Here is a 440,071-nt window from a genome sequence, read left to right as displayed (position 1 = left end):
GGTGAAGTTTGGGAAATAGCCAGGAGTCATGGCCATGACGTGCACCCTGTATAATTACTTGTCATTACTGACATTCTATGCTGGTATAGTACAACATCCCAAAGTACCGTGCCATCTTCAGGGCTGACTGCATATGGCCAATTGCCAAGCATTAGTATTCCAGTGTAAAGACTAAACTTCTCTGTGAATACCATTAGAACTGGGTCACTAACAGAAGGTGCGTGACAGCTTAACGTGCAGAACAACTAAAGCCATTTCCTCCGTCTCATACAGAGCAGAAATACCGAGAGTGAAGATTATGTGTATAGTGTGAGCAGAATGACAAATGACAAGCCTTAGTAATATACTTGTTTGGTGGCATTAGTGATGCAGTTCTGCCTTGGAAACAGTGAAAATAGGTGATCAGCTGGGTTTTGTGCTGCACTGGTTTTGCTAAATGTTCAAATTTAATAGGAATTCACATGATTAAGTTAAGTATTTCATTTTGTAGAGGAAATTCTCTTGCTCAGCAGCATCCTAATAACATCTACTATGTAGCATTTTCTATTCTGTTTGGAATAAAGAGGTTTTAACCTCACTGCTTCAAGCTGTATATCTCTATTCCAGCTCCAGGAATTATTGCTGTAGCTATGCGCTCAGCAGTCATAAAAATGCTGCAGATGGACTTATGTCATTTCAGAAAACATTATGGAATAAGCTGGACTAGACTCTGTGTTCTGCCTTACCGAAGTCCCTTTAAACCAGCTAGAAAAGAATGGAAGGGAACTCTTCCTGGATAGCATCGTTCCAGCTACGTTCTGAATCAGAAGGGCTGAGACCTTCTTTATACGGAGAAAATGGAAGGTGGAAGCCAGGGAAAGGAAGTATCAGGAACTGCAAAGAGAAACAGAATTAACCGAGTATTAGCTGAGTATCAGTAAGTGAACTACACAGGCTCTCTGTGGTCCCCTGCTTTTGCTCTGTGTTAGTCAGTCTGGATAACATAAGAATCAGTCCCTTTATAAGCCTTTATTAATTACTCTTCTTTCTTTTTTGGATGTGACAGAATATTTCTGGAGACAAACACCGTGAGCATAGGTGTGGCATCACACCATGCTCTGCCTCATTCATCTGCACCTCTTTTCCCTGCCAAGCCTCTCATGATTCATTCACTTTTATTTAAAGTTGGAACAAAAAAGTTCAGAAAACTAGCTCATACGGAAAAGAAAAATCAGGTCACTCAGATTGGCCTGTAGATTCAGGTCATGTTTAGTGATGAGTTTAAATGGAAAAAATACGGGAGAATCAGTAAAATGAGGAGTATTTTTCCTATTCCTTCAACATGAAACCTCACTGTTCTTTTGTTTCAAAAATATTGGAAAGACATCTTGAGTCCAAAATACTAAACGGAGATTAAACAAAGAAGGAAATAATCCAGAAGCAAACCGAACACTATCTTTTCACAAGTAAAATGTCCTATTAACCCCCAAACAGCTTTTTGATTTGGAGTGATCAAAAAGATTTTAAAATTGTTTTGAGTAAAATACTGAACTGGAATGCAATTATTTCCAATTCTATCTAAAACTAACAACTGAAGATTTGTTTTTAGTATGTTTCAAAGGCAGGTAGTGTTATTCAAATTCTCATTGTGACTTTTCTTCCCATATTCGTGAATTCTTTTTTGGCACATGAAGCAAACAGGTGTGAGCCAGTGCAAGGTGGCCCACAGGCCATAACCAACAAATAACTAATTGGCATCTATGTTGCAACAGGACAAAGATCCAGCCAAATTATGACGAGGCACCATGCCATCCTAATAGACTCACATTATCACGGATGCCAAGATTCCATAAATTTGCATTATTTATGTTTAGTTAGGGCAGGATTCCCAGCTGGGAAATTCCACATGGTTGTCCATCTCTATCATATACAATTACAATGGAAAAAGATCTCTGTGACTAATCCAGCATCCTGAAATAGTTTTCAGCAATAATTTAAATATTCTTAATAATTATTTAAAAATGCTCCCACTCATCTACATCAATAAATCGTTTGAAAGTGTATTTTTGTTGTCTTTGTACAAAATGAATAAAAAATTTATAAAATCAGACTTCTGGTTGAAGATGTTTGAGCCTTTTCAGCTTGGTTAAAAGGGAGAAAGAATTGTTTTTTCTGCAGCAGTAGCAAGGTTCCTGACTATGGAATAGTGAAAAAAAAAGACAACTTCTATATTGCTTTTGTGAAAAATGAATGCAGAAACTGGTAACTTATACCCTCGGGAAATAATTTGCAAAGACAAAAATGTTGAGAGGGTGTGAATTATTGAGATGAAACACAAGATGATGATATATGCTGGGATTACTCCTTGAGGTAATGAATCTCTGTAGGTTTGTCTTTTCTACCGAGAAGACAGTGAACTACATCTTAATCTGCTCCATAAACAAGTGGGCTGTAGCACTTGATGGCACAGCTGGTAAAAGTTTTCCTGCAGCTTGCCAGCTTGGTGTTCCTGCAGAGGGCTGGGGGCTGCCCAGAGATGCTCCAGTCACCCAAGCACTGTGTGGGGCTGGGGCTTGGTTCCCACCATGTCACGTTGGAGGAGCTGGCAGGCCTCTTGGAACAAAGCGTGGCGTTTTCTCAAATGCTACCTACTACTGGTGGCACCACAGGAAAGGTCCTGTGCTCATTTTCAAGGGCAATTGAGAGTTTATTGACGCAGAAGCTGGTTGGTGCTGGACACCTGAGCTGATCCTGGATCACGATGATGGGGGCAGAAACACTGCCCTCGCCCCCGGGAGACACTACTGCATCGTGCATCCTCAGTTTACACCTCTGAGCCTCCTTTTGCAACTGCAACGAAGCAGCCCTGTTCCTCCTCTCCCAGCATGGAAGCAGAGCCTCTGCAGCCCAAAGGCATCACTTGCCTGGGCAGCCCTACCTGGAGCCAAGCTGCCAGGCTGGTGTGGTCCCCCCCAGCTTATTCCTCCTTTCCCTGAGCGTTCTCATCGGCAGCGGTGCAAGGAGCCGTGCAGGGCTGATGGGGGCAGCGTGCGGTGCAGCGCGGTGCCCTGCTGCCCGCCGGCCTGGGCCACATCCCCACAGGGGCGCCCGCCGCCTTCCCAGGGTGCCCCGCGCCTTTTCCCGCCTCGCACCTCCCGCCCGCCCCTCGTGACAAGTCTCGCGCGCTCCCCTCCTTCCCTCCCCCCAAGTCTCGCGCCTCTTCCCCGCCGCGAGGCCGCTGCTCTCGCGATAGGCAGCGGCGGGCGAGCGGGCGCGCGGTGGGGGGGCGGCGCCGCGGCAGCCGCTGCGCCCGCGCTCCCTGACAGGCGGGCGGCGGGAGCGGTGGCGGCGGGCGGGCATGTCCCTCCGCCCCGCGCGCAGGTGGTGGCGGCGACGGTGGCGGCGGCGCCGCCCCGGCTCTCCGTGACTCCCGCCGGCCATGGCCGGCTCCGCGCCGCGGGGGCCCGAGTCGTGCCGCAGCCGGCGCTGAGGAGAAGCCGCCGCGATGAGGAAGGGCCGCTCCCGGGGGGACAAAGCGGCGGCGCCGCCGCCGCGGAGGGAGCCCGGGCGGGCGGTGGCCGCCAGCGCGGCGGAGCGGAGAGCCACCCTGCTGGGGGGCGGCGGCAGGAAGGAGCCGGAGGACGCCAGGGCCGCGGGGGCGCCTTGCCGGGAGGTGCTGGAGAGGGTAAAGCCGGGGCGTGGGGCCGGGGGGGGCCCTGCCGGGCCGGTGGCGGCCGTTGGCATGGAGACGCGCGCCCCGCGTGGCAGGGGACCGTGGCGGGCGGGGGCGCCCGGCGGTGCCGCCCTCCGCGCCCGCCCGGGCTGCGGCTGCCGCAGTCGCGGGGCAGGGGTGCGCCTGGCCGGGGCGGCGGTTTCCACGGCTCCGGCGGGGGGAGGGTGGCCGGGGGGTGGCTGGAGGCCGAGGGTCGGGGAGAGGGGAGGGGTCGGCGCGGGAGGAGGCTGCGTGCCGCGCTGCGTGCAGCGGCGCTTGTTGAGACTGCATCCTCCGAGCATCCTCTCACGTTACGTACGCTTCTTCAGGTAGATGTCCCCAGAAGAGGGAAGAATAGATTTGGTGGTCAGAAATGGAGTGGTGGTTTGTCAGTGTTCTGACGGCATGGCGTTGAGTGAGTGGTGGGGGAGTCGTCGTGGTGCCACAAGTCCTGCCTGCATGCCGATGAAGAAGCGAGGGAGGATGCAGTGAAATCTAGCTTGTGTTATATGCTTGCTGGTATTAATAAGTACAGAACACTTCTTGCTAGTAACCTTCTGTAGGTCACTCCTAATTGTGACGTTAATTATGATGCATTTTCCAGCATTTTTTAAGTCTTAATTCTTAATGCAAGAAGTGTTTATTTGGGAAACATACCTTTGCAGATATTTGAAAATGCATAGGCTTATTAAAAGTGAGAGTGCGTAAGTTCAGTGTGTCCACTTTTATGTTTTTCACCCCCACGAAAAAAGGATCTACTGATTGCTACTTAGGGTTACAGGGATGAGAGACCCAAGAGATCTTAAACTTTGTTTTGGTGTATTTTGATATTCCTAGTTTTACAGGAGAGAAAAATGGGGGATGAGACTCGGCAGTTTAAAAATGTAGATGGCAGCTAATGCTTTTTTTTTTTTTTTTAAAGAGAAGGAGAAAGTATCACAAGTATGAAGACTCCCAGGATGCAGTAATTCATTGCTTTGCTTTGCCATTTTCAGGAGCAAAGTGAAAAACTAGGTTTTTTGACTTTTCTTGTCAAAAAGGTGTCTTAAGTTTACGTCATGGTTGCAGCTGCACAGATTTACTCTTTTTTTTATAATTTCTTAGGTTTTTCTAGAAAAGCTGCATTACATTGCCTTCAATTATAGGAGACTTGTATTGTGGCTTTGACTAGTGGATATCTCTTGAATATAGATTTCTCAGACTGGGCCCTGGAAGAAGAGAGCTCTATTTTTTTATTTTTTATTTTATTCTCTAGTGCCTCGTTAAGCCAGGTGGTTAAGAGGTGCTGCTGCTTTTGATGCTTATCGCTTCCTGAAACAAATAAAGAACATAATGTCCTTATTCAGGAAAAAAAAATTAAATCTAAAAGCCGAAGAGGTGACTTAGTTTCTTCCCGACTGTCCATTAAAATAGTGGTTGGTAGAGCTATCAAATGCAATAGCAAGGTGTTTGTTGTACTGTTTTGACATATTGTATATGATATTGACATGGAGATTAGAGGAAATTATTTCCATTCTTGGTAGTTGTGAACTAAACTTTTTACAAATCATACATACAGAACATTCTATGTACCATATAATGTATCGAACACTCAGGAAGCTTCACCAAAACAACATTAACATTGCAAAACAGGAAAGGCTGCAAATTCAGAAATGCCAGTTTCTGAGATGGACAAGGCTTTTTAATGGGAGATACTGCCAGTTTGTTTTTAGCTTGGGTGCTCTGACTAAGACCTGATGTGACTTGTAGGAACAGATCTTTACGTGCTAGCAAGTATTCAGTGTGATGGAGTCTTTGAGCAGTTTTGCAGTTAAAGTTACGAAAGCTTCTACTCAGCCTGTGTGAGATGCTTCCCAAACTTCAAAGGAGAACCTCTCATCCCCTCTCCCCTTTTGTCTTCCATGTGAAGTGGTGGAAGTTTTGTAAATGCGGTAAGCAACTGGAAATAAATAGATATGTTGGACAAATTTAATGAACAGGACAAATAAGTCTACTCACAGCATTTCTGTCTTTAGTATCAATAATTCAGTAGTTCTTTAAACATCAGGAGTTGGTAGTGTGGATGTGGTGGAAAGGGCCTTCTGAGATGCAAAAGATAATGTGATACTCCATTTCCACTGATGCAGCTTGTAGCTTGACAAATATTTCCTTTGGGGCCACTTCTGATTTAAGTAGCCTTGTTGTTTCCAAGCCTGTAGTATGCCCTCAGCTGTACCAATGCAACAGTGTGCACAGCTGCAGGGAACCATTCTGAATTAAATTCAGATTTCACAGTTTGTTTGCCACATTTGCACAAGTTTGTGGTTTGGGGAGACTAAGCTACTCTAATGTTGGAAAAAGTACTTATCAAACTGTGACTGTAGTAGTTAATCGCTGTACTGACCTTTAGGGCTTTGAAAATCTGGTCCTTTAATGTGCTGTGCTTATAGTTCTGACATGTACATACAATTAATGTTTTCGCTTTTTTGAGTTATGTAAGAACATAAAAATGACTGTACTTGGTCACATTAAAGATCCTTCTAGCCCAGTATCCTGCCTGTCTGAGCTGCCAAAAGCAGATGCTTGGAGAAGAGTATAGTGTATATTGAGGAAATACCTCTCCCAGCCTCCAGTAATTTGTGGCTCACAGGTTTCCGGAACTAGAGGTGATATTTGTTTTTAGTGCCCCCAGTGGGTTTTTTCTTCTATGAATTTGTCCAATCAGTATTTGAAGCCATGTATGCTTGTAGCATCCACAACATCCTGTGGCTGAGTGTTGTAAGGCTTAAACACATCTTGTGTGGAAAAAACACTTCTTTTTGTTTGTTTTTGAACTTTCTGCCTGCTTGTTTCATGCCTTGTTTGTTAATTCTTGTATTGGAAGAGGTGGTGAAAAAGAGAATCCATGTTCTTCTGTGTGACTTACGGCTTGATAACTTCTTATTTTATTTACCATGCCTTGCTTGTGACTTTTCCAGAGGAGTTTTAGAAGTGACTCTATCCTTTTCGTTGTCCTTGCTGTTTTCTTTGCACCTTTTGCAGGTCTGTTCCTGATTGGAGATAGTGATGCAGGGATCAGAGGAACAGGATTGGGGAACAATAACCAGGACTGTCTACAGTATTTCAGTGTATGACACCCTGTAAACTTACACAGTGTATTAGGTTTTATTCTTTAATCTTTTACCTGCTTCTTCTTGACAGTCTTTAAGCATTGACTTGGCACTTTCGTGGAACTGTCTATTATAACTCCACAATCACTCTTTTAAGTGGTAATAGCCAGTTCAGAATTTGTCATTGTGTATATAAATTTAGGATTTTTTTTACACTATGCATCACTTTACATTTATCTGCATTTAATCTTATCTGCTATTTTACAGCCCACTTAAACAGTATCATTAAGGTCTTCTTCAGATCTTTGGCCTTTGCTTTTGCAACCTTGAATAACTTTTAGCATTGTCAGCAAACTCTGTCATGTAAGTGTTAAGCTTCTTCGCTAGATATTGCTTTAAAATGTTGAAGGTATTGAACCCAGAACAATGGGAGTCCACTGGTGGGACTCCACTGATGATCCTTCTTATTTTGGGAAGAAGGCCAATTGTTCCGACTTTTTATTTCCTATCTGTTAATCAGTCATTAATTCATAGCTGAATTGTCCTTCTTACCCCATGATAGTTTAGTTTCATTGAGTCATCTTTGTCAAACACAGCCCACTTGGATTTCTGTAAAGTATCAGCTTAATCGTCGTACGTTTGCTGACTGCATTGAAGGAGAAAAATGGAAAGCTGAGATGAAAGTTATTGTTGCTTAGGAGTAACAGTCACCCTCATCCAGAAGCATATTATAAGCATTAGATTGTAAGCATGATATGGAAACATAATTAGTTTAAGACATTGTGATATTTATTGTGAAAGATCCCACATGGATCATAGCCAATATTTGTCAGAGGTGCTTCTATTAGCATTTTCTACTTCAGGTAGAAGTCAAAGGTCAAAGTTCTCATCTAAAGGACTCTTCAGTGTCTAGAAGATATGACTTAAGGGGGTTATGATGGAAGTATGCAAGACCGTGGTTGGTATGTAGAGCATAGATAGCAAACAGCAGCTGACTCTTTCCTCTAGTATTAAGCTAGGAGTCAGGCTTAAAAAGAGAATCTTCACGCAAAAGGTAATACATGTATGATTTTTTTTTTTGCCTAAGGATGCAAAAAGCATTCAGAGTTGAAGTAATGGAGAAGGGATCTAGTGAAGATTATTAAATAGGCAGACTGCATCCACGTGAGGAAAACAGCTGAAATTAACTACCATCTAGGAGAACATAAGAACAGGGCAAATGCATGATGCTTCCCTTTACTTGTCTGTAGGGAATGTCTTTGCTACTTGTATAGGTTTTTCTCCATGAGGAATGGGTGTTAGCCTGTCCCTAACAAATCTGAATCCTATCTTCCTCAGAAAGCGGGGGGGAATACACAGATATGAGGAAAGCTGAAGTATTGTGGAAGGTCTAGGGGGATGGAGATTGAAGGTCAAAAGAGTAAAAATAGAGGACACTGAGCACTGAGTATGGCTGAACAGCGTTCTCTGCTCTAAAGACGTCTGGGTAACTACTGGGTGCTGCCCAGTGGTGCTTTGCTTGGAGATGTGACAGGGTGAGGGAAGAGAAACAGACCCCATGCTTGTCAGCATTTTACCCTCACTTCTGTCAAGCTTCCCTCTCTTGCTATGGATGGCCAGGGCCAGGAGAGGATTTATGAGAAGATTCCATGACTGTGATTTTGTAGGATAATAAAGAGATGAAGGGGACAACAGCAGAATCTCAACAAGCAGTTCAAGGGGCTGGTAGAGGGACTGCAAGTTGTAGAGGCGGGATTTTGGATTAGATGGACCCTTTGTCTTGTATAAAGTTTAACTTGGCTGCTGCTGACAGAGTTGGACGGAAATGTTGCTAAAACTGGAGGCTCCCCTGCTGTGTGGATGTTTGTTGTATGGGAAATGCTCAGCTGATGCCAACAGGCAAGCTGTGTACATAATATAGAGAAAGGTGAAAAACCTTAGTCCAGGTTAGTTTTGTGTTGGGGGAGCCCTTTCTATAGGGCAGTCAGTGCAGTAGACTATCTCCAGCTGTCAATTTTGATGTGCCTGAAGAAGGGAGATCTTGGGTGTTGCCCAGAGAGTACATTTTGTCATTTCTACATTGGATAGAAAGTATTTCCTGAGCTTTGAACAAGGTAACTGACTTACAATCAAATCATTTAACTATTACAGCCATTTGGAACTGTAGTGCTACAAACTTTCTGAGAGTAGCAAAAGTATTCCTTTCTCTCCATGTGTCTTTGAAACTTTGTAGATTGGTATGTCCCAAAGCCAAAATGGATTACTGTGGTTATCCAGTGTGATTTCCTCACTTGTGCAGGCTGTGGAGCTTTCCTGAAAGATAAATTAAAACATCTCTCTTAAAAATTGATCTCATCTTAGCCTTAGATCATGGTGTGTCTGTCACCTCTTCTGGAAAGCTCTGCCAATGTTTCATTATTCCTGCAGTTAGGAAACTAAACCACATCTTATTTCAAGGCTTGTTTTGTCTAATGTCCAACTTTCAGCTGTGGAATATGCCTATGCTAGCACAGGCAGTAAAAATTCTCTACTATCTGATATCTTTTCCATGTATAAGTATTTGAAATGTAAAATCTAGCTTCAGTTGGAGCAGAAGACACTGAGTTCTTTTGCTTGTAGCACTTTGTGCTTCCCCCCCCCAGTTGTTCTTGGAGTGTGTGCACCAAAAAATAGGTAGTATTCTGGCAGCAGCCTGAAATAGTGTGATCACAGACAAGGTTACTTCTCCACTACTGTTTGATACTTGTCCTTTTACAATTTTGAGGATTGTATTACCACAGTTGGGTGTGTTGTGTGAGAGAGAGTTTTGTAACATTATGCCTGTGTGGATATTTCTACTCCCTGTATTCAGGACATCGTGCAAATTGGTCCAAGACTACTTATAAATGTTAGGTTAGAAAGCTTATCCCCCCTTTCATGTTGTCTTTATATTTTGATTTTTTATTTTTTTTTTTTTTTTTTAAGGATTGGCAAAGGACCTTTTCCACTGACTTCTCACCCTGTTTTTTTTTTTTGGAAATCAGTCAGTGACCAGCAGGGAGAAACTGGCCAAACCCCAGAGTGCTAGTCAGATTTGTTTTGCCTCCACAGCTGCAGAGAAGCTGTTACCATGCTTTCCTTGCTGTGTGGCAAGCCTGGAAATTGAAGAAATCTTCTTTTTTCCTAATCAGAACTTCTGCGCTTCATATGTAACAAGCGTTTTCTCTTTTTTTTCTTTTCCCTCTAGGTGCCATCAGTGCTATTAAAGGCAGTACCTCTATTGTGATGAGCCCTGTACGTAGACTGCATAACAGTTTGGTGTTCTTTGGTTATTTCTACCATGAGTCTTCCCTTTTGTTTATAGGTGAAAAAGCAAGCTTTTGGAGTTCAGTTGATACTTTGCTTCTGAGCTTTCTCTACACCTCTGCCTCTCAGGCTGCTGATCAGAGCTCTGTTGCAGCTCCTGTTCTGCTCCCCTGGCCATGGACCCTATGATTAACAGCTCACAACACTCAAAGCTGTTTCTTCTTACTTCATATCAAAACCTACAAACTGGGATGAAACTTAATCTGAAGAAGATGGAAGTTTATTTCCAAAATTCAAGCAAATAAATGGAATCAAAGGGACGTATCGCTAGCAATGCAAATTGCATTTGCAATAAAGTGTAGTTTTTAATATTCACATTACAGATTCCATAAAAGCAAATATAGATTAAACATAGCCAAATATGTTCTGTAGGCCCTTTTTATCAAAGGAGGGATGGAGTGCTGCTGACTTCTAGAACATCAGAAACCATCTGTTTACATAAATACTTCTAGCTACCTGTTTTGGGATATCGTTGCTGTTTAGGGCTGATTTTAGGGCAGTTCTGTCCTGTGCCTGTTTCATCAAGGGAGCTAAAGAAAGTCTTAAGGAAGACATTGGTAAAGACTCCTAAATTACGAGCTGTGGATGTGACTTAACATTAAAAACTCAGTTACTGTTTGTAGACCTCAGACTTCCTTTTCCCATCTCCCTTTCTTTGTTGCTGTCTAGCTCTTTTTCTCATTATAGGGAGGGAGCAAAAAATAAGTGGTTTTTTTTTATAAGAAGATGCCAAGTTCTAGCCTGTAAAGCTTCTAATATGGTGAACCGGAGTCCAGAGTGTATGGTTGGCTAGCAGGCATTCTTACTCAACCTCAAGAGTTTAATTTCTTAAGTTTATCCCCTTCTCTGTGGAGAAATAAAGGTAGTGAAGAAGCCAGAGCATAGCTGCAGAAGAAGGAGCTGTTCCCTATGACGTGTATCGTTCTGTCTCTGTTTTCTTCTCTGTCCTTTTCCTGAGGATGCAAGAAAAGAAGCCAGAAAGAACAAACGTCTCAATGTCCTGTAGGTATATCTTGCTGCTTTCCATAAGCTGATTCTTGTTGATGCCAGAGCTACTCCTGTTTGACTTCATTAGCCATACTTTTTTGCCTTTCTGTATTTTGATCAGGCAGCAATGGCAGCTGCTTGGCAACATGTCATTCTGAGTTCACTTGTATGTTCATAGTAATGTTTAGTAGTATGGGGGGGGAAGAAAAGTGACTGAAAAAAAGAGTCATCTAAAAGCAGGCAAAGGGGAATAGAGTCAAGTGACCAGTTCTGCAATGTGCTTGTTAGATAATAACAGAATTGAGCCAAAAGATTCATCTAGAAGCAGACAAAAGGGACATAGATTCAAGTGACCAATTCTGCCATGGGCTGCTTAGATAGTAGAAAAATTAGGCTATTGCCATAGCCAAAGGGCATATGGCACTTCTCTGGCCTGATATAATAAAAACATCACCTTCTTCAAAGTTGAATATTAATGGACAAACCTGATTTGTTTAAATCGATTTGTGTAAATCAATAAGTAGGTAGGCATTGCATCAGCAGCTTAGATGATTCAGCTTGCCTATGTGGGATTTCAATTTCCTGTCACAAGTGAAGAGTGAGAGCAAATATTGTGTATTAGCCACATTGATTTCATATATTGCATATTAGAATAGCTAAGCAGGCAGTGGAAAGATTATGACTATTTAGGTGTTCATGTTGCTGATGATTTGCATCTGAGTTCAGCAGTGCACTGTATTTCTTGTCCAAAAGGAGTATAGAAATGAAGGAGCCAAGAGAAGTCTTCTATCAGAAGTGGCTGGATTTGGTGTGGGAATACTTGTCTTTATAATCATAATCAATTATTAGCTTGAAGGGGAGAGCTGCTGCTACTTAGTATTTGTTACAGAGCACTTGAGGGTAACAGTGGGGTGCTGTCCAAGGCTAGCATTAGGCATCTACAAAACACTCAGAAAGATTGTGGATATATTCATGACTGCATGCTTCGGGAAACCAAGTGATATCCGTGTGTATTGGAGGAATGGGTATGCGTTACTGACTTTATGCCTTGAAGAAGTTGGCTTACTTCTTGAGCAAGTTCATATGCCTTCTTGCAGCGCAGAGAACGTGAATGTTGTCCTGCCTGTCAAGGTGGTTCTTAGAGTCTCTAGAAGAGGCAGTTGTTTATTTTTATCTGATATGTTATTTTTATTGCCTGAGCTGCCTGTTGTGCTCCATAAGCCAACATAGCTTTGGTGCTTATAAGAAATGCAGTGGACTATTATAGATACGATGATAGGCATTTGTTTAAAATAAAAGGGTTTTTTACTCTTATTTAATTCTTATTCATGGAACCTGAGTAGCTGAAGCTAAGGAAGCTGTGAAGACCACCAGGTTAGTGAACTGGTTGAGACTAAGACAAAAAGCTTTGTCACCCATCAAGACCTTGTTCCTCAAGAACCACGGTAGCTAAATAGACAGGTCATGTAAAGTCTTAACAATTTCATTTCCGCATCAAATAATGATGTGCTGTGGCTAGTGTCTTTTTGTAGTGATGTAGTACTATTTGAAGCCTGGTAAAAGTGCTGCTCTTTGGAGGAAGAAGCTGAGTCCATGGGCACTCAAAAAACTTATACCTTTTTGCAAGGAAGTAGAAAAATCTGTTTCAGGTGAGGAAAATGCACTCATTGTTTTGATGTCTTGATAGATGTCACTCTTGGCCATAGGAAGTTGATGCTCTGCAATATCTCACTGTAGTAGAAGGATCTGAAAGCCTTGTTTGGTTTGTAATGAAGTAGCTCTGTTGTTACCTTTAAAACCTGCTTTAAAATTTATTTTTTTTACTTGCTTTTCCTCTAAGCTGTGTTTTTTGTGATAGTGTATTATCTAACTTACAGCTTAGGTCCCATGAACCCTAAAACTAGTTATCTGTCAGAAATTATTTTCAAATGTTCTGTTATAAATATACATTACAGTGCAGTGAGGGAAGAGAGTTCAAGACTGAAAACCCAGCAATGATAAAAAAATCTAGCTGTCTAGCTTGTCAGTTTTTTGATATTTGGAATTCCTCTAATGTTAGTGGAGGTCCATTATTTACATGGAAAATAGAATGATGCTCTGTTTCTTTCCAGGAAAAAGTCATGCCTTTGCTATTAGAACTGCATCGTAAATATTTTCACTTTTTGTTATACATATAGTAAACAATTTAACAATAAAATACTTTCTAAAACTCTTTAGTTGGTCTGGGTTTTCATGAATGTAAAAGCAAGACGGTGCTTTAAAACATTCCATGTACCTGTTCAAATTTCCAGAAGCAGATGGCACTGTTAAGGTTGGACTGTGGGGAGTGTAAGAATTTTTGAAATGTAATTTCTGATTCAGTTTCAGTCCACACGTGTCTTCATGAACTGTCTATATAGGAAGATTTTCTCTAATGTTTTTTACTACATAGTGTGACAAGTAATCCACCATAAACATTTTCAACAGTATAAAGCCAAAATAAGTTATTTAACTACTTAATTGAATGCTACTTGGATAATTTTTTTTTTGGCCTTTACTGTGTCATGCTAGTATTTCAGAAACTTGTTGTAGGTGTTTGGCATCTCAGCTAATTCTGCTAATAGTAAAAATACTTAAGAATAGTTATAATAAGAAGTTGAATTTCAGTGCAGTTCTGGAGCGCTGCTTCCATTATCTGCACATTGTCTAAACATCCAGCAATCCATTCAAGACAGATTTCCAGTAACGCTTAAATTTGTTGCTTATATGAGGCTACATTCTGCTAGCCCTCACTCCTTGCAGTGACTGTGAGCTCTTATGGAAATTAGCTCAGTATACATTATGTGCATTTGTCACTTTGATATGTTAGCTGCAAGCACATCAAGATTTAAAAAGAAAAAAAAAGATTTTGTAGGTCCTGCTATCCCTGTTGATTTTTCCCTATTGGATTTGATGGAAGAGTTCACAGACCAGTTTGTCTTTCATGATGGAAGAGAAAGTACAGAATGGTTACAAGGGTAAACAAATGCTGCCCTGCGGCATACAGAAAGCAGTTTTACTAAAGACTGAATTATGTGAAGGGGTGGACTCAAACTTGAGACACTTTGTCATCTTTTCTTAATCCAGCCAAACAAAAACTAAGTGCAAAAGGTCGATCCACTAAGGAGTGAAGGGAATTCAGTACTGTCTGTGGGATGAAAACTTGTGAAAACATATTGTAGCTGCATTTCAGGAAGCTTGAAGATTTTTATGAAACGTAGTACTTATGAGATTGACTAATTGATGCTCAAGCATGTTCTTCTTTTATCCTTCAAATTCACAGCTGTCATGCTTTGAGCTCAATAAGAATGATTTAAAAAAAAAAAAAGTTTTCTAATATGCCTTCCTGGTACTATGTATATTAACCAGAACTTGATACTGCTGCTTATGCATGCTTTTTTTATGACACTGAGAGCCATACACATGCAGAAGGACTGCATAAACACCTGATTTATACTCTACAAATGGTTTAAGCGTGGTTGCATGTTTCCAGGAAGGCTGTCTCCCTGTTGCATGTTGATTTCCAGTTATCCCAGGTGTTAAACTTGGGGTTTGCTTCTCTCTGCATTGAAGAGCATACAGCATTAGAATCATCAAATTACATTTCTCTGCACTCTTTCTTAAAATACAATTTGTCATTACAAAGCAAGTGCACAAATCAGCAAAACTGCGTAGATATTTGTCCTTTATGTGGCTTTCAGAGCTTTCTGAGGAAGCATGTACAAGACCGAAAGAATCCAACTTCACTAATGCAAGTGAAGTATTAAACTCTTGGAAAGGCAAAACTGGAAAAGAGTATGTAATGGAGACTTGTGGAGCTACTTGGGGAAAAAAATGCACTGATAGGCAGTGAAATAACTGAATGTCTTGCATTGTGTTTTTTGATGTTTGTTCTATTAATCTGGTAGATGCATGTCCTCTGTTCACTGAGGACTAACTGAGAGGGCTAGCAACAGCTCTTATGATTGTATTTTTTGCCATTTGAAATGGAGTAAGATCCCAGTTTTATTTTACAGAAGCCATTGTAAGGCCCCAGAGCAAGGAAATGTCATCTCAAAAATGGAATGCTTGATAATTAAAACAGGTTTATTAGTCACTAAAATCACACCATTCAATCTTTACTGTATTTACAGGCACTTTATTATCATAAAAAACACATTTTAAAGTGGAGCCTTAGGAAAGACCTTTAAAAGGAAATCAAGTGACCAGGACTGGTGTTAAGTGTTCTGGATGACACCAGAAGATCAGAGAGTACAAATAAATAAATTATAGTCACTGTTTTAGAGGAAAGATTATAAATGAGTTGTATAGTTAATATAATGACTGTAGGCATTTAGATGTTTAAACATTTAGTTGTAGATGGATGCAGTGACATATTAGTAGCAAATACATCTTTCTCTGTTTTATTAAATGACTTAAATTGGACCTGCTCAGTGTGAAGATGGTGGCAAAAATACGTGACCCTGAAAGTTAAATTATGTGTTCAGTTAGTTATTTGTATGTTCTTTGACTTTTGCATTGATCTCTGTTTTTAGGACAGAGGAGAATCTGTTTACAGCATTGTTTTGCCAGTTTAGCAGACGCTTTAGCAGAAGCGTCTGCTGACTGTAGTCTTTCAGTTTGAGCTTGAGGCCCGGTGATGTTCATAAACCTAATAGTTGGGCATTGTTTTTGTTCTCAAGCAGAAGGGAAGAAATACATGGCTTGTCCTTGAAAAAATTTTGGCTGTTGTTTCTTTGGGATGGCACTGTATTATGCTGCTTGGTGAGGAGAAGCTTTTGTGCCAGACTGTAAAGACTCCATTCCTCTGTGTGGACATTGATAACAATTGTGAATTAGTTTATCTTTGTCTGCGATTTTATGTGATTTCTATTAAGAAAAGCTAAGGATTAAGCATTTGTTGTGTTTCCAAAGGTTAACTTCATTTCCTTTAGGTCTAATGCCATTGGTAGTTTTATTTACAGTCTTATAATCAAATGATAATTTTTTTTTCCCCATGCCATATGTGCAGATCTGCTGTTGAGTTTGAGGGAAAATTTGTTCTCAGGAAAACTTCACATAAGTGCTTCTTATTTTTGCTGTGCGTTGATGTGCTTATCTCATTTGTGGTAGGAAGTGAGAAGATTCCAGATGGTTAATGGAGACAAAAATATTGATGCCAAAGGACTGGAACTTTCACTGTCACAAAAAAAAAAAGTATTTAATCTTTTTTCCTGCTGCAAATAACGATCTTCCTCAGTGATGATAACACCAGATTAAAATGTATCTTGGTCTTTCTTCGTCATGTATATGAATTAATAGTGTTCTAACTCTTAGCAGACCATTGTGCCTTGTTAGATTTTCTTTTGCCACTAACCTCTGTCTAACTACAGATGGTTCCACTACTACTGCTATTCAGGTGATAATTGCGATATATAAAAGCATCCTGGGCAAAAAAGTAGCGTGGTTAAAGAGGATTCCTGTAGTGTTTTTTGGTTTCATACTTTTCTTTCTGTGCAGCATGCACTATTCAAGTGAGCTTTATAAATTAAGATCAAGTCTGAAAATTATAGTACACATCTGTAAGTAGTCATTGAATGTCTAATTAGAAAAGTCCCTTTAACTCACCCGGGTGGTTCCCCGCCAAAGTTCAGTTCGTGAGTTACCTTTTTCTTTTCTTTGTAGGCAGCTTCATTTGAAACAAGCCTTGGAACAGCAGTTGGGCATGGATTTCTCTCTTCTAGCCCCCTTAGCCTTGGGACAGTTTTTTTAAGGGCTGTCTCTCATACTGGACCAACAGAGACTTTTATTTGAGACTGTACTTCAAACTTAATGACTCAACATTTTTCTTTTGAAAGTGCTTTTTTCAAAAGAAGATTAGAACTCTGCACTATTAGTAAATAAATAATTTTGTACAGCATGCACATTTTAATATGCTGTATTATTGTTCACTTGCCAAACTTTGTATTTTCAGCTAGTATTTTAATTTTAAATATATTTTATTTGTGCTTTAGACATAGAAAATTCTATATTGTTTTGGGCTGAGAATCAAATAATAACACAGATAACTTCTCAGTTTTTGAAATGTGACCCAGAGCTTCCTGTCTGTAATGTATAAATTTAGGTGAAACTCTCTTCCAGGTCCTATTGCTATGAAGCAATTGTTTGTTTATGTAAATTGAATGAACTTTTAACCTATCACTAGGTCTTGTTCATCTCCATAGAAAAACAGGAGGAGTTTACATTCCCAATGAAAATGACTTGATTGTAACTTTGTTTATAGAAATTAAACAGAATTTACACAGGTATAAGTAGGTATTTTATGTTGTTTTGCTCTTTCCCTGTGAATGAGACAGTGAGACAATGTAATGTGAACAAAAATAAATATAGTTGGAGATCTGAAAGCTCACTTGTTGGAAAAAAAAATTAGCATCAATGTTGCAGCATATCAAGGCATCCTGCAGAATGTTCTGATAATTCTCCTTTCTAGAGCCAATATGAAATCATAGGTCTTTACATGCACAGCTTAAGATACAGCTGTGTTTCTGCTGCTTGCCTGGTTCCTTAAGCAGTTCCCATTGTAGTCTTTCTTACAGCATAATTGTAATAAAAGGTGTTAAATTCAGTGTTTTCTGTGTAATAAATATCTGAATAAATCTATAAGAAACTGGCAAATGAGAAAAGTTTTGGCTTGTTGATACCATGGATTATGGTCTTTAGCAAATCTAAACTTATGTCTCTATTTGACTATATAAAATCTAATAGACAAGAATATAGAAGATAAATGAGTGTTTGATAATGCGTAGGATGCTAAAGAGAACTTGCAATAGTACTAGTCAGTAATGCTGGGACACATCACATGCTTGGCACATCTGAGTTTAATGGAAGAAAATCTTCAGAGAGAAGGTGTTATTGATGTCTTATAACACCAAATTTTATTACAAATCACACTGTTTTTGGTCATAATTCTTTTAATCCTTACAGCAGACAGGATTCTAATGTACAAATGATGAATTACAGAGTTGTTCATGTTTTTTTATCTGGCCAGGAGTTAATTTCCCTGCTCTATACAACCTTTTTATGTTCAAAATACTCATGCTAGAATACCAATGATAAAGGAATGATGTGGCCTTTAACGTGCAGTGTCTTTGTTCAGACTGGTTTTGTTTTCAGTGTAACTAGTGAGCATGTAGTGGGGTTTTGAGTCTTGATATAGATAGTGGTTCCTTTGAGCTTCTTTAAAGTTTGATACAGACTTTAGTAGGGGCTGTGTTGCTCTTTCTCCCCTAGATGAAACTCTTTTGGCTTTAGGCACTTTACAAGCTGAATTCAAGAATTACACTACCCATTTGTCTCTTAGTAAGGAGATCCTGAAGTAGGAGCAAATACTTGTGTAAACCATTGTGGTGTTACTTGTATTTTCATATAAGGACCAAACATTCAAGCTGATATAATTTAATCACAAATTACCTTGTCTTCTAGGCTGTGGTTCCGTTAGGAATAAAATGATTCTGCATCTCTGATCCTCAGAAAGGGGGTAATAGTGTACATAGTTGTAAATATTTACTTCTGCTTTTTAACACGCTTTTTAATGCATTCCTGCAGCTGGGAACACTTGGCAACAAAGTTAACAACTTGAACTTCCCTGGTGAAACAACCTTAAAGCTTCTAATTCATTAGTTCTGATCAAACATGCCTTGGAGTTGTTTCCTGAAGAGTTAACAAGAAAAAAGATGTTCCCATTGGAGGAACAAGAGAAGGAGGGTGTATCTCATAGTACAGGTTTCTGATACTATGTCTTTCAGGAAATATTCCTTTTTTTCTTGTTTGTTGGTTTTTAACTGTGGGATTTTTTTTTTTTACAAAAGGATTTAGATTTGTTTTGTAACTTTTCTGTCATCTGCATTATAACTGCAGATGAGAGTAGAGAGGAAGCTATAGGTATTGAGAACGTTAAATATATGCATGTTACACTATATAACTATTGAAAACATCAATGTGGCAATGATGCTTAGCTTTCCAGTCATTTTGAAAACTTAATATTGACAGTAAGTTAAGTTTATATATTTACCTTTGTGAGAATGTTGGGATTTATTGCAAAGTTCTTCAAATAAATCTATTAAAGAGTTTTACAATATTTTTTCTCTGTCTTTAAAATACTGACACTTTTATATAATGTAATGTATTCTGTAAAGCTTTTCTTGTTGATGTAGTAAACCAATATATTATAGCCTCTAAGAGGCTATGTTGATTTAATGTAATTTTCCTTGATTCTGCTGTCTGACATTTTTCAGGATGCTGCTGGCAAGTACATGAGTTAAGCAGATACAGTTAAGAAGAGTCTTAGTTGCAAGTTCTTATTCAGCCTACAATTTTGGTCACATTTGGGCTTACCTCTGCTTCCTGGTAAACTGCTGGCCCGCTTCCCTCAATATGTCATGTCCAGGCTAGAAAGTTAAGGCAAATTTCAGTACTAAATACTAAAGCATAAATACTATGGTTCCATTGCGTTAATTGCTACTTATTTAGACAGATATTTAGTTAGCGATCTGTTCTCTAGGCCTTTAATTTTCTTTTTCAGTGTATTTTAAAGTATATTAGAGCAGACCTAATGACAGGATCAGATTTATCTTTTGTTAAGGGTATGTACACACATTATATAAAGTGATGAGGAAAGGCTGAGAAGAAAAAGAATGCTTCTCAGATACGTGCACGCAACCCTGACACAACAGGCTTTTATCTTTTAAAGGACAAACAGTAATGTATTAAAAAATAGAAAGAAAATTGCAGCTTTCAATGTTGACTATTTTTATTGCTTTAAAAAAAATTCAAAGTGTCAAGTTATCCTCAAATTGCATGACTCATTGGTTATCTTCCTTACAAAATATGGTAATATTAGTGTATTCTTTGCCAGTTTATTGTATTTAAATTTTCATTCTTTTCTTCCTTCCAACAGTTTGCTAGAATTCACTTCCAGATGACCTTAGGTGATTGTGCTCATCAGGCTTAAAAAAAAAAAGTTTTCTCATTTTTCTTGTTAATTGATTACCTGTTCATAGAAAACTTTTTTGTAGATTTTTTTTTTCCCCCCTTGCCCCCCCCAGCCAATAGTTTAACATGTTTTGACCTGCAGATTTGAATATTTGTTAAGTCACAGTTGCTTGTTGTAGAGATCTCTAGGAATAATGTATTTTTGAGTTAGTTATAACACAGTTACATGTAAGGAAGTGCTCCTTTGTATGATCTGTTACATCTTAAATGTAGGCCATAAAGACAGGTCCTAAGAAGTTTTTTTTCCTAACATTCATGTGTTGCTTGATATATCAGTCTCACTAACTGTGTGGTACTTCATCTGGCAGTTCAAGGAAGTACTTTGACACACATCCACACTTTGAGTATTCACGTGCCATTTGTAGATTAAGGGTCTGTGCTGTGTTACTCTCTTGCAGCACCATTAAATGAATATTAAAAAAAAAAAAAGCTGCTGAAAATCATTGCAGTGGTATATGTGCTTGTTCTTTTATTTCTTGCTTGAATTGCCTGGGAGACTTTCCCTGTGCAATGGAATGGAAAAGATGACTGAGAAGGTTCCTTGTAGCTGTATTCTGAAATTACCAGATCAGGATTTTAATGTGGGATATTAGTGTAATCGTACACATCAGGAAGCACGTTTGGTTTCTTGTCTTTTGTCTGCAGCTATTGTTGCAATCTGTCTGGTTCTCCATCTTGCTGAGTGTAATAACCCCTGTGTGAGATTTCAGGCAAGAGAAACAGACCTGTATGTATTTCCAGTGCCACAACTATTTTAACTGTTTTTCTGTGCAAGTGTGGTAAGTGATCGAGCTGAAAAATGCAGAGCCTCTCACTATTCAAGAAAAGCTTTTGCCATTCTTCTTCATATCCTACTGTTTCAAGTTATGTGAGCAAACTTTTGTATACCTTTGAAGGGGCTGGTAGGAATAAACTTTGCCTAGCAAATCAAGATTGTTTGTGTGACACTTATCTTCAGTCCTAAGCTTTGCAGGATTCAGCTGGCTGTTTGAGCCTGATTTTTAGCTTGTGGCAAAAGACACAAGGCCAAAGTAAATTAAGAAGTTTTCTTCTATCACCTTTGAAAAGAAATTAAAGGAGGGAGGCTCATAGTCCTTTTCACACTGTGTGAGCAAAGTGTTTCTGTTATGTGCTTACTGATGCTTTCATTTCTAAAGCTGCAAGAATTTTTTCTTTTCCAAAGTGGAAGTGCAGTCCTTAAAATTACAGCAGTCTGTGCTACATAATCTATTCTTCGGCCATTTGCTCTGGTAGTCTAATTTTAGTAATTTGAAAGCATGTAAGCAAAATTTTGCTCTATCACTGCAAAGAGTTTCTTTATCCATTGATTTGGAATATTGTGTAAGATTTTTCTGTCCTTTGTATGTATTGCATCTTGCTTTGGGGCAAGGACAAGGAAAGATCTCTTCCGGTGGGTTTTTTCCCTTCCTTGTTTTAAGAGTGGTAACATAAACCACTGCTATTTCCATGTAGTTTGTCTATGAACTGCAATATTGAAGCTGGGTTTTGATGGATGAGTGAAATAAATTACAGTCTTATGAAAGACAACTTGTTGTCAAGTTAAACCTTTCCCCCTTCATTGTTTTGCTGACACAATATAGGCATAGCTCTTAAAAAATGAAATTTTAAACTGGCCATGTTGTACTTAGCGTTTTTTAAAACATAATAGGCTGTCTCAGAACAGTGCACTGGATTTTTTTTTTAATATTTGAAAAGTGAGTTTAACAATATATAAACCTGCAGAGTGTGATTGGCGTCCCGTTCTTCAAAACATTGAACAGCTATGTAGTCTTCTGAATGTTGCCCAAGTGTTTAACGTGCTTAACAAAAAAAGGGCTTATGAAGAATTTTCCATAGATAATATGTACTAAGCCTATCTCCTGTAGAAGACAGCCTAGATTCTTTGGTGAGTCTGGGAAGCTGTTACCTTTCCACTGTTCCTTTCATATCTTTGTGGTACAAGTCCTGGTGGGGAGGATTTGCTTAAGCTGGGATGGCTGTTGAAGAAATGCGTCTGGAATGACGTTTTGAGAAGTGGCACATACCATTGGGTTGAACTGAAAGGTGTGTGTAGGCAGGATGTCGTAGCTGAGCGGATATTGTGGTAGAAGTAGGTGTGCCCTTCAGTGTTGGTGCCTCATGTGCTCCTTCAGTTGGGGTACTCTTGATTTAGATATTATCAGATCTAAAAAGCTTGTGTACTGTAACTCAAGAAGAAATACTAAGAATTTGTAATTGTTTTTACTGATAAGAAGAGACTGCATAGAGGGGAAAGGGAAAGGGTAGGGAAATGGGCACATTCTTTCTTTGGTAGGGGTATGCAAATGTCTATATATTGGGTGGAAAGAGAGAGATGTAAAATACAGAAATTGCTTGTAACACGACTTAGACATGTACAGTACTTTTGTTTCTAACTTTACTGCCTTTCCTTACTTTGATGCCCCAAATGAATGAATGTTTGGGGCTTTTTTAGTTGCAGTTCACTGAGAAAGATGGGCGAGGTGTGTGTGTGTTGGAGGAGAGGTGAATGTGCACCTGAGGGGGGGAACAAAACAAAACGACAAAACAAATAAAACCCCAAAACCCCCAAATCCCAACAAACAACCCCAAAACCTTGAACAAAGAAGTCCCAGTTAGAACACTTTTCTTCATGTTAATCTTGAAATTTTAATTTTAACTGCTGATGGGTATTCTTGTTAATATAATAATCTCAAAATTGTTTTTGTACAGTATTGTTCTGCTGAAATTTTTTGCAGGCAAAAGAATACCTTGTTTTTATCTCTCAAACGAAGAGAAAGTTCTATTTTCTTGCATGTGCTGATTTTTGTTCCTTTTGTTGATTTGGATGTTGAACTAATTTGACTTGGAGTAAAGCTACTAGATTTATTGGATGTTTGTTAGTGGGGTAAGGTGGACCTTTCAAGCTAAGGACGTCACACTAAGCCATCATCAAGACCTGTGGGATGTTTGTGAAAGTGAAGTAGCAGCAAAGAAGCAGCCGAGGAAATTCCATGTAGCCTTATTCCTCTTCCCTGATGCTCTTTCCTGCGTCCCCTTCCCCAAATTCTCTTTTCTGGCATTTGTGCTGGGTGGGAGAAACGGGACGTAAAGCGGGTGCCCCAAAGCCACAGTTTAAGTAAGGGGTGTATTCTGTTTCTATCTTGGGTGCAGATGTATTTGGGAGTATTTGGATGCGATGGGCAGCAGCCAGGTGGGCAGGGTACCGTTTCTACTGGCACTAGCTTCTGTGTATCTTCTGCTTGTCCTCTTTCTCCCCCTGCCCCAACTCAGCTGAACATGGTGGAAGAGCAACTACAGTTGCTGCATCAGCCTGACAAGCAGGACTGTGCTTCCCCTTCTTAAAGGAACCTAAATGCACTGGAGAAGGCAAGATGATCATGGCAATGGCCTGTGCAGGGTGAGAGTGGGGATAAAAGCTGGCTTTTCTAGGGATTTATGTAAGCAGGCAGTACATAGACTGCAGGGGTGATCAGTAGCATCTTGTGCATAGGGCCTTTCAGCAGAGTTATGACTGGTTTCAGGGAAATAGCTAGATACTGAAGAATGCTGGGAACATTTGTGGGATTGAAGCCTAAGGAGTGTGAGAGGGTAGGCTGGATGAGATTTTTAACTAATTTGCTTGTAACCTGGTGTGCCCATGTTATTTTTGAGGTATGGTAATTTCTGGCTGTCACAGTTGGGAAACACATGACAGATTTTAGATGTTACAGGCATTTAGGACAGCCATATTAAAAGTATGTGTGTATATTTCTGTATGTTTACTTAGACATATATACACATGTAACCACTTTCTGCCATCCCAAATAGAAACAGCAAAGACTTTCTGCCCTTGGCCTCTGCAGCTTTCAGAGGCATGCTGGGGGACTGCTAATGTCGCAATTTAAAATTACTTAGCTTACTCCTAAGTACAAACAGAAAGTGTGATAGATGTCTTTTCAGCTGTCCAAATGACAGAAAAACAGAAGTATAGGCTGCTGGAAATGAAGGTCTTCAGTAACTTTGTGGAAAAGGTCAGAGGCAAATGAAAATGTGAGGTTCTTTGCTCCAAGATGTGTATGAGGAACCTTAAGATTAAAGCAAGTTTTCAGCTCAAGCAGTTTTCTCTACCCCAGGTCACTTGTTTTTGTGCCTCTCCCCACTCTTGCACCAATACAACTGTTTGCAGCTGTGTGATGAACTGGGTAAGTGAACTGACCTACTTTAAGTTACCCAGGTCTCTCTCTTGATCTGGTTTAGACAGTGCGGCGACTGAATGTCTAACCGTAACCAGAAGAAGAAATAGTATCAGAGCAGTACCTCTCAAGCTGTGAAAGGTGCACCACCGAAGCAGATGCGGAGCAAAGCATTCCTGTCTCTCAAACAAATAACAAAGTTATTTACTATTATGAGGTGCCAAAAGATTTCATGATTAAAAGGAGATGGGGTCTAAGAAAGGTTGAGAATGAGTGACTCGGAGCTAAGTGAGGATTCTATTTCAAATCCAAATTCAGGTTTTTTTCATGTAAACCCACTTTATTCATTCTTCCTTCCTTCCCCATCCCCATCCCCCCAAAAAAAATTCTTGAAGTTTTTAGAATGTGTAGTCCTGGTCTGGAGTTGACAGTTTGAGGCATAACACTGTAGACTGAATAGATTTGAATTAATGACTTCAGAATTAGATTTTGACTGGAATCTGCAAATTTTAATTAAAACCCACTACTGGTATATTAATTTTTGATTTAAACATGATTTAAAACTATGTTAAACCATGTGGTGATGTATCATGCAGGGAAAGTGTTCCTTTCAGTTTATTTTCTGCCTCAGATGAGATTTTATGAGGATAAGCATGGCTTGAAGTGCTGTATAGCTAATGAGAGGCATTTGAAATAAAATGGAGCAATCCATTAAGACACGTGGAACGTGTTGCACTACTGTAGAGAAGGGAGAACTTGACCAAGTTCATCTATGTAGGCTATAATGGAAAGTGTCACATTGTCTTCAAATCCATGTATGATAGCTGTGCTTGTAATTCTTCTTTGGGTGTGAAATGAGAGTTTGACACCTCCAGAACAATTAAATGCATGAGGAAAGCACTGTGGTTGTGCTTGCCACTGTTCTACCTACTGCTATTTTGATTGAAAGTTTGATGTATGCTGTGAAAGGAATCTACATGTGTGGGAGTGTTTCTGACAAATACATGTCTAATTTTGTTTATAGTAATAACAAAGACATTGCACAAAGGATGATCTCTATCCTAATTATTATTTAGTGATACATATGGTCTTGTAGTAGAGCTGTAACTTATAATAGGAGTTTTGGGTTGCAATTAGACATTGCAACAGTTTCTTTATAGGTATATTACTCATAGACGGGATGGAATAAATATTCAAGAAACCTGGAGAAAATACTCTGCTTTAGCAGGAAATAGCTTGAATCAAAGCTGAGCCTCATTTTTCAGTAGCCTCTTCCTACATACTGTAAGAGCAAATAACTGCTGTAGCATAATTGCCTTTTCTGACTATTATTAATGATGTTCCTTACAGCAATAGTGTTCAAGGACCATATTTGACTGAGATCTTGTGATGTGCTTTCCGTGCAGATATGTGGCACAAAAGAGGGGGATTTACAATTTTAAGCAGCTTTTTTTTTTGGGGTGGTGTTTTTTTTTTTTTAAGAGAGTCTTGTTTATGCTTTGGAGATTGTATGTTGCAGAAAACAGATACTTAGCTGTCATTAACAAACTTCTGCTTGTTTTTCTTTCTACAGGAGATGGTAACAGAATCCACTCCGTTACATTGCAGGAAGCTCAGCAATCCTGACATCTTTTCATCTGCTGGGAAAACCAAGCTCCATCGTCAGCTAAGTCAAGATGACTGCAAGCTACGAAGAGGTAGTTTGGCAAGTTCTTTGTCAGGTATGCTGTTTTGTAAAGACTATATGACATTTCATTAGTATTAAAGATGTAGTGTTACTTGTTGGCATAACAGTTGTAATAAAAGATACTGATAAGTCGTTTATTTAAAACTACAGGTGACCTCTTGTTGGGAGGGCATACAAAATTTTATGTAAGAGGAAAGATGCGAAAAGAAATATTAGTAGAAAAGAGTGAAAAAGAGAGATTGGATTTGGAGTGAAATTCCGTATACTGCCCAGGGTGAAAAGTTAGAAACTAAGACTTTATGTGCGAAGTTAAAAGAAGGGAGCGGTGGAACTTTAGGCAACACAGTGATGCATTCTTACCTCTCTCACTTTTAAGGCCAGCTTGCCTATTTTGCCATGTTGTTTCTTGCTGGGAAGTTGACTTTTATATCAGGTTCAAATTATTATTTAGCTTCTTTTTGGCTTCAAAAGCACTGTAGGCATTTGTGATTCAAAGTAAAAATCTTGCTTACTAACTAGATGTTTTTTCAGTTTGTGTAAAGTTTGTTTTTTTTTTTCTTGTGAACACAGTCTTCAGCCCTGTCAGAGAATTTAGTTTGTCAACTGTAGAAGCATGGAGTGAGCATAGTCTAGTAATTAGCCAAAAAATGGAGGACCAAGGTCAGTAGTTTTCTTTTTCAAAGACTTCATATGTGGGCTAGGGGATGGTTTCACAATTGTTTAAAGCTGGTACCAAAGTCTGTGATGCTGGCATTAGAACATACAGAGCTGCCTGATCAGTCTAGAATGAAATAGCTGATCTGCCTGAATACCACTGCTGTTCTGTAGGGTTAACTTGCAACCCATTGGCTCCCTAATTAGGCTGACTGTTTGCCTATTTGCATGTTAGTGCAAGAACAGGAAGGCTTGGAAACTCTCAGGTGGGAGGGGAAGAGGAAGAGGGTGAAACCACCCATTTTGGCAGCAGCATGGGCTTGACTTATGTGATTGTGAAAATACATCCAGTCCTGGTTCCTCCGTCCTTTATCAGGGGAAGATAAATATTTTAATGTTTGAGGTGCTAGGTGTAATAGAATTAAATAAGCAGTAAAGTATGCATATTTTGTTTTGGCTTGGCCTTGTCTTAATGTTTTATTTGTAGTAAGTGGCTTGTTTCTGAAAAATGGAAACATTCATAATGTTTTGCACTCATGCAAGTTTGTTCTCTAAGGTAGGTTAATTGCTAGAGGAAAACAGAAGTTTATTAACTACACAGCTGTTGGCTGATTCCAATGGCCGAAGATAGTACTGCAGGTTTTTTTTTTTTTGTTTGTTTTTCCCTTGAGTAGAAGTAAGCAAAGGAAAGTAAATAGGAGTAAGCAGGAAAACTGGAGAAGTTCTATTTCTTTTTTAAAAATAATTTTTCTGTTTGGAGATAACATTCTTGTAAACTTTCTGTTCTGAAATGATAATGTTCTCCAGAACTTGTTGCTTCATGTTAATGACTTTTCCAGTTATATAGTCTGATTCAGGAAGGGGAAAAGAGCCCCAACAAGATCAGTTTCACCCAATTGGATAAAGAAAATGTAGATGTTTAGATATATATTTTAAATGTGGGTGTTTGGAATGTATGTAGAACTTGAGGCATGGCAGGTAAAGGCTTTAGCTTCAAGCTCTGTCCTGAAAATAATTCCACCTTATTTTTGCAACAGAAGCAAATAAGTTTAAAGAGTATAGATGATTGTGCCTGCGAACTGGTTGGCTTAGATTTGACTCTTGATGGAATTCTGTCTTCCTGGATTCAGATTTTGTGGACCTAAAGGAGATACTGAGAACTATCTCTTATGGAGATTTAAATAATGTTATTCTTGCTCTCAAGCACTGGCATTTTGAACTGTTAGATAATTATATGATTTGAATTGCTATTATAGGATATCTTTGTTAGTGCTTTACTGAGATAAATACAGCAATGTACGTTTCTGTAGTTTTAGATGTCTGCAGACAAGAAGAGTCATTGTATTTACACATAATCTTGAAAAAGAGCAAACCATAAAAATCACGTCCACAGCTGTAAGCAGCTTGAGTGGGACTGGGAAAAAGGTACTGATATGCTGTGTCTCTGTTTGCTAGCTAAAGTTGAGCCTTCTCATCTCTAATACGCTTTGACTCATTCTATTAATGTGTACTTGGCCCATTGCTCGTAATGTTCACAGAAAATTAACATAAATAAGTTTAAAAAACCCCAGGAAACCAAAAAGATACCACTCCCCGCCCCCCCCCCCCCCCGGCATCATGGCTAATCACATTATGTGACAGTCTTCCAAATATTGTAGCTACTTTTATGTAATGAATGTAATATTTCATATCTAATTCTAAGGTGAAGTTGAATTTGTAAAATGGCTTGCTGCCTCTGCGAAAAAAACTATTTTTCTACAGTATGTGATTAAAGATGTAGACTTCCTCCTGCTACTTACTGCAACAAATGTCGTAGTCCCCTGTGACTTCTGTTGTAGTGTCTGAGCATGTAATAGTCTGTTGAATGCAACTATCTTCACCATGCTTGGAAGGGGGTGTGTGTAATTTAGTCTCACAGTCCTAATTTTAAGGAAAAGAGGTATTATTCACTCCCATTTTGCAGATAGTGAAACTGAAGTACAGAGGTTGACTAACCAAAGTTACAGAGGGAAGTCATCTGGAAGCTAATAATGGAACCCAGATTTACAGACTTTTTCACTTATGTGTTTTTAACCACAATACTATCTTTCTTCTCTTTTTTTTGTGAATGACGTTGTACATAAAAGGAAACCGTCAAGCTTGATGGAGTCAAAATATGACCTACTTTGACATTGTTTCTTTCTTATTGTGGAAATTTACTGCTTGACATTTTTCAAAAAGGAGTGTTATATTGTCTAGAAAAAAAATGTATTGAGCAGATCCTTTTAAATGATTACTGTATTTCCTGCAGTAAAGTACAATGGTGTGAACTTGTTGAGATAGGAACTACTCTTCTCACTGTTTGTGTATGTAGCATGGGAGATCAGCACCTACAGTAATCAATCAGATAAAAGGGAGACTTGGGAAACAGAATGTTTTGCTTTTAAGATAATATGATATTGCTGAAGAGTGAAACTTCTTAGACAGAAAATATCCATGCATGGTTCAAAGCAAAACAATGTTTAAACATACACTATATTCTCATCACAGCTGCATGAAATCTACTGCTGAATGTTCCAATGGTAGGAGAAAGTGGGGATGTCTAGATGGCTAAGCCATGTAGGAGAGGTAATATTTTACAATTATGAATGTATTTTTGTAAGAATTTTTAAAATTATACTTAAGAGAGTTTGCAACATTAACATTGCCTCTCTATAGGGCAATAAATTGTTTAATTGGCAGCAAATGTTGTTTCCTTTGTAAGCTGTGTGAAGTATAGAAAGGTATAAAGCGATGAAGTCTACTTCTACAAGGTTTTGGATTTACCCATTACCTCAAAATGTAAACTAGAGTTTTTGGAAATACTTAGTTATTAAACATAATGAATTCACAGGTAGTGTGCCCTTACAAGTTCTAACCTACCAAAACCTTTAAATTGCTTTTTTTATTAAACGCTTTTTTCCCACGTGCAGTATTTGTTTTCAGCATTTTATTTTGAACTTTAAAAACAAGCTGATAGTATCTTGGTTTTGTTTTTAAAGGAAAACAGCTACTTCCCTTATCAAATAGTGTCCACAGTGGAGTGGGACAGACAATATGGCAGCCACCTGGAGATACCTCAAACCTGGTCCGCATGAGAAATCAGTCTCTAGGACAATCTGCTCCTTCACTTACTGCTGGTTTGGTGAGTGAGTCTGAGAACACTCGTGATGATTTTGTGCTGTAAATAAAAAGTGGTGCGATCCTGTGCTTTAGTTTTTACCTTGCTTTCCCTGCTCCTGCTCTGTGAATGCAGTATTTTGTTCCTGTGGGCCCTTTTTAGGGTAGAGGGTGAATTAGGAGGAGAATACGTTCATCCTGCTTTTGACAAAAAGCAGGAAAAAAAAGTGTGCGTGAAAAATAATTTCTTCTGGGGGATGCTCCTTCCCAATGCTACTTAAGCTGCCTGATACCTGAAAGAAAATATCACTGGAAGTCTAGGGTGATGTGAGCATGGGAACTTGACCATTTAAAACAAGTTTAATTGGGAAACAGCTTTCTGAGTAGATACCTCTGCCTGTTTCCCTAGAGAATAACTAGGGGGATGAAGCTGAAAGGGATAACTGTCCAAGGAATTGAAGAGCTGGAACTGACATCTGCTGTTCTGCATGGTTTCTGTCAAAAGGTTTTGGTAAAGTGAACGTGTTTTTGAAGAATGTTGCATCTGTTAAATTACACTTTCTAAGACGAGAGTATTCTGTATGGTGGGGAAACTCAAATGGCTATTGTCAAGACTGAATTGCAAACCAAAAGGAACATACGTTTTGTTTGTAGATGTTTCTTACTACCTCTAAATATCTAAAATCATTGAAGCGCCAGGAGAAGAAAGATGTAAGAGTAGGAAAAGACAGTTATTTGTGAGCAGTCGTATGTGCAACAGAAATTGTTGCTAAATACTGGACTAAAAGCAAAGCTAGAAGCTTTTTTTGCCGAACTTCCATAGGGTTTTCTGTATAACAAGTTTTACTCAAATGAGGAAATTTTGGTGTGCACTACTTTATAGAGCTGCAAGTAACTGGGTAAATTTATATTACGTTGTAAGACTATTTAGAAGCAATGACCCCTTAAGTAAAAGGGTTTACCTTGGATATAGCCCTTAGATTGTTAGCCCTTAGAATTTTTTGGGGGATCCTAGACAGTTTGGCACCACCAGGCTATGAAAAGAAACTTAAATCTTTAAAGTTCAAAAAGCCATGCGTTTGTGCTACCACTAATTTTGATTTCACAATGAAGTATTTGTAGTCTTAGCATATTCAGACATGCTACTATATTGAAATTCTTCTGATCTGATTTAACTGTGTTGTGTCTTAGTTTGGTGCCTGTTCAGTGTTTGTCTTAAATTTCTACTCTTAGCAGTGGTTATAATTTGACTGTATCAACAGAAAGGGAAAACGCTCACGTGAACTTGGCATCTAAGTGTTTATCTGATGAGGATTAAAAAAAGTAGTATGTTAAAATACAGGCCTGTTCTCTAGAGGCAGGCAAATGCCTTGAAGCTTCACAGCTTAAGTTAATGAAAATAACTGTGCTTTAAAACAAAGCATTAGTTCTCAGATATTTAATTTGGAATACTAGTTCGTTGCTTAACAGCTGTGTACAGTTCAGCAAGCTGCAGATCTGTTTGCATGTTACAATTCTGCATATTACTAATATGATGTATTTTCAGTTTGTCATGGCAGTGTTTGTGCTCTCTATCAAATGTTCTGATATGAAACATGATGCCAATAACTTATTTTAAAATAATTTGAAATTCTCTGCTTTCTAATTAAAGCAGAGAAATTCAGCTATAAATCCAGTATTTGTTCCTCTGTGATGGTGTTAGGTACTGAAGTATATGGTCACTTTCCTATCTCTGTATACTTTATGGTGGGCTGTATGTTAATTACAGTTGCAGTTAATTAAGCCTAGAAATTAAGAATTTTTACTTGAAGTGGGCTTCTAAAGCAATGACTAAAGAGCTGGTCACAAGATGAACACCTAATTAAATGCAGTGAGACCTGGGATCTTGGAGCTAGTTGCATGTTTGCAGCTGTTTTAATATGCTTGTGGTATTGAAATACGTTTCACAAATTAGAATAGCAAAAGGTCTCTTGCCAATATAATTAATCTCCTTTGAAGAATAGCTCTATTAAGAGAGGAGTAGGTTCAGTAATGCAGAGTGTCATTTTAATATGCCAGCCTTGATTGCTAGAGCATTTAATTCTTTTATCATTTGTTATAATACAATAGACGGATAGCTAGAGAGAAGTGGGAGTGTGGTATGGGAAAGCCAGACTACTCAAAGCTATGTGCATTGTTTCTGCTGCCTCTTTTTGGCACTGTAGGTATCGGTGGATTTTCCTTTGCTAAATTGCTTTGCTGGCATTCAGTAATGTGGTTTTTTTACTTTCTAACCACTACTAATCCTACAGATTGTTTGCTGCGCTTAAATTGCATTCTTGTCAACATTGAAAGTATTTGCAAAGCAAAAAGATAAATTAACAATAGCAAATCTATAGAAATTAGTTTGCAGCTTCTGAAACAAGATGGATAGCTAGGCTACTTATCAGCAACAACTCAAGAACTGGAAACACATCAAATTCTAACATGCTAAACTACATAAGCACAATTTATTGTTAGACAGAATCTTTCGGCTCGTACATATGTGATAGTCTGGATTAATGTGTCTGCATAGCAGTTGCCACTAGATCCTTGACTTGAGAAAGAAGCCAGGGCAGACTGAATCTGTCATCATGGAATGATAGACGTTGATCTGATCTGTGTGCCTTCTAAATATATGTGAAGATTTCAGAGGATGACCTTCAGCTGATCATCTACTCTTAAGATGGATGCCTCTGATCCTAGTAGATTGAATTCTGGTGGGGAGTGTCCTATTTAAGACTTTTGAATCCCTAAGATAGCCAAGGAAGTAATCAGAGAAAAAAGACATAAAGCATCATTGTGGGCATCTCAGTGGTGTTTTCTGCTCTCAAGACCCAAATATAATAAAAAGTGGGGGTGCGGGGGGCATGTATAAAGTGTGTGTATAAGGAACAGAAGGACAATAATGTGGAAAATCTCCTATGACTTAGTTTGGGGGTTTATTTATCTGAAATATAGACCTGCAGGCAGGCACCCTGTTGTAAAAAGAGTTAGAACTTGGACTGTGTTTTGGAGGCAGCTGATGTGAATGATCAGGAATAGGGGTGCATTCTCTCTTACAAAGAAAGGCATGAAGAGCATCAGGGTTTGTTAATTTTAGAAAGGAAAAAGAGCTTGTGAAGAGAAGGTTGTGATTGTTGTAGAGGAGGTAGGTTGAGAGTGTCTTTCTTGCAAATATTTATTTTGACAAAACTCAATGTGGATGAAATTGATTGCCAGAAGCAATGCTGTAAGGTGTTAATGTTCCAGGGCTGGAGCATTTATGGGTGGACAAGGGATAATTTTCCCCTCATGTTTATTGTTAAGGACAGGTTGCTCAACTGGAGCACTACACTAATGCTGAATACGTATTTACATTTGTGGAGAGAGATGTGGGTTTTTTTGTGTGTCTCCCACCCCTTTACCCCCCGTAAAAAGCATCTCAAGCACTGTCTCCAGTGTTTTGTGAAAGAAATATCTGACGGTGTGCTACCCATTAATTAGGACTACATCGTACATGCATTGCTCACTATCTAATGCCCGGAAAAGTTTGAGATGTTCCAAGAATAAGAAACCATGCATGTTCCTTCTGCCAGCTGTGGTGATGGGAAAACATTTGAAGCAGCCTGTCAGTGGAAAATTAGATACTTTTGTGAAAGAGATTTTGAACCTTTATTTTTGATTTTTTTTTTTTTAATACTTACAAACTTCAGTTTTCTAAAGTGCTCCCAGTACTGAACTGAAACTCACTGTACTGTCCTTGAACTGAAAAACTGAACGTAATTTTTGAAAACGAGGTTGAGGATTCTAGTCGGGTGGTTGCAGTTCTCTCTTTAGTGTAAACTTTCTTCCTTATATTCTGTACCACATGGTACGTGGTCAGAGCCATTTCTTCATCTTCAGAGATGAAGTCTGCTGACTAAGCAGTTGGTGCTCTGTTAATCCTCTGATGCCAGACTTGCAAGATTTCCTTGTAGGGTCAGTCTCCCCTTCAGAGAATAATTTCAAATGACTTACGGTTTTACATTTTCTTTGTAAGGTAATGGTTAAAAAATGAGACAATTGCGTATTCTTTGCTGTTGTAGAAAGTGCCAGATAATCCACTTTTCCCTGGTCTTGTTCTAGAAGAAGTGGTTAAAAGAAAAAAACGTCTCAGATTTTGAATAATGATCTGGAGGATAGAAAGGCTCAAATGCGAAGAGCTGAAATTACTAACAAGCTGAAGAACTTCCTGCGTTGAATAACACTGAGCCAGTGATGCTGCCTGTTCAGCCTGATTTATTCTGAATAGTTCCCCAAAGCTGTGTGGATTAGGCAGTACTGAGTGGAATGGGGAAAATGGTCGTCCTTGTGATGGTGGGTCCTTGGCTCCGCAAGGAAGCGCGTATTGGAAACCTGGTAACTGAGACAGACTTCACACTGTGGCATGTTATCTTTGATGTCCAAGTGGGGTGTGCTTTTCAGATGTAGGAGAGAATATTTACTGTTGAATTTCTAAATTTTTACTCCTTTGCTTTTTTTACTTAGTTTTAGGTATATTAGGTATAGAATAATTTGTACTTAATATATATAGTTTCTGTAATAGTGTATTTCCCCTGCGCAGGTTGCTCTTTCTGCTCTTCATTACAAAAGGATGTACTTCAAATCTGTATCATTCTTGGCTACCAGGAAGAGTGGCTAGTTGGCTACGGGTTTGGGATTGTGGGTGAGACAATTTAGGTAATTCCCTTTACATTCAGGTGAAAGCTAAATCCGCTTGCCTAGTCTTCGGAAGGCCGCCGCGGGGTTCGTGGTGGTGGTCTGCCATCTGCTGGTGGGCGCTGGCAGTTGACAGGAGTACACCAACTCCAGGACCCGGTGAGTTTCTGTAAAACGTTTTAGAGATCCTGGTAATTGTTAGTGATTTTACAGCACGGGCACGTTATTTCTGGCATCGTGTTCCACAATAACTACTTGCTAATAATCTGGCCTTTTTTTTTTTTTTAGCTGGAGTATGAATTAGCTTCATATTTTAATACTATACCGTGGTTTGCAAAAATTCTTTTTCTGGTAACAGAGAGATGATGGTTGGGATAGTTATGAAGAAAATAAGATTTTTTTTTAAAAAAAATTATTATTTGGAGCTAATTATAGAAATCATTGTTGTTTGTAATTTTTGGGTCAGAAGCTGTGTTGCCTAATTGTGTTTTGGTCTATGGCCTGCTAGGTGGTGCTGGAGTACTGGAGGTCTCAGTATAGTGAATTGCGTTTTCAACACAAAATGACACCATTGCTACAGGGCCAACCTAAAGAAGAGCTGGAGGTGTTTTTCTGTAGACTATAGCTAAAGGAAACCTTAATTCTATGTTGCTTGTCAATTCAGTACAGAAAGTAATAATTCAAAAGGCCAGATGAAGTGCAGTGGAACTAGAAGTTCAAGCTTCTTTATACTCTGCTTCAAAAACCCTCCTAGTTATAAAAGAAAATTCTATCTCTGGGTCTCCTACTTAGTTCCTAGTGCTTTAATGGATTTCCTGTTTATTATTTAGGATCTCTGCTTTATGCAGGCATCTGGGTAGTGGTTGTTAATCTCACAGTGATGAGGTCTTGGAAGGAGTAGAGTTTGTAGTGACTAGCGGGTATCTGACTAGCAAATTAAACATTACTTTACAAAGCACAATAGTTGATCTTCCACCGCACTCTCCACCTTTCTGCTCGATATGTACACTGGCAGTGAGGCGAGTGCATAGAGCTTAGACTTCTACCTCCTCACAAAAGAATTAGACGTAATCTCTGTCTTTTTATTGAGAAATACAATACTAGTTGGGGGACAAATCATTAATGTCAGTTATGCATAGTTCTACAGAAGCAGACATTTGAATCTGATGAGAAAACTTCATTTACATTTGTGTGTTCTGAAACACGCAGCTGCTTTTTTCCACCAAATGTTTTGTCATAGATAACCTTACTTTTAGTTTGTATTTTAGGTGGTAACATGATGACTATTTAAATATTGCTTAATACAGCTGAAAATATTTTTGTCTAAGAATAATCATTAAAGTTATAGTTGATGAAGACCACAAATTGTTTTAGGGAATAGAGAACTTTCAACACTTGACTGTACAAGTAGAATTTTATATTTTTATATTGTTAGAAAAGCAAAAGATAGCAGAAACTATGGTTGTATGAATGAATTGATTTTATTACTGCATGAAGGCATGGAAATGGCATTTTAAAATAGTAGTTGTAATTGTAATAACCTGATATGAGAAATAAGTGGCTATAAGGAGATAGATAGAAGATGAGTGTTGCTTGAAGAACTAAAGCAGTGTCCAAGCTTGCATTTGTTTGAAGGGGCTGGGTTTGAGGAAAGAGGTAGGGAGCAAGTTCTAGACAGAGGGTTGAACGTATCGGCGTGAGCTGAATGATAAAACTTGAAAGTAAGAACAAGGAATTTGGATCTGATAATGCGGAACAGTGGAGAATAAGGCCTTTGCAAAGAAGTAAATGATATTGTAAGCAAAGTGCAGAAAAGCTTCTTTGAACGTATTTAAGTATTCTGAGCAAAATTCTGAGCATTGGGCAGGGTTTAGAGTGCTTGCAGAGACTTACCTTTGTCACAGCTTTAAGGTATCTCTGGTAGGAAAACTAAAATGTGTATGCTATAATTCTGTGTGTTTTCATGATAGATTCAGGACACATGCTTCACAGTGGCATTCAAAACTGATAGTCCTGATAGGTTTTTCACTAGTAAACTTCATTCTGAATAATTCCCTTGTATCTGTGTAAAGAACAGCAAATAATTGTGATAAATTCTGTACTAAAGTTATATTTAATGTACAGTGCATATTACTTAAACACAGCGTCTTGCTCTGAAGAAACTTCAGCATATTGCTTAAACACAGTCAGCATCTTTTTACTAACTTCATTTAAGTGAATTCCATTTTGGAGTGGACTCACTGGCTCAAAGGAGACTTTCATACTTGAAAGAAAATTTGAACACCCTTCTCTGTAACCTGAGGCTTGTCATTGTAGGAAATATGAATTCATAAAACTTGCCTTGTGATAATTGTTAGGCACTAGACTGTCAGTTTGAATGATTGCAGTTCTCATTATCTTCAGATACTGCGTGTTATTTTTTTTGTCTATGAATATGTTGAATTGATTTTTGGCACATGCAGTCAGTTCTGTTCCTGACAGCAGCACTATTGTAGGTGTAAAGTGAGAAACTGCTGTAGTGTGCATGGAAAATTAGCTTTTTTTTGCTTGAGGAGCTGTGGGGAACTGAAGATAGAATATGGAGAATTATTCAGACTGTCTTGAAAACACATTGTCACTGAGTGAGGCTTTGTTCTATAAGAGTGGTGTTCTGTGGTTCTTATTGACCTCTATATAAAAACATACTGATGTAGACAATTAAAAATTCTGGTTTTCGATTTAAAATATTAGAAAGTTGGCTGTTCTATTTTGGTGATTTTTTGGCGGGTATTTCCATAGAAAGGCCGTGTGAGATGTCCACATTTAATATTTTAACGTCTGCCTTCTGTGTCTGGTAACACTTCTGGTAACTGTTTCCTAGGATGTGATAATAGGAGGATCAGTCTTTAAACATGAAATAGTTTGTTTGCCTAAGTTTCAAACTACTTTGTTCCAGTAATGTAAACTGTTTTGAGCTTTAGGACATCTATAAAAATCCCCTGTAACTCTGACTAAGCAAAAGCTTTGGAGATGCTCTAGAAATCAGTAGCATAATCCTCCATGTTTGGCTGCTGTTTTTGGTTTGGTATGTTTTCCTATACTGTATCATTTTGGTTTATCCAAGCCATGCAATGTGGCTTTCCAGCCATCTAAACAGTTTCAGCTCCAGAGACACAGTGATTGTTTATTTTACCACTTGGAGGAAAATGGGAATACAGGGGTTCATATGCTTCACCTCTGAACAGCTGCAGCTCAGAATCTTTCCTAAGAGTTAATCTAAAGTGCTTATTACCCTGAGATACTAGAGGGGGAGAGGTGAAATCTCTTGGCAGAGATAAGTGTAGCCTTGTAAGTGAAACACGGTACTAAAGCCTGAGACTTATGCAACAATCCTGATATCTGAACTTTGATAAACTAACATACAGAGAGGTTAAGTCATTTGGTCATCAGTAGAACTTGGGAGTAAAGCATACCTCACAGACTTTCAGTTTATTAATGCTTGGAAAATGTTGGAAACTCAAATGGATGGTGCTATGAAATAACTTATTCCTGCAGTCGCTGTATATAGCGTGCCTGTGTCATTCTCTTATTTCTGATTGTGTTAAAGATATTTAGATTTTCAAGTCAGTTGTTCAAAAGCCAGGGAATTCCTTGATCTCTTACCTGGCTTTGCTATGTTATTATTGCTAACCTGAGCACTTCGGCAGGAATTGCGAGTTTTAAACTCTTCCCTGGTGGGAACTGCAGAGTCCTTGTGCTGTGAGAACATGAGGTATGAAGTCAGAATAGCCGTTACACTAGCAGGCTTGATTTACAGTCAATATCTGTAGTTCTTCCCTTTGTGAACAGAGACTACGATAAATAATGGCCAGGCTGTTTTTTCAAAGCTTTGTTTATTATAGGAATAGATGAGGAGAATTCTTGTATTGTGGCACTTTGATCAGATTTTTTTTCACTGAAAGCAGTTGTGGCCAACTAAGTATGTATAGTGAAAAATTTGCTGAGAAGGGTGCCTTATGTGTTCAAAACAAACCAGCTTACCTAAGCTGTTTTGTTAGTAAATAGTGTGGAACAACTGACTGAGGTGCTTCTCGCTTTTGTTATTTATTGCAATGACCAAGTTTCCATTTAAAAAAAAAAAAGATTCTGTGTACATCACGAATCTAAAACGCTGTCATGTTGAGACTATAGTGTGAGTATGCAAAAATGTGTGTCAATGTGAACTTTAAGTTATTGGCAAGGGGGAAATGTTTGTAATAGAGGATTGAAAGATGTGCAGGTTTCAGATCTGTCATAAAAAGGATGTGAAATGTAATTAACCTAAAATAACCTTTAAAATATTTTTGAGCCTGATAAATTAAATGAGCTGTTGAGATAACTTAATGAGAGATTTTAATTTTATGCCTTAGATAATATCCTATTAAAATCCTCAAGATTTTGCTTTGTGATGGAATTCACTGAGACTTATATTTTCACAATGACCTCATGATTCAGTAAGTTTGTTAATATATTTGGTGCATATTTGAGGGGTAAGGTCTAGGTTAATGGCACCATTTGTTCTTTAAGTGCTTGAAGCCACAAAGCTCTAATTGAAGATATGAATGTTCAAACCTCATTATTTTAATGTGGTCATACGGTATAGTGACAGTAAAGGTAGTTATATGATGAACTCCTATGGCAGGGTTCATAATTTGTCCATGAAAACAAATTATTATGTGAAACTTGGAATTAAAATTCTCTGCCTTGGAGTTTAAATAAAACGTGAAACTTCAGGTCTTACATGGTTTCTGTATTTGTCTTCACTCAAAATTAGAAATAAGTATTTGCATACCTTTAATACAGGGAATACTGCTATGTGATTTGTTTACACAAATGAAGTTGCAGTGCATGCACTAAATTTTTCACATGAAGACTTCTAGTTAGATACTTTGTTATGTATTTGTTTGAAATAGTTAAATCTGCAGAGGTACTTTTGGCAAATTTGCATCTCGAATTTTCTAAATAGTGGTAATTGAACTAATTTAATGGATGAGCTGTTGCCAAGGAAAATACATAGAGTGTTTATCACGGTGTCAAGAATCCAAGGGTTGAAGACAAAGGTCAGAATGTTCATTACTGCTTGCATTTCATCAGTGTTGCTAACCTTGGTTGCCTGTTTGCAGCTTTGCATACTGTGCTGTCTCTAGCATGAGCTAGATCCCTTTTAGGATCCCTCCTTCCTGCCTGTTCTGATGTTCCTAAGCTCTCCTTTCCCTCCTGTGTTCTCCCAGAAGTGTTTATTTTTCTCTGTGGCTTTCCCTATCCCCAAAAACCAGGAAAAAACCCTCCCCACAGTAAAAATTAGTTATTATTTGATGATAGCTAGAAAAAGTTGTGAATTCAGACTGCTTTGTGCACAAGTATAGTTCTACTGTGACCTCCTCAATCTCTCTCCACTGTAAATTCTTTGGGCTGTGCACTACTGGTCTTGAAAATCTTAGTGTGAAAGCTATAGAATTGTGTCTTGTATTACAATTTTACTGTTGCTCAAAATTTGCACGTCTCTTTCTTACCGTACAGTTACTTGTTCTGGTACAACCTTTATTTCTGTAGTATCTCCTTGCTAAATGAATGGTGTTCTGAATCGTGGGCTTTTGATCCACAAGCTCTTTGACTCTGCTCAAATGACAGTATGCAATGTAAAATTAAGTTTGTGGGTACTATTAAATATATTGATAACTGTTTGTTTGGTTTTAGATAAGTTTTTGTTGTTTTGCCTTAAAATTCACTTATCAAATAATTTCTTTCAAAATAAAGTAAAATACGTGTGTTACGAATCTAAAACACGTGCATGCATTTCTTATCAAAGAAATCTTTAAGTCTTATTAGAACAAAATAGGCTAATGAAATAGAGAAGTTTGGCAAGGTAAACTGATGAGGTTTTTGAAAGAAAAGAGGAACAATTTGTAATATTGCATACATGCAGAACTATCTGAATTGAGAGGAAAAGTACCGTGTCAACATTGTCAAATTATATTGATCAGTCATCAGCATCAATCCTGAGTAAATGGCAGCTGTTTAAAGCAGTATATTTGACAAGGACATCTTTTTATTTTCGATATGATTACTTGCCTGCTGACATGTTTATTCTCTCGATGTAATTTACATACTGTGTTCAAAATGTTGCTGACTGAGAGATAGTTGAATTATACCAGGCATAGAGTAGAAAGAAAATCAGACCACCTTATAGCTGGTATGAACATGTATGAATATCAGGTAATATCTACAAACAAATCAGTTGATTTATGTACCAAATTAATTCCAAGAGAGGACTCTAATAACTTGAATTGAATGTTTATCTTTTTTTTTTTTTTTATGCTGAAGGTTATTCAGAAACCAGTTATATATAGATCAGATTTAAAAAGGAAATGGCAGCAAATCTTTGTATAAATGAGAGGTGTTGAAAACCTTGGGGGACCCTGTTCCATGTGGATTATTTTCAGACAAATTTGTGGTATCAGCTTTCCTGGGAAAGTGTCAAGAATAGATCAAAACCCATTTAACTGGAGGGGTGCTTGGCCATTAAACTTGGCTCTACAATGATGTGATAGATATCCCTTACCGTTCTAATTGCTGAATTCCTCTATTTTTCCATAAGCAAAAGGTAAGCTGCTGCTCTTCCCCCTGGCTTACTATAAATTGCAATAACTTCAAGGCAAACGTATTGTGGTGCCTAACTTCTCCTATGAAGTACATTAATGATGCATGCCTTTCCATCTGCTATCCAATTTCTTTTTTGTCCCATTATTAACAACGCTTTTATCATCAAGCTTTGCCTGTGTTGTATGAAATCTCCCATCTGAGAATAGTCGTGGACAACCATTAGTAATTGTTAGCTCCATTTTTCCTTGCACATCAGGAAACTTTTCCAGTAGTTGGGGGTTCGAAAGTGGGTAATCACAATTTCACATTCTGGAGCAAGCAGTGAAGGGTTGGTTAAACTCCATTTTGTGTTAAGTAAAATGGATAAAGTTGACTTAACTCCATTTCACCTGAGCTACATAATTGAGCTTATCCTTTTTGTTATAAGCTTCTGTTTTGTGTTGAATCCCACAGTTCAGAATAGCAGAAAATGTATAATAATGTTCACTACCCATAACTATAATTGTTACATTTTCTACTGTATGTTTTACAGATAATTACTTTAATCCCATAAAATGCTCAAATTCTGACATGGCTATGCTGAGGACTGGCTGTCTCATTTACATGCAGTTCTGTGTCCCAGTATTGTGTCCTCAGAGTATATGGAAAAGGTTAAAGAGGTTGGGGTTGTGGCTGGGTGGTGCTGCATGTTTAAAGACCCTCCTCCCCACCCCCATTTGAAACAGACAAAGCATCAGTGAGTAGCACAGACCACCTAAGCGTTGAAACTTGGATCTAATTAAGAAGTAGTAATCTGGGGCCTGTATTACACACTGTCTGACAAGGATAGGTGATGCTGACTGCAGTGTGCCGAGGAAGATCAGACACTGTAGAAAGAAATGTTAGTGGGAGCCTTCAGTTACTTACATGTAGACTGGACGCATGCCACACTGGGACATGATGAGAGTAGACTTTACATGTTCAGTGACTGTTTCATAAGAGAGATCAAGCTCTAGCAAAGAACCCATGGGACGAGAGGTAACGTTGCTTTTATTCTTAGCAGTGCTCAGTTCTGGTTCAAAATGTAAGTCAAAAATGCTGGATAATGTTATATGCATGACTGTTCTGTTGACACAGAATGGTCATATTCAGTAGCAATTCTTCTTCTGACAGCTACTTTTAAAAAATCAATTGATTGGCAGGTTCTTAACCCAGAAAGTTTTGCTGTTTCCTAGAGGTACATTTTTTAAAAATGTAGTTTGCAGGCAAGTTAAAAGCTCCGAACAATTCTAAGTCTGATGTCTACATGTTTACTTTATGAGCAGAGGTAGTAATTTAAACACCCCGACCTCCACCTCCCCCATCCAAAAGCACCTAAGAACTCTTCTCAGAAATTACAGTGATTTATTTGCAACCTTATTTTTCCATAAAAATCTCAACAACTGATGTTACTTCTACTTTTTCTTTAATTGGAAAAGCTGATACAGGATTAAAATAATTATTTTGTCCGGGATTGACATCATCCTAGAGCTGCTCTGAAACCTCCTGGATAATCTTCTTACTCCTTGACTCTTGTTTGGCTGGGTAGGAATGGGCTTTTTTGGACTTTTTATCTGCTTCCTGTTGTAAAAGAAGCTTTGAAGGCAGTACTGAGAAGGAAAGGGGGCTGCTAGTGTGGGAAATTTAGGACCATAGGACAGAGGGCAAACTGCTACAATAAAGTGATAATGCTGCTGTCTGATAACTTTGAGGTATATTTAGAGTCATGCTGCTGTTGTCTTGTTTGTGTTTTGTCCATTGCAGCTTGCACTTTCATTTAGTTGCTTTCTACTTCAGTGACTTCAGAAGGAAACCATAGGAGACAGGGATTTCTTCAGCTTCATTACCTATTCTGGAAAGAGCTTCTCCTTCCCTTGAATTCCACCTTGACTGTACAAATTTGTGTTCTGCTGTGAGATCATTCTGTCAATATAGGCTTGTTTAGTTCACAACTTCGGCAATTTCGGAAGCTTCCTTTCAATAGTTTGTCATCTTGCAAAACCATCCACCTTTTGCATTAGCAGATTATTTTTCAGCATGGAACTGTGGATTGCTACTGGTGATTGCCAGTGTTTCTTCCTTCTATGACGAGCTAATGTTTTGGTAGAACTGAATTCTGTTTTGTAATGTAGTTTCCTGCATTAATTAGTTTCTTTCTGGATCCTGTCAGACTCGGTATGATACCAGTCTTCTGAGAAGCTTCTTTTGTTGATGCATTTAGAAAAGACTCTACTTCTTTCATGGAAAGAATTTTCTCTAGGGATGTTGCCAAGACTCAGAAGACCAAGAAGTTTTATGGCTTTGTATTTGAGTGTAATCAAACTGGCACTCATCATCATTTTTCTTTAGAGCTGGAACAGATCTGTAGATGATTATGTATTTTTGGCATTGGCTTTAACCAAAATTGAAAGTAATGGTGTAAATGATCATGATTGCCAGAAACATTGAGCAGCGGTAGGGAATCAAAGTTTCTGCAATTGTTCCTTCTTTCCTGGTAACTTCCAAGCTACTGGCCAATTTCATCCAGGCTTGAAAAGAAGAAATGCCAAAAATACTTGTAATTGCAATTTCCTAAGAATTGGAACCGAGTAGGAGACACCCCCTCACATTCTCTGAGAGAGACAGTTCGTTGTTTATTGTGGCTTGGCAGCACTGGTTGACACTCAAATATGACAGCTCTCGATGAGCTGGGGGAGATGGTGTCTCCAGTTGGGTGGAGGTAAAATAGGAGAGCCAGAGTTACCTCTGTTAAGGACCATGGGAGGGAGCAAGATGACAAAGAGACAAACTCAAGTCTGTAGGAAACTGTGTGTCCTTAATTCTGTTGCTTGAGAAGCAGCTTGTTTATATTGCAGTACTGAAGGAATCTGACATCTTGCTGTTTCCGAAAACATTGATGTTAGTGACGTAACTCTGGGCAAGGTTGGAAGGACAGCTTTTGAAATGCTTCTTGTAATGCTTCCTTGTTGTCAGTTTGGCATACCACTTTTACTGTGGAAGGAATGGTGGGATGCTACTGCGGCGAATTGAAGATCTTTCCACATGCTGCCTCTGCAGCGTTCTGTGGTTGTCCCAAGCTGAGACTGCACTGAAAGGTTAGCACAAAGAAGTGATGGGTGTCTTTCCTGGACTGTAAATCTGACCTTTCAGAAAGGTGGGGAGGGAACCCTTGCATTTTGGTTGTGCGTATTGGAGCAGACCATACTTGTGGCATCATCTGCAGTTTATTTCTTTGCTTTTCACTACTAAAGACATTAAAAAAATTAGTATTCTACAAGCTTGAAAGAGAGACTATTATCTAATTGGCTTTTGGTTAGGAGGATACTGATTTCTAGGTCAATGTAAAACAAATGAGCATTTAAATTGAAGAGGAGCAGCTGTTCCAAAGCCCCTTTCCACAGTGCCTGGTTTTGTTAAGGATAATTATGTCTAATTTTAAATTATGATAGCTTTGAGTATTGAGCTTTGCCTTGTTACATCCACTAGCTCATTCTCCTTTATCAGTAAGAATGTTCTATCATGGAGCTAGGTTTCTGATTGGATTTATTTTTCTGGACCTTTTGAATTATGAAGAGAAATACAGCTTTAAAGATGGGGTTTTCAACACTTTCATGCCAATGTTACCATACTTGCATTTTATTTTTTTGAGGTCTCAAACCAGATATAATGTTCTCTGATTCCTGTGGAAAGATACTGCTGAGAAAATACATATTTATGTAAACATGTAAGATTTTTGTTCATATTTTTAGCTTGACAATGGAAATGTTATACTCTAGTGCTGAAAAATCCAAGAAAGCTCTTGTCAGCCCTTGGAAGGAAACATATGCTAAAGATGTCCTGTGGATTACATACTGCTTGTTTCAATTAACACATTGATATTCTCTGTCAGTTTTTGAGACAAAAGCTCAGGTGACAATTCAAATGATGCATGAAAATAATATTTCAATTTTTTGGGTAAGCTTAGATTTTTTTTTTTAAACAAAGAACAAAAGATTTCAACTGTTAAGCTCAATGTTATCCTAGTAATTCAATAGGATGTCTGAACACTTGAAAGAACATATATTGTAAATATATTGCTGTTGCAATGAAGCACATTTGTTTTTATGAAATGTTTGTTGCTGGACATGGCAGTATTGTAGTGTCATGCGTAAGAATTGTGTGTTTGAATTGAATTTGGAGTACATGTAGCTATAACTCTCAAGAAATGCAAAATATATATTTTTTTGCACTTTAATTTGAAATCCAAGCTTTTTTTTTTACCTGGTGGTTTTATGGAAAGATGTTGTCTTCACATGCCTTTTAAAATAATGAATGTCACACTTTTCCTCTGAGAAATATTCTTTGAGGCTTTAAGTCAACATCTCTTACTGTCTTTTTGTTTTTTCTCCCCTGACTAAATATAAAAGGTTCTGTTAAAGAAAACCAAAAAAGTCTGAGAGATTGCCAAATTATTATTATGCATCTACTTTTTTTGAGGAAAAGTAGCTTTCAAAGGAAAAAAAAATATCCATAAAAATGGGAGGTCTGACACAGATTCTGGAGGAGAGGAAGAATTAAAAAAAAAAGTCATTGCACTGTAAATCTTTGAAATCCTGAATGAATTTATTCTTTTATCTTTCAGGTTTTGTTCCAGTTTAGTGGATAAATGTTGGGAAAAGGGATATCTATAAAAAACAAACAGCTTTTAACTTGTCTAGCATTTTAAGGGGATGACAAAATTATGAGAAATGAATAGCAAAATTCTGTCTGAGACCAGAAAAGGAAGAATAAAAATTTGTCAGAATCAATCAGCGAAAAACTGCTGTGAGGTGTCTCGCTAGATATCAATGTAAGCTTAGTCTGGTATAGACAAGGGGAGTAGGGGAGAGTAAAATCCTCTAACTCCAAATGTTTTGGCTTATCATCTTCAAGTGTTTATTTCGAAGGCAGTGTTTGAATATATATCATGTTGGTCTTAAGCAGGCAAAATGGTACGATCTTTGGAGACTTGTCCAAGTACTTTAATGTCAGCTGGAAACCAAGGTAAAATTTCAAGGTATATTGAAATGAATTGCATGTGGATTAAGTTGGAAAACTACATTCAGTGCTGTAGACTCTGTTCTGAGCAGAATAATTAAAGAAAAATGAGTTGTTAACTTTCATGGCTTTTTTCCTAATGAGTATGTTTGACAGTCTAAGTCATTATTTGTAAATGTTATGCTAGTGTAATAGAAGAGGTTCCTTGTTTTGCGAAGCATCAAGTATTTGTTCTGAAAAACTGAGTGTCCAGAATGACAAATATCCTATAAATACAAGTGAGAGGAAAATACAGTGAAATACAGGTTGGTATAGTCTCATACATCTCCAATTTCTTGTCCTTAAAACTCTTTAACTCTGTAAAGGAAGTGCTATCTCTATGTAAAAATTGTCTAGCTTGTACTTCCAAGTCAAATGTGGCTTTATTGACAAAGTCAGAATTGGAAGCAGAAAAGTTTGGGAAGAGTTTACAGAAAAAGCAAGTATATGCGAACCACTGCTGCTGTGGTGAGGCTGCAGAAGAGTGCTGCTAGCTGGGAGTGTGGAAGAACTGAAGAGGAGAGTGGAGGAAATCTTATGTATAGTAAAATTTTGGGTGTATTTCTCAGTGTGTGCTTGCATGAGATATGAGATATGTCCGTAATTTGTAGCTTTTATAGCACCAGTTTCTATGACAAAATGGCTCCTGGGCTAACTGGGTTCATGATGTCTTTCCTGCAGGATTCTTGAAACTACAGGTTTTGTTGTTTCTATAAACTTTTCCATAAATATCAATACCTTTCATTAGGGAAACACACACAAGAGTTGGTACTGGGTCCTTGAGCTTTGGTTTTGTTGCCATTCTGATTAGAGGTTTTCACTGCTAATATTTAAGTCCGAATGTCTCTAAAGCATGAGGGTTGTCTTATAATCAAGAAAGAGAATCCTGGTTTTAGTAATGTCATCTAAATGTTTACTAAACAGAAATTATATTTCTTCAGGTTTAAATTTGCAGCATATATGAAAAAGGCTTCTCTGCCTATTGAAAAAAATGTTTCTTTTAAAAATGGTACTGTATTTGAAATGTAGCATCAGAGAAGCTAGTTTCCATTCTGTTCTAATGCCAGTTTAACTTCAGAACAAGAACGTTTGCATAGTGAATTCAACATCTTCTGTAAATATTAAAGTTTAATTGAAGATTCCTTTCCAAGATGTTAGCTTTCAAAGGGGCTTGAGCCAAGGAACTTATTTCTGCTTAGAAGCTGGTGTCTCTTCTGAATATACCTTCTATGGTACAGTATGAAAACAGTTGGTCTGTAGATGAGTGAACTCTTTCCTCCACCTTTGTCGACAGCAAATTTACGTTTGTATGGAAGATTAGTGGGTGTGCTGCCTTTCATAATATATTGAATGTAGGGGATGGGGCAGTGTTGCCCAGGAATCTAAACCTAACAAACTGGAAACAGAAAATGCACTGTTAAAGCCTGATTACTGTGTAAACCTTGAGGATTTCAGACGTTTTTTCAGCATTTCTTCTCCCTGGGACCAAGCCTCATACGCGGAGTTTGTTGTGGTTCAGAATGAGTTCCTATTGTTGTTCATTGTTAATGCACAGCTTTGCTCCAAAGGTCTTAGTTTATCAAACTGAATCTTGTAAATAGGCAGGAAATCCAGAAGAAATTCAGACAAGCTGTCAGGCGAGTTTCCTTAGGTTGACTGCCAAGTTTTTTGGTGGTGGGTTTTTTTGTTTTTTTTTTTTTTTTTTTTTTTAAACAAGTTACCTCATCAACCTTCCTTGTTTCAGTAGTCTGTCAGTTTATCTCAAAGGGACACATTTTTAAATCTCCAGATAAACATAGCTTCATCAAAATAAATAAATAAATAAACCCCAAACACTTCCGTTTTAGATTGACAGTGAAACATTTGGCTCATTTTGGTTGCACAGACAAATCTTACCAAAGACTTAAAAAAAAAAAAAATCCACTAAAATTGTCAGCTGATAATCTTTCGGAAAGTGATCTTTTTTCTCAGCAGACAATATGTTATGTAAGGAAATGTTATAGCTTTAAGGTTTGCCACAGCTTGATGTTCTGGTTTTTTTTTTAGTTTTGACTAAATAGAGTAAGACAAATAATGAATTTTGAATCATGAAAAATGTGAATTTTGAATCTCAGTATTTTAGATCAGGGAATTGTTCTTTTCAAAGTTAATTGGTAATAAAAGTATGCAATAAAAAGCATTACATCTTGTTGCAGACAACTGAAAATCTGTTGTTTTATTTTGGCCTGACTTTTGGATGGGAGTACTCTTTGTATCGCAAAGCATGAATAGGTCTTCATTGCTGGATCATCCTATTGTGTAATGTTGACATCCTTCACACCATGTCTCCCATGATAGGGTCCTGGTTGTGTTGAGAGCCTTTCTGGTGTTTTTGTAGTCAATACTAAATATTACAAATGCCTTAATACCTTTTCTAAGTTGTCAATGTAAGTGGACTTAGACCTCTAGTGTTAGGAGTTTATGGTGTGCAGCTATTGAATTCATTTAAGCTATACTAGAGAGTATACAAATTTTTGATCCACAATGTGGTGATTTGATTGCTAAGATAACCTTTACTGGTTTTGCTTTTATGGTAAGGGTAGGTTTCCATTCTGATGCAACAGTATAGACCACAAAAGATGGCAGGATGCAGTGCCAGAAACCTGAAAGGACTAGGAAGTCATACCAAAATGAATTGTGCTCTCCTTCATATTTTACTTAATTCTTAATAAACTGGATGAAACTTTTTCCATGAATGTTGAGTGATTCCTGAAATATGCCTCAAGTTTCAATTACAATTTAAGATACATAGAAGGTATTTTATATTCAGCATACATAGTACAACAAAGAAGTTGAACACAACTCAAAGATGAGCCATGTGATTCTACACAGATACTTCTTTGTGCATATGTATATGCACACTCTAATAAAGTAGATACAGACTCCTTTCTTATTTATCTCCTTTTGCATTGCTTTGGTGATTAGAAAATGTGAGTAATAGGATAATAGCTTATTCACAATTTCTCAATTATTTTTTTGTAAGATGTATTGTACATAGGAACAATCACAGTACTTCATAGCAACTTCCTGTGGTCATTGCTTTCCTAACTGTGAAATTGGTATGCCTTTGGTCATCTTCCACTGATGCTATTCAGAAACCTGTGGGCTACAGAATAACTGAAAGAATCATTGCTTTGATTATACTGATGTTAACGGATGGAAAACTCCACAGTCATCTTCAGACAGTTACTGGAACTGTTCTAACCTTTCAGATTTTTCTTCTACAAGGCAGAGGAGTGATAGGTTTTTGTAGCAGGCAGCTGGATGAGGTCTGAATCGACATCGATGAGATTTCTTCTTATCAACAGAAATGAAATGCTTTTGGAGTCTGCTCCCAAGTATGTAATGTGAAGAGAAGGTACTGACTGAAATCTAAACGCAGACCACTCCTCTAGAGTTGATATGCCTTTTGGCACATGAATAGGGAGTGATTGGACCAACAGGTCTTTCGCCTTTTTGCACTGAGAGGTAGGGTTGGTTGCTGTCTAGCGTGTAAGGAGTAAAATTCCAGGTCCTCTTAATATTCTTGAATGTCTTGTCATACTTGTGGTCTTTCCTGTGATAATTGAAGGAGATTGAGTTCCTGAAGTCTTTTACCTCTGATCTTTTTCTACCCTGAAAACGTTTCTTTTCGATCTTTCCATTTTATCCATACTCGTCTTGAAATATAGTTAACAGACATGATTTTCCATAATGATCTCATCAATATCATATACAGAGACAGTACCACTCATTTATGACATGTAAGTTCTTTTGGTCTGTTCAGAGCTTACACGAACTGTCATAGCTATCACACTATTTTTAGAATTATTTTTCAGTTTACAGTTTCACTGTTACCCCTAGTTCCTTTGTGGAGTTGATGCCTTTTAGGATGCAAGACACTGTTGTCTTCAGCAAGCACTACCTTTGTACTTCCTACCTGAACAAAAACATAGAATGATTATACTGGGTGAGCCCATCAGCTTATTTCTTATAGCAGCTGATGGCAGGTGTCTAAGGCAGAGTCTCTTCCCAGAACACTTGCAGCTGTTTGTGACTCTGGGTTGTTTTCAGTGTATTTTCCTCTTTTAAGAGTTCTTGGCAGATTCTTCAAAGAATTTGTCCAAAGTCTAAATTTTAGCCATGCTCGTGACTTCCCCCCCCCCTCCCCCCCCCAACCTTTTACAGCAAGAAGTAGCCCAATGTGACTACTGTGTAAGGCAGTACCTCCTTTTGTTTCTTCGGAAATTGCTCTTAGCCTCATTTAATTCATCCCAGTATTGGCAAGCTGATAAGCTGTCCTTCCCTACTTATCAGACTAACCACTGCAGGAGCACACTTACCGGAAGTTCACGGCTCTTTCCATTTCTTGATGTCTTCAAATCAAGATTGAATAGCTTTTTCAGAGAGAGCTGCAGCCAAACGGGAATTGGTTGGATTATGTCCAAATGACCCCAATACCACACTACCCTTTCTCTTTTCTTGTTGCTGCAGAGCAAAGCGAAATCTTCCCCAGATTTGTTAATTTGATGGAGAAAGGAACAATTGAATTAGGAGCTTACTAAAGTTATTGGTGAACAAACTTTGAATTCCCTCTTTTTATCCCCCTCCTAATTTTTTTTTTTTTAGTGAAATTGAGTGATGTAGTAGATACAGGAATTCTTAAAGGATTCAAATATTACATGACCTCCTTATTTTGATTTTTTTCTGATAAACAGATATTTTATTAGGCGCTTTCTAAACGCTGCCTGCATCTGAAAACTGTTTTGAGAGATTTGTTTTATGATTAACTTTTTATATAATTGATAAAATTATATTTTATGTACTTCAGTTTCTTTACTATCTTTCAGTAATATATCTTAGTGAAATGTCTTAAATACGTTCTCATTTTTCATTGGAGACTTACCTGAAGACCTTTTAAGATAATAAAATGAGTATCTAAGGATGGCATAATCTCTTGATGAAATGAGAGATAAATTTCTAAAGGTAATATTTTGTAAGAAAAATTTTCCATGCCAGAGAGTTGCTTTTAAATTCCATTTGTCCTTTGCTTGATGTGAGTTTGGTACTAAGTATTCTCTCCCACCGTCTTTCATCACTGCTTTTCTGTGGCAGATTTTGTTGAAGGAAGAAAAAGGGAGAGTGAGTGTTAACAGCTAAATAGGAGGGAAGGAAAGGTGGTCACCACATTTGGGATCTTTTTGGTGGTGGTTTTTGATTTGACATTTAAATAAGAATTGTTTGCTCTGAAGAAGGGAAGGGGAGAGGGAAGCTAGAGGAAAAACCATGCCTGCTTTTTTGCAGCAGCCCTGATTGGCTTCTCTACCCTAGAAACTGGGTAAGTGTGGCAGGCAGCCAATTTGAAAGCATTCTCCCCAAGAAAGCTTGAAATTTGGAAGAGAACAGATGATTCTCATGGTATTTTGAGACTTGTGCCAGCCTCAATCAATTATAAGTCACTTGTGAAGACATTTTGAGAACTGGCCATGTCTGAATATTAAGGTAAATAATCCAGGAAGGATTACATGTTTATGTGCTAATGAGAACGTTTTCAGTTATGTTATAGAAATAAGTGGGGTTATATACTATTGTTATTAGGCTTAAACCTTTTCATTTAGTGGCTGATTCAGGAGGAAAATACAATGTGAATGCTATTGCGTAACTGTTAAGATTCCTTGATTCCTCTCACAGTATATGTTGTTTAATGCTGGTGGCCTTAGTCAGAAGAGGTAAGATCAATGATCCAGTTAGTGCGTGGTCTAATATAAATATTCCTAAAATCTATTAGACTAAAATAAACTGCAAAATGCATGTAGTATATCTGAGCATGCATGCCAAAATGTTTTGTCTCTATGGGATCTTTTAAGTAAAAATAGAATTTGTTTGACACTAATATCTGAAAAGTGAAGTTACAGTTTTTGGAATGTTTTTCCGAGGAAGCTTATTTGATGGCAAAATGCAGGAAGTAGTACTGAAATCCATCATAAATGTTATCACAGTGAAGAAATATGATCACCTTATGTTTCAGTCTGCTTTTAAACAGAGCTTTATCTCTATTTTTATGTTGCTGTTCTCCCTGGTGACAGGTTCTTAAGTTCTCATGCAGTTTTTTGTGCATGGCTTGATGTTTTCCAGTTACATTTGCAAAAGGAGATACTGTTCCTTTAAAATCAAGTGGCTCATTGAGTTGTTTTTACTAGCGCGCTGCTTTTTATATGGTACAGTATACTCCATGCAAATGAGCTGCCTGCTCAGCCTCTGTGTGGCTGCTTGCCCTGTTGCGGAGCTCACAAAGACTCTGCAGACCTAATTCAGCATTCAGTTGTTTAAAACGGCAGATGGAAGGAGGTAGCGGCAAGATGAGGATTTATTAGCTACTGACAATAAAAGACCACACTCGCTCCGCAGAGGATCAGAAAAAGCCTGGTGAATGGGATTGAGTTGTATCTGCTTTCAGCTGACTTTACAATGATGTGTTTAGCTCATGTGACTTGGTCGCTTAGCATGAAGATCAGCTAAAGATTTCCATGTAAATATATATTCCTTTAAGCACCATCAACCTGTGTGCTTGTATTGAGACTTTTTTTGGTTTGCAGCTGTCATAACTGTGGGAACAGGAACACTTCATCAAGCTGTGGTAGGCAGCCTACGGTCTGGACTCTCATTGTTGTTGCATTTGCACACTTCAGGATGTCTGGCTGAAATCCCCTCGTAAACACAGCTCTTGATGAAGTTTGACTTCTTTTATATATCTTGTGAAATCATTCAGAGGATGAAGTTAGGTTCTTTTTAAATACAGTATTTATATTCAGAAGTTATAAATAGGCTCTTCCTAAGCTTTTATCAGGAGATGAAATCTGTTGCTTTAGCTTTCTGCTAAAAACCCTGAAGGTCGTTGCAGCAGTAGGTTGTTCATTATATTTGCAATATTTCCTTTTTTCCTTTCTAATATAGAAAGGGCATGTGTAGGACAAAGGCTCCTTGACGTGCTCAGAAATTTAAATAATACTGGGATGAACATATCTAGATTTTTATTTTTATTGAAATGGTGTTTGGTATAGCTAGAAGCATTATCGTTTATTTTTCAATACAGGCTAACAGCTCATTTTAAAATGTGATTGGGATACTGTACATAGAGGCAAAGCGGTTTTTGACATTGCTGGAGTTGTCTGTGTGACAGTAGCTGGAAAACAAACTGCAGGACAGACTGAAAAAGCCTCAGCCGAACTGTGCTTTTTTTTTTTTTTCCTTTTTGCCATGGATGATGAAGAGGGAAGGGCTTCTTAAGACAGCTCTGTCAGTGATGAATAGATGAATGAATTCTTAAATGTTCAGAACTTGCAACATGTGTTCTAGACCCTTCAGCACATGAGAGTCGCAAGATCTCAGCAATGAACTAAAGAATGTGCCGTGTCTGCTGCATATGAGGAGACCAGCATACCTCAGAGGTAGCAGAAACAAAAGAATGTGTGACAGTATCTGAAGAATCTGACATTCGCTTTGTCGTACAAAGAAGTAAAGGAATCTTTCAAAATTTGGAAAAACAAAATTTCTATTTTTTCATAGTGAGGTTTTTCTGTATTTTAAATAGTACTGTATCCTGTGTGTCCACAGAATTGATTTTTTCAGTTAAGTGTGACTGTGTGTTTTTTAAAGGAAATGTGACCTGGATTTTGTGAGCTTATTATAAACAGTAAATGAAGGCAGCTGTTGTAGTTTACTGATCCCTTATAACAGCTCAAGTAAACTGAAATAAAGCAAAAATATGTGTGTGTGGGATCTGAATTAAATTCCACTCTTTGGCCTTACATGCAGTTGTGGATTATTATACATTTCTAGACAGTTGTGTATATGAGGGGAATGAGACATCCAACCTTGAAAAGATTTAGGAAAGTCGAGCAGATTTTTTTCCAATGTGACCTGCTAAATCTGCCACAAAAGAGGCAGGCAAAATTACATACAGATAGTCAGAGACCGTGGCTGCAGTTCTTCATGACAGGCAAGTGAAAGACCATGTCCTATTTTTAGTGAGTTGGACGGAGGGGGGGTGGGAGGGGGAGAAAAGTTTGAAAATAATGGACTTCTTTAACAGTTAGAGAGCAAAGCTAGCCAGCAGCAAGTGAGCTTTAGCAGGAATTTGTGATCAGCAGAGTCGAAACATGGATGATTCAAGTATTCTTCGAAGAAGAGGGCTGCAGGTAAGTGTAACTTCAGTCTACTTCTTTTTTTTCTCCTGCTTGCAATGTTGACACTCGTAAAAATGATGAAAATCTTTTGAAGTAAATCAGGTTGACTGAGTACATAGCACTGATGCTAGAATTTGAGTTTTTCCTGTTTCACCTAGTGTATATTTTATTAATTAAAAGTAGGATTTTGTATAAAGTAATAAAATACAGTTTGTTAATTTCTTGGTTTATATCCAATAGTCTTGTGAATATTCTTATGGAAAGAAGTGAAGTCTAAACTATAAGGCCTACCTTATTTTTGAAACTTCACTTTTACAGATACTTATAAAAATCTGTTAAGTGACTTTTCAGACTTGCCTTAGAGTAGCCATTTTAGTTGAGCATTATTTAGAAATTAAATGTCAAAGCAGAGTGAATACTTTCATTTATTTTAGAGCTATGCTTCTTTATTACTTCAAATGCACAGTAATCCAAAACCAGAATGTAATTCTACAATGCAAATAATATTTATATTTTATTTTCAATAACTATCATTAAGTTGAAATAAATACTCATGCAATTTGTGTTGAACTTTAACATACTAGTGAAGTTTTATTTTGTAGTGGTGCTGTGGAATTGCACAGATGAGAAATATGGTAATCTGTGTTAGTGTCAATGGTGTATGACGACTGAACTGATTCTTATGGAGTAAAACAGCTAGAAGTGAGTGAGCTCCAAAATCTTCTGTGAGCTGGGCATGGAATAGATTTTTGCTTGAAAGCACCGTATTCCTTTTTTTGGCATTGTAATGTGATATGGCCTATTACATACTTGCTAGCATAAATAATTGTTTATAGACCATGAACCTTGCCTATTAAACAATAGGACAGGCATGGTTAATTTAACTTCCTTTTGAGGAAAATAAATTTAGCATTTTAACATGCTACCATTCATACCTTACTGCTGCTTTAAGGCAATTACAGAATTACTGCTGCATTATCTGAGTATGTTCTATGTCTCACTTTTTTTATATTTTGTGTATATTTTAATTTTTCTTTGTGCCAGCTTATTAAGATTACTGAAATAGTTTGACGCAGTGTGCTGCATATAACATGGTGACAGTGTGTTATGGTAGTGCATTTGCTCATCATAAAATTAGCTGTATTTAATTTTTGTGTAACTGAGTATATAGAAATAAGTAAGGTTGTTTTTGGATAAGTTGATATTTATTTTCAATGTATTTAACTAGTCGGAGCTTCATAACCAAGAAAACTGTTTCTGACCACAGATAATCAAAAATTTTCAAGCCCTATATGCTGATTGTTTAGAGCCTTCCTGAGCCTAGAATTTCTCTGGGATGCTGTATCTGTTTGACATGTGGGGGAGTGGTTTTCATGATGATGCTTCAGGGGAGTATTGGAAAAGGAGGGGAGGTTGGAGGAGCCCAATTGTCTACCAGTGTCAGCAGAAGACATGCTGGGAGTGAGAATGCATTTCCCTGGTTTAACTGTATAGTATGGTAGAATTTCATAATTTTAGTAGTCTTGAGTATTTACTTGCCTATATGTGGTGGTGTGTCTGTATGCACTTGGGTAGGTATGTATAAATACACATGCATATATATATATAGGTGTAATTAATATCTACATCAAAAATGCTTCGGGAACTACGAAAACATGCTAAAAGGACATCAGGAAATAAGGCAAATGTGTAAGTCCAAAAGGAAGCTAATGTTGGATTTTTTTTTTTTCTGCATCTTGGAGTAGACTTTTTAGAAGAAAGTGTGGCTCAGAAAAGTGACCATTTTATAGATAACTTCAAGTTTAACAGTCAGAAAAAATTAAAAAGTTGTTCGTTCATGTTGGCACTGCCAAGACAATATGTTTTAATTACTTTTTTTGGTGAGCTGGGTGATAATAGTTTGGAAAGCCACTGATGAAAAAAAAAATCACTTTCCTAGTTCAAACTGGATATTGATGGCTTTTAAAATGAACATCATAGCCTAAATTAGGTCCTAATCCAACCTCTCTGCTCAAAGCAGTGCTAATTCCAAAGTTAGATCAGGTTACTGAAGGTCTTGTCCAGGCTGGTTTTGAGTATTTCTAGGGATGGAGATTTTGCAGCCTTTCTTGGCACCTGTTCTGGTACTTAATCACTTGCACTGTGAAAATATTTTTTTCCTTTATATTTTGCTAGAGAAGAACACTTTCCACAACCTATTAGTACTATTTCATGTAATATTTACAAATTGACTACTGAAGATTGATTGAGATGAACAAATTTATTATCTTAGTGGGGTTTTTTTATGACCAGTGTTCCTGTTTTATCTCGATAACCTCTTCTTTTTTTCTTTTTTTTTTTTTTCTGTTTTTAACACAGTTGATTTAGACTTGCACTGATGTGGCTTTGCTGAGACTGCTGTGCTTTAGGGGTTTTGTCTTTTTTTGTTTTCATATTTTCCTGCTCATTTGGTATCTTATATAGTGGAATCCTTTTTATTTTTTGGTGATGTTTCAGTCTTCCTTCTCTTCTGCCTTCCCCCTGTTGCTTCCTGTAACTGAGTTCTCAGTATAAAGACAAGGAAGATACTGCTTTCCTTTTGTGTGTTATTCCTGCTGACTACCAAAAGCAAACTGATTTTTTTGTTTGTTTTCCTTTTTTCTGTCCCTATGGAGAGCACCATCTATAATGCAGTAATCTGAATTTCCAGGTGCTTTTCCAATCTCCCCACTCTTTGTTCATATCAACAGAAATTTTTCGTCTAACTGTTACTGGATCAAACTCTTTTTCCTCTAACCTTTCTGAAGGTTCTTTCAATTTGCTTTCTCTGACTATTTTGAAAGCACCGTTGGTCTATTCCTCTCTTATTTTCAATGGTCACCTGTTCAAGGACCTGCGTTGCATGACTTTCAGGTTTCTTTGTGCTCATTCTCACAGGTGGCTTACTCTTTTCAAAACCAGGTCTTTTTTTCCCGTTAAATAAACCATTCGCCATCACCAGCTCTTCCTGTTCTGTAACAAATGCATGCATGTTTTCCTTGTGCTTCTTGTAACCTCCCTTACCTGAAATATACTTGATATCACTACTGTGATACTTTCTATCTTCTCTGGGAACTCTCTTATTCTGTGATTCCTGCAGTAAATAGCCAGGTAGTGGTGTAAGCAGATAACCTGAAGGAACAGGAATTGGTCCTACAGGCAAAGTCAATATATTGGCGCGTGGCCCGTCTATATCACCTTCTTCATTTCTTCAGTCTGTTTTTGTTGCATCCTGTTTGGTGTCACAAGTTTGGTCTACAAATTTGTAATAGTGAAATATGTGGAAATGAAGATCCAGGAGGGGCAAATCAGATTTTCTGTGTATGTATAAATATATATACATATAAATATACACACACACACACGCATAGCATGCTCACAGTCTGATGTAGCTGTGCAATAGTGTTGACAGAAGGCTGAGAAAGTGCTTCTAACAATGGAATATTCTTTTAATTTCTAGGCTTTCATTTTAGGTAATGAACTTGGACTGTTGACGTAAGTTACTGCCTAGGGACAAGTGCTAATGCAGGTGGTGGAGCTGCTTCTGCTGCATTGGGCAGAGATCTGTTGTGGGTTTTTTTTTTGTTTTGTTTTTTTTTTAGTTTTATCGTGATGTAAAATACATTGTGATGTTAGCCGCAAATGTTGTGAGGCTACCTAGGTTTTTTATTATTCCCTATACATGTGTATCATTTATTGTTGCTGGTATTTTTGTACGGATGAAAAGTGGTAGTACATAGTGAGTCCCTGTGAAGATGAGCTTGTACTTTGAACATCATCTTGTACTAGAAATCTGTGACTTTTTTTTTTCATTGCAGTAGCTGCTGCGTGTATGCTTTCACTCTTCTCACACGTGCAAGAAATTAGAGTTTCTATCCCCCAAATCCTTATGAGTAAGTGGAAGAAAAGTAATGGAGAGTGTGATATTCCAAATTTCAGATACTTGTCATGGAGCTTATATTCTGCATTTGTGGTACTTGAGCAGTATTCATATGTGGTTGGACATTATCATCACCACAGTTCTCTGCATCCGTATCTTCCTACAGAGTGTTAGCCCCCTTCCATTTTCTGCTGAAATTCAGGCTAAATTCAACTAGTTAATTTACTTTGTTGGACCCTTTTTGTGCTAGTTTCAGTGCAGATGTGAAACACAAACTGCATCACTTGAATGTGTTTATCTTGGCTGGTGTTTTCTACTACACAGCACGTTTGGCTAAAATATATATAAAAAAAATATAAAAAACCCCAGTAGAATGATTTCTTGATTCTAAAGATAAATGTTACATTTTCCTCCCGGGTGGGGGGGAAATAGAGGGCATGGAGAATATAATCTCAGAATATTTGGTGGACTTGTTTTTGAGCTTATTTATTTTACTGAAAGGACTGAGCACTTTTGTGTTTTGTTTTATGGGAAAAGAGAATTGGGGAATCAGTGGTTACAGAAACTCTAAGCTTCAATACATTTAACAAGAGAAGGCTTATTGTGCTGTTCAGTTTTCCGTACAGTTTAAACCTTCTCTGGGACATCTTTGGACATAATTTAGAGACCCTGAAAATTGACGTGCTCTTCAATTTTGTTTCCTTAAGAGTGTCTTTCATAATTACTGAAGACATTTTTTGCTGGCTACAGAGCTGGTTACAAGAGCTAATAAAGCATGCAGTTAGTAAGAATGTTGCTTTTTACAGTATTTTTATAAAAAGTTAAAAGTAGAAATTGTGTTCTATAAAGGAAAAGAAGCTGTTTACGGAGAGGGGAGACTGTGAATGGGACTAAAAATTTGATTTTTTTGTTCTGCTTTTTTAAAATTTTTGAAATGTGTATTAACTGAAAGGTCAATACATAGATTTTAAATTAACTTTAATTCAAAGGTTAACTTTAAATTTAGCATGAAAATGCAAGCATACATACACATCTGAAAATCTTCAGATACTGGAGTTGAGTTTTTGGAACTGCCTGCTACAAGGTATCTTGCTGTGGGAAATACTGGCACCTACTCCCAGGAGAAATCTAGCTTTGCTTTTACAGCCTTTAGGAGAAATTTGACTTCGAGTGGCTTTTTAAAATTATATAGATTACTCTCATCTTTACACCTTTGATTCTTGTGGTGCATTCTTCTTGACTCGCATGTTTTCTAGTGCTGTGCTGAGCTGTGCATCTGATAACTTTCAGTAACTCTGCACCCCCCTTTTAAACTCCCTTCGCTCCCCCAGATCAGTGTTCCACAAACAAAACTTGGTCTGGCCAGGGATGTTGTTCGTCTTGGTTTGGGGTTTGGCCTGGTCTATGTAATTTTCCTTGTGCTTGAGGCTTGGTGGGAGACAACGGAAAGTATGCTGAAACAAAAGAAAATATTCAGATTTTGAAGGAGACTAGTTATTCTCCCATACTAGAGATTTATATCCTTTTGGGATACCTATGATGTGTTTAGAAGAAACAAAGGGAAAAAACCTTCACAAATTGAGATAAAAAAGTTTGAGCATCTTTCCTCATAATCTTTGAGGGGATTGCTTTAAATAGCATTCTTCTAAAATCTTTGAATAATAAACAGTATAAACTGGATAATATGTCTCTTAATCAAGCTCAACACTGGTGCATATGCTGGCACTACCAGTAGTGTTGTCATGTATACATGGAATAATGGCTTTGCTCTGTTCTTAAGACAACAGAAGAATGACAGTGTTATGTTTATATCAAAGCAAAACTGACAGGTCTGATTTGAAAGCTCAAGCTTAAGTGTTCTTTAGAAAGAAAAAAAGACAATTTTATTGAAATTATGTTTAGAGAAAATGTGGATATTTCTTTGAGTTATGAAAGTTACCTCTGGAAGATAACATTAGAAACTTGGGTGTAAAGTTTCACATTTGAAGTCTAGAATAACTTAGGGTGGTTTTCTGTAGTTACTTGTCATTATGGTTACTTGAAGAATTCAGAACTCCAAAAGAAAAAACAAATTTCCCATGGAACATAATCACATTTTCTTTCTAATTTAGATTCTTTGCATTAACAAGACTTACTTTATACTGCTTACAGATTTACCAGGAACATAACCGAATCCACAGATCAGATGTCTGCTGAAGGGCTTCCAACAATGATGATGTAGGCAGTCACCAGTTATATTGACATCTGAAGAAGAGGTGGTAATACGAGAAGATAAATAAAATGATTTATGCAGATACTGAAATTATAGACTTGACTTAGGATACAAGAAATAGCATACTGTTTCTCTTTTAAAAATATTAGTTTTAAAAAAGTAATTTTTAGGCTACTTTCCAAAAGAAACAAGATGATATGCTCAGACTTGGTTCCTATTCTCCCAGTAATTTATCAGCACCTGAAATTAATTAAAATTTGGTCTGGAGAAGATGTCTGAAAGATAGTCTAAGTTCTTCAGCTTCTATGAAAATTAGCAGCTGACAGAAGGAGAAGGATCCACATTAGTGTTAGCACAGTGGTGAAGGCCAAATGAACTTGCTGTTAAACATAGGTTGGCTGGTCACTGGCTGTGGGTGTCCAGGCTAGCTGGACAGCGTTCTGCTCAGCTGGAGTGTCTGAAGGGACTTGAGTGAGGAGAAGAAGGATTGGGGAACACTGACTACAGATTAATGGTTACTAGAATTCATTAACTAGATCAGTCATAAGCAACTTTTTTTGACTAAACTCAGCCTGTGGAAACAAATTGTGAGGTTTTATTATGTGAGTCTGTTATAATCTTGTGCTTGAATGCCATATGTTTTATAACATAGGAAAATGGATTGTTATGATGTGTGTGTGTGTGTATACTACATCTCATTGTAGGACTGAGGATTCATGCTCAGAGAGGTATGGAGCATCATTGATTTTTGGTGGATATCTACCTGGCATGTAAGCTTTCACACTGGTTTGATTTTTCAGGATTGGTGCTTATGGTCCACTTTGCAATGGAGTGGGAAATGGAACTGAGTTTGGGGAGCATATGCTTCTGGCATTCACTTTGAAGACATTAGAAAGTATACCAAAGGAAAAATGTGAAAGCTTGTCAGAATAAAAAAGTCCTTGAAATATGGGCAAGGATAAAAGGTTAAATGGTTTGCTCAGGCAGAAAAGATAGCATTTAGCTGCTGTCTTCGGGGTATTGTTAAATTGGTCTGATAATTTGCTATAGTTATGCTTAAATAAGTGCTTTCAGTTTGTCAGTAAGGACATTGTGAATGCTTGTATAGCCAAACTAAACTTTTTATTTTCACCCTGTGAGAAAAGATAAAAATGACAGCAATTAATTCTACTACTTCAGGAAAAAAGGTTTTGTTATCAGATGACTGCATGAAAGAATGGTTGTATGTGTGTGCATCTCAGTGTAAGTAGATGTTGGACAATGGGATTCTTCCCAAAGATAAACAGTAATATCTTTTTCATACATTTCATTGACTTGAAGGTGTCTGCTTGATAGACTTGCTCGTTGCCAGGAGGGCATGATGAACAGTTTTTGCTGCTGCTGGTAGTTGCAGGGTTTGCTGTGTAGAGAGTGGCTTTTGTTTCTTTTTCTCGCCATTAGCCACTTGGGGTGCTTCACTTGTGTTAATATCCACTTCATTTTGTACTTGCTTAATGCTGGAAGTCCTGAATCTTAAAAGAAAACCCAGTTCTCCAGCCTATCAACCGAACATGCTGCTACCGTGCTGCAAGCCTAGTGTTTAATCTGCTTATCTTTAATAGTCTTCACTGCTTACACAGACCCACTTACCTCTTTAATGAGAAGAAATGTCCTGCAGTGAGGCAGCATGTATTTTGCTTCTAGGCTTATGTCATCAGCCTAGAAGTTGAAATTGGTTAGAGCACTTTTTTATTTTCCTGTCAGTTCTGCTGATTATGGTTGCCTCTTCAGTTTCTCTAATACATTGCAAGATAGTGTTTTTTTTGTAAAAGGAAACCTAATTAAAACATGCCAAGTGAAAATCTAATTTTGAAAAGCTATCAGTATTGATTGGGGGCAGGTAGTCTTCTCATATTTTCCAGGGATAAATATGAAGTATCTTTGCATTCTACGTATTTGTAAATTCTGGCTACTAGCCAAATAAATTACAAAAGTATATTATGAGTTGCAGTATTTTAATAACACCTAGAAAAGGCTCTCTAAAATGTCAAGAGACATTTACAGTCAGTTATAAATATGTAGCAGTATTTCTTGTATGATTTAGCAGTTGATCCTCTTTTACTTTGTATTAAATAGCTTTACCCAAGCCATCAGTATTTATGGGACTTCTAGAAGGTACGGGATTTTACCATTCCTGGGATCAAGACAGGATAGGCTTTTCATGGTTGGTTGTTCTTGAATTTCTAGAAGCTATTATTAAAAAATATGGAGTAATTTGTAGACACCAAAGTGTGTCTGTGCAAAATGTCTGTGGTGTTTTTGTGTTATTCTCTGAAGTATATGATATTAAATCTTCAAATGGGGTTTCTTTTTGAGTTGCATACCCTAGACTTTTTTGATACGCACACTTAGCACAAGAGTGAGATGCAGGTATCTCGATTACTTTATTCAGCAGCTACGTGAGCAGCAGAGTCTTTTTGCGCACCAGAGCAGTGTGAAAATGCAACTATTTTTCTCTTAGCATCCAAGACAGTTCAGTTATTCCCTGTAGTTTGTGTTCAACTGTGTGGATATACTCTGAATTTTCAAATCTGTGAATACACTTTAGCAGCCTTTTTTCTTACAGGAACAAACTGTTTCAAGTTTACATACTCTTTCAGGAATTGAAGAAATGGGGTTGGCTTTGGTGGGCTTACTAAAATTTTGCTATCTGAATGTTTATGTTTCTACTTGTTAAAGGTTATTCTTAATTATCATGTGGGTTAAGTAGTGTAACTTCTGGCCTGGGTATCAGTGGCACATTTGAAAGAAATCGCTAAACAAAATAAAAGCCACCTAAAAATGCAAGTGGTATGGAAATGATTTATTAGACTAGGTTTAATGTAGCCAGGTACGCTTTAGAAATATGCTTTTTCACTTTACTCATATCTTGTGAAAACATTCTGTTGCTTCTGTAAATAATGCAGCGCAGAGTTCCTTAGACTTGGCTTATGAGCTTTGCAATCATTATCTCTATTTGGGAAATTTACTACAAATCACATTTTGTAGTTTTGTGATTCAGAGCCTAAAAGAAAGACTGGTAGGTTATGCACCTATTCATTTGAATTTGCTAGTCTTATTTATTCCATATTAGAAAGCTAATTTCAGTTTGAATTCAATTACTGTATACTATAGCATAAATATACATGGCATTTTACATAAATGCTTCTGTATGATTAAACTGAAGTTTGTCTCTTTGCTTTAAGGATCAAGAATGACATCCAGTAAAAAGTACTAAGTTGTTTCAGATTTTGATGGTCTTTATTCTAATGTTCAGCCTCACTGTCCTTAACTATTCTTCCATACCAATTTTATTGATATGTCTGAAGGTAATAAAGTCCATTTTTCCATGCATCCTGACATGTAGTTGTCTGCTGTGGGCATTTGAGTGAAGTGTTCTGCTGCAGGCTTTTCATAATATAGTGAATAAAGAGTTTAATTCTTCCACTTTCTATGCAGAAGATACCCTGACATAGTCATTGCTGTCCTTTTAATGAATTTCTTCTTTCTTAAATAAATAATTGCATTTATAGTTTTGTATTGTTTCTCTTTGGAGATGAGATATATATCATTAAAATCAGGGCTTTGAAGTTAGCAGGATTTGTCTATGAATACAAACAAGTAATTCTCTGGATGGAAAGTGGTTCAACTTTTGTTTTTACCTGTCTTTGGTCAAATCTATAAATGACTCATTTTGCTAATGGCAATGCTCCTTTTAAATCAAATTGTTTTAGCACAACAGATGCTTTTGTAGCCGAAGGTTTCTCTTTCCAGAATGCTCTTGGATATTAGTGTGATAAAATCATGTTTGGAATGAGGATGAATATAATTATTGCCTATTGTATGGCATAGCTTAAACAACTGTAACCTGATATAATTGCTTTTAAATTACTTTCATCAAAATATGAAAATATTAATTGACTGTGACATTTATCACTTGTTTTATATCACCATAGGCTAATAAATGTCACTTGTGTTGGCAGCCAAAAAATGAAATTATATCAGATGTCATTGGGGTAGGTTAGTGTAGTCCGTGAGTAAGGTCCTTTCTGCTCCATTTGTTCTATGAGCTGTGGCTTGTACATGCTGGTAATGACTCTAGGCTACATTGGTTTGAAATAGAACAAGCCAAACCAATGGTCGTCTCCTTCCCAGCAAATTTGTGGCCCTCAGACAATTATAAAGTGTTTCCAATATTATGCTGCTTTTTGTCTTTTAGGTATATGTAGTGATCTCCTTCTCTGTAAAAATGTGTGTAGTTTAGCTTTATTTTTCATAATTGTAGTGAATAATTTGGCCAAGGTGGAAGAAAAGAGATCCTCCTGTGGGGGCTAATTGTTGGATGCCTGTTGGGAGGGGATTAGGATCTTAAACTTAAACAATGAGGATAAATTTAAAGGCTGGAGGAATGGATTGTGGTGAGGTAAGGGCAAGAAAAAGATTGGAGGCGACTTAAACAGGGACATTAGTGGTTTTACATATCAGATTGATATGAAGATTACAAAGGCTGTGGGCTGACAGTTTATTCTCTCTAATGGTTTCCAGTCATTTACTATTTGTTTTTCTAGCTTTTATCTTCTCTTCCTTTCTTAAATGTGAATGTCATGCAGCTTCATGTTCTTAGCTTTGTTGACTGTTTCGGCAGGCCCTACCTTAAAAATCTGTGAGCCGTATTTAAACCTGGCAGTTCTGTTCAACTTTTGTCTCAAAACGTTTCTTTATGAAATAGCACCCAAAACTTGTTGTATTGAAATGGGCAAATATTAAAGATTTTTTTTTAACAACTGTATGATTGGGGACAGTTTTGCTGTGTGCTGGTGACTGCCTGCTTGTAAGTTTTGATAGTTTGACAATGCTGAGCTGATATTTTTCTTCCAAAGTGGCTACCATGAAGAAAGCCCCTCAGGGACATGAGACTACTGTAGACTTTCAGAAAGCAATGTTGTGCTTGATTAAGTTTAGACAGATGATGGAGTGATGTAGTAAAATCATTTTTGTTAAGGCATAATATAACAAGAGAATGCAATGTAGTACCATTGGGACTGATAAAAATGAAATACTAAAGAAAAACTATGCCCTTACATATAGCTTTCAGCAGCAGACGCAATAGATGTAATTTAGTTGTATGGTGCTGGAAACATAATATTGATTTACCATGAATCAAGAGAAATAGCTTGTACCTTGCCTGGTTGTATGGATCGCAGCAATCTTGGTGAAGCGAGTTACCTAGAAATGGTACTGTAAGAGAATGCCTTCTTTTTGATAGAGATGAGGAGGCGATTGTAGCCAGGTAAAAAAATCCAGTTACATGTCTAAATGAGGAGCTGAGAGGTACTTCATGTGCTGTTGCTGGGAACTGCCAATTTTCCATGTACTTAACTCATATTTTTAAAAAAAGAACAATTTCTTGAAAGCTAGCCTCCACATAACTTGCATAAAATTGAAGGCAGAGATTTAGTGGAATGAGAGGGGTTTGGGGTAGGACTTGCCTTGCATTACTTGCACATATAACTTCATCTTTTTTGTGGCGTTTGTATACCACAAGATAACCGTATTTTTTCTGTTTTAAAAAAAATCAAACGAAATTTCAGAGAAGGTTAGTTTGGTTACTGCATGGCATGTAACTTATTTCTATTTTTCTCTTGGTCTTTACTAGGTGAATTACTCGAAGTGATTTCCATTCCTTGCTTGTGTGTTTTGGCAGACGATATAATGCTAGCAAACAGTTTTACTAACTTTGCCTTTCAACCAGAAACAAATGTGTTTTCTCATTGTTTTAGAAGTTGGTGTATGGCTTTCATTCATTTATTCCTTAATCCTCAGGTGACCTAATTTCTTCCTGAAGTAAAATGAATTTTAAATACCCTTAATATATACACTGATATTTTAAACAAAGCATTCTAGTATTGGTGTCTTGAGTTCTCAAAACTCTGTTGCTTGGGTCTCCTGATGCACTGGTCACTAGTATCAGGTGAAAGTTAATATTAAAGAAACGACTACTTATTTTTATTTTATTTTTGAACTTACAAAAATTCCCTATTGTAGGCAAATTACAGCCTTTCTGACGAGGGCTTTACCTCCCTTCATTATTCCTCATTTATCCTTAAGCCACAGTGTGCAGATCCTAGTTTTGCAGGTGAAGTCAAACAGCATCACGGAACTGTGCATGTTGTATAATGGGACTCGAAAGGAGGCTTCATACTTATGTATGTTCCATTTTCTGAAAACTTTGGAGTTAACAACAATCACTTCACTATTCTCTACTTTTCTGTCAGGAAGTATGCTTGATTAGAGGGCTGCTAAATTAATGGCAGCAGGGTGTGTTGTGCAAATGAAACCTGACCACTTGAGAAGTGATGTTTTAAACGGAACAGTTGCATTTTTTTCCCCAGCTAGCCAACTCAATTTCTTCCCAACTATTCTTGGTGAAGAATTAGTGCTTCTAAACTCCTAGGAGGCAGATTTGAGAAAGCATTAAAATGATTCCTTTTGGTATTTCAAGAGCCCCCTGCTCTCCTGAAATAAAAAAATACAGCAAGATATTTAGCTGTAAAAATAAAAATAGGCTACCTTTGTACGTGGGCTGGGCTTTTGGGTCTTTACTGAGTGTTTTTATGGAGTTGGTTGATTTGGCCTCTTCCTTTTTATTTAAAAAAAAAAAAAAGTTTGTTTTCATGAACCAAAGAGTGGCATAAATTTGCAGTCACCTTGTGTGGAACAAGTTGTTGTTAGGATGAGGAAGGATGGGTGACCCAAATCGTATGTTAAAGCTGCAAGTGCTCAAACAGTTTGAGATGCTGAGTCAATTCTAATAGAACTCTCAAAATGAAATAAATGAAATTCCTGTTTAATACTTGTGTAACAGGCAGGTTTAGGTTCTGTATTATGCTATACAAATACAGGGGAAAAAACCCCTTCTATAACTCTTGAATGAATCGGGATTCTTTCCTAAATGTCAACCATGTCCCACATTCTCTGCCACTTGTAGTCGTGGATGTGTGTCAATTTCAAAAAAGCAAAAATAGAATAAAATCCTTTTAGTGTAACGGATAGTGATTTTTAGTTGGTGTTATGGCTAAAAATTGGCTTTAAGCATAATATTTTGGAACAGTTGAACAATACTGTAGGCTTTTACTTAACTTGCCTCTCTTACAAATCTTGTTTCTGCGCTCTCTCACAGTCTTTCAACCATGCAAACAGACATATTTGAAAAATGTATCTTTTTTGGTCAGTTTGAAATAACATTCACTTTGTTGTTAAATACCTATTATTCTTTTTTTCCCCTCTGAATCTTCTGTTTGGGATTTGTGTTGTTGCTATTTTGTGTACTCCTAAAATGTTACGTGCTTCATAGCAGCCGGAAAACCACATAGAAACAGAAAATGAAAAATTATGCAGACAAAGTATAAAAATATCTGTAAATATATTTTAAGTTGTAGCAAAGGACTGTGCTTAATTCCCTGCATGGAGCAAAGCTTTTCCAGATGGACAGCATCTTAAAGACTTTCACTTGGAAAATGTAGACAAGGGAGTCAAAGTAACTCTAGAGATCATAAAATACAGCTGAGTGCGCAATAAGGTAGAGATAAACAGTCATAGAATCTGAACATGATATTGGTTTTTAAAGGTTAAAATTTAAATCAAATTCAGAGGAAACCTGTTTTAGTTAAAAATGAGGTAATATGAGAATAATAAATGTTGACATTTTAAACCAAGGACTACTAGGAACAAAAAGACCATCCACCCATCTGGCTACCAAGTAGCTGTCGAGTTCTTAGGGAAAACTATAGAATTAAAAAGAATAGAAAAATCATAGATGGAACAAACAAAACGCTACTTCAAAATAATTTTATAAGTTTATATGAGAGAAATACTGAAGGGATTGCTTTGGAAATATCTTCCTTGTCTTTTAATTGCCCCATCAGAGAAGAATATCTAGTAAATGGTTTTGTTTCCCATATTAAAATGCATGTTTGGGTCTTGTAAATGCTTCCATAGACCATCTATTTGTATTATCTTTTACTAAACTTCTGAGATAAATTATAAACTGAAAAGTTGGTTTCAAATGCATATTATGGAAGAAAGGTTGCAGTGAATGTTGAATCTTATCATATGGATATACTGCCTTTTGAATATTTCTGGAAGCAAATCTTATTTTGCTGCTTTAATATGTTTGAAGTCCAAATTAATCTTACACCTAGATTAGCATTACTGGGATGTGATAATGGATTAAGTACTGATCTTTTTTGCCCCCTGTTTCATCAGCTGCTTTCTTCTGCAGGAGTGGTAATTGCTTTGGAATGGAAATCTTCAAATAGTATTTCAGTTGATAAAGATTTGTGCAATATCCATGCAGATATTCTTTTGCATTAAAAAGGATTTTTCTGCTATTTATTTTGACACATGTTAAATAGTGTAAGAGATATCAGAATGTGAATCATAATTCCTTAAAGAACTCGTGTAATAGCTATATGAGTAGTCTTGTGGAAATATAAAATCATAATACGGAGATCAGCTCATGAAAATTTTAAACTAAAAATATGAGTATCAAGTAAGAAATAGAACTTTTATCATTGTTAATACACCTAATGCCACAGTATTGACTATATACAAAGTAGAACTATCATAAGGGAACAATGTACAGTATTAGCTCAACAAGAAAAGTACAAACATTAGTACTAACATTAGAAGAAAAGTGCTAACATTACTAATGTGAATAAGGTCTCCTATTTTTGATCCAGGTAAAAATTCATCTATGCTATTTTGGTCTGGAAGATTAAAGACATAGCTGCAAATTTGATGGAAATCCAACCTCAGAACAAATAGAAACAGAAGTCAGCTTTCAACATCAGATGAATTCATCAGAGCAGGCGAGTGTTAAGAAAGTTAATGAAGGTAATGTAAGTAAGGCTTGTAATGGACTTGTAGCTGTGCACGTGGCTAGCTACTGCATCTGAACTGAGATGTGGCAGCTTTGTGTCCTGTCCTTACCTGACCACTCACAATAGTTTGACCACGGCCTGGTTTGCAGGCAGTTTGAGAATTAACTGAGAGATTAAGACTGTTTATGCTATTCCTCAAGGACAATCTCAAAACGATGGGAAAAACTTCATTGCAATTTGTAAGGGCAGCCAGTATGTCACTGGAATTATGATGGTAACTCCTGGTTGCAGGAAAGAGATTAGAACTCCACTGACAGCAAAATACTGAATAAGAACACTTGCTAAACACAATTTGAACTTTTAACAGAGAAAAACATAGCAGAGGACAGAAGTGGGAAAAACTGCCAACCAGTGACATAATTTTACAAGAAATTGATTTTTGGACATGGAAGGTTACCTTCTGATGCACAAGACGTAACAACAAGCCAATACTAAAAGAATAGCCAGATATTGTATAGACTCCCTTTGTCTCCTGGTGGTGGATGAAGTAGAACTTTCTCCAAAGTACATAGAATTTTAATTTTTACAAGTAATACAAGATGCTGATACATTAACAACACTGCCAGTGATCAGTGTTAGAAGATCTGAAATAATCCTTTCTCAGTTTATAAAGCTTGCATCTTCATTTCTAGAAGCTGATCGGGAGAGACCTGTCACTCTCCTTTTATTGCAGTATTAATGGTGGAGATTAATCCACCGGTGTATTTCCAAAGTCCATATCATAAGTATGTGTAATATGAAATTTAATAACCAAGTCAAAATTAAAGTAAATATTTTCACTGATTAACATAAAGGTGCTAATTCTTTTTTCAATGGTGAAAGCCTTATTTAGAGATGCAAAAACCTGAAATAACCGCTCATGATAGTTGCTGGTGGAATGGAGTCAAATGAGAAAACCTTTGGATTCTTGGTAGCTCTCTTCTCCTGGAAAAAATCCTGATCCATAGTGTATTCTTCACCAGTTTGATTCCTAGTACTGGAGTGCATCCTCTTGTGAAAAGACGTGGTGATTTAGCTCCATCCATCCCAAATGACACATTTGTGGCTTAAGAAGTATTTCAGCGGGGACCTCAGTGTATCATCAGCAGACAGATCCTTCTGTAGTCTTCACTTGCAGAAAATTGGGCTTTTGATAGTCTTGCAGCTACTCTCTCATAAGGGAACTTGTAGCGCGGTGTACTAACAGAGTGGAGTAAAAAGCCAAAAAGGTTGTATGTTAACTAGAGAGGATTCACTGAAGATGAGCCACAAAACAAACAAAAAGTGCCTCCACAGAAAATGGCAACGGAAGCCGTAAAATCAGATAATAAAGTGATCCTACCATGAAGGCAAAAAAGCAAAAAACAATTAATCCTCCCCAGAGGATCAAACTAAACAGAAAACAAAAAGCAAACAGGCTTAGTGCAGAGAAACACAGGCATATAGAAGTGGCCATGTTGCCACTAAAAAAATCCTGTCCTTGAGCAGATTAGGAAAATTCCTCTTGTGCTAAGCTTTCACAGTTTGCCTACTATATATATTGTAGGCTGTTTTTGAATGCTTCCGTAAATTGCACATCTAGAAAATGCATTTCAGAAACCTGTGGCTTTTAAGCCTTTTGTTATCCAAAGAAAGAAGTCGGTTGTAAAAGAAGCTGTTATAAACAATACTGCAGTCTGTGTTGCATCAGTGCATTGGAACAAAATTTGCTCTTCTGGTTTCTTTGAAGTTTGCATATGTACAAATGAAAATGTATGAGCTTTTCCATTTATCCCAAGAAAATAGAATTTCTTTGTATGTGTGTGTATTCATAGAAATTGTGTGTGTATATATACATATGTATGGAATAATGTATATACACTGGCCAACTGTATCTCTTTAGGACCACAGAGAATGTAGATACTTCATAATCTGTATTGCTACTGTTTCAGAAGCGTGGTCTTCTGAAAATTAGAAACTTTTAATTTCCATTTCCAGCACATTTACATGCACCCATTTGTATGCATCATTTCTTGTGCCAGCATTGTCCTTTGTTCTGAGTAGCTTTCCTCTCATGGGAATTCTCACTTGATTTTACTCAATGAATCCAAGAGACTGTGTCCTCACTGCAGCCAAAGACTACTTTTGCTGGACTGATGGCTGCCAGCATTTGAATATTCATTTCTTTTAGACGAACTGGAGATGCTCCTTGCTGAACTATGGAAGGCACTGCTCAATGCCTGTGCAGTCACACTGCAGACCTTTGAAATTACCTCTCTTCTTTTGGCTTAGAAGGAGAAGTTATTTCCTCTCTTCTGAAAACTTGTTCCTTAAAGTTGGTGCTTGGAGGTTTTTTTCTAGTTTCAGGCTCAAGTATATATTACATAGGAAAATGAATTTTAAGAATAGTAGCTAGCTGTCTCGGCTAGGAGTCTGGAATTTGTCTTTGTGAATGACATGACCAGAACCAGACATGGCATCATAGCTGCTGATGTGTTTCTGATTGAGCTAATGGCATTATAATAATTTCCATATTATGTTCCATCCTGTTCTTGACGCTGCCTAACAGCTTGTTTGCCTTTTTTTCCAGACTCCAGCTGTACATTGTCTTCAGTGAACTGTTCACAGTTTCTCCCCTATCCTTTTTGAAATTACTGCTGGTTTGGCCTTACGTGGGTGTATGAGTAGTTAGTTGTGTATATATCGATTCTGGCATTGTGTTGACCACTCACCTAATAATTTCCTCACACTGCCAGGGATTTACAGAAAATCTGCATGTTTGGTCTTGTGCAGTATCTACTAATGTACTGTATGCTGCAATTAATGGAAAACCTTGAGGTCTCCTACTAACATTTTGCTATAATAAAATAATCTACTTCTGATCTGCATTTATTTTTTTTACTTCTGTACGTGAGATGTTTCACACGCCTAAAACATTACCCAGCTTTCTGTCTGAGCATATGGGATACTGAGAATGCTTACTTCATTCAGAGATGCAGGAGTGCAAGTAACAGAATTTTCTAATTTGTACAGTGAACAGGGGACAACAAAAACGTTGGCTGTCATCAGTGAAGAGAGAGAATGCCTCAAGTCAGCATTTAAAAAAACCCCAAACAAATCCAACAAAACAACAAACCAAACATGCTTTTAGATATATCTCACCTATTTCTAATTTGCTTAATAAAAGTAGAACAGGGTGGGAAGAGAGTAATCTTAATCACTTACTTAAAGGAGAAGCTTAACTAATATTAGCTTCCAATACCTAATACATTTTAAACACGAGACACTAGATTTTTACTTGTATAAGGGAAGGGTGCTCCAGTTATTGCAGAGAACGTAAAATACATGATCATACAGTCAGGGAGCAGGCCTTTAATGTGTGCACGCAGTTCAAGGAGCTCCCAGCACTAAAAGAATAGATTTGCTCTTTTAAGCTGAAAGTAGCAGAATTGGACTAACTTAGAGAGGTTCATAGATGATACCTACAGAGACATGATAGGGTACTCCCATCTTAACTGTGGCAGCCTCTGTGCTGCTGCTGAGGATGTGCATTTCGGAAAAAGAGGACAACCTGCTGGGAAGCACGGACACAATCTTTTGGATGAGACCCACCTTCCAGGCGATGTCACTGTATCCTTATGTACTGAGGAGGCTCCTGCAGCAGAGGTGATCCCTAAGGTTAAGGGGAAGCTGATTGTGATAGTGGGAGATTCTGTTAGTAAATGAAGTTAAATGGATTTCTGATGTAGGATGTTTGAGGAGGGATACTCTCAAGGCTAACTTCAGGTTGCCAAGCGGGACACTGAAATACAAGATTTCTGTGATAACATTCTCTGTAATACCTGCCAGCTACATGTGTGGGAATTGGTAGACAAGAGATTAGCAGCCCCCATGTGTGGCTGACATAATGGTGTAAAAAGAAGGGATTAGGTGCGATGGGAGCTGATCAGCCTTTTAGAACTGAAGGCATCTGCCCAGGAGGACTGCTGTACCTCAGTCAAGACAGAATCATGCTGTGGGCACTACAAATTAAAAAGAATGTAGAAGACTGGAGACAAATCCAAAATAGCATCTATTCTTGGAGTTCAGACTGGTCTTCCAGGAAGCAATTATTTTATTACATCCAAAATATTCTCTCTATTGATTATCCTAATGAGGCACTGGCCCAGTCTGTGTGGACAACAGAAATCTTCCACTCCCATGACTTGTCCTAACTTTGCAGCTTCCCTAACCTTATTTAATGTTTTCTGTATGTTGTCACTGTCCTGGTATGAGAGTTGGTAGTACAGTCCTGGAACTGCATTTTTTGCTATTACAGGCTAGGATTCCTGCCCAAAGAGATTCCATGATGCTTTTCTTCTGTAATATTTTTATCCTGGTAAACTTCATGTACAGAGCCATTTCCCTGCCCATACATCTTAATCCATCATTCCTGAAAAGTAGATACTGACAACACTATCCCATAGGTTATCCTCCTGTGGGTAGGTGTGTGGGATGCCTGTTACAGAGGGTGGGTGGTTGATGCCAAATATACTTTTGTTTTATTTTTCAGGCTTCTCGAATTAATGTGGAAGCACTTGTAACTTCTGCTTTGCTCTGTTGCTCAATATTGCACATAGCAGCTAACTGGCATTGTAGGCAGGTTCATTTCCCTTTCCTATATCTTGTTATTACATTGTTCATTTGCCTGTTGGCTTTTTGAGCCCTTTTTTGCTTCCTGCATTTCTCAGGCTCCAGAGACTTATGTACCTTGATAGGAATACCTGAATCTATGAAGGAAACCACAGAGGGGGATTTTCAGACAGTGCAATGAACTTAATTTCCCACTTTTTCCATTGAAATTAATGGAAATTTGTGCAGTGAGGTCCCTATATTGTTTTGGCAATACTATCTTTTTGTCAGTCATTTGCTTTATCAGTTTTATATCCTGTTCATTATCTCTGTAGGACTGAACAGGCAGTGGAATGCTATTTACGTATAATGGAATTAGCAAAACTTGAAGTATTAAGACTGAAAGTAAGGTTTAGTGCTCTTCAGTAGCTATTTTACAAATAATTCTGTCTAGTTTGTTTTACAGTACAGATTCTGCTTCCTAGAACCAGTACACATTTAAATGCTCTGTGTACATCTGCATTTAATGTTAAACTTGGGTAGAGAGGCTTATAAATATTCAATTAGAATTATTGGGAAAATGAAAAGAATAATTTATTCATCTATAATGTCTATTGATTTTTAAATATGTAGGCATAATGTCTATTGATTTTTTTTTTGTTGTTGTACAAGTTGTACATTGCAATTTAAGCAGACTAGGCATAAATGCTGGCTAGCTTCTTACAGCTTCAGGCGAGGGAGGGAGTATGATTTGAGTTGCTTTACCTCCAGCTGAAATATATTCCAACACCATGTTAACAAAGCAATGCACTTTCCCAGGGGTTCATCTCCTAGTAAGACAGCGGACTTACTACATCTGAAAACCTGTTTTTTTTTTTCCTGAAGATAAGGGTGTTTTTTGTTGTTTGTTTTTTTTTTCCCCCCAAACCTCTGATAGTTCTTGTCTCTGTGTGAACCATCTCAGTATTTTTCTTAGATAAATGTCAAGCTGATGTTTTAATTTGTTTCAAAGATAAATACTTCTATAAAAATAAATGATGGGCAGAAAAAAGTCATAGTCTAATTCATTACTTAAAGAAGATAGTGGGGAATTAATAACAGTGAAAAAACCCCAAGAGTGTTACCTGTGACGTGCTTTTTTTTATCAAAGTGAGAAAAGACCATTTAACATGTTAAGTCTAAAATATCACTTAGCATATATATAAATCTGCAGTAACCCCAGAAGCTGCACTGGGATTACTTTGGGTTTATGTGTGTTACTTAAGTCCCCCTATAGCCAGTCATCTGTAATTTCTGGACTAGATGGTGGTTTTGCTTTCTGATGTTAAAATTCTGAATTCAACAAACACAAAGTCCGTATTAAAAGTAAACCCTTAGATCCTGAAAGTTTCTGTCTGAAGGTATATCCTTCCTCTTAAGTAAACTGAAATGCTTAAAATGTGGTGGTGAATTTGGTGTAATGTTTTAGCCCCAAGAATATGATTTAAATGGGAATTGCGGTCTTTCCTTTTCTTTGCGCTTTTACTTCGTGAGAAACAAAAAAGTGAAAATACTAAAAAAACCTCCAAAACCTCAGAATATGTTGGAAATATTTTATCAATTTCTAAACTTTTATTGAAATGAAAAATATTAGTTATCACAGTATTTAAATTTAGAGGAGAATGAATGAACTTAATTCAGGTTTTGTGTATGCAATGAATGATTTTACAGGATCACTTTAATTCTTTTACTAATCCTTAGTTCTGGCTGCTGAAGTTGCACTTCTCTTGTGAGAATTTGGTGAGTCATGCAGCTTGTGGCAGCACTGGCTGAGAGAAAACGTTAATGTCTAAATATGGATTAATGAGTTAAACATTTAAAGGAAATAAACTAAGGATTTTGATGGAGAATACAACTTAACATACCAAAGAGCATATAGGTAGAAGTTTGCTATTGGAAAGTTAAATCGTGAGTCTTTCTTTGCAAGCTATTTAGGTTATTTCTTCACAGATGTTCACTAAACTTTTCTCTCTTTAGCTTTTTCTTTGTAATTTGATCCCTCAAACAAAAATGCAAAAGGTTCTGTGAAACTTTTATAAGAATTTTTTTCTCATTAGTGAGTATCATGAAAATTAAGTCTTTTAACATCTACAACAAATAGTCTTTGTACAAAATGTCCTCTAACATATGTGGCAAGCATATAAAAATTGTAACTTCTACTCTGGGAAAAGCTATTGAATTGGGGCTGATTGTTAGCGGAGTGGGATAGGCAAAAGAAAATTGCAACAAAACTGTTGAAAAACAACAGTGAGAAAGCTTGTGCAGAGGTATACAGCTGTTTTTTAGGTGCTTGCACCACTTTTGTACTTAATTTTTTTGATGTACTAAAAGTTTGCCTGTAATATGGTTTAAAACGCTTCACATGCTACTTTTTCTTTCCAGTATGTATTTTGTAGGTTGTATGAAATGTGTATTAGAGAAGCACGGACTTAGATTCTGGTATTCCAGTTCTCCTATAGTACAGTAAAGACAATGAGTTAAAAACAGTGTACTAAAGACTTTTTTTTTTTTACTACCTAGAAGCTATTGTGAGCTGAATGCTTTAATCATGCACTGAATTGAACCTGAAAGTGTGAACAAGGACATTGATTAGACTAGCTGTTGTGAGATCTGTCAGGTTCAGGAAAAGCCCCTTCCCGAATCCTCTTTGGAGAAAAGGACTGTTCAATGACAATTTTTGATGAATTTGCAAGTCTTGCAAAGACTTAAGAAATTTCTTCTGTACCGATAGGTACAAACTGGAATATACCTTAAAATCTGCCTTTGAAACCAACACCTGAATGAAAAAAACTTGCAGTTTCTTCCAAAAGGCATGGAGGATGAGGAGAACTCTGTGCTTGATAGTATGGAAGAGTAATGACAGTACAGACAGTCCTGCGTACCCGAGAGGCTTTTCCTGGTGATGAAGTCAGTGTTTGGTCTAATTTGAAGTATGGTAAAGGAGAGAAGACAGAAGTTTTAGAGATTGATTAAGATCTTTTGTCTTCATATATTTTCTAGAGAGTTCATATTTATAATTTAAATGCAACAGAAAGAAAATCCCAGCCAGAAACATGTCCTTGTAATAGAATCAGCTGTTTCTGTCAGTCCATTACAGAGCACACTAATCGCCCATCAGAACTAAAAGTCATTAGGTACAGTCTGCAGTTTCTCAAATCTGTGCTTTGGGAGTGAGTGCCTGTATTTTACCAGTACTTTAATTGGGGATGAATTTTCCTTTACTCTGAAACAGATCTCTTGGCACCAAGTAAGTCTGAATTATCCAACTGTATTAAATGTAAGGTTGTTCAGAAATAAATCTGTGAAAGATGTTTGGATGTATCACATGCTTTTTCATATGAGAAATCTTAGAGATCCAAAAACCTTAGTTCACTTGACATTTGCACAATTTATGATATACCTGAAAGACAGGCCTGGATGTGGTTATTTAAAAATATGCCCAGGGATGAGGTCAGTCATCAGATGCCTATGGTTCCCAGCTCTGCTGCCTTTCCTTTTGAAAGCAATAGATGTTGCTTTCCCAAGATAGGTTCCACCTCCTCTAAGCCTGGAGATTGTCTTGCATACACCAGTATAAACCTTTCACCACACTCAGTTTGATCTGTAAATTAATCTTGGGTTTGGCCTAGCACCACTTTGCGGTTTCACATTTTATATTTCACCTTCAGAGCCTTGCCACGTGTGAACATGACAGGCAGTGTTGTTCCCTTGAAATTAGGATAGTCCAATATTATTATTTTAAAATTAGGGTAAGGTTGGTGGTTATTACAGTTCTACCTCATCAAGATTTGGAGGACCATTTAATTGCCTTTTTTTTTGTCTTTACAGTTAATTTAAATATTGCTAAGCAGATAAAATACCTGTTTAAAAGTATGTGTGAAAGACACGATAGGAGAGCATGTTTCAATTTAATGTTTGTTTTTCACTGAAAATACTGTTTTCCAGAACTAATTATAAAAAGGCAGTTGTAGAAATGCTTTGTGTTATAACTCTGAATGTCACACTAGGTGTGTAACCACCTTATATTTCCAGGGGATGACTCTCTTCCTTTACACATAATACAAATGTAAAACTTCTGTGGCTATTGGCTTTTGCTGTAAAAAATATTTATTATCTGGGAATGAAGCAACAGAGCCCTTTCTTTCATCGCTTCTGTCAAGGATTTATGTTTCAGTTTGGCTGCAGTTTGGAGCCCAGCAGACATAAGCAGTATCAGAGACCGTTTACTTCTGAGGGCAAAGAGAGAAATTAAAATTCTGTTGGCTGCTTCCAAAGATGTAAATACTGGCTGGCATCTGCTTATTCCAAATTTTCACATGGTGCTCAGCATGTGGATTTCTTCATTAAGTGGATGATGGCCTTTGACTATTCCTTTGCAAAAAATGATCAGAGCACCCTTTGGCTGTCCCTCCTTCCCTGCTTCTGTTGATAAAGAGTGATTTGAGAGGGGTAAGCTGAAGTGCCTCATGTAGACTAGCTAAGCAATGAAAAATTACATCATCTTGTTTTGTTAAATAATGTCCAGTCAGAGCAGATGTAATTAACTACTGAAGTTAATGGATGCCTTGTGAGGTTACAGATGCTATCAGTCATAAACTAGATGAAGGCAAGGGAGCTTTATATGCTTGGAATTCCTTTTAGGACTAATTACTAAATATCTTTAAAATTGATTGCTTATGCTTTCAATTTCTGAGAGTGTTTTCACATGATCTGTATGTGGACTTGCTGCAGCTTTAGGAGAGGATGGGAGACACCTCCATTGTTGAGGCTTTTTGAGGAACTAAAAAGTTGCTCTTCTCTATGACTTTCTTCCAGAGTTTTACTATTAGGAAACTTGGTCTTATTTCAGGGGTTACCAAGCCATCCAGCCGTCTTGGGAGACTGGTCTGACACAGATTTTCTTTTTGTCTAAATTAGTTTAGAAATATACAATTGTAAAGATAAAATTCTGTTGATGTGTCAAAAGTCTTAGTCTAACATTGACAAAGCAATTGGAGACATGCAGGGTGCCTCTCAAAAACCACCACCAAAGCTTAATTTCTGCCTCTGCTTCCAAATACTGTACAACTGGGCAGTCCATGAGAAACCAAGCTGACAGAATAAACAGAACCCTTTGGACTGTTGCGAGATGCCAGCTGATGATGTTAATATTGAGCTGACCACATATCTTTTCTTGGTTCGACTACAGTGTTGGAGATTGTCTCTCAACCAATGTATTTCAATATAATTTTCTTTGTAAACTTTGATCTTTGTTCACAGTATGTATTAACAGTGCACTGAATGGATATGAGCTGGTGAGCAGGTCCAGGAGTTTTCATGAGATGCACATTGTTTTATATAACTTTTACGTAGGATAAACTAGAAGGGTCCCCAAACTGACCAAAATTATGCTGGGCTTGATTATTCAGTTTTAAATTCAATAAAGGATGTTGAAAGAGTTTTATAAATAAAACTGGTGGTCAGGTAGCCTTGATGTCAGCTGTCAATTCTTTTAGAAACAACCTTTTAAGGAGTAGATGTATGTATAGTAGAAATGACAACTGACTTAATAATAGATTAATATTAGTATGAGCCAACAAGGGAGAGAATAAAACTGGATTTGTTTGTTTGTAATGCTCTTGGCATTTTTAGCAGCTGTGACTGTTTCCTTGTGATCATTGCATGCCCAGTCTTGAAGGAATTTTTGGTGCAAGTCAAGACAGAGTAATTTTAAGAGCAGTTTCTAACAATAGCATTACAGCTGTAGTCCTGTATGTCTCTGAGATGACACTCTTTTCTGCATTTTCCAAAATTTTGTAGAACGTGACCTTTTGACTTAAATTTCTGAAACTGGTGCAGTCTGGCAAAATGAAAGAGAATTTTGAACAGTTGCTCCCATTATTTTGGATGACTGTTCAGTGCTGGGCAGGCTGTTTCACACATAGGGTGGATCAGTAATCTGCTTCGTGGCCTTGTAAAATTAGAATTAAGAATTAAGTAATGAGAAAGATTAATGAGCTAAGCTGTGCACTTTATTCCTCTCAATATTCCTTCTCCCTTAGGCTAATTTGTGCAAAAATATAATACCTATAAGGAAGATTTGGAGCATTTATTAAGGGTGTTACTTCTCAGGTTTTAATGTATAACCTGCCTTTTATTTACAGAGGACTACCAAGCATCTTGCTTTTTATTTCGTTGATCCACAAGCACGTTTTGCGTAGCTGTTACTGTTTATTTCAGGGAATAAGTTATAATGATCTTGAAGCTACTGCTGTTGCAATTTATGGATTGTTATGAGAGCAAATTCACCTTTTTTCTTCTACTTTGCTATTTTTTCTATGCTTCTGTGCCACATCTAGGACTCAGGGTTCCAAAATTTAAGCTGCAATCTTTAAATTTACTTTTTCCTGCAAATGAAATTACGTCTTCAAAACATAATCTTTTATGTGCTACATATCATTTAAAAATAAGTTTGGCAAGTGTATTTGAAGAGGGCTGCTGCTACAGTTTTTTTTAGCCTTGAGGAAAACAATCAAGTTGATAGTAAATTCGTTTGCTGACATCTAAGGGTTGAACAGCTGAGTTACTGTACCTGCTATTCTTGATGTGACCAGTGTTCTCAGGCGTTGTCTTTAGTTTTCAGAAACCATTCGCTGTTTAACCTCAGCTGAAAAGCTTGGGATCAAATATGAAACTAGCTATTTTCTTTACTGTGAAAAGAAAGAGACTGCTGCTTGACTGATAGCACGAAATTAGAGTGACCCTGTGCTCTCAGTCCCAAACAACAGAGATAGGAATGAACCCTGTGGAGGAAATGAGACTTGGAGAATTGCAAGTCATTCATTGCTCTGGCTAGCGAGGGATCTGTGTCTACCACCCTGCCCTTGGCTGCAGACGCCTACTCCTTGCGTAATCTGTAGCTCAGCTGTGGCAGCTGGCTTATTCCTGGGGTTGGGCAACTCTCCATTCACCCACTTGGGAATGTCATTTGCATGCATCGTTTTTATTGTCATCTGCCTATCCAAGCCATGATGTGTGGTTTCAGTCGTGTTTGTTACCATGAGTGGGTTCAGTCTGGCCTGTGGTGTACTGCGTAATGTTGTATTTTGGGCTTGAAAACATGATGTAATGTTCAAAATATGGAGTAGACACTTCAGCTTACTAAAATACATACATATATATATATATATGTGGGAGTGGGCACTGAAAATATTCTGAGGAAAGTGGGAGTTCTGTTTTGAGATGTATTCTGGAATTATTTTAGGTCAAGTAACCAATACCCTTAATCTTACGGTAAGCCCTGAGGTTAAGTGATATGAAAGGTTAGTGGGAGACTTTTGGAGGCATATATTCTTGACAGGTTAATGCACAGATGTGACCCGGATCCTTAGCTTTGGCGACAGAGGAAGAACTTCGTGTTACCCAGGCAGGAGGGCTGGTGGGGGAGGGAAAATAATTTGCTGTGTTTGAGAATTTTGCTTAAAGTTTAAAGGGCTTTTAGCTTTATTTTCTTCTGCAGTAACTGCAATTTGAAATAAATCCAAAGGCTTCCCCCCCCCCCCCCCCCCCCGACTAGTAAGGGATTTCTAAGCTGAAGAGAAGAGAAAGGCTGGAAGATGCTAAAAACATTAAATGCATCATTGGCTGATTCATGACCTGTGGGTTTGAAGACTCATATAAACTGATTATTTAGAGAAACAGGGTCGCTTGTTAGATAAACAGCTGAGGTTTTTTTCCCCATTTGGTTTTATATGTTAACGTACTTTGCAAATGACATTTTTACTGACACATAACTTCTGTTGAGGTAGAGAACTAATCCAAATAATACATTTAATTTGCTTTGAACTTCTAGTATGTTTTAGGGTAACACTGGGTGAACAGGTATACTGCTAACTATTCTAGTGCCATGCACATTGTCCTGAAGGCTCTGGCACCATGAAGGTGACATGTCTTAGGAAAGGGCAGTTCCAGGCAGTTTGGCTGGTACTGGGAATATGCGAAGATACACTGGGATGAAGATATCCATGGCAATTCAGGATTTGTGTGATTGCAGGCATAAATTCTGTACAGTGTGGAGAAAGGTCTGGGAATTAAACTCTGTGTCCTCTCAGTATTTTGAATGATACTGGCAAGAGCTTGGGTATTCATTTTCTGTATTTTAAGCATTTCTGTAGCTAAGCAGATGATCTAACAGTATGAGCCTGAATTTAGTTTCTAAAAAGTCAGTAAATTATAGAAAATATCTGCAGCATATTCCATAGGTTAATCTGACATTCAATACAGATACGGTTTTAGTGTTGCTGTTTAAAATTCTTTGCTGATGAGTTTGGGAAACAAGTTCAGATGTAATCATTTCTAGAGAGAGAAATTGATAAGTACTGTTTTTAATAACCATTTACAATGATACAGTGAAAAGAAGGAAATTATTTTTCTTGACAGATTCTGATAGGAGAAAGAGAAGCTTAGTGTGGGGTGGTTTTTTTTTTTTTTAATCACCATGAAAAATTCCTTCCTGTTAATCTGATGGATGGATTATAGTTTGTCCTTGCATGGCCAAGTTGTATGTTCCATCAGAACTGGAGATTCCAACCCTCATTACATCATTTCTGTAATGCAAATGGTTATGTATAGAAAGAGATTTAATTAATCCCCTGCTGGTTGGTAGTATACCCTAAAGCAAACATAGTTAGCAAAGGCAAAATATTAAAACATGAGTGCATGGTACCAGGTCAATGAGTGTCAGTGGAATTTCATCATCTGTGAAATATTAACTTATTAACTGAAATGTATTTACTGTTACAGCTGTAAAAATATTTGTCTATTGTCCCAACTGGTATGATAGTGAGCTACCTTGCAAGAAAGCCAAGGTCAAAGGCAATCTCAGGAATCATGCTGTCTGCTCTGGCAAAAATGTGGAACATCCTGAGTGTAGCGATGGTTCTCACTTTAATTTGAAAAGACTACATTTAAGCTGCCATCAGTGCAGACTCTAGCATCCAACTTTGCCTGTGGGTCTGTGCCATATGTGCAGCTACATATTCAAGGACAAATTACAAGACTGAGAGAAAGTGACAATTTTGAGTGATGGGCTCCTGTTTTCTTCACACTTTTATAACGTAACACATCTGTTTAAAAGATATGGGTTGTATTGTAGGTCAATGAACAACTAGATTTCCAGACTTTATTTCCATTTCATATTGTGTGTATATACGTATGCAAAAAGCCAGCACTTGCTGCCTGAAACATTCCTGTTTTCAGATGCAGTTTCTGTATACAAAAGATCACAATAGAATAAATTTTCAGTATCTATGCACTAAACAATGTATTATGTAAACAGAAAAGTGATGCTTAAAATGGCCAATATATTTTCTCTCCTAGCTTCCTTGCTGCCTCAAAAATGATAGGTCCAGTAAGGATCCAGTCCTATTGTGAAACCTGAACGGTAGCATGTTACGGTCTCCAACTGATTTTATATCTGCATGATCTGAGATGATAAACCTAAGACAAAAGGAAACCAATATAAGGAACTCTTTTGAAGGAGGGTATTTGAACCAGCTTTTTATAAATTCCACGATGCTGAATTTCTTTCCCAAGGTTTATTTTTGACTAGTTGTCTGAAAATCTGCTCCTTCTTTTGTCATGTAGAGATCAAGTTGCATGTTTAATAATTATGCCTTGAAACATGGAACTGATACAAAAAATTAACTTTCACAACGGTCTGTTCCTGTCATTTGGGTACTGCAAGATTAAATACACTTCTTATTTTTTAGGATTTGTGAAAGTAGTTATTTGTTTCCACTTCTGAAAGTTCTGTGTGAATAATGTGCAACAATCTTTCAAAATAATCTTACGCTATTTATCACTTCATATAACTCAAACTTAAATGTAAGCCTCTATTTTGAGGGTTATGTTGTTGACCTGGAGAGCAGGTGGCATAGGGGCTGGCTGAAGTAATAATGGTAATATATATATATATATATATATATATATGGTGTTGGCAGCGCACGTGCTCAGGGAGGCAGATGTGCTGTTGGAAGAGGCAGTCTGAAATCTTGAATGTTCATGTGTCGTTCTCATCAGAAGGGTGGTCTTAAATGAAAAATGCCCTTTAGGATAAACTAGCATATTTACTTAACAGATTACAGCTGCACCCTATAAACAGTGTTCCAGACCAAGTAGTCACAGCTCAGCACTCTTTTATTACTTATCTTACCTCTTAAAACATGATTTATTTTTTCAGGATACATGGACATGTAATGCCAAACTCCTTTGTGGAGTGGGTGGAAACCAGTGAAATCATACCACCTCCCTCATAATTTACTATCTAAAACTGATTCTGAGTAGAGTTTCACCTTTATACGGTAGTTGTGAAATGCTGTTGGACTTTTGTCTTATGTTTTGCATAATTGTTTAATCAGTGTTTTTGTAGTGCTACTTCATATGTTTGAAACTACTCTTATCATTTTTAGATGTAAACTCAGTTGGTGCCATTGCACACATTAAAGTGTTAAGCCATCTTAAGACCCAGTGGAGTCTCCACCCTGTGAGTGTACCCCCATCTCTGGTAGGCATTTTCATTGTCCGCTCTATCCCCTGGAGATCTGCAATGTTAGCCTGACAGTGGACATCCCCAAATAGGTGCCCTGAAATAGGTCATCAGTTCTGTCTGCAGTCTGCTCCCTCCTTGCTTCCATCTCCAGGCATTTTCTTTCTTTCTTCTTCCCGGGGCTATAACTTTTTTACATGCTAACTCACTGGTGATTCAGGAAAAGCGAAGCTCATAATTACTCTGCTCGCAGTTGTGTAACTTCCAGCTCTGATGCTTTTGCATTGGCCCCGCCATTCCTGCTCTGGTTTGGAGGACTGTGAGAAGTGCTGTTATCAGCCCTGCTCTGGAGAAGCAGAAAAGGGTGAATAGCTGGGAGGGTGCAGGCTTGGCGTTTCTCCAGAGGACAGGAAAAGTGCTGCGGGAGTCAGGGCATGACTTGGTGTACGGCTGATAGGGTTTTTGAAGGGGATTTTAAAACTAACACGAAATGAGGCATAGTGGAACAACAGGTATAAAAATTGATTGCCTTGATTGTGCTCTTTGTTGTCAAGACCACAGAGGTATTAAATTTGAACTACTGCCTATTGATTCCACAGCTGCACTGTGTTTGTCAAGGTGGAGGTGCAGAATGAAAACAATTGCTACATGAATAGAATAATATTTCAATTGCATTGAGATGTCATCTGCTAGTACTTTTTTCCTTCCTTATTTGGAAACTCAGTTGATCGCAGATTTCAAAGGATGATTTCAGGAGCAAAGCCCAAGTCAGTCTTTCTTTTAACCTTGCATGCATTTAATCCTGCATTAGCTACATTATAGGAAGTATTAAAGGTAATACTGTGTGAGTAAAACAAGTGTACAGTAGAGGAAAGGAAAAAGTTTGTCCACTCCTGTTACTGGACCACGATTCCCGTGATGTATGTCTGTAAGTCACAATTACTGGAGCTGTACTGCTGCAAGGAAGTGTTCTCTCCTTAAGTGACTTTTCAGCCCTAATGACTAGAGCAAAGCTTGTAAACATGAACCCTAAAAGCTCAAAAATTAGAAGGTAGAAAAAGAGATTTAAAGGTCACTGTTTTCCTTTTTCAGCCAGTACCATGAAATTCCAGAGCTTTATTCATTCATTCTGAAAATTTCTGGGGCTGACTGTGTTGGAACAAATGGAAATGCGCCATTTGAATAGGAAAAGTACACTCTGCTAAGCACCTTTGTTACAGCAGATCTTCTTTAAAGAGGATAAATTAAATTAATCTGCTCATATGATGTAAGAGATACAAACAGAATAATATATAATATATAATAACTATATCTTACCTATTTATCCATTTGCAGTGGCAAAAAGCTGTCATTGCTACGTAGACTTCACGGTTGGAAACTTTAATTCTTTCTAACAAATGACAGTGGAAGAAGTACCTTTTTAGAACATAAAACACACAACCTGTTATAGATGCTAATGATTTATTATCTTATATACTTGAAATGTTTTGACTAGATCTTGACAAGTTTGTCTGATGACGGGAATTTATTTCTTGATGCTGTAAGCTGTCAGCCTTGTGATAATTCACACATGAAATTTGCTCAGTGCTGTTAAACTGTAATGAAATTTCAAATTGCAGAGAACTCACACTTGAAAATAATAACAGCATGTTTAAGATTTAATGTTTGAGGTGGTGGTGGGTTTTTTGTTTGGTGTTTTTTTTTTTTTTTTTTTTTTTTTTTTTTCCTAGTAGCTGTAACTTTTTGGTATCTTTGAAAAACTTTACTAAGTAATATCCAATGTATTACTTAACTGACCAGTCATTGACAGTTTGTCAATAACATTGTTAATCGTTTAAGTCAGCATGTACCCCATAACTAAATATGGAAAAGAGGCTACCAGATTTTATGGATTTGTTTTTTTCTGTTGACTTTTTTCAATATTCAGTGAAAACACAGATATTTTTTTTTTTTTTTTTTTCTTTCTTAGTGGGGATGAAAAATACTGCACGTAGATCAGTATTCTGGAAGTCAGAAATTGAAATTGGCTATGTTGCCACTTCCCATTTTGTTGTGAGAAGCTGAAGCGAAGCAGCCCAGGTCAGCGCGAACACGTTTCGAAGGTCTTGTCCTCTTGCCCCGTCCCGCACCGCCGCGTCGGGCAGGGCAGGCGTTGGCTTGGCCCGGCGCCGTCCTGCCAGTCTGGAACGACGTTTTTGGCGTTTTCTTCGCGTTAGGAAGGGAAAGGCGCGGGTGATTTTTGCCTTCGATCCCCCCTCTTCGTCCCCAGCTTCCGCGCTGCGCTGTCCGGCCGAGGAGCGCGGCGGGCTGGGCCGGGGGCTGCGGCGGGGCCGGGGCCCGGCAGCAGCGGCGGGTGGGGCCGGGGGCTGCGGGCGGGCAGCGGCGGGCGGGAGCCGGCTCCCACCTAGTGGCGCCCTGCGGAAGCGCAGGGCCCGGCCACCCCGGCAGGGGGAAGGACGGGTGTGCTGGGATGGACGTTAAAAAACAAAACACACGCGGCTGGTTGTTGTCTCATGATGCTGTCATCGCTGTCTGTGCCTTGTGGATGCTCGTGGTCTATTTACTTAAATAAAAACCTTAAAATTCCCCCTTTTCCTTTGCTTTTGCTGCTTAGGTGCAAAATGCTGCTTTTAAGAGGGAGTTGCATTTCATTGGCCTTGGATTTTTTCTGATAATATATAACACAAGTAATGTGTACGTCTGAAAAAACCCAAAAGCCACCCTGTTGCATTAATTTTTCCTTTTGGTGAGGATGTGAGAACATACATGCAGCAGATGCTAGGCATATTGTGTACCACACTTCTGGAAGTGGTTCGGGTATGATGCTGATGAGGTATGTAGGACAGAATTAATTCCTGCCTTATCTATGTTCAGGCTTGAATTTCAAAGTTATATTTGCTTTGTTGAGTGCTTATGATTTTGGGACTGCAAAGACAATGATTATTCAGGCAAAGTGAGTAACTTTTGTACCCCAGACTACTGTGCTATGAATGTGTGCAGATTCACCTCTTATGCGTAGCAGTGCTGTGCACGGTTATACACTGAGCATGTGTTCAGAAATGGTCAGCTTATTATTAATTTTGCCTCAGTCATTTATTGATGAATAAATCAGTAATATATAATAACAAGTAAAATTAACTCAAGGTTTTCATTCTTTTTTTTTTTTTTTTCCAGAAGGAGCTCAGTCTCCCCAGAAGAGGAAGCTTGTAAGTATAATTATTCTTTATTCATCACTTGGTTTGTCTTGAACATATATAGCAGTTCAATTGTGGAAATCATTTAAATGGGCAGATACTCTGGTTTCTCTGTTAGCATTTTCAAGAGTCTGTGATGCACTTGGAAACAGCTAGCTTGCATTTCTCAGAGACTGAGGCCTCTATTCATTTCCTTAAGTGTAGTAGGAAAAGTAGTAGTAGTGTAAGCTTACTTCTAATTATCAGCTGGAGCTGATCGTGATATGGAAGTAGCTGTGGTGTTGAGTGTTGCTTGCACGGACATGGCTGAAGTGACTCCACAGAAGTCACTGATTATTTATGTGATATGGACAACTTTGATCACTGCTCTTCAAACAGTCTGTTGACAGAAGTCTAAGTACACAGCTCCTGGGTCATGCAGGTCAGGTGTTTGCGGAGCAGTGTAATAGAGATATTTCGACAAAGTAGCAAATGTTGGGAAAAGTAGGCTTTTAAAAATGTGGTTTAAACAAATAGCAATTTTTTTTAATACATTATGATGTTTAAAGAATTTTAGTGAACTAACTTGTGTGTTAATGATATTATGAGAGCTTAGCTTTTGCTATGATTACAGATTTATGGTGGAAGAAATTGCATTATTGATTGCATTATATAAAAGAAAAAGCTTTTGTACTGCCTACTATTGCGTTATGATTTAAAATTGTTTCCCAAAGCTTGTAGACTACAGACACGAAGCTCACAAAAGCATATAACCTTTCTTCCTCAGGTTTCTGGTTCTAATGAGAAATGATTTTCAGTCTTTCAATGTAAGCTATCCCCTTTGTATAAGAAACAGTGTTTGGAAAATGCTGTGTAGCACCAGTGATTCAGGGCTGAACAATACATCGGATCAAAAGGCCTTCTTTTTTTAAATGGGGCATGACCAGACCTTTTTGTTTAGTTCATATGACAATGGTAAACCAGTCAGGGAGTTATTTAAAGAACATGAAACACTGGCCGATTTTTTTTTTTTTTTAACTGGTGTGCCTTAAAGGCTAGCTTAACTGTATTTGATAGATTTTTAAGAAAGGTGGTGTTCATGATTTGAAGATTGTGAAGGTTCTTTGAACAAATGGTGGAGCAGTGAGTTACTAGTAAGTTTTTTGTTTAATGTAACTTAGATATTTTTGTACAAAACTTTTGGAATTGAAATTGAGGATGCCAGAGATATTCCTTTCCCTTGTTCAAGCGTGGAGGTGGGTATGACGCAAAACTACTCATGTATTTACATTTGAAATATCTGAGATACAAATGAAGTGCTTCAAATGTGTAGTGTTTTATTTAGTAGTAACTAAACAGAATGACTGAATGTTTTATTTCTATATTGACTTAACACCTTCAGTTTTCATTACTTCACTTTAGTTTTCTTCCACAAGTTAAGTGCCTTTTAAGCCATCATTATGTGAAGAAATTTAGCAACCTGTGTCAAGAAGATCCAGGCCATAAATTTTAAGCACAAGGTTGCTTCAGTCTCTACTAGCGAGACTGAAAATCTATGAAGAATTGAAATGTCTTCAGTTAGTTGCCTGTGTTATCTACTTGATTATTTGATTGCAGTTTCTGGAATTACAGATTCTGTAGTCAATTCTACCAAATGATTTCTTGTTGTTTGAAAAGTTTAACTATTTAAGAAGTCAGTGGTGCATTGTGGCTTGTGTATATTTGATGCCGTACTGTTAAGCATATAGGTTTACTGAAAAGGCTCTTGTGGAGCTGATGTACATGATTTGCATATCCCAGTATCAGAGTGCTTACCTGATTTAAAACAATCCACTCTTAGTCTTCGAATCAGGAATTAGAGAAAGTCATATCAAGAAAGGGAATAATTATAATATGCATGTGTGTATATATATGTTAAAAATACACATATAATATGTATAAATTTGTTCAACCATTCTGTCAAAAAGGGTGGCCTAACGATGTGCACTTAAATACGGAGCATAGGCAGTTCCCAGTTCTTCTGGAGGCTTTTCCTCTGCTTGAATCAGCTTAACAGTGAACCTCATAAGCAAAAATAAATTCTGAAAATAAAATTTATTCTGAAAAGCTGTTGTGCTGTAGCTAATGAGTAGGGATAGTTATGGATGTAGCTAGGTCCTGATTCATTGACTGTCATTCATTGACTTTTGTTCACCGACAGGAGCAGAAGCAGGAATTGACAGAAGGATGAAGTATCTGGCTTGCAGCCAGAAACCCTCAAGAGGTGCATCCATTTTCTGCACAAACTCCAGCCTTTGTAGCAGTTCAGTAGCAATTGTATTATATAGAAATATACAGCCACTCAGCATTTTTCTGTGTGCTAGTCTGGAGGTTGGGGTGCATCTACTACTGTAAAAAGATCATATTTGGGGAGGAAGTCATTATTTTCCAGCCAGCCAGTAGTAGAATAAAGACTTGATTATTACTGCTTGCTACGTGATTGCTTTGGTTGATTGTTAAGTTAGAAAGGTTTTAGACTGTGGATTAGCTAGGGTATTTGTCATTACTGAATGGAGAAGGGCAAGCTCTTCCTGACAATGCTTCTAACTTTATCCGACTCTCATTGCTTCATATTTGCCTGGGTCAGTATTAGTAGTCTCTATTTTTCTGCAGGAACTGATTGTAGGCATGGACAACAACAGTTGCTATGCTTGTTTGTACTAAGGAAAAGGAGTGGAGTTAGATGTCTCAGTATTTTTGGCAGAAAAGCATGAGGAATTTTGTCACCTAAAGAAGGTCTTGGGTAGAAGCTGAAGAGAATGAATGGTGGGATGGAGCCTGTGAAGTCTGTTGATTAGCGACTCCGCTTCCATATTAGCGGAAGGGAACACAAGCACACCGTAAATGATGGCTTTGCCCTTGGAGATCTTGCAGTCTAATCTTGAAATAATCAGCAGAGAGTGAGCAGGCATGTAAAACAGATGGGGGAATTGTATGCAGGGTGACATTAAGAGGAATGCCTGATTATTTAGATGCCTATTACCCTAGATAGCTAAACGTAAAATTTTCTAAAAAGAAAATATTGCTTTCCCACAGTATATCTAAATTTGAAAAGAGTAATTTCCTCAGCAAACTAAATTTGCTAAACCAGTTTTTAGTTTCAGATGCAAGTTATTTTTATTAATTCTTTCCTGCTTTCAAACATCTGTATCAAATATACTTTTAAAGTCTGTATATGAACGGAAAAGGAACACGGAGGCATAAGAAACATGAAAAATAATTATAATCCAGAATATATCCAGTAAAAAGACACATTTAAATCAAATATTACAAACTGCTGTTTTGGTGGTGATAGATGCTGATAAGAAATAGTATTTACCTCAAGTTTTTATGTCTGTCTTTATGAAACGTGGTAAGCAACCTAACAGTGTTTGCTAAAGACGTGTGCAAGGCTTTTATGGTGGTCTTTATTCCTTCTAATCTCTTTTTAAGGCAATTTATGTCCACTGTGGGGCTCGTTTTCTCTCTTTCTCTCCCTCCTTCCCTGCCCTCCCCTTCTACTTATAAACTTCCAAAGGTTCTTAGTTTCTACAGCCCTAGACATTTATTAGGGTTGTTTCATTAAGCAAGTCTTCAACATAATTTGTTAAACTTACCCCCAGCTATAAAATAACACACAAACACACCAAGGAATTTCTTTGGGAGGATATGCTGAATACCAGTTTATATCAGTTTCTACTTGTATTCTTTTTAATGCTTAGACCTTGGAAACAACAACAAGTTTGATGGCAGAAAAAAAAATTCTGGCCTTTAGTGCTGGTTTATGTCTTTATCTTGCCATGCTCAGGTGCTGTGGGAATTTCCTCTGTATCTGCAGAGAAATGGAGTATATCATTCTGTTTCTGCTCATCTTGGCGGGTAAGCGTTTCTGCTGGGGATTGATCGATGCTGTTTCCCTGCCAGGAGCAAGTGCTGTGCCTCAAGCGTGGAGAAGCCAAAGTGCTGGAATTGGAGGAAAAAAAATGGTTCTGAAAAGGAGTAGGGACTTTTGCTACTTTTGCACTCTGTTCTGTCTTGGATCTGGAAATAGAGTAAGAAATAATGCCTCCATTCAATGCTTTTTATAGATGGGGAGAGAAAAAGGTGGTATTTTCTAACCACTCCATCCTTCTCTGAGCTGCATAGAAGCAGCTCACAAGCAGTAGATCAAAAATAACTCGGTGCTCTTAAGCTGATATGTGGGGCTGGCTCTGGAGGTGGAACGTGCCGAATTATTCCTGCTGGGCTCCATAGGAGTGTTGCTATTTGTATATTAGGCTTTAAAAGTAATTTGAAAACATTGTTTCTATTAAAAAAGTGATTTAGTGAATAAGGGGGATTTTAGTGTTCTGTATATACTGTAATCCCAGAGACAAAGAATTTATGGAGGTTTTCATCAAGGATTTAAAAGTGAGAAAAGTCTTTTGTGCAGTTTTTATTATCAAGTTTCCACTACTTAATCCAGGTTCTCATTTAATAAGTATAATAAAATTATACCTAACATACCAAATTTGTACCTTTTGTTGCTTGCTGTGCGTTCTAACTCTGAAGGCATGGTGTGGGGGGGCAGTGGCTCTGGTTGTTTAAGGAACAGCAGCCCTGGGCACCCTGGACCTTACTTTTGAGACTGGTAGTTTGTTCTCCTGATGGGACATAGCCATTGAGAGGTTGTGATCTTGTAGTGTGGGGCACTCCTGCTGTGATTTGGATCATGGGAGGATCTGAAGATATGAGCTGTAATCTGGAATTTGACTTGGTTGATGAGTACTTGTGAATAGCAGTCTTTACCTGCCTAAATAGTCTTTAACACTTTAAAGTCTATCAAAGATATATATTTGGAATTTTTGTGGGAAACCTACCTTCTTACAAATATACATTTAAAAATTGTTGGACATTATTTTGGGACAGTTTTGTTACTAGCATGAAATTGATTTTGAGCTGATTAAAATTGCCATTTGCAAACAAAAATGCAAGACTTGCATTGTACAAGGGAACATTGTCTCCTAATGAAGGTGTTTCCCCGCCACCCCCTCTTTCAGCATTTGTCTCCCCAGGCTGCTGCAATTGCGTTGCTGTGTTTTCGGTGCTAGAATCCATAAAGTTTGTAGCTGAAACACAGCTTGGGAGTTACAGGAAGGTGTTTTAAGATTAAAGTTGTGCGTGTTCTTAAGGGGATTGATTTCTGAAAAAGAGATGGTTCAGATGTTCCCCCGCCGGTCGAGAACAGCTGCTCTTTGCACCGCTGATGACTCTGCACGGGCTTTGGGTGGGAGCAGTGACTCTATTCCTATCGCAGTGTGAGTTTTCAAGCTGCTGTGTGAGATTTCTGCCAGAATCCTTTCAAGTGTGCCATTGCTCCCTTTGGCTTTACGCTTTCCTTTTGATTTGGTGAGAGTGACTGTTCCTGCTCTGTGAAGCCCAGGAGAAGTTTGTCGCTGATTTGCTGTGGGCACAGTCTGAGTGTGTCAAGACCATATTGCTGGCTGCGTGATGGGTCAGATGGCTAGTTTGTGTCCTGGACTTTTCTGTGCCTTCATTTCGTACTGGTGGGCTTCATTTCCTTTCTCTGGATGCTATGAATAGACTTGTAGAAAGTTGTGGGGTTTTTTTTTTTTTAAATAATTAGGTTTTTGACATGAGCTGTGTGATTAATCTGGACCATTACTGAACTCCTGAGGTCTCAGTGACACTGGGGGTACATGAAGAGCTTGGAATTGCACTGATTGTTCTGTGCTCTGCGTTGGAGTGATAACGGTGGGCTCTCGTTCCCGGCTCTAAGCCTCTTATGCTGGGAAGAAACATAGTGTATCAGCACAATGATGAAACGGAGGAAACAGAGGCTTGGAGCCCCGTCTCTGCGGATCCAGTAAGGGCTGTTGTGAAAAATAAATTGTACTTAAACATTTCAAATTGAAACTATGACAAAAAACAAGCCAGAATTTTCTGTGGCCAATAGACATTGCTTTTGTTTGTTAGAACTGTCTTTATCTGTCATGCTTATTTGGCTGTACATGAAATTTCATTTGGAAGCTTTAACATTTTACTTTTGTGGAGCATTTACTGTAAAGTATAGCCAAAAAAGAGCAATATTTAAATGTTTTTAAATGGAGTACATTGTGGTTAGATTTTGTACCAAGCATTAATTAATGTAGTAAAACTGAATGTTTGTAACTCTGTCTTTCTAGTTTGATCACTCTTCAGATTTAAAAAAGTACTTTTAATAATCTGCCAGAAAGCTGCCACAGGGCTCAAATCTACAGAAACCTTTGCTACCTTTATTATCTTTTTAAATTAAGAATGCTATTGAAAACTTTTAGATTCAATGCAAAAAATCTTTATTTACGTTGCCGCATGTATTTCTACAAATGAAATTTAAACAAGTAATTCCTTTTTAATGCTTGCGTCCTGTATGAATGCTTTGAAATCTACTAATGAAAACTGCTATTTATGATGTTTGTAATTATATTTATTATTTTATTAATTAAAATTAAGGAAATTGTATATTTAATACTATGTGTATAAGTAGAGGAGGTTAAAAGAATCTATCATATAGTCAGTGAAGGGAGGAGCAGGTTAAGAGGCAGGCTTAACCTTTTCTGTCAGCGAACTGTAAAGCTCATCAGCTGTTTAAGCAGAGATTGCTAGTGGGGAGGATTTCCAATGTGTAAAGGTTACTTACTGATAAGTATTTGGATTCATTAGGAAATCTAAAGCAAGGAACGTTGACAAACATGCTTGACTTCAGGACTTTCAGTGTAAAGTGTCTGAATACTAAACAAAACTGAAGCATGCCCCAGATTTCCCTTTTGCTCATTTTTATGCTTAAATATGGTAAATAGAAACTTTTCTCATCCCTAAATCAAAATCTAAGTTATAGTTGTAAAAATATGGTAGCACTAGTTTGTATTCTAATGCATAATCACACTTTATAATACCAATATTTGTAAGTTAACTTTTACTTTATTTCTAGTGAAGGACATCTCATTGTGTACAGTTCAATAAAGTAGGTGTTAGAACCGCTTTTTTATGTTTATGTAGAAGTCTGTTTGCAGCTTTTTGGAAAGCAGCTACTTTGAGAAATTTTCTGTGCTCTCTGTGTATACAAATACGTGTTGGCTGCTAACCCTGCGAAAGCAGAATAGTTTACAGAACTGAGCACAGAGCTGAGAATCAATGTCCTCAGCTGTAATCCTGATACTGCCATGGATGTGCTATGGACCAGTCACTTAACCTCCTTGTGCCTCAGTTTCCCCGTTGCTAAAACTAGAATAAAGCCATTTTGCAGTGCTGCTTTCAGGCTTAATTAGTTGTTGTTATAAAACACTGTCAGTGCTAAATGCTGTTTTCTAGTTAACAGTTCGTGTAATTCGTGTTTTCACAGTTGCGTATTTCTATTGTTGCCATAGCCTGGTGTGGAACCATGGCTCCCAAATTGTGAAGGCTATGACATAAATGGTCCATGTCTGTTACTGGTGCCATTGTCAACTTTGTTAATTTTTCTCATTTAAATGTTTTACATTAAGGATTGACAGGGGTGTGTGTTCCAGAAAGCCTGAGAATCACTACAAAAAAGAATTTGGATAATTCCAGACTGGAAGATTTTCATAGTGGAAAAACAATGTTGACTAGATATTATATTGACTGACAAATACATTTGGGTTTGGATGATAATCAAAGGGATGACTGACTTAGTTTATTGCATTTATTAGGAAGATATAACTTGTATTTTGGAAGTATCTTTTTTTTTTTTCTTTATTGAAACAGAAGATGTGATATTGACCCTGATTTATTTTTTTTTCTACCGTGGTACCTTGTCAGAATCTCCTCTCCTTTGTACTCCCACTGCCGAGGAAGTGATGTTCATCAGCACATGTTCTCTCCTACATCTGCTCCAGGTCTGCAACACCTTAAATTCCCGTTTAGTGCTGATTGTGCACTTGTTACTTCTCCTCTAGTATTTTACCTGAACTCACAACCCCAGAGCAGTCCGTCTAGTCCATGCTACAGTCATCCTTTTCAGTGGAGGTAAGGAGAAGTATCAACTAGAATTTCTAACAGTTTGGTGTTGGTGTAACCATTTATGAACTTACCAGCTTTATAGTTTAAGAGAATAATCTCTAGCAGAAGGGAACAGCCTTGTAGTTGTAGTTTACTTCCAGACACTTAGGGTTCAGGTTGATGTTGCTTGTTGGTACAATTTTTTCTAGTTCATGTGTAGTTTAAGGCCCTACATAGGGAAGAATATAAAATTAATTGAGGAATGGAAACCTCTCTACCTGTGTGCGCATGCAAATTCCTGTTTGTACCTTGTGCTAGCTTCTAAGTGCATGTGCAACTTGTACCATGGAGCAAAGGAACCCTCACAGGTGTTGTTGACGTCAGGAAAACCAACTTAAAAGTAAAACAGCCTAGAGTGGGGTCCTTAAAAATACGTGCCTAGAATAGGGGGTCTGTGCTAACGTATTGTGCTCTGTTCTATTTGCTGTAAATCCACATTAGTTTCTTACAGAAGCTAGCAGGCTGAAGCCTCCGTCTCCAGACACAGGGTCTACAAAGGATAACGAGTAAAATCAAGCCTGTTGTTAGGAGGCTTAAATATGGGGTACAAGAGTTTGTAAACCGTAAAAAGTCCAAACCAGCTCAGTTTGTATTAAAGCATTTGAGAGCTTGGCTGATGTATTTTTCCTTCAGGAATAGCCCTTCCTCCATGTTGTGCTATTATGGAACATGTATGGCCATCAGCAGCCCCAGTGGAAACCTTCAGCTTCTTCACTAAGAAGAAACTTCACCCAGTGAAATAGTCACTGACAAAGGCTAACACAAGCTAGAGATCTTTGTGTGTGCGGTTATGAAATCGGAGCTCGGTGGTACCTACTTAAAACTAGAGCCATCAGAGGACTCGTTTTGAAGTTCACATGCTGCAGTGTGGATGTAGCCGGTCAAATTTCAGTTACTCATCAGGTGGTAATGCAATAGCCTCTGAATCTAGACTGTTATTTCAGAGGGAGATTGCTCTTTCTGGCCAGCTCTGGTAGGAGTAACAAGAAAATGAGAAGTTGAGCTATTTTAGGCATCTGTCCCTCTAATGGAGAGTAACATATATTACATCTGTTGGGTGGAAATCAGGTTGTCAGCAAAGGAAAGGGATGTTGCATGCGTCTGTACTCGGTGTATTGTGCACTGCCATGAAGAGAGAGGTGGTTGCCCAGCGTACCTGCTGCTTTCCCTGCATGTTGGGCAGCATTTGGTGAAAATTCTTACTATGGTGCTCATTTTGGCAGCACTTGCAGTGAAGTGAAGGGCAGTGACTAAAAAGCAATCTCAACATTTTAGTGTCATTGTCATCAATATAATTTTGAATTATTTTTTGTTATTTAAAAGCTGGTATTGGGTAATGTTCCTTTACAAGGGTGATTAAAAGTGATTAAATGCTGTTTAGCATTAGGGGTAATTAACAGACTCGTAAGTAGTAATTAATTATCAAAATCAGATTACTGTTAAAGTCAATTGAGAACTCTTCTTTTTGGAGAGGAGATCTAATGATTATTGATTATTTTCAAAAGCCTTTTTGGTACTTACTGCTTTTTTTTCCTCTGAGTATCCTTCAATCTTCAGGCTTTTGACATGGGCTAGTGAATAATTTTCTCTTTAAGAATAGTTCACATAAAAGTCTTAGTGTCAAGTTATAGTCCACTGTTACTATGGACTCTTCTTGATAATAACATTTTTCACATATGGGGACCTTCCAGCCATCTGCTCTTTAAATACTGAATGGTTGATGATTCACAGATACATAGCACTGTGTAAGAGCTTAGGCCTACTATAATAACTTTTTATTTTTGTCCTTGTTGCTTTCACCTGTGCAGCTCTTGATCCTGTTTTATCCTGTCTGTCTTTGTTGTAGTTTTGTTTACTTGGTTACGGTACCAGTGATAGCCATTCCTGCTTGCTTAGAGCAAACGTTCATCTTGGCAAGTTATTAGCATCATTGATCTACTCAGCTTAACACCCTGAGGTTAGCCAGGCTGTGGTTCATTTCCATGGCTATGCAAGTGATACTAGGAACTGGTGGAAAACGTAGCTAGAAAAGTGTATGCCTTAATGTTAACTCTTTCTCATTTTTTACCATCTGTATATTGTGTTCGCAAGTATCTACATAGGTTTCCCCTTCTTGCCTATTTTTCATGGTGTCGTTGATATTTTTACATGAATGGATGAACAACTGTTGGTGCAACTGATGTCAAGTGTTTTCTACAGCTAGCATGGAAGTTCATGGCTTCTGAAAGAATTAATCTAATTAAGAGTGAAAATATTTTATATATAGCCTTTGAACAATTGAAAATAATGTAAACCTTTCAAAAGAGTAAAAGGAAATGTGAAGTGGCAAGATTACAATAAAAATAAATTGATAGCAGGTGGAATAAGACTGCTATAGTTGATGCAGCCGTGGGTTGGAATTAAGGTCATATATCTTTAGGAAGAAAAGAGAATGATGTCCAAAATTAAACTGAAGTATTGGCTCTCATATTTGGGATCTGGCTTGCACTCTTCTAGGGGTAGCAGGGAAGTCAAATTACTGAAGAAGAAAATGAGGCCATGTTTCACAGCTGGTCCTCTTTATGAGTTGGCAAGTCTTTGTACACCCATATTTGTCCTTTAATCGAAATATAGATTTACAGCATTTCTTGATATCAAGTTGCTTAAAAGATGTCATGGATTAATTGTTGTAACTTAGAAGTGATGGGCCTTGAGATTAAAGGAACATGCATTTCCCCCCGTTTCAAAAAAATGCTACACTTTCTGTATCACCCTCAGCAAGATATAAACTAGTTTCAATACTTCGAGAAATGCATTCATTTGTTTGTGGTAACAAGGGTGAATGTGTCCAGGTGCTGTATTTCTGGCCTCTCCGGGTGCTGCAGGTGAGGTGAAGTCTCAGTGGAAATTTGCTTTATCCTAACAAATCAAGGGAAGAGTTGGGTTCAGCTGGATTATTGAAGGGATATTTTCTCATGCTATTTTGATTTCATGAATTTATGCCAGTTGTGGAACATGTTCTTATAGGGATGTATGGTAGAGATTATTTTTATAGGAATGTTTTCCCTTGGAGATTCTAGCCTTAATAAAGTCTATTGATGATAACTATTAATTTTTTATAGCTTTGCAGAGTAGTTTCATGGATTTTTTTCTAGCCTGTACAAAACCTGGTCACCATTTCTGAATGCGAGGGTGGTCAGATCCTTGCCGTCTTATTTAAGTAAAACAAAATGGGAAACCTAATGTTACTCCAAAACACTAAGCACAGTACATAATTACTTGATCAGTGTGTAATTACAATGTTATGAGTTTTATACAGTTAGGATTTTATGGACATCTGTGATACAATTTAAGAACATATTAATTTATTTACATAAAACCCCTATTCTAGGAAACAAGCATTTAATCAATAACTGTGGTAAGTAACAAGAATATATGATACATAGATGTTCAACAAATGTACCGGGAGAGTTGCCTGCCTTTATTTAAAGACTTTTTCGTATAAGCTGTTGCAGTGGATGAGGGGAGACCTATATTTAGAGCTATGGGCTTGTTGGGGTGCGTGAGTGTGGTTCAGCATGCAGCGTCCTCAGTGAGTCTGCTCTGTTGCAGTAAACAGATGGGCTTCCTGGACGTCGCAGGGTGCTGGTCAGCTCACCTTCACCACGGGGTGGGGATAGAGACATCCGCCTTGTTTGAACGGGGTCTCCTCTTAGACTGTGATGGTTGTTCTTATGTATTGGGATTGCTGGTGTGTCTTGATGAGGGTCTTGTAACTCCAGTCCTTCTACTTCAAGGCAGGTGCAGAAATTCCTTCCATAGTATAAGGATGTATTCTTGGCATGCGCATCCCCAGATCACCTGTGGTTTAGGTTTTGAAGACTACATATATTTTACAACAGCAGGGCAGCACGTGTAAACAGGAGAAGTTCCATATTTTTGGGGAAGATAAAAAACATTTCAGAATTCAGACTTGATGAGGTTCTTTATATTTTTATTTTGAAATACCTCAAGGCTTGTTGAGAGTTGGTGATGGTTTCCTATCTCTACTTAAATTTCCTTTTAGTTTAAAGTCACTTGATACAGGTTTTAAGAGTTTATTTTAGTTGGAGTTTCCTATTTGACAAATGTCAAAGGATTAATGAAGACAATTATATTCAGCTTGAATGACGTTTGGAAATTGTTCTGTTTTTGCAGCAAGTGATATCTTCCTGTTTTAGTGCTTGAATTGGTACAGGTTCTGCTTTCTCAAATGTGCTAAATAATTGGTCAGAGTTGACTGCAAGGCAGTATAATGTCACTTTTGGAAACAACGTAGATAAGCAATTCAGGAATAATGAGTAACAGAACAACTTTGTGAATGTATCGTCATGCATAATGTGAAATGGTGAATTTTGAGTAGGTAATCTTTTGGCAACTGAATTGTAATCTACATCTCACATTGAATGAATGAATGAGTTTCTCAAAATTAATTTCTTTTTTAATGGAATTTTTTCTCTTTATTCCTTTTCTTTTGTACCAGTTATTATTCTTGGGAATAGTTTTTCCCATCTAGGAGATGGAGACTACAAGGGAGGGACTTATTGGTGATACCTAAAACTCTACAGGCTCAGATAACTTTTTTTGTTTTTTCTTACGCTGATTGGAAACTGTCCATTTGCTTGCCACATGGTTGGAAATATTCAGGCATGGTAGCCTGCATGGTATAATCTTTTCATGTGAAGACATCATGTAAATGCTAAAATCCCTGTGTCCTGCCTGGAGTTGCAGCAGCAGAAGAGTTAAACCCTGGGGTTTGGAGCCTGAGGTGTGAATTCTTGTCTTGTTCCAGGCTCACCGTTTGGCTGCCCTCCGTGGGACCACTTGTAAAGGATAACCTGGTGGTTTGACCTGGGAAATCAGAGGCTCCCAGGGGGGAGTATGTACTTGTGACTTCAGAAGTTGGGGAGCTTTAATGTTTGCTAGCCATTTCACCTATAAACCAAGTGGTTCATAACTGAATTTTCTGTATAATTGTGTTTGAAGGCTGTGATCTGCTGGTACACCTGCATATGAACTGACTCATTTACTACCCCTGCACTATTCAAAGAGTTTGGGATGGCTGGGACAAGCTAGCAACTTCGAGTGAGGAAGGACAAGCTCAGAAGGTTCTTAAGAGACTGTAGTAAATATTTAAGCTTTTCTTTTTCTGTCCTTATCTTCAAATAATAGTGATTTCCTCAGACAATAGTAGTGTGCTCAGTTCTGTACAAAATTCTTCATTCCACATAGTCTCTCCCTCAAAGACCTTTTGAACTTGAATACAGATACAGAAACAACCCGTGCACTGAAAGATTCCTGGCAAGGGAATCATTCTGAAAAAGAAATGTATATTCTTAATCAGGCAGTCACGTGTTTATTATTGTTGATAGACAGTTCCATGCATCTTCCAAAACTTGTTTTTAATTGTACTATGAAGCAAGCAGGTGCTGTTTTCAGTTTTGACTTGGAAAATTGGGGAGTGTGCAAACAGGCCCGTTAATATCCCGCACTGAAGCACTAATAGTAGAGACGTACTAATTGCGAGTACCTAGTGTCAATTCAACAGACTTGAGCTGGGGAGAAACAGACATTATATGACATAGCTGCTTGCAATAGCACAGCGACTATTCCTGCCCATGAGCAGGAGATTCCTTTCAGATCTGTTTCCTTAAAAAATTACCGTTTGAAGCCATGAGTTGCAATTTCTAATTTAGATAGATAAACCCTTTAGCAGATCAATATTAAATTGAAAGTGTAAAGAAAGTTTAGAATATAAAGAAGGAAAGAAGATTTCAGGGAAACATTGCACCAGTTTTTAAAATTGTATCGCATTTCAGCTGCGTCTAGCTATCCTGAGCTGTGTTGAACTTTTGTCTCAAATTTAGGCTCTTGTTTGAATATTCAAAACTGTACCATGCCAGAAGGCCTGCAAGAGAGCTTCACCTTCTATAAGGTATCCTTTCTGCTCTCTTTTCTACAGGCTGCATCTGTACTCCCCTTTTCTTCAGTATCTTTTCCTGTTTTTGTTTGTTCATCTAAAATATGCTTGTTCTAGTCCTCCAAGTTCTCTCTTCCCCTCATTTATCTCCTAAAATTTTGCTACCTTGACTAGTGGTTATTATTCTGTCATTCAATCCCCTGTGTGGTACTTGAGAGCATAATCTTCTAACCTAGTTTACATTACACTGTCATTATGAATTATTAATGTTCTAAAATAAAATCTTCAAACAGTAATCTTTGCTGTGGTGAAAGAGCTCTGTGTGCTTTTGTTTTCCTCCCTGTCCTTTCCTTTCTTTAGACCTTCAGGTCTTTAGAGCAGGGATGTTATTGATCCATCCGTCTGGGAAAGACTTGCTGTGCAATGAGAATTGCCTTGTCACATCTCTGGGCTGAGATAGGCATTTATTTATATAAACACTAAAAAAACCCAAAACAAAAGTTGTGGAAGTAATACTGTTGATTCTGTTAGAAGACCTGCTGCACAAGTAGAAGTGATAATGCACGTTTGGGTTATAGCTTGCCTGAGAAGGTGAATATTATTTTTTGTGCTATTATATTGTTCCTATTTTTGTGTTCCTGTGTTCCTCAGTTTTATTTGTCAATAGATGAGAAATTTAAAATAACAACAGAACAGGTCAAGTTATAATTCTCAGCAAAGTTTTAGGGAAAAAAAGTTCAACCAAAAGAAATCTGGTAAAAATCCGTATTGGCTTTCCTCCGTGCTTCATTTTAATGCAACTGTTTGTTCATTCAGCTTCCGAGAAGTTGGAAGATTCCAAAATCATTAAACATCCAATTTTCCAAGAGAATCAACGCACAAATATTGACGAGAAGTGTTCCTTTAAGTCATGAATGTCTGCATTGCCCTCACAGAGAACCTGCAATTTGTTTGAACAAAATGGACTTGATTACAGCTGCATTCATCTTTGACATAGAGGAACAGCCCATGGGGACGTGTTCCAGCCTGCACCCCATGGCTTAGTGTGCGCAGCCTCCTCTAATATCAAGATGGATCATAAAACTGTGACCTGTCGCTTCTGCAACTTTCCCCTTCTTATTAAAAATAAGGGCAGCTGCAGACTACATCGTAGAAGGCCACAGTCTTCTTTTTACATACTGTTGTTGTAAGTGGTTGGTATTGTGAACAGTACTTTATTTAATAATTTTGCAAGTCATATTTTCTCTGCAGAAAGTACGTTCTTCGGACAAGCAGGTGGTGTTCATTTGCGTGCATGATCTATGCTGTCTTGGCTTATCTGTTTGTTTAGTAGTTTGTGTGTTTTATCCAATAATTTGAAGAGCTGGGAATATTATTTGCTTTTATTACTAGTTGCATTGTTATAGGTAGGGCAGAAACCTAAATTTGGTTTTGTTAGAAAATATAAAAAATGTGCATAAATTTTGCTTAACTTTTGAATTTTTTTTTCTTCTCCAAATCAATAAAATTTGTATAACGCAAGCTCTACTAATGAAAATTTGAAAGAAAAGAAAGTGAGTATAAGATGAATGTTCCCATTTATCTACATTTTTCTTTACATCTCATATGGTTTAAAAGCTCATTGCTGAGGTGGGCTATGTAAATCATATTTATTTTAAAAATGACCATTCTGTTATATATTTTTGTTTCTAGCTGTATTAGTTTAGATTTATTTGTGCCATTTTTTAATGTGTTACAGTAGAGTGTAGTAAGATTTCACATTGCAAACTTTTATATTTTGTTTTTAGTATTTTAAAATGAATTTTTTTCTGGAGACAGCAGAAATCATTGAGACTTCCATATCTGTCTATTCTGTACTTTATTTCAAAGCAGAGAATTCATTTTGGGCCAATTTATCTTAACTTACTAAATCTGCTTCTTTGTTCCAGACCTCTAACAAGTATGTCCCTACTTATATATAGGTGGACATACAGGTTAGAAGTCTTATGTGTAAACCAAGTATCTTCATTAGAATAGCTTCTAAATATTATGTATATTTAAGGGAACATTACTTTCGTAATGCATCACCTTTGTGGGTTTCCCAGAATTACTGTAAAACAGTTTATAGAAATGTATCAATCTGTAGTTATATAAAAATCAGTGTTCTGGGCTTGTTCTCATGTTCATTCTGTCTTGTACGTTGTATATTTCTCTGAGGCTTACAATCTTGAGTGGTTTGTTTGCCTGCTGGTTGATGATATGTTATCACGGCTTTCCCAGACTTTAAGATTAAAAGCTAAGCTTTTGCTGTGAAGATTCATATTATTCCAAAGGAATAACTAAAATAGGGACCGATTTCTGTTAAAAATTCATGGCCAAATTAGGATGTAATTCTGTCTTTAAAACTGGATGAATTTTTTATCCCTTTTTTTTTGTATACCAGCACTCATGATGTTTCCCAAGCATGGTTTTGATTTCTCATGTCTCTTCTGTACCATGGCTTATTTTGTAAAGTCTATTCTTATCCCGTGCTCTAACTTCATTAAGAATTTATGCTTGAAAATGTAAAATTCATCCTCTTAGTCTGTTCATTACAGTAGCATTCTCGTTGCTCCCAGAATAACTCTTCTTAGCCAACATCCTACAAAATAAGCTTTTTGTCTCAGAAAAGCTGTGGTAAATGCAAGGGCTTTACAATATCCTTAACATTTCATCTGAGCCTAAGTGTGTTAACCAAGAAATGAGGAAACAAGCTGCGGAGTGGAAGGCCCTGCACTGGAGAATCAGGTTTGGAGCAAACAGCCTAATTATACCTAGAAACAAATCAGATGGCAGAGGTTGTTTTAGAGTTCAGGCCTGATTTGGTCTTCTGGGTAGTATGCTGTCAAACAGGTGAAAGCACTCCCTGCTAGCTGGTTATCAAGTGTAGCCCCAAGCCTGGAGGTGCCATGTTGATCCTTGGCATGGTGTCTGTCCAGGTTGCTGCCATGAGATGGGCTTTGGATGTTTGCGGTCTTGTATAGATGAGGGGAGCCCTTTTTGCTTTTGTGAGCTAGTAGTTGTGATCTGAGTAACAAAAAGCCCTCTGATTCACCCACTTAAATACAGATCTGTTCCCTCTCTTTGCTGTTTGCTTTGTTCGTTTTACCTTAATTATTTGTGTGTTGTCTTGGTTTGGTTTTAACCATCCACTGGCAGTTGTTCTTCAGTCCTCAATCCCTGTGAAGACACAAAGTGTGCCAGCCGCCTTTGCTGCTCCTTCTTCTCTTAATTTGTCCTTTAAGCTCTGCGCTGTGGTTTCCCTGTGAAACAGAGGGTAATAACACCTGCTTTTTCGAATCTGCTTTGCCGCAGCAGTCTTGGTGGAATGGATTACGGACGATGTCTGTGGAGGACTGTGTGTTACAGTCCTTTGGGATATATACAAAAACGCTGTTACGGGAGAATTTAGCAATAGCCCGGTCTTATTACTCAGCACAGGGAGCCAGAGGTGGAAGAATTCTTCAAAGAACTGAGGCCAATGCAAGTGCTGTACTTCTTCACGGAGAGGCTGCTGCAGGTTGGCGTGGCAGGAGAAGAGATTAAGGTATCTTCCTGTTTGCAAATGCTGTTGCACAGTGAATTCATTAACACTGTATTACAGGTTAGAAAGAAGGTTTTAAGTGCATAATGATAAATAATACATGATAAAGATGAAGGAATGCTATGGTGGCAACAGGAGGCTCAATCTATGTTTTCCTTTGGATAAATTTTGGCTGGTGAAGAGGAGGGAAAATCTTTGGATGAGGACGCTGAGGTTATAGCAGCACTCTGTGATGCTATGTTTCTCGCGAGTGCTACTGAGTGTCTTCAAGAACATTCTGGATAAAATGTTAGAAGATTTCTGTATAAATGTGAAGTGAGATTTTCAGAACTGATGTTCAGTGTTGTTATTTTTCAAATAACATTTCTCATTTTTTATGGCATTTGAATCACATACTGAGGTTACATCCGATTAAATCAGACAACTGACACATGAAGAAGACAGGGCTAGGGAAAGAATGTGAGTTCTAGTAACTTATTTAGAGAGGATAATTGACCTTTCCATGGCATCTGAGCCAAATCATCAATTTTGTAAGCTTGAAATAATGTTACGCTTATGTTATATTGAAGTTGCCAAACATTTTACTAGTGTTATTTGGGAAGAATAGTGTTGTGTGGAATATTAGGATACTAGTAAGTGATATTTTTGTAAATAGAAATACAAAGAAAGAATCTTTCTTATTAGATATTCATAGGATTTTGGGCACAATTAACTTTGTGTATTAGCAGTGCTTGCTTCTTATCACTATTTGGTAGTGTTTTCATTTAGAAAAGACTAATCGTGATGATACAGCTGTAGTTAACATCCTCTATATCTGAGTACAATTTTGTAAGTGTTGTTTTAAGACTATGAAATCAGAGCAGTTGCTTATGCTTAAGCTGTGCAATGATATTGCAGTGAATTAGATAGCATTTCAGGCTATCCACTATGATGGCAGCCCCTGTTAATTCAGTAACTGTGCTGGATTAAAGTTACATGAGAAGTTGGCAGCTTTTATTCAGGTATATGAGTGTACAATGCCTGATAGCTAATTCTGCCTCAGTTCAGTAAATGTTTCTGATCCTTTGAATCTTTAACTAGTGCAGTCACTAGGATGTTCCCTGCATGGGAAATGCACACCGGAGGGAAGTTTGGTTGTTCTTCACCCCCAGAAAACTTGGCCATCAGTTCTTAGTTTAATCTCAGATAAATGTGTTTTTGGGAGCCCTTTTATACAGAGGTAGTAGTTGAAATCTGCTTGAACCACTGTAGTAGAAGACTATGGCTCTTTAGTTCTGTATTGGCTTGGTGATTTCTGGAGCTAGGGTGATTTCTGCCAAAAAAGGAAGAAATCTGAGATTGTATAACCTAGCAAATAATGATAGAAAAATGAACCTTAAAGATATACTCAACTTAATGTTTTCTGTCAGACTGTTACTTACATGTCTTGAGATTGCAGTCTGCTCAAAGACAGTCTGTTCTTCATTTGTGTAGGTCACTGTTCAAATAATAATGATGCCCCAAATAGCTTAACACACATCTTCCATGTAGTGGTTTTTTTTTTTTTTAAAGGAACCCTCCTTTTTTTAGAAGCGTATAGGAAGAACTTTTTTCCTTTCTTTGTGTTGAAAGACCAAATTTTTCTGCTGGAGCTTTTACATGTTATACAGTTTTATATTGTTAGTGATATAGAGCAGATATCTCTTCAGCTCATCTGCGTTAACTTACACTTACTTATAGTAGAATAATTTTCTGTGCTTGTTGGGTATGCCATTTGCAGTTTAAAATAACATTGATATTCTCTTTATAGAGCAGGAATGTATTTTCTGTTTTGTGACTCCTCCAAACAATTTAGCTTTGCTAGTAAAACAGTTTTTAATTTCTGGATATTTCTAGTGAATAATTTGTGGTTTTAAGGCTATTCAAAAAAGTTCTGTGACATTCAAAAAAGTTAAGTATCAGGTATTTATGTGAAACAATACAATGTAACTATTCAAGTAATTGAATAATTAGGAAGAGGTAGGTTTTTTCCAATTAGTATTTCAGCTGGTTTCCATTATAAGTTTTCCCTTACCATAATGTGTCACAGGAAAACTATCCTCATTTGAAAACTACTGGACTACTACAAGTTTTAACCTGGTTGAAATATTTAAAAATATAGTCAAGAATATTTTGTGGGAACTTTTCTTGATATATAGTTAACTCAAAATGTGGTCAGTTACAAGAGTTTGACCTTTGGGATATTCTTTTTCAAAATGGACCTCAATGATCTCCTTGGTACCACTTCAAACTTTACAAGGAGTTCAGCTTACTTCTAAATGACAGGTTTTATTTAAAAGAAGGTGGTCTTGTACGAAGTGAATTTATTTAATGATAAATGTAGCTGCTATGAAAGAAGTCCAGAAAGTAATGGGTTTTGTGTGGAACTGTTTGCCTAATTGCATTCTCATTTAATGTCAGGCTTAATTAATGTCCTACTTTGGTAATGGTAAAGATGAGAAATTGGGGAAGTTCTTGACATTGGCTATTTATAACTGTCCAGTGGATGCAGTGTCATTAGGAGGACCCTGGAAACTACACATTTGGTCGGCAGAGGAATACTCCATCATCACAGGAGCTGCCAAAAAGTTCTGCAGGTGGTCTTTTCTGAGGACAAGTTGGGCATGAAGTGGAGAAGGTGCATTAGGGAGATTGATGGAGACTGAATATCTTGAAAGGCAAGTGGAAGAATTTTGTGAGGAAAGCAGTTTCTTCAGGCTCGGAATAGCTCAGGATCGGGAATTCACAAAGACATACTAATGTTTTTATGAGCTAAATAAAATAGAAAACTCACCTCGTAACCTATTTGTGCGAGTGTGCTATTTTTCTTGACATGCTTTCTGATATGCAGGCTATATTTTTGAACTAGTGAGAAGTTTTTAGTCCTAATTTAGCAAAATTTTTTGCTTATCATGCAGAGACAGTAATATAGTTCCTTAGAAGGATTTCATTTGTCATTGTAGATGTGAGAAAATCCTTCTGCTTCATACATTTGTAACAACTAAAGGGAATTCTGCAAATGTTTGACAGTGTTGTATTTTAAGACATGACATATTTTTAAAAGATGTTTGATGGTTTCATTGTGTTCTGTTTTTCTAGCAAAAACACTGCATCTCCAAGTATGGTGTCTTTACATTTTTTTGGTACTCTGAACTTCTTTGTAGCTAACATTTGGGGACAGTCCCAAAATAAGCGCTTTGCAGGTGCTGATTTGCAAGATTAGGTTTTGCTATCGGCATGTGGAACACGCATTTTGAAAAGCAGGAATATGAAGTGTTAAAGAAATTTCTGCTGCTTGTGAACCAGTGTTATATAATTCCCAAAGTGCTTTTTGCAGTTCTTGGGTAAGTGCTCTGCAGAACCACGTTAAATAGCAAGATGGGTGGACGGACGGGTGTCAGATGATAGCAAACATCCCGTTCCCCCTGTCCTGCTTGGGGTGCCCTGTATTTCCCAAGAGCAGCGGAGGATGGACAGAGTTTCACTGGGTTAACGCTGCCGTAGAGCAGTCAGTCACTGATGCCCATGGAGAGCGTTCTCCTAAAATGGCTTCTCCTCTTTGTGTCCTTCCTGTAAGAGATGTGAAAGTGCTGGTGCTGAGTACAGTGATATTATGAGTGACAGGTCATCAACTGCTGAGTTTTCAATCATTTTTGAAAAAAGCACAATGAATATAAATTTAGGGGTTTTAGCTGGTTGTGATTTTATTTGCTAACTGTAAGCCGTCTGGAATTTATTTTTGTTGTGATGGGTTTATTTTGTTAGTGAACTGAGCACTACTTTTCCCCCATTATTGCTCGGGAATTTCAATTCACGTTTTAGCTGACAGAGTAAATCTGAGTATTTTTATACGTTTTCAAAACCAGGGTTTATTGGAATTGGAAGGTCACATAATATCCTGAATATAATGCTAAAATCATGTTCTTCAGTTTCTACACTTTATTGGTATATGTTATTATGTGGATACAAAAATGAATGTGTTTATTCTTTCTCATCAGTAGTAGATAGTGGCAGAGTTTTGTCTCGTGGTACTCTAAATTAACTTTGTGAAATCAAACCACAATGTGATTTAGATTAATTTGATACAAATGTTTAAAAGCACTAGAAGAGATGGTTGTGTTGAACAGAGATTCCGTTCCTGCAGCATGCAAAATCACATTTCCCTGTTCTGAAGCTCAGATGGAAGGGCATGCTTTGCTGAATCAGATACTGTGATTCCTGATAAACGTATATATTAAAAATGTGCCATTGTTTAATGGAAAGTTATGAAGACCATCTAATTCTTTCATGTGATTCTGTGGAAAGCTGAAGGGAGCCTACTGGGATTTCTTTCTCCCAGACATTTGTGTATAACTTTTAAGGGCTGTATGGTGCATGGAAGGCAGTGCCAGCTGTTGATTGTCATCTTTCTCATGTCTGTGATAAAAAGCCACTCAAGAAGGCTGAAATATGAGAACGTCATTAGCGTTCCTACTGGCAGAAGTGCTTAAAAAAGCCACAACAGAAAGAAAATAGATTGCATATTGAAATAAATAAATAAATAAAAAAGGGCAGCTACAATGAGGTTTTGTTTAGACCCTGGAAAAAGCAAAAACATGGCAAGGAGTTTCTACAGGCACAAAGAGGGAAAAGTGAACTTGTGGCTGATGTGCAGGGTGTGTGTGGGAAACCTCTGATGTGCATCACACGAGTCCCGCTTGCGTTTTGTTGTCAGAATTCAGCCGGTTGAGTTGTTTTGTGGGCACCAGGTGCTACGTAGGAGTTCGTGTTTACTGTGACTGATGTGTATGTGGTGCGGCTGACTTCAGGGGGAGAATGGATTTCTGTTTTTAAACTGATCTTAGGTGGCATTGTAAGCTTTTTTTTTTTAAATTTAAAATCCACTTGGGTTACTTAAGATAAAAGATGGGATTTGTTTAAAGATGGAAGTTTAATTAAAAAAATAAGCAAAATGCCCCTGATGTGCCTCATGTAGTTAGGAAGCAGAAGGACCACCATTTCAAAATAAAAACACAAACTAGGCATTAAGTGGTGCTCTCTGTTCAGACACAGCTTAAAAGCTGTGGGTTATTCAGGATTGCAAACAGAGCCCAGTTATGTTTTTGCTTGAAAATCTTTTGATTGTATTGGATGAACACAGAGAGATGTATATAAAGCATGCATGCTGTGTATACAACAAACTCCAGTTTTAGAGTGTATATATGAAGAAGGGAATAAATATCTCATTTTGCACTGCCTCCTAAGGTGGAGGGAGGGAGGCAGGGATGGAGTCGGGAGAAAACGGAGGCAGTGGAAACAGCAGCAATATGTACGCTTGCCTGCCTGTCTCACATTAATGGAACAGCTTGCAAGGTCTACAGGGAATTTGCATTGGCTCTGTCACTGGTATTATTTAGTTCCTTATTTATTGCTAGTGGCTTGATTGTGCTGTATTTTCCCAGCAATGAAAGCTTTTAAAGATCATGTCTGACTCCTTTTGGACAGTGCTGTCCAATTTCTCTCTGCCGGCTACCAGCATGTTGAGACGATCCAAAAGGTAATCTAAGGATTTTGCAAGTAATTCCTATGATGTTTTGCTAAGCTACTTGTTTTAATGCTGTTTAGGCTTGCTTTCTTCTTTTTTTTACAGATTAATTCATATTCCTAGTACGTTAGGTACGATTTCTTAATTTCTTAATGATTTGTAATTGTATTCATTGTAAAAATCATACTGTGCAGATCCACTGATCATTCTTTAAGGTATTAATTTAAATGCATTGTTCCTTGCTTCTCATACTATGTGAATGTGATAAGGTGTTTCTACAAAATGATGGATAGAAGCTTTACTGAGAACAATACGCTTTAGTATTCAAAGTAGCAAAGCAGTATTATGATGATATAGGCAGCACTAGGCAGGGCTTGCAAATATTTTGACTTAGAGCACATAGTTTTCTTAGAGATATGCATAACCTTAAATTTTAAGTCATTCTTAATACCTTTAGCTTTTTTTTCCTGGGAGATGTAAATATGTTAATGTTAGTAGTCAATAGGATTAGCGTTCGTAGTCACACTACTCTCTGGATTTTGATAAAATCACATTGAAGTGTGTGAACTAATGAACAATATCAGATCTGATGCAGTACAGTGGTATCCCTTCAAGACTGGGAAATATCAACATAATTATTGCTCATCAGGTGCTCTGTGGAGCTTAACGTATGTAGCCTGAAAACTTACTGGAGGAGTAGACTTGGTGAGTATGGTAGGTAGTTAATCCCAACTAAAGCAGTATGTTCAGGTTTACGAGTAAACGGTTGCAGCTAGTATCAGAATTTCTCATCAGCTGATTTGTTGATATAGTTAAACATCTATGTAAGACTCAGAATATAAGCTTTGACTTGATTTTTTTAGGGTGAATTTTGTTCATCAGCTATCAGAAATGAAATTCATCTTTTTTAGAGGATTGTAGCTTCTAAATAGAACTATATTGGGAGGCCACTCTATTTCCTACTATCATTCCACTTTTGTGGTTTAAATTTTATCAAAGTTAGTGATTTTTAGAAATTTTACTCATGATGAAGAAAGATTTTGTAAATAAACTTAGATCTTAGTTGCAAAGAATTGCATTAGAGATGTTATTCTTTTCAACTACAAGTTTTGTTGTATTTAGCCTGGGTTTTAAAGGAAAAGAGCTCCTTGAGATTCCGGTTGTGTGTTGATCTCTCTGCTCCCAGCAGTAACTTTCAAACTTACTGAGCGGTTGCAGCAGAGGTTTGATGGAAGAACAGAAGTGGTAGAGATAAAGCTCAGTATTTTCTTACGGGTTTCTTGAACTTGGCTGGGGAGAGGAAAGGGAGGCAAGTTATTGTCCTGTGCCTCTGTTTCCAAAGGATAAGGTAGGTAGGACTTGGCTTTCAGATGCTTCTTGGCCGCCAACTGGTGAGCGTGGAAGCCGCATGGTATAATGAGACTTGTCTCACTGTGAGAGCAAGGTGAGATGGGCAGAGCCGGGAGGAGCGGAGTTGGGTTAGTGCAGGTGAGGGAGAGGGGGCTTTGGTGAAGGAGGACACTGTTCTGTAAGAAAATAACCTGTGTTAGACCTGCAGCTTAGGGAGCAACTTGTTTATTCCTCCTGCTTGCAGAACTTCATTTTTCTAAAGCTCGCTCCATTCTAGACGGTGTTTTGCGTGCAAAAAAGTAGTATTTTGTAAAAATTCAACAGTCATGGACTTCCGTAAAGAGTGAACACCTGCGTGTTTCTCATAACAAAAATAAAGTATCTTTATTTTTCAATACCTTGTTAGTGTGCCATCTTGAATTTAAAATGAGACATCAAGGACTGAAACAATTTGAGAGATACTAACAAGGTTTCAAGTGCAATATTTTCTCAGAAAACTCCTACTCAAAATTTACAATTCTATTTATTTTTAGTATTTGAAGTAAAAGAAGAAAGAAATTGATCTGTAAATCTGCTGCGTGTCTTAATGGAAAAGAGATGACTTTTTATTGATTTAATCACATAAATGAGTATTAGATATTTCAAAATGATCGAACAGCTCTATGAGGATTCATAGCAGAGAGGAGCTGCACGAAGTCATGTGGTGGAAATCCTATTTCGCACAGCACGGAAACCACAGCCTTCAGTCAGCCTTAGAAATGAAATATTTGAGCATGTGTGACAGTTTGCCGGGAATATCACCTTCTGCTGTGCTCTGCTGGCGGCCTGCCAGCTCTTTGCCTTCCTTCTTGGGGGAGATGGGTAGGCAGGTTGGGCTGGTCTTACATGTATTGTGATAAATCGGCTAGTTCATACGACACGCTGTTATACTGTGATTCTTGCCCAGGGCATTGGTCCTGAAAACATGTGTACACGTATGTAGTAACTTTGCTCCCAAGAGTATCTGGGCTATGAGAGCGGTCACTGTACATCTTGTGCGTTGCAGTGCCGGGACTTGGGTGTTTCTGTGTGTTCATGTTCTCAGGATCGTGGCATCTGGGCACTTGGAATGAAGTAGCATATTATTAAATGAATAAATATTTTTTGATTTTAATTGGCCCCCTTTCAAAGCATAATGTTCGCTTCTTAGTAAACTTCTTACTTTCAAAAATTATGACTGCAATTTAAATTTCTTCTGTAGCATTGCAATCGTGGGCATTTTTAGCAGCAGAGAATTTTGTGCTGTGTCAAATACTTGATACAATTTTCCTCTGATCTGTTTGTAAAACTTATGTATAGTCCTACTGCATTTGTGATAGCTTATGTGCTCTTAATTCTGGGCTTCTCCACCTTTGATTTCTCTTAGTTTTTAATTTGTTTTTGCATCGCAAGAGTGGGTTACGAGTGGTATTCTGACTATATGGCACGTTCTTCTATAATGATGGCTTCTGATATATACTAAAAACCCTAAAGGGCTTCACTCCCATATGGCTTTTCCTACATTAGGAGGCAAATGGGAAGGACTCGTCTTTCTCCTTGGTACATTATGTTGAAATGAGCTCTCTCGTGCAGCCGGTGGGGTTCTTGCTGCAGCTAATGGTACTGTAAAAGTGAACCATCTGCTCCTCTGGTCAAAGTGGCTGGATTGTTTCTTTTTGAGCATATTCCCAAAGGATAGAGAAAGTCAAGAGCAAACTGTAAATACATAAGTTTGTCATGGGAGGGGTGATGTAAACATAAATCAGATTTACCTGTCAAACTGGTTCTGTATAAATATTTATGATTTTAAACTATAGAAGAAATATGAGAATTCCTTGGTTCAAAGGGCACGTGGGGTTGGTATTCTATTATCAGCTGTACTGAGGCATTACCTATTGAAATTGGATTATGGAAAGATCAAGCATCATTCTGATGTATTTAAATTAAATGTCTCTGTTTTTAAATCCTTTTGTTTCTTTGCGCTTTGGGCATATCTTGAATATACTCTTGCAATTTGCTATTATTAATAGCAGTGTAGAATTGTGCAAGTGGATGTTTGTTGGTCTTGAAAAACTGACTTAGAATGATGATTTCTAATGTTTCCTCATTTTTTCAGCAGTTTAATCCTGTCTGGGTCGAACAGGCTGTGGCTGTGGATTTTAATAATTTCACCTTTGTGTAATGACTTTCTTTTTGCAAAGTTAAGACAGGGGAATTTGTGTATTGAAGTGACTTGAAAAATAACTCTAGGGGATGACAAAGGTAGATTTCTGTTAGGAAAGACATGCTGGTTTTGTGTCCACAGTTGTCACTGATGCTCTAATTCTCTTTCCTCTCTTTTCCTTTCAGTGAAAGGGCATCAGTGATGCAGTAATTTGGTAATGTGTTACCAATCACAGGAATTAACTACCCTTAAAGTGTAAAACAATGTTTTACATTTAGAGGTGCAAGACACCTCTAAAGTCAGTGATTCTATGGAAATAATTATATTTCATTATGAACAGTTCCTTGGTAACTAAGAAAAATGCTCTTCATTATTGAAATATTCACAAACAATAAGAGAAACCACCTTTCACTGGGACGTAAATGAGTGAGTGGGAAATAATCAGGCAGCCAAGAGCACGTAAATGGTGCTTTCTGATGCATTGGTGTATTTGTGCTAACTTTTAAGCTACCGTAACAGGAGCATGTTAGACAGTGAGTCCATACATATCCCTTCAAATGTATTCAGTGTCTTTTTTATGCTGATTCATCTAGATTGACATTAAAAGCTGTGTGTGTCAGAAGGATGCCACCATCTCCATATATACATTGTCACTCTGAAGAAAAACAATTAATTTGACGCTAGCAGAATACTTACTTTTTTGTGGTAACATAAAGCTAATCTTAAAAACGTGAGTCTATGCTATAATTAACTTTAAAGTGACAGCTGTCATGCCACACATTTCCTTGCTCAAATGAATAAAGTAAAAAATGTTTCCCTTATGTTGGGAAGGATGTGAAAGACCTGGAAATCTGATGCTTTTGATAATACTTAGCTCCAATTTTTAACCTAGCTCAGCATATTAAATGGCCTCCTGACACTCCTAATTGGAGAGGAAATTTCATTCAAATTACTTTTGCTACTATTTCAATATGGCCTTAGGACAAAACCACTGTTTGGGGGGAGAAAAGAATTCTACCTTATCTTCTGAAAAGCTCTTTGTGAGAATAGTCTTTTGGGTTGCATGAAAACATAATGGGCATTTTGCTCACTAATGGATGAGTTTTGGGGAGCTTCTAGTACACTCTCCATTATGGGATATTTGTGCTGCTTAAATACAATGAAAGTGACTGGTGTGCCATGAATGGAAGGAGGGTCCTCCTAATATCCAAAATAAGTGTAATGATTCAGCGAATACACTTGGATTGTTTGTAATTTCTAGTTTATTTGGGATTCTGTCTGTGTAAATCAGATTTTAGATTCATTTTCAATACTGTTGGCTGTTTCCCTTCTAGACTAAAACTCAAAGTGTCCTACAGGGTTAACACTGAAGTTTTAAGGCTTGAAAGCTCTTTGTTCAGATGGAAACTCTCTTGTATGAACACTTGGCTATAGCCCAGGACAAACCAGTTTTTCAAGTCAGAACTTTTGTGGAGAGCAAACCAAGCAACACATAAATCGTGGACAATTTCATGAATTATTTGGATCCTCCTCATAAAAGAGGCTGCTGAATATTAAATAATTTTACACATGTTTTAAGCAAGCAAAAAAATATTGGGGAAAGAGACTGTTTTCAGAAGAGATACGAGGAATTGAACTTCACAGAGGACACTGAGATCAGTGCTACTATGGAAAATGAGACAGAAAAACTACATACTGGCAGGCGTTTGGCCTGGAAATGTGCAGTTCTTGTGTTTAATTGAAGTTGACACATTTGGGTTTTGGAATCCTTACAAAGACTGTGCATCTGCTTATTTCAACTGTTGTTTGTCTCTGATAAGTGAATTTTAAATCCGGCGCGCCCATCAGCTTAAAGCTCTGGGATGGACTTGTAGATGTTTCTGGTTGTGAGGAGCCTTTACCCATGCTGTGACGTTATTCTTTGCAGGTCCTTGTTCTTCTCTGAAGAGGTGCTGGGTTGTGGTGAGGAGCAAACTAAGAGAGATGTTCTCCAGTGCACTTGGGATTACTGTTCTCTTAATGGCAGCTAAATGCTGATGTTAACAAGGAACTGTACACCTTAGGGCAAAATGTTTTTTATAAAAAGCAACCTTATTTAAGGAACTGAGAGAAACAGCATATGACATGTCAACTTCTGTCACCATACATCTATCTGGAAGCAAATGACTTAGGTTTCGACCAGGTGCTGAACACTTAGTATTGACAACCATCTCAGTTACCATATTGAGAAAATACACATTTTTTTCAAAGCATTAAGGAAAACACCTCTGAAGTGATTTGATTCTACACTGGTAGCTAATTATCAGATATTCCCTGAATAGTTTTTCCCAGTCCATAGCCCTATTTTTTTTTTTTTTTTTTTGCTATTATTTTAAGAACTGCAGAGTAATACCTAAGTGCTCTTTAGAGTAGATTTGTAGATAAAATAATAAGCACTGCAGTAGTGAAAACTCAGTTTATTCCAAGCCTCTTAAAACTTTAGTTTTAAAGACTGTTCTGGCATGCTTGCTTTTGGTACTACATCAGCTGAAGGTAGCAGGGTCCAGAGAACTGGAATTCAGAAGGGGAATGCTTACGAGTCCTGTGTGGAGGAATCCTTATGCCAGATACGAAATCCAAGCCATCTGATACCAGTCTCTTTGGCTAACATTTTAGGCAATGCTGTGCTGTAAATTGGACATGTTTTGAGATTGTAAGCTTAATAAATTGTGATCTTTTCCACAAAATGCCTCAAGTTTGAGGAGTCAGTATTCGACTTTGATATTTTGTATGAAGACAATGCTTAGTCATGTATTGAAAATCTAAGCAAATGTTATGCTTACATAAGCAATATGATGCTCGCATTAGACTCCCCATATCTCTTCCCGCCTGCTGTGTTTACGTAGAACTAAGCATATCACTTAAACTACTTCAGAATTAATAGAAGATGTAAATGTCACTTCACATGTTTTGTTTGATGCTGAAGGAATTACTTTTAGTATCACAAGACACTGCCAGTGAGCATGTACTAGAGGAGAGCCACCGGGACCCACAGCAACGTGAGCCTCTTGTAGATTAAAGTGTTCCGCAAGCACATATGAGAAGTCTTTCCCTGAATATTTGGTCTCTAATGAGACTAGCTTGAATCCTGTGGTGGCCTTTGAGATGACTTATTTCCAGTATATCATATGTTTTCCTGTCCTTTAATTTTGTTCCAGTCTTGATTGCGTGGAAAATTAATATGTTATAATTAGCAGACTTAATTTAAATTAAGCATGATTGCTGTGGAATTTGAAGACCTGGCTTTCCGTAAGTGTTTGCATTTGTCTTCCTGTGTATCTTCATTTTTGTACTTTCTGCAATTTTCCTGGGTTTCGTTTCGTTTCACGCTGGCCATGCTGGTTTCAGACTTCATGGTGGAGCAGAACTGGTATGGTGAGAAAGCTGGGATATGACAATACCCGGCTCCCAGAAATGTATTTTACAACAATCTGTTATTTATACAGAAATAGGCTAATTTTATTTAACAGACCTGTCTTTCCCCACTTTGTCTCAGAGAAAATTTGGGCCATGTTTGCCTGTGCTTGTGAGTTTGTGGTGAAGTTTGTTACGTGTCATTTGTAAAAAATACTACTTACCTGTATCTTGTTCCTTGAATTATGAACAAGCACATAAAGCATTGAAAAAGCTTTTAGTGGTTTCTTCATTTGCCTTCTGATCCAATTTTAGAAGAGGTACATTTATTAGGTATCTGTTTTTTTAATAGCTGTGTAAATTATGGCTCTGTGATTTTACTAGGATTTAAGTTTTTGCTGTTTTCTTTTATGATTCCTTTTTGTCATCACTGCTGCCATCCATTTATTTTTGATACATTCATGTATTTGTACTTACTGCTCTCCACCATCTTACTGTAAGTGGAATTGATTTTGATTTTAATCTTCAACCTTCTTAAGTAGAATAGCTTTTAAAACAAGGATACTTTCTTAGGCGATGGCAGAACTGCAGCAAGCTTTAACTCTCAGCTTGTGGCTTTTAATATTTGTGGGTTTTTTCTGCTTAGTTTTGTGAATGATTGTTTCAGCTTCATGCTCCTAAAATTTCAAAACTCTGTGTGTGTGTATCTCTCTGTGCGTTTGCATAGTTATTAAACTGGAACGACCATCCTTTTATGAAAAATTGATAGCAATTGGATAATGAACATTTGGCTCAGATAGCAAGTAAGCTTTACACAAAAGAATGAGGTTTAACATGTAATCAGGCTTGATTGTTCCAGAAACTTACCCTTGCTGGAGATCTGGGGGCTGCTTTTTTGTGCCAGGGTGGGATCTGCACCCTGTGCCTCCCCCTCTTGTTCTGCTTTTTTGTGGTTTCATTGCTCCATTAACTTGAAATGCCTTCTACAGGCGTATTTTCTTATTATTTTAAAGTAGGCTGCTTATTTGATATGATACACACTGCACTATAGTTAGCTAATGTGTTTTTGTAAGTCTTTTTTCATGTCTTCCAAGTTTGTTGTTTTTATCTGAGACAGTGGTTTATTGACAGACCTGCCTCCAGTAAGGACCAAATAACTGGATATTTGATTTGCAAGTGTAGTGTATCGGTGTACATAAACTTATACTAGTTTTACTTGCTACACTGAGCATTTTCTATGTCCACAGAACTCTAGCTCCTGTTTGTCAACTTCTTTGACATTTAGAGCCAACTCTTATCTAGGTATCCTTTTTCTCTCTCTGTCATTCAATGAGTGTATTGATTAGAAGCAGCCCAAGTAGCATTTCTTTTCACAAAGCTGAAGGAAACAAACTGAGCAATATGTATTTTCTCGATGTTTGTTTTGGATTAAAGCAGCACGCTGGCATGCATGTCTCACCTTTATCTTGCTTTGGTGGGGAACAGCTCTGTTCAGCCCCTCTTAAGTCCAGATGGGCAAAGCACGGCATGTCCCTTTCTAAGACAGTTTAGTCCTGAACAAATGTCAAAAGTTTTGTAGCTTACTTGTTGAGATTACAGTTTTGTTAAGCCTGGTTATTTTTCTAATATGTCCATTAGACTATTATCAGCCTACCTTAGCAACCTCAGACTTTGCTTGTATTTTATAGACATATTTTTGAGGATTTTTCTCCCATATTTGTGTGTGCAAATGTAACGAGCGACAAATTGTTTTCAGTGCTTCTGTTTGAAGGGCTTTGGGGGCTGAATGTTTGTGTGTGTGTGTGTGCATACATACATATGTTTTAATGCTTTCACAGAAAGTGTTTTTCCTCTCTTGAAAAAAAGAACCTTTCTTCATTAGACTGTCTTTAGAAGCAACCTATACTTATTAAGACATGTTGCTGAGATGCTGCTGAATATTTGGTTTTTTGTTTTGTTTTGAAAAAAGCTGCTAAGAGTCAGGAAACATTATTACTTTAGAAAGGGGAGGGTCTTTTATAATGAAAATACAAAGTAAACTCTTACCTTTTAGATTAGAAGCAAAAATATAAATTGAAAGTACCATTGTAAGGTAGGCAGATTAAGACCGAGACTTTGATTTTCTGGATCTACTTCATTATCTACTATGTTTTGCTATAGGAGATGAACTTGTGAATGGTTTACACATTCAATAATTATTATTTTTTTTTTTATATATTGAAGCTCTGCAAAATGCAAAAAGGGGGAGCTGCAGTCCCAGTATGATAAAAGAACACGGTTCTCATAGCAGGCAATGGTTGGAGCAATGCATGGGTCAGAAATGTCGGAGGGATGAAGGAGTTGATGTACCGGTGGTGCAAAGCATCATGTTGCAGCTTACCTTGATGGATTTTTTTTTTTTAAAGGTCAGATATTTTGGTCACTTTGGCTTCTGAGATAAATCCAAAGTATCTAGGAAGCCTTTGTATCCTAAGCATGTAGAAGTGAAAAATTGAGGGATGGTGAATTTACCCAAAGCTACCTGAAATGGTGAGGAATTGGTTGTAGATGAGGACTTGGGAAGTGGATTTGTGTGTCTAACAACACACTCTCCCTGGTGTCTGTTCTTCTGGCACGTTTGTCCAGATCTGGTGCCATGTTCTGTTCAGGCTTTTCTGTACTCTAATGGATTGGAAAGTGCTTGTAAGTTACATATGCTGGATGGTTCTTAGGAAAGTTGATGTTGTCCATCTTGCCCCTTAGGAGAACTGAGGATGGCGATAAGTAAGGCTTGTCTGCTAAATAGCAGTAGCACCAGGGATGGAAGCATGGCCCAGCACTCATTAGCCTCAGAGTTTGCCTAAAAGCCAAAGCAGGATTGTAGTTCTAGCTAGTATGAAAGCATGCCGTAAACAGAAAATTCTGCCAAGCAGGCACAAAACCTGAATCTCTTCAGTAGGGTTGTTATTGTTAATCTCCACAGTTGGGAAGATGAGTCTCACCAACAGGGCAAAACCTTTCCAGGGGAGCTGACGAGAGCACACAGCCTCTCCACCTCTTCCAAACTACAGTTTGGGAATAGTCAGCTCCAGCAGCGCGGAGTCCTCAGTGCAAACCAGGGATGCTGCTGGCTGACGAACAGGGAGATTTGCTTTCCACCTATGGACTAAGCCTATTCAGCTTGCGGTCTGCTGTACCACAAGTATTTCTACATTCCCTTTTTTGGAGGGAGGGCAGCATTCAGAGACACACACACACATATATGTGTGTGTGTATATATATATTTTAAAAATACTGTTTTTTTTTCATTTCCCATGCTCTGTCTGTAGTAGGGTTTCCTTTGTAGTAGTGTCTGCTCTGGCATTTGCCCTATCTGGCAATAATTTAAGACCGGTCAGACCTGACAATTTGTATGAACTAGAGGAATAGCGATTTGACTCCATTGAGTTGTGAAAATATGTAGTTACAAAGGTATCATTGGCACATCATCTTTTATGAGCTTCTGTATAATCTATTGAAAAGTTTTTGGCTGTGAATCATCACTAGAAAATAAACCCTGGATGCTGGTTTTTTTTAGGGAAAAGATCACCTTTTGATTTGAGTATTTGACGCAGGAAAAGTGTATTGATTTTGTTGGTCTAAACTTCAGAATGTGTTTTTAAGATTTGGCAAATAATTTAATTGCAAACATCTTAGTCCCATTTACGTTCATAATGCTCCCACCCTGGCTATTACTCTACTGTATGTATGTATTTTCTACCTTGTGAAAATCTGTGTTCTGTGCAGAGAAGGTAACTCCATTGACACAGTCTGATTTGGAGATTATTTCCAAAATAATGTATTGTTAGAATAGCTTTTTAATTAGATACGTAATTTATCCTTACACTGAGGTTTGAAGCTGCAATTAGCTGGTAAAGAGCTAATTTGTAACCTTTTTTGATACTTAAACTAAGATAGTGCTCTGAAACAAAATAAAGAGAACTGTTCACATTGTGTGCTACGTAGCAACCAAGTGCCTTTTCATATTTTTTTTTGTGCAAGATTTATATTAAACCTCCTCACTTTTGAATCTTGGAAAACTGTTTAATTTTCAGCTCGTATGCTTGGTTTTCTGGATGCATCTTTGGGGAGAGTGTTTAGAATGGGACATACACACCTATATATCATTGTAAGCTACACAGTTAAAAGATTTGAAACAATATAAAATCACTTTGTCATTTCATTCTTGAATTTGTTTGCTTGGATGTTTTGGAGGAAAAAAATGTGATAAACTATCTTCTGTGAGAGTTGCCGAGTAGAGACTTATTTAAAAAGCAGTTATGCTACGTGAAGCATTTAATAATAGAATTGGAGGAGATGGGAAATGACAGTATGCAGTTATGCTTAGTTTTCATTAACTCATCCTTTCACACTTTGTGATGTAACTTCATGGCAGTATAATGCATAACACAACTGAAGTAGGAGATAGTAATGCTTGAGAAGGTCAGTGTAAGTTTTCTCCCATTAAATATGTCTATATTTATTCTGAGGCATCTCTTCCATAATCAGATTTTTTTTCTTATTTTTTTACTTTTCATGTAAGAACGAAGATAGGTTTGGAGTGTATTTGCGAGGGAGGAATATTTCAGAATAAAGTGGCTTGATTTAGTTGAGAATGGCTGTACCAGTCATTGTAATTTGTTGTGACATTTCATTTTGTTTGGCTTTGCAGAGTTGTTCCTATGTTGTTAATAATGCAAAAGGTCTGGACTATAGAGCGTGGTGTAAGCAGGTGTGCACCAGCCTCAAACATCAGGCAAATTAGACATAAATTTGGTGTTAACTGGCAATTTTAGCCTTTTCTTTCGTAATTGCTTAGTTTGAGGTGATGTTGCTTCTTGAATTTGAGCTCTAAATGAAGAAGTAGAAGGGTTTATCCAACATATAACTTGTTTTAGATGAAAGGAAAACGGTCTTTCATGCAATAAGTTAATTCCTAAGTACTAAGATGTTAATTTTCCTTAAAAGAACCAGTCTACATCCAACTTACCACATGCTTTGTAAGTCTTCCATTGCTTGACTCCTTGTTCACTTGATTTAATATGTTCGTTAGCATGCTGAAATGTGTGGCATTATGAAAAAAGATGTTCTTCATGTTTTTTACCCCCCGTGCTCTCTTTGGATATCTGTACAGAAGTGCAGCCCACACTTCACAAGTTGACTATATCGTTTATCTCCGTGCTTCTTGTCTCGTAGAATTCACATCTTTCCACAGTCATCCGCACAGTGACTCTAATTTACTGGTACCAGCATGAGGCATGGGAACACCCCTTAACATCTTTCTTTAATACAGAAAGGAAAGGCTTCAACCATACGGGCAGGAGTTTTCTCTTGTTTCATGGCAAAGTGAAGTTGTCTTCACTTTCCAAGAAGACTTTCTCATACCTCATAGATGTATGCTGTGCAAAATTTCTTCCTCTGAAGCAGCTCATACATTGCACATATCTGGATTAATATGAAATAGGCATTAAAAAAAAAAAAGGAGGGAGGGGGATGAAGCTTTTCATCCTGCATGGAACAAACACCCTTGAACACAGAGTGAGCCTGCAGCAGCCTGGTACAACTGTCACCTACAGCAAGCCGGAAAACTTGAAGCAAAGTGTCCAGTTATAAAAAAAATACTTATTTGTCCAGTTTATTTCCTCTCATGAACTTCAAAACAACGGGCGATGCAAATTTGAGAAGAGCCTGGCTTGTTGAACAACTTGCATGTGTTTCTGTAGTTGTAGTCATCATGGTTGTAGTAACTAGTCCATACACGCTTCTTGTGGAGGAGGATCCTGCACTCATGCAGTTGGTTTTCGTTGTTATTTTTCTTTAAGGCTAAATTCCTTTAGGTTCCAGAGTTCAATCCTATTTTAAATTCTTCGATAAGATGGGGGAAATGGGAATACTGCAACCCAGTCTCAAGGTCATGGGAGTTGGGATTTGACCTTATAAAGGAATGGATGGCAGGGAAAGACTGTCTAGAGATGCACTGGAGAAGGAAACCTTAATCATTTAGTCTGGACAAGGTAACAAGGAAGGGATCCAAATTAAGGATGTTTCCCTGCTCATGGGACTTAATGACAGGAAATATATGCTGTTTTCCTGGGTGACACTGAGAAGAGGGTAGTTCTGTGTCTGTTGTGATGGAGAACCTGTCTGCGATCTTTAAAAACTTGCTTGTTGGACTTGTTGCTTCCATTCTTCAAGTCTTCAGTGAGCGTAACTGTATTTCCTTAAGAGAAAAGAAGTGTTTATTGTAGGAATGTGCAGACCACCAAACCTACACCATGGATAATAACACTTTTTTCCCCAGTTATTCTAGGATGAATAACTTTTAAACTGTTCTTGAACATGAAAAAAAAATAATCAGTTGAACCAGATGCTTACTTATTCTTATCTATTTTAGAGAACTAATTATCCCTGTTGTTGGTAGTGCTAAAGCTTACAAAATTGCTTCCATCTTTGAATTACTATAATTAAAACAATAACTTCCACATCTAGTTAACTTTGCTGCGCAGCTGGTGCATTCATTGACATGCAGATTTTGGATTTTGTAAATTTTCTGCCATTGTGAATAAAAATTTTAAATACTTATTTTCATTTCCAAAATGTCTGTTTCTCATAAAGAAGTCTTTGTAAAGCAAATCAACTGAAACCAAACTCCTGTAACATCAGAGGATAATCTAGTTAAATTTGGTTAGGTGATAGTACATTTTAGGAGAATATGTGACCACAGATAACTTCTGTAGGTGTGATCGCTCTGAATTTTGGATCCTATTTTGTAGGGATTTGGGCTCGCTGAATTAAATGTCAAATTGGAACAAGTCTGATGCTGGACTTCTGAAATTTTATTTTGAAAGGAGTTATCAGTTAATGCAAGAGGTAATCCAGCACTCTGACAACCTGAGGTGGTTTACAAAACTAGAACTCTATAATTAAAAATCACTAATACGAATCATATGCGTTAATGATTACTAACCAAAATGTGATTTAAACTATAATTTTTCTGTACATCTTTTTACCTCAAGTCAATTTCTGCCAAAGTCTATGGGAAGACTCGTGCAATCGGTGCTAACCTTGTTTACTTCCATATTCAGCAGCTTCAACTATGAGAAATTTTTCAAGGCCTATAAATTTAGATAGATTTTGAGAAACTTCCTTATCATTATTCATTTCTAATAACCAGCAATGCTATGAAATTACTTGATAGTGATGTTGGTTATTTATTTTTAAATTGTTTTTCTGTGGCCCTTACTTTCATTACATGAATGCCTCATGGACGTTAATCAGTTTTGTACAGTGAGTTAGAGATGAGCCCTGAGTAAACTGCTAAAATAAAGAATCGAATACTGATTTATGCTGAAACTGAAACATTGATTTCTTTTTCAGACTGAAAATGCATATGAAACCGGGTGTACTAATGGTGCTCATTTTAGAGGCTAGATATCGAATTGTCTGTTGGTGCATGGGAGAAGATTTGTTAGGGTGTAGTTGAAGAGCACCCGGGCTGCGTGCAGCTTGCAGGTACACTACCAAATGTTCTCATAAATAACGCTGGCCAAGGGTGCTGGCTCCAGAGCACATTTCAGTGGGTCCAAAACCAGTGTCCAGTTACCAGACCCATGTCCGATGTCCTGCAGTGTTCAGTTTCAAGAATGCACTGGGAACACTTCAGTACATGTAACAAATGTTATTTTTACTGCAGGCAGAGAAGTTAACTCTAGAAATAGTAAAAGCACAATTTCCGTAGTGATGGCAAGGGCGTTGTTTCAAATATTTTGATATAAACTCTCCATTTTGCTGTGCATGTCAGAATTAAATCAGATTGCTCTTGTGCTCTCATAGATTTCTAGACTTGGGTTTGGCAGTGTGGGTGTGCGACCTCGGTGGCACAGGAGGGCAGGGGGTGGCAGCAGAGGTATTTTCATGCTGACAGCCCTCCAAAGCACTCTGCTGGCTGGAGCTCGACCCTGCAACTTTGGGCAGTACAGAAACTCTGCGCTGTTAAGATCGTATCTTGCCTAAACTGGAAGACCTGGAGGGGGTTTGTTCTCTGAAATTATGAAGTGGGATCTGAGGAAAAAAAAAGGTTAACGAGACCCATACCAAATTGTGAGAGGAAAAATGGTGTGATTCAGGGTCAGGCTTACCTTGCATTTAATGAAAATAGCGAAATTTTGGCTTATAAGCAAATAATGCTGCTTGGAATCTCTCTGGACTGGTTAAGAACTTTCTTTTTTTTCTAGTTAAAATACTCAGAGACATATAGGTAACCTTTTCTCTTTCTACTTTCTCCTCCTACTCCTGTTTTCTTACGTAGATTGAATTATTTTTAAGGCAAGGAAACATAATATTGTTTGGAGAATTCGTGAACAGTAATAAACAATAATTAATGCAATTTAAAGGATTAATAATATGATCTCCTCATTATCATTGGCCTTGTAGCTCAGTATTGAGCCCAGTACCATCTGTCTGGCTAAAGTGCGCCTTCCAGGAAATAATTTTTTCTTCATTTGAACTGTTTCTGCCAACACTTAAATTGACTAGTTTGAATTTCTTTGGCACAAAGCCCTGGTTAAAGCCAGCTTTACTTATTTCATATTTAGCTGTTCTTCTTTAGGAGGTGCTCAAATGCTGTCGTAGTGACTTCTTTGGGGGAGGTCGCCCAACTAAAGTCTTCATGTTACCTCCCCCCTTCCCCCTTTTTTTTGTATTTTTGTGACTAGCAGGGCTTCATCACTCTTGTTCTGTAGTTTCTCTGGGATTCCGAGATCTATTATTTGTGTATATATCCAGAGAGCTCTCTTCAACCAGTAGAGTATGATTGTATTTGTATGTTTTTCTCATCATATAATATAGATTCAAGAAAATAGAAATTCTGGTTTTAGCCTCTGTGTTTAAGCTTTGCCTTACTGCCAGCACACACGGTTCATAGAAATGGCTAAATGGGCCTAAGCGATGTTCCCCCTTCCCACGTTAGAGATCCAGGGAAACTGAAAGTTAGCCAGTTTTGGGGGTGTAAAGAGAATAATTTTTTATTCCTAACTTGAGGCTAAGCTTTCACTCCAAGCCAGTCCCTCCTCTGGGTACATTTGTGTAAACCTGACCTATTTTAACAGGTCTCAGCTGTGCTTGCTCTCCAGCTGCTTAACCCTTTCTCTTTTGGTTCCTTATCTCTGCAAATACAGCAGAGCAAATGGGTTTGTAAAACTCGGTTCAATTTGGCAAATGCAGGCAAGCAGTTAAAAAGCTCTGAGTTTGGGACAGTTCATGTTCCCTGTTGTGCTGCGATTTAAATATACCAAGTTTCCATAGCCAGCTCCAGACATCGCTGTGGTAAAGTGTATTTTAGGAACTCTTTTTAGCAAAGGGTTATGACCATAGAGGATGGAGCTCTGTTTTCTCATTGTACTAGTGTCTTACATTGAGCAAGATCTTAAATTCTTACATTGTAATTTGTATTAAAATAGCCAGGATTTTTTTATTTCTTACATAGTAATGTATTAGAATATATTATATTAGAATACTCAGGACTTCTGTGTTGCGAGAAAGATTTTCTAGTAATATAAACATAATGTTTATCTGGTATTAATGTTGGAATTGAGTATTCTGGTTTTTTTCAACCATGTGGAAATGGAGTGACTGAAAACATATTAAAAAAATCCATGAACTGAGATTTTAAGCTTCTTAAAATCAGGCTGTTAGATTTTTCCATACGATGTACACAATGGCAATCAGTTTTTGGATGGACTGTTGTTGAATAATACATGAATGTAAATGGAGATTGTATGGAATCAGTTGGATAATTTTGAGGAATGCTTTAAGTACACTAAAGAGCCTGAATAGCAGTTAATGGTGCTTCAACTTTATTACTGTTTATTATAGTTGGCAGTGCAGTTGTATTTTTTTTCTGCATCGAGTTCTCTAGTTTCCTATAGAACAGCAATAAAAAAAGCTTACAAATAATAATAGTCAGATGCACTGTATCCTGTGGCAGCGAAATAGTTTTGCATTACATTGTAGTTCTTGGCAGTCTGAGCGTGTTTAGTGTTGGGCAGCTCCAGAAGATCAGCGGGTGCAGGAAGGACCGAGGCAGATGTCAGCATTCGGAGTTCTGCAAGCAAACAGGCTTTGCATGTGCTTGCAGTAACCCAACATGGAGCTTCACAGGACACGTCCAGAGCTGGGCCAGCGAGCTCCTTGTTCAGCCTCTGCTGAGCCTTCCCCGCTCCTGTCTATTCTCCCAGCCCCTATCAAGACCAATATGATTTTAGTTACCTGTTTTGAGAACTGCTGAAGTAAGCAGAAATGTTTCTGCCATCTAGAAAGCAAGTTAGAGGTACAATGAATAAATGTACGTAGCTTTTAATACTTGATCGGTTGTGAGATTTTGCTGGGAACTTGGACTGTTTATTCTGTTTAAACAACAGGAAAAGTGCTGATCGGAAAGTGATTTAAATATCTAGTTGATCTTGTTCACAGCTCCCATGATTTAAAAATGTTTTCCTTGCCCATTACAATTATTTTTATCATCATTAGAGTTAAATGTTTGCTACTAGCAATCACAGGCTGGGAAGCAAATGGAGGAACACGTTGTTCTCTTCATTTGTCTAAGTTCTGAAACTCCAGTGGGGAAGAAAATAAATCTGAACTGCCTCATACAGAAGTGTCGCTTTCTTTGCTGGAACAAAGTCATGGCAGTGAGTGGAGTTGATTCAGCAGAGGGCTTGTCTGAAACTTGCTTTGCAGAGTTTTCTATTGGTATTGCCGCACATGTTTGCAAAGATTCTTTAATCTCAGATTTTAAGTTTTATTAGTAATCCTGCTCATCTGCTCAATTGTGCTAACACTTTGCTTTGTAATTTCAACTCTGCCCTAAGGAATATGCTCTGGTTTCTTATAGTTAATAGCCAATAATTGTAACAGATTTATTTGCTAGATTGGATATTGGTAAGAATATCTGAAGCACTCTGGGGTATTTTACAGTTTTCTGCTTTTCATGTGATTTGTGAAGCATGAGTTGCACATATTTTGTGAATCAGGAATGTGTTGTCAGCTGTCTCTTGTGGCCTGTGCAGCATGAGATACAGTTTTTATATTGCTTCCAGCATTTTAAAGTTTTAAAACACTTGTTGCTGACAAAGTACCTTTTGGCCCTGTAGGTTTACTTCTTTGCAGGGTCACTACTGAGGTTGAGAGCGTGAGGAAACACCGACCTAAATACTGAGAGATTCCTCCTTAGCTGAAAGACATTCTGCGGGACTTGCCTTCAGGTGCTTTTGTTCATCTGACCATGCCTTATTGTTTATCTTTCTTTCTTTCAGCTGTCGGACAAGCAACAGAAAGAGTTTGATCGTAACATCCAGCACATCTCCAACTCTCCCGCGACCACATTCCCCTCTTCATGGACACGCAGGTAACTCCCTAGGACTGCTTTACCTGGGAATCATTGGGAAAAATGTCAGTGTTCATTGTAGTGAGTTTGAACATATTGATACTCTACATCAAAATATGCTCTTTGAAACTTAATCTGACTGTAGTTTTTCTCCTTTTCTAACTTGTAAGAGGATCCTCATAGTTTCAAAATAAAAGTTTTATGTCCTCATCTGTTCTGTGCTTTCTAGTTCGCTACCATATCCATCCTCCACTCTTTCTGGGGAATTCAGTCCTCTTACGTCCTGCAAAAGAACCTGAGATGGAGAACGAAGTAAAATAAATAAGTACATTTAAGTAAATATCTTGTTTTGAGTCTCCTAGCATGGTTAATTTTTGTGCCAGTGATTTAACTGCAGTTCTCATGAGAAGAAACATCCTGCTTGTTTCTTTATGCCTCTGGCAGCCTGTCAGCTGTGCAGTGTGCCATCTTACGGTCTTTCTATCTTCTACTTAGAGCAACATGAGATGTTTAGGATTCTTTTCTTTTTTTTTTTTACTTTACTGCCAGTTTTACCATGGCAGCAACTGGGAAATGCTCATTTCAGAGCAAATGGGCAACTGCTTGTTAGTCGTTGAGGTAAAGTGTGTGGAGATGTTTTTTCTATAGAAAAAGAAAGAATGATTGTTCAGCCTACAGTAACTATGGATTTTCAGAAAGGGTCACACATGCAGATTCAACAGCTTGCATGAACAGCATGTTCCCTTGATGTTTTTATTGCTGAGGGAGGTAGGTGATGTGTGACTACATTGTTTTTGATACTTCAAAATGCCAGAGAAGATGGTTGGGCTTCAGGTATGGCCCTAATGGACATCAGTCAGTAGCATGAAACAGCTTGAACATTTGTGGCACATCATCCACAGTGCAGCCTGTCTGGAAGCACATCACTGTTGCATATAAGACAAGTAACTATTGTTTTCATTATAATCAGACTTTCTTCCTCCTATATGGCTGTACGTTCTGTAAATACTTTCTGGAGATTGAAACTAAGGAAATGCTGAGAAAGAGCAGCAAATTGATAGTAGCTCAGCTAGAAGGAGCTATCTGCTTCTGTTTGCAGAGCATTGCATCTTGAGAGGTGACATCCAGCCTGTTGAAAGGAAAAAGATGACCAAAGTTGTTCAGGGATGCCCATGAAATCCTTAGCTACCCTAAGTTTTCATAAAACTGTCATATTTGTTTGGGATGCTATAAAGCCCAGTCATGGAAGGCTTGGGAAGTTACTTTAATGACATTGTTTTATTAAAATGGCCCACGATTTTCAAATTAAAATGTTAACAAAATCTTAAAAGTAGTATATTAAAACCGTTTTCTTTTTGCTTCAGCACCTCAGATAAAATACAGGGCCAAAAATGTGCATAGGGCAATTCCCTTTCACTTCAAACTCCCTTCGTTCTGTTGTGTGTGATTATGATAGTGATAGCTTTGTAAAGTTCGGTTTCAACGAGGCATTTTTCCTGGTAGAGATTCTCCACTTAGTTACGTTGTGCTCTTTACTTTGTTCTTAGAGTTGATATATATGTTGGATTTAACAAATTCGAAATTAGCTGTACAAGCCTTTAACTGAAGTGATGGAGAAAGGTGCTCCTCAGAATACGGACAAAGTGTCCTTGCTTGGCAGATTGTAGCAAGATGTTGACGTGATCATTCCTCAGAAAACAAATGCAGAAATGCTCACAATAGAAACATTTATATTTTCTTTTGATTTGCTTTTCTCCTCTGTCTATTTAAAAAATGAAAAATTGCTCGTAGTGGTTTTGATGCTGTCTCAGGCTTTACAAGCTTATCTTTTATTAGAACTATGCGACTATCTTCTAGAAACTAGAGTAACTAATCAGTGGTATGCCATCTTTCTTCAGCAGTAATTGTCAAATATTTCAATTTTTTGTTCTGATGTTGCATATGGGATTTAAAACTATTAATTAAAAGGATATCCTTTGTGACCTCCAAGAATAGCCAGTAGAGCATAAGAAGTTAAATTACTTGTAATTTGAGTTCTCTACCAGTACTATATTTAGGAGTCTTCCCTGGGAAAAATAATTTATTCAAGAGACAAAAGTAGATGAAATTTAGAGTAGAGTCACAAATATTTTCTTAAGAAATATCATATATGAGATGTGAATTTGAGAACAGTCTGTGATATTTGTTTAGTATTTGAACAGAATCTATCAATCTGTTTGTTCAGGCACATACACTGATAAGTTACTAAGAAATGCTGGAGCCTCTCCCTCGCCTCTTTTGTCTTGAACACGCTCTTCTTAATGCCTATTCTGAACCTCTCTTACTAATAAAAGGAACAGCAAGCATACAGAGAAATCAGGGAGGCTTTCTAAAATGTTTCTGTTCAGAAACCACTCTAAAACAGAGTCCTGTATGGCACTAGCCTCAGGAGTTCTTCTTCTGTATGTAATATAAAAGTCAGTGGGTGTGATACAGTAGAGTTGACTGTCCATCAGGCAAACCTGCCTCCTAATGAACACTGATCCAGGCAGATACACTTACTGTCTGAAACAGAATGCAGATAAGATGTCAGGCAATTTCATATCCTAGAAAATTTAGAGGAAAAGTAATACATAAGAGATCTCAACACTTGAGATGGAAGTACATCCAAACAGTTTTAACTCTGCCATGAAATCACTTCTGATTCAAGACGCCTAATGGATTTGAAGTGTGCTAATTCAGTTCTCAAACTGTATGAAATAATGTATTCCAAAATGAGCTGGGACCTTGGTATAGAAAGCTACAGCTTGTTAACTTTGTGGGAAAGTCACTGTGCTTGTCTAGTCACCCAAACTTGGATTGAAGTGACCGGTTTTAGGAGTACAGGTTTAAAAATCCTCCTTTTATTCTAAGTTCTTTTTCTTTCAAAATCAGAGGGGAAAAAAGGTATACATATATGTTCCTTACATTTTTCTACATTTGTTTGAATCCATTTTTTAAAATCTGAAAACTACAGAGAAGGTGTGCACAGTACACATGTTATAGCATACCCATCATGAGGTTGATTACTAAGTTACCATTAGATTATATTTTAAAGTGAAAAGCTTAAAATCAATCGAAGAAGCAACATCATCTTTATAATTCAGTAGGAAAGAGACAGGTTCTTACAGCTGGATGATTGAAGTTCAGGCTATTTTAAAATTTACTTTCCACAGCTGTAAGGTAGCCATGTTGCTCGCTGGCTTCCAGTAGAGACGCTTGTCGCTGCTGGGACCTTTGTCCTGCTCCTATCTGTAATGGCAGGTGGAGGGAGCTGCTCGCAGGCAGCACTGTGGTACTGAATTAAATTATTCTGCTCTTTTGCTGCAAGTTCAGTTCCACCTTCTGGCAGAAAAATGGCTATTACTAAGGCCTCTATATATTTATTATTTTTAGAGTGGGAAGAGTATGTAACATACTGCTCTAGATCCTGCCCTGGTTATCAAAGCTGCAGTTCACCAGCGTTTCATGCGTGTGATCCTCGGATGGTGTGAGCACTGTATATGAGACAGGTGGTACACAGGGTGCTTAAACTTTTTTGGTCATTTTAGGATTCGTGTGTGCTGGAAGACAGCTAATTCTGTAGCATGCAATAAAATCTTTAGCTGCTTGTGTTAATATTCAGGAAATAATGTTAGTATATCCTACGTAGAAGACTGCAACAACTTTGTCTTTTGTATTTATTTATTTTTACAAATCTCAGATGCAGGTTTTACAAAATGGTTCCAGTGTAAGTTTTTAGACTCATTACCTATCTGATGAATGTCATGTCTGTAGATGATAGCTGAGACTTTCACCTATCTATTGCCCATAAGGTCCGGTTTTGTACTTTGAGGGTAGCAGATGTACAAATGCTCTGGCTGCATCCTTCTTCCTGTGTCCTGAAAATGTAAAGGTTCATGCCTGAATTATTAACGTTCATGTAACTGTGTTGATTTACCTTATGGGTAATCATTCTGTGTAACAGCCTCCCTTGAGACAGAGTTGTTTCGGGTTCAGTAGTAGCCAACTATAACCCTTGAGCAACAGGGGAATTTACCTTTGCTAACACAATAAATAGGGTTTCGATCAGCCTTGGTGAACGAGACCTTGCACTAAGGCTTCTCTTATTAAAATTCCTTCAGCTATAGCAGATGCAGCAGTACTGGGAAATTTTAGGGAAAGTAGTAATTCCCCTTCTCCCTGTTGTGGTTTTAAAAGCTTCACCCAGACTTGAGTCGAAAAACTAATTGCTTTTCATTTTAAAACTAGAAGCAGCTCACAGGGGATCCAATTAAAATTCCAGTGTCTGGAAGGAAATATGCCATATAAATCTGAAAAAGTAGTTGCTTAAAAATCAGTAGCATCTCTGTACCAGATTGTGCAGGCTCAGAAGAATTCGAACACCCACATACTTAATTTCAAAATTTAAAACTGTCATTACCTAATTTGCTCAGTTATTCTGAAATCCTCTTTTGGTCATAATCTGGAAAGTTTACAGAAGATTGATGAAGATATAAAAACGCAATGACAGTTCGTTGCTTGTTTATAACAGCATTGGGCAATGGGCTTTTTGTTCAAAAAGATCATCTTGACACAATAGGGTTCATCGGCAGTAAAGCTTGAAAAATGGGAAGGCAAAGACCAAGGTTCCCACCAAAACTGGCAGCCTTCCTTGCTTTGTTAGAAGATCTACATAACCACGGAAAGACCTCACTCCTGCTGCGTTTCCTCCTACCTAAAATGCTCCTTCAGCTTTCTGCTAGCAAGTAAATAGTGACCCTAACCCTAGCTGTATGCTGCTACCAGGACATGTGTGTTTATACATCGCTGAGTTGTTCACTTTGTGGCTATCATAGCCTTCTTCTGTCTTTCTTGTAAGCTTGCAGTGCCATCTAGACTGTCAAACCAGTCTTCTCTTAATTCAAAAGCAGTATAATGTCTCTGTTTTTCCACTTGTGACTGTAAGAATTAAAATGAGAGCAAGCTTAATAAATGAAGCACCGAAAATCATCTAGTTATTGATTTCTGATCACTCTCTCCCCTTCCCACTTGGGATATACTGGGAATGGGTTAAATGGTATCCAGTTTTGGGTGAAGACTTGCATTGTGTTATATTACACTGTGAACTCGTCGTTAGTTCTTAACTAACAATACAAAAGAAAACCAAGCCAAAGGAAAACAAACCTGTTGCTCAAACCCTTTGTTTTTAATTTAGTTTGCTCCTGGTGAAGCAGATTGTGGAGTGGTCTGGAATTCACTTACCTCTCTAGTTCTCTCATCACCCCTCGACACATGTTACATCAGCCTGGGGCTGCTTTAATCTCAACCAGCTGCTATTTTTCCCCTCGTAGTCTTGTAGACCAGATGGAGTTTGCTGGCCTGTGCGGCACTGTGGCCATCCTCATACCCCAGACGGCATCAGCTTGTTCTCCCTCTCCTCCTCCCTACCTGTCCAGGCGTGCTTGCCAGCTGTGCACACACCTTGCTCACAAGAAGTTGTGGAGAGATGCCACTGCAGCTTTTTGTGAACCATTTGTATAGCCTAAGTGTGAGTGAATGTTACCTTTGACTGAGCACAGTGCTTATATTCCGTTTCTGCTCAGTGTAACAGTTAAGGTGTATGAATAGCTTGTGTTGAAATTAATGCAACTTAATTATAAGCTTCAGTACAGTGCTGCATGGGACTGTAACCTCACAAACAGTGCTGGCTTGTGGGGCAAGCTGGGCACGTAGTACTTCTAGAAACAGAGACAAGTCCTTTGCAGATGACTCATCATTGATGTTTGGCTGTTCAACATGACTTTTAAAATAATCCATTTTATATGGGATCTAAATTTGAAAACATTTCTGATGACCACAGTTACGTACCTTGCAGTGTATTGCTTGACCTGTAGCTATTTAGTTTTCCTACTCTTATTTTATCGTCTGCACAAAGAAATTGCTGTTGGCATATGTTTACTATGTATAGTTTCTCTTTTGTGCTTGTATTAAGGATCTGAAAGAGCAAACCACTTAAGAATATGCCCGATAGAAAGCACACTCGCTGACACGAAGCTTCTAATTCATCCATAACTTTCAAAGGTTTCTGCAGTTAGTCTGTAAATGATTCTGGTTTTCAGAAGGGCTTTCTATGAAATGGTTGCTTTTTACTTTGAAATAAAATACATTGCAATATACCACTTACCAACCATATGCTTACACATCATATGACAAAGCCCAGAGAAAGTATTCTTGTGCCAAGTGAAAATGAAGTGTTATTTTTTCCTCACTGTATAAATTCACTGGAACTTTAATTTTCATGGTAGAAGTATTATTTCAGAAAAGTGGTAGTTAGGGTGAATGCTGATAAGTTATAGCCTGATCATCTTACATGTGTATAGTCCTTTTATTATCATGTGCAGTTCCTTTGGTATGTCTTTTTTTTTTTCCTCAGTGAATTTTGCATTCAGCCTTGACGTACATAGTAAAGAAATACTTTCTTACTATTTATTATTCCTGAAACTGTCATCAATGTAGTTTCTAACTCAGGTTTTTCATTGAGAAGTGTTAGGAAAAGCTTGTATATATAAATTATTGCAAAATACTAAGAGACTATATTGTGTATGTGTGATATGTTACTTATCTGAAAGTAAGAAAGAAAATGTACACCTTCAATTATTTTAAAAGGAGGGAAAATACTGACACATCCATATCAGAACATTTCTTTAGCAAACTAATGCTCAAATGATCAAAGACTCAAAGCTCCATTTTTTTCAATTATTTGTGACTACAGCTTGCAGTTGAAAGTGTTCTGCACAGTGAAAACTTGCTCCGTTTCTTGCAAATGTGAATGAAATGTTATTGGGTGGTTTTTTTTTTTCACTTTCTCAAACAGGTAGCAGCCCTTTGGACAGTCCCAGGAACTTCTCTCCAAATGCACCTGCTCATTTTTCCTTTGTTCCTGCCCGAAGGTAAGGCAGGATCTATTCTCTTTGGACTGGCAAGCAAATAGTCTATATACTTTTATTTAGAAATGGCCTGTGGGTTAGAAGTTTTTTGATTGTGTTTGACTTTCTCTGATGTTTCCAATTTTATTTTATTTTGTTTTGTTTAGATCTTGGCAGCACTCAAAGTATTAGGTGCTTTTCAGACCTAGAAGAAGATAAAGCAAATTAAGTAGTCAATACTGCCTAGGGAGGAGGCAATGTTCTCCCAGAAGGATGACATATATGGCATGTGATATAACAAATAATTTAGTCGTAATGACATTAAAACCAGTTATGATTAGGATAATTGTGTCTTTAGTTGTAGTCCTAGAAGCTCTTCTCACTGAATAACTGAGGTGTATTCTGAGTGTACTGATCTTCTTTGCTATGTCTGCACAAAGACGTAAACATACCTAAAATTAGGCATGCACAACTGTGTGCGTGTTCATTCACTGCCTTCTGACCAGTAGCAACTTTTTAGTTTTCTCTACTGTCTTGGGCATTGGTGTCAAGAGTACAATAATGCTCTAATGAGGAAAACAGCTGATAACTGAAATTGCAAGTCTGCAAGAACTTCTAGAAGAGCAGCAGCATTGAGAGACCTGAATGTGAAGCTATCATCTGTCCTGCAGTGAATGCTAGACAAATGCTGGTCATGCCATATATCAAACTGGTGGAAAGAAATCTGATACTATAGTGATGAATTTAGTGTAAGGAATGGGATAGAAAGAATAAAGACAGCTGGGAGAGAAGCAGACAAATGGTGTATTGAATGTCGTATCCCAGCAGGTAGGCAGAAATGGATAATGATACAGAAAGTTAAATTTTGTGGAGAAATAAAGATCAGGAAAAAAAGAGATCCTAAGCAGGGTTTGGGCATAGTAGCAGGATTATTAGATTCAAGTGTGGGGAAGATATTTTGGATTTGCTAAACTCTGCCTTGGCTGAAAAAAACCCTGGCTGTGTTAAAACGATCTGAGAATGGGAAACGTGTGATCATCCTGAGAGGAAGTAAGTTTTCTGAGAATGACAGATTTAGCTTGAGGACTAGTTAGAAAAAAGACAGGTCTCAAAACTTCAGAGAATAAAGTGTTAGGATTTGATGAAATAAGGTACACCCTTTATCTGAATGGCAGGTAAATCCTGGAGCGTTTCTCCATTGAGGTGATTTGCTAGAAGACCTGGTGTCCTTGAATACTGTTTGAAGTAGACTTCGGTTTTCAGGTCTTATGTAAGAAAAAACTTTGTAATAGCATGTGAAATGTGACAGACTGGATATGTATTTTCCTGTTGCCTCAGAGGGAAAAATTAGTGTTTTACCTGCTGGTAAAACAATTCAAATGGACTCACGGCACCCACCTTTATTTTTAAAGAGGTATCTGAGCCTGATCTGAGTGTATTCAATAAGTTCTGTTGAAGTCAACTGAATTTTTACCAGTTTTCACAGTATCTGGAATTCTGGACCCTGGAACACAGGAGGAAAGTTGCAGCTGAAACCGTTGTCAAAACTTAACATAATTTTTCAACATCATGTTTCAACTTGATGCTTCAGTATCATTGCTTTCTAAAATTCCAAGCAGAAAATAAATGTTTTAATAATAAAACTGAAGAGTGCCCTTTCATACTTTTACACTTTTTTAATCTAATTTTTAAAGAAATAGGTGAGTAAAGGTTAAGTCTGTCCTATTGAATACTGTGGTTCATTTTACAGTATGCAAGTTGCTCTCTACACTTTTTCTGTCATTGAAAAGAACACTTAAGCACAGCTTGTTTTAGAAACTTGTTTCTATTTTCTACTTGCATTACACCCTGAATAGCTATGCCAGCAGTACCAATACATACTTATTTGATTATCACATAGTGCTATCAGAATAACTTCTATATGATGGTATTAAGTAATTGAAAGTGCGGTGCTCTGCTACCCCAGACAAACGGATATTTCACTGTAACCCTTTTGATCGGCGTTGCATGCGTCTTAAGAGATGGTTCTTACCTGATTTCCTCCTATGCCATCACAAAAATGATTCGTTGCTGATTTTCTGCCTTTTATATTTGGTGTAATTTCTTCATTTATTATCCTGTTTGGACATCATTCTTTCCTTATAGCCCTGTGACGAGTTGATTCATGGGACAGAGTAGGAAACACATTTGGAAAACTCATTTTATTGTAAAGCCAATTTCACTACAATATACTGCAAGATTGTCCTTAGTTTGACTAGTGATTAATCATAAATCCCTTGCCAGACACCCTTTCAATGATTGTGTCATAGCCACAAAGTTAGCATGTTCAGGAATTATCCTGTTTGAATAAGGAAATGTATGGTTAATTCTGTCCATAGTCACTAAAACTGATCTTAGTGGTATATCAGTAAGAGAAGATGAGAGCTTTTTTTCAGAAATCACATGTGCATCTTTTACTTCTCCCTCTCTCATTATCGTTGTAAAATTTCTTCCATACAGCCACGGACACAGAGCAGACAGGTAATGTGTATCGTATCGCTGTTGTTTGTGTATGTGTATGAACTATGCTTCCGTGCAGCTGAGCCTGTGTCCCTAACAAATTCATGCTGTAATAACCCCATTTAGGCATTCAGCTTCTATTCTTTGGTAATCAAACCAGGAAATCTTTGCATTTTGGCTTAAAATGATAAACAGGTAGTGCTCTGGAGAAGATGCGTTGTTATTCTAGCACCTTCTTGTTTTGAAATTGATCTACTGTTCATTGAATAGCATTTAGCTGCCATAAAAATACCTCCTTAATTAACTAATTAAAATGTCATTTTAAAGGCAAAATTTGTTGTTAGCATGTTTTTATTGTGCTAGCAAGGGGTCTATAATAAATAAAAGACCTAAACATTTCTTTCCAAGTATCTTTTCCTGAAGCAATATTGCATGAGGTGTCTCTAAAAATATGTTTATTAACAAAACACTGAAGTAACTTTGAAATGTTTTGCATAAAGGAAGGAGGAATTTTCTTTTAAAGACTTTTTCCCATTGCCTTTGATTTGGAAGATTTCTACTCTTGTCCTACGTCTTTCTGCTAGAATAGAGCTGATATGCATTGTCCTGACTGCTTAGCACATTGCTTGCCTAGATTGCATCAGCAGAAAATAGCCCAGGCATGAGGAGGTATCCTGTAATTTTCTAGTTGAGAAAGACTTTTTTGGTTAACTTTACTTCAGAATTTTCATTTTGACAATGTCAATACACAATTTAGGCAACTCAGTAAAAAAGGGATTAGGCTTTCCTTTTGCAAAAAATGAGTGACCTGTGCATTCCTGTCTACTGTTTGAGAAGTCAGGAACATACTGTCTTGCTTTGGGACTGAGGGTTCAAACTGAGGTTGAAGCGTTGACCTAAATATTTCCCCAGTACCCCTGTCTGTTACAAGAAGCTGAATGAAAATCATTGGAGTTTGGTGTTCAGTCACTGACCACATCATGCAGCGACTTTGTAATGCTGACATTTGTTGTTTTTCAGGGTTAAGAAAGGAATTTAATTTCTCTTGGAATTTTTTGAGATTGTTTTTTCACATGTAATTGTCTTGCCAAAGAAAACATCACCTGTGGCTAAATGGGGTTTAGCTATAACATACGCATGCAATAGAAATCTGCATTACAGCTTGGATTTTTTTTTTTTTTTTTTTTTTAAATGCATGAAGCATGAGTCTTCTTAAAAAACTCTCTTGACATAAGATTCTTTCAGTGTGGTAGAACAGTGGGTTTATTTCCCTCTTGTTCTAAGATAGATGGCAGAGAGGAGCAGTGTGTATCAGTGCCTGAAAATAAAAGGAACTAGATATGGAAAAAATATAAACAGGCATTTATGTCTGGGTGTGCAGTGAGCTTTTTTCTGAAGATGGGGCTTCATGGGTGTGGTTAGTGAGATGAGAAATATTACTGCGAAGATAGTAACAGTTGAGTTCTTCATAAGCACCAAGCACTATTTCAGACCTGTACCAAGCATCCTATTTTATAATGCACTTGGATTAATGTATGTGTACCCAAAAAAGCCCAAATCTTTCCAAAGTAGGTTAGAACGGTGAACTGTTATAATTCAGCTTCACTTTATGACCAGTTACTGATAATCTGCTGTAATAAAACAAACAAACAAGTGGAGGCTGATGTGAGGAAGAGACTTCTTTAACATCCATCCCAACGTGCAACAAGACATGTTATAGGACACAAAATGCATGCGAGACTGAAATGAAATCAGAGGCAGAAAAAGCGCTGAGACTGAGCTGAACGTAGTTCAGTTTCCATCCTCACTGAGGCGGGTTTTGGGGGGAGAAGAGGGTTTCAAGGAGGGCAATACTGATTCTTCTCAAAGCAGTTGTATAGTTCCTCAGTTTTAATGTTGGTAAAATGACCTTTTCTGCAGTATCTCCAGGATGTTTTGGCTATTTTCCCTGAGGGTCATGTTTCTTTGGCTACGATAGGGAAGAAACTACTAATATTATATTGACTGGAGAAGAAAGAGACCCTAGGTGGAATTTCTGTGATTTCTGTCTCCTCTGTATTTTGAGTGGACCTCTCGGCTCTGTTCAGATCTGCTTTAGTGGATTTAATTCACCAGCTGTGTCAGGCGATGTGCTAGGCAGAATGCACGCTGACTAGGTAAACAAACAAGTTCACTTTCAGTTGATTCTTGATCTAATATGATTTTTTTTCCTCAATTTGAAACTTTATTTGGAAGTCAAGGAACTGCATCGGTAATAATCTTTGGCATGACTGTTTTTTTCAGAGAAGTTTGAAATGAGCTGATTTCGTTTGTCTGTTTTAGAAACTCCAATTTTTGCACAACTGGTCATATTTACAAAGCATCTACTTAATGCAGGAATCTGATGCCCATTTACTTTATCTTTTCCAAGGTCACTTACTTTTGCTTTTAAAACTTACCCTAGCTGCTTTTTCACAAAGGTCAATGTAAATAGGATACCTGATTAATCTGAATAACTTGAGACTTTAGTAAAAATGTGAGGTTAAGAGATTTGAGGGAGGAAAATGCTTATTTCCCCCAAGTATTAGCCACAATATATCCCTGACAGTAATTTTCCTTGCTTCTTTTCCCCAGAACGGATGGACGCCGCTGGTCCTTGGCCTCCCTTCCTTCATCTGGATATGGAACAAACACTCCCAGTTCAACAGTTTCAGTAAGTGGCACAGACTTTTTCAAGCAATTCAGTTTGTACAAACACACCCTAACAAATCAGCTTCTGAGTCTTTACTAAAATATCTGATCTTTCTTCATTGTTTTGCTAACATTATTTAATATACTAATTATTTTAAAAATTATTTTAATTATTGGTTCTGCTGCTTTTTCCTCCATTTCCCAGCTCCTATCATCTTGCACTTTGCCTTTAGCATTGGTGAAATCCTGGTGCAGCACTTGGCTCGACTGATCAGTTGAGAGGCACAATGTGTCAGAAGTGGCAGGACTCTAAGAGATAGTGCATAATTACTAGCCAGCTCTCAGCTTTTTTATAACTGGGAAATGAAATTTTTGTCTGCTTTAAAGTTCTTAGTATGAAAACCTCTGCTAACAGGTTAGCAGAAAGAAAAACTGATAGTCCACAACTGTTACTCAACTCCAGTAATTTGAACCTCCTAATCAAGCTTTTCAGTTCTTACACGTCATTAGAAAGGCTGGCTGCAGTTTGCTTGAGTTCTGTACTTCCAAAAGGCTAGTATGTCATTAATATCAGTAAGGTAGCAGCACTGTGTTAACCCTTACAATTCTTAGATACTTAATACAATGAATCTTATTCTTTAGTTTATGCAAACTAGATGTTGTGGTTATCCCCATAACAACCTTGCAAAGCCAAGCGTAGAAAAATCAGAAATGTTAAGGCTATCTGTACAGACTTAATGTAACATGCTTTTGTATGTGTGTTATGGTGAGTGTCTTCAACTGTGTGGTCACATATCACTGCCTCTTTCCATAATACTTCTACCGATCGTTTTGTTTTATCTGTGCTATTTAGAGTATGTTCCTAATAATTGTAATACCTACATTAATTAGGACTCAATGCTCCTCGTTATGCGAATCTTACACTGAATGCAGTATCATTGTTTTCCTTGTGAGCTGTTCTATTAAGTTCATCCATAAACTTTCTAGTGCCTCTCAAACACAAATTTATCATCACAGTTCCTTAGGAGGTGAGTGTTAAATTCAGTCTATATAGCAAGAGAAGAAATTGGGGTCAAAAGTTTCCTTTTAATATAAATTGATATGATTAAAATTTGATTTTGCAACGTTAATCTCATCTCCATAGCTTCATATGTTCAGACACATTCCTGCAGACTCTAGTTTGCACAATTTCCACAATTTGTTATTTTTTGTCCTTCAAGACAGTTGGGTTTTTGTTGTGTGTTTTTTTTTTTTTTTTTTTTTTTTCTTTTTGGTCTCCTTAGAAGGCAGGTGGCTCGGTTTCAGTCTCCTGTGGGAGAAGTCTGTGTGTGTGTGTGTATACAGAAATATGGGCAGGAGCACAGGAAAATGTGGGAGATTTCATTATCAACATGAAAAAGATGCCCCTGGTTTCACCGCCAAGCAATATTATATCTTCAAGCACCTGAGAGCAGCTGTTAAAAAGGAGCTCTGCTTTTGCCTTTATAGTCTTAGGTTAAATCTTTATGGGCATAAGCCATGGCTAAGTCCTCTTCTGGGTGCAAGCTATGAGAGCATGGACCAAGTACAGTTACTTTCTGTATGGATGACATCCAAATAGTTCGATCATTGGTTGTCACTATGAGAACTTCCAAGATACCTGTGAAGATGACACCTTTGGAGACCAAACTGCCTGCAGTGCGTAAGTCCCTCTTACCTGCAGGTGTGATCACTAGTTTCTCAAGAGTTTATAGTTTGACCAGCCTTTGGGTAGATGCCCACAGAGAGAGCAAAACTAACAAAAAAAATCTGTTGGAAGTATGAGTCCTTGCTTTGAAATAGGGACATTAAAGCTACTTTTAGAAAGTTCTCAGCTTTCTGACATGGGAAAAAGCATATTTGTCTCCTGTCATATTCCCAGAAATAACTAGCTCATTTTGACTGAGATTTTTCTAGGGGAAAAAAAACCAAAACAAACAACAAATCTGAGATACACATGTCACATAGAAAGCATCAGTTCAAATGGTGTAGAGTATTATAACGTTGTAAGCAACAGAAAACAAGGTGGTATAATGAGAAACATGAAGTGATAGTCATACATAGACTGGAATTCACCTTCCTGCAGGAAATAGTTGTAATTCTGTAAAAAACCTGTAATTCCAAGACTTCTTTTTTTAAGTGGCTGAGTCTCTCATCTCTTGTCCTTTTGCTGATTCAGTGTTACAATCTCAGAAAGACTTTTAAATGGGCTGTTTAGTAAGTAGTGATGCAATTCTTGGAGCTATTAAACTTAGTATTACATTTCTAAGCCAATCCTACTTACTACTTGTCTATGACAATGCTATTATCATAGTATTCCAAAGATTAGAATTAATTTGAATTGATCTGAATAACACCTCTGAAGTTGATAAGCAGTATTATTCCTGTGTAGACTTTAAAACTGAAGTAAGAAGTAGTCAAGGGGCTTGTCAAAAGGGCACAATGAATTAATGCCGTAGATGCAAATTTAACAGAATTTTGGGCTTCCATTTGGTGTGATCAGTCCTCTAGATTACATTTCTTTTTCAAGCAAGATAGAAGGAAGCCGGTAGACCTTCTTTCTGGTGTACGTATCAGTAGGAAATGAAATATCAAGAAGAGTGTCAGTTCTGCGTTCTGCTGGCCTGAGTTTCTGTATGACAGTTAGAGCTGACCTGCATCTCTGTGGTCGTAGATCAGCTGCTCTACCAACCAACCAACTGAATGAACTAAGACATTTACCTATTCTAAGGTCAGTGGAAACCTGTAGGTTCTGCTTTACTTTTTGCTTCCAAATGAGGGATGACACTTTTAAAAAATGCACATTTACCCTTTTCATACAAATCATGAAGACCAGATACATCTCATCAGACCACCACTGAAAAAGCTGGAGAAGACCTTCTTTTAAGTTAGATGAATATAGAACAGTCAGTTGAATAGGCCAATATACAATTATTTTTAAACATCTAATCTGCTATTCATTTTCTAGATGGAGAGTTAATATATAAGCTGCTATAGTATTAGCCTGAATTTTTTTACTGGAGAAGAGTTGACTAATTCTGCATCTGTAATTAAGACACCAGGGGGATGTTTGTATTACTCTGCTGCAAATATTGAATACAGTGATGTGATTACTTGAAAATCAATACTTCGGAAGTGTTTCACTTTGCTTTCACAGTTTTTCATTGAAAGGTATGCCTTAAGACTGCTAGAGAAGCCCTTGGCAGAGGAAGGTCCATTTCTCATCATGGTCTTTATCTTCAGGGCTCTTTTTAATTATCCTCTGGAATTACAAACTTTGTGATCTCATTGCTTTTAAGGAGAGAAAGTGGAAGGAGGATTTTGTTGGGTCTTCCATGAGTTGAGTAGCACTGCTTGCCCAGTGATCCTGCTGTTGGGAGACATAAAGTTTTTAATGCTTCTTCTAGAATATCAGTTTTGATTTTTTTTTTTTCCTAACTCTAGTAACTATGTGCTAACCTTCCTCAATGTGGTAGTTGTAGTTTAATTTTGTTTTGAATAAGACATGTATTTGTAATGCCAGAACTTGAGTACCTGCTAATGCAGGTTTGTAAGACAGTGTCTTTAGTACTCCCTGCTCTATTGCAGGATTCCTGTTATTCGTCATGAACAGGATGTCAACAGACACGTACCTTTTCTTTGAAAAGTGTTGCTGTTTTTTCATAGGCAGGTACTTCTTCTTACTCCTTGTATTGTGTAAGACAAAGAAAGACATCAAAGAAAGCTCTGAAAGTCAAACAGGGCTTGCATCATTCTGTACTACAGGGGAGAATCTTTCCTGTATTTGGCATAAGCAGTGTGCGCAGCCGAATAGCTGTGGGTGAAGGGGCTATCAAATACCCAGACTCTCAGTCTTGGCTTTAGTGTGGATTAGACCAGTGTAAACTGATACACCATCTGGATAATCATCACTGTGTGGACACTGTGCTGGAGATGACTTCCCAACATGATACCTGCACTCAGACCTACCTGAAGTTAAACATTGGAAGTGGCGGCTTCCTGTTCCAGCCATGCTTGGGAAGTTCGTGCATGTCCCAAGACTTTCAAGGGGGTTCTTTTCTGTAAATACCTCTGTGCAGTGCAGAGGGAGTGGATCTGGGGTCTGGAGCCAATTATATTTTTATCAAAGAATATGATCTTTAGATTTATAGGTTCTCACATTCAGATCTCCATCTCGGTCTTGGCTAGAATTCTCTGGATAAGACTATGCTAGGATCTGCAACAATCTCCTTAGTTTTAATTCAGTTCAAGTGTAGCTGTTATCTCCTTGATAAATTTGCATGTACCTGTTTTAGGTGATTTCAGAGTATTTTCTCTTTGCTATCAACATTACAAACATGCGTTACAAACCTTGTCAGCATTTCGCTTTCATTGCTCGGCCATACTTCTTAGCTTTCTTTTCCAAAAACCATCAACAGCAAATAAGTCTAGAAAGGCATACTAGGTGAGTTAAAGCTTTGGTCATACATGTTATATCATGTATAATTCCCTCCTACCAATACTTTTGGTACTAGGATGCAGTGCTTTCCAGTTTGAGTGAGGGTCATTGTAGCAAAGGAAAAATCTTTCCACTGGAATAGTGTACATAATTAATTTCATCAGATCAATAAGGAGCCTTGGAACTTAGATTAGGATGATGTTTTTAATAAGGCCCACTGGTGTTATTCAGTGCTACTCCGGTTATTCAGCACTTCTCCCCCCCCCCCGCCCCGTTTTTAAAGAGGATTTTTAATTTGTCCTTACATAATATATTTTCTTACTTTTGTAAAATGGAAAGGGGCATTGAAAAATCACACAAGAAAAAATGCATTCATTAGTTGACCTACAGCTTTTTCCCCTGGAACACCCAATGTTTGATGTTATTAACACTTCCCACAAATATTTGTTTTAATCTCAGGTTTCTTGAGGGTCAAGAATTAAAACAGTTTAATGTCTATCATTATCACATGATGTGTGTCATATAAATGCATCAACTTATTTAAAGATGAATAAGCTGTTTATAACAAGAAACTCTGTTAATCTTACAACTCTGCAAAGTCAGCTACTTTCATTTTATTATTGCCTATTTGACTAGAGAAGAAGCCTGATGGGTAAAGGAAGGGAGAAATAAAATCCTGACCATTTACTGTAGCATTTTCCAATGAGAGCCAATAATCAGCAAAAACTCCCACGTCTACACAGCTCCACAGCATTTTGCATGCCAGTGAAACTCCTGAGCTAAGAGAGCATGAGGGAAAAGGAAAGAAAGTTGCTCACCACTCCAGGAACCTCCTTGTCCTTTCCAGAGTAGCACTGGTACTCATGTACCTTCCTTTCTGTCTCCTGATAGTACCTGCATGATCAGATGTAATGGTTCCAGAATCAGATGCAATGGTTCCCTAGCCTTCTCCCAAAGTTTTCCTGATCTCACCAGCTCTGTCATTGTATGTAAGGGTTGTCTTAGCCTAATGAGAACAATAAAAAGAGGCACCTGGTCTGATAAGTAGCTTTCTTTTCCGCTGGAGTTTGCAGTGTCTGGCAGAATCCGTTCCTCTTCCATTCATTAGCTGACCCCTATGCATGCGTTTAGTGCATTTCTTTTCTGTATTTTTTTCTGTACTCAGTCATCATGCTCATCTCAGGAGAAGCTGCACCAGCTGCCCTTTCAGCCCACGGCAGATGAACTTCATTTCCTGACAAAGCATTTCAGTACTGAGAGCATCACTGATGAGGAAGGGCGCCATTCTCCAGCCTTGAGGCCTCGATCTCGCAGTCTCAGGTGAGCTTCAGGTTGTTTGTTGAATTTTTAAGATGTCGGACACGTGTTGCATTTCTATGTGTGCTTTCAGATCTAAGAATAGTCATTTGTAGTTGTTTTCTTACATGTTTTTGAAATTCTTTTAATCAACATTTAACCCACTTCACCTAATCAGAAAAGATTTTTTTTTTTTTTTAGATTTGACGCTGAGGTTTTGGATTGCAAAAAGGTTAGCATAGTCTGCTTTTGTATCTTCACAATAACTCTATGAATACATGAGTTTTGGACTAAATCTATAGGATGTAGATTTTCTTTAGTGAAGTTTCTTCTCAGAATTTTGCTCCATTAATATAAGGAAGTGGTTACGGTTACTGTTAATAACTTGCCCAGCAGTGCTTCTGAAGGGGTATGAAAACTAGAGTAGATGAAGTCAAAACCTTAAATGGAATTGCACCCAAGAACAATTTTGTAGTAGCGCCAAAAACATGTCTCCCTACATTAGCAGTTGAATAATTTTTACTGTTGCTTCAGAGAACTGTTTGTTCAAAGATAGCTGTCCAGGGGTTATTTCCTTGGGCAGTTGATTTAAAAACGGAAGCAACTGGAACTTCATCTTTCACAGAATTACAGTATGGGGTTCTGTAGGTTGGAGAGGACCTCTGGAGGTCATCTTGTCCAAACCCCTGCTCGAGCAGATTGCCCAGGACCACGTCCAGGTGGCTTTTGAGTATCTCCAAGGACGGAGATTCCACAAACTCTCTGGGCAATCTTTCTTGCAGGTCTCTAACAACTGTGTGGAATAAATCCAGAAACATTTTGTATCATGGCAAAAGCCTTAAGTTTTGCTATGCATTTAGTGCTGGACCAAGTGAATGACAGTCTAGAGATGCGTACCTCTAGACACAGCATCTTGTGAAGGAAGAAGGGTTTATACCAGCAGGGGACAAGGAGGTGAAGTCTCCCTTCTGCTTCTCATCTGAGGGTGTCAGAGGTGGATGTCACCTTTAAATTAATCAACAAGATTCAGAAACTCTGCCAGCTGGAAATGCTGAATCAGTGTGCTCAGCTCAGGACTTAGGCTGGGGTTTGTAATAGAAGGAAGTGAAACAGGCCAGGATAACAAAAAAATCCATGGTGAGTATCGTGTTGTGGCAGAGCTGACCTTTCATGATTATTTGTAATTATTTGTATGTTCTAAACTACAGTGCAGGCTGCATGGTAATTACATATGGATCTACTAAGTGTAGTTACACAGTAATCTACAGGAGCAGGTAAGCACTGTGGGTAGTAGCACACTTAGCCTGTGATCTCCGCAAATTGCTATGTAGTAAAAGACTAGTTATATGATTTGTACTAAGTCTCTTTGAACAATAGTCCTACTTCAGTCCTCTTGCTGTCATTCTTAACGCTGACTATGGCTGAGTAGCGTAACTGTAGTAGTACTAATTCTTTATAGATAAGACAGCTACTGTAGGTAAACAACACATCACTAAAGTAATTGTCCTTTCTAACACAGACATATTACTGTTGGCATAATGAAGTATACGACACTCTTGCTAGTGCAAGAATGATACAAACAACAAAATTGGGCTCTTCATTTTATTTTTTTCCTTCTTAATACGGATTATCGGCTTGCTGAGAATTTTACCTCTGTGAGCCAATTTAAAAGCAGAGTTATTATATAGTAGGTTTACAATTTGTGACGAGACTAGATTAATTCAGTGTGTCATATAACTATGTGATTAATCTTCTTCCTCTCTTGAATGCTTTCTCTAGATCTCTCTGGTTTTCATTGTGATAATAGCCAGCCTTATTGGTGTTCCAAAGCTTAGAATGAAGTAATTTAATTTTTTAAACTTAATGTGCCTGATTCGTTTTTCATTTTGCTTATTGCTAGTACTGTGATGCTGTGTGACTCTAAAGCACCCTTGCCACTACCAAGCGTTCATGCTGGCCCTTGCACCTCAAAGGAAAATTGATATGTCAATCCGACCAATTGGAGCAATGTTTGCGGGAGTAGATACCCTCTTTGACAGAGGGTAGCGTGTCCTTGTAAACAAACAAGTACTGGAATATGTGAAGACCAGACCTTATTCACTGCACAGCTTGCTTATTTATTTGCCCACACGATAGAGTTAGCTCACGTGGTGAAAGGATATTTTTGCTTACTTAAAAAATGAAAAATAAAATCTGAGCAGTTAATGAGTTGAAAGTTAAGCAGGAATTTCCTAAAAATGTAATATTTTCATAAGCATTTAATGGTCGTGTTTGATCAGCTTTAATGAAAAGCAGATGAACAAAATACATCAGACTTTTTCCTTAATTGGCGGTCACAGCTTTGTAATTTAAAAGGTGGTCTGATATTTATGACTGATTGTTAACATGTATTCATTTTTCATCCTTTATGACTGCAGCCTTACATCTCTCTCTTTGAGAGAGGAACTGGTGTTTTGAGATGTCACTGTCACTGCTGTGACTTGTTTTTGAGGGTCTCTGTAACCCAAGATTTTTTAGAAGTATCAGATGATCCTTTTATGCTCCTAGATAGAGGAGAGTATTGCCTAGATGTAACTTTTGGAAAAATCTACTTGTTTGACTAGAAATTTACCATTTTCTTGTGTCTAGCTGCAAATGTTCTGTTCATACAGAGCAGTCTTAATGACCAAACTGGATGAAAAAAGTAACAAAGTGTACAGTCATGGGGGATAGCATTGGCTGATGTACACGGACATGTTGGTAGCACCTCCGTTGCTTGAGGTGTTCTGCCAGTGTGGCTTGAAGATACTCATCAGTTAACTAATCATGCCTTATTTGAAATCCCCCGAATTTCTACCCCAAAGAAATAGCACTGGTTCTTTCCTAGCTGCTTTCCTGCGCAGGGGGAAAGAGGTAGCCTGAGACCAAGGTGGAATCCAAAAGTATGATGTGCTTATAAAGCTGGTTGCTAAAGCCAGGAGACTTCTCATTCATCTCCAATAGATCCAGTACTCACATGCTAAAGGAAAGAACGTATTTCCATGTGACCCACCTGTTTTGGTGCTTACTGTGTGTCTTCAGTAGAAGAGAATATTTCTTTATTACCTGCAGAAGTCGTTCCTAAATATCTCTCAACTGTTCCCTTTTTTTTAGTAATGCAACCTTCAAATCCTTCAAGTTATTGACTAACAGAGAGATGCCCAGGCTACATTTACTTTGTTTAGAACAATCCTGGACTTTACCTGAAGATGATCTTTTCTCCCAGGAGTAAAATGCATGGAGAGTGTGAACTCTTGCACTAAACTTGGCATCGTTATTCTTTTTAAGTTAGAGAGATGCTGCCTTCCATCTTTTCCCGGTTCTCTTTACTTGTCATCCTTTAGCAGTTGCTAACACGTGGGAATGTGTGGAGAATGTCAGAGATAAAAGTAGAGTTAACTAATAACGATTTCTTCAAGAGCTGCCTTTGTGCTTTCACTCAGCCCACCAATCTGCCCATTTTTCTTGATCTCTTTTCATATTTCAGGATAATGTTGTCTAGGGAAAAAGGGTTGAAGATTGTAGCAGTGAATTTTTATAAAGTTGAAGTAGATGAGATCATCCTTAATCAAATATGCTCCTTCATCCTTTGCTGGGTAGTGCTTTTTAAATGCAATCCACCAACCTGACTTTCGACGTGCTAGATCCTGCCATTAAGAATATACAGAGACAACTCCTAGAAAATGCCAGTTGCCAAAAAAGGCTTCTGACAAAAATGTACCCGAGATGGGAACAAAGAATAGGTGTTGTGGAACCACACCAGTGGCCCACATAGTTCATTTTTATCTTAAAAATTGATCCTGCAGGTTGTGGAACTCTCTCATCTCACTGCACTTAAGCGTTGGCTTTAACCACTTGAGTAATCTTGGTGGTTTCATCACTTCATGTGGCTGCGTTCAGAAAGTGCCGACGCCACAAGCTGCGGAGGAGCAGGTGGTGCTCCCTGCAGAGTGGGGATTCACGCAGCCACAGATTTGCCAGAGAAGGATAATAGTTTTATATTCTGAAGCATAAGGCATCTATTTCTTATGAAAATACATTCTAACTACATTACAGATAATGTTGGTCTCTTTGTTTCTCTCTCAAGACAGTGAGTTCTGTGAACTTGATTTTAAAAAGTTCTTCGAAGTGGTTGGTTTTAAATTTATTAACTTTTGGTTTCACTCACCATCTTTATGGTTTTCTATTATGAGGAAAACTGGGTATTCTTATTTGCCCTCTATACTGCTCATTACTTTTAACTTTCTAGTGTTTTCTGTCTAAAGCATTCTTAGTCTTTGTTGGCATGCATAAAAAACCCTGAAGTATTGGAAAGAGCTAGTTGCAACCCCCATGTAAGTCTGTAGAAAAATCTCAGTCCTTATTTTCAAAGTGATTGTGATTGAAATGTATTCCCTTTCCCTTAATGTTCTCTCATATATATACATATATATTCTAATTATTGTTTATTAATGTATTATTTATATTTATAAATACCCCCCTTACATTCATAAGAATGCCACTCCTAGTATAAAGAATATATACAAGATACAAAACCAATCAGTAATAGTATTTGTCCACAGACTAAAGTAGCTGAAGCTGAGTCTTAGTAAAAATGAATTAAAAAATCAAAAAATATGTAAACAAACTCAGAAATGTCTTTTCAAAGCGCTCAGTGAGAAAGACTCTTTACTGTTCTGTTTCACCGCTTGCCTGTTCCATAAGAAGCAGCATTACTGTCTATCCTGCTTTGCCTCAGATTCCATTTTTTCTAGCAGCACTAGAATAACTGCCTGGTGTGGACTTTCTGTGCTGTTTGGTTATGATTATGCAGGAAGAAGGATCCTTGAATAAATACTGAAAAATAATCTAAAGTTACACGTTTAATTTTCTACATGATTTCCTCCATGGTATAGATTGTTGTAATTCTGTGGGAAACTGTGTTTCACTGTTATTGTGCATGTTGCATAAATTCAGACTTTAGCAGATGGATTCTGCTCTACTGAGTTCAGTTCTTCTTTGGTCATCGTCCTGTCCAGAAACAGGATTAGGCCCCAAGGTCTAATTATTGTGGTCTGTGTGAAGCACCAAGTCATATTTGCTCTGAAGTTTGATGGACAGATGTAGATTGGCCATATTTGCTTCTGCTTTATTGTCTTTTTTCAGGGGGAGTTTTCTGACTTCCTTCTAGTATTAATGTAATTTGTATGAGGTCAAAGATTTATATATTTATTTCTTGGGGGAAGAGGAAGGCTGATGCTCTGCTCACCTTCAGCAGAAGTTTTAACTTAGTTTCTACTTCATACAACTTCAGCTCTCTAGTTTTAAAACTCCTTATTTTGTGTGTCTGGAAATTACAGAAAATTAAGGCCTATGGTTTTAATTTTCCTGTAGACACTGACTTTGGTAATGTGCTGTAAATACCTTTATGTACAGGGTAAAAGCAGAGGGAAGCACAGTACTTCTAGCTTCTCTGCTTTTTCCTAATAAATACAGCTGTCACAGTGAAGGAAAATTTAGGTATTCATAAACATCTCAGTTTTATTTAGTCACAGTTAAACTAGATTTTGTAAGATTTAAGTTATTACTATAAATGCTACTCCTTGAAATAGCTGTCTGTAAGCTATTTTCACTTTCTAGCATCAGATAAAGACGCGTGAGTTTTGACAAGTGGAAGGCTAGAAACCTTTTCGGGAGATAGATGTCACTGAAAGTCTACCACCACATCATTTCTTGAAGTGGAGGGAGGGTGAAGAAGGGGAAAAGAGAGAGTAGTTTTTCATTCTGCTGTTAAGCTTAAGGGGACAGATATTATTCTTCTAACGTCTGCTCTGCTGAAATGAAAAACTCACTGACAATAATAATTTCTTTGACCTACCTATCTACACCAAGAAAAGAGAAGCAGCCTGCTTTTTGTCTTAAAATGTTATGCAGGTGCACAGTATGTGTCCTCTGTTTTACAGAAAATAGTCTGTTCCTTCGTGAGGCTTGAAGTGTTAGACTGGTTTAGTTCTATATGTGAAATTTTTGGTGCTAGATAGATGTGTGAAGCTTTTGCATTTGAAAAGCTGTCGTGCCAATGAAATGTATTAAACTCCTTTTTTCTAAATTTCCTTACGTTCTCCCTTGGCGGCATTCAGTTATCTGCCCAGTTCTGGTTTCTGTTTCACCTGGTTGTGTCTCAAAGGTTCTGTAAGGTAACCAGCAGCGCCTGGCAGCTAGCCCTTGCTTAGTTAGTTATCCATCTAATTATTTCTGTAGTTTCCCAGGCTAAGGGTCAACATAAAAAATTATGGTGCAGTATATTATGTTGCAGTCTTGCTATAGTCAGCTAGACATTTAATTTGACCTGTTATATTGGGCAAGTTTTATTTAGAATGACAATTTGAACCTTGATCCCAGGTTTTATCTGGAGCTGTTTGGATGCTCTGTCATTTTAGGTGGTAAAAAGCGGCATTAATCAGCTTCCAAAGATGAGACACAAAACTGCCAATGCCCAAGGAAGCTAAGGGATTATAAGTGTTTACTTTCTTGCCAATCAGTAGACTTGTGCAAAGAAATTACTTTGTTTCAGAATAGTAAAAAACAAAAGCAAACCAAATCCCATATCATTGCGGCTCTCCTTAAGGAACACTACATCTGCTGGCAGGACAGCTCAAGTAGCGTGATTTCTGCATAGCTCTTAATTTCCTGTACCATATGAATAAAGTGCCTTGAAAGCAAAAGGGAAAAAACTCTCATGTTTTATTGTAGCCCTAAGACAGCAAATACTTAAGCATGCACAAATTTTAGTAGGACTGCTTTAGTGTTAAAATGAAGTATGTGTGTGCCTCCATATTTCTGTAGTTAGTATCAAAGGGCTTATATTATCCTTGTAATTTATAGCTCACTTAAATCACACAGAGAAATAATACATTATAGAAAAATAAATTCTTCAATAATTATGTTCACCAAGTTCTTCAGCTCCATATGAACTGCCAGTAAACAAGTGTCATGTGTTTGTGTCAGATTGTTTGGTCTTAGAGAAAAAAGGATAAAGAGAGCAGGCTAGATGTGTGGGGGAATTTGCTTCTAAGTCTGAAGTTTAAATGTTCTTACCCTTCTTTTTATTATGTCATACATTACATATGAATATAAGTGTCAGTTTCTTTTTAAAGAAAATTTTCCTTGATTAAAAATGTCTATCTACCAAGCTAAGGGATATATTTTCTTCAAAAAAAGTTGATGAAAATGTGTTTTTACGTGGTATCCAAAACATCCAAATCAGTTTTTCTCCTTTAACGTAAGGATTCAGTGAGAGATTTAATCTGAAGCGCATTTTCCCAAGCTGAGGGATAAACCTTAATAAAAACAAGACACAATGTAATTCATGGAATTCCAGCACCAGGCATGAAAATAGATTGGTATTGCTATATTCTGTGAGCCAGTGAGTTAAATTTTCTTTGAGTTGTAAATATGTGTTCCCAAAAGAATGTTTTTTCCTTTAAATAGGTTAGCAGCAAGGTAGTAACTGTAATGCCTTCCAAGTTTAAAATGCATTTATTCCATTTAGAGAGATTCATTTCATCTTTCACAAGAAAGTTTAAAATGTTTGAACTCATTCAAGATAAAATTGTATTTTCTGACATAAAGAAAGTATTTTTAGCAATATGTAGTACTCTTAAAATCATAAAGACAATGATCATGTAAGATGCCAAATAATTGAAGCCCTTGCTTGTCTTGAACATTAAAACAAGGTAACCACAGAAATGAGATCCTGTAGGCGATCCTGTAGCTAGGGATTATCTGCATTACCTCACTCCGGCTGTCCTCAGTGGCAGAATGAGTCAGAGCATTGCATACCATCAGATGTGATGAAATGAGATGCAACTCTTCTTTAAAAAAAACCCACCCAAACAGTAATATAAATGCAGTTTGTCAAGATTTAGTGTCCTGTTTTTTGGTGTGCCTTGAAGTTGCTTGCTAACCTATGCATCCATGCATATGCATCCGTGGTGTAACACGCCTCAAGGGAGTGCAGTTTTCATGAAAGTATTCTGCTCCTATTGCTTGTTGTATTTATATATAAGATTTAGCTGAATAACACTGCTCATGCATCCCTCCTGTAGTGTGGTATTCTTCAGACAAAGGAAAGCAAGTCATGTCAAGTTCCTTGTTTCATTTTACTCTGCTCCTTTCTGGCACTGGAGACTCCAGAGATAATAGTGATTTCTTTCTGAGCAGGGCTGCTACCACTGCCATGGAGGGCAGTAGGAGGATGAGAGAAATAACAAATGTACCTGCAACAAATGCACTGGGTTTTTACCTGCTTGTATGTTAGGGCTTGCGTTCACTGAAAATAGGTGGGTTTCTGCCTGAGTTCACATGAAGACAGGAATGTTAGCAGTTTTCAGATGACTATAGATTGCCATTGCTTGCTAGGATTTTCTTTGAAGTTAAGTATCTGCCCATTACTGAAGTGAAGTCAAAGCTTTGAAAGGGCTACAGTCAGCATGGCAGCATTATGACCAGCACTAGATTTTGGAGGGTTTTGATGTGATATCTGTAAATGATAACGTACTTTCTTTTCTCCTCTAGCCCGGGTCGCTCCCCAGTTTCCTTTGACAGTGAAATAATAATGATGAATCATGTGTACAAGGAAAGGTTTCCAAAGGTAAGGAATCACTTTTTTGAATAATGTATTCAATGAACTTGTGACCAAGCTCGGAATTAATTTGTGGTGCTCACTGGAGAAGGAGCCCAGCTCTTACGTCTCATTTCTAAGCAGTGCAGTTTGCTGAGAGTTTGAAGCTGCCTTCTCTGCTTCATATGTTAATTCTGCAGTAGAAGTAGTAGATTGAATGTATAGAGAGATTGAGATGGAAAAGGGTGATAAGCTTTGTGTATTTGTATTTCATATTTACTAAATTTCTCATGTCTTTTATTGGCATGACAGATGCTCACAAGAGTGAGGCAAAGGGCCATGCTTTGGCTCTCCATATATTTCTAACTAATCCTTGTCTTTTTCTTTAAATTCCGAATCAGATCAAGGCTGGAAGAGGGATGGTTTGCTTATTTTCATATATACTTTAAAAAGCTATTTTAAAGAGTGATTTCAAAACAAGTTGAATAACATTCTCTCGGTATTCCCTGTATAACTGCATTAAATTTGCTTTATACTGGTCCAAACTTCTTTGGTTTTGGTAGGCTTTCCATTTACATATCGGAAATGCACAGTTTTCTTTTAAAATCATTCCAAATTATACTGGAGGTTTTGGGAAAAACCAAGTCTGCCACTGGGGCTTTTGTACCAGAGAAGCGATGAAGATAGATTCGGATTTTTAGAAAAGTCAATCTGAATTCAGTTACACTGAAATGTGCTGAAGTGATCTGCAGTGAAAATAAGTATGTTTGTTTTTTAAAAAGCTGAATATTGAAATCTGTGGAATCAAGCTTTGAAAGTTAACATCTCATTGAAATGAGCGTAGAAGATTGTGTATCCCAGAGCTGTCGATATGGCCATTCCTTCCTGTTCTACCAATAGCAAAAATAGATGTTTCTCTGGAGACAGGATGTCAGGGCTTATAGTGATAGAAATGCCGTGTGTCTATTGCTTGGGGCAATGATTTTCAGCTGCCATGGTCTTGCCTAAATGTTCTGAAAACTGCCTTGTATCTTACGTCCTTACTCTGGAGACCCAGGGAGGAATACAGCCTCAGGGCCAAGATATTTTTATGGTCATTTGCATTTTCATAAAGTGTGTTCTGATTAATTTTTGTTGTTTGCTCATGTGAACGTAACTTTTGCCTATGGTATGCTATTTTTATTCTCGGCAGCATGCTGTTGTATTTTGGAATATTTTTTAAGCCTCGTGCATTTTGGAATTGCGAATATGTTACTTCAGCACCCTACTTGTTTATGTTTTATGTTCTGGGATAGTAAAATTAAAGAGTAATTTCTCTTTATTCTGTACTCTTAGGCCACGGCACAGATGGAGGAACGGCTGGCTGAGTTTATTGCCTCTAATGCTCCAGAGAACGTGCTGCAATTAGCAGATGGGGTCCTAAGTTTCATTCATCATCAAGTTATTGAACTGGCCAGAGATTGCCTAGATAAATCACGTGAAGGACTTATTACTTCTCGGTACTTTTATGAGCTGCAGGAAAACTTGGAGAAACTTCTCCAGGATGTAAGTGCTGTCTGGCAAGTAGAATATATTATTTTGATTGAAACTTTAAACAATAAACCAGAGCTTTGATTTTAGGAGGGACAATGTGGATTCCAGGGGAAAGGCAGCAGGTGGGGGTGTCAGGAGATCTGAGTTGTTCCAGTCTGCTGTTGATCTACCACGGGCGGGTTTGAGCAAATCACTTCACCTGTGTACTTCGTTTGTACAAAAGTTAGATATGCATGCGAGTAAGTCAAAGGCAGTCTTTACCATTTATGAAAATTGGGTTCATCCAGATGAAGGAAATTACTGAACTTTTCTTTCATGTACTTCAAGACTCTGAATGACATTAATTACAATAGTGCCTTCAAGGAGTGAAAACACCATAGTTTGTAGTGTTGCTTATAAATTTTTCATAAAAGATTTTCTTGAGCTGCACTTAATCCAGTTGTGGGTTTTTTAGTACTTCGATGTGTTTTGTGGTGTTCAAAGCATATGAAAATACACAAGGGGGCACAATTTTAATGTATGCTTAGTATGCTTCAGCTACTCATTAAAAATTGCTCTTTTCCTTTAAAATGAAAATAATATTAAATTCAAAAAAATCTCTTCGAATTTATGCTATAGCTGTTGTGAAGAGTCAGTGCAATTACCAGTTGCTGGGTCCAGACCTCCTTTTGGGAATGTCTTCCTAAGCTTTGATTTAAGGAGATAGAAGCTGAAAACACAGGATTTATAAAGATTGCAGATTCGGATAACAAATATCACGGAGACACCTAGAAACAGAACACCTGAAATAATTTACTTTCTGTGATGATTTTTAATCTATTTGGTGAAGATGTGTTTATATGTCATTGATCAGTTTGCCAACCCACTGGCATGAATTGCACTAGTTTGTGCCCCTTTGCCACTCTTTCCAGACATTAGAAAATGGCAGATGAATAGAAATACTATATTAATATACAATTATTGTATTAAAAAGCTTTGTGAAAACTGCAGAATCTTCCCTTGTATCAGCTAAAATCTTTGGCTACCCCATTTATACGAGTGTGGCTGTAATTTCCCTGACATTTGTTATGCATGGGAGAAAAATGACTCATGTTTGTTTTTGTGGTGTTCTGCCTGGATGGGGAATATCATTTTGACAGATCAAGAGAGGTAGGGAATATCTTTCGAGGGCCTATATGGTTGTCTGCCTATGGGATATCAGTAACCACTGTGGATGCATTTAATAGTAAAAAATGTGTTTCCTGGTAAAAGTGGGGTTCTTCGGATGCTGTGCAAGAGTTTGACCATTGATGCCACTCTACAGGGCTGGAAAAACTGCAGCTATTCAAAGAAATTGTTCAGTCTTCGTAGTCTTTAAAAGAGAGGAAAATGTTTCTGGAGTTTGAAAGTGGCAGCGTAGCCTTCCTGGGCAGGATAAGCATCACCCGGCCATTACTGCCGGGCCCAGCGACAGCTGGCTGTGGGCTGGCGGAGGCATGTGAGCAGTCCTGCGTGTGCAGGGCAGGCACCGTAGGGCTGGCGGTGAAAAGGGGAGATGGAGGGATTTCCTGCAGCCAGGTGAGCGCGTGCCAGTGGGTCCACCTTGCATCTCCAGAGTCTAGAAGCAAGGTATTTGCACACGTCAGCTATGAAATAAGGGATCAGGCCTCTTTGGGTGGTGGTTTAGAAGTTGGAAAGATTTCACTAAAAGTGGGTGTGTATGCTTGGCAAAATAGCTTACATTTCAAGGGGCGCAAGGGGACTTGCGCAGTAAATTAAGTGTGTTTACTGCTTCTGGTAGCAGGTACTGGGAGCTCAAAATTCTCCCACTTCCAGACTGTCCTCCTCTGTGTGTGGACAATGATTTCTCATACCATAAGGAATTCAGACAGCAATAAATTGGGTCTGGCCACTTCCAGTCTGCACTTTCAGGCCTGTTTTCTGGCCTGAAGAGGTTAATCAGGATCTCGGAGAAGGTGTGGGTCAGATAAATCTGCTTTTTTCTTTCCTCTCCCCTGCCTCAGAACAAATCCTCAAAACACACTTCTTAAATGTCCTTTTCCCTTTGATCCTACATGGATTATACTGCTGCTTCTAAGCACAGGGAAAGATGGCATTGAACTGTTATTAGAGAAGATACAATGGTCATCTCTGGGCTTGTTCAGGAATTGACATTCAGGGCTTGCTTTGACCTCTTCCTCCTTAACATCTTCTGCAGAGTGGGGGTGAGGGAAGGGTCAACTCTTAAATTTAATTGATTTACTTTAGGAAGTGAGGTGGGCTACAGACAAAGGGAAAGCTTAGAGAGACAAGGGAGGCAGAGCAGGCTGGGAAGAGGACAAAGGAATTGAAGACAGCAGAGGAATGCCAAAGACTTAATTCCACGTCTTCCTCATTCGTTTTTTCTGTCCTATCACAGTTCCTTGTCTTTTCTTTTATATTTTAGTATTTTAAAAGTACTTGTTTTCCCCTGCTTTCCAGTCTGTGCTTTGCCCTTCAGACTGCATTCTAAAAGGAAATAATTGGGACATTTCAGTCTAAATATATAGAAATTGCTAATAATATTTCTTTTGGAGGACTTACCTGAAATGCAAGAAGTTTGGAGTCCATAATAGATTATGCCAAGCTTGAGTGCAGGATCATTACCTTTGCTTAGCTTTTAACGTATCATGCAGAGTTACACACTATATAAAAATACCAACTGGAAGGTCATCAAAAAAGCTCTTCTACTTGGGAAGTTGTATGGTCTGTGCAGTAGGATATATAGTTTTATGGTGTATTTTTATAAGATACAGAAAGGTTGGGAAGATGATTTATTGGTGAATAACGAAATGAGCAGCAGCAGGTCAGCAAGTGGCAGGAATACCATTGGTTTTTCATACAGTTTTACTGTGAAATAATGGATTATCTTGAAATTCTTTCTTAAAGTGCTGATTCTGGCACGTGGTAACAGACTAAACTCGCACAGTTTTTCAAACCATAGAAAGAAAACTCGATTTAATGTCTTGCAGTCTGAGTCTACTTTATGATGTAGAAACGTATCTGTAAGATAGAGTAACTGAGTATGTAAATAATGAGCTGTTTAAATATACAAAACCAGAAAGCTTTTAAAAGTTTTTAGATCCTGACTTTTGTAATGAGATACCAACAAATCTCGTTAGTTATGGCAAATGAGATCTTTTCCCTTGTTTGGAGCATGAAATATTGTCTTTTAGCCAGAAAAACCTATTGCTTATTGCATCATTGAAATTATCCTGAAGTAAAAATGAATTTAAGAGATTTTCTTTATTTTGGAAGACATGAACTTGAATGTTACACTTCACACTTAAAGTTAAAAAATTGAAAAATAAGATAAAGCACTTACAAAAAAGAATATATGACATTCAATTCTTTATCTGTTACTGTGGGGTGGGGTTAGAGGATGGAATGGGAGCTCAGGTTCCTGGGTAAAAAAAAAAGGTTATAGTCAGTTATTACTTGGTTGAATTGACGAGGTAAAACTTGCCAAAAGAAGTTTAATGGCTTTTGCGTAGGTGTAGCCAATTGGTGAGGAAGGTGAAGGATTACAGGTGTTTCTGTGCATGGAACAAAAGAAAAAGGGGAGAGTGTTAGTAGTATACTGCGGTGACTGATGCTGCACATTGGCAAATGGATATTCTGATTGCTTTCTTAATATGAGCCTGAGTGTAAATTTATTGGTTCTTGGCATTGCAGGTCTATTGTTTTGGTTTCCATCAGTATATTAGCTCAATTACAGCGTTGTGACTTGCATATCCCAGTTATTGGTCCTGCTGAACCCCAGGGGAGGACAGTGATTTTAATTTCATGCCCCAGTAGCTACAGTTAGTGACGGATGGATCTTTCAGATAAGGAATCAGTTTGTAAATTACCCGTTGCTACCTCCTCTACACGTCCCTGGCAATGTGTATAGGAATGGCATCAGCCTCTACCCACAACACCTATAGCTTCTCCCTCCTCCCCTCGGGAGGCGGAGGGGGGGAAAACCCTGAAATGCCACCAACAACCTTCAGACAAGTGTGTCGTCATTCGGAACTGCTAATTAGATGGCACGCCTCATACCAAGGCACATGGAAGCGGCAGGCAGTGCTTGGCTATATAACCCTCTGGTTTCCAGATACTGTCCTTGGGACAGATTGTAAACAAGACGTCTGTAGGGATGTCCGGGCTGTCCTGTGCGAGAAGGAAACAAGAGGAGGCAGTTTTACTGAGGACCTTGGAAGAGCAGCGCTGTGCAGAGATGATGGCTGAGTGGCTGTTACAAGTTGTGTTTGATTTTTGTAATCCTTGTTTTTCCTCTTGCTCTTCTGTATCATTTGGCAGTTTTCTGCCAAATTTTCAAATTTTCAAATTTTCAAAACAGACACCTGATTAAATTAGTTACATTTTTAAATTATTTTGCCTAAATTGTTGTAGATGAGAAAAGGAGAAAACAAAAGGACTTGATTTGAAAGAATGTTTGCTTCAACAGTATAAATGGATGCAAAAAGATGAATTATTATTTTTTGCATAGTAGAACGTGGCGGGGGAAGGACTTTCCAATTGCATGGCTCATATTTCAAATAATATAAAGTTGTTGACGTTTTAGTTATTCATTTCAACACAGCTAACCCCTGGTGATCTGGAATGGCTTTTCAAATATGAAAGCATTAATTTCTTTCTAGAATTCATGTTTTAACTCATAAGTTTGCATAATGCTTTAGGGGACACAGAGTGAATACTGATCATCTTCATTTTGATTATTCTCTATTTTATAATTAGAAAATACCTTTTAGTTAGAAAAAAATCACAACTTATTTCAATGCTTTCAAAATAAACTTTATAAGGCTCTAGAGCCAGGAAGCATCTCTGATGTTCTTTTTAGATAATGAACTAGCAGTTACATCGTTTTCTTCAAGGTTAAAATTCTAGCCCTAGCTTATCAGTGCTGAAGTAAACAAATAACATTTCTTATTCTGATCTGTGTCAAAATGAGAAATAATGAACGAATTTTTTTGTTTGGTAACAAAATATCAGGGATATATTATTTAAAATGTTGCCTGTGTGTTTCTAGGTATGAATTTCTGCTTCCCTGTGTTTTTATTGTTCTTTTAGGTGATGTGATTTGACTTCTCACCCATGTATGTCTTTTTTCTTAGATGGTGCTAAATGAACCTTTTAGTTTCTGCTGCTTGCATCCTTGTTGATAAAATATCATTCCTATAAGCAACTGGCTCATTGCCAGCATAAGCTCATTGGTTAAGTTCTGGATTTTATATTTGTGGCTCTGCTGAAGTCTAATTTTTAGACCTTGGGGAAAAAATAGCTATACTTTATTTCAGAGTTTTCACATGTCATTGGAACCATCTTTTTATCACCCTGCAATGAAATACTATTTTATTTGTGCTTCAGGACTGATAATGTAACTGTTGTGTGCTTGAGCAAAAGAAGAGTAATTTGGGGGCAGTTGTTCAAATTTGTCTTTAGGGGTTTTTTTGTTTTTGTTTTTACATTTGTTTTAGTGTGTTTATTGTTATAAAAAGACACCCTGTCACACACACACATACCTTGAAACTAAGCCTTGAATTTATCCTGAAATCTGGTGAAGTAAAGGGGGTGGACAAGAGTAAATTCTCTGAATTAGGTTTCTCTATGCTCTTTGCTTTGCTTCTGTGTTTGGTCTTACATAGCATGCAATACAATGCTGTAGTTGTTCAGCAGGATTTATTAAAATAAAAAAAGAAAAACTAAAGTTTAGGTTTTTCTTGATGATGAACAGAAGTAGTTCAAATTCTAGCCAAAAGTAAAGCCTAGAAACATGTGTGGCTGTTAGTAATTATCTAGATGTCAGTATTGTGTGGAAGGTAAAATTGAAAAAAACCAGTATTCCTATTTTCATTTTTAAAAATAAAATGAAAACACATCGTTTCTAATACAATTGATAGGTTATATAATGCAAATAGAGCCTTTGAAATATCTCTTTCATGATAAAAGGAGTCAGTTGTAATGGAAAAGCTATATGTAACTTGGCATCCTTGAATGAGCTGAGATCATTGCCTGCCCTGACTCAGTCATGGCTTTGCTGCCGAATTACAGTTACTGAGCTGGTGATTGCTCTGTGTTTAGCATTTGACATATAAAAATGAACAGTTCACTGCTAGGACCATAATGTGATGTTCTGCTTTCCACAGGCCCACGAGCGATCCGAGAGCTCCGAGGTTGCCTTCGTTACCCAACTTGTGAAGAAGCTGATGATTATCATTGCACGACCAGCTCGGCTGCTTGAGTGCCTGGTAAGTTTGGTCCTCGGGAGAGTGCGTGTTTGATCTAAAGAGTCTGGTGTGTGTTTGAGGAGATAAGGAACACAAAGCCTTCAAGAGAAAGCTTTAAATTCTTATAAAAACATTGATGAAAAATAAATCTATTTTAAAAAAGAAGTACTAAGTGTCTTTTGCATTAATATAGAAGTATCTTTCCATTGGAGTGTCAGCTGCAACAGCAGCTAAATTATATTTTAGTATAAAGTTTATGGCTGAGGGGCCAGATGCAGCTGTTGACATCATTTCACGCTACTTGATGCCACCTGATTTTCCTTGTGTTGTTAGTAGGTACAGTGAAGAGTGTGTAAATGTATGATGTGCGTATGGTGCCCAGAGAGTCATGCTAAGAAAGAACTGTCACTAAGGAAGAAGTTCCCTTCCGTGATATAAATGGTGTTTGGGCTCTTGGACTCAAACTCTTACCATAGACCCAGCAATTACAGTAGAGAGACTGGATGTCAGGTTTTCCAGCTGTGAACACAGAGGGATAGGCTAGTGAGAGATCCAAGCAGATTTGGAAGCCTGTGGTTGAAATCCTTTTCAATGTTACTAGAATATATGGAAAAGCAAGTCTCACTGCTTTTTTTAACAACTTACTCTGGCTAATAAGAACATATTATTTTATTTAACTCTAGGAAATGGTGAAAAGTGTATAGGCCATCCCAATGAAATAGGCCACTGTGTCCTGAAGTCGTGCAACTCCAAAAATATTTATGCAACCTGAAGATGCATTCTCACTGTGATGCCACAGCAAGAGGGTTAATATAATTCTTGAATATATATGGAAAGAGGTGTTCAGGCCTCTGGCATACACAATGTTGTGGGTGGTTATTGGTTATAGGGGTCAGTTCTGTGACACTGTTTCAAAAGGATGTTGAAAAATTGGTGAGAGTGTAGGGAAGAGTCACAAAAAATTGTCTGAGGGCTGGAGAAGGTGTCACAAACCTACAGTGGAAACTTTTGAAATAGCAGGATGAAATTCTTTGGCTGTGTTACGTGAGAGGTCGAAGCTCACAATGTAATGGTTCTTTCTGGACATAAAAATGACAAAGAAGCTACATCTGATTGAAACATTAAAGAAGTTGGCTAAATTAGGAATCTGTGGCTGGACATAGATGTACAGTTAACATTTGAAGCACATTGCGGGCAGTGTGCACGGGGGTGACTTTATCACTGGAGTCACTAGCAGATAAATGCGTTTTGTAGAGCTTTCTTTGACAAAGTAGACAAGAGTGGTCCAACCTTTCCAATGATACCAGGTTTTGAAAACATCTGCTGAGGTACTGGTGAAAATACCAGTAGACTTCGGAGGGTTCCTTTATTCCTCCTCCATGACTGTCAGATGGATTGCTTTGCTGTGAACCCTATAGCGCAAGGATGACCATTGTCAGTGATGAAGAAGTAGGCCACACAACTAGAAAGATAGATGCCTACACTTACTTATTCAAGAACTCTCCACTAGATTGCATTGAAAATCCTGGACACAACTCCATTCAGACTGGGAATTCTTTGGCTTTCAAAACTATTTTTGTGATTTAGAGGAGTTTTGTGACTCCAGTTATCTTGTAGCACTTATTCAAAATATCCTTTGGAAGTGAAGACAATGAAGAAAGCAACTAAATTTAAGCTTATTGTGTTTGTATTTGCCGTGTTCACCATTGACATTTATGCTTGCGTACATTCTGCTAGTAACATATCATCTAGGAAGGCATGAAACCTCAGTAAGTTTTGTGAACCCATTTCTATACCTTCAAGCAGATCCAAACTCAAGCCAGCTTTTAGCTGCAAATCAGTAGGTCTCCAGGTTCCTCCACTATCTTCTGCACCTGATGTTCTGCAAAGTGAGTGGGAGCAGGTAGAAGCCGTAAAGTCATTGAGATTTGAGTAATGAACTCCAAAGCATCTAGTGGTAACCTTAACAATGAAGTGGCTAGACTTCAAAGCATAACAGTAATATTTGTATCTGTATATTAGTCTTCCCTGTTTATTTAACGTGATTGCCTTTCTAGCAATTTTTTCCATATATATATTTTATTCTGCTGACATGAAGACTTAAGTATTAATGTCCCTTTTATCCCTTAAAAGAACAAGAAATATAGCAATTGATAGTCTACCATTTAAATAGCTTGAGAACTACATTTCTTTTTTTAACTTTTTTTTTTTGTAATTCGACTTCTAGCTTCATTGTTTGTGATTCTAAGATTTAATATTAATGTTAGTTTTAGTAACACAGCTCATTCTTATTTCTTCCTTGTAAATGAAATAACTGACCATATAGGCAGTGGTTGTGATGGTTGTGATTGTTTTAATGGGGGTGAAGGCATTTAAGTATTTTAAACTTCAGTTATTTGGCTTCAGTCTTTGTATTACCTGTTGGACTGTGAAACGTTTATTTATGGACTGAGTGTCTGGGGCTTCAAGAAAATAATAATGTGTTTTGTGCATCACTGAAACCACCTTTTGGAAAAAGTATGTAATTTATTCTTTTTTCAGATTATTTTTCCATAGCATTTGCCTCTGCTTAGTAGGGATCATTCTTCTCCATTTAAGTAAAACTGTATTTGGATGATTAAATAAATCTACTAAAAAGAAGACAGAATTGGAACTTGTTTTATTTCTTAATTTTTTGTACGCTTGAATTTTTTGTCACCAGACTTTTTTTCTTCTGTCCTTCACTCACCAATAAACGACCTACAATTGTATCTTGAAGAGTCCTTCCTTGACTCCGCCTTCCCTTTCAGTAGTGCAGAACTGTGACCATCTCTCTCCTGTGGTCCTCTCTGGTCTGGCTCCTGCTTTCTGCCAGTTCTGAGGTAGTCGATGAATCCTTTTCCAGAGGAGTTAGGAAGGAACTTACTTTCTTGCATTGTTGCTGTCTTTGGTGACAGCATGTATCTAAGCAGCATTGCCTAAAGCAATCAAGAAAAAGTGCATCTTTTCTCTGTTTCTCTAACCATTCAAATATCTTTACATCATCATATTTGTTCTTCTTCTTTGCAGTTCTGTGCTCTCTTTTCTCTTATGCTGCTGAGCACCCTCACGTCAGTTCTGTTCTGATGCCCTCACAACTGTATGCTGTAACTCTTCCCCTTTTATCTTCCCATTTCACTAGAAAATTTTTGACGAGTCTTGGCAAAGCTGCTCATTGCTGGTGAATGATGAGGTTTGTAGGGGAGAGTTAAAGTTAACTAGTGAACTTGCTTCTAAGCAGAGTGCTCCTGCCGCCAAAAGCTTGTCTTTCCAACTATATCTGTTAGTCTAGTAAAAGAGATCACACCTTCTTATAACCTTTTCCTGCCTTAGAGATCACATACACCAAGACTGAGTTGATAAGATGATCCTGTACTGTATAGTACAAGAAATACTGCAGCAGTATTTCTTATATAGAAAGTGAAATCTTCTCTGCTGATAAAATAGCAATTGCTGTTTTATTAGTCATTTTATTAGCAGTTGCTAAGGTCGGGACAGTTACAGAATTGGGTGGGTGTATGGTTTGATCAGAAGTGACATTTGAAAGCAGGAGAGGTTTATATTGGCTTAACTCGCCTGTCAGACGGAGGTGGCAGAAGGCGGCACCTCAGTCTTCATCACAGACCTTTCCCTGGCACATCTCAGTGTGACAAAATTGGGAAGTGTGTCCACATTGATGCTTACATTATCATGACCGTATTATCCGATAGTCTGGTTTTGGTCCATAAAAAGTCCCTACAGTCCTTGTCCTGTTTTGATTTGCAGATCTAAGCCAGTGGACATCCAGCAGGCTGTAAATGTCTGTCACTTTTGCAGAGCAGAGTGGAATGTATTGACACGCTTGTTGTAACTGCAAATGTTTTGCATCACTGCTGAGCCCAGAATTAACTTTGGATGTTTCTGAGGAATATCCTATATGGGGGAGAAACTTTTCGTAATTGTAAAGCTGAATCATTTACACCTCTCTGTCTCTCTCACTACCTTGCTGTAGGAGTTTGATCCTGAAGAGTTCTACCATTTGTTAGAAGCTGCAGAAGGCCATGCCAAGGAAGGGCAAGGAATTAAATGCGACATTCCTCGTTATATTATCAGCCAGCTGGGCCTCACCAGGGATCCCCTGGAGGGTGAGAACTCTGTTTTGTACTCTCCAAACTGCTGAAAGGATAACCAGATCTCCTGGTCACTACATAGCTGAAGGAGGCTTTTATTTTATTGGTTTAATTTCTAGGCCATTTTTCCTTATTTTCCTGTTTGCTGTCAAATTCTAGACTGTCCTTTCCAGCCCCATGTCTCAAAGGAGTGTTGCTGGGGTCAGGATCGCACATCAACAGTGACAGTTCTTTACTTATGACGTTAATAATGTCTCCCTGTATTATAGCTGAAACAATGTTAGAAAATGGCTTTATGATTTAACTGTTTTCTCTGTGCTGTTGGACAGTAAAAGTAAATTTACCCGTTATTTTTCTGATCTGCCTGCCTGCTGGTGACGTGGTTGGAAAGTATCTTGTCATTCCACTTTGTTGTCCTCTCTTGGAAAAGTGTATTTGTTGTGATTTTCCATGAGAAACCAGGACTAGTATGAATTTTTAGGTGGAGATGAGATTGTATTTTTACATCTTGCATAGCAGCAAAACTAAAGAGAGTAATGCTTTAGAAGACAGTAACAGCTTTTCTGCTAGGTGCCAAAATTGCATATGGTAAATTGAATATGCTGTAAACGTACAGAGGCCCAGAAGATCCTAACTTTGGAATTTGTAAGTTAATATTTCTGCCTGGCACTTTGCTAGCTGAATCTCTTCTCCTGTGACAAGTTTTACGAGCATGCACAGCTTGCTCAGCAACAATAGAAAGTGTGACAGAGACTGGAGGTTACTGCAGAATATTTCAGTAATTGAACGGTACTTTTTGTTTTCTCAGGAGAGCATAATTTTAGCATAAATTAGTAGTCTGGATAGGACTAGTTTAACTTTACGGTGTTTACCGGAATGACAGTGACAGGTTGACTTCAAGCAAAGAGCTCTTCGTGAAAATTTCTACCAAAGATTGCTAAATGCAATTTAATAGCATTTGTTGAAACCTGACATTAAAGGGAAATTTCCTTTGATCCCTGTCATGGGAGAGAACCTTTCCATCACTAATTCCCCTTACTAAAGTCAAATTTTCTTCAGAAATGTGTGGAGATGTCAAGGTGCCTTATTTCCTTTCTGTAAGGAGGGCACCCAGAAATGTCAACGATGTCTGTGCAGAGACTAGTAGTTAATGTAGGATTTGGTTTTGCAAAGTTTATAGCATCTCCTAAGACAGCTGAGTAGCCTAAACTAACTGACTTTCTCCCAGTTTGCTGCTGCTCAGTATTTTGCAGAATCAGACACATTTCATGGAGGGAGGTTGTTTGAAATGTAATGCTTTTTATTTTCTGGAGTACAGAGGTGCCACCAGGCTATATGCAGGCATACATGCATGGAATAGGTTTTAATATTAACTAGCTAGTGGTTTCCCCAAACTTGCATTCGTTGCTTTTACTTATTATAAAAACCACCTAGAATAAATCAGGCTGAAATTAGAGCAATTAATTATATTAATCTTTATATAAAATACTGCCTACAGCTTAAAAGATGTTAAAGGTTATCACTGTATAATTGGGGTGACTTTTTACAGAGGGGAAAAATGTCCTTCGTCATCTACAAGCACCTCTTAAAATTCTGTTTGTCTTGTATAAACAAAGAGAATAGTGTTTGATTGAGATCACTAGGAGTAATCTTTCCTCTTTCTTTTCAGAAATGGCCCAGCTGAATAGCTATGACAGCCCAGACACTCCTGAGACAGATGATTCAGTCGAGGTAAAGCAGTAATACACTCACTGTCTAGTGCTTTTTTTCCTCTGGAAAGAAGTAGTCTACAGTAAAGAATTAATTATAATGCAGAGTAATTGTAATAAAAAAAAAAAAGTGCTGACATTTAAAAGCGCGTGTTAAAACTAGAGTATACGCTCATAAAAATGTGGAAATCTCTATACTGTTGTGGTGAAATGCTTAAAAGTTGCAAACAGGCATTATCATCAAGTTTTATTGATACTTTTTTTTTTAGAGTTGCAAACAAAAATCATCTGGAGAAATTCTTTATATCTGCATTTGTAAAATGTGATGAGTGTTGAAGAGAGTTGGCTTTAGTAATGGACTATTGGAAAAATTTAATTATATAACTCACTAGGTTTCAAAAATCCTTAGTTGTTTAGTTTATTGGTATTTTAAAAATGTAATGTTGGGGAAAGGCCTGAATCTTATAGTCCACTGATTGTGCTAATAATTGTGGAAGGAATCTGCAAGGGTCCTGGGAATACAGATGATTATCCTAAAGCTGAGGACTCCAGTGGTTTAGAAATGGATTGAGTTTGGGTGAATGCTGCTTAAAGAAGAAAACGACAAAAAAGTGATGTGTAGAATGAAGTCATTCCTGCTCCTGATTTCCATTTTCTTGTCGTCTTTCCCCAGAGCCGTGGGGCCTCTGTCCAGTCAAAGAAAACTCCTTCTGAAGAAGAGTTTGAAACTATTAAACTGATCAGTAATGGTGCTTACGGGTAAGGCTTTTAGAATTTGCTTTAGAAAAAAATACTAGTCCTACCCAGGGAAGGGCTATAGCAAAGTTTGGTGAATGACTGGTTTTTGTTGGGTCCAAAGCATAAATTAATTTTGCTTGGGTCTTACAAAGGTTCCACACTGCAATGTCTTCTGCATTCTTCTGAGAGATGCAAGAATTCTTCTGAGAGATGCCATTTCTTGCACGTTCTCGGGGCTTCTTAGACAATAGCCCCTGTATCTGGACATAGTTCCTGGCTTCCTTACATTGCGCCAAACTGACACACAGCTTCCAGCTCAGGAAGTTAGTTGCCCTACATTAAAGCTTTCAGAATATGGTATTCCTAATCCCTCTGTGGCGCAAATTTTCTGAAGCACTTCCTAGCTGTGACCTCAAGCCTGTTTTTCCAGTAACTATTTCTGCACCGTTTCTTTATGGTAGGTAGGTAAAATACAGACACTTCAGTACCTTAGCTTGAGATGACAAAAACATTTTCCCTAAACATTGTCTCTAGGGAAAATATTGTCACTTAGTTTATTGTGAGATTTCCTAAGTAACAGTAAAAAAATGTAGTTCCATGAGTCTGAGAAAATTATTTTGCACCCATTTCCTTATTGCTTAGCAAGGCAGCCTGTGTTTCCTTTCACGCTGTCTGGTTAAGTCCTGTGATTTGTGTTTGTTTAAAGGCTGAGTGAGGGTAAAATTCTGTAGTTGCAAATGTGATTGATTCATTGAAACAGCAAGAATATTGAGGGAGAAGTAGTTTATGCTTTTCCATTCTTCCATGTATTCAGATTATATATGTAACATATGTGGCTGTTTGTAAGCACTTGAAATACTAAAAGAAATGCTAAAATTACATTGGGGCAAATCTACTGTCAGTAGTAGTACAGTAAAAATGCTATTAGATTTTATTATCCATTGAAGAATCCAGAATGAAGTTGGTCGGTTAAAATTTTAACCGCTCATACAAACCTATCCAGAATTTTAAAGACGGTTCCTGACTTTGCAGTTCATAAATCCTTACCAGTGATAGTCATTAGGTTGTAACTGAAAAGCAGTGATATTCAGTAGGTCATAACAGCAAAACCTGAGCATGTGCTTGAGAGTTTTGTTGAAGTTAGTGTTTAGTTAACAGCAACTCATTTTTTAAAAATTATATGTGGAAAAAGTGTAAGCGTATTTTTTGGTCAGTGAAGACACAACGGAGCAGGTCAAAGAGGCACATTGTTAGACAAGGAGATTTTATATGTTTTCAGTCCTATTTCTGCACAGGCCCCGTGATTTAAACATAACTTTGTAAAAAGGGGAGAGAGAGGTGGTAGTTTTGCTGTTACTCATATCTGTCTTTATACTGGGTGTATTTTATAGTCAGCTGCTGGTGAGACACAATACCATGTTAAATGTAATATACTCCAGAGAAAAGGAAACAAGTACTGATTCAATAAGGCAGGCAAACTGGATGAAAATTTTATTTGCAAACTGTATTATTAATGTGCAGGAATCTAATGATCTGCAAGTGATAGAAATGTAAGAGATACTTTACTGAAGGAAATCCCTGGTGACAGTGTTGCGTCAAATTAATTTTATGGAGCTTGGAAAGAAATCGTGCTGATTCCATATGTTTTGGACAATTTTTTAAGTGAAATGGTGACTGTAGTGTTGAAAAATACATGCCTCTCTGCAGTGATGCTTAAGGAAGTTTGTGACGTGTCTGAAATATCTCCTTGTTAGTCACATCAGCAAAAATGCTGCTTAATTCAAGAAGGCAGAGTAGCTTTTGGAAGGAAGCATCATGGGGTTCCTTCTTTTCTAGGGGAGCTTGGCACTGAGATGGGATTTTATGGAGTCATAGATAAGTCTGTCAGGATCCATCCAAAACAGTTACCATCGCTGTTTTTTAAAAACAAAAAAACCAAAACAGTTTGAACTGAAAATGGAACTTTTCCTCTTGGTATGTGGTTTTCTAGAGCGGTGTATTTGGTGCGACACAAGACCACCCGTCAACGTTTTGCCATGAAGAAGATCAACAAACAGAACCTAATTTTGAGAAACCAGATCCAGCAGGCTTTTGTGGAGAGAGATATCTTGACGTTTGCTGAGAACCCCTTTGTGGTCAGCATGTTCTGTTCCTTTGAGACCAAGCGCCACCTGTGCATGGTTATGGAGTATGTGGAAGGTATGGTTGTCATTATCTACACCTGCAAAGGGACCTTAGATAGGATGGATGTATAGTGTGTATGCAGTGTGTCTCCTCATGAAGGATGACATTTCCAAGTGATTTATAAGATGTGTACTTTTGGGTGTAAGACTGATCAGTGCACTGCTCTGAACACAATAAACAGGAAGACCATCTCGTGTGTGTGCTAGTCCTTTCTTCATGGAAAGTGAGCTCAGTCAGCCTTGCAGTTGCAGGGGAGGTCACGATGCCCTTTTAGGGAGGAGTGTATGGACTACTTGGGCTGAGCCGGAGAAATGAGTCATTCTACCGCTAGTACAGTTTAGCGTAAGGAGATACTCCATTTGTGAATCCCTGTGACTAATACAACATGATTGCAGTGGAGCTAAGGAAACATAAAGCCACATGTAGAAAACTGCTGGGGTCAGAAGTCAGCATGAACTTTGTAGTCCTTACTGGAAAGAAATCCTCACGCTCTCCTATGGGATGGCATGGCTAGATCCATAGCACGTTTGCTTGGCATTGCAGTTAGAAAAAAGACAGTTAAGAAACATCACCAAGCAACACAGTCTTTGTTCTTTAGCAGCCTTTTTTAAAATACAGTGCTATTTTATGCTGGGTTTTTTTTGTTTGTTTTGCTTATTCTTTGGAATATTATTTGATTCTCTTTTATCACTGTATCTTATTGTAAGCAATATATTTCCACTGGTGGATAGGATTCATTTCTTATGCCTGGCTTGCTTGGCTGAATGTTTATGAGAAATAAGCTTTTTGTAAGTTATTATACAATAAGTTATTGTATCAGTGCTCCTTCAGATAAATTAATGGAATGAAAACAGATGTATTGACATAACATTTTAATATGAATTCCTATTTGCAAGTAGAGATGAAGGTCAAATGAAATGTGTGGCCAATGTTCCTTAAGAAGCTTGAATCAGGGGCTCACAGACTTATTTTTGTGACTACCACTGTGTCCAAAGGCATGGCTGCCTCTCCATGTGTAGGGAGAGCCAATTAGTAGTTGTAGAGGTGTTTACTTTCTACTTTAAGAAGCTTGTATATCAGAAGTAGTATGTGTCTCAGTGGTGGAAAGCAAACAAATTTATAGAGGCGCCAAACAGCCTTGAACTGCCCTTTCTTCAAGGCTTGCTTACGGTTTGGAAACGTACATGGATCTCAGTTTTCCTAAGATTTTAATATTTATTGGAAGCTCAAGACGGAGTGTAGAGAGAGCTTTAGAATTCAGGCTGACAGGGTTGAGAGAGACACCCTTTAGGAAACTTACTCTAATCTAGCATTGTAGACCTGTGGCTGTTCTTTCTTACTGATATTTGCCATTTCACTGTGGCATATTTGCACCTTTTTTTCTAGGAGGTGATTGTGCTACACTCCTCAAGAACATTGGTGCCCTACCTGTTGATATGGCGAGGATGTATTTTGCCGAGACTGTTCTGGCATTGGAGTATTTACACAATTATGGGATTGTTCATCGTGACCTAAAACCTGATAAGTAAGTCTTTAGCTCTTCAGAAGCTGGAGGGAGAGAGCCAGTTTTTCACGGGCTTTCTCCATAGGCAAGAGGACATGGGGGCTAGAGACAGTAGAGATCTTCAGTGGCATCTGACATGTAGGAGATTTTATGGAGTCTCTTGCTACTGATGTAGAACCAGATAGACACTGAGAAAGGGTGGGAAGAACGTCTTCAGATATTATCTCAAAGCTGTTGCTACACTGATGAAATTATGTCAGAAGGTAGTCTGATTTCTAGTTGTCTTGGCTGCTCTGTGATATTCAGTTGCATAGGAGGTTCCTTCCAGGTGTTTGATGGGGACGTAACACTGAGAACTTGCTTAGCATTATCTTGTGTTCTTTTTTTAAATAGCTTTTGGGAAACAATTAATTGAATGTTGGATTATTTTGCTGCTTCTCTTTCTTCTAGCCTTCTGATAACTTCCATGGGTCACATTAAACTAACAGACTTTGGACTGTCTAAAATTGGGTTAATGAGTCTTACAACTAATCTTTACGAGGGACACATTGAGAAGGATACCAGGGAATTCCTGGACAAGCAGGTAAGCTGAAATTTTTATCTGTTGATGTGGGATCAGATGCAGGATTCTGTCTTGGGACAGAATCAGAGTTTGTAGCACTCCCCCTCTGCCTCGACGCTGTGCTGTGCATTGTAGAATGGGAGGAAAAGATACAAGTCCATTCTCATGTTTGTGCATAAATTGGTATTGATTGTTATTTCAACTTCTTGCTTGGGAGTGATGCAGTTCAGCTCTTAGTTTAGGATATTGAAAGTGTGGCCCAGGCAGCAGTGCAGGTGCAAATAGAAGTTGGTTTAGGGATGTAACACGGATTTTGCTGGAAGGTTGTTCCACGGTCTCCCCCTTCTGGTGCTTAAAAGTTCATGGCAAGTCCCTATATGTTTCTTCTTGTAATTTTGTGTGATGGCTTAAACACTGATTTTTATCCCCATGGTATTTACTAAGGGTCATTTTTCTCCTTAGCCTTCATTTTGCTAGGCTTAACCAGCTAAGTTCTTCTAGATAACAAGATAGATTTTCCTTTAATGAATGAATAGCTCTTCCATGCACCTCTTTCAGCTTGAGTTGATATTTCCTGGGCATAGTTGACAGGAACTATACTGTTCTGGATGCAGGCTCACCGGTGCCTTGTATAATGGGATTAAAAAATACTTCTCTCTTCTGAAAATACCTAGGATCACAGCTGAATTTTCTTTTTTAGCTGTGCCAAGTGTTAATTCATAATCATCCTGTGGTATTGTCTTCCCTTGCTTCTGAGTAATGATGTTTTTTCTAGCAGGAACTCTCTTTGGTCACTAGATCATGGTCTTGCACTTTGCAGCGTTACATTTTTTACAGCTATTTTGTTATTGTGGCTGCTTCTAAGCCTGAGGCAACTTAGGCCTTCCAGCGTGATTTCCTTAGCCGTTGTCTGTGCCAGCTGTACCTCCCAAGTTTAAATGTTGAAGTGTGTAATCATGCTGTGCTGCTAATTCTGCATCTGTGAAACTAAATTCTGCTAGCACAGAGATGTGAGAGGTTTGTCAAAACTCAATTCCTGATAGCTGTTGCTGTGCCAGTAGACATCCATCAAGCAGACAGACCTATACACACAGAATACGCATTTTTCCTGTATGCTTTACTATACACGCACCAAAGAACTACTTAGCTGGCATGTCCACACTAGGAACATTTCATAGTATGTGATATCGTTTCTGTGCAGGTAACGTGTTACTCATATATAGACTCTTGCTCTGTGGAAGTAGTTCACAGCATAAAATGGTTAGTGACAAAACATTAATAACTTCCTTGTAAAGCTCTGAGGGGAAAAAGAAAAAAAAGACAAAAATAAGCTTTGATGTGAATTTGGCAATTTGTAGGTTTATTGCTTTCTTGTGTGTTTCTTTTGAGGTCTGTGGGACTCCGGAATACATTGCACCAGAAGTGATCCTGCGCCAGGGCTATGGGAAGCCCGTGGACTGGTGGGCCATGGGAATTATCTTGTACGAGTTTCTAGTTGGCTGTGTTCCTTTCTTTGGGGACACACCTGAAGAGCTGTTTGGACAAGTGATTAGTGGTATGTTTCTGTTCTGGTTCTGAAAGGGTTTCAAAGTGTGCTGTGAAGTAAAACCTTGAAAATATTTAGGATCCACGGTTTAGTCAAGAAAGACTAGGTATAAAATAATGGGTTTTAATTTCAAAATATTTATCTTTCTGCGTCAAAGTAGCATCCATCTGATTCCAGCTCTCGAAAGTTGTTGAGTTGCTTAACATCTTGCTAGATAGTTCTGTCATTGTGCATGGTGTGGGAGTAATGCAAATCCTTGTGGGACTGGGGAAAATTATTTGGGGATTTTTCTGTTCTGTCTTTTAACTTAAATGATGGAGAATATGAAAGGAGCGGCCGCCAACTGATATATTTCAGTCTGATTTTTGGTTATTGCTTCTGTAGGTGCAAATTTCAGTCAATTAGTAATTGTATAAATGAAATAAAAAGGAAATTCTAAGCAAGACGCATTGAAGCTGTTGTACTCGGTACCTTCATGTCTTGTGGCTTTTTAAACCTATCTCCTGCTTGGAGTTGGACAAACCATTGCTTTGTGTTCTCTCAGTGAATATGCCAGTGAAAGCATTTCCTATTGGGAAAGCTTTCTGAAACAGTGAATTTTTAACACACTCGGCAAATGTCCTTTGTAAAAACCAAATTTCAGCAAAGAACTAAATATGATGCGTGAAATTGTTACCTGTGAATTTTTCTCTCTGTTCCAAGTATAACAAGCGTGGAATGTGCCGGCACGAGATACAGCTGCACTATTGTCAGTGTCATTGTTTAAGGATTGTCATGGAAGTCCCATTTCATACTTTATTAACAGAGTTCTTAATGCTTTTTTTTCTCCACAAGCACTGCTTGGATTGACAGCAGCTTTAGCTGATGCTGAATTTTATGCATTTTGGAAAATGTCAATGCTTGAATTATATTAAGTATGCAAGCTGCTGAATTCAAGGTCTTTATGATTCTGGGGCAGTACTGAACACTGCGTTTTACAGTATAGGAATGTGAATGGTTATTCAAATTGGTCCTGAAGCTGGTAGAAAATGTCAAGTCTCTTTTTGTCCACAGATGAAATTGCTTGGCCAGAAGGTGATGATGCACTGCCACCAGATGCCCAGGACCTCATTTCTAAGCTTCTCCGCCAAAATCCTCTGGAAAGAATGGGAACAGGTAGGAACTTTGTGCATAGGAAAGTACTAGGCAGAGGCAGGAAAAGAAGCTACCTTGCCAGTGATGCACACCTACCCATGTTGAAAAATGCTCATCTAGAGTTGGGAAACAGTTTATACTGGGTTCAATGAATCCTGTGTGATAAAGCTCTGAGAATTGGTGTAGATTGTACATGAGTCAGACAGATATGACTGTCTTGTTTGGGAAACAAGAAAGGAGCACTGTCAGCTTGGCAACATAACTTCTCAAATTTGTGCTGTTCCATTAAAGGCTTGAGGGTTGTGTCTCCATTTGAACAGTGTATAATCAGATTTCTTTGAAGTTCTCTTTGACTAGGGGCTTAATCCCCTACATGGTTGTGTACTCCTGGGTGTAATAAAATAAATGAAAACTTTCCCATTCCTAGAGGCTTGTACTGTAGAATTCTCCAAACATACAACAAAGTCTCTTTGGCAAAGTCAGATGTCAATCTTTCTGTATTATAATGTCAGATTTAAAGTTTTACAAGTCAACACTTCTCATTTCCTAATAGTAAATAACCATAAATACTCTCTAGCTATGCTTTTCTTTTAAAATCATTTGTGCACACTGCAGCTTCACGGCACAGGTTGTCTGTTTCATTGATTTGATTTATTTGATTTAATTTTGGATTTTCAATTGGAAACTACACTTTAAGGATAAAATAAAAACTTATCTATATAACAATTCCAAAAGGCACATGTATTCAGCAGACTTAATGCAGTGCACACAAGGGTGATGAATAGATCATGAATTAATAATGATATCAGATGGTTTTCACATGTTCTTCTTTACTTTAAATCCATGTACTTGAAAGATGTTGCTGTCATGGAAAAGATGTAGAGTTTCTTGCCCTATAAAATGAGTTGATGGACTGATTTTTTTGATTTCTTATATACCTGTAATGCTGAGACTGCTGTTCCACTTGGCATCTCGTAGTGCCACTGGCACTCAACAAACCTTTTATCTCTTCTCCTCTGCTATTCTCTTTTTTAAAAACACAGTAGCACCTTTTATGAATATTAATTTCATTTGAAAAAAAAGCATATACTAGTAGACAGATAATCCTTAGTTTTTCCTTCTGGGTACCCAAGCTTCTGAGGTTAATAACTAAAGATACTAATTCAGGAAGATATGTAAGCCCCTGCCTTGTTTTAAGCACATGGATGAGTTTATTCTTGAGAGTGGAGCCACGCACACGCTAAGTACCTTTCTGAGTTTGCTCTCTTTATTTAGCTATGATCAAGATGGTATTTAGACTTTGGAAATTTTAAATTAACATGTTAATTAGTTCTTAATCTTGCAACTTGCTGTGGAATGTAACTGCAGATGCTGTCTTCCAGCCAGCTTAGTCATGTGTTGTCATTAAACAGGAAGAGGAGGTGGGAAGGAGGAAATCTTGTTCAGATTTTATCCTGCATCACCACTTTGGTAAAAGGATGAGTTGTTTCTCAAAATTCCTGGAAAATGTGTGACTTAAATGTACTTGGGTACATTCTCTAAGGCTCTTGATATTTTTAGGGTTTATTTTTCTTGTTATGCAAATGCTGAAAGAAATACTCTGCAATAAAAGATGCTTATTTCAGGTAGTGCCTTTGAAGTGAAACAGCATCGGTTCTTTAAAGATTTGGACTGGAATGGATTACTTCGGCAGAAAGCTGAATTCATCCCACAGTTGGAATCTGAGGATGACACAAGCTATTTTGACAGTAAGACTAAAGAGTCAGCCTAAACGGCATCATATTTTTTGTGCATATTTCATTTTTGAAATTGTTAGATAAGCCATTGTTAGAAATTGAATAAAACACTTGATGCAAATTGCTTTAAAAAGTTTCTGTTGAATGCCAAGCAAGGTTTCTTTGAAAGCACATGAATTTTAAATGAAAAAATATTGCTGCTGAAGTCAATTGGCCTTTCACTGGTGCCTGTGGTCCTGCCAGCCATGGCTCTGCAGTGAGAGGCGCTGTGGTAGTTATGCTGGGTTTATTACAGTACTTCCAAAGCATTTGGTATGTCCAGCTTCCATGAGTTTTTGAGTGATATTATCTTTCCCTAGTGACTGTTTTCAGCCAATGAATGTTTTTTTAAAAAAACAAACAAAACCCAAACCTTGAAGACAAGTATGTAGGGAAAATTCTTTGGAGATTTAAAATAACTTAAATTATTTTCACTGCAAGCGTATCACCTTTTTTTAGTATTGTTAACTCTAATGAGATATGAAGTGAAGTGCCTGTCTGGTGTATATAAACGTCTGGGAACTGCCATGATATCAGTGCTATGTAAGATTCCTGGTATTTCCAGATAAGCACCAGACAGAGTCGATGCTCTTGGGAGAGGAGGGAGGAGCGTCATGTGAGGGATGGAGAGGTGTCTATCCCCAGAGCCTCTGCTCCTTAGCTTTTCTCATTTGACTTGGGGAGCTGAGCAGGTGGAAAGGGCTTGGGCTTGTCACTGGTTAGGGGGGATCTTTCCCCCACTCCAGCTGCAGCGCAGGATGATACTGGGCTATTTCAGTTTCCTGAGCTATGGAATTTTCTGCCCTACTTCAATGGAATCCCTTCCATCCTTCTCCCAGGGCCATGGGACTCGCTGACTCCATATGAAGCACATTTTTGCTCTGCTCCCGCGCTTTACTCAGGGTGAGGGGAGGGGGACAGCAACCTGCCTCCAGCCCCTCGGCTGCCACGCTGCAAAAGCAGAGATCATATTTAGATAATGCTCTCCCAGTTTGGGGAAGAGGCTTTTAGATTAGGGGTTGGATGAAGAGGTAGGATGGAGAGAGAGAGAGATTGAGAAATCTCCACACGCTCGCTGCAGAGAGCAATTTGACTCAAGCTGTACAGAGGGGGCAGAGGTGTGATTTGCATATGTTGAGGTTACATTGGTACAACATACATGTAGAAACCGAGGTGGCAGCGTGTTCCCCCTGCTCATTGGACGTACGGACATTGAACTTGAGCTCTGGTCAGTGAATTGGATCAGTGATTGGGAGAGGCTCAGCACAGCAGCCGTGAGCGAATCCTGGTGGGTAAAAGCACCACGTTATGTTCAGTGGTGCAAATCACTGGGTCTGTCAAGTAGGAATGATGGCAAACTCCCCAAGTGCCCAGGCATGCTCAGCAGGTTATCGGGGTGACTTTGATGTGAGTCCTTTATAAAGGCTGGAATTCTCACGTCAGGAAATATCTCACAGACACTGATAAGAGTTGGCGTTGCTGTTATAAACCCTAATGCAGAAAATTTTAGAATTTACAAAAGTAGCTTTCTGGCTGATACAGTGCAGCAAATTTGGCTCAGTATAGCTATCAGCTTTCTGTAGCCAAACTTATTAACTCTTGCCCCGCAAAATCCAATGTGGCTGGCTTAGAAATCCAGTACTGCAAATCTCAAAGCACAAAATCTCTTTGGAGGCAGTTTAGATTTTTGCATTAAAAAATAGCTTTGCATATTGGCTGCTTGCCCGTTTTCTTTCACAAAATCTAATCCTTTTTCTAGTTGTAGGAGGGAGAAGAGGAAATATTTTTTTGGGGTAAATATTTTTATTTTTTAAAGAAGGCTTGTATGTGTATGTGCAGGACAGACTTTCTAAAATTGTAAAGCTGTTTATTGGAAATTGGGACAGTGAATTCTTTCCATGTTTCCTTCCATATGATTGTTTGCCGTAGGGAAGAAATATCCCTACCACGAAGGGTCTGCAGGATTAGACATCTGCTGTGTATCAGCTGCTTTTAGAATATAATATAGCTGATGATGTAAGATAAATTCAGTAGGAAGGAGGTATTCTTCACTGCTAATTGTGCAGGATGAACAAAACTGACTGGGTATGTTTCAGGAACATTTTCCTTTATATTTAAGGAAAATACCCTGCATGGTATATGAACACTCAAAGTTCTTTGTAAGTAGACAAGTAGGAATGCTTGAGGTGTGAGAGTTATCAACGCTCCCCACACTGATGAAATGTGCCACGTCTTGTTCACAGCCCGTTCAGAACGGTACCAACACCTGGATTCGGAAGAAGAGGAGGACACTAATGATGATGATCATGTGGAAATTCGGCAGTTTTCCTCATGCTCGCCAAGGTTCAGCAAGGTAGGAGCATGCTAGCTTGTTGAAAGAAAAAATCCAGAGAGGAACACCATGTAATTGCTTCGTATGGGGTAGATTTTAATTGTGCAGACGATATGTGGGAGTCGCATGGTGTTTAGTATTCACTGAGGAAAGAAAAAACTGTGTACGTTGTTTATTCTGTGATAGTTTGTGGCCTGTTAGAAGGTGAGTGCAAGAATAATTGGAGAATGAGATTTTGTATTTCTTAATGTTTCACTAATACGCAGGGTGCTGCGGAGGTCTCTCCTGCATCTGATACAGTTTTATGTTTTTACTAATGACTTGGATGCTGGCATAGGGAGTGTTCAAAGCTTATTTGCTTTGAACAGTGTCATTTTGAATGGGTCTTCATTCAAAGACCCATTCTTTGTGGGTGACAAGATGGTATTAGGATGAAAATTTATTCTGACATTTTGGAATACTGGTCTAAAATCAAAGGGATCCCATGCAGTAAGCGCACAGGTGAAGTTTACACCTCTGCTGTTCATTGTCTCAAATATAGCCTGAGGAACAAAAGGTGACAGTTTCAAAGAGAAGCATTTGGGCATATAGTGCATCATGAGTTAGAGGTGCCAAATTATTGAAGCAGTTACCATACTGGGCGAGCACGACTATTTTCTGCAAGGCAAATGAAGAAATCCTTTCCATCTGCTTAGCAGTAGGAAGGCCTTAGCTGGAGTACTCTGTCCTGTTCTGGGCAATGTTCCTTAAAATAAACATGGACCAGTAAAAGAGAGTCCAGAGGAAAGCAACAAGAATGATCTGAGATCTACAAAACATAAAACCTAATGTGTTTCCAAATACATAACTGCTAGAAGGAAAGGATACATTGGTCTTCCTGTTCTACCCAGAACTGACATGAAATCATGGACACAAAGGAGGTATAGGATAGATGATAAGAAAAAGTTTCCAATGCTGAATAATAATTAAGCACTGGCATGGGTTGCCTGGGGAATTTGTAGAATTTCCATCACTGGCAGTTTTTAAGAACAGGTTGGAGAAACATCTGTCAGGTGATTACATGAGAGCTGGTTCTGCTTTGAGGTGGGGAAATGGACAGGAAACCCTGAAGAGGTCCCCTCTAGCCATGCTTTCTGGATTCAGTATGCCTTACTCGGTCTGTGCAGGTCTCTCATTCTTACTCAGGTGATCTGAAATAAAAAGTTGGGATTATGGACATTTCAAAGTAGTACAATCCTGCTGTTAGCGTGGATAAAACAAAGTATGTTTGGGGAGGGGCAGAAGGGAGAAGAAATGCTGTTTTGCGGTCAGCCCGCTCTATGAACAGTATTTCCCTCTTCTTGATGAAACGGGAGCAGGAATTTTACTTATGGCCTCTGAAAGATGTTTCAGTTTTTCATGACAGTTCCTCCAGATTTCCACTACTGGAGTCAGCTTTGAAGCACCAGTTCGTTCTTCTTTGTCCTCAGCCAGGCTACAGTGGCTTAAGTAACAGTTACCATTAATTTTATGGAGTTGCTCCTGATTTGCATCACCAAAAGTATGTTTAAAATTGGACCTAAGGATTAGTTGGGGTTTTGAAAAAGTTCTCATGAGTATGTAAGGGTTTCTTTTTTCTGCCTTTTCTCACCATGAGTATTATTCATCTGTTAGACTTAAGCTTTTCTTTAGGATTCAGTGTTTTTGCCACAAAGAGGAAAAGTTCACTTTTAATGAATTTATTTTAAGACCTGGAAAATTACACAGCATTTGTAATGTGGGAGGCATAAAAGGCTCATTATATTTTGAAATTCTTGTCTGACAATTCAGCCATATGATTTATTAATAGTTATCTTGTTGATGCTCTGAATTTTTAATAACATTATTTTCATTAATCTCTTCTTATGTAAATTAGGTCCACAGTCAAGTGTAGTTTTAAAAGGATGGATTTTTTTGCTTAATCATTTCATTATTTAAAGACGGCTGTAAAACCAAGAAAGGCACTTTCATTAAGCTGTCAGCATTATAGTAGATTCCTTGAGGAGGGCAGGACTTTTTTGTTCTGAAATAAGCTTGGGGCAATGCTGATAGACTGATGATAATGAAATGGGGTCATGAGCATGATGCCTATCACTGAATTGAATTTGTGTAGTAAGATTTCAAGATCCAGATGCCAGCCCTCAAGACTTGTGGAGCCTGCTTTAGCAATATCTCCTCTTAGGTTTGAGAATTGTTAAGAACAATAATCAAGTAATTGCAGAAAGTCTTAGTATGCTGTGGTGTGCTGGGCTGTTTTCAGAGGAGAGGTGTTGGGTGCTGTTGTAGAAAAGCATGTTTCATGTTTCTGAAGCTTGTTTTTTTCCTTTCCTCTCTGGCACACTTTGAGCACGTCACATCTGCACTGTGTTATTTACTCAAAGAACATTGCCAAGTTCATGCTTTCGGGGAATATCCTTCGTTTTGAGAAGAGATTGTGCCCCTTGATCAGAAAAGGCCACAGAGGTTTGTTTTCTCTGTACAGAAGGATCTTTTGCTATATGCAGGTGTACAGCAGCATGGAACGTCTTTCCATCCATGAAGAGAGGAAGACCCCACCACCAACTAAACGGAGTCTGAGTGAAGAAAAAGATGACCGGCTGGACAGCCTTGGCGGCTTGAAGAGTCGAGACCGCAGCTGGGTGATTGGGTCTCCTGAAATGTAAGTTCTGTAGAACTAAGTCTTTTGGTTTCTCATAGCATCTGAGAAAGACCGACCTGTGCCAAAACTTTCTATGACCAGTGTTAGGTCAGGAATGTTTCATATGATGTACTTCCACAGGCGAAGCCTGAAGAGTGGAATAAATAGCTGAAAATGAATGTGTAGAAGTCATATAGTCCTTAAATGTATCTAATTAAGTACTAACATCTCCTAAATTTGTAGCAAATGCTTTAAATGAACTTAAAAGGATTCTAACCTTAAGTAAAGCTTTCATTTGTGGAAAGGCTAGTTATGCTGGAGATGTACCAACAGCAGTTTTTTCTTAACCATCAGTGAATCCGAAGTCTGGTGTTGCCAGGCTTTTACCATTTGTCACAAATTACTGAAACCATTAGGAAAGTCCAAAGTTTCTAAAGTTCAGAATATCAAAAAATATCTTGTGTTTTAATAAAAATGTTAGCAAAATATATGAATGCCCAGAATTTGGTTTTATTCCTTCTTTTCTTAGAAGCTTAACAACGGACTATATTGGAAATCTAGACTCAGGTGAAGCCTCAACCCTTTGCTGTTTTAAGTCCTAATGATGTAACTCTGTCTCCTAACTTCACCTATATATTGGCTTCAGATATGTGAGTTTGGTCTGTGTGTTATTTTCACCCTTAAAAGTTCATTATCCCCCTAACTTAATTGAGGGGCTCTGTCTTGTTTTCTCTCTTAGATTGCGTAAGCGCTTGTCTATGTCTGAATCCTCACACACGGAGAGCGACTCCAGCCCACCCTTGACAGTCCGCCGACGCTGCTCAGGGCTTCTTGATATGCCCCGTTTTGCCATCTCCGCCGAGGATGAGGGAACTGTTCTCAAAAGGCCGCAGTCCGAGGGGATGCTCTTACCTGCTGTGCAGTCACGGGAGGGGCTGCCGGTGCCCATTCCAGAACAGCCTGTGGAGCAAGAGCTGCAGCTGGAAGGTGATGCTGGACCCACCACCCCCTCCACGGCTGTCAGCAGCGCCTCAACGCTGACAGGTACGTGCTTGGTGTGATGGTGTCGTGGTCCCCAAGAAAGCCGTGTTAGCTTGCAGACGTTAACTCTGTAGAACTGTGGATTTGGATGTCAAGTGATGTGAATGTCTCATGCTAAGTGGTTATTTTAGTATAGTTTTGTGGATGTGCTTGCCTTTAAAATGACATCAGAGGTTTAATCTCTTCAAAATTACATCTTATATTTCTGTCCTGTCATTTCAAATTGATTAAGGTCTTCTCATGGTTGAGACCCATATGATCTATGCCTACTTACAACCACTGGGTGCCTACCTGAGGCAGCATTATTTTAAGCATTAGTCAGAGCAGATCACTGCTGAGTTGGGGCTGGAGAATATGGGTGTCAGCCATACTAACAGATCCCTGCTTCCTATGAATTTATTTATCAAAAAAGTTTGGAGTAGAGACTTGAAATTTGCTGAGGGAGTGGGGTTTGTGTCAGGGACACAAACAGCTACTTGCTGTCTCAGCCAAATATCCTGAAATTTAGCCAAGTTGCAGGCTTAAAAAAGTGCAGCCTAGGTTTAGTAGAGCGACTCTTAGAAGTCAGTGTTTGACTCCTCAGAAGCTTTGTCCGTCCTGAGGCCATTCTCCAGCACTGGCCTGAGCAGGACCTTCTCTGTGATGGTGCCCTGGGCTGCTGCGGTGCAGGCCTGGGCTCTGGGTGCTGGAGTGTCCCCAGCTCCTGCCCCTTTCAGGGCGCCGGGAAGGCAGAGGGTGAACTGCCTGTTTTTGAGTACAGTGGAAGCCAGAGCTGGGAACTGGTGGGAAGTAGTATGGAGGAAAAAAGGAAATTTGGCCCAATGGAAGAGAGCGGGGAAGTTGAATTGAAGGCTGGCAAGATAATATTTGAGAAGGAAGGCATATTTAGGGAAAGAACTAGATTGTAGCGTTGAAGAACAAGGACTAACTGGGTAAGAAAATAAGAAACAAGTTGCTGGGGGAAACAGAGCAAGCAGGCAAAGCAATTGTGGATGCATTGAGGATGGAAAGGAGAGGAAAGGGTACTGAGCAAAGAGTCAGAGTGGCAGCAGGACTGGGCAAGGACAAGGTGAAGGGCACTGGGCAGATGTGATGGTGGATTGATAGCAGAAGGTGGAAATGCCTTAGAGAAAATTTGCCTCCAGACTAAAGCAAAGCCAAAGATCCCCACATTTCATTATTCCTCTTCTGCAATGCAGTCTGTGAAATTTCCTCCAAAATTGTCCCATTCCTGTCTATGGCTCATCCTCCCAGAAGAGGCCCAGTGCTGCCATCACGTACTCCATTAACCCATGGGAAAAGGTGTAGGAATGAAGGAAGTAAGCTACCACATACTTGGGTGACGTAGGTGCCATAGTGGAACCTTAGTTTCTCAATTTCATACTAAAAGCCTCGAAACATGCTATTAAAAATTGCAAGAACACTTTAATTGCAAATTTGAGTATCTACAAATTGAAATAGGCAAAAATGAAGCTTCCCTGGGCAGCCTGCTCCCCTGAGCCTAATGCATTAGAGCAGTCTTTAATCCAGCGCATGGGATTCAGGGATACTATTGCGTCAGTGTCCCCAGCCTGCAAAGTTAAGTCAGAGGCAGGGGATTGCAAGAAGAGAATTTCATTCCTGTCACTGTCTCGGAGTGCTCCTCTAATGCACGTCGCAGCCTTTTCACACGCAGCCTCCGATTCTGGGTTCCTCATTGTCTGGGAGACTTATTTGAAACTCTGTGGCTGTTAAATGTTGAACTGGCATCTGGTACTGAGGTCTGTGGGAATGGTGCTTTGAATTTTTATTTTCGTGGTACTTCCTGCTTTACGTAGCAGAGCAGTCGTGCCCACTTAAATAACGATGATCAATGTTTTGTTCTGTCCTCATTGTTCAAAATGTGGCCCTTAGGCTTTATTTATTGCTGCTTAAAATTTGCTTTTGAAGACTGAATGATTAATTTCCCTTGTGGACTTGCTGTGATGCTCACCACTTTCATTTCTGAGCACCTTGTAAATTCTAATTAATGTATTTTCACAGTGCCCCTTTAAGGTATCAGATGTGGAACTGAGGCACCGACCTTGAGTACAGCACCCCCAGCCCCCAGCATCCACTATTGTTGCATGCCCAGTCTGATTTTCAAGATTACTTTGCATTTTCTATATAAGTATAGCAGGTTAAGTAATTCAAGACTAAATTGCAACAGTGCACAAGAGGGGGCAAATTAAGGTTGTCTTTGCAATCTACATTTTTACTTTCCCTGACTTTAGTACCTTAGTATTCTCTTAAAGTGGATTTTTTATGTGCAACTTCAGTAGAACCTGGCTGTTCTATTACAGGCAGTTTTAACTTAAAGATTGACAGTTCTTGCGGGTTGTAAGAATGGAGCACTTTCCATAAACCTGTTTTCATCTGTGAACGACTCCATTGAAATGGCTTGCCTGCAGAACTGCACCGCAGCTTTAGGATTCATGTAACTGCTACTGAGCAACGTGATTTCATTAGCGAGCTTTTCCAACAGAACAGAAGCTGCTAATTTTCTGTATTCAGAATAACACCATTTCTGTAAATAAAAATTCAAGCCCTGGGGTTTCTTCTTAGGAAAATTTACTCTTGGACTTCATGTAAACATGACTTTGATTTAATGTATTTTGCCTGTAGGGGAATAGACTGTTAGGAATTCCCTGTGGTTCTAATCTGTTTTAATTTAAACTGTAGCTGGGAGCACTGCAGATTTCTCTGATCCACGCGCTCGCAGTAATAGCAATGAAGGCCCAGACCTTACCACTCCAAAAGCCATCAGCGATTTGGCAGTGCGGCGGGCACGACACAGGTTGCTCTCTGGGGAATCAGGGGAGAAACGTACCTCAAGACCTGTCAATAAAGTGATTAAATCAGCATCCGCTACTGCTTTGTCTCTCCTGATTCCCTCAGGTAAGAAGTGCCTCGGATGAGGCATTGTCAGAATCTGCGCACTAAACAAAAGGTCTGCAGACAGATCCTCCCCCTTCGCTCTCCTGGAATAATGCCCTTGCTGGCAAGGGGAGAGAGATCTAACTTTTACAATCGGTTTAATATTTACTACTCAGCAGGATAATGAATACTGCTTTGCAACAGATAGGAGCATTGTGTGTGTGGTCTGACTGCAGCTTCTGCAAACGGCAGCTGGGCCTTATTCTTTCCCTAGTTTTGTTTAAATTGGCTCCTAGCTGGTCTCTAGACAATGGTGCAGCAAGGAAGTATATAGAGAAGGAACAATTTTAACCCTCAAGGCACTATTTTTTTGGGGTCACATGCTAACTACAGCGTTGTTTGGGAACTGTGTCTGTCTGGTGCGTTCATGCACCAGCAAGTTTCAGTAACTCCAGATAACTTGGTTAAAATCGGATGGTGTCCTGGTTTAGAATTCAATATGTCAAGAATTCAATAGTGTAAGTAACTCACAAAGCAAGTTAATGCTGAATAGTTTACCTTGTTGGCCTGGCTCTGTCTCCAAGCAGAGCCAGACCTTGACAATTCCTAATGCCAGGTGGTAACTTCTAGTGAACAGCCCAACCATGCCGAGCTATGACAGACTGGTTCAGCAGGAGGCTCTCCCCACAAGGACTTTGTCCCTCTTTCCGGAGGATATGTCCTTGCTGTATTTCCAGGGCTGTACATGTTCCTGCCTAGATGGGAGCAGGAAATTGCAGCTAGGCCACGAGTGCCAACCCAGCAGAACCTGCTGGCAGAGCAATGCCTGCCTGTCCCTCTCAGCCAGAGAGCTGGAGGCAGGTATGCAACTGCTTCTTGGCACCGTCGTGGTGATGCACGTTACGTTTCTTGTGGTTTGGGTATTGGTTGCTTTTCAAGCTACAAACTCCCTCATGAAAATCTCTAAAATGTGTATTTAATCACCCAGCAAAGGTTCCTCCAGAGCTGCTCTCATCTGCCAGGTAAATATGTGCTGGGCGATTCAGCAGGTGTTTCTTAATGGATTAGGGATTACCTTTTACAGCTGCATTTAATATTCCTGCTCTTTGGGTTTATTTTACTGATATTGACCAGCTTCACTTTAAAATGAGAGTTCCGTATTTGTTTTGTATTTTTAAAAGTGGATGTTGTTACACTAGCAAGCAGAGTCAGCTAGTTTAGCTGATAGCCTAGCCCTCGGCTGTTCGTTTGGGAAATGCACTCTAAAATACACTTGTGATGTTGTTTTTCAGTAGCAAAGTCCCTGCAGTAGCTAATTTTTTGGGGTTAAATATTTTTGCCCCTGTGGATTTAGAACACTACCAAAACTACCTAGATGTAGTTGTTGTCTGATTGCCTACTGATATTTTTTGTTTTAATACTAACTGATTTTGATTTATCTCAGCACCAACGTGTAACTTGCACCAAGATCTAGAAACTATCTGATCTTCTGGAGGGGGATAATATATCATAACCTTGAAATGGGGTGTTCCAGGATTGTGCCTAGAGTAAATGCTTATGACGGGTTGTAAGTCCCTGAAAGAGGAGAAAACTGTGACCCAACCATAATCCTGGGAGAGCAGTGCTGCTGTATTAAATACACAGTTCCAAATGTGCTTTTTGGAAACTACTGATTTTTGTATTTCAAAGCATGAATTAGTTGAAGCTGCAGGCAAACCCAGCTCTGGTGAAGACCACCAGCTCTAAGAACATTGGGAGAGATGGTTTCCTAGCTGTTCTCTAACAAGAATTTTCTCTCTTTTGGAGGCCTGATTTCCTAATTTTTGCCCACCTTTGTGTCATCACTGTAGATCACCACACGTGTTCTCCATTGGCCAGTCCAATGTCACCTCATTCTCTATCCTCCAACCCATCTTCGAGGGACTCCTCACCCAGCCGCGACTTTTCTCCTGCTATCGCAAACCTGAAACCACCAATCATCATCCATCGGGCTGGAAAGAAATACGGTTTCACTCTCCGTGCCATTCGCGTCTATATGGGTGACAGTGATATCTACACTGTGCATCACATGGTCTGGGTATGTCTCTGCTTTTCTGAAAAGAGTACCCTTGGGGCCAGAAATGCATTTAGCCAGGGTTGTGGGATTTAGCTTTATAAATTGTATTTTGCCACCCTGTTTTTTTTCTCCTTATTCGGACCCAAAGTTATCTTTGGGGGGGGAGGGGGGGGGTGCCCTTTATAAATAAATAAATAAATAACAGTACTTTGGGTTTTACCTGTAGCAGTTTTCAAGCCCATCACAAAACCACAGGAACCTTTCTTGCCTTCTTTCTTCCCTGGTTACATGAATCCACCTTTTTTCACCTGTAGCACATACTTTAAAGCATGTTTCTGTGTACATACCCTCTTTCTCTTTATTGGGACTGTTGCATGAGGGCCAGTTGTAGCTAATTTATTCAGACCTGTGTTAGCGATTATAGCCTGCTCCTGATCAGTTCAGTCTGCTGGGGTTTTCCAAGCAGTCACTTGGAATTGATTACAAGCCTTAAAGCATCACTGCTGCTATGCTGATTGCCTAGGGATTTAGCTCTTGGCTTAGTTGTGTGCTATGCTAAAAGGTCTGGTTTCCATGTCTGTATCTCTTCCTTCCCATTACTTCTGGTGCTTGATCTCTGTGTTCCTTTTTTGTTAACGTATATGACTTCTAGGAATGATCCGTTCCCCAAAGCAGTGTTGTTTGAATTGTGTAGTTAGGGAGAATGGAGTTAGGGTAAAGGTGGTTCATTCTTTTCCTTGCATCTCTGTGTTCATTAGACAATTTGGACTTCATGTGCTTTGGTCATTACTTAACACTCATTCTTACCTAGAAAAATAATCTGAAGCTGCATTTTTCCCTTGCTCCTCTCTGCTTTCCTTGAAAAATGCTGAGTTTACCAAGATACTGATTTGTAGTCTTTTCTGGCTAGAGGGAGAGTTCCAGTATTCTTAAGCATATCTGTCTCCTCACTGTAAAGGAGGCTTACCTTTCTGAACGATGGGGAAAGGCAATGTGTTCATGGGGGAAAAGATCTGATGTTGGATAGGTTAATAAAGGATGGAAAGTGGAAAAAGAAACTCTGTTTGGGATGAGATGCAATATAGGCACCCTAAAAACATGGCACAGAGTCTTATTTAAAAGTCTGTTGGCTGCCTTGGGTTCCAGCATGTAGATGGAAGGATGCTGGATTTGGGGTGGCAAAGAAATTGAAAAAGATTGAATGCTTGTCTGGAAATCAAGAGTATCTAGTTAACATTCCCGAGTGCTGAAAATTTTTGGAAGTGTGTTAAGCCTTTTGCTTTGGGAGGAGCTGGTCTCTTGAACAGCTTAACCATCCTGGCTGGCTGCCTTGGATCGGGAGAAGACTGGCAGGATGCTGGGGGAGGAGTGGAAGAGCGCAGATTTTTGTGCTTGTCTGTGCCAGTCAGTGGTTTCTTTCACCCTTCTTTGAAGCAGCTGATGCTGGCTGCAGCAAGAGGTGAGATGAATGGGCTTTGAGTCTGATCCGGCCAGCGATCTTGTATATTCCTCTTCTCAAATCAGTCACCCCCTTCTTGTTGCCAGCACGTGGAGGAAGGTGGTCCAGCAAATGAAGCAGGTCTGCGTGAAGGGGATCTGATAACCCATGTCAACGGGGAGCCAGTCCATGGACTGGTGCACACAGAAGTGGTGGAGCTGATTCTGAAGGTAGGGACTCAGCACTGTTACATTTTGGAAAATATAAGCAAGCTTGTTTAAAACGCCGTAGGTATCTAATTGGCATTGTCTGAAATACAAATATGTACACAGCACCTGGCCCTTGTTTTGCAAAAACTCATTGCTGCAGCTTGATCTCTAAATCTCCAAAATTTCTGCATGTAATTTGAGCTGAACTAAGATATTTTGTGTGAGAAATAAGGACCCGTCAGATACATTTTTATCAGCAGTAGAGACAAAGGTTAATAAGATTGAAGTATACCTTTCCACAAACATCACTTTAAGAAACAAATACTTTAAAAATTTTCCAACTTCTATTTTTTGCCTTTAGGCTGTGCTAATGTTATTAGCTCTTAATACGTCTTTCTCAAGGATTATTCCTAGTGGTATTTAAAAGCAGCTTTGTAATGGTTGGTCTTAAAATTATCCAGTTAAATGACTTGCGTTTTGATACCTCCTCTGAGCTGAATCCATTTACAGAAATAAGCCCCAAAGTTTTGGACCATTCCAAGAGACAGAAGTCTTTGGGATGGCAAATAGAGGAGCAATCAGGATTTTTTTTTTTTTTTTTTAAGATGAGTGAGACAAGCCATGCTCTGTGTTGCAGATTCATCATGATAGATGTCTGATATGCTAACATCTGCCATCAGTCAGAGCACTGGGAATAGGATTGGTAACAGAATATCGCTTTGTTCAAGTTTCCAAGTATTACAAGTATTAAATTGAGGCAGTTGGGATCGCAATGGGAGAGGTCAGATGCTGTGTTCTATCTGCTCTGGGAAGCTTTACCTACCAGCTGGGATCTGAGCTAATCATTTGTGAAAGCCTGACTAAAGAGGGCTCTCTCTCAGCAATTCCTTAATAAATGATAGGTGGAAATGCAAAGGGTGAAATGTAGTTTGACAAAGGATTACAAAACGGCAGGCAGCAATAAACTAGCAGGCTACCTGCTTAGCCTGCAGATCTGCTTCAAATAGCCATGTTTTAAGCAATGTCTCTGTGTCTTGTTTCTGACAGAGTGGAAATAAAGTGTCCATCTCCACCACGCCATTTGAGAACACGTCCATCAAAGTTGGTCCAGCTCGAAAAGCCAGCTACAAATCCAAGATGGCTCGTAGGAACAAGAAGAGCAAAACTAAGGATGGTCAGGAAAGGTTTGTTTTGATGTTTCTCTGTGAAAATTAAATAGTAACCAGGATAATGTAAGAGAGATCTTGTCAAATCAATTTGCAGTTAACGTATATCAGCAGGTACATCCTTTAGTTCTTTTCTTTTTGTTTTCTTTTTCTCTTTAACTGTGCCATAAAATTGACCAAAGTGTGCCAATAAAGATAAATAAATCATTTGGGCTTGTAAACAACTTTTGAATGCTCTTCCACAGTAAGAAGAAGAGTTCTTTGTTGAGGAAGATCACTAAACAAGCATCACTACTTCACACCAGCCGGAGTTTATCTTCACTAAACCGCTCTCTGTCTTCTGGAGAAAGTGTGCCTGGCTCTCCAACTCACAACCTGTCTCCTCGGTCACCAACGCAGAGTTACAGATCCACTCCCGAGTCTGTACACTCAGGTAAAAAAAGAAACAAAACCAAACACAAAAAAATCCACGCAAACAGAAAAAACTTGGAGAAGATTTTTGTTTATTGATTAATTTTTGAAGTAAAATACGCAGCAGCAGGTGGTAGGTCTGTTTGTGAAGTAAAATGGCAGCTGTGATGTCTGTTACCTTAAGGATGGATGTATTCTCATTCATTGATTCATTTAAAAATGAAAATCCATACCTGCTTTTAAGAATGCATTTGCTGTGCTACAGCATCCTTTCACTTTGATGCAAATGTGTATTGTAAGTTGCAATGTTTTTGTAGCAGTTTGACACATTTTCTATATTAGTTCAGAGAAAAGGAATCAAAACTGTGGCAAAGTCATATTTGAAAATTGAATCAGCTGATGGAATAAAGAGATTTGCATCTTCAGAATAGCAATGAAACACATGGTTTATCTGCTTGGAGGTTTTTTTCAGAAAAAAACATTCTGATAGCAGACTGTTTCTTACTATATTCCGGTGTTGTATGACAATGATGTGAATTTTCCATCAGAAGCCATGCAATATTACCCTGTAATATTACTGCAGTGCTTTGTGGTAACATGGCATTTTGTCTTGACTTTGCATGTCTTATTTTCAATAACTTGTTTTAATGGCCAAATATATATTAATCTTCCTAGTCCTTTTTTTTTTTTTTTTTAAGTTGGTGGCAATTCTTCCCAGAGCAGCTCTCCCAGTTCCAGTGTTCCCAATTCTCCAGCCAGCTCTGGACACATTCGACCCAGCTCTCTGCATGGACTAGCACCAAAGCTTCAAAGACAGTACAGATCTCCAAGGCGTAAATCTGCGGGAAACATCCCTCTGTCACCACTAGCTCACACTCCATCACCAACCCCACAGTCCACATCACCGCAGCGCTCCCCATCTCCTTTACCAGGACACTCAGTTGGCAGCTCCAGTATTATTCAGTCTTTTCCAGTAAAACTACACTCCTCTCCTCCGCTGGTGAGACAAATTTCTCGCCCCAAAAGTGCTGAGCCCCCTAGGTCTCCTTTGCTAAAGAGAGTGCAGTCGGCCGAGAAATTGGCTGCCTCGCTGTCCTCTTCTGAGAAGAAGCTGGCTTCCTCACGTAAGCATAGCTTGGATATTTCTCACTCTGAATTTAAGAAGGAGATGCTACAGAGGGATCCTAGTCTCCAGAGCTTACAAGAATCTGCGAATGAAACAACAGGTGGCAAACTTGGGCTGGCGGAAAAAGGGATGTTGCATAAGCCGGGTTCACGGAAGTTGGGTGCTATTCGACAGGACAGGGTGGAGAGGAGGGAGTCTCTGCAAAAGCAAGAGGCCATCAGAGAAGTAGATTCTTCCGAAGATGAAACGGATGATGGTTCAGAAGATAGTCAGGATGGGAGAAGACTGGACAAGCCCCCTGACAGTGGAGACCAAGGCTCAGATTCTTTTAATGAGGATAATAAGTTTTCATCTAAACTGGAAAGCAAGGATAGTATTGAAGATGATGCCTTTCTACCTGAAGATCCAAAAGGTACAGAAGATTTGCAGAAGGGAAATAATCAACAAGCCAAGCCTGTTTCAGAGCCACTGCAAATCGGTGTGCACCCTTCCCCATCAGAGGTCCTCCCAAGAACTTCTCCAGAAAAATTAGCTAATTTAGAAAAGCCATTCCTAAGATCAGAAACAACTGCAAAGGAACATAAATTGCCAGAAAACAAAACTTTTGAGTGTTTTGGTCCAAAAGACAAGTCTTCTGAAGCAATCAAAGACCTAGGGAGAACTACAAGTACTCAAAAAACAATACATCGCACAGAACATATACAGTGCCCATCTATCAAACTCCTGGAACTTGAAGAAGGTGACTCTTCTGGGGCCTCGTGTGGTAAGCTTGACCTGAAAGACCCTCTGCTAACAGAAAGCAGTCAGAAAAAACAGGATTCCAAACCTCAGCTGGCACTTTCTTCATGGTGCGCGGCAAGCGTGAGCACTCCTCTCTCGGTAAGCCCCGCAGATCGCAGTGAGAAGGATCACAAAGAGATGCTTCAGCCTGCAGAACAGCACAGCACCTCATTTCTGTCTCCTGGAAGCCTGAGCAGAATGTCCCAAAAAAGTCCTAGTACTGAAAGGCAACCCAGCCCATCCCAGGCAGAGAGTGCTTCAACCGCCGGCAGAACGAGCCCAGCAGGTCCTGTATCCTCCACGCTCCTTGTCCCCGGTGCTATCGAAAGAGCTCTCTCTGTGTCTCAGTTAGTGCCGCTAGCTCAGAGCGTGTTAGGCCCTTTGAAGCTCAGTATGTCTGGTTCCGGAGAGGTGGAAAAGAGAAAGGATTCTCCCCATTTGGTTGCCTCCTGTAAAGAAGAGAGAGATTCGAAACAAAAAAGGCAGGAAACTTCACAAGCAGGAGCGTGTCAAGAGAAAGCCAAACTATCTAGCACAGACGCTCTGACCACGAGGAGCGGATCCTGCACAGAGTCGTTAAACTCAGCAAAGCCCTGGGAGGCAACGTGTCCTGTGGTGGCAAAAAAGGAGGCAACTTTTTGCAGTGCTAAAGCATCTGAAGTGTTGGGAGGTAGCTGCAAAATCACTCCATCGAAAGAGCTGTCTCACGCTCTTGGACAAGCAGCTCTGAGAGCCTCTCCTCTGCCAGATGGCAGCACGAGGCCCTGTAAAGAGGGGACTCTCGTGCAAGCAAAAAGCAAAGAGGTTGGAAATCAGTTAAAAATACAAGACTTTCCCCTGTCACATGATGGTGCTGTAAAGAAAACATAGCAGCATCCCTGGTACATGTGGACTGGAGCACTCTACATTCAAAATAGAGACTGCATGTTTGAATTTTGTAATATACACTAATATAAAATAGAACTTGTGTACATCTATTTTTGGGAGGGTTTTTTTCATACCGTTTTTTGTGTTTTTTCATCATTGCTATTCTATTTTTGTACACAGTAATGCTTGCCGTTTGAGGTCTCTTTAGAACAGGGTATCTTTAAAGCAGGGCTTAAGAAACAGTTTGATTTTTTTTTTTTCTTCCCTTCCAGACCTTTTATTTTGCCTGAGTTCAGGGCCTGTTGTGCTCTTCCCTCTAATCCTGCATTTATTTGAGATCCCAAAAATTCTGAGTACAAAAAAGGCAGCTTACTTTTAAATTTCTGGGTTTCAACCTTTTCTTTGAAATGCCATTGAAATTCACAATTTTCAGGTTTTTTCTTGGATTTACAATCTGATGTCCTTTTACAAGGAGAAGAAACTACCCTCTTGTCCACAAGTTATTCTGGAACTACAAACCCTCTTCGGTGCAGGTAAGACCTCTTTGTCACTGCGTGCATTCACAGTCCTGCACGAGTCCTTAGAGGATACAGAGGCAAGGGACGTGGCAGGAGGGGTCGGACAGAGAGAGATCCCTGTCTCTCTGTAAACCAAGTAAAAGTATTTTTCAATGGAATTATCAGATAGAGAAATCTCCAATCCGTAAGCTGTTGTTGGTTTTTTTTTTTGATTGTTTTTACTTATCCTTTCCACATGGCAGGAAAGGTTGCCTTATGGCAACTTTTCCCTCTGTTTTTAAAGTTTTAGTGATGTTTTATCTTCCTTTCTCTGGCTTCAATTCATAACTTGCCCTGCCTCAGAATAAATGACCACAGGAAAGGGGTGCCTTGTAGGTTGATTTTCACGTAGAGAAATTTGTAGTTGCGTGTTCTCCAGTATGTCTCGGGCAAAGTTATCTCAATGATAAATGACCTTTGGAGACTTTTCCTTCTCTTGATGAGTCTAAATAGGTAGGGATTTTAAGGTGTTCCTTAACATTTCTGAATTGGGGCTTGGGAAACTTGCCGAGTTTTCTGAATCTACCCGTTAAAAACAAAAAAACTATGAAGAGTTCTGACTCCTCGAGTTCTGTGGACAAGCTGCAAGCAGACTTCAAAACACATGTGATATTTTAAGATTTCAGCTTTGATAGCTAGATCATTTCCACTGCTGAGGTCACTTTCCATTAAAAAAATTACTCTTTGCTCTTAGGTTTAGACATTGCCGTGCTTTAAGTGTGACCGACTCTGGATAACAGTGCTCTTTGCTGAGGATTAGATCAATAATAATACACCAATAAATGTGTCGAGTGGTGATACCTATAGCACTGTAAGCCATTTCTTCATCCAATTAAAGGTTCCTCTCAATGAACACTCCCGTCATTTGTCCCAGATTGTGCTCAGCTTTTATTCTAGTCTTGTCTGAGTGTATCTCCCTGCGGATCACCCGCAAGGTCTAGTATCCTGCTCACTGGCTTACTCTGTTAGAAGCAGAATGACTGTGCAACAGTATTTCAAGCTAAAACCTGCCTCTGTTGGTCTGATTTCATTCCACTGCCGCCGCCTTCATTGCCTTGGCTTTTTCTGAACTTGAAGTTTTGATTTGCTTCCCCTAAATGGAAATATGTTTTTATATAGGAATATATTTTCTCCATCTCTTTCAACTTGATTTCAGCTCAATCCGTAAATCACAAAAATCTCTGGAATCTCACGCTGCTTCTTTCTGTATAACCATTGTTTCCCCCCATTATATACTTGATTTTGGCTGCTTGGATTTCATTTCTGGACCAAGTTTTGGTTTGGTTTGAGCTTTTTTTTTTTAATATGTTTAAATGAGTGTTTACTCCGTGTGTCTGTGTGAACATGTATGGTGTTGTTAATACACTAACCAAAGCCTCAATGCTCCCAGATAACACGTTAATAAATCTTGCTGTGACGGTATTGAGAGCAGAGCCTGCTGTGCTGTCTCTTTGCTCTTTTTCCTGGAATACATAGGCTACTTGTATACACTTGGTTTGCAGTTACAAACCACAATATTTCCACTGCCTTGTCAGGGTCCTGGGTATCTCCAGCCTTTCAAAGCACTCTCGTTGATGAGCATCATTCTGTGCTGATTCGGAGCAATAGCAAGTAAGGAACAGACTTGGCAGGATCTGGTACTAATCTGGCTGGTTTTCTCCCTGATGGGTTGATCTACTAAAAAATTGCTGAGAAGCAAGGTCCGATTGGCAGTACAGTATATGATAAAATGGACAGGAATAGTGAAAAACTGATTCAGCATCCTGAGTCTGTGGTAATTACAAAGACAAGCCTCAAGCTTATCTCCTGAGAGCACCTAACCTTGGCGAGATGGAAATCTCTGTATCAGTTAAGTAGTGGGCCCAGAGTTGCGTGAGGACGTGGTCTGACCTGGCTGTTCCCTGGGTGGCAGGTCCCCGTTTCCTTCTCCTTGCAGCGACACTGCTTCTTCCTGTGAGCGTGCTCCTGGGACATCCATGAAGGGCTCTGCGTTTAAAAAACCTGAGGGCAAAACCAACCACTGCTCTTAGGAGAGAGGGCTGGGGACCCTGGCTCATCCCACGCGGGTTGGGATGGGACCCTCTGAAGGTACCAGCTGTATTAGCTGCTGACTCCCTCCCTTTGCAGCCGGTGGTTCCAGCGCTGAATTGCAGTTATCCTTTCTTACGCTTAAAAAGAGGAGTGAAAAAACTTGCTATGTCACAGCTTTTGCTGCTTTTGCCTGAATTGGCCGAAGAAGAGGTGAGGTATGTGTTTTGTCGCCTCTTTTGTAGCTACAGTACAGAAAGTGATCAGTGCAATTTAAAAAACGCTGTTTTTCTGGAAGCCAAAGCCAAACAGTGTTACTAGGAAAGCATCCTAGTGAAGGCCCGTATCCCCTGCTCCTGGTCAGTCCTGCAGTTTCCCTCGGTGTGCCAGGTGCCCCATCGTCCTGGTTCCACCTTCTGTCAAATTTATATGCTGCACCTTAGCAAAAAGTTTGGGCAAAAAGCCTTTTTCTATAAAATTTTGATAATAAACCGGGTAGATGCACCAAGACTTATTCCTTGCTCTGCTAAGAATTGCTGAAATACCTTCTCAATAAGCTTGCAAAACGTGCTGGGGAGGAACGAGATGTTGGAAAAGCTGTGTGTGAAGAGCGAGAGTGTGCTCCCCAGCGCAGGATTGGACCCGCGGTACCCGAGCAAAGCATTCAGCAAGCTGAGAACTCGGCCTCCATAGATAACCCCGAGTCAGACAGGCGGGAGAGAGAAGTTGCGTGCGTGTGGTGTGCGTTTGGTGAATGAGCTGTGCATATAACCACCCAAATATGCTGCTTTCCTGCTTCGTTTCCCTGTTTCCTTCTGTCGGCTTGGATGTGTCTCCTGCTCCTCATCCGTGTTGGGATGATGGCATCAAAGCTGGTTCCAGGCTCTGCAGCTCCTCTCTGCTCCTGCATCCAGCCGGCGCGTTCCTGCCCTGTGCCTCACTTCAGTGTTATTTTTCCCTTTGTCTCTTACTGTTGCAAACGAAAAGAAATGGATGATATTTATTGTAAATATTAGACTTTAGCATTGTAACGGCCACTCCTGGGTCTGAATGTCAGAGGCCTTTGGCTGCTAATATACTAAAGAGCGCTTGCCGGGGAAGGGGTAGGAGTGACCAGTGGTTTTGGTTGCCACACTTGCATTAAGGTGTGATTTGGAGTATTTTAAATTTATTTTTTTTTTCTTCCGAAGAGGGGAGGATAAAGTCTTTCTCTGGTTTTCTCTTACTGGATGTGAAGGATAATTCTGTACTTCTAGTAGAAGATTTGACAGAAGTGTGTGTTTACGTTGTGTTCGATTACCATATCCAGGTGGCTGTGAGAGCACCTCCTGAGCTGGGCTCCGCCAAGCTGTGTCACTCAGCACTTAGCTAGATAAGAGAAAGTGTGGAATTTCTGTGTTTTTAGAAACTTGAACAATTGCCACATAATAGCGGTGCAATAATTTTTATTCATGTTGTACCTGCATGTCGATGTTCAAATCCTCCTCCAAAATAAATATTTTTTTTTTTTTTTTTTACATAAATTCAAACTCATGTGTGTTTCTTGTTCGGTCTCCTCTCGCTCTCCTGCAGCGCCGGGGGTGGCTGTGCCGTCAGCCCCGCCACCTCAGCCGGCTGCTTGGCGGGGCAGAAAATAGCCTGCAGAGTGTCTGGGTATTGGAGGTATCAGAGTAAATCTGCGAGGCTACTTGGGATTTTCTGCTCCACGGGCCAGATGTATGGATAAGCCAAAGCTTTGCACTCTGAAACTCAAGCCGAGAATTTACCATCCTCCACTGAGAATCGCTTAAGTATGTAGTGTCCTGTGTCCCTGCTAATGCAGGGTCCTAATGGTCGGTCCTTACTAAAGGCATAAAAACATGTAAGACATGAAACTTAGCTGAGTAACAGAAGAAAACAGCAAGACAAGGAGAGGGTACGACTGACCGCAATTGAACACAATGGCTGATGGTTGTATGAGTTGCGGGCACGATAAAATCCAAAGGGCACCGGCTGCCAGCGGCACAGGTACAGCATTGGCTTGGATTAGCGAAACAGCACGAGGCAGCAGGAGCTACGTAGCCCCCTTGTGCACCCAGTTATTTAGGCTGTCTTGATAATGTACCGCCCAAAACCTTTCCAGAAATGGCCCTTTGCTTTTAACATTTGCAGATGTGCACTCTCCACATGGAAAAGCCTTTAAAGGCTTATTCCTGTCCTTGGAAATAAAGAGCTGGGGAGACACTCGTGTCTGGGGGATTGGACTCAGCCTTGTTTGCTGCTGCTGAGGATGCTCAAAACATCCCGTGTCTCCATGCTCCAGAGTAGCTGCCGAGCAGAAATCGGCGGTGAAGCACAGCTCCATCCACGGGAGATTTGCAGTGCCCCTGCCGGCAGCCTCTCGCCACGCCGCTGTTCATCATTGCTGACGACGGTTCATAAAAGAGTGATACTCCTGCCCACGCGCAGAGGGACAGCACGGCTCAAAGGGATGGGAGGCGAAGAGCGCGTAGCGAAAGGATGCTGTTACCTCTCCTGTAGCGTTGAACAAAATGGTCTTTCTCTGGCACAGCAAGGCTCGCAGCTCCTGCAGCCGCTGCTGGCTCTCTGCAGGGACCTGGCGCAGAGCAAGGGCTGGCCATGCCCTGAGTCCAGAGCATCACACTCCATCGACACGGGGGGCCAGGAGCATCGCTCTGGTCCTGCTCTTTGGGGCCGAGCGGAGATGTGGCAACAAGAGCTTTTCAAATTACACCTTCATGGGAACACCCAGTTTCTCTCCTTTTTTAAGACTTACTAGCTAGAGTTTAATTAGGGTTAAGTTTAAAGTCCGCAGCCCTCCTGTAGATGTTCCCCCAGTCAGAAATAAATTGCTCTTAGTCCACAGCAGTTTATTCTTCCAGAGGATTAAGCTGCAACAAATAAGGGCCATTTTCCTCCTGAATGACGGCACACACGTGGGCAGCTCAGTGCGCTTTGGCACCCGCTCGCTGACGCTGACACCGAGATTTGACTCCTTCCCCTGGGATCAGAGGGTTTGAGCAAGACCCCGGGCGAAGTCCTGCTGCTGGCAGCCAGGCAGCCTGCAGCTTACCAGGAATTTCGAAGATGGGAATTAGGGGGAAAGCCGAAACAATCCACATGGGTGCTCGGCCCTCCGCTGTTCACAGCCTGCCCCGAATGGAAACTGCAGCTGGAATTGCTGTCAGATGCACCAGACGACGACTCATGGCCCCATCAAAATCTGGCATCTGCAGCAGTAGCGCTTGCTGTGCCCTGCGAGCGGGGGGGATCGGGGGCTTGTCACCTCTGCAAGCCTTTTCCCCCCTTTTTTGGGGCCTTTTAATAATAATAATGGATAATAATAATAATATAATAAATGGCGTGTGCTGTGGGAGGGCTGGGTGGCCTTGTGAGTGGTGGGCTGCCCTTGCTGGGGGGAAAGGGTTGCTCCATGGGAGGTTTTGCAGCATCTTTCAGCCCCACAGTGTGTGGAGCAGGTGGGTCGGGTCGGGCTGAGCCAGGGGCATGTCCCCGGGGCTGGGAGGGTGTGTGCTATCCCGGCGAACTGCGTGATGCTCCTGTGAGCTTATGGCTCTGACTTCACATGGGTTTAGGTGAGACCAGACTGGCCCAGGCTGTTTCCCCCCAGCCGGGCTGCCAGAAGAGTGACAGGTGTCATTTCAGACCCCAGCCCAGGCACCGGGTGCAGCTAAGAGGGGAACCAGGTTGCAAAGTGCTGATTCCCACTTGGTTTGGAGAGAGGCTGGGCCTGGAAAGCTGTTACTGGGCAGGTGATGCCCAATAATACCTGTCAGCAGTGCGAGAGGATGAGTTTATTCTGCCTTTGTGTGCGTTAAAAAAAAAATTCAATGCATTTTGCTTCAAGCTGGGGTTTTACTGGCAGAACTAGGCTCTCTCAGGGCATTGCTCCTCTGCCCCTTTCTGGGGACTTTTCTTGTCTGCCCTTGCCTGGCACGTTGGGGTTGTTGGCCGCCCATGTTCTGCAGCCGTGGGGCTGTCCCCATCCCCTTGCAGCTGCTGCTTGGACCTCTGGGTCTGCCCCTGACAGCAGCAGCAGCTCCACGCCCCCGGACCCTGCAGGCTTTGCAGCCTGGGGGCTGGTTTGCCCCCAGTGCTGAGAGGCAGCAGCAGCCCGTGAGGGGGGACACACCGGGGGGGGGGTGTAGCCACCCTTGGGTGCGGGGTGCAAGTGACGGGGTGCTGCCCAGCCACCCCCCAAGAAATGGCACAACAAGAGCCAGGAGCAGAAAGAGGCTTTGGGGATTTGTGCAGGAGATTGGCACCTCCGCTGACTCTGCAGGCAGGAGGCTGCGGCAGGCAGGGTTGAGGCAGGGCAGCTGGACCAAACCACAGCTATGCAGCACAGAGCCCCTGCCCCAAACCCTGTGGAGCTGGGGGAGAGCCGGTGGGGATGGCGGTGGGAGCGTGGGGATGGCATGTGGCAGCATCCCCGGCAGCTGGTGGCTCATGGTCCCTCCGACACAGTGGGGAGCAGGGCCAGGTCAGCCTCGCCTGCGGGTGGTTTTGCCGGGAATTTGTCCCAGGGATGCCACATGCATCACCCTGGACTTCTTGTCCCCGCTTGGACACGATCAGCTCACCAGGGTTAAAACCCACACTAAAACCCCATTAAAACCCATTGCCTCCCTCCCCTCCGGAGAGCCCTGGAGCAGGGACATGGTGCTAATTGCCTAAGGGTATTTACCATGCTTGGTTGCTCCTCCATCCCTCCTGCTGCCAGTCCTCGGAGACACAAGGGTCCCTGTTTGCAGGATGACCTGTCTGGAGCTTTCCAGCTGGGAAAGCCTGGTTGCAGGGCAGAGGTTTCAGTGCGGCAGAGGGATGCTGCGAGCCCCGGGGGTGACGTCCAGCCAGGCACAGCAAGGAATGGGACTTGAGAAGGACCTGGGGCATCTCATGTGCTGCCACCCCAAATGCCACTGCTTGTGCCCAGCGTGGAGCCAGGATGTGCACCGAGGGGGGGGGGGGCAAGATTTGGGGTGATGTACAGATGATGGCTGTACAGATGATGTCCATGGCCCCGTGGGGTTTAATCCTTCACATCTGGCTCTGCCCTGTGTAGCCTCATCTCCCCCCACCATGGAAGCCCTCAAGGCTGGCCCACAGCCACCCCCCCTCTCTCCCGCCTCCATCATGTGCCAGTGGGCTTTATATTTTAAATGCTGATTAGGGCTGACCTCATACTTCAGAGCTTACTTCATAGTTGCTAATGAGGGATTAGGAATGTTAAGCTAATTAGCAATCAGCAAAAGAGGGCTCAGTCAGTCTTCTCAGCCTGACATGCTGTCAATGAACCAGTTATTTGATGATTATCGTAAACCCGCTCAAACAGGCTGGCTAATTCTGATGGGCAGCAAGGAACCGGGGTGAGCCGTGGCCGAGGCAATGGGAGCCCACAGACATGGCCGCTCTCCTTAGGCTCAAGGATGTAGGGCACCTGCTCCTGGAGTCAAGGGATTTAAGTAAATAAAAAAATTGTTTTTTTTTTTCTCCAGCTGGAATCTATTGAGCGATAGTCCGACCTGCCCAGCCTCACTGCTCTGGGAGAGGCTTTACCTGATGGACCACCCTTGGATGCTGCTCGGCTCCGCGGTGGCCAGGAACCTCATGGCAGTGCTGGGGCTTGGAGCTGGTGACAAGCCCTGGGGATGTGAGGCCATATTAGTCCTTTTGCTTGGCTCATGGCAGGGCCTGCAGCTGCTCTTTGGGGTGCTGCCCTGTAACAGACCCCCCCAGCTTTATCCAGGACCAACCCTGGGGGGACAGGACTGGGATCTGATGGGAATTGCACTGGCACGACGCCAGCATCAGCCCACACAGCAGCCTGTTGGAAAGGGAGGGCGACACTTGCCATCACCTCTTTATTTTGTGTTTTCCTGCCCTTCCCCAAAAACACCCTCCTGCAAAAGTGCTCCCGGGTGCGACCTCCCCGCTGCTGGGAAGCTCCTCCTGGGCCAGCAGCTCGGCTTTCGGCTGGGTTTCAACTCCCTGGGTCATTAATTAGTCTGTTATTTTAATTTACTCCCCCACCCCACCCTCTGCTCCAGCAGGGAAGCACAGCAGCCAGGCGGCGTGGGGGGAAAGCTTAGCAGCGACCTGATCAATAATTCACGCTGGAAAAGGAAAAAAAAAAACCCTCCAAAAATCAAATCCCAGAGTCCTTGTGGGAATGTAGCAAAGGGGGAAATGAATGGGACGGACTGGCTGTTCTGGCCCAGGAGGGCACAAGGGCTGGGGGGTGTTGGGCTCTGTCCTAGCTGCTGTTTCTTAGGGGGCTCAGCCACGTTCAGGGAACATGCTCCTGTTGTACTGAAGGGCAGCAGGGGAACAAGGGAAGGGATGGGGACCGGTGGCATTGCTGCCAGGCTAGTGCCACTGCGGAGGGACGGGTCTCCGAGGGACGGGGGAACTGCCTCCGCCCTGCACAAGGAGCGCTTTGTGCTGGGTGATGCCAGAAAGGTCCGTTTTCAAGCCTGGACGGGGGTCAGGGTGGTGGCAGATGCTTGTGGATGGATCCAGGGCAGGGATGCTCCCATTGTTCCCTGAAACCTGTTTTCCTGCCTTTATGGGGGGGGGGGGAAGGGGAATCAAACTTCCTCCTCCTTTGCAGCCAGTGGGGACAGAGGTTTCCTTCCCACAGGGGCTCAGCGCCAGCCAGGGCACAGGGCCGCGGTCCCCCCCTGCCCCTCCAGCCCTCGATGGGGAGCACCGGCTGGGGATGGATCCATCCTGCTCCGCGGCCGTGCCCTTCCCCATGTGCCGCCCTGGCTTGGCAGCCTGGGAACTAAAAATAAGTAAAATGCAGAGGATAACCTGGTGCCTAAATATATCCCTTCTTTAATTAGCACCAGGCGACTGCCTCGCAGTCACGTCCGTCTGCCCACTAATCCCACTAAGCTGTGCCCACGTCAGAGGGCTCCCCCGAACAGCCTCCCCTGAGCTCCAGCCATGGGAGCAGCCTCGCCGCTGGCCGGCTTATTTGCACTGGCCCTAATCAGGGCCTCGGCGTGACAGCGGGCTGCCGGGGACGGCCCGGCGTGGGAGGGCTGCGTGAAGCGTGGGTTAAATTGGCGCGGAGGGGGTCAGTGGTGAGGCAGGGAGCGTCGGTCATTCTGATCTTGAGATGTGCAAGATGGGGGACGGGGTGCTGCCTGCCGGGGATGGTGATGCCCCAGGACAGGAGCACCCACAAGCTGCTACATTCTCCTGTGCAACTCATCCCTCCTCCCCTTCCCCTCTCTGGTCTGAAATACCTGTGGTTTCCTTGGGCCGGGGCTGGCTGGGAACCTCTCCAGCAGTGGGATGCTCTCCTGTGCCGCTGCCTGGGGAGCTCCTATGTGCAGGGCTGTCATTGAACTCAATGGGGTGGGGCTGGGAGAGCATCCTGCTCCCCCAGATCTCACCTGGGAGCATCCCTGGCTCTCCCTTGTGCAGTGGGTCAGGCAATATTTAAACCCATCGCAGCTTCATCGGGCTCTGTGGTCCCTCAGTGGGGCAACTGGGTGAAAGCCTGCTGAGGGAGCTCTTATTAGAGAGCTCTATTTCTTATTATTAGAAATGCACCCTCTTGCATTTCTAATACATACATATACACATATATGTTTCTGTTTTGTTCCTTTGCAAGAGCACTGGGTGCCAGTAGGGAGGAATGCAGGAGAGGATGGACTAATCCCATGGACTGGGTGCAGAGGATGGACTAAACCCATGGACCTGGTGGCTTCAAACAACTCCTCTCTGGTTGGCAGCCAACTCTTCCCCTTTACTAAAAGGCTGGATTCCCCCCCCCAAAGCTGGCTCCCGGGAGGCTCTGCAGGCAGCGCAGTGGTGGGACAGCATCCCGGAGCGGTTTCCCTCAGGGTCCTTCAAAGTGTATGACCAAGCTGCCCCCGCTGCTGTCAGCGAGGACACAGGTCTCACTGGGCTGGGAATAACTCTGGGCTTTGCTCTGGCAACCCCCATTAATCCTGGAAGGGAAGGTCTCTGGGAAAGGTGCTGCCCTCCCAGGTCACCAGCAGCACAGGGTTATGTTCCCGGTTAAACGAGCCCAGCTCACTACCTTTAATCTCGCAGCCCGAGCCGTGTCCCTGGGACCGAGCCAAGCGCTAACCCTCTAAGTTGGCTCTTTTCTGCAGCACCCGTCTCCCCGCTGGGCTCCTGAGCTCATGGCCTCTCTGGGGCCGGATCCTGACACCTCAGGCACAACCCAGGGGGTTCGTACATCTTTCCCCGCTCCCTGCCTCAGTTTCCCCTTGGCAGTGTGGTCCCAGTGGGGTGCTGTGCCCCGGACCTCCTCACTCTGCCAATGCGGGATGCTCCCCTGGGGCTGCTGGACCTGCTGGAGAAGGGAGCCGCGCTGGGCGAGCGGGGGCAGAGCCCCACATCTGCTGCAGATGTTTGCCTGGGCTCTTGGTGGGACACACAGCACCCCGAAGCGTCATCCTGGGGTTCACCCCATGGGGAGGGGCTCAGTCGCCCGCGGCAGTGCTGGGCTGAGACCGGATGGCACAGGGCTGGCTGTGTGGCTCTGCAGGAACTGCTGCGTAGCGTGGAAAGTTTTCCAGCAAGAATATAAAATTTCACGTAGTCCTTTCCCCCACTTTCCCTCCATGGGAAAACCCTGGGTGGTGAAAAACTGCATTGGACAGATTTTCCTGGGCAGGAGAGGGAAGCGTCAAAAATGAGCCCACAGGGATGCTACTGGCTGCAAATCCCCTGCCCTTCCCGGGAGCCGGGTGCTGCGGCTGGCTCTCGTCCCAGCTCTCAGTGTCACCTGCCTAACCGGGAACCAGTGCCTGCCCCCGCTCAAATGCCTTTTGCTTGAAGAGCAGCAGCACCCAGGGCTGTTACGCTGCCCCAGCCTCTGCTGCTTCTGATTGCACCCTCCCATGATTTCGGGTCTAGCTCGTAGGTGGCAGCTGCCAAAAACTTTGTGCTGATCCCGGTATGTCTCTGAAGTGCCCGGGGTGGCTTTGGGGAAGAGCTGCCTCAGCCCCAGCCGTTCCCAGTTACTGATGGCGGAGAGAAGCGGCGTTGCAGGGAGCTGGGCTGGGGGACGGAGCGGGGCCTCGGGCTCTGCCTTTGCTTCCAACAGGGAAGGAGAAGGGGTGGATCCAGGGCCCTGAAAAGATGGATGTTGCAGGAGTTAGTGAATAAAAATTGCAGGAACGGCATTCCCAGGAGGAGGCAGCTTCCAGGGATTGCCATCCACATGCAGCATTGTCCTGGTGTGAGGCCCAGAGCTGAGCTGGTGCTGGGGCTTCATCCCGTGATCCTGCATCACCTGACCCTGCTCCCTCCCAGCCCCGGTGCCGCACCTTTCCCTGACCCTTGGCTGTGATTTTTGGCTTTACAGGCAGACACCTGAAGCAGGACCTCACCGGGGCCGGTGCTCCCCAGGCCATGCTGCTGGCTCCACTGAGGATGTTTGAACAGTTTCAGTCAGTCCCCAAGAAAAACAGACTGGAGCAGAGCGCGGGCGCCTTCTGCAAACAGGGCGGCATTAAAAGCCCATTTCCTCCCCATCCCCATCCTCTCATCCTCCGACGGCCACGTCCGCTTTGCTGGAGTTGGAAAGAAGATTAAAATGTGCTTTTAACGGTTTCCAGCCCCAGGTTTGCTGCTGTGCCACCCCGGGCCACTTCCCTTCTCGGCTGCTCACCAGCGATTTTAAAAGCAAACGGGCTCGGTTTGTTGCCTCCCTCCTGCCCTCCCCCGTCATTATAGAAGCTGATGCAGATGCTGGAGCCAGCTCGTTAATTTTGGAGCTGTCATTAATTAGGGTGCTCCTTAACCCCGCTGGTGCCGTTGGGTTTGCCCGTGGGGCTGCTTGGGGATGCACATTCCTGTGGTGGCGGGGGATGCTCACCCGGGGCGGGGGGAACGCTGCTCCCCAGCGCTGCCTGCTTTCCCTATTTCTTTATTAAAAAGATGAGGATATTAAGAGGATGAGGAGGGGAGCAGGACCCCCTTGTGCCCTCCACCATGCTCCCCCAGCCCCTGCATTTCCACGCGCCAACTTTCCCAGTTGCTTTAGCCATGAAGCACTTTGGGCTGGGAGGAATTTCCTCTCCCTCGCCTCTTTCCCAAGCCTTCAGCCAGATGCGACGCCGTCCAGCAGAAAGCCACGGGGCCGCGGCTGCTGTCACGGGAAGGAAAACTTTGCTTGGGATGTAAGCCTTTAAATGCAAGGAAATGGTGGTGGAGCAGTGTCGTGGAGCAGCTGAGTCCTTGCCCTGCCCGCGCTGTGCTGCCGGAGCAGGCTGAGGGGCACGGCCAGCCCACCCAGGTGTTTTGCAGCTGGATGGAGGCCCCACTTTTCCTCTTCCCCAGGAAAATCTCCAGCTGCCGGAGTCAGGTCAGCGCTGCCTGTGCAGCCAGCGGTGCGAGGCTTTCTGTTTTTATGAAAATCCCCATCTAGCACCCAGGAAAACCCCTCCTGTTTGCGGGATGCTCACGTTTCAGCCCTTCTTTTCCATCCTTGCACTGGAGGGGTGGGCGCAGGGGATGGGACGGGAGTGATATTCAATCGATCAGGAGACCAAGTGTGAATTTTTTGGGGTCTTTGGGGTTTGGCAGCTTGAGCCGGTATGAGATTGCAGTCGGAGTTGGGCTGGCGCTCCTTTTCTGCCTGCCTGCCGGGGCCGTCCTGCACGGGGGGAGGACATGCACATGCATGTGCAGGCACACCCCAAATTCAGGGCAATCTGGCCCATCCTGCCCCAATTTCTGCTCCCTGGGGAGCAGGGCAGGGGCTCCGCCAGAACTGCTCCAGCCTTCCGGGGATGCTCCAGCCAGGTGTTGGCAAAGCTCCAGGGGTGGCTTGCCCTGATGGGGGCTGTAGACAGCCCAAGGGATGAACAACGGGGGCTTTTGGGGCAGGCAGTGCACCCGTGGGTACAGGGGGATGATGCTCCTTCGGGGTCTGTTTGCTGGATTGGGCATATGCTGCTCAGGGAGAGGGGGATGAGCCCCAAATAGTGTTGAGGCTCATGGGTCAGAAGACGGGAGGGCTGCAGAGATGTGCCTGAGGATGCTTGGGGATGCAGTGGCAGAGCTGGAAAATGCCCTGCGGTGCCTGGAGCCCCATCACACGGCCCAACCCTGCTCCAGCACATCAGGGCTGCTCCAGCCTCCCGGAGCTGCGGCTGGTCCACGGCACGGCTGGGACCCATGGCACCAACCAGCTCGAGGTTCGAGCGGCGTATTTCCACCTGGGGAATACCCACTGCTCCTCCCAGCGAGTTGGCAAGGAGCATCCTCCACGTCCCGCACTATGGGGGCACCGACCCATCCCTCGGCAGGGGGATATAGCACCATTCCCCCAGCATGGGGCTGACCCGGGCTGCTGCCGTTTGGGGCTCCCTGATCCCGCTTGCACCGTGGTGGCAGTGGGGCAGCCGCTCCCCTCCCCAGCCGCTGCCGGTTGGCACAGCGGGGTCTCCGACTGAATGCTGGTGCTGGGGAGTGGGGGGACCCCTTTGCACCCGCAGGTGCTCCCCTGGAAAGCAAAGTGCTGCTGGCAGTGGGCAGGGCTGGGGTTTGGCCGGTGTCCCCGCACGCAGCCGGCAATGGATTCCAGATGGCCCATGGGCGCACGGGCCTCGCCGCGGCGTTTTTTCGGCAGCTGGGCTGCAAGAGGGTCCCGTCCAAAGGCAACATCCATCAGAAGGTGGCTGGCGGGCCAGGAGAAGGAGGAGGAGGAGAAAGAGGAAGAGGAGGAGGAAGAGGAAGGGGGGGGTGGTTTTATTCCCTCAGCCGCCGGCTCACAGGGCAGCGGTGGCCTTGCAGGGCTGGCTCCATTTCTCCGTCCCGTCCATCTCCTCCCATCCCTGTGCTGGAGGCTGGTGGCAGCAAAGGCGCGTTTCCTGCTGCCTAAAAATATTTGGGATGTGAGCGGCAGACAGGGGAGGCTTGGCCTGCCTGCCCTGCCAGGGGTGTCACGTGCAGCCCACGCCGTGTAGGTGTACGGGCTCGTGGGGACCCTCCCTCGTGCTGCAGGAGGGGAGAGCCCGGGGCTGGGCACGGCTTCAGCTGGGGTGGGGGGGCCCGTCCCCTCCCTCCACGTTTGGGGTGGGAGAGCAGATTTTAGACGGGTGACAGAAAAACCAGTTGGAAATCCAGCAGGTTTGGGGGCTGGTCAGGAGGAAGATGCTCGTCCTCATTCTCTGGGGGGTCTGAAAGGCCACCTGAGCGTGCGAGCTCCTGGGTCCTCTGGAAGGGGCACGGTTTGGGAGGAAGGTGCACAGCCGTGGAGCTGTTCGGGTTTCCCACCCTGAGTGAGGCTGGGATTTATAGCTGGGTTCAGAAACCAACCTCTGAGCTGAAAATGATGGTGATGGACACCTGCACCTGCAGTGAGCCCCAGGGGCTCGGATTTCTCTCCCTCGGGAGGACCCTTGGGTGCGAAGGAGGGGTGCCGTGTCCTCAGAGGGAGCCACACGCTGCGGCACTGCACCCGAAGTCCTCGGCAGAAAGGGCAGCTGAAGCCTCGCTCTGCAGGGGAAAGGCATGACGAGTGAAGGGGCTGTGCGTCACCTGCACCTTGCTCCCAGCAAGAGGTTTCCTTCCTGGAGCAGCAAGAAATTTCTCCTAGAAATTATAAACACTCACAAAAATTATGCCTTGAAGTAGGAAGAAAAAAATAAGAGCAACACGGAGAAGGAAAGAAAAAACCCTAACAACCCGCCCTGTGCCCAGGATCAAAGCTAGGTGCCGTTTGGAAGCCCTTGGATAGAAATATTCCCCGGTTTCTTTGGCCAAGCCGCCGCAATGAAAGGCCGCTTTGTTCCCGGGGCCTCGGCCTCACGTTTGCCCCTGTGGACTTTGCTCCTGCCGGCAGCCGGGGAGGCTGCTCTCCGCTGCCATGCCAGCTCTGCCAAGGGCAGGTGCCGGGGGCCAGCAGGGACCGGCCCGGCTCTGACTCAGCGGCGGCGCTTTGATGGCCGCAGAGGAGCAGGGTGAAGAACCGCTGCTGCTCCTCTCCCCCGGCTGCTTGCCCACCGCTGAGGGCAGGTATAAAACACCCAGAGATATTTATTCCATGAGTGATGTGCGTCCAAGTGCCCTTACATTCCTGCTCACCCCCTCTTCCGCCCCGATTCCTGTCTTCTCTTCATGTCTTCCCAAATTTTAGGCCAAAGTTACACTTTTTTTTAAAGCTATTTTTGTTGTCCTGGCCTATTTCATAAGCCGCACCACTCCATGAAACTGGAATTTCCCTCCAGCAGCTGCTTCTAGGTACAGGGGCTCATCATCTCTGCAGGGCTGGGGACACCCAGGTTTGGCCAAAGTTCCCCTTCCAGAAGCAAGGAGAATTGGGGCCCCACATCCTCCAGGTCCTGTATCCTCCAGATCCCACAACCCAAGGTCCCAAATCTCCTGGGTCCCAAATCCCCAGGTCCCTCATGCCCCTGGATCTGCATCCCCAGCTCCCACCCTGAGGACAAGAGGGACTCCGAGGCTGAGTTAAATCCCTTTAACTCTGAAGTGTCTCACATCAGGCCAGTTTAAACCCTCTCCAGGTCTCAAACACGGTCACGTTGACTGGTTTCAGTGGATCTAACATGGGGTGGGAGGGGTGGCAATGGCCGAAGCCCAGCCCAGAAAGCTTGTCTGGGCTCTCGCTCAGCCCAGCAATGCGGTGGGGAAAGCTGCCCAGAACAGGCCGGCCCTGTGCAAAAATGGGAACCTGTGTTGCTGATGAAAAGTGCTTTCTTTGGGTAGGATGTTTGTGTTTCCTTTGGCAGAGCGGCCGGGGGAGCGTGCACAGCACCTGCCTGGGGCGGGTGGGCTGGCTCTGCTCCCAGTGCACCCATCCAGCCCCTTCCCTTAAAAGTGGGAGGAAAGGGAAAAGGTTTGGGAAACTCTCCAGCGCCGTTTCTGCTTGAAGCAGGCTTGTGGCTAGCGAGTGCCTCACCTGGGCAGAGACCTGCGATGGGAGCCCAAAAAGCCAGGGTCTCTCCCAGGACCCCATGCAGGAGCCCGGGGAGAGCTTTATTTGCCACCCTCACAGCATCCATGGGATGGAGGGGCACATCCTGGCCCCTGCCCTCCTGGCACCCCAGTCTGCCCAAGATGCTCCATTGCAGGACATGCTTTTGCTCGCCTCTGGGATCCTGCGACAGTTAATCCTCCTCTTCCTGCTCCTTATCCCCCTTCTGGGAACCACCCCCTGGATTGCTCTTGTTCAGGGCTGCATCAGGGCTTCAAGGCTGAGCCAGCTGGGCGTGAGGAGCCAGGGCCGGAGGCTGCCTGTGCTCCTCTTCCCGCTACAAGGGAGGTTTCAAGGCTCTGCCCTGCGCCTCAGGTTCAGTGGGGATGGGGAAGGGAAAGGGCTCTGGGGGCAGACAGCACTCCAGAGGAGAGCGGGAGCCCACGGGGAAGCTGTAGTCCGGCTTTGCTCCATGGTGCACAAGCCAGTGTTCAGGCTGGGGGAGAGCGGCTGGGCGGTTGTGGCTGTTTCCCGGGAGCCACCACTGACACCCAGGATGGGTTTAGGGGCAGGAGGGCGGGCAGCAGCCCGGGCCGGCGCTCTGCACCTTTCCTTCCCTGCTCCGCTGTGTCCTCTGCCGCAGGGAGCACAAAGCCTGCAGCCGCCATGCAGAGGGTGCCCTGGCAGCTTGTCCCCTACCCATCTCTTCTCCACAAAAGCCAGTTTGATTTCCCAAGGGAGAAAGTTTTGTCATCAGAAAGTGCAGATTTGATGAAAATTCGGGGAGAAAATAGTAGCCAGTGAAACAGTTTATCTCAGTCAGGGTGAAGCCTCCATCCTTCCAACCTTCCTGGGCGTTTGGATTGTGTCAGTAGAGAAAGGCTAACGCCGGTGTGGGACTGCGCCAGCTGAACCAAAATTGTTGTGTTGGGTTTTTTCCCCCACCGAAAATATTGTCCAGAGTCAAATTTTGTATTTTAACATTTTGTTCCAATTTGGATGAAACCCGGTGAGTGAGATGACGAGATTTCCCGTGAAATGGGGATTCTGGGTCCGTGGCCAAACCTAATTCGCCGGTTTACTTGAAAGCTGCCGGCCCCTGCTCCGAGCTCGGACTTGATGCTCCAGGGAGGGAAATGCTGCATTCCACGTCTCGCTGGGAGGAACCGCGGCTCGTGGTCAGGGTGAACGCTCCTCCATCCTCCTCGTGTCTCCCCAGGGTTTGGCCAGGTCGTGCATCCCTGGAGGGGTCGCGCTCCCAGGGCATGCAGGCTGCACCCTCCTTCCTGGGCACCTTCCCACCTACCCAGCCCCCGGTCACGGTGGGGACTGGAGTGAGAAGCAGCCACCCCGGCTGCACTTCCATGCTCAGTTGCTTCGTTCATGGCAGATGAGCCTATTGTGTCCCATGCACCGGCCATGCATCTTGGAGCGGGATGGAGGGGACAGGCGACCAGGTCCCTCGTGGTTTCCATAGGGAACCCCCCCACCCTTTTGGGCAGCTCAGGGAGCCATGTAGCCCACTTTAGCTGCCTTGCCATTTATGAATGACTCCGTCTGTGGTACTTTCAGCTATGGCTCGTGGTTGTGTTGCTCCCCTTGCCCGGCAGCATGATGTCTATTAAACTAAACTATTAGACTAAAATAAGTCTATTTTGAGAGCTGAAACCAAGGAGGGGAAGCAGAGCAGCTTGGTCATTGCAACAAGCCCATGGCTTTCGAACCAAACCTTGATGGTGTGAACCGAATCCTGATGCCTTACATTGAGGCATTTTGGCTGGGAGAGGACTGGCTTTTGGAGATTTCCCCGCCCCCCTCCCCCCCCCGATTTTTTCCCCATGGGGAAGATCCTCCCATGAATCTCCCAGTGCAACCATCTCCTGCCCTGGGGGAACAGGAATCCCATGAAAGCATCCCAGGGGCGTCTGTCCATTCATCCCACACCCCTACCCTGCGGTGCCATTCCCAGGGAGTGCCAGGCCATTGCCTGCCCCCGGGAAGGGTCCCTTTTGTGACTGTGGGGGGGAACCCGGGGGACTTGCAGGAAGCTCCGCAGCATTGCCGAGGATGGAAAAATCCCGGGGATCTGCCCTTTCTCTGAGAAGACATCTGAGCTGGGAGGTGTTTTTCTTTCCATCCAGTCAGCACAGCCGCTTGGAAATTTCCTACGCCAACTCCCGGCTGTAATGTTTTCATAACGAAACAACCCGTCTGGCAAAGCCCTGAAAAATGATTCGCCAATTAGTGACTTACATCTTTCCTGTAATTCTACCTCATTAGCCTTTATTAAAAAGAAATAAATTAAAAATAATAATAAAAAAGAGCCAGTCCCCAGAGTCGCCTTGCAGAGTCCTCCCAGTTTCTTGCTGATGTTTCCCCCTCGCTTTCCTCCCGCTTGGGTGCCCAGGGGTGCCGACTGCGGTGGACACCGGCCCGCAACGCTAGTCATTGGGAGCCGCAGGGCTGCTGATGCCTCCGGGTGATGTTTTTGGGCCAGCCGCATCCCTCCAGTGCTATGCCCCATCCCTGCAGGCAGGACTACGGGGAGCACGTAGCAGGCAGAAGGGACCTGACCTGGGGGTGCTTTAAACGTGCGGCATCCTCCTTGCTGGGTGTAAAGATAGATGCCTGAGCAAGACCTCAGGGGCCATGCGGGTGCTCCCCGCTCCCCTGCGCCATGACCAGGGGCTTTTCTGCCCTTTTCGGTGCTCCCCGCCTGCTGGCAGAGGGGCCTGCGGCTCGGGCGATGGAGGGAATGCTGACTCAGCAGCCGAAAAGGCTTACTCGGCAATGTGAGAAAATGCTGGCACAGCATTTTTTTTTAAATGGCCGACTCAGCAGGTTGAAAAAACATTGCTCAGCAGTCTGCAAAAACGTCGACTCATGTGGTTGCAAAAACACCAAGCCGTTTGCAACCCCGTCCAGCCGAGCCACGCATGGACCAGTTCTGCCCCTGCCCTAATTTTCCAAGGATGCTGCTGTGGCATCCTATCTGACTCCCATGTTTGAGGGGTGAAGCTCCCCCAGGTTTGCCCTTGCCAGCCCTCAAGCTTGCCCAAGCCCAAGCCCTTTGGCTGGCCACCCTCGGGCTGCCCCGTGCGACTTGGGCTTCTCCCCAGCAGCTCCTGAGATCGCGAATGGGAAATGCAAAACATGCATATGGAGAGGTGTCTGCGGCGGTAACCCCCATCCCCGAGCTCCCGTGGCTGCGGGGGGCTGTGCGGTCACAGCCTGGTACAGTAAATGCTGGGCCGTTGCAGAGCCTGGAGCTCAGCCATACAACACCGCTGCTGCACCGTGAGTGTGCCGGGACCCTCCTGCTAACGCCTGCGGTTGAAATGGAAGAAGATGGGCAATGTCACCCACAAACTCACCGATTTTTCAGTGGCCCCAGTGCCTGGTGCTCATGAAGGAATTGGGAAACCAAACGGTGATTTCCAGAACTCCTGCAAAATTAAGGATCTAGGCGAATTGATCCAACCAAGCTGGGTCTTTTGGCAGGCTGCTTCAGCCCTGCAGGCTCCCCTCTCCCCCCAGCACCAGGAGTGGCATCACCGAAGGAGGTATTCCCTGATGGCAGAGGAAGCAACGAGGCATGCAAGAACATTGCTGATTGCTCTTGCTCTCTCTAAAGACGCTGTAAAAGGAACAGAGGAAAAGGCTCCATGAAGGAGCGCACGTGTGCTACATGTATTCCTCCCTCGTCTCAGCCCCGAGAGGGTTTCGGGGCCTGGCTGCCTCAGTTCCAGCCGAGAGCAAATTGGACCTCTGCAAGACTTCTTTTAAAGTCTCTGTTAAAGATGATGCTCATGGCCTCGGCCGGGAGACACAAACACAGCTAACACCATGACAGCCCGACCACACTGCAGTTCTGAATTTATTAGAAACAGCTGTCAGTACATCCTTCTAAAACATTACATGTCAATGTGCTTTATTGCAATTTTTTTATTGCATTTTTTTGATCTAGAGCAAGTAGGCCCAGGATGCTTAGTGTCTGGGATTTAAAAGCCCAACCATCTAGTAAAAGAAAGTACAGCAAAATTGTAACACACCTGGTGACAAGTACAGGGTTGCATTACTGAGCTAGAAACTACAGGATGACTTGTCTGAAAACACTAACATACAATTGGTTTCCTTATGAAGCAGTTTGTTTCTTTTCTTTAAAAGTTAAACTACATGGATTCCTTTTTTTTCTTTTTTTTTTTTTCCCCGACTACACCATAAACGACAGAAGAACAGGTTTTACACAAATAACAAACAAGAGTACCAAAGTTACATGCTGGAATTCATCCGGAAAACAAAATAGTTCTATAGCTTCTGGAGAAGCAGGTTCTTAACAGATGCAGTTTCCCGTAAAGAAAATAGAAGTCAAAGAAAAGCAGAAACATTAATGCAAAGGTTGTACAAAGGAGTGTGCTGTTATTTCAGCCCTCGATACAAGATCAAACACCCACTCATGCTTTACATTGAACCACACCTTATACAAAGAGTCCACTCACAAAGGGACACGTACCAACACCACCCATTGCACATCAGCTCTGGACAGGGGGGGTCTGGGGGTCTACCGAAAGGCGCAAACGTTCACTGCATCTTGCAGGAGAGCAAGAGGGTTTCTTTTGCTAAACCTTTGCTTGGAACAACATTGAATGCTTTGTCCCAGAGTAAATAACACCCCAATTCAATTCGGTTTACAAATAAAATAGTAACCCCCCGAGGAAATCCAGAGTTCAGCATTTCAGAAGCACATATGCAAGATGAACACAATAAACTCCTTTTCATTTGACAAAACCAAACCCAAATCTGCCTAAACTCATGGCAGAATGTGCTAACAGTGACTTTTGTTTTATTTTTAAGGGGCAGTGCCACTTACAGCTAATGCATATAAATGTGTACGTGAATATATTTTACATATATCTATATACATACAGTACATATACACACACACGCGCACACACACACAGATGATGCAGACCATTACAATCCCATGGTGCAATAAACAGCCAGATATACAAAATTAACAGGTTTCGTCAAACATATCTTTGCTGGATGTAGAAGTCACTCACGAAAACAAAACAGACCAAAACCCCAGCCAGCCGACTGAACACGAACCCCCACCACACCCAACGGAGACCCGGGGGCAGCTCGCAGCTGGCCCAACATCCTACAACTCCCCTGAAGTGACGAGACTGATGCCAGGGGGTGATATTCACCCTTGGACACTTTTTTTTTTTGTCTTTGGATGCAATCATTTTTCCAAACGATCCCGAGCCCCTTGCCACGAGCGCTTGGCAAGCGCATGGGTACAGCGCTGCTGAATACAGGGGGAAAATCTCAGCCCCCTCGTTTGCCAACGCCGATCTCACAGAAGCAGTCCCAAAGGAAGGTGGTGGAGGGGGGCATCAAATTAAAGCTGCTTTCTCTAATACAGGTCGATCAACAGGGCCTTCTTTCGATCAATAAGGGCCCAGTCTCACTTTTTTTCTGCCTCTGAAGCTCATATTACATTTTTTAAAGGCAAGTTTTAGAACCAATGGTGAGTCTAGTCATAAAATATGCCGAGCCTATGCCAATAGCAATAAAAAAAAAATGCAAATTCTGCATTAATTGTATGGAGCCAGCCCCAAAGACCAGCACTTCAAGCACTGTCATCATCTAAACAGTTAACAAGCTCAAGCTCCCTATCTCCTCCTGTGAACAAACGGGAAGGAGTTGAAAAGATTTCAAGAGATTTTTTTTTTCTTCCCCTTCCCATTCGGTGGAAAGTATTTCTGCCCACAGAATGCAAGATTCACAAAAATGTTGGACAAACTTCATCTAACCCCATCCAAAGCTACTCCTCACGCAGTACTTACTTAACTAGCCGAGCTGCTTCACGAACAGGCCCACATTTATTTGGGCTAGTAACTCGGTTCCTTTCTCCTGGCTGCACAGGTTGTGCCAAGGGAAACGAGGGGATCAGCAATGCGAGTTCCCTCCCAATACAGAAAGAGGAGCAAGTCCTTCTATTAATTTCCTAACTATCTCCTTGCATGCACATTTAAGGAGAGTACAACTGATTATTCCAAAGGGAAGGGTCTGCTCTGGCACCTCCTCTTTCTTTCGCGGTTCAAGGCGGAGGTCCTACTTCATGGTCTGTCTACTGCCTCATTGAACTACAACCAAAGGGACACTAAGATGCTGACCCTCCCTCTTCGTTAAAGCTATTTGCTTTGAACACTGAATTTGATCAAGCCTAATCCTCCCCCCCGCCTCCCGAGTATCTTTGTTCTATGGGAACATTTTGATTTTGCTGTTCCGAAAGCAGAGGTTGCAAATCAATATAAGGAAAGTACATGTAAGAAAATCTGATTTTAAACATGATCTAAACAAAACAACCCCCAACCCATCATAGTGCTTTGTAAAACTGCATTTTGAACCTGTCTCTTACGCCTCCTGATCCACAGACAGTACCTGTTTTATGTCTGCACAATGCAGCAAGCATACAAGACTCACTAACATTTCAGATTTTTATTCCCTGTTAGTGTAACAAAAATAAAAAATAAACAGACATTCAAAAACAGAAGCGAGATTGTTCAAGTACCAAATAAGGGGCTTTTCCAAACTTAAGGTGTGACACTCCTATAGCAATTCTGCTGTTTTAAACAGCCACAGCGTTCAGTTGCGGACACGGTGCCACCCAAGCCTGCAGAGCGCCCAGGATTTGAGGCAATCGAGATGCTCCTCCTTCCCCTGTCCTCCCCAGAACAGCACTAAGTGTCAACGTTCATTTCCACAGTCCCCATTACAGTTGCCTGGCTTTGCGAAGGACAAACTTTCATTTTTGCCCCGCTGTGACTAGAATTCAGGTATGGTTAAATACAAGCTCTTTTCCTGGGAATGGCTTTCGGTTGTGGAAGTCTTGCTTACACTAGTGTCAGCAAGAAAAGAATCAGGCCCATCACATTAAATGGAAAACTTCTTGACCATCTGCCACATCAAGAGAGATGAGTGTGGAAAGAGCATTTTATTTTTGGCATAAGACAGAGGGCTGTATTGGATATAACTCTAGATTGCAACTACCAACAGTGCAAAGCAGCGACCCAATCCACTGCTGATGAGAATTAAAAAAACCAAAATACAACCCCCAAATCTAGAGCACTCCAGTATCAGAAGGTGGACAATCACATATTACTGTTTCACATACTAGCGAAACGTCTCTGTCAGGACATCCCTCTGTTTCTAGGTTGGTTCTTCCCATGCTAACATAGTAATGTTATCAATAAAGAAACTAGTGGGAAAAGATTTGTAACTCACTAACTTCAAAAACATGGCACTCATGGCTGATGCAATGGGGCCAATGGCAACTGTGGAAGTAGACCTGATTTCCATCCATACGAATACAAAATACTGAATCACCCCTGATCCCTGCAAATATACTTCAAAACAGATTAGAAGAAACTGTGCATATTTGAGTTTCAACATCCCCCCCCCTCATTTAACACTGTGCAAAAGTTTTTATTTAAGTCTACATATATATTTAATACAATGTGGGTCAATGAGATCAGTCGTCCTCTAACTGCAGTCCACTAACAGACAGCTCCTACAACAGTGAGATTATTTCCCCCTTTCCACCTGACGTTTTGACTCATGAAGCCGAAACCTTCTCGCATCTTACTGTTTTAAAAGAACTTGAGTTCCTTTGTTTTGCCTTTATGTTCACATTTCCTGTATTTGTTTTAGGCTTAACAGCTGCTTGTCATACCAGGGTGTAATCCTGCACTGCACAGGCCCATTTCTGATTTCTCAGTCATGCAAGTGTAGAACAGCTCCTGGAAGCTGTGGGTTCTCACAGGTCTAACACTACTGAGCAAACAGAATTAGGCCGAGCACAGCAGGACCAAGCCCTTGCCCTGTGGATCACACCAGCTACATGTGTCAGTTTTACACCCATTTTCATTTGCCCTACGAGTGCAAAAACGGATGCAGAAAGAATCTGTGACTCTCACGTGCCATTGCAAAGGGGAGCAATCGTAGGAGCTGGGACTTCAGGTGCCTAAACCAAACACAGAGATACAGTGGCAAAACACAGCCTCAGAGAGACTGCTGAGGATAGCAGAGCCAAATACAAGGAATGTGGGCTTAGTCTGCCCATAGCCCTGATCTGAAGGTTTGGGCAAAACAGAATTTCAAAGAATGCTTCAAGATGGCTTATTGGCTCTGAGTCCATCATTTGTAGCAAATGCATCACCTGTGATCAGCAAGGAGATCTCAGAGAGCAAGGGGCCAGAATCCCAACTCACTCACACCACTATAAAGCCAAGCTACCTTCACAGACGCCAATGGAATTACACTGTATTTACCTTGGCAGAGCCGGGGCCAGAGCCTGGACTAAGACCTCACAGGATCAGTCAGATTCCACCACAGGGAAACTTCAGACAGTCCCGCTTTGCCGTCCCACTGCTGTCAGTACTGCGAGGGTGTGCCAGGATTTATGAGCCTGAAAGCAGACCTGTGCTTGTTTAAAACAAAACTGAGCCCTATCTAAAAGTGGGGCAGATGTGAAACTTCAGCCAGGTTGTCCCTGTCACAAAAACAGGGATCAGAAATACATGCCCCATCAGCCTCAAACGTTAACATTGTAAGAGGAGAGCCCAGCAAGATCACAAAGGCAAAGAAAACAATCAGACACTCCTCTCACACAGGTTTTTCCACAGGCATGAGGCACCTGGCTATCATTTGTACCTTTGAACTGATTTCCCTCATCAGGCATTTGGACTCAGCCCAGCACCAAGGGAACACTAGATGCACAACAGGTGTGAGAATGACAGCTTTACAGCTACCAGATTAGAACTGCAAATTATCCAAGAGGTAGGGCAAGTTTCTTCAAAAAGAAAAATTTCCTTAAAAAGAAAAATTTCTATGTCCGTATACTACTGAGGAATCCATTCCAGATTCTCCACTAAGAGCAAGGGCTACATCTCATTTTTCCTTTTCTTGGGGAAGTGGGAGAGAGAAGGGACACATGAGCAGATGTGGGTCACTTTGACATAACAACTTGCATGAATTTTCTTCTCCTCTCACCCAGTTTTGGTTAAGTTTTGTAGTGTTTCATTTAATTAGAAAAGTGGCATCTACAGAAATCTTTGCCTCAAGGTTGCACTCTGGCTGATTAGAAAGTGCCTAGGATGCATCAGGGTCATTAGTGCAAAATAAAACATCTCACAGGCATGCCAGGCCACCAGACTACCCTTCCTGCAACGGCTGTCAGTGCTCCAGCCTTGTCATTTCCCTGCTTGCAAATTCATGACATTCAGCAAAATAATACTTCTAGTGTAAACAAACATCAACAAGCCTGGCACTACTGCCCAGGCATTATAGAAAAAACCCCATTTGAACAGGAAATAAGCCCCAGGGTCAGAAACGGGTCTAGCACATTCTCAGACCTGCATGACTGTCTGCTTCCTGTCCTGCACAATGGGTGCATTGCAAGGGAACCGCTTCCAGTAATAGGAACAAAAGTAACTTTCAAGGTTGCACACTGAACAATTACTTTGCCAGTTGTGCTTTGATGCCAAGTGGTTGAGTTTGCCAAATTTAGCTCTTTTTCATTTTAGAAGCTTAAGGAATGGAAATAAGCTGCTTTGTATACTTTCCAGGGAGAGGATTTATTGGATGATTGCTATACTTGATGAAGCCCAGGACTACCCACTCTAGTATTTGACAGCAGCCCTTGCCAAAGGATGGTACCAGACATCCAATAACTGAGGAGTATGGCTCTCTTACCTTCCTGTGTTTTGCATCATGTCCCAAATAACTACAAGGGAATTTAGATTACACCAGTGTAAAATCTTGCTTGGCTGCAGTGGTGTGAGAGTTCAGAACCTAGCTTGCAAAGAACAAATCAGAGGAGATCTATAATTAGCATGCTCACTTCTATACAACTGGAAATGACTACACCTCACGAAAGAATTTGGTACAATAAGCCATCCAGAAGCATTTGATTGCACCTACCTCTTCCATACCAAAATCAAGCATTACAAGAGTCTGTCATTGTTCAGCAAGAGAACTGCAACAGGTGAGTGCAAGCTTCATTCTAGTTTACATTCTGAAGCACAGTATCATAAAAACTGAAAACAGAATCCCAAGCTGAGGAATGGGAGGAAGTGGGGGGGTGAAGAAAGAGGAGAGCGAGCAATTACATCAGATCAGACAAATTTAGTGTTTTGAAGCCACACAATGTTTAGCTTTTCCTTTTATTTGTTTCAAGTTTTGGTGTAGAAAAAAAATGTGCGGATGCTAATGCAACCTTCCCCATAAGTGCTCAATCTAGCAACGAACAAAGTTTTGGTGTGTTCAATTTGGTTATAAATGTTTCCTTTAAGTGAAGACCGGTAGTGCCATTGAAACCAAAACTTTGTTACTGTTGGCAAAAAAAATAAAGCAACTTTTCTTTACAAGCATTTTTCCATTTAAATAAAAACCTGAAGCTTTCCCATAATTCCTTTGGTCTTCTCTCACCAAATTCCACGCTACCTCAAGACAAGCCCTCTTTTGGAAGTTCGGCTGAATCGCAGTGAAGCTGCTAAAATTAACAGAGAAGAATTGCTGTGGTAGAGTTGCCCCCCTAGTTTCTTGGGAGTTTAAGACTGAAAGACATTACTGATGCCTCAAACAGAGGCTTCAAATTGTCTCTACGAGAACAAGAGAAAACTAAATCCAATTAGAAGTTCCACTGAAGGTGCCTGGCAAAAAATTATCTCCATAAAACGATGTTTTGCTTCCAGTATTTTTGTATGCATTGTGTTGAGTTTATTCCCCTCATAAGGAAACAAAAGTATCAGTGTAAAAGCACAGCTGAGCTTTTAAGGTAGCACCAGGACACCTACACCCAAGTTGTCGTCTTGTTGCTGCTAGGCCTTTTTTTGATTCACATTCACAGAATCACTTCTTGTGCAAAACAAGCAGTCTAAGGAGAAAGAATGCCCTCCAAGTTCTAATAAAAATTGTAGAAAAGAATCCAAGATAGCCAACACTTTCCTCCTCCCCAAAATTTATCTGCAGAGAGAGGGGGGCATCTGTGCGTAGACAGGATAGGCAAGCCTGACATTTAGGGAATCGTTGTGTTGGACAAGGGATGTCTGCTGGTAATGAAGAACCAAATCTTTAAGTGTGCTGTACAGGTTATACGGTTCTGCAAACCCGTAACCTCTTGGAGTGCTGTAGATCACACAGTGTTTCACTTCTCCATCAGCTCTGCAAGGAAAGAAACCAGAAGAGGTTTACATCAAAGGACAAACCCAAAGCGACAGTCTATTAACAATTAACTAATGCAGCAACCCTGCCAGTCACTAAATTACATAATGGAGGATCCAGCAGATGCAAGTTGAGGAGATTAATATGGTCTGTGAAGAAACAGTGCTTCAGGGCACGCAATTAAACACTCTTGCATAATAATCCACATAAGAGGCCTCTTCTATCCCAGCAGTACAATTCCCTACTGCATTGTTCTCCAAATGTTTCTTGGAAAAAAAAGTCAAGAGCTTAGCCAAGAAGATAAGCACCTGAAGTCAGCTATGACTTTGTGCTCAACTTATCTGGAAACCTTTCCACTGAGTGAAGAAGCCAAAACCCACAAATTCTTAGGACCTACAGAGTATTTCATGAAATGCAGCACTAACCTTCAGTGGGCATTTTTTAATGTTAAGCGTGGCACGGGTTCAAGTCGGTTCATTATCTGAAGTCAAAGCGACTGAGTCCCTAACTTGGCAAAACAGTTACTGCAACACAGTATTTCCAAAGCTCCTAGAAAAACTTATCTGCCAGAAAGATCGAGTATTATGTAATCCCTGTACTGGAGCCTATTACAACCCAAGTCACATGTAGGAACAGGTTACGTTATGCCATCCCTTTGCTAGCTTGTAGTGTGATACCAAGCAAGCGAAAAGTATCTGACGAACCCATCGCTTCAGTGACTGTGACAAACAGTATCTTGAACATAGCAGATACTACAATCTTCAGTTACCTTGAGGTGATATACCTTCACATATTCATTTCTTGGACTTGCTTTCAGAAGCAATTAACCTCATGTGAAATAAATCAGTGAAAGCCATTTTGCACTCCAGAATAGGCTTGAAGGGTTTTTAAATAATGGAATCAAAGTACTTCTGACCTCCATTACAGCAGCATAAATGAAGTGAAACACAAGAAATCAATACAAGGCTGTGTGAATGTCAAAAAATACCGCTCACAAATAATGTCTCCTCTGAAGCATCACCGTTATCTTAAACATACAAGAGAAAGCATCTAGAGTTGGCCATGTCTGAAAATGAGAACGGAAGATGTTACAGCTTTACAGCTCTGTTTTTCTTCCTCCCGCGTGTCCCTTGGCAGGGAAGAATATGGGAGAATTCAGCCTTAATTTACTTATGACTGTAGAGCTTCAAGTTGGGATACTTCAGAATTTTGTACTAGCTGCTGTGGTGACTGAAGAGACTGCTAGGACTAAAGTTATTACACATTCAAAGCACATGTTTGCAACAAAGCTTTTACCATGCTAGTCCTCCTGCAAACATGCAACATGTTCCAATGGGTAGGCCTAGGCTAGGCCTGACTTTTGATCTCCAAAATAAAGAGCTGTGGTAAATATCTATGAATTGAGTAGTTAGAACAAAAAGGAAAATAGACTTACACCACAGAACAAGCATAACATCCTTTCTTGCTACTCTCTCGAATTAAAAATGCTCCATCAGGTTTCCCACAGAGCAAGTCTTCTGCTTGGATACGGTTGAGATCCCCAACAAACCAAGTTTTCTCATCATGATGTGGCAAGTTTTCATCTTCTTCATTCACAAAGTACGTGCTGAAAGAGAGGATAAATTTAACTCAACCAGTGGTCAGTAAAGGAGTTAATAAGCAGAGTGATTTATTTTTGCAGAAATCAAAGAAATACCAGAACACACCCAAATTGGGAGGTCAGGCTCTTAATAGAGAGATGTTAAAGGCTTCAACTTAGAACTTAATTGTTCCAACCTTGTTTAATCCTAAATGCTTCAGCTTCCCCTAGAGAATTTCTCCCTTTTTCTGCAGTCCTTCCTTTTTCTATAGTCCTTTACTGAGAAACTGGTGTTTCGTATTACCAACCCCCAGAAGAGAAAACACTTATTAATGGAACACTTCTCAGTAAAATTGTATGTATAATGACACTTACTCATCAATATTTTCATTTTTGATCCCCAGCCAGTCGTTTATTCGCTTCTGTCTCACCCCTTTGTGATTGAGCCATCTGCCAGAAGAGAAGAGCATTAATACGTTACTTCAGAGTACATGTACGGGTTTTCTTACTGAGCAAGCTGAAGCTCAGACACAAGGTCCCACAAAGAAACAGTCTGCAGCTTAGCTTGTTCTCCAGTAACAAAAGCCATAGAAAGACCACAGATTCCATGAGTGCTTCCTTGCATCGTCTTCTGAGATGCCCCCTTTACTGGGCAAGAGCAAAGAGAAACCATGAAGCAATCTCTTAAATGGAAAAAGAAGAGGGTACAGCTGAGGAAGAGGTACTGCCTCTGCACAGTGCAGGCCAGAAAGGAAGTGGAATACAAATTGTGACAGCTGCCTGTGTCTCTTGGGAAAACAAACTGGGTATTCCCACTGGCTTCTCCTAACCTCCTAACATCACCTTCTGAGACAGTGTGTTTCCCTCTGTCTTCTGCCAGAATCCTAGTGCACTGAGTCCAGCCCAAGGACATTAGGAGCTGGGTAACAGGGGTGTCAGTGAAATCAAGGGTGGGTACAAGCAACATCCGCCACACCTAGCACAAAAAGTACTAAGCTCTGTTGTATCAGTAGGCACAGGTTTTGTTTATAACTTATTTCTCTTAAATGTTTTATTTACAGGAGTTGCAGAATGTGCACTAGTTGAGGCAGGCTCTTTTAAGTCTGACAAGAGCATAATAAAGGAATGAAGTCATGAAGAGGCCAACCAATTACTCAGACATCCCATGCCAGAATGTAGTACCTTAGCACTCGCAGAACTTTGGTTATGAAAAGAAAATTAAATTCCCATTATCCTGATAGAAACAGTCATTAATCAGGTTAATCAGAGACACTATTCTGAAGTACAGGTCAGGTTTACTTACACAAGATACTGATCTCTGATTTTGCGGAGCTGAATTAGGTCAGGCTTGATACTATTCATTTTCTTATCAGTCTCCCTGTTGTCCAGAGCTTGTTTCTTCAAATCTTGTTCCAGGCGCATTTTACTATCATGGATCTCACCCAGGCGTGATTTTAATTTTTCATAGTTCATCATTATCCTGCAAACAAGTGTAATATTTGAGAGGTGAGGTCAAACCAGTCTAGAAGGACTGAACCTTACCGGTAGCACTTACATAAGAGTATCACAAGAACTACTGTAACAGCAGCTCCTCCCTTTGACCACCTCATCTTAACATGAAAATTACTGTAAGAGTGCCAGAAAAGACCTCTTGCCAGAAGACCTACCACCCTTTTGCATAGTTTGAACCTTCAGTTTACCTTAATATATTTCCTTCTGGCAGAGATGCAGGAACAAATTATCTCTAGGAGGGTAAACTAGAACAGATTCCTCCTTCACTGTCAGATTTATTTTTTGATATATCAATTATGCAATCCCACCATAGGTATCAGTACTAGCAAGATTTCAAATGCAGACTTCAATTACTGATCAAGAGTTACCAGGAAGTAACACTGCCTGTCTCTTCATTCAAGATCAGTTCACAGGTTTGGTACAATTCAGGAAAATAACGTATTTCCCTTGTTAATTGCTCTTTAGTCAAAATGAAGCACCACAATCGCATAGTAAGATTGTTACAGGTAACTGTTTTCAGTCTAAAAATCTTCTTGAGGTTACCCTACCGCGATTCATAAAGCACTGTGTCAAGTTAGGCATTACACCTGGCATTTCTTCAAAGGCCCAGATACAGCTTTTTCTGCTAGTATCTTCACAGAAGGGCAATTTCAAATGAGGCCCTTACTGAATTTGTTTGATGACCACTATACACTACCAAGTAGTGGCAATTAAATACTCATCTTCTTCGAAAGTGACTGACTATGGACTATGAGATTTACCAGATCTATGCCCATTTTGCAGTTCACAAGTAAAGATTTTTCTGAATTATATTCTCAGCAAATCCAAATAGAAGTGGGATAAGCAAATGCAGCTAATTATTACCTGATCCTCATCACAGTATCTTGATTTACTGAAGTTAAGAGAGAATAATCCAGAGATCTCCCACCTCTTCTGTCTACAATGCAATTCCCCGACAGAAGAGGGCTTTACTGAAAGTTCAGACACCGTGGGGGAAGGTCTCAGAGTAAATACTGAGTTTAAAGTGTTTTATATGATGCAATATTATATAAAAGAATTTCATGGGAGCGTCAATGTGGACACTAGTTCTTCCTTGTAAGCAAACACAACCTGAGAGCCTACCGTTCAATTTCTTTGTCATTCCCCTCCCTGCGAAATCGCTCAATGTACTCTTTGCTGTATCGCTCTTGTGAGTGGCACTGTTCCTCAAATATCTTAATAGTTTCATTAAATGCTTCAATTGCGGTCCTCTTCATCTGAATTTCCTATGTGAGGAAAGAGTCCATCATTTGTTCATGATACAGATGACAACGCAAGACTCAATTATGTTCCCTAAATTGAGCGAGAAGATGAACTTTTCTTCCCCCCCCAAGTCAAAGTGTGATTAATCAGTTATTTAAATTTAGTCAAATGTCCGAGTAGAGTCAGGGAATTACAGGGAAGACTTATTCCCTGTACGTCTACTCTCCTCCCCCACACAACGCTCTCTATTAGGCTGCAAACCCCTCAAATATTTTAGTCATATTTTCCATCTTAGTTTGCAGGAAAACTGCCAGCAAACCTCCTCCCATATATGAACTATCTTATTTTACAAGAAGCAGTCCAAATACTGTGTTCACACTTCTTTAATGCATAATATCTGGTATCTGATTTGAACATGACTTCATAAAAAACCTGGACAAACCCCTCTACAATTTTCACTGCAGCATACAGCAGCTGGAAATACTCAGCAGCCAAGGAAGAAGTTTGCAGTGCAAAGCTTGCAGGTGATGGCCTTCTCCACTGCTCTACCTTATACTAGGAAGCTCAGTTCCTCTTTCTTCCTTGCCCCACACCATACCTCTAGGACTATCAGCAACAAGTAATGTTCACTGTTTCCATCAACTTTGAAACCACCTTGCTCTATTCCACAATTTACTAAGTTCTTCCTTGTATTTTCTGACCTTGGACTGCCGTATTAGCTGCAACAGCTTAAAATAATTTTCTTTACTTTTTAAACAACAAGAAACAGACTCTATAGATAGCTAGAGTAAAACCAACCTGTGATGTTCTGGTATATTCTTCATACAATTTGTCGTACTCTTTACTCTTTTCCTGATACTGAGCATGGTATTCTTGAAGCTTTTTACCTACTGCATCTATATTATCTTCTTTCACCAACTGATCCTGTACATACAAAAAAGCTATTAAGTCTTTGAGCAAAGCAGCTTTTCCTTAAGAGTATTCGTTTGTCCACTTATGCATATTTGCATTTTACAGCTATTAGCATCATTTTTATAATCAGGTTTCTGCAGAACACAAACCGTATCTAAATCCCCTTTCCTCCATGCAACAAGTTCCACAGTTTACAGACAGTAGGAACTGGAACTATGGGACACCAAGAGCTATGCCAAAATACTAAGCTTCCAAAAAACACACTCCAGCTTAGGTCTAGGATTGCTATCCCCTACTGGAGAAAGGAGGAAATTAATTGCTTGGAATTGGAAGGTAAAGATCAGAGTATTTTTTTCCCCAAAAGCTCTGCAGTTCTTTTTCCTTAATGCAAGACAATGTCTCAGGCTACTGAATAAAACTTTAAAAAATATTCTTGAAAAATTTAGATGTCTATGCACAGAACGAGCAGCTGCATGGCTCATATGTGCTTCAAGGGCAACACTGTCTAAAACAGCGCCCTCTGGGTTCATAAGGGTCCAAGGGGGAAAAAAAGGCTTCTCGGGCTCAAGTCTACTGCGTATAAGGGTTTCACTTCTCTATTGGACTGCTCGGATGGAGACTGGAAACTTGATAAAATGAAGAAGCTTAAATGGCTAGACAATATGGAAGACCCATTATTATAAGCAAAGTGAGGTCAAATGTGAAAACTCACTTTTTTTTTCAGTTTAAAAAAAAAATCAGGCTTCACGTAGATAGAAAACAAAATCATATACACATTTGCAATTTTTTTCTTGTCTGCACTAATAGCTATTGGGGTCCGATGAAGATCTTACCTGCTGGTACCGGGACACTGGATACATCAACTTCACATCAAGCTTCGGGTTATACTGAGCCAGAGACTCATTGCGGTAGTGGTTAATCAGTTCCACAACTGAACTAAATGTCAGTGGATCAGAAAAGCCGTATTTTCCATCCCGATGATAGATCTTTATCAGTTTATTGTTGCCACCCTTCCTGTAAAGTGGTACAGTAACTTAGAGGTTTTACTGTGTACCTCCTATCCCTCTTCAACAGTAAGGCTGCTAACAAAAACACCAGTGAAATTCCTGGACAAGTGGCTGTCTGACACTGTACACCTTCATAATGATTCTTTACATACTAGCAGATATTGGTAGTTTAAGAGTCAATACACACAGAATTATCAGCCGGTATTATTTGAACAGGAGCAAAGCCCAAAGTAAATCTCTTCCGATGTGTTCATTCTGGAGCCAGCTTATGGTATTTAAGACCTAGCTTTGCCAGAAGTTTTGCAAGGGAAAAGGAGGATGCTGAAGGCTGAATAAAGGAGCCATATGAAAACCCAAACCCACAATTTCCTGCAATTTGGGGTCACTAATAGTATACAACTGAGTATACATTTATACAGTGATTAACAAGTCTTTTGAGTTATGGATGCTAAGACAGGATATACAAACCTAAACAAAACCCTTTGAGGATTACAAGATGGTTGTAAGTTTAGGACTTTACATTATCCAGATTTATACATTCTAGTGGTTTCCACAAATATAGTGCTTATTTCTTCCTTTTTTCACCAGCAGACTGTTTAGACAATATCCTGTCCTTCCTGCACTCTCAATTTTGGTTCCTAAAGACATCTGTGTTTAGCAAAATAACCAAATCATGCCAAACCTTAGTGCACAAGCCGTGAACTTCAAGGCAGAAGTCAAAGCAGAATTTAAACTACACCCTTGGGGTCAAACCTGCCATTAAGACAATGGAATTTCATGGCAAGATCAAATATCTACCATATCATAGCAACTCCCAAAGGTGTGCTACAGAGGCAGCGGCTCATGCACCTTGCCTGTTTGCCTCAAGCAACCAATCTTGGGAGCCTGGCAGAAGCAAGCGGCTGGACAGGCTGGGCAAGGTACCAGCAGCTAGTCACATGAGGTCTGCTGCCTAACTGCAGTAGACAGGGCTGGGGCAGCTCTGGGAAGCCTGCCACTTGCAGGCAATTTTAATGAAGAAAGGAACATGGCTCCAATTCAATATTTCCTAAACTTTAGATCAGAAAGCACAAGATACTCTTTTTACAGAGTCACTGTTCAATTCTCCAGAGCTGCACACTGACAAGATATTCAACACACTCCTATTAATCAAAGCCCTAGTTTATAAATACCTTTTACCTTAGCAGTTCTGAAACTATGAAGCACTACTGAGTGGCTCTCCTCCCCGAGTCCCATCTAATCTACACAGATATCCTTACAGTGGTGTTTAGTGAGGGACAGGATTCAATGCACAGAACAGAACCAACTATCAGACCTGGCTATTTATTTGCTCATTCTGTGATCTGCAGTACCTTTGGGAATGTCTCTCAACTTGAGCCATGTCAGCTTTACACAGCCACTGCTGTCATTGGTATAGCAACTAGCTACTCAGGGTTTTACTATGTGAACTACAACTGCTCAATGCTTACCGTAATGTCAGAGTGTAGTCTCCCTGCATCTTGGTTGATGCATCACGCACCAGGAATGTTCCATCTGGCATGTCTCGTAATTTGTCATTTACTTCTTCCCTAGAGAATGGAAAGGAAAGCAAAATTAAAAGCATTAAGGACACGATCATCTTTGCCATAGGTATCAGTATTGGAGCCAGCAACACCAGCATGCGTAAGGAGTTCAATCTTCAGAATATCAGGCCATCTTCTTTCATACTCAGGCTCTCCAGTCTTTTAGGGCATCTAAAGCAAGTCTGAACTTGTCTAATATACTAAAAAATAGCAGCTGCAGTCAACTGCCACTTAGGAAGAAGTCTCTGTTTAAGCAACAGTAGTGGCTGTGTCTCAGAGTTCACAACCTTTCCCCGTAATCTGCTCAGGTTTTAAAGTCCACACTGGAAACAGGTGCCCTTTGAGAAGCCAGTCCTGACCTCTTAAGAAATGGTCTCTAGCATCATAGCTCAAAGGTGTCTAGAGTTTAGCAGTTTTAGTCTCAAGAGACTCGTTATTGGCTTAACTCTGATCTTATTTACAGCAGTTTTAAACCACTACAACCTTGCTAGCTTCAGTGCAACTTTTCCTTATTTACAACTGAAGCAAAAGGATACTCAGTCCAGAGCTTTAAAGCTAAATCAAGAAACCTTTTAGTGAAAGTGAGTACCTGTAAGCATTAAGAAAATTATTTCAGCTGAAGAGTTAAGTGTCTTGCCAGGTTTGACCATCTCACCCAGATTACATATTTCACTTTAGAACAGCTCCCTCACAGGTTCTTAGAAGCACTAAGCACTTTTCAATACAATCATTTGGAAACTGAAGTTTATCAGGTAGCCTCAACGTTATCTAAGTGAGGTAGGATGCCTACTTGAATCTTACAAAGAAAAATCAGTAGCAGCTTTTTTTGCTCAAATACTAAGGAACAGAAGTATACTTACAAAATACCCTTAGTTTTGATTTAGCTACCTGAAAACCATTCTGTTAGTAAAACTGACTCCTATTACGTGTCATGTGCATATCTGCTTACTCCTCTCAGAACATATTACACATTGGACCCAGTTAACTCAAATGGCCTTCTTTTTGAATGGATAGATATGATCTAAGGGCTTGGGCTTATGCCTGCAAGTTGCACCCTGGAGCTCGTGACAAAATTTTCAGCACAAGTTCTTGACTGAAGAACATGGCTCCTGCCCTGACAGCCCGATGCAGTCCATACCTGCTGGCCATGAAATTAGGGTCATAAATAATTCCATCTTTACATGTGTGTGTATCACATTTTAATCTCATTAAGGTGAAGCTCAAGGGCAGCCTGGGCTGCAGTGACCACGAAATGGTGGAGTTCAAGATCCTTAGGGCACCGAGGAGGGTGCACAGCAAGCTCACTACCCTGGACTTCAGGAGAGCAGACTTTGGCCTCTTCAGGGATCTGCTTGGTAGAGTGCCATGGGACAAAGCCCTGGAGGGAAGAGGGGCCCAAGAAAGCTGGGCAATATTCAAGGATCACCTCCTTCAAGCTCAGGAGCAATGCATCCCAACAAAGAGGAAGTCAGGCAAGAACGCCAGGAGGCCTGCATGGATGAACAAGGAGCTCCTGGACAAACTCAAACACAAAAAGGAAGCCTACAGAGGGTGGAAGCAAGGACAGGCAGCCTGGGAGGAATACAGAGAAATTGTCTGAGCAGCCAGGGATCAGGTTAGGAAAGCTAAAGCCCCGATAGAATTAAATCTGGCCAGGGACGTCAAGGGCAACAAGAAAAGATTCTATAGGTACGTCAGAGATAAAAGGAAGACGAGGGAAAATGTGGGCCCTCTCCGGAATGAAACGGGAGACCTGGTTACCCGGGATATGGAGAAGGCGGAGGTACTCAATGACTTTTTTGCCTCGGTCTTCACTGGTAAGTGCTCGAGCCACACCACCCAAGCCGCAGAAGGCAAAGGCGGGGACTGGAAGAACGAAGAGCTGCCCACTGTGGGAGAAGATCAGGTTTGAGACCATCTAAGGCACCTGAAAGTGCACAAGTCCATGGGACCTGATGAGATCCGTCTGTGGGTCCTGAAGGAACTGGCGGATGAAGTTGCTAAGCCACTATCCATCGTATTTGAGAAGTCGTGGCAGCCTGGTGAAGTTCCCACTGACTGGAAAAGGGGAAACATAACCCCCATTTTTAAAAAGGGAAAAAAGGAAGACCCAGGGAACTACAGGCCAGTCAGTCTCACCTCTGTGCCTGGGAAGATCATGGAACAGATCCTCCTGGAAGCTATGCCAAGGCACAGGTAGGACAGGGAGGTGATTTGAGACAGGCAGCACGGCTTCACCAAGGGCAAGTGCTGTCTGACTAAATCTAGTGATCTTCTGTGATGGAGTGACTACATCAGTGGACACGGGAAGGGCTACAGATGTCATCTATCTGGACCTCTGTAAGGCCTTTGACACAGTCCCCCACAACATCCTTCTCTCTAAACTGGAGAGGTATAGATTTGATGGGTGGACTGTCCGGTGGGTGAGGAATTGGTTAGATGGTTGCATCCAGAGGGTAATGGTCAACGGTTCAATGTCCAGATGGAGACTGGTGACAAGTGGCATCCTGCAGGGGTCCGTATTGGGACCAGTACTGTTTAATATCTTCATCAATGACATGGACAGTGGGATCGAGTGCACCCTCAGCAAGTTTGCAGATGACACCAAGCTGAGTGGTGTGGTCGACACACCAGAGGGACGGGATGCCATCCAGAGGGACCTGGACAAGCTGGAGAAGTGGGCCTGTGTGAACCTCATGAGGTTTAACAAGGCCAAGCGCAAGGTCCTGCACCTGGGTCGGGGCAACCCCTGGTATCAATACAGGCTGGGGGATGAAGGGATTGAGAGCAGCCCTGCCGAGAAGGACTTGGGGGTACTGGTGGATGAAAAGCTGGACATGAGCCAGCAATGTGCGCTCACAGCCCAGAAGGCCAATTGTATCCTGGGCTGCATCAAAAGAAGCGTGGCCAGCAGGTCGAGGGAGGGGATTCTGCCCCTCTACTCTGCTCTGGTGAGACCCCACCTGGAGTACTGCATCCAGCTCTGGAGCCCTCGGCATAAGAAAGACACGGACCTGTTGGAGCGCATCCAGAAGAGGGCTACGAAAATCATCAGGGGGATGGAATACCTCTCCTATGAAGAAAGGCTGAGAGAGTTGGGGTTGTTCAGCCTAGAGAAGAGAAGGCTCTGGGGAGATCTTATTGCAGCCTATCAGTGCTTAAAGGGGGCTTATAAAAAAGATGGCAGCAAACTTTTTAGCAGGGCCTGTTGCAACAGGACAAGGGGGAATGGCTTTAAACTAAAGAGGGTAGATTTAGACTAGATATAAGGAAGAAACTTTTTATGCTGAGGGTGGTGAAACGCTGGCACAGGTTGCCCGGAGAGGTGGTGGGTGCCCCATCCCTGGAAACATTCAAGGTCAGGTTGGACAGGGCTCTGAGCAACCTGATCTAGTTGAAGATGTCCCTGACCAAAGCAGGCGGGTTGGACTAGATGACCTTTAGAAGTCCCTTCCAACCCAAACTATTCTATGATTCTATGAATCTAAAAGCCACTCCAATGTGATTTGTACTGCATTAGCTCCTGCCATCACGTGCACTGTTAATTGAGGAACAAAGCCAGTTGATAAACTGATACCAATATTGAGCAGTTTTAAACAAACCCTGCCTAGTGGGTTTTATGATCAGGTTTTGTCACTCTGCTTCGATTTAGAATTAACAGAAACATATCACTGCCAAGGCCCTTTAAAAGCAAGATCTATGCGGGTTTGCTTTATAAAGATAAGGGTGGTACAATAAAGATATTAAAATTTTATTTCCCTTCTCAGAGCTTCAGTGAACTACTGTGGCAAACACGCTCTTCTTGCCGCTATCTGAGAAAGTGTTACAAAGTATTACGTGCACTTGTTTGAGCAATTCCTAATCACACTCCCAGCATGCTCATGTTTTCCCTTACAGTTCCAAATTCTAGACTCTTCAGAAGTGCCTTAAGAGGGAAAGAGATGACTGGACACTTCAGTTCTTTTATGCAATTAAGTATATGAAAACTGGCACTTCATTTTCTGAACCTAACCCAAGCCATCTATTTTCTCAAGCACATAGAAAAGGGTTTCCTTAAGAGGTAAAACTTAATTTATTTGGTATGTGTCTGTATCATCTGCTCAGTATAGCTGGTGATGGTTAGCATTTGTAAGAGCTATTTTTATACCACCATGTAATAGAAATTAATACAGATGAAATTTTAACCAAATGTTAAAGAAACCAAAAATAAGAATGCAACTCCTTTTATTCTGAGCAAGCCTCCTACTGAAAGTTTGCTGAACTGCATACATCCCAGCATTGTATGCTTATAAAACCTTATTAGCTAGCACATTCAGAAGTACTTTTCTTTTGAATGAAGTAATTTTCTCTTTTTTTTTAAAGTCTTTGTGTATCTGGAGAAATTTAGAAACCCAAAATAACTGTCACCAAGACAGGCAATATCTGCATCAGAACAGTAACAACTTAAACACAAGTCCTGAATCCAGTCAAATATTTTCATTTAGGTGCTTTGCCAAGTATAGTCGTGAAGCGTTTCCCTCCTATAAAATGCTGCCTGAAATAGGCATGTTCTTTTTCTCTTGAATTCTAACACACTTATTCTATTTTTAATAATATATATTAATATATTTTAATTAATGTTTTAGTAATATTGCTTACCTTGAGATGTCCCCCCAGTACCACTCCGCTTCCTGCAGAGAGAAACTGGAATTGTCCTTTATTCCATTTGTATTGACTGGAGTCATTGGTTTGGGGGGCTTTGGAGGAAGAGCTGAAAATGAAGAACAGATTAAAGGAAGGTAAACGGGAAAATAATCACTAAACTGTTAATGAAATATGACAGTGAAAAAGCGAGAGAAAATGTGCATCTTGAACTTGGATTTCAAGCTCTCTCAAAGTAAATGGAATTTGTAATTTTTAAAGAATTTTGAAGTCAACAGCTGCACTGTGATCCCAGATTTCCTAGTGCTCAAACCAAACACATGCTTGAGGGAGGGGAAAGGGATGGAGTATAAGGAAACATGAGTTTTTGTTAAAAGCAGGACTGGCTCAGGCATGACTACAAGGGCAATCACCGCCTAAACTTCCAAACAAGTTACAAAGGTGTACTGTGTTTGAAAGCCACAGCATGGAGAGCACCATGCACCACTATGGAAAAACTCCAGTTGCTTGGGCATCACCAGTCCTTATGGCAACCCATAAGAGCAAACAGGTGGACTCTTCTTCAGAGGGAAAAACGCTGCTAGTGAGAGAAGTGGTGGCTGGGCAGTGGTATATCCATCAGAGACCCAAGGTTCACATTTCACACCAGATTTGCTGTTTAGGCTCCCGTTAGGAACAAAAGCTATGACTCTTTGAATACTACAGGACATGAGGTGATAAAGGAAGGTGGTAAAGGAAGGGGCAAGGGGACATTATAATAATGTCTAATTATTATAATATCTAATTCTAATAATTAGACATTATTAGAATGCCTGCACCACTTTACATAGCTGATGGGTTTGCCACAGGACAGGGGATGCTACAAATCCCCAAAAGACAGGCAGAACTGCACATCTGTAGGCCTAGTGCATACCCGCCCAGAATTCCCCTATTCTGAATTCAAGGCAAACAGGCTTTTACTTCCATTCTCAAAATAGGTTACACAATGTAAGGGCATACAACGCACTGAAGCTTTTTCTATTTGGTCAGTTTTTGCTCAAAAAACTTTATCACGGTCTTGAACATAAGCCCTATATCAGGAATAATTCAGCAGCCACAGGCATGCTTATGTATTGGTAGGGACTTGTCTGTCAGCAGAAATGCATTACACTATTTTCTTTGAGAAAGATGTCTTGAGTGCTCTCCCCTGCTTTGCAGAGGCTGAACGCTTCATCAAGAACACTACCACTGAAACTGAGCATTCTTCAGGCATTTCATGAGACAGCATTTTAGAGGGGCAGGTAACATTTGAATTCAAAGTAAGAAAGCAGCTACACATATTGATTTGCTACTAGCACATTTTTAAGTCAGACCTTGAACATCTGTGCTCCCAGCCCTATGCCCTAAGCCATCAGATTACACAAGCATCAGCGAGCAGGCCTGACACACACTGACAACAGCCATCTTTCAGACACACACAATGCCAGTGTACAAGCAGAAATACCAATAAAGGGAGCAGAAAGAAGATTTTGATCTCTAGCTCCAGTGTGGAATGGCTTAACACTGAGAGGTGTGCTACTTGGCACCATCCATCTGCTCACCCCTGAGACACACCTCCCACATTAAAGAAGAGAAAACAGTGTTCCAACTGCAGTTCCAAATACCATTTCATGTTGCATATCCGACACAGTAACTTCACTGTTCTCAGACAAACCAGTAGAAACTTTAATTGAGCCAATCTAAACTAAATCTGAACCTTGACCCAGACGTTTGCACCCTGGGGTTGCTGACCAAACACCTGATTCAGATAGCAGCATTCATTCTGCAGGACTGAGCATTAAACCATAGCATACAGGTTCTTTTTATGGGGTGAGCTGGGAACTTTCAGGTGTGCACATATCTAGTGAGGCAATAACAGGTCTTGTTATAAAAGGAAGGTGAAAACCTTTGGTTTCAGTGAAGTAGCTTCCTGGTTAGGAGGCTTCAGTTACTCCTAGCTCAACTACTACAGTTGTTTGTGTAGCACGTAAGTATTTGTACAAAGCACCATTGAGAGTAAGACAGTTCTAATCCTACTTTGCTTCAAGCTCCCAGCCCTATCCCACTTCTGTGGGGTCAGAGGAGCATATATCCAGGCTAAGCGTGTAGAATCAATTGTATTTACTGTGCCCTATGCTGTTCCACCTCCCCCATCCAAAGTTCCTGAATTAGGAAGCATCTTCAGGTCTTCCCTCCTCCCCACCTCACATGTGGGCTGTGCTACCCTACACACTCTAAGCAAGCGACAGGACAGACGCAGCAGTTCTGAGTTTCATCAGTGTCTGCACATGGCAGTAAATCTGAGCTCAGAAAACCTGTAGATGTTCTGATCTACTCCAGAATCTTTTGTAGCTTCTGAGTCACCAACAAGTGCATGAAGGTTCATGTAAAAAACACACAACAGCGTGGAGAATTCTTAGAAAACTATACCAGCACCAGCAATTATTTCACTGAGTCTTTCAAGTTAAGGCTTGGATGTACCAAAAACTTCCAGGTATTCTACACTGTAAAAGCCTGTTTTACACTGGTAATAGGGGCTTTCCAGAAGAGGCTTTCAAGTATTCTCTAGAGTACTTGAATACTTCTCTAGCCCTCCTTGTAAGATTAAGTCTTGCCTCTTTATATACTGTGGGATTATTTAGCAGCTTTGTTCGGGCTCACGCCAAAGCACTGGGCACAGAAAAGCAAACTAACAAAGACCAGAAAGGTAAGGAACAGGAGTTTGGCATATGGACACAGAGCACTAGACATTACACCAAGTGTCCTTACTACAGGTGGAGGTTTTTCCTTCTTTCCCTTAATAGGTAGGTATCAGTTCTCACTATCAGGGGGTTGTCTGCAGAACTTCATTCTGCATGACAAAATTGGAAGGAAATTCTTCCAGGGAGAAGAATAAGGCTTGGACCAGTTCCTGTAAAACCTGACTCATGGAAGCCAGTCCTTTTCACAATAGACTTTTGAAAAGTGCTTTTTAATAGCTTACACATTTTAAAAATACAAAAGTATCTGCAAGGGTGGATCCTGTTTCCAGAGAGCTATGGATCTAATTCTTTACTTTCAATACTTTGAACTCTTTGAGTCATAGTAGATTTCTCCCGTCTTGGATACAGAACCTGCTATTGCTTTACCCAGTAGACTAACATGCCCATCCATTTCAGTGTTTCTTGGCTACCCTCTCAGCCTGATACGACTGTAGTCTGTACAAATGGAGAACTGAGCACGAAGGTAGTTTAAACCCCACAGCCCAGAACCTGTGGTGACACAAGAGGAGCATTTTGTAATAGCATGGCAAGTCTACTGTAACAGAGCAGCATCCACCCTATTGCTGTTCTCATAACACTGGCCCAATGGGTTGCTAAAAGAGGCATCCTAAAATAGTTTTTACTAGTACCTAGACAGTACTAACCACCCTGCTAGGAGAAATCCTGTGGTGTTTCTATGAGAAGCTATGAAGAGCCTTAGAGTCTACAGATTTTGATTTAAATTAAAAAAAAATCCAGTTTTATATACCTTACTTGATGAACATTAGAGAGCTAAAATCCTACAGTAAAGTAAAATAAGGCTGGCTTGAAGTCAACAGAAATGCTTTCAAGAGCAGCGGTGTTTCTTTCCATGTCACTGGGTCCAATTCTGATCTAGCCACAGGCATAATCTTACTTTATCTCAAAACAAGCTCTGATTAGAGTGAACGATCCTGATGGTTTCTTGTCTCCTTTTTCCTGGGAAAGAAAGAACATTGATCTCAAGTGATTAACAGCACAACAGATCTATCTGTTCTAATAAAGAACTTGCTGTAGCACCAGATACACAAGCATCCTTCCCCTACCATGTCTCTAGGACAGCTTTACCGCACAGATCTTTCCAAAACCCAAAAGGCAACAACTCAGCTGGACCCTTCCACTCCCACATGAGTGCATTCCCAAGACCAGGTTCAGCCCTCAGTGACCGCCTGGCATGCAGCAATGAGAGCAGACTGGCTCTCCCTCACACGTCAGCGGGCATCTCTGGTTTTTCTTTCTTTAGCAACTCTAGTGCCCTCTTTCTGGCTTCCCCAAGCAGCCTAGCTTGAGCTAAATCCCAATCCCAGATCAGTGTCACTTAGAAGGCGGGAAATAAAAAAAGAGCTGGTGATGGAGCGGAGGCGGCGGCAGCCAATGCCGGCCAGGCCCAGGATCGGATGTTGCTGACGTCAGGGCCCGGAAGGCTGCCGTGCCGGCTCCAGCAGGTAGCTTCAGCTGAGCTGCTCCGCAGAGCCGCAGCGCAGGTCCTTAGAGAGAAAAGCCTATTGATTAGGCTTTGCCAAGGTAATTTTTTTGATGCTTTCTTGACTGCGTAGAATTGCTTTTTAAAAAGGCTACTCAAGATTTAACTGACTTGATTCCCTGAAATTCAAACCACCTCCAACACCAAGACAACCAAGAAGGCTGGCAAGTGTCTGAAGTTTAGCACCGTTGTATTTTTTTTTAATTAAAGTCTCTTGTAGAAAATAGTAGCCTATATTAATCCTGAATTTAACTTCAGCGAAGTACACTGTGACGTCCATGAGATACGCAGTTTTCCCAGTCAGGTTTTGACTCAAAAACTTCACAAGTGTACATGATCTAAGAGCCATGTGTGAGGGTTTTCAATAGCAGTAGTTCAGGAGGAGTAAGAAAAGAATGCCTTGGGTCTCCAAGCGCTACATCCCACAGAGCATCCAGTCAAGCAGTCATTTCTTCTCTCGCTGCAGTATTTGCGTACAAGATAAACCTGCCAGTTAATTAAACTCTAATTTGCAGTTTTAAGGCAGATGCCACTTATTCTAAGAATGGCTCCATAACTTATTTCTTCCAGTATTTTCTAAGAGCTGCAGGCCAGATACTTAAAAGCATAGCAGGTTTAAATGCAGTATTAACTCTATCTTACTGTTACAAATAATCACAACTACCAAGTACTCTGATAAAGTCAATTTTAAGTCACTCAGCACTTCCATGAGCTTGTTTACTAGCCTTCTTTCTGATGCTCTCAATCTACTCTCCCTCCGCATTGTGACAAGCGGAAAACAGATCAGAAGATTTCTGAGATAGTTACACAGCTTCAAAAAGGCTGACGTACAGTAGATACCCTACAAACTGTAACATAAAGCTCTAGAAAGTGTCATTGCTATGGAAACATGCAAGTAATCCACAGTTAGGCCAACTAACATTTTAATGACATAGTCCTTAAGGACAGAAGGGTTTTCCCTTTGGAGGTACAGATGAAGACTTGGAATGAAAATGCAGACTAGCTTTTTTTAAAAATAAAAAATCTCCCCAATCTTTAACTGCTCTCTGTAGTCTCACTCCATTTCTAACACTTTTCTCAATTTCTCTAACACTTTTAAGACAAAGCCTCAAAATCTTTCCCTCCTGCAATAGTCCTGTACTTGTCCCTGCTGCACAAGATCCCCTCAAGACACCTGAGAAAAAAGCATCTGCTGAACAAAGGTGCTTTTTGCACACCATTTCCATGAAATTGTGTACTACGCGTGCAAGCCAGAGCAGTAAGGCACCATGCTTTTGCAGAGATTTTCCAGCTGACAAAGAGGAGGGTCGTGCGCACCTGCTGACAGCAGTTCATTCCCCACCACTGGCAGGTAAGTTATCTTGGCAGCTCCACATCTCAGCTCGTCAGTTCTCTTGCCAAGACCCCTTTCGTAAAGTACCGAGCACCGATGCCCTTCAAAGCTGCCCTTCCTCAAAGGGCAACTAACACACACTGAGAACTCCTCAAGGGACAGAGAAGGAAGCTACTCGATCGCATTATTGCTGGCCACAGAACCTCAGGCATGCTCACATTTTTGCTCTCCTCCCCCAAAACAGGCGAGATGCCAAAGAGTAAGACATATTCAAAGACTTGAAGTCTTTCAATATCTCATTACAGAAAACAGCAGACAAGTTGGCAGAAAGCCAGGCAGGCTTCCAATGAAAACACTCCCATTATAGCTTTGCTTGTGTTTCTGTGAACTTTCATAAAAACCAACACCTTTAAGAAATATTTCAGTTTTGATTAATTGGCTTTTTTGATAAAGATCTGTTTTGTTTGAAAACTCCCCAGCTATCCAGTCCTCTCCCACACCTCCCAACCACTGTTTCACCTCCTAAAGCCTGCCAGACTTCTGCTGCACTCGGTTCTTCATGAGCATCCACAGCTACTGCACAGGTTAAAAGATTATCTGCTATGGGACACCTGCAGAATGGTGGACAACAGCGATTGAAGAAGAGGCTGGCTCAAATTCAGAATTCTTTTGGGCATTTCACAAGCACCCCTCACTAGTTTGCAAGGCTTGTTACTTCACATGCTGAGACGGAAGAAATGGAAGATGCTCGCTGTCAGATAAATGACACTGGGATCTTTGACTTCTGTATTATAAAGTAACACAGCATCTCGTCTTCATTCCAGCCTTTGCATGAAGTTGCAAAGACAAAAAACCCTCAACTTCCCAACTATTTTCACTGCTCGATGAAAAATGGTTTTCTTTTCAACCCAGACCATAGTCTAACAGCTGCGAAACTACAGCAGTGTCAGAGGTTCCGTGATCAACAGGGTTGAGATGATCGTCCCAAAGTTAACATGAGGAAGATAAAAAGGATAAGCCCTCCTTTACCTATCAAGCATAATTAGCACACTATTAATGAGCTGGATATGTTTTAGAACTTTTGCCATGTTTCATCACTCAAAGATTGTCACTACCCAGCATCACATGCTCGGCTCACTTCAGGAAGGAATAGCTTTATCTCCTAGCCAGTAGGCCCAGGCTTTTACTAACTCTTTGGATGAAAGTCTGCGGCAGACATTTTATTGTCTATGAAAATCTGAAATATTCGATAAGAACAATTGTACTTTATAGTATCCAATGTCAGGTCTAGAAGACTTTACAATAAAAATAAATATAAAATGCAAGGAACAAGTAGATTCTCCTTTTTGCTTATTAACTAAAGCAGTTCTCATCTGCCTTGACAGAAGAAATACCACAGCATGTTTTCTACCCCTCCATAGGTAAAGTCTTCAAATGGCTATTAAAACATACTCTTTGGTCGATACATGGAAATAGATTTTTGGGTAAGAGTAAGGAAAACACAAAATTTAGCATAAGCACAGAGCTACAGTGATTGAGAACAAAGAACTAGCTTTTCATTGTGGAACACGGAGAATGAAGTCAGGCCCAAGCAGTGACACACTATGGCTAGGAGACCTACCAAAGCCAAAAGAAAAAGCCCTTTTAAATAAAAACAGCCCAGGGCTGTTTTCCCCAGATATTTTAAAGACTAACCATCCATCCAGGCGCCAGGTACAAACCTCATAGGAGAACCAATTCACAGAAATAATCAGCACTACTGAGAAGTTTGCCGCACAAGAGCCTACTTAAAAATAATAATAATACAGCTGTAAATACATGCGAGACATGCTGCTCTAAGCAGCATTTTCTTTCAGCTTACCACAACCTCACATCTTTCAGAGCAGCATGTAAAATTGTTCCTCATACAGGACCTGTCCTTGTGCCGTGTCAAACTATTTTCTCGTTACCAAAGTAGAAATATTTCAACACCACCTAAATTGCTAACAGAGCGCCATCTAAATCATGATCAAAAGGTGCATTTCAAATCAACACTCCAGAAGAAATTTGAAGGTAGAAAAGTATTCAGAGGAACACTGTTGTGCGTTGTGTCACGCATCATCTTTTCTAAGAACCATGATCTTGAAGGAAGTTCCATCAAGGCAGAAGTCCCAACCCATGCAGTCCTACGCAGTGCCCTCAGCAGAAGCTGAGATTCAGAGCAGATGTGGAGTAGTCTAGCCAGGCTCAGACTGCACAGCCATTGTTCATGCTGAGATCTCAAGGTATAACAAAAGAAATGGATTCAATCTCCTCACTCGAGTACACTGTGATCTTCAAAATATTTTATGAAATCCATTTCACAACAGCAGTTTGACTTCTTTCACTGTCCCAAAACTTATCAGTGAGACTGTACCCTTCGAAATGGAAAGGATCTTAAACATTCATCTCATTGATTCAAGCTTCCTTGTATCCTTCAAGAGACTACTTTTGGAGACAGGAGATGAATCAGAGTAAAGATGCCCCAAACACTGAAGACTTCTAATTTGACACAGGGCAGTGCAGCATGAGTACTGACAGCCTGGGAAATTTAATTGCAATGTACAAATTCAGGTTGTAACAGACAACAGAACTTACATACACAATATTGCCAATGAACTTCTCATCCATCTCACCCCTAAAACATTTTCCTGGGGCAGGTGTTGGAGTGTAAGCCCTACTGCCCACACTCAAAGGAAGACAACCCCAAACAGTGGGCTGTGTTCCCTCATCACAGCAATTTTGCTCTAGCTCCATTGCAGCAGCTCTGGTTTTGGGTGTTGTGGGTTTTTTTTGTTTGGGTTTTTTTGAGGGGAGGGATGCAGCAGCTCTAGTTTTGGGGTTTTTTTGTTTGGGTTTTTTGAAGGGAAGGATGCAAGGAAGGAAAGAATTCCTCCAAAAGCAAAGATGATCATGTGCAGCATCAGATTTTAGGGACTACAGAGGCTGAAATTTAGGATAAGGCTACAGAAGGTAAAAACCCTGAAAAAAGGGCTCCTGTGCATTTTTCTCTTTCATGGGGAAGAGGAGGAAAGTAACAGAATAAGTAGTAGCTAATAGAAGGAAATGGGAGGTTTATGTTTGGAAGGAGAAAACTGACCTGAAGTACAAAAGTCCCAAAGTGACACCAAACCAAACCTCAAGTTATTCTGTAGTGAAAAAACAAACAAGATGAAGGGGATACGGATTGACGTTTTTTGATTTGTCCAAACCCACAAATTTTTGTGCTGAGAAGCATGACGTTTTTCAAGCCTTTCCTATACAACCATGCATCAGCTTTAGGGATATCTGATTTTAGAAGTAACATTCCTATGAACTATCATTAAAATAACATTTTCCCAGTTCACAAAAACTGGTAGAGAGTCTGGGCAAATGCTGGAAGCAGTTGAAGTATTTCATCTCCTTTTTCAAAGAGCACTGGATGGAAGGTAGCCATCTCGACGGTGCCACCGGACTCAAAGCCAGAGAAGAACATGGATCCTGTTTAGTCACAGGAAAGCTTCAGAGCGCGTTGTGCTTCGGCATCAGGATTCACCAGGCAGCTGGTCGGTGTCCAGCAGGACAGCTGGGGTCCTTTTTGGAAAGGGCTACAACAGGCACCACTTGAATTTTGCTTCTTTTGAACTATATGAATTCTTATAAAACTCCCTGTATATGGCCACTTTTCTTCAGAAGAACTAGAAGAACTTAAGGTACTGGAATATATTCACTGAAACATTGCAAAATCTTTGCCTATTGAGTGGAGGACACAGCAAAGATGAAGGACAGTGAAAATCTCTTCTAAAGAGGTAACATCCGCTCACATTGTTTGGGGACCCAGCACCAGCTCATATGCTGTAGTTTAGATTATGTGGAGAAGAGAATTCTTGCTTACTTAGCTATTGGGCAGATTTTAACCTGTCAGAAGAAGTGAGATAAAAAGCAGAAGAAAAAGAAAATCTGACTCATTTCCAGAGGGGCATTTAGTACATGAGCAGAGACTGTTCTTTAAGCATTACTCAGCAACCTACTTTACGAAAACACGTTTCCAAAAGTCCAGCTAGAACACACCTATTGCTTTAATGGGGCCAAAGTTTTACAGCAACCTGTTTCAACACAGTTCACAGTCTTTTTGACAATAATAAAGCCGAAGCTTTAAAACATACAGGGAATGCCGATAAAAATATTCTTTATGCTGCTGTTTCCAGTGTTCTCTAGTTCTCTGCCCAAAAAGTGACTCACTAAACAACCAACATGAGATGATGTAAAGCACCCAACTGCTTTTAGTACTGGGTGCAGATGTGTGTGACCGGCTATGCCTCTATGTTTTCCCAAGCTGTAGAGCAAAGATAAACCTAAATAGCTTCATTCTGGAATAAGTTATCACGCAGGCAATGGCAAAGACAGAAGTCAACTCTGCTGCTTGGGAAAACAATGTTCCCCAAAGGAAACTCCAAGAAGAGCCTTCTCCTTTTAAACAGGTGAGGTAGAAGGAAGCAACACAGTGATTAACTCCTGTCAGGTATAGGCATCATGCAATACACAAAATTGTTCGGAACAACAATTGCAGAAGTAACATTTGCTGCAGGTTTTGCCTTCGAACATGTGAAGAGCTTGGTTTCTTCTCAGAACATTCTCCCATGTTTTAGTTTGCATAAACCTACAGCTTTACAGAACACAGAGCTGAACAACTCCCTTCAGCAAGCTTTCTCTCCCCAACTATTTCTACATCATCTGAAAGCCTACTGATAAAAATGTCAGCCTTTTAAAACAGGCTCTCCCATCTCAAGCAAAACATCATTTCACTTTCTATTAATGATGCTATTTTTTGTGTTCATGTATTTAATTGAAAGCTGATGAGTGATATTCTTTAACAGTTAGAGCCATCAAAATGAAAACCAAATGCAAGGAATGCAAAAGCAAGCCTGAAAATGCAATCAGAAATAAAAAATGGTTACAGCAGTCATTAAATGAAAAGGCCAGTAGAGAAATCTAACTGTAACAAGAACAGAATACAAGCATTTCACATCACTGTTCTCATAGGAGCTGAGACTCCAATTCAAAACATTTTCCAGGATATGCAGAATACAAGTGACTAAGCCTTATTTATTCCCTGCTCTACCCCAAAACAGTCTGCACAAACTTCCCTCCTGTAATAAGGAAACTCACAACCCCCAACATCTGCTTTTTTGGAAAAGTGACTTTCAGCAAGACTTAAATTTGCATCAAAGACAGTTGCTGCTACAGTGCTGCTGTCTTGATTACATGCACTAGTAGAACTACTTTTTTTTTTTTTTTAAGATGTGTAAGAGCAGAACTTTTCTTTGATAAGCTTCTGGAGTCAGCTCAGATAAGCTGAAGGACAATACTGACGATGCTATTAAAATTTGCATCTGTTCTCCCACTGGAAAACTAGTCAGGCATAGACATGCAGTGTTCACCTACATCTGGCTACTGCATACCACAAACCCCATTTGAGAAGCCACATTCAGTTTCCACTATAACATTGATAATGATACAGCAGGACTGGTATCCGAGTAAACACTGCCCTTGAGATCAGAACCCTATGTTTTCCAAATTACAATTATAGTATCACTCCCCTAAAACAAGGGCTGTCAAATTGTATATGAGAAGAAAATAGAAATGATAATGAATAAATACACTTTTTCCCTTGAATGCTTGTCTCACTCATACAATGGCAGTGCTGCTTTTGCAAAGTAGATGAAACTAAGCAGCCTGTAGATTATTGCTGCCCCCCCCTTCTTTATTAAAAGATTTTGTAACAACAGCATTGTTACAGCCGGTCTCAGCACATGAGGCAAGGAAGAGTAATATTCTTGAAAAAGATGGTTGGGTCAAGTTATAAACGTGGTTGGTCATATTTGGGCCTAACAGGCTTCAAGAAGGTAGCCTTCATATAGCTTTAGGACAAACACTTATTCTATTATCTGCTCATAAATAGACAGAGCCCATTCTGCATTAGTAAGCCTACTTTAAACTTGTGGTTTTCTTCATAACCCACACAAATGAAACTAACCTCTAATTTGTAGTTGAGCCAAATATCTTTGCTGACATCTGTGTCTGAAATCCCAGAGGAACACTCTTACTGATTTTCATCCAACTGTGACAAAATGTATTCAGTGATTACACATTTTATCATCAACACAACTGATAATATATCCCAGATCTGCAGAGGGAAAGACATTACTTAGTCCTACTTATTTGAAGCATGGTAATACATAGGCAGTTATGCTTTAGCTACTCTGGTAACTTTCGCAGTCAGTTCCACATCCTCTGTTCAAAAACTTAACTTATGGCAGCAACAACTTTTTGCAGACCTGAACAGATGTCATTAAATTAAAACTAAACTCAATCCAGTAACCTATTTCCTTGTCTTTTCAGACAGCAAGACCCACAGCAAGAACAAACATGTGAGTGAACCCCTGACAGCCAGTTTCCTAATGCCAGAACCAGCATAAGATGCTGCTATGGCCATAATACTCTAAATTAATCCTGATTAGAAAGTTTAGAAACTACTATGTTAGCTATATGCAACTGATGGTTCCAGTTTTGTCTTTAGACACTGAACATTATTTAGTTGCACCTAGTACTATTTGCCACATATAGATCCTATACCTTATGCCAGCGATACACTTCATTACGCCAAAAGCCATGCAAGCACAAGGAAAAAGCATTATAGACTCATACAATCGTTCAGGTTGGAAAAGACCTTTAAGATCATCCAGTCCAACCGTTAACCTAGCACTGCCAAGTCCACCACTAAACCATGTCCCTAAGCACCACATCTACACCTCTTTTAAACACCTCCAGGGATGGTGACTCAACCACTTCCCTGGGCAGCCTGTTCCAATGCTTGACAACCCTTTCGGCGAAGACAGTTTTCCTAATATCCAAACTAATCCTCCCCAGCGCTACTTGAGGCCATTTCCTCTTGTCCTATCGCTTGTTACTTGGGAGAAGAGACCAACACCCACCTCGCTACAACCTCCTTTCAGGTAGTTGTAGAGAGCGATGAGGCCTCCCCTCAGCCTCCTTTTCTCCAGGCTAAACAACCCCAGTGCCCTCAGCAGCTCCTCATAAGACTGGTGCTCTAGACCCTTCCCCAGCTTCGTCGCCCTTCTTTGGACACACTCCAGCACCTCAATGTCTTTCTTGTAGTGAGGGGCCCAGAAATGAACCCAGTATTCGAGGTGTGACCTCACCAGTGCCGAGTACAGGGGCACGATCACTTCCCTACTCCTGCTGGCCACACTATTTCTGATACAGGCCAGGATGCCATTGGCCTTCTTGGCCGCCTGGGCACACTGCCGGCTCATGTTCAGCCGGCTGTCGACCAACACCCCCAGGTCCTTTTCTGCCAGGCAGCTTTCCAGCCACTCTTCCCCAAGCCTGTAGCGCTGCATGGGGTTGTTGTGGCCAAAGTGCAGGACCCGGCACTTGTCCTTGTTGAACCTCATACAGTTGGCCTTGGCCCATCGATCCAGCCTGTCCAGGTCCCTCTGCAGAGCCTTCCTACCCTCGAGCAGATCAACACTCCCGCCCAGCTTGGTGTCGTCTGCAAACTTACTGAGGGTGCACTTGATCCCCTCGTCCAGATCACTGATAAAGATATTAAACAGAACTGGCCCCAAAACTGAGCCCTGGGGAACACTGCTCGTGACCAGCCGCCAACTGGATGTAACTCCATTCACCACAACTCTCTGGGCCCGGCCATCCAGCCAGTTTTTGACCCAGCGAAGAGTGTGCCTGTCCAAGCCATGAGCAGCCAGTTTCTCCAGGAAAATGCTGGGGGAAACGGTGCCAAAGGCTTTACTAAAGTCTAGGTAGACAACATCCACAGCCTTTCCCTCATGCACTAAGTGGGTCACCTTGTCATAGAAGGAGATCAGGTTAGTCAAGCAGGACCTGCCTTTCATAAACCCATGCTGACTGAGCCTGATCACCTGGTTGTCCCGTACATGCCGCGTGATGGCACTCAAGATGATCTGCTCCATAACCTTCCCTGGCACCAAGGTCAGACTGACAGGCCTGTAGTTCCCCGGATCCTCCTTCCAGCCCTTGCTGTAGACAGGTGTCACATTTGCTAACCTCCAGTCAACTGGGACCTCCCCAGTTAGCCAGGACTGCTGATAAATGATGAAAAGGGGCTTGGTGAGCACTTCTGCCAGCTCCTTCAGTACCCTTGGGTGGATCCCATCCGTCCCCATACACCTGTGTTTGTCTAAGTGGTGTGGCAGGTCGCTAACCATTTCCCCTTGGATTATGGGGGCTTCATTCTCTTCCCTGCCCCTGTCTTCCAGCTCAGGGGGCTGGGTACCCAGAAAACAACTGGTCTTACTGTTAAAGACTGAGGCAAAGGCAGCATTAAGTAAGTACCTTAGCCTTTTCCTCATCCTTTGTCCTATGCTTCCCCCCGCATCCAATAAAGGATGGAGATTCTCCTTAGCCCTCCCTTTGTTGCTAATGTATTTATATAAACATTTTTTTATTGTCTTTTACAGTAGTAGCCAGATTAAGTTCTAGTTGGGCTTTGGCCCTTCTAATTTTCTCCCTGCATAACCTCACGACATCCTTGTAGTCCTCCTGAGTTGCCTGCCCCTTCTTCCAAAGGTCATAAACTCTCCTTTTTTTCCTGAGTTCCAGTCAAAGCTCTCTGTTCAGCCAGGCCGGTGGTCTTCCCCGCTGGCTCGTCTTTCGGCACATGGGGATTGCCTGCTCCTGCCCCTTTAAGATCTCCTTCTTGAAGGATGTCCAGCCTTTCTGGACTCCTTTGCCCTTCAGGACAGCCTCCCAAGGGACTCTGACAACCAGTCTCCTCAACAGGCCAAAGTCTGCCCTCTGGAAGTCCAAGGTTCTGCTGACCCGCCTCCTTACTTCTCCAAGAATCAAAACCACCATCATTTCGTGATTGCTATGCCCAAGACGGCCTCCAACCATCACATCACCCACAACTCCTTCTCTGTTCGCAAACAAAAAAATTAGGGAACAGTAGTCACCCTGCTGGTTGTCACCACTGTTGCTCCTGTATTAGTTGTACTGCTGTAAGGCATGCTTTGCAAGGCTGGCAGAACTGAATCCCTAGTTCCACTGTACTGTTTAGGAAAACTGTCCCACTCCTATGTTTAGGATGGATTAAAAGCTAGCAGAAACCTAGCAATCCCTTGTTGCCTGACCCTGCCTCTGCTGGAGTTGGAAAAAACTCCTGTGTGAGAGAGGCATCAACTTTATTATTATTTTTGAACTTTTGCGCAAGCCTTCTAGCAGAGAGGCTTCAGGACCTGCTCTGAGCATCCATTTACACCTACAACCCCAGATAGAAAACACAAGCACACTGATAAGCTGGTGCAGGTGCACTGAGGCCTGACAGAAGCTACGGCTGCACTGCAGGCTGCCTGCCATCACAGGATTTTATTTCTGCATTATTATTGGGCAACACTAAGGTGGGTATTAAGACGGCCTGCCAAGATAAATTAAATGTCTACTGGCCCTTAACAAGAAACAGTATCCCCACCCTTGACTTAGAGGTTACGGGTGACACCGCACATTATGTTCACCTTGCTTTTCTCTTCTGCCTGAAGTTTAGACACACTAAAATGTAATCACGAGCAGTCATGCGTGATTTGAGACACTTGGCTCCCGGTATCGGTAGATGCCCAGTCCTGCAGCATAAAGACCAACTAGGGATCTCTTCACGCAAGTTCTGTGAACAAAAGACCGTGCTGCCTCCTTTGGCAGCAGGGACACTCGCTGCATATTGTTAGTTTGTGCGCTGCTGAGAAAACATATTGCCACCATTCAGCTGCTCAGGAACTCCAGCCACCGCGCGGGGAATGCTATACTGAAAACCTTCACAAATTTTTGTTGGAAGGAGGCCAAATGGAGTTGTGGTTGTTACCGGGTGCAAATGCAGTCACTTTATCCCAAGGCATGCCGAGAGTTTAAGTCTTCCAAATAAATTCCTCCACAGTCCCCGTAGGGATGACCTATCATCCCAGACCAGAAAACACTTTCCCACCCCACCTCTGGACAAGGAAAAAGCAGACCACCTCCGTCACACTCTCCCTCCTTGCCTCCCTCCCTCCCTCCCTCCCCCTGCAATTTAAAAGTTATAGCTCTGTGAAATCAGGACATACACATGGGGATCATCCCATGCATAATTTCCAGCTCTGGCTTTTCTAGTTTAAAAATATGAAAGATAAAGTTACTGAACACTTCAGGGATCAGCATGTAAAATTAAGTCCTTTTGCTAACGGGTGTTTGGACCATGCAGAGCCTTGATCCCCGACAATAGGACTTCAATGATGGAAATACTGGCATTATTCATGACAGAAGTACTGCTTCTTAACATAAACTTTGTAAGGCTGCGTGGCCAAATTCCTGCAGAAATATTGGAAAGTTGTTTTCTGACCAGTTAAGTTAGGCCAGCCCCTTTTAGCAGCCTCCTCGCACTAAGCCATTCAAGGGGCTTTATTTTTTTTTTTTAATAAAAAACCCCACACCAATTGTTTTAAGTCACCTACAATGGAACTCAGGTTTTTGTTTGCTTGATACAAGCAAATACAAATACTAACCTCATGAACAGTTAAGGTCAAAAGCATTTACAAGAAAGATACCCTCTGAAATTCACAGAAGCAAACAGATTTGACTGAACTTTTTGCTTTCAAGAGTAACATCTAAAAATAGGTAGTGTCAGCTATGCAAGAATTTAACGAGTAGGGGCCAGTATTGTGCGTCTGAGAGATCTGTCCAATTTTTAAAGCATCAGAGTTACCAGAGGAAGTGAGTACAGGTCCTTGAGATCCAAAAATCTCAGGATGATCACCTCCTCCTCTTTTAATTAAAGTACCACATACCTAAGGAGAGGAAAAAAAAGAGCTCACTGCGCTGAAACAAAGAGACTAAACCACACTTGGGAGATACAAGCCACAATTCAAGCACAGATTGAAAAGCGCATTTTGAAAGTCTAAGAGTACATGCCACACAGAAGATACCACTTAGAAGCACTTTGCTATCAATTTCTCTGCAGGCTAAGATTTTTGATGCATATTTTACTGTACCTTCTGGCTGTACAAATCACAGACCTGAGAACATAAAGGCCCTTCAATTATCTTACTGCCCTCAGCCTGTTAGACTCTTACAGGTATAGATACGGTTTCACCAGTACCCATTTAAGCTTACTTTAATTCATTACCAAAGAAAGACTCAACCTCTTCTCCTTGGTAAGCCTTCCCCCACTCTTCAGACACAAAAGAAACTTTCTGTGCCATCTAAGAACTTCAGGCAAGCAAGGGGACAACGCATTTCTTCATTTTCAGCATTGGCAATCCATGAGGGAAAAAAAAAAAACAGTTGCATGAAACCCTTTTGAACAAGGTTATTAAGCGTTATCAAAGTAACAGTGCCTCCAGGGATGGATTCCAGCCTGTTCCCAAGTATTAGCTGCCCAGCACCAAAACCCAGCGACAACACACACCTCATCTGTCAGTGCTGGAAGAGAGCTGGCGAGAAAAGGGTCTCAGAGACTGTAAAAGCGATTAAACTGGAACTGAATGGAGGTAGGTAAATCACTACCATCAAAGTGTTACAGGCACATAAAGGCACACAGGTGAAGAGGCTAATAAAAATGCTCCTCTAGAAGTGAATACAGCCAAAATAAATGGTTTTCAATAAAGGCTTAAAAAAAAAAAGGAGACCCGGGAGAGGGGCTGCGAGCAGCTCTCCTCCTCCTGCCTCCTTCCACCTCCCAAAAAGCACCATAAATTGCCATTATCCTCCCACCCTCCCAAAAAACAGTATTAAAATACTTTTGCCCAGGAGACAGCGGGTTCAAGTCCCTGAAAAGTTTACGCAGGCATCAAAGTTTAACTACAGATTTTTTCTTCCCCCCCCCTCCCCCTCTGCAGATTCCCCCTCCTTTTTCAAACGGGAAAAGTCTGCAAGAAGGAGGGGAGGACGGGTAAGGGAGAGAAGGCAGGAATGAAAGGCGGCCCCGACCCGCTGCGAGGGGTGCACAGGCAGGCACGCAGGCTTCGGCTCCCTACCTGGAGGGTCCATTTCAATGTAAAATATCAGCTCAGTGGAATAGGGCATCATCACTTCCCTCCAGTCCGTGTCATCGCGGTCCATATCCCACACCGTGTTGTACATCGCGACAGTCAAGTCCCGGCAGGTTTATAAATAAGATTGGCTTTCTCGGCTTTTAATGGAGGGGGGAGGGGGAAAAAAAAAAAAAAAAAAGCCGGGAAGAATCCACCCCGCTCTAAAATAACACTTCTAGCAAAAAAATAATTAAAAAAAAAATCGCGAAATTAAACTTAATTAAAAAAACCCACCACTACATAAGCCACCTCAGCAGCTGCCCTGCAGAAACTAAGATAGGTAGTTATATATATACTATATAGAGAGTGCTTCTTTTTGTTTAAAAAGACACCTTTCCATAGAAAAGCCACTTTCCTGAATTCTCTCTGAAAATCGCCATTTTCGGGGTATTTTTAAAACACCGGGCTGAAAGCAAAACAAAAACCCCAGACAAAAGCGGGGGGTGGGAAGAAGCGGATAAAAAGGGGAGATTTCGGTCTCTGGATAAATTCTTTCCGCCGGCGGAGGAGAAAGGAAGGGGCGGCGGGCAACAATAACGGCGGGCGCGGAGCCCGAGCGGGGCGGGCAGCGCTGGGGGCCGCTCGGCCCGCGGTCCCCGCCGGCTCGGCTCGGCTCAGCGCTGGGCGGGCAGCCCGCGGCGGCGTCGCCCGCCGTGCCCAGCTGGCAGCCCCGCGCGGCGCAGGCGGCGGCCCCGGGCGGCTCCGGCAGGTCGCAGCCCCGGGCTCTCTGCGGCGCTGCCGGCCCCGCTAGGTTTCATTTTAAGAGGCTCTGAGGGGCCCAACCGTCGCCAACCGCCTCTTGCCGAGGAGAAGGCCACGCCCCCCCGGCGCCGCGCGGGAGGGGCCCCGGGGGCGGGGCTTCGCGCCGGCTTTTTAACCCCTTCGAGGAGGAACGGAGGCGGGGGGGTCGTGCGAGCGGGCGCTTCCACGGGGCAGAGGAGGGGGTGGGCAAAAAAAGCAGAAGGGGGAAACGCCCCTCTTCGCGCCGGCGAGGCAGGCCCAGAAAGAAAGCTTGGCACAAAACAAAAACCTATTTCCCCACTTTCCTAACTTTTCCCCGGCTCCCTTTCGCCACTTCGGCCGCCTCCCTCGCCGCCTTTTCCTACCGACCCCCCCCCTCTTCTGAGGAGAGAAGGGGAGGTGGTAGGTCCCTCGGCTGGCCCGTCGCCAAGAGGCTGCTGCCGCGGAGCACGCGCGGGGGGCGGGGGGAGTTGAGCCCAGTTGCCAGAGCTGCTGTCTTTGTCTGAGGGGGAGCAGCGAGCGCCGGGATTGGCAGAGGGCTCCGGGCGGCTCACCCAATCAGCTGGCGGCGAAGCCGGCCGGCTCGATGGCGATTGGCTGGGAGCCCCGGTTACTAAGCGGGACAAAGAAAGGCGAGCGCTGAGGGGGAAAGGGGGGACGCGGCTGAGGGGGCGCGCGGGCACCCCCAGGCCCTGCACCCCGGCCGGGGCAGCCGCCGGGCTGGGCCGTGCGCCCCCCGCTACAGCCGGCCCCAACGCTACCGGTGGGGGAACGCCCCCTGCCCACACCGACGGGGGGCTGCACACACCCCCCCCCCCCGGGCCCGTGCCCCGCAGCGCCGGGCCTACCTGCTACCCTCCAGCCAGGGTCGGCCCCCCACGGGGGATGGGGTCTGCGGGAGAGGGTCGCGGCCCAGGCCCAGGAGGCCCTTTGCAGGTAGAGCCGCTGTCCCCATCCCCGGCTGGGGCCTGGGCTGGCCGACCCCACCGCACCACCCCCAGCTACCTGCCCTGCTGCTGCTGCCAGAAACATGGGCTCTCCTCCCCTGCCTTACTTCTGCAGGTCCCTGGCAGCTGCCTGCTGTGTATTCCAAATAATAACCTGAGCGTTTCAGAGGGCATCGTAACCGTCCACTAACTAGAGTGTGACCCCCCGGGGAAACCCAACACTCTTTCTAGCGACATAACCAGGGGGGAAAAAAGCAGAGGAAAAGGCATGAAACCGGAAGGCTGCCTCTCACAAGCTTTGGGATAAATCGGAGCTGCAAACACACATGAAACAACCTCAGCCTGCCTGCCAGCCACATCCCGATGGCCAGACCTTGAGCCCACAGCCCACGAGCACCGGCGGGAGGCAGAAATGCAGCCAGCTCAGCAGCCAGCCTTGGTCTTAGTGCGGCGAAGCACCTTTAAAGGCAAAATGACAGCTGTTGAGAAATTAAGGAAAAGCCGTTTCCGGAGACGTCCAACCAGTGTCGCAGGCACAAGGACAGATGAGCACCTTGGTCTGCTGCGGAGATGTCAGAGAACGTTAGAAAACCCAGCACTGAAGTTGTCTGCTTTATTTGCACTTTAAAGCATGGAAGAGAAAGTTATGAATAGTTTCTCCTGCTCTAGCACCAGGTAGAAAGCTCCTGAAAACATACTCCTGGCTTAGGTGAACCGGAGGGTGACCACAACATTGAATAACTGAAAGGCTATACCCAACGTAAGAGTATGTGGGAAGAGCTGGGCGCAGAGGATCTGAAGTTTGCTGATGTATCACAACTTCCATGGCAAGCAATTGAGAGCAGTGCTGCTCCAGTAATAGAGCTCCTTGGGGGACGGACAGCTGCAGAGGAGCACGGGGCTTTGATTCAAATAACTCACTGTAGATAAATTAATTTTATATCCCCAACCACAAACTCTGATTAATCCATGATAACCAGATATGACTCCTTTATTCTAATTTTTAAATTAAATTTCTTGGGCTGATACAATATATCAGCTCGAGCTTGCTCAAAGTGAAATGCCCTCCTTGGAAGCACATCCCTCTCCCCCAGTGAAATTTAAGTTGGTACTGGGTACAAACCATCCGCTGCCCACCGACAGTGTGCGGGGCAGGGCTGCAGAGCAGCCCCACAAGTGTTGGGCAGTGGGTGCAGGTGGAGACGTGGATGCTGCTTTGCAGACCCCGCGGAACTGACAAATGGGGCTGCTGTCCCTACTGCAGCCCCCAAACTTGGATTAGCAGCTCTTTGGGGGGGGGGGAGGAGGCAGGCTCGGGTTGAAATTCATTTTCCCCCTTCCTGCACCTCATTATAAGTTCCACCCACATAAGACCTAATTACTTGGTTTTTATGCTGGCAAAGTGGATTTCATCCTTGCTGTTTCCCATGGCGGTTGCTTTCATTTTCATGGCGGCACTGATGGTTACAGCTTATTGATGTTTTCGCTTTAGTGATTTAAAGCAGAATACATTTTGTTATTAGCACTGGTTTCTCTCATTGCTGCTTTAATCAAAGATGCAATTTAAGGCAAAGGATTGTGTGTAATGGTAAACAGTAGGATAATGCCTTGAGAGAACAGAATATTAATGTGTTTTTATTTCTTAAAACTGTGCTTGTAATATATCCAGGATTACTTGGCTCCCAACATGCATGCATGGGGCGCTCCCTTTCCTACCACACTGCCTGCCTTGCAATAGGGGCGAGCGGTTGTGTGCATGTGTGTGCCGGGGCGGGGAGAGGGAGGCAGATGTGCTGCCTTACACACTGCAAAATCCCCTCTGCTGGTGCATCTCTCCACGGGCACAAAGTCTGAGCATCCAGCATCACGGCAGTGCCCTCGGAGAACAGAAACAAAACCGGGAGCACGCCGAGCACTCAGGGATGCTCAGGGTCCGGCTGAGCACTAGATCACTCCAAGTCGGGAAAAGCTGCATTAAAACACTGAAATAAAATAATGGCGATAATGACAACGCGTGACCAAGGGGTACAGTGCTTGAGAAAGGGTCCTGGTGCCCCACACTAAGCGGGAGAGGGGCAGCTCCTGCAGCCCTGCCAGCAGCCACCGCCACGAAGGGAGGCTGAAAGGCAAGAGGCGAGCACAGCGTCTGCTGCCTCCCCGACGTCCCCGCGTCGATGGCTATGGCTTTCATTTCCTTGGATCTCACAATTTGCATTTCAAGGCAAGATTAAATATTGAAGTTTTGAGCGCTTCCATGTGCTTCAGGAGGAGCCGAACGGACCCGCGCTGGAACAGGCTGAACACAGAAAAGCCATTTGTGCCAAACTACTTGGTTTCCTCTTTGCCGAGCCATGATAATGTGATATCCAACAGCTGAATGTAGGCCACAACAGGCTTTTATAGTTGGAGGGGTGGAGGAGGGAGGGGGACTGAATCCACAGTGCTGCCAGCCAAACGCACTAAAATGATGAGAGATTTTTGGGGCAGGCTGGAGACTCCTGGCCACTCCCGAGATCCAAGTATTAGCTTCACCATTAGCACAAGCTCAGGGCCTGCTGGAGGGGAGCTTGTAGAAGGTAGAGCTGCGTTCGCGTTGGAAAGGACGTCTCCCTGGCCGGCAGTAAATGCTACACGAGATTACTAGCCTTGCGCTGCACAGACACTGGGATTTGTGGAGTATCTGCCGTAATTGGTGGCCAGCTTCCCATGGGGGCGGCCGCATCTTGCAAGTAACAGCACAAGAACAACCAGTCGCGGCAGTTTGGTTTAGTTAACAGATTATTCCCGCCTGTTTCTCACCTCCTGGTGACGAGGAGATGAGGGAAGACAGGAGGGTTAGTCTCCTTTGGCTCAGACGCTGCCTCTGGGGTCTCAGCGTGTCTCAGTGCGCTGCGAGCTAAACCTGGGGCTTGCTGGCAGGAGAAGAGGTGCTGGGAAAGGCAGAGGTTCATCCTGTCTTCCTGAACCAGCGCAGTGCTGGCAGCACGGGGATGGTGCAAGCACCATCTTTCCCTCGAATTGTACAATCTGAGCCCCGAAAATACCCCAGGACCACAAAGCATTTGCCACCAGATTAAGAGTATTAACCCCTGCGGGGGTGAAGTAGCAGCAGTTTCCCTCCCCGCATCCTCCTGCACCTTCATGTGAAATGTAATGGGTACTTTCAACAAGGACTGTGCTGCCTCTGTGCTTTAGAGTCATTTTATGTCCTAATAGGCTGCAAAACAGTTGCCTCGCTCCGCCCCAGATGCGGCCGCATTTCTGTGGTGAGGAAAAACTCTGGCAAGTGTGCCGAAGTCGGGTGCTTTGGTTTGAAAATTATACATTGCATTAAAAACCTGTATTAAAGAATAATATGCGGTCTGCAAAAACATTCAAATGAAACACTTCAATGTTAGGAAGTGTCTTATTTACAGCTGTCGGAGCAGCCCGTGCCCTCTTCCCTCCCCTGTCCACATGACAAGGAAAGAGGTCGAAATAGGGGCTCATGTACGTAAAGGTCGTAGCACAATGCGTGCACACAGAGCTGAGCTTGCGAGGAATCATACATTAGGCATTTCCTAACTTAAAAGCACTTGGCTTTGCATTGTAAACAACATTCTTTTAACATAGGAAATAACATTAAAAAAAAAAAAGAACGAGATCTTTTAAATAGATGTCTACAACGTAGGTTATTGCAGCTGGACCTAAGGTATTCCTCAGCAAGGTTTGGACTGGCCTGTCCTCACTGCTCCAGAGGTTTCTGCCCCAAAAATCGCAGGAGTAACGGTCGGGGCTGGAAGCGGAAAGCTGCTCTCCTGTGAGGGGAGAGGAGGTGCGTGTGTGGCTTTTGCAGCCAGGCAGCGTATGCCAACCCCGTGCTCTGCCCACTGGTGTCCAGGGTGGACACGTCTGTGCCGAAGGGTGCCCGGGGATGGGTGTGCGAGGGGGTGGGCACGGGGGGGTGAGGGAAAGGACACGCCGTGCTGAGCTGTGCTGAATTGCTGCTTTGGCAGACAGCACCGGGCCAGCTCTTTAGAAAGTTCACGTTCAGTTATTGTTTTGACAGGCTGCCAAAGTTTTCCTGAGGAATGCAGGCAGCAGAAGGGAAATGGTGATTTTCAAACTTTTTTTTTTATAACTCAGCCAAACCAGAATGGAATTTCATGGGAAAAGTGAAAGGTACATCTCTAGCCTCGGGGCATCGTCACTGCCAAATTTCAGAGGCTGGCTGCGAACAATGGAGGTGTCGGAGCATCTCCAAAGCAGCGCACACTTGCACGCACTCACATGTGCTCATGCACACTCACACTCACACACACACTGGAAGCATCTTCTCTGACCGTGACTGCTCCCACCCTACACCCAGCGCCCCCAGAAGACAGACATTAGCCCGTAGTTGCTTAAAAAAAAAGAAGTATCCATGGTGTAAAAGCAGAAGACAAAGCCAGTTTGCAGCTGATGAAAGGTTTGCGACTTGGCCTTGGGAGGACACTTAGGTGCTCTCCCCACCCCAATCCCAGCCTGCAGCCAGCTGTGCACGGCAATTCAGGGACCCCACAGCCATGGAGGGGACCCCCCCTTCTCCCCACACACTCTTCACTGTGTCAGTCCCAGAGCTGCAGGGTATTTTTGCAGGTCTTCCTACCCCTAGGAAGGGCAGGAGGTTGCAGGCTCCCCTCCTCCTTCTCCACGGAGGCGGCAGAGCAGCCGGTGAGCCGGGCTCCGGCGCTGTGGCACCCCGGGGTCTGCGGGGCCGTGGAACCGGGCTGGGGAGCTGCCAGTTACCTTATATTTTCCAGTACACTAATTTCTCTTGTCATCTTGCCAGTGACAAACAGAGAGAGTTAAACAGAGCAATCCATTAAAGAAGCAGCCTGACAGACCGATTGTTAAGGGTTTCAGCGATCCCCATTTACACTGGCTTGAAAAAAATTTCGCCTCGAGCAGCTCCAATTACAGAATTATCAGACCACACTCCGGTCCCTTTGTGCACTTCGCATGTCTGTCATCATTCCAGGCCTCTCTCTATTTAGTCGCTTGGAAATGGTGAGCAAAATGGAAGGAGACTTGTAACAAGTTCAGAGAAATTAGAAGGGAAACAAGAGAAAGAAAAAAGCCACCCCCCCAGTTCTAATGTCCCAAACCAGGACATTTTTGAAATGTAACACTGTATAGGAATTTAAAATATTTTTCACTTCCTCTATTCATTGCTTTAATGCACTGGAACTACTTGCTCAGATTTTTTTTTTTCCCCAAGGAATGTACAATAACCACTCTGTAAATTCCTCAGGTCTGATTTTTAAGAGGAACTGTAGAACTTCATTCATGGAGGACAGAAATAATCCCAATACCTTCCTGCAATAACTCTTTCTTTTTAATAAACATGGCAGTGTATGTTTTGATCACAGCCAGTGATGCAAGCGGCAGGAAGAGGAAATCAACGGCACGTCTAGGAAAAGTGAGGTCTCGTCCCTGCTCTGCTGCCATCTCACTTGGTGACCTTCAGGCTGAATTGCCAGCACCAGTTTGAAGGTGGCACCATTCCTGGTAGGAGGAATTCTGGAAAAGCCCAGATGAGTGGTCACTTCTGCAAATGCAAAGCTTGAACTCTGTAGATTTGTTATTATTATGAAAAAAAACCCGCAACACAATAGTTTTCCTGCCCTAGGATGGAAGGCTGAAGGGTTCCTTAACCCTTCACCCGTGGCTGAACCAGGCACCCATGATGCAGCAGCTACGTGACATGGACGTTACGCCTCCAACCAAACGTGACCTCACCTATTTATCTTCCAGCCAAGTCTCCCGTTCCTGGCTTCCTGAACGATTTTATGATCCCATAGCCAGTGTTATCCTAGTACTAGTACCCTGGTATATCCATACCATGTTACCCCATGGTAAGAAAACGCACCCCTTTTCTTGCAGTGGAGATTATCTAGTTTCACAGGGAGGATAAGTGAGCAAAGCCATGCCTAGGTACTGCTGGGGGGAGGTTGAGATCAAGCTTCAGTGCTAATGCACGAGTGAATGCTGGCTTCACTCTGGCCCTAAACAGAAGGAAGATTCTCATGGCGGAGTCCCCAGTCCTGCCGTGGGACTCCCTTGTCCCTGTCCCTTTCCCTGGGATGTGGTGGGGCTGACCCATCACTCTGCGGGTCCAGGGAACCTCGCTTGCAACGCATCCGTACTCAGAGCTCTGCCCAGCCGCAGTAACAGAGACTCCCACCCGAGGTTTTGGGTGGAGATTGAAAGCAGGAGAAAAAACCCCATAACAACCCAGGGAGCTCTCAGGGGTATTGAAAAATCATCTCATTTCTTATTAATCGCTTAGGCCAAGAATTCAAACGTCGGCAGCGTGTTGGCTGGGGTTGTTTTCCTTGCAGTTATCCACATGCAATTCATGCCTTGGAAAATGACCCATTTACCATCATGCATTGTTGCTTAGCTACACGCACTTTCCCTCTAAGTTTTCCCAAATGGAAACATGGCTCTATTTGCTTTGGAGATCATTTTCCCTGGCTTTCTTTGCTTTACAGTAAATAAGCGCAAGAAGAACAGCCTCTGAACGCTAAGCGGGGAAATAAAACAAACAGCGCTGGGTAGGGTAATCATTTAAAAACCAGCACATGAATGCAATGCCTTCTTCGTCCAGCCAAGGTGATGTGCAGGGAAGGCTTGAGCAAAGGCAACTTGCAGATCAGCTTCTTTAAGACCCTTTTTTGTCTGTCTTTTGCATTAGGGTTCTTTAGCTGCTGAAGATTTCCAAACCTGAAGGGGGATTTCGATTCAATAATGCTGGGTTCCCAGGAGAATATCGATTTCCTGGAGGACAGGTGGGACTTCAGGGCACCAAGAACTCACTCCGTGTCCCTGCTGCCACACTTGCCTTGTGGAAAATGCTTCCCTCATCCCTGCAAACCACCACACCGCTTTGCACCACCAGGCAGGACTTCATCACCATCAAACCCCAAAATTTCACAGGTTCACTAAGTCTTGGCTGCAGTGGCATAGCTGTCGGTGGGCACATGCTGGCAGATCAGCCACTGCAGCATGAAGTTCAGCTTCCCAGCACACCAGGTAAATCTTTTGGCCATTTGCTGGAAGCCTGAGCCCATCAGTGCCTGTGCAGCACAGATGTCCTCTAAACGTGCAACAAATCCAGAGCATTTGGAAGGCATCAGCTTTACTGCCTGTGCATGGAGGGACTGCGCAGCACGTGTGCGGCTGGTCCCCTGCCTCCTGGGAGCGTTGGTCTTGCTAATGCACGTGCCTTAGGGCTGAGCTGTGCTGGCATGGTGCTCGCGTCCAGGATTTCCAGATGTCCGGCAGTTCTTCTGTTCCTTGATGATCAAACAAAACTTGCAACATCTTCAGATTTTACTGAGGACAAAGCTTTTGGGTAAAGAGGCGGCCGGGTCTCTCTCACAACACGCAGGTTGGTAGAGACCAAAGTGCAAAACCTTTTGTTTCTCGGTGCCAAGAACACGCGCTGGACGTGAGCTCTTTGCAGAGCATAGGCAAAGCCGGCAGCTGCCGGAGTGCTGGGTGCCTGCAGCTTCCAGGAGGAGTGGGACGCCCCGAAGGGTGAGCTCTCGCCCTGCCTTCTGCTGACAAAGCATAAAATATATATTGTCTCCGAAAAGAAAAAGGGGAGAGACAAAGTAAATAGTGCAATACTGATTACCGGGCCAACATACTGGTCTAAGGTTTAATACAACAGTTTCCAGGCCAAGAACCTGCCAGAAAGTGAAGAGGGGTATTGGACCTATGGAAATCCCGGCCGGTGGGTTAACACATCCCAAACACTGCGTGCTCTGTGAGAGCTGCCAGCACCCGAAGAAGCCACCTTTACTGCCCGGCCGCTTGGAAGCTCTTATCTTGCTTTGACCAAATGTACACAATACAACTTTGTTTTAGGCGATACCTCCCGGATGAATGGCCTCTTAAAAGTGCTTTGAGGGATTAAATGAGAGAAAACGGTAGGAGGGGGAGAGGCAGGGGAAGGAGAGAAAAACTTGCTGCTGCACTACAGGAGGCAAAGTTGGTGGATGCTAAAACCACTAAATAAGGAGCTAGGAGCAATGTCAGACTGGAAGAAGCAAACGGGTGACCAGGCTTCCTGCCACCAGAGGCACCTCGAGACAGTGGCTTGCTCCCAAAGCAAGTATCCACTTCACCGTCCCCTGTGTCCCTGCAGCAAGGGATGCATGGGGATGCTGTCACCTGCGGATGCTGTCCTGGTCTGCGGCGCTCCAGCTAACCTGCCCCCACCTCTAGACACACCGAGCTCAGGCACATCATCCTCATGGCACAGCCCCATGGCCCTGGCTCCCCGCAGTGGATGGGTTTCATCACAGGTGTTTTGGGGAGCCCAGCGGGTGATGGGATCAGCCAGTGTGTCCTCTCCTTCCCTTTGCCATTGCATTCCTGCACCTGAGGCCAAATTCTGCTTCTTGCATTCCCCTCTGGTCTCTGCGGTTGATGGGGAGATACCAGGCCTCTCTTGCCCTGGGCAAAGGGGTAGAGACCTGCTCTTAGGAAGCGTGAGTGTCTTCTAGCCAGAGCCACAGGCTCCTGCTGTGGGCAGTGGCAGGGCGTGGGGCATGGCTGGTGCAGAAGCAATGGCATGACCAGCACAGCCGTGCTTATGGGACTGCAGAGCTCGGTGCCACTGTGCTGTCAGAGGGAAGATGGCACGGATGGCTGAGAGCTGTGTCCGTCACTCCGGCGCGCTGCAGGCTGGGCACCCGCCTTAGGTCCTGGAGCTGAATCAGGCCAAGGGCAGTTTTCATGAATGGAAATCCCTCTGGTTTCATTGTCTTTGAAAGCCTGGAAACACCTGCCTGTTGCTCAGAGAAATGGCAGGCAGGCAGGATAAGGGTCTGCCAGCACCTCCCCTTTGCCCTGCATCCTTCCTGGGTGCCCTTTGGGGCCCAGCCCTGCTGGCACCCGGTGCCCCCCACGGTTGGTTTGGAGCTGGCCCTGTGAAAATCAAATGTCAAAAGGGCTCTTTATCAAGGGCTATTTCCACACCAAATGCCTACCTCCAGTCCTGAGCCATTGGGGAGAGCGCTCTTCATAAAAAGAGAGGGAAGATTAATATTATTTTTCAAAAGTATAATGGGAAGTTTCCACTCCCCGAACACTTCAGAGTTGGTTTTTGCACAAAGCCAGAATAATTCCAACCCCAAAGGAGAGAGAAAAAGAAAAACACATTAGAGGGAGTTACAAATGCCTGAAAAAACGGTTGGTCTGAATAGAAACATTCATGTCACTGTCACTTTGGGGGCTGGAGGAGGCTGCCGCTGGGAAAGCCTGACTTTCCCATGGCGATGCATGTCCTCCATCCTCACTCGGAGCAGCAGGGTTGTTCCAGACGCTTGCTCGAGCATGGGGAGCACAGGGAGGTGGGGAGAGCCAGAGGTGGGCTCTCGGAGTTGCAAACTGGTTGGAGAGGGAAGGAGAGGACGAGGAGTGGAGAAGATGCTGGGAGCACCCTCTTGGGCAAGCAGAACAGGGGAAAGCCTGCTGCCGGGTACAACCCTCCTGTGGCTCCACGGAGAGAAAGGCGGCACGAATCCGGCCCAGTGACTGGCCAGCAGTGTGCCTGGACTACGGCATGGCTCTGCCTTGGAAAGGCACCTGCAGCCTCAACATCTTCCTCTTAGAAACATGCCATAGCATCACAGGGGAACCACATCCCAGCAGCCCTGACAGAAAGTTTCTGCTCCATGAGCATGAGCCGTTGGGCCAGACGGGTGTATAAACAATTATTTGATCACTTCCACTGCAGGAACCAACTTGAAAAATACTTCTGATTCACAAGCTTGCAGCCTGCTTCTGAAAAACCAGACTAGGAGCAAGCTCCCACCCTGGAAAATCCCTTGCCTGTGTCTGCTGTGCATCCTTTCCCATGCAGGGAAAGGTTGGGACAAATGCAGAAGACGTCATGGGGCTGGCAGAGCTGCTCTGGGGCAATGTCCCCAGGCCTCTGGGTCAGTGGTGGCAGGGCTCAGCATCGGAGGTGATCTGTCCTTGGGCGACTTAGTGCCTCGCTTGCTTTCTGCTTCTTGGTCATTCAACAGACGAGGCTGAATCTCTTGCCAGCGTGCACCTCAGCTTCCTCTGGACTTGGGGTGCAAATGTGAAGTGAGGTGTGCGACAGTCTTTGCAGCCCCAAGCCTCACACTCACCGGTGACATGAGACCCTCAGTGGTTTTCACTTAACAAGTGGGTAGGGAGAAAATCCTTGTGGGTAAGGGAGAGAAAAATGCAAAACGTGATCCTGAGGGCTCAGAGAAACTCTTCTGGTTAAGCCAAACCTTGCCTTTTCCCAGTGCTTGGAGTTGACCATCCATGAAGAGGGCTGAAGCAGGCATCTTCACCATGTAAATCCCACTTAAGCCCTTAAAGAAATGCTTAAGTGGTGCTTCAGGTTCATCTGCTGGCTACCGCAGGGGTAAAGATTTCACATTCACCCAAGAAAGCAGAAAAATCCCCCAGACCCTCCACTGGAGATTGCAGCTGATGGCCGGAGGGCAGCCACGGGAGAAAGAAGCAGCAAGAGGGTGGCCGGGCAGCGGTTTGTGGGACCGTGCTGGCAAGCACCGAGTGCCTCAGCATCCTTCCTCACGGGCTTTCCTGCACACCTGCAGCCAAAACAAGGGGGGCTGACGGCAGACACAGCTCTTGTCCCCATGATGTTGGCTGCCTCCGGGAAGGTGGGGAAGCCCTGGGAAAGCAGCTTCGCGCCAATGACGGAGGCTGACATGCGGCGGGTCAGTGCTGGGAAAGCCAAAGAGTGCGCTGGGAAAGCCAAAGGGTGCACTGGAAACAGGAGATGCCTGCGGCAGATGATTGTGCCAGTAGGATACAGCCGGTTTGCTGCCTGTGGGACTTCAAATGCTCTGCCCAAAACAACTTACTCAGATTTACTGTAAGCGGCAGCCGGGCCATCTATAGCTTGTGGTGCACATACCAGCCCTGCCTGCAGAAAGGGCTGCGGAAGCCAAGCTGGCCCCCTGCCCGGCAGGCTGGAGGAAGGGAGCGGGGGGGCTCTGCAGTCCTGCCCACCTGCCCCGGCCCCTGGCCCGCGGGAAAAGCGTTTCCCCGAGATTGCTGCTGTTTGTTTGGGTGAAGACGTTGAAATTTGGTGGGCTGCTTGTTAGGGAGGCAGCGGGTGAGGAATACAATTGGAGAAAGGAGGGGTGGGCTCCTGGGTGTGTGTAACACACACATATACACACACACCCCGGACCCTGGGCTCGCCCCCAGATGGAGCCAGTTCTCACCATTTCTGGGGTCCCCATCCACTCTGGATCCTGTGGAGCTGCACCCACAGGTGCCAGCCCTGCAGGGCTGGGCAGGGGAGGAGGGTGTGCATGGGGGGGGTGTCCCACGGCTGGGCATGGGATACCCCCCTCCTGCCTGCAAATCTGCTTTTCTCCATAGCTGGGTCCTGCCCTTCGCAGCCTGATGGTGCACATCTGTTTGCCACCTCATAGCCTCGAAACACAACCATTTGCCCCAGGTCAGAGCCCCCCCATCTGTGTGCCAGACCCCTTGGGTTATACCCACCTGGGGCTGGGTGCGAGGGAGGAGGAGCTGGCGGGGGGATGCTGCTGCAGGGATGGGATGCTGTGGCATGGCCATGGAGCTCATCATTAGGGATGGCTAATTTTCCACTCACACCAGCGCTAGGTCACCGTGAATTCGGGGCTGCCAGCGAAGAAGGAAACCTGGCTGACTCTTCTGACCTGTGGTCCAGCAATGGCCCCCCCTTCCCCTCCCGCTACCCCAGCATGCAGCGCTGTTGGTTTCCAAGGGGAAATTCAGGAGGTTTTTTCCCCTGGGAGGGGGTTTCGGGGGAGCCAGCGGCTGGTGGGGATGGCAGACCACAGCTGGAGTTTCTGATATTCAGAGACTCTGCATGGGTTCAGACAGGAGGGACCCACCGCTGCCCATGGGCATCACTGCTCAGCCCTGTGCCAGGTGGCAGCTAATGAAGCGCGGCAGAGGCAGGAGCCCTCTGCTTCGACTAGGAAGGCAACAGTCCCAAAAGAATGTATCTTCATTACCCAAAAGCTTTGGTGACCAAATCACGCTTCCTTGTTCTCCAGCAACAACCCCCATCCCAGCATGGAGCTGGTTGCAGAGTGTCCTCGTGCACCTGGTGGCATTTGTAGAGCTCCCACCACAAGAGTCAACATAGGAGGTGGGCCTGAAACCTGCCCAGATGCCTTCAAGGTGCTAGGGGCACCTTTGACGTAGGATTTCAGGTGATTTCTGGAAGCTGGCATGCAGGAGGCTGGAGCACGCCACTGGCGGGATCCCCACCTACCACCCCAGCCCTACGCACACCGTCCCTGCTGGGACCCTGTGGCCAGAGCAGCCGTTTGCCCCAAGATGCATCCCGAAGGGCAGAAAACCTCTCGGTGGGGCCAGGACCCGCTGGGGGCCGATGTCCTCCCCCGCCGGCGCAGCTGCGGCTCCCGCTGCAGCCAGGGCCGTTGTGGCCGGCTGCCCTGCTGCTGCCGGCTGCAGCCTGGTGCACTCAGCCCGGCACAGGTCCCGGCGCCAAGTTTGGAAACATGTGAGGTGGATTTTCTCTTGCCAGGTGCTATCTGCCACCCAGTGTAATGCTTGACGGCGATGCTGTGAACATTAACCCCAGATGGAGCGGCTACAGCTGCTGCCATGCCCAGGGGAGCCCCCAGCCCTGCACGCTGGTTCCAGTGTGGTGGCACTGGGGCAGCCAGCTGTGCCGGCAGAGGAAACGCAGGGAAGGCCCCAACCATGGCAGAAACCACTTGAGCAGCTCAGCAAAGGCACGCAGAGGCTGGGGTGGGCGCTGCTGGCTGGCAGCTGGCTCAGCCCTGGGGCACCCGTGGCCGTGGCCGAGCTGGGAAACCCCCTGGCTGTGCCTGGCTTCTGGCCTTTGTGCGATGAGCCAGTGCTGGAGCGGTGGCGGCGGCACGGTGGTGGCGGCACGGTGGCCATGTGTGTCACCCTGGCCTGGGCTGTGCCGGAGGCTCACACCCCCCCGCGCCCTGGGAGGTGCTGCCGGATGGAGGGAGACCGTGCGAGGTCTGGCCGAGGGGACTCGCCGTCCCCTCCCGCGCAGCTGTGCCAGGAGGGAAATTTCCGATATCACCGGGTTCCCAGAAGTCAGGGGAGGTTTCAGCCCTGGCTCTGCTGTCTCAGCTCACGCTTCCTTCCTGCCTCAGCCTGCAAACCTGGCACTCAGGGCTTAGTGCTGGCGGCGCGGAGCTAGACCGAGGGTGGGCAGCCCTTCGGGCCGGGTCCTGCGGAGCAGAGCCGGGCTCGTGCCAGCACTGGCGTCCGCTCCAACCCTTCTCCTGGCCCCTCTCCCAGCTGAGCCGTCTTCGCCGGTGGATTGCACCGGCGGGCTGCGGGCTGCTGCAGAGACGCTTGTTCCGGCAGCGCTGCTGGAGCTGCGGGCTGCCCGACACCGGCCAGCTCGGTGACGTCAGCCTGTGCTGCGTCCCCATCCCCCTGCCCCAAAGCCTCCCACTGAAATCCTGTAATGGGGCACCGTGGCCCCCGGCAGTGGCGCGGGGTCACTGTGCCGTGGGGTGCCATAGAGGTGTGCTGCGGGGCTAAGGGCCGGGATTTTTGTCTCTCCCCTCCCTGGCATGGAGGCGAAACATCCTGCAAGGGAATACTCATAAAGGACTGGATCCTGCTTGCACGCAGCTGTGGTGCCAGTGCCTGCCAGCAGGCATCAGTGCCCTAGGCCCTGAGGACCGATGGGCCTGATCCAGTGCAGGCGATGGAGGATGTGGCTGCTCTGGGGTGGGGAAGTCAAGGGAGCCAGGGGACACTGGCCACGGGTGTCGGGAGCGTGGCTGTATCCTGCAGCAGCCTTCCCCCCCCCCGCCTGCCCCAGCCACCCAGCACCGGCTACGGATGTTTTCTGTTCTTGCAAGAAATCCAGCTGAAAACAAGAGGGGCTGCGCCTGCCAGGTGGCTCCTTCAGAGCTCTCACTTCTGCTCTGCATTTAAGCAGCAGTGATTTTTGCTCAGAAATGTCCAAATTTTTGCTCTGCCCAGGCTCTGATTTTGAAGCCACCAGCACCGAGCTCCCAGGGACCGAGGGGCTCCCAGCACCTGCCCCTCTCCTGCCTGTCCTGCCTGTGGGACCAGCTTGCCAGAAAAAAACTGAGTCTGAGGCAAAAACGTCCAGCCCAAACCTGATGTGCCTGGGGGGAGTGCTGACCGTGGCCCCCGCAGCCCTCCAGCACCAGCTCGGGCTTAACTCTCTCCTCTGTGGAAAGAGTTCAAGCCTTCCAGTTAAATCCGGGAAGGAGTTAGCAAGTCTTTGTGGCAGGCAGATTAGAGGCAGAGGTAAATGCTCCTGCTAAGTGTAATCTGGCTGGTTAAAAGCTCAGCTCAGCCTCTATCACAGCATTGTCTTTGCTTCTTACAAATATAGGAGACACTTCTGCAAACAGGGATTTTTTTTCTTTTGTCTATTTAGAGACCCAAGAGATTGGAGAGAGCCTGTCACCCTCCTCCTCCTCCTCTCCCCAGGGTGTCATTAGGGTTTATTACCACCCCCCTGGTGCCCTCTTCTCTCCGGGATGGGTTTGGTGCTGGCAGCCTCTGATCCTGCAGGTGCAGCAGGAGGGGGATTACAGCTCGTGGGGCCGTGGGTCAGGACAGGTGAAGGCAGCAGAAGCTCCCAGTGTTGGGGAAATGGGGCTGGAGGCAGAGCCAGGTCCCTCTTTCACCCCGCAAGCCGGGGGTTCCTCCACTTCCATGCTCTGGGGAGCCCCCCTGGATGGGATGGGGCAGAGGTTGGGGGGGACGGGGACTGGGAGGCTGGGGGATCTGCTCACTGTGAAGCATATAGGAACCCAACACAGAAATTAAAAAAAATCATAACTATATAAAAATAGGTAACAGTTATCTGCTTCTCTCTAAAAACCCCTATTCCAGAGCTGGTGGCACTAAGGCGGGTGCAGGAGGGTGGCAGCTCCACCTGTGACCCTCCCTGCCCTGGCCATCCCACCCCATGGCAGTAATATCCCTGGGGGCCCTGTCCCCACCATACCCTGTAGGTGACAGAGGACTCCTTGGGCAAGGCTAACCAGCACCCACACGCCGGCCCCAGGAGCTCATGGTTTGCCCTGGAGAGGGTCCCTTGTCCTCAGGGCTGGAAGGTGTGCAGATGACCTCTCCCCGGGGATTATGGCCGGAGCGGGGGGCTCTCGCAGGGAGCACGAGGCAGGCAGTGATCAGGGGCTTACCAGGGATTAAGGTATTTTCTGTGCATTTAAAACTAGTTGTCATGAACCCAGAGCTATCTAGGAATGAGTGACCCGGAGCACAGTGCCCAGGGGACAGGGGAGAAGTGTGGGGAGAAGCTAATACCCACCCTACTCCCCACCCCAGGGCTTGCAGGGAGCAGGGGGAAGATGCTCACAGAGGCTTGGAAGCCCCCAAAGCCCGAGGGATGGCCCGTGGGCCCCAATTTGGGGAGAGACAAACACGTGCCACGCAACTTCAGTCAGATGCATGCTGGTGGAGGCGAGGTTGGAGGGCTTGGGGGGGACAGCAGCAAGTCCCAGGGGAACAGCAGGGCACCGTGCCCTCTCTGGGGCCAGGACAGAGTGGTCCATCCCGGGAGGCATGAGGGCTGGGTGGCTCCAGGAGCTTGTTAACCTTAATCCTCCCTTGGATTAATGCTCAGGGGAGCTGGGGACAGTGGTTAAACCTGCAGGAGTGAGCCCTCGCGTTGAGCATGGCACTGCAGCGGGGTCAGGGCGGGACAGAGGGCACAGGTTGAGGGCAAGGAGAGAGGCAGGCAGTCCTGTGGCCTAATCTGACATGTGGCCTCGGATTTTGTGGGCATGTTTCTGGGCCCTGCCCTCCCTGGGAGCAAAGGGATGGGCAGCGTGATGGCCAGCTCCATGCAGGGGTCACGTCCAGCAGCACTGCCTGGCTCTGAGAGGCTGCTGCTGGGTATGGCTCTGCAGGGCCACTGTGGGCTGAACCCCTTGGGATCGGAGCAGCCTGGAGGTGCTAGCCCAAGGTGGAAACTGTCTGCTCTTGGAAGGATGCTCTTCTGGGGGAATGCCTGCCTGGGATGAAGTCTCTGGGACGAAATCCCTCTCTCGGGCTGAGCTGGCTTCCCTGGGGCTGAGCTTTCAGCCCGGCTCAGAGGAGTGGTGTGAGGATGCTCAGGGATGCTCAGACAGCCCACACTCCTACCTATGCAGACCCCAGGCTGACCCCAGACCCCAGCAGAGGACCCCCAAGCTCGTGGCATTAGGAGCCATCCCCCTATGCAGCCACCAGCCATGCTGTGGGGCTTGCAAGCCCTTGCAGGGGCAGAGCAGCCGGGCTGGCACCCCTGTAGATGGGGCCACCCATCCTCAGAGCAGCCCTAGCCCTAGCTCCCCCCTCAAAGCAGGTGCCAAGAGCCCCATGCAACCCCCTGTGACACCCCGTCCCAGCCTGCCAGGGACCCTACGCTGGGTCCCCAGCCCCGGTAGAGCGGCAAATGCCACATGGATGGCCTTAGAGGAGGTTCCCATCCCTTCGCAGTGTGGGTGCAGCTCCCTCCTGGGCATGCTCTGGTCTGAGCTGCTTTGCCGGGCAGCTGGCTTTGGCACGAAGGTGCCACTGAGTTACACCAGTGTCCCCTGGGCCCCGAGCACCAGTTACAGCTCCTTCACCCCTCCGCAGGCTTGGCCCCTCATGCGAATCCCCTGCCGTGTGCCTAATCCAGCCTGTGGCTCCATGCCCTGGGGCTGGCACCACCCAAACCTGCCACCTGTCCCAGGGAGATGCCACAGGACATTGTCACCCATCCCAATGCAGCCAGTGTCACCTTGGGTGCCTCCCCGGCAGGGTGGGGGTGGCTTTGCAGGGTCTGTGGGTGCCATGTGCCTGTCCCCTGGGGCAGCGAGGAAGGATGGGATGTGCTGTCCTAAGTGGCATCTTAACTAGATCTGATCCAGCCTTGCAAAGCCACAGCGCCTTCAATTCCCTTAGCACTCCAAATCTGCTACTGTGCATCTAAGCGGATTATTTTAAATACCCCATGATGGACTGCTCCTTTGTAATATAATCCAGCCTCGTGTGTCCCATTCCCCTCCTATTTGCTGTGATTTAGCTGCAGCTGTGACAGCTAGAAACTTCCCCAGCTCCCCCTGCTCCCTAGGAAACGTCCCTCATACCAGCCCCTTCCCCAAACCCTGCTCTGCCCTGTGCAGCCAGATCCTGGGGATGCTCCCGCTGCCTTCCACGTACCCTTAGCATGCAGCCTTTCACATCTTGGGGGCCGTGGGATATGCTGCCCCAGAGCTGCTTCATCTGCACCCAGAGCTGAGCCCCTGCTCCCACTGTGGGGCACCAGCATCGCCCCCACCCGCACCTCGGGGCCAGATCCTGCCTTGATGGCTTTCACCCAGAGAGGGGCCATGCAGGAGCCCTTTTGGGTGGGTTTTACCAGTTTTCAGGCCTCTTGCTTGAGCTGACTGGCTCTGACACCTCAGCCCTGCCACGAAGTCAGCTGAGCGAGAAAGCATCCTGCTTCCCGCTCCTGCTGGAGAGCGGGGTTTGGGGAGGGAGTGGGACGGGGGGGGGCGGCACGGAGCCCATCCAGCCCAGCTCCCGGCAACAGCAAAGAAGCTGCCACTTTTCTAAGTGCTTCCCTTTGGGGCTTGTCTGATTAATGAGGGCTTGTTATTTCCAAACTGTTTGAAATCGTGTTTATTTTATCTGCCGCCGGATTCCTCTGACTCAGGGCTCATCGTTAACTGCCAAAGATGAGTGACAGATCCCGCTAATTACAGCTAATGATGGCCTTAAAGGATCTCTGCGCGTGCATGTGTGTTTGTGTGCACACATGCCAAGGGCCATTTATAATTTAAAGTGGGGAGAGTCGTTAGCATAAACCGTGCCCGTATTAATTGCAGAGAGCGGCCTCTCTGGGGAGGATGCTTACCAAGAGGTTGTGGTTTCCAGCACTGGATGCTCAGGTCAGTACAGGCTGCTCGGGCAGCAGCAGTGTGACCCCAAACCAGGTGTCAGCAACAGGGACACCAAATCAAAGCCACCATGTAGGAACTGTTTGGCATGGAGCCACCAAGCAGCCGGCGGGGACCAGGGGGCCCCAACACGTGGCACAGGCATGACCAGCTCAGAGCTGTGTGGGGCCATGGGAGCTGACATCCATCCCCTGGCAGAGCTCTGCAGGGTGTTTTCCAGCTGGGAGGAGTGCCATGCCCAAGGGACCCAGTGCTCTCCCAGCTTCCATGGGAACAGGCAACAGGAGCACTGGGAGATGCTTTTTAAGGGCTCCCTGAGAACAAAGTAGCTGCAGGAGCACAACCGCTTACTAGACACCGGAGACCTCACCTTGGGGGGCTGGGGTTAGCAGTGCCCCTGCCCTGAGGAGAGCTCTCCCCCTCTTTAGACCCTGGGCAATCCAGCCCTGGCATTGACTTCTTTGCTTTTACCTTTCTTCCCAGGAGGGAAAGAGGGAGGATGGAGAAGACAAGGCTTTCCCCACCGCTGGGCTGAAGGACATGGCATGAGAAGCAGCAGCTGCGGGAGCTCACAGCCACCACCCCAGCAAAGGGACGGGCAGGCGGCAGCTCAGGCAGAGGGGGCACGACCCACAGAAGGGTTGACCGGGGGACTTCCATGACCGGCACAGCAGGGTTTGTTCCAAGCCCTTCCCTAAACCAGCTCACCACTTGCCCGGCCTGACTTTCCCCACCCCTGCAAAGAGGGTGCACAGGGACAGACCCATGTGTCCCCCGGCTCCATCTCCTCGCCCTTCCCCTCCTCGGGGGTCTGAGCGATGCCCTCGCCCCTCTCCCAGCCCTGCCGACGCAGGCCGTGGAAGAGGCATGCAGAAGGAAACCAAAAGCTGTTCCAGATGGCAAAAGGCTCAGCAGAGCAGAACAACTGCTCCCCAGCCCTTATCTTTCTGCAAACCAAATCCACCCTTCTTGGAAAAAAGTAATTCAAGCTCCTCGGTCTTCCTCGGAGCTGGCAAGTAGGAAGAGCGAAGCGCTGGCACCGGCTTCCTGGGGAGGGGAAGCGCCATCCTGCAAAGTGCTTCTATATCGGTCTCTGCCACGAGAAGGTCTAAATTGGAAGTGATGGCAGCAGCAAGCGTCGGAATGCCGAGATGGACTCTGGGGCCAGCGCGAAGGGATTTCAGGGTCTGGATGTGCTCAGCATGGGGGGACGCCTGCCAGCGCAGGACACTGCAGTTCTAATCCCACTAAAAGCTGGGAGGAAACGACTTGGACGAGGGCTTTTGGCTTCCTCGCTGAAAAGACCAGATTCAGGTCAAGCCTGATGGCTCGTGAATTTGTCTTGGATCTTTTGAATTGTTCTGGACCCCAAAACACTCAGGTTTCTCTTTCTGAAACACTCCAGATGTTTCAATTTAAGGGTCTTGCAGAAACAGCTGTTGGAGGCTGCAGAGCAGAGCTCCCCGCAGAAATGTGTAGCCACTCAAGGGTTATGACTGCTCCCGAAACAGCCTAGCGAGGCTGTTCGGGCAGGGCCAGCTTGAGCTGGTGCTTTTTGCATTACCAAAACCCTGTCACTGGGGGTTTCAGTCAGTTCACACAGGGGTCCTGGGGGCTCGTGCTCTCCTGACCCCACTCTTTCCCCTGGGTTGGCTTCCTTTGCTGTCGTTCCCTGCCGGCACCTTGCAAAGCCTTCTCCAGGCCACCTTCCCCATAGCTTTAAATCCTAGTGTAGCTGGGTCGGGAGGCGACAGGAGAGATGCTCTGGAGAAGCCACGGGCTGGGAGCGGGAGGCACCAGCATTGGAGCGAGAGCAGTGCCAGTGATGCTGGGTGCCTGCTTCAGCGGGCTCGGCACCATCTCGCTGCAGACCAAGAGCTCCGGCGGCATTGGTGACCTTGGGGACATCAGTCTGGGTGGTCCATGTCTGTGGTACATGGAGCCGCACAGCCTGTGGGAAGTGGGTGGCTTTGAGGCCCCAGGGCAACTTTGGGGTGTGCAGAGCCGAATGGTCTCTCCCAAGCCCAGGTAAGATGTTTTTCCCCCTGTGCCACGGCCAGGGAGGGTCGGAACCATCCGAGATGTGGGGTGCGCGACAGGAGCACACCACAAGGTGCTGGGTCTGGGCACCACTCTGCAAGCTGCTTGCTCAGCGGCACTCTGAGCCCTCCCCAAATAACCTCCGTAATCGCCGTCACCCAGCGAAAGAGCCCGATTGCAAAGAAAACAGGGAAGCAGCTGAAAAAATAAAGGCGCTACCATGGCACTGTGCACACCAGGTTGGAAATTTGGGATAGTGCCGAAGCACAGCCCCGGATGCTCCTCCCGCCCCAGGGCATGAAGGACCAACGCAGGACAGAGAAATTAGGGATGCCAGAGGCCAGCAGGAGGGCACTCTGCCAACAGCACCGGGGACGAGCAGCCAGGACTCGTGGGTCCTCCAGGTACTTGGGAAGAGCCAAGGAGACTCAGCAAGGATGCTGCAGCCATGTCTGCATGGCGTGAGGTCGAATGGTCTAGCCCCAGCCCCGTGCCTCCTGGGGACAACGTGGTGCCAGGCTGCTCGGTGAGATGCCAGCCTCTGTGGGTACCCCAGCTCCTTCACCACCTGCACCCCACCCCAAATGCCAGAAGTATCCAAAAGATGGAGAAATCTGCTCAGCGACCCCAAAACATGGCCACAAGCTCCCAGAGACTTGGTGTAGTCCCTGAGCCCTGGTCATGGGGCAGTAACTCTTTCAGCTGAAGGAAAGGATGAATGGAGATGAACTGGGCAGACGCAGCTTTGCTGGGACAACTGGAAGGTCACCAAGCCTTAAGGTCAGGATAAGAGGCAATGCCGGTGCCTGCCTCCCAACCCTGCGCATACCACTGCCTGAGACTGAGAACGCCAAACTCATTGCACCTTTGCCCTGGGCCTCTGATTATCTCCAGCATCAGCCGGCCTGGGGGGCAGGAGCAGGTCATGGCACACCTCCATGCCCCTGGCCCTGCCAGCACAGGCAGGGTGTGGGTGGAGGTGTGGGTGGAGGCAGCGGTCCCTGCCCTATCTGGCAGCCTCTGCAATTAGCTGTGTGACATCGGGAGCAGCTCTAGCAATGGCTGGGTAGGAACAGATACATACAGATAAGGCAACCTGAACCCAGGGGACAGCGAGCCAGCTTTGTTAATCCCTGCGCATCCAGGTGCTGACGAAGATGCTATTGTCCCCTTTCTTTCCCTGGCAGCTCGTGTGTGGCCGTCAGTCCTGGCTCACACAAGGACAAAACCCGCCACTTGCATGGGTGTCCCCTCTCTCCTGGAGCTGCTAAGTGGCTCCCATGTCCCCCTGGGGACACTGCTGGTACAGGGACCCAGCCGGTGCAGGGATGCACAGCCTGCACGGGGACAGAGCTGGTACATCTGTCCACAGCCAATGTGGGGCCCCACAGCCAGTACAGAGAGCTAAGGATGGTGCAGGGACATGCAGCCAGGACGGAGACAGCCGACAGTATTGGGACAGGCAGCCAGGGTGGGGACCCAGGTGGTAAACGGACATGCAGCCAGGATGGGGACCCTGCCAGTCCAGGGTCACAACGCAAGGGATGGAGACCCATGGACAGTGTGGGGACACGCAGCCAGGACGGGGACCCAGCTGGCATGGGGACATACGTGGGGGGACCCTGTAGAGCCCTGGGGCACAGTGATGTTGCAGGGCAGAGGATGACCAGCAGTATTGCCCACCTCTCTGATGGCCTGGGCCCCGTCCCCACATCCCTCCCCAGACTCCAGCTCTCTGGCTGCGGCGGGCTGGAGGGTCTGGCACCGTGCGGGCATATTGAGGGAGAGAACCACCACCAGGCCCCTGCCCGCATCCCCATCGCTGGCATGGTGTGGGCTACTCGGGGATGGGTGCAGCGCAGCACTCCCCATCCCGTTAGCTCTGGCATGAAAGTGCCTGCCGTGGCGGCAGCTGGGCCTGGCCACGATCTCTGCTTCCAGGTAAACAGATGAGGCAAGCGGCTTGCCTTCCCTCCCTGCCCGGCAGCCCCGGCCGCACAGACCCGTCATTCAGCCCCGCCGCCCTGCACAAACCCCCAGTGTTCGGGAGAGGGCTTGCGCTCCCTGGGGGGCACTGGGGGGGGACACACCGCAGCCGGGCCGTTGACACCCGGCCAGGCTGGAGCAGGGCCAGTGGGCACAGAAAGAGCCGCTGTGTTTTGGCTGGCTCCCACCGTGCCGGGGCCGGGGCAGAAAGGGCCCCTTGTGCACAGGGGACCCAGGGGGTGCCCCCGCAGCTCGGCTGCATCCAGGGTCTCACAGGGCCATGGCGGTCATCACCGGTGGGTCCGTGGGGTGGCGGTGAGGAGCCGGGGGTGGGAGGCCAAAGGTGTGAGGGGGTTGGAGGTGGCAGGCAGGGGAGCTCAGCCAGCGCACTGGCGTGCACGGCACTGCTGCTGCCCTGCTGCCATCCAAAAGATTTGCAACCCCAGCCTACGGGAGACAAAAGCAGTGAGAGGGTTTGACCAGGGACACATTCAAGCGGTGGCAGAGGCAGGATCAGGAGGTAGCTTTCCCTGGGCAGACCCCTGCGAGCATCCTTCCCAGCCAGTGGGAAGGGTGGGCATGCTCCCGGCATGTTCGCCCCGCACTCCCACACAACCTCCGCCAGCACAGACAGCAGGTCACCCACTGGAAGCATGCCTGTGGCACTTCTCAACAGGACCAAGTCAGGCACTTGCAAGGATGAGAGAGGAGGGTGCCAGCTCCTGCCCCCCGGGGCTCTTCTCCCCGTCCAACCCCCTGACCCTCTCCCCAGGCTTTCCTTGGCACTGACTGGGGTGTCTGTCCTTGGCCTGGGGTGTTCTGGCCATGGAGGGGCTCAGAGGGCTGCCCATCCCTCTGGGGAACCTGGCACTGAGCTGAGTGCATCCCTGCTTCAGCCATGAGCATCCCTGCGGGGCCGGGCTGAAGGGGAGAGGGGAAAGCAGGAGGCAGAGCCACAATGCTCCAGCATCCCAGCTGTTCCTCCTGCTGCCTCCATCATCCACAAGCAGCCATCAGTGCCTTCGCTGGGGACAATGTCCCTTCTTCCACGCCTGGCACATTCCTCCCTTGCTGCTCCCCTGAGAAGGTGGCTTTCTTCCCCAAGGAGAGCAGGGAAAGTATTTTCCACCACGGCAGATGAAAATGGATTCACAATCCAATTTTACCTTAGTACCAGTTCAGTGATTTTGATGGAGCTGCTCTGGATGGGTGCTGGTTTGAGCCAGAGGACAGCTGTTGCAGCTTCATAGACCAGGGGTTTCCTATCTGTGTCACCTTTGATTACTGTAATTGAAATCCTGCTCTGATCTGAGCCATGCCCGAATGTGTCTGCTGCCTGTGTGGCGCTCGGCTCGAACGGCAAAATGATGTTAATAGATTTTAAAGCCAGGCAAGGTCTGTGAGAGCATTTCTGCCTGACCTCCCGGCTAGCAGCTGACAGTCACCGCTTACCCTGGTCCCGCACTCAGCCACTGGCATGGCCCTGCCATCCCCCTGTGACTCATTTTCCCTCTTGGAAGCACAAATCCTGCCTGTCCCCAGAGCCGCTCATGTGTGTGAGTGCCGGGCAGCCTGCCTCCTTCCACCCCTTCAGAGCAGAGCCGGGATGCTCTCGGGGAGGCAGGGTCCAGGGGTGCCGATGGGATCATGGAGAGATCAGCTGCCCTTTAGCCCTCCTGCTCCAGCATGAAATTCCCTGTGGGCAGCATTGTCCTTTTCTGGCATGTCCTGACCAAAAGGGCAGTGGGGTGACATGTTGCTGCCCGTCTGCTGCCAGGCAGGCTGCAGGGGACAGAAATGCCACCACGCAGGAGAGGATGCTCCTGGTTTTGGTGCCAAGCTGGAAAACCGTCTGTGGCTGGCAGTGTGACTGACGTTTTGTCACCCTCCCCATCTTCTTTTGTGAAGCCGCCGGTGGTGTTTAGCCAGAGTCACTGCAGCAGAAAGAGTGACTCCAGCTCAGACAGTGTCTGAGGGCAGGAGCCGTGAGGACACATGTGCTGGCACGCACACTCCTGCAGTTTGGCTCGGTGAGCAGCCGGCACGAGGAGCGAGCCAGCCCTGGCTGGGCTGTGACAGCAAAGCCGGTGGCTTCATCTGGGATGGTTGCTTGGCCAGCTTGGCCTCCAGGGGCTGCCCTCCACAGCAGGCAGGGGCATCCCAGGTGCAAAGCCCCATCCAGAGAGCCCTGCAAACCCCGAGGGCCAAACCCTGGCTGCGCCCAGACAACCTCCCTGAACCCCCGGGTTTTCTGGGCCAGCAGCTTTCGTGGCCGTACAGCTGAGAGCTGGCCGGCACGTGCTGGCACAGCGGCCTGGGCTTGCACCAGTGAGGATCTGATGGAGCCATCCCAAAACTTCATATGCCGGCAAAAAGAAAGGAAGGCTGCCCAGATGGCAGGGCAGCCCCAGCGCCCCGCCGCCGGCACGCACAGAGGCTCCCTCTAAATCCCGGCTGGCCAAGCGGCAGCGTTTCCTCTCTGGCAGTGAAACCCCTGGCGGGTCATGGGCCGGCGGCACACACAATGCTTGGGGTTATCCAGCCCGTTATCAGCTCCGGCCATGCGGTGCAGGGAGGAAAAGGGTTTCAATCCCAGCCGAGCCGCGTTTCCGTCGGGAGCTGTTCCCCCTGTCATGGGGGAGGGCTGGACCATGCCATGCTTTCAACACCGGGACCAGTGGAACAGGGCCATGGCTGTCATGGGGAGGGAGGGACCATGGGGCTGTCACCCCGTATCCCCACGGCATTGCCAGGGTCCCTCCTCATGCCAGGGAAGCTGCCGGTCTCCGAGCAATGCAGTTGCTCCTGCCCCAGCTTTGCCTGTCGGCGCTGTGCCATGGCCTGGGCATGGCCACCTGCAGAGCTTGGGGATGGGAAGGGGACAGAGATGGTGACCCCCAGGAAAGGGGGTGCCACTGGGGTGTGCGGCAGAGGTCTGGGCTGGCTGAAACATCCCTTGCTGGTTGTCACTGCTCCCCACCCCAGGGGAGCCCTGGCATGCTGGGAAAACACCTGCCCGGAGCAGTACAGGCAACCTGAGAAACCCCACTGGCAAAGGCCACCTCTGCCAGCCAGGAGGGGAAACTGAGGCACGAGGAGATGCCAAGGGAGACCTCCTGCCCCCTTGTCCCTAGGCTGCCGTGGGACTTCCTTCCAGGGGCTGCCCCAGCCGCTTAAAGCCGGCTGGAGGAAGGGGACTGCGGCACAGTGTCACTCCTAGTTCCTCAGCCCAAAATCACGGGGTGGGGGTATGCCCCAGCCCCTGCTCCTCAAAGCCCTCCCAGCAGTGAGCATGGGGCAGGCAGGGGAGCTGGCAGAGGCACTGGCAAAGGCTGGGCTTGCCGCGATGCCGCGATTCCCTCCCGCTCCATGATTAATTGAACACTGGTTAAAATTAGCTGCGGAGGCAGCACTCCTGGGGTCTCCCAGCAGCATCCCACTGCCCGCCGGCTGTCTGCAAGTGGGTCAGGCAGCAGCTGTCTCCCAGCTGGGCACCCTCGGTGCTTGGGGGACCCCCATCCTCTGCTGCAGGTGGGAGCATCGCTCCCAGCTCCACGGCACAGCTCTGCACCTCTTGCCTCCCCACTGCTGCCTGTCTCGGAGGCTTTTCCCTCTCCGGATTCACCGGGCTGGGCTGCATTACGGCCAGAGCAGCTGGGGAGGTGCGAGGCCGCCTTCTGGGATGGCAGGAGTGCAGATCCCTGTCATGTTCCTCCCCGTGCCTTTGGGGATCTGTTATTTTTAGCCGCTCTCCCTATCTCGCATCGCTAGCTAGGCTCTGGCTCTCTTTTCTTTTCCTCCCCTTTCCCCAGTGTTAATTTGTTTTCTCTGTATTATTTGCAGATTAGGGGAGGCAGAACCAGGTGTCTCGGCACAGGGGACTACTCAGCCACAGCCTCCCCATGCTGCCCTCCACCCAGGGGTATTCGGTTGGCTTTTTTCCTGGCTACTTTCAACCCCCATCGACTCCCCATTGGCAGCCCCAAGGGGATGAAACACCAAGGGGTAACGCAAACTGGAGGCACCCTGCAGCCGATGTGCTAGGCCAAGCGGCGGGATGCTCACAGCCGTGCAGGGATGCTCCCATGCAGGCAGGGCAGCGCCTGGACACAGCCCCCAGCATCCCAGGCAGGCGGGGGGCTGCACTCCTGGGCTGGCCCCTCCTGGCAAGTCCTCTGCTCCCTCCTGACCCCCTGCACATCCCAGTCTGCAACCTTCCTTGTGACTCGCTGACAGGCGAGCTGGGGAGAGCGAGAGGATGGGCTTTTCCCTTGCATTCAGAAGAAAGCAAACAGGAAAAATGTTAATTAAAAACTTCAAAGCCAGCTACTTCTAATTTGGTTTAATGCGGCAGTCCTGCTTGGTGGCGATGCTGTCACAGAGGTGCCTCCATGGGGCTCAGGCTGGGAAATGCCCAGCGTGTCACATCACGAGATGTCACAGGATGTGGCCCACCACCAGCACCACCGCAGCCCTGTGGCCTCCATCCCTGCTGAGCACTGGGGTGTGGGGTGCCATGGTGCTGGGCTGAGGGCTGGGCATCTGGGGACTGACCCCCCCAGGGACCGGATTTTGGAGCTGCTGGGAGAGTGACTCCATGGGGAGGCCGTGCCTCAGTTTCCCCATAGCACGGGGCTGCCAATCCTGCTCTTTGGGAAGGTGTTTTCAAGGCGCTTGGGGTGGGTGCTAGAGCCTGATCCCCACCTGCTGGCATTATACCACTGCCCCACGTAAAGCGGGGCAGGGCTGGGGGTCCTGGGGGAGCAGGGGGTGCCTGCCTCAGCAGGGTCCAGCAAAACAGCGGCCCCGTCCTGGGGTGATGAGGGGACCCTGGCACTGCTGGTCCTGTCCCCTCCAGCCACTGCTCTGAAGGAGGACGGGAACATCTCCCTTGCCTGATTCTCACTCTTTTCCCCAAAAGGAGCCCAAATCCTCTCATTTTCTCCAGAAACATACGCCACAGGACAGTGATGCTCCTGCCCCCAGCGCTCTGCCGCCTTTCCCTGCCTCCTGCCCCCGCTTTTGGGGGTTTTTTTGGTGGTGTTTTTTTTGTGGTGTTTTTTTTTTTTTTTCAGAATTCTGTGCTGCATGGTGAGTAAAGGCATCCTGCTGTCTGAGGGCTAACGGCTTGCTGGAGAGATAATAAAGCAAAGGGGAGTAAATTAAAGTGGCTATAAATAGCACCAGGAGAGGAAAAGGAGATGAAGTCATCTTGCTTCAGCTGAGCTGGTATTTGCATCACTTCTTCCCTTCGCCTTCCCCTGCCCCCTCACCCCACTCGGGAAACGCCCCCCCCCAGGCTCTGGGGACCTGCTGTGGGCTCTGTGTGCCCTCCTGGGTCCCCATGGGGCTGGGGGATGTCTCCATAGCCCTGGGCTGGGCTGGGGCTGGCTGCCCAGCAGCGGGGGCTTGCTGGAGGGCATGGTGAGGTGGCCTGGATGTGGCTGCCCGGCTCCAGGGTCCGTCCCAGCTTTGCCACTGACCCATAGGATTGCTCTATGCAAACCAGTGCCTCCAGCATGACCCCACTGCTGCGTCCCCCAGTCACTGGGAAGAGCTTTCAGGAGCCATCATGGACCCATCCTGTGCCGTTCCCCTTTGCAGCCTGCCCACAGGCGGCTGCAGAGACCCCCCAGGAGCAGTGCCTGCGGGAAGAGATGCAGCAAACTCAGTGACAGCGAATCCGCCCCAGTAAGCCCCTCCAAGAACCAGATTTCATAATTTATATTTTTATTCTTGATGATTTTCGCATCCAAGCGTCCTCCATCAGCCCCAGGACCCATGGGAGAGGAGGGACCTCAACCCCACAAGAGCCTCCCCAGGGTTAGCAGCCAGCTTCGGACCTCACCCAAAACATGAGCCTTGCTGCCAAGACAGCCACTGTCCCTGCAGCCCCCAAGCAGCCCCAACCCCCCCCAGCTGCCTCAAAACCCCCCAGCCGCCTGCTCACACGAGGTATATTTATGCCTGAGTCAGAATGAGGTCACACCACGGTTTCCTTCGTGTCAGCTACCGACTCCTATTCCTGTGCTATGCGCACACACCCGCTATGTTATTGCAGGGTATTTATAGCTATTTTACATGTATAATTATAAAACCACAACTCCACACACGCACGAAAATAATCACGGTGCCGGGACGCGGGGGCAGCAGGGCCAGGGCAGTGGGAGCGGGGCTGGGGCGCGGACCCCACCGCTAATAATAATTCTTTGCACTTTATATATAGCACCTTTCATCCGCAGCTCTCAAAAACGCTTTGCAGGCATTTAATTAAGCTTCCCAACATCCTAATGTGATGACAGCCAAGTAATAATATCCTCGCTTTTAGGTACGAAGAGAGGGGAGGTGGCAGGACTTGTCTGAAGTCCTGCAGCAAGGCAGTCCCTGGGGTGGTGAGCACAGGTGCCCTGTGCCCTGCCCCACACTTGTGGGGTGCCCATGTCAGGATGTGCCCATAGAGGAGATTTTGACCCAGAAAGGGGATGAGGACCCCAGAGTCCTGCCCAATCCCTCCGCTCAGTTTGGGGTGGGGGCGACAGGTGACAGCGCGTGGTCCAGGGACAGCAATGGGGACCCTGGGGACCGCCAGGCTGCAGCTGCCCAACATCTGCATCAGTGGGTGGAAGAGCCGTACGGATCTCAACAAACTCGTGGGCAAGAGCTCGGGTTTAATAAGATGACAGGTCTGAAAGGGCTGATTTACGAGGAATATTAAGAGTCGTAATCCTGCCTGGCCCTGCCACCTCCCAGGGAGGCAGGGTGATGACAAGGACCCAGATACATCACAAGGAGACAGGATTCACTGGGGCCAACGCCGACATATCTCCAAGCAGGAGGGCTGGAAGCAGTTGTGCCTCCTGCGGGTCTGGGTAGCTCAGTGCGGGGACACAGCCGGATCTCGGCAGCTGCCTGGAGATGGGATCCCACAGGGATGGACCTCTGTAGTCCTCAGGGTCTGCGGTTTGTGCTCCACTCCCTCCCTACCACATACATCCCTGCCTGGATGGACCACTTGCCTCCCATCCTTGGAGTGCTGCAGAGGGCACAAGGGGCATGCGCTTCGGTTTTGGACACTGATGGGACATGAGATGCCACCAAGCTAGAGGGACACAGCAGGAGAAGGTGGCCAGCCGAGGGCTGGGACTTCAACCACCAGGACAGAAGTAAAGAGCAAAGAGGTGCTGGAGGCAGACGCTGGTGTTGGTAATAAAAAGGGCAGAACTGCAGTCCTGAGGGGTGAAGGCTGGGTGGGGTCATCAACACCTGCAGAAGAACACATGCTCCCGGCTCCTTTCCCACGCATGGAGAGGTGGGGGACAAGTGCCCATCCCTGTCCCTATCCTGGGGATGCCCCACGGGGGAAGCGGCACTGTGTCGATGGTCACAGTGCAATTCTGCACACATGAAAACTAAATGCAAGTCAAAAATCATAAACCCAGATTTGATCCTGTAGCAAGCACCATCCTGCCATTTTATGGTTGTGTTGGTATTTTTTTCCTCCCAGACTGCAGCCAGACCCCTGCTCACCGAAACAAGCTGCGCAGCAGCCTCTGAGTGAGACCACCCACACCTACCAAGCCCCCAAAATGGGGGAGTGGGGCCCGCTTGCACCACACCAGGACCAAAGAGCAGCGACACGGACATTAAGCAAGAAAACAGCGGCAAACCTTCCGAGGGGCTGCAAAGAAATGCCCCAAAACCAGTCTCTCCGAGGAGAAAGGAGGGAGGGAAATGGGAACAGCGTGCCTGGCCAGGGAGCCAGCGCAGCCTGGGCACCGCCACAGGGACGTGGGCACCTTCCCGCCACCGCACCAGCCACCGAAACCACCCAGCAACCTGCTGCTATCGCCTCCCCGAATTTCACTCCCGCTGCCCCGCCTCCACCACCAGCCGGGCATCTCTTACCAGGGGCTGCCAGCACCTCTGCCACCTCGCTGGCCACGATGAGGGACTCGAGGATCCTTGCATGGAGCTCGGGGCTCGCCTCGGTACTGCGGGGAGAAGGGGGGGGTCCGTGAGGGTGCCAGCAGCGCAGCCCCCCTGGAGACCCCCACGCCCCTGGGACAGGAGCCAGGCCCCCCGGTGGATCTCTTGTGGGACTGGGGCGATGCTGTGTATCCCAGTCCCGTGTGTGACATCATGCCTGGTCACTGTGGGAACAGTTATGATGTCAGAGCATCACAGTTGGGATGGGGGCTTCCAGCTCTGGCCTCCCCCTTCGGAAAACCCTGGGGCTGAGCTGCTGGTGGGCTGTCAGCCAGCAAAACCAGCTTGGTTGGGGGCCAGTGTGCCCGTGCCTGGCTGCGGGCACCCTTCTCCCGCCCGCCTTGTCCCGTGCATGGTAGGAGTACCTCACCTGGCTGCCGCGGGGCAGAGAAGCAGATCCCCGAAAAGCTCGCCGAGGAGCCGGGGCGAGAGGCGGCTCCTGCGGGTGCCCTGGCAGAGGCGGCAGAAGTGGCGGGCGAGCTGGCGCAGGAGCAGTGCCTGGGGCTGCGGCAGGGCCGGGGGGGCCAGCAGGGCTCTGGCTCGCTGGCCGCACTCCTCCAAGCCCGGGGTCTCTGCAGTGGAGGGGAAAAAGGAGAAGAAAGATCAATTCGGGAGGCCGGGGCATCCCCTTGCCTCTCATGGGAGCCCGGCACCTGCCAGCACATATGGCATGAGCTGTGGCAGGTCTCTACTCCCCACAGAGCCCCAAAAAAACCTGACCTCAACCTCTCCCCCCAAAAACCATGACTGTTTCTTTGCAGCCCATCCCTTCCCACAGACAGGCTGTGGGACACGTGGGTACCCCAGGGAGCACAGGGCACGCAGAGGTGATGCCCTGGGGGTCTCAGCCACCTCTTGCTGGAGGCTGCCAGCCCCATTTGCCCACTCACACCACCCCAGATCAGATTGTAGGGTGACTTTAACACATTCCCCCTCTCAGGACAGCCAGGGAGGGAGCATCGGGGGCTGAGCTGCTGACCTGCCAGGGGCTGCACCTAAACACCCCTCGCTGCTGCTCCAATGGATGAGAACTGCAAGAACCCTGCCCTGGTACACAGAGCAAGCAGAGGTGGGAAAATGGGCACCAGCTGGAAGATCTGCTGAATTTAAAGGCTCGGCCCTCCCCTGCAGAAAAAGCAAGCTGGGAGGGAAAAGGTTTTTTAGAAGAAAAAAAGCTGCATGTGGGCTGAGAGCTACAGGCATGGCTGTAGAAAGGCCCCTGCGGCCCTCCCAGCGTGGTCTCTCTCGCTCCCTGAAATGCAGCAGCAGGGAGGGCTGACTCGGGGACAACTACTTCCAGCGATACTTGAATTGCCCACGTGAATAAAAGCAAGCACCTAATGGTGTTGCACATCATGGAGGTGCCGCCAGAACCCCTGTCACGGGTGCCCCGAGCAGCCCACAGCCCTGTGGTGTTCCCACCAGCATTCCCCTGTGTCTCGGGTGCCCTCTGGCAGCCTTTGGCCAGGGCTCCCTGGTCTTGTGAGCTGTGAGCTCAGCGGCCTGGGACTGCGGTCCTGCCCCGGGCACGGGAAACAGCTGCTCTCCAGCCATCCTCCATCCCAGCCTTGGCCCGGCCCTTTCATCTGCGGCGGACAGGGAGGTCCCCAGGACTGTGTTGCTCTCAGCCAGCTTCAAAGCCCGGCTCGGCAGGGGGCTGACTCAGCTCTCTGCGGCTCTTTGCATCAGGGCTGAGGCTTGGCTGATGCCCAGCCAGCTCCCGCCATCCGTCCTTGGGGCCGGGGTGCACCAGATCCGGAGGGGTAGGGGGTCTGGGATCCCCTCCAAAGCAGGTCCGCAACCCAGCTGGGTTGGCGATGGGGTGTTTGTGTGCTCCCGTACCCAACAAGCTGCTCCCACGGGATGTTTGGCTTTGCTCCAGGCCTCCCCTACCCCAATTAGCTGCTTTTTGCACCTTTTTGTACACAGGGGATGCCGCAGGGGAAAGGTCCACAGCTGAAGGGGGAATTTGGGAAGGTTTTTGACCTCCTTTTGCAGGTGGTCAGCTTGCCACTTTTCTAGCCCACAGCCTTGAGCGGGGCAGAAGGAGCCTGCTTGCAGGGCAGACTGCCAAAAACCAGCACCGTCTCCTGAAAGACTTGTGTTTTTATTTTTTTTTTTTACAGCCCCAGAGAAATCCCCATCGGTTTCGCCTCCGTTCCTGCCCCCCCCCCCCTCCTCCTGCACCTGTTGTGCCAGGAGCAGAGCCGGCTCCAGCGCAGGCTGTGGGGAAAGGCGCTTCCCTTTGAAGTTGCTTAACGAGGCAACCCAGCTAATTGCTTCCTAATTGCATTTTTATCCTTGGAAGGGAGGCAGCCTTTGATTTCTCCTCTCTCCGATGGGTGAGGGGAAGGCAGCATCTTGGTGCCACCGGCCCCACGGGTATTTCTCCTGGCTCTGTGTCTCTGCACAGGACAGGGAGGACGGGGTGTGAGTCATCCCTCATCTTCTCTGTGTGTCCCTCCTGCCTGCTGGAGGCCACGAAGAGCCCGTTGCCTTTTCTCGCGGGGACATGGTAGGAAAAGGCCACACTGGCCTGGCCATGGGTGATCTTTTAGTGCCTCTTAAGGCAGCCAAGAGCATGATCTGCCCAAGCACTAATCTGGCTTAGGACAAGGAGGTGATGCACAGGGATGGAGGATACTGCAGCGACAGGCAGCGAGACGAGCTGCTGCGAAAGGGGAAATCCTGGTTTCGAAGGTGGCAAGGGGTTCAGGTCCTATCTAACACAGTGGGCAAGGGCTTCGTGTGTGTCTGGTGATGCCCGCGGGGCCTCGGGCTGGGAGGGGCTGAGCGGCTCTGCGAGGACTCATTTGAAATGGGTTTTGGTCCAGGCTCCCTGTTGGGATGGACTGTGAACTCTGCTGACCTGGGTACAAGCTCTGCTCTGTTTATTTGAAAAAAATTCAAATAAAACCAAAACCTTGACGGTCTCGTACATTTGCACAGAGGCTGGAAAGCTTGCAGGGACCTAAAGGCACTTCCTAACGGCACTAAGCTGAAAAAGCAGAGAATTTTCTATGCCCATATAAAGCCAAGAGTTAACGAGATTACAGTAAAAAATTCCCAGGCAGCAGAGCCAAAATATTATAATGCTTTCTTCTGGGGCCAGCATCACCCAGCCTTGGCAGCCGCCTGTCCCTGGGCACTGCAGCAGGAGAGGGCCATGCTGTGGCCGGGGCAAAACTGCCCACTGGCTCTCTCCTCGCTTTCCCGGACCATATCCCAAAAGCTGCTGCACCGTTCCAGCACAGGGGATGTTCCCAGTGGTCCTTCTTGGGATCTGCCCTTAGTGCAGCATCGGGCAGGGGATGGGGTCAGGAGCTGCCCTGGAGATGCTAGGGAGCCTTTCTAGGGGCTTCCCAAAGCACCTCCAGCCCCACAAAGGTCCCGGGTGCGGGGGGAGCCCGGCCATGCTTACCTTGAGCCATGTGGACCAAGTCGCTGTAGAGAGCTGGAGGGATCAGGGGTGACGGGAGCTCCTGGAGGTACCACTTCAGGGCCTCCGCCAGCGTCTGGGCATCGTACAGGTCCATGTCCACGGCTGAGGCGTCTGCAGGGAGAGACCCAGCGGGAGCCCTTAGCCCGTGGTGCTGCCCCTCCAGCATGGAGCTCGGAGCTCTTCCATCCCTGCGGGCCTTCCTCTGGACATGGGTGCCGATTTCTTTGCCCATGCCCCATCCCCCAGGTGTGGGAGCCCATGATTTCACTGCCCCCCCCCCAGCAGCAAATATTCCTGTCCCAGTTTCCACTGACCCTGAGTTCCATGTGCCCATGGAGAGCATGAGGCAGCGTCTCTGCCTCATGTGCACTATACATCCAGTGCGTGGGGCAGGGGCTCTCGCCATCCCACTGGGGTCCCACTGCAGGGTAGCACCCATGGGACGGGCTGAGTGGCTGCCCCAGGCACCCTTGGGCCATTAAGGGCCAGGTACCATGTGCCAAGCCCAGCCCTGGAAGAACTGCTTGGAAAAATGCATCCATGGAATGGGGTTATGGTCCGCAGACGACACACATTGCTGAAGGCCCACGTCACCCCCAGTGAGCCCGAAACGCTGCGAATGCGCCCCAGAAGGCAGCTGCCTCAGGGGAGGTGGTGAAACATGCTCCAGGCATGGGGTAAAGTGTCCGGGGGAGGCTGAGCCCACCCAGCCTGGGCTCGGGACGGGGGCAGCACTCTGAACAGAAATGTCCCATGGTCCAGCAGGAGCCAAAGGGTGGGACACGTCCATCCGAACCCCGCGGATGGGCCAGCGCGGGGATATTGCTTCACCGGGGTCCAGGGCGAAGAGCCCTTTCAGCATCCTTTGGTATTGCCTCATGCGTTTTTCTTGGAGGTCTCTCAGCCCAGCCGGGCCGGGAGGTGGCTGCCTGGAGGGTAATGGTCCCTTTTGCAAAGATCTGGAGGTTTCAAAATCCGCCTTTGAGTCGAACTGGAGCCAAACGCAATGTTTTGAAATTCTCCTCGTAGGAGAAATTTGGGGGGGGGGGGAATAATAAAAAAGCCCAAGATATTTGGGATCGTTTGAAATGGTTCTTTTGTAGAAACTGAATTTCTCACTCCTAAATGAGAATATTGAAAAAAGAGCAAATTTTGCACTTTCTTAAAGATGACATGTCAGGCCCCAAATGGCCTGGTGTGTTGTGATTGAGAAGAAGATGGTGGGCTTGCCCTGCTCTGAGCCCCTTCCCCTCCCCTCTCTGGTCTTTACCCCCAAATGTGGCTTTACTGAAATCAGTGCCATTTTGGGAGGTGCTCCATCTCCCAGCCCAGCATTTTCCAGCAGAAAATGCCTCAAGTTTCCAACCATTTCAGCTGACCACGTGTAGCCGTGCTCCCTTCCAGGGCAGTAAGCCCAAAAGAGTGGAGAAAAGCTGTTTCCTAGGGCAAGGCTTCAGAGGCACCTGACCAGCGGGGCTGCGACGGGGAGCAGCTTGTTTTGGGCACCTTCATCTTGATCTCGTCTCCTTGGGGCATCCCCACCATGGGCTAGGCAGCCTGGGAGGCTGCCCACCTCCCCCTCCGCCTGCTTGGGGACAAGAAGCCGTGGTGGGTCCCTTATGGACAGTGCCTGCCATTTGGCTCGGAGACCAGAGAGAAAACAGATTGACCAATGCCCGAAGCAAAGCCTTTAACCCAGCCGTTGGAGACACTACCTCATTTTCAGGAGCAAGCACCCGGCCAGCCGGGAACAGTGCCCAGGGGCAGCACAGGGATGGCTGGGAGAGATGCCACCGTGCTGGGGCAGGCAGCTCTCCAGCGTGGCCAAACACAACCCAGGGCAAAGGCGGGTGCTGCCTTTCTGGCACCCCCCAATGTCACAGCATCACCCCATGGGCCACTCTGCCCTCAGCATCTTCGAGGTGGGCAGGGCTGTGCCAGCTCTCGCCTGCTGCACCCCGGCCCTGCTCTGATCTGTGCTGATGCTTCTGTCTCCCAGCCACACTTCTGGACCTTCCCAGCTGTCCAAAAAGGTTATTTCTACTGGGGTTTGCAGGCGGATGACAGCCAGTTCCCCATTTTTGCTAGCACTTGCCCTGGAGAAGTAAGCTGGCAGGTTGGCTCCAGCTGGGCAGGGGGAAGAGAGTGGGGTCAGGGATCCCACAGATGCTCCAACCCCCATTTTGGGCTGAACCCCCCCAGTGCATGGCTAAACCTGAGAGATGCTGCTGGGGGGTCTCGGGGTCTTGTTGCTTGGACTGCATTGCAGAGAGCTGCTCCTATCAGCGGGATGCACCGGGCAAACCCCAAACCCCTTCTTACCCAGAGGGAGCCCGGTTGCTCTCCCCTGCACACGGCAGAGGTTTCTGCAGGGACCTGTCACTTGCCTTAAGGATGCTGGCGTGGACTGGGGAGAGCAGCCGCAAGCTGTTTCTGCACAGGGAAGGGGCCACTGCCGGGCACTGGCCCCAGGCGATCAGCCCCGGGCTCCACTGCGGCCTAATTAGTTCGTTTGCATCATTAGGCATGGGCTTGGGAGGGGGGTGTTCAAAGGGAAGGCTCAGCCAGTTTCAAAGCAAGACTCAAAAACATCTTTACACCCAGAGAGAGGCATGATGGGGAGACCGGGAGGATTTACACCCCGCTAACAGGGACTGATTGCTGATGGCACTGTTTTCCTTGGCACGTTGGCTAGACATAGCCATTAGCCTGTTGCCCCCATCCTCCTGGACATGCAGTGGCATCCTCCTGCCCCAGTTCCCCTCCTTCCCTTGGAGCTGCCATGGTGAGCTGGGCTCCCCACTGGGCTGAGAGCACGACTGGGGAGTGCTCCGACGTGCTCCTCGGCACCAGCTGCACCCCAGCAGCTTGGGGATGCTCGGCCAGCAGCTGGGGAAGGGTTAACCCTGGAGCCTTCCCAGCCAATTACCGCCAGCCTGACCCCACGGATGCTGTTCTCTCCTTATCAGAGGGAGATGATAACCAGCTATAAGAAGTTAATGATGCTGCAGGATGAGTCACGGCTCTCCCGCTGCTCTCCAGATGTTCCCGTCCCTTCCCCAGGGGAATGACGGAGGGATTCCATCCGCCTGCCACAAATAGAAGGAAAACACCCCAAAACCCCAACCTCAACCCCATACCAACCCCCTCCAGCACACAACCTGCTTGCTGACCTGCCGGCAGACCAAGCAAGCAGCCGGGGACCAGTGGAGAGCATCCCTTGCCCATGGGCGATGAAAAACAGGAATAAATTTGGGGCTGGAGAAGGGGTGTGTGGGATGACCACCGGCCCAGAGGGAAAAGCGATGGGTGCTCCCAGCCTCCTCCCATTGGGATGCCAGACCCTGCATCCCAGCGGAGGCAGAGGGGTGCTGGGGCTTTGGGCTGAGTCATGCTGGGCAGGAAATGCCAGGACCTCTCCCAGCAGCTGCAGCCAGCCGGGGAGGTGTGAGTAAGCCCGGAGTTTCGGTAAAGGCGGAGAATGTTTAGCCAAGAGGTGGCAGGGAGGAGGTGGGGAGGTTTGTTTTGAAGGAGAAGCTTGAGTGGGTCCTGGTGTCCGGCTGTCCTCTGCACGTGGACACAGGTGACGGCTGCACCCACATCCCTGGCCAGCGCGTGGGTGATAGGGTGCAGACCCTGCCCAGCACCCACGGCCCCTCTCGCAGCAGGGCGCGGCAGGGAGTCCTACAGGCTAAGCTGGAGCTTGGCCGCCAAGTGCTGCCGCAGTGTGATGCTCTTGGGTGCATGATCCCCGTGGCAGAGGGACACCCAAACCACCCATACCTGGGGCTGACTTAAATACTGACTTGGGATTTTCCCTAACCCTTCCAGACCTTTTAGGTTTAATCATCAGCTGGTGCTGCAGGGATGTCCTTGTTGTCCAGTCCTGGGGGCTATACCTTCCCATCCACAGGGATGCTGCCTGCACAAGGACCTGTACATCCCCTGGACCTGACCAGGCATTTGAAGCTTCTGGGCATCCCACAGTGGGGGTTTACGGGGGAACTGTGCACCGAATCAGGGAATATTTCCCCAGCTTTGATTCATCATCATTGTAACATCTCTCAGCCAGCCTGCTGGTACCTTGTGCTGGGGACTTGGCAGCTGCCAGGACACCCCCTGCCCATGCACGGGAGCTCCTGGCAGCCCCAAACACCCTCTCAGCTGGCTTTCACCTCGGCATAGCCCCAGCTTGCACTCAGCCAGGGCAGGGGCGCTGGGACCCCCTTTCAAGGTGCCCAGTGAGGCTGCCTTTCCCTGCCTCGGCTTCCCGAGGGCAGTTCCCTTCCTCAGTTTCCCCAGCAGCTACGGGAGGGGATGGCAAAAGCTCACCCCCAATTCAGCCCGATGGGTCTGGCAGGGATGTCTGTACCGCTGCCATTTATTTACCCTTCTTTTGTCACCACCATATATAAGAGATGAGCTCATGCCTCTTGCCAGGCTCTGACGACGCAGGGTTTATTTCCACTGCAGGTATAAATAAAAAGCAGTGCGGCAGGCACCAGGGCACCTCGGGTTTGGGAGTAAAGTCATTGTGGGGGGGTTAATAGCTTGGCCAGGGGAAACCAGAGCCCTTGGGGGCCTCCAACCCCCTCTGGCATCCCAGGGATGGGGATGCGCTCCCTCCCTGGGCATCTGTGCCTCAATGATGGGGGGAGCGGTGTGAGGCCCCCCAGGCTGCTCTGCCCTCCAGCCCAGCCCTTTCTGCCCAGCAGCAGCTCCCGACAGCCCCAGCAAAGCCCCGGCACCCACCACCGCTCGCTAATCCCCACCGAGCCCTGACCTAATTCCCAGGCACGTGAGCATGTCTCCAGGCAGACTGCTCTGCGCCGGAGCCCGAGATCAAAGCGTGCAGGATGGCAGCGCAGACACAGCACGCCTGGAGACACTGGCTCCAATCTGCCTCGCGCTGCCACCGGATTCGCCCCGGCACCTTGGGGTGCAGGCAGCTCCTGCCTGGCTCTGCCAGCAGCAGAGGCTTTTCTCAGTGCTACCTGGGGAAGGCTCATGGCATTTGCATCTGCCAATGGACCCCAGAGCCCAACTGGGGCATAGGGTATCCAAAATCTGCGAGGTTTCAGTGCTGGATGGGTTCAGCCCCATCCGAGCCATATGGGGCACCCAGGGAGCCCCTGCAGGGCCCCCCCCCCCATCCCCCACCAGGGAGGAGGAATGAGGATTCAGACCATCCCTCACCAGTGGTGGCAAAGTGCTGCCCGGCCACTCCACACAGGACTTTGCAGCCATCCCCACACCAAGCCTGCTCCAGCTTGGGTCCCTCAGCTCCGAGGGGCTCCACCACCCACCAGCCCAGCCACGGCTCCGCTGCCACCAGCCAGAGAAGGTCCCATGTTTCCAGGTTCAGTGGTAGCCATGAGGAGAAGGCTGCCTGGCACATCTCAGGGGGAGAGGGGTGTGGGCAGGACCCCGAGCAAGCATGGTGTGAGAGGACATCACCCCTGGGTGCCAGAGGGGCTTGTACACCTCATGTCTGCAGGCACCAGGGACTTTGCAGGTGATTTGCCCCGTCCCCTGTGCTCAAAACAGCCCCTGAGCTGCACACAGGGGACGGCAGGAATGCTGGGGGCTGGAAACCCTCCGGGTCAGTGTGTGGTCCCTGGCACGACAGGCACAGAGATGCCCCCAGGCCATGAAGCAGCCCCGCAGACAGGCACTGCAGGGAGCATTGAGGGCAGCTGGGGTGAGTGCTGCACCCTGCCACCGCCGTTTAAAGCTCTACTTTCTTCTACTTTTTCTGCCCATAACTCTTTCCCTGTGACTGCAGCAGGGCTCCTGGCTGCCTGATCACCTGCAACCCTTTGGTGAGTCTCCCCGGTCCCCTGTGGGGCTGCGGCTTTTTGTTAAGTCCCTTTTTGGTGCCGCCACGTGACTCCGACTCCCGTGTTCAGTGATGTTGCATGGCCTCGCTCACCTCTCGGGGCATAAGGGTCTGAATTGAGCACTGAGTGTCCTAAAACAATTAATTCTCCTCTGGAGCCAGCACAAGCCATCTGTGAGCCCAACCACCCTTTGGTCCATGCTCCACCCACTGGCCCCAGTGGCATCTCAGCCGGGTGGCAGTGGAGACGCTCAGTTCACTGACCCCCCTTTATCGATGAGCTCTGTCTTTGCTTACTTTTTTTTTTTTCCCACCTATAAATATTTTTTCTTGCATCATCCAACATGGAAATACCAAGTTTGGTGCACAGGCTCTAGCCAGTGGTCAGATGCCACTGTCCCGCTGGACATCACCAGCACCAGGATGGGGACAGGCGCAGCCCAGGCTGTAGAGCCACGTGGAGCCGTGCTGCATCCAAGTCCGCTGTGCCCAATGCTCCCGCAGCCCCACGAGGATGGGAAACCTTCATCCCAAAGCCTGGGTGATGTTCGGCTTGGGGGCTGTGCCATCAGGCTAGGTCCCCCACAGGTAAGGGCTCCAAAAAGGCCAGGGATGGGGAAAGGGATCAATCAGCGCAACTCAGATGGCTGCCTGCACTGCCCGGCCCCAGAGGCACAATGCCCATGGGCTCCCCGGGACAGCCAGGGCCGCTCTGACTGAGTGGCTCCTTGTCCCCAGAGAAACCTCCTCCTCCTCCCCACCGGAAATTCAGATGCTCTTTCAGTGTAGAAAACACCCCGTTTTCTCCAATGTATTAAGATTTGGGGGTTAGAAAACCAACACCCGAACTTTTCCAGCCCCCGCTCCTTTTTCCTTGCACTCTCTAGCAGTTTTCCTGCCACCACTGCCAAACACCAGCGTGATTTGGGTATTCGCAGGGAAGCTGAAACCCCCAATGGGAACCTAGTTTTCCCCCCAGCCGAGACGCGGTTCGGTTCCAGCCGCCACCAGCCCCAGCTCCGATGTCTCCCCATTCCCCAAGATGGAGCTTGACTTTTGCAGGTGGGCTGCTGGCAGAAATAGGGTGCTGGAGGGATGGACCATCAGGAGGCGTGGGAGGAAGAGAAAGGCGACCCTCACCTCTGCTGTCTTGTGCATGGGGCACGCAAACTCCCATTTTTTGGCAGGGATATTTTACTCCACCAAATGCAATGAAAGGGCCGGCATGGGAACCAAAGCAGAGGTGCTCTCCTGCCCTCCCCAGCCTGGTTTGGGCTCCAGCAGGGCCCTGGGGAAGCACTGCTGGGTGTCTGGACTGCAGGAGGCTGTGAGGGGAGCAGGCTGCCAAGCCTGGGCTCTGCCGGGACGCTTGGTCCTGGCAGGAACACCATCCCTACCCTGTTTGCAGAGCATCCCTCTGGCAGGGCTGAGCATCAGCCCCTTCAGCTGAGAGCTAGCAAACACATGACATGTCCTCCCCCCTCCAGGCAGCACCAGGGAGCTCCAGCTTTGCCCAGCTCAGTGTTGCCGAGCACACGGGGCAGCCCCCTGAGTTGCCAAAGAGCTTATTTAGATCCTAGAGGAGATGGGGGGCTTGGGAGGATCAAGTCACTCAGGGCTGTTGGGGATTTTTCAGGGCTTTCAAATGGTTTGAAAACCATGATGGCATTTCCCTGCCCGGTGCTAGATCCTGCAGTGGGAGATGAAAACCCGGATGGACCCAGCAGCTGCTCAGAGCTCCAGCCCAGGATCCGGCAAAGCCAGTAGATTTTGCCCCTGGGCTGGGGGAGTCTCCCAAGGCTGAGCAGGATTTCAGTAGTGACCACTGCGGTGCTGTTGGGGAGCCCTGTGCCTGCCGGGGATGCTGCACCAGCTGCGCGGGGAGGATGGAGGACCCGTAAATCCTGCGTGCTTGGAAAGCAAAGCATCCTTCTCATGCTGTTGTCACTGCCCCTGCCCAGCCTGGGCATCAATGTCTGGGGCAGCCGGTGCCACGGGGATCGAGCTCCGGATGCCTTCACCTCCTTCGGAGGTCAGCTGGGAAATCTGGGCCGGGGGACAAGGCCGTATGAAAGGGCACCCCACTGCTCCTGCCTTCCTCAGACCGCAGCAGGGGCTTCTGCAAGGAGAGGAGAGCAGGGTGGTTGGGTGCACTGTGCCCCCCATCATCCCCGGGGGAGCGGAGCCCTCCTCGGGCAGCGGGGACGGAGCAGCCCCGGGACCCCCAGCATCTCCTCTCCTGCGTCCCTTCTTTCTCCGCAGCCCGGTCCCCCGCCCGGCGGGGACTCGGCTCCCGGTGCGCGGGGGAAGCGATGAGGTCATGTTGCTTAATATAGCGATTTCATCACAGCCCTTCTCCCCAGCAACACGGCCCGGCTGCCGCCGGCTCCCGGCGCTGGCAGAGCCTCCGCCGCCGCCGCCGCCGCCCCCCCCCGCCGCGCCGCAGGCCCCGGCCGGCAGCTCCCGGGATGCTCGGCCCAAGGGCAGGCGGGGGGGGGGGACGCGGTGCCAGAACCGGACTGTGCGGGGCTGGACCGTGCCTGGTGCCACACTGCCGCCCTCTGGGCACCGCGGCCGGGAGGATGGAGGTGCTCGACGCAGCCCCCCCCGCCCCCGATTTGAGCGGCACACCGGATCCATCACGTCCCCAACGCCCCCGTGCCATCCCAGCCGTGAATTTAGGAGCAGAGGTGGGGAGATGGTTTTTCCCTCCTCCCCACCCTGCTCATGTCCCCCCAGTCCTGCAAAACGCTTCCTGTTCTCCTAAAAAATGAGCTTTTTCTTCCCCCTTTCTTTTTCCCTATCGCACCCACAAGAGGATTTCTCCCTGCCCCGCTTCTCGAACAGAAACCCTAAAGGTTTTCAAAACAAAATATTTTTCTCCCTAAAAAAAATAGAGTTTCTAATGAAGAGCCCAGCCCCGTGCCCGCATCCCTCTCAGCAGCATCGCACCAGGCTATTGGGGGAGCCGAGATGGGCTCACATGCAGGCAGGGCCTTACAGAGCTGTAATTAGGGCCATAACAAGGTCGGAGCCAGTAACCCATCCCTGCTGTGCCTGGGTAGTGCCACCTCCACAGCCTCCTTCCCGACCGGGGACATGGGGAGGAACGCGGCTCTGGGACTTACCTGCCAGAAGAGCCTGCTTCAGCTCAGCATCCCCCAGTGCCCCAGGGGCAGATCTGTAGAGCACCTCGCTGTCGAGACCTGGGGAGCAGCCAGGAGAGAGGAGTCAGTCCTGAGCCCCAAATCCTCCCTCCAATGCGATAGCAGCAGGCAGGGACTGAGACCACCACGCTCCCTCTCCCTCCCCATGCTGCACAGATAACCGGGATGCGTGGGGGGAGGTTTGGCTCTAGCGATGCTCTCGGGGCATCTCTGAACACGGGCAGAGTGGGTGATCATGCACGTGCACCGATGGATGCCCTGCGGATGGACGCCACGGCTGCCCGTACCTTGTTTTTCCAGCGCCTCGATGAGCCTGGCCACGGTTGCCAGCGCCTGCTCGGGGAGGGTGGGGTGCTCGGTGAGCTCTGCCTGCCCGGGGAGCCCTGTGATGGAAAGACGGGGAGAAGGGGCTTAGAAATTCCTGCCTGCGGGAATTCCAGCCTCTTTCCTCAGCTGCCCCAGGACAGGATCAAGCTGCTGCTTTGGCACAGCCACAACCAACACTTCAGCTCACGTGTGTCCAATTTTGGAAAATTTCTCCCTTATTTTATCCTCTTTTTGCAGTAAGAGTCACTGTCAGGGGCTCAGCCACTTGCTGAGATGCAAAGACCTGCTCGGGCACATGCTCTGCCTGCGGGCAGCATCCTGCCCTGAGCATGGAGCTCCTTCAGGCCGAAAACCCTTCCCCACCTCTCCTCCCATGGCACTGAGAACTGCTCCCTCTCATCACCCACAGCCCTTCGTGGCACCAGGCAGGAGCTGGGGGGCCAGATCTGTACCCGGCACGGACATGGCTCCCTGCAGCTCTCACCCACTTGGATTCTCTGGTGTCTACAGCTGGTTGAGCACAAGCCCGGGGAGGACTCAGCTGCCCACATGGGCTGGTGCAGACCTCCACCGGCCCTTGAGGAGCCCTTCAGCCAAACATGGGCCAGGCTTCCCATGGCACAAATCCCCAGGTGCTGCTGGCACCTGGATTTTATACCAAGGACGCCTCACTCCAGACCCTGCCAGGGAGGAGCAAACCACCTAGAAGCAGTGAGAGCAGCTCTCCTTACCTCAGGGCACACAAGCTCGCTCGCTCGCTCCGCCCCTCCCTTCTTATCATCCTGGCTGATAAACCCCTCCACCTGTGTGGGTTATACCTGACAGAGACCCTGACAGTGTTGGGATTTCCCCCCACGCTCTCTCGTTAGTGGCCTTGAACCCCCCAGGAAGGCAGCGGGCAGGGCCAGGGGGCAGGCAGGGGCAGGGGACAGTCAGGGGCTGCCACCAGCCACAGCACATCAGAGCCGTGTGCCACTGCCGGGGTGTGGATGGCATCTGGAAAGGCTGATGTGTCAAGAGCTCTTCTGTCTGTTTTATGTGGAGTGGATCTGTTCTGGTGGAAAGATATTTAAAAAAATTATAGCAAATTAAATAAAGCCTGAGTGTGACTTTTCCCCCAGCGAGGCGTGCTCCAGCCCGGCCAACTCCAGCATTAGGTTCATTCTGCCTTTGGTTTTTGCTGCCTGGCAGAAGGCAGGGAGCTTACATGTGAAGCCAATAAACCCATAATGGTTTTAAGGAATGAAAAAGAAAAAAAAAAAAGGGGGCTGTGGACAGGGCCATGCTGCCTTTGACCTTTTGCAAAAACACAAGCTGGCTGCAACGGGTGGATCCGGGCTCTCATCTTTGCCACGGTGATGCCCTGGTGCTCCCTGGAGAGTGGGGAGGGATGCAAACCTCCCACTCATAGGTGGCTGATCCGGTCCCCAGGCATGGCTGTGACCTCCGAGCCTGGCAACAGGGTCCCCTCCACTGCCCGATGGGGATGTGTGGGTGCGTTGGGTGGGAACGGGGAAGATCTCGGGTTTAAAGCAAAGCAGATGGTTGGGGGCCCATGGAAAATATCCCCACCCCACGGGTGGTTTTTTAATTAGGGAAAACTGGGTTTTGGCCTCCAAGGCAATGGCTTAGGGAAAGGCCACAATGGCAAAAAATAACCGTCTGTTTCTCCTTGCTGGAAACAGCAGGAATAGCCCCAAGCTCAGGTTGGAGCTTTAGCCCATCATCTCCCCTCAGGGTGGCAGGCTGAACCCCAGCATCCTGACGCACCGCTTGGCTTCGACCCCAGGTGAGGCGGAGGTGATGCCTTGCAGCAGTGATGCCGCCCAGGACAACCAGGCAGGGGCAAAACAGCCACCAAGCTCCTGGTAAGTCCCCCGGGGACTCAGATCCACTGCAGAACCATTTTTACGATATTATTTAATTAAAAAAAGACCATTCCTCCCCGCAGAGCCAGCCCTGGCTCTGGAACATGGCTGGGAAATGCAGTGTCTCTCTCCCATTCAGGGGTCCCCCCAGGGCTTCACCCTACTCGGGGTCCCCAGGGCCCCCAGCCAGCACCGGGGCTCAGTAGGCACCAAGGGCACGCAGGGCAGTACGCCGCTGTCGCAGAAAAATAAGCATTTGGGCCAGCCAAAACAAATGTCCCTCAAAAACCTCCATCTGGGAATGGAAACAGTATGGGAAGAATTTTCCAAAAAAAGAAAAAAAATGTCCCTTCTCTTCCAAGAGCACATTGGAGTTTTTTACTCTAAACGAAATCCCGCCAGCCGGGAGGTTTGGGTTTAAACCGACATAAAATGGTACATGCTGCTCTGCTACTGCAGAAAGACGTGGTCGTGGGCCACGAGTGTCCCCTGCCAAGGTGCCCACACACCCTGGCATTGCCCCAGGAAATGCGCCCCACGAAGGGGCACCCCACAGCACAGCACCGGGGAGGCAGCACCCAACGTCCCCCTGGACAGTGGGGCTGGACACAAGGCCATGGCCAGAGCATGTCCTGCAGATGGCAGCACCCTCCTCAATCTACCTCCCAAACCTGGTTTTAGTGGGTTTTTCCCTATTAAAAAAAAAAAGTAAATTTTACATTTTTTTAATTTTAAGTTGTTATCCTCTTGCCCAAGTGCACACAGGGCTGGGGCTCCTGCGCCGAGACCTTCCGTACCAGCCAGGGTCTCCAGCCAGGCTGCGCTTGCTGCTGGGGACATGCCTGGATCTCTGGGGCATCACCATGTCCCCGGCACCTGTGGGCACATCTCCCAGCCCCTCGGAGAGGAGCCCAAACCACCCCCTGTGCGGGGCAGGCACGAGGCAACAGTGATGGACAGCAGGGGCAGAAGAAAGAGGGTGGCTCCACACTCTCGCATCTCTAAAAATCCTGGTGAATGGGGCTGGAGAGTCCTTGGGTCCACTCCTGGCTGACCTGAGTTGTCCACACTACAGCACTGAGTTTGCTAGGGCTCTGCCTGCCAAACAGCCAGGGGCAGAGGGCTCCTCACGTGTCAGTGAGCTTGTCTGGGAAGGGGGCTCACCCCCAAAAAGTGGCCTCCCACCCGCTGTGATGGCAGCACATAGCTGCTTGCCGACGCAGGACTGCGGCTGCCTCGGTGCACTTGGGGCATTGGCAGGGAGGAGCATCCCTGTTTCGGTGAGAGAAGGCAGAGCGGGTTCCCAGCATCCTTGCCTCCCTGTTTGGGGGGGCTGAGTGGCAGGATCCGCATGGCAAACCCCATATGTGGTGGTGTATGGTGTCGGGGGAAGGAGTTGCCCCACACCAGCTGAGTCCTGCCGTGCTCAGCTCAGGGCCAGGCGGTCCCCACCCTTTTAATTCACTGTGGCAAGGGGGCCTTGAACCATACCTTGGAGGGGTATAGACTCCTTGTCAGCGGGTGCCCCTCTAAACCCGGGGCCAAGGTACCCCCCCATGCCCAGCCAGACCAGGAGGGAAATAACCTCTCCGGTTACCACATCTGCGCCTTGCTCCAAAACCAGTCGAGGAGGGTGCCCAAGGCACCCGGCCAGCAGCTGGGCAGGTTTTGGGCAGCCTCAACTAAAGGTGGTGCCGTTGTCACCCCAGCGATGTCTCCTCCATCGCATACCGGAGAAGGAGAGCACCACGGCTTTGGCTGGGGTCACCAGGTCGTGCCTGGCTGGAAGTGGGGGTTCTTACTTTGATTTTTTTTTTTTTTCAGCTTGGGTACATTATGCAACTGCTGTGAAATCCCTCCCAGCCCCAACGCACTAGGCCACTGTAAGTGGTGAGTGCAGAGCTGCTCCACAAGCTCAGCAGATCCTGGCAGAGAAATGGCCGGGGTCCCCATGACAGTAAGGGCCCTGCCAAATATTCCTCCCAGCACCATGCTGCAGCGCCCAGGGACGGGAGAGCCCCCCGGGGACTGACCCCACCGTGTGCCCAGACTGTCCCCTGTCCCAGCTTGCACAAAGTGACTGCGAGGCCGGGAGCTGGCTGGGTGCCAGCACTCGCCCGGGCACCAAGAGCAGCCCAAATCGGGTGCCGCAGTGGCGGGGAGAAGAGCAGTTGGAAGAAAAGGTCCCCAGGGACTGCCATGGGGCTTTCTGCTCCTCCCTGGGGAGCCAAAGGTCTCCTGCATCTTCCCCTGTGCTCTCACAGACGTGGACCCCCTTGGCCATCCCACGCTGGCACAGCAGCCAGCCCGGGATGTTGGAAAGGAGCAATCCCTGCAGTGTGTTTGCCTTGGGGGAGCGATACCACAGGCACCCCCTGCCCCTCCTGCGGCTGCTTCAATGCACTGGGGCGAATAATTCCCAGGGCAGCTCCTCCTTCTGTGGCTGGATCCCCATCCCGAGGGTGGATCCCTGCTGAGCCATCCCAAAAGCAAGCATCCACCCGGGCTCCACGCCACCCTCACCATCTTGCAGGGGACACCCACCCATGGGGTCCCACCTTCCTGCTCCCCCAGCACTCACCCCAGGGTGCGGGGGTCCCAGCGGGCGGCGGGGGCAAGGGTCGTGGCCTGGCCTTGGCGGCAGAAGCAACAACACGTGCGGGACCCAGGTACTCCACGTAGGTGCCGGGGAAGTCACCACGCTCCTTGGTGCGCTCGTTGAGGCCGTGGAGCCAACCCTGGGGGCTGCGCTCGTCCCCGTCCTTGTAGTCGGGGCCACTGAGCAGCCCGGCCCTGCTGACTGTCAGCACATCCCCGGGGCACAGCGCCAGGTCCTCCTCCCGGTCCTTCTGGTACTCGTAGAGAGCCCGGTACTGCAGCCCGTCTGAGGAGGCCATGGTGATGGTGTGGTGCAGGTCACGCTGCCCAAATCCAGCGGGGCATCCGGGGTCCGGGGTGCCCGCACAGGACAGGTATGGCTGTGCTGGGGCAACGCAGCGGGGATGGGAGCTCTCCCTTCCCTGTGCACACAGAATAAAATCTCAGTGTCGGAAAATCTCCACGTTGGAGAGTGGCTCCTGACCCCTCCAGCCCCAAAATCGCTGCGGAGCCACGCTGGTGCCCAGGGCTCGGCAGGGTTGGCTCAGGTGTGGGTAGGGAGCCTGGGGCAAACAGAGGGGAGCAAATGAGGCTAATTGGGGTGCTGGGTACAAACACGCTGTCCTCTTCTCAGCCTGGTCTCATCCGCACGGCGCTGGGGACCTCCCTCTCTGCCGGAGAGAAAGGCAGCGCGTTAGCGACCAAACCGCTGTCTCGACTCCAATCCCACGGCCCCGTCCCCCATCCCAGCCACCCAACACCGGGGAGAGCCCAGCACCTCCTCAGCTCCCGCTTCCCGGGGAGCTCCCGCCAGCAGGGCTCGGCCACTGCGTGCAAGGAAAGTACCGGCAAGAGTCTGGAAAGTAGGGCAAGAGATCACGCCATGGGCTTTTAAAATAGACATATGTGCTGAGAAACCTCCTGCCGCACGCAGCTCCCCTCCGGCAGCTCCAGCCCAGCATCGCTGCATGGAGCCAGTGGATGAAGACATAGGATTTTTGGGTGGTTTTGGGTGGTTTTTTTTTTCTTTCTTCCTTTTTTTTTTTTGGTACATTTAAAAATATTCCTCCGAGAGCGACAGCTGCCCGGGGGAAAGGCTGTGCTGCTGCCCACCCGCTGTCCCCCGTCCCCCCCCCCGGCTTCCCACAGGACCCCGCGGAGGAGGAATAGAGGGATGGAGGGAGGGATGGATGGACGATGAGCAGCAGCCGCGGGGTCGTCCGTCTGTCCGTCCGTCCGTCCATCCATCCATCCACCCGCAGCCCTCCCGCTGCGCACCCCCCCCCCCTCCCGCCCCAGCCTTACCGGGAGCGGCGGCTCCCCCGGCGGGAGCGGAGAACGGGAGCGGAGCGGAGCCGGCCCGGCCGCCCCGGCCCCGCCGAGCCGCGCTCCGGCGGTGATGTCAGTATCCCTCCTCCCCCTCCCCGGTAGCCGGGCTCCCCCCCCCGCCGCAGCGCGGCGGGGGGGGGAGCCCGGCTACCGGGGAGGGGGGGAAACTGTAGGAGTAGGTGGATGATTTCATCCCCAGATGCAGCATCTCTGCTCCCAAATTGCCTCCTCTGTGGGATGGAGATCCCCCCCCATCTGTTGGTCTCCATCCACCCTTAGGGATGCTAAAGGACAGGGGAGGACCAGCACCCCATAGATCCCCCTCCCCATACCAGCCAGCTCTCCCTGCCCCAGCACCCAGCCCCCCCCCCCCCCCCCCAGAGGACCCCATCCTTTAGCCGGGATCAAAAACATGCACAGGACAGGCAGGAGCTGCCGCGGAGAATCCCAGCCCAGGGATGCTCCGGTTCCTAGCTCTCCTCCTGAGCATTTGCCCAGAAATGTTCCCCAGACCTGGGGTAAGGGCTGGGCACCCCATAAAACAGTGCAGGGCGATGCTGCGAGAGCTCCTGCATGCAGCAAGGCTTCTTAAAAATTAACGAGGCAACAGTTAAAACATAACAGGGCCGAGAACTTGGAGGGGGCTGGCAGGGCTCACATGGAAAGGGCCAAGCTCGGCCACAGCAGGGACACGCACATCGCTAGCCCGTGGCCACAGCAGTGCCGTCGCATGCAACAAGAGCATCAGTTCTCAGCTCACTTCCAGCTGGGGGACCACCCATGCTGGGGGTGCCTCTGCAGAGCCAGTTATACTGGGGCATGGACAAGCTGTCCCAATATTTGATCGTTCGTGAGGCACGGTGAGGTTGATGTGATGTTCCCAGAGGTGCAAAGGCTTGGGGGTTTGGTTTTTTTTTTAATCCTTGCTTCTCACGCCGACTTCTCCAAACTGGCAGTTGCTCCTTGTCTTTGCCACAGGTTGGGCACCCTAAAAATAGATGGTACCTAAAACACGGGCTCTGGGAAATGCACGCTGGCTGAATCCAGGCCAGCGCTGGAGCAGTGCAGGGGTGGCACGAGGTCCAAGGGGGCACCCCAGGTGCTGTGGAAGGGCTGGGAAAACTGAGGAAACTGAGGCACAGAGGCCAGCAGAGCAACACAGGAGATGTACACCCCTTCTCACCCATAATTTCAGCAAACTCCCTCCTCCTTTCCCTGCAGCGCATGGCCTGACCATGCAGGGCAGCGACATCTTGGGGGATTTGACACCAGCTGCATTTCCCTGGGCAGCACACAGTCCCCGCTGCCCCGCTTCCCAGCCTGGATTCAGCCCAGCTGCTGGCCTTCGTGGACTAAAAGGGCTTTTTCTCTCTCTCGTCCTGTTTCTGCTGGCACCGTGCTGCTGCCACAGCTGCCAGGACAGAGTCAGAGTCAGCTGCAAACAGCCAGACGCTGCCCTCCCGTGAGTCGTGCTTCCCTGCCTGGGGCTGCCCCCGTCGCGTCCCCTGTGCCCCACTGGTTATGAAGGGGTTTTGCCGAGTGCCTAAAGCCCTGCTTGGTCTCCCCAGCCTGTCCCACGGGGGCTGTCAAGCCAAACAGGGCTGGGCACTGCGTCAGCGCTCTAGGGGCTGCCTGGGGAAAAGCGAGGAGGTGTTTTCCTCCTGAGAGAGCATTAGAGCTGGGGAGGCTGGTGGGTACACCACCATCTGATGTTACCACCCATCCTATCCTAGGATCAATCCTATATACAGGCCAGGAATTAACACAGTCCCAGGGCTCTGGGGCAGGGGAACACCCTGGCATGACACCCTCCATCTCCCCTTCCCAGGCTGCTGAGTAGGATCCCTCCTTCCCAGTAGTAGACATCTTCCCCTCCTGACATACCTCAGCGTACCCAAACCCAAAGGCACTGTACCATTGCCCCCTGCCCCAGATGGGTCTGAGCATCACCCCAGCCCTCCCCAGCATGGCGAGCTCCTGTCCCAGGGCTCCTCCTCGTTGCCTGCCTCCAGATATCCCCCAGCCCTCAGAGCACCCCTTACCCCCCACTCCAGCTGCACTGCAGCAGGATCATTCCCAAAACTCCCGCACCCTGGGCTGCCCCTCACCCTGTGTCACCCCTACACTGTTAATTTAAACCCACCCCCCCCCCCTCACTCCAGCCCAGAGCTGGGTGCATCCCCCAGGGTGGGCAGAGAGCCCTCAGGGAGCACCCTAATGAAGAAGTAAAAGATGCTTCAGGCCTTCACTGCTATTTATTGAGCAAGCCAAGGAGCTGCCTGTCAGGCCCTGATTAGCTACAGATCCTTCATCGTTTGCTTAATGAGTAGCACTCATTGCAACGAGAGATTTGCCTTTGACTTGACTGGCCTTTGCTTTTCTGTGGGGTGTGCAGGAGGTGGCATCCTTGCACCTTACACCCCACGTTCCCCTTCAAGCCCCCCTTTGCTCACCGTCCGTACAGCCCAGGATGGGGCTGTGGTGGGGAGAGCAACATGTGTCCTTGCTGGGGTCCCTGTGCCCTGCTGCAGGCCCCTCTCCCCTCCTGGCTGGAGGGACAGCCCTTGGTGGGAGCATCTCAAGGGGATGCTCGGCAGGCACCCACCTCAGCTGCCCATCCTGGCCTTCCCAAAGCAACAGGGGTGGCCCCGCTGTTCCCCTCTTTGCTTTGGGGGCTGCCCAGCGCCATCCCGCCCAGCCCCGAGAGCTGTCCGTGCTCACCTCACGCTTCCCGGCAGCGGCCAGGGGAAGTTAGCCACACGGCTGTGAATAAATAGAGCATAAATAGAGTTGTTAATGTGCCCGGCTGGAGTAAGTGAGGCTGTGAAACCGGGCTGAGCCTTTCCCAGCTGGAGAAATCAGAGAGAAATGATGTTTGATTTCCGCTGACATTTTGGAGTTGGCTTGGTTTCATCTCTGTTTCCCCCCTTTGGAGGGGGCCATGCTTTGCTTTCTCTTCTCTTTAGGAGCAGGAAGACTTGCTCTCTCTTGGTTTTCTCCCAGGCTGCCCAGGAGTGAGCTCTGGCCTCTGTGGGTTTTGTTTTAGGAAGAGCCAAGTGCTTCTTCAAACAACCTCCCAGTGCGGTGCCTGCGGGCAGCCGGGAGCCACTCGCTCCTACAGCCACGCTCTGCCACTGCCACCAAGCTGCCTGGCTGGGCTGGGGGTACCCCCGACCTGGGGAAGGAGATGCTGGAAAAAACCCGAGGAACATAAGGAAAGGCTCGGGGCATTGCCCGAGGCTGGCACTGGGGCTCTTTCCTGAGCCTCTCTACAGGGTTGGAGCTTCACAGCATGGCAGATGCCAGGAGCTGCCAGAGCGGGTGCCAGGAGAGAGACCGCCGTGCCAGGCAGGGCATCCCGGCACGGCACCAGGGACCAACGGCCCCTCAATGCTGCCTCCCTGGGCAGTGGGCACCAGCGTACTCCAGCACCGAGCCCCGAGCTGGGCCAGGTCCCGCACCCCAACCTGTGGCAGGAGAAAGCTCCATCATCCAGGCGGCCCTGGCCATCCTCACTGGCAAGACAACGGTGAAGGCTTCGCAGCCCGGCCTCACCTGCAGCAGCCCCCAGAGCATCAGTGCTCAGGCACGGGGTTGTCCTGATGCGACCCCACGGCGCAGCCCTCAGCATCCCTGAACCCACCAGGCTTGGCGTTACAGCAGCTGGCGCCTTGGCATGGCCCTTGTTAATTAATTTGGGAGGGATTTGCTGGCCTGGACACATGTGAGAAACAAGAAAATGTTATCTGGAGGGGCGTGGGCAGGCAGCCAGCGGCAGGGCAGGCACGGGGGGGACTCGCTGCAGGGAGTTAATGCATGGAAAGAAGCTCAGCCCAATACACAGGCAGGGAGATGTCATCAAGCCCCTCTTTAATTGCATTATTAACACACAGCTAGAAACAGCATCATGATTAAAATCAGCTACACAAGGCGCAGGGCCGGATCCTTTACCCTGAGGGACTCACGCCTGGGGATGCCCTGCTGGGACATGCTTGCAGCCCCTGCTCATCACCCCCGTATTTACACCCTGGGCCCCGCATGGCACAGATCGTGGCACCGTGATGGGGCAGCTCCCATTTTTTGGACTCAAGCTGTGGTTTTGTATATGGCCACGGAAATGGGGAGGATTCCCCTGAAGCGGAAGCTGCAGCCACGGCAAAATCGGTGTGGTCCTACTGCCCGGTCCCTCCCAGAGTGGGGGAATCATTCCCCAGTTCTCTGGCCAAAATGCTTTGAGTCCTTCTGAAGCTGAGAACTGAAATATTTCATTTTCAAGATGTCAAAAGCTTTTGGCTCCTGTAGATTTTTATTTCTCCCCAGCAGGAGGTGGGAAGTGTTGAATTCAGAACAAATTTGCAACATTCATTAAGTTCCATCTGCAAATCCAAAGCCAGGCGACTGGATGTCGGACAGACAGCTGGACAGATGCTGCCAGCCCAAAACACACAGGTGAAAGCCCTTTGCAAGGGGCTTACTTGGCTGGGGCTACCCCGAAATCCCATCAGTCCTGGTCTGGTCTGGTCTCCATGGCTGGCCCTGCTCGGGGCTTGTTACCCGATGCTTTACCAGGAGGGAAACTGAGGCACGGGGACACACACACACGTCCCCTGTGCCCAGCTGAGTCCCTGTGGATGGCATTAAGCCAAGCGAGCCCCGCTCAGCACCCACCTGGCCTCCTCGCTAGCAGATTGCTCAGGCTCGTTAGCATTTGCTAATTCATGCAGGGGGCTGAGCAGGCTTCAGCAAGCCCTGCTGGCCGAAGGGCTGCTGGGGCACCCCGTGCCCCACTGGGTGTGAGATGCCGGTTTAGGTCCCCCCCACCTATTCCTAAGCAGATGCTTTATTAGCATCACAGGCTAATTTGCCTGTAGAGATGAATGGATGGCTGCTCTGAAATGCCTCCTCGGAGCACGCGGCAGCTGCCTGCACTGCCTTGCTGGAGCCCTGGGTAGAAGGGTCCCGACGCAGGGGAGGCCATGCCGGCAGTGAGCCCGGCCATTAGCCAGAGGATGCCAAGGCCCAGGATCATCAGCAGGGTGGAAATTCAGCACTTGAACGCTCAAAATGTGAACGTGAGCTAGAAGAAGCATGAGGCTGGGAGCAGAGCTTGCAGCTTTTCCTTGAAGAAAAGCCCAGCGAGGGGTGCTCGGTGCAGACACCATGGCCGGATCCTGACACCAGACATGTGCCTGGCTCCTGCGCTCCCCCAGGCACGGGCTAGCAGCCAGGCTGGGGACAGAGGACCTCGGGGGTGACCGCTTATGGCCACTTTCCTGCTCTCAGCTCCCCAGGGCCAGGTCACTGGGGAGGAGCTGTGCTACCCACGCCCCAGTGAGAGGCATCCCCGCGCTCCAGGGAAGGGGATGTTTGGGGTCCAGCCGGGCTGCGTGCGGGATGGGGACAGCGAGGAGGTGGCAGGGCCCTGCCAGGCAGGAGGGATGCGGGAATGTCACCGGGCTCGTCCTGCCATGGTCAGGCCAGGCCTTCCTGGAGAGCCAGAAAATCCAGCCCTGGCTCCCTAATGGGGCTTGGGTGGGTGACGCTGGGGAGCAGCCAAACCCCAGGCTGCAGCGCCAGGCGCTGGGCAGGCGAGTGGAGCAGCCCATAGCTTGTCCTTTGGTTTTCCCCGTGGCTGGGAACGACTGGGAATGAGAGCGAGTATTTACGTGTTTACCAAAAATTATTTTTGGGGTGGGGGGGATTGAGTGCAGCTAATAGGGTCAGGCTGGAATGGGGCAACTTTTGGGAGAGGGGCAATATAATGGGGTCTTCATTCACATTTAGGGGGCAGTGGTCCCCCTTCTGGAGAGGGATGAAGGCTCAGCCCCTCACTCTGAGTGGCTTCGTGGCAGCAGTGCATGGGCAGGGAAGGGCTGGGGATGCAGCGAGGCAGAAAGGGTTAAAGCTGCTGGCTCCAGCACAGGTTGCATTAATACCCAGGGTGCCTGGGAGGGTTGAAGGCTTCCTCCAAATACCACTGGGCTTTGGCTGGAGCCCAAGGGGGCTGACTTCATCCTGCTGAAATGTATCATTATGGCCGGGCAGGGAATTTGCTGTGGGGTTTTGGGGGAGCCAGGCGCAGGGTGGAGCGTGCTGAGCACCCAGAGCCTGTGTTTGCTGCCTGTTGTTGCAGGACAGGGGCTCCCCGGCCTCCTGCATCGCTCCTCGGTTTGATGACAAGCTGAAGGGACACACTGTGGATGCTGGGGAGGGGACCAACACAAGCCCCTGCCCAAAGGCGCATTGGATGGGCAAGGACAACCTCCACGGTCAGGCCTGGGGACACAGCATTCCCCCCGTGCGCTGTTTGGCTCTCTGTTGCAGCCCCCCTCCATGGGAAACCAGCCCTGTTTTCAAAGCGTCTTTCCAAAGAAAATCACTTTTGGCAGCCCTTAGGCAACGGCAGGTCTCCGCTGACCTGCTCCAGCGCTGGCATATGTTACGGCTATCACTGTCCCCTCCTGCCGTCACCCTGCTGTGTCCCCGCCAGCGAAAATCTGCCTCCCTGCGCAACAGTTAGGGATGGCCTGTACAGCTTTGGCTTTTCCTTTGCAAACTGGCTTGCACAGCCGTTCCCCCATGTCCTCCTCTGCCTGCTTCTGTTTCGGCCCAGGAGGTTGGAGATTAGGGTTTTGGAGAGATCCCTGCCCGAGCGGTCCTGAGCAGTGGGGCCAGCAGCGCACCTGCCGCATCAGCCCGGGAAGATGGGGTGACTCAACCATGGTTGTGCTGGGAGTGGGTGGCAGCGGGGGGCTGTGACCTGCGGGGCTGTCCATGGCCACGAAATCCCAAGCACAGTGCCCAGCACCGCTGCTGAGCACCTGCGGAGGAGGGCAGTGGGGTGGTACCCCCAACACAGCTGCAGCATCCGCCATGGGGTGAAGCCCCCCCGGGACTGATACCGTTGCCCCCTAAACCCTCCATCCTGGGGGTCCCAGCCTCCTGCTCCACGGGGCTCTGTCGGGTGGGGACTCAGCGGGGACAGAGGCAGGGGCACTCACCTGGGCCTCGCGAGGGCTGTCAGCTCGCAGCAGCAGTAGGACGGGGACATCGTGCGTCCCACCCCGCGCCAAGAGGCGGCGGCGATGGGCGCGGGCAGCAGCCGGCCGGGGCTGCGCGGGTCCCCCGGGGCGGGCGGCTCCGGCGGCAGAGGGCAGCAAGCCGCCAGGCACCCAGTGACACGCGTGGCTTCGCCACCCCCAGGGGGTGGCCCCGGCGGAGGCCGGGCGGCGCGGGGGGGCTCCAGCGGCGGAGGCGGCCCCGGGGCCGCGCCCGCTTAAAGGGCGGCGGCGGCGGGGCGGGGAGGGCAGTGCGGTCGGGGCGGGCTGGGTCGGGGCTTTGGGACCTGCTCTCCACTCAGGTAGGCCGGGCTCGGCGTTTCGGGTAGTGCAACAGGTGGATTCCCCCTCTCTGCCCGTAGGGAGCCCCCAGACTCTCCTGGAAGCGGGGGCTAAGCCCTGCTCGCAGGAGGGCAGTGGCTGTGCCGGGTTGGGGGCTCCCCCTGATAACCTCTGTCTGCTCTCCCCAGGTGAAAAGATGGGGTGCTTCACCTTTATCAAAGTCATGATGATCCTCTTCAACATGGCCATATTCGTAAGTGCACTCCCATCGTTGTCTCTGCCCGGAGGGCCCGAGCCTGGCAGCCCCCTCCTCTGCCCGGGGAAACTGGGATGAAGGGCCGGGGTCTGCGGGAGCAGCTCCTGGGGAGCACCCTGAGCTGGGCATGGGGTGTGCGAAGCCTGCCTGTGTGGGCTCTCCTCTCGCTCCACACCCCCTTCTGCGGGGGGTGGAGAGGGTGTCATGGGCAGTTGGGTGTTGGTGGGACTCGTGCTCCTGGGACCCTGGTAGGGTGTGAGATGTGGTCTCTGGCCCCAAGCTGAGGACTAAAGCCCTGGGCTTGCACGGGTCTCTCGCTCTCCAGCTCTGGTCAAAGCCCAGGGGACTGTGCTGGGCTCTGGGGATGGTGGCTATTGCATCAGCCACCCATGTCTCTACCTGTGCTGACGCTCTGGCGAGGGGTGCTGTGTGCCCCAGAGCAGGGGGGTTTGCTGGGTCTCTGCCTGAGGGGCTCCATCTCTGTAGGGGAGCAGCCCATGTGTGTGACAGCGACCTGTGGTGTCGGTGGTCTTGGATGTTGGGGATCTCTGGAGCACACACAGCTCCCACTTGGGGCCCAGGGTAGTGGAGCTCCTGCGAGCTACCCTGGCTCTGCAGGAGCAATAGAGCCACCTGGAAGGGGGTGCGGTGGGGTATAGCCTTGGAAAGGGGGGGGTGCAGAGCCCCCAGGCTCGCCTTGGTGAAGCACTCCCTCCTTAAAGCTCCTGCCAGGACTTGGGGCTGGTGGGGAAGGTCGAGCGGGTGGAGGGCAGGCTGGAGGCAGCCCTGAGCTGCCCTTGCCAGGAGTGTGTGAGCGTCTGGGGCTGGGGGCTGCTCCCTTGGGCAAGTAGGCAGCTTCCCCGGCTGGAGGAACTCGCAGCAGCATGATGGTGGCCATAATCTGAGCTGGCTGTGTGGGCCCCTCTGGGGTCAGGGGGTGGCTGGTGGCACCGCTGGCTCGGCTGCCCTGCATGGGGGTTGCTGCCCCGCTGCTGGCACCGAAACCCCTTGGGCTGGGGAAGGGGGCAGCTGCAATGCTGCAGCTGGGGATGTGCTGGTGGTGAGGTATGTTTTGGGGTAGTGACCCACCCAGACACCCCAAGCCTGTGGCGGCAACACCCTGAGCTGCTCTCAGTGGCCACAAAGTTTTGCTTTGGCACGCTGAAAATTTGCAGAAGGGAGAAATACCTGTACCAGGACTTTCCCCAAGTCCCTGGGGTGAAGAGGTGCTGCTGCCTGGCTCCTGGGGTGGAGATGGTGCTCCCTTACCAGCAACCTGCCCCAAGCGGGGGCACCCGCAGCACTGAGGCTGCCCCCTCCGTGACTTAGTGAGCGGCTCTTCTTCCACCCAGGTGTGGTCTGCTGGCAGGAGGTCGCTGGTTTCCTCCTCCTCCCATCCTTCCTCTCGTACTCGTGATGATGAAGAGGCTGGGGACAATGGGGGTGGGGGTGGTCTCCATCCACCACCCCTCACCCCTGCCAAGATCTCTGCCTGCCCGGGAGCTAACGTGTCTCTCTCCTCCCAGCTCGGTGGCGGGACCCTCCTGGGAGTTGGCATCTGGGTCACAGTGGATGGACAGTCATTCCTGGATATATTTGGGACGCTATCCTCTAGCGTCCTGCAGGTTGTGAATGTGAGCTACTTCCTCATTGTCATTGGTGCCATCCTGCTGGTGATCGGCTTCCTCGGGTGCTGCAGTGCCCAGAAGGAGAGCCAGTGTCTCCTGATGATGGTATGGACCTGACTTATCTCCTTATCAAGCCTCATTTGAGCTGGGTCTCTGGTAGGGGAGGTCTGAGGGATAGACTTCTCCATGGAGATGTCCTCCTTGGATGTTCCCATGTGGTGGAAGGCTGGGTGGACCTTGGAAAGGCAGTGCTGGACCCAAAGTCTGCCCTGGGCAAGGGTGAAGGGAAGCAGAAGCTGGTGCTGAGAAGAGGTCTCTCTTGGAGCATGTCCGGAGAGGTCAGCCCCATGCAGATGGAGGGTTGGAGGACCCCAAGGATGTGCTGCTTCTGCCTTGGAGCAGAGCTGAAGGCAATGAGACAGGGCTTGAGCCCTGAGGGAGGGTCCTGCTGGTCCTTGGGAAGCAGATGTGTTCCTGGGGGCCCTGTGGACTCTGGCTGTTGCTTTGATCTCCTTCCCCTTGCTGTGTCCTAGTTCTTCTCGGTGGTGCTGATCATCTTCATTGCCGAAATTGCTGCTGCCGTGGTGGCTCTGGTCTACACAGGTCTTGTGAGTGGCATATCTAAGTCTCGGGTTGGGCTAATCTGGGACCTGCCCTACCCCTTGGGAAAACAGGAGACACTGGGGCTGGCAGTGCTGCCCATGGATGGGGAAGCTGAGAGGTGGGCACTGCTGCAGGAAGAAGGGATGCCAGTCCCTGCTGGCACCAGCTATGTGGGCAGGCTGGGGCGGCCTGGCTGGGGTGAGGGTGGTGGGAACAGGGATTCCCATTGCCCTAAAGAAATGAGGGTTATGGTACAAGTTTCACCCACTTCTTTCTTTCAAACCCCTTAGCCCAGTACCAGCTGAGGCTTGACACCTCTCCACCTCTGATGGTAGGAGCCACATGGGAGAGGAAGTCCTTAATGCTTCATGCTGAGCAAACTCAACCCCTTATTAGGCACCTGAGAAACCACCTGGGAGAAAGGTGACTTTGCCTCATTAGGCACTGGAGAAGTCAACCACAGGGCAAATGTCATTCCTGGCTCCCTCAGTTAAGCTGCTTATCAGATGACTCACTGGTCATAAGTGGCCTTGGTGCCATAAAGCATTGGTTAGTGGGGAAGGGGTCAAACTGTCCTCGGGCCAAAGGGACGTGGTGTGACGTGTTCCTGGCCATGCTGGGTCTGGTTGGTCTCCTCCCCGTGGGCTGAGACCAGTATGGGGGTGCTCGGCTCTGTGGTGCTCCCCAGGACCTTCTCTGATGGTGTTTCTCTGCCTCTTTTTCCAGGCAGAGACGCTGCTGACGGCTGTGGTGACCCCTCTCCTGAGGGAGAAGTATGGGGCGGATAAGAGTTTCACAGACATCTGGAATGTCACCATGATGGAGGTGCGCTGAGCCCTGGGGCCCCCACCTGTGGATCAGCATGCTCCCAGCACAGGCTTGGTGGTGCACAGCCGGGTGGGCTAGCAGGATGGGAATGGGGACACCATCACAATCCTGGATGTGCTGAGCTGTCACCACTCCATCAGCTTCCCAGGTGCCTGGGACCTACCCGCTTGGGATCTAGCGGTCCCGTGGCTGGGGTGAGAGCTGTACGTGTTGGAGTGTGGGGCAAAATCCTGGTCCCAAGAAGGCCATTGAGCACCCCCTCCCAGAGCTGGATTGAGCTGGGTGACCCCCTCCATGGTGGGGTGGGGTCTAGACAGTGTCTGACCCAGGAGGGAGACCTGCAGGATGCTCTCCCCATCCCTTCCTCTCTCTCCCTCTTAGGTCCATTGCTGTGGCCTGAATAACTACACAGACTTCACCGACTCCCCCTGGCATAAGGAACACAAAACCTACCCAGAGTCCTGCTGTAATGATAAACAGCCCTGCAACGACACACTCGCCGCAAACAGTGAAGTCACGGTACGGATGTGCCAGTGGCTCTTGCCTTCTGGCAGAGCCTGGTTTGGGGTGTGCCCTGGCACAGGGAGGGAGACCTGTCCTGTAGCTCCAGCCCCAGCTCTGGACACGGTGGTCCCATGGGCTTTAAGTCCTGGGGGATGCTGTGGTGGCCTTGGCTTGTCCCTGGTGGAGATAAGCAAAGCTGCTATCATTGCTCTGGTCCTAAAGGGAGCTCTGCAGCAGGGTGGCATGCCTGGAGCTGAGCATGAATCCAGGCACTGCTCTGCCTTTTTGGGTGATTTCCCTGCCTCTTCCCCTCCTCCCCCTGGCCCAATACTGCGCTTTGGCCTGAAAAGTGGCTGAGATGAGTTGCCTCCTGAAGCCCTCAGACCTTCTCCGTGGCTGTGCAGCTCTGGGCTGGAGAACCGTACCTCCCTTTCTGGGGATGCTGTGCCCCAGCAGTTAGGGGATCACTACCCCTTGCTTGTCCCCATGTGTGTGGTTGCCTCCTGCAGGGTTGTTTCGCTCAGATCTTGAAAGAAATCAAGACTAATGCAGGTGTGGTGGGTGGCGTGGCAGCCGGCATCGCTGCCTTGGAGGTGAGTGCCTGAGCATTGCTGTGCTGCTGCCTCCTCCTTGTACCTGGAGGTGGGCGGTGGGGCTGGGACCAGCCTGGGTGGCCGAGGGGCTGCAGGGGGCTGGTGCAGCCCCATGGACCACCATCTGCCCCAGGGTGGCTACTGAGCCTTCTTCCCTGGGCACATGCAGCTCTTCCTCCTTGCGTGTGCTGGGGATGTATGCTACAGGCTGTGACCCAAACCCTTGCTGGGGGGGGACACTTAGGGGGGCTGACTTGCCTTTTGTCACCCCCAGATCGCGGCCATGGTGGTTGCCATGTACCTGTACTGCCATCTGGATCAGAAATGACCCCACGAGGCAGGAGGATGATCTGCCCCCCCACCATGCCGGGGTGCGCCCATGGCGTGCCATGCTTTCAGGGGGACCTCATCGCTCCCTGGGCCTGATGCTGTCCTGTGCACTGTGATTTATAGCTGTGTTTTGATCTACTGAGCTGGGATCCATGGAGTTTGTGTATATTTTTGTACTGATATGGCACACTGAGTCTGTACATAGAGATTTGAAGTGTTTTTTGAAGGAGGGGGCGGGGGGGAAGCTGCTTGGTCTTTTTGGGAGATAAAGCGGCACAGGGGCTGATCAGGGCTGCTGATTTGGCAGTGGCACAGCAATGCCTTGATAAACCCTTGCAGGAGTGTACTGTGCCTCTCCCATGCTGTCCCATGGTGTCCCTGTGCGGGGGCTGGTGGGGCAGGGGGCTGGCACGGGGGCTGGTCTGTGCCCTACTGCATCACTCCATTGAACTGGGGCTGGTGCCCAGCCAAGGTGTTGTAGGTGGTAACAACACCCTCACATGGGGACATCGCTACCCCTACACCCATTTTCTGCCAGCCCTGACTTTGTCACCGTATTGTCCCCTAAAAGAGGTGCTGGCTGGTCTCTGTCCCTGCCCTGGCAGGGAAGCACATGAAGCAGGTGCATGAAGCATAGCCCTGTCGGTCCCTGGCTCTGTGGGGGCCGGGGCTGCCCTGTACCCCCTGTCATTTCATGGCTGAGCCCCTCTCCATGCTGTAAAGAAAAACAAATAAATTTTTCATCTTAGATACAAATTATGTTCTGGAATCAATCTCAGTGCTGCCTTCAATAAATAGCCTCTGCCTAGGGGAGCGCAGGAGGGGAGGGGGCTGCCTTGCCTTCGCCCCCACCCCATGAGCCCCATGCAGGCAGCGCAGCCCTGCCTGCAGCCTGCCTGCCCTCCTTCTGCTGCAGCTCCTCACCGCTCGGGTGCTTGGAAACAAGCAGCCTGGTGTTTTCACAACAGCCAGGGAGTGGTGGGGGCTACCATTAGCCGTCCAAACCTGCCCTGCCCTCCACGCCAGCCGCTGCTCGCTCAGCAATGCCGGTTCACCGACCGAGCAATGGCTTGGCTTGAAAGGTAGGGCTGGCTCTGAGGGGGTTGCACTGGTATCCCCATCAGCCCCGGGAACCCCAAATGGAGTGGTTGGGGCGGTGAGGGGGAGGGGGTCCTGCCAGCCCCATCTCCGAGCATCTCCATCCCCTAGTACGGTCTCACACCACCCATGTGGGGATGTGGGGGGGTCGCACCCATGGTCCCTCAATGTGTGGGGATGGTGGGGGGCCGTGGGCGGGCTGGGAGGGTTTCCAGCCACCTCCTTTCCCCAGCATCACTCCCTCCCTGGTTTCAGTGCCCACCAGTTATCTCACCTTGAGCATCCACTCACTGTGCCTCAGTTTCCCCATTTCAAAAGCGAGGCCAAGGGGGGTGGTTTGGGGGGTGGGTGTTGTGGAGGGCTGCTTCACCCCATTTTTGACATTTTTACCTCCCTGTTTGTGGGGCAGAGCACGAGGGCTGTGGGGTGGCGGTGGTGAAGGACAGGGCAATCAGCAGCGGGGCAGGAGGCCGGTGTGCAAACAGCCTCTCCGCGCGCTGCCTTGCTCCGTGCCCGCCATGGCACTCCCTTATCAGCTCCTGCACTGGGTACGGGGCTGCACCGGGGCACCGCCGTGGCCCCTCAGGGTCTGGCAATTCCCCGGCACTATCCAGCACCCAGAAGGCTGGCGGGAGCAGCTGGGTGGCAGTGGGATGGGCATAGGGACCTGCTCCTCACCCCGGGTGACTCAGCCCCGGGGACGTGGGTTCTGGCACTGCCCCACGGCGAGGCGTGGGGGGAAGCTGCCAGAAAATGGCCGCCTCTTCCTCTTCCTTGCTGGATGGGTGAAGGTCCCAGTTCTACCACAAACCAGTTGTGCTGGTTTTGGCTGGGGTAGTTAATTTTCTTCACAGTAGCTGGTATGGGGCTGTGTTTTGGATTTGTGCTGGAAACAGTGTTGATAATACAGGGATGTTTTGGTTACTGCTGAGCAGTGCTGACACAGAGTCAAGGCCTTTTCTGCTTCTCACACCACCCCACCAGCAAGTAGGCTGGGGGGGGCACAAGAAGTTGGGAGGGGACACAGCCGGGACAGCTGACCCCAGCTGACCAAAGGGATATTCCACACCGTATGACGTCATGCTCAGCATAGAAAGCTGGGGGAAGAAGGAGGAAGGGGGGATGTTCGGAGTGATGGCGTTTTGTGTTCCCAAGTAACCATTATGCGTGATGGAGCCCTGCTTTCCTGGAGATGGCTGAACACCTGCCTGCCCGTGGGAAGTAGCGAATGAATTCCTTGTTTTGCTTTGCTTGCACATGCGGCCTTTGCTTTACCTATTAAACTGTCTTTATCTCAACCCATGGGTTTTCTCATTTTTATTCTTCTGATCCTCTCCCCCATCCCACCCAGGGGGAGTGAGCGAGTGGCTGTGTGGTGCTTAGTTGCCGGCTGGGGTTAAACCACGATACCAATGATCTCATGGGTGAGGTCAGGGCTTTTATTCCTCTTTTCCCTCTCCAAGCACACAGAAGCAGCCTGGACCCCGGCGCTGCCCAGATCCCTTCCCAGAGGTGTCGTGGTGCCCAGGAGCCACACCGGTGCCAAATGGCACCAAGCATTGCCAGTTGGCACTGAGCCGGGCACCGCTGGGCACGCCTGGCCTGGCCATGTCCCCCTCTGCTCCCTCTTTTTGGGGCTGCCTTGCAAAGCCAGCTCCTTTTGCTATCACCCCCGCGGGGTGGAGCAGGCTCGGGGGCGACGCCTGGACAGCCAGAGGCTGCCAGCTTCACACCTCTTCCCTGCTGCAGGGTTTGTCTGGGACAGGGCAGGCAGTTTCCGTGGTGCTGAGTTTTTGCAATAACTGCAACCACTGGCTTCGTTCCTCCCCTGCGCCTGCTGGGGAAACTGGAAGGACCAGTTTCTCCTCCCGGATGCGATTCCTCCCCATTGACCTTTCCGGCTCTCGGCTCCCCTGGCAGCCAAAGGGCAGCAGTGGGGCAGCAGGGGGTAAGCCAGGCTGGTGCAGCCTCCCCTGTGCTCCTGCTGTGCCCCTGCCCTCCACTTCCCACTGCCCAGGCACTGCTGAAGCTCCTGGGCTCCCCAGAGGAGATCCCATCCCAGCAGCCCCAGGACGCACCCAGCCCACTGCCCTGTCCCCACCAACCCATGTGGGTGCCACCAGGCATTTCTGCACCTTGTAACCCTTAGACTTGCCTGATTCCCCCAGACTGGGACCCCGGGGTGCCTGGTGGCACCCCAAAAGCTGACAGTTGTGCTGTCAGTGCGTGAGGCCAAAAAGTCCCCAGGGGCACGTGGTAGCAAACAGAAACTTCCTTATTGCCCCTGAGAAGGCATCCTTGGGCTCGAGGTGCCCGAGCAGATGGCATGACAGGGTGTGTGTGCCAGGGTGTGGGTTCCCCTTTTCCACCCCTGGCACAGGGTGGGGGAGATCAGGAGTGTAAAGTCTCCCTGGCAGGGACTGCAGGCAAGCTGGCAGCGCCCTGCCGCTTCCCAGAGCCCACGTCACTGCTGTCTCTGGCCACGCACTCTCTGGTGCTCCCCGGTCCATGCGTTGTGCCCTGCTCCACTCCACCATGGGCAATGACCCCCTGTGTGGGTGCCGACCAGCCTGGCCAGCTGGCGTGGGCAGAAACCCTCTGGGATGGGCAGGCCTGGCGGGAGCGAAGGGAAGGGTGGCTGAGCCCAGGGGCAGACTTTGCTTTTCTCCTGAGTCGGGTTTGCCCCTCCCCCGTCTGAGGAGGTGAGGAGGGTGGTGGGGAGAGACCCGGCTGTGCGGGGGAACGCTGGGCAGCAGAGCCGGGGTCACTGGCAGGGCCGGGCTCAGCAAACAGGTGGTGTTTGATCCCTGTGCTCTGGGTTTTGCTCTGTACAGGGAAACAGGGGTGCACGCAAACCCCCGCCCACTCAGAGCCCCTGGGAGTGGTGTGGCATCTCCGGCCTCATCCCATCTGCTGAGGCCCTGCAAGCCCCCATGCGATGGGGACCAGCCCAAGGTCACTGTATTTCCCCCTCCTGCAGCAGCCTTGGACCTTCTCCCTGTGGGAATCAGCCACTTTTGGAGCCCATGTGGGAAATTTCCCCCTGCTTGGGGAGCGGGGTGGCTCAAGGCTGAGCTGCTCCCTCGGCGGCAGTAAGGAAGAGGCTGGTGCGTGGGCTGGAGGCTGGGCTGGGTGGGGTGGATCCGGGACCCCAGCAGCCTCCTGCCGGGTGGTGTGTTTAGCATCCCCGTGGGCACAGGGTGGGGAAAATGAGGGGCTGGAGCCCCTGGCCATATGGGGAAGGCAGATACCTGAAGAGCTGCCTTTCACCCCTGGCAGTCCCATGGGGTGCTGGCTCACGTGTTGCCCCGCCATGATGGGTGCCACGCACGGGCTGAAGTCCCAGGAGATTTGCAGGGCGCGTTCGCCACCAGCACCACCTGCCGCAGGGCACAATGGGCAAAACCCTGCATGGCAGAGGGGTGTGCTGGCAGGGAACGGGCAGCACTCAGCACTTTAGGAAACGAGCTGCCCCCTCCCTCCTGGGAATTAGCTTTGGTGGGGGACAGGGTCATCGTGAGCAGGAGGAGGAATCGCAGCTCTTCAGGTTTGTGCTGATAAAGGGAGTGAATAGGAAGCAAAAGCAAACTCATCTGGCATCAGCTGCCCAAGGAGTGCCTGCTGCAGGGTATTTCCCCCCGCGTGCCATAATAGCCTGGCCAGGACGTTCCTGGATTTGGGAGGACAGGACGTCCTTGAAGGGCACGGGCTGGCCTGGAGGAAGAAGCGAGGTGATACACCCTTTCCCCAGCACAGCCTTCCTCCTCCTCCTCCTCCATGACCCAGAGATAAACCATTCTGTGTGCCCACCCAGCCCCAAGGGTGCTTTCTAGGCAGCTCCGTGCTCCGGTTATTTGTCAGGATATCAGAGGAGGCGATGGAAGGGCTATTCAAAAGGCAGCAGGCAGGAGCTGACATTGAACCTGGGGTGTTAATCATTAACGCCGTGCTGGGCAGGACACGGCATAATAACCATCACAGCAACAATCCTGGGTACCGAGTTGAAGATTAATTCACCGCTGGGCTTTGCTAGGTTCGGGCAGAGGAGGTGGCAGCCCTGCGCTGGGAGGCGCAGCAGGGGATGGGGACAGGGATGGGCTGAGCGCAGGGGAGGTACCCCCCACAGCTGGGACCAAGGGGAGAAGCCAAGGAGAGCACCTTCCTGGGAGCAGTTTGGGCACCTCGGCATTGCAGGGCTCTTTATAAAGCAGAGGGTGCTGAAAATTTGGGATCAGCTCCCTGAGCTGGGATGCAGGTGGCTTGGGCACAGCATCAGTGCCTCCCTCCCATGCAGGGATGGGGCCAGCACGCCCTACGCACTGGCATCCCTCCAGTGCTGGGATTCCTCCATTCGAGAGGACCACATCTGTTATCCTGGAGGACGCCGGCTGGAGGGTGCTTCCCTCCATCTGTGGGGCACAGAGGGACCGACGTGCCATGGGAAGGGTCAGCCTGGATCTTGTCTTCTACATCCCAGCCCATCATCGGAGCATGGGGACTCCCCAGAGATCCCCGCCAAACAAGCATAATGCATAAAAATAACCACCAGCAGAAATGGTGCAGGATTCCCCTCCCCCCCCCCCCCAGCTCCGGAAAGGTCAAGTTTCATGCCAAGGCTATTTTGTTTTTGTTTAACTATCAACCAGCTCCTGGGACATGGAGCAGCCTGGACAGGTTCTCCTTTGTACTGCTGCACAAAGCCAGGGAGGCTGGGCTGCAGGGGGGCTGGGCGGGGCTGGGCGAGACCTGGGAACCAGCAACTTGGGCAGCACGTGATAAAGCTGGTGCCGTGTGGGGCCAAGCCATGGGAGCAGGCGTGTCGGGCTTCCCACAGAGGGCAGGCGATGGGCCAGTCGCCCGGCCGGCTCCTGGACACCCAAGGATGCTCCAGCACCTCTGGGCTGAGCCAGGGGGTGAGCGGGATGGGGAGTGAGCCGGCTGCCCTAACAAGCTCCCTGGGACTGAGCACCTTCAGGCAATGAACCTCCACATCACCATCACCCGGGGTTGATGAGCTGCTCTCCAGCAGCCTGGCATAGGCACTCCCCTTTGAGGGGGTTAACCTGCTTTTAGCATCACCCCTCTGTTTCGGGAGGGAACGCTCCTATAAAAGCAGCAGCTTGCAAATACCGGCTCCTTGAGGTGGGCAAGATGTGGTGGGTCTCAAACCTGAGCCCACATCACCCTGCAGAGCTCTGCCCATGGGCATCAGCCCCAGCAGCTGGATCCTCCTCTCGCCCACGGCACCCTGGCAGGGACTCCGTGCCGCAGGGTTTGGCCTCGGCAGGAGGCGGATGTGGACGGGAAGGCTGCCAGGAGGCGACAGCCTGCTCTAGCACCGCCAAGCAAAGCTCCTGGGACTGGGGGAAAAGCCTCTGGCAAGGGGGTCCCCCCACGAAAGCTGTGCCTGGCCCCAGGGAGGGGATAGCAGCCGCCTAGGAAGAAGCCCAGCCTGGCTGCAGGGAGCAGGCAGGGGAGCAGGAGGCAGCCAGTACGGGATGCAGGTTGTGGCTGGTCCATGCCGGTGGCCAACATTCTTCTGTTGCAGTTTCGTTTGGGTCCTGTGGTCTCTGCCCCAGAAATGGGTGCACCCCCCCCACCTTCCCAGGGCTCCCTGCACCATGGGGGCAGAAATTTGGAGGTCTCTTGGGCATCCTGCAAAAGTCACCCACACAGGGCTGACCCAGAGGCTCTGCGGCTATTTTTTCTCACTGCAGAACCAAGCCGGCCCCTCGCTTGGCTTCGCTTCACCCCTGCCTGCACCCACCCCCGCGGGGAGGAGCGAAGGCTGCTGTGCTGCAGAGGTGGTTTTGCTGGAGGTCCCTCCTGCAGCCCCTGCTTTTGCTTTGCCATGCCCGGCCACTACCAGGCAGGGGCTGAACAGCTCAGAGGCAGTGGGGTGGTGGGGCTGGCCCTGCTGTGGCACGACATGAATTGTCAGGTCTCAGCTCCATCTGGTTGACAGCAGGGGCCTGGTCCCCTCCAGCTATGACGTCCCTTCCTTCTGCTGTGACCTTGGGCAGGGGGTCCTTATTCTAGGACCCTATTTCCCTCAAAGGAAAGAAACCCAAATCCCCCAGAGAGGCCCGAATACAGCCCCAGCCCTGTGGGGCTCAGACTGCTGGATGGTGGGGTGCAAGCGCTGGGGCTGGCTGCTCGCTGCCCCCCACCCCAGGACGAGCAGCCGCTTTACCCTGCTGTCCCCCAAGGGGACACCAAGCCGGGAGCCGAGGGCCATGGATCTGTATTTCTCAGGGGATGGCAGCTGGAGGTGCCGGGGGGAGCACAGGGGCTGGTCACGCCAAGCTGGTCAGAGTTTCCGTCAGTTGCTGAACTGAAGATTAAAAAGTTATAAAGCTTGAGGAGGAAACAGCTCGCAAACCTGTGCCAGCTGCTCCAGCACTGCATGGAGGACCTCTGCTGGCCCAGGAGCCACAGGGCAGGGGCCCAGGGCCACTGTTAGCCCACAGCTAACCCTGCAGCGCACAGGGCAGAGACACCACAGAGGACAGGGTTCTGTCCTTTCCAGGCAGGTGGCCAGAGCTGGGGACCCCAGCCCTGGGCCATGCATGAGGCCAGCCATGAAACACACGAGGCTCAACAGCTTTGCAACATTTACTCTTGAAAAAAATAATCCGATTCAGAAAGCGGCAAGCCCTAGGGATGCCCATGCACCCAGCCCTGCCACAGCCACTACACCGGAGCCTTGCTGGAGGAAGGAGGAGGGATGGAGAACAGCATTCAGCGGGCCCATCGTGGCAAATGGAGAGGGGGGAGCTTGAAGCCCACCAGTCAAGTCCTGCTGCCGCTGAGAACAGGGAGCCACAGCCCCCTGGTTGCTGCAGGGCAGGCAGCAGAGAGGGGAACTCATGTTTAGCTATTCCCTAGCCGTAGGACCACCTTCCCCAGCCCCAGCAGGAACGAGGAAGAAGCCAAGCCTGAGCCCCACCAGAGAAGAAGGGAAAGGGGGTACATTTAGTTTCAGGAAGAAGGGAAATGGGGCCTTGGGAACAGAGATGCCAAGGAAAGGGCACCACAGTGGAGACTTGTGGAAGTTTTTCCAAAGCAGGGTATGGGGAGGGAGCTGCTTTCCCTGGGAAGAAGCCCAGTCCCTTTCCCATCATGCTGAAAGGACTTGCTTTACCCCGAGGACCAGCAGAGAGAGGCCACCTACCCACTGGCTGCCAGAGCAGAGCCCCAGTGAAGGGCAGCACTGGGTGTGGCAGAGGAGGGCAGGGTTGAACCCAAGCCCAGTACTGCACCCTCTTGTTCCCCTCCTGCATCCGTTCCATCCCTGCTGCTGGGACAGGTGTGCAAGGGACAGGGAGGGTCAGAGTCTCTACGGTCATGCTAGAGCTGCGCTGTGTCCACACAGGGCTCGTCTTGGCCAAAGAGGAGCAGATTTCCCAGGTTCACAACTATTAATTCCTATGCTGGGCAAGGGAGGAAGGAGGGGAACATGGAGCCAGGGGGACAAGACACAAACCTCCCACAACTGCTCCCACGCAGGCTGGGGGCTGCTAGCTCTCCACGCTGCTTTCCTGCTATCCTCCCCTTCCCACAAGCAATAAATAAATAAGTTAGTGTAGTGTAGACCCTGACACTCATTTCACAGTGAGAAAATGAAGGGGAAGAGCCCCTGTGACCACAGGGAAAGGGCTGAGCAGCAAATCTTCCTCCCAAAGGCAAGCCAGAGCATAGCGTCCCTGCTCAAGGCTGGGGGACCTGGGCAGAGAACAGCTCTCTCACTGCATGGATGAGACAGGGAGGTGCACTGAGCAAGGGGACCAGGACTGGCCCCAGTCAGGGGGCAACATTAGTACCGAGTGGCTGGTGGTGGGAGGGGGCCCTGGGGTCCTTCCTAAGGCATGGGAGGGGGGATAGCAACCCCCTCCCTCTCATTCTGCATGAGGGGTGTACCACAGCAGGAGAGCCAGGCTGCCCATCCCGGCTCAGCTCAGCTTCCCTGCTAGTAACGTACCATGGTAAAGGTGGAGGATTCAGGAGAACAAACTCCCTCTGCCTTCAGCAAGAGCTTGGGGTACCTGGCCAGGGAGGAGGGAGAGACAGGATACAGTACCACAGGCAAGGACCACGCCAGAGCACAGCATCTCTCGCTCCAGAGGACCCCAGTCCATCCTGCCCCTGCAGCTGGGGGGATGCTTACTGGCTGCTCCCATCTCGCTCTGCAAGGCACTTTCCCCCCTCTCCCACAACTTGAGGGGCAGGGCTGCTCCCCACAGAGAAGGTAGGTGAGGACGGTCTGAGTCACAGCACACAGCCCGGTCCACTTCCATCTACAGTCATCGCCAGCTCCCAGAACTGCAGAGAAAGGAAAGACCTGACTGCCCTCATGCTGGGTATGGGGTGTCTCCTACATGTCCACAGCAAGTTCAGCTCCTCTTCAGTATTCCCTTTTGCCTATGAGCTGGACTGCACCAGTCGCTGCAGCCCAAGAAGCAAAGCCAGTGTGTGGGGAGATGTCCAACCCAGCATACAGTCTTCAAGGTGCATCCATTGTGCAGGAGATAGAAGAGATACTGGAAGATCCCCTCTTCACCACCACATTCACCACTGGGCACGGAGCCAGCCAAGCCAGAGCTAATAAATAACACCCAGCTGGTAGACTGCAGGACTTGCACATGAGCATGCTGCCTTCTCAGGACTCGGGGGCCAAAATGGGAAGCAAAGGTGTTTCTGAAGGCCCCCTTCTAGGCCCCAGCTGAGCATCTCCTTCCTCCAGCCTTGCCCAGCCAGGGGGCAACGGGAGCAGCGTTAGTAAAGAGTCTGTTAAAAAAAAGAGTTCCTGGGATGGGGGGTGGCATATCTACAGGGAAGGACCCTGTCCTGTGCGAGGGAGAGGGAGACCACAATAGGGGGCTGGAGGGAGCCCGAGGTCTCATTTTGCAGCCTGAAATGGGAGTCCGTGTCCGGTCACCAGCCTCTGAGAGCTGCTGCCAACTCTGCCTCTGCACTGTGGAGGTCTCCATCTTCTCCCAGTCCCCCTTGTTTCCCAGCTGCCAGTCTCATGTCTGCTCTGCTGCAGCAACCGCTGGCACTGCCACCGCCCCCTCCTCCTTGGCGGGGGGCTCTATGTAGATCGGTGTCACCGATGAGGGCTTCTTGGACCTGCAGGTGAGGAGGCTGGATGGGAGCAGGCAGGGGTGGTGGTCCCCCTCAGGACCCCAACTCCCAGCAGCCCTGCCTGCCTCCCTGGCATGATCTCCTTCCCACTGGGACATCCTCCAGCCCTGGGCATATATCCTGTCCCCCCTCCCACCACAATGACTCAGAAGGGGGGTGGTATGCCCCAGGATTGGGCTGGGACAGAAGCGGATGATGCAGTGCCCTGGGCAGGGGACAGTGCCATGAGGATGCGGGGGGTGGGGTGGGGATTACCCAGGTTGCTGTGCCCCCGATACTCACGAGTAGGGGGAGGCAGGGACCCCCACCACGAGGAAGTGGTTCTTCTTGCGGAAGAGCCGCCACAGCCCCTTGTGGTTCCCGCGGACGTCCAGGTCCCAGATGTGGAGGCACTAGGATGGTGGGGAGGAAGGAATAGGCATCAGAGTCTGGGGAAAGACACCAGAGCTGGGCGTCCCCCGGCAAGGGAAAAGCCACCATCCCTGCCCCTCACCAAGACACAGCAGAGAGGGGGCAGCACCTTGATTGGGGCAGCGCAGGGCAGCACCCCTCCAGCCACCATCAGTGAGAGAAGAGGGGGAACCCACTCCCACCCCTGCCTCAGGACAGGGGGTTTGACCATCACCTCCACGCAAGTGATGGAATCATCCAGACAAGCTCAGACCCTGGGGTCCCACACAGGGAGATCATAAGACTTATCTCCACTGAGCCAAGCATCTGCCCTGGATGACCCAGTGCCTTCTGTAAACATCAAAAACTTAAATACCACCCAAGGGCACCAAGAATCTATTTGCTGAGCTGCGTCCAAGGCCACGGACAAACCCAAGAACAACAACCAGATGTTTCCCAGCGATGCAGAGATCAGTGCAGGGGTGAGGACGGGCCATGTCAGGGGCCTCACCTTGGCAAGCTGAGTCCAGGTGGTGAAATCTGCTTCCTGCTCCATCCTGATGAACATGACGTAGACCCTGCCCTCAGTGTCAGGCACAAAGGAATCCTCACAGGGGTTCTTGCTGTGGTCCAAGACCTCAGCCTCACTGTGGAAACAGAACAGAGAGTGAAAGGGGACCTCACTGCCTTCTTGTTCCCACTGCAGGGTATTTCAGACAGGCAAGTGGTGGCTGGGTCTGCCAGGGCCACCTCCACCCTTTCTTCTGTCCTGGTTGGTTCACCCAGCATGCCCTGTGGTCTCCCAACCTCCCTGCAGGCACTTACCCCAGGAGCCGATGGATTTCAGCCTCGTAGGCATCCTTCCTCAAGCTGTTAGAGGAGGAGAGAGCACAGAGATCAGGGCAGAGCCAGACAGTTTGATAAGCAGGGATCATCCCAAGATGATCCAAACTTAAGACTGCCCCAGCGTAATACAAAAAGGTAGGTTGGAGCCAATGAATGGGGAGCAGGGACTGCCACATATCCTGGAGGATGTGGCAGCAAAAATGTGATCTTTCAACATGTCCACCAAGAGCACAGGGTAGCTGAACCCAACCTCACAAAAACCACCGCAAGGATTCCCCAGCGGAGGCCAGTGCGCTGGGGCTGGAGGTTATGGCTGTTGTTCCAGAAAGAAGGGAGACGTCCCCAGCACAAGGGGACAAGGGTCAGGTCAAGCAACTGTTTCATCCAGATCTCATTCTGACCAGCACTCACCTCTCCACATTTTTAAGCTGGACATTCGGAACTGTGTTGAACTTGTGCTTCTTGAAATAGGCTTCCTGGGGGGAAGAGAGAGAGGAGGGAAGGAAAATGGGGTTCAGTCAGGAGTCAGCAGTACTTGGAGGTCACCTCAAGCATCCCTGCTACCTGGAGAGGTGGCTGAGTCAGAGCTCAGCACCAGAACGGGGCTTGGGGGCTGAGGCAGGTCACTCACGTGAAAGTAGCCGTTCATGTTGAGCCCCACGATGCCGAAGTGGTAGGAGCGCGAGATGTCAGGGATGATGCACTCCCGCCCCTTCCGCTGCTCAGGCATCCGCATCCACATGTCCCAGTCCCAGAGCTGGGGAGGGGAAACTGCCACTCATACTCAAGTTTAGGGACATGATTTGGTAGCGTGGCCATCCAGGGACCTTTCTGGCTGCCCACACCAGCTCTAGCCCCTTTGGCCCCAGCCTGCCTGGGCTGTTCCAGCCAGCTCTATGGCTGGTTATGTGGTCCTCAAGTTACCATCTGTCCCAAATGCATTCTGCTTGGGCATCCTTCCCAGTGGAAGCTCAGGGAGAGCCAGGGCCCCTCCAAGGCTGTACCCACAGGGACTGGGTGATGATCAGGGACTGCTGATGGGCAGAGATGGGGATGCAGAAGACAGGGTCCCTCTAGGGTACTCACCTTCTCAGGGGTTGGCCACTTTGGCTCCAGTTCGTCCTTGTACAGGCTCTTCCGGAGCACCCAGCCCAGGCCTGGCATGGTCTCCACGCGGTACAGGAGCGAGGGGTCCTCAGCCGTGTGCTCATAGCCCTGTGATATTAATGGGAGCATTCAGCATCCTGAATGCACCCCTACCCTGCCAAAATAGGAGGCATTTTGCTCCATGGAGACTCCCAGCACGGGGAGCAGGGGACAGCCGCTGGGAAGCACACAGCAGGGACAGGATGGTGGTTTGCAGGGGCACTTCTGAACAGTTCAGGGCTGGGGAGACAGACCCACCCAGGATGATGGTGGGGGGACATCCCGCTTTACAGACAGAACTTGGACCCCAGCCTGACATGGGAACAACACAGGGCAGAGGTGTCCCTACTCCACCATCCTCCCTGACCCACCTGGTCATTCCAAGCCGAGACGCAGTACAGGCTCTCATCCTCCTCCAAAAGGTGTATTGACTGGCTCAGAAAGCTGAGGAAAGAGTTGTCCCGGCCCTGGTCAAACATCCTTTGCCCAGGCAAACCAAGGCAAATTCTCCACAAAGGGACAAGCCACCCTCAACTGCTGGGACTGTCTAACCCATCTCTTGGGCTGAGATGGCTGATGTTGGCGTCAGATCAGGGGAGGAGCACCCAAATAAGCTAAGCTGCATCTCACCATGGGGAGAGGACAATATTGTCTCCTGCTCCATCAGAGTCCCTCCTCCTTATGAAAGAAGTGGAGCCCTGTTAGATGCTGTCCCTGTCCTCTTGCCATGGGGCAGTTCTAACCATGTGTGTACAGAACTGATCAGTGTCCCCAAAAAGCAAACCAGAAAGAGATCCCAGACCTCAAAGTCACCCTGCACTGAGAGCCAGTACAGTGGACTCAAGACCCTCCGCAGAGCTCAGTTATGGCTGCTGCCTGGGGACTGTTCAGCCTTGGATAGGTGAGCTACAGCATGGCAGGGATCTGGCCTCTCCTGAGCAGCCAGAGAGCTTCTCAGAAATGCCCCACTCAAACAGGAGCTCAGGCACCCACAGCTTTACCTGAAGAAGTCAACAGAAATGTCAAGGTCTTCCTCCAGAACCACAGCAAATTTAGCATCCTGTAGGACAAGGAGAAATGTCATGATAGGACCAGGACAGAGCAGAGACACAGAGCAGGCGTCTCCTGCCTGTGCTGTTCCCTGCCCTGCCCGACCAATTCCAGCTCCCATGAGATGGGGGTCACAGATGCCACTCTCCCAGGAAAACCCTGTGCTGTCTTGCTCCCACGGGTGAGCAGCTAGACAGGGCGCAGGCAGAGGTCTCACTCACTGGGAACAGGTTGAAGGTTGCAGTCAGGCTGGCTTTGTAGTGCTACAAGGAAAGATAGATCATTACCTGTGTTAGCATCAACCTCTGGACCACAGGGAGGGGTAGCCTGGCACAGATGCAGGGCTAAGCCTGCCTCCCTCAAATGCTATCCCAGGACCCAGGAAATAACTCTCCCAGGATTTGGGAAAGGTCTCTCACCTGGGAAACTCTGGCATTTTTAATGCTGATAGGAGTGTGCTGGATTCCTGAGAGGCCAAACAGCTCCACGACATCCATTGGCTCCTGCAATGAAAAGGTACAAAGGTCATCAAATGTGTGGGTCTGGATACATTCTCCCCACTCTCTGACAGTGTCAGGTCCCTGGGACAACAAGAATATGACTATGGGATCCCCTGCATGTGGCTGTCCTCTTGGGGGCAAGCAAGGCTCAAAATGATGCTGTGCTGTTGATGCTGCAGCAAGGAACTCGCCAAACCCTCTTGGCCCTTCAGCCTTTAGGTATCACCATAAGTTTCTCAGCCCTGCTACTTTGCAGACCCGAAGTTGTATCCAAGAATATCTCAGAAGCCCAAATCCCCAGTCCCCCATGGACAGTGCAGAAAGAAAACAGGTATAGCCAGGAACACCTACTAGCTGCTTAATGTCAAGACCACAATCAACTTCATTTTCTCTCACAGTTGCCAAGAAAGAGACCTCTCTGACCAAGCACGTCCGCACTGGGGTCAGAAGTAATCCATCTTTGGGCTGACATACCTCTGCCCCAAGAAGGCCCCACCAAGGCCTTCTCCATTCCCTTACTGGCCATCCCACCTCCTAGCCACAAAAGAGAGAAGGAGCTCCCATTGCACCAACTGTTCCCCCTTTCCCTGGTATCCACCATGGCAGCACGAGCATCCAGGCTGCCCCCTCATAGCTGAGGGATGCTGCTCCAGTTGCCATGGCAATAGATGCTGCTATCTTTAACCACTCTGATGTGCTGCAGTAAGAGCCTGCATAAATACACCAGCTCCCCCAGCCCCACAACCTGGCAGTGATGGGGGAGGCCTGCAAGGGAATGAGCCTATTCCCTTCCCCACCTCCATCACAAGGCAACCAGACAATACCTCATGGGCTCCTGCAGAGATGAGGGCTAGAAAGCTCCTGAGACCTACTAGGATGCCAAAGGCCTGTCCCAAAGCGCATCCCACTGCCAGAGAGCCAGGGCTTGCAGTGGGATCCTCTAGGGCTTCATAAGGTTTTGCTGACGGGAAGGTCTTTGCCCTTTAAAGGACCAGCTCTCCTCTTACTTGGCCACAGCTTTCATGAGCCTTGCGAAAACAGATCGTTTTGGGTCTCTTCACCTCTTACTGAGAGTGGATCTGCCAGGCACAGCTGGACTGGTTAGTTCCGCTTCATGCAAGGGAGCTGGACAGACAGTGTTACACCCAGGCTGGCGATACTCAAACAAGAAAGGGGGATGGGAAGAGCCCAGCATGACCACCTCATACCTGCACACCAGCCTCTTTCTGACATAGGGATGTAAAATCTGGGCTTTGGGAAAGGCCAAGGCAGCTTTATCCACACCCATGGCTTGGCTAAGCTGACTGACTTTGCATAGGAGCGGGTGAGGAGCAGTGTGACCCACAGCAGGAGGAAGGGTGAAGGGGCTCGTAGCCTGCCACCCACCAAGGATGGCCAGCACCACATACTCTCATCTGGGGGACCGAGGACCTGGCTACAGGGACCTCTGGGAGTGCTCTCACCTCATAGTACCCATCGATGAAGACTATGATCATCTGCGGATTGACACCCTGAGCCGACAGCAAGGAGCGCAGCATCCTGAGGAGAGATTGAGGGGCCTGAGTGCACAGCCCCAGTGGGCCCAGGCCGCTCAGCAGAGGGGTATGGATCCCTTGGGGTGGGGGAAAGGGTGCATGGCGAGGGAACAGGACCTACTGCCCTTGGGCTCTTCCCTTTCCCATGGCCAAGGACCCTGGAATCTGTCCAAGCGGGTCTGTCCACCTGCAACCCCAGGAGGCGGCTGGATCCTGCCAGCAGGACGAAGGGGAGGGCTTGGGCCACGTCTGGTCTTGTGGCACAGAGCACAGAAGCCCTGTCCCCTGGAAGTGCTTACCTGTACAGGTAGTTGGGGCGGTTCCCTGCAATAACAGCTACAGGCACATCGAAGACTTTATTGTCCTTGAGCTGGAAGAGAAAAATGTGTGAGTGGGGCTGGGGGAGGCCATGCCAACCTAAACGATTCTATGCCACTGAGAGCAGGATCCAAGGGGTAGGGATGGGCCCTGCTGTTAAACAGCGGAGCTGCATAGTCCTACCCCTTGGCTCAGGACCACACCAACCAACTAGGACGCCACTCAGCACTGCTGGAGACCCTGCCAGCCTTCCCCTTCCGCCCCACCTCAGACCCAGCTCCCAAATCCCAACTTGCATCCACCTGGAGGCCTTTGTCCAAACCCTTCAGCACTGTGCCAGGGACAGCCCAAAGGCCATGATAGCTGCTCCATCTCCAAATGTACAGGCTCCGCTGCTTATACCAATGTCCCTAGAGCCATGGTAACCTGGCAGCTCAGGGCAGACATAGGGCAAGGGAACTCCCCTTTCCTAGCATGACCTGACCACATGTATTCACCTTACCTTTGCTGGGGTTAAGAGCTTGCCCAGGGGCAGTTTTCACCACTCAGCTGGAGCTTAAGGACAGGGCTCTGCATCTAAACTGCAAACACACCCGGTCCAGCCCAGCCCTCCCTCTTGGAGCCTTCCCTGAATACTCTGCCCCTGCACTCACAGGATCAGGGTTGAACTCAATGGGTGTGGGATCTTTGCAGCTGCAGACGCTGCCGTAACCTTCTACTTTGCTGCAGAACCTTTTCCGGCGGCGATTCAGCTCTGTGTCGGGCCAACGGCACTCAGCATCTGGAGGCACCAAGGAGAATAAAGACCGCTCATCCCCATGGCCTCACCTTGTGTGCTCCAGGCTGCACTGCCACATGGACGGCTCTCCCTGGGCTCAGCCATCACCAAGCCAGTCCTTATTACTATGAACAAGCAACACTTCCGGATGCCAGATACAACCACAGGAGCCATTCAGAAGCCGTCCCCACCATACGGCCTCTCTGAGCAGCAATGGGCCATCAGTCAGAAGAGACTGGACCAGGCCTGGTTTGGAGGTGACAAATGGCCAGACCATGTCCCCACTTCCCCATCCTCACCTTTCTCAACAACCATGCCTGGAATTGCCATGGAAGCAGGAAGAAGGGAAGCTGGCCCCTTTTTAAAATTACCATCCCCATCTCAAACAGCCTTAAATCCATCCTGGGATGTTGCTAACGGACCCACGGCTTTTGACTCAAAAACACGAAGAGCAGCAGGCAGACATGTCTCAGAGATACCTCGCACCGCAGAACGGATCTTACTTCCTACCTTCCACGGATGTCAGATGAACTTCTGTCTTCAGCAGTACAGGGTCACCCCATGTCGAGAGGGCAGGTGACTTGGCGTGCTTCTCCCCGTATACTTCCCCTGGAGCAGGGACACAGGGTCAGGACTGTCTGGAAGGGCCCGTCCCCGCTGTGTCAAGGCATGACCAGGGGCTGTAGCTAAGGGTGGCAGCTTGGCACCTTTTCCCCATTGGCCTCTGGCAAGCTGCTGAAAGGACATGCTCTGCCTCCATCCCCTCCCTCACCCCCAGGAATGGAGTTGCCTGCTCTCCGACTTGTTCCCTGCTCATAGAATCATAGAATCATAGAATCATTGAGGTTGGAAAAGACCTCTAAGATCACCGAGTCCAACCGTCAACCCAACACCACCATGCCCACTAAACCATGTCCCTAAGCGCCTCATCTACACGTCTTTTAAATACCTCCAGGGATGGGGACTCCACCACTTCCCTGGGCAGCCTGTTCCAATGTTTAACCACTCTTTCAGTAAAGAAATTTTTCCTTACATCCAATCTAAACCTCCCCTGGCGCAACTTGAGGCCATACAGCATGTTGGGAATGGGCTGGGTTTGTCTTCACCTGGCTTCTCCCCAAAAAAGGGGCCATGAACCCTCTCCCAGCCTGTGCTAGACTCACCTCCCTTCTTCCCCACAAATGTCCACATGTCTCTCCAGCTCAGGAATGGTGCAACTTGGCTCCCCAGGCTTTTCAGGACATTCTTGGCTGTGTCCTTGAGGTGAAAGGAGCCTTCATCCTGGAACAAAACACAACCCTGCAGCTGAGATCTGGCTCCCGATGTAGACAAGGAAAGCCTCCTGTCAATACCAAAGTAGTACAGGGCCCACTCCTACCTTTGAACCAGCTGAGCCAGACACCTTCAAGAGCAGGTTCCTAGAGTCTCTGTGCCACTAAACCTGCTGGTGGCTTCACCATGACCCACAGGGAGGTCAGAGGAGTCACAGACTCCTGTTTCCTCGAGACCAAATTGTTCTCAAGCAGAGCTGTGTGTTCAGCAACACTTCACACAGCTAAACCCGAAACCTTGAAGAAGGACGGTGCTGCTCGCACAGCAGCCCAGAACCAACACAGTCCACAGTGCCCCCCCCAAAGCCTGGAACTGGGACCCAGAAGGGTCCCACCACATCCTGATATTTCCTCACGTCCATTCTCCACCTAACCTCTTGTTTATTGCTGCAGGCTCTGACACATCTGCTTTTTGCTCTCCTGACCTTGCTGGGCACACAGCAGTATCTGTAGTAACAATGGGGAGCGAGAGGACAAGGGAGGTGATTCAGCCAGGGAGGCATAGCCCAGTGGGGTTGTGACATTTCGCCCTGAGAATGCCTGATGACATTTAGGAGGCAACTGCCCAGATGAGCCTTAGGGCGTCCTGACTCAAGGTGACTTTTTCTTTTGACGCTAAGGTCACATACCTTAATGGTGAAGATCAGGATCCGGCCCCGGGCAACCATGTTGAGGAAAAGTACCATGGCTTCATCTTCATGGGGAGAATAGGTGTCAAAGACCCTCTTGGCCATCACATGACCCTGTTGGTATTCAAATGTCAGATGCATCTTAAATGCTATATGGCCAGGACATGCAGAATTATGGAAGTCTGTCCTGGAGGCCTCAGTCCGTGAACAACATGAGTTACTTTTCTGGTATGCCACGGAGTTAGTCCCCAGGCAAATTCAGCCCTTGGGCCTTCACACATGACATGAACTGCACCGAGGTCCATGCGACAGCATTACCCGACCTCACAACTCCTCTCCTGCCTGCTCCCCAAGGACAGCTAGGCAAACACAAGAGAAACACTGCAGGGACCCTCTGGGTGACCATGTCATGCTCTGGAAACTACAGGCAAACAAGCATTCGGGGTCTTCTCTCCTGGCTGCCCTTTGCCTCATACACCCAACAGTTAAAGAACAAGGACAAACACTGCCCAGCAAGAAAGACAAATGCAAACATGCAGGGATGCTTTACCGTCGCCTGATTTAAGACGATGACATGGATCCCTCTTCCCTGCTCCCGAGCCTCATCTTCCAGGACCTGCAAGGGGAGAACTGATGAGAACCATAAGCCAAGACCTCTTATTCCCTGCCCATTCAGCAGAGCAGAGCCCCCAAACAAGCGGCAAATCTCTCTCCTGCGACATTTTGGCTTTGCTCATGGCAGTGATGGATGCCAGAGTAGAAGACAATGCGGGACCACACCTCCACAGTCCTGTAGGCAGAAGGGGGATGAACTCCTGACCTTGCCAGCCACCGAAGTGCTCTCACCACCCGCTGCTTGAGGCTTCACCCATTCAGCTCCATCCATCCTCTGCTCACAGGGACAGCCAGCACCCATCACTTACCGTTGTCCCATCCACAGCCACGTAGACCTTCGACCGGCTGGAGTACACCTCGACATCCAAGACCTTCTTGTTGCTCACAGGGTGCCTTGGAACCTCCACATTCAGCATTTCATCATCTACAGGGGAGAAATGCCCAGTCTCAACCAGCCAAGACACCTCTGGCTTGTCCCTGCTCAGTGCTAGCCCAGCCAAGCCTCCAGAAGATCATGCCCATCACGTATCACAGAATCATAGAATCGTTCAGGTTGGAAAAGACCTTTAAGATCATCCAGTCCAACCGTTAACCTAGCACTGCCAAGTCCACCACTAAACCATGTCCCTAAGCACCACATCTACACCTCTTTTAAACACCTCCAGGGATGGTGACTCAACCACTTCCCTGGGCAGCCTGTTCCAATGCTTGACAACCCTTTCGGTGAAGACAGTTTTCCTAATATCCAAACTAATCCTCCCCGGCGCTACTTGAGGCCATTTCCTCTCGTCCTATCGCTTGTTACTTGGGAGAAGAGACCAACACCCCCCTCGCTACAACCTCCTTTCAGGTAGTTGTAGAGAGTGATGAGGCCTCCCCTCAGCCTCCTTTTCTCCAGGCTAAACAACCCCAGTGCCCTCAGCAGCTCCTCATAAGACTGGTGCTCTAGACCCTTCTCCAGCTTCGTCGCCCTTCTTTGGACACACTCCAGCACCTCAATGTCTTTCTTGTAGTGAGGGGCCCAAAACTGAACACAGTATTTGAGGTGCGGCCTCACCAGGGCCGAGTACAGGGGCACGATCACTTCCCTACTCCTGCTGGCCACACTATTTCTCATACAGGCCAGGATGCCATTGGCCTTCTTGGCCACCTGGGCACACTGCTGGCTCATGTTCAGCCGGCTGTCGACCAACACCCCCAGGTCCTTTTCTGCCAGGCAGCTTTCCAGCCGCTCTTCCCCAAGCCTGTAGCATTGCGTGGGGTTGTTGTGACCCGAGTGCAGGACCCAGCACTTGGCCTTGTTGAACCTCATACAGTTGGCCTCGGCCCATCGATCCAGCCTGTCCAGGTCCCTCTGCAGAGTCTTCCTACCCTCAAGCAGATCAACACTCCCGCCCAACTTGGTGTCTTCTGCAACCTTACTGAGGGTGCACTCGATCCCCTCATCCAGATCATTGATAAAGATATTAAACAGAACTGGCCCCAAGACCGAGCCCTGGGGAACACCACTTGTGACCAGCCACCAACTGGATTTAACTCCATTCACCACAACTCTTTGGGCCCGGCCATCCAGCCAGTTTTTTACCCAGTGAGCCCAACAAGCCATGGGTCAGAATCTACAGGGATGGCAGGTAAGGGAAATCCAAAATGGCAACAGGTCTGGCCCCACACAGACCTCTGCAGCCAAACGTGCTGAAGCCTTGAATAGACAGACCAGGAATGGGAAGAGCCTTTTCTATTCATTTTTGTTAAACCCACATGCACAGACCTGTCTTTCATGCTATAGCTGGTCGCAAGTTTGCCCTGACTTAAAGAAATTACTTCTCTCCTCCGGTTTCCTTGCTTTCAAAGAAAAGCAAGATGCTGCTGCTCACCATAGTCCTGTGCAGACTCCTCTTCCTCCTCATAAGCAGCTCTCCTGGTGTCCAAGATCAGCTTGATGTTCACAATTACAGTCACAAGCAGGAAGAGGACAGCACCTGTCTGCAATGCAGGATGCTTTGCATTAGCAACTTGTAAGTAACAACCCCAAGATCAGGCCACCTCCTTGGCAGAGGCTGCAGGGCACCCCCAGTGAGATCTTGCAAGGGATCATAAGCATCTGTTATTTCCTCTGCTTTCTTCTGGGAGAAGGTAAAGAGAAAGAAATACAGACGACTGAGTTTTAGGGTGAAGTGCTTTCATCAGCTGGAGAGCACTGACTTCTTGATACATGAGAATTAACCCACTTCCAACGTATCCCTGCTTCCAGATCTGTGAGCAGATTCCTGCTAAAATATTGCATCAAGGTTGAAGGTCTCCGCTGGCAAAGAGTTTGGTAATTCAGAGTTACAGCTCCCACGGTAACCTTAACTTCTGCCTCAGAGAGCATCACTACTCTCGTCTCTCCCTCTGCAACCAGAGGATGTATTCAGGGTATTCAGAGGGAGAAGACATGCTGTGCAACTAAAGCAAGGCAAAGTGGAGAAGCTGAGGTCTGACTGCAGGAAACCGCACTGTGCCACAGGCTGCAGAGAACAGCCCACAGCCTTACTGTCTGCGGCAAACTTGAAGGCAACCCACGTGGATGCTGACAGAGAGGGCTATGGGAAGGTCCAGGGGCTATGGAGGAATCCATGGGAACCCCTGATGTTAGCATCACCATTGCCCATGGCCTTGTTGCTCCCAGACCAAGAGGAGGGAGGAAAGACTACAAGCACCTGTATTTACTTAAATGCATCTTGCTTCTCTCTTCCTCAATTTCAGTCTTTTTCCCGGTATTTGGACCGGTGTAAAGCAGAAAATACTCCACGCTAAAAGGGCCTTTTCTGAGACAGACCCACACAGGAAGACTTGGACCACAAACATCCCATGTTGGGAAATAATTCACCTGCAGGTGTAAGTTGTAACAGCATGTCTGGCCATGGCAAAGAGGATGGTCTTAGAGCTGCAATGCTGGCCTGGGATGCAGGATTGAAAGACAAGACCTCAGCTGAAGCAATTTGTCTTTACTTGACCCAGGGAGTTTTGTAACCCAGGGCCCAGGTGCTTCTTCATGGTGGAACAGTGACAGCAGCATGTGGTGGCCGTGGGGCTCTGCATGGGGACAAAGTCCCTGCCCAGCAGCTGCAGCCCTGCACCAGGGCTGAGGAACAGCTCTAGCAGGGAGCCCAAAAGCTGCCCTGAACAGTCACACAGCAAGGGAAGGCTTTGCCACTGGATTTAAGACACAAAGCCCTGAGCAGCCATTACCCCCAAAGCTAACACTGCTGCGGGGCTCCGCCACCAGCCTCCATGCCAGGAGGGTCCATCCAGCTCACAGCAGAGGCACCACAGAGGCCCAAATCTGACTGCTATGTGCTGCTGACAGATTCGTCCCATGGCCCAAAAGCTCTGGCCTCTTGGCCCAGCCATGCTTTGGACGTACTGGATGGTTTCCAGTTTCAGCCATGCAAGCTCAGGGTCCTGCTAACCTCCCCAGAGCATCCCAAGACTCAGCGTGGAGATGTCACAGCAACCAAGGGAGAGGAGGGGAGAGGTTGGTGGAGGCTGCTCATAGCCTGGTCCCCCCGCAAGGGGATATTGAGACAGGTCTTGGGTGGTTTTGAGACTCTTCCCTTGCCCTTCAACCCCCCAACAGCTTGCTTCCTAAAAATCTGTGCCTTTTTCAGCTCCAGGACCCTTGATTCTCTGAGGTCTGGTATGGGGTTGAGATCACACACAGACCTGCCCTTGGTGAAAGGCACTAAAAGGATCCCCGCCCTACCTGGCCAGCTACTGCCTCAAAGCTACATGTTGCTGCTATCTCTGCCAAGCAGCCAAACGGGTCCAAGAAGTAACCGAGGAAGAAGATGGAGAAACAGCAATAAGACAAGAGATGGACAGGTGGGCAACGTGATAACATAAACATCACTATGGCATTTTGGCTTGTTGATTTGCTGTTAACTCAGGAGTATGAGCACCTTTTGGGATCTGTGCACAGAAAGCTTTTAATTAGGCAAGAACGGAGCCTTGGGCTTGTGGCGAGGAGCAGGCTGTGCCTGGTGGCCAGCAGCAAGGCCACCTTACCAACCTGCCCAGGCCTTCCACCCTGGTCAGTACTGGAGATGCAGGGGAGCAGCCCTGCAGCCCAGGTGACCAAAGTGAACAAGGCAGCACCACGTAGGACCAGCAGCCGGATCTAGCAAGGCTGGCTCAGTCAGAGCTGCCCATAGAGACCCAGCTGCTGTAGACCTGGCTACTCCATAGCTGCAGCTCTAGTTTACATATTTTAAGCTCAATTTTAATCTGTGTTTTAAGCCCCAGCAGTACCATGAAGGAGAGAGGTGACAGCAGACAGGCTCTAACCTGTTGCCTGCAGCACGAAGAGCAATGCCTGCCTGACCGACCAGGCCTGTTCCCAAGCCCCGAGCACCTCAGCGAATGCAGGACCGAGCAGTCTCCTTCCCCAGGGAGCCCTCACGAGCCTTCATCCTCCCAGGCACATGCAAAACCCTCCCCAGCTCCCTCCCACAGCAACCAACTGCCAGATTTCATGAGCTCTGCTCATCTCAGGAATGGCCCCTTTTCTGCAGCTCGCTGCCATGGGGCGAAACCCTTCCTGTCCTTACGCCCCCAGACACCCCCCAGGATGCTGGCTCCGCTGAGGATTAGCCGTTTTACAGCACAAGGCCCACAGCTTTCCCAGATGCCAGCTGCCTCTGGGGCATGAGATCCTGTTGCCCAGCCCTGTTTTCTCTGTCCACCTGTTGTGCGTTATACCAGGCTTGGTCTGCAAACCAAATGGGGCAAGGATGGTTTCCCACTGCTGGCTGAGCCCTGCTGCACTTGGCATGGGTCCGGAACCAGGAGGGGAGGAATTGGTCAGGTTTCTACCTGAAAGCCTCCCAAGGACACCGGGATAATTGTATCTCCTGCCATAGCCACCCAACAGGTCCATTTGCAGCTGGAAGGAGCTGCTAGACATGGCAGACCCTTCCATGCATGAGCACAAACCCACTGGTGGTAGCTTTTTGGGGGACAAGTTATGCTTCCCCAGCATATTACGTCACCCATGACTGCCAGCAGACCCACTTCCATCCACGCAGCTGCTCCATAAGCTTGTAAATCCTGCAGATTATCCTCCCTAATCCACCGCAGGCCTGCGGGTGACTCACCTGGCACAGCTTCCGCAGCGCACGCTGGTTCATCAGCTTGTACTTCCAGGCAAGGTACCAGCTCCGCTTCTTGTGGGGCTTGATGGCGGGGTTGGGTTTCCACTCGTCCATAGTCACGGGGGCCAGCACAGAGGCAGCCGCATGGGGCAGGGGTCAGGATGCACTCTGCTCCGCTCTTGTGTCCATCAGGGCTCCCTGCCAGGACAGGATGAGGGCAGGATGAGGGAGGCGAGTGCCTTCAAACCCTCTCCCCAGCAAAGACAGGGCCTGGCACAAGCAGTGGCCATGAGTGGCACTCATGTACCACAAGCAGAAGCCCCACAGAGCCTCCCCGCTTGCCAGCGCCCCCAGCCCTGCAGGGAGCAATCCAGGAGGCCAGGCTTCGCAGGAGGACTGTAAGAAGGGTGACGGGAAGCCCTTGAACCCACAGGCCAGTGAGGACCTCTGCTCCCAGGCCAACACCTTAGCAAGGCCACTGCAGTGCGGTGGGCCCACTCCCACCCTCTGGAAAAGAAAAGTGGCCAAGAGGCACAAGCTGGCGATAGGCCCTGGACCTGCAGGCATTATGGAGGTGCCATCACTGGCTGTATTGGCCTGCGGGGTCCCTGGTGGGGAGACTAGTGGGGACACTGCTAGCCTAGACACAGAGACCAGAGCTGGGCCAGAGTCCTGCTGGAGATCCCGGCACCCCTGGGGGAGCGGGGCTGTGCCCAGGTGAGGCCAAGCTCCCCACGAAATCTGCGGGGCCTGGGGGGGGATGCGGGATGCAGAAGCCCGGCAGAGCCAGGGGCCTGGCTGGAGCATAGGCAGGATGGGGAGCACCAATTACAGGGCAGGGACCGCACAGCAGCCGCCCGGGTGGGGAGAGGAGGACTGGGGGACCCAGAGCCCTCAGGGGAAGGACCCTGGCGAGGCCGGAGGGAGCAGGGGGAGTATCGCAGATGGACCCAGGCACTCGCGGGATGTGGGGGCCCAGGACTCCGGGGAGGGGTCGCGAAGGGGACCCAGGCGCTCCGGGCGGGGGGAGAGGAGAGCCAGACGTCCAAGGACGGAGGCGGCAAGGAGCGGCGGCCCTCCCGGAGCCGCGGCGGGGGGGGGGGGAGGGGGAGAGCGGGTGGGGCCAGGCGTTTCGGGACCGCGGAGAGCCCGGCGGGGGTGCGGGCGCCGGGCGGTGCGGCCCGGACGATGAGCGCCGGCCGCGCTACTCACGGTCCGCGCGGGGAGGCTGAGGCGAGGCTGGGGCAGGCCGGGGCCGGGCCGGGCTGGGCAGGGCCCGGCTCGGCGGTGCCGCCGCCGCCCCGCGATCCCTCAGCGCCAGCGGGCCTGCGCCGCTTCCGGCGCCGCAGAGACGCCGCGGGGGCGGGGCCGGCGCCAGCCCTGGCCCCACCCTCCACGGCCGGCGCCGGCGCCGGCCCCGCCCCCCCAGCGCCGCTCTGCGCTCCCCGGCGGACCTCGCTGCTGCGCGGCCGTAACCCGGGAGCCGGGTGCGGGCAGGTGGAGGCGGGGGGCGGGACGAGGGGCGGGGCCGGCGGGCGGGGCGGGGCGGGGCCGGGGCTCGGGCCGGGGTGACAGCGCGGCCGCCGCCCCGCGCGGCGCCGCCGCCCCACCCGCATGGAGGGCGGCGGGGAGGCGCTGCCCGCCGACCTGCGGGAGCTGGCCGGCAAGGTGGGACGGCGGCCGCCCGCCGGGCTGCTGCGGGGGCTGCGGGCCGAGACCGGCCCCGCGCCGCCGGCACCGCCGGCGCCGCCGGCACCGGCCCGCGGCGCCCGCCCGCCGCTCGCCGACCGCCTCCGGGCGCTCCGCCTCGAGCTGGTGAGTCCCGCGGCACCGGGGGCACTGCCTGCCACCCCCCGGTAACTGCCTGCCCCCCCGCGGTAGCTGCGTCTCCCCGGGTAACTGCCTGCCGCCCCCCGGTAACGGCCCCCTAATAGTGCCCCGCGCTCTGCAAAAGGGGGGACCCCCCGTTTTGCTCTTTCCTGTATGGGTTAACAGCCCCCAGCTCATAGCCCCCTCCCCGGCCTTCCTCTGCCCCCCGGCCCACGCAGCATCCCCCCCCGCGGTGCCACGGACCTCTCTGCCCACCTCCGTCCTGCCCCGCTCACCCCACGCGCTCCCCTGGCGCTGGCTCCGGCGGGGACCGGGGTGTCCCGGGAATCAGGATTTAGGGCAGGGACCTTCGCCAAGGGCAGGGTGGCGGATCCGGCCCTGCGCGCCCGTCTCCCCCGCACGGTTGTCACCGGCTGGGTGACAAGGCACGAACATTGCCGGGAGCTTTCCCGGGGTTCGCTTCCTGCTGGGGCTTCTCCAGTGGCTAGTAAAGGGTTGGGCTCCGGTGGCAGCCTTTCCCGGCGATCGCGGGAGTGCCGGTGGCAGCTTTCTCGCCTCCTTCTCTTCGTGGAGGGAGCAAATACCGGTGATGCCTGCGCCTCCGGGAAGCGCGGTGAGATTGGGCAATGGGTTCAAGTGCTGCTGGGGGAAGGGACTCTCCCACGCACACACACGCGAGCGGTCGGGAATGAGTATCGTTTCCATAGGGAAACAGGCTAAATACACCCACATCCCTGCCTGCCACCCAGGGGGCTGGGGACCCACCCAGCCTGAGCCCTCCGCACCCGCGCTTTGGCCGGTTCAATATTCCCCATCGGTGTAAAAGCTTTCATCCTCCCTCCACTTTCATCCTCCCTCCGCACCGGCTTCCAGGCTGCACTCTGACCGGAGGAGAAAGGTCTGCGGGGCCTGGGTTGCTCAGAGGAGGAGGAGGAGGAGGAAGCAGCCGTGGTGTTTGCCCTGCCCAGGTGCAGGCAGGGTCAGCCCCCGGTTTGCAAGGCCTGGCTTCGGCTGCGTGTTACTAACCTGGGCTCAGAAAGGCTTTTCCTTTCTCTGCCCTGGCTCTTCTCGCCGGCCGGTGAAGAAGCGGGGTCACCTCGCACTCAGGTCAGCAGCCTGGGAACAGCACCTGGGTGCCCAAAACCCAGCGTGGGGCTCCCCCCGTCTCCCCATCCCCATGAACAGGAACCAAAATTCCCCTCCCAGCAGCAGAGACCGGCAAACCCAGTGCTCAGAGGAGAAGCTGGCCTGGGAGGGGGCGGTGGGAGGAGAAGACAGCAAATTCCCACTCTCCCCTCCTGGTCCGAGGAGGATGTTTCATCCCTGGGGCTAGACGTCTCTAAGGGAGATGGTGCCTGCGGGTTTCTCATGCGCTGGGGAGGGGAGTGGGACCGTATCCCCCCGGGGGGATGGTGTCCCCACCTCTGCCTGCCCCTAGAGAGCATGGGGAGGAATGCAGCAATCCCCCCAGCTCCACTGGCCCGTGGGGTCCCCTTTGAAAGAGGGGGGGACATTTGTGGATGTGGGGGAGGACAGCATTGCAGGATGCGCATGGGGAAACTGAGGCACGGAGCAGTGCAGGGTGTCACATCCCAGAGCAGGGATCCAGGCGGGTCTCCTCCGCCCCCTGCCACACACTCAGGACCGCTGTTGCCTTCCTCCTCTCCAGATGCTGCTGCTGCCCTGGGTCTGGATGCCAGCGGGTACCGTGTGGGGAGCACCGGGCGGGCTTTGGGATGGGTATGGGGTTGGTGCAGTGTACCTGTCACTGCATCTGCAGGAATATAGAGAGTATAGAGAGCAGCTGGACCTGTCTCCTCCCGTGCTAACCTTGCCTTGCTGGAGAGCAGGTTTCTCGGGGTGCGACGAGAGTGAGCAGGCTGGCCTGAAATAGCAGCAAATCGACGGCCAACTCTTTCCAGCAAACAATGTGGAAAGCAGAGAGTATTTTCCCACCCTCTGTTCTCGGGGTGGCTCCCCTTGCATCTTTGACAGCCACAGCCGCATGTGGCAGAGAAAAAAGGGGACACCCCCCCCCCCATCAGGGGTTCCCAGCCTTCCTCCTCCTGCGTCTTCTCCCTGCCAAGGCCAGATGCTTTAGCAGCGCATGCAGAAAAGTCCATTGTAGGCGGTTTTTGAAATAACTTGCCTAGAAAGGAAGTTTCTGCACTTCGAAGCTGGCTCCTGCCCCAATCCAGGCACATCGCTGCTATTTTTTATTTAAATCCAGCTTGAGGAGCATGGGGAGGGCATGGGGGGTTGGTGTTGGGTCTCTACAAATCTTTGCCCCTTTTTTTTTGTGTCTTCTGGACTGAGAGGCGTCATGTGCTGAAACCCTGGCTGGAATTTTCCCAGGCTCCTTCCTGGGATGCTTTTGTTGCTCTGCTTGCTGTGGACTGGAGACGGGGGTCTCGAGAGACCGGCAGGTCACCCGTGGGCGGGCGGGTGACTCTGAGGGCGCCGGATGCTGGGGACCGGGCGCTGTGCTTAGAAATGATCCTGGGGGACTGCGTGGATTTCCGTCACAGCTTGCTGGTGCTGGGGACAGGATGTGTTTGTGAATGAGTCTGTGGGCATCCGCAGCTCCCAGGCTGCCTGTACCTGTCCTGCAATGGGTTTTTCTCCCTCTCCCCCCACCGCTGCCTTATTCCCTTTCCTGGCAAAATATTTGTGTCCTGCACAGGGGAAATCCAGTGGCTTTCGGCGGCCAGTATCACACAGACAGGAATGTCTTGGCATGCGGGGCTTTCCGTTAGGAAAACAGATGTTTCTGCAGCAACTGAAGTTTTGCAAAGAGCTTTTCCCGGGCTTGGAGGGGCAGGAGTCGGTGAAGCGAGTGCTGTGATCTGCAGTCCCTGTCCCCCTCTGCCATCCTTCCCCATTTTGGGAGTGATTTGGGTCTCAGGCTCCAAATCCTGCTGTGTCATGTTGTCACCAGGCTTGGATCAGACCCTAGAAGGGGGAAGTAAATGCATGAAGGGGCCCAGCCAAAACAGCCCAGGGAGGTGCTGATGGTCCAGCCAGTCCCTTGCCCTGAGCAATGCCCCAGCACATTCCTGCCTGGTCCCAGCTGCCTCCCAGGGCTTGGGGGATGCTCTGGGCTCAGATCTGCACCCAGTGCCTCCAGTTCCTTGCTCACCCCATAGGAGACAGTGACATAAGTGCCCTGGATTTATTTCCCAGAGGGTGTTGGTGGCCAATGGGTGCCATAAGTCGTTGGGTTGTGTCCCCAGGTCTTGGACAGGGTCCCCTGGGATGGTTCCTTGCAGGGTATTCCCCCATGCCATTCTGTTCATCAAGCAGCTTGGGAGACCTGCGGCCACCGTGGTGGCACTTCTGCCAGGGTGGGCTGGGACTCGGGGCCCTCGGCCACTGGGGTCACCTTTGTCCCCTCAAAAACCCCGCACTTTCTGTCTCCCTGCCAGGCCTACCTACGAGCGGTTGACGTGAAGATCCTGCAGCAGCTGATGGTGGTGAACGAGGGCATCGAGGCGGTGAAGTGGCTGCTGGAGGAGAGGAGCACGCTGACCAGCCGCTGCAGCAGCCTGGCCAGCAGCCAGTACAGCCTGGTGGAGAGCCAGGCGGCCTCACGGCGGGGCAGCTGGGACAGCCTGCAGGACCCCAACGACAGGCTGGACAGCATCTCTGTTGGTAGCTACCTGGACACGTTGGCCGATGACATGGATGAGTATTCCCAAAACGCCACCGAAACCGCTGCTGCATCTGCACCAGGCAGAGCCCTGGTGAGGGCGGAGCAGGATTGGGTCAGGATCAACCCTGAGAGGGGTCTTGCAAAGCAAGAGAAGGGCAAAGCGGAGCACGAGTGGCCCCATGTGGACCTCTCCCCGCCCGGGCTGCCCCAGGATCACCGGTTTGCTAAGGAGCCTCAGGTGGCCAACGGGTATTTGGGCCAGCAGCCCTCCTCTCTGGAACCAGGCAGAGACACCAAATTGCCATTGGAGGCTGGGGAGAGGCTGGGGAAGGGGAACCTGGGTGGGAAGGCTCGGAAAGCCGAGGCTGACTTTGAGAACTGCAAACTCAACAGCAAACTGCACCTGGAGTACGATGCCCACTGGCGCTGGCTCCAGTCTCAGGATGATGTGACGTTCTTGTAGCCTGTGGCTTTGCCTTCCCAGTCCAGCTCTCCCAACTGCCCGCTCTGCTTCACTTGTCTCTGCTTGGGAGAGTTGGGGTGGCTGGAGAGGAGGGGACAGGCTGGCTTGGTGGTGTTGCACTGTTCCTCTGACCCCCCCGTCAGTGTTTGGTGATGCAGCCCTAAGGGATGGGGTGCCCACCCCACAGTGAATTTCTGGGAGAGGCAGGATGAGGTGGGTCCCCGTAAATTTAATCCTTTGCTCTGGGTCGGTGCTTTCAGGTGTCTGGTCACTCCTCTGTTGTCCTTGATGTTGGTGGCGGGGGAAGGTTGATGGGGAAACCTGGGACAGTGGGACTCCTGGGACCTCTCCCTGGCACCTCTCCCTGGCTCCACCTCTGCCCTCTAATCCTCAGCTTCCCATCTGCAAAAACTGGGGATCCTTCCCCCAGACTGGCTTCCCAGGGAGAACAGGAGATGCTCCCATGCATCCGCAGCTCGGTGGCACCAGCATGCTCGGTGCAAGGTGCGGGGCAGGACCGTCAGCAGGGCATCCTTGTTGGATGTCCTCATTTCCATCATCATCTTCAAGGCCAGTGTCCACCCAGGGTAGAGTTGACCTGGGGCACCTGGGGTTTGTCTGCAGCATGTGGTGGATGCTAAAACCCCCTTCCCAGCGGGTGAAGCCCTGCCTGGTTTAAACGCCTTTGTGAAGATGATCTGGAGCATGATCAGGATGGTCACTGTAGCTGCTCCTGTTGGGCTGGGGAGCCTTCGTCCGTGCCCTGTGGAGGAAGGATGATGGTGCAGACTTCCCTTCCCGATGTGGTTACACGAGAAGGGCAAAACACTGGGTGGGAGACGGAGTTCCAGTTCTCCCAGTTTGTTTCTGGACTGTCTCCCACCTTGGGACCAGGTCCTGCAGAAACCCCGGGACGTGGCAGCGTATGGGCAGCCTGGCAGAGCCTGTGGGGCTCAGATGCAGAAAGGCTCGTGCTTTCCCCTGACACAGCGTGATGGGGGTGATGGCTGGGATTCTCCATCTGTGTGATGAATGGTGCCAGGTCTCTGCCACCTACCAGCAACCAGAAACATGAGGCTTCTCTGCCGGGGTGCATTTGCAGCGACCCTGCCCTGGAGACATCTTCTCTGTCCTTTTAGCCTTGGCTTCTGCCTGTGCCTTTTACTGTCCACCCACCATGCCTCCCAGCACACCCCTCGCCCCTTGCTGGCTTGTAGAGCATGGCTTGCAGCTGGAGCTGTGTGTGAGCTTGGGCAGGACCTGCTCCCTTCACCAGACGATGCAGGGAAGGACCTGGGCATCCCACAGCCCCCTGCTTCAAGGAGAGGGGCTCTTCCATGTGTGTGGACAAGCCTTGGAGGGTCCTGGCTTCACAACCCACGGGTACGTCTGTCCCTGGCTGAGTGCTGTGATGGCTTTGCTTTCGCCATGGTGCTGTTGTTTCCCTGCCTGCATGAGTCACAGCCTGGCTCTTTCCTTGCTGGGGTGCTGGGAGTGGGGACAACATATACTGATGTCAATGGGAAGCCAAGAGAGAGGGAAGACCTAGCTGTGACTCTTTCTAGATGCGAGATGTGAGCTGGCCGTGGTTAGGAAGGTGGTCGGGTGCACGACAGGTTCAGCTTCGTGTCTCCGAAGCAGCACCTTCAGTGGAAACTACCTTCTGTGCCGAGACCCCCGAGCACCCTCCCCTCCCCTGCAGATCCTCAGGGCTTCCTTGGATGGACATGGAGAGCAGGACAACATCCAAAATTCCTGGAGACGGCACCTGCCAAGGACTTGGGGGAATCCCAGCAAACTGGGACCAGGCTGCCCTACGCGAGCATCCCATCTGCCTGCCCCAGAGCAGCCATGCTTGGCTTGCCGTCGCCTGTGAGCAGCTTGTGGCTCCCTGTGTAGCTCCGCCACTGCCGCCGGGCCACCATGTCCCCCAAGGCCAGCTGTCCCCCGCTTTCCTTCTAGCCCTGCATGCAATGAATCAGCTGAGGGTCCCTGGGGGAGACGGGGTAAGTCCTCCAGTGCTGTTAAAATCGTTCTTGACAAAAAATAGCTGGCTTAATAAATGGTAGCGTTTCTCCCAGACCATGCTGTCAGTGCTTTGCCGAGCTTATGGGGATTTCTAGGGGAAGGGGAGAGGCTCCAGTCTGAAACGCCTTGGAGCTGCCGGCAGCTCTGCAGGTTTAGCCCCCAGTCCTGAAACAGGCACAGACCACATGTCCGGGGATCTGTCCCTTGTCACATCAGGGTGGTGACACCTAAAAGTCACGCTTCCTGAAGCAGCCAGGTACCTGAGCACATCTGCTGGGGGCGAGGATGCTAGTGAGACTGCATCTCTGGGAGATGGGCATATTGAGCTCGGCTGATCTATGTCTCCAGCTACAGATGGCAGCTTTGCCCTTCCTGCCCAAATTTCCAGGGAAGATCTTTCTAGGTGTTTGCCAGCCCTGTTAGCTGTGGTGGGGTCTCCGTTTGCTTCCCTTGTTCTCCCTGCTCCACCCAGGATGTGCGGGGGGGGGGTCTGGGTGTAGGGCAGAGACTTCTCCAGCCCAGCCCGGGGCGGGAGCAGCCACAGCTCTGATTTCAGGCTGTTGGGATTTTGCTCCTGGGTGGGTCCCTTTTAAAACCACTGGAGCCGGTGCTCATGCAAACATCAGCTTTTCCAAAGCAAATGCAAGCCGCTTATCCAGCCCTGCCATCCCAGCCTCAGCATCCGTTCCGGCTCCTGGCTTTGAAACCATGAGCTTTTGCAGATGGAGAGGTGGCTGCTGGAGCCAGCAGGACTCGGCAGGATTTCCCCATTTTCTGCTGGACTGAGGTAAAAAATAAAATAAAGTGAAGAAAACCTTAGAAACAAAATGCCCAGCCCATTCCTCTTCCAAACGTAGACCCCGGTGGTTGGACGGCTCTGTTTTGCTGCGGATGAGCCTTTGCTGGGGCTCCCCTGGGCATAGACTTTTCAGCCTAGTTTACAGGCGTCTAAGTTGCCCATAGCCCCAAAATCTGTGTATCCCCCAGATCCCAGCCCTTGGAGCTGGAGAGGTGGATGAGACCTTCTCACAGTTTTCCTGCCATCCCCTGCCCTGTCTCTGGGCTACCTGGACGCAGGGTCACCCACCTCTGGGCTTTGCCCAGGCACATGCAGACCCAACGTGTCCCAAACCTGCCCTGGGGAAACACTCTAGGGACCTCTGTCTTGCTGTAAGGTGGGTGCAGCAATGGGGTGCAGAGCACCCATGGGTGGGAAACAGCCCGCAGTACAGATCTGCAGCCTCTCTCCTCGCCGCTGCCCAGGGAGGAGCCGTCTGCCTGGCCCTGCCTGCTGCTGCCCTTGGGCTGTTCTTGGGCTGTTCAGTGCCAGTATCAGGTAAGAAAACAGGCAGATAAAGCAGGCAGGATCTCAGCCGGTGCCAGAAAACACCCACCTCTGTTACAATAAAAACACCAGCAAGCCAATTTTTTTTTTTAAGATATACACAGAGATTAGACTGTCTTAACAAGGCAGTAAAACACTTTAATAGCTCCCCTTGCTAGTTATTAAGAAGTCCCCCGGCCTTTCCCCTCCCTGCGTGCAGCTTGGCTCCGAAAGGGCCTGTCCCCTGAGCGCTGCAGCCATTTAAGCAATTTATGTTAGTTCCTGGGGGGAGGCAGCATGAAAATAACCTTTTCCCAGCAGGGGAAGAACCTGGTCCCCACGGTTGGAGGGGAGGTGGCATCCAGCCCCTCTGCCAACCACTGTGGCCTTTGGTCTGGCAGCCCCACGGCCCCACACAACCCTGTGGGCTCGCTGGCATGGGGTGTGTCGCCGTGGGGTGTCCCGGGGAGCAGGTGCAGGGGATGTGTGGATGCTAGCGCAGCCTGTGGGGCTGGATCCTGGCACCCCCACCCTCCTCGGGGCTGTGGGGGGGATGCTCCTTCTTGTCCCTTGTACCGTTCCCTGTGCATTGCTCAGGGATCAGGTGCTGGGAGGAAAACTCTGTGTATTAGGGCTGCTTGAGGCTGCTCTATAATGCACCCTTTGGGCCATGCACAAGCACCGGCTTGTCTCAAGGCTTGTCTCAGACCTCCCTGCCACGGCCCTGCCTCTGGCACCCACTGCTCACAGATGAAGAGTTAAAAAAGGTCCAGATGAAGCAAGTCTAACCCGCAGCTGATGGTCTCCTGCCTGCTGGTTCCCCCAAGATGAGCATGGGCTGCTTTGCAGGGTGACCTGCCTGAAAATCAAACCCTCGAGAGGTTTTCAGCCAGAGTGGTGTGATGAAGTGACCTGGTGACACCAGTGGCAGTGGGGGTGTCCCCTGGTGCACCCCAGCCCCTGGGGGAGCAGCGGGCTGGTGCACCTCAAGGTTCTCTATAAGCCTTGCTGGGGAGCAGTGCTGTGAGCAGAGCCCTGGGCTTGCGCTGCCTGATCCGTTGCAGGCAGCGTGGGGCAGGAGAGGCCAACAGATGGGGCAGGAAGGGCTGGTCATGCCCCCAAGCCCTGCTCTCAGCCCCACGGTGTTTTGGCAGCAGGGATGGTTTCCTGGGAAAGGCTGAAGTGTTAGTGCCGGTCAGAGCAAAGTTGTAATTCACAAGGAGAGCCTCGTGATGCCAAAACCACCTCCAATTCAGGACGGCATTCAGTCCCGCTCCTGGGGGATCTGGCACCCAGCCTGGCCCCATCACCCGTCTCTCCTCCGGCCAGCACCTCCCACCCAGCCCGCTCCCCACGCCCTGCCCAGGACCACCCAGTACGGGGTTAAACCAGCCCAGCGGAGGGTTCTTGTGTCCTGGGTTTCCAGCTGGTTTCCAGCTTTTCCCTCCCACTGTCCCAGGGTTACCGGTCTCCAAGGCAGGGACCTCCTACAGTTTTTGTGCAGAGGCAGCTGAGGAGAAGGGAGAGATGTCACCCAGTGACCATCTTCTAAGGAAAGGGGTTGTAGTGTGCGCTCGACCTCTATTACACACCGGAGAAGCCACACTGGGCAGGGGATGCTCCAACTGCCCAGGGCAGCTCAGGCACCAAGCAGGAGTCTCATGGTCACCTCCTGCCTCCTCCCCTCTGTGGGACCCCCCTGAGCTCCCTGCTGAGTCTGCTCTTGGTGTCAGTGGCTGAGTGACCAGGAGGCTGGTGAACACGGAGACAACGCTGGAGCGCGAGCCAGGAGCAAGCTGAGCCTTTGGGAAAGGCCTCCCCGGGCTGTTCTCTGCCTCGGCTGGCAGCGGGCCAGGCCTTTGCTTTGGAGACTAATCCTCTGGCTTTAGAGCTTCCTGGCACTCCTTGGGAGTGAAAAACAAATGTGACTGCTCTGGGCCTCGTGGGCACATGAGCGTGGGTAGATGACGAGGATGGGCTTGGGCTTGGGGATGCTGGGTGCCGAGAGGCAGCGGCAGCTCTCCTCTTCCTCCTCCCTGGGTGGCAGGCACCTACCCTGGCCCATCAGGGTCCCAGCTGTGCAACCTTCTCCTTCCCACTTGCGTGCCCCATCACTTGGCAAGAGTCCCCCCCACCTCCCATGCAGGTCTGGGACCTGGGGATGCCCCCACTCAATGCCACCCCAGGGGTGACACCAAAAGCCATGTGTGCCCAGCAGACGTGTGTGCTCCTGCTGCCGCCTCCTGCCCACCAGCCCTGCTTTTGTCCCCGGCGGGCAGGGGAAGAAAAATCTTAATTGCTCTTCTGAGAAATTAATCTGCTTTCACTGTCTTAGTGCAGCCTGACCTAGAAGAACCCCCCTGTTGGTTTTTTTTTTCCCCCCATGGTGTGTTTAAAGGGAAAATTACAGCAAATGTGTTGCAAAGAGGCTGTGGGAGACGGGCCAGAGCTGCAGAAGAGGAAAGTGGTGCAGGCAGGGTCTAAATGGTTTTAGGCAGGATTTCCTGTGCTGCCCTCTCCTGTGAGACCCCCTGGTCCCGGGGGCTGGAGAAAATTGCATCTGCCAAGGGCAGTAAAACAGAAACAGTAAAAGGTTAAAAGTCGTGCTGGGTTCCCCCCGGCAGGGTGCAGAGTCAGGGGCTTTTGGCTGGAGAGACATAAAAGCTGAGCTGCTTAAGGGAGAAATTGCGCAGCAGCCGGGAGGGCAGCAGAGGCTGGCAGGGGAGGGCAGGGATGCTGCCCAGCCAGGGCTGATGACCCCATGCTGCACGGCCACCTCTCAGGGGCATGTCAGGATACGTCCCCGTTGAGGACCCCAGTGGGGAAGGATGGGGAGCAGGACCAGAGGGGGATGTCCCCAAATGGGAGCAAAGCAGCTGCAGCGCTTGCTGTCCTCCATGGATGGCTGTGGTCCTGGGGGCGCGGATCGGGACTGGGGCTGGGTGGGGGCACAGCGCTGGCCACCGACAGGGATGGGAGGTGGAATATGCCTCTCCCAGGCACCCACTCCTGCCCCATCACACCTCCCGCTGCCCCATTTCACATCCCTTCTCCGCAGCCCCCTCCATCCCCAGGGATGAAGCCTGGATGGCCAAATGCCATCCCTGGCTTTGCGGGTGCAGCCTGGGTAAGGGAAACCAGCCACCCCAGCACCAAAACCACCCCAATAAAACACAAAGCTCATGTCTTGGGGGTTACATCCAGGCGTGGAGCTTCGTCAGCCTTTAAAGCTCATTGGCTGCCCTGCAAAGGGCTCTGCTCCTGCACTGCGGGGCCAGCAGCACGCTGCCCCTTCCCCACTCCCTCCCTGCCTCAGTTTCCCTCTTGTTAAAGGTGGGGGGGATTAGAAAGGAAAGAAACGCCCAGCCTCCCCCAGCTCCTCCTGCTCCTGGGGACCTTTTTGTGGCTCTGCTGTGGGGTTGGTTCCAACTCCGCAACTCTCAGAGCAGAGTGGAAAGGCCAGGCAGTTGCTCTGGTGCTCATCCATGTGTCTCTGTACGTCCGTCTGTCTGTCCCTCCCCAGCAGAGTGCTGTGACTGGGAGGGGGGTGCAATACTCGTGGCCCTCCAATGACTTCTGCAAAGGGATTTTGAGCCGAGAACCAGCCCCAGCTGGGATCTGTGCACTAGGAGAGAGGTGATGCTGGGAACCGAAGGGGTTTGAGGCAGTTTTTGGGTAGCAGCCCCTGTTTTGGAGGCTCAGCCCCAGGCCTCAAGGCAGGAGGGCACAGACGGTGTGAGCAGCAGGGATTATGGCTGCTATAAAAAGCACCAGCATCTCTCGCCCCTGCTCCCTAAGGCGCTTAGGGGAGGAAAGAGGGGCTTAAAGAGCAACCTCCTGCACTGAAGGGGTGCAGGGACTGGAGCAGTCGGAGCAGCCTGGCACCCTCATCAGCCCCTTCCCTCTCAGCACCCCCCAAAACCTTCCCCTCATAAAGCAGCCCCCGGCACCTCTTCCCATGGGCCTTCTCCCTGGGCCCCTGATGTTGGATGGCCAGACCCTCGTCCCCTGGGGGATGTCTCAGAGGATGTGGAGGACAAGAAAAGGGCTGTGGGGGGGACAGCCCAGCCCAGAGCAGAGGTCCTGCTGGGTGGGAAGAGCAGATGAAGTTGCTGTACCATTTGTACCAGCCCCCATACAGCTCTCCCCCATCCTTGCGGACCTTGCTTGTCCGCCTGGTCCTGTCCTGTCACCCTGCTTCAGAGGTCCTCTGAGGGTGCTGGAGATGTCCTCCAAAATGCAGCCAGCTGCAGGGGCAGGTGGCTGGACTGAAAGCCACTGATTTCTTGGAAGGACAGGGCCTGCTTTCAGCCAGAAGCCACACTCTGCCTCCAGTGTCCGGAGGCGAAATGGCTCCACGGCTTCTTGGGACTCTCCGACAGGCTTGCAAGCATCCTCAGAGCTCAGCACTAGTGCAGTGTCTGGTGACGTGTTTCGGGACAAATTAGGGGGAAGGCAAGTGCCAGATGACAGCAATGATGCGGGGCTGGGAGGATGCGAAGGAAGGTGGCATGGGAAACTGCTGTCCTCTGCAGTTTTGCCCCGGCATGTGGCGGGTTCCAGCAGGGTCCGTAGAGAAAGCAGCTACAGCCATGGGGTCCTGCACAGCTCCAGTGCCAGCCTGGTTCCTGGCGTTGACCAGGCATGACCCTGTGGCTCACAGAGACGGTCGGTGGTTCCCCCTCGGTGTTTCCCGCCCCACGCACACCACTGTAATGTTACCTGAGGGCTGGGTTGGTCCAGGGAATGGACACAGCACAGGATCCATCCCTGCATGCCTGCAAAAGAGGGTTTTCAAAGTGGGGGGTCCTGGATCCAGGAGGCTGAGGAGGGGAGTGGGCCGAGGGCACTTCCTCGTTGGCCCCTTCCCAGCCTTGAGCAGCCCGGTGGACCCTGGTGCAGGCGGCCACAGGAGGGAGCTTGGCTCCTTCCTTCGCCTGCTGCTCGGAGGACAGTGGCCTGGGGTGGGTGACAGCCACACTGGACCTGGGTGCAAGCTCCTGCTTGGTGCAGGAGCAGCTCCCCATGGTCAAACCATAGCATGTGGGACCCAAGATGCCTTGGGAAGGGAGCAAGAACCCAGCTGGAGCAGAGGTGGCTGCCTTCATCCTCAGGGAAGCCCCCACCTTATTTCCAGCAGCTGGTGGGCAATGGGTCCCCAGTGCAGAAGAGCCGCTGGGGCTGTTGCCTGCAGCCACAGGGGGACCAGTCATGCTGGTGAGTGGCATGTCCCCATGGCAGGGACTGGTCCCTTTGAAAGCAGTGCCAGTGCTGGACACATGGTCTCACCGTCCCCCCCCAGCAGTGGTCAGGGGCACCTGGGTGACCCCGATGCCCAGCTCCCCGTGTTGAAAGGGCAGGGGAGCAAGGAAACCAGCCCCCCCAACCTGTACAATCTCCTGTCTCCCAGGAATCTGGACCTTCCCAGTTTCCCCAGCCCACAGCCCGCTCTGGTGCTGCAGCCCCACTCCCAGGGGCTGACACACCCGGGATCACCCCCCAGCGTCTCCCCACACTGCCATGGCATTGCTGCCCAACTCCCCTCAACAGTCCCAGCGCAGGAGCTGGCTGGCAGAGCAGCCACGTTACAAACCCAGGGCCAAAATAATGGGAGAAAAATTATGGTGGCAGCGATGACGCATCTGATTGGAAATGGTTAATTACTGGGGGGAGGCTTGTGCTACTGCTGCAAAGCTGACAAAGCCCCAGCGTGGGACCGCTGGTAATGGCTCTCATTAAAAGCCATCAGAGCAGGAGGTTGAAACCACATCCATTTTCTCTAACTGCTTTCAGAAGGGGAAAATGATGCTCTGGCCCCTGCTATTAGGGGTGCACTGCGTTCCTCAGGCTGGGAAAGGCAGGGCTCATTTCCCTGAACGCAGAGGCAGAAGTCCTGACCACTCACCTTTTCCCAGGATTGGGTCTCTAGCCCATCAGTATACCCTTTTTTTTAAGTTCAGTGAAGATGTGGAGATCAAAAGGATCTTCATAAGGAAGAAGCCCTGGGACCAAGGAACGAGCTTGGTCCTGGTGCCTCCGCTCTGCTGTACACAGAAATGATGTATCCTGGTTTAAAACCCCGAGCGGGGCAAGAGCTGGCCTTAAAATACCAATGAAGCCACCAGGATGCTTCTTTTCCCATTTGGTTTGGGAGCTCGCCCCTCACCTTGACTGCTGCTGGCTTCCCCTGAGCCCCTTAAAAAGGGGGGGAGTGGGGATATGCCTGAGTTAAAAACGGGAAAGGATGCCTTTGGGCAGAGAGAAGTGGCAGGAGGAGAGAAGGGCAGTTTTGGGTGGCAGTGCCCTGGCAGGGAAGAGGAAGGCACCCAGGGAGATGAGGAAGGTCTCCCCGCTCCATCAGTGCATGCACATATGGCTGACCCCAGCACAGAGCCAGCACCCCTCATGGTGGCAGCTAGTCTGGGGGTGATGAGGGGGATGGCCACGCTGGGATGAGTCTGAGGGATGCAGCCATATAGGGGCTATTTTCCCCCATGAAGGGCTGGGATCCCTGCCCTCCCGTCCAGCCACTTTCCTTGGAGAACGGGGGTTTGCCACGTTCTGACATGACTGCTCCTGGTCAGGGGATGCTGGGCTCAGCCAGAGCTGGTGGTGGCAGGGAGGTGGTGGCTGTGGCCTGGCCCTGGGCACAGGGGAGGAAGGGTCCTTGGGGAGGTGGATCTGGGCTGGTCCTGGGACTGTCATCCCTCTGCCCCAGAGCTGCAGGATGCACCTGGTGATATGGACTGCAAGCTGGAGCTGCAAAACTAAGGGGAGGAGTGATGGCCCAGGCAGGTCATCTATGTACTGGGCTAGATTTGGCCCCTGCTGACCTTTGAGTGCCTTTCTGCAGCCCCCGGCTGCAGCCCCAGCTCCCTGCTGCATCCTGGGTCTGTCCCCAGAAACACAGGCACCCCCTTGTCTCACGCAGCCTCCTCATCTCCTTCGCCCTTTTCACCACCCCATCCCCAGGACAGCCGCACACCAAAGGACTGCCCGGCTCCTCTCTGGCTTGTTTCTCTTGCGAGCTTTGTTTGGTGGGTGTATTTTCATTTGCTTTTTTTTTGCTATTCACAGGGAAGAAAGGGAGGTCACGAACCCGTGGGCAGATGTCAGGGCAGGACTGACGAGCCCGGGAGAAGGGGCGATGCCACCCACCCCGGCAAGGTCCTTAGAGGTTGGCAAAACCAGGGTGAGGAAGGCTTTGCTCCATGGTGCTGGCTCTGCCCATCCCTTCCTCTCGCCGCCCAGTCCTGCAAGGTGGCTGCTGCACTGTCCTGCTGCGCCATCATTCCGCTCCATCCCTCCGCTCCATCCCGCTGCTCCATCCCGCCTGGCCCGGCCACCGCACCAGTCACGTCTGCTGTGGCAGGTGGCAGGTCTCCCCGATGGCAATGACCACGTCCTGGGGCTGGTGGTCCTGGTGCTGCAGCACCTCGGGCATCTCGCTCATCTCGTTGACGCTGTTGCTGATGCAGTTGACATCACTCTTGTTGCTGTTGTCATCTGGGCTGGGGCCGAAGATCCAGTCTGGAGGAGGGAAAAGCACAAAACAAGCCCCTGGTTACCTCTGGCTGGCCCCAGAGTCAAAGCTGGCTGGGAAGTAATTGTTCCCCACTACATCCTACCCCTCACTCTGGGTGTTCACCCCCCAGGAGGGTCCTTCACCCTCCCCTGCCCCTTCAGCCTGCTCCACTCCCCTCGTACTGGGGTCTCTGCTCTTCCCAGCTCTAAGCTGGTTTTCAGGCTGCTGGTTTCTGGAAGCCCTCCTGGCTTAGGTGAATGAAATCACCCTAATAATCCCAAAAATGAAAATGAAGTGTCTCCAAAACAAAGTGCACATCTGGGCTTGCCAGCACGGGAAAGCAGTGTATTTTCTACAGCAGGTTTTTGCTGTCAGAAATGGAGGGGATGATTAAATAACTGTGTGACATCCAAATGGGGCTGGAGGCATGGCTGGGGACATGGCTTATCTGCCGCGGGAGTGTATCACAGCCATGCCAGAGCTTCAAACCCTCCATGGGCTGCTTCGGGGCTGTGCTTCTGGCAGGCCACCGGAGCGCCAGGACGTGGCTCTGAGCTGATCTGGCCACTCTCACAACCCTGGGGGTGACCGATCCCCCTCCAAAATACAGTGGTTGCTGCTGGATGGTGGTGTGACCGAGATGTCCCCTGCAGCACAAGGGGCTGCGGCTCAGTGGAGGCAGGTGCTGCCACTTCCCAAATATGTATTTTTTTTTAAAATTTGGCTGTTGGTGTGGTGAGAGGCCATGCCCAGCTATGATGGGGAGGCACCAGCAATGGGGAAACCAAAGCTGGGGAAACCCAGGTGAGGGGAGAGGAGCCCCTGGGGCCAGGCAGGACCTGGCAGCGGTGGGCAGTGGAGCACCAGGACCCCTCTGCTTCAGCCCTGCTCCCAAAATAAAGCAGAGATGGCTATGGGGAGGCAGACAAAAGGACCAGGCTGGTTTAGTTGTTTCTGAGGGACTCTGCTTATTCACCAATGGACTGCTCTCAAGAAATAACATTTCTCTCCTTTGTGGCATGGGGTATTTCAGAGTCTTTTCTGTCCCTGGGGAGGATTTCAGTTGCAGCTCTTCAGTGGACGAGGCCGGCTGCCTGGCGGAGCAGGGACAAACGCAATCACAGCAAGATGTTGCCTTCTTCATGGGCTGTGGAAAAAAGTTTTGCCACAAAACCAAGGCAAATGATGGCAAATTCCAGGGTGGGATCCTAGGGATGAAAGGAGATGAAGGTCTCATTTCTTGGGTCACCGATGGTGAGGGGGAGAGATGGGAAAGACCTGTGGTCCTCCCTATGCTTGGTTTGTGTACCATAGGTTGAATTTTGGGGCTTTTTTGAAAGGCCCAAAGCTTTTCCTTCATTTTTGAAGAAAACCCAGAAGTTTTGTCATTTTTACAGTGCAATATTTGACTTTCTTCTCCAGCCTAAAGCCATTTGGCTACGCCATCCCCAAGGGCGCGGGGCATGGCTTTCGGAGTCATGCTCATGCTGTGGAGCCAGGGTGGGTGTCCACCCTGCCACGGGGACCAGGCAGGGAGCAGAGGGGCTTGTGGCCTGCTGCCTGGGGCGGGCTGGCTGGACGTGGGTGCAGGCTCCAAGGAGGAGAGAGCTCCCACCACGCTAAGTGCAGGCGGCATGTCCAGACAATGACTGTTTCTTCTTGTTTTTCCTTTTTTGTTCACCTGCATCACTGTGCCAGCAGGGTCTGCTGGTTGTGCAATGGGAAGGGCAGGAGAACCATAGTCCCCACAACTACCGTGGTGCTGGCAAGACTGATTGAGGAACTCAGCAAAGACGTGGTCCAAAGGCTTTTGGGGAGCCCCGGGTCTGCCCGAAGTCCCAACTGGGGCATTTAGCTTTGACTTGCATGGTCCACAGCCCCCACCAGAGCCGGGGCTCCCCATCACAACCCTTCTCTGAGGAAATCAGCCAAGCTCAGGAGGCTCATTTAGGTCTTTTTTGCTTTATAGCCTCCATTTTGCTTGGATTTACTGGATTTAGACCAAAGCCAAACACTCCACCAGCTGCTTCCCACCCTGGCCCCGCAGCCCGGGCTGGTCCATGCCACCTAGACACCACCCTCCTGCCTCCAAGACCTCTCAGGCTTGTACCAGCCCCTGCACAGCTGCTTGGCGTGAGGAGGATCTGGAAGGCAATAACAAGATTGCCTCCTACAAATACTATTAAATGTCTCAGCTTGTTTTCCTTGACGTCAGCAGTAAAACTCCAGCGGGAGCAGGGGCTAGTCCAGCAGGGAAGAAGGGGAATAACCTGTAGAAAAAGAGGTGACAGGTCCCCAGATATCCTGGGAACCATCGGGTGAGGGTTGCAATGGGAAGCAAAGACCATGGCTTTGCATGCCTGTGAGCAAGGGGAGGTGGCATTTGGTGGCCAAGCAATGAACCCTTGGGGACATTTGCAGACAGCAGAAGAAGCAAGAGCTGGGCACGACACCGTGATAAAGACAAGAACACAGAGGATGAGTGTTTCGGGAGAGTGCCAGGAGGGCTCAGCAAAAGCCATTTTCATAGGAAAAGGGTCACAGTGCATTGTCACCAAAAGGGATGTGGCTGGCCAGGGCGCCTGGGGAAGGCGGCTTGCACAGGGTTGCTGCAGTCTAATTCCCGGGTAACTGCGGGCTGGATTGTACGCGCTAATCCGAACCGCTGCTTCCCTGGGAATTATTTCTGGAGCCTGCTGGATCTAATTACCCGGTAATCTGCAGGAAGATGTAATTAGGCTGTCATTAGAGGGTATTTACTGTGATGCCTTTATGATTTGACTGTGTAAGTAAGGAGTGAAGTAATTACACAATTACATGTTATTTGTGGCCATTTATGGCCTGTAACTTCAGCATGTTGCCATGTGCAGAAGAGGGGAGCGAGGCCCCATGGAGCCAGTGGAGGATCTCCTGCCAGCAAGACCCTGGAGAAACAACCATAAAAATGTCAGTGCCCTCATGTCCTCCACCAGCTACTGCTGGCCGGCTCTGTCCTGGCTGTGCATGCTCTTCCTCAGCTTCTCCCTCCGGCTCCTCCCCAGCTTGCTCAGCCTGTGGGTGAGAAACTGGGGTCCCCCCCAGGTCCCCCATGGGATGTCTGGGGAGGGACGAGGGGAAGAGAGAGGGGACCTGCACATCTTTGGTCCTGATGTGATTAAACCTTGTTCTGATGTGGAAGGACCTTTGCAGGGGATGGGATGCACAACCTCACATCATGCACAAGCATGCGTTAGAAACCTCGGATAATGAACCCTGCGGGGGGGCGTAATCAGGTGATGGAGGGTGGTGAGGGGCTGGGAGCTGAGGGACAGTGGTGACTGACTGAAGGTAGCTGAAACCCTTAGCATCATGACAGGTATTTCTCTCTTCATCCCTTACATCTGGCAAGGGGTCTGCATGAGCAACAGAAAATGGGCACAATTGCCACTGAGAGGAAAATGAAATCCTCTTTTGGAGCAAAATCCACATTGAGGTTCACACAGGCTCCAGCCAGAAGGCAAGCAAAGTTGGGCTGAACCAGGGCACCCAATGGACCTGGGGCACCCATGGGCAGAGCTGGGGTGAGTAGGGGTCCCACGGTGCGCTCCTGGGGCAGTGGCACCCCCAGACCCAGGACAATCATGCTTTGGAGTTAAGGAAAAGCATTGCTTGCCCCTACCCAAGCCCCTGGAAGGAGCTCGTAACATGTGCTGCAAAATCAGGGCATGCACACGGGCATGTATGTGAATGCCTCAGATAAAAGAGAAGGACAAAGTGACATTCTCGGCCAGGCTGGGGGAGCAGCATCTAACCCAGAGACACCTCTCCCCACTTGCCAGGTGCTGCCGAGGCTCAGCGTGCCTGCTGAGGTCTTGCAGGGCAAAAGGTGAGGTGGAAAGTGCTGAGATGGGGTGAGATGGATACAGAGCGATTGATCCAAAGCAGCTGGGGAGAGAAGATAGGGTAGACTGGGTAAATCAGGATCTGCGGAATAGCATCTCTCCCTAAATAGCAAAGTGATGTGGCACAAAGTGTCCCTGCACCTCCTTGGCTCTGCCTGAGTCTTCGACAGCATCCCTGGAAGCAGGACCCTTGGGATATGCTGTGGTTTTGGGGGCAGAAAAACAGTGTTCAGGGCTGCCCAGATTTCACAGCATGTTTTACCACTCCTCATGCTAGCAGCACAAGGGACGGTCCTCACTCAGAAACCCCTTACAGTGCAGGCAGCGCACAGCAGCCCCCTGCTGCCTGCATGCAGAGGGGCACAGGGATGCTCCACAGCCAGTCTAATCCTGGTGGGGTGGCCAGGTCCCCTGCATTCATTGGTGACAGGGCAGGATGTCCATGAAGCAATTCAGCCACTGGAAAAGAGATGTCCCTGACAGAAGAGCAGAAGGAGGTGGGAGAAAGGGCTGAAATTTAAATGCAACCCAGTGAGTGAGACATTTGCACTCCCTGCAGAGATGGAAACAAGCAATGGAAGGGGAAACGTTAGATGAACAGACTCGTGCTCTAGTTTTATTTGCTTTAAATGGAGCTGGGTGTGAAAACAGCTGCTAAAAAAGCCCTTTTCCCAGCAGCAGCAGCAGAAGACCTCTTTGTTTGGAACAGGTCCCGACCCAACAATTGCCTCATACTCTGCAGCAAGGCAGGACCAGCTCTGGCCAAAGCATTACCGACGGACACGAGTTCAAGGGTAACCCTCATGTGTTTGACACAATGCAGCAGTCACAGCTGGACACCAGCAACACACCGTATCTGTCTCATTTGCAGGACAAACTCTGCTTATTCATTAGCAAAATCAGCAGATATCTCCCAGGTTTGTTCCGCTGGAAAATCTCTGTCTGCCTCTGGCAGTAGTAATTTGTTAGCAAAAAGTTCCCCTTTTCCCCCAGATTCACGTCTTTCTAAATTAACTTGCTGTCGGGGCCTGTTCTTCGTCCCCTGTAGAAATTTCTTAGGTTAGCCATGCTGGGTGAGTCAAAACTGTCCTGTACCCTGAGCAGCATGAGCACACTGCTTTGCCAATGGACAGGTAAGGACACTGTCCCTCTGCAGAGCTGTCAGTGGCATGAAGGGTCTGGTGGGGAAAGGGGTGACATGGAAAAGGCACTCAATTAATCGTGATATTCTCTTAAAAATAGCTTCTCTGCACCAGTATAACCCTGGACCAAGCCTGCATTTGATCCCAGTCCCATCCGTAGGGCAGCGTCGCTGCTCTGGAGAGCGGGTCTCTGAGAGGTGATGGCTCAGGTGTGGTACGCGGGAGGCAGGGATGCTCCTGGGGGTGGTTAGTTGCTCTCCACATCCTCCAGCCTTCGTGTTTGCCATGGAGGCAGAGCAAAGATGGCCAGAGGGTGAGGAGCCGTGCTTGGTCTCAGCTTGAGGAAGGTCAGCAGTTACACAGGAGCAGAAAGGCATGGTCCTTACCCCAGGGACCTGACACAGCCCATTGCCGGACCACACGATGGCAGGAATGGAAACGCTGCTATGGGATGGCACATCCCTGAGGCCAACCTTGGTCGATCCCCAGCAGTGCATGCTGGGAGCCATCCCACTGCTCAGGCTTTGTGTTTTGAAGGTTTGGCTGTGAAAGCAGCCCTCCTAGAATAGGGCCACCTCTGCCTGCTTTTTGCAGGGCCAGACCACTGTGGCCACTTGTCTGGCCGACAGCCGCAGCCCACAGCCACGGTGATGCCAGGGCAGATGCAGGGATGGAGCATCTGCCCGTTATTACATACAGTAGCTGGGAGTGGGGATTAATCCAGTGAAAGCCATCCTATGGCAGCCACTGCTAGACATCAGCACCCCTAAAATAGAGGCTAAGGAACCCCTAATGCACCCCCATGCACCAAAAGGGAAACTGAGGCAGGGGTGTTAGTGTCAGAGGTGGGTTAGCACTGAGGTGGGGAAACAGAAGGGAACCTGACATGGCCTCTTCTTTTCCCTTAACTTTGGGAGGCAAATGAATCATCCTCAAAACAGAACCCATAAAGAAGACATAAGTCCTCTCTGATGGGCCTGAGATGCTATCTGCAATCCCTGCCATGGGCTGAATTACCCTAAGAGCCCTGCGGTTCTGTGTGGGAGCAATTAAAAGCGGATCCCAAGTCCCTGCAGGATCACCCAGCAGCTATTTTCAGCAACGCTACATTCATGCACAGTTTCTTTGTTCAAGGAAATGATTTCCTAAAAGAAGCCTGAAATGTGGCGGATGGAGATAAGGCTGAAAAATAAAAATACAGCTGGTGGGTCAAAAGGGAAAAGAAAAGAAAGACCCTGCTCCGAGACTGGCTTAGGGTTTTGAGCAGTCCTGAAGCCATCGACCAGCACAGTCCCGCTGGTGTCGGCAAGCCTGCCCTGCCTTACCCCAGCTGGGCATCTGCCGTGGGCCCATTCCCAAAGGAAAAGTTTCATCAAGGTCTCCTCTGGAGATCAGCAACGCAGAGGAGACCTCGGCTGAACCGGGTGACACTGGCAAAGGTCTCCCTGCAAAGCATCAGCTCCCACGCAGACTAACAGACCCTTCCCGGGTGGTTCCTGTGCAGGCAGCGAGATGCTTTCTTGGGGACCACACGCACTGCAGTCTCCATGCCAACCGCTTTGTTTCCAGTCAAACTTTTTTCCCCCGCCTTTTTTTCTCCTTTTTTGTGTGTTTAAATAAGGGCAATATTCAGTGAACTGCTGAGGACGGAGGAGGGAGGGCAGGCTGATTCCCAAGGATTGCAGTAATTAGGCGCTTCGTACGTTGGTGACAGGCTTGTCATTTGCCAAGCCAGCACTTCGCCGCAGCGCCGTCTCCGGCAGCTCTCCAGCGCTCCCAAGTTAAGCTGCTTTCCAAATGCTTTGACCCAATTTGTCTTTACTGGTAGCCAGGTCTGATCCGCGCTCACGCAGGAGCTGTCCGCCCGCCTCAGGGGGCTCGCATCCATCCCCGATCAGAGAAGCCTGATGAGTTTTGGGAAAGTTGCAAACACAAGACTTTGTCAGCTCAGAGCAAGTGGGGAGGGACCGGAGAGAAATTAAGGTATTTTGGTATTTTGGGCTTTCCTTCAGCTCCAGGAAGAGCTGAACACAGGCTCTTTCAGAGCCCTTTTATCCATGTCCAGGTGCTCTGGGGGTTGAGGACAGACAAGATCCCCACCCTGGCCGGAGGGGAACTCTGCCTTCGCCCTCTCTGACAATACATCTTTCCCTCTCCTCCGATGCAGCCTCCCATTTTCCTCTCCTCCCCACCCCCCTGGGCATCACAGCAGCATTCATCTCCCTGCGGGGATGCCTGGACAAGCTCTAATTGAATTTTTAAGAAGCAGCTGAGGGAGAGGTGTCAGTGTCTCAAATGTTTGGATTTTGCAGGGGGAAGGCACCACCAGGAAGAGCTCAGCAGCATCCCGAGAGCCCCTCTGCCATCCCGAACCGAGCCCAGCACCTGCTTCTCACGGTCCCCATGAGTGCATGGGGCTGGGTGATGCTTTGACTCCCCCAGCCGTGTCTTACAAGCTGTTATTGAGGAGTCAAAATCATCCTTGATGTCTCCGAGTGACTGTTTAAAGTAGTGATTAACTATTCACACTTTAATCTCCCCGAAACAGGCTCCAGCCCTTTGGCATCTTATTTCCATCTCTCTCTGTATCCTTCTAAATATGATTAGCGCAGAAATGCTGATAGCAGAGGTTGGAGCTGCTGCTGAGTATATAAATCCAGGCATTGTGTTAAGGCAGCTAATAGACAGCTTCTTATTTACTATCCCTCGGTCCCTCTGTCCTGTCCCTGAAGTCATTTTATGCAAACTCATTCAAATGAAACCTTCTCTTTAAAGGCTGCTGCTTGGCAGTGTTAACAAACACGGTCTCGTCCGCTCTCCTCCGAGGACTGGCTCATTTTAAGCATATAAATAGTGTGAAGACAGGCCCGGAGTGCTAAATAGGACGAGCCGGAGGCAGCCTTCGGCACTGAGGGGTGCTGCTGGAGTTTGGGAAATGTTTTCTCCTTTCTGTCTGGATGGGGCAGAAGCTCACATCTGGATTTCTGATCCTAACTTGGAGAGATGTCACCTCCACCAGGGCAGGGAGGATGCTCTGCCCTGAGCGAGGGCGTTCAGCTGGGAAAGGGCTTCTTCTGAAGTGGCAGAAAGCGGGCAGACCCCAGGGCTGCCCCTGTGCCTGTCCAGCCCTGGGACAGCCGTGGTGCTGTGAAAGGCTGTGGAAGTCCCTTTGTAAAGGGCTTTGCAAGGGAAGGGGCACCCTGCTGAGCCCATCCCGCATGGAGGCAAAAGCAAAAGGTGCCCAAGGTCACCAGGGAGCGTTGGTGCTGAGCTGGAAATAGCATCGCAAGGGCACAGGTGCCTCTGACCACAGCTTCAGTCTCTCTCCCTGCCCGAGGGGGCACAACATTTATGTGGATTTTGGCCCTGCTTTGCAGTACCCACCCAAGGGGTGGTTCTGAGCACCCACATCCATGCTCTCCTGCATCAGGGACCCCAGCAATTGGGGCAGGGGGGTCTGCTCCATGGGGGCACTGTGACTGGTCCAGCTCCTGCCTTGGGGGAGGTTTCTAACCTGCTCTGACCTGGTCCTTTGAGCATCTCAGGGCAGGAGCATGTATATTTTTAGGTGCTGTCCCTGCTGCCTACCTTTTTTGGGAAGGCAATGCTAAATCAGATGAGTGGCAGAACCAGGAGACATTACAGCCCCAGCAAGCTGCTGATTAAGTGTTATATTTAACACTTTAAGACAGTATCCGTTCCCTTCCAGCTGGGGTGAAGAAAGACTCCTCAGCAGCAGCTCCCTGCCGTTTTCCTGGCTGAGCCTCATGTGAGACCCCGAGCACTGCTCCCCGCCAGGAGTTTCGATCCTTCTTGTCCCATATATCTCCTCCCCAAATACCTGTGTCCTAGACCTGCCAGCTCCTGTCAGGTTGGGACCCCCTGCCCGCGGGTCTTGGCTTGCCCTCCCATCAGCAAGGCACGGGTGCTGCCTGCCCTGCAGGCACTGGTCAGAGTTTTGGCCGGTGTGTATCATCTCCTGCGCCCCAGGAGCAGGGAAATAAAGGGGAATTGTGAATGAACACGTGGATTTTGCTCCAGAGGGGTGTGATCTCCCTCCTGCTGCAGAGACAGAGCCTGCAGGGCTTCGGCCCTGGCTGGGGGGGGAGGTTTGGAGCAAGGGGTGTGCAAAGGGATTTCAGCCCCACTCCCCTGCAGAGGACATCGCTCCCCAGAGTTTTCAGGGGGGGTATGCACATCTGCAGGAGCCAGAAGCTTAAATCCCTCTGTGGATCCCTCCTGGCCCCCCATCTGAGCTGGAAAACTGCCACCAGCTCCCTGCAGCAGGGCCTCGTCCCCCAAAAGGACATGGCAAGCTGGTTGCTGGGGTGTGGGCACCAAAAGTACCGGGGATTCAGAAGGGAATTAGGCACATTTGAACGCCCCGGCACCAGCAGCCTTACAAATTATGGGGCAAACAGTAAGAGTACCGCTGAGGGCTTGCCGTAAGCAGCCAAGCACCTCTGCCTGCACTTCTCCCTGCCCACGGTGGCCACAGCCAGCAGAGTGTTTGTGCTCTTGTCCCCAGTGACGAGGGACCTCGTTCATCAGCAACAGGATGGAATGAAAGAGCCAGGAAGCCAATTCTCATAAAAATGCACACTCTTTGGGCTATCGTCTTACAGATTTGTTGCAGCAGCCTCAGAGGCTGTGATGGTTGTGCTAGGTACTGTATGAGGGAGCCGGACTGCTGAGCTGTGTTTCCTAGGAGTTTATGGATTCACTGGTGTCTGATAAGGGGTTAAGCTTTTCTTTCACAAAGCACTAGTGGGTTGTTATCCTGCGCTCAGGTATCTGTTGCCATGAAACTTTTCGTTTTGGAGACCTCTAATCCAAGCTCAGTTGAAACTGGCCAATGGATTTCACAATCGTTCGGCAGCGCAGATGTACACACATACACATTTATACACACAGGCACACACGCACAAACCTCATTGCTTTAGGAAAGGGTCTAAACCTAAGGATTTTCTCCGGGAAGCTGATTGACATACAGCTCAGTTTGGAGAACCCAGCACATCAGATAGATAAACTCACACTCTTGTAAACATGAAAGGGTCAGGGCTTGGTCTAAAACCCACCCAAATCAAAGGAGAGACACCAGCCAGCATCCCCAGGCTTTGCACCAGGCTCTTTTTGACCACATGCACACAACGCGTGATGCCAACACTCACCTATAAAGTCGTGAATGAGGTCCTTGATGAGATGCCCGACGATGGCGTACGCCACTGCTACCACCACCAGGGCTGCCATGAGAAGGTAGAGGACAGCCTTGGGCAGAGGAATGGCGTCTCGAGGAGGGGGTTTGTACTCCTTGTAAAGCTGGTCATTGTCCGAGTACGAGTACTGGAACAAGTGGTCCAGGCCAGCTGTGAAGTTGCTGGAGTTCATGGACTGGCTGTTGGACAGGTAGTTGTCCTGTTCGGGATCCTGGAGGACACTTACCACCGAGCTGGTGGTGGCTTCCACTTGCTGTACCAAGTTCAGAGTCTTGTTAACACTGGGGAGGATCTGGGAGAGGAAAGTGCTCCAATCTTTAATGGCACTGATGTTACAAATAATCATAATTGCAATGAGGAAAGAGATCTCCAAGCCCAAGAGATTTAAAAAGGAGAGAAAGAGGCAAGAATTGCTGTGCTTACACCAAACCACGTACTGCAAACGGGGCAAAGAAGGTCTTGCTGGGTTAGGTTTCTCATTTGAAAATTCTTACATGATCCGGTAGGGATGCATCTGTGGTATGTTGGTGCTCACTCCTGGAAATGCCCGCAGCAAACCCCTATGGGCATGAAGTTCCTTGGGAAAAAGTAGGTGCTGCAATGATTTTGACCGATATCATTTTTGTTCCTCAGCTGTCTCTCCCTGATGCTACTCACTGATGAAAACCAGAGAGACAGGATCCTGTACGTATTTTCAGTCATCTGGAAAAGAAAGATAAATTGCTCTTCTCCAGCTTCTTTTCACAGGTGATGGTCCTTGGAGAGACAGAAATCCCCCCTTTGCCGTCTCCCAGGCTCAGTCTGGGTAACAGCAGGAGCAAGGTGTGTGGTGCCGTGCCGTGCCTCTCCCCGTAACACTGCCCAAAGCGTCCGCAGAGGAGAAACGTATATTCAAAACCCACAAAGTTCAGCCGCTCCCAGTGTGCGACGGAGCCGGCGGCATGCAGTTCCCGGCCACGCCAGCCTGGCTTTCAGCAACTTCTTTTGCTGGCATCTCCTGATCAATTCCTTTAAAAACAAAATCACAGTCAGACACGACAACCGTGACAGCAGTGAGCCCAGCACTGGGTCTGTGAAGGGCAGCCAAGATGAGGAGTGGCTGCTCTCGGGTTTTACCTTAAGGACTTTTGCAAGAGAACAGATCTGCTCGCCTGATGCTCCGGCTTGTTTTATTCAGCGCTCGGCTCCCTATGGACCTCCCCGCAAACAGCAACCGATCTGGTGCTGCTGCCTGCCGTCTCCGTGTGTGTGTGCATGCGTGCATGTGTGTGTGTGTACACTCCTCCCCGTCCTCTTTCCCTTCTGTCCCTTCACCCTACAGCCCTGCTCGCTCTTCCCAGCCACCCCGGCTGCCAGCAGCGAGAGGGATTAGCTGTCGAGAGGTCAGCTCCACAACTCCCAAGCGTGCTGTGAAGCTAGCGATGCCTCGTGGGAGCATAGGCTCAGCCTCCACCACTGCTCCCCAGGGAGTTAATCCTTTCGATGCCAAAAGACGTGCCTGCCTTGATCCGGCCGCTGCATCTTCCCGGAGTGGTGGAGGGGAAGGTGGTGAGCAGCCAGAGCGTGCGTGTGGGTGCGTGTGGGTACACGCGTGTGCATGGGGGCGCAGCTGGCGTGTCCCACTGGCAGCCCAGGCTCAGGCAGCGCTGGGGATAGGTCTGGCGTCCCCTTAGGGATGAGCCCCCAGGTCCAGCCCGGTCATGAGCGCTGAGCACAGCCTTTGCCTGGAAGCTGCGCTGCCAGCAGAGAGAAATTGAATCGCGGGCGCTGCTGGGATGAGGGCGGACATCATCAATCCCACCGCCAGCATCCCAGGGCAGCGATGCTCCCCACAGCCCTGCTCCCCCCCTCAGCCTCTGCCCAGTGAAGTTTTGGCATCAGTAGGATGCTTGATTTGCAGAAAGCCCAGACGATTTGGAGCTGAGCTCCCTCGCCATCTCCCCTCCCTGGTTAGCTGTCTGTGTAAACTGGTAAGTGCCAGCCTGCCCCTGGTCATCTTGATGATGGGTTTAAACTGGTCCGGGTTCCCTACAAACACATCTCATCTGTCTTGGCAATGGGATTTCACTGGGGTGCTGACTTGGTTTGAGGGCACTGGTACTTATTTAAAGAGGAGGAAGAGGAAATCTTAGAGAGGGGGAAATTGTCTTTCTATATTTGGAGGTGGAAATAAATCACAGCTCCATTTTTCACATCTACTTTTTTTTTGTGCAGCTTCCCCATGTAAGAAATAGCTGTCACAAGGGCAAGGAAATCACCTCATTAGGCCTGAATGCAGCCAAATGGAGCTTGTGAGAAATACTAGCAAAAGATTAACTTTTTTTGTGTGTGTGTTACAAGCCAGCGGCAATCCTGCCAGCTGCCTAGGGGTTGGAAGGGTATAGAATAAAATGGCAACATCTCTCCCTTACAATAAAATCACCAGGGCTCAGATAGGTGATGGACAGGTTGTACAGCCCAGGAGCAAAGAAAATGTGGAGGAAAAAGCTTTTCTGTCCCCCTTGGAGTGTGCATGGACAAGGTCACAGTGACGTCTGTCACCCAGGACCATTTTACAGCCTCCTAAAATTTCTTTTCACAAGTGCGACAGAGCTGTGACTGGTCACGGAAACACATCTGGTAGGTGACGGGCAGCTGCGCAGACATGTCCTGCAATGGGACATGTCCTGATGTCCCCCTTCCCCAGCATCATGATGCCTGGGGTCGTAGCTGCTCCTCTGCCTCTGGAGCATGAAGCTGCAGGGATGCTTTGGGGAACAGGGCGGGAGTCAGGAGCTAAGGGCAAACAGCTCCTCTCTCAGACTCTGAGTCCTGCCATGCTAGATTTTTTCTTTCCAAGAGTGAAAATGTGGCAAGATTATAGTTTTTAAAGAAACTCTTCAATGCAAGGTGAGTTTTGGGCTCCACGCAGGGGTACCACAATGCAGTCTGGCTTTGCCCTGCTCTGGAGGCACATCTTTGGCTGAGGTCCCCAGGAGGAGAGGATAACCCCTGGGACGCATGCCCACTGGTCCTTGGGGACTGAAGCTGCTCTGAAGCTGTATTTTCACCGCAGCTGTTTGGAGTTAGCAGTTGCCATGGCACCAGTGCATCAACAGGAGGGAAAGGGAGAGTGTCTGGTCCGGGCTGAGCCATCCCTGTGGCTGGCTCTGCTACTCGGGGATCTGGGTGCAACCGACCCAGGCAGGCTCCCACCATGCTGTGCCCCTTTATTCCCAGGGGGGATGAAGCTGAGCAATTTGGGGCAAAGTATTTGCAAAGGTGTTTGTGCGTGGGGGGGATTAATCAGAGGAACCGAAGGCAAAGGGGGATGCTCTGACTCTGGAGGTCTTAAGGTCCTCACCACCTTCAAGTGCTCTAATCAGACCTGGGTTAGAGTCCCTGGGGAGCTGGGTCAGGGTCTCTTCCCTGTGTGATATGGGTCAAAACAGCCCAAACAGAGGAATTCATAGGCAGTGAGGACTGTCCGAATGAATGCCTGAACAGGGTTGCAGGTGGGAGACTGCCTCCCCACCTATAAAACCAGGATAAAAACAGCCCTTTCCTGCCTGCTGTACCATCAGCCAACTGGTTTTCACTCATTTAAAAACAAAGGGAGAACATACTGAGACCTGGCTGACTCCTTCGCTTCCCCGCTGCTTCACAAGTGCCGGCCAAAGGAGCCACGGTGCTCAGCCGTTTCTGAGCCCGTGCACCCCGCCGAGCTGGGTCTGTCAAGGGTTCACTGCCTTCGGGCACCCTTGAAAGCTGGGACCCATGGAGACACCCTCGCAGAGCCCTCCCGGACTGCCCGGCAGCTCAGCAGCGTGGATGCTGGTGGTCCCTGTCCTGCTCCCCGTGGCCAGGGGCTTGCGGCACAGCTGGCACAGCTGGCAGAGCCCCGTCTCCCACACCTCACACCCGGCTCTGTGGGAAAATGTGGCTGTGAATCAGCACGTCGGAGGATGAAAAAAACCATCAGCTGGCGGCTCTCCTCTTGCCTGGGGACAGCTGGTGACAGCAGCCGGACCTCGCTCCAGCGGGATGGAGGGCAGCCCCCCTCGGTTTCCTAGAGCTCCACTGAGCACTTCTGGGAAGAGGCTGGAAAAGCGCTTGGGGGAGCTCTGAGGTCTGCTGCAGGCGCTGAATTCATTAAAGGGGCTTAGGGTAATACCAAAAAAAGAACCCTCCACCTTTTGCATTTCCCTGCAGTGAAAGTAAAGTTGGCCTCTTTCATTTTCATTAACACCCATATCAACTCAAAGTGACTAAATAGACGCTTAATTGTTCATTATACACCCTCTGCATCTCTTGTCTGAAAGGGAGGCTTTATTTCCACGATTACGGTTTCCATCCCATTACAGAGGGAGAAAGCACAGAGAAATATGTGTGGATTTTAATAACCTTATATTTCAAACTCTCTGTTATTAAAAAAAAATGTTTGCATTTGATGTGATGGGGGGAAGATTAAAAGGATTGCCATGGATTCAACTTAGGGAACATTGCTAATAATTTCAATAAATCACTTTAAATAAAAATCACAATCTCTGCAATTCCACCCAAATGCCATTTGGCAGAGGGGTTGATTATGGGAGCAAAATGAATTTCAGAATTAGCTGCTTGTCTTAATGCAATTGGACAAATTAAATTTAGGGATACACACATATCCAATGACACACATATCTCATGCAGAAGAGCGGTGTTTTGGCCCCTGGGAACAAGAACAAATAATGTTTTAGTGGGTCAAGAAAGATCTTGTCCCTCACAATGGATGTTGAGTGTTTGTTTCAGCTATTTCCTTAGTATTTTTATTTTATGGCTTACTCTCTACGTAAGTCCAGTCAGAGCACTGGTGTTTTGTTTCCATACAGGCAGAATCAAACTGACTACTGGGACATGCCTTTGATAGTGCTGGTGTCCATGCAGAGCTGAAAAAAACCACTCTGACACATCACAAGCGATGCCCTGAGCAGACAGTCCGGTTTCTTGTCTGTGACTGGGACCAGATCCCAAGATTTCTGCAGAAGGTGAAGCCTGAGGTTATCCTACAGTCCGGGCGCTACACCACGGCTGGAGATCTGCCCCTGCTCCCAGCCCCGCTGCTGGCTGCGTGGCCTCCTTTGCAGCATGTAAGGGATACGGAGGTGACAGGCTGTGGATGTGGCAACAACTGTCAGGTGCAAACTGAACTGTAGGGGTGGAGAGCAGCGTAGGAGTTCATTGCTGTGAAGTGTGTCATGGCACAGGAAGGCTTTGTTTCTCACCCTGGCTGAGAGCTATCCAGAAGTTGGCCGAGAATATAATCAGGAGGTGCAGCTCCAGCAGCAATATGTCCATCTGTACTTTTGAGCGAGACATTCATCTGCCCAAAGGTCATTTTTCAGTCTTAAGGTTTTTTGTGTCTCTCTTCTGTGCTGGCTGCTGACACCATACCCTGATCCTCACCAAAGATGCCACTGCGCCTCTTCAGCAGAATAAGCAGCACAAAGATTTATGCCCTCATTTGGCACAAGGTAAAACGTTCTTCACAGGACTTCTTCAAACCGTTCGAATTTTAGCTATGCAGGGTGACATCCACATTCATATCCAGATGCTAGCTCGTGGGGGCTGAGCAGCTCGTGTCCCAGTCTCTGCAGCCTTCGCACAGATGAGGCATGCTGACCTTCATTCATCCCTGGATGGGTCGGGTGCTCTTCCCTGCCTCCCTGCCGTGGCTGTGCACGGCTGCTGCGCTACACCCTGGAGCAGCAACTTCATTTCCAAGCAAATTCCAGATCTGTTCCAAAGTTTTGGCAGCAACCTTCCTGCACGACAAGAAGTTGTGAAATATAGGCTTATCCTGGATTTCCATTCCTGGCATTTCTCTTGCCCAGCAATTTCTGCTTGAAAAAAACAAACAAACAAGAAACAGCAGCAGTTTTTAGCAGATGAATCAGAACGAGCTATCTTTATCTAGCTATATATAAAAACACCTTTGAAAAAAATGTTTTTTTAAATGCTGTATTATTCATGCTCCCAAAGCTGAAGAAGTCCAGATTATAATAATAAATGACATCAAGAACATGCCATATTAAGTGCAATGCCTAGGAAGACTTCTCTATCTGCTGCCTCTGGTAAACAAAGTGGGGATTTAACTCTGCATGTGGCACCATTTCACAGACAGCTTGGCTTATTCTACTTTGCCTCCCTACCTTAAAAATGTCAATAGATTTGAGAGGCTGAAGGCATGCACAAAAATATCCAGCATGAAAAGCTTGCTTCATGAGAGAGGGGAGCATTTCCCAAGTAAACAAGCCCAGGCCAACGGGACTAATTACAGTGGAAGTGAGGTGGGAAGAATGAATTATGTGTTCTCTTTCCATCCCTAGAAAGCACTGCTTGGCCACAGAACAGGTAAAAATACCTGAAAATTATTTGCAGGGCTTATCTATGGGTAAATCTGATACATATGGGCCAAACAGAACAGGAAGGCTTCATCCCAACAGGTAGAAAAGTACTGTTTTTTCCAGGTCCCTCTCCACTCACAGCTTCACTATCCTGAAATCCAGTGAGAAGGTGAGCCAGGCTGTCGGCATCCAACACCTGCCAAAGCCTCTCAAAGGGATCTGGAGGGAGAAGCTGGCAGTCTCTACATTTTCTGTCTTCTCTGCCATCTAGGCTGGAGGTGTAGAGCTACAATAAAAAAATCACCAGCTGTTTCTTTCAAGCAAAATGCAGCAGAAACTGCATGGATGCAAACCCTGTTTGAGTCTTCAGGGAGTTTGAAAGGGCAGGGCTGAGGTGTCCGTCCACCTGCTAACATGTGGGCTCCAGGAGGAAACTTTAAATGTCAACAACGGTAGCAGGTAAGGTAGAGATGCAGAAATTTAGCAAGGCAAATAGCAAAACTTACCTGCTTCCCTGAAATACTTCTCCCATCGCAGCTAGAGGTACAGAAATAGAGACCTCCCCCAACGCTAGTTCTCATTCTCCTACAGACACACACAGAGGAGTGTGTAGCTCCGCTGTCTGTCCCTTGCAAAGTCTTTGCTCCTATGTTTTCTCCTCCCAGAGCAGGACCTGCTTCTAACATGGGAACTGTAAAGTCATGCTGGTATTTCAGGTGTGGAGGAAGAGCTGAGTAGGGTTGAGCGTGTGAAATGCATCTGGGTTGCCAGGCAGGTTACAAATACACTCTGTGACTCCTGATCAATCTGCCACTGCATCCGAGAGGCGATGCAGTGCTCTCTTCTGCATTGCAGATTGTGCTCCAGCTGTGCCCTTGCCCCACCACCTTTCATAACCCTTACCTGCTATTTCCCAGGCACCCGTTCAGCTCAGCATCACACAGTGCATTGCATGTCTGTTCCACGTGTTGTTGCCTGCTTGGGTTGTACCTGTGTCTGCAGACTGCTCCCATACTCAGAGCATACTCAAGCCCTGGGGCCATGTCCTGGCTGGCTCTGCCATGCCAGGCATGCTCACATTAAAGGAGCTCCCTTTCTTGTGCTCCAAAGCAATGTGTGCAAATGGTGGATCATGGATGAGAACATCCAGCTGCTATAGGAATGTGGGTGCTGGAATGGAGGAATGATGTGGGCACAACCCTTCTGGACTGAAGGGTGAAATTGGATGATTGCACCCCATTTCCCCATTCAGGTCAGGCAAGATCAGCTAACTCTTCATGAGCTGCAGCAGCCCCGGACTGAGTGACAGGAGCATGAAAAGGCTCCAGCCTGGACTGAGCTCTGCTGCATCTCAGCAGGGACATTGCCTCGAGCACCCTGTGGTGCTCCACCTCTAGCAGCAACGCTTCTCTTGTCAGCAGCAGACAGTTGTGATGGGCAGTGGCAGCAAAACGCTTGATTACTTTGGGATAGGATGAACTCAGGAGCAGAACCAGCAAAACTCAAAAATATGTATTAACAAGTATGGAAACCACTTTTAACCCACCTGTAACCAGAGGTGTCATTGCACCCCTTCCATCTTTTTATTTTGTGATGAACGTGCTGCATGTTGTATTTTCCAATCTGCCTGCCTGATGCTGCCAAAGAATAATTCAGCCAGGGAAATGTTCCCTTCTAGGAGTTGAAACCCCAGGAGAAGGCTGAATTAAGACTAAAGATGAAATTCATAACGAGCAGGGCATGATTTCATTGCGTAGGCTGTTAACCACACAGAGACATAGTCCTTTGATTCCTGCACTTTACTACTATGAAGGTATTAAATGTCCACTAATGTTACATCAAATAGTCCAGAGCTCACCAAAGCTCTTGGCTTTCAAAATGTTGATTGCATTGTATGTTCTCCTGACTGAACCTGCTGTTCCACAGATGAAGGAGGTCTCATCAGTGAGGAGCTATGCAGTCAGTTCTTGTCCTTCAGTATTGGGTTATAGCTTCTCCTAGTGAATATTGGGTTATAGCTTCTCCAACTCAAGTCTCCTTCACTGCAATCGGAGTCCACATCTTGCTCTGTCCCATCAAGCACAGAGAGCTGCCTACTCCCTTCTTCCCTGGAGAACTCTTTGGTGTTTTTGATGGACAGAGTGATTTATAGATTAGTGTAAAAATGACCTTATACGCTTTATTTCTTTTATCAGAGAGAAGAGAAAAACCTAAGCCACATCCACTAAGTCCATGCACATTTAGACAATTCAGGAAGAACAGGTGAGAGATGGAGCAACAGCCCCTCTGTTCATGGTGGTGCTGAGCTTCAATGAAATTGCACACAGACCTTTTCTCCAGAATGGGTCCCTACTGAAGGCGACCCTGGGATCTGCCCCGTGAGAGAGCACAGGCACTGAGATTTCTGTCTCAAAACCAATTCTGGCTCTGGAGCTATGCCCCAAGGAAAGGAAGCCTGACCCTAGCAGTCAGACACCATAGGCCTATAGTTCCCATTCTAGACTATACCTGTCTTCATTATTACCCTATGCAACTATTGCCTCCTCATATCAACGAAGCGAAAGTCTCCCCTTTAAATAGCTGAATGCACTCTGCTCTTACGCACATCTCATCCCATTCCCAGACCTGCCTTTCCTGCCCTGAGGCATGCTGCACACCGACTTTCTGGTCTTAGATTTGTTTTGCTGTCATGTTTTGCCTGTGCCAGCCTCTAGGCAGAGAGCAGGCAAGCGGCCCTTCATCTACCGCTGCTGATGATTTATAACCTTGTCAACAGCTCCAGGGCTTCCAGTCACCGTATGGGTTAATGGCTGCTACCAGAAGACTTTGCAGTTTTAGGCTTTCTTTAACAAGTGTCCAACATGCACCCGAAATATAAGTGGCTTTGTTTGATTATTCGTTTGTCCAGCTCAGTCCAAGGTCAAAGGCAAGAACAATACAGAGGAGCAATACTAAAACACATAAAAGCCCTCTGCAAACTTCCCTGCAGGGCTCCAAAGCACAAGTGTATTTTTATTCTCTCCGTGGCTTTCAGAGGGAAGCCGAGAACAGCATCCCTGTGTCACAGACAGGGAAGCTGAGGCACACAGCAGCTGAGCACCAGATCCCAAACTTATTCAAAACAGGGACTATATCCTCCTTGGTTTCAGTTAACTTTAATTCACAGAAAGCCAGGTGAGATGCCCAGTTCATTCACCATAAACAAGCTTTCTTAACTGAAAACAAGGCTGTTTCTTTAATGAAGGAAAGAAGCAGTACTGGGAGGGAGGGAAGCGTGGCAGCGGAGCCAAGCTGCCGAGCCTGTGTGAGGAGGGACGGGGAAACAGAGACATCTCATATCTGAGACCCCAGCATTAATTCATATGTTGATGAATGCCATAAATTAGACTGCAATCAGCCTGCATTCTCCAGGGACCTATTTCATGTAACGAGGCAGAGCCGAGTCTGTTCCAAATCCAGAGAACTTCTGGAGACTCCGAGTGCGGTTCCTTCCTTCCCCACCCTCAATAAACAAATAATGTTGGAAAAGAGGAAGGTATTAGCTGTGAATGGATTTTAATTGAAGCAACAGTAAATTCATTTCATAATCTTTAATTAGCAGAGATGCTTGCCGGAAATGTAATTTACAGGAAACTTGCTCCTTCGCTTGGAAGTCACTGGAAGGTCCTAGCGATGGGGTTGAGAAGGGGCTGTGGTCTCTGCAGTCTTGTAAATAATGCATGAAGGCCCAGGATGAAGGCACTTAGCTCTCGGGGTGAAGCAGCCAGAACAGGCAAAGGGTCTCACAGCAGATTCAGATCCTGGCTCCTGGCAAACCTCAGTCCAGCTTCTGGCTGCAGCTGAGGATCAAGCAGGACAAAATGATTAAAGGCAGATGATGGCTGGGTTTGATGGTCTGAGTCTGTGGTTATCTACCCTTCACACACACAGCCCCTCTCCAGCTCCTGACCTTATCTTGAACCTCACTGCTTTCTGCAAGCAGTGTTGCCGACCTTTTGTTTTACTCAGTCTCCTGAGATCCTATGGATCCCATCCTCCTGCTCTTCTCCACGAACCCTGGCCCACGCAGGTCCCAGAGGTCATCTCCTGGTACAGCTGGCTTAGTGAAGGTGGGCTGGGGAGTTTTTCAGAGCAGCGAAGAGAGTAGGCAACCGTTGAAACTACTCTTCCTCCTCCAACATGTTCTCCACTGCAGGATGCTCTCTCACCTCAGGACACTTTCAAAGCCCCTCACTTTGGGAACAGGACAGGTCACAAGGGGTGCTGAGCAAATTTTGGGAGCAAATTATGAGTGGCTGGACTGGAGATATCCAGAGGTCCCTTCCAGCCAATGTGTCTGTGAGACTCTGAAACTAAATTATCCTGTCTGGAGCTCCCAGTGAAAGAAATGGCTATGAGTCATGAGCAGTGATTAAGGACAGCTTTAGGTGCAGGGACCCAGAATAAAATCACAGTGCTTGCTTCTCTGCTCGTCTTCTCTCTGTTCATGCTCCACTTCTTGCCTGCTTATGCTGGGATGAAAGCAAGTTTCCTTTCATCTCAATTCCTAGCAGAGCTAGAGTCGTCCCAGCAAAGGGAATGTGAGCCGGTTCTACTCCTGAAGTCTGTTGACACATTGCTAAAATACCCCAATTACTAGGAGAAAAGGAAGGGAAAGAAAAGAGATTCTGCCTTTCCATGCTGAAAACTTTGTGGGGTGTAATTGAGAGAGCAAATCTACCTTGGCAAAGAATCGGTGCCAGCTGGGAAGAATTAGCTTGACATGTGAATCCCATGTTGGGTTTGTTAAGCCAGTCATGAGAAACCAAGTCCTTCCCTGGTAATCTTAGGGTGCTTTGTGAGGAAGCCAAGGGGAGAGCGTTTTCTGTGCCCTTTAATCAAACATGGTCTTCAGACTTGATGCCAAGTGTGGATAACATATCTCCCATGCCTCAGTTTCTCCTTGATAAGAAGGGAATGGCACTGAATTGCTAGGTGTGTAGCACCTGGGGTGCATGTGGTTGGAGAGAGGGTTGACCTTGGTACCCCATGCCTGCACACAAGGCCAGCCTCTCACCACCTGAGTGTCAGCACAGGGAGGTACCCCAAAGCTGGGGAGTCCAGTGGGGACTGCACTCATGGGTTGCTGTCTGTGGGGAGATCTTGGTTTGGAGTGGCCTTGGAGCACCCCTCATGAGACCCAGGGACGCGGTGCTACAGGGATGGCTAGGTCCAGCCTCCCTCCCTCCCATAAATAAGGGGAATGAAGCAAAGCTGAAAAGAGATGCCTTTCTGGACGCAGCAGGGAGCTCCTGTTTTCTTTCCCCTTCATTAAATACCGTGTTTTCATCTAATGAAGGGGCCATCCAGAGCAATAATGAAACTCTTCTCACATCTCAGTGTTTCAAATGCCACTTCCCCTTCCCGTGCCGAGATGAACCTAGGCTTCAGCAGCTCTGAGGGTGGGCGCCTCGCTGCTGCCTCGCTGTTTCTCTAGCAAAATAAAAGCAAAATTAGTTCCCCACCAAGAACTGCGAAGCACCTATGCAGGGGGTTGTTTCATTCATCCCTTCTCCCCCTACATCAATAATGCCTTAATCTCCTTCCCGCTGGGCCCTGCTGCATGCCGCCTTGCCGGAGAAGGGCAGCACGGCGCTGCCATGGGGCTTTAGGGCTGCCTTCTCCCCACACGGGCTGCCCTGTCACCATCCATGTTGCCCAGCAGGGAGTCACCGCTGGGACCCAGATCAATCTGACCAGTCTGTGCTTTGCCTTAGGTCTTGGTTTTGGGTGTATTTCTATAGGGTATATCATCACCAGGGTATGCCATCCCCAGGTATCTGGAAATCTTACATTTCTGAGGTTACCTGGGACCCCCAGGCACATCTGAGCCACCCAGCTCTCCACGGTGCTAATGAGTGTCCCCTCTCCATGTTACAGGTGATTAGGTAGAAAGTCCCCTCAAAGCTATGAACATCCTCACTTCTGTTAAAGGTTCAGCAGCTAGTGCCTGCCTCCTGCGAGAGTCTGGGAGCTGCAGACAGGCAATGCCCTGCAGAGCAGCATGACCAGCCGGAGGGTGCTTCAGGAGGCAAATGTGCCAAGTATCACGTTAGCTCCGGGCGTCTGCCCCTCAGATCTTCTTGATTTTGTTCAGGATGGGGCAGCCTCTCCGCCGTGAGGACGGGTGGGGATGGCAGCAGCTCCAGGAGTGACTGTGCAGACACAGCGGATGGCCTGTAAGCGTCTCCTCATCCATCATCAACGTGAAGTTCAATTACAGCCTATTGGGGTTTTCTCGATTTGCCAGTTAATTAATAAAATCTGCATCGCAGATGAGTTCTATTTACATAAGAGCTGAAGGAGGCAAGTCTTCATCTTATTTAGTAGCGTGAATATTCAGATGTCAGATTAACTCATTGCTCTCGGTGCCAAACTATTATTTACTTGGTTGTGTTTTAAAGATACTCTGCATTTCCACTTTCTTATTGTGAAACAGAGGCAGTAACAGGATCTTTGTTTTCTTGAGCCCTGGTTGTTTTATTGAAACAACTTCCAATAAGCTGCAAAATTGTTTCTGTATGAAGGTGGGACTCCCTGGCTAGAACAAGAGGCGCCTAAAGGGGCAACAACAAAGACCTACCATATCATGGACAGTACAGAGCTGGAAGGGAAGGATTGCTGCCTTTCCCTCATAACTAGGTGTTTCTGAAAGAAAGCAAGCAGTAGATTTGATACAGACACAAGCAAGTACTTTTTCACATGAATTGCCATTGCACTGCCCATTCTGGTGCCACACGATATTGTGGAGGCTGGCATGAATTCAGGGAGGGATTTGACAAAGTGTTGATGGATGTTAAACCCTGTGAGCTGAGCATGGCTTCTAGCTGATGAAGACCCTTGAACCACAGATCACCAAAGCTGGGAAGACTGGATCAAAGCCATTTTGTATGTGCCCCGTTTCCGTTGCTTTTTATGCATCTGCTACAGCCACTGAACAAGCTGGGTGGGCTATTGGCCTAAACCCATAAAGCCATTCCTACGGCAATTTAGCTGACAATTTGGAGAAGAGGCAATACAAGTCCCTTTGCTTCTACAGTTGGTGGGAATCAAGCAGATGTATCTGAGAAGGCCCAGAGCTCTGCTGGTATGTAGGGAAATCTTGAGTGACAATGGGTTTTTATCTTGAAGTTGTCCATGAGCAACTTTTTAAGGTGAACATGCCACTAGCCAGTCTACCATATATAGTAACATAGCACAGGAAAGAGCATCCCTTCGGATATAATTCACATCTGACCTTTGTTTGTTAGTGCCTCAGCATTGTCCTTGTCTGATGAGCTTCTTGGAGGACTGAAGAATTAAGAGGCTGTAGAGGTGCCAAAAGAAATTAGGGAATATGATTGGGAAGGAAACCTGGGAAATGAACCTTGCTTTTTAATCAACGTACCAAGCAAAGCAGGGCTAATCAGCATTAATCAAGTAGAGCACTGGTGTTAGATGGAGGCCCTGATTTAGAATAGGGGGATCTACTAATGACCCAGCAGAAGCAGGAGAGTTTTTCCAGCTTGAATTCCCTTGCCCAAGACAGTGATTGATCTGCTGAACATGTATTGATCTGTTTTCCTGACTGCACAGCAGCTCGGGCTCTGCAATCATTTCTCCTTTTTGCAACAGAAGTGCTGGGTGGCCTCCCCTGGAAGTGAGTCACATGGCAGCAACCACGAGCCAGGCAATAAAGCAGCATCCAGCGGGAGTGAGGCATTTTTGTTTTCGTTATTCTGCCAGCATGTGGGTGTGAATGGCTCTGCCCCAGCAGCAGCTGTCATCTTGTAAGCAGAAACCCGCAGCTTGTGAGAGCAGGAATTCCCTCGGAGAGCAGCCACCACCCCATAGAGATGCCCAGCAAGCTCAGCAGGTGGTGTGGGGGAGGCTGAACATAGGGATGCTGAAACCAATTCCCTGGGAGGTGCCTTCAACTCAGCTCTTCCTAAGCCCAAGTTGGACACCTGCAACCTGAGCTACAGTTAAACTAAAGCCACAGCAGTGTGGACAGAAAGGAATGGGTCGTGTGGGTCTGCTTTTACCCCCACAGGGTACAGAATGCCCCAGAGGGGCCAAGGTAGCCGTGTCTACACTAGTGCCTAAGAGACCCAGGGCAGCGTCCCACAGTTGTCCATACCCTCTCATCATTAGCACGCTCCCTAGTACTGCTTTTGTCCATGCCGGTGAACACCCTTCTGGCCAGTGACTGGGCATAGCTATGGGGACAGGCAGGCCGGGACCTGTTCCCATATGGCAATATGGATGAAGCCACCTGGCTCTGAGGAGAAGAGCTTTTGGCTAGACCCTCAGATGTGGGCTGTACCACGGCCACCTGCCAGCAACCAGAACCAGGCCTGTTTTATTTGTGTAGCTGGGTGAGATCAAGGGGCTGTTGTGCTGGATACTGTCCTTCTACGTAGTGGGAGCCATTCCCAGTCGAAACATGGGTGGGATAAAAGGGACAGGTGGAGAAACTGAGGCACAAATCAAAGGACCTGCCTGCGGTCACTGGCAGATGTATGAGCTCCGTTTTCCTAGGATGTGTCAGGTCCCTCTCCACACCTAACAGGAGCCACCAAGAGTGGATTTCACCTTCTGAAGTCACATCCCATGCTGGCTTTCAGCGAGCAACATGGGTGCTGCCTCTGCCACCCTCACAATTAATTATTTACAAATTATTACTGTCTGTGCCTTTAAGCCTGGGCATACAGGTGGTAACCTGGAGGCTGGAGCGGGGCGGCTGAGACACGCTCTGCTTTCCAGATGAGGCAGCTATATTTTTTTGAGTCCTTGTTTCATTCCATTAGCCAAATCCTCCCCCTGCCTTGCCGTCCCTGATGTTTGAAGTGTCAGGCATGAAAGCAAAGGGAAGTCAATCATCAGATGTGCAGAGGCCTATTGGAGATAATTGCCAGGCTGTCTCCCAGAGAGTTCTCCCTGCTCAGCTGGGTCAGCTGGGGAGGGGAACATCATAAAAGTGATGCCACCAACTTCTCTGTGATCTTTTCTTCCTCCTGAGCAGAAATGAGCTGAGAAACAGCATCTGAAGAAGACATGGAAAAAACCAGCTGGTCTTGAGGGAGCCAGGCAGCTGGGCCCATTGCCTGCCAGAGAGGAAGGGAGGGCTGCGTGGGCAGTGCGGACAGCTATGAACGTGCTCAGGAGGCTTTTGCGAGGAAGTTATGGAGAAGACAAAGTCAGTCTCTCTACAGTGGAGCATAGTGGGAGAATGAGCAGCAATGGACATCATCTGGAACAAGAGAGGTTCAGACTGGTTACATATATCCTCCTTGTATGGCAGAAGTCTTTCCCGTGAGGACAGTCAAGCAGTGGGACAGGTGCTCAGAAGGGCTGTGCAGTCTCTGTCCTTGGAGGATTTTAAGACCTGAGTGGACAAAGCCCTGAACAACATGGTCTGACCTCAGAGCTGACCCTGCTTTGGGCAGGAGGTTGGACTTAGAGACCTCCTGAGCTCCCTTCCAACTTGAATTATCCTATGACCCCAGGAACACATCCTTCTCAGTGCCCGAGGGGACAGAGGGAAAGAGGAGGTAGAGAGATTGAAGCTGAGCACCAAGAAAAGCTCTCCCAGAAGTAGGAAGAGGTAAGTGCAGAGACACGTTGGTGAGGAAAAGGGAGTTTATCCATCACTGGAGGTTTCTAGGAATGGACTAGATGCATGTGGATCAGGATCAGTGTGGGCAGACTTAATGTGACCTTGTGTGCTTTCATGTGTGAGCCTGGGCCTTTGAGGTGACAGTCCTGCTCCCCAGCCATCCCAGCACTGGGCTGGACCTTCCTGAAGATGAGGGCTGCTCCTCTGCCTTTCACCTCCAGCACCCGCGGGTACTTGGGGGTATCATGCCTTTCTCAACCTCCCCTGACCCTCTCTCTAGGTCTGCTGCCACCCTCACACATGCTTCCCCTTAAAATCAGCATTGGCAGTGCTTTCTAGCAACATCCCCGATGCTTTGTAGGAATCCCCACATCACTTTCTAGAAATTACCCTGGGTGCTTTCTAGGAATTTCCTGCATTTCTTTCCAGGAATTTCCCCATTGTTTTCTAGGAATGTCCCAGGACATTTTCCAGGAATGCCCTGCGTTGTTTTCTAGGAATTTTGTAGGATGCTTTCTCTGAATGTCCCGTGGTGCTTTTCAGGAACCCATCACATCTTTTCTCAGAATTTTCCAGAGTTCTTTCTAGGAAACTCCATGTTGCTTTCTGGGAATTTCTCAGATTGTTTTCCAGGAATTTGACTCTAGCCTTCTAGGATTGTCCCCCCAGGTGCTTTCCAGGAATTTCACATGTTGCTTTCTAGAAAATCCCATGATGTTTTCTAGGCATTTCCCTGCTGTGGTTGCTTTCCAGGAATCTGCCCTCTGCTTTCTAGGAATGTCCCACGATGTTTTCCAGGAATCTTCCCTTCCTTTTCCTGGAATTTCTCCTTTGCTTTTTTTTAATTTTCCTAGGGTGCTTCCCAGGAATTTCTCACGTTTCTTCCAAGGAATATCTCGGTATGATTTCTAGGAATTCTTTTATTGCTTTCCAGGACTTTTTAAGTTTCTTCCTAGGAATTTCCACATTGCTTGCTAGAAATCTCCCCTTTTCTTTCCAGGAATGTCCCATGTTGCTTTCAAGCCATTTCTCACGTTACTTTCTAGGAATGTCCTAGAGTGCTTACCAGGAACTTTGCAAATATTTTCTCAGAATTTTCTAGGATTCTTTGTAGGAAGAATAATTTGCTTTCTGGGAACCTCTTTGCATTCTAGGATTTTTATTACAGTTTCCAGGATTTTGCCAGAATGCTTTCCAGGAATCCTAGAAGCCCCTTTTTCTTGTTTTACTAGACCCCTTCTGCCTTCATGCGAGTCTTTTTGATCCTGTTTTCCCCACACTGGCATGGGGAAGTGGCTGAGGTGGCTTCATGGGGGCATCTTTCCTTTTTTTCCCTCTACTGACTTTTGTGTGGAAGTGTGCTTGTTATGGCAGCCCTGGGGACTACTTCCTTGCTGTGTTCATGTCATTGCTGTCTTTGTGGAGACCTCAGAGATGCAGCTTTCTTTCTGCCATTGCTGTCTTTGAGCCTCTCTCCAACTCCCTTCCTACGTGAACACTGGTCTGCTGCTTGTTCAGGGATTTGACCATGCCCAGAGCCACTTGCAATAACTCAGGTGTCAAAGCATCATCTGTTGAAATGGCACTTGGGCCTCCAAGCTGCTGCTGTGAGGAGCAGCAATGTCTTCTGCTCTGCCTTAGCAATAAAAACAGTGCTGAGGATGTTTCTCTTCTGCCACATGAAGCAGAGGTGGCTGCTTATCACTCCAGTCATGTCCGAGCTGCCCAGGTAGAGTGATCATAAAGCAAGCTGAAGAAGGCACCTGGATCAGCAGTGCAAATGATGTGGAAACCACCAGTTCCTGTGCAATACGGTCCCATTAATCTCCTAAGGAGGTAATAGGGTTTGCATGTAACGCCTGGACATGAAAGATGGGCTAGAGATTTTAAGGCATTAGTGAAATCCTGGTGTTATGAAAGGCAATAGCAAAAGCCAGTGAGGGATCCTGGACCGGTCCTATAGTTTCAAACCTTTGATGTGATGGTGATTTAGTGAGTGACCTTGGGTGCGACCTTGGTTTCCCACCAGCTTTGGGCTGTGACTGAAATGGCGAGGGCAGCCATGCTTTTCTCTCTCCTTGTCTCTGTGTCAGAAGTGTAGCAGATTTATTGAAGCTGAAACTTTTTGTGGGTAAAAAAAGAACAGTTTTGACAAATGTCTCAGTTAAAAAAGAGCTCTCAAGTTCCTGAAAAGCCACACTTTGACAACCAAGGCTTTTAGTTTCCTAATTTGAAACACCCTTGTTCTGCAATTTAAGCTGATTATTAACAGCATGTTCAGAAGCTACTGAAACAAAACATTTTAATTGGCCCAAACCAGGTGGTTTTATTTTAGTTTTGTTTCATTTTTAATTCACAGAAGCTTGAGATTTTGATGTTTCGTGTTCAGCTGGAATAGGAGAGAAAAAAAGAAATCTCCAGAAGCTTTGTGAAGTAAACCCTTTACTCATACTGCTCCTAGCACTAGCACTTGGAAGAAAGGCTCACGTCTTTACGTCTTTGCCTGTTGGTGGGCTCAGTAAACCCCCCTCTCCTCCAGATAAATAAGAATTGCAGCTCTCAGCTGGGTGTTGTTTTGCAAGCAAATACACTCAGCTGTGAGCTGGGGAGGCTGAGGCATGGGCACAGGTCTCTTTCAGCTGCTCTTGTACATAGATGACATCTCCCAGTGTAGAAGGCAAGTAGGTGGGGGCAGTAATGTTTTTCCCTGAAAGGTTCCCAACCTGGATTTCTAAGGTTGTTGGTGGTGTTTCCTCTGTGGGAAAAAGAGATGAAAGACTGTATTACCCCTCCTCCTTGAATGTGCATGTCTAGGCTCTCCGTGATGCTCATGTATGAGAGAGCGCTGAGTCTCAGAGCCCTTCAGCAGTGCTCCCTGTGAAGCAGGACAAGATGACCTTTCATTGTACTCATCCAAGTGTGTGCAGTGCAGCTCTTGAGGCAAGCACGACAGATGTAAATATGCAGCTCATTTGAATGCTGAACCTTCCTTGATGAAGGAAAGCGCTTGGGCATGTTAAAGGGCAGCTATTTGTTTTCCTCAGCCCCCATTGAGCTTTCCGATTAGCCAAAGAGCATGTGATGGAAGGACCTTCTCTTGAAGGAATCACACAAGCTCTGTGCTGTCCTGCACCCATCTGCTATAAGGTGGTACGAGAAGCAGCTCTTTCTGGAGAAGGAAACTGCCTAGTACTCTGGAGAGAAAGCCCATCAGCCCCAGCACCTAGGTAGATACTTGACTAATGAAAGTCTAGTCTGTAGAGCAGGGCCTGGTACAGAAGATGGCCTGTGCTGGAGTGTCAGGTGAGCTGGGCAACTGCAGCAGGGGGCTTTCTGGTTCATTGAGCAGCTGATCTTACCAGTACACTGGGATATTCACCAGGGAAGACCAGGTGGGACCATTCCTTGACCTGGTGGGGTTCCATGTGGTATGTGCGGAGGAGATTCAAATAGGACTTTGACTTAATATTGGGCACAACGGGTGGTGTAGAAGGTTTGTCAACATGCCAGATTTCTGCTAAAACCATCTAGAATCTACTTAACATAATTTGGCATTTCATAACTCTTAAAATTCTCTCCTATGGTTCTCTTAATGGCATGCAAAAACACAGACTTTGGAAGGATGAAATGAAAAAAAAAATGACTTAACAACCTTTTAATAAAAATTATACGCAGGCCTTCATGGCAGAGGGAGGGGTTCATTTCCCAGCTGTCTCGCTTAATATGGAAATAAAGGGCAATCAACCAGAGCCAGTCCCACCCGCAGTGCAGAGCAAGAAAAGCCCGGGTGTGGGGGAAGGCACCACAGAAAGAGGCAGCTCTAACTGTTTCATTTTGATGTTCTCCCCCTGTAGCACTTTTTGCCTTTTATGTAGTGCCTCTCTTCTTCCAGGTCTGCTCAGAAAGCTGGCATTTGCTGGGGGATGTGCAGCCAGCTCGGGGGCTGCGGTGGGCATGCGAGCCTGCAGCTTGTGAGCTAGGAGCTCACAGTCAGACACCCGGGAGTAGGACCGCTGCCACAGTTGAAACTAGTGGTCATCATGAGTCTGGTTCTTCACCTGAGACCAAACTGCTCTGGCCCTGGGAGACCTGACCCCTGCTCTGAACCAGAAGGTTTTCTACTAGAAGCAGAGATTTCTATTTCATCAGTTGCCTTCAGACAGTTTCTTTAAAACTTTTGGGATCCCTCTGTGTGGGGACAACTCATGACTCAAGGTCATGTTTTCAAGCCCTCAGTGTCCCCAGAGGAATGTTTCCAAACCAAATGAGAGACTCCAGCAATGCCCATGACAATATGACTGTGCTCTTGAGTATCTCCACGCTTGGGGTAGTGTTGTAGCCCAGCCAAGAGACAGAGGTAACAGTGCTTAGCAGAAACTTAACATCAGTTTAAATAATGGGATTATTTGGGGATGAAGAGAAAGAGGGAAGATGGATGGGCAAGGTGGACGTCAGGGCAGGAATGAAGGGGGAGAGGGAGGGATGTATTCTATCCAAGGGGAAACCTGTGCCCAGGGACTAGCTACACCTCGAGACAGGGCACTGGTCCTGCTCTCAGCCAGCTTCCCAGTGCTGCTGTGGGTCTGTCTCTCAGAATCCCTCCCTGTGAAGCGAGCTGCTGTCAGGGAAATGCTTTGCAACAGGGTCAGAGAAGTATGCGATGCTCTAAATTTCTCTCCCAGAGGCTGTGAGATATGGCCAAGGTGTTAGATGGCCACAATCTTATTGTCCCTTTTCCTCTCTGCCACTGACAGCTCCTGTGACCTCTGGAAACTCACTTTCCCTTTTCCGTGCCTCGATTTCCCCAGTCTGAAAAACAGCGCTGATTATTCCACTTCGCTCTGCTTTCCTGGCCGGTTTCTAACAGTTTTCAAGAAGGCCTGTTTGGCAGAGGAAATAAAGACTTTTTTTCACTGTATGACAGTAGCAGGGCAAAGTTTATCTGACTAAGGAAGCCAGGAGGAGGATGACAGGCAGACAACTGAGCAGAAGCAGGTCAAAGTTTCAAGCTGTGAATGACCATGGATTTTTCCCCCCCCATTCCTTAATCCCGGCTATTAGTTCTTCTGCCTGACACAGATGATTATTTTCAGAAATCACAGTCATTTGGAAAGGAACAGAATATTTTCATCAGACAGGGAAATTCTCCCGAGAGGTGAGAACAACCAACAGCACAGAAAACAGTGAAACCAAATCGTCGGGCTCAAGCAGGATGAGAGTAATGGGGAGCAATCTGGCACGGAGTGAGTCCAGAGGACTTGCTGCTCTGCTTCATGCCTGGATGCCCAGCTCACATCCAACTTCAAAACCTCCTGCTGCTGCCTGCTAATAGCATCGCTCCCGCAGCTTGCATGAAGTCCAGTGCATTAGCTCTGAGGATGAGATCTTTGTGTTGGGGTTGATGTTAAGTGATGATTTTTTTTAAGGTGACGAATGAGCGTGGGCTGGTTTCCATTTTGACTTGGTTGACAGCAGACAGATGGTGAGTGAAAAGCAACTGGTTGTTGACTGTGACTGTTGTGGAAACATTTAGCTCAGTTGTTCGGGAAGCTTCAGTTGCAGAGCTGATCTCTGCCTTCATTTAAGCACAGCAGCCATTTGGGTCATGCGAGTGAGCAGAATTCGGTGACAACCCTAAGCAAGCAGGAGCCCGGTGTGGTCAGCAATATGAGCAAGAGAGCCATCTTTTTCACTTGAAAATTGATTGCATTTGATCTGAACTCTGGTGGCACACGGCAGTGTTGTTATGGAAAGGGTTTCCAAATCAGAAGCTCACTTTCATGTAATTTTTAATATATTTTTGCAAAGGTGGCAGCTCAGGGCAGACTAGAAATCCATCCTGACTCCATCCAGAGAGCAGGTCCTCTAGCCAGAGTAAATTCCCTTTGAACTGCTCGTGAGACTGTACCTGGAGGGAGACAAATACTCCAGATGCAAATATGAGGGACAGTACAAAATTATACAGGGCTCAGTTGAAAGTGTGCTGTAGATGTTTAGTGGGAAAGCTGACTCACACGTGATCCCAGGAGCTGGGGCATGACAGACCAAGCCTTGACTGCGTGGAGGGCGCTCATCTGGCAGAGGAGCTGTGGTGGGCAGGGATTAAACGGTCAACGATCCTCAAAGGAGACTGGCAGGGCTCTGACCATGTCCAGGCTTTGCTTTATGCTCATAATGAAGGACAGAGACTATCTCCTGGCAGTTCTTGGAAGGTCTGGCTGGTTGGTTGGTCTCAGGATGGCTGCGCTCAGGAAATTTTATGGGATGGTGTAAATAAGCAAGAAAATCAACCCCACCACAGAAATGGGTCTTCCATGCCTGACCACCGCTGTGCTACTGGGATCTTGTGCTTCCAATGTCTCTTCTAGTTGGACTGCACAGTCCTGCTGGTGCAATTTAGCCGTGTACCTGCAATTTAGCAGGTACCCCCTGGCTCTAATGCTCATGCAATGCAAAATATCTTCATTTTTTACCTGAAAGGAGGTTGTAGCGAGGTGGGTGTTGGTCTCTTCTCCCAAGTAACAAGCGATAGGACAAGAGGAAATGGCCTCAAGTTGCGCCAGGGGAGGTTTAGATTGGATATTAGGAAAACTGTCTTCACCGAAAGGGTTGTCAAGCATTGGAACAGGCTGCCCAGGGAAGTGGTGGAGTCACCGTCCCTGGAGGTATTGAAAAGATGTGGTGCTTAGGGACATGGTTTAGTGGTGGACTTGGCAGTGCTAGGTTAATGATTGGACTTGATGATCTTAAAGGTCTTTTCCAACCTAAATGATTTTATGATTCTGTGATTTGCTTGTGTCAGAGGGGCAGTACCTGGTGAGGGGTAGAGATCAAGAGTCTGCCAGTAATTTTTTGAGAGATGCAAACCATGGTAGCGCCCTCAGTCATTAGAGGAAGGGAACCGTGCTCAGTGCATGAGCAGATATGGCCACAGTAATAGCACCACCATGAACAGGGCTGTAGGGAAACAGGCACTGAGAAATGGCATCTCAAGGCAGTGCTGCAAAGGGAAACGGAGCCGTTAATTATGGCTGTGCGGGAGTGGGCTGCCAGCAGACACCAGGTTATGGCAGAGATGTAAATCTGGGCTGCGGGAAGCACTGCCAGGCCCTGGAGACAATTAGTCACTTCATAGGTGGAAGCGTGGAGCCGGTGGGACGGCGGTGTACAACCCTGGGACCGAGGGAGTGGGAGGGTGTCTGATGCATGCCCTCAAGCGGGAGGCAACCATGTAGGATCGCCAAAATGCTGGATGGGCAGGGTCTCCGCAGCCTCCAGCGCAGCCTCCTGCTCGGAGCAGGGCTGCCACAGCTAGATCAGGGCAGCCCTGGCCTCCCCCCTGCCTGGGGAAGTGGAGGCCCAGTGAGTAGGAGGCCCAGGCAAGTGAAGGACCGGAAAGTGGAGGTCCAGTGAGAGTGAGACCAAGGGAGTGGGAGGCTCAGGGAACAGGAAATCCAGACAGTCTGGAAAGTCAAGACCCAGAGAGTGGGAGGCCCATGGAGTGGGAGGCTCGGGAAAGTGGGAGACCTAGGGATTGCAAGGCTCGGAGAGTGAGGGGTCCATGGAGGGTGAGGCCAAGGGAGCAGAGGGCCAGCGAGTGGGAGGCCCACCAAATGGTGGAACGGAGTAGAGGCAGGGTGTTTGGGAATTACAAAGTGTGGGAGTCCCAGAAAAGTGGGAGGTGTAAAAAGCTGAGGCCCAGCGAGTGGGAGGCTAGAGTGAGTGGAGACCAAAGGATTGGGAGACTAGGACAGTTGGAGGCCAAGGAACTGAGAGGCCCAATGAATGGAGGCCCACAGGGTAGAGGCCCAGAAAAGTGGGAGCCTGGTGTGTAGGAGGCCCAGAGAGTGGGACGCTATGGTGAGTAGAGGCCCACAGAGTGGGAAGAAAAGAGAGTGGAAGCTTAGATAGTGGGAGGCCAAGGAAGTGGGAGGCTGAGAGAGTGGAAGGCAAAGAGAGTAGAGGCCCAGCAAGTGGGAGGCTACACTGAGTGGAGACCAAGTGAATGGGAGACTCAGACAACTGGAGGGTCAGATAGTGGGAGAAAAAGGGAGTGGGAGGCCCAAGTAGTGGGAGACCAAGAAAGTTGAGGCCCAGTGAGTGGGCGACTACAGCAAGTAGAGTCCAAGGGAGTGGGAGACTCAGAGACTGGGAGGCCAAGGTAGTGGGAAGCCAAGAGGTAGTGGAAGAATAAAAAAAGCGGAGGCCAAAGGTAGTGAGAGGCCAGGAAAAAAGTGGAGGATGAGATATAGTGGGAGGTTGAAAGAAAGTGGAGGAAGAAAGGTAGTGGGAGGCCAAGAGATAGAGGGTGGCCAAAGGGTTATGGGAGTTTGAAAGGTAGTGGGAGGCCGAGAGGCAATAGGAGACTGAAATGTAGTGGGAGTCTGGAAAAAAGTGGAGACCAAAAGCTAGCAGGAGGCTGGAAAAAAGGTGGAGGCTGAAAAGTAGTGGAAGGCTAAAAGGAAGTGGGAGGCTGGAAATAAAGTGGAGGCTAAAAGCAAACAGGAAGCCAAGCAGTAGCTGGAGACTGAAATGTAGTGAGAGGCCAGAAATAAAGTTGAAGCTGAAAGTTAAGTGGGAGGCCAAAACTAGTGGGAAGCTGGAAAAATATTGAGGCCAATTGGTACTGGGAGGCCGAGAAGTAGTGGGAGGTCAGAAAAAGAGCAGAGGCTGAGAGCTAGTGGGAGGCCAGAAAGAAAGTGGAGGCCGAGAGGTAGTGGGAGTCCATAATGTAGTGGGTGGCTGATAGGTAGTGGGAAGTCAGGAAAAAAGTGGAGGCCAAGAAGTAGTGGGAGGCCACAAAAGAAATGGAGGCCAAGAGGTAGTGGGAGGCTGAATGTAGAATCATAGAATCGTTTAGGTTGGAAAAGACCTTTAAGATCATCCAGTCCAACCGTTAACCTAGCACTGCCAAGTCCACCACAAAACCATGTCCCTAAGCACCACATCTACACCTCTTTTAAACACCTCCAGGGATGGTGACTCAACCACTGCCCTGGGCAGCCTGTTCCAATGCTTGACAACCCTTTCGGTGAAGACAGTTTTCCTAATATCCAAACTAATCCTCCCTGGCGCTACTTGAGGCCATTTCCTCTCGTCCTATCGCTTGTTACTTGGGAGAAGAGACCAACACCCACCTCGCTACAACCTCCTTTCAGGTAGTTGTAGAGAGCGATGAGGTCTCCCCTCAGCCTCCTTTTCTCCAGGCTAAACAACCCCAGTGCCCTCAGCAGCTCCTCATAAGACTGGTGCTCTAGACCCTTCTCCAGCTTCGTCGCCCTTCTTTGGACACACTCCAGCACCTCAATGTCTTTCTTGTAGTGCGGGGCCCAGAACTGAACCCAGTATTCAAGGTGTGGCCTCACCAGTGCCGAGTACAGGGGCACGATCACTTCCCTACTCCTGCTGGCCACACTATTTCTCATACAAGCCAGGATGCCATTGGCCTTCTTGGCCACCTGGGCACACTGCCGGCTCATGTTCAGCTGGCTGTCGACCAACACCCCCAGGTCCTTTTCTGCCAGGCAGCTTTCCAGCTGCCCTTCCCCAAGCCTGTAGCGTTGCGTGGGGTTGTTGTGACCCAAGTGGAGGACCCAGCACTTGGCCTTGTTGAACCTCATACAATTGGCCTCGGCCCATCGATCCAGCCTGTCCAGGTCCCTCTGCAGAGCCTTCCTACCCTCAAGCAGATCAACACTCCTGCCCAACTTGGTGTCTTCTGCAACCTTACTGAGGGTGCACTCGATCCCCTCATCCAGATCACTGATAAAGATATTAAACAGAACTGGCCCCAAAACTGAGCCCTGGGGAACACCACTTGTGACCGGCCTCCAACTGGATTTAACTCCATTCACCACAACTCTTTGGGCCCGGCCAGCCAGCCAGTTTTTGACCCAGCGAAGAGTGCGCCTGTCCAAGCCATGAGCAGCCAGTTTCTCCAGGAAAATGCTGGGGGAAACGGTGCCAAAGGCTTTACTAAAGCCTAGGTAGACAACATCCACAGCCTTTCCCTCATGCACTAAGTGGGTCACCTTGCCATAGAAGGAAAGCAATAGTAGCGGGAGGCCAAGAGGTAGTGGGAGGTCAGAAAAAGAGTGGAGGCTGAGAGGTAGTGGGAGGCCAAAAAAAAAGCGTAGGCCGAGAGGTAGTGGGAGGCCAGAAGGTAGTGGGAGGCCAGAAAAAAAGCAGAGGCTGAGAGTTGGTGGGAGGCCAGAAACGTAGCTGTAGGCCAAGAGCTAGCAGGAGGTCAGAAAAAGAGCGGAGGCTGAGAGGTAGTGGGAGGCCATAAGGAAGTGCGAGGGCAGAAAAAAAGTCAAGGCCTGAAAGGGAGTGGGAGGCTGAGAGGGAGCGGGAGGCCAGAAAAGAAGTGGAGGCTGAGAGAGAGTGAGTGGCTGAAATGTAGTGGGAGGCCAAGAGGTAGTGGGAGGTCAGAAAAAGAGCAGAGGCTGAGAAGGTAGTGGGACGTCAGAACATAAAGGGAGGCCAGAAAAGAAGTGGAGGCCAAGTGGTAGTGGGAGGCCATAAGGTAGTGGGAGACCAGAAAAAAAGTGGAGGCCAAGGTAGTGGGAGGATGGAAGGTAGTGGGAGGCCAGAAAAAACAGTGGAAGCCCAGAGGTAGTGAGAGGCCAGAATGTAGGGGAGGCTAGGAAAAAAGTGGAGGCCAAGAAGTAGTGGGAGGCCAGAAGTTAGTGGGAGGTCAGAAAAAGAGCAGAGGCTGAGAGGTCGTGCAAGGCCAGAAGGTAGTGGGAGGCCAGAAGAAAGTGGAGGCTGAGAGGTAGTGGGAGGCCAGAAGGCAGTGGGAGGGCAGAAAAACAGTCAAGGCTGGAAAGGGACTGGGAGGCTGAGAGGGAGTGGGGGGCCAGAAATTAAATGGAGGCATAGACAGAGTGGGTGGCTGAAACATAGTGTGAGGCCAAGAGGTAGTGGGAGGTCAGAAAAAGAGCGGGGGCCGAGAGGTAGTGGGAGGCCAAAAGGTAATGGGAGGCCAGGGAAAAAGTCAAGGCGAGAAAGGTAATGGGAGGGTGAGAGGGAATGGGAGGCTGAAACTTACTGGGAGGCCATGAGGTAGTGGGAGGTCAGAAAAAATGTGGAGGCTAGAAGGTAGTGGGAGGCCAGAAAAAAATCGAGGCCAAGAGGTAGTAGAAAACTGGAAAAAATGTGGGAGGCCAAGAGGTATTGAGTGGCTGAGATGTAGTGCGAGGCTGGAATGTAGTCGGAGGTCAGAGAAATAAACTGGAGGCTGAGAGGTAGTAGGAGGCTGAAAGGTATTTATAAACTGAGTGCTAGTGGGAGGCCAGAAAAGAAATGGAGGCTGAAAGATAGTGGGAGGCTGAGAAGTGGTGGGAGGCCATAAGGTAGTGCAAGTCTAAGAGAGCTGAAGCCCATGGAGTGGGAGGCCCAGGGTCTGGAAGGCCTACAAAAATGGTAGGCCCAGTGAATGGGAGGCTGTCATGAGTAGAGGCCCATGGAGTAGGAGGCAGAGTTGAGGCCCAGCAAATGGGAGGCTACAGAGAGTGGAGGCCCGGGAAAGTAGGAGGCCAATAGAGTGCAAGGCCCAGGAAAGTAGGAGGCCCATGGAGTGGGAGGCCAAGGGATTGGGAGGCCCAGGAGATTTGGAGGGCATGAGATTGGGAATCTCAGGGAGTGGGAAGCCCAGTGCATGGAGGCCCAGGGAGTGGAAGCCCAGTGAATGGGAGGCTAAGAATGTGGGAGGTTCAGCTAGTGAACTTCAGATAGTTGGTTATCCTACCACCAAATAAAAATATAGATGGAAAATGAACGTGAAAGGGGATGATAATTTGGTTCCAATGAGCCTGTTCACAGTCTCAGAAGTTATCTTTTCACTCTCACCCCACTGCTCACCCAGCATGTCTCTGCACAACAAGGAAGACTTTTGATCTGCAGGACTTTTCAGTTATTTTTCTTTATTTTCTGTGTTTTCTTTGAAAGTTTTTTTTTTCCTTCCCTGTGGTTCAAAAATTCTCCAAAAAAGTGCATTTTGGGAATACAATCTTGGGGTGTTTCCAAACCCGCATTTGTTCCCCACACCATGAAACCAAGGCAGAAGAGGTCCCTTCTGTGGAGGAGGCTGGTCTGTCCCTGCTTCCTACAGCAATATGGTGCTGGGGTGTCAGACCTGTTGTGAATAGCGCTTAGCAGCCCTGCTGTCCCTGCAGCAAGCTGTGCGCTAGTAGAGGCCGAAATTTGCAGCATTGCATTAATGCTGATCACTGGGATGGGCAGATGGGGGTACAGCCTGTTACTCTTTCAGGTGCCATCTTCTCCCTGTCTCTTTTTTCCTTAGTGTCTCAAAGGACAAGGAATTAAGCTGCATGGGGGCAGAAGAGAATTCCCCTGTAGTACCCATGTTCCTAATTAGTTTTCTAAATACATAACAAGGTGCTACAGCAGTAGTATGGATCTAGTTGACCTTTCAAGTTGTAGAGCATACTTATTAAATGCCAAGCTGCCAGAAAAAACATGCTATGAACTTGATTTTTCTCGACTCTATTATATAGGTTTTCCAAGGGATGGTGATGAAGAAGGTGCCTTACCAGAGCAAGGACAGCCAGGAATGTAGAGGGGCTTGGATGAAGCATAATCAGTATTTGTCTCCCAGTGAAATCTAGTTTGGAGGGATCATTAAGCAAAGAATTGGAGGGTGACATGACTTTTGCATGGCTCCTCATGGCCATTTTAAAGACGGTGAGGCACTCACCAACCACAGGGATGGTTCCACACTGCTTTTGATCTAGTTGTGGGGACCTTCTGCTGAGGTGTCTGGGTGTAAACTCAGCCTAAGCTCAACACCTTTTGTATGACACTGAACGGTTCCTGGAGACGCAAGTAACAGACCAGCAGAAACTCCTACATAGGTCAGGCAGTGAATTTCCATAACTGAGAAACTTTTGAAGATCTGCTCTTAAGGGCCACCCCATCACAGTGCTGAGAACTTTGATCTGGCTCTGGGAAAGCAAATAAATCCCAAAGTGCTATAGACTCATCTTGCATGCTTTTAAGCAGCCAAACCAAAGTCCATCACTGATCCAGTAACAATTGTGGCTGTGCTGTCAGCACAGGCTGTTGTCACACTCTGGATGCTGTGAGCCAGTCCTTGGTTTGGTGGGCAGTAGAATTGGCATGAGGTCTCCTTGTCTCATGTCACAATGCCGTGGCTCTGTGGCACTAGGACACTGGCAAACATGCATGCCCCACTGCTGGGAACGACCGAGGTCCACCCACAACAGCTTGTGTGTATGAAGATCCCTGTGATAGAGAAGAGTGTGGTGGGGGGCAGAGATGTCTCCAGCTGGGGTGGCAGACCACCAAAGACTAAAGCTCCCAAAATTAGTCCTTTAAGCCAAAAAGTGCAGTGCCTTAATCAGGACAACAGAGTGCATGTCCAAGGAACCGTCTTGGATTCCCAGCATTTGACGTTACATTTTTTTAGCTACTTATTATCCGTCTTATATAATGGGGGGCAAAATGGTGTTTTCTGGAAGAGGGACACTGAGTTAGTGACCGTGCAGGGACAAGAGCCCAGTCTGACAGCAGGACAGATCTGCTCTGCTGAAGTGTCCCAGCTGAGGCCCCAGTCCAGGGACTAGGTCTTGTGGTCCCCTGAAGACTGGACCTCTGTGTGGATGAGCGATGCCAGACAAATGCAGCCTGTTGGCAGAGAAACCCAGCAGAGTCCCGAATGGGTGCATCAACATGACCAGAGCCGCGAGCCTGTACCATCATGTGTTGTACTAAGAGGCATGGAGAAACCATGGCCATGGGCCAGTGGGAGCCCAGCCACGGCTCAGGCTAAGCAGTGCTTTGTTGCTTCAGGGGAGGAACAAGGGGTGACCATCCGTGGTGAAAAAGGCCAGCAAGCCAGCCGCACAGAGCCAGAGTCTATCCACAAAGCCATAATGCAGCTTAGTGATGCGATCCCAAAATAGTCTGCTTGTCCAGCAAAGAAACTCTCTCTAATTCAGCCTGCGTGTTTATTTAAGGAGACACTAATTTCCTTCAGCCCAGCTTCCCTGGCTTCAGTGACCGAATAATCACCTGTCAAGTGGCTTACACAGTGACAGACTGGAGGAGGGAGCACAGAGCAATGAGGAATCATCGCTCCAGGTGATTTTTAATATCCAAGAGGCAGTGGCAGACAGGAGAGTGATGGGAAAGTGTGGACATTGGCAACACATCTGCCAGGAGCTGCTGGTCCTGCAGGCAGACAGATGGGCTTTTCAGCACACGTTTCAGCAGGAGAGTAACCTACAATATAGCATGAAAGGGGAGAGAAGCACCAAAGGGTGAAGACCTGTCCAAGGGGGACAGGGGAGAACAGTGTCCCTGCAGTCAACTGGGGTTCAAACAGGCCGTTTGATCTGGGACAAGAAGGGATTGGCAGGAGTTGGGCTTGATGGGGCCCAGATCATCAGAAATTTTAGCCAGGTTTGTCTAAGGAGGGTGAGGATGGACACTTGGGCAGTGCTTGTGGGCTGGGGTGCACAGCGTCCCTGCCCTGTTTGGGGACATCTCTGGTGACAGGGGTTAGCAGGAGGGGATTTTCACAGAGTGTGAAGATCTGCTCATGTACGTTCACATTTTTTGTTAGTGGGACCCTCTTTTCATAGCCAGCAAAAGGACTGAGATTAGCTTCATCACATGTGGGCTCAGTAGTACCTTTCTTATCTTCCTGTGGTCCTTTGGGAGCTTTGCTCCAGTCTGCAGGTCTAGGTGGCTTCGAGGATCTTGCACCACAGGCTCCAATTCTGAACTGTCATTGCAGCGCAGTGCAAGCTACTGTTCCCGGGAACTGTACCTGCTTCTCTTACCTGTAGCCTCAGCACTGAGGTGTAAGGCAAGAGGACTCTGAAGGCAAAGTTCCCTAGATATTCCCTAGAGAGATGCTTTGTTTGCTGCTTGTACCGTGCTCCAACTCAGCAGATATGCAGTGCATTTTGTCTATACAGGCTGTGCAAAATATGGCCCACTGGGAGCATCTGAACATTGGCTTTTAACACAGCTGAGAGACGGTATTGCCCCGAATCCCCAAATCCAGTGTTTCATTTCAAACAGTGGCTAAACCATGAAGAATGTCCAGTTACTTTCACTGCCACAGCCTCCCGTGGGATGAATTTGCCTGGCAAGTGTCAGCATGACCAGTCCCATTGATGAATTTTTCCAGAAGCACAAACCCCTTTTTTTTTAAAATGAACACCTCAATTTCTGCCATGACCTTGGGAGACGGTGGTCATACTTCATTTCTTTTTCCCTTCCCAACCATCCAGGGAAAGATGCTCAGATTTCAGGGCTGAACGTATCTTGGAAACAAATTTTCTATTTCATTACCCTACTCAACACCTCTGAGAAGGTATGATAAGAAGTGAATTATTCCCTCCCTTTTATTGCTGGTTGGCAATAAGCTATTAACAGAAAAAGATCTGGAAGCACCCCTTGCTACTTCAGATTTATTTTTACTTGTCTCTCTGGGCCTGATTTATCACTTTGCCTCACCTGGGGCTGTCAATGGACCTGTCATCAGCACCCTGCTCTGCTCCCCCTGTTCAGGCACTGGGGCATCCTGCCCTCCTCTGTGAGGGCCACCTCTGCTCCCAGCTTGCTTTCCTTCAGGAGCAGCCCTGCTCTTGCTGCTCCTGACACCCAGCCTGCTTTGGTTTCCGACTGAATTGTGATTGGCAAATGCACAAATATAAATGTTAGCTTGAGTATTTACTGAAGAGATTAAGTGTCCTTCCACCTCCTCTTTTTCTGGTTGCGTCTATCCCATTACCTGATATGGCTCTAGCTAAGCCCCTTCTGCCAGTTAAATGGGTGCTGTCCTGCCCCTCCCCTGGGAGCAGGAGCTGGACTTTGACCTCCAAAGCTGGTTATTCTTCTTTGGGAGCTGAAAGAACAAGTGGTTTTTTTATCTTCCTCCTGAGTCAAGTATGGGACAGGGCCAGCCTGATGGATCATTGTGTCCCTGGTCTGATGGGAGTAGGTGTGTGCCTGGGCTTGCAGTACATGGAAGTGTCCCAAAGCTGCAGAAGTCACAACTCCCAACCCTCTTGTTTTCTCCACTGAGCCTTAGGCTGGGACCAAGCATTGCAGCTGGGGCTTGTTCATTCCCATGTGCCCTCCCCAAGGCTATGGAGCTCTAAGCTGGCCCAAAGGGCCATGTGCCCCCTAAGACAGGGGAAAGAGGTTATGGGCTGACCTCTACAGCTTTTGCACAAATAATTCTGCTGGCAGCCTGATTGCTGCTTCCTCTGTCCCAGAACTTGGCATGCTTAGAGGAGTTGGTGCCATGCTGTGTTTTTAGGAGAAAGATCATTGAAACACAGATCCTCCTCTTCTACCTGGGGAAATCACTTTCTGTGTTCCCATCCCTCAGTACTCTTGGGTGTAGCTGTGGACATGGCCTCTTTTGGCCACACATTTGGATCGAGTCTCTAGTTTTTCACTATCCCAGACAGCCCTTAATATTTCCATACTCCAAACCTAAAATGTCATTTTTCTTAACTAAAACTTCTCCAACTCTCCCCTGTGTGAAATGCAAACTGAGCTGGTCCCAGCCAAGAGGTTGTCCTGGTGCATTGGTATCAGTATAAGATAGCTTCTTCCATCTGTGTCCTGCTGATGCCATTTCTGGAGGTTTCTCTGCTCTTCAGGCAGTGAGTGCAACAGCCCTTGCCTCCTCTGCTGCACTGTTAGCTCATTTTACTATTAAAATGGCAAATGGAGGAGGGTGAGGGTACACCTACCTGTCCTTCAGCAGCAGTATTGAAAAATACTCTTCATTACAACAGGATCATGCTTCCATCCAGGTGGTCTTGCCTGCAGACGGGTGGTCCTGGGGAAGACTACAGATATGTCATCCTCTCCAAGGCCCCTGGCATTGATTTCTCCTCTGGGCAAGTTGTGTGTTTTTCCAAAAGCAGGACTTGAGAAATTGGAATACCTTTTTCCTTGAGAGTTTGGGGACTGGATGGATCCTGGCTCAGAAAGGAAGTTTTCCTGAGTTTTGATGTTACTGTGCTGTAAGTACCAAACAGCTCCAGCGCTGCTTTGGATGGATGGATGTGTAAGACAGTCAGATAGATGTGTGTAGGAATAAAGGAGTGGAAAGATGGATGGAAGGAATGAAGGGGTGGATGCGTGAGTAGAAAGATGAGTGTGGCATAGACAGACCAAAGCGTTTCAATCAGTTATGGGGTCTCTTATTCCACTTATGGGGCTGTTGGCTGGGAATTTGTCTAAGACTCCTGAAGTAACGGGGAAAAGCTCCTGCCTGACTCCAGCAGGATTTGTTCAGTTACCATCAGTGTCTTTGTGTATCTCTGAATCTTGCTGCCTGTAATAGGATCTGGCCAAGGGGAGGGTGTCCTGACCCCTAGCAGAGCACACATTCCTCCCCAAAGCACCTGCCTTTCTCTCAGGTCTATTTCTGTCCTCTGTTGTCCTTTGATCCCCACTTCCAGAGGATGCTGCGACTCTGTTTTTTGATCTTCTTTTTTCTTGCTGTTAAATAAGCATTTTAATTTAAAGTGAGAAGACAGGGGTGAGTAGAAAGGTTAAACCAGTGACTCCGGCACCTAGTGAGAAACCCATTCCCTATCCACACTGGGGAGTGTATTGTTTTGACAGTTGGTTTCAGGTTGCTTCTCTTCCTCCTTCCCTTTGGGGATCTGGCAATATTATTAGATGTTGATTTGCAGATTATTTTGCATGGGTTCTCTCTGGTGCCTGGCTCATAAGGTCCTTTGTAGCTCCCAGCTGCAGCATGACAGGAGGGACTGTGCACCATGCTGTGCAACACAACAGTCGGTGGGCTCTGAGTCACCAACTCCAGGCCCTTTCTGCTGTTGAGCATGTCTAATGTGGGGAAACAGAGGACCCCATCCAAAGCACCAGTCCAGCACATGAGCTTAGCTCTAAGCACATGAGCAGTGGATCCAAATCCTTTTGAGGAGACCTAGGGCTCTCCTGGAAGGTGTGTTTGAGTTCAGACCCCACTTACTGGTAGTAGAAGTGGGTGATTTGGTGGCACCAGTTCTGCCTCTTTTTGGGGGGGGGCTACGACTTTTGGCAGGGTTTGTCTGACCCAGCTGTTGGGGAAGGCAAATTCTGTCTGCCTGGGAAATAGTCCTGGGGAGAGGGGCAAGTGACAACATACAAGAGGTGCTGGGGCGTTCAATTTAGGGTCAGCTGGTGATATGTTTGTTTCTGTACATTGCGGGGTCAAATTCATTCTAAAGACATATCCTTGGAGCTCACCTTAGAGATGCTTGTGAGACATAAACTGCTGACTGCTACATCTGAGCCCTGTTGCCTGCCAGGTGGAGGGGTGACCAGGCTGCCTGCTTGGGGAGAGTGTCCCTGGGGAACCTGCTGCTGGCCTTAACCTGCCTATTCATGAGGGTAAGGAAATGTCACCTCCACCCTGTGACCATGCCAAGGCTTCAGCCATCCGGGGTGTAGGAAGTGCCTCTTGGCTTTTCTCGGCTTGTGGCGTGGCTTGTAGGTGCGGCTTGTAGGTGCAGAAAAATGTTCTTCCTAGGGTGCAGTCGCCAGGTTTTAACAGGGCTGGAGCTTTCCTTCCTTGGGTTCTCAGCTGTTCAGGCCACAAAGACCACTGTGAAGATCAGACTCGTGCTCTCTTGTTCCCAGCCTGCCACTGCAGTAAGCAGGTTATATGAGGATCTGCATCTTTTTTCAAGGCAGATTCTCCCCCCACTGTCTCTTATTTACACCTAGTTGAGTTTATTGCTCACAGGGTCCCTGGTCTGAGACTCCTCTCTGATTTTCTTCTCCACAACCCCCCACTGGGTGCTTTCCAGTGCCTCCCCGGCTCACTCTATAATCAGATCAGCTCCCTGCAGGGATCCATGGAGGGATACTCATTCTCGGTGTCTAACTGATTGGGTTTGTTTCAACACCGGCTGATTGTGAAGAGGTTTTCTCAGGGCTGTGTGGTAGCTCTGCCTTTGGAAATGGAAATGCCCTGCTATTTCAGCAGTTAATCATGGCCTTTTGCTGATGAGCCCTGGCTGAGCTTTGCACAGAGGTTTTTCTGTGGAAGGTTTTTATTCCAGGTGGTGTGGTGGGATTTTTTTGGGTGTGTGTGTTTTTGGTAGATTTTTTTCCTGTTTGAGGCTGGCTGCAGGAGGAAGCAAGAAAAGGGGCAAGCATCAACCTGCAGCCAAATGTCTTGGCTTGACTTCTGTGGTCAGATTACTCTTTTGGGAAGATGTGCCCCTGGGGCTGACTTACTATTTTCTTGGTTTGCAGCTTGCATTTTGAAATGGCTCTCGCCTGGATCAGAGTTGGTCACCTTCTTAATGATTCTGGTGCAGGTTTCTTCCTGGCTCTGTCATCACTGGTCTGTTGTAACAGGTTTCATTTACCAGCTGCATCCTGACTCAGTTCCTCTGCATTTTCTGTGACCAGTCACACCTCTATCTGCCTGCTCACAGACCACCCAAAGGCATTAAGTGGTGACAACAGTGTTGAGCTATGAGCCCAAGCTCCAGCTGGGTAGAAGCTTTCTGGCAGGGTGGTTGAGCTCAAGACCCTGTTAGGTGGCCAGATCCTACCGCAAGGCTGGAAGTGTCTCTCGGTGTTCTCTGTGTAGTGGACCTTCTTGCACTGGAAACTTTTTTGTCTTCTAGAGGGCTGCAGAAATTTTGGGGAAAGTCTCCTACTTTCCCCAAAAGGAGGATGTGTTCATTAAAACAAACTCTGCTCCATGCTCAATCTCCAGCCAGATGTATTTCCCCGATGGGCTTTCCTATTGTTTAAGCCAATAGAGTCCAGGCCTCCTATCTGCTCTTTCTATAGCAACCTCTTATCCTAAAAGAGCCTGAAATCTCTTTGTAAACACAGCTTGAGGATATGCCCACAAACACACGTGGGAGGGAGAATGGCAGGTGCCCCAGAGCCTAGAGGGGCACCCAAGAGGAACTCAAGAGTCATCTTGACCCACTCTGGCTTTGCAGGCAGATTTGAGAGATTTATTTTTGCCAGCCCAGCTGGTGCTTTAATAACTCTACTACTGTTTTGCACTCAGAGGAAAAGGGTCAGAAGACCTGTTGTGCCTGTAAGTGGCTGTCGCTCTGGGCCACTGCAGGACCTTCATGGCCTGGACCTAGGCCCTGACTCACAGCCCTTGGCCTCCCCCTGGCAGCCTTGCATCTAAGGAAGCCTTGATCCAGCATCCCTGGATAGCAATGGAGATATTCCCTTGAGTTTAATGGGGATGGCTCACATGTGGTATGAGCAGGGCCCAACCTGCTTTCTCTGCAAGATTGTGAAGCCAAGCACAATATGCCATTGGGGTAGAAACAGAGTTAGTGAACTCAGATATGGACCCATATTTGTGATGGACCATAAATCCTTGTAGCTCCCCTGGTTAAATCCAGCATGGATCACAATTCCTCTGAACACAACTTTGCTGCTGTTCCCCTGTTCCCCAGGAATCCTGAAGTCCTTTCTCTGGCTGAGACACTGCATCACTAGTGCATGCTGAATGCACTTGCTAATAGTTATTATTTTTTATTTGCCTGATGATGGCACACAAAGGCACCAAGGTTAGTGGCAATATGAACAGCTGATCAGACAGGTCTGCCTTCAGGGATACAGACATTCATCTTGTCTTTGGCCATGTGTACCTGGTACCTGCTGAGGTCCTTGAGTTCCTCAGTGGCTGTGTGGGACTTAACTACTTGGGGATATTTTTCTACCCTTGTCTGTGGATTTTTGGCCTGAAATTTTCTAGAGGAAATCTCATGGCATAGAGAACATGTTTTCGTACCTTCTGCCTAGGATAGACAAAGGGGTGGTGTAAAGCCCACATAAATGCTCTGAAGAAAAGCTTTCTGGTCCCCCATCATCACTGAGACCAGTAAGCAATGGATAGACACCCACAATATTCTTCCGGAATGGTTTTAGTGAGGCAGTAGAGGGCAACTGGTTTTCCTCAGCATGCAAGCAGTCCAAACCATCTGGAAGCTGAAATAAGTGTTTGATGGCAATGTTTCTAGCACAGGCCAGAAGAATTATTTGGCCTTCCTTTGGCATTTCCTGATAGCCCAAGTGAGGATGGCTGAAAATGTCCGGAAAACACATCTATAGAGATGTCAAATTCTGCTATCCCCAGGCAGGCATGTTGACCACGCATGTGGGTAAGCTGATGGAGTCCTTTCAGAGCCACCTCAGAAGAGGGGCCTAGCCACAACCTCTTCTCAACAAGTCTTTCCTGGAAGTCCTCAAACACTGTTTGTGCTTGACTTTAATGTGCCAATGGCCATGTGAGGATGTGCTTCTGCCTCTGCCCGGCTCTGCTGCAACATCAGTTGTGTGAATGATTTTGAGGATGTGGAAGTTGTGGTTTAGCACTTAATCAATTTCATTGAAAGGAGCAGAGGGGTTGGGTAGCAGAGGAGCAGAGAACCTCTGTGGTGTAGAAACACAAAACAATTGGGATGAAATTATGCTGATTATTCATGTATTAATTGGAAAAAGGAAAAGCTCTGGAGGAGGCTCAGATTGCTAATTTCCCTCCTGAGACAGGCACAGAAAGGTCTCTTAGAGCAAAATCCACCCCCGGGAAGCCCTCCCTCAGCCTAACTGAGGCAACATTAATAACACAAGCCCAGGGAACTTGTCCTGGGGTTAATGTGACTGGTTAGACAGGGTGGGGTGACAGTGTCTTCTCACATGCTTATGTTTCACCTCCCCTCCCAGGGTCCGGTCTGGGTGGAAATACAGAGCCACCCTGTTGACACCTGGGTGTCAGCCCAGACGCTGTCACCAGCTGCTCAGCCCTGGAATGGGGCTGGTGATCTTCACAGATGGATGTCTGAGAGCTGATGGTTAGAAGTAAACCAAGAACTGTCACCTCTGCAGGTGAAGAAATCATCCTCATGCTAGACTGAAGCATCAGACCTTCCCAGGCAACCCTCACTGCAGGGAGCCTTGTTTGTTCCTAAGAAGATGTCTGCCAGCTGTGAGAGGCTGGAAGGGGAGAAAGGAGGAGAAGACACGGTTGTTGCTGGGAAACAAGGAATGACAATAGTTGAAGTCACCTCCCTGGCTTTTGGTGTGTTTTTTTTTTTTCTCACAGGCTTGTGACTGTCTGTACCTGTGAAAAATGGACTCTGAAAGTCAATACACAGTAGAGGGAGGTGTGAAAATCCTGACCTTGGAGATGCTGTGAGTGTGACTGTTTCGGTGACTTCATTTATTTTGCTGCTTTACTTTAAGGGTATGCTGCTCTGTAGTTTAAACCCTGGCCAGTTGTTCAGCTCAGTTTTAAGCCTTTGGTGTGGATTGGTCTTTAGATGCCACTCCTTTTCCTTTATAGTTGCTTATTGCCAGTCTAAACATTGTGGTGTTGGGACGTGCTCCATCCCAGAGGTGATTTGGGCACTTGGGGTTTCTCACCGTAAGGAAGTTGGTCAATCCTTGAACACCATTGTTTGTGCACAACACACAGCAGTTTGATGTGGGTCAGGGATTAAATTGCTGGACAGGGTGAAATCCTCCCTTCTGCCCCCACTGAGGGGACAGGAGAGCCTACATCATGGCAGTAATAACTGAGATTTTACTAGAGGAGGGGCAGTTATGAAGGTCTTATCTGCCTCACCCAGGCTCTTATCAGGGCAATCTTGCTTTCAACAAGAAGCAAGTAAAGTAGCAAGAGCAATGCTTCTCTGCTTACTTAAACAGATTATTTACCTTATTAATGAAGGAAGAAAATATGAGCAAGAACAAACTGCTCCAGCCCTGCTGTTTAGCTAAGAGCCTGTGTGCGTGTATTGGTAAACAGAGTGATCCCATAGTGAGAAGCCTGGTCACAGCTGTGTAGGAGTGGACTGAAGTGACAGACTAAAACATGTGTGAGCTTCAAGTAGTCAATGGAGAGATGTCCCAGCTCCTCAGGGTCCTGCAGTGTGAGCAGCAAGGATTCTTGGCTGAATCATGCTCGTGGCTTGGACTGACTTCAGCTTTCCATGGGAAACCCTCCCTGTGCTTGCCAGTCTGGCTGCTTGCCTGGATTAGTGCTGGGGTGATGGATGGTGGTTTGGATGTCACCCAGGCAATGCAACCTTGGTCTTGTGCTCCTGGGCATGCAGCATCGCCTGCGGTTGTGTGTGAAGGCTCATATTCCCTGCTCTTCCCCTGGGCTGTTAAAGGAGATGGGCAGCCCTGACCTCCCCAGAGGAAAGCTAGCCTGCTTCCCCAAGCAGCCCATGAGAAAACCAGCAGCCCTTGGGGACAATGAATTGAAAAATATGGAGGGATGAGATGGAAAGCCTTTCAGAGCCAGTGCCCAAAGAGGTCTGACTGGGAACTGTGGTGTTAGCAGCACGGCTGAGTTGTGAGAGGTTGGAGGAATGACCATGAAGATAGCTGCTTGATTGTTCAAACCAGGACTGGGACCCTGGAGAGGAGCATTGCGCAGCTGCTGAGTTTGGGTTAGGATGACCAGTTATCCCTTTTTAGCCAGCCCAGGCTGGAGGTCCTGAAAAAGCCCTCAGGAGTCTCTCTGGCACATGGGATCTCTCAGTACCTACCTCAAACCGAGGCTTTGGGAACTGCCTGCTGCCAGCGCTATGGCAGGACAAATGGGGACAGAGGGCTCAGCCCCCGCCTCCCCGGGTCCTGTAACTTGGTGCTGGCTCCATCCTGGACCAGAGAACCAGCAAGATGTTCCCTGAGCAGCAGAGCTTAAAAAACCTCCTGTTTTTCTATGTTTCCCTGGGGTCTAAAAGGTATGAGGTGGGGCACTGCACACTCTCCCAGGGTGCTTTCTGGTGTCTAGTAAGGGGCTGAACTCTCCTCACAGCCTGTCTCAGCTGGGTCACCACTGGGGCTCTGCCCCATCCTACTGCCAGTTCCAGTGGCACGTGCACAAACTGAGTCTTCTGGCAACCTCCACCTTTTGAGCTACGTGGGTTGAAATTAGCTGACCGATTCAAAAGTTATGAGGGTGGGCTGACACACAGGCAGTTACACATGGTGTGCTGTTGCCTTCCTTTAGAAAACCTGGTTAATAACAGTAATAAAGCCAGCAGCTTTGTGGCTCCGGTGATGTATCAGCATGCTGCCACGCTCTGATGGCAAAACACTTCAATCCAAGCAAGCAGAAGGTGATGGGCCTGCAGAGAGACATATGTTCCCGCTCTATTATTTTTATTGTTCTTAATAGCAGTGTTTTTAAAAGCCCTCCATTTCCTGATCACATCTTTAAGTGACAAAAGCTGGTTTCTGTACATTGAGAGGGCAGGAGGAGAGGCCTGGAGGAAGCAGGTGGCAGGGACAACCTCTCAGCCAGTTGCTGTTTAAGCTCCACGGCTGTGGGCAGAGCAGGTTGTGCTGTCGAGATCGCAGTGTTCCTGAGAAACTATTTGCTTCATGTTTAACCCTCTCTGGCTGCTAGCAGCAGGGTGTGCTGAGGAAGCCCTGCCACAGTTGATCAGCTCATCTTTGAACAAGCTGCCCTGAAGAGGACCCAGCTCTCAGCAGATTAGCGATGGCCCATCTGGACTGACTTACAGGCAGAAGAAGCACCTGGGCTGGTTTCTTTGCTGTCCTCCCTGGAGCCAACCTTGACACTTCTCTCCTGAAGCACCGAGATCTTGATAGCCAGCTTCGGCTCAACTAACATCATGGTCCTGGAGGGGGAGAGGGAGCATTTAACCTTTCCCTGCTGCTCCCAGCAGTGTTAGTGCTCCCCAGCCAAAGCAGGAAAGGGGGTGTAGCCCCCCAGCAGCCTGTTGGAGTGGGATGCATCTGGGGGTGCAGGGCTGGGCTTCCCTCTAAAACTGTCCTTGCTGAGAGTTGACCAGTTCCTCCCTGCGAGGGGTGACCAAATGATTTAGCTGAGCCAGGGGCTGGGGTCCCTCCCTGCAGGGTCACACCAGCTCTGACCGGGACCCAGACTCTGGCCCAGGGGCTGTCACCTAGGTAGGGCAGCAACGTGCGCTGTGCTGCCAGCTGACACCCAGGTGTCAACAGGGTGGCTCTGTATTTCTACCCAGAAATCCTCAGAAGCTGCTAAATCCGAGATCTTTGGAGACATCAGAAGGAACCTGTAATGTCGGTGCTGAGACTTTTGGCCTGACGACTTCTGCTTCTAAGCATTAGAGGAAAGCGTCACCCTGCAATGGCAGTAGAGAGCGCACCCGGCCCTGGGCTGGTGACGAATTGCAAATCACTGGTGTTTTGTAACAGGGCAGCTTCTCTCTCTTCTCTCCATCTGCGGGAAGAGATCTCTCCTGCAGATCAAAATAAAATAGATTGAAGTAAGAGTTCAGATGAAGAAGCCTGTCCACCCAGGGAACCCTGTGAATTGCTCTGCCGCCTCCATGAGAGCAGGGGGATACACATGTATTTGCTCTCCATTTCCAAAGAAAATGAGACGCAGGGAGGTTTGGAGGCAGCAAGGCAGAGTTCAGGAGAGAGCTGCCTGTGTGGGTGGAAGCGCTGACAACCAGGAAACCTCCAGTCTAATAGAAAATGCAATCTGATGGATGCATTTAATGGTAAAGAGATCTGGGGTTTCAATGCCTGACAACCAAATATGTGTGTGGGGATGGAGGGGACTGCTGAGAAGAAGAGAGTCCTGATCCAGCAGCTCCTGTAAGCATGCAAGAGCAGGGCCTGCCTGGGGGTTTAATGCTAAGCCTGTGCCTAAGTGATGGTTTGAGCAGAACTGACTGTTATGTGGTGGAAATGGTCCAGCCTCCCCCATCGATGATTGCTGTCTCCCAATAAATTCAGGGTATTTCCTTTCAGATGTGTTAGTACAGGGGTCCCTGCCCTGCTGCAGTCCATCCTCATTTGCAGCACAGCCACAGGGCAGCACTGTGCCTGGGCCAAGCCTGTCTGAGCCCAGCACGCAGCATCATCTACGTGACCTCTCTGACCTTCATGGGCCACAGCCAGGGCTTTTGGCTCTGTTTTCCCCGCTGGTCAATGCGAAAGTGACAGGTCCTTTGCTCTGCAAAGCGCTCGGAGCACCAGCAGGAAGAAAGAAACCAGCTTTGTCTGAATGGAGCGAGGGGGAGAGGGAGAAAATGAAAGGATGCATCCCTGGCAATCTGTGAGCTGGGTTGGTTTCAGTGATCAAAGGTGACATTAGAGCAGTGCTGGGAGAGGAGCCGCTTTAAATAAGTGGGTTTCATCTTAATTGCATCTCTCTAAAGCCAGTGTAGCTGTTCTGCGAGGAAACATTTCTGAGCCACAGCCTGATTGACAGGATGAAGCAAAGGAGAAAAGGGAAGGGGGAGAGCATGGCTGCGTCCCTAGCCTTCAGCAAGGAAGGCTGGAGGAGGCTGAGACTTGCCAGGACGTGGTGGTGCCTGTGTCCCTGGCACTCTGCTGTGCTGGGGTCTTGGTTTCAAGACCTCCTTGGGGAGAGCTGTGAGGATGATGGACCTGAAAGGAAGAGCAGCGGCTTCTGCAGGAAGGCCCCAAGGACTGCAGGCAGCCCACGGGGATTTCTGTCCCATGTCACGTCTGTGAAGAAGGAGGGATGAGATCAGTGGTGTCTCTTCTGCCTGCCCAGGACCTGGCTCTTGGAGCTGCCACATGCATAGGGACACGGACAGGACTTGAAGCCTCCTCTGGCTCCAACGCTGAGGGTCCCTGCTCCCTCCAGCTGAGGGGTCAGTTCTCTCCAAGTGCCCACCCCCAGACATCTTCGAGATCTCCCACGCAAACAGAGGTAGCCTGCTCTGTTTCTGGCAGGAGCAGGTGTCTAAGTCCCCAGATCGCAACCAGGCTTTGAGGTGCACCAGGCAAATCACTTGTATCACTCTACCCTAGTACCCCCTGAGGCCTGCTGGGGTCTCTGCTCTCCCCAGGCTCTGTCCTGCTGTTTGATTTTGAGCTGGTAATACACAGATGCTCTGTGCATGCATGTGCAGAAATATCCCTCTGCCCTCTTCTGAGGTACGAAAGTGGCTGATGGAGCACTGGTTAGTTATCTCGTGTGAATTAGCAGGGGCTGGCGGGACGTGGGGGTGTGAGGATAAGGGGAAGGATGGCACCTGCAGAGCGCAATCCTCTGGCTCAGCCTCCTGAGGGGATACAATTTCATTGCCATAAATACCCTCTCCTGGCTCTCCTCCTTGCAGCTAGGCTGTTAGACCTGGGGATGAAACACTCTGGAGCAGCTTTAACTCCATCACAGACCTGGGAAGTCTGGTGGTGGGAGAGGCAAGGTGGTGGCTGTGGGCACCAGTCACCCAAGGGCTGTTTAAGCCAAGCTGCCATGGGGGTACATGGGGCTGGGGAGAGTTGGTTTCAAGGTGGCTGTGAGTGATGTGAGGATGGAGATGGGAGAGGAGACAAGATCAGACAGGAGCACACTATAGAGAGGTGAACTGGGAAAGGGGGTGGGAAACATGGGCTACATGGAGACCTGAAGGGATTTTTGGACAGGTTATGAAGTACTTGCTGGCTTTTGATTTTTGCCAGCTGGCAAAACTCTCCCTTTCCAACAATATCGCTTTGCAGCAGCTGCACCGTGGCTGGAGGGCTAGACCCAAAGCTGCCATGAAAGCGATGGTGCTCATGCTGCTCTTTTATAATCAGCTGGCTTCCCCGTTGGCTGTTTTTAGGGTCAGAGCTGTTGACTCTGTGGCCACCTACAGCTCACTAGAGGTTGGGTTGAGGGTCCCCTGTGGAGGCTGTGCTAGTCGGTAAATGAAGTGGCTCTTGTAGACCTCTTTCTGTCTTGGCACATCATGATCTGTAGCACTTCTCGCATGGCGCTCAGCCCTCAGTGGCAGTTGGCTGTCCCCTGGAAGCCTCTCAGGGTCTGAAACTCCCTAGCTGAGACCCAGGGGCAACAGCGCTGTGGTGATCAATCCACAGTCTGAAACAGGGCTCAGATCTGCTGAGAAGAGATTTGCTTGCCAGACCTCCATGGTGCCCTGGAGAGCCCTTCTCCATCTGTGGGCAAGATGAGGTAGGGATAGCAACAGAGATGAGGAGCTTCTCCATCCCTCAGTGAAAGAGGTGGCTGTACACCATGGGGCTGGTGTATGATCAGCTGAAGCCAAGTAACACTAATGAGCAGTTGATTAGTATAATCATGGCTTCACCCGTTCATCAGGGGATTTCCTAATCAGCTACAGGAGAGGCCCTGGAGAGTGGTCCAAGGTTGGGGAATTTGAGAAATAACTCAGCAGGCAGGAAGGGGACACTGGTCTTTGCATGTGTTGGACACAGTAAGAGTTGCTCCACTTCCTTATTTTTGTTTAAGCACCCCAATAATGCTGCTGTAAAATTACTCCCTGGCCCAGGAACCGAGTGCCTATGAGAGCCAGCAGAGAGCATGGTGGGACTGCACAGGAGTGGGAGCTCTTTGGCAGGTTTGTGACATTTGCTGAGTTGTTGACAGGGTGTGAATTTTGAGCTTGGAGCCAGAGATACTCCACAGATGACCAAGAGCATGGTGTTGGTACTTTAGGTTTGTTAGCAGCCCGGGACCATTTGGTCAGAGAGCACTTCTGCTTCTCTGTAACACATTTTTGCTCAAGATGTGGCTGTATCTGAAATGGGAAATGCTTTGCCTGCTGCAGGAATGCAGCTGTCCCCAGAGAGCAGCACCACATTTCACGTCACCAAGAAATGCTCAAGAATTGCCTTAAGATTCAAGCCATGGCACAGGCTGTGCAGTCTCCCTGTGCCCCAGTTTCCCCACTGGGTTTGATTGCTCCTAGAAGCTGCCCAGAACTGGCCCTTCAGTTGAGACCACCAGACCTCCCATCCCTGGTAGCTGCTGCCCTGGGGGCCCCTAAGCTGTGCTCTGCCCAAGCTCAGCTGGGAGGGAAGGGCTGAGCCTTTTCCCCCAGGAGCAGCTTCTAATGCCTTCACCTTCAGACAGAGGTATCTGTTTTGCCCTTTGTTTTTAACTGCCTTTGGCTTTCAAGCCCTCTTCTCCTCTGCTAGCCTGCTCCTCAGCCCCCCAGCGTGCATCCTGCCAGCCCAACTCTGCCCGCCGGAGGAGGATGGGGACGGTTGCATAAGCCACACACTGTCCTCCAGCCCGCTCCCGCATCGGCATTCATGCTGCACAGCCCCTATTATTGGGCTTGCAAATGACACTAATTTCCCTTCCCAAGCCCTCCCTATAATTTAGCAGCAATGTCCTGTACTCAGATATTATTAGCTGTGTCTTACGTGAACAGTTGCCCTCTTTCTGTTGGCGGGGGGAGATAATGAATTTGATAGGGACAGCAGACCCGGACTGAGTGCCTTCATCTTTATTTTTTAATTGACCTGGCTGGCTGAGGTTGGAATGGCATTACACAGGCTCTGCTTAAGCCAGTCTCATTCCTCCTTAGCTGTCACCGTCAGCTCAGAGGGGATCCCCAGATCTCTGCACTACAGGAGCAGGGTGTCTTAGGGAGCGACCTGCGAAAGCAATGGACGTAGGGCTTTCTAACCTCCAGGTAGCTGTGATCTATTTCAAGACCCAACACTCCTTGAGATGCTCAAAGCCACCCGGCTCTTTTGTTATACCCCATTCCTTTAAGGTTTTATTGTGCTGGGCTGAATACAAGGTGACCTTGAACCTAAGACACACCACACATACACCTGTGCATGTTTTGTCAAGAGCAGAGAGAAAAATGAACTGTGAATAGATAAGCTCCAAATACACTGACCTGTCCCAACCCATGGCTGTCCATGCTGTAAGCAGCTCAGCCCATGCTGTTCTGCCTCCCTGTCTTTTCCTGCCCATGCCTCATCTTCCAGCCAGTGCACCATTTCCAGCCCAATACAGGATGCTGTATGGGGAATTTCTGGTGGCTCCATAACCACATAGTAAGACTTGGCTTGGCCTCCAGTTCCTCCTGCTCCTCCATCATAGATCAAACATATCCGAACAGCCAAACACAGACATTGTCCCCACTTTCTAACTGACTCCTGACCACACTTGGAGATGGTTCTGCACTTGATGCCATTACTGGTTTTCTGAAGATCTGCTGCCTTAGCAAACTCACTGGCCATGGGCAGACTCTGCTGCTGGGTACGGACAAGGGCAAGACTCAAACCCTGGGGATCCAGGGAAGGAGCAGATCAGGGGAGGAGGGCAGCCAGGAGAGAGAGTGAAGCAGCGAGGTGCCGGACAGGATCTCTTGGTTAAGAATTGGAGAACGCTGCTGGAAACTCAGCTTTGTCTCCCTGGACACTGCAGAGAGAACATTTTCCTTCCTCCCACGTAGTCACCAGGAGTCTCGTACTGGCGATAGATGAGGAATTGATGCTCCAGCTTTGTTAACTTTCACGTGTACTTGTACTCAGCAGTGCCATGAGTTTGCGAAAGGGATTTGCATCTGGCTAAGTAAAGATATTAGAGATTCAGTCTATAGAGGAAGACTGAGAAGATCATCTTCTGTTGACCCCTCTCTTCCTGATTACCAGCCTTCCCTTGAGCAGATGCTCAGCTCCACAGCAGGGATCACAGATGCTGGCTTTTCTCGGCGAAGTTTCTGCAAGAATGTAATATTCCTGATAATAATTAAAGATAAAATCCAGGGCTTTGCTACAGGCCATCTTTGCTGGTGACCCAGGAACTTAATCTGAACCTTAGCAAAGGTTTTGCTAATTTAAAACCAGGAAGGGCCATCAGGCTGGGCCCAGTAACAAAGGGAGGGAGAAACCCCCAGCCAGAGTGAGTCAGAGCAGCTTGTGCTGTCATTTCTTCTGGCTTTGATTCAGTTCTCCTGGGAAGACACCCAGCCGGGCCTTGCTCCTTCTCCATGTCACCTGAGGTTGTTCCACCAGCTGGCTTCAAAGCTTCGGTATTCACAGAGATCTCTTTGAAATATCCTATGTTCACCTGAGACCACAAAAAATAAAAGGAGGAGGAGGAGGAAAGCAAAGAGAAGAAAAACTCCGTGGGCTTTTGGAAATGTGTGATGGATATGCCCCCTGTCAGCTGTGTGCTGGATCAGCCGTACAAATCCTGGGGGCTTTGGAAAGATCCACCCACCTGCTCTTGAAAGGATTCAGGCTGGGAGGAAAGGGCAGAGGGAATGGAGAGGAAAGCACCAAGCACTGGTGTCACCAGAGCCCTCACAGGACCTGTCAGTCCTTGGGGGGCTCCTGGCACTCGGCTGACGGGAGGGGACAGGGCTCAGCTCCCACAGAGGGGAAAGGAGGTGGGTCCAGCCACGGGAAGGGGGAGCAGAGCTTTCTCCAGCTAGCTCTGAAAATAAGTCTCTTCCATCCCTCCTCACTCGTCCCTACATTGGGGAGCTCTGCTGTAGTCTCCATAGCTATTTTTCCCAGGGGTTAATTCACAGCTTGATTAAGACTTTCCCTTCCGAGCACTGGTCTTTGATGTGATGGCGACACGACTCATTCTGCCTGGTCCAAATGAAATGATCCAACCAAATGAACCCAGAGGCCTCGAAAAAGAAACCAGAGCCATGACAGAGGATGACGATACAGTCTTTGAACATGAAGGAAACACCCAGGGTGTATCCTGCAGGTCCTTTCCCTCCTCCCTGCCTTCACACTCAGAAAAGCACCTAGTTCAGCAGAATTTCTCAGCAATAATCTTAACCCTGCAGATGTCAAGGTGCTGATGAGAACCCAGAGGGGTCTGTGCCAAGTGTCAGAGCCTTTCAGTGGTTGTGATGATCTCTTAATGATGATGCCACACGGGTGCGTTAGCCAGGAGCAGCTGGTTGTGAAGCCACCCCTCTCTGTGGTTCAGCCCTCTCCCACCCAGGGCTGGTCTTTAGCAGTGGCAGGGGTTGGGGACGTGAGGAGGAGGATGAAGCCCTCGTCCCTGTCCTAGCATGTGAGGAGAGGCTGAAAGATGGGGAGGGCTTCACATGGGTCAGCTAGGTTGAGGAATTGCTCTGGGCAAGCTGGAGCAGTGAAGAGCCAGAGATGCCCGAACCTGACATACCCACCTGGAACCCAGTGGAGGATTTCTCAGCAGTCCCTGGGAGACGTCCCAGCTGGGGACCTCCCAGCATGGCCCAGTAACGAGGTAGACATCACTCTGACACTCTCACTGGCTCACACTGGTGACACACCAGAGTCTGTGGGAAGAACAACTACAGCAGAAGAGCCCTTCCTGTGGTGGAGCTGAGACCCCCACGGCAGCATGGCCAGCTAAGCTCCTGTTGGCTCTGGGCAGGTCCTGTCCTGCTCAGGTGCTGGTCTCCTGGTGAAAGCAGGTGACAAGCCTATAAGGCTGGAGAGATTGTCTGAGCAGGAGGTTTCATCTCTCCCACTTTGTACTGAGCTTGATTATTTGAATCCAGCTAAAACATCCCTCACAGAAAAAATAAAAGCATCTGTCTGTGATTCGAAGCCACCAAAAATTGGAGACCTCGCTGCTCTCCTGGGCAGGTTGCTCCGGTGGTTGATCCATACAAAAAAACCCCAATATTCCAGTCACATTTACATTTACATTTCAGATGCGATCCTTGTAGCCCCTTTCTCTGCTGGACTCTATAGCTCTGGGAAGGTATTTGTACGGGCCATGCAGATCACCTCATTTTGCTCTGTGGAGGGTGACCGTTTGGTTACAGGGAGCCGAACGAGGACCAGGACCGCAGGGAGGAGCAGGCAAGAGACGCTGTTGCTGGGAGAGGCTGTTGGGAGTTTCCCTGTAGTATCAAAGCTGTTGATCTCTATAGTGTCTGTCTGGAAGGATGTGGTGGTGGTGACAGCTCCTCTTTCCTGGCCAAGATGCTGCTGGGGGCTGGATTAGCACTAGTTTCATTGGCTCTTGGTATATTAAGAAACCTCCAAAATAAACAAGTGAGCGAGTGGAGGAGGTGAGCTCACCTCGATGATTATCGCCACTCCGATCAGAGACTCTCTGTAATTGCATCGTCTTTGTTGGAGGTAATGAGGTGATCTTTATCACTGCTGAAATCAGCTGGGGCGATCTGTGGTGGAGGGGAAGGGCTGGGCAAGCCCTGCTGCCTCCCTCGTGTCTTACCTGCCAGCCATTTGCACATGAGGTGCGTGGTGTCCGGACGCGCTGTGCATCCCTGCTCCCAATACCTCCCTCCCGCTGCCAGCGGCTGGCCCCTTCCCCTGGCAGCAGGGTTTTATCTGCCAAGTCGATGCTGCCTGTTAACCTGCATTTTCCCACCAGCGTGGTGATTACTGATGCCTCCTATCTCCTGGGGGGCAGAGGTGGATATGCCTTCTCTAAAAGTTTTGGAGATGGGATATTAGACACGCTGCCATCAGGCACGCACAGGGTGGAGCAGGGTCCTGCTGAAGGGCAGGAATGCCATAGGTGTCCATTGGAAGTCCCTAGTTTTTATAATTTCATGACAATGCGGCCCTGGCAGGACTTGGTAAACCTGAAGGCAAATCATCCTGACTCCAACTCTCTTTCCAACTGGGGGCATGAGAAAAGGAAGGTCCCCCCAGGCTGGGGCTGGCAGGGCACAGCTCTGGCTGCCCAGAGGGGACCGCTCAGAGACAGCTGGAGCGGGAGGTGGATGAAGGCTTCCTCTCCTGCTCATTCCTCCATTCAGCCCAGTGACAAGGTGCTTCCCCCTTGAGGAAGGCTGCTCAGAGGATGAATCCCAAGGAGCAGGGATGTAAAGAGACAGCCAAAGGGAGTAGTGAGTGCAGAAAAATGAATCCTAGTGCCCCAGAGAAGTGGATTTATGCACTGAGGACGTGCCAGGAGAGCACACCAGGGAAGGGTGGTTAGGTGCCTCAGGATGCCTTCTGCTCTTGCTTTCTTCAGTGTGCTGATACAAAGATCCTTCCCCTGTTCTCCTAATGACCAATGCAATCATGATCAACCATTAAAAAAAAAAACCTGATAACCTGAATTTTTTTCAACAGCTATAAACAGGTTTTAATGTAGCTCCAGACATTTACACCAGAGTCCGGCCTTTTGTACCTGGAGTGGGGGAAAAAAAAAATCCAAGCTTGCAAGTATCACTTTTTCTCTTTCCTTCAGTTGGAGGAGAACAACTCATCTCAAGGCAACCAGCACCTTTCTCCTGCCAAAAGACAGGCGATACACAGTGCAGTGTATGGGTCTTGCAGGCTGTCTTCTGATCCTCTGGTCCTAATCTTTAAGCAAATATTTTAAGATTGAAAATTAAAGAGAGGCCAACAGCATCAAGCCATAGGGGTGAGCTGTGTGGAAAGGGACCGTTGTGCTGATTCCCAAGCCCTGGCATCCCATGAGCCTGCCAAGATTTCCTGCAGTCTGGCAGCAGATTGCACCCAGGAATATTGCTAATGAAACAGCTTTGAGAAGTGTGGAAGGGTGGGAGCTGCTGCACCTTCCCTGGGGGGCTTCTGGGCTTCTGGAGATTACAGAAGCTGTGGGGAGATAGTCCTGAAATGTGAGGAGAGATTTCTGCTGAAGCTTGGCCCATGAGCTTGGAACTGGATCTCAGCTCTGCTCTGTGGTCCTGGGACACATTTGCAAAGCACGCTTGTGACCTCTTCTGTTGCTGCAAGAAGTTATTAGGAAAGGACAAAACAAGAGAGCCACTGTGTAAATCCATGAACGTGAATCTTGAAGATTGTGTTTCATCCCCACCCTCAAAGTCCTTTATCTCCAAAAGGCATGGCAGAACTGGGAGAGGCAGCAAGGATGGCCACCGGTGTGCGATGTGTCTGTACAAAGAACAAGGGGGATATGAATGTTTGGCCTTGTAGCGTCTTTGTTGCACGCAGTGGTCGCACCTTGGCTGACCCTGTGACCACCGTTCTCAACAGATGTGCAGAGTCCATAGTGTTAGAATTGGAGATGGGCAGAAGATTGTCATCGCAGAGCTGGAGAGGGTAGAAATGGCCACCAGGCAAACAAAACTGGCAGGTGAGATATTATCATGGATCCTATTTCAGAGAACAAAAATTCCAGCTTGGGGGGAGAAGAGCTCCAAGCATGGCAGCCTTTGCAAGCACGTGCTTCTCTGTCGGCAGAAACATGCTTTAACGTATGCCACATTCAACCCGTGATCTTTTCACTAAGGAAATAAATCTCTCTCTGACACCCTCCTAATCTGAAATCAAATGTGTCTTGACTGAGCATAAGGAGAAAATGGAAAGTGCGTGGCACAGGGCTGATGATAGGAAATCTCTCTCTTGCTCTGTCCCAGGGACTTATTTCCCCAACCTCATCAGGCACCAAGCTCCTCTGGAGAGGTGGTAGAAGGTCTCTGCACCAGTCGGACAGGGAGACCTCAATGCCAGGCACACGGGTGCCATGTAAACAGTCCCGTGGTGTCTCTGAGTTTGTTCCACTTGGGAGATGGTGTCTGCTTCCCTAGTCTGCAGCCAGAGCGTTTCAGGCAATGGAGGCCAATTACCTTACATGCCGAGCAATTTGGGAGTGATTTCACGCTTCCTGGGCGTACCAAAGCCGTGCCCGGAGAACCCGTCCTTTTGGAGCACGGATGCTAAACATCAAACAGGACTTGAAGTTTCCAGCGTTTAATTTCCCATTTAGCCAAGGCAATTAAAAGCATCACCATGTAACGCGGCTGATTTTCTCCTGCATTTTTATTTGCCTGTGTCCTTAAAGAGAGTGGCTCAGAAGCAATCACATCCACCCTGCAGCAGTGTCCTACTGCAGCATGAACAAGCTCAGCTGCTTGCCCTGTCAAGGGCATCTGAATATCTTCTCCATAATTACACAGCCCTAAAAGCCTGGGCTCTAAGACGATGCCGTAACCCACCTGGAGAACCATTGTGCAGGCATGTCTCCATACGAGATGGCTGTTCTGATGTTGGTGTAGCCAGCAAGGCAGCAAGGGAAGGAGGATGAAATGAATTTTGAGGACAGGGCCACTGATTGGGGTGGGAGGGTCCTGAGAAGATGGAGCCAGACTCTTCTTGGAGATGCCAAGTGAAAGGAAGAGAGCAATGGACGCAAGTTGTGACCCGTGAAATTCCAATTAGACGTTAGGAAAGAAATTCACCCTCAGGATGGTCAGATATTGGCACAGGAGCCCAGAGAGGTGGGGGAATCTCAGTCCTTAGAGATATTCAAGACTTGGCTGGACGAAGCCCTGGGCAACCTGATCTAAGGTGGCTCTGCTTTAAAGGGTGTTGGATCAGAGACTTCCAGAAAGGTTCCTTCCAACCTAAATTATTCTGTGACCCAATGAACAAGTCATGTCTGGGCATGACACCAGCAAGACTGAGGGATACAGTCCTGGCATTATTGGTCACAATTGGAGGACATCTGGGAATATTTGCCCCAGCATCCCACTGGTGAATACATCCCACTAGAGAGAGGGTCAGAGTTTTCCCATGCCTCCCTGGAACTCCTGTGTAGTACCAAACTTCAGAGGACAGAACTCTCACTGGATCTGCTTGGTTGATGCTTGTAGCCTCCCTTGCCAGTACCAGAGATGTTATGGTGCTGGCTGGCCTTTGCTGCCTGGGCTGTAGGCAACACTGCCTGTTCTCTTGTCTGGAGGGGGAGTGGGTTGCACAGCAGCACCAAGCACGGTTACAGGGACAAATGCCTGAAGGCGGTGGTACCCCTGCTTCAGCCGGACACAGCAGGAGTGTCCCAAGGCATCAGCTTCTCTCTAAAAAATGGAGAACACCACAGATGACTGTAAAACAGGCGAGAGGTATCTGAATGGGATAGTAAAGGTCCTCCTGAAAGCAGGATAGAAATAACGCAGCTCTACACCAGTGTGTGAAGTTTGCTCCCAGTGCAGGTCATCCCTCCGGCTGGCCGTTCCCCGGTCCCCGACTGTTCCTTGGGGCACATCCAGGTATTTACTGTCAGTGCTGGCTCTCGGGGGACTTTGAAGTGTGTTTCCTTCCATTCAATTATCTCTGGGAGCTGTAAAGTGCGGTGGCAGAGGTGGCTGCATCATTCCGTTTGTTCCCCAGCAGCCGACAGGTTTTTAACCAAGTAATTAAGGGTTGGTTTCACTTGTACCTGAGAATCAACCAGTGAGGCAGAGATAAGGTAATAGCAACGCAGCAGGTACTCTGCTATTATTTCTGACTATGAATTAATCACAGACACTATGGCTCTGCGAATAAGTGCATTGATCATTTGCTACAACAATAAGAATTTCAGCCAGTTATGCTCTTTTCCTCTCTATAAATACTTTGGAGACTGCAGACTTAATGAGTCTAGGCTCTTCCCAGAACACTAATAGCATCTGTTTAAAAAAAAAAAAAAAACCAGCCCTTTATTTTGTGCTTGCTGAAAAGCCTGTCGCTGTTAACTGCCCAAGTCTGGGGTCTGCCAAGGGAGACTGAACTCTCCAATTCACAGGAGGATCCAAGTTGTTCCCTGAGAGAGCCTGGGAAAGATTAAAAGCAGCTGAAAGCAAACCTTGCTGGCTTGATGAATGGCGTTTGGATGCTGTCATGCTGTGGCTGCTGGCACTGTCTTCCTTGAGAGCTGTAGCATGAGTCTCATGAAAACTGCTGCTTCGGGTAAAGCCTCGGGGCGTCATGGAGTGAGCTGAGAATCCCACCTTGCCTGTCTACTTTGGTTTTTAGAGCCCCATGGTGATGGGGGATGAAACCCCAAACTGGGAAATGAGGCCAGATGGCCCCGAAAGGCTCGGAGGAAAAAAAACATTGAAGCAAAGCAGATTATTTCCTTCTGAAGCCAGGCACGTGTTTTTTGAACCTTTGAAATTCACCCTCTGGGGTGAGGAAAGGGAGGAAACTCAAGACTGGTTATTTCTTTACCCAGAGCAGGACAAGCCTGTATCTTGGTGGCTTTAGTGCCATATATCATTTATTTAATCATCCTGTCGCTGCCGGTAGAGATGGTCACCATGGCATGAGCACCGTGGGGACAGGATGACATGAATCCATACGAAGCCAGGCTTCGTCACTCCTGCTTTCCAGAAAAGCAGCGCTGATGGTGCTGAGCAAACAGCCCGATGTGCATCCCAATGGGCACGACTCCGACCTGTGCTCAGGACCCTGTGCTGTCCCCGACGCACACTTGGGATGCGCGGCACAGCTCTGTGCGTGAGTAGGAATGGGGACAGTCCAGCCAGACCAGGATTGCCTCCAGATGGCTGCTGTCGCATGCTTAAATCCTCATGTGGCTTCCAAGGAATAAGAGCAATTAAACACAACTGTGGAGGAGCCACATTTAACACTGTGTTTCCCTCACCCGTAAGCAGGTACTCGAGGAAAAGGTTCATGATGTCAAGTGATGTTTTGGGCAGGTTTTTTCCTTCTTGGAGGAAGGATGATCTACTCAAAGGCACAAACAGATTCAGAAAATTGAAGTTAAGTTCTGTGCAGACTCCCTAGCCCTTACTGACATCATTAATTTCCAGTTTTTAAGGCCCTGGGCTTCATTATGCACTCGGTAAAACAGGACTAACAATCTTTGGTCTGTGTATTTACACCGCAAACTCTTCCACGTCAAGACTATCTCCTAGTTTGTCTGGCTGGGAATTGGTGGTCTAATTTGCAGATGGAAACTCTGCACATGCTGTTTTGTAATGAACAGTAAAGAAAATTCCCATACGTTCCTAATGACTCGAATAGGCAGGATTATTCACTCCAGCTTCCACCCAAACAAATATGGGAAACAGCTGTCACAACCAACATACCTTTCAAGAGCTGAAAAATCTTTCCAAGCATGGGCTGGATTGGAAAGCCCAACATTGACTTTTGTTGCACTCCCAAACTACTTAACTCTCAGCATGGGTCAAGTAGTATGTTTCCTTTAGATACTCTGATATGTTTTATTTTCTTTTTAGCTATTTAACCTTTACTTGAACTTATATTTCATGAATTAAATTAATTGAATTAAAAAGATTAAACATTTAAATAAAAAAATGCTGATGTATGAAACTGGATTTTTTAATTTTTAGAACCATTTAAAAAAAAAAAAAGAATGTGGACTGAAAAACTGTGGGTTTTGGTTGGTTTTTTTTTATTTGAGTCAAGATAGCTGCCTTCAGCAGGCTTGGGCAAACATTTGGCAGGGTGACCCACTTTTGACACTTTTCCCACCTGTAGACCCTCATTACGACAGCCTGTGGAGTGGAGAGAAAGAAGATGGGTTCAGTCGTGGTAGAATTTACCTGCTCACTAGTAAACACCCATTACTGATACGAAATTATTTCCAAGACTTAACCAGGACTTTAACTCAATGCTGAATAAGCTGCCTCATTTGCCAGACAGCACAACCCAGGAAATTCCTTCTGTCGTGGTTTAACCTCAGTCGGCAACTGAGCACCACACAGCCGCTCGCTCACTCCCCCGCCCCGCTGGGATGGGGGAGAGAATCGGAAGAGTAAAAGTGAGAAAACTCATGGGTTGAGATAAAAACAGTTTAATAATTGAAATAAAATGAAGTAAAACAGTAATAATAATAGAGTATACAAAGCAAGTGATGCGTGATGCAGATGCTCACCACCCGCCGACCGATGCCCAGCCAGTCCCCGAGCAGCGGCCCCCCCGGCCAGCTTTCCCCCAGTTTATGTACTGAGCATGACGTCACACGGTATGGAATATCCCTTTGGCCAGTTTGGGTCAGCTGTCCTGGCTGTGCCCCCTCCCAGCTTCTTGTGCACCCCCAGCCTTCTCAGTCAGTAGAGCATGGGAAGCTGGAAAGTCCTTGACTAGTGTAAGCACTGCTTAGCAACAACTGAAACATCGGTGTGTTATCAACTTTGTTCTTGTCCTAAATCCAAAACACAGCACTGTACCAGCTACTAGGAAGAAAATTAACTCTATCCCAGCTGAAGCCAGGACATCTTCACATTCAAGTGGTAAATATTTAAATACTGGTTCCACCAGGAAATAGCCCCTGGGCCAAAAAGGGCTTGCTTGGTTTATTTGTTAGAAGTTTTCCTTTACTGAACACAGCTGTACAGAGAAAAAGGAGAAAACATGGCAATAATAAAGAGGTAGCTGCCCAGACATCCCTGGAGGATCCAGGCTTAGAAACCCTCTCTTGTCATCAAACAGGAGGGATTCAGATGAGAAACATAGAAATTAGTGCTGGGAAGTTCTTTTGCTTGAGCTTAGTGTCCATTCTTCCAGAGGTGCCCAGAGATGCTGGGGTTAGAAACAAGGCAAATTAAAAATAAAAAATAAGAATTTTCCTGGCCAACCCAAGATAAGCTGTATTTTCTGGCATAGTGTTTATATATACTCTCCTCACCCTTTGTAATCCAAGTCTGGAGGATGGCTCTAGCATATGTCTCTTTTGGGCCTCTGGTGTGGAATGACATCTTGGTGGGCTGGCTGCGACACGTCTATCGATGGAGTGGGTATGCCACTTTGACCACAGGAGGGGACTGACTCCATCAGGATACCCTGCCCTAAATATCGAGGAGGGTGGGAGAGAAGCCTGAATGATCTTGAATAGTACAAAGAAATGGCAATTAGTAAGTATATTGTGCTCCTTCCAGCAAAAATTAGGGGCACCAGTGAGAGGATCAGAGGATTTGAAACAAGCAAAAGGATGTACTTTTTCACACATTATGTTGTTACATTATGTACGTTATTGCTCCAGGCAAAAGTGTAATAGATCCAAAAGCAGCCTGAGAATTTAATGGGAGCAGCATCCTTCAGGGCCTGTTAACAGCTGTGTGTCAACCTCCATTTCAGGAGTCCATCAGCCACAAATTGCTGGAAACAAGGAAGAAATTCCAGGGAAGGATCACTCCAGACTTGTGTTTTTCCCCCTAAACCCCTGCTAGAGTCCCCTACCAGTGCCAGACACAGATGCATGATGAGATGGACTCCTGGCATATCTTTTTTTTTGTTTATGCTCCTAATTGGCAATGCCTTAATTCCTACCCATGGCAGAGCTTTTCCTTCCACTAGGCTGGAATTTCTCACCATGATGTGGCCGGTCCATTGGCAGAAGGAATGCCAAACAGGCTCAGACCACCAAGCCTTTGGAAGCCCAGGCCCCCAAGATATGGTTTTGACTTAGAAACCATGAACGTTGAGCTGAGCGCTTCCTGGTGACTGAACCAGGTTTTACCCAAAGCCTGTGCTCAAACATTTTTCTGCCCCCACAAGAGCAAGGAACTTGGATTTTCTTGCTATTAAGAGACAAAGAAGCACCAGACCACCTTATACATATACCATGTACTGCAGGCTCCTAAGCACCACCCTGGAACCAACCCAGCTCCTCTCTGGCTTAAGCCTGTTATTCAACTCCCAGTTGAAGGCACCCAGAGATACTGAGTGCCGTTCTCCTTGAGTTTGCTCTTCCCATTTATCTCCCTCTCTGCTAAAGATATGCTCCCTATGTCTTATTTGCATTTGTCTGGCTTCCTCTCTCAGCCATTGCCTCTTGTTCCGGCTTTCTCTGATAGATTAAAAAGCTCTTTAGAAACTGGTGTTTTATTCCGCTGATGGCACTTATGCACTGTAATCAAATCACCTCTTGACCTCCTTTCTGATAAGCTAAATAGACTCTTTCAAAGTCTCGTTGAAATTTTTTCTCTTGCTCTCAGATTATTTGCAAGCTCTCTCTTGCAGCGCTCAGCCTGTACGCAGCACTCCAGGCCTCCTCCTGGGATGGGGAGGGAGGAAAATTGGTGTTTTAAGGAAATGGGAAAAGTTGTCTCATGGCTGAGGCTTTGGCTTAGGGTCTGGCCTTGCTGCAAGGGTCCACAGTCTACCTGGTACCCATAGTCTGTCTCCCCCCTTCATCTCCACACGCCAAAGCTCACCCTTCATAAAATCAATCACGCTTTGCCCTCCTATTTAGGGCACAAATGGTCTCAGCACACGGCAGCCCCGATTCCCAGGCAGGAATGCTTCTCTTCAGACAATGGACCAAGACCAGCGTACACCCACAAAACACAGGTGACCTGCTGAAGTGTCTCTTGTGGACTTGGGACAGAGCTGTGCTCCAACACATCTGGGTGCTTGCTGCTCCTCTCTTTGGCTGTCCCCTTCAAGAGCACATCTTCTTCCTCTCTTCTCCCCCACCCTTCACTACTCCAGCCCCCTTTATGGACCTGCAGCCCTTCTTGGGGCAAACCAGAAGCATTCTTGACTTGGATATATCCCTTGTAGAGGTGTCTCCCCTCCCTCAGAGCCCTCCCTTTGCCGCAGGATGACCAACATCTCTGCAGTATTATAAGAACTGCTGGGATGTGGAAGATCCTCCTTTCCACAGCCAGATGCTGTCAGCCTTTCGTTTCTAGCTCCATTGTTATTAGAGATCCTCCACTACTCCCACAGCATCTGTATTTTTTCAGCAATGAAGCAAGGAGCCACGAATTTGAAGCATCCCTCAGTGTGTCACACTTGGAATGACTCCACTGTCTTTTCCCACCACTTGGAGGCATTCAAAAGGTATTTAATTAAACCCACATCAGAGAGCTGTTAGCAAGCTTTCTCCAGTTAGCAAGGTGGAGAGGACTACATGTCATGGGGGGAAATGAGCGAACATGAAATGGTTTTGTTGCCTATGCCTTCCTCAGTGTCAGATTAATTGGCACTTTTCTTCCAATTTAAGGCAGAGCTCTGGGCACAGAGAGGTCACAGCAGTGCAGTGCAATCCCATCCCCTTTTCTAGTTTCCTCTCTCTCTCTCTCTTTAAATATGATTGAAAGTTTCCTTAGACATGTTGGACTCTGTCTGCCAGCGAAAACAAAGAATTAGTGACTCAGATTGCTCCTAGATGTAGCGTTCTTTCAGGATCTCCACTCTCCTCTTCCTTACCTGTTCTGTGTGTGTGCATGTGTGTCGGCTTTTTCTGTTGTTTTAACACGTGCTCCAAACCACGACTGGCTGTAAATCAACCTCAAATGGACTTGCAGCTGCTCAGGCCCTCTCTGTATGAAGTGAGTTGAATTAGTCCTATTAGTCAACCTGATTGAGGATCTGCCTCCATGGATGTCAATTTGAACTTGCAAGAAGCCACAGGGATCAGATGCAAGGAGAGATGCCTCTTCGAAAGCATTAACAGGAGGCTTGTCTAGCAGAGGCACTCCCCCTGCCTCCCCCAAGGACCTGCTGGCTCTCAGGATGTGCGTGCGATACTCACTTGAGTCCTTCACACGCACTGTCACAGCCTGGTGCTCTGTCCCAGCTGAGGCTGGCACAACCCCTCGGTCTCTGTGGGACCTTCCTACTGATTACAGTTGGTCAGTTCTGCAAGGGTCCCAGCTGTGGCACTGGACATAGGCTTCTTCCATGTCTAAACATCTCCAGATACTTAATGCCCCACTCATTATTCACCTATATGTACTTGGGAAACAATGCTTTGGAAGAGTTGCAGGATTAAGACTGGGTTACTTCTACAGCTAAGGCTAGAAATGTTGTGTCTTTTCAGTAGGCTCAGTTTTTGTGGCGTGTTTTGTCATGGGTCATCGGCACACTGCTGTTTTAGATCTCCTCTAGAAACCCATGCTACCTTTGGACTGTGGTGATACACAAAGACAGGCTTGAAAGGTGCAAGAGCCCTTCCAGACCTGTGTGGTTCCCTATGTGGCCAGCATGGCAAAGGGCAAATTTAAGTAGCCAACAAGGTGGAGTGTGATCAGGGCAGCATTATGTGACATCGCATGACATGACATCACACCCCACAGCCTTGCATCCCACTTAGGATCTGGCTAGTGATCCCAGTGCACAGTGCCAGGATGACTGGTGGTCAGCACAGACTCAGAGCAAGGTGTGGACCTGTGGCTCAGGGGCTGGAGAGAACCACGTGCCAGGACTGGTTAAATAACCAAAGTCCTGCTCCTTGGGCCATGCTGCACAAGTAATGACACAACACTGCCAGAGAGTATGCTTCCTTTGGAAGGGGAGGGAACCCGGCTCTCAGTCTAGAGGATATAGAAACAAATTTAACAGCTCTTTCCTGTGACTTCCAAAATCAAAGTAAAATCTGGGCTGCATTTTCACCCTTGGAAATCCTTACAGGGGTGTCCTAAGGGTGTTGACAGTCAATATCAGCTCCATTTTTCCTCCCACGTTTAAATGCAGTTACAATTCCAACGACACAGCAAATCCTCTTCTACCAAAGCAGGGCACCAGGACTTGTTTATTGTTTGCAAATCACAAACCAGCACATACAAAAGAGCCCTACCTCAACATGGGAGCCCGCAATGGGGACATGCTGCTATGACAACAACATGAGGCTGAATCATCCAGACAGACAAGACATACATAATTGTGTGATCACCTGTTCCCGCTTGTTCAAAGGAAATTTTATTAGCGCTGCTGAAAGTACATTAGAGAACAAAGCATAAAGCATCCACACATCAATCAGGACTCAGCTAATCAATGTAAGCACTGCCTGAGCCCAGTGCCTTACTGTTCAGCCATTCAGCATTTCACAGGCTTCAGGATAGCATTTACAGAAACTTGTGCTTACATGTGAAAAATCAAGAAAAATTCAGTTTCTACTAAACTGAAACATTTATGGCTTTTGGATCTTGCTGAGAACACCAGATTTTTGCCTGTAGGATGTTTGTAGTCAGTGGAGGGACAGTCTGGATCCAGGATGATGTTTAGAGAATGAGCATGACTGATGGCAAACATGCCTTTTTAAATATTTAAAAAAACCTCAACAATAATTAAGAACAGCAGGTGGGAGAGGAGAGCTGGTCTATTGTGTTACAGACAAACAGGAATATGCAGGGTCAAAATTCACTCAACCATACATATAAATCCATATGTGTTTATGCTGGGCAGGTGCGTTAGCCGCAGCATCCATTTCCAGCTGGTGAGAGAGCAGTTCCACTTGGTTTCCTTGCTCCCTTGTTTCTCCTAACACAAGGGCACCAAAATCATCACTCTCTAATCATAAGACTGCTTCATATGTCCTTTTTTAGCCATATAACCCCTGGGCAGCACAAAAATGGCTTAATGTCAATTCCAGAATATCCCTAACTGCGAGTGTCTGGCACTCTTTTTTATGCTCTGTCCTTTCCAAATCTATTGGTGGTTTTGCTTCCTGAAGTCTTTCATACCTTAATCTTGTTCACCCAGAAGACTCCAGCAGGTATAAAGGGCTGCTCGAGTGGAAAGAAGCCCATTGTATTTATTAATCACACTCTTTTTGAAAAGGTGGTCAAAACATTCCAAAGGATTTTTTTTTGATGCATTTTGTCAAGATTTCAACACTCAGTGACAAAAAAAGCAATTTCAATAGGGTATTTACAACATTTGAAGATTTTCTACCAGAAGCATCAATGGCATTTTTACACAACTTGGGGAGTTTTCTGCCAACGCTCCTTTCTGATACTGCCCAAATAAATATCAGTTGAGTTCACCCAGAAGCTGACAGGCGGCATTGTTGGCAGCAGCAATAAGAGCTGAGATGTTTTCCTTCATAGATATTGCATATGCATGAGTGTCTCACTGAGAACATTTCCATCTGCTCCGCGGTGAACGGAAGATGTGGGTATTCCACGAGAGCCATGCTGAGACCACTCAATCAACCACTAATAAAACCATCCCCGGAGTAATCTGAAAACAAGAGGTTCAGATGCATAGACATGAAACACTGCTGAACGAGCCTGTGCTACAAGCCAGGGCTATTCCCTTCAGTGACAGAGCAAATCATGAAAAGCAGCATCTCTCCCCACTTTCCTCTGTATGTGGCACCAAGGTTTAGCCAGGTGCAAGGAGGGACTGTTTGAAAGTCAGCTTCAAAAGGCAGTGAGGAAGAAAAAAAAAAAAAATCCCAAGAGGGGGATAGTGAAGCATGACAACAGATTTGCAGACAAAAGCAAGACCTCTCCCTTGCCGGAGAGGAGCAGACAGTGAGGTGCATTGAAAACTGTCTGAATGGCCATGCCCAGAGGGTGGTGATCAGCAACACGAAGTCTAGTTGGAGGCCAGTAGCTAGCAGTGTACCCCAGGGGTCAATATTGGGCCCAATCTTGTTCAATGCCTTTATTAACGATCTGGATGATGGGGCAGAGTGTACCCTCAGCAAGTTTGCTGATGATACAAAACTGGGAAGAGTGGCTGATACACCAGAGGGTCATGCTGCCGTCCAGAGGGATCTTGATAGGCTGGAGAAATGGGCTGACAGGAACCTCGTGAAGTTCAACAAGAAGTGCAAAGTCCTGCACCTGAGGAGGAACTACCCCAGGCACCACCATCATGGTGACAGAGCACTGGAACAAGTTGCCCAGAGAGATTGTAGTCTCCATCCTTGGAGATGTTCACGGTCCTGGGCAAACAACTCTAGGTGGCCCTGCTTAAGCAGGGGGCTTGGATAAGATGACCTCCAGAGCTTCCTGGCAACCTCCACCATTCTGTGACTCTGATTCTGTGGAGGTTTTAAAGGGCAGGTTAAACAAACATATTTTCAGACTGATTTAGGAGGATAGACTAACCTTGTGAAAGCTCCTCCAGCCCTGCCTGGATCCTGGCTGGGGCTGAGAGGATTACCTTCACACCAGGTTTAGGTCCACAGCAGTTGGCAGTGTCTCAAACTGCCACCGGAGTAGATCTGGCAGCTGTGTTTGGTGAATAACAGTGTGCTGTTAACAGGAATCTTCAAGATCAGATGGTGCTATAAGATTTCTGCTTAAGAATGGAGGAAATCTTGATTGATCTGTTAGTATTTAAACCGAAAGCGATCTGGAAAAAAAAAAGAAAAAAAAAATGCACCCTCTCTCTGATTTTGGATCCCCTCCGCAACCCTGTTTCCAGCCAGAAGATCTTAATCTCGCTGCACGGCTGCAGAAGAGCAGGGGGACCCGTGGGCATGGCTGTCGCCTCTTTGCATGTTCTTAGTGCTACAGGTTCTAGTTAGAGAGACAAATTGTAAAGCAGAAACCTCAGAGCCTCAGGAAAGACATCAAAAAGCAGTCCTATGACCTTGCACTGCTTAGGAACCTGCGGGTGCCTTTTGACGGGGTCCCCTTGCCACAGGTGAGGAAACCTTGTGCATTAGCCTTTAAACTCAGTTTCCTTCCACAATTTGGCAGACGGATTTCATGATTTGGAAAGGGCTAACTGAGCTGTAGAGAATGGATCTGCCTCAGATCTCTTCCTCGAACCCTTCCCCTGGCAAACAAAGCCGGCGAGGGTGTAGGCGATGGACACAGCGTGAAGTGTGGGGGTGGCTGTCATTCTGCTACATCATGTTATCAGTCATCTCCTCTCCCCCATCAGACCAACTTCGGAAAGATGGGATCCTTTCTACCTGTCTCAGTGAACAGAGCCAGGGGAACACACAAACACATACAGCAGAGAACAAAAGTAACCTAACCTGGCAGAAAGCAGACACGCTGTCACACCTCCAAGGGGAAAATTGATACAGGCTCTTGCTTCTGTTTCAAAATCAATTTCAAGCCGGTTCCATGAAAGAAATGGCATAAAGGGCATTAGGTCTGGCAACAGAGGCTGCCGTTCCCGGGATGATGGATGGGAGATGACTGCAATTACCTGGACGCTGAGAGCTGGTACACAGCCTTTTCTGTTCAGCAGGCTCTGGCTGCCCTTCCCCATCAGCAGGAAGATCAAAACAAACTCTGCAGAGCCTCTTATGGGGCTGGGCTTGTCTCTGCTCCAGCTATCTTGGGGAACAGAACAAGGAGCGGCGGTGGCAGCTGCTCAGAAAGGACCCTCTGTAACGTTGTATTGAAGATGATCTGCTGCACAGCCATGCAAGGGAACTTCTGATGCATCGGCAACACAGTGCCATGGCTGCTCTCCTGCCCTCTGCTTCGTCTGTCCCCCGAGCTGCTGGTGTGCAGTCCCACACAGGGTCCTGTGCAGAGGGACCCTGCTTGGCAGCACTCTCTGGAGCAGCAGCCTGACCTCCCTAGACGAGAGCTGACACCTCCCAAATGGCGTACCCCACGTCAGCCTTCACCTTGATGGTGTTGACGTCAATAGCATCATCCACAAACTCTTCACCGGGTTATCTACCAAAAGGTCCTTGTGAGTAAAAACACAGGGCTGTGTTTACACTAGTTGTAAGAGGTGATGTCAAAGTCGTGCCCACATCAGTCAAGCATTGAATCCGACTCCTTCTTCCTGATGCCCTGGAGCTGCCCTGCTACTCATCCCCAAGGCTCGGTTACACCAGCACTCCCAAAGGCATTTCCAGCGTGGGTAGTCTATTGGCAGCAATCCCTCTGTTCCCTATACCTGCCATCCCATCTCTCCCAAATTCACCATCCCCTTCCCTTCTGTACCCGATGAGAGGAGCAAAGCAGAAAATGCAAGACCAATTCCTATACGCACCCTCTTGCAGGTGCCACCTTCTTTCCTTTGGAGGCTCACCTGGAGTTGGCATGGACAGTGGCGCCATCAGGAGCTTCTGGGGAAAGAGATGCTGAGGTCCTGGCACCATCCACACACCCAGTGCTCAGTGGACCACCCATGGGATCGCAGAATGGGGACACCTGCTCGGGGGTCGTGTGATGCTCACAGAGCTGGCCATGCAGCAGGGAGAACCAGGTGGCCTGGAACAGGCCAACATGAAAAAACAGCTGTACACTTTTAGCCCCTGGATTTCACTTCTGTGGAAGAAGGAGACACGAAGGGGCACGGCAGACAAAGGGGTGATGGTTGCTGCACTCCCCCCTGATTGGCAAGGGCCTTCCACTGGCTTCTTGGCTCTGCTTTTGTTTGGAGGTCAAATGCAATAGGAAACGCCACAAAGTGGCGATTCAGAAGTTGTCACCAACTGCTGGCTGTGTTTTTTCCTAGGCCTATGAAAGGGCAGGGATCTATAACCAGCTTTAAGAGAAATGGGGACCATGGCATCTCATGTTATTTGGTGAAACTAATGAAGTACAGTCTTTTTTTTTTTTCCTCTTGAAAATTGAAATGCGCTGGGAAAACTGTATCCTCTGTCTCGTGGCTGCCGGCAGCTCTCCTGAATAAGCTATTGTCAGGCCTCAGAGGTGTGAGTCAGAGCATCTTTAATCTCTGGGCGGGAGCGTTCTCCATGGCTTTCATGCTTTCGGAATAAATCTTCAGAGACGTTCCCAAATTAAGCACGATTCCTTTCTAATCTCCTTGCACTTCTTCCTCTCACCATTTTATCAGCTAGGCTCAAACACATTCAGCATGGCCTACTTCGAAACAAACTGATTAATGCAATCACTTCAGGTTTTAGGAGGGATCAGTGCTTACAGAAGGGGAAAGGGCTCCTACTGTTGCCAGCAGCCCCAGCTCCACAGCAGCTTGGGAGGCTTATAGAGATCTGCCTGTCAGCAGAGCTGACAGCAGAGGGTGGCAGCAGGGATCACACACTCACACCGGCATCTTCCGAACTCCAGCGGGAGCCTGCTCGGTGTCCAGGCGATTCTCCGAGCCCTCGAGGATCAGAAGCTGCATCACACTGCATAATGTGGCTGGTGCCTCCTGGGCTTGGGGGAGAAGGAGAGGAGCTGTTGGTCTGCAGAAGGGATGTGCTGTGCTGCTCAGCAGCACCCCTTCCCTTCCTGCCCCCCAGCAGCAGCTGGGTACCACAACCTCCGCCTGCTCCTTCAGCCAGAGGCAGCTGAGCGGAGGATCGCAGCTCGTGCTGCTCAGCTGCAGCTGGTACACATCTGGCGTAGAGGAGGGATTTGGGGTTTGCATCATCACCACATGGCATTCAGGCCTGGCTGTAGGATGTGAAAAGTCTGAGCTGGGGAGCAGTTGTCCGAATATCACACTGCTACGGGACAGGGGTAGGGAGGGTTGTTGAAAGGGGGGTGGTGAAATGCTGTGGGAGAAACACTAGCTCTGCATCCATACGTGTGCACTGATGTTGCTTGCTGGAGAGAAAACTGCTCCTCTTGGCTTTTGTGAATCAATTTTTCTGATAAAAGATGCCATCTCTCACTGCCAACCTTGCCTGCATTCAGCTCATGCAAGTCATCTTCTGTTTGTCTGATGGAAGGGCTCCTCACACGCAGTGTCCTTGGATAGCCCCTAAGAGATTACAGCCTAAACAGACAAAAGCTCTGCAATGATTAGCTGTGTTTTACAGACGAGACGCTAGAGGTGGAATAATTATGCAGCAGGGAATCTCCTTCTGCATCTGCAGTTTTGAAGTTGCAGGATCCTGAATCCAGCTCTGGCACTACATTTGCCTGGGGCTGGGAGATATGAAAGCATAAGTGCCCTTTGATTTGTCACCAGGCTTCCCAGGACCAGAGTGGGCCAGGCTATAGTTTTTGAAGGTGAAATTAAATAATACTTAAAATGCTGAACTAAAAAGTCAGTGCATTTTGGATGGATAACACCAAAATGGGACATTGCCTACAGAAAGTTGAAGCTCATGGAGCTCCATGGAGCTCATGGAGCACAGTGGATGTTGATGTAGCTGCCTTTGCCTGCTCAAGTGGGGTGGCGAGGAGCCCTGCCAGCTCCTGCCTTTGCAATCTGGCCCATGTGTCTACAGTCTTGTTTTTTTTCTTGATTGACAAGAGTGGAGGACCCTCATGCTTTAGTGAGTGTATAATGGCTGCCTTGATGTCATTTATTGAAGCTTTGGAATAGCTGTGCTTTCTAATCACTTCTTCCCGCCTGCCTGAAGAGCACCTTTTGCTTTCAGATTAACTTCTTGCTGTCTCTTTGAACTCGTGCCTCTGTACTCCAAGCACCCTCGGTTTTGTGAGATCAAGGCAGGCTTGGTTAAGGTAAAAGGCAAGTAGTGATCAAGTTTTTTTTTTTCCTTTTCTGCACACGAACGTGCCAGGTTTGCTGATCAGACTGTGTGTGGCACAACCAGCTGACTTAGGGTCCTTGTGCCTTCAGAAGAGGCTCTCCAAGAAGAACAAGTTAGTAGGCTGCCTTTGAAGGGGAAAAGCCTTCTTCCCAATGTTCAGAGGGGCATTGGTAGTGTCCAGCATGTGCATCCATACGCACTGCACATTATTTTGGATTATGTGCAGTGGCCTCTTTGCTCTGGTAAGCAGGGAGATTTTCAGTCTGTGTGATAGGTGCTTCCTATGTGAGTGCAGTCTTACAGTTCAAGCTGAAAGTGCTGATTTGCTCCAGACAGTCAAGTGTCCTGGACAGAAATGGCAAAGTCCAGATCCAGACTGAAATTCTCCACTATATAGTGGGATAGTGGTTTGGCCAAGTTTGAATTAGTAACAGTCGCATTGTTCTTACTGAATATAGATTTAGCAGAGCTTTTAAAATGCTAATTCACTGTAGTTTAGTTGTGGCATGGAGGAAAGCCCCATGGTTTTCCTGAATACAGATAGGAAATTTAGGCATGAATGATAATCTGGAATTCGCAGCATCCTTATTGTCCAGAGCAATGGGGCAGGAGTTGTCACTGGGCTTTGTGCAGCACCGAGCACACCAGGCAAGCTGACAAACCGTCATCCTCTCTTCTAAGGTTTGTATCCTGCCCATCTATTTCAGGCAGTGCGTTAAGCTGCTGGTGGTCTCCTCAGTGATGGTGGCTTCCTTATGGAAAACTAGAAATTAGGTCAGGAGGGAGGTCTAGGGGTCACCTCTACCCAAAGCATAAACCCAGCTGAAGGGTGTATTGCTTGCTCTTAAAAACTGCAAAGGTGGAACGCCATCCCTGTCCAGACAGGATTGTTTTTCCTCTTGGCAAGGTGTTCCTTAATTTCTGACCCATATCCTCTTGGGCTGCAACTGCAACCTACCACTTCCTTTCCTACCTGTTGTGATCACAGAGGAGACTCCCTTCTTCACAAGAACATTTTGCAAATTTGCAGATTGCTCTCATATTTCCCTTTTCTGAGACTAAAACAATCGCAGCCTTTTCAATCTCCTTCTGTGCTTCCTTTTTCAAGGGCTCTGATAATGCTGGTCACTCTTCTCACCTCCTGACACATCGAGACTGGGTACCCAAAACTGGGCACGGTATTGCAGCTGTGTAGAGAGGAAGGATGCCTTGATGCATCTGATGGCTTATGCCTGATGATACATCCCAGGATGTAGCAGAGCTCTTTAGCAGCTGCGCATGGGGTAGTTCCAGCAGCTCAGGACTAAAGAAGCCCTCAGCACAACCTCCTTCCATGCTAGAAATCAACTCTTTATTGCTGCTTGCACACAAGCATTGCTCAGAGCAAACTGCAAAACCCTGCTGTAAAGCAGGACAACTTACTCGGGAGACAGATGGGCTGAACCGGCACAGCCCGTTTCCCACAGAGTTATTCCTGGAGGCCAAGCTCTGCTTGGACTCCATGGTGCCCAGTAAATGAGATGTTTCATGCTCTGGTGTGACTGTCAATGAGAGGCATTTTGTGCTAGCAGAGTTTCTCTCTCCTCTCCCCAGCTGCCTGTTTACTCCAGACTTACCAGAACTGCACATCTGGTCCCCCTGTGAAAAATTTGGCGCAAGCAGCCAAAGGATTTAAAAGTTACTATGGAAAAAAAAAAAAAAGAGAACAGTGGCATAATTCTTCTTCCTTCAGAAATAAAGCTTAAAAAAGATGAAAGCTATTTGCCTTGACTCTCTGCAGGCTCTACCTCGGCAGCCAGCTGGAGAGACTTTGGGAAAGCAATTCCAGGAGCCTGGAGCTCTTAGCGTCAGTAAAACCTGCTGCTGGGGTAGCCGAGACGTCTCACTGCAATCCGCTCTCCTCTGCTTCCTGGCAGTTTCAGGTTTTTACTAGTGGGTTTTGGAGCTGAAAATCCCCCAGTAGCTTGATCCACTTCCTGTGCGAGATGGCAAATGATTGCCCACAAATGGCAAGCAAATTCCCTGCCTGGCAGTCCAGGTTGTGGCACTGAGGTTCTTCCTTTTTGTTTTATTGCTGTGGAGACTCATAAATGAGCCCCGTGCCCCCAGAAATGCAATTGCTAGCAGACTGAAAGCAGGGGGGGAAAAAACAAGGATGACAAACCAGGTATCACAGTTTTGGAGTACAGCTTGGAGGCTGGCTTGTGGTGGGGCTGAGTGTCTACAGCATGGCTGGTTTGGATGAGGCTGTTTTGGATGAGGCTGGTTTGGAGAGCACCCACCCTTGATTACTCATGTCCCTACTGAAGGCTGTGGACAGAGCTTGAAGGTTTCAAAAAGCTCTGGCCCACACCTCTTTCTTTTTGAGGCTCTTTCCCCTGTGACTGTAGATGTCACTGCATATGCCAACCCTCCTGGATTTCTTCCATGACAATCCCAGGGCAGTGAGGGGCATTGGGACATTTTTTCATCAGGGCACTGAACCTGGAGGCTGAAAACTTGGGTGCAATTTCTCTGTGACTGGGATGAAGGTGCTGGAGTGTGCATCCTCAGAGATCTTCAAAGCTCAACCAGACAAAGCCCAGAGCAAACTGATTTAATCTCCGAAGTTGGCCCTGCTTGGAGCAGGTCCCTCCTCACCTAAATGAGTCTGTGATTGCAGGCATGGTTTGGGGTAGGACTCATCTTTCTGGTCCTCACGTCTCCGTCTCTGGAAGAAGGAAGAGTCACCTTCCTAATCCTGCATTATCCAGCCAGCCAAAATCATAAAGCAGAAAGTCAAAAACAAAATACCCAATCCCTTTTTTCAAGGCTGGGAAGATTGTTGTGCTTGTCAGACATTTCATTTTTTATGACATTTTCACTGAATTTTTTTCTTGAAAATGTTATTGCTTTTTAGCTTGAATGAAAAGCCTGCTTTCAGAGAGGAGAAATTCTCAATACCCATCTTGATAACGCTTTCTGGTTGTTGTTTTTTTTTAAAAAAACGATTAAAAGCACTCATTACAAATGCTGAAAATCCCTTACAGTCTGCCTGTTTTGAACCCTGCAAAATAAGAACAACAGCTATTTCTGTATTTTTCACAAAGTAGTTTTTCCCCTTTATTTTTTAAGTCCTTCTATTCAGGCTGTAAGCTTTTCAGGGTAAAAATTGCCTCTTTAACCATGTCATTTTCCAGCTCCCACTTCACCAAGGTTTTCAATTTGGATGGGAGCTCTAAGTCAGATAATCATTCAAGACCACAATGTCTCTGGTTCAAAGCAATACTGACTATTTTAGGTCACAACTCCAAACTAAGACTTTCAGTTTATTAAAGAGCTATGTTTTTGAAGGCTTTTTTTTCCCCAGTAGCTGAGTTCACTGCTGCCTTGCTTGTTTTGTAAACTATTATTAAAAAATAATTATTTTTTCAGGGAGATGCTGTATGTTCTCTGCTTTTCATGAATTGCAGCTATCAGAAATTATTATCTTAGTGCCTAAGAGATCTGTCATGTCTGCCCCTTCCCTTAACACTTACAAACATGTATCATGTTGATGAATTTAGATGGTCATTTAAAGGCAAATTGCTTGTCCTACTTTTTGCTTCTTATTGATTGTCATGTAATTAACTGATTCATTTCGTTAATATAATCCAGAGTGTCTGCAACCCACTTAATCAGCAGAGCCTGATCAGAAGACTAGGGTTTAATTAGACTGCGCTAATTGCCCCAATGAAATGATGTTTCCTCTGTCCTGAGCCATTACTTATAGGAGCCAGATTTTTTTTTTTTTTTTTAATTGAGATTTAAGCAGGGGCAGAGAGAATGACATTTTGCCTCCTGCCAGAGGAAGGACTTCTCTAAGCAAAAACATAAGTGGTTGAGGAGAGTCAGATGTGGTTAGGGGTGACACTTCCCTTATTAGCTCAGGAGTATCTGGTTGAGCAACGTGATGGTCTGTCCACCTCGTGAGACCAGGTGTGTTTAAGGTTGCATGGTCCATGCTGTGAGCTCCCAAGCTTGGCCCTAGAGCTCACTGGAGCCGTACAGGACCTGAGGCAACCTGGCATTGTAATGGGCAGGTCTGGGAAGGACCACGTGCTGCCACAAAAATAATCTGAAAATCCTGTTGCCTGTGTGTTATACTCAACCCCTGCCAACCCCCCTTTAAATAGAGGACCTGAAGTGTTTGGGGACTGTGCACGCTTCAGAAGATGTCTTCTAAGAGATGTACCTCCACCACCCATCAAACCACTTTCCTCAAACCCAGGTCTCAGTGTAGAGAGCACCTCTGCCGCCAACCAGCCTTGCTCCTGGCCCTTGGAGGTTGTAGAAATCATAAAAACCATATGCAGGGCCAAACCATTCTCACAAGGGAGCCAGCGCTTGGTTTCTGTGGAGCTCAGGCAGCAAGGAGGGAAGCAATTTCTGCCCTGGAGAAAAACCCATTTGCAGAAAAGTCTTTCTTGGTCATGCAAGCTGATAAGCAAATATTTTGAAATGTGGTAGAAGGTGCTTGGTAGATTAACTGCTTAGAAAGTAAGTGTGTGTGTGTATATATTATATATTCATATATATTCTGTCTTCCACATCCAGAATTACTGTGGTGGGTCTTTCTCTGTAGATCGTAAAAGTGATGTGATGAAGGTAGCCATTATGGGAAGATGGTTGCAATCCTATTTATTTCAGTCCTGGTCCTGCAACTGGACTTGCATAAAGGTGCATTTGCACCCATGAGCAGCACCCCTGAATGCAGCCCCAAATAATTCTGGTGGTGGTGCTGGGTGGTCGGTGAGGACCCAACAGGATCAGAGGCTGTCCCTGGTCCATAAGGCTGAGATCTGCCCTTGCATTTGTTCTGCGGCTCTCTGAGTGCTCTGTAAATGTCTGAGCTTGGCAAGGAAAATTGCAACTGATTGTAAATTTCTTGCAAAAATGGACCTTTCAGCAGGGCTAAACCAATTTGCAAAATCAAGCCGAATTTGGGAAGTCATTTCAGCCTCCCCTCCTCCCCTTAAGAAACGAGGGATGTGTTTTTGGAAGTGCCAACACAGCTTGACTCTGACATTTCCTAAAACCAGGCTTTTTTATGTTTGCAGGTTGTGTTGTTGACTTGCCTGTGCTTATAAAGGTGAGGGAGATAAGACTGGCTAATTAGCTTGTAAACAAAATAGAACATTTTGCTTTGCATCAAATGAAATATTTTGGGTTGCTGAGTCAGTCATGCATGTTTAAAAACATTTTGGCAAAAAAAATTAAATTAGAAGCAAAGGTGGTGCAGGGGGGAAGTACCCCGTGGGGACAGCCTTCCTCTTGAATGAAGCAGCTGAAGCACTCAAGTTGCTGATGGTTTTCTCGGAGCAAGGGGGATATCGCTGTGTAGGTGACCGATGCTAAACCTAGGCTGGTGGGTGAGCCTCTGCTTCCAGATACTCTTTAGCCAGTGCCATGGGCCTGAAAAGGAATCAGCTGCTTAATGTCAAATGAGGGACAGAGAGACTGTGGTTAGTGCTGGATGCAGCAACCATGTTGAAAGAGAAAGCCCGGGGCTTAGTCCCTGGAGGAGATTGTTGCATTACCTGGAGGCGACCCATCTTCCTGCTTCCCTGCTCATCCCATGTCCTCCTCCTGTCTCTGCGCCACCGGTCCCTTCTCCACACCATGGCTTTCGAGCCATGGGGTGTGGCTCATCATGGTGCAGAGGTCTCTGGCTTCGAGGGGAGGTCATCTTGATTTCCAACACAGGGTCAAGGAGGTATTTGGAGAGGGAAGCACCAAACCATGAGGAAGCAGGTGGGTGTGCAGCATTTCTGGGGCTCAGAGCTCACTGGAGTAGCGGCTGTGGAGATTTTTCCCTGCTCTTTTTGCCTT

At 46.4% G+C, this 440,071-nt stretch overlaps 6 protein-coding genes across 22 annotated transcripts; 3 read left to right on the top strand and 3 right to left on the bottom strand.

Annotated features, from left to right (window-relative positions):
- The first annotated feature begins 3,458 nt into the window (after positions 1–3,458).
- On the top strand, positions 3,459–199,833 carry MAST2 (microtubule associated serine/threonine kinase 2). Of its 14 annotated transcripts, none has more exons than XM_076340290.1 (32): positions 3,459–3,652; positions 25,927–26,074; positions 29,715–29,857; positions 87,806–87,837; positions 95,641–95,847; positions 129,178–129,269; positions 136,123–136,198; positions 138,674–138,694; positions 141,287–141,365; positions 146,965–147,119; positions 148,304–148,369; positions 155,670–155,745; positions 157,051–157,260; positions 163,416–163,517; positions 167,506–167,638; positions 169,293–169,354; positions 170,006–170,091; positions 172,061–172,269; positions 173,641–173,779; positions 174,209–174,341; positions 175,710–175,875; positions 176,920–177,021; positions 178,626–178,748; positions 181,019–181,128; positions 183,630–183,784; positions 184,503–184,807; positions 187,505–187,720; positions 189,550–189,776; positions 191,301–191,423; positions 192,450–192,586; positions 192,814–193,001; positions 193,678–199,833. In XM_076340290.1, the coding sequence occupies exons 1-32, from the start codon at positions 3,485–3,487 to the stop codon at positions 195,753–195,755; spliced, it is 6,267 nt and encodes a 2,088-aa protein (XP_076196405.1). In that variant the 5' UTR covers positions 3,459–3,484; the 3' UTR covers positions 195,756–199,833. The 14 variants fall into 14 exon arrangements, with proteins under 14 accessions (XP_076196405.1, XP_076196406.1, XP_076196403.1 ...); XM_076340291.1 differs by having other exon boundaries at positions 3,459–3,664; positions 146,983–147,119; XM_076340288.1 differs by having other exon boundaries at positions 3,459–3,664.
- A 16,317-nt stretch (positions 199,834–216,150) lies between these two features.
- PIK3R3 (phosphoinositide-3-kinase regulatory subunit 3) lies at positions 216,151–304,016 on the bottom strand. Of its 2 annotated transcripts, XM_076340286.1 has the most exons (16): positions 303,954–304,016; positions 302,632–303,319; positions 298,143–298,238; positions 297,817–297,894; positions 288,829–288,960; positions 285,778–285,979; positions 285,327–285,412; positions 235,976–236,087; positions 231,245–231,343; positions 229,602–229,782; positions 228,655–228,780; positions 227,737–227,879; positions 226,406–226,582; positions 225,478–225,552; positions 224,959–225,129; positions 216,151–223,523 (listed from the first exon to the last, which is right to left on the bottom strand). In XM_076340286.1, the coding sequence occupies exons 2-16, from the start codon at positions 302,945–302,947 to the stop codon at positions 223,322–223,324; spliced, it is 2,196 nt and encodes a 731-aa protein (XP_076196401.1). In that variant the 5' UTR covers positions 302,948–303,319; positions 303,954–304,016; the 3' UTR covers positions 216,151–223,321. The 2 variants fall into 2 exon arrangements, with proteins under 2 accessions (XP_076196401.1, XP_076196402.1); XM_076340287.1 differs by lacking the exons at positions 285,327–285,412; positions 285,778–285,979; positions 288,829–288,960; ... (2 more) ...; positions 302,632–303,319; positions 303,954–304,016 and adding an exon at positions 253,652–254,261.
- A 7,277-nt stretch (positions 304,017–311,293) lies between these two features.
- On the top strand, positions 311,294–316,815 carry TSPAN1 (tetraspanin 1). The gene is made up of 8 exons (XM_076340285.1): positions 311,294–311,337; positions 311,506–311,570; positions 313,100–313,306; positions 313,735–313,809; positions 314,531–314,629; positions 315,014–315,151; positions 315,646–315,729; positions 316,004–316,815. The coding sequence occupies exons 2-8, from the start codon at positions 311,514–311,516 to the stop codon at positions 316,055–316,057; spliced, it is 714 nt and encodes a 237-aa protein (XP_076196400.1). The 5' UTR covers positions 311,294–311,337; positions 311,506–311,513; the 3' UTR covers positions 316,058–316,815.
- A 6,939-nt stretch (positions 316,816–323,754) lies between these two features.
- Positions 323,755–342,982, bottom strand: POMGNT1 (protein O-linked mannose N-acetylglucosaminyltransferase 1 (beta 1,2-)). 3 transcript variants are annotated; one of them, XM_076340282.1, is made up of 22 exons: positions 342,657–342,982; positions 340,575–340,769; positions 337,314–337,422; positions 335,748–335,863; positions 335,375–335,440; positions 334,825–334,938; positions 334,028–334,145; positions 333,375–333,473; positions 332,740–332,867; positions 332,068–332,138; positions 331,697–331,772; positions 330,153–330,236; positions 329,955–329,996; positions 329,685–329,743; positions 329,055–329,127; positions 328,624–328,752; positions 328,169–328,294; positions 327,949–328,013; positions 327,517–327,561; positions 327,203–327,338; positions 326,584–326,693; positions 323,755–326,286 (listed from the first exon to the last, which is right to left on the bottom strand). In XM_076340282.1, exons 2-22 carry the CDS (start codon positions 340,683–340,685, stop codon positions 326,184–326,186), a joined length of 1,980 nt encoding a protein of 659 aa, XP_076196397.1. In that variant the 5' UTR covers positions 340,686–340,769; positions 342,657–342,982; the 3' UTR covers positions 323,755–326,183. The 3 variants fall into 3 exon arrangements, with proteins under 3 accessions (XP_076196397.1, XP_076196396.1, XP_076196398.1); XM_076340281.1 differs by having other exon boundaries at positions 342,677–342,982; XM_076340283.1 differs by lacking the exon at positions 342,657–342,982 and adding an exon at positions 341,784–341,849 and having other exon boundaries at positions 337,314–337,418.
- On the top strand, positions 342,186–348,598 carry LURAP1 (leucine rich adaptor protein 1). The gene is made up of 2 exons (XM_076340284.1): positions 342,186–342,386; positions 345,827–348,598. The coding sequence occupies exons 1-2, from the start codon at positions 342,186–342,188 to the stop codon at positions 346,514–346,516; spliced, it is 891 nt and encodes a 296-aa protein (XP_076196399.1). The 3' UTR covers positions 346,517–348,598.
- An 8,288-nt stretch (positions 348,599–356,886) lies between these two features.
- LOC143160502 (uncharacterized) lies at positions 356,887–369,007 on the bottom strand. Its single transcript, XM_076338234.1, has 3 exons — positions 368,749–369,007; positions 367,588–368,640; positions 356,887–357,398 (listed from the first exon to the last, which is right to left on the bottom strand). Exons 2-3 carry the CDS (start codon positions 367,976–367,978, stop codon positions 357,223–357,225), a joined length of 567 nt encoding a protein of 188 aa, XP_076194349.1. The 5' UTR covers positions 367,979–368,640; positions 368,749–369,007; the 3' UTR covers positions 356,887–357,222.
- Positions 369,008–440,071: the final 71,064 nt, after the last annotated feature.

The sequence above is a fragment of the Aptenodytes patagonicus genome, chromosome 5 (assembly GCF_965638725.1).
Source record: "Aptenodytes patagonicus chromosome 5, bAptPat1.pri.cur, whole genome shotgun sequence".
NCBI classification, from domain to species: Eukaryota; Metazoa; Chordata; class Aves; order Sphenisciformes; family Spheniscidae; genus Aptenodytes; species Aptenodytes patagonicus.
This window is presented reverse-complemented; position numbering and strand designations above follow the sequence as displayed.

Coding starts and splice junctions, on each gene's coding strand:
- LOC143160502 (XM_076338234.1), bottom strand. CDS start 367,978: ATGATTATTTGTAACATCAGTGCCATTAAAGATTGGAGCACTTTCCTC. Junction 357,399..367,587: donor CCTCATTCACGACTTTATAG/GTGAGTGTTGGC, acceptor TCCCTCCTCCAG/ACTGGATCTTCGGCCCCAGC.
- POMGNT1 (XM_076340282.1), bottom strand. CDS start 340,685: ATGGACGAGTGGAAACCCAACCCCGCCATCAAGCCCCACAAGAAGCGG. Junction 332,868..333,374: donor TCATCTGACATCCGTGGAAG/GTAGGAAGTAAG, acceptor TGGTGCCTCCAG/ATGCTGAGTGCCGTTGGCCC. Junction 328,295..328,623: donor AGTGGCCAACCCCTGAGAAG/GTGAGTACCCTA, acceptor TCCCCTCCCCAG/CTCTGGGACTGGGACATGTG.
- TSPAN1 (XM_076340285.1), top strand. CDS start 311,514: ATGGGGTGCTTCACCTTTATCAAAGTCATGATGATCCTCTTCAACATG. Junction 313,810..314,530: donor CTCTGGTCTACACAGGTCTT/GTGAGTGGCATA, acceptor CTCTTTTTCCAG/GCAGAGACGCTGCTGACGGC. Junction 315,152..315,645: donor CCGCAAACAGTGAAGTCACG/GTACGGATGTGC, acceptor TGCCTCCTGCAG/GGTTGTTTCGCTCAGATCTT.
- MAST2 (XM_076340288.1), top strand. CDS start 3,485: ATGAGGAAGGGCCGCTCCCGGGGGGACAAAGCGGCGGCGCCGCCGCCG. Junction 167,639..169,292: donor CACCAGGGATCCCCTGGAGG/GTGAGAACTCTG, acceptor CTTTCTTTTCAG/AAATGGCCCAGCTGAATAGC. Junction 174,342..175,709: donor GGGAATTCCTGGACAAGCAG/GTAAGCTGAAAT, acceptor GTTTCTTTTGAG/GTCTGTGGGACTCCGGAATA.
- PIK3R3 (XM_076340286.1), bottom strand. CDS start 302,947: ATGGCCTCCTCAGACGGGCTGCAGTACCGGGCTCTCTACGAGTACCAG. Junction 227,880..228,654: donor AATATACCAGAACATCACAG/GTTGGTTTTACT, acceptor TTCCTCACATAG/GAAATTCAGATGAAGAGGAC. Junction 225,130..225,477: donor AAAAATGAAAATATTGATGA/GTAAGTGTCATT, acceptor CCTCTCTTTCAG/CACGTACTTTGTGAATGAAG.
- LURAP1 (XM_076340284.1), top strand. CDS start 342,186: ATGGAGGGCGGCGGGGAGGCGCTGCCCGCCGACCTGCGGGAGCTGGCC. Junction 342,387..345,826: donor GGGCGCTCCGCCTCGAGCTG/GTGAGTCCCGCG, acceptor TCTCCCTGCCAG/GCCTACCTACGAGCGGTTGA.